Genomic DNA, 508,833 nt, shown 5'->3' with positions numbered 1-508,833 from the left:
TCTTCAAGATACTTGAGCGTGCAACAGATTCTGCCTTCCATTAATGATTAATGCCCCCCACCTGTAAAAAGTAAGAAAATAGGAGGGTGGTGGGTCTGAATCAATGGGGGGGGGGAGTCCAAATAGCAATTTTTGACAACAACTGTAAACACAAATCCATAAATGCTGGTGGTGTCTGGACCAGGTGGGGCCATAGGTGGTTCAATGTACAATCATATCTCGGGTTATAGACGCTTTAGGTTGTGTTTTTTCATGTTACGGACCTGCCAAAACCTGGAAGTACCAGAACGGGTTACCTCCGGGTTTCAGTAGTCGCACATGCACAGAAGCGCTAAATCACACTTCACACATGCACAGAAGCGCCAAATCACCACCCACGCATGCGCAAACGTGCTGCTGCGGGTTGCGAATGCTGCGGGTTGCGAACGTGCATCCCGCATGGATCATGTTCGCAACCCAAGCATCCACTATACCTAAACCCAGCCTGAGGGAATGTGTATTCTCCAGATTTGGACCCTGAGATCAGTTGACAGAGTGTGAATTTAAGAAGTGTAGCAGATTGGATTGAAAGGTCTACTCTGCTGATTAGACAAGGGCAGACAGCCACTTATGCTAGGCCTAGCCAATCCAAAGCTTCCTTCGGTCTTCCAGTGGTGGCAGCGAATGTTGTTATTCTAACTTATTACCCACCCTTCATCCTAAGGTCTCAGGGCAGGTTACAATTTTAAATACAGGTTCAAAAAGTTCTGAAACTTGCAATTAAAAAAACACAGTCACAAATAAAACAGGGTGGGCCCAGAAAATATGCATCTCAGGTGTCAAAAGCCAGGGTTAAAAGGTGCATCTTCGGCAATTCCCCAAAAACTGTATAATAAAGGTGCCAGACACACCTCTCTCCCAGATCCATGAAAGATGGAGCAAACTTGTTTTCTCCTGCTCCAGAGGGCAGGACTTGAACCAACAGACTCAAGAAAGGAGGTACCGCCTAAACAACCAGTGTGGTGTAGTGGTTAAGAGCGGTGGACTCGTAATCTGGTGAACCGGGTTCGCGTCCCTGCTCCTCCACATGCAGCTGCTGGGTGACCTTGGGCCAGTCACACTTCTCTGAAGTCTCTCAGCCCCACTCACCTCACAGAGTGTTTGTTGTGGGGGAGGAAGGGAAAGGAGAATGTTAGTCGCTTTGAGACTCCTTAGGGTAGTGATAAAGCGGGATATCAGATCCAAACTCCTCCTCCTCCTCCTCCTCCTCCTCCTCCTCCTCCTCTTCTTTCTGACAGTAAGAGCTGTTCAACAGTGGGAGGTTGTGCACTCTCCTTCACTGGAAGTTTTAAAGCAGAGGTTGGATGGCTTCCACCCAGGAGGACTCTCCTGCTGAGCTCCTGAGGGCCCCGGTCCTGCCACTCACCACCTGGCCTAGGGTGGGGCCTGACAGGCCCCATAAAGGACTGCCACCATCGCTGCTGCTGGGCAGGGAGGGCTCCATTTTGTTTGTTTGGGGTTTGGGGTTTTTTTTAAAAAAAATGCTGTTATTTTTTACCTATGTCATTTTAAATTGTGTTATTAAGGCACAAGGAGAAGGGGACAACAGAGGACAAGATGGTTGGACAGTGTTCTCGAAGCTACTAACATGAGTTTGACCAAACTGCGGGAGGCAGTGGAAGACAGGAGTGCCTGGCGTGCTCTGGTCCATGGGGTCACAAAGAGTCAGACATAACTAAACGACTAAACAACAACAATTAATGCTGTATTCTTAGTTTTAGATTTTGATTTATGTGGAAATTGTTTTCCATTTTGTTGTGTATTTTTTGATGTGATTTATTTATTGTTTATGACTTTTGTAATTATGTAAATCTTATCATGTTTTAAGCTGCCTTGAGCATTGTTTTTAACTGTGGAAAGGCGGCATACAAATAATAATAATAATAATAATAATAATAATAATAATAATAATAATAATAATAACAACAACAACAACATGATGATGATCTGCCATAGATTATTTAGTTGAGATTCCTGCACTGCAGGCGGTTGGACTAGATGACGCTTGGGTCCTTTCCAACTCTGCAATTCTATGATTCTAGGTCCTAGTCCAGCACCCTAGCCAGCACACCACACTAAGGTCCCACCTGAAGCCTCTAACTAGCTTTTAATTTGACCTACATGGCAGTAACCCCTCAAGACGCCTGCTAGATTCTGGCTTGGCAGAAGAAAATTTATGACAGCCATCAGCTGATGCTTCTCTTGAGTGGAGCGTGTGTAGGGAAGTGGGGGTCTTCTCTGGCAGCATCACAGTGACATTGAGAAGGACGAGGCTTTTCTGCCATTAGTAACAGATCGATTGTATTTCCCCACATGGCTTCGTCTCCACTTGCTGCAGCGATCCATTTAAAGAGCATGTAGGTTCGACAAGACCTATTAGCTGGAGAGCTCTCCACACTTCCCATCGGGATTCAGACTTGGATTTCAGCACATGTGTGAGACGGATATATATTTGCCAACAAGAACAAAATGCCGAGGAACAACACACATCAAATCTTCCTTTTTATTTGACATTATCTGCAGGTGGAGACAAAACAGCTGGCATATCTCTCCCAGTAAGAATACTGCACAACACCAGTGCATTTCTCGTGTTTCATTATGGTGGGCATTTACTGATCAGTAGTGGTAAGAACCACAGGGACGCGGGTGGCGCTGTGGGTTAAAACACAGAGCCTAGGACTTTCCAATCAGAAGGTCGGTGGTTTGAATCCCCGCAATGGGGTGAGCTCCCGTTGCTTGGTCCCAGCTCCTGCCCACCTAGCAGTTTCAAAGCGCAAGTAGATAAATAGGTACTGCTCCAGCGGGAAGGTAAACGGCGTTTCTGTTCACTGCTCTGGTTTGCCAGAAGCGACTTAGTCATGCTGGCCACATGACCTGGAAGCTGTACGCCGGCTCCCTCGGCCAATAAAGCAAGATGAGCGCCGCAACCCCAGAGTCGTCCACGACTGGACCTAATGGTTAGGGGTCCCTTTACCCTAGTGGTAAGAACATAAAAAGAAATGGCAGGATCAGGCCAATGGACTCATCTAGTCCACCATCCTGTTCTCACAGTGACCAACCAGATCCCCATGGGAAACCCACCCCCATGGGAAACCCACCACCAGAAGAGCACTCTCCCCTCCTGTGTTTTGTCCAGCAACTGGCTTCCAGAAGTATTGCTTCCTTCAACTGTGGAGACAGAGCACAGCCATCATGGCTAGTCACCTTCAATAGCCCCCTCTGCCATGAATTTGTCTAATCCTCTTTCAAAGCCATCTAAGCTGAAGGAGCATCTTCACCCCCATCGTTCTGCCCGGACACTGAGGTCCAGCGCCGAGGGCCTTTTGGCGGTTCCCTCGCTGCAAGAAGCCAAGTTACAGGGAACCAGGCAGAGGGCCTTCTTGGTAGTGGCACCTGCCCTGTGGAACGTCCTCCCACCAGATGTCAAAGAGAACAACAACTACCAGACATCTGAAGGCAGCCCTGTTTAGATAAGCTTTTAATGTTTGATGTATTGCAGTATTTTAATATTTTGTTGGAAGCTGCCCAGAGTGGCTGGGGAAACCCAGCCAGATGGGCGGGGTATAAATATTTATGATGATGATGATGATGTTGGTGGCCATCATTGCCTCCTGTGAAAGTGAATTCCATAATTTAACTCTGCACTGCATCCAGACGGACACCCTTTTTTCTGTCCTGAATGTGCCATTGGATGTCCACAAAGTTGAGTGTTATGGGAGAAGGAGAAAGACTATTCTCTTTCCCCTTTCTCCACGTAGTTTATATCCTACGCCTCCTCCCTGCCCTAAGGTGTATCCAAGCCAGATATGCCTCCTTAAGAGTCTGCAGTTGTTCTAGGTCAAAGCCTAGAAATGGTGGACTGGAGGCAGAGGCTCAGAAGGTTTCAATTCATTTCCAACTCTTGTTGCTACACATTGCTCACTAGGAACTCTCCATTGTGCTGAAATAACAACCCCACCTTTTCCTTTTGTCCAGTGTGTTCCAGACCAGGAAAGAACCAAAATTCTGTGGAGGCCCTACATTACTGGTAAAACAATAAAGCAACGGGATAAGGGTAACTCTTTCATCTCTGACCATATGGTCCATCCAGCCGTTTCATCCCTTACCCTTCCTTTCCATATCATGTCATCAAACATCAACTCAGTGGTGCACCAAGTCAAATAAGTTCAGTTTCAACTCCAAGGAAGTTCTATACCCAGTTCAACAGCACAGAAAAGCCCCCTAATCGGATTAACATACAGCACTTGATACTCTCATGATAATTTCCAATTAAGCACCGTCAGGCAGAGATATTGCCTGCTACCGAAAGGACGTTAATTAGCTAAGACCTGTCAGGGAATGATTCATGAGTCTCTCATTCCTTTCTGCTCATATTCTAAATTTACATACCCTCCAACTTTTCACAAATGAAAATAGGGACACGCGATTCTCATGCCAAGGATTGCTCTCCTCTGATCATACTGCTGCTGTGCTGAAACCTGTCCCTCAATTTCCAAGGTGTTATTACCTGTTTCCATCCTTCTGCCTCGTTAACACAGTGCTTCCTTCAGAATTTCAGTGGGTGTGGAGTTGAGCTTTCCTTGTTGTTCTGTGCATGTCTTTCTTTCCACTAAATTTTTTTCCCAGTGCTTTGCAGCCTACCCAGCTGCCCATTGTTTCCTGATTTAAAAAAAAGAAAGAAAGAAGGCCTTCAGGAGTAATTGCTTCATTATGTCTTCCCCTGAGCTTTAATTGAAACGCAGAAAGTTGGGGATACTATCTACTTAGGAACGTACAAGCAATCCAACCAAATCCCAAAAGGAACCAACCCAATTTTGGCCAAATCAGCACCCCTCCTGATTGGGTTGAGCCGGGTCCACACAAAGTGATCCACAACAGAAAACTCTTTCAGAGCTAGACATAAGGGACACAGGTGGCGCTGTGGGTTAAACCACAGAGCCTAGGACTTGCCGATCAGAAGGTTGGCAGTTCGAATCCCCGTGACGGGGTGAGCTCCCGTTGCTCGGTCCCAGCTCCTGCCAACCTAGCAGTTCGAAAGCATGTCAAAGTGCAAGTGGATAAATAGTTACCGCTCCAGCGGAAAGTTAAAAGGCATTTCCATGCACTGCTCTGATTCGCCAGAAGTGGCTTAGTCATGCTGGCCACATGACCCAGAAGCTCTACGCCAGCTCCCTCGGCCAATAAAGCGAGATGAGCGCCGCAACCCCAGAGTCGGCCACGACTGGACCTAATGGTCAGGGGTTGACATAAAACAACTGAACATAAAACAACAACACCATCACCATCATTTATTATTTATACCCCGCCCATCTGGCTGGGTTTCCCTAGCCATTCTGGGCAGCTTCCAACAAAATATTAAAAATACAATAAAACATCAGACATTAAAAACTTCCCTAAATGGGGCTGCCTTCAGATGTCTTCTACAAGTTGTTTATTTCCTTGACATCTGATGGGAGGGCATTCCACAGAGTGGGAATGAATGGCTCTCAAGTACACAGGAGGCAGTTTCCAGGAAGCATGGGCATGTGGGAAGAATGTAGAATGGAGCACGTTGGTGGGATGATTTGCAGAATGAGAGGACCCCCACCAAACCCCTCAGCCAATCCCTGCACCTCCCCCCAGGATAATTTCACTATTCACTGGTCTCTTGTCTGATAAGGTCAAATCTGTGTCCAGGTCAAATCTGTGTCCAGGGCAGCTGTTTACCAGCTCCATCTGGTACGTAGGCTGAGACCCTATCTGCCTGCAGACTGTCTCACCAGAGTGGTACATGCTCTGGTTATCTCCCACTTGGACTACTGCAATGCACTCTACGTGGGGCTACCTTTGAAGGTGACTCGGAAACTACAACTAATCCCGAATGCGGCAGCTAGACTGGTGACTGGGGGCGGCCGTCGAGACCATATAACACCGGTCTTGAAGGACCTACATTGGCTCCCAGTACATTTCCGAGCACAATTCAAAGTGTTGGTGCTGACCTTTAAAGCCCTAAACGGCCTCGGTCCAGTATACCTGAAGGAGCGTCTCCACCCCCATCATTCTGCCCGAATGCTGAGGTCCAGCGCCGAGGGCCTTCTGGCGGTTCCCTCATTGCGAGAAGCAAAGCTACAGGGAACCAGGCAGAGGGCCTTCTCGGTAGTGGCGCCCGCCCTGTGGAACGCCCTTCCAGCAGATGTCAAAGCGATAAACAACTGCCTGACATTCAGAAGACATCTGAAGGCAGCCCTGTTCAGGGAAGTTTTTAATATGTGACATTTTAGTGTATCTTTCATCTTTGTTGGAAGCCGCCCAGAGTGGCTGGGGAAACCCAGCCAGATGGGCGGGGTATAAATAATAAATTATTATTATTATTATTATTATTATTATTATTATTATTATTATTATTATTATTATTATTATTTTCAAACCAATTTTCTCATTAGTTGAGCAGGGAATGGTTAGAAAGTTGATAAGGGCGTAAGATGAGCCCTGCTGGATCCAACCAAAGGACCATCTAGTTCAGCATTCCATTCATACAGTGGTTAACCAGATGTTTCCAGAAAGTCCATACGCAGCAGGATATGAGCACAATAGCCCTGTCTGCACATGACCCACAGCAATCAGGATTCAGGATCAAAGGCAGGAAACCTCTGGAGGTAGTATATAGCCACCATGATAGAAGAAGAGAAGAAGATTTGATATCCCGCTTTATCACTACCCTAAGGAGTCTCAAAGCGGCTAACAATCCACTTTCCCTCCCTCCCCTACAACAAACACTCTGTGAGGTGAGTGGGGCTGAGAGACTTCAGAGAAGTGTGACTGGCCCAAGGTCACCCAGCAGCTGCATGTGGAGGAGCGGGGAAGCGAACCCGGTTCACCAGATTACGAGTCCACCGCTCTTAACCACTATACCACGCTGGCTCTGATAGGCTTATCCTCCATGATTTTGCCGAATGCCCTCTTGAATGAAGTTGGTGGCCATCATTGCACCTTCACTACTACGTTCAACTTCACTGATGACTCCAGGTTCTAATATTATGAGGAACATGGGAAGCTGCCTTATACTGAGACAGACCTCAGGTCATTCTAGCTGAATATTGTCTACACTGACTGGCAGCAGCTATACAGTGTTCCAAGCAGCGGACATTCCCATTTCTATCTGGTGATGCCATGGATTAAACCTGAGATTTCTGCAGGCAAAACAACCGCTTTGAGTCGTCCCCCCCCCCCCCCTTAAAATATAAAGCAGTATAGAATGAAATGAATAATAATAATAATAATAATAATAATAATAATAATAACCGCAGAGCTACAGGCGAAAACATCTCCTTATATGTTTTTTTAGTTCGTGAGCTTGGCATATTAAAAGGAATATTAAATCAGTGATGGACTGTAGAATGTTACAGGGGTGGGGGAGAAAATTGATATAAATTAGTTCCATAGGTGCCAGCAGCATTAAATTTGAGGAGTAATCTTCAGTTGTACATTCCACTAATTAGGAAATGCACACAATATTAAATTGACTATAGAACCCATTAAAACTTTATGAATAGAGGCTAACCATATCAGGACAGAGGTATGTGGGAAGCAATCGCAGATTAATGAGTTAGGGGGCTTGGGGAAGGGGTTTATTGAGGTTATTATTAGGAGGGGGAATACAAAAATTCAATTTCAATCATATAAGAGCAAATATCACTAACTTGCAAATCAGTATTGTATCTTTCTTTGAATGCATTATTTGGAGTACAGAATTTTGCATCGCAATTTTGCTTTGTCCTTAGGTATGGGAGAGGGAACAGCTTGATGGCATCACTCCCTGTAGGGTTGGGGGAGATGTACTGGGGGGGGGGAGAGAGATGTCCTGCTTCCAGAAGATATCTCTAGCCATTTCTTTAGCTCCTCAAAGGACAGCCATTCAAACCCGTCAATGACAATCCACACAGCAAAATGCAATTTGCCAGACTAGGCTTGTCCAAAAGGATTGATCCTCTTAGCAGTCTCTTTTTCACTCAGCACCTGGGTTCCCATTTGTGGGCATGTTACTCAGAACCCCAGCGCAATCATTTCCAAAAACTTCCTCCTGGGATTCCCTACAATGCCCAGACACATTTCAGCCTCCCAGGCATGCAGATCGGTGGTTAAACAGAACATTCATGGCTAGGCATAAGACTTTTTCAGCAGGGGGCTGGTCCACTGTCCCTCAGACCTTGTGGGGGCCCACACTATATTTTTTTGGGGGGGATTAACAAATTCCTATGCCCCACAAGTAGATAAATAGGTACCGTTCCAGCGGGAAGGTAAACGGCATTTCCGTGCGCTGCTCTGGTTCGCCAGAAGCGGCATAGTCATGCTGACCACATGACCTGGAAGCTGTACGCCGGCTCCCTCGGCCAGTAAAGCGAGATGAGTGCCACAACCCCAGAGTCGTCCGCGACTGGACCTAATGGTCGGGGTCCCTTTACCTTTACCTTTTTAAGTTCTAACCATTTTTTAAAAGAAAAAAATCACTTAAAATTAAAAAAACTAATACAGCATAACTTAATCTTAATTATAATGACTCCAAACTACTATGACCAAGATTTTTCGAAAAAGATTCTATGACCCATATTCCCAATAACCTATAAAGCTTTTACAGCCAGCAATGAAGATATTATATATTCATTACCACTGTTGGCCATCTGCAATCTCTGGGGCGAAACGAAATAAATTACCTGTAAAGTACATTAACATTATTCAAATTCACTTCTCCCCTTTCCACCCCCTTCCAACAATTGATCACAACAACGGCGGTTTTGTTCTAGACAAGTAAGCTTGGGCACCCACCTCACGAGATCAGCACACTTTTGCAGCGCAAGATGTGATGATTAAGGAATCGCAGAGTTCTGGGAAACTTGCCTGCGGTTGGAAACCTTTTATTCTGTGGAAAGCCACCTTCCATTGAGGGGAACTTTCCAGGGGCTGCATGCTTCTGGCAGGCAGGGCCAAAGACACAAATGGGTGGAGCCATGTTGGCATTCCATGTTTTAGCCAAGCAAAAGCAACCAAGGAAGGCAACATCATTGGAGGCACAGCAAAGCCATTGTGGGTAGCCTAGCAAAACAGGAATGTGCCACCCTCTGCACCCCACTTCTGCTTCCATAAGAATGCCCCCCCAAACTCAGTGATAGCCATGGCATTCTGCATGGCGTTGGTGCTCATCTTTTTCTACCCCAGAGCTGGGGAGGGCAAGGGGTAATGCTGCATGCAGGAACACCCAAGCTTTTGCTGAACTCGGCAGGAACTGGGGCATTCTGCAAGGCATCCAAAATCATCTCTGTCAATGAAATAAATAAATGTTTGTGTGTTGTTTTCACTAGGTGTGCATTTTGACCCACATGATCCTCTAATCCTTTTCTTTCTTTCTTTCTTTCTTTCTTTCTTTCTTTCTTTCTTTCTTTCTTTCTTTCTTTCTTTCTTTCTTGTCTGCTTTCCTCTCCAAATTGCATTTTTTTGGCCAGTGTTCCTCCGCCTGTCGAAGAGCTGCATTGCGAAATTGGGAGCGCTGCAGATTTCGAAGGGCGGCTCCCAAAATTTGGTTTGCAAATTTGGCAGGTTTGCCTTAAATGCAAACCGAACCAAATTTCTCTGTCCGTATCCCTAGCTGCTTCTGATTGCCTTCTGGCCGGATGCTAAGTTACATGAGCCAGTGGCATCATCCAGCAGGGCTTTACTCATGTTCAAAAGCCTTTCCTTCAGATCCTGCCCTGCTTCCTCTGTGGCCTTAGCTTTCTACCCCGCTGCCACTGCTGTCGGCAAGGTGGTACTGGCATCACTGCCAGTTTCCAGTACAATGTCATCAAGATCTCGTGAGATCTCATTCCCACCCTCAGTATTTGAGTCTCACTGGACTACTTGGTCCCCGGTTGAGAGGGCTGGAAAGGAATTTCTCCCCCACTCCCAACACCAGTTGACCCTTGGCTGGGTTTTTTCCTGCCTTGCTTCATTATGTTTTGGTTTTTTTTTTTTTTTTTTGTTTCCCCAGCCACTCTGGGCAGCTTCCAACAAAGATAAAAAATACATTAAAATGTCACACATTAAAAACTTCCCTGAACAGGGCTGCCTTCTGATGTCTTCTAAATGTCAGGTAGTTGTTTATCTCTTTGACATCTGGTGGGAGGGCGTTCCACAGGGCGGGCGCCACCACCGAGAAGGCCCTCTGCCTGGTTCCCTGTAGCTTTGCTTCTCGCAGGGAGGGAACCACCAGAAGGCCCTCGGTGCTGGACCTCAGCGTCCAGGAAGAACGATGGGGGTGGAGATGCTCCTTCAGGTATACTATAGGTGGCCTTGAGAGAGTTTTGACTCAAGGCATGCCCTGAGCTCAGGTAAGACCTCTTCCTGGCTGGAATCTCTTCCCCCAGTTGCCCAGTGGAAACTTGTTTTGCACCATGCTGAGGCTCCAAGCTGGTTGACTCCCATGGTGGGGTTTTGGACGCACCCCAGCCCTGAACAGAATGCTATTAAGGAATTGTTCCTTGCCCTGGTGCCATGCCAAACTCCCTCTTACCTGCTGTTTAGTCAACAGAGTTGTGGCCTGATTTCACCCAAGACTGGTGCCCAGATTGATTTATTTCTACCACACTCATGAGCCACAGGGAGGCACCCTGCCTTGCCAATGATTTGATGTGTGTCTAGCAAATGACAACGAATCTGGTGTACATAAAACCCTACTAATGAAAACATGGGCCCATTTTCTCCTGACCTTAAGTCTGACCAGTAGACTTGATTAAAATCTGCACATTAAAAGGAAGAGAAGAAGAAGAAGCCTACATTCAGGACAATTGAGTCACAATGGGGAGAATTATACAGCAACTCTGTTTTATCATGCTCCCATATGGCAAGAAACAGCTTTTCTCCACTATTAGTTATCTGCTATTTAGAGCATCAAGAAGACTTAGTTGAATCTCTGTCCAGATTAAGGGGGATTTGAGTTGTGGTGATAGCCTTTAAAGAGAAACAGCTGGCTGGCACAAGACTTTAGCACTAATAGAATTTGGCCAACAAGGAAGAATCTGGGTTTCCTCGCTTCCAGTATGCTCCTGCCTCAAGGAAAAAATTATGATTTTCTTTCTGTCTCCGTGCTGTAAATTCTTGGGTTATTCTGCAAGAGACTGACACAGCTGTCCTTTGGGAAATTCCACTCAAAATGTATCCTATTCTTTGAGCTTCACCGAAGATGGAAACATTTGCATTTTCCAATTAAAACATCTAGCACCTGAAACTATTGACTCTGTGTTGCCATGAACTTGGCCATCTGGAGTGCCCTGAATGAGCGGCTGAAGATTTTAGCGATTGAGGCATAATGGTCCTTAAAGACCTGGAGTTTTATCCTTTGATAGCTGGAGATCTCTTCCCAGCTTTTGAAATGCAGTGTACATCAATGTTTGGGAAGGTGGCACTGCTGAGAGCTAGCTGGAGTAGCACACACAGATAGAAACAGAGAGAGAAGTTTGCTCTCAGAGTTGTAAGGAAAGAAAAGAGAGCAGAAGATTTAGGAACATGGGAAGCTGCCTTATACTGAGGACGCAGCTACATTAGTCAAAAAACAGTAATTTGAATTTATTATAAGCAAGCACTACCAGATGGCACCAGAGAGCAGAAAATTTTTATACGCGATATTCCACAGGGGTTTTTTCTTTTGTTATAACGCTCTAACTTCTGAGTTATTTGTAGCAATTTTTCCTGTGTGTAGATCCACCCTGAGTCAGAGCATTGGTCTATGTAGTTCAGTATTGTCTACACTGACTGGCAGTAGCTCTCCAATGTATCAGATGTGCCAGGGATTGAACCTGAGGCCTTCTGAAGAAAGCCCATGAGCCACGGCGTTTAGCTAATCTGAGTTGCAGGCTTGCAGGGTCTGCAACAACTACTGAGAGAGTAGTTGATGCAGGACAGGGTGGTTTTGCTGCCTGCTGTAGGGGCCACTTGCTTCCACCAGCCTCTGCTTGTATATTCGTAAATAGAACAGAAGAGTCAAAACAGCATTAGAGGCTGAGCTACATGGGATCTCCTTCAAAGACAAAGGATAGCTTCCCCCTAGTTCTTAGTGCATGCTAGGGGCAGGAGATGTTGTCTTCCCCCTACTGGGAACTTAGAAGCAACCACTGTAAAGGAACGTGTAGAAACAGGAGCAATTTTTATTTCCTTCTGGAAGGAGAAATTAAGCTGAGATGTTAGACCATATTCATTACTTCTTTTCATTTAAGGTTGGGAGTTAGGCTTTCCTCCTCATGATATAGGATCAATAATTTTGCATTATTCTTTCTCTGCTCGCAACTCACTATTTCTTTGTTATATAAAAGAGAAAACACAGACGTACACACTTTAGACAGCTTGTTCCCTTCTTCGACAAGGCTTAAAATGCTGGATAAATTCACCCTCAACAAACAAATACCAAGTTGTGAGCTCAGCATTTTGTTCCCATTACAGGAAGAATTGCCATCTGCCAATGCTGTGATTTGCAAAAGATTTCATTTGTGGGGGGAGAGACCCACAGTGCCAACCTCTGTCACTCACCCCCTGCCCCCAGAAACTGTGACTTTCAGTGAGCGTATTACAGTAATCCTGTCTGTTTCTGATGAGAAGTTTGATAAGAGGATATGAGCCTGCGTGTCTGAGTCAGAGGATTTTTTAAAAAAACAGGGAACATAATGCTTGGTACTCATTACTATCCTTAGATGCTTAATAGAATCAAAAGACCAAAAGACCTAAGCCAGCCTTCCCCAAACTGGTGCTCTCCAGATGTTCTGGACAGCAGCTTCCACCATCCACAGTTAGAACATCCAAGCTGGTGGGGCTGATAGGAGTTGCAGCTCCAAGAATCTTGGGGAAGGACGCAAGTTGGAGAAGGCTAGTGGAAGGCATGAAAGGAGATTGATCCATATTTTAGATTTAGGGGAGCTAGTCTCAAACATTTGTTGGGGGAGACCTAGGTTTTTTGGGGGGGATTTATTTGTCCTGTCTCCACACTTTTAATGATAGAGGACCACTGTAGTCACCCCCAACGACACGTTCTCAAGATGGAGGGTGAGGGAACAGCTGCAGTCGCCTGTGGTTCCTGCGCAATGTTTGCCATCTTGCCAAAGGTTGCAGGCAGCTTTACCTGCAGCAATTGCATGTTGATTGCCCTCTTAAAAGACAAAGTCCAGCAACTGGAGGAACGTGTAGCTACGCTCCAAAGAATTAGAGACCTGGAACTCTTCTTGGAAGCAACAGAGCACACCGTCTCCACCAAGGAAGAGACAGGGGACTCCCCTGAGAAGGTGGCTAGTTCACCAACACAGGAGCCAGATATATGGAGAAACGTGACTCAAAGAAGTAGGAGGCCCAGGGTTCGCTCTGATTGTTTAGAAATACGCAATCGCTTTGAGGTCCTTTCCCCTACCATGGAAGACGAAGAGCAGACTCCATTTGAGGATCTCTCCCTCATTACAGTCGATCAGGTATATGAAGACGAGCAGCAAAGGCAGTCCTCAGGGAATGTCCAGGCGACCTTGGAACGGACAGCTCACAGAAGAACCCCGACCAGACCTAATAGGAGGCGTGTGGTGGTGATAGGGGATTCCCTACTGAGGGGAACAGAAGCAGTGATCTGTGGGCCTGACAAGATGTCTCGGGAAGTGTGCTGTCTCCCCGGGGCTAAGATCCAAGATGTAACTGAACGACTGCAAGGAATCATAAAACCCACTGACAAATACCCCTTCCTCTTGGTTCATGTGGGAACCAATGACACTGCAAGCAATAGCCTCCAGAAGATCAAAAGAGATTACGAGGCTCTGGGCAGGAAATTGAAGCAATTAAATGCACAAATTGTCATCTCATCTGTCCTCCCAGTTGAACGACGTGGCCCAGGGAGAGAGGGAAAAATAGTGGAAGTGAACAACTGGCTTCGCAAATGGTGTAAACAGGAACGGTTTGGATTCTTAGATCACGGACTGCAGTTTCTTGAAGATGGACTTCTGGCAAGCGATGGGCTGCACCTCACAACGGTTGGGAGGAATGTTTTTGCAAAAAATCTCAGAAACCTCATCAGGAGGGCTTTAAACTGACTAATGTGGGGGAGGGAGACAGTGCTCCTGAAGGTAGGAGTCTATCAATTGATGAAGATGATCATCCAAATGTCATAGACCGAATGGAGCAAAGAGCATGCAGACCTAGTGGTGGGAGGAAAAAATCCTTAAATAAGAGACACGGGGGAATGATTAATGGACTTCAATGTCTGTACACTAATGCGCAAAGCATGGGAAATAAACAAGATGAGCTTGAGCTCCTGGTACAGCAAACTAAATATGACATAATAGGAATCACTGAAACCTGGTGGGATAAATCCCACGATTGGAATGTAATAATGGAGGGATACAATCTATTTCAAAGAAACAGACCAGACAAGAAAGGAGGAGGAGTGGCGTTATATGTCAGGGATGTGTATACCTGTGAAGAGATCCAAGATTTAGAACCTCAAAGCCAAAGTGAGAGCATTTGGGTGAAAATTAAGGGAGAGAAGAATAACAGTGACCTCATTGTGGGAGTTTACTATAGATCCCCAAGCCAAACGGAGGACATAGATGATGCCTTCCTGGAACAGATGGCCAAGCATGCAAAAGGAAGGGAGGTAGTAGTAATGGGGGACTTCAATTACCCTGATATTTGTTGGATGTCAAACTCAGCCAAGAGCATAAGGTCAAACAGATTCCTCACTGCCCTTGCAGACAACTTCATTGTCCAGAAAGTGGGAGAAGCAACAAGAGGAACAGCCATTTTAGATCTGGTCCTAACCAATGTTGATGACCTGGTTAGTGGGGTAGAAGTGGAAGGATCATTAGGTGCGAGTGATCATGCTCTTCTGAAGTTTACTATACAGCGGAAAGGAGCAGCCAAGCATACTAGGACTCAATTTCTCGACTTTAAGAAAGCCGACTTCATAAAGCTTAGGGAAGTGCTGGGTGAGATCCCATGGACAGTAATACTAAAAGGAAAGGGAGTTCAAGATGGCTGGGAGTTTGTTAAGAGGGAGATAGTAAAAGCACAACTTCAGGCAATACCAATGAGACGGAAACATGGAAGGTGCCTAAAGAAGCCAGGGTGGCTATCTAAAGAACTTTTAACTGAGTTAAGATTAAAAAAGGATGTGTACAAAAAATGGAAAAGGGGGGAAACCACCAAAGAGCAATTCAAACAAATAGCCAGCACGTGTAGACACAAAGTCAGAAAAGCTAAAGCACAAAATGAACTCAGGCTTGCTAGAGAGGTTAAAAGCAACAAAAAAGGCTTTTATGGGTATGTTCGTAGCAAAAGGAAGAACAAAGAAACCGTGGGGTCACTCAGAGGAGAAGATGGTGAAATGCAAACAGGGGACACAGAAAGGGCTGAACTCCTCAATGCTTTCTTTGCCTCAGTCTTCTCCGATAAAGAAAACAATGCCCGACCTGAAGAATTTGGAGCAAATGATTCAGCAGAGGAAACACAACCCAGAATAACTAAGGAGATAGTACAAGAATACTTGGCTAGTCTAGATGTATTCAAGTCTCCAGGGCCAGATGAACTGCATCCAAGAGTATTAAAAGAGCTGGCAGATGTGATTTCAGAACCACTGGCAGTCATCTTTGAGAATTCCTGGAGAACAGGCGAAGTCCCGGCAGACTGGAGGAGGGCAAATGTTGTCCCTATTTTCAAAAAGGGGAAAAGAGAGGACCCAAATAATTACCGCCCAGTCAGTCTGACATCAATACCAGGGAAGATTCTGGAGCAGATCATTAAGCAAACAGTCTGTGAGCACCTAGAAAGGAATGCTGTGATCACCAATAGTCAGCATGGATTTCTGAAAAATAAGTCATGTCAGACTAACCTGATCTCGTTTTTTGACAGAATTACAAGCCTGGTAGATGAAGGGAACGCAGTGGATGTAGTCTACCTTGATTTCAGCAAGGCATTTGACAAGGTGCCCCATGATATTCTTGTAAAGAAGCTGGTAAAATGCGGTCTTGACTATGCTACCACTCAGTGGATTTGTAACTGGCTGACTGACCGAACCCAAAGGGTGCTCATCAATGGTTCCTCTTCATCCTGGAGAAGAGTGACTAGTGGGGTGCCACAGGGTTCTGTCTTGGGCCCGGTCTTATTCAACATCTTTATCAATGACTTGGATGATGGACTCAAGGGCATCCTGATCAAATTTGCAGATGACACCAAACTGGGAGGGGTGGCTAACACCCCAGAGGACAGGATCACACTTCAAAACGACCTTGACAGATTAGAGAACTGGGCCAAAACAAACAAGATGAATTTTAACAGGGAGAAATGTAAAGTATTGCACTTGGGCAAAAAAAATGAGAGGCACAAATACAAGATGGGGGACACCTGGCTTGAGAGCAGTACATGTGAAAAGGATCTAGGAGTCTTGGTTGACCACAAACTTGACATGAGCCAACAATGTGACGCGGCAGCTAAAAAAGCCAATGCAATTCTGGGCCTCATCAATAGGAGTATAGCATCTAGATCAAGGGAAGTAATAGTGCCACTGTATTCTGCTCTGGTCAGACCTCACCTGGAGTACTGTGTCCAGTTCTGGGCACCACAGTTCAAGAAGGACACTGACAAACTCGAACGTGTCCAGAGGAGGGCAACCAAAATGGTCAAAGGCCTGGAAACGATGCCTTATGAGGAACGGCTAAGGGAGCTGGGCATGTTTAGCCTGGAGAAGAGGAGGTTACGGGGTGATATGATAGCCATGTACAAATATATAAAAGGATGTCACATAGAGGAGGGAGAAAGGCTGTTTTCTGCTGCTCCAGAGAAGCGGACACGGAGCAATGGATCCAAACTACAAGAAAGAAGATTCCACCTAAACATTAGGAAGAACTTCCTGACAGTAAGAGCTGTTCGACAGTGGAATTTGCTGCCAAGGAGTGTGGTGGAGTCTCCTTCTTTGGAGGTCTTTAAGCAGAGGCTTGACAACCATATGTCAGGAGTGCTCTGATGGTGTTTCCTGCTTGGCAGGGGGTTGGACTCGATGGCCCTTGTGGTCTCTTCCAACTCTATGATTCTATGATTCTATGAGATTGACAGTAAACACAGCAAGCCTTCTGTTTCCTCTGAACTGTAGCAAAGTCCAGAGAGGCTCTTCCAAACTCAATGGAGGATCAGGGCATCAATGGCAACTAAACTAGATGAGCCATTGGCTTGATCCAGCAGGCTCTTTGTTAGTTTCTGTTTGTGCAGTTCTTTGGAGTCACAAGACTCTGTTTACATTCCAGAGATTCCAGGCTGTTGGAAGTCTCACGGAAGACAGGAGATGGATTAGTGGTTTTCTGTTCCTTTGTTTTTCAGTTGCTCTCTGCTTTCACAGAGAGAGGATGTTTCTTTTCTGTCTGCATAGTTAGGAATAAAACTCTTTAGCAATAGAGCTCATAAACTTCTCGTCCTTCCCTGTGCTGGATACGCTGCGTAATGGGGAAACGTGCTTGGAGCCTCATCAAAGGCTCAGGACGTTAATCACGTCGGAGGACTCGACTGGAAGAGTCGCTTGGTTGAAAGCAAGTCCAACATTTTTTGTTATCGGGCCCAGAAGACAGAGCAATATTTCATTTAGTGTTTTCTTCCTCTTCTTTGGCGATCACTCATAGCTGAGTACGATTGTCTTCCCTAAACACGGTTTTAACAGTGAGTCTGTAAGTGACTATGGAGGCCAATTCTGGATCCACACGTCCTTCCACAGTGGGGACATAGGTTTCCGGGCGGGAGTTGATCACAGTGTGGATTTGCCAAGCGTGCCTTCCTCTTAGCACATTTCTCCCTTGCGTCCTGATTTTGAGCATCTTCAAAGCCCATGACACCTTTGGTAAAGGCTGTTCTCCAACTCAAGTGCTCGCAGGCCAGTGTTTCCCAGTTGTCGGTGTTTATACTACATTTTTTTAGATTTGCCTTGAGAGAGTCTTTAAACCTCTTTTGTTGGCCAGCTTTCCATTTTAAAGTTCGGAATAGTTGCTTTGGAAGATGACAATCAGGCATCGCATAACATGACCAGTCCAACGAAGTTGATGTTGAAGAATCATTGCTTTGACACTGGCGATCTTTGCTTCTTCCAGTACACTGGCATTAGTTCTCCTGTCTTCCCAAGTGATGTGTAAACATTTTCCAAGACACCGCTGATGGAATCTTTCAAGGAGTTGGAGATGGCGTTTATAAGTGGTCCATGTTTCACAAGCATAAAGTAAGGTAAAGTAAGATACATTTAGTGTATCTTTTTAGAAGTGCCATTTGGGGTTCAGCAAGTTATCATTTGCCCAATATATGAGACAATGGTATCCCAGAAGCGTGTGTATTGTATTTTAATTATCATTATATTTGTATTGTATTATATTTGTATTGCATTATATTTGTATTGTATTTTAATTATCATTATGTTTGTTAAACTTGTGTACCGCCTTTCATCTGTAGATCTCAGGGTGATTCACACATAAAAATACATGCTCAAAAATTGTGGTTCCATGATGTTGAAATTAGGAAGTAAATAAATAAATGTAAAAATAACATTTGCCTTATATAATTCCCCCACCAGCCCACCATGTAAACCCTACAAATCAGGGGTGAGGGACATGTGGTCCTCCAAATTGGGGTGGGCTCCATCCTCCATCAGCCATTGCCAGCTGGCCAAAGGTCAGGGATGAAGGGAATTGTGGCACCACAGAATTTGGACCATCCCAGCTCCCTATCCCTGCTTTAAAGGAAAATAGCCTGCTAGCTGTTTCCCAAAGCTTCCAGAGCCTACTGTATATTGAAACTGCTCCCATCTCTCCTCTGCTCCTCTTGCTTTTCAATATGCACCCGTTCTGGCTTTCTTTCGCTGATTTGTTATCTTAATTAATGGCAGTTTTGCAGAGGGCCAAGACTGGGATTGCAGTGATTAATTACACGCTCTTACTTAACGCTCTAGTTGAACTGGCTAAGTAAAAATAGACAACAATGTGGAAAGGCAGGCAACTCCTTTTTAAAAAACCAAGGTAAAGAAAGGTTAGAATTAAATAGCTATAGCTTTCCTTTCCTTTCCTTCTTTTTTGTTTGCTGAGTAGCAATATATGGAAGATTTGAGGTCGTTTGTCTGCGGTTTTCAAACAGTTAATGCATGGGAGATATTCTAATGAGTTATGCTGTAGGACAAATTCCCCCACCCCCACAGCAATGTCAGTAAGATGGAAATGCACTTCTGACCTCTCCCTCAACCCTGAATTTATGTTCTCCAGACTTCCCATATGCCTTTTCGCTTTTTTAAAAATATTTTTTATTAAATTTTCTGTTTTACAATTTCAAACACACATTTTAACATCCTTCAGATATCAAGGACTTCCCTTCTTCTCTTTCCATGGTTCATTTTACATATCTTAAATCCCTGCATATTTTACAAAAACTATACCCATCGGTTTTCCATTATTGCATCCATCCAAACTTATTTACAAGTGGTGCCTCGCAAGACGAAATTAATTCGTTCCGCGAGTTTTTTCGTCTAGCGAATTTTTCGTCTTGCGAATCACAAATTCCCATAGGAATGCATTGAAAATCAATTAATGTGTTCCTATGGTCAAAAAAAGTCCAAACAAAGCCAAATTTGGTACAAGAAGAGTTTATTAAGTGCTCTTTAAAGTCACACATACTGTAAAGAGCATTTCAAAATTCAAACCCAGAATTGTTTTTAAAAAACAGCAGAGTGGCCCAATGGTCACAGAAAATCATAAAAATTCAGAAAAAAAAACACAAGCTTCCAGATTCTTGCAAACCCCTCCCCAACTGTTCCCCCAGCCACCCACCACACAGAAATTCAAACCCAGAATTTTTTTTTCAAAAAAACAGCAGAGTGCCCCAATGGTCACAGAAAATCATAAAAATGCAGAAAAAACCACACAACCTTCCAGATTCTTGCAAACCCCTCCCCAACACCAAGTCCTTGAATTCCAAACACCCCAACCCAAAATCCAAAACCCCCCAAAAAAGTTTTAAAAGCTTAACTTACCAAATGGCTGCAAAAGAAGTTTTGGAAAAGCTTCAAAAATCACCAAAGTCTTTAAAAACCTCAAAAAAGGCTACTATGTACACTGTGTTCTATGAGTTGCTCCTCGAAGTCAAGTCGCAACTGTATTAACGGTGTTAAGAAAAAGGAAACAAACTTGCAAGACGTTTTCGTCTTGCGAAGCAAGCCCATAGGGAAATTCGTCTTGCGAAGCAACTCAAAAATACGGAAAACCCTTTCGTCTAGCGAGTTTTTCGTCTTGCTTGGCATTCGTCTTGCGGGGCACCACTGTACACTGTTGAATTTATCTTAATGCTTTCTCACTTTCCATCTGACCATAGATACAGCCTTGATTCCCCTCCCCCCCCTTACAACAGCCCTGAAGAATAGGGCACTGTCATCATCCCAGTGTTGCAGAACTGGCAGAGAGAGAGAGAGAGAGAGAGAGAGAGAGAGAGAGAGAGAGAGAGAGAGAGAGAGACTTGCCAAGGCCACATGGTAGACTCATTCATGGCAAGACCTTAACTGGACTTTTGCTGGTTCCCTGCTCAGTCTCTGTTAGGAGCTGCTGAAATCTGTGCATGGCTGCCCCATGTGGTGAATCACTGAAACACAGCTGACAGCCTGACTCCAGTCAGATTCCACCCACCAAGGCTGACTGCAGTGTCCTCCTTGGTAGCAAGGAATATAGAAAGTCTCCCTGTTGCAGTTGAGCCTTTGTCAAGCCTGAAGTTCTGGGGTGTTTCTGAACCCCATAGCCATCTGACCAAAGCTCAGGGGCTTGCCTTTTTCTTGCCTCTCAACCACGCCTCCTGGTTTTCTCTGGGGTCCTAACTACTGGCTGGTCTCATGGCTTCTAGTTCCTGACATCCCCCAGACTACCACCAATGATCCAGCCCTGACAGCCTATTTGCCTCTCTGCCAGTATCTCCATTGAGTTTGTCACCAAACTCCTTTCCCAACCACATGTTGGCTTTATAGCGCTTCCTTGTTGTCTGTGTGGGCATAGGAAGCTGCCTCATACTGTGCCAGACTACTGGTTCATCTAGCCTAGTGGTATCAATTCTGACTGGCAGCAGCTCTCTGGGGCTCAGAGAGACAGGACTTTCTGCTCACCAGCTACCTAGGGAAGTGATAGAGTATCTGCTTTACATGCAGGAGGTCCCAGGTTCAGTTTCTGGAATCATAAAGCTGGACTGGGAGAGACCAAGCCACTCTCTGAAGAGCCCGCCCCCCTCTCCTTGAAACACCACTCTAAAAGGTAAAGGGACCCCTGACCAACCTAGACAGCATCTTAAAAAGCAGGAGACGTCACCTTGCCAACAAAGGTCCGTATAGTTAAAGCCATGGTTTTCCCAGTAGTGATGTATGGAAGTGAGAGCTGGACCATAAAGAAGGCTGATCGCCAAAGAATTGATGCTTTTGAATTATGGTGCTGGAGGAGACTCTTGAGAGTCCCATGGACTGCAAAAAGATCAAAACCTCTCCATTCTGAAGGAAATCAGCCCTGAGTGCTCACTGGAAGGATAGATCCCAAAGCTGAGGCTCCAATACTTTGGCCACCTCATGAGAAGAGAAGACTTCCTGGAAAAGACCCTGATGCTGGGAAAGATGGAGGGCACAAGGAGAAGGGGACGACAGAGGACAAGATGGTTGAACAGTGTTCTCGAAGTGTTCTCGAAGCTACCAGCATGAGTTTGACCAAACTGCGGGAGGCAGTGGAAGACAGGAGTGCCTGGTGTGCTCTGGACAATGGGGCCACGAAGAGTCGGACACGACTAAACGACTAAACAACAACAACAAAATATTTTCTGACATCCTTCCATCGCAATTGATCCTAATTTTATCTGGCTCCATCTTCCCAAATGAACCCATAAATCTGGGATGGGGAACAGCTATGATCCTCCAGGTGACATTGGACTCTATCTCCCACCACCCCTGCTCATTTACTATGCTAGCTGGAGCTGATGGGAGCTGAGAGTCCAATGGCCGGGCCAGAGGTTCTCCACCCCTGCTCTGTGCAGAGGGAAAGAGAAAGTGCTTGCCTCCCCAACCAGGTGATTTTGTTGGACATTTTGCCGGACTGTTAATATAAGACCATAGAAACTGACAACGTAGGAGGATGTCTCCCTCATGCACTACTTCCACAAAATGAACGTTGCACCAAAGGTAGAAAATTAGACATGCTTCACCTGTCTTTCTCCTTTGTTTGCTCTGTTGCAATAACAAAGACCAGATGTCATTGCTCCCTCCGGACAAAACCGTTGTGTTAGTCTTTGTTAACAGCCTTGGAAATTGCAAAGCTATGGATGAAACAAAATGTTGCTCCTAGCATTCTCCTTTCTTGATTACTTTCCTGGGAAAGAGTTGGTAGAAGGAAAATAAAGACAAATGATTATCACCAAAGCAGCAGGGAAGGTGAAAAATATGAACCAGTGGCCATAAGACCCACACCCCTTGTTATCAACTGTGAAACAAGTTCTTCGTGTATCTAGTCTTTATCTGCCTTTCCATTGTGTTTTCCTAAATTGGCAAGTGGGAATTAGCTCTTCGGTAGACTTCCTGTAGGACCATTCTCCTATAGTCCTTGTTTAGGGATGTGGGTGGCGCTGTGGTCTAAACCACTGAGCCTCTTGGGCTTGCCAACTGGAAGGTCAGCGGTTCGAATCCACACAATGGGGTGGGCTCCCGTTGCTCTATCCCAGCTCCTGCCAACCTAGCAGTTCCAAAGCACACCAGTGCAAGTAAATAAATAGGTACCACTGTGGCAGGAAGGTAATTGGCATTTCCGTGCACTCTGGTTTCCATCACGGTGTTGCATTGTGCCAGAAATGGTTTAGTCTTGCTGGCCACGTGACCCAGAAAACTGGTGCAAACGTTTGTCTGTGGACAAGCGCCGGCTCCCTCAGCCTGAAAGCGAGATGAGCACTGCAACCCCAGAGTTGCCTTTGACTGGACTTAACCGTCCAGGGGTCCTTTACCTTTTTACCTTACCTAGTCCTTGTTTCCTGGTCCTTCTAACTGGAGGTGATGCGGATGGAGCCTGGGACATTCCGCATGCAAGGCAAGCCCTCTGCCATCAGCTACCAGGTCCACAGTTTCTTAGTTGTGAAGGTGAACCTTAAAAGAGTCGCAAAACCTTTCCGGAAACCGGGACAATTATATGAAGGTTAATACAGTTCAAGCTTGAGTCAAAGTTGCTGAATTGGCAGAAAAGCCCTGGCAGTGTTTTCCTAGCTTACTTTTTACATATATAAGCTGAACTCGACCAAAACCACAGAGTCCCTAGTGGTGATTCCCCCCGCCTCTGCAAACGAAGGATCTGTCCGATTTGATCAAGGGGTTGCTATCTTGTATGAGTTTCCTAATGAGGAAGCGCAGCGGATATATGGACTTGCCTGAAGATTTTTATTTTTATTTAATTACAGTAGACAGAAGACAATTGCATAATGCAGCCAGCCAAGACGAGAGGTTTGGAGTGTAACATATTCCAAAGGTAAAATATTTATCCAAGATTAAATAAGAACAGGGTGCATCTTTTGACAGCTCTTGTTAAGATGCACAGTGACACAACAGAAGGAAGCAAGAAGGAAGCTGCAGGAATCCTAGCATGTGTTAGGGAACTTTCACCCTTTCAACAGCATTGTCAATTGTAACTTAACTGCCCTGCAGGAAAGAAGAGAGTTTAGACTCAGATCTGGCTACAGTTTAACGTGTAAAAATTTCCAGAAGCTGGCAATGGCAATGAGACATTCTTGCTGCTGCAGGTAGCGTCCTTTCAAGAACTTGTCCCTTTGGCTATATAGTCCAGGAGGACAAGCACATGATGCAGGCATAACTGGACTGCACCAATTCATACTGCAGGTGAGGGGGGAGAAGGGGAGAGAGTGGATTTTTCTCTGCTGTTCTCCCCCAGACCAAAAATCTCTCCCTTTGTGTAGGAAAGGAAGGCTGAAATCCTTCTCTATGGCATGTTCATTTCCTATGGGTGTAACATCCTTTATATAGGAAGCACAAGAGCATTCCATCCCCACAATCTGTTCCAGAGTGGTGAAATCCAGCTCCATCGCATGGTTCTGATATTTGTGTAGCTTGGCTTGCAGAACTGCAGGGCCAGAAGGCATATAAGACATCTCAGGATACACATTTGCAGCCAGATAGCACTAAGGAGTAGGCTGGCAATACCGACAAGGGATTTGTGAAGCTTCCAAGAGGCACTGTATAGACTGGATTCCATTCTTCCTAGCCCAACAAAATGAATCTCCGTGCAAAATCAGTCTGCGTTTTGAAGTTCAGCCAGCTGCAGTTGTGCCATCATACTTATAAATTAGCAATTTCTTTCTTCAGTTACAGACTTTGGTTTCTTCACATCGACGTTTTGCTTTGCAGCTGCATTGCATCATTTTAAGGGCTGAATACCAGTCACTGAAGAACAACAGCGGCAAAAGTCTGTTTCTTCTTTTCCCAACATGTGGACTTCCTGGAGGCAAGTGATTGGTCACTGTGAGGAATAGGATGCTGGACTGATGGACTTTTGGTCTGAACCAGCAGGGCTCTGTTGATGTCCGATTAAGTAGTACGCTTATGCATGCATATTTCACTTAACGGTCAGCATGCAAAATGGGCTTTGTAATATTAAGGCTGTACCAAAAGCTATGGTAGCCTTGATAGTTGGATGACTCCAGGGCTTGAACCAGAAATCTCATGGCCTTCAGACTGAAGCCTCTTGGTGCAAGAAAAGGAATAGGTATAGAAAGGGAAATTCCTGGATGCCAAGATCAAAGTTTGGGGGAAATACTCTTGGATGAGAGAATCTCAGCAGAGATTTAAAGCCACAAAATATGCAGCAAAGTAGCGCATGGAAACATAGGCTGTTAGATCTATAAAATAAACCCTTGTGAGTTCAAAAACTTCTCTCTTCGCCCAGCACAGGAAAAGACCAGGTGTTTGGTAAGTTAAAAATTGGCTGACTTACAAACCCTGCAAATGTCTGATTCATGTGCTTTTCCATACAACATTCAGAAAAAGTTGTCCAGGCAGTAAAATTTGGCATAGTTGCAGTGGAGGAAGTTCCTAAATTATTGGTATAAGAACACAAGAATGGCTTGTGAGAGCCATTCAGTCTGAACTTGGAGCAACACCTCAGACCTCCTCACATGTTGAGATAGTAAGGTAGATTGAGGAGGAACAAAGGCTTGATTACCCACTCCCTCGCAAGGTGAGCTAAGCCTGGCAGGACAGCTTACTCTATGGTCTTAACCCCTTCACACATTAATTAGACTTAAGCTTGTTGGTAATGTGAGGCTGGTTATCCCACAAAGCCTAGCCAAGTGAGCCACTTGGAGGGGTCTATGCTGAGACCTTAGACCCCTCTTACATTTCCATTCCAAATCAGAATGGGGTCATGCAAAATAACCAGGGACGCGGGTGGCGCTATGGTCTAAACCACTGAGCCTCTTGGCCTTGCTGATCAGAAGCTCGGCGGTTTGAATCCCCACGACAGGGTGAACTCCTGTTACTGTGCCCCAGCTCTTGCCAACCTAGCAGTTCAAAAGCATGCCAGTGTGCAAATATGTACCGCTGCGGTGGGAAGGTAAATGGCGTTTCCATGTGCTCTGGTTTCCATCATGGTGTTCCGTTGCACCAGAAGCGGTTTAGTCATCCTGGCCATGTGACCTGGAAAGCTGTCTGCGGACAAACGCCGGCTCCCTCGGCCTGAAAGCGCCGCAACCCTATAGTTGCCTTTGACTAGACTTAACGATCCGGGGGTCCTTTACCTCTACCATGCAAAATAGGTCCTTTATTTCATAAGCAGTATGAAGTCTTTGGACTTGGCCAAGCCTGGTTGTAAACGCCAGGTCTTCTGCTCTTGTTGGGTCAACCTTGGGCATCCAAGAAAATGCTGTTAGACTACAACTCCCATTATCATTTATTGTTGGTCCCAAAGCTGAGGGAATGCTATCCTGCAAGCTACAGGCCATGCCTTGGCAACCCCACCAGCTCCTGAGGCAGACATGCAGATGAGCCTCAATTAGAGAATACCCTCAAGGTCTAGACTGAAGGTACATATGACTGCCCACAGGATGGATCCATCTTTAGGTTGCAATTGGATTTATGTTCAAGCAGAGACGCAGCCAGCAAGCCAGCGAGTCATGGGAGCAGGCATGTCTGTTAGCCAGGTTTGTGTTAAATGGATTTATGCCCATCCGAAATAATCGAGCAGCTGACTCCCTTTTTGCTAATGTATGAAAGAAATCTGTCAAAAGCCTATTGTGGAGTTCTCCAGAGGAAACAGATGAATAAGAGAAAACATGTATTTGAAAGCACGACAATTACCCAACCACAAAGAACAATGGCGGATTTTTGGGGGGAGGAGGGAGGAGGGGACGGAGGTAGAATGTGAGACATACAGAACTGTAATGGGAAATTGCTCTGGAACTGATTAAATGCCAGCTGAAAACTGTACTGACTGATCTTATCAGGTCCAATTGAGTTCCAGACATTCAAAGAGAAAGTGGGTTCGGGGAAGACTTTCAATCATTCCTAAGTGTTTGGCTGCGCCTCGGAGTTTATGATCAAGTTTTTCAAAGGCACATGTGCAAAAATATAATGTCCCGGCGCTTCTTTCTTCCTTTCTTTCACCGGGTTGTTAAATCCGAGGTTACAAAAGGGAAAGGGCTGTTTTGCAAAGACTGTCGCAGCTGTGCGCGTTTCTTTGCATACGGAGAAAAATACGAACGGTGCCTGGAGTCTGTAGATGCTTGACAGCTGAGACAATCAGCGCGAGAAGATTGCTTCGGCACTGTCAAATGCAGCAAGAGGCAACAACTTCGACAAATATTGTGCCTTCTGATGTTCTTGTACCTTATTCATCAGGAGGGTGCGGGTGAATCCTCTCGTTGCTGCCGGCCCAATGAAAAGAGGATCTCACGGAGGGTTTCACACCTGCAAGCTGATCTACTGGCAAATATCCATTGACAACTCTGTCAAATACAGGATAAGGAAACTTCTTTGGATTTGATATCCCGCTTTATCACTACCCGAATGAGTCTCAAAGCGGCTAACATTCTCCTTTCCCTTCCTCCCCCACAACAAACACTCTGTGAGGTGAGTGGGGCTGAGAGACTTCAGAGAAGTGTGAGTAGCCCAAGGTCACCCAGCAGCTGCATGTGGAGGAGCAGGGAAGCGAACCCGGTTCACCAGATTACGAGTCTACTGCTCTTAACCACTAAACGTGGTCTGAGGGCCATACTCCCTTCCTTGCAACATGCCAATGGTGAGTAAGGCCACAGGCAGGGGTGCCATCCAGGAGCAGGTGGGGGACCAAGCCCCCACAAAAAATTAAAGGGGGGCTCAAGCCCCCTCAATATTCCGCAGCCAGGTGAGCCCTGTCGGGCCTTCCTGAGGCAGCGACGGGCCCCATTGGGCCCTCCTGCAGCTGCAATGGGCCCTGTCAGGCTTATCTGTAGCTGCGGCAGATGCTGTAGGTGTTCCCGAAGCTGCAATGGGCCCATTGGTGCCCTCTCAGGCCCTGTTGGGCCCCTTCCCATCATCTCATAGTTCTCCCTTCATAGAAGCAGGATCACAAGAACTGGAATTGACTCAGGGCTTCAAGCAGACATCCCTCCCCAAAATACTCATAACACTATTATTTTCTGATTGACAGATTGCTTTCTTGATCGGTGCGTAAACTGCTTTGTGATCATATATGGTGAAAAGCAGTTTATAAACATTAGATATTTTAAGAAAATGCACAGGCCCCTGCCCCAAGGACATTGCAATATAGAAAGCAAAGCAACCTAAGGGAAATAACAGGAAGTCCAGCAGGAGGAGGCCTTTATGGCTTTACGTCCCAGGTGTAGGATAACGGTGTGTGTCTGATGCTAGCAGGACATACTGCCAGTGGCTCAATGAGGCAATCATCCCATTCGGGGATTTTGACTTGCTTCCATGGCACGCACAAACACACACATACACATTAATTGCTAAAAGGCAGCCTTGCTTTTCCACAGCCCAAGCTGCATTATGGGGGAAAGGGGCTATAAAGCACACTTCCCTTGCATCCAGCAGGCTGGCTTTTGCTGTTGCATCGTGGCTTATGTGTGTGTGTTGTTCTGCATTTGGATCAAAACTGCAAAAGCATGAAAAACCGGCAGCTCTTGAAAATTACGTCTGCACCAAGTAGTTTCTGATTATACCGCATTTCCTTATGGCAAGTTGCACAGGGTTCCGAAGCAGTGCATGGCGCAGCCCTCCCAACACGCCCCCCCCCCCCGTCTTTGTTTTGTCTTTCTTTGTTTTTATGTAACATGCTCTAAATAAAATGTGCTCTGCAGCAGCAGCTTGTATTGCCGGGAGCTGAGAGCAAATGACAGGGGACGTCGGCCTCCAGAATTCACGCTGCACTTGTTCCTTTCCCCCATTGGAAGCATCTGCTCTGAGCCACTGAGCAAAGAGAGACAGGAGATCTCATCGAGACTCATGCCCAAGGGGGCAGTCTCAAGATAGGAGCTTGGGGGTGAGTGGGTGGGAGTGGACTCTCCCCTCACAACCCACAACACAGAATGTTGCTGAATAAAAATGGATCTTTGTACTTCTACTTGTGTATCTGTAGCCACTAGCCTTTGCTTCTCTGCATCCAACGTTGTTTGCTTAGCTGAAGTAAAGGTAAAAGGTAAAGGACCCCTGGACGGTTAAGTCAAGTAAAAGGCGACTATGGGGTTGCAGCGCTCATCTCGCTTTCAGGTCGAGGGAGCCGGCGTTTGTCCGCAGACAGCTTTCTGGGTCATGTGGCCAGCACGACTAAACCGCTTCTGGCGCAACCGAACACCATGACAGAAACCAGAGCACACGGAAATGCCGCAGTGGTACCTATTTATCTACTTGCACTGGCATGCTTTCGAACTGCTAGGTTGGCAGAAGCTGGGACAGAGCAACTGGAGCTCACTCCATTGCGGGGATTCAAACCGCAGACCTTCCGATCAGCAAGCCCAAGAGGCTCAGTGGTTTAGACCACAGCGCCACCCACGTCCCTACTTAGCTGAAGCATGACATCAGACCCTCCAAGTGTCCCTATTTTCCAGGGACATCCCTGATTCAGAGAAGCCATCCCAGTTTTTTATTTGATCCTGGAATGTCCCACTTTTCCTTAGGCTGTCCCTATTCAAGAAACATTGAAGAAGGCAATCCTGTATAGGGAAGGTTTTTTTTTTTTAATGTTTAATGTTTTATTCCCCTTCATGGATCACTGCCTTGCCGTGGCGAAGGGGCTTGAAGAACTCAGAGAAGCTATGAACTACGCCGAGCAGGGCACACAAGATGAACAGGTCATAGTGGAGAGTTTCGACCAAACGTGATCCACCTGGAGGAGGAACCGGCAAGCCACTCCAGTAACCTTGCCAAGAAAACTCCATGGACAAAGACAACAGGTATATAAAAGTTATGACGCTGGAAGATGAGCCCCTCAGGTCGGAAGGCGTCCAACATGCTACTGGGGAAGAGCGGAGGGCAAGTACAAGTAGATCCAGAGCTGATGAAGCGGCTGGGCCAAAGCCGAAAGGACGCTCAGTTGCGGATATGCCTGGAAGCGAAAGGAAAGTCCAATGCTGTAAAGAAAAATATTGCATAGGAACCTGGAATGTAAGAACCATGAACCTGGGTAAGTTGGAGGTGGTCAAAAATGAGATGGCAAGAATAAATATTGACATCCTGGGCATCAGTGAACTAAAATGGACGGGAATGGGCGAATTCAGTTCGGATGACCACCACATCTACTACTGTGGGCAAGAAACCCGTAAAAGAAATGGAGTGGCCCTCATACTCAACAAAAGAGTGGCGAAAGCTGTAATGGGATGCAATCTCAAAAAATGATAGAATGATCTCGATACGAATCCAAGGCAGACCTTTTAACATCACAGTAATCCAAGTTTATGCACCAACTACTGGTGCTGAAGAAACTGAAATTGACCAATTCTATGAAGACTTACAACACCTTATAGAAGTGACACCAAAGAAGGATGTTCTTCTCATTATAGGGGATTGGAATGCTAAAGTAGGGAGGCAAGAGATAAAAGGAACAACTGGCAAGTTTGGCCTTGGAGATCAAAACGAAGCAGGGCAAAGGCTAATAGAGTTCTGTCAAGAGAACAAGCTGGTCATCACAAACACGCTTTTCCAACAACACAAGAGACGACTCTACACATGGACATCACCAGATGGGCAGCATCGAAATCAGATTGATTATATTCTCTGCAGCCAAAGATGGAGAAGCTCTATACAGTCAGCAAAAACAAGACCTGGAGCTGACTGTGGCTCAGATCATCAGCTTCTTATAGCAAAATTCAAGCTTAAACTGAAGAAAGTAGGAAAAACCACTGGGCTGGTAAGATACAATCTAAGTCAAATCCCTTATGAATACACAGTGGAAGTGAGGAACAGGTTTAAGGATTTAGATTTGGTGGACAGAGTGCCTGAAGAACTATGGATGGAGGCTCGTAACATTGTACAGGAGGCAGCAACGAAAACCATCCCAATGAAAAGGAAATGCAAGAAAGCAAAGTGGCTGTCCAACGAGGCCTTACAAATAGCGGAGGAGAGAAGGCAAGCAAAATGTGAGGGAGATAGTGAAAGATACAGGAAATTGAATGCAGATTTCCAAAGAATAGCAAGGAGAGACAAGAAGGCCTTCTTAAACGAGCAATGCAAACAAATAGAGGAAAACAACAGAATGGGAAGAACCAGAGATCTGTTCAAGAAAATTGGAGATATGAAAGGAACATTTCGTACAAAGATTACCATAATAAAGGACAAAAGTGGTAAGGACCTAACAGAAGCAGAAGACATCAAGAAGAGGTGGCAAGAATACACAGAGGAATTATACCAGAAAGATATGGATGTCTCGTACACCCCAGGTAGTGTGGTTGCTGACCTTGAGCCAGACATCCTGGAGAGTGAAGTCAAATGGGCCTTAGAAAGCACTGCAAATAACAAGGCCAGTGGAAGTGATGGTATTCCAGCTGAACTATTTAAAATTTTAAAAGATGATGCTGTTAAGGTGCTACACTCAATATGCCAGCAAATTTGGAAAACTCAGCAGTGGCCAGAAGATTGGAGAAGATCAGTCTACATCCCAATCCCAAAGAAGGGCAGTGCCAAAGAATGCTCCAACTACTGCACAATTGCACTCATTTCACACGCTAGCAAGGTTATGCTTAAAATTCTACAAGGAAGGCTTAAGCAGTATGTGGATCGAGAACTCCCAGAATTGCAAGCTGGATTTAGAAGAGGCAGAGGAACCAGAGACCAAATTGCAAACATGCGCTGGATTATGGAGAAAGCTAGAGAGTTCCAGAAAGACATCTACTTCTGCTTCATTGACTATGCAAAAGCCTTTGACTGTGTCGACCACAGCAAACTATGGCAAGTTCTTAAAGAAATGGGAGTGCCTGATCACCTCATCTGTCTCCTGAGAAATCTCTATGTGGGACAAGAAGCTACAGTTAGAACTGGATATGGAACAACTGATTGGTTCAAAATTGGGAAAGGAGTACGACAAGGCTGTATTTTGTCTCCCTGCTTATTTAATTTATATGCAGAATACATCATGCGAAAGGCTGGGCTGGATGAATCCCAAGCTGGAATTAAGATTGCCGGAAGAAATATCAACAACCTCAGATATGCAGATGACACAACCTTGATGGCAGAAAGTGAGGAGGAATTAAAGAACCTTTTAATGAGGGTGAAAGAGGAGAGCGCAAAATATGGTCTGAAGCTCAACATCAAAAAAACGAAGATCATGGCCACTGGTCCCATCACCTCCTGGCAAATAGAAGGGGAAGAAATGGAGGCAGTGAGAGATTTTACTTTCTTGGGCTCCATGATCACTGCAGATGGTGACAGCAGCCACGAAATTAAAAGACGCCTACTTCTTGGGAGAAGGGCAATGACAGGCCTAGACAGCATCTTGAGAAGTAGAGACGTCACCTTGCCAACAAAGGTCCGTATAGTTAAAGCCATGGTTTTCCCAGTAGTGATGTATGGAAGTGAGAGCTGGACCATAAAGAAGGCTGATCGCCGAAGAATTGATGCTTTTGAATTATGGTGCTGGAGAAGACTCTTGAGAGTCCCATGGACTGCAAGAAGATCAAACGCATCCATTCTTAAGGAAATCAGTCCTGAGTGCTCACTGGAAGGACAGATTGTGAAGCTGAGGCTCCAGTACTTTGGCCACCTCATGAGAAGAGAAGACTCCCTGGAGAAGACACTGATGCTGGGAAAGATGGAGGGCACAAGGAGAAGGGGGCGACAGAGGACGAGATGGTTGGATAGTGTTTTCAAGGTTACCAGCATGAGTTTGACCAAACTGCGGGAAGTAGTGGAGGACAGAGGTGCCTGGCGTGCTCTGGTCCATGGGGTCACGAAGAGTCGGACACGACTAAACGACTAAACAACAACAACAACAATGTTTTATTCTGTTTTTACATATGTTAGAAGCTGCCCAGAGTGGCTGGGGCAACCCAGTAAGATATGTGGGATATAAATAGTAAAATTATCATTATGGAATGGAACATCCCTATTTTCATTGGAGAAGTGTTGGAGGGTATGTGATAAACTGTGCTTGAACCCTTAAGGAATGTTTTAGACAGAAATGCCTATATATGGTATTGTAATGCAATCTTTCTTACCTTGACCATCATACAACTGGCCAAAACCTGTTTGAACTGCTTTATACCTGCCTAGTGTGCTCAGACTGCTTCTAACTGCTTTTTTGCCAATACAGTATGTAGTATTCTGGACCTGTGCCAGGTATTTGTGTAGCTTTGTGTATAAGAGATGAGCATCGCCCAAAGCTCTTGGTCAGTCCTCTTGGAGCGATAGCCCGGGGAATTGACCACTCAGCGCTGTTTTAGAAATAAAGTCTGGCTGTGCCTGCTCTCGTTGTTCCTGACTCCCCATCTCCTGGTGGGTAATTGGGTTCTGCCTATCCAGGGAACAAACAAAGGTCATATTTTTGCAACAATGTGCAGCTGCTGGCAACAGACTGATCCTGTCTTCAGAATCATTTAGGAAGATGAGCAGAAGAAGAGACCCTTTGCTGAAGTAACCCATTGGGTCTATCCACTGAATATGGTCTACACTGACTGGCAGTGGTTCTCCTAGATTTCAGACCAGGGTCTCTCCAAGCCATACCTGGAGGCAGAAGGGATCAAGCTTAGGACTTTCTACATGCACAGCAGATGTTCTAGCACCAAGCTATGGTCTTTCCCCATGCATCTTTTGGGTTTGCAAGGGGCATGGATCTCCTAAACTCCCTGGGGGCCAGTTTCTCCCCATAATTTCTAAAATTAGCAAATGTGGGGTTTGACGTCAAGCCAGCTTGGGAGCTGGGCTTGGAGAGATGCCATGCAAGAACAAAGGCAAGTGATAGCAGAGTCATTACCCTGGCAAATGGTGAGACATTCGGCATTGGACAAGAAAGGAGGAGCTGCCAGGATCATATTACATGTGGTGTCACCCCAGGAAAAGGTGCCTTTGGGCAGGAGGCTTGTGAAACAGTTTGCCAGGGTGGCAAGAGGATGCTAGAAGTGGAAGGGGAGGACGTTTTCTGCAAAGGCTGCTGGGAAGTGAAAAAAGGAGGTAGGGAGAATGTGCAACACTGGCTGGAAGAGGTTCCACCGAGAGACTGGCTGATGCTTTGGTGCAAGCTTGCTGAAGCTATGAGATGGTCAACGAGAGACACTGAGCAAATAAACCATACTTCCAGGACACTGCAGAGCCACTGTGCCTTGACTTTCCAACAGAAACACAACCTTTGGTGAGCACCAAGACCCCTGGAATTTCTTGCTACCTCTCAGCAGAGACTGGGGTGTCGTGTGACACCAGAATCATAGGAAGCAATCTTATACAGAGTTAAAGGTAAAGGTAAAGGTCCAGTCGTGGCCAACTCTGGGGTTGCGGTGCTCATCTCGCTTTATTGGCCGAGGGAGCCAGCATACAGCTATGTGGCCAGCATGACTAAGCCGCTTCTGGCGAACCAGAGCAGCTCACGGAAACGCCATTTACCTTCCCGCTGGAGCAGTACCTATTTATCTACTTGCACTTTGACGTGCTTTTGAACTGCTAGGTTGGCAGCAGCAGAGACCGAGCAACGGGAGCTCACCCCGTTGTGGGGATTCGAACCGCCGACCTTCTGATCAGCAAGTCCTAGGCTCTGTGGTTTAACCCACAGCACCACCCACGTCCCTTTCTATATAGTTAGTCAATCCCAAATTGGCCAGGCTTGGCTTAGGATCTGGGATTGGGCTGGAGTCGGTACGCAGCCCAAATTGATCCAGATTTGCCTGTCTTTGGGATGGAGAAAGAGATGTGTGTAGGGTTGGAGAAAGGTGTATGTTTGACATCTGGAAGCCCTGAGGCTTAGCTACAAAGCGAGACAGCAAGAGTACATGTTTACATGCTTAATGTGCTCTGCTGGGATCTCAAACTAGGGACTTTGGCTGTAGTACCTAGCATGTCTGTCCTTGGATAACTATAGAGAACTGAAGGCAGATGGAACTGCTGGCTTGCTGCTCCACCACCACAGATGGTCAGAAGGTGGCACGACGCTTCAAACACAGCAGGGACACAAAGAGTAAACGGCGCCCTATCAGACTTTATAAAGCTTTGCTGATTAGCCTGGCTTCTGGGCAGGAACTATTGTGACTGCCTGCTTGGACCAGCCATCTCCACGCCACTCCCCACTCCATGCTCTAACAGATGGGAACTTAGAGCAGGTGTAGTCAATGTGTGTCTCTCATATGTTTTCGTATTCCCAACTCTTACAGCCCCAATCCTCAGGGATCATGGGAGTTGGTGTCCAGCAATATCTGGAAGACCACAGGTTCCACAGTCCCAGAACAGGGGATCAAGAATTAAAAGGACAGAAGAGCATCTCTTTTGTGTCAGGCCAATGGTCCATCTAGTCCAATGCCCTGTTTTCCACTGTGACCAACCAGATGCCCAAATGGGAAGTTCACAACCAGGAGATGAAGGCAAGTCCTTTCTTTGAAGCATCCCTGCATTTGCCATTTTTTTAATTCTTTTCATTTATTCAATTTATATCCTGCTCTTGTTCCCAAAGGAGCCCAGGGCAGAAACTGCACAATGATCTAACATGTTAAGACATCTTTTTTGTATATAAAAAAACTATTCCAATACAAATAATTCTAGGTGAAACGTGGCAAATTCCGTGAACAATATTGGACTCAGTTATGTTTCTGTAGAGGAGGGTTAACGTAAGTACGGTAGCTAAGAAGAGCCCAGCTACTGTTCAGGCCAATGACTCATCTATTCCAGCATCTTGTTCTCACTGTGGCCAAACTGATGCCTATGAGAAGTTTGCAAGAAGGAGCTGAACAGAACAGTGTTCTCCCCACCTGTGAGTCTTAACAAGCAATGGTTGCTGGTCCATTTTGGTGAGTGGGGCACTGCCCCACAAGTGTCAGTCTGCCCTCAGCCTGCCCTCACCTACCTGTCTTCTTATTTACCACCACCCCAGGGGGAGGTTGCCCCTTGTAGAACTTAGCAGGGAGGAGGATGGAGGCAAAGCTCTGCCTGTCGTTGGTTTTAGTGCCATCTACAATTGGTCCCTCTGCCTTTTACACCACTCTTCCATGTTCCCATCTACCTCTTGTTTTATTTTCTTTACATTTGCCCTCCATAACAAAGGACTGGAGTAGTTTATTCTCCAGTTTGAGGTTGTGTCAGGGCAAAAGGCTCTTCCCATGGTACTGCCACAGTCCACTCCAGAATTTCCTCTTCCCCACCTGCCACACTACCAACATTAGCGCTCTGATGTCAGTTGTCAAGAATTGTGGAAAATGCCACCTTGAAGTGGGTGAGGAATCAAGCACCAGATCTCCCTCTCTCCAGGAGTGGAGATCACTCACCCATTGCCTTTGCAGAGGGAAACCCAATGTTTCCCAGGGCAACCGAATAGAATTCCCTCCCAGGGGCCAGAGGATTACAGGATATAACACTTGTTTGGATGGAGAACTAATGAAACCCATTGTGTTTTTCTTTATTCTTCCTTTTTACAGCATGACTCCAAGCCGTTTTTTATATACATCCTCCGACTTTTGTATACTTTTTGCATCAGTATTATTTATTTGGTAACAAATGTTTAAGAGCTTGCAATGTCTAAAACAATTCTTCCGGAGAGGGGGCAGAATATGGTGATAGTTTACGTATCTCTGCTAATTTTCTTTCTTTCTCATCTATTCTACCCTCCTGAATTAGTAGTTTACAGGGGAGACTTTTGCATTCTCTTAACACTGACAATGATTTAGAAATCTTGGGAGTGAGTTCCATTGCTCATGATGGGACTTCTCTTCCGAGCAAACATTTGATTGATGTTTTTTCTTGTTTATGACATTTATCAAGCCAGCCAGAGAACATCAAGTTATCTGGGTAGCTTACAATGAATAAGGATAAAGTCAATTTAAGTACAAAATGGGACATGAAACCATAAAATCAAAAGCAGCATGAATGTGTAGAAGATTGCATGGCAAGTAACTTTAAAACAACAACACATTTCCCTTACAAAGACCTCAGATTTTAAAATTTGAGTTTTATTAGGTTTGCCAGATGAGGAGCATACTGGACCCTGAGATTTCAGGGGCCAAACCTGAAACCCAGGAGCAGGCCCTGGTGATGTCATCAGATGGGCCCTGGAGATGGAGGTTAATTGGGAAAGGGGAGCTGAAGAAAGCAGATGCCCCCAGAGTGTCTGTCAGGCTGAAGTTTGCAAGCTGCATGCTCAATCTTCTTAATTCTTTTTCATTAAAAAAATTAATTCAATCGCCTGGCAATTCAAGCCCTCCACCGGCCACCTGGAGGGGGCCAAGCAGACCTGGAGACTTCAAGTCAGACTTGGAGGTCTGGCAATCTAAACTTCAACTATCAAAACTATTCAGTGGCTGGATGGATATGCTGCCAGTTCCTGATCAAGTAACCATTCATTTTATCGTTTCATCCTCCAAATTATAACTATTACATTTTTTACAAGCCACCTTGAGATTTAGATATTTCTTCCCTCTTCCAATACACTTGGCAGAGAACCTTTCATTAAGGATTCGTGGAGAATATCCGGAGGAGGAAGGAAAGGAAGGCCTCAGAAAAATGAAAGTTCTCTCTCTCCACAGATCATTCCCTCTTATGTCTGCTACAATGAGGGCCGCACAAAAAGGATTCTGGAGATTTGGTGTCTTGTATCCACAGTTAGGGTTTTACATCTTTCAAAATGCCTGGCCAAGATTGCACAATGCTTCTCTCTAGTCTGGGCATAGCATGAAAGGAAGTGAGTGCACATAGCTTTCCCTAGCCCACCCAGTACCCCACCCCTGGGAGTACAGAAAGAACAGGCTATATCCCAGTGGGAGAACATCTGCTTTGCATGCAGAAGGTCTCCGGTTCAGTTCTCCCCAAGGAACTGCCTCACCCCATATATTGCTGCTCAGAAATGGTACTCCTCGGATGAGGAACTCCTGAGAGTACTACGTGCCATAGTGGGTGTTCTGAGCTCTCCACAAAATGCCTGAGACAAGGCAACACAGAATGGTCAATTCCCCATTTCTGATCTAACGAAGGCTGCACTCATGTGGCAGTTAATTCCCTTTTCCTGATGTTTCCCTAACTTCTAATTTCCACATTATATTTGAGCTTTCACACAACGTAAAAGCCGCTTCCAGAAAATGAATGGAATATAGTGCATGTTTAGCTCTGGTTTCTGTGTTATTTGATTTTTGGGGAGGGTGTGTGGAATTGCAGCCCCCTTAACCCAGAAAATTGTGGGAGCAAAGTGATGAAATTTGGGGCATGGCAAGTAATAAACCAGAATGATGTGTAGACAGTCCAGCACAAATCCGCCACTAATGCACCATGATTGTGTCAATGTCTGCATTCACACAACAGTTTGTTCCAGTGGTTCCCAATTAGCAAATTACAGAGGACCCCCCTGTTTTTCAAAATCCAAGCTGCGGACCCCCTACTATTATAACTCTGTGGTAGCTACCTCTGCAAAGCATTTTTTGGAACAAAACGTAGCGCAACCCTGAATAAGCAAAGGGTTTTAGGTATACTAAAAAACAGACTAGGGCTGAGCGATATCTGGCTTTCAACATTATGATATATCAGCAGCTAAACACTGTGATATTCCGATATATCCCAATGTCTGAAATTAGAGATCAGGCGTGGGGGTGAGGGAAGGAGAAGCCATGGAGATCGGGGGGGTGGGGAGGAGAGGAAACAGAGTCATCTCCATCACATGGTTTGAGTGCGAGGGGATGTGCCTCAAGGCATCATCAGTGGTGGCAGCAAGCAAAGATGCAGTCCACCATGACTGCTGCTGCTTTCCTGCTGGCTGAGAAAAGCTGCTCTGCCTCAGTGCCAGGGGTAGGTAGGGGAAGGGACGCAGGTGGCGCTGTGGTCTAAACCAGTGTTTCCCAACTGGTGTTCCGCGGCACACTAGTGTGCCGCGAGACGTTGCCTGGTGTGCCGTGGGAGGGAGGCGGGCGAGTCGGGTGGCGAGAGGCGGGGCAGCGGCGGCGAGGATCCGCGTCGAGCTGGGGGCGGCTCCGCGGTGGTGGTGCTGAGGTTTCTCTCTCCATTCTCCCCTCACACACACACACACAGGAAATAACACAGGATCAGCTGACAGGACCCGGCCAATGGGGCGGCGGCGGGGCAGCGCGCGCAAAAGGGAGGAGCGCGAGACAGCGGACGAGGAGGAGGCCGGCATGTCTGGGCAGCAGCAGCAACAACAGCAGCACCAACTCCCGGCGACGGCTCCTCAAGCCCCGGGCAACCCTACTCCCTCACCGGCCTCGGCCGCCCTCCTGCTCCACCCGCCGCCGCCTCCCCCGCCGCCGCCGGCCACCTCGGCCCCGCCGCCGCCCCCTCCTCTGCCCGCTATCGCCGCCACCACCACAACAGCCGCCGCCACCTCAGCTGGGCCCATGCCTGCCGGGAGCGGCGGCGGCAGCAGCAGCAGCAGCGCCCCGGCGCCCTTCCCTCCCGGCGTGACGCTGCGCGCTGACGTCACGGGGCTGTAATGGTGGTGTGCCTCAAGATTTTTTTCATCAAACAAGTGTGCCTTTGCCCAAAAAAGGTTGGGAAACACTGGTCTAAACCACTGAGCCTCTTGGGCTTGCCAATCGGAACATCGGCGGTTTGAATCCCTGCAACAGAGTGAGCTCCTGTTGCTCTGTCCCAGCTCCTGCCAACCTAGCAGTTCGAAAGCATGCCGATGCAAGTAGATAAATAGGTACTGCTGTGGCAGGAAGATAAACGGCATTTCCATGCACTCTGGTTTCCATCATGGTGTGCTTTTGCACCAGAAGCGGTTTAGTCATGCTGGCCACATGACCCAGAAAGCTGTCTGTAGACAAACACCGGCTCCCTTGGTCTGAAAGCAAGATGAGCACAGCAACCCCACAGTCGCCTTTGACTGGACTTAACCATCCGGGGGTGCCTTCCCTTTTACCTTAGTGCCATAGTGCCTTGAAGTGAGGGTGATCAGTTGCCTTGTTCTCTGTCACCGTGAGGGGAAGGAAGCGCCTCACTAACGGCTGCCCTGTTTTCCCTCAGCATGAGAAAAGGCAATGCAGACCAACGGTGTTGTCGGCCAAGATCATCATACAATTTCGGTGGTCCCTTGAAATTGGCTGCCCTGCTCTCTCTCTCATGCGAGAAGCAATATATTGCTGCATATTGCCGGGTCAAAATTGTTATTGTGGTGTGATTTCAAAACCGATTTTGGCCAATACCTTGAAAAATCACAGAGCTAAAACAGACCATAAAATTCATGGTACAGTTGTACCTTGGTTCTCGAATGGAATCTGTTCTGGAAGTCCGTTCGACTTCCAAAATCCAAGGCACAGCTTCTAATTGACTGCAGGAGCTTCCTGCACTCAATTGGAAGCCACGGAAACCATGTTGGATGGTCGGCTTCCCCAAAACATTTGCAAACCAGAACACTCACTTCCAGGTTTGCGGCGTTCGGTAGCCAAAATGTTGGAGTCACAAGGCATTCAAGAACCAAGGTATGACTGTATTACCATGCAAAAATGACCAAAATAAAAAAAGAGTTGGGGGGGAGGCAAGGCATGGGGCCGCAGACCCCCTGGGTGCATTCTGCGGACCCCTAACTGGGAACCACTGGTTTATTCTGCTTCCTGACATTTTCTGTTATTTTCTGTGTTATATTTGAGCTTTCACACAATCTAAAAGCCACTTCTTGGGAGTCTAGTGGAATCTAGTGGAAATTCAGCACTAGAAATGCTAATTGCTTAATAAAAAAACAACAACCCCACTTTGCAATCTCATTAGCCCAGAAAATGTGGGAGCAAAGTGACAAAATCTGGGGGTCTGTACTGGTTCTTTAATTGCTGTTTTCATGGGTGTGGGGAGACAGAAGCACACACGTGCGGAAATGTTGAGGGCATAGCGATGTTGTCCATTGACACTGGTTGTTGTGTCACATCACACCCACCAGTACGAATGAAATTTAGCACAATATGGTGGCATATCAGTCAAAAAGCCACAGTTCCATGATACAAGCTACTGCGGCGTGAAAGGAACATTAGGATATGAGGCAGAGGCACCAGCATTATAATAGAAAAAATTAAGGCAATATTCCCCACATCTGGTTGCACCCAAAGAACACATTTTGAAAATCACTATACTAATGAACAGAGGGAAGCAAAATGACGGAGGTTTTCTTTTTTCCCATTTTCATATCAATTGGCAGAAATTATCTTTATTAGAAAAATGAAATTTTCATTTATTTACATTTTGTACATCTTGTTATACTTGGCACATGTGTTTTCTCTCACAGGTATATACATTTCAATATACGCAAACATTCACGTCTTCCCCGCTCTCTTCCTATCTTCCATCTCTCTCTCTCTCTTTCTCTCTCTCTCTTTCTTTCTTTTCCCCCTCCTACATATTTAACAAAAATGAAAAATACAATACACCTTGAAGACAACCATGTTCATTATATACTCTCCCCACCCCCCTTTTCTATCATCAAAAGTTTGAAGCAAACATTTGTGGGTTTTTGTTTTGTTTTTTTGTAGATATGTCTGAAAAATATTATTTATACAGTATTAGCACTTAAGTCATGCATTTGGATTTAAATATGCTGGAGGGGTAAACGACTGTTTAGACAGAACAGGTCAACAGAGAAACAAACAAACAAATGGGGAAAAAAGATTCCTGGATCACAAATTACTTGCATCCCACTGTGTTATCAGGACATCATATCCAACTACCAGTTTTAAAGAAGTCTCTAAGAGTGTGTACGGACGTAACTTGTGTATTTGGTGACTCTTGAGTGTGTATGTGCATGTCTTAAAATTGTTGAGCTTGGTTTTTCAATGATTCAAAACCTCGAGTGTTCTCGATGAACATCCCAGTGCTCCATTTCTGATGGTGCGTTCACACAATACAGGTTCAGTTACTTGACAAAGTCAGTGCTAGGTTTTGACTTCCATTGGTGAACCCCCATCACAAATGGACAGCTGCGTTCAGAACCTCCATATCAACTTGCTCTGCTCAACAGAGATCCATTAAGGGCCTCTTCATACATTAAGATTTTTAATATATATATGGGGGGGGGGAGTTGACACCCATGGCTGCAATCCTATCACCACAGGGAGGGAATCTAAAGGGGCATAGGATAAACCATGTCAGAGCCCTTCTCCTTGCTACTGTGGCCATAAGATGTTGGGGCCAAGGAGACCAAATCTGAGGTGATTTGATGTTCAGGGGAGATGTTCAGGATGTTCAGGGGAGAATCAGGAAAAAGCACAGATCTGAGAGATCCACAACCTTCTCAACACCCCGGGGTATAGGGCAGCCGAGGAGTTGGCCTAAATCTTTCCCACAGGAGGAAAAATGAGGGGTGCAGAGAAAAACCACAGGAGCACAAAAGCACTTCTCTGACCTCACTTCTGCCCTGCCAATGAAAGTCTGGAAAAGCTTTGGGTATGGTGATTAATCCACCTTCAGATCTGCACCATGAAAGAAGGACAGTGAAGGCTAAGCTCTATTTTAAAAGTTACAGCTCCATGGGGTGGGAGGAATTGTGATGTGAATGAGGCAAACAGGTGCTTGAAAAGTTGGATCTCATGCAGGAACGCTCATGGGGAGAAAAAGATTTACAGAAGCTGCCGCTGTATAACCTCCCCCCACAAAAGCCCCATATCCATACACAAAGCTGACAGCTATTAATGTCCTGTTGTCTTATCTCCAAAACAAAACAAAAATGCAATCACTCTTGAAAATACAATGCATCCAACACTGTATGTATACATCACAGTTGGGACATAGCCACACTTAATTCTCATCTGCACTTTCCAGGCATGGTCCATGCTTTCAAGCTCCATGAGTGAGCACCCTTTATTTGCTCTGGAGTTTTCCCCACGAAAACCTGCTCTTTAAAGTTCAATCGGAGCAAACAGCACTGGGTGGGAAACCCAAATTGCTGTTTGCTCCAATTGAGCGCTAAAGAGCATGTCTTCATAGGGAAAGCGCACTTGGATAAGTCTTTGCAGGGAAAGAGTGTTTGGGCATGGAGCTTTAAAATGGAAAGAGTGGGGGGAAGCTAACTGAGATAAGCCCTCAGTTTAGTAGGTATTGTAAGAAAGCTTAAACCACGGCAACCCCAGTGGGTCCTATTATGCATGTTGAAGGAAGCCATCATATTAATAAATGTGTAAATTCAGCAGAACACATCCTGGAAGACCCGTTTAGAGCCACAAGGAGATGACCTGATGTCAATGCTCTGTGCATTAAGAGTATAAATTGTAATCACGTATGGTATGATACGTTGGCGTCTGAATGTATAACTCGCAAGAAAGTACAAAATGGGGGAGCTGAGTGGCAGCTCTTTGTGTTTAATTTCCTCATTGCACTGTGCAACTTGCACTTGCAATTTGGCAAGCACCAGCTTCTGTGTACAGTCATGATGACTTGTATTTTGATCTTTTTTTTATTGAAATAAAATCAAGCTTTTAACGCATTTGCGCATGTCTGAGAAGCAATGCATTTATATTGGAAGACCTTGTATGCAAATGGATTTGTGTTAATCTTATCTGGGGAGGGGCCCTCCCCTTTTTCCATTTTTTGTGTCCATATTTACAGTGCAATCTACAGGTGTCTGCACTAGATCTGGACAAAACAGTCAACTTCAGTTTCTCTTTCTTTCCTATCTTAAATTCAGTTCACCCCATTTTAAAATAACTCATCTGCATTTTTAGTGCACAGCTCTCCTCCTGTGTGTGATTTGGCATGCATTTTTGCCTAAAAGGTTCCTGCCTACCCCAGTAATCTTTAGGGGGATCCTGATTCTCTGGGAGAAATCCACCCGTAAATGCTGCTCACTTCAGTGGCGTTAATGCCAAAGAAACCCATGGTAGATTGTGTCCAAAGAAATATTGGCAGCAATGTCATTGCAGAGCGTCCTGAAGGTTCTAGAGACTTGATCTAGGCATACTTGCATGCTTTCAGCTCTATGCCCTGCCCTGATCTCCCTCCTTTCCTCTTTCGGATGAAATTACAGTCAAATCTCTCGCATCCCAACTATCATCAAGCTATAGCCAATGCTTATACTGGCCACAACCACATTAGCTGAGCTGGAGGTGCAATTCTGCCTCCCATTTTTGTTGGGGTTTCTGCAGGAGATCAAATTAGTGGGCTTTGTGCCCGTTGGATAGTATAAAAGGTGGGCACTATTAGCAATTTTGCTTTGCCCATGGAACAGTCAAGAGTAAAGCATGGTTGATTTATCTGGATCTAACTACTGAATGAATTCTTTGGCTTACAGGCATATAAGTTCTGCATCGAATTGCTAGAGCATGTGAGCTTCTGGGATCAAAACAGGCACAAACTGGTACAACAACCTGACAAAACATGACACCCAACATCATCATTGGTTTGGGAATCGTCTCTTGACTGGTCACCATCCGAGGGGGTGAAAAACCACATTAGGGGTGTTCACACATTACATTGGAACCTTGTACCTTTGTATTCAAAGAATGCAGCTATACACTCAGGCCATTATTCACATGTAATGTTCAGCAAGCATACACAACAGTTGTGCATCCCAAATCCACAAGTGAGCACTTTTTCATGCAAACACCTGTGTATGGTGTAATGTGTGAACACACCTATTCAGGTTTTGTACATTAGAGAAGAACTGGTTTCTGGGATGTGCATGTTCTTTTCAAGACAATGGCATCTCACCAACAAGAAGCACTGGGAAGAGTAGGAAAGTAACTTGTGAAGCTAGACTTCCAGTTTGAGGTGATCCACTCACCTCCACCAGATCCTCACCACCCACAGCATCTAAGCACAACCCTTATGGAAGGACTACCTGTTCATCCATATGGGAGATTTTAGGAATCGCGGCCAACAGTCATAAGCACAACCCAAAACTCCTGCACCATATTTGATATCTCCCCCATCCCCACATTAGGTTTGGCTGTCCACATTGAATGGTTTTTGTTCTAGAGCACCAAACATCCACATGGGCCAGACTGCTATTTAAAAATCAGGCTGGCATTTCCAGTGCAAAATGCAGACTAAGAATCACACTTTTAAAAGCTCATCTGGATACCCATTTTTCTATGTATATATATATTTTAAAAAAGCTGTAAACACTCGTATTTAAAACTGCAGTAAGGTTCCATATCAAAATCTACAGTTTCGCATAGTGCAATTTCCTTATATCAGCCGCATATATATATATATAATAAATGTTAAATAAATAGCAGCACAGAGTTGCCTTCTGGAGGCCTGGTTTTCTTATGAAGCCATGGGTGTAGTTTGCTACAACCTACAGAAGGCCAAGTTTCCATTAGAGTTGGTCAACTCTAGTTGGCCAACCCACTTTGGAGAAGACGCCTGCATGTCTATTACCTGCTGCTTTTGCCTAGGCAAGCAAGACCAGCCAATGGTGGAAACAAATGAGAAACGGCTTATTTCAAGAGGGAAACCTCAACAGTTGAGGGCGGTGGGTAGATGTGGGGCAGTGACCAGCAATGGTTGGTCCACTTTTCTCTCCTCCCAAAGAAGAGACCATTCTGAACAGTGATGGATGCAACTCTGACTACCAGCACCTGAGGGTTCCAACCCATGTTTCAGAAAGAGCAAATGAACCACCACCTCCTATGCTTTTGGCCGAAACCGACTCCTATTTAAAATGTGAAATCAGCTTCAGTACAAGAAGCAAGGATCTCAATGGAGGGGTGATGTTTTCAAGCAACAGGTCTCCTCTGCTCTCAAGAGACATCATAACCTGCGTTTGAAATGCTTCCAGTGTTCAAATGTGCTTTGACTTGCAGTGCCCCACCTGCTTACCCCTAAGCACACGGCCAGGTATCACAGTTTAATTGAATTGCAGACCAGCTTTCCCAGATGCTACTCAATTGCATCGTCACTGACCATCAGCCATGCTGGCTGGGGCTGATGGGAATTGTAGTCTCAAGTATCTGGAGAGCATCAGGTGGAGAAAGCAATTGTAGGTGGCATGTGCATATTGTGGGGTTGGGGTGATTTCAGAATAAATGCCTTGACAGTCGCTGCCTTGGAAATATGGGAATTGCCAGGTGGCATTCGGAGTGGGAGAAAAGTGTCCAATTTTCTCCTTGATAAGCAGGTTTCCTGAGGAAAGAAGTTCTCAAACTAAGGTCCATAGACCACCAGTGGTCCATGGCATGCCTCCATTAAATATTCCTGTTGCTGTTTTATTGCTTCTTTTATTTCATATTTTAATTGCATTGCAAGCTGCCGTCTGTGGAATGCAGACTGCAACACAATCCAACACCATGAGAAATAAAAGGAATAAAAATATATATAGTTAACAATCACGCAGCGCTGAGCACAGCCCACTGCAATTGCTACAACAAGCAGAAAAATCATTGCAACCCTCTGCAATTTCCAAGTGGTCCGTGGTGGGGAGGATTTGAGAACCCCACTGCCCTAGAATAATAGGTATTCTTCTGAAGCAACATTTTATACATGCTTACTTGGGAAGAAACCTACAGAACCAAGTCATGCTTACGTCCCAGTAAGCATAGATGGGACTGGGCCATACTTGTCCTCATTTTCTACACTTTTAAACTGAAACATTTTAAAGCAGCAATGGGGAAGCCGAGGCTCTCCAGCACTTGCTAGGCTACAACTTCCTTCATCCTTGACAGCTGGCTATGGCTGATGGGAGCTTTAGTCCAGGAACACAGGTATCTCAGCCCTGTTCTAATGAAAGAACTTACAAAGTGCTTCCCAGCACATTCCATAATCAAGAGAGTCCAACCTTCTTTTCTTCCCAGGTTGGAGAGCAGCATTGCCTACATCAAGCTTTCTCCACCTGGTGCCCCCTAGATGGTTTGGACCAACTCCCATCAGTTGATGGGACTCGTGATCGCAAACAAGTGGAGGTTGCCACATTGGGCAAAGCTGGTCTAAGTATTACATTTGACACTCAGCAGGGCCATTTAATTTTAACCACCATCCGTCTCCACCCCATGTTGCGGCAGGACCGTTAAACAGATGCTAAAGCATATTAATTCAGGTCTGTGTTTCCCTTCTCTCCTTGGTTTGTTTTTTTCCCCTTAAAGTGACATGTATCCACATAGTGCACATTTTTTCATCATGGCATTGTGTGTGTATATATATCTATATATATGTTTGTGTGTGTGTGTGTGTGTGTGTGTGTGTGTGTGTGTGTGTGTGTGAAGTAACTCAGAAACCAAACCTGGAGTGTGTCCCTATTTCAGGAAAATGTTTTCATCCTCCCTACTCCAGTCTTATTTGACATGAGCACTGGGAGGTCGTTATCTCCCTAGCGTGTTCTGTAGCTACCTAATTTACACATGTCATGTGCATATATTGAGTATTTAAGATGGATCGGATTAAAGAAGTAAAAAAATAACAATGTTCCAACATACATACAAACATACATACACGGGAGTTCTAGAAGGAAAGCAAGTCACTACTGAGAAATGCTACACTTCCAGACTACAGTCAGACAATTTGGTACTGCATTCCAGGTTGAGTCCATTCGACATATATGGCTGTTGGTGTCGTACATTAACAACTGCAGTTAACATTAACATACGGTTAATCAGAATGGGACAACTACTGGGTTGTAAACAAATGAGCAACGGTTATATTGGTGCCAGTGTTGTTGGGTTCTCTTTTTTTTCTTTTTCTTTTTTCTTTTTGAACAATGTGAAGGAACAAGGCGAAGAGAGATACTATACAGCCCTGAGTTATCATCACCAACAAGGAAGAGACACATACTTGTGTACACATTTAGGTTTCAAGTTAGATTATGAGGTCTACAGCTTTACAGATGTAAGCTCCATACACCAAGACTTAGAAATATCTATGTTTCCAGCTGCGGAGATCTTCCAGCTGAGAAGTTGGACTGTGGAGTTTTCTACAAACTAATTTCATTACAAAACGAGTGTCTATGAAAGAGAATGAAAGCATTTGGACACCAACAGAAACCATCGTCTTACAAGTGCAATGAGTTGGGCCTATGTTTTTTCTTCCTTCCCCTTCCCCGCATTATTATATATATATATATTTGGCTTCACTCCCCAAATTGGTCTCTCCAGAATCTCCTCCCTGGACCTTACGGTGGATTTAGACAATGCAAGGCTGTTCTTGGAAAACACACAGATCCAGATGCAGCCTTGTGGTGACTGAGGGCCCCAAGCTCCAGCTGAAACTTCAACACACAACTTGATGCCTATGTAGCATGTTCCCAAGATAGGAAGAGCACCCCTAATTTTTCATCTGATCTTCATGGTTGTTTCTTACAAACATGATGGGTGATATTCATTAGTCATACTTAAGAACAGACCTATTTAAATCAATGGATTCAAGTAGCTCTACTTCAAGTATGACTTAGCTGGATACCCCCCAATGGATATAAAATAATACCCAACTCAGATTTCAATAGGTCAACTTTGAGCATGGCAGTTGGATATCATCTGATGGATATAAGATGGTGCCCAACTCAAGAATATGATTGTGTGTATGTTTCCCACAAACTGCCTGCACTGCATTCATAATGTCTGAATCCACCCTAAGCTGTCCCATAAGCAACGAGATGCCTTCAAGACTAAAGTGTTTGTTTGTTTTACAAATGTCAACAGTAAAGTGCTATCCTTTGAGGTCTGCTTTCCTTATGCAGCAATATCAATATTTTCATGGAATTTACGCTGGAGCAGAATTGTGTGGGTTGTTAACTAGATGGGCACAATCTCCCAGGAACTTCTCCTCCTGTGTCTGGGGCCACCAGGCACATTACTGTGACCAGAAAGAGGCCATTTAAAGTCTCTCCATGTGGTGGTTGTCTCCTGGTAGCAAGTTAATTGTGTGCTGAGGCTCACCAACCTCAGGTGGGGACACCTTTTGCCCATATCTCCACGTGTTGCCATGGAACAGTTTTGAAACATCCTCAAAACAGGCTTACCAGCCCTACTGTCTAGGCCAGGGTTTCCCCACTCGGGTCTCCAGCTGTTTTTGGACTACAACTCCCATCATCCCTAGCTAGAAGGACCGGTGGTCTGGAATTATGGGAACTGTAGTCCAAAAAAACAGCTAAAGACCCAAGTTTGGGGAAACCCTGCTCTAGGCTCAGCCCTGGCACAGAGAAATGTCACAGTTGAACCTTTCCCTAGCACACATCTCCACACCAGGAAAAGCATGGAGCACCTGCTAAACGCCTGGGTGCAGGGCCTGTAAGAGAAGGAGGCAACCCTGTGTTGAGAATGGGGGCCATAACATCCTAGGCTCCCTTTGAACTCAGCAGTTCTAAGATTCTATGTGAAACTGACCCCCAAGGACCATTAAAAAGAATGGGAGTTGTCCAAGGACATTGGACTTGGACTTTTGTGCTTGTTCAGTGTAGGGAGCAGCCAAGCGACTCTACCTTGGGAAAGATCAGGAGACAAGACAGCTCAGCATGTGAGGCTGCTTGGTTCCCCAGGCAGGTGGAGTAGCTGGAACTCTTGCGAGCATAGACCTCAGTGCCCCTCTTCGGACTGGCAGAGAATCAGAGTCACCCTAAGGTCAACCCCTTGGATAGCTCGGAGGTTGGAAGTTAAGAAGTCTCCAGGTTTGGTTAAGCCATAGAAATGCCAGGAGACTGTGCGGTCTTGTCTTTCTGTTCCTCGCCCAGCCTCCCAGCTCTCCCCAGACTTCGTCCCGGGTAAGGTCACGCCCACCACAGCCCAGCCTGGCCTCGGCAGGGACTAGCGTGGTCTGTCTGTTCAGTCTTAGATGGGGAGACGGGGAAAGAAGCTCCCTGCCTTTCCTGGGAGAGGTTCCCACCCCTTCCTGGTTGCACCACATCGCCCAGCTTGGAGCTGCTATCTGAACGTGTGGGACCTCTATTAGCAATTATGAAACTTCCATTCCTTTCAATGGGGCTTGGCGGAGGAGAAGTCCTCTGTGGATTGCAGCCTTGGTCTCTGTAAGACAGACAAAGATGAACACAATATTGTTTCCATTCATGGGCCCTGAGGATGTATATATATATATTTATATATATGTATATATAGATAGATATATAGATATATATAGATATATAGATATAGATAGATATATAATTATTTTTTGCTTTTGTTTGACTGTGTTTAAAAACAAAGATGAAACTAAATCGTATAGATATAGCTATATATATATATAGTTTTTCATTTTGTCTGTTTCTTTAAAAAAAAAGACTAACTCTAATCTCTTTGACAAGTCTTACCTTTGTCAGTGTACAAATGCATTCTTAACAATTTTTTGTTCTTTGTTCTGTGTCAAAGTACATGCATACCATATTGCTTATTCTCTACTAAAAAATAAACGTCTGGGAGGACATAAATACGCCAGGTGGAAAGTGCGAGAAGGACTCAAGTCTGATGGACAAGGGGAAAAAGAACCATCCTAATATAAAAAAATAACATAGTTGCCAACATATCCCAGCAGGATTCCAAAATGGACAGACCAGAAATGGTGCCCGTTTCTGCCCGGGCTTGAACTGATCCCTAAGGGTGTATTTACACTGCAAGGCAGAAAGTGGGTTGATGGTTTCTCCCTCTTCCTAGGGGATGGCAGCCTTCCAAACAGAGCTGTGGGTTGCTAATATGGGCCACATGCCCACTATGTAGGTACAATACCATTTGAACAGTCACAGTGTCACCCCTTAAGGATTCTGGGAACTGTAGTTTGTTATTGGCGCCGTGAGTTGCTTGGAGGCCCCTCGTCCCTTCAGAGCGCTACAATCGCCAGAGTGGTTTAACAGTCGATCTCTCTTCCCAGGGAACAATCGTAGCTCTGCCAGGGGGGTAGAGGGGGTTTTGTAACAACTCCCAGCACCCTTAACAGACTACAGTTCCCAGGATTCTTTTGGGGGAGCCATGGCTGTTCAAAGTGGTAAAATAGTGCTTTAAATGTCTGGTGTGGGTGTAACCATGGGATCTGAGGCACTATCACCAAACTGCGTTTTCCCAGGATGCTCTGGGGAAAGACACTGCAGTCAAATAAAACAATATATGTTTGTAGTATAGATATGCCCTTGGAGGGATGGGGTTTTTTTTCTATCGTTCTTCCTACTCCCTCTTCCCTTTCCTTTTTTCTTTTTGGTTCAACAGGCGAGATCAATCAATGGAAGGCATTGCAGACCCTCAGTTCCCGGAGGACTGCTAAGGAGACCCCGTTTGGCTCTCGGATGCTGGCAACTATGTTTTTCCCGCTAGATAAAAATGTGAATGGAAAAAAAGCTAAACATCTGATTCAATGCTAGGCATCTTCTTATACACGCGTCTATTGCTGCAGGAATTTAAAACTCTTGGAGCTGAGTACACGCTATTCTTATTTGCAACATAAGGCATCCCATGCTCCGAAATGTACATGTCGTTGTGGACCCGGCCGTCTCTGGAACAGTACGAGGCGGTCGATTTTATCGACGACCTTGAGTAACTATCATTTCTCGCTTTTGTGGGCAAGGAGTGTTTATAAAGGCCCGCGGGGCTCCGCCCCAGAACCAAGTGCTGGTCGTCGTAATAAGAGTGCAGAAAAGGGTTCTCCGCGGAACGGTCGGAATACAGGGACTTGATCCTCTTACCGTCGTCCAAGGTGCGTGTGAAAAGCGGAGCCTTGCTGCTCAAGAGTTTGCTTTGGGGGGCGTTAAACAGGTTTGCATAAGGGCTGCCTTCCAGAAACTTCTCTTTGTCTTTCAGGCTGATGCTCCGGGCCGGCCTCCCGACGTCCACTTCCCTGGGCTTGTTGTCCAGGAGGTTGTCGAAAGAGTGTTGCCGGCTGATCCTCAGCCTGCTTTTCTTGGGGGGCTGGGTTTTGTTGTTCTGGACCCAGTCGTGCCGGTACACCTCTTCCTCCCGCTGGGCCGAGTTGCCAGTGTCCTGCAACATCTGGTCTTCGTCGATGTCGTACAGGTTCCCCATCCGCACGCAGGCATCGCACTTGTAGGGCGAGCGGCTCAAATGGTGTCCAGCGTAGCTGGGCAGGCTGGAAAGGCAGCTCCTGCAGTGGGTAGCGTTCTGCCTGTAGCGGTCGTTGGCTTCGCCGAAGGTGGCATTCTTATCTTTCGTGCTGTAGTGCTTCGGGTACAGCTTGTACTGGTCGTTGCTTGGAAGACTTTCCTCGTTCGGCAAAGGAGTCCTGTTACTCTGCTCCGAATTCCGGTAGTTGTCGTTGTGGTCCTGATAAACGTCGGAGAACTCCATTGTCTCCGGAAGGATAATGTTCTCGATATACTGGGGTGTGTCCAAGTGAAAGCCGCGCTCTTTATCTGCATCTATAATGTAAATTTTATCCCGAGGCAGAGACTTGTTTTTCAGATATGTCAGCTCGACTTCGCTACAGTCCTTCGGGTGTTTCGCCACAGGCCGTTTTTTAACATTGTCCTTTGACTTGTGGTGCTTGTTGTTGTTTTCAGACTCCACGTGGCAGGTGGCCCGGCTCGAGGTATCTGAAACGTCTGAGCGGATGATCTCTTCGGGGAGGTACCTTGGGCCTTTCAACGAATGCTGATGGTTCTCGTCAGAATCGTTTTCTCGCTGGAGAGAGCCCTGCCGCAGAGATTCTTGGCGCAACGATTCGACCGATTTCCTCCACAGCTGTCTCGGGCGCGAGGTCCCTTTGGCTTCTGCCGCAACGGCGACTTCCACCGTGTTGGGATTGGATTCGTTCAGCGTGAGCGGGTGCTGCCCTTGGAAAACGTAGTTGTTGAGGCTGTCCTTGTGGCGGTTGCCCATGAATGTCTGTAGGTCGCCTATGTTGTCGCTGAAAATGTTCTCCTTCGGGGGAAAGGGCCTGTTGTTGTCGGAGAAGATCAAATTCCCCTTGTCCATCATCATGTCCATTATCAAGGACCCCCTGTGGATAAAATCGGCTGTTCTTTTGGGGGAGTTCATCCGGGAGGGGTTGATGTTGGTCATGTTCTTCGCCGACCGCAGGAGTTTCAACATATTCGTTTGAGAACTTGTCAGGGTGAAGTCGGGAGACTTCTTCTTTTCTTCTATGTGGACCCCATGGATGCAGCTGTAAATACCCTAAATGAGAAGCAACACAAAATGGATAAAGTTTCAAATCGTCAACCCTTCAAATCAGGGGGTAGGGAGCCTCCAGCCTGTAGGTCAAATATCCCCCCCCCCCGGGCTCTATGTCCCTCCCTCAGAACTATCCTCATGCAAAGTCCTCCTTGAGTATTTTTTACTGGCTAGAACGTGTCCTAGCTTGCCTGGATAGATGACTGAGATGGGGATATGTGCAAGTGTATTCTCCTTCTCCATGCATAGAGACACCACTGGTTTTTGTGTGGCTGGAATGTAGCCTGCTACGCAAAAATCCAGAATCAAACCTGTTATTCTGACCACTTTTGCTTCTAACCCCACGATGAATCCCCTGGAAGGCTGCCCCACCCACTGAGACCCTTGGGCTTGAAAAGGTTCCCCACCCTTTCTTTGAGGGGAAGGGCCATAGCTTAATAACAGAGCATCTGCTTTACATGCAAAAGGTTCCCAGTTCAAATCCTGGTGTTTCCTGCTAGGGCTGGGAGAGACTCCCTACCTGAAACACTGGAGGGAGCTATTGCCAGTCAATATAAACAATAGTGAGCTAGGTGAACCACTGGCTTGGCTCAGTCTAAGACAGGATCCTGTGTTCCTTGATGCGTAGGTACAGACATTCTACACAGGTAAGTATTGATACCCTTAGCATTTCAGTTGCATAGCCTGGACAGCCTGCACCTTCATGAAAAACAGCAGCAAACTGTTGGATACCACGGGGATTGAAGCAACAGCCCTGTGGGATTCAGTAGCAGTTCTCCTGCATCAGCAAAGATGCTGTTTGCATCACAAACCATGGTTTGGAGACCTCAGAGAGCAATCGCGTGCCCCATCCTGCTCTGTGGGTGCAACTTGGCACACTCTCACACACTCTCTCGCTCCCGGTCTCTCTCTTCTTCCAAAATGGATTAGAAGAGGAGCTTTGCTGGATCAGAACCAATGACCTACCTAGTCCAGCATCCTGTTCCCCACAGAGGCCAACCAGGTAACTGCAGGAAGCCCTCTGCTTGGCCTGCACTCAACCTCCTGAAACCTGCTGCAATGGCAACAATGATCTGCCCCCAGTATTTCAACCTTAGTAAAGGTAAAGAGACCTCTGACCATTAGGTCCAGTCGTGACCAACTCTGGGGTTGTGGCGCTCATCTCGCTTTATTGGCCAAGGGAGCCGGCGTAGAGCTTCCAGGTCATGTGGCCAACATGACTAAACCGCTTCTGGCGAACCAGAGCAATGCACGGAAACGCCGTTTACCTTCCCGCCAGAGTGGTACCTATTTACCTATCTACTTGCATTTGATGTGCTTTTGAACTGCTAGGTTGGCAGGAGCAGGCACCGGGCAACGGGAGCTCACCCCGTCACGGGGATTCGAACCGCCAACCTTCTGATCGGCAAGCCCTAGGCTCCGTGGTTTAACCCACAGCGCCACCCGAGTCCCCTTCAACCTTAGTACCTAGCTGGAAACCAAAGGAGAAGATTGTTCTTACAGCTGGCAATAATTATAATACCATATCCGGAACAGGTTAGTGCAAGAATCCCATCCACCTGGGCCTTTTAAACAGGCATCAGCTAAGGGACTGAGATTCAATTCAGACCACATTTCCATGCGAGCTTGCCTATTTTCACTTCCTGAAACAATAAGCCAGAGGTAGGGAACCTCAGACCTGAGGGGTGGATGTGGCTCTGCAAACCTCTCTATGTAGCCCTCAGGACTCTACCCAAACCACACACCCCACTGTTCCTGTTCTAATCCCCCTTGAGTATTTTTGCCTGGATGGCCTGTGTCCTTGAACTCTGATATCATTATCCTCTCTTGCATGTCTGGATGGGTGGGAGAGTCAATGTGCAGAAACCAGGCAACTGTCTGAAAAAAATGTGCCCATTCACTGCTTGGCCCACTTTTGCCTCTGGCCCTGCCAGCATTGGCATGTAGTACCTTGTCCAGAAAAGGAATTTGGACCAGGGGGATGAAAAGGGTTTCCCCACATCTGCACTACACAAACCTGAAGTAATGGGAGACGGAGCGCGGCAAGAGCTGGATGGCAGCCATGTTGGCTATCTCTGACACATTGGGAACTAGACTCCAATGATATCTGAAGGCCAGCCACGTTGGCTACCTCTGATCTAATGGGAAATGGAATCCAACAACATCTGGAGGGCAACCACCTCGGCTGCTTCCTTGCCCCAAACTGGGGGGAATTAATGGAAGATGGACATGTCAGCAGCTGTTAGCCAGAACAGCCAAATGGAGTGTTCATGTTCCAAAGGATTCTGAGCAGAGGAGATGCAGAGGAGAAGCCAATCAACCTTCCTGTCCACCAGCTTGTGAACATCTGGCTGAAGCTATAAACAGATTGCTGGACTGGATGGATCCAGCAAACCATTTTTATGGACAGCAAAGCAATTTAGGTATGCCAGTGTAGGCTGCATACTAACAGGTCCTGCAAGCCAGAAAGTGTGCGGGGAGATTTGTGCGTTTGAGCCAGGATACAATCTTTTCGAGAAAACCCTAGTGCAGTTCCATCCTCCCTCGCTCTCAATTGCTCTCTCTCTCTCTCTCTCACGCACAGAATTAGATATGAGCTCAGTGGTTCCATCCAACTATTTTCTGAACATTTTTGGCAAACACAGAATCAGAGTCAATTAACTAATTAAAACACACACACACACAACTGTAAGTTGCCAGAGATTAAGGCTAAGCATGTTTACAGCTGTTTGTTTAAACAAACAACTTATTTGGTAATTAAAATTTCACTTTTGCTACTAGTTGCATTATTATTACTATTACTATTTTTTTTTTAAAGGCTTCATCTCTTGTAGACAAATTACTTCATGCAGAAGGCTAATTGCACTTATTCAAGGAGAGCAATTCATGGGGGACATTGTGCCTGAGATGTTGTCCTTTGCCATTTAATGCTGCAAAATATAAGCTTGGGCAGATTTAATGTTTTGAGTTATGAAAGTAAAGGGGGCGGGAGACACGTCACACAACCCTGCGTGATTTATGTGCGAAACTTTTGCATTACGTCTTCTGTATGCTGATGTATCTTTTCCCCCGAATGTGTTTTTAGTTCCCTTTCCATCCTGAAATTGTTCAGGCTTTGCTCCTTCCCAGAGGCATAGGAAGGTCAGGTGGTACCCAGTGTGGAAAATTTCTTGTCACCCCCCCCCCCAAAAACATTGATTGATTTTTTTATTTTTTTATTTTTTGCCTGCAACAGGTGAAGGCAAGGTAAGGCCTAATCTACTCAGCCTAGTCTCATTTTATTCACATAGACCGACTTTCCAGGACCCGGGAAGCCCAGCGGAGGGTCAGGCAGTAGGGCGGTTCATTTAAAAAACCTTTTTAAAAAATGCCTGCCCCAAAGGTCTTCTTTTACTAAACTAGGGATTATATAGCTATATCTGAAATTTCATGCATATCTTGACCCTGCTCCACTGAATTGAAATTTCAGCCTTCACGACATAGGGAAACGGCCAAGTAACAGCTATTTTCGTGGAGGAGGGTCAAGATATTAACTGATATGCATGACATTTCATATATAGCTATATAACCCCTATACAGTGGTACCCCGCAAGACGAATGCCTCGCAAGACGGAAAACCCGCAAGACGAAAGGGTTTTCTGTTTTGGAGGCTCTTCGCAAGACGAATTTCCCTATGGGCTTGCATCGCAAGACGAAAGCCCATAGGGAAATGCTGGCGGTCGGGAGCAAAGACTTTCGCCCACAGCCGGCCTTCAGAAGAGGACCTCTTCTGAAGGCCGGCGGGGGGCAAAAGTCTTTGCTCCCCCCCGCCTGCCTTCCCCCCGCCTGCCCCGGGCGATCTTAAAATGCTGGCGGGCGGGAGCGAAGCGTTCGCTGCCGACCCCCAGCATTTTAAAATCTCCAAGGGACAGCAGAGAAGTCTCTGTCCCGAGGAGATTTTAATATGCTGGGGGTCGGGAGGGAAGCGCTGCCGACCCCCAGCATTTTAAAATCTCCCCGTGTCCAGGGGAGGTTTTAAAATGCTGGGGGTCGGGAGCGAAGCGTTCGCTGCCGACCCCAGCATTTTAAAATCTCCAAAGGACAGCAGAGAAGTCTCTGTCCCGAGGAGATTTTAAAATGCTGGGGGTCGGGAGGGAAGCGCTGCCGACCCCCAGCATTTTAAAATCTCCCCGTGTCCCGGGAAGGTTTTAAAATGCTGGGGGTCAGGAGCGAAGCGCTGTCCCTTGGAGATTTTAAAATGCTGGGGTCGGCAGCGAACGCTTCGCTCCCGACCCCCAGCATTTTAAAACCTTCCCGGGACACGGGGAGATTTTAAAATGCTGGGGTCGGCAGCGCTTCGCTCCCGACCCCCAGCATTTTAAAACGCTGTTCCGAAGGGGGGGGCGGGATCACCTGCCCCAGCCGCCCCACTTCGGAACGCTGTTCCGAAGCGGGGAGGGGGGGCGGGAAGACCTGCCCCAGCCACCCCACTTCGGAACGCTGTTCCGAAGCGGGGAGGGGGGGCGGGATCACCTGCCCCAGCCGCCCCACTTCGGAACGCTGTTCCGAAGCGGGGAGGGGGGGCGGGAAGACCTGCCCCAGCCACCCCACTTCGGAACGCTGTTCCGAAGCGGGGAGGGGGGGCGGGATCACCTGCCCCAGCCGCCCCACTTCGGAACGCTGTTCCGAAGCGGGGAGGGGGGGCGGGGACACCTGCCCCAGCCGCCCCACTTCGGAACGCTGTTCCGAAGCGGGGAGGGGGGGCGGGAAGACCTGCCCCAGCCGCCCCACTTCGGAACACTGTTCCGAAGCGGGGAGGGGGGGGCGGGATCACCTGCCCCAGCCGCCCCACTTCGGAACGCTGTTCCGAAGCGGGGAGGGGGGGGCGGGATCACCTGCCCCAGCCGCCCCACTTCGGAACGCTCTTCCGAAGCGGGGAGGGGGGGCGGGAAGACCTGCCCCAGCCGCCCCACTTCGGAACGCTGTTCCGAAGCGGGGAGGGGGGGCGGGATCACCTGCCCCAGCCGCCCCACTTCGGAACGCTGTTCCGAAGCGGGGAGGGGGGGCGGGGACACCTGCCCCAGCCGCCCCACTTCGGAACGCTCTTCCGAAGCGGGGAGGGGGGGCGGGAAGACCTGCCCCAGCCGCCCCACTTCGGAACGCTGTTCCGAAGCGGGGAGGGGGGGCGGGATCACCTGCCCCAGCCGCCCCACTTCGGAACGCTGTTCCGAAGCGGGGAGGGGGGGCGGGATCACCTGCCCCAGCCGCCCCACTTCGGAACGCTGTTCCGAAGCGGGGAGGGGGGGCGGGGACACCTGCCCCAGCCGCCCCACTTCGGAACGCTGTTCCGAAGCGGGGAGGGGGGGGCGGGAAGACCTGCCCCAGCCGCCCCACTTCGGAACGCTGTTCCGAAGCGGGGAGGGGGGGCGGGAAGACCTGCCCCAGCCGCCCCGCTTCGGAACGCTGTTCCAAAGCGGGGCGGGGGGCGGGAACACCTTCTGAAGGCGGGCAGGGGGCGAAAGTCTTTGTCCCCCCTGCCTGCCTTCCCAGGGGCTTTTAAATCGCCCCGGACAGCGGAGAAGTCCTCCGCTGTCGGGGCGATTTTAAAATGCCGCCCGCCAGCATTTTAAGATTGCCGCGGACAGCGGAGAAGTCCTCCGCTGTCCCAGGGTTTTTTAAAATGCTGGGGGTGGGAAGAAAAGCCCTTGTCCCCCCCCCAGCCTTCAGAAGAGGTCCGGGGACAGACTGTCCCCGGACCTGGTCTGAAGGCGGTTTCCCTAGGAACGCATTAATTGATTTTCAATGCATTCCTATGGGAAACCGTGCATCGCAAGACGAAAAAACCGCAAGACGAAGAGACTTGCGGAACGAATTAATTTCGTCTTGCGAGGCACCACTGTAGTAGTAAGATAAGACCTTTGGAGCAGGCATTTTTTAAAAATGTTTTTTATGAACTGCCCTAGTAGGGCAGTAATTGTTCCTTGATCATTTGTCACCCCCCTCCATGGTGGCACCCGGGGCAACCACCCCCCTTCCAACACCCCTGCTCCTTCCACAAAAACAGGAAGTTGCCTTATACGAAGTCTGATTGTTGGTCCATGTACGTCAGTATTGCCTACACTGGCTGTCAGAGTAGGGTTTCAGACAAGAGCCTCTCCCAGTCCTGCCTGAAGATGCTGAGGATGGAACGTGGGATCTTCTGCAAGCCAGGGAGAAGTTCTACCACTGAGTTTCAGCTCCGTCCCTTGGAAAGCGGAACAATCTCTTCTCATGTACACTTCCACATCGGCTGAATACCTGAGAGCTCTAGCTCCATTGCCCTTCTTTCACTGGACATAAGAAACAGAGAAGAGCTTGCTGGATCGGACCAGTGGCTCATCTAGACCTGGACTGTGTTCTCACAGGTGCTTATGGGGAGCATTGCACAGCAACCTTCTCCCCATCTGTGATTCCTAGCAGCTACCATTCCAAAGCACACTGTCACTGATGGTTGCGATAGAACACAGCCATCAAGGGTATGCTGAGAATAATTCAGACGACACCTTCTTGATGGCTCAGTTGGTAGGGCATGATACTCTTAACCCCAGGGTTGTGGGTTTGAGCCCCAAACTGGGCAAAAAGAGTCCTGCATGGCGGGAAGTTGTATTAGATGACCCTCATGTCCCTTCCAACTCTACAATTCTATGAACTATGACAGAGGAAGGATTCCTTCTTTGACAACACCAACTCTTTGGAACACCTTTGCCAGAAAGACCCACTAGATCACCTCCCTGTTCTCCTTCCATGAGCCATGGAAGACATTCCTCCCTTTCTAATGCTCTTCCTGGTCTCTGATGTGGAGGCCTTACGGGTGAGCATAATACTAATTGAAACACACAGAGAAGCTTACCCTGCTGATGGAATAAAGCAGTCCTGGCCTGTCAGAGCAAACTCCAGTGAAGCAGAACCTCAGCTTCCAATAAAACAGGTGCTCCCAGATGAACGTGATGAGGCTGAGGGCCATGGCAGCAGCAAGCATGTAGAAGACACCTGCCATGTTGTCAATGTCCAGCTGGCTGCTCATGACCTCGTTCTTCTCGTTGTGGCAAATGCCTGTCAGCCACAGAGTTTCCAGTTCCTCCATTTCACCTGGAAAACAGGAGAACAAAATAATAAGGAGGTCCTAACGGTTAGGGTATGGAAATCCAAGAAGATCTCAGGGGTGAAAACCAGTGAGATGTTTCTATGCTGCATGGGCGTCAGGGCTCAGCCCTGCCCAGACCTGGAATCAGAGGTCTCAGAGAAGGAGCAAGGTCACCACTGGCAGTTCTCCACAATGCCAGTGCCTCTGAAGAGGCGTTGGAGATGGATATCCCCGTCCCAGGAATTGAGGTTCTCATGCCAACTGCCTGGGTTCCTGGCTGGTTCTCAGTTTCCCTCCCCACAATCTCCATCAAGGCCACAGGGGCAGAGTAGACAACAAGACACACAGGAGTGTCAGGGCCGCCTCAAGGACTGCCTCACCATGTACAGACTAGCCTGTGACTTCCATCAGAGACCTTTCTCCTTGTGCCCCATCTGAGGGAGATGTGGAGGATGGCTACATAAGAACAGGTCTTATCAGTGGTGGCCCCCGATCCGTGGAATGTTCTCCCCACAGAGATGTGCCTGTCACCATCATCGACAGTCTGTAGGCACCAGACTAAGATCTTTTCATTGTCAGGCATTGACTAATTAAGTTACTTCTCTTTTTTAATTTTTTTTTATTTAAAATTTAAAATTTTCAGTTACGCATTTTCCACATTTATACATTCCCCAGAATAAATCAATTGTCAACTTCCCTTCCTCCCTTTCCATTGTTCTTTTCAGTTTTCCATTATTGCTGCATATTCTCTTCAAACATTCTCCTTCCCCCCCATTTGCATATTACCACAACATAAAATTATATTGTTGAATTTACACTAATCCTGCTATCGTTTTCACTTGTTCACAATTATTTTTCCAGATATGCTGCAAACATTGTCCATTCCTCTTAAGTTATTTCTAGCGGCGTTGAGAAGGACTCGTTTTTGATATATTATTGGGTGAGCATTTCAGTCTTCATCGTTTCATATGTTTTATTCTGTTTTTAAACCACTTCTATTGATTGTGTTTTATCTTGCTAAGTCTCTTTGAGGTGCCTCTTTTTTTTGTAAATAAATAATATTAAACATGCCCATAAACTGCACATGAGGCTACTCAGGAGAATGGGGAAGCCTTGGAAGCATCTCGCCAGAGTTTCAGGGATCCAGGAAAAGATGGAGCTTCCAGCTAGTATCTTCTTTTTCTTTGGCGATCACTCGTAGCCGAGTAAGATTGTCTTCCATAAACACGGTTTTAAAAGTAAGTCCGTAAGTGACTATGGAAGCCGATTCTGGATCCACACATCCTTCTACAGTGGGGACATAGGTTTCCGGGCAGGAGTTGATCATGGTGAGGGTTTGCCAAGTGTGCCTTCCTCTTAGTGCATTTCTCCCTTGCGTCCTGAGTTTGAGCATCTTCAAAGCCCATGACACCTTTGGTAAAAGCTCTTCTCCAACTGGAGCGCTCGCAAGCCAGTGTTTTCCAGTTGTTTGTGTTTATACTACAAGCTCCCAGTCTGAGCTGCTGAAGCCACAGCTGCCTAATACAGTGGAACCTCGGGTTATGAACGTGCTCCATGCGGGAGGCAAATTCGCAACCTACAGCGTTTGCAACCTGCAGTGCCGCATCTGTGCACACGCATGATGCAATTTGGCTCTTCTGCGCATGTGCACAGCGTAATTTAGTGCTTCTGCACATGTGCAAGTGCCGAAACCCGGAGTAACCCATTCTGGTACTTCCGGGTTCGGCATGTCCATAACCTGAAAATATGCAACCCACAGCATTCTCAACCTGAGTTATGACTGTAGCTCCAAACTCCTGCCTTCTTGGACTTGGGAAAGGGACAGTGTAACATGTTATGTCCTGTTCCTAAAAGCAATATGATGCTAGAAGGGGAATGTCCATGAGAAATAAAATAAAATAAACCCACCAAGAACTTACTTCGGACATTCTGTAACTTCCTTCTTTGACGTTTGCGCTATGACTCTAGTTTTCATAAATGTTGGTGCCCATTCTACTTATTTTATGCTACTTTTATTTACTTTATTCCTTTCAAAATTATTATCTTTATTCTTATTCTTCTTCACATCTGTAAATGTATCCTATGTGCTTCTAATCGCAGTTTCCGAATGATGGTCTTTGATCATTAATAATAAAGATCTGATTTGATTTGATTAAAAAAAACCCCACCAAATCACACACTTCAGATTGGGGAAAATGAGAAACTGGAACAGAAATATCTGTAGTATTTCTGCACAATATTGGTGATTCCTGCCCAGCACTTCTGAGAGACAACTGTGAACATAACTCCCTTCACTGGTATCTGCCTGTCCCTATTGATTTGTAGTGGTGTGGAGCGGGGCAGAATGGAACTTCTTTCAGCCAGTTTGCAATGCTAATAAGAGCGAGGAATAATTATGCAATAAAGCAACATTGTGCATATACCGAAGCCAGTACAGTATTCTCGGTTCCCCCCATCTCCCCCCACCCACCCCCAAAAAAACCCTGATGGCTTTTTGTTGCTGTTTCTGTATAGCTGTTAAGAACTGCTGAGATAAGAAGACGTCTCCTTTTGTTACAAAGCTGATGTAATTAGAGAAGGGAAAGTGGCTATTCAAGGCAGGACAAAGAGTAAATCTCTCATGGCTTGTGGGGTTGTTGGGGGGAGGCTTGTGGAGAGAGAAAATCACGATCCAGGAGAACTTGAAAAGAAATTGTTGAATAAGTCACTGCAAATCGCACCAGACTGATGCATTGCACATCACTCCCACCTAAATGCTTTCAGCTTCTGTGAATGCCGGAGGGCTTCCCATCTAAGGCGGTGAGGACTAAAGTTAAGAAGAGGAGACATCCTGAATGAAAGCAAAGTGGGGGTGGAGGGAGAGAGAAATGTCTTGCAGCTTTCTTAAAAAGAAATTAGCAAAATCATTAAGGATTCTCCCACCACCCACCTACCCACTTTCAAGGTGCCTTCTGGCCTTTGCGACTTTAAAAAAATGTTTATTTTGTGCTTCAAATTTTTTCCTCTGCCACCATAATATTTAAAAAATTCTGGAAAGATGGCCGAGTCAATCATGGGTCAATCGTAGCCGGTCAAGGGGTCCAACTTGGCCCACTAAGCCATTTCCCCCAAATCATGCCCACCCACCATTTAACTGGTGTCACTGGTGATGGCAGCTGATGGGCTGGAGGACAGGGTTTAATCCTGCATCCGCTGTGCAGCCCTGTTTCCAGTAAAGGGACAGGATCACACAGCCTTGTTGTTGTTTACTCGTTAAGTCGTGTCCGACTCTTCGTGATCCCATGGACCAGAGCATGCCAGGCACTCCTGTCTTCCACTGCCTCCCGCAGTTTGGTCAAACTCATGCTGGTAGCTTCAAGAACACTATCCAACCATCTCATCCTCTGTCGTCCCCTTCTCCTTCTGCCCTCCATCTTTCCCAACATCAGGGTGGGTCTTTTCCAGGGAGTCTTCTCTTCTCATGAGATGGCCAAATTATTGGAGCCTCAGCTTCAGGATTTGTCCTTCCAGTGAGCACTGAGGGCTGATTTCCTTCAGAATGGATAGGTTTTATCTTCTTGCAGTCCATGGGTCTCCTCCAGCACCATAATTCAAAAGCATAAATTCTTCGGGGATCAGCCTTCTTTATGGTCCAGCTCTCACTTCCATACATCAGTACTGGGAAAACCATAGCTTTTACTATACGGACCTTTGTTGGCAAGGTGACGTCTCTGCTTTTTAAGATGCTGTCTAGGTTTGTCATTGCTTTTCTCCCAGCCTAGGCAGCAGTATTTCATCTGCAAAGCTCACCAGTGAACAGACGTCAGCAAGTTAGTCCACTGTGGGATGTAATGTGAGGATACCCAGAGCATACGGGGTTAACAGCTCAAGGGAAATGATGTCCTGTCACTGGAGGGGGTGTTCGCACCTTTGTTATGTGAACGTTTTTTACTTTCTGTTTTGGCTGTGACAGGAGAAGCATCATGCCTTCGCTATCTCCTGGTTGTTGTTGTTTTGCTGCAGTACAATAAAGCTTTGTAGAATAGAAGCAGCTGTTGTGCGAGAGTTTTACTGCATGGCTAAGATTCCTTCCACACGGGCACCGCTGCACAAGATACTCTCCTGTAGCCGGGAGAAGCAGGTTGGCACAATGGAAGCAGACTAGACGCCACAACAGTCCCGCTGTTCGCAGCCTTGACGGACTCTCAACGGAACATGTAATCCACTGGGAGCAGTCAAGTTCAACATTCCTTGTTTTGCTAGAGTGGTCATGCAGGGCATGTTGGTTCAGTCAGCTGAACTTCCTGTTCCTCCTGGCCTGGAGCATCCTTTCTTGCATGTGACTGGTATGTGGGCGTGACCTTTCCAGACCTGGTAAAAGGCCAAGTCAAGCAGCCACTTCTTCCCTCTCTTCGATCTTCTTTTTCGAACTTCCTGATTCACCTGGACTGGACTGCTGGCTGCCAGCCAAGCAGTCCCCCAGGTTATCTCCCATATGGGGTAAACCTGTTTGTTCATGTTTGTAACTTTAAGCCCAAAAGCCTGCCTTCAGGGATCACACTGTGCTCTGCCTGATCGTGAGGAAAAACTACTTTTTGTCACTTATGAATAAGACTGTTGTGTCTTCATTCTTTTAGGAGGGCTCAAAGGAGTCTTGCCAGGAATAATAGGACATATCTCAATCTGGGCAAGCCAGATTGAATTGTTTGTTGTCTCACGCGAGTTTGCAGCCAGCTTTGTGCTGCATAAAAGGGGGAATGCACTCTGCTATATAAAGAAACTTGCTAGCGTGAGTTAGGAAGGGTATTAAGAATCAATATAGCCTCTCCTGCCCCCCTCAACATTCCCACATCCACACAGTCACCCTAGAGTCAAATGAAGCACAGGATGACACACACAAGAGCTTTCCAAGTAATGCAATCACCCCGCGCTGAGAGGCCATTTGAGGATGAAGAAGTTAACCGGCTTCAAAACAACAAGCAACCTCTCCTTGGAACAGAGATGACTGAGTAATAGCTATCAAGGCTATTTGCAGGCTAATAGCTGTCTATAGTCTGCCATGACCCTGTTCTTCAAAGCTCAGTAGGCTTTGGATTGTTAAGCAGAGCGTCTGATATTTCTCTCTCTCTCTCTCTCTCTCTCTCTCTCTCTCTCTCTCTCTCTCTCTCTCTCATATCATGCCAGGCAAAGCATAATTTCCCCCATATTCCCACCATTTCCCATTCCCCCGGCTACATCCCCTCTCTACTCCAAAGGAAACAGTGGGAACACTGCACTGGGAATGCTTTGCAGAAAAAGTTCAGACTGGTTGGGGGGGGGGGAGGAAAGAAAGGATGATTTACGATGCCGATGGCTGCAATCCTCAGCACCACAGTTCACCCTCCAGGTAGGAAGAAGGCTCAGCCTTCAACATTATCATAAATGGCACTTCTCCCATAGGAATGAATGGGCAGTTGGATGGGGCACTTGTGACAAAGAGGGCAGAATCGGAATCTCCCATCTGATGCCCGGTGGCCCGGCTTTTGTTGACAGGACAGTATCTCGACAGACTTGGTAGATGTGCTGTGCTCCTCAGGGTTCCATGATGCAATATATAAGCCTTTTGTCAATCTCTCCAGTTTAGGAAGACTGGAGCTTTGTGCTCAGAAGGTGCTGTTGCCCATAGGAGCTGAGGCCCATTGGGTAGAAGGCAGGGAGGTCAACAGCAGGTGGTGCCAGAGCCAATGAAAGGCACTGCCAACTCCTCCTAGTTTTCTCCTTCTTCTGAATAATACAAGGGCAACATTGTTTTGACAAGCTTTTCCACCTGGATGAAAAGATCTCTGTCTTAGCTGTTCATTTTGTGTTGTTCTTCAATCTACCGTCCTTCCTCATTTATTTTGGACTGTTTTTAAAGATATTTTAAGGTGCTTTTATGGTGTTTAGAAATCACCCTGACATACATGCAAAAGGTGATACATAAATACATGAAGAATAAACTTATGAAAATAGGAAGCTGAACTATGCTCATCATCCTGAAATGAAAAGCAGAACTTTACCAATGAATTATATTTTAGGTGGCTCAGGGAACTTTGTTATGGGGTGGCCTAATAATTTGGTAAATTATTATTATTATTATTAATCATCATCATCATCATAATTGATAGATAATGGTTATAATCAACTAATAGCAATTAATGTTAATAATTTAATAGCATAAATTCTTAATTCTTAATACTTTAGTAGTGGTGGTATCCTTTGGAACTCCCTGCTGGTTTTTTCAGCACCTACTGAGGACGTTCCTTTTTCAAGGATCCTCTTGCGTGGAGATTTCTTATCCTAGTCTCTTTCTGTATCAGATCTGAAATGGTTTCCTTAATTGTTTTTATTGCGAATATTTGTACTGATCCTTTAATTGCTGATCGCTCTGGGTTGTTTGATGGGAGGCAATGCATAAATGAAATGAAAAGAACGAATAATAATAAGAAGAAGAGTTTGGATTTGATATCCCGCTTTATCACTACTCGAAGGAGTCTCAAAGCGGCTCACAATCTCCTTTCCCTTCCTCCCCCACAACAAACACTCTGTGAGGTGAGTGAGGCTGGGAGACTTCAGAGAAGTGAGACTAGCCCAAGGTCACCCAGCAGCTGCATGTGGAGGAGCGGGGATGCGAACCAGGTTCCCCAGATTACAAGTCCACCGCTCTTAACCACTACACCACACTGGCTCCTCTTGCCCCTCTTGCAAGAACACCTCAAGCAGGGAGAAAAAGTCCTTCTGACTTACCATCACCGACAAATTGCAGCAATGCAAGATCAATGGCCCTTTTCCACGGCGACCCCTTCTGGAGAGCGATCCCATAGCCCGTCGTGGCAAAGATGTACCCACTGCCGATGGTCACCAGCTTGCACCCCTCATCCCGCCCGGCCTTGTAGTTCAGCACCGCTGCATCGTAGATGAAAGCATCCAACTTCCTGAAATAAAAAGTGGTGTTTTACAAGACACAGTCAAGACAGCAGGCAAGTGAGCTCACGATTGTCCCCCTTGGCGTTGGTGACCTAGCAGCACTCAGAAGGATTCTCCAGCAAGGTTAAGAGGCTTCTGCACTTTCAAACAATGACCAGGAGAGAAAAGAATAATCTTACAAATTTAAGGAGTTAACTGCCATGGGTTGCAGTAGGACTGCCTCCTTTGTTCTGGCAAAATACAAAATACAGGACAGGGAAGGGGCTGAAGAGACTTCAAAGCAATCCACCACAATCTATTGCTGTCTAACAGGATGGCCCCTCTGGAATTTGTCACACACACACAAACACACACACACACACACACACACAAACAAACAAACACACACATTTATAAATCTCCCTCTGCCTGTCTACCCAAAGCTTAAATACACATCATTTCACACTTTCTTTTATATATATATATCAATTTTTCTGTTTTACGATTTAAAGTACTCATTTATACATCCTTAAGATATCAATGACTTCTCTTCTTCTCTTTCCATGGTTCATTTTACATATCATAAATCCCTGCATATTTTACAGAAACTATACCATTCAGTCTCCCATTATTACAACCATCATAACTTATTTACACTGTTGAATTTATCTTAATGCTGCCAGCGTTTTCAACTGTACACAGTTATTTTCCATATACTCAATAAACGTTTTCCAATCTTCTCTAAATGTACGTCCTTCTTGTTCTCTTATTCTAGATATTAAGTCTTCAAGCTGAGCATATTCCATCAGTTTAAGTTGCCATTCTTCTTTAGTTGGAACCTCGCTCATTTTCTATTTGGGGGCTAACAAAACATGGGCCGCAGTAGTGGCATACATAAATAACCTTTTTTGACAACTGGGAATTTCAGTCTTAAAGGGGAGGGAGGGAGGGAGGGAGGGAGGGAAGGAGGAAGGAAGGAAGGAAGGAAGGAAGGAAGGAAGGAAGGAAGGAAGGAATATTGTACCCAATATACTGTAGTCAATCAGAAATTATTTCAAGTATGCCATTCTTTGATTAAATCCATCTTTCTGACACAAGCTTATCGTCTAATGGTCATCATAATAATATTATCAGCCCCAAATAATAAAATGAAATAAAGCGCCAGGTGGATTATAGAAAAAGAAGATAGAGATTCAATCCTCTTTGAGACAGTGGAAGGCCTTTCCGAGGCTATCAGGTGTAACCGTGTAAAGGATCTGTTTTTAAAATAGACACGGAAATCTTCTTTCAAGGTTCACAGTCCCTGCCCTCATTATTTCTACTTTTCAAGAGAAGCAAGGGGGGGCGGGGAGTGAACATGCTGTGGAACATTTAAAATAAAAAATTAGTCAGGGCAGTTCCACTGTACAAAAAGAAGGTGGCGAAAAGACAATCACTACATAGGTCAGTGCCTTATACAGAGTCAGAAACGTGGTCCATACAGTTCATAATAATTTATTATTATTAATAATAATAATTTATTATTTGTACCCCGCCCATCTGGCTGGGTTTCCCCAGCCACTCTGGGCAGCTTCCACAGAGATAATAATAATAATAATAATTTATTATTTATACCCCGCCCATCTGGCTGGGTTTCCCCAGCCACTCTGGGCGGCTTCCAAAAGAATATTAAAATACTGTGATACATCAAACATTAAAAGCTTCCCTAAACAGGGCTGCCTTCAGATGTCTTCTAAAAGTCTGGTAGTTGTTGTTCTCTTTGACATCTGGTGGGAGGGCGTTCCACAGGGAGGGCGCCACTACCGAGAAGGCCCTCTGCCTGGTTCCCTGTAACTTGGCTTCTCGCAGTGAGGGAACCGCCAGAAGGCCCTCGGTGCTGGACCTCAGTGTCCGGGTAGAACGATGGGGGTGGAGACGCTCCTTCAGGTATACTGGACCGAGGCCGTTTAGGGCTTTAAAGGTCAGCACCAACACTTTGAATTGTGCTCGGAAACGTACTGGGAGCCAATGTAGGTCTTTCAAGACCGGTGTTATATGGTCTCGGCGGCCGTTCCCAGTCACCAGTCTGGCTGCTGCATTCTGGATTAGTTGTAGTTTCCGGGTCACCTTCAAAGGTAGCCCCACGTAGAGCGCATTGCAGTAGTCCAAGCGGGAGATAACCAGAGCATGCACCACTCTGGCGAGGCAGTCCGCGGGCAGATAGGGTCTCAGCCTACGTACCAGATGGAGCTGGTACACAGCTGCCCTGGACACGGATTTAACCTGTGCCTCCATGGACAGCTGTGAGTCCAAAATGACTCCCAGGCTGCGCACCTGGTCCTTCAGGGGCACGGTTACCCCATTCAGGACCAGGGAATCCTCCACACCTGCCCGCCTCCTGTCCCCCAGAAACAGTACTTCTGTCTTGTCAGGATTCAATCTCAATCTGTTTGCCGCCATCCATCCTCCAACCGCCTCCAGACACTCACACAGGACCGTCACCGCCTTCACTGGTTCTGATTTGAAAGAAAGGTAGAGCTGGGTATCATCTGCATACTGATGAACACCCAGCCCAAACCCCCTGATGATCTCTCCCAGCGGCTGCATGTAGATGTTGAAAAGCATAGGGGAGAGGACAGAACCCTGAGGCACCCCACAAGTGAGAGCCCAGGGGTCTGAACACTCATCCCCCACCACCACTTTCTGAACACGGCCCAGGAGGAAGGAGCGGAACCACTGTATGACAGTACCCCCAGCTCCCAGCCCCTCAAGACGGTCCAGAAGGATGTTATGGTCGATGGTATCAAATGCCGCTGAGAGATCCAGCAGAACTAGGAAACAGCTCTCACCTTTGTCCCTAGCCCGCCGGAGATCATCAACCAGTGCGACCAAGGCAGTTTCAGTCCCGTGATGAGGCCTGAATCCCGAGACCAAAAATACACTAAAATGTCACACATTAAAAACTTCCCTGAACAGGGCTGCCTTCAGATGTCTTCTGAATGTCAGGTAGATGTTTATCGCTTTGACATCTGCTGGGAGGGCGTTCCACAGGGCGGGCGCCACTACTGAGAAGGCCCTCTGCCTGGTTCCCTGTAGCTTTGCTTCTCGCAGTGAGGGAACCGCCAGAAGGCCCTCGGAGCTGGACCTCAGTGTCTGGGCAGAACAATGGGGGTGGAGACGCTTCTTCAGGTATACTGGGCCGAGGCCATTTAGGGCTTTCAAGGTCAGCACCAACACTTTGAATTGTGCTCGGAAACGTACTGGGAGCCAATGTAGGTCTTTCAAGACTGGTGTTATGTGGTCTCGGTGGCCACTCCCAGTCACCAGTCTAGCTGCCGCATTCTGGATTAGTTGTAGTTTCCGGGTCACCTACAAAGGTAGCCCCACGTAGAGCGCATTGCAGTAGTCCAAGCGGGAGATAACCAGAGCATGCACCACTCTGGCGAGACAGTCTGTGGACAGGTAGGGTCTCAGCCTGAGTACCAGGTGGAATTGGTAGTTCAGTAATGTCTTCACTGACTGGCAGGGGCTCACCAGGCTTTCAGGAGAGGGTCTATCTCAGCCCTACTTGGAGATGTCAGGTATTGAACCTGGCATCTTTTGCATGCAAAGCAGGTGCTGTCCCACTCAGCTACCCCAAATACATAGGTGGTGGCTCATAGCTGTGGACAACACATAGGCAACTGCACTATAGAGAGTCAGATCGCTGGCACATCTAGCTCAGTATTGGACCTTCAGACTGCAAGATAGATGCTCTACCATTGATCTACAGCCCCTTTCCCATTTACAGTGGTACCTCAGGTTAAGTAATTAATTCGTTCCGGAGGTCCGTACTTAACCTGAAACTGTTCTTAACCTGAAGCACCACTTTAGCTAATGGGGCCTCCCGCTGCTGCCGCTCCGCCGGAGCCCGATTTCTGTTCTCATCCTGAAGCAAAGTTCTTAACCTGAAGCACTGTTTCTGGGTTAGCGGAGTCTGTAACCTGAAGTGTATGTAACCTGAAGCGTATGTAACCTGAGGTACCACTGTATTCCAAATAAAGCACCTGCTTCTGAGTGAACACACACACACTATGGGAATAGCCTTGCTTGATAAAATCAGCAGGGACAACAACAGCTGGCATGTGTTGCTGCTACTTTTGCTGTAAGAGTAATCCAAAGTTCTGCACCAAGAATTCTGAAACATGCAGGAAGAACTGCAGCACAGTAGGAGGGGGTCACACTTTCAATCTCTGGCACGGATAGCTGGAGGCAGGGAAGGAGCCCAGTTAAAAATCCTGGGCTGTTGTCCGTCATTGTAGACCATGGGTAGGCAAATGAAGGTCTGGGGGCCGGATCAGGCCCAATCGCCTTCTAAATCCAGCCCACAGACGGTCCGGGAATCTGTGTGTTTTTAGATGAGTAGAATGTGTGCTTTTATTTAAGATGCATCTCTGGGTTATTTAATAAAATAATAGTAATAATAATAATAATATTTTTTTATTTATACCCCACCCTTCCCAGTTCAAAAAACTGGGCTCAGGGCAGCTAACAACAAATTTGAAAACACTTAATTGATGCAACAACAAAAGACAGCATAAAATACAGTATAAAACATGAATAACAATAAATTTAGAATTCAAAAATCAATTTAGGGGGGAAATCCATCCAATAAGCATTAGATGATCACCAGGGCTAGCTGGCTAAATTAGTCTTATTTGGGCCAGCGAGGAGACCAGGGGAGAATTAGCTGTGGGATCCCAGAGTAGGTAACCTTCATAAAAAGGGGAAGGCGAGGGAAGGAAGAGGAATAAAAGATCAGGCTAAATTCAAATTGAAAGCCAGGTGGAATAGATCTGTCTTACAGGTCCTGCGGAAGGAAGTTAAATTATTTGTGGGGCATAGGAATTTGTTCATTCCCCCCCCCCCTGCAAAATGTAGTCCGGCCCCCCACAAGGTCTGAGGGGCAGTGGACTGGATCCCTGCTGAAAAAGTTTGCTGATCCCTGTTAGACAATACTGAACTGCATGGATCGTTGGTCTGATTCATCAGAAAGCAGCTTCCCATGTTACTATGTAAATGAAGCAGGCACGATGGCACACCTATGCTTAGTTCGCATAACGAACGCAAGTGAGAAGCTAGAACAATTCCTCCCAGTGCATTAGAAGCACATAGGCAGGAGAAAGAGTTGCTTTCAGGATTTGTCATGAATGATGTGCCCTGGTTTTTCTTCAGATGGAGAGCATAGCATGAGTGACCAGGCCAGCAGAGAGAGGGAGAGAGATCTTAATTTTACTGCATGCAGTGCGCTTAAAGAAAATGTTGTGAAAATGATGTATAGGTGGTATTTAACACCAGTTAAATTGGCTAAAATGTACAGAACAAAAAAATGAATGTTGGAAATGTAAGGAAAAGGAGAACTTTCTTTATGTACGCTACAACAGCAGCAAGAATACTTATTGCAAAATATTGGAAGACACAAGATTTACCCACTCTGGAAGAGTGGCAGATGAAGGTGATGGATTACATGGAATTGGCGGAAATGACTGGCAGGATCCGAGATCAGGGAGAAGAGTCAGTGGAAGAAGACTGGAAGAAATTTAAAGACTATCTACAAAGATATTGTAAAATTAATGAATGTTAGAATGATGTTGGATTGAAATTAAGTGGTTTCTAGCTGTAATGGTATAAAAGAATATGAAAAAATGGTTTTTTTTATAAGTAAAAATTCAAGGTTATTATAATTTAAGATTAAAGATCAGGGTAAAATAAAGAGGGAAGGAAACTGCTGAACTAATAAATAGAACTGGAATACAAAAAAGGGAGGTATGAGGAGGTCCAAGAAACAAGTAAATGAAAAATAAGTGATGAAAGGATTGACTGTTTTTAACTGTTTTTATTTGTATTTTTTATTTTTTATTTTTCTATTTTGTAATATTGGAAAAACCCTAATAAAAAATTTATTAAAAAAAAGGAAATGTAAGGAAAAGGAAGGTACTTTTTATCATACATGGAGGACATGTAATGACACAAAAGCTTTCTGGGAAATGATATATAATGAGTTAAAGAAGATGTTTGAAAACACCTTTGTTATAAAAAACAACCAGAAGCTTTCTTACTGGGTATAGTGGGTAAAGAGATACCGAGACAAGATAAAAAATTGTTCTTATATGCAACAACTGCGGCAAGAACTTTGTTAGCCCCAAAATGGAAGCAGCATGAAGTACCAACAAAAGAAGAGAGGCAGATGAAACTGATGGACTTTGCAAAACTGGCGAAACAGATGGGAAGAATCTGGAACCAGCAAGATCAGGAATTCCAAAAAGACCAGAATAAATTTATATTATATTTGAAAGACAACTGTGAGCAGTTAACATCACTAGCGGGGTTAATTGAAGAGATGTAAGATGAAGTTATTACTTATTCGGGTTGAATAACTTAACACCTTAGGTAATGATATAACAAGAATAGTATGATAGTACAATAATCTTTATTGTCATTGTCCCATACAGAACAACAAAATTGGGAAGAAAAATCTACATAAGACATTGAAAACCAACCAGCCTCCTATCCCAGCTATCCCAACCTGGTTAGCCCCCTAAAAACTCTGATACCCCATTTTTAAAATACAATATACAGTGCTACCTCGGGTTAAGAACTTAATTCGTTCCGGAGGTCCGTACTTAACCTGAAACTGTTCTTAACCTGAAGCACCACTTTAGCTAATAGGGCCTCCTGCTGCCGTTGTGCTGCTGCTGCACGATTTCTGTTCTCATCCTGAAGCAAGGTTCTTAACCGGAGGTAATATTTCTGGGTTAGCGGAGTCTGTAACCTGAAGCGTCTGTAACCCGAGGTACCACTGTACTCACATAGAGACTCCTTACACTGCGTTTAAAACCAAAATCGCATTTGGATAGAAACTGTTTCTCAGGTGGCTAGTCCTAGTCTTTATAACCCTGTACCTTCTTCCAGAAGGCAGAAGCTGAAAGAGATAATTTCCAGGGTGTGCACTATCCTGCACTATCTCTGCAGCTTTCTTATGACACCTGGAAGCATAGATTTGAATAGGAGAGGAAGTGAAATGCAAGAATGCAAAATTTAATTTTGTAAACCATTAGGCAGGAGGGAGGGAAGTCGATAGGCTCAGTTAGCCAAAGAGATATAATAAAGTGATATGATGCTATGTAATGTGATTATATGTAAAACTAATAAAAATTATCAGAGAGAGAGAGAGAGAGAGAGAGAGAGAGAGAGAGAGAGAGAGTGCTAACAAGCAGGTGGGTGAGTGGCCTAGGCTGGTCTTCCCATGTTCCCCGTGTCATAATTGCCACCGCCACCACCCTCCACCGACCCATTTATTCACTTGCATAGGCACACAACAGGGTGCTAGAAGCTCGTGGTCTGAGTGGGCGGGTGGGGGATAGGGATTGGCAATGGGGTGTCAGGGAGGTGGACAAAAGGAGCTTAGAAAGGATGTGGGGGGTTGAAGGAGATGGGGGGTTGGAAAGGATGGAGATGCGAGGGGGTGAAAGGTTAGCAAGGGACTGGAACATTGGCAGTGTTGGTGTCCGGCTTCAGGAAATCAGATCCCTCCCACGGTGGCAGCCAAGAATCAGAGAAACGATAAAAGTTCTTACCAAGCAATTTATTCAATTATACACAGAGAGCAACGAAGGAATGCAGCCTTCCATAATAATGGTGTTGCTCCAAGTCCCACCCTAACCCCCCTCCATCTTCCCTATTCTACTGCATCGGCTAATCTGAGCTTCCTGCCGCTGATCTCTCTGTTCTACTACCCTCAATGCCCGCCTAGTCCTGGGAGAGGGGGTGGGTCAGGAATGCTCTCCAAGGACACTGAGTCTTTCCGCTGTCACTCCCCTGGTGGGGCTTCTTCTTCTTCCTGCTGTTCCTCCTCCAATATTTCCCAGCTTCTGCCCTCTGCAGCCTCCGAACTATGCCCTTCTGCAAACCACTGTTCTAAATCTATACTGTCCTCCTGTTCTCCAGAAGGTTCAGGGGAAAAGGGGGGCCAGTTCCCACCATTCCTCCTCAGTCCAACCCCTGACAGTTGGTGAGCAACACGAGCAGGAGCAGAGGCCCCTAGTTAAACAGTCAAACCATTGGTCCACCCAGCTAAATACTTCCAGCACTGACTGGCAGCAGCTCTCTGGTGTGTCAGAAAGGGAGTTTCTTCTGGCTCTACCTGGAGATGCCAGATGTTGGTAATAATAATAATAATAATAATAATAATAATAATAATAATAATAATAATTTATTTATACCCCGCCCATCTGGCTGGGTTTCCCCAGCCACTCTGAGCAGCTTCCAACAAAGTATTAAAATACAGTAGTCTGTTAAACATTAAAAGCTTCCTTAAAGAGGGCTGCCTTCAGATGTCTTCTAAAAGTCTAGTAGTTGTTCTTCTTTTTGATATCTGGTGGGAGGGTGTTCCACAGGGCGGGTGCCACTACCGAGAAGGCCCTCTGCCTGGTTCCCTGTAACTTGGCTTCTCGCAGTGAGGGAACCACCAGAAGGCCCTCAGAGCTGGACCTCAGTGTCCGGGCAGAACGTTGAACCTGGGCCTTTCATCGTGCAAAGCAAACATTATCTTCCTGAGCTGCAGAGTCCACTGGCGCCACCTGGAGCCTCTCCATGACCCCTCACCAAAATCCTCTGAGCGTACACAGCACTGCATCACGGACAGCATCTCCCCGAGAGCAACATTGTCCCCTGAAGATTGCATCCCGTTATTGCCACTGTTACATAACTCTGTGTTATCGCCCCTGTTGCCTGAGTAGTGCACAGCCATCCATCACCGTGCTAGGAAATAAGATTTCGCTGACAGGGCCGCGCTGCTTAACTCTCTTTATAAAAAGACTCGTTGAGAGAGAAAGTAGAAACAAATGGCTTCGGCGCTTGATACAATCCCGGTGTTCATTACATGTCTTTCAGGGCAAAAGTCTCTCTTGTGAAGATGGAGAGCGGCTGCGGGAGGTGAGGCTGTGGCAGAACACCTGGTTCCAATGCAAATGGTCCCAGGAGAGAAAAGGGCATTGTCTCAATGCAAGTAGACACACATTCCAGATGTCAGGCACTGAGCGGATGAGGAGGAGTGGTGGAGACCTTCTGTGCTGGGCCTGGGGGTAACCCAAGCAACGCGGTCCAGGTCCAGTCCCGAATCCAAGGATTCCACGAGGAGGCAGTCCAATGGGGCCAAGGCAGGAAACCAGGCTAAGTCAGGCACAAGGTCTCAGGCAGGATCTAGCACACAGCAATGTTGCTCCCGCAATCTGGGGCATGGTCCGACATCCTTTTATCTTTGTCAGGGTAACAGCTGGTCCTGATCCCCCCACTGACTCACCTCCCTGTCTCGCCCAAAGGCAAGCACTCCTCCTGTGAGTACTCAGGTCTCTCCTTCTCTCAGACCTTAGTCTCTGCAGCTCGGGAGACGTCAGTGGGTTACTAGACCCAGGGGCCACCTCAGCCTCCCCTGACCCAACTGGTAGTGGAGCAGCTGTAAGTGATGGCCCAGCTGAAGGCAATGATGCAATCCCCACATCTGGAGCCAGGGCAGGCTCAGGCCCCTGACTCGGCCCAGCTGGTGCTTGTTGCAGGGGAACCTGTGCAGACTGGGGCTCTTCAGAATCAGGCTCCAGACTTGGTTCAGATGCTGCCTGAGGCAAAGGATCCAGTGCGGACTGAGACTCCTCTAGCTCCAAGTCTGAGCCTGAGTCCCAGGCTATCACAAGTTCAGGTCCTCCTCTCTGGAGCAGGAGAAAACAAGCTTACTCCATCTTCCATGTGACAGCCATTCAGATGTTTGAAAGATATCACCTCTCAGTTTCCTCTTCTCCAGGATAAACATACCCAGCTCCTTCAACCATTCCTCATACGGCTTGGTTTCCTGACCTAGGATGGGTGTTCCTCACCCCTTCACCTGGCTTATAGGACAACAATAGTTTGTCGTGTGAGCTGAGCTGGATGCAGGTTGGAAAAGCTAGAGACACAGACACATGCTGGATCTGTGCTGGACTAAGGGAGAAGCAAGCTGTGTTGGTGTGTTGATGCCGTGAGCCCTCCCATCAGGTTGCAAATATGTGCAAATAAAGCCATATATCCTAAGGATCTTTCTCCCTTCCACCTCACCTGGCTGGTAGATAGAAGAACAATAGCCAGAGTTGTGTGGGTGAGTTTGGCTGATGCTGGAAGCTGGAGACAGAGACATGTCTTGCTCTGTGCTCAACCCAAGCTGGACTTTGGAGCTTCCTTGGAAACCGAATGGGGAAGCAAGATCTGTTGAGGTGCTCATGCCATGAGCCCCTCCATCCTATGCTCAGGTTGAATAGATATGTAAATAAAACCATATATCCTAAAGACACTACAGTCTCCGCTGACCTTCGTTCCAGGGAGACTGAGCCCCAGGTGAGCACCTGGAACCCCAGGAGTCTCTCGCCACTCAGAAATTGGGGTGGCATGCAGCCATACATTTGCTAAGAGCTGATGTCAACCCTGCGCTGCATAGAAACCTGGTGTTTGTGCTGGGCGGCTGAAGGAAGAGATGAGCTTTTGCGGTGCCCTTAATGCAGTTTGACAAATGGAGCTTCATGGCACCTTTCAGGCAGGCTAAAAAATAAAAATAAACCTACCAAGTGCTCTGCATTGCTTGTCCATAGTAAGTCAAAGTGACACACTCACATCTGTCAGGCTCCCTCTGATGTCACCCTCACTCCTCTCTGTGCCAGCTTAGAAGATTGTCTTTTCTCTGTCAGAGGGGCACACGGTGACAGAAAGAGGAGGGAAAGTTGCGTGCAAAGCTATTTAGCTTTGCTACACGGGGAGTCTGTTATGATGTGGTTACAAAAGTGCAATTATTGTTATTGTTGTTCCATTAATGTACACAGGGCTTTACATTCGGGGTGCAAGAGTCGTAGCTTAGAAGTAGAGCATCTGCTTTGCATGCAGAGGGTCCCAATTTCTATCCCCCGCCGTCTCCAGGAAGGACCGGGTAAATTAGAAAAATCACCTTGGCATTATGTTATTCCACCCCATTCATTCCACCACAAGGGAAACACCATGCAAATGGGGATGGCGAAGGGGGAACCCATGAGGCAATGTCCGAGGAGCGAAACAGCAGTAGCAGCAGATACTGATCACGGTCTCTGGGCTGACTTCTGTTCCAGATGTGGGGCAAATCGGTAGACAATGGCAGCTTCTGTTCATGATTCCATTTTCATCAGGATTCTCCAACATTCCTAATTAAGAAGGGCCTTTGAGGAGGGATTGCTGCTCCGTGGAATAGAGTTTCTTTTGCATCAAGAGGGTCCCTGTTTGCAAAGTGGAAGGTGTTTGTATGTATTTTTATGGGTTCAGTCTAGATCAGGCATGTCCAACTCCCTAGAGACTGTGATCTACTTCCAGTATAAAAAAATTTGAAGTGATCTACCCATTGACATTGGGTTGCCCAGAGTTGTTGAGCTTTTGGGGGGTGGATCAGAGTTCTTAAGCTACTTTTGGGGGGGGGGGATCAGTCAACTGACTGAACAGCACTGCCACTCACAAGAAGAAGAAGAAGAAGAAGAAGAGTTTGGATTTGATATCCTGCTTTATCACTACCTGAAGGAGTCTCAAAGCAGCTAACAATCTCATTTCCCTTCCTCCCCCACAACAAACACTCTGTGAGGCGAGTGGGGCTGAGAGACTTCAGAGAAGTGTGACTGGCCCAAGGTCACCCAGCAGCTGCATGTGGAGGAGCGGGGAAGCGAACCCGGTTCCCCAGATTACGAATCTACCACTCCTAACCACTACACCACACTGACTCTTACGCTTACCGGTAATTACTTGCGCTTGCTGCCAAGCACAGCTTCCGTTGCGCTGCGGCAGCAGAGGAACCTATCGCCAGGGGAGGGGGCAATGAGATTCCTTGCCCGCGATTGCCCATGATCAGCCGCGATCGACCACAAACACACCTGGGATCTACCCGTCGATTGCAGTCGACCGGTTGAACATGTCTAGTTTTGATGCCCTGGGTCCATTCCAAATCTGTGATACTGTAGCTTTGAAGCTAGGATGTATCAGAAGCAACTAGGTGAACTGGTCAAACTAGTCTTTTAACCTTAGCCACCCAGTTAAGTACCCTGCATCTTAAAAGACTGAGCTCTGTTTCCATAGAAACAAATGGATGGGTCTTTCTCCCTTCCACCTCACCTGGCTGGTAGATAGAAGAACAATAGCCAGAGTTGTGTGGGGGTGTTTGGCTGATGCTGGAAGCTGGAGACAGAGACATGTCTTGCTCTGTGCTGAAGCCAAGCTGGACTTTGGAGCTTCTCTGGAAACCAAATGGGGCAGCAAGATCTGCTGAGGTGCTCCTACCACGAGCCCCTCCATCCTATGCTCAGGTTGAATAGATATGTAAATAAAACCATATATCCTAAAGGCACCACAGTCTCTGCTGAACTTCATTCCAAGAAAACGGAACCCAGCATAAAGAGGTTGGAACTCCTCGAAGCCTCTTGCTGCTCTAACGCTATACTTCAGGTTGTGAATCTATTCCTAATGGCTTACACTGGCTTATGTAGGCTGATTAGGAAGTAAATGTTTGGACAGGTTAGTAGTTTTCGTATGCCAATTTGCAAGGCTGCTTTCTTACGTACACATATACAAATCACAGGAAATGGATTCGTTCAGCTCCCGGTCCTGCAACATAAATCAAGAACCGCTACCCTAGAATATGGTTTACCGAGAGCACTCTGCCAGTCTCAGATTTAGAAATACTGTCCCCAGAGAAATCTTTTTTTGCAATATATCTTTCTGCACCATGTGGTTTTTTTATGCCTGATCTATTGATCTGAACTCATTCTGTCTGATATAACTAAGTAGATGGTATAGAAATAACTTTCGTAGTTACTCTATGTGACAAATGGTTGCCAAATTTTGCTCTTCCCACCAGTCCTAATCTAAATAGCAGCTGTTGGCACTTTTATGTTGGTGCAGTAAAAAATGGAGCAACCAGTACCTCTTCTCCATAAGGACCACCCATCTAGATCACTCTGGCAATGGAGAAGTCAGGCAACTTCCTTTTCACATCAGTTCTGCACAGACTCAATCATACATCCATTCCATAATCTTTTTTTGTGGATTATTTTTTTTTTTAAAAAGAAAATTTTGCATTTAAACTGTGCATACTTTATAAGCATATTATATGTATTCTCCCCCAAAATATGTAATATTTTTTATACTTTCCACTACATTTTCTCCAAAAATATCTCTCTCTCTCTCTCTCTCTCTCTCTCTCTCTCTCTCTCTCTTTCTTTCTTTCTTGTGCCTTCTTAAACCAAAACTGCATTGCAAAATTCAGGCATGTGTGCAATCCTAGAAAAAGCTGGATTCTGACCCAGTATACACATCTGGGATGTGTCCTGTGAACTTTACAATGTAGACCTAACACATTTCTCCTCCAGAACCTGGTTCACAACAGGAAGCCAGTCAGATGCTTCCGGGAAGCCCAAAGGTGGAGCAATGTCTATATCCTGTTCTTGCTCCCCATCAACTGATATTCAGAGCAACTGATATATTGCTCCTGAACATAGATGCACTATTTAGCCATGGACCTATCCAATGAATCTGTCCTCCCCTTTTGTAAGGTCACCCAAACAGGCAGCATCTCAAGATAGCAAATTCCATTAAGTATCTCTGTGTGTGAAGTCTTTCTTTCTGTGGCTGACCTGAACATCCCACAAATCAGTTTCTTTGGATGTCAAATTCTAAAATTATGGAAGGGAGGGGGGAAAAACTCATTTCCTTCCACACCACCAGTATTTTTTTTACAAGGTGTGACCAGAAGGCTCGGTGAATGATCACAGAAATCGGACAGCAAGAAATATTTGAACATACAACCTTAAAGGTAAAGGTAAAGGTACCCCTGCCCGTACGGGCCAGTCTTGCCAGACTCTAGGGTTGTGCGCTCATCTCACTCTATAGGCCGGGAGCCAGCGCTGTCCGAAGACACTTCCGGGTCACGTGGCCAGCGTGACAAGCTGCATCTGGCGAGCCAGCGCAGCACACGGAAATGCCGTTTACCTTCCCGCTGGTAAGCGGTCCCTATTTATCTACTTGCACCCGGGGGTGCTTTCGAACTGCTAGGTTGGCAGGCGCTGGGACCGAGCAGCGGGAGCGCACCCCGCCGCAGGGATTCGAACCGCCGACCTTTCGATCAGCAAGTCCTAGGCACTGAGGCTTTAACCCACAGCGCCACCTGCGTCCCTTACAGGCCTTCAAAGTAGGCCCCATCTGATATAATGCACCATTGACAACATTTGTAGAACTGTTGGAAACATCTGGAGAAGTCCTCTTTTCATACTGCTTTCAGTTCCCTTGTCACAGCGGCTTGGAAGTGTGAAATGTTGGAAAATCTGTGCCCTTTCAGTCCAGATGTTTTGGGAATCCGGTGGGGCCAGATCAGGAGAATATGGAGGGTGGGACCAACTCAGTAACCTCAGTAACAATTTCACGCGGAATATGCAATTCTTCCACCATCATTCGGATGGACAGACACCAATCCCACATCAATAACTCATGAACTCTCTCGACATTTGCCGACATTCTGTTCACCGCCAGATTGAGGGTCATCTTTGATGGTTTGCCGCCCTTCACAGAAATTCTTAAACCACTCACACACTGTCGTTCGAGTTGCAGCTTCATCTCTGTACCCAATGGTGAGCATTTCGTGGGTTTCCGATGCTGGCTGTATGTTCGAATATTTCTCGCTGTGCGATTTCTGTGACCATTCACTAAACTTTCCGGTCAAACCTTGTATAAACTTCCCATCATGCCCTGCTGCCCACAGAGTAAACCCAAGGTCTCAACTGGCATAGGCATGGAGCTCAAGGTGACTTACATGGTTTCTGTCCTTCTCAATTAAAACCCACAACAAGCCTTTGAGGTAGGTTAGGCCAAGAGGCAGTGACTGGCTCCCCCAGGTCACCTAGTGAGTTTCTTCGTTGGTGATTTGAACCCTGGTCTCTTCCAGATCCTAGTCTGACACCCCTCATAGTTCACCATTCTTTCTTCCTCCTCCTCCTCAAATTAACAGCTTCTGACCGAAATCATCATCAGTACGAGAGCACCTTCTCCTCACATGCTTAAGAAGGAGGGAACAGTGCAGGAGGGGGAATCCAAACTTCAGGGAAGACAAAGCGTCCCCACACTAGAAACAGTCTCCCCTTACCAGCCTCATCTGTCAAAACTTCACATTCTCGCACAGCGACATGCGAGGCAACAACAGAGCATGGGGAGAGATGAGAGAGAGAGAGAGAGAGAGAGAGAGAGAGAGAGAGAGAGAGAGAGAGAGAGAGAAGGCTACAAGAACCATCAAAAGCTCCCCACTGCAATTGCCAGATCCCACAGACACTGCAAAGGCTTTCAGCCGCTTCCTCATGCCTTCTTTCTGCCTGGTGAAGACGGTTTCCTTTCTCATTTGCCAGAAAAGGAAGCAGTTGAGAGCTGAACTGACATAGCAGGAGCCTGAACCGCGGATGTTTGGAAGAGCGATTTGTTATCTCTTAGTTGGATTCGCCTTCCTCCCCCTTCCTTTTCATCAAGAAGCCAAGAAAAGGGATGCTTTTCCATTGCAATTCATTTGACAAAACACATCCCCTCATTTGTCTATGCATAGCTCCCTATTCTATGTCTCGCTGTGCCAGGAGAAGCTGTCTTCAGGTTAAATGGCACCTTTGCCGAATTAAAAAGTGGCCAGCAAAGAACCAGGTATGTGTCCTGGGCTGCTTGGATGCAGAGGAATGGCGGAAGGAACCAGCTGGGGAACCACCATGGAAAGAAAGATCAGAGCCCAGGGAGTGGTGGTGGGTCAAAGGGAGTGGTCAGAGGGAGACGAAGAAGATGAAGGGGAGAAAGAGGTGTCAGAAGCTGAAGAGGTAACCGGGCTTAGTGAGCAGGGAGAGTCTGTGGCAGAGAGAAGCCCAGAATCAGAGGCAGAAGCTTAAGCAGGAAAGGAGGGAGGTCAAGAGGCAGAGATGTGTCTAGCTGGTGAAGAGTCTTCTAGAACCAGGAGAGGTATGAAGAGGGTGGAGGAGAGATTGGCTTCATGCATACCCAGTCTCCAAGTGCTGGGAAAAGCCCTGGAGAGGAGGACTGGCTGTGGGGAGGCAGGGACTTCCAGTCTCGGCAAGTGATCCATGGGACAAGATCTACTGTGGTCATTAGGCCTGACACTCCACTAAGTCTGTGCAGATCATGTTCTTACTGATAAAGAGTTAACTGCAACTTACACAATGTGATTTACTGGTGGCTTGATCTGACAGTATGTGTTGAAGCAGCAGCAAAAATAAATAAAAGAAAATGCTATTCTAGGCTTCATCAACAGAAGTATGATGTCTAGATTAAGGGAAGTAAGAGGAGCACTCTGTTCTGCCTTGCTCAGACCCCACCTGGAGTCCTGTGTCCAGTTCTGGGCACCACAGTTTAAGAAAGAAATTGACAAGCTGAAACATCTGCAGAGGAGGGCAACCAAAATGATAAAGGGCCTGGAAACCAAGCTTTAGGAGGAATGGCTGAGGGAGTTGGATATACCGTATTTTTTGCTCTATAAGACTCACTCTTTCCCTCCTAAAAAGTAAGGGGAAATGTGTGTGCGTCTTATGGAGTGAATGCAGGCTGCGCAGCTATCACAGAAGCCAGAAGAGCGATTGCTGCTTTCACTGTGCAGCGATCCCTCTTGCTGTTCTGGCTTCTGAGATTCAGAATATTTTTTTCCTTGTTTTCCTCCTCCAAAAACTAGGTGCGTCTTGTGGTCTGGTGCATCTTACAGAGCGAAAAATACAGTATTTAGCCTGGAGAAGAGGAGACTAAGAGGAGATTTAATAGCAATCTTCAAATATTATTATTATTATTTATTTATTGAATTTATGTAATGCCCCATGCCTGGAGGTCTCAGGGCGGTTCACAGAACAAAATCAAAATATAAAACCACAAAATATATAATCAAAATAGAACAACTCAACAACACCCCCCCCAAAAAAAAAACCTCACACATTTTAAAAGGGCATAGGATGTCAATCAAATCAACCAAAGGTCTGGTTAAAAAGGAAGGTTTTTGCCTGGCGCCAGGCGAACTTCCCTGGGGAGAGAATTCCACAGATGGGGAGCCCCTGCAGAGAAGACCCATTCTCATGTTGCCACCCTTCGGACCTCTCATTTAAGGTTTTAAAGGTCAAAACCAGCACTTTGAATTGGGCCCAGAAACTAACTGGTAGCCAACCTGGCTGCTGAATTCTGCACTAGTTGAAGTTTCCAAACCGTCTTCAGAGGTAGAACGCATTGTAGTAATCTAACCTTGAGGTTACCAGAGCATAAAAGGTAAAGGGACCCCTGACCATTAGGTCCAGTCACAGACGACTCTGAGGTTGCGGCGCTCATCTCACTTTATTGGCCAAGGGAGCTGGCATACAGCTTCCGGGTCATGTGGCCAGCATGTGGCGAACCAGAGCAGCGCATGGAAACGCCGTTTACCTTCCCACCGAAGCGGTACCTATTTATCTACTTGCACTTCATGCTTTTGAACTGCTAGGCTGGCAGGAGCAGGGACCGAGCAACGGGAGCTCACCCCATTGCGGGGATTCGAACCGCCTTCTGATCGGCAAGCCCTAGGCTCTGTGGTTTAACCCACAGTGCCACCCGCATTGTGACAACAGTAATTACGCTATCCCTGTCCAGATAGAAGTGTAGCTGGGCCACCAGCCAAAGCTGATGGAAGGAACTCCAGGCCACTGAGGCCACCTGATCCTCTGTATCCTAAGGGCTGTCACATGGAAGATGGAGCAAGCTTGTTTTCTCCTTCTCCAGAGGTTGGACCTGAAGCAATGGATGCAAATTACAAGAAAGGAGATTCCACTTAAACATTAGGAACGATAAGAGCTGTTTGACAGTGGGACGGACTACCTTGGAAGGTTCAAAAATAGAGATTGGATGGCCACCTGTCAGGATACTTTAGTTGTGAAGGCTGCATTGCAAGGGGTTGGGCTTCCTTGAGGTCACTTCCAACTCTACAATTCTTTGATTTAAGGAAGAGAGGATTCCTTCCAGCCCCTATTCCATTCCTTTATCACAGGGGTGAGGAACCTCAGAAACAGGAACCAAATGTGACCTTCTGGCACTCCCTCATTGGTACCCGGTACTCTCTCCATATCAGAGGTTACTGGGGATGAAGGAGAAATTGGTTCAGTCTTCAGGGAGTGGAGGCATCTTCCTCCCTCCCTCCCTTCCTTTCCGGGGTCTCATTATGTCATTGATAAGAAACATCAGTCAGGGCGAAGTTCAAAGTGACACCTTGCAATAGCCTTCATTGCATTATTCTTTCCACAGGCAGCAAATCTGATTGAGTATAGATTGGATCTGTGTCCGCAGGCTCTGAGATGCCTGCTCCCTGCAACCCCTGAAGAAATTTGCTATAATAATCTAATCTATTAAACACTGTGTCCATATTTAACTCGTCTTGCAGGGCATCTGGGAGCATCAGCTGAAACACATACGCTTTTTCTTCTTCTTCAGGGAATGTGGCCATTTTGGAAGGGCAACACCCAGGACCACCTGACGGTGCTGAATATTGAAAGATTGGGACAAAGGAAGCATTTTTTTTGCAGAGCTCGTAGGTGAACTATGGAATTTGCTGCTGGAGATGTAGTGATGGCCACCAACTTGGATGGCTTTCAATATTTGATATAATATTCCGTTAGAATCCTGGGAAAGGTTGTGGAAGGAAGGTATTGATTTTACTGCATGCTGTGCACTTAAAGAAAATGTTATGAAAATGATGTATAGATGATATTTAACACCAGCTAAACTGGCTAAAATGTGGAAGACAAGAACCAATGAGTGTTGGAAATGTAAAGAAAGGGAAGGTATCTTCTACCACATGTGGTGGACTTGCAAAGAGGTAAAGGCTTTCTGGGAAATGATATATAATGAGTTAAAGAAAATGTTTAAAAATACAGAAGCCTTTTTATTGGGGATAGTGAGTACAGTGGAACCTCAGGGTGCAAATGGGATCCATGCAGGAGGCACATTGGCAACCTGCAGCGCCGCTTCTGCGCACACATGGATCACAATTTGGTGCTTCTGTGCATGCGCAAAGTGCTATTTAGTGGTTCTGTGCATGCGCAAGTGCCGAAACCTGGAAGTAACCCGTTCTGGTATGTCCGAGTTTGGCGCGGTGTGCAACCCGAAATCGCATAACCGAAATCGCATAAGTGTCTGTAACCCGATGTACCACTGTAAAAGAGATAGCAAGGGAAGGTAAAAGACTGTTTATGTATGCAACAACTGTGGTAAGGATTCTATTAGCCCCCAAATGGAAACAACAAGAAGTACCAAAGAAAGAAGGGTGGCAGATGAAGATGATGGACTTTGCAGAACTGGCGAAGCTGACAGGAAAAATCCGAAACCAGCAAGATCAAGTATTCCAAAAAGACTGGAGTAAATTTATACGATATCTGAAAGATCATTGTAAGCAATTAACACCACCAGCAGGGTTGTCTGAAGACTTGTAATGAGAAATTTTCTACCTTTCTACCTTTGTTTAAATTTTGAGTCATTTTATAATTAGTGCAATTAGAATTGGAAAATGTACATAATGCAATGATATAAAGGTTCATTTTGAAAGCCAAGAGGCGGGAGGGAAGGAAGTTGATAGGCTCTAAAGAGCCAGGGCATAAAGTAAACAATGATGATGTGAATGTATATAATTAAATGGAAAATAAATAAAAATCATATATATAAAAACAAAGTGGATTAGACAACTTGATGGAGGATTGGGCTATCAATGGCTACTAGCCAGGATTGCTACGTCCTAGTACCTGATCACCTCATCTGTATCCTGAGAAATCTCTATGTGGGACAAGAAGCTACAGTTAGAACTGGATATGGAACAACTGATTGGTTCAAAATTGGGAAAGGAGTACGACAAGGCTGTATATTGTCTCCCTGCTTATTTAACTTATATGCAGAATTCATCATGCGAAAGGCTGGACTGGATGAATCCCAAGATGGAACTGAGATTGGCGGAAGAAATATCAACAACCTCAGATATGCCGATGACACAACCTTGATGGCAGAAAGTGAGGAGGAATAAAAGAATCTTTTAATGAGGGTGAAAGAGGAGAGTGCAAAATATGGTCTGAAGCTCAACATCAAAAAAACGAAGATCATGGCCACTGGGCCCATCACCTCCTGGCAAATAGAAGGGGAAGAAATGGAGGCAGTGAGAGATTTTACTTTCTTGGGCTCCATGATCACTGCAGATGGTGACAGCAGTCATGAAATTAAAATATGCCTGCTTCTCGGGAGAAAAGCAATGACAAACCTAGACAGCATCTTAAAAAGCAGAGACATCACCTTGCCGACAAAGGTCTGTATAGTTAAAGCTATGGTTTTTCCAGTAGTGATGTATGGAAGTGAGAGCTGAACTATACAGAAGGCTGATCGCCAAAGAATTGATGCTTTTGAATTATGGTGCTGGAGGAGACTCTTGAGAGTCCCATGGACTACAAGAAGATCAAACCTATCCATTCTGAAGGAAATCAGCCCTGAGTGCTCACTGGAAGGACAGATCTTGAAGCTGAGGCTCCAATACTTTGGCCGCCTCATGAGAAGAGAAGGCTCCTTGGAAAAGACCCTGATGCTGGGAAAGATGGAGGGCACAAGGAGAAGGGGACAACAGAGGACAAGATGGCTGGACAGTGTTCTCAGAGCTACCAGCATGAGTTTGACCAAACTGCGGGAGGCAGTGGAAGACAGGAGTGCCTGGTGTGCTCTGGTCCACGGGGTCATGAAGAGTCGGACATGACTAAACGACTAAACAACAACACCAACCTGCATTGCGGGAAGCAGTATGGCTTTTATATACTGGTAGCTGGGAATCACAGGTGGAAAGTGTGCTGTGGTTCTCAGATTCTGCTTGTGGCCTTCTCATGGGCATCTTGATAGCCACTATGAGAACATTCTGCAGGATCAGGTGGGCCTAAACCTGCAGGGCTCTTCTTAGTATTGGGGTGTTTTGTCACCCTCAAGCGTAGCCTAGTAATTCAAAATGCCGGGACGAAAACTGGCATTGACCCACGGAAGCCCACAACATTGATGGTTCATGGATCATCTTGCCAAACTCCTAATATTTCTTCCTGCTCATTCCTGACTCAATGCCCCGATACGTTATTCAGCACCAGGGATTAGGCTGAATCCCAAACTATTGTGAGCAATGAATAGAAAGTCGACAAAGACCACATACGCCTTCTGAAGGTCTGGCATTGTTTTTATCGAGGACCAGTCGTCGTGAGGCAATTCTTTGATATGGTAATAGTCGACGCAAGAAAAGAAGAAACGTCAACATTAATCTCCTTTAAGGAATAATTTAAAAAAGTGAACTGTGAAAAAGATGATTTCTGTTGGCATCTGGCTGGCTGACTAGATGGGCCTTTGGTTTGATCCAGGAGCCAGGCTCGTTTGTCTTATTGTGTTCCTCCCTATTAGCTATAGTATTGCACATTTTGTCTCTATCGTTCCTGAAGGCAGAGAGCAGAAGAGTGGATTCCAAAATGGACCAGCATCAGATCTGTGCAATGGTCTGCAATGGTGCAGATCAGGTGAATCTCCCAGCCTTTCCTGGTAGGACTCTAATTATGCTCCCATGTTTGTTTGTTTGTTTGTTTGTTTGTTTGTTTGTTTGTTTGTTATAATGCTGTGGTATTTACAAATTCTAGGGATGCGGGTGGCGCTGTGGGTTAAACCACAGAGCCTAGGAGTTGCCGATCAGAAGGTCGGCAGTTCGAATCCCCGCGACGGGGTGAGCTCCCGTTGCTCGGACCCTGCTCCTGCCAACCTAGCAGTTTGAAAGCACGTCAAAGTGCAAGTAGATAAATAGGTACCTCCAGCAGGAAGGTAAACAGTGTTTCCGTGCGCTGCTCTGGTTTGCCAGAAGCGGCTTAGTCATGCTGGCTACATGACCTGGAAGCTGTACGCTGGCTCCCTTGGCCAATAAAGCAAGATGAGCGCCGCAACCCCAGAGTCGGCCACGACTGGACCTAATGGTCAAGGGTCCCTTTACCTTTAACTTTACTTACAAATTCTATTTCTATTTATTTAGCAAGTTCTAGACATGCCATTTTAAAAAAAAAATCTGAGCGTTTTACATAAAAAAGTACAAAAAAATGAACAGACTTAAAAGCAAATAAGCAGACATACTGAAATTATCAAAATATAGATTAAAAACCACCCATTTTAAAAACGAATCCTGCATTGTGGGGGCTCGGACCCTCGGATTCCCTTCCAACTCTACCATTCTATGATTCTTTGAATACACATAGTGGGTGAGATCCAATGTCATTCCTACTCTAAGTAGACCCAACAAAAATTAAGAGACCTGACTAACTTGGCTCCATTAACTGTAATGGATCTACTCTACATAGGACTTAGTTGGGGTCAACCCAATAAAGTTATATGTCTGAACAGGCTTGCCTAAAAAAATAAGCATGCAGCAAGAGTTGAAAGCTCTACAATGAAGGCATTTGTCCAATATTAAGAACTGTAGAACTGGCTTTTAGAAAACAAAACTAAAAACAGCAGAAGTTCTGATAAATGCCAGGCAGCTGTGCCCGAACGCTGAAGCCCCTGATGGAGAGCTTTTCTCTCACCTCACAATCCTTCCTTAAGTTCCCTGAGACCAAAGCTCATCCCCTTAGGAGTATGTAGCAGTTGTTGTGTATTGATCATGAAAAGACGGTACATGACAGGTGATTTGCACCATCTGCTGCAGAAGGTGTCTGTCAAGCAAACCGGCACAGACACCTTGGGATGCCCATGTTGAGAAATCACTTAAGAAAAGGAAGTCACAGCCGAGGAGATCCGTCAACGGCAATGAATGGCTCGCGCTGTCAAGAGGACGGGAGGTAAAAGCAGCTGCCACATCTGGAACCAAGTGGATTTTCCAAAAAGTGGTCCTGGTTGCCCTGGAACGTCACACTGAAGGTTCACAAGAACCTCTTTCTAGCCTGATCCTCAGTATCACATACCCTCCATCATTCCTCAGACGAAATTGGGACATCTTCTACATCTGTGTTGTGTCCACCACTACTACCCCACCCCCCATGTCCCTCCTCCTCAGAGGTTAGGGCAGCAACACAGACTCAGCAGCCAAACAAAGCAAACCAGAGCCAAGCGAGTGTAATGGCTGCTCTTTAGCACCCATGACCCCTCGCAGCCATGGCCATGGTTTTGTGGACAGGCCCTGTCCCCTTTCACTCCCCCACTCCCTGCTTTCTTTATGGGAGACCAACCGACCGAGAAGCGGGGAAACAGTGAAAAACCATTTTAGGGGCATTCAAGCCACCCAGACCTTGTTTTCGTCAAAACAGGAAGTGGCGCCATATTGAGTGGAGCGAAGAAAGGGAGCGGGAGGCATAGATCTGAGAAATGTGTTAGAGGGATGCACGGGTCTGAACTTCCAGTAACACGTTGAAACACTGAACGGAAGGGAAGGCCCCTGTAGGAATTCGGGACTCTGTGTGGGAAAGGGAGAAGCCGTGATGGCTTAAGAATTTCCATGATGATCCTGGGGCTTTCAGGGCCATTGGAGGGTATAGTGATGCTGTTCTACTGTTAGATTTCACCTGCAACAGAGGGGGAGGTGAGAGAGCGAGGCCCCTTCTGTCAGCCTTGCTGAGACCACTGGGCTCCTCCTCTCCCAGAACTGACTCCATCCACAGCCTTTACTGGCTGCATCAGAGGAAGACGCGAGACCACAAGGCCCCTTCCGTCAACCTGGCTGGGACTGAATTTCTGCCCACTCTGCTGCCAGGTCTATCTCTTACACTAGCCACAGTCCTTGTGAACCTCCTCGATATCAGAAAAGTGGCCTAGACATATAAGAATTAAATCAATTATGTCAGAATGCTAAGCACTGGACAGAAAGGCCAAATGCCAGTGTGTAGTCAAAAGCCGCAGCAATAGATATTTTATTGTATTTCCATATGCTCATTCCATATGTATCTCCGTCAAAGCAGAGCTAAGAAAGGAAGCGCAGCATTTGCTGAGGAGAATCATCAGAATGGCTTAACTCGTTCAAAAATATAGTAAAGGTTCGCTATCTATGCTAGCATTCGATTGACGTTGGAGAGAAATTGAGTTGAGAACCAAGATTAAGGGTACATATTGATATAGGAATGTATTAGATAAAATGTAAAGAAATATACAATAATAAGAGTACATTCATTTGTAAAAAAAAAAAGAATATACAACGAGATTGACAGGAAGTCCGTAGTGTTGGTACAAATATTATTTTGAGATGGCTTTATGTCTTTGTTTTTTGTTTTTTCTTTCTTTAGGTACATAAATTTGGTATATAAACTTTGTATACATGTTGGAAATTATATTATAATATGCCCTGTAATGTAATATGATAATGTATACATATGTGACATAAGAACGTTAATAATAATAATAAAAAGAATGGCTTAACTCGGAGATAAGGACCCACTGTCAACCTTGAGGGCCAAATTCCCTTCTGGGCAACCCTCTAAGGGCCATGCCAGTGGTGGGCGTGGCCAGAGGGTAAAGTGGGAGGAGTCATGAACGTAAATCTTCTGTGAAATCTTGCCTTTGTGTAGTAGGCTAGTCTCTACTCCGTCAAACACAACCTTCCCTATTCTCCAACCAGGAAAACAAGAGGCACGATCAGATTTCAAGGACACATTTCCAGGCAGGCAGAAACATTCAAGGAGGGAGACAAGCAGGCCCAGTAGGGGCATAATGTGAGGAAGGGCTGTGGTATGGGGAGAAGCGTGTGGGCCAGATACAGAGCAAATACCTGGGGTCTGAACATCAAGCTACTCTCCCATCATGCATTTCCCAATCCTGCTACCCCATATCCTGAATCTGGGAATGTTTGAAGCAGATCCGGGACATTCAGTAAAACAAATACCTGTCCATTTTTCACTCTTTTGGGCTGACCACTTTGGACATCAGAGAAGTGGAGCACCCATGGTGCAAAATAAAAATAAAACCCCACTTACCCAGTTTTCAAACTGACCAAGGCGTCCTCCACTCCTTTCTGGTTGTATTTCACCATGTAGGCATGCATCTCCTTATAGTTGTTCCTGATATTTCTCTCCGTGCTCCCATTTGGGACAGTCCCGAACCGAAAAGGAGGTGAATAGGCGTATGGTTGTTGAAACTGGAAAGGAGGAGGAAGGAGAAAGACAAACTAAGAAAGCTATCTTTGAACACATGGAAGAATGGGTTTTTTTCTCACCATGGACTTGGTGAATTAATGAAGTTAACAAAGGCCATTGGTCCATTTAGCCCACATATGAGCCACTCCCATAGGTGCACAGTAAGTTTGCCTTAGGTCAAGTGAGGTCATTGGTCCATTTAGCTCAGTATTGTCTACACCAGTGTTATTGAGTCCCAAGATGTGGACGGACTCCAATTCCCATCATCCACAACCAGCTTAGCCGAAAGGTCTAAGGATTATAGGAGTTGGAGTCCATCCACATCTGGGAACCCTACTTGGAAAAACATTGGTCTACACTGAATGGCAACAGCTCTCCAGAGTCTCAGAAGCAGGGGTCTTTCCCAGTCCTGTCTGGAGATGCCATTGGTTACTGAAGCTGGGACATGGTGCGCTCCGTACGTTGCTGGACTGTGAGTCCCACTTTCCCTGAACATGGCCACACCAGCTGGGGATAATGGGAGTTCGAGTTCAACAACATCTGAAAGGCACCACATTGACTACTCTTGATCTGTACTGATTCGCAGCGCACGGAAATGCTGTTTACCTTCCCGCCACAGCAGTACCTATTTATCTACTTGCACTGGTGTGCTTTCGAACTGCTAGGTTGGCAGGAGCTGGGACAGAGCAATGGGAGCTCACCCCGTCATGGGGATTCAAACCACCGATCTTCTGATCGGCAAGCCAAAGAGGCTGAGTGGTTGAACCTGGTGCCTTTTGCATGAATGTTCTACCACTGAGCAGCAGCTCTCTAGGACAGACATAGGCAAACTCAGCCCTCCAGATGTTTTAGGACTACAACCCCCATGATCCCTAGCTAACAGGGCCAGTGGTCAGGGATGATGGGAATTGTAGTCCCAAAACATCTGGAGGGCTGAGTTTGCCTATGCCTGTTCTAGGATCTCTGGTGAAGAATGCCATTTCCCAACCCAACTAGAGATGCCAAGGAATTGACTTGCAACCTTCTATGTCTAAAGAATATGTTATCTCACTGAGCTGTGGCCTCATCAGTGGAAGCTGCCTTCTACAGAATCAGTCCATTGGTCCACCTAATGCTTTTGGGATTGTTTGTGCTCAGAAACTTATTTGCAGAAGGAAATGGGAAAATGCATCCCACCAAGTCAAAGCACTGCTCCATCTAGCTTGGCATGTTGACAACTTTTGACTGGGAACAACTTTCCCTCAGGCAGAGGGGGGGGGGCTCAATACTTGTTCCCAGACAGTGTATTGACTAAAATTCTGGAGAGGAGGAGGATTTTAATACATGCGTCAATCACTTTCATACAAAGTCTCAAAGCAACTTAAGCAGAAAAATGCAAAGGGATAGAATCAATTGAAAGACAAAATACAAAGAGCAATGCACAAGATCCCTAAAACGTTTCTCTAACCACACAGTCCTATCCTACCCCACTAAAAGTGATGTGTCACATTAGAGATAGACTTAGCTACCACAGGTCTAGAACACCCAAAAACTGACAGTGTTGGTGTTGGGAAGAGCTTTCCACAAACAGTGGGCCACCCCTGAAAAGGTGTGTTCTTGAGTCTCCATCCTTCACACCTTCCATGGAGAGAGCCTCTAACGAAGATAGCAGAGTCTGGATTGGCTCGTGTCAGGAGAGGCAGTCTCTGAGGTCCTGAGCCAAGTAAGGCTTTATAGGACAAAACCAGTACATTGGTACCTCAGGTTACAGACACTTCAGGTTACAGACTCCGCTAACCCAGAAATAGTACCTAAGGTTAAGAACTTTGCTTCAGGATGAGAACAGAAATCGTGCAGTGGCGGTGACTCCAGAAAATAAATTGGGAGCCAGTGTGGTTGGGGCAGATTCAGTGTAAGAATCAGATCTCAAATCATGTACTTCATGTTGAATCTGTCAGATTAGTTTCTCAGTTTCCCAATCCTAAATTCAGTTCTCCACATTCATAGCCTGCATCTTCCGCAGACTGGGACTCAAGGTGTCTTACACAAATTAAAACCAACACAGATAAAATATAGAAGGCTAAAAACTTGTAAAAGATAATCATTAAAAAGTAATTATAGTATAAAAGAATTAAAACATATGTATTAAAATTCAGATTGCAAAAGAGCAAAGAACTATTTCCACACCAATGTGCATTTAAAGAAAAAAAATGTTTAATGAAAATTCACCAGCATTTTAGGGCGGTTTTCTCCTAATTCATACATTTTTGCCTGAAATTTTGCTGACCATAGACATTTTTGCAAAGCAATTCCCCTAATATAATGCATTTTTTGTATCCTGTTTTCACTAATATATGCATTTTTACACACACTTTACTTGGCTGCAGAATAGCTTTGCAAAATCCAGGGAAATGCAGATTTCAAAGGATGGCTGCAATTCGGTTTGCATCTTGTTTCATAACACGCGGGTTAGGTGGATATGCCTTTAAATGAGAACTGAACCAAATTTCTTCCCTCTCCTATCCACCCCATCTCTCACCGCTAATGCAACAAGCCTGAGCAATGGGGAGAGAAACAAGAGATGAAACTCACCTTCTTATCGCTGAGGCCGGTCACCTGGTCAACAAATTCCTCCTGGATCATGAATGCAGCCAAGTTGGCTGTGTAGCTTGCCAGGAAAATGACAGCAAAGAAAGCCCAGACAGACACCATGATCTTGCTGGTTGTCCCTTTTGGATTCTGAACCGGCACAGAGTTGTTAAACACCAGGCCCCACAACAGCCACACGGCTTTCCCGATTGTGAAAGATGGTCCGTGCGGATCTGCAAGTCACAAATATCCGACGTTAGGATAAGGCATCCATTGCAAGGAAAGGGCTACTGAGGTCTTCACTGTAATGCTGCTGCTGTTGTAGCAAGTTGCAGCTGACCAAGTCCTACTCAGAGTCAAAAAAATTGAAGGGATTCAGTTAAACTATTTTTAGTCAACTGGTTTCACTGGGTCTGTTCTAAGTATGACTTAGGCCACATTCTCACCAAACTAGACCCCCCAAGTCTCCCTATTTTCCAGGGACATCCCTGATTTAGATAAGTCATCCCAGTTTCTGATTTGATCCCAGAATGTCCCACTTTTCCTTAAAAAGGGTAAAGGGACCCCTTACCATTAGGTCCTGTCGTGGCCGACTCTGGGGTTGTGGCACTCATCTCACTTTATTGGCTGAGGGAGCTGGTCAGCATGACTAAGCCGCTTCTGGCAAACCAGAGCAGCTCACGGTAACGCCATCTACCTTCCCGCCAGAGCAGTACCTATTTATCTACTTGCACTTGGACGTGATTTCGAACTGCTAGGTTGGCAGGAGCAGGGACCGAGCAATGGGAGCTCACCCCGTTGTGGGGATTAAAACTGCCGACCTTCTGATTGGCAAGTCCTGGGCTCTGTGGTTTAACCCACAGCACCACCCTATTTTCATCAGAGAAATGTTGGAGGGTATCTGACCTCCGAGCCACCAGAAGGCAATCCTGTATAGGGAAATTGTTTTAATGTTCAATGTTTTCCTATGTTTTTATATATGTTGGGAGCTGCTCAGAGTGGCTAGGGCAAACCCAGTAAGATGTGTGGGATGCAAATAATAAAATTATCATTATGGAATGGGATGTTCCTATTTTCATCAGAGAAATGTTGGAGGGCATAGCATACATTTGCAGCTCTATGGTGTCATTGTAAACAACAATGGCTTCCCCCAAAGAAGTCTTGGTGCTGTAGCTTTTTTAAGGGTGCTGAGAGTTGTTGCAAGACTTCTACATTCACCTCCCAGAGCCACAGTTCCCAGAGTGGACCTCTTTCATCCCAGGGAACTATGGAATATAACAACCACAAACTGGTCTGGAAATGCAGAGAACTGGGCTTCAGGTTGGAAAAACGAAGAATGCAGAGAAACTCATACATCTGCCCATCCCTAGTGCCAACAAATTTGGAACACACACCCCCCAAGGTTTTGTGGGGGCAGCGGGCTAAGAATACAATAACAGGCTGCTGGATCAGGCCAATGGCCCATCTTACTCCATCTCGTATACAGTGAGATTACACGAGCACCGCCCACTCAGCTCTCTTAGTCTTAATTCCCCTCGTTTACTGACGCACACCCACCAAACCCACAAGTCAGTTGCCCTGTTGTTATCATTTCATTCATCAGCCTAACAGCCCACGGATAGAAGCTGTTCTTTATCCTGTTGATGCGACTAATCATGCTTCTATATCTTCTGACCGAGGGCAGGAGATCCAGAAAGTGCCGGCCAGGGTGTGAATCATCCCTGAGAATTTTCCTCACGCTCCTGAGGCAACGTTCTTCCGCTATTTCATCCAGCGGATTCACGGGACAGCCCATAATATCTTGTGCTGTATTCACCACCCTCTGTAGGCACTTCCTATCAGTTGATGTCAAACCAGCGTACCACACCGTGATGCAGTATGAAAGGACACTTTCTATTGTGGACCGGTAGAAGGAGATCATCAGATGTTGATTGACATCATTCTTCTGCAATACTCTGAGGAGATGGAGTCTCTGTTGGGCTTTCTTAACCACCTGGGTTGTATTTATTTTCCAAGTAAGGTTTTCACTGAGATAAACTCCTAGGAATTTAAAGGAAGAGACTCTCTCCACACAGCCCTCCCTGATGTACAGTGGGGCTAGTTCTCCTCCCTTCCTCTGAAAGTCCAACACTCTCAACAGCCCTCTCCTCTGCGATTTTGTCCAGTTCTCTTTGAAAGCCATCTAGGTTGGCAGTCATGGCTGCCTCCTGCAGGAAGGAGTTCCATAGTTTAACTGTGCCCTGTCTGAAGAAGTCCTTTCTTTGAGACGGACTTTCAGGGGCTGATCTCAGGGCCCCCTATGTGTGCAAAAGAATGTGCCCATCTCAGCCAAGGACTGTGAGAGCCACCCAAAAATAACTAGTCCATTGTAGACCACATATTAAATGAGACTCTCCAACCACTTCCATTGTGTGCTGTCTAATTGATTCCCGGGAAGCCAAAACTGGGTTAAGGAGGTGCAAAGCGGGGGGGGGGGGGGAGGCAAAAGAGGAGACAGAAGGAAACTTCTGGCAAGTCATTCCCTGAACACGGAGTCGTACCTTTCCCTTGTGCCAGGTTCCGGTTGTAGCCCACGGGGCTGAAGTACTCAAACACAAAGACGGCGATGGCCGACACAATCAGCAACATCACAAACATCATCACCCAGACGGAAGCGCTGAAGGGCTCTGCGGAAAGAGGAGAGGGTGAGTTGCAACAAACAGCCTTCTGCAGGGAGAGGGGAAGGAAGCGTTGACGCGGTTGCTCGCTCGCCGGAGATTTTGTGTGTGTTTTAAGAACCAAAATAGCAGCAGGTAATCTGACAAGGCGGCTACGTCTCCCCGGAGTCGCAATGCAGGCTGAAGAGAGAGACCCCCCCCCCTCAGCAATGCATCTCAAGCTGCGAGTGTCAGGAGGAGAGTCCCATGCAGGGATCTGGCCTGGGAAGAAAGCCCGAGGGGGCGGAGAAGAGGTATAATAGAAACAAAGCCCCCCCCCCCCACCTTGCAACTTTGCTCAGGGTCACCAAGATCTGTGCTGCAGTTGGATGCATAGCTAGCACATGGAAAGATGTCGGGTTAGGTTAAATTGATTTTCATTTTCTCCTGGGATTTTGCCTCCGTAATTAAGACACGTCCAGATCAAGGTTCTATTTTGGTTGGGGGTGGGAGGCAAAGGTTTAGCAACTCTTGGGAGGAGAGCACAGTTTGCAAGCACCCAATGCCATCAGAAGACTTGGAGGGCAAGCACAAATTTGCAGAAAACTGTCTGAGCTAATGCAGATCCCAAACTTCTGGGGGGCCCCTTAGTTCCATAAATTCACCCCCCCCGCGCGCGCGCACATCCCCTACTCTAAAAAAAAAAATATTAATCAGAATAGTGGTTTGCACAAGCCACTAAGGAAGATAATAACACAATAAAATAGCAATCAATTGCACATTTATTCAAAAGCCATTTAAAACTATTTAGTTTAATTGATTCAACAGAACTGATTAACTTGATCCAGGGATATCAGCTTTTCAAAGGCTAATAGTCAATTTACGTTTCCAACATCCCCTTGCCACTTGGCACCCTGCCAGCTAATCCCACCTCCTCTTGTGGGTGGTACCACCCACTTTGTGGACCACTGAGCTAATGTATATCTGTAGGTGCTAATGCATGCCAGTTTTCAGAAGGAGAGCTAGCCTGAAAGCAAAGTTGGTTTTTTAAAAAAAAAAAAAATTAATTTTAATTTTTAAAAAAAAAATTAAAAAGTTTTCAAAGTTAAAACAACAGAAGGGGAGGGACAGGAGATCTGGGCTCCATCTTCCATATGGCATCCCTTCAGATATTTGAAGATGGCTATCATATCCCCTTTTAGTCTCCTCTTTTCCAGGCTAAACATACCCAGCTCCTTCAACTGTTCCTCATAGGGCTTTGTTTCCAAGATGTGTTGTGATGGCCTGGGATTCCGAGTCTGATAGCGATCCGGAGGAATCCCAGCCGGCACAGGAGTCCCCGCCTCCAGGGCCGGCTGAACTGGGGCAAGGCCTAGATGCTGAGGAAACTCAAGAGCAGGCACCAGGTGAAATCATTCAGGCCCCAGAGGTGCTGGAAGACTCAGTGGCTACAGGTGAGCCTCCCCCGGGGCCCAGTAACCCTTCGGCCTCTCCTGATCTGCAGAGGCTTAGGGCAGAGAGGCGAAGGGAACTGGTGTCTCCCAGGAGGAGTGCTCGCCTTAAGGCCAAGAGAGGAGGGGCTTCTGGGGGCCGGGACCGCCCCCGGCCTTAGAAGAAGATAAAGGTCAGGCAGCCCGGTCCCAGGTTGCGGGAGCAACGTCGTTGTGAAGTATCTGCTTTACCCAGTCCTTGTTCGGCACTCCCAGTGTGCCTGTTCCTCGCCCGGCTTCCTGTTTCTGACTCTCCGGTGTTCCTGTTCCTCGCCTGGATTCCTGCTTCTGCCTTACCAGTGTTCCTGTTCCTTGCCTGGACTCCTGCTTCTGCCCTACCAGTGTTCCTGTTCCTCGCCTGGCTTCCTGCTTCTGCCCTACCATCGTTCCTGCTACCCCGCCCGGCTCCCTGTTGATCTTGGCCTACGGTAATAGTACCTTATCCCCCCTGGGACCAGCACAGTTTGCTCCCGCCACACCCGCACTCCCTCTTTGTTGGGGTGCGTTCGGGAAGAGTCAGAGGCCATGGCTGACCAAGCGGCTACATTGTTGGCAATAGCCCAGGAGAACCAGGCCTTGAGGCACACCGTGCAGCAGCTCAGTAACGTGGTTACGGCACTACAGCAGCGTTTGGACGCCCTACCGGCTCCTGGGGCCGACGCCCCGGCTTCTGGCAAGTACCCAGTGGCCTTGCCTGAGAAATTTGATGGGGCTCCGGCCAGCTTTCCCATGTTCCTTGCCCAGGCCAAGCTGTATATTCAGGGGCGCGCCCGGAACTTCCCTGACGACCGCACCAAGGTGCATTTTTTGATTAGTTTGTTAAAGGACCAGGCGGCCAAGTGGGCGTTGCCGCTGCTCAGGCAAGACTCCCCCTTGCTGGCAGACTACGGGGGGTTTTGCAATCTGTTGGAGGCCGCGTTCGGCAACCCTCAGAAGGGGAGTCAAGCCAACCGGGCGATTCGGCGGTTGAGACAGGGCAAGTCCAAGGTGGCCGCATACACCACAGAATTCCGGCTGCTGGCACAGGACTTGACCTGGAACGACTCTGCTCTTCGGGACCAGTATCTCGAGGGGCTTTCAGATGAGATACTGGACCAGCTGGCCACAATGGAACGCCCCACCACGCTAGACGCCCTTATTCAGCGGAGTCTACAGATAGACGATCGGCTAGAGGACCGGCGTCAGGCTCGGGGCCGCCGGCACCTCCAGTTCTCGGCCCCAGTGTCTACCAGCAGCCCCACAGGCCCAGCTGAGTCATTGGAGGAACCCATGCAGCTTGGGGCAGTGCGGCCACGCCTCTCCCCCGCAGAGAAGTCGCGGCGTCGGGAGGGGAATCTATGTCTCTATTGTGGCGGAAGCGGACACTATGCACGGTCCTGTCCTGAGAAACCGCCAACCCCAGTAGCTGATGGCCCTGGCTACCTGGGGTCCCAAACAGCACAGAATGGGGCCGCACCAATTGAATTACAACACCTTATGGTTCCGGTACATCTATACCCTCCAGGAGGGCCATGGATTCTTACCCATGCTCTGGTGGATTCAGGGGCAACCCGCTCTTATATGGACGCTGCTTTTGCTGCCCAGCATCGGGTGCCACTTCGGAACAAGCCAGAACCGGTACAGGTGGAGGCAATCGACGGACGGCCACTGCGTTCGGGCGCCGTCACTCAAGAGACCCAGCCCCTGGTCCTGTGCCTCCAGCAGCACCGTGAGATGCGAACTCTGGATATTGCCTCCATGCCCCGGTTCCCCCTGGTGCTTGGGATGGACTGGCTAGAGGCTCACAATGTGCAGATTGACTGGGTCAAACGGACTGTACACTTCCCAGACCCCAGTTCTCCTGCTGAGACTGAGATGCTAGCAGCTGCGCCCACTGAGGAGGCTGCTGCAACGCTCCCCGCTGAGTACCGGGACTATCACGACGTGTTCGAGGAACGGGGGGCAGACCAGCTGCCGCCGCATCGGTCCTTTGACTGCGGCATAGACCTCCAGCCCGGAGCGCCTCTACCGGTGAGTCGCTTATACTCGTTAACAGAGCCAGAGCGCGAGGCTTTGCAGGACTTCTTGCGCAAGAACCTGGAGCGTGGGTTCATTAGACCTTCTACCTCGCCCACTGCTGCGCCAGTGCTCTTTGTTAAAAAGAAATGTGGGGAGCTCCGCCTTTGCCATGATTACCGGGCCCTGAACAAAATTACCATCCCGGACCGGTACCCCTTGCCCCTTATTTCGGAGTTACTGGAGCGGGTGCAAGGGGCGCAGGTGTTCACCAAACTAGACCTCCGGGGAGCCTACAATTTGATTCGGATCCGCGCCGGGGATGAGTGGAAGACAGCATTCGGGACCCGGTACGGACAGTTCGAATACCTGGTTATGCCCTTTGGTTTGTGTAACGCACCTGCTGTGTTCCAACGGTACATCAACCACGTGTTCCAGGACTTGCTAGACAAGTACGTGGTGGTGTACTTGGATGACATTCTGGTTTACTCCCGTGACCCGGCGTGCCACGAGGGCCATGTCCGGACCGTGCTGCAGCGCTTGCGCGAGCATCGTCTGTATGCAAAGCTCAGCAAGTGCGAGTTCCATCAGCAGTCAGTGGACTTCCTGGGTCATCGACTCTCACCAGGTGGGGTGCAGATGGATCCTGGGAAGGTGGCAGCGGTTCGAGAATGGGCGGCACCTCGGAACCGCAAGGACCTACAGCGTTTCCTGGGGTTCGCCAACTATTACCGGACCTTCATTGCGGATTATGCTCACCGCACCACCCCGTTGACCCGGCTTCTGCGCCCCAAGACGCCGTTTTCCTGGGACAAGGAGGCGGAGGAGGCATTTCAAGGGTTGAAGGCCTGTTTCCAGAGAGCGCCAATCTTGCAACATCCGGATCCTTCTCGACCCTTTGTGGTAGAGACTGACGCCTCCAGTACGGCTCTCGGTGCCGTCTTGTCTCAGCAGCACGAACCGGAAGCGCCACTCTTACCCTGCGCCTTCTATTCCCGCCAGCTCCTTCCAGCGGAGCGTAACTATACCGTGTGGGAGCGGGAACTACTGGCCATCAAGGTGGCCTTTGAGGTTTGGCGCCACCATCTTGAAGGAGCAAGACACCCGGTGGAGGTGAGAACCGACCACCGGAACCTGGAATACCTCCAGACCACCCGCAAGCTGAACCAAAGGCAGATCCGGTGGGCGTTGTTCTTTTCCCGGTTCCAGTTCCGGATCCGCTACATCCCTAGCTCCCAAAACCAGAAGGCGGATGCCCTGTCCCGGAAACCTGAAGACAACGCAGACACGGTTCAGCAAGCAGCACCCACCACGATCCTACCACCAGCTGCATTCCTGGCCACCCAGGAGGTTGAGCCACTGCAGGCTCGGGTGCGGGAACAGCAGCGGGTCGACGCTTGGGCCCAGGAACGACTCCGGGAACTGGCCGAAGGATCATGCCCTCAGTATCCAGGGCTGGTCTCGCATCAGGGTCTTCTGCTGCACCACGGGCGCCTGTACATCCCACCAGGGCCGCTGCGGGCTGAGGTTCTCCGGATGACCCATGACGCTCCAGCGGCGGGGCACTTTGGGCAGTATCGGACCACCCATCTGGTAAGCCGTGAGTTTTGGTGGCCCCGTTTGAAGGCTGACGTGGCTCGCTACGTCGCTGGTTGTGACGTCTGCAGGCGGGCCAAGGGGCCTACCGGGCGACCCCCCGGCCTCCTTCAGCCGTTGCCGGTTCCACCACGTCCTTGGCACACAGTTTCTCTAGACTTTGTAGTGGAGTTACCCCCGTCTCGTGGCTGCACCTGCCTTCTAGTTTTCTCCGACCACTTCACGAAGATGGTGCACTGTGCCCCCTGCCCATCCATACCCTCAGCTAAGGAAACCGCGCAGCTGTACCTTCAGCATGTCTTCCGCCTGCATGGCCTACCTGAGCGTGTAGTGTCCGACCGCGGCGTTCAGTTCACGTCCCGGTTTTGGCGTGCTTTGCACCAGGCCCTCGGAACAGAGGTCTGTCTCTCATCTGCTTACCACCCACAGACTGATGGCCAGACGGAACGGGCGAACGCGGTGCTGGAACAGTACCTCCGGTGTTACTGCAGCTACCAGCAGGACGACTGGGTCGACCACCTAGCATTGGCGGAGTTCGCTTATAACAACGCGGTGAATGCGTCCACCCAGCAGACCCCGTTCCAAGCCAGTTATGGCCTTCATCCACGGTTGTTTCCGGATGTGCTGCCGGCATCTGCGGTCCCTGCGGTGACAGAGTGGCTTCAGGAGCTCCAGTCCCAGCAACAGCTGTTGATGGAGCAGCTGCGCCAGGCCAAGGAGGCGTACAAGGTCCAGGCCGACCGCCACCGCCAGGTGGGGCCGGAACTTCACGTCGGTGACTTGGTATGGCTTTCCACTCGCCACCTCCACCCTTCTCGACCTTCGCGGAAGCTGGACGCCCGGTTCACCGGCCCGTTCCCTATCGTGGACCAGGTCTCGCCTGTGGCATTCCGTCTCCGGTTGCCAGCAAACCTGAAGGTTCACCCGGTATTCCACAGGTCCCTTCTGAGTCCGGTGGCCCCACCCGACGAGTTCCACCCGGACCGTCCCCGACCGCAGCCAGTTTTGGTGCAGGGAGAGCCTGAGTACGAGGTGGAACGCATTCTGGACTCCCGATACCGCAGGGGAAGGCTGCAGTATCTCATTGACTGGAAGGGGTATGGGCCAGAGGACCGTTCCTGGGAACCAGCGGTCAACGTCCACGCACCTGCCTGCATCCGGGAGTTTCATGCAGCGTACCCCAGCAAGCCGGGTCCGGACCCTCAAGTGAGGGGGGGGCCTGGGAGGGGGGATGGTGTGATGGCCTGGGATTCCGAGTCTGATAGCGATCCGGAGGAATCCCAGCCGGCACAGGAGTCCCCGCCTCCAGGGCCGGCTGAACTGGGGCAAGGCCTAGATGCTGAGGAAACTCAAGAGCAGGCACCAGGTGAAATCATTCAGGCCCCAGAGGTGCTGGAAGACTCAGTGGCTACAGGTGAGCCTCCCCCGGGGCCCAGTAACCCTTCGGCCTCTCCTGATCTGCAGAGGCTTAGGGCAGAGAGGCGAAGGGAACTGGTGTCTCCCAGGAGGAGTGCTCGCCTTAAGGCCAAGAGAGGAGGGGCTTCTGGGGGCCGGGACCGCCCCCGGCCTTAGAAGAAGATAAAGGTCAGGCAGCCCGGTCCCAGGTTGCGGGAGCAACGTCGTTGTGAAGTATCTGCTTTACCCAGTCCTTGTTCGGCACTCCCAGTGTGCCTGTTCCTCGCCCGGCTTCCTGTTTCTGACTCTCCGGTGTTCCTGTTCCTCGCCTGGATTCCTGCTTCTGCCTTACCAGTGTTCCTGTTCCTTGCCTGGACTCCTGCTTCTGCCCTACCAGTGTTCCTGTTCCTCGCCTGGCTTCCTGCTTCTGCCCTACCATCGTTCCTGCTACCCCGCCCGGCTCCCTGTTGATCTTGGCCTACGGTAATAGTACCTTATCCCCCCTGGGACCAGCACATGTGTGTACCTCTGGCTTTTATGATTTTATTTTAATGCTTCGTATTACTGAAACTTAAAAGGGGCAACAGCCCTAGCAAACCATAATGCAATAACACCAAATAGGCTAAAGTAAAAGCAAACAAAAATCCGGCTTCATGGAAACCAAGGCAAGTACAAAACAGAGAGGGAGGTGTAAGGCAATAAAGTAAGAAGAACCTGCAGCGAAAGGGGGAGAATGGCTTGCACCGCCTTGAGCTCCTTGGAGGAAAGAAGGTGGAATGCAAACATGATAAATAATAAAGAAACGAACAAAAGAAATAAATATGCTCTAATAGCAAGGCAAGTCCAGTGCTTCTGCTGCAGCGTCTGAAGACACATCCGTATTCCATTCAGGACTGCAGATCTGCCGGCCTCACCATTTAATCTCTCAGTCCTCACCCTGCCCCTGGGGGATTTCACAGAGCAGGCTGGCTGTTATGTACTGAGTTGAATAGGATCCAAAAGGCAGCAGTCTGATTGGTCCTAGAACAATAGGATTCAGAAAGCAGCAGTCTGATTGGTCCTAGAACAATAGGATTCAGAATGCAGCAGTCTGATTGGTCCTAGAACAATAGGATTCAGAATGCAGCAGTCTGATTGGTCCTAGAACAATAGAGTCCAGAATGCAGCAGTCTGATTGGTCCTAGAACTATAGGGTCCAGAATGCAGCAGTCTGATTGGTCCACAGGAGCCACCCAATCCAGCTCCAGGTGGAAGTGAATCCGCGACCAGATTGGCTTACAGGTGAATTCCGGAATCAGCCAATCACGTGGGGCCCATTGTATAAACAATGTATATAAAACAGACATTCTGGGGGAACTTCCATTCCTCCTCACCACTATGAGCTGAATAAAGAGCATGAAATCCACTCTCGACTCCGAGTATATTTCACTGGCGCTGGCGCTTGTGACCACCTAGCATCCAAAGAACTGCACCGAGAGCATGTCAAACGTGGCAGAAGAAGTTTCTAGCTCCCTGGCTGAAAGTAGCCCCCCGTCTTCATCACTATATTAAGCAGACCAGTCTGCTCTCCAAACTTTTAAATGTGCAATTTTTAAAAGAGTGACAGAAATGTGTCATGGAACTGCTAGGCGTACTGTGCAGGTTTTGGGGGTGGGGGGAGAATGAAAGCTGTCTAAGTATATGGGAAGGGGGGAGATAAAGCTGAATCAGTCTGTAGAAACAGGAGAACGGGGGGGGGGGGGGGCTTACCTAAAAAAGCAGATGGAGACACTGTGCCGTTACTCCGTGACACCATGACGCTGATTCCCGTTTCTACAAAGGGCACCGAAAAATCAACCACCTCCGAACGCTCGCCGTTGATGGTGAGGGATCCCACGGCCATCACGGCTTGCTTTTTGACCACCTGATGCCCAAAGAGAAGAAAGAGAGAAAGAGAAAAGACAGGCAAGGTCAGTCCACCAAGGGAGGTGCGTCCCGTCTCAGGCGAAATCAGAACGTTTGTGTGTGGCCAACTTTCGACTTAAGAGCTCTTTTACCTAACATAACTTACTTCCCCAATCATTCCGTTCCACTCGTTGTTGATCTTCTTCCCGTGCTTGCCATTGGTCACCAGGTAGAGGTCGTAGGTGAACTTGATGGCTTTGGAGAGCTTCTTCAGGATGTCGATGCAGAAGCCCTTGCAACATTTCTTCACGTTCTTTCCTTCCTTGGTGATGTTGCTGATGAGGCAAGCAAACAAAAGCTAACAAACTAAGAAACCCAAAGAGACCTCTTGGCTTTTAAAGGGAGTAGGCAAACACTTGGGTTAGGAGGGCAGGTCTGTGCATGAGTATTGCTAGTCAGGATGTCTGTGCAAAACCTTCATGTTCAGGGGCAGTGTATCTCAATATCAATTGCACAGGGAAATAACAGGGAATGCCCGCTGGCTGCATGTGCTGCTTTGGGTGTTCAGGAAGTCATCACCTGGGTGTGGAAGAGGATGTTGAGCTAGAAACACCTGCAATTTGATCCAGCACAGCTCTTCTTACATTTTCCGTCATGATCATCAAATGACCTAATAACTAGTCATGCCCGTTAATTATTCTGAGCAAAACCTAACTGAACACTACCCTATATGTATCAATATATGATATTATTATATGGGTATTATAGAATCATAGAATCATAGAGTTGGAATAGACCACAAGGGCCATCGAGTCCAACCCCCTGCCAAGCAGGAAACACCATCAGAGCACTCCTGACATATGGTTGTCAAGCCTCTGCTTAAAGACCTCCAAAGAAGGAGACTCCACCACACTCCTTGGCAGCAAATTCCACTGTCGAACAGCTCTTACTCTCAGGAAGTTCTTCCTAATGTTTAGGTGGATAAACAGATACCTTCCCGAGTTTCCTAAAACAGTGGCCCAGATCCAAGACCTACCTCTGACTCACAACTCACCACGTGGAACCCATTTGATTTAAACTTAATAATGTACATTATCAATCCCAAAATGACGCTATTAAAAAATGGGAACAAGATCTAGGCCACTCAGTTGAATATAATGAATGGGAAAGACTATGCACAAAAAATATAAATTTCACAGCATGTTACCTAATAAGAGAGAACTATATGAAAATGCATCATAGGTGGTACCTGGCACCAGAAAGGCTGGCAAAAATGAATAAAACATAATAATAAGTGCTGGAGATGTAAGAAACAAAAAGGAACCTTCTACCATATGTGGTGGACATGCCCTTAATTTGGGAAATTTTGGACCATGATCCACGAGGAAATAAAGAAAATACTAAGAATATCATATAGTAAGAGGCCAGAGGCATTCCTTTTAGGAATTTTAAATGACGATATTCCAAAAGACAAAACTGATTTTTTCTTATACGCAACGTCTGCAGCAAGAATCCTGGTGGCTAAGTACTGGAAAGGGAATCAGTTACTCACTAGGGGAGAGTGGCTACGTAAGCTCTCATAATACTTAGAATTAGCCAAATTGACAGATATAATAAGACAAAAATCAAAAAGTGAAGTGAAAAAGGAATGGGAGTGCCTAAACGAATACCTTAAAAGCCAAGGTTCGAGGACAGAAATCTGGCTGAGTCTGGAATAACCTTGTAAAGTGAAAGGATAAGAAAGAGGGATTTATATCTAGGTGCTAGGATAGAGATGATATGGAAAACAGGAAAATAGGAAGACACAGTGAGAGGTAAAGTGAGGCTGTGGGATTGGTGGAAGTCAATGTTTGTTTTCCTTTTTAGTGTTTATATTATTAATTTGTAAGATTTGGATTTGGTTTTTTTATATGACTGCTTTTGTGTTTTGTGGATTGTTATTTTTCATTGTTTGTTATTGTTGTGTGAAAAATACTAATAAAATTTACTATTTACAGAAAATAATAATAATAATAATGAATCCCAAAATGACAATTCACAGAGTAGTATGCCTTAGCGTTACTACGAAATGAAAAGCAGTGGCTATTACACTGAAAGGCTGAGAAAAACAGCTCTTTTTGCAATATGGGAGAAATCTAGAAAGCCCTCGGAATAAACTAGGAAGTGAACAAAGTGCCCTTGCTCCATACAGAGCTCTCTCAACAAAGGCACAGATATAGGAAGGTGGGGTATGTGGTTGGCCAGAAACACGCACCTTGTTCTAAACTGTCTCATGGCTTTTTCCAGCCACGTTGCAACACTCATGGAAATGGATGGCAAGCACCTCCATCAAAAGAACGCATCTTAGTCCAGACACACGTGGAATGTTCCTTTCGTCTGGTCAGCCTAAGCCAGAATCCAACATGGCAACAACAGCATTGCTGCAACCCATCTGTTGTGGCCTCTCCTAAAATGCTCAGTGTTCAGTGTCTTTCTGGGAAGGATATCGCACATACGTGGTGCCACCTCTGAAAACAGGTGGATTTTGAGGGGGCTTGGGGCTTGGATTCAGTGCCACTGGAGGCCAGATACAGCTTGGCTGTGGAATTGGAGAGCAGAAAGCTAAGATCCAACCCACTGGCCTTCACACTTAAAGCCTTCACCCTTTGGCTTTTTCAACACCTGTCCGGGGGCGGGGACACTTCTCTGCGGAAAGCCCTTTGATGATTGGGGTGGGGAAATCACGGACTTACTTAATGATGACAAACTTCCGGCAGGGCACCGTGTTCTTCACGCAGGTCTCCGTCAAAGGGTCCATGTCCTCCACGATGACAAAAGGGGCTTCTTCCAACGTGACGATGCTCAGGTGGTTGTTGTCCGGCTCACTGTCGTTGAAGGAATTGAACCTGGGCCACACCGAATGCTTATGCAGAAGCGTTTTGTTCTCCCATTTCCCCACCTGCAATGGGGAGATGTGAACACGGCTCAGAGGCGGTTGATCTCAGCATGAGCAAAGCTGCCCATTTCAGCTTATATCTTTTTTCCCCATTCTTGAGGGCAGCTTGCCCTGTTTCCTCAACGGTCTGCAGATTTATTTTTTATAAGCAGCTTTCATTGAAGTTCAATGCATACCCACTGTTACTTTCGGTTTGCAAACAACACGTAATCAATTACCTCTCGCTGCCCAGATTTTCATTGTGTTTCCCTTGCAATGGAATAAATGGGGTAAAATAACATATAATGGCAATGTGATTCTTGAAATTTAGCCAGCGTTACCTGGAGATGCTGGGGATCAAACCTAGGACCTTCTGCATGCAAAACAGATGTTCTACCCCTGAGCTGGGACACGGGTGGCGCTGTGGTCTAAAGCACAGAGCCTAGGACTTGCTGATCAGAAGGTTGGTGGTTCGAATCCCCACGACCGGGTGAGCTCCCATTGCTCAGTCCCTGCTCTGCCAACCTAGCAGTTTGAAAGCACGTCAAAGTGCAAGTAGATAAATAGGTACCGCTCCGGCGGGAAGGTAAACGGCATTTCCATGAGCTGTTCTGGTTTGCCAGAAGCAGCTTAGTCATGCTGGCCACATGACCCAGAAGCTGTATGCCGGCTCCCTTGGCCAATAAAGTGAGATGAGCACCGCAACCCCAGAGTTGGCCACGACTGGACCTTTACCTTTACCCCTGAGCTACGGCCCTTGTCCCTACTGTGCAGCTGCCTCCTATCTTCTTCAGGAGCACCTGAAGCTGGGTGGTAGGTCAGCTGCTTTGAATGCAGAAGGCCAAAGATTCTATTCCCAGAATCCCAGTTTTAAAAGAATTTGGTAGCAGGGGGATGAGAAATATTCTGAGACCCTGGAGAATTTCCAGCGGTCAAAGTAGACAATACTGGGCTAAATACTCCTGATGAGATACAGAGGACTGTCAAAGGCTCCCTGTCCCCTCTTTGCCCAGGCTGCCCCACTAAATCCCCACTGAACCACCAGAATTAATTGCAGAAAAGAGAGAAAAGGCAACCTCTTAAAGCAGGTTTTTGCTGGCTGGTCATCTGAAGGAACAGAGAGAGGCTGAATATAAAACTAAAAAGGAATGAGACTCCTCAAGGATGCCACACAATGCAAAGCTGCTAATCAGTCCTTGGGAATGAATATTGTCCTTTATTGCACAATAAAAGATATTCATAGATCCTTCCACTCTGGGAGCGTGGGCGCTAATTCTCAAAAGAGCATTTAAAGTCTTGGCTGAGAAAGATGATGGATGCTTTGGCGAGGGGGTGTCCATTTTCCCTGCTATTTTGAATGGAAGGAACAATTACCAGAAGCAGAACAGTTTTGAGGAAGACAACAGTATATTGTTAATCAGGTTAACACAATGGGCTGGGGATGAGGCAGGCCAGTGGCGGTGTACGAGGGAAAACCTGATCAGACAGTTGGCTTCAGGGACCCAAATGAGTGAACTTAAAGGAGGAACTCTGCTATATTGGGGGTGGGAAGGGAGCCAGAGGTAGTGTAGTGGTTAGAGTGTTGGACTAGGACCTGGGAGACAAGGGTTCAAATCCCTTACTTAACCACAAAGCTCACTGGGTGACCCTGGGCTAGCTGCTGATTCTCTCAATTAGTGCAAACACAGTTCATGGAAGACTATCCAAGGGCAATAGCCAATGCAGGTAACCAGTTCTACACTGCCATAGATGGTAGCGATTCACACAATACACTTAAAGCACAATGATACCACTTTAAACAAGTCATGGCTTCCCCCAAAGAATTCTGGGAGCTGAGGTTTGTTAGGGGTGCTGAGCTTTGGTAGGAGACCCCCTATTCAAGGAGCTTTAATTCCCAGAACAGTTTAACAATCAATCCCTTTCCCCAGGGAACTCTGGGAACTGTAGTGCCTTGAGGGGAAGATGTTATTTTGCCCATTCTCTTATGCATTCTCACTGGAGATCTAACCTAACAAAGAAATGGTCTCAGACCAATTCTCCACCATATAAACCCCTATCTTGTGTCTACCACCACCCCATGCCCAAACTAAGACATACCCAAATGTTTAGCCCCAGGGTAGACAACACAGTGCTCTCTAGATGTTATTAAACTCCAGCTCCCATCAGCCTCTGTCAGTATGGCTAGTGATCAGGAGATGATGGGATATGTATTCCAACAACATCTGAAAGCTACTCCCAATTTCGGCTTGCCTTTCAAGGAAGTTGCTTCTTCGAGCTCTCAATCCATTTGCCATTTTCTTCACCTTTTCCAGCTGCTGAGCTGACTGGAGGGGATATCGGCCACAGGCTATTGTCAGGGCCGGCCCAACAAATCAGTCCAGGTCCTTTGCTCCCCCTTGTTATTTTGGCTCAGTCTTTGTTCAACTCGCTGCACATTTCCCCGCGCTCGTCTAATGGGCACCGTAAGCAACCGTGTACCCTTGACGGTCATCCGTTTCTTTCCTTTCTCTCTCTCCAGCATTCTTAAACATAACTGCTATTATGCACCAAGAATCATGATTACCATGAATTAATGCACGCCGGCTTTAATTGCTGCCCATATGGAGAATCGAGCCATTCTCTCAAAGTTAAAATGGCCCTTGAGCAGCACGGTAAAAGGTTTTTGGGAGCATGTGACTCGGGCAAAGAATTATACAGTAAATTGTATATAGAAATGATTGAATGTGACCAGCAACACTCTGCTTCATCTCTCTCTCTCTCTCTCTCTCTCTCTCTCCACGTTTAGTTACAGATGAGATTAATAAGGACGCCAGCTTTTTACAGATGGGACTGCCGCGCTGCAACAGTGAATTAATTGAGAGCTAAATTGAGTTAAAATCCAAGCCTTTCCGTGTCATTTGGAACCATCCTCAAATCAAATCCCAGGGCTACCTTTCTTCTCTTTTTTGGAGAGAGAGGAAGACGAAGGGACCAGCTACATGTTACACGTCTTCCTATATGCATAGAAATGTAGTGTGTCGTCACATTCTGCAGTTTGCATGGACTGTATGTTGTGACTCCAAGAATGCCTCTTGCTTGTCTGGATGGCATGCGAATGTGTGCAGAAACACAGCTGACATTACAAAGGTAACATTTGCAATTGTTCTTCTGCTGTCTCCAGCCCTATCTGCCAGACAGTGCCACTCATTGAACTGGTTGTAAATAAGAAGGCAATGAGGTGAGTGCTGGCTGATCACTGTGGTGCTCCATTGACCCAAAAGGACAATTCTCTACTGCAAACCCAATAGTAATAATAATAATAATAATAATAATAATAATAATAATAATAATACCCCACCCATCTGGCTGGGTTTCCCTAGCCACTCTGGGCAGCTTACAGCATATATCGAAACACAATAAAACATCAAACATTAAAAACTTCCTGACAGAGGACTGCCTTCGGATGTCTTCTGTCTCCTCTGTATCTCCCTCTAAAAGGTAAAGGGACCCCTGACCATTAGGTCCAGTCGTGGAAAACTCTGGGGTTGTGGCGCTCATCTCGCTTTATTGGCCAAGGGAGCTGGCATACAGCTTCCGGGTCATGTGGCCAGCATGACTAAGCCACTTCTGGCAAACCAGAGCAGTGCACAGAAATGCCGTTTACCTTCCCACCGGAGTGGTACCTGTTTATCTACTTGCACTTCATGCTTTCGAACTGCTAGGTTGACAGGAGCAGGGACCGAGCAACGGGAGCTCACCCCGTCATGGATATTCGAACCGCCGACCTTCTGATCAGCAAGTCCTAGGCTCTGTGGTTTAACCCACAGCGCCACCCACGTCCCGTGCCTCCCTCTTAGCATCTGCCTAATGGTAGGCTCAGCTTTGTACCTCCAGGGTGTCAGTCAGGGGTCTTTTCCTGCTACCTGGTCCATTTAACTGGAGGTGGGGGGTTTCTGCTCCACCACTGAGCTAGGGTTCCCTCCCTAGCCACGTAGCAGCTTGCACCAAGAAATACCTTCTTTCTCTAGTTTTATGAATATGCAAGCCATGAAGGCTATGTTCTACCTCCACTGTCAGGTGGGCCATTGCCCGATCCATCAGGGCTTGTCTTACATTCCTATGCATTGGATAATACCAAGGGCAGAGAAAGACGTCAATATGCAGAAGGCAACGGCAAGGCACAAAGCAAATAGTGCATGCTCTGTGCTCCGTGCATGAAATTCAAAAGCTATTTTAAGAAATGGAACCGTGGAATTGTCTCTCCTTCTCTTTCGTGAGCCCCAAGGCAGCCCTGCCTTACCTTCTCCCACGACCGGGTTTGATTTAGCACAATGACCACCAGTCTGGGGTGCGCCTGGTAGCCATCTTCGGTGAAGGATAAATCCCTGCCTTCCCAGGTCACATTCATCATAAACCTAGAGAGAAAGGAAACGTTCAAAGGGAAATTAATGAGCTGTCCAACGGTTAATGAGCAAGCTAATTCAGTCATTGGATTAGCTCCGACGAAACATGCACCATAAATCCTCTCTTTGCTCTAAAACCCCTCTTTTTGGGGGGCTGAAACCAAATCCGCCATGTACGCGCTGGGGAATTAGTCCCATTAAGATCGGCGGCGCTTAATTCCTCTGTAAGTGTGGTTTTGCAGCCAAAGCCTGCAGGGCTAAAGGCACCAAGAGGCTGTTCCTTTGAAGTGGCAGCCAAGCCATTATGCAGATGTGCCCAATTCTGCAAAACACAGGCCATTTCTTATCCCTCCACATAATAAGTTAGACTATGAGAGATGAGCCAGTATGAATGGTCTGGAGAGCATCCACTGCTTCTGCTGGGCTGCTGCAAAGTCCCTGCATTGGCCAGGGCAGGGGAGTGTCTCAGACAGAGAGCACATTTAAGAAGATCATCCCCCCAAGCCCCTTCACAATATCTGTGGGACCTTCAGAAAAGGAGTGCCCAAATTGTGGCCAGATTGAAAATATCATTTATCGCTGGACCTGCAAGGAAAAGTACAGCAGTGAGCAGATGTGCAAGACGATGCGCGATTAATTTAACAGTCCATGCGGCGCACATCCAGGATTTCAATCTGCGTTCTGCCCCAAAGAGAGAGATGCCTGTGCTTTCGAAAAGGGGTCGTGATAGGAAACGAAGCCTGTTGCAGATAATAACACACCTAAAGCACACAATAATGATTCTGATAAAAACCTGCATCTGTGATTTTGCAGCTAAGTGCCACCGGGAGTGTGATACCGCGATACAGAAAGGAAGAAATGGTTGTGACAGTAAAAAGACGGGCTTTATTCATTTGAGCCAAGCATCCGTTAGCTTATGCTGCAGTTGCGCTTGTTTACCCAGTGGGATCTGATGAGAATTTATTACCTGTTTAGATCTTGAGCTGGCTTTTCCATAAACCTCAGCACAGCTTACAAATGTCAAAGGCATCGCTCATTCAAAGATTTTGAAGCAAAATGAGAAAGAACACAATTCAACACCTATAACTGTAACAACAGCAGAGTAGAGGCAATTTCAGAAGGCTCTGGGCCACTAAACATTGAACAAGGAAGTTTCAAATGCCAAGCAGAGACAGAAAAAGAGAAAGAGAGAGGGCACACTAGGTGGATTCTTCCACAATTTTGTCCCACCATCAAAAAGTCTCTGCCTCTGGTACCCAAACAATATATCTCTACTGGTGATGGGATGCAGAGACAGGCAGAGACGTGACTGTGGAGCCCAGGCTGGTTCATAGGGGAGGTGGTGATTCATAATACATCCTCATCCTTGATTGTTCAGGCCAATGGCACTGGGACTTGCATCACACTTGCAAACATACACGCAATGAATGAAGATGCCTAAAGCTCCACATGGCTCGATCCAGTTGTGTGGCTCCACTCAACGCTCCAGTGTGTGCATTTTGGACCAGTTGCTGTTTCCAAACTGCCTTTAACTACAGCTCCACATAGGTCTCCTGACAACAAGACTGGGAAACCTTTTTGCTGCTCCAGGAGGTCTTTGCATGTGATGTTCAAATGTCAGTGGTGGGAACAGACAGAGGCAAAAGCGGGTGGAGGAGCAATTATGAAAGTTGTACAGGTGGCTAATGCATACCCTCCAACATTTCTCTGATAATACGGAAACAGTGAGAGGCTGGCCCATTAGCCAATGAGGCACTGCCCCACCAACTTCACTCAGCCAGACCCCACCTGCTTGCCTTCTTCCTTACAGCCTCCAGGAGGCAGCACTGCCTAACAGCTTCCTCCTCCGGGGTCTCAGTGTTGCCCTTGCGGAACTCAAGAAGGCAGGAAGATGGCGCCAAACCTAGAACTAAGTTAGCTCTGCCTGCGATCAGCTCTGCTGCCACCTACTGTTGGCCTCCCAGCCTTCCACACAAGTCCAGTTGCAATGAACACCAGCCATCCTTGCAATTCTTCCCAGTCCCCTTCTAGGGCTCATGGAATTAGTTTCATGGATCACAGATCTGAACCAGCAAGAAAAAGGGGCTGTTAAATTTTAGTTTATTCTAATATCTTTTTAGGCAATCTTTCATTTCATTATTTCTTGAAATCTCATTCATAACACTTTCCAGAGCCTTTCTTGAAATATGCTGCAAGGTATATGATACAGGAAAGCTGCTTCTTTGTTGATTCCAGAGATTCAGCCGTTCCTCCTGCGAACAAAGCTTTGGTTCAACTACGCAGCAAATCGGAAATGTGTTCAAGCACAAGCTGAGCTGAAATATCAACCAAATCCCCCATCGGACAGCCTCCTTGCAGGGCTAGCTTGGAAGAAAGCAAGTCCCCATCTGCATTATACATTTGAAGCAGTATCACGCCACTTTAAATGATCGTGGCTCCCCCCCCCCCAAAAAAAATGGAATCCTGGGAAGTGTCATTTGTTAATGGTGCTGGGAGTTGTTAACAGGCAAAAAGCAGCAACATTAAAATAATGCGCATCCCTATGTCATTATGGGCTGGCTCAGGCATATGCATAAGTCATTGGTTCTCGGGAGCATCAACTTGCATGTATGAATGAAGCCAGCAAAAACAAAAGGACCTGGCCCATTACCAAAGAGCAGGAGAGCAATTTCTCAAGCCTGGAAAGCTATTAAGTCCATGCTCGGTTTTATGCTAGTAATAGATTGTTCCAATCATGTTTTGCCTAGCTCTGTAGCAACTGGGAAAATGGATTTGCTGGGTTTTGATCGGCAGAAACAGCACACTGTACCCAGGATAAATCTTTACAGATGTTATCAAATAATGTAGTGTTGGTTCTAAGTCTTCGACACTGGTGGGAGATTTCTAGAATGCTGTTTCTGAACATTTAAACCAAACAGCTTTTTGCCCCCTCAGCCACCAGGCCTTCTTGATTATGGTTATGAGAAGAAGAGAAGATCCCATCTAGTCCAGCATCCTGTTCTCACAGTGGTCCACCAGATTCCTCTATGGGAAGTCTGCAAGCAGGCGCACATCCCCTCTCGGCCTCTTGGCTCTTCATCTCAGCTCTCACCCAGGTGCCCAACAAAACTCACATATCACCCCACGAAATCCGACAATGAAGAGGGTTCCTGGAACCTGCTGACATCGTCCTAGTCTCTCACTGCTTTTATGTGTAGGCACCCAGCTGGATGGAGCTTCCTCAACCTTCTCATTCAGCACTACCCATCATAAGAAGAGCTCTGCTGGATCAGACCACTAGCCCATCTAGTCTAGCATCCTGTTCTCACAGCAGCAGGGGAGCAGGTGGCGCTGTGGTCTAAACCACTGAGCCTCTTGGGCTTGACGATCAGAAGGTCGGCGGTTTGAATCCTCATGACAGGGTGAGCTCCTGTTGCTCTGTCCCAGCTCCTGCCAACCTAGCAGTTAGAAAGCACACCAGTGCAAGTAGATAAATAGGTACCGCTGCATCAGGAAGGTAAATGGCGTTTCCGTGCACTCTGGTTTCTGTCATGGTGTCCCGTTGCTCCAGAAGCGGTTTAGTCATGCTGGCCACATGACCTGGAAAGCTGTCTGTGGACAAACGCCGGCTCCCTTGGCCTGAAAGCGAGATGAGCGCCGCAACCCCATAGCAGCCTTTGGCTGGACTTAACCGTCCAGGGATCCTTTACCTTTTACCATTACATCTCACAGAAGCCAACCCCCCAGGGTCCCTTCCAACTCTACAATTCTATGATCCTATGAATCTGTTGGAAACCCACAAACAGGACACAAGCACAAGAGCAGTCTCCCACACCTTCCAACATTTATCTGATGAAAATAGGGGTGTCCTATTCCATCATAAGAATTCTATTATTTATACTCCAGCCACCTGACTGGATTGTCCCAGTCACTCTGGGAGGCTTCCAACATATATAAAACATAGTAAAACATTAAACATTTAAGAATTCCCTATACAAGGCTGCCTTCGGATGCCTTTTAAAGGTTGTATAGTTGAGTATAGTCCTTGGCTCAGGAGTCACATAACTCTATATCCTTCCACATTTCTCTGATGAAAATCAGGATGTCCTAAGGAAAAGTGGGATATTCTGGGATCAAATCAGAAACTGGGACTGCTTCTGTAAATCCAAGGCTGTCCCTGGAAAATAGGGACACTTGGAGGGTCTGCTATCCCGTCCTACAGCCTCCAACATCCTGCATTCAGCTATACTCAACACACACTGTTCCTCGCTTAACCAGGTTCAGTTTGGTGGGTTTTCTGGCCGATCAAAAAAATGGAAAATAGCACATCCTTCCATCTTTCCCTGGCCTCCACACACCTCTCCCGTTCCAGCTGCTTTCTCAGCACACCTCAGAAACGCATATTGTTTCTCTCTTCCCAGAGAGCTTCAACCAGCCCACGAGAGATCACAATATATATTTTTTAAATTAGTCATTGGCAGAAGAGCTTCAGAACAAAACTTCTGAACCACAATGCCATCAGTCAGTCGGTGAAAGAGCTATTAGTTATCACAAAAAATGCAGACTTTTAGGAGCAATCCTATGCATGAGAAGCTGACATAAACCAAGCTGGTGTAAAGTTAAAATGGATCTAGACCTCGTTCTGCTATTTCCACTCTGCCCAAGCCTGGCAGGAGAGGGAAACAAGCCTTTAAAATAGTAGTCTGTGCCAGGTTTCCAAATCACATGGCTGAGATGAATGGTTTGGGATTTAGCACAGGCACACATCTTCAGCATCTTCAGCAGTGTTATAAAAATTCAAAGGTCTCAAATATAGAATAGATATTTAGAAAGGCACACATATCTAAATATATGAACCATGTGTCAGAAATAGTATGGGAGAGCAATCCTGAAGCCATTTTGACTCTCCCAATGACCTCAAATATTCCTCTGCAGTAAGGGAGGCAAATGGGGAAAGCCTTCCCATTGTCTTTTAGCTTGCAAATCCTGTCTTAAAGCTGCATTTGTGCATGAATAGAGTGAGCCTGTGACCTGGATTCAGGAACTAAAGCAGGCATAGGCAAACTCGGCCCTCCAGATGTTTTGGGACTACAACTTCCATAATCCCTAGCTAACAGGACCAGTGGTTAGGGATGATGGGAATTGTAGTCTCAAATCATCTGGAGGGCTGAGTTTACCTATGCCTGAACTAAAGTATTAACCATCACAAAAGAATGGCCAGGTTGCCCAGGTAATGAAATCAGTGACCATTATCAGGTATCCTGGCAGGCAGGATTTCTGCTGTAGACTGCCTCCTCTGCTGTAGACCACCTCCTTCTGTGATGTATGTATGATGTTTGAGGCTGGTGGTCTTGGGCTACATGGTGGGCAATTTCAAAAGTCTATACTTTGAGAAAGAAAGAAAGAAAGAAAGAAAGAAAGAAAGAAAGAAAGAAAGAAAGAAAGAAAGAAAGAAAGAGCATTGGGGGCCCCAAACTGCCTCAGCCCCTAGGAGTTGGTGCCTATGGCTCAGCCATAGATCTGTTCCAGCTGGATTTCACCCTAGGGTTTTCCCCATAGTCAAGCAGAAAGATACATTTTAGCACAGAGGATTTCCAGAGTGTTGCACCCCGTTCTGTGTGAAACGGTTTTGCTTGATCTGTGTGCTGCTAAGGCAAGCACAGAAAGCATACCTGGGATATATTTATCTCTATCAACCAAGAAGTAACAGATTCCCTCCCTACTGTGAAAAGAAAGAAAGAAACTGTCTCATGAACCTCTTAAAGGCGGAGGGAAAAAATCCCTACCCCTGGAGGAATGATACAGGCAACACTACAATACACAGGGAACAATATATTCCAACCCCTCTCTGCCCACAAATGCATCAATGACAATTTGCAGGCATTCTAGCAAATCTCACCTCTAAATATGCTATGGGCATGGGCTGAAATCTCAAAGCAGTCAGTGTGTTCCTCTTTCTGTCAATAGATTTAAAGATAAAATGGACTGGAATACCATAATCAGATGTAACAGGACAATAAAACGGCAAGAACTGCAAAAAGTTTGAATATAACATCTAGTTAACCAAAGGTCTATATCCCCGTAACTTTATTTCGCAGCTGTATGAGTAGCAGCCTCAGTGGCACCAGGAAGAAGTCTGTAATTGATTATGCATTTATTTAATTTAATGAAAGAATTGCTTTCCCAGATCAAATCAAAACCAAAGGAACATAGAAAGACGCTTTAGTGGGTCAGACTATTGGGTCATCTGGCTCAATATTGCCTGCACAGGATTTCAGTTAAATGTCTCTCCCAGTACTACCTGGAGATGCTCGGAATTGAAACTGGGACCTTGCAAAGCAGATGCTCTACAGGTGAGCCTTGGTCCTTCTCTTAATCCACCAACCATTCCATCTTCCCATCTAATCCAGAATCCTGTTCTCACAATTGCCAGCTGGATGTTTCCAAGAAACCAGCAGGGAGGATGTAAGCACAATAGCACGCTTTCGCTCATGATCTCAGCAACTAGGACCCTCGTACCTACGGGACTGCCTCTCCTGGTATGCCCCGTGGAGGACCTTAAGGTCCACAAATAACAACACTTTGGAGGTCCCAAGCAGCAAGGTGATTAGATTGGTCTCAACTAGGGCCAGGGCCTTTTCAGTACTTTTCAGTACTTCAGATGTCTTCTAAAGGTTGTGCAGTTACTTATCTCCTTAGCTCAGGGGTCGCATAACTCCATAGCCTGCAACATTTCTCCAAAGAAAACAGGGACATCCTACCATACCCTCCAACATTTATCCGATGGAAACAGAGCGATTCTGGAATCAGATCAGAAACTGGGACAGCTTCTGTAAATCCGGGACTGTCCTTGGAAATTAGGGACGCTAGGAGGGTCTAAGACTGACCAAGCTAAATGCTGTCCAATCACTAAAATAATAGCAGATTTGAATTCCACACACCCCAAAATAAGACCCCTCAATGAATAAATTTGCAAAAATTAAGTTTCACATCCTAAAATGGCCTGCCCTGATTGCAGCAGATACCAGCTGCAACCTCTGCAATTAGGGGGTTAGCTCAGTGGCAGAGCATTTCCTGTTACAGAGAAAGCCTCAGACACAATTCTTGGCATCTCCAGTTAAATTTTGGCTTGTCTGCCATCAGCTACCAGGAATTCCCACTGTGTAGGCCAGGGACAGGGACACGGGTGGCGCTGTGGGTTAAACCACAGAGCCTCTTGGGCTTGCCGATCAGAAGGTCAGCGGTTCGAATCCCCGTGACAGGGTGAGCTCCCGTTGCTCAGTCCCTGCTCCTGCCAACCTAGCAGTTCGAAAGCACAAAGTGCAAGCAGATAAATAGGTACCGCTCCGGTGGGAAGGTAAATGGTGTTTCCGTGCGCTGCTCTGGTTCGCCAGAAGCGGCTTAGTCATGCTGGCCACATGACCCGGAAGCTGTATGCCGGCTCCCTTGGCCAATAAAGCGAGATGAGCGCCGCAACCCCAGAGCCAGCCACGACTGGTCCTAATGGTCAGGGGTCTCTTTACCTTTCTTTACCTTTCTTTACCTAGGCCAGGGACATAGAATCTGCGGCCCTCCAGATGTTGTTGGAGTCCAGCTCCCATCAGCCCCAGCCAGAATGGCCCAACAGTCAGGGATTATGGGAGTTGTAATGTAGCAGCGCCTGGTGTTTCCGCCCTGCTTAGCGTTGACAATACTGATCTAGCTGAACGGACTCGATAAAAGGTTGCTTCCTACAACCCTCTGAACTTCCTATTGCTTTGTTCCCCCGTGTTAACATTTGGATTTGACACCAAACGAACCAGAGCCTGCCCTGGAGAGTGATGTCAGAGAACCAGGTCCAATCGTTGAAAAGAAACTTTTCCATATAAACTCTTAATGGGATTATTGAAAACGTGCGCGATTTCAACGGCGATTCAGAAAAGCAACGGAGACACCTTGTGGCCAGTTACGGTAATACAATAAAAATGATTAGCAGGAACGCTGCATCGAAAGCAAAGGAGAAACAAGTGACTGTTTGCAGACCATCAAGAGCCTATGTTGAAAGCAAACAGAACAACCCACTCTGTGCACGTCAGCGTGGAAATGTGGAAACTTTCCTCCGAAGCAGGGAGACCAGAAATGGTCTGAGACTTTTGACCCAATTTGCAAACATAAGACTCAAACAGATGCAGGAATTGCCGTTACATCTTCTGATGAGCTAAAACAAGGGTGGGAGATTTTTCGGGTCCTGGTTCAGGGAGAACCTTCTAGGGTTTGGTGGGACCAGAGGCAAAAGTGGAAGGACCCAGTGATGGGACTTTTAACTTCCTACATTCCAGTGTGTTTTCTACACACATAATAATAATAATAATAATAATAATATACTCGGCCCACCTGGCTGGGTTTCCCCAGCTACTCTGGGCAGCTCCCAACAAAATATTAAAAGCACAACAAAACATCTAACATTAGAAACTTCCCATAACAGGGCTGCCTTTGGATGTCTTCCAAAAGTCAGATAGTTGTTTATTTCCTTGACATCTGGTAGGAGGGTATTCCACAGGGCGGGGGCCATCACTGAGAAGGCCCTCTGGCTGGTTCCCTGTAACTTCGCTTCTCACAGTGAGGGAACCACCAGAAGGCCTTCAGAGCTGGACCTCAGTGTCCAGGCTGAACAATGGGAGTGAGGATGCTCCTTCAGGTATACTGGGCTTTAAAGGTCAGCACCAGCACTTTGAATTTTGCTCAGAAACATACTGGGAGCCAATGTAGGTCTTTCAGGACTGGTGTTATATGGTCTCAGCAGACGCTCCCAGGCACCAGTCTAGCTGCCACATTCTGGATTAGTAGTAGTTTCCGAGTCACCTTCAAAGGTAGCCCCACGTAGAGCGCATTGCAGTAGTCCAAGTGGGAGATAACCAGAGCATGCACGGCTCTGGTGAGACAGTTTGCGGGCAGGTAGGGTCTCATCCTGTGTACCAGATGGAGCTGGTAGACAACTGGTCTGGACACAGAATTGACCTGTGCCTCCATGGACAGCTGTGAATCCAAAATGACTCCCAGGCAATCAAGAGGCAAGAAACATGCAAGCCTAGTAAAAGCAGTCAAGAAGGGAGTGGTGCAGGGCTGGAGAGGAACAGTGGAGTCTTCTCTATTTGGGCAAATGGGGCACTGCTTCACCAACCACAGTCTGCCCTCAGTCATTCCCCGCTTGTATGCCATCTTACTTACACCCAGTCCAAGCCTCGGTGTCGGCTTCCTCCTCCACTTCCTTAGCCTCAGTGTTGCCCTTGTAAAACTCAGCAGGGAGGATGGTGGAGACAGAACTAGAATGAGTTGGCTCTGCCTGCTGTTGGCTCTCTGGCGCCACCTACTGTGGGGCTCCCTGCCTTCCGCCCTACCAGTCCCCAGGGGCACTGGTCATGACTGGGCAGTGGTGATTAAATGAGAGCTGAATAGGGAGACCAGAGTAATTTCACAGCCAATCTCTCTTTGCAATCTCTTTCTTGGAACTGTAGCTCTGTGAGAGGAATAGAGGGGTTGCTAACATCTCTCAGTACCCTTAACATCTCCCAGAGTTCTTTAAGGGAAGCTGTGGCTGTTTAATGTAGCACCATAGCACTTTAAATATATGGTGTGAACATGGCCTAAGATAGCTCCGACTGTCCGCGGTTTTTACATGAGCTGTCTGCTAAATCACATAGAAGAATGATGCCCTTTTTGGATGAACTGAATCATGCAAAATTCAGCTTCACTGAACGACTCTGGGCCTTAGTATTATATTAGAGAAAAACTGTCTGCTTTCTCTACACCATGTTACTATGGTATGCATTTTTGTGTTTTTATGTTGCAAACCACGCTGTGATCCTCAGACGAAGGGCAACCTAGAAATTAAATAAATGTACAAAAAAACCACGCATCATTTTATGCTCCATTTAGTTCTGCTCCATATTGTCTACTCAGAGTGGCCACAAAACCAGCAACTCTGGAGAAGCCAAGGACTGAACTGCAGACCTTCTGAAGATGCTCCACTGCAGAGCTATGACCTTCCTATCATGCACATAGGCCTGTGCATTTTGGGGGAGGGGGACTTAAGAACATAGGTAAAAGGTAAAGGGACCCCTGACCATTAGGTCCATTCGTGGCTGACTCTGGGGTTGTGGTGCTCATCTTGCTTTACTGGCCAAGGGAGCTTCTGGATTATGTGGCCAGCATGACTAAGCCGCTTCTGGTGAACCAGAGCAGTGCATGGGAACGCCGTTTACCTTCCCGCCAGAGCGGTACCTATTTATCTACTTGCACTTTGACGTGATTTCGAACTGCTAGGTTGACAGGAGCAGGGACCAAACAATGGGAGCTCACCCTGTCGCAGGGATTCGAACCACCAACCTTTTGATTGGCAAGTCCTAGGCTGTGTGGCATAACCCACAGCACCACCCACATCCCTATACTGCACAAATATGTGCTTCCTTTTATCTCTCCAAAGTTCAGCTCCGTTGGATGTCCCCAAATTCTTGTGTTATGAGAGAAGGGGAGGCAAACATTCCTCTATCCGTTCCCTCCATGCCACGTATACTTTTGTAAACTCCGATCGCGCTCCCTCTTACTCACCCTTTCTTTCTAAAATAAGAAACCTCAGAGCCGCAGCCTTCCTCCCTAGAGGGGGGTGCTCATGGCTGCTCTCCCCTCTCAAGGTTTTCTGCAAGCAGTATTCACAAGTGCACTGCCTCCGACAGTGGAGGTAGAACACAGCGATTGGGGTTAGTAGCCACTGTGTGCCCCTTATCAAACCTCTCCATTCTGAAGGAAATCAGCCCTGAGTGCTCACTGGAAGGACAGATCCTGAAGCTGAGGCTCCAATACTTTGGCCACCTCATGAGAAGAGAAGACTCCCTGGAAAAGACCCTGATGTTGGGAAAGATGGAGGGCACAAGGAGAAGGGGACTACAGAGGACGAGATGGTTGGACAGTGTTCTCGAAGCTACCAACATGAGTTTGACCAAACTGCGGGAGGCAGTGGAAGACAGGAGTGCCTGGCATGCTCTGGTCCATGGGGTCACGAAGAGTCGGAAATGACTAAACGACTAAACAACAACAACAACAAGCCACTGAGTGAACAAATCTGTAACACAAACTGCTCCTTTAACTCACTCGTATCCAGATTAAAAAAAGCCACAAGTGGAGCCTTTGAAATGCCTTCTCTCATTATGCCATTTCCCCCATCCCTGACATATGTATTGACTTCTGCAGTGCAAAATAACAACAGACAACAAAAACAACAACTTGTAAGGCAGCCTTGAAAACACAATGCTGGGGAATGAAGCCACACGCAATTAAGTCTGCTTCCTGCGATGGCAGAGCATGCAAGCATTTTGATGGATGAACTGTTGTTGCTGCTGTTGCTGCTGCTGTTGTTTTAAGTGTAATCGGAGATCTCCATTAAGGGATAATCATCAACAGCCACCTTGTAATAGCCGTCACCTCTAGTAACTGTAAACTCTGCATGCAGCCCCAGATGACAGCCAAGCGCAGAAGATTTGGGGCTCAGCTCTGGATGTGTTCAAAACTCGGCCTGCACATCCTGGTCTGCTCCTGCTGTCTGGCTAATGATTGGTCTCTCCATGGGATTGTTTAGACCTGGTGGAAGCCAACATCATAGACTGGTTGGACACAGAAGAATGGTGGAAGGAACCAGCTGGGGAACTACCAAGGGAAGAAGGCTCAGAGCCCAGGGAGTGGTGGTAAGACGACGATGAGTGGTCAGAGGGAAAAGAGAGGAAATCGTGTCCTCCCTAAAAGAGGGCACGTGTTGGGGTGAGACCTGGAGACTGACCTCCTGTGTTGTGGGTGGGTAAGATTGGCTAGCCACAACACCCGATTGGTAGGTCCCTTGATGTTGAGTTTAATCTGGTCAATGGGGAGCAGTCCAAATGGATCGAGGGACCTATATATACCCATGCATATGACCCAGAGCTTCCTCTTTTGGCTCGTGCATTCGGAACAACCGGCCACCTACTTTTAGGGCATTTTTTGAGATTGACCTTGCTATGCCGTCGTGTGTCATCTGTCGTTGGGACAGGGGCACGGCAGGAATTTTCCCCACTTGGCTGATTGGCTGGTGCCATTTGGGTTTCGCCTGCCGCATAGCAAATTGTCATAACTTGTAAGGTTGCGGATAGGCTCTGGTTCAGGTGATAGGGATGGGAGAATGCTCTCACCATCCCTATGTGAAGGGTATTCTGCTGAAGGAATCCAGGGACTCAATGGTTTGGTCAACCCCCAAGAGGGGGCTGTGCCCGTGCCTGAGTCCAGGGGAGCATCTGGAGGGTGAACGTAGTCTGTTCCTGGCTTTTTGCTTACCCAGGTGTTCACCCTTGGCTGACCTATGCTGGAACCCTGGGTCAGCGCTGCCTGCAAGGGTGCAGGGAGCTAGTCGAACCAGAGCCTATGCAACCACTCACTTTCTGTAATCAATAAAGTTGCGGCCTAAATTCTGCCAAAAACCAAAACTAAAATTTGAGTCAAATGTGTCTTTATTTAGGGGGGAGGTATCTGAGTCTGAATACGCAAAGACTAGGAAGAGGAGGTGTCAGAAGCTGGAGAGGTGACAGGGCTTAGTGAGCGCAGAGAGTCTATGGCAGAGAGAAGTTCAGAATCAGAGGCAGAAACTGGACTTGTAAAAGGGTATTGGGAAATGATCCATTTTTTTCAAAATGAATTAAAAAAATGTTTAAAAGTACTCCCCCCCCCAAAAAAAAACAGAGTTCTTTCTTTTGGGGATGATTCAGACTGAAATTTCCAGTGTCGAAAAGAGTTATTTATGTATGCCACTACTGTGGCCCGTGTTTTGCTAGCCCAAAAAATGGAAAACGAGCGAGATCCCAGTCAAAGTATGGCAACTTAAGTTGACAGAATATGCACAGCTTGCAGACTTAACATATAGAATAAAAGAACAAGAAGAACATACATTTAGAGAAGATTGGAAAACATTTCTTGAATATATGGGAAATAACTGTGTACAGCTGAAAAGGCTGGCAGCATTAAAATAAATCCAACAGTGTAAATAAGTTTTGATGGGTGGAATAATGGAATGAGGAATAGTATAGTTTTTGTAAAATATGCAGGGATATAAGATATGCAAAATGAACCACAGAAAGAGAAGAAGGGAAGTCGCTGATATTTTAAGGATGTTAAAAGGAGCACTTTAACTGGGATGTGGGATTGGACTCACAAAGCAGCGGGAGGCTGGCAGGGGCCGCGCGAGGAGCAAAATGCGCCCTGGGGGGAAATGCACCCAGGGAAATTGCCCTCCCTCACCCCACCAATGCTATACCTCTGACCCAGAGGCAGAGATGGATCAGGCTGGGGAAGAGTCATGGGTGTTTTCTGCTGTGATAAGCTCCCCTCTGCCTTGTCTGAGAGCTGATTTTCATGGAAGAAGATTACCGGGAATGAGGTGCTCTGCTCATTACGCCTGACACTCAACCAAGTCTATGGAGATTGTGTTTTTGCTAATAAAGACTCAACTCCATCTTTGAACTGCCTTCACCCTTAGGGACTGCCAGCTCAGAAGAACGGTAGCAGCCAGGGAGACTGCTCCCATCCTCCAGTATCCACTGCCTGCAGCAGATGCCTCACTCTGGATCGTGGTGGGGCTGGCCCTGTGAACGTGGTATGGAGAGTACAGTGGACGCCCAGGTTGTGAACGTGATCTGTGCGGGATGCACGTTTGCAACCCGCAGTGTTTGCAATCCGCAGTGGTGCGTCTGCGCACACGTGGGTTGCGATTCAGCGCTTCTGCGCATGCGCAACCCCCGAAACCCAGAAGTAACCCGTTCTGGTACTTCCAGGTTTCGGCGGGTCTGTATCCCGAGGTATGACTATAGTGTTATTAGTTTGGGGAAATCAGTCTGGGTCCTTTCCAAGTTTGCTTAGAATGTAGTTGAAGAGGTTGCTAAGCCAGCCCAACCGGTTCCTTTGTTAAGGTAATGGTTTTGGCCAGACAGCTAAGTGTTGTGATTTATCATCTCCAAAAAGGTTGCCATAGAGACAAATGAGTGGACCTTTCCCCAGCTAACTTGGTTGGGTGCCACATTATTCTAGGGTGTAGAACAATAAGCTAAGGGGACCTTTTGTATAGGAGAAGCTGTGAGAAAGAGATGGACTGGTGCTTAAGTTGGGGACACAGCGCCATGCCATGCCCTGGGCTGGGCTCAAGCCTTCCTGGGAGACCTAATGGGGAAGCAAGATCTGTTCAGGTGATGATGCTGTGAGCCTCTGTACCCTATGCTCATGATGTAGACATGTGTGTAAATAAAACCATACATCCTAAAGACATCTCCACTGACCTTCATTCCAAGGAACCAGACCCTTGGTAGATCCCCCGAGTCTCTCGCCTCTTGGGGATTGGGTTGTGTTGTGTGTAACACCAGTATTGAAATACTTTATTGTCACTTGTACAACTTGTATACAGTGAGATTACACGAACACCCCCCACTCAGCTGTCTTAGTCTTAATTCCCCTCATTTACTGACGCACACCCACCAAACTCAAAAGTCAGTTGCCCTGTTGTTATCTTTTCATTCATCAGCCTAACAGCCCACGGATAGAAGCTGTTCTTTACCCTGTTGATGTGACTAATCATGCTTCTATATCTTCTGCCTGAGGGCAGGAGATCAAGAAAGTGCCGGTCAGGGTGTGAATCATCCCTGAGAATTTTCCTCACTCTCCTGAGGCAACGTTCTTCCGCTATTTCATCCAGCGGATTCACGGGACAGCCCATAATATCTTGTGCTGTATTCACCACCCTCTGTAGGCACTTCCTATCAGTTGATGTCAAACCAGAATACCACACCATGATGCAGTATGAAAGGACACTTTCTATTGTTGACCGGTAGGAGGTCATCAAATGTTGATTGACATCGTTCTTTCGCAATACTCTGAGGAGATGGAGTCTCTGTTGGGCTTTCTTAACCACCTGGGTTGTATTTATTTTCCAAGTAAGGTCTTCACGGAGATAAACTCCTAGGAATTTAAATGAAGAGACTCTCTCCACACAGCCCTCCCCGATGTACAGTGGGGCTAGTTCTCCTCTCTTCCTCCAAAAGCCCAACACCATCTCCTTTGTCTTGCTGATATTGAGGTGCATGTTGTTCCCTAGGCACCATGTAGATATTTTTTGGACCTCCCCTCTATACGCTGATTCGTCTCCACCTGTTATTAAACCCATTAAGGTGGTGTCATCTGCAAACTTAATAACTGCAGTAGACGGGTCAGATGATACACAATCGTATGTATACAATGACTACAGGTAGGGACTTAGCACACATCCCTGTGGTGTGCCAGTGCTGATTTTTAAGGAATTAGATGTTATCTGTCCAATCCTCACTGTTTGTGTCCGATCTATCAGAAAGTCTTTAATCCAGTCACAGATGGTAGAAGAAAGGTTCGTGTCAGTCAGCTTTTTAATGAGGAGGTCCGGAAGGATGGTATGTAGGCAAACAGGGTGTCATAATGTCACTGTTGGTTTACTCCTTGTGGCATTGCCTTGAAAACAGAGGCTGGGTATATGTGGCCCTCTAGGCCTCTCAAAATGGCCCTCAGAGGTCTCCTCATCATCAGCACTCCTCCACACCTTTCCTGAGTGCTCTTGCTTGTCTGGAGCATGTCCCTGCTCTGTAATGCTTCTTGCTTGCCTGGATGAAGAAATGTATGTGCACGCATATATATACCGTATTTTCCGCTCCATAAGACACATTTTTTTCTTCCTAAAAAGTAAGGGGAAATGTCTGTGCGTCTTATGGAGCGAATGCATGGTCCCTGAAGCCAAATTGCCCAGGCGCAAAAAGCAGATCATGCTTTCCCCCCCCCTTTTTTTTTTTGAAAGAGGGAAGTGGGTGTTGAAACAAAGCCGCTGATCAGCAAGCGTTCGGGAGGGAGGTAAGGGATGCTAGCAATAAAGGAGGCTGCCTGGGAGGGGGGAGGTAAAGACAGCAAACTTGCAAAGGGGGGAAACAGAAAGACTAAAGCAACAAGGAGAGAAATTAGAAGAAAAAGAGGAGCAAAAAACTGTTCCAGCTAAGGAAAAGACACTAAGGCAAACAAGAGGGAAGGGAGTGTTAAAAGGAAACAGCTGATCGGTGGGATCGGAAGAGAGATAATGGCTGCTAGGAGGCTGCCTGGGAGGGGGGAGGTAAAAGCCCATGGATTCTCAGGATTTTTGCATTGGGTCACCCCAAATTCACCATCAGATCACATGACTGTGGCCACAGCATGAACCACAAAAATCATACATCCACTGTTTCGTTCAGAATAATTTTTTTCTTGTTTTCCTCCTCTAAAAACTAGGTGCGTCTTATGGGGTGAAAAATACGTTATATAGAACTCTCTGGCTTTTACTGTGTGAAATGGCCACACCTACTTTTCCCTCTGGCTCTGCCAGCTACTAGCAAGGGGGCAGGGGACAGACAAGAGGGTTCCACATGTGCCCATCTCAGACCCCCTGATCTGTCCCAGTGCTTCCGGAATATGCAACACCAACCTTTTTAAGCATTATAGTTTGGTTGGTGTGGGTTTTTTTTTTTTTAAAAAAAGCAAAGCAAAAAGGAAGCAAAATATTTGCAAGTGGCGTTGCGAGCCGACTCCGGCAGGTAAGCCCATCGAAAGGCAGCCATGCGTGAAATGAGAGTTGCTCTAATTAAGATCTCGGTCCCAGCTCAACCAAATTATTTAAGGTGCAAGGGATTAAAGTCATTAATGAAATGTGGTCCGTATCAAAGCTATCTTGGGTGCGAGCAGTAATGCAAGGACTGTGGAAACAGAGGCATACTCAGATGGCTTTAGCAAAGGGTGAGAGTTTCTCCACAGAGTCCATTTCCTAGCTTCATCCTGTGAAACCACTGGTTGTGTCTGAATGAGTGCCATTAAGAAGGATGATGAGAGTTATTCATTTTTCTTCCAAACTGGCACTGCCTTATTCCAACTTTATCCAAAAGGAGAAGGTGATGGTGGAATCTTAAGGTGCAATATTTTATTTCTCAAAGGAAAATAAAAATTTTACAAGCCAGCTCCTCTGGCTTCATCTAGCAGGGCAGGCAATGAGAAAACGAGTGCATTGAGCAATTAAGTTTGCTCTTCTCCTGTTGGAACAGCAAAGTACAGGATTCAGCAAACCGATATTCATAGTTTGGGGGAAGCCAAACATCTTAAAATAAGTTATGATCCAGGAGCATAGATTAAGGTGTTTAATAATAGGAAGAACAAAAAGTATTGTAGCGATACGATGATCTATGTTATACTGGGGAGCAGTAGGATATTGCGGTTTTTTGATTAGGTGAATATTTATGGATATGTTTCTACAGGAGCTGAAAGTCTCTGTAAATGTAACTTATTTGTGGTTATATAGTGCATTTATCATTATTATATAAATAGGGAAAGAAATCGAGTATAACATTTTACAGCATTTATATAATAATAAATAATTTTTGAACCCGGACCGGTAACAAATTGGAAGCTCTCTGAGCAAAAAAGCAACATGTTGCCACCTTAGCTGCTTCCTTCTACACTCACTGCATAGCTGTCAACTTACAGATTTGAAAATAAGGGACCAGCAGCCTCGAAAATAAGGGATCAGCAGCCAAAATAAGGGATTTTCCAAGCACAGGTATGTTCAGCTTCTGAGCCCCTCCCAGCCAAAGGCAGAAAGCCCAGCTAGCAGGCAAATGAAGCCTCAAGCAGTGGTTCCCACAGCGCAGCAACCCGGCAAAGGGGATGCAGCAAGGAAAACCACCATTTCCTCTCCGCTGGGAAGCGCTGAGCAAAGGCAAGTCCCCAGGCAACGTGGCTGATTTGATTGGCACAAGGCATGCAAGCTCCACCCCCCAGTCGTTCTTAGACTCCTTATTGGGTGAGTAACACAGCCAAGCAACACAGTTGGAGCCTCCCTCCTCCCTGGCCGGCAGGGAGGGAGGGAGAGGAGCTGCTTCCTTTGAAACCCGGGAAATTTAAGGGACATCATCAATAAGGGACAGCAGTGGGACACGGTGCTGGGATAAGGGACTTTCCCACCAAATAAGGGATGGTTGATAGCTATGACTCACTGCAGCTTCTGGAATAGGCAGCTTTCATATATGCATAAACATAATGTCATCTATGTGCTGGCGAGGGTGTGGGCACAGAGGCAGCTATAGGCACTTGTGGTGGACCTGCCCCCAGGTGGTAAATTTTGGGGAACAAGCGTTTAATGAGATGAGTAAAATCACACACCATCATGTCACAAAGTCTCCAGAGCTTGTGTAACTGCATCTGTATTTAAATGAGAAATCAGGACTTGGTGGATAAACTACTAATTGGATTTCTCTTAATAGCTGCATGTATGGCGATAGCCACATTCTAGAAGGACTTAAAAGTTGCGAACTCGAATGCTTGGTACAAGAGAGTATGATGTATTGCCCTTGCGGGGGAGAAATTGACTCACAAATCAAGACTGGCTAGAGGAACAAAGCATCTTTGCGGGAGAATGTTGCAGCTTCATTTCATTTGCAAATTCTCCAGAATATCAAAGACCAGTTCCAAAGGTTTATAATTAACTTGTGGGTCACATAAAAAGAATGTGTTCTACAGATGTGCACTGCTATAAGTTGTGGTGTATGTATGAGAATACAGGTTTTCATAATTTGTTTCTCTGGGGTCTCAGGAGAAATTTTGTTGTTGTTGGCCTCTGTCTCTCTTGAGACTACCAAGAAGGCCCTCTGCCTGGTTCCCTGTAACTTCGCTTCTCACAGTGAGGGAACTGCCAGAAGGTCCTCGGCGCTGGACCTCATTGTGGAGGCACTCCTTCAGGTATACTGGGCCGAGGCCATTTAGGGCTTTCAAAGTCAGCACCATCACTTTGAATTGTGCTCGGAAATGTACTGGGAGCCAATGTAGGTCTTTCAGGACCAGTGTTATGTGGTCTCGGCGGACGCTCCCAGTCATGAGTCTATCCCATGTTTCCCTCTCTGCTGTATTTAATTTTTCCTTGAGTGATTCCAACCATTCAGGAATCACATACCAGACAGATTGCCCAGTAATCAGGTAGGAGGGGCTGCAGGTAAATAAGGATGCAGCTGATGAGGGGAGGTTACCAGATTTTTTTCAATGAATCTGGGGACACATTTCAATTTCCTACTAAATAGATGGATTTTGTCATCTGATTTGTAAATCCGGGGACTGTCCCTGGGAAACAGGGATGTCTGGTAACCTTATGATAAGGGGATGCAATCATCCAGGCTCCTCCTGATATTTTATAAGCCTCAGACAGAGTCATGGAATCCAGGGGAGGAAAGGAGGAAGAGGAGACAAAGCCTGATGTGGCTTCTTGAGAAAGGAGAAGGGAACTGATGGGAAAGTGTTCTTACAGGTAGATGCAGTCTTTGGACTACCAACACAGTCCCCCCCCCCTCAAGGCTTTAATGTGTAGGTCACTATGATGCATAAGTTCAGTTATATGGCATTCAGGTGTAGCCGTGGTCTCAGTGAGTGGCTAGGCAAAGAGTAAGACTTTGCCCTAACACTGGATATGTCCCAAATCTCTGCTTTTGAAGAGTAATTTGTGTGAAGGAGCGTCTCCACCCCAGTCGTTCAGCCCGGACACTGAGGTCCAGCGCCAAGGCCCTTCTGGCGGTTCCCTCACTGTGAGAAGTGAAGTTACAGGGAACCAGGCAGAGAGCCTTCTCAGTGGCGGCGCCCGCCTTGTGGAATGTCCTCCCATCAGATGTTAAGGAAATAAACAACTACCTGGTGTTTAGAAGACATCTAAAGGCAGCCCTGTTTAGGGAAGTTTTGAATGACTGGTGTTTTAATGTATTTTTAATAATTTGTTGGAAGCCGCCCAGAGTGGTTTGGGAAACCCAGCCAGATGGGTGTGTATAAATAAATTTATTATTATTATTATTATTATTATTATTATTATTATTATTATTATTATTATTATTATCATGCCTTACAGTCACGAGAAGAGGTAGGGTCAATTGTGTGTTTAATGTATTTTTAATAATTTGTTGGAAGCCTCCCAGAGTGGCTTGGGAAACCCAGCCAGATGGGTGTGTATAAATAAATTATTACTATTATTATTATTATTATTATTAGCATGTCTTACAGTCACGAGAAGAGGTAGGGTCAATTGTGTGTTTTTTCAGAGGTGCCCCTGCAATAACGTCGCCAAACAATCAACCCAACAACTGTGTGAACCTGCCTTACACTGTCACAACTTATGTGAAGAATCATTTTCAAGGTCTCATTCCCTTTCAGCAACGCAAATAATAACAGAGTCTGAAAAAGGGCACGATCGATATCTGACTCTCTGTAGGAGCAGGAAAGCAAGGCTCCTTGTTTGAAAAGAAATGAAACTTTATGAAAAATATGTGCCGTTCAGGGAAAGTGAGGGGGAAGAAGGATCTAAGTGGTTAGATACCCACATCATATATTTAAAGTGCATGATTTCCTGGTGAAATGTAGTTTATTAAGGGTGCTGAGAATTATAGCTTTTTGGAGAATGAACTACAGTTCCCATGATTCGAGTAGGGTGTCATGACTGTTAAAGTGGTATCAATGTGCTTTAAATATGTGGTGTGGTGTGACCTGAGACTAAGGGCATTTCTAGGCAATTGTTGTTTGGGGGTCAGATTCAATCACACCCCAGTCAACGTTGCACAATTAGAGCCTTGCACAACAAATCTACTTCCCAAAAGACTGGACTTTTTGCTGTAAGGAAAGTGAAGGGGAAATGAACTGGAAAGCATGGGATATCACTTGCTTGGACACGTCATCTAACCTCTCTCCAAACACATCACAATGAATGCTCAGTAAATAGCCAACATCCTCTAATCTCCCCGCAAACAAATCACGATGAATGCTCAATAAACAGGTCACTTGGAACAGCCCTAAATTAGCAGTTTTGCGATGTTCTGAATGCAACTTTGACTCATCGAGCAGCTACTCATTTCATGAATACACTGTTTCCCTTTCTCAATGTGCTCATTATGTGCTTCATCTGCAGCGACAGATCCTTGACTATCAGAGCAGTTGGCCATTAAAAATAATTGTACACAAAAACTCTAAATTCCCCTAACAACATTTCATAAAGTGAGAGACTTATTTCAATTACAGTGGTGCCTCGGGTTATAGATGCTTCAGGTTACAGACGCTTCAGGTTACAGACACTTCAGGTTACAGACTCTGCTAACCCAAAAATAGTACCTCGGGTTAAGAACTTTGCTTCAGGATGAGAACAGAAATCGCACAGCGGCAGCAGGAGGCCTCATTAAATAAAGTGGTGCTTCAGCTTAGGAACAGTTTCAGGTTAAGAACGGACCTCTGGAACGAATTAAGTACTTAACCCGAGGTACCACTGTATGTCTCCTATGATGCAAAGAGAAGGACAGACCAAGTTGGAGTCTGCATTCCCACAATTCCCCAAGAGAAAGGTTTGCAAGCATTCCAAACAAGGGCTTGCAATATCACCCTTTGGCCACCTCCACTTGTGGCGCTATACAAACAGTGGGTTGGTAACTCGTTCCTCAAGCTGCCTCGTTGGTATAAAGGGTAGCAGAACTTGAGTTCCACTGCTCAGGTATCTGATCTGAGCTCCGGCCTCCTTGCAGACTGCGAAATGCTGCCTGCAGAGCTTCCTGCCACATCAGGAAGTAAGGTGCATGAAACATCACCATCAACATCTGCACTAGGAGTAGGGAATCTGCAGCTCTCCAGATGTTGCTGGACTCCAACTCCCATCAGCCCCAGCCTCCACTGCCCAATGGTCAAGGATTATTATTATTATTATACAATTTATTACTCGTCCTTCACCCTAAGGTTCCAAGCTAGGCTACAGCAATTAAAACACAATATCAAAAACAGTTCAAAGCAACAAACAATTATAAAAATAAAGTGGATCCTTAAAATATGCACCTTGAGTGTCACAAGCCAAGGTAAAGAGGGGTGTCTTTAGCATTCCCTGGAAGCTGTCTAATGTGGGGAGGGAGTTCTGCAAATGAGGGGCCACCACAGAGAAGACCCTCTCCCAGGCTGCCACCCCCAAAGGTTCTGAGGGCAGAGGAACTACCAAGAGATCCCTTTCCTCTTTGCCAGTCTTAACACCCAAGAAGATCTGTATGGAAGGAGGTGGTCTTTTGGGTATTTGGGGCCTGAGTCCTTTAGGCCTGTAAAGACTGATATGAGCACCTTGAATTGAGGTGACATGGCAACTAGTGCAGGTGTTTCCAAGCACAATTCAAAGTGTTGGTGCTGACCTCTAAAGCCCTAAACGGCCTCAGACCAGTATACCTGAAGGAGCGTCTCCACCCCCATCATTGAGCCCGGACACTGAGGTCCAACGCCGAGGGCCTTCTGCCAGTTCCCTCACTGCGAGATGTGAGGTTACAGGGAACCAGGCAGAGGGCCTTCTCGGCAGCCCCACGTAACAATCCAATGGTGGCAGCTGCAGTCCAGCAACTTCTGAAGGGCCACCAATTCCTCACCCTTGATCTACACAGATCAGATAATTTCCCCTCAGATCTCAAAAGCTGCAGATATCACAATTTTTTAAAGAACAATTGAGCAGAGGAAGCCTTACTTGTGCAGCCTGTGAGATGGCCGTTCGCCGTTCTCCTGCTGTCCGTAGCAACTCGTCTTTGTCTCTGGGATGAACGAATACTTTTCCAACATGGCTGATGCAGCCGTAGCAATAACCCCAAGGCCATCGCGTACCCTGGCATCCAACCGGTAGTCCCACTCGTCATAGGACACCGAAATCAGCCCTGCAGGGAACTCTTTGGGAGTAATTTCCATGTTCCCGCTAACCAAGCTGGGAACGATCCAGAAGAAGTCGTAACCAGTCAGGCCTAAGGAACGGGCCTCCTCCAGGATGTAAACAGCTTCGTCCTTCGAGCAGTAAAGCAAGATGACAGAGGAGTGGATCTTCTTCAGCTGAATCGTCGTCTTGGCGTCACCGATGGGCGTGTCGAGGGTGATGATGTTTTGCATGTCCCAGCCCACAAAACTGTTCTCCACAGTGTACTTGATAAAGCTGATGAAGTCTCGGTAGCCGGGGAAAGTGCTGGTGACCAAGGAGAAGACGTGCCAGTCGTAGTATTGCATGAATTTTAGCATGATGATGGCTTCCTGTTGAATGGAAGCCCCAAACTGGAAAAATGTGGACATCACATCCTACAAAGGAGGGAAGGAAGGGAGAAGTTTATTAATATTAGACTGATCTGTAGGTAAGGTTTAGAAGCAGAGAACTGTAGAGTTGAAGGGACCCCAAAGATTCATCTAGTCCAGCTGTTCTCAACCTGTGGGTCCCCAGATGTTGTTGGACTACAACTCCCATCATCCCTGAGCTCTGGCCTTGCTAGCTAGGGATAATGGGAGTTGTAGTTCAACAACATCTGGGGACCCACAGGTTGAGAAAGGCTGATCTAGTCCAAAGCCTTGCAATAAAGGGATCATAACTAAAGAACCCCAAAAAGGTGTTTGAATGCCTCCATTGAAAGAGTCCACCACCTTCTGAGGGAGTCCATTCAACTGCCAAATGGTTCTTACCATCAGAAAGTTCTTCTAAATGTTTAGCTGGAATATCATGTACAGTGGAACCTAGGTTTTCAAACGTAATCCATTCTGGAAGACTGTTCGACTTCCAAAACATTTGGAAACCAAAAACTGAAACCGGAAGCCTCAATTCAATAGGGGAACTCAAAATGGAAGCCGCGTCGGACATTCGGGTTCCGAAAAGCGTTCAAAAACCGGAGCATTTACTTGCGGGTTTTTGGCATTCAGGAGCCGAAACATTCAAAATCGGAGCTGTTCAAGAACGGAAGTTTGACTGCACCCCCTTTTAATCTTGTTCCCCTGCACTAAAAAGGCCCCAGACATATTCCTTGCATGGGTGGTTTCTCTGTGCTTTTATCACTTTAGTTGTTGATTTTCTTTTCTTTTCCAAGTTCTGTGACATCCTAGCATTAGCTGTTATACCTGCATTTCAGGGGCTTGGACTAGATAACTCTGGAGATGTCTTCAACTCTACAATTCTGTGATTCTATGAAGATGCAGACATTTGGGAGTGTAACTCTCACATACACACAAAGACACACAACAATAGAAGTTTATATTAGCAGCTCTCCAAACGCAGACTGCGTCCCTCCCAATATTCACCATAAAATGAACACTGCATCGTTTATCGGACGCCAGGTACCAATTTAGTCTTGAGTGCAATTAACTTCCTTGGAACAACACAGTCCCTCTGTTTAGCCCTGTGTGTTCGCTCTCAAATTGAAATCTGACTACTCAAAGGGAGAAAAAGGATATTGCATGGTGTAAAGGTTTCCTTCAGTGTACACTGCGGATCCTTGTTCTAAAGCAGGCATAGGCAAACTCGGCCCTCCAGATGTTTTGGGACTACAACTCCCATCACCCCTAGCTAACAGGACCAGTGGTCAGGGATGTTCTATAGCCTCATTACGTGCTCTCACTCTTACTTTCTTGGAAGCAAGATGACTTGAGAGATTTGGAACCTTCTGTAGAAACCAGCCATTACCCTTAAGTGGCTTCCCTGTCATAATCACAGAATTACAGAGCTACAAGGGAACCCAAAGGGTCATCTAGGCCCACCACCTGCAATGCAGGAATCACAACTAATGATGTCATTGAGCGGATGGTGGGTGGAGGCCTTTCACTGATGACACACACATCAATCAGAGTCAAACTACACTACGATTGAGCCGTTTTGCTCCTTTACGAATCTCTGTTCATGAGCATGGCTCTCACTATTAAAATGATACAGGATGTGACAGAAGCGAGCCAGCAGTAAATTGCATGGAGCAAGTTGGAATTAACCCTTTATCAGCAAAAACAGGATCTGTATAGGAGTGTTTGGCACAGGTGCCAACTCCTAGGGGCTGAGGCAGTTTCTGCCTTTCTTGTAACTTGAAGCCATTGGTTCAGGCCCTCCCCTCTGAAGCAGGAGAAAACAGGTTTGCTCCATCTTCCATTTGACAGTCCTTAAGATATCTGAAGTTGGCTATCATATCTCCTCTTAGTCTCCTCTTATACCTGAAGGAGCGTCTCCACCCCCACCGTTCTGCCCAGACACTGAGGTCTAGCGCTGAGGGCCTTCTGGTGGTTCCCTCACTGCGAGAAGCAAAGCTACAGGGAACCAGGCAGAGGGCCTTCTCTGTAGTGGCACCTGCCCTGTGGAACGCCCTCCCACCAGATGTCAAAGAGAACAACAACTACCAGACTTTTAGAAGACATCTGAAGGCAGCCCTGTTTAGGGAAGCTTTTAATGTGTGACATTTTAATACAAAAAAAATTCCTTCCAGTAGCACCTTAAAGACCAACTAAGTTACCGGTAGTTCTTGGTATGAGCTTTCGTGTGCATGCACACTTCTTCAGATACACATCTGTAACTGACATTTTTATGTATTTTTAATCTGTAACTGACATTTTAATGTATTTTTAATCTTTGTTGGAAGCCGCCCAGAGAGGCCGGGGAAGCCCAGCCAGATGGGCAGGGTATAAATAAAAAATTATTATTATTATTATTATTATTATTATTATTATTATTATTATCCATGCTAAACATACCCAAATCTCTCATTCTTTATTTGAGTCAAAACTAGTTCTCATCCCCCCTGGCCCCTGCATAAAATATCCAGCAGAGATGCAAAACAACATTCCCTTTGAGAATTTCCCAGGCTTGCACTCAGCAATGATATCAGGCAGCCCAGTCCGATTGGCCGTGTGACATCATGGCATCTTCCCACATATGTGAGATCTCTGATTGGGTGGGCTCCCCTATGTGACTCATCCAAGATCGTGAAAGGCTTGGCAGCTGGGAAAAGAGCAATGTTTGACAGGATGATTCACATAAACCGGTGAGGGGATGTTGGGTCCTTTTTTGTGGGGAAGCAGGTGTCACAACCCATTTATCTGGACACTGAATCAGGGGCTGCAGGGGCTCCAGATAAGGAGCTGGGTGTGGGGCTCAGAGGTGACTGTGGAAGACAGGGAGACCAGTGGGCCTGAGGTGGTTGGACAAGAAGCTCCAGAGGAAGCTATAGGGTCTACCAGGCCACCAAGGTCTGTAGGGCCAGAACCAAGACCTAAATGAAACCCCCTTCCCCTGAATAAGGAGATGCCTCATCCTGCACATCACCAGTTCAAGAGTGCACCAGGAGGGAGGCTGTGGTACATGTGAGGAACATATGAGGAACATATGAGGGATGTTCCTCTTCAGGACAGAGGGTTGACTTAGGCTCTCAAGGGGTGGAGCCTAGAGACAGAGGCACAGAAGGCCTACTCCCAACCTTTTTTGGGATCATGTAGCCTCCTCGGAGCTTTTTGTGGTCTTCCAGCTTTGCATCTTTCCACATGGCTCCAACATCAAACCAGAACACTACCAAGCAGGTAGCAGTTCTCCCTACTGAAATTCTTGCCACCTCATTGCCGGAAAGCTAAAGTCAACCATATTCTGGACATTCAGCCCAAAGCCCAGCTGTTTGAGCCTCATTCTGCAAAAGGGAGAGGAAGGAAGGAATCCATCGGTACCATCTTCTCTGCTGCATTCCCATTCATGGCTTCACCCCCTTCTACAAATCGAGAAGATAGGATATCTATTTCAGGAAGCCTTATCTCCTTGTGGAAGACAAAGGTTGTGCAGGGAGCTCACTCCAGTAGAGAAAGTTCCACACTGCATACATCCAGCCCTCCAACTAGTGGTGGGGGGACAAAACAGTTGGGCAGAGCTAGTGTGGTCCTCCTCATGCTGTTTTAACCACATGTGGGTTCTGATTGCCCAACTATGGCTAGAGCATGGGTAGGCAAACTAAGGCCCTGGGGCTGGATCCTGCTCAATCGCCTTCTAAATCTGGCCCCTGGATGGTCCGGGAATCAGCGTGTTTTTACATGAGTAGAATATGTCCTTTTATTTAAAATGCATCTCTGGGTTATTTGTGGGGTACAGGAATTAGTTCATTTTCCCCCCCCAAAATATAGTCTGCTCCCCACAAGGTCTGAGGGACAGTGGGCCGGCCCCCTGCTGAAAAAGTTTGCTGACCCCTGGTCTAGAGCCTCACAAATTTTCATTTCCATTATCTGCATTCTGTACGAGTCTTTCATCGTAACAGAGCTTACTACTTTTTGTCATTACTTTGCTGGTAGAAAGGTCAGCTCAGGCAAATACTTTTTCTGGCTCCTTCTCACCCCCAAAATTGTTGGTTCATTACATTTGCTCTCCTGCTTAAGAACTACAACAGTTGGTCTTTCTCAATCATGAAGAATTCTGGGAAGACCAGCACTTTGGGGGCCTAAATGGGCAGCTTCCCTTTGCAAGCATTAAGGCCAGCATTCTAGGGGCAGAACTCTAGCGGCACCTAGTGACAAAAGACAAGCATTACAAGATGCAGAACATCAACCAAAGGGGAGGAAAGAAGCAGGAAGCCTGGTGGAGATGATGCATGTTTTTAAGCAGAAGCCATGGATAGCTGCTCACCAACCACAGATATATATTAGCCCAAGTACTGGGTGTGTAAATGCATTCTCTACTGCCATCATTTGCATTAACTACAAGGCTTACAACAGCACAGGCGCTGTGCAGTTCTTTGGGACTTGTTCCCGCAAGGCCTCAAATCGTTCTGGCTTTAGCGTATGAAGTTCATGAAAGCAGACATCTCAAAGGAACATAATGTAAGAGCAGCTCACCCAAAAATAAATTAGGTTTTTTCTCCTCTCGTTGAGCAGGTGTGCATTAGCTTTAATTGGCACACACCTTCGGGGTTTTCTGCTCTGAAAATGTTCTGATTGTTCACAGGACGGAAACTGCAAAATCCCAAATTTCATGCTCGACAACAAAGTAGAAGAGAAAGAATGGGCCACCCCCAGCCCAACACAAGGACCAGAATCTCTCACAGCAAAAAGCAAAAAGGAGTCTGAAGGAGGAACAGATTTATTGTGGTAGGAAAATTAATAGCCCAGCACCTAAGGCAGATACACACAGGAGAATGGTATAGAAAAAAAGGAGGCAGACAATGGGGCCATGAAGCACAAGTTTGTAAAGTTTATGACATTTGTAGGCTGACCTGAAATATCTGCAAGACAAACACAGTGACGGTTCACAACATCAGCTATTGGAAATAAAATAATTCTGTCCCTAATTTCGCTGTCCTAACCCTCCACCCATCTGAGAACTTTACCAGGTGATCTTAGGCCAGTCAGGCTGTGCACCCGGTCTGGGCAAATCCCAGATCATCAATCAATTCAAGCTGATTCAGGATTTGTCAAAGGTGAGTCAAGGCAGCCCCAGATCTCCCCTGGAGCAATCTGGGGCTGTCAAAAGGTGGGGGCAGTTGGAAGGATCAAGAGCCATCCAGTTCACCCCCTGCAATTATCCAAGCAGAGACTCCCACCCTGATTAAACATGTGGTTTTAACCATCAGCATCTAACTTAAATACCTCTCTCCCTCCCTCCCTCCCTCCCTCCTGATTGGCTGGTAGAAACACCAGCTCCCACTCATCAGGAGCCAGACCCAGGACCTGACCATCACACATCAGAAGTCCCATCTAGATTAGCGGCTAGCTAGCTCGCCCCATCAGACTCAACATCCTTGGGCAACATTTATTACATTCTTTCTTCTAATTCCTTGTGGCAATAGCACAATGGGACCAAATCACTTCTCATGTCCTTAAGCTTGCAGCCCAACTGGTTCAAATTTGCTCTTATTAGCCTCCAACAATTAATCAACCAGAGCTGCTTAATCAATTGATTAAAGGTTGCTGCCCTGGTGATAATCGGATGAAAAATGGTGCTTGTTGTGGGGAAAAGGAATCTTAAGTCTTGACAGGCTGGAGGGAGTCAACCTGAGGCATTCTCTTTGCTAAAACATGGCCCCAATATGCAATATTCCTTCACTCAACAAGCTATTTCTAGGTGGCTCCAATCTCTGCCTTTCCCTTCTTCGCAGTGGCCAGCTAACATCTGCCAGGGGGTCCAACTTTACCATGAAATTTATCTGTTTATCAGATTTCTCCACCACGGGGAGATAGCGTGTAATTCCCTCTGACTGCTCATAATGAAGGCAGATGGCATTGCACTTCGAATTCCCATCGGAGGTTTGTTTTTATTATTATTTCACTGCCTTCTGCATCATTTCCCCCAAACAACAAATCAGCGCTTGTCTCTTTTTTTAGGGAGAAGAAAAAGGCTAGGCAGACTAATTGGAGAGAGAGCCGAGAAAATTAACCAATCCCAAGAGGGACGAGATGCTTAGGACGTTTCCCAAAAGTTTTCTTTCCTTCTCTCTCATCAGCCAGTTCTTCAATACGCTAAGCCTGAAACCAGCTGGGCCCAACATACCAGGGAGATAGCTTTCATCCTTACAGAATCTCAGAGTTGGAAAATCATCTAGTCCAGGGATGGGGGAGCTCTAAGATGGAGTTTCCCAAACTTGGGTCTCCAGCTGTTTGGGACTACAATTCCCACTATCCCTGATCACAGGTCCTGCTGGCTAGGCATGACAGGAGTTGCAGTCCGGCGACAGCTGGAGACCCAAGTTTGAGAAACCCTGCTCTAAGGAATGGTTGTGGCCCTCCAGGCTTCTTCACCTGGCCCTTGGCACCCTCCACAGGCCACATTCCTTACTAGTCTTCCTCCACACCCTTGTTAAGTGTTTGCGCCTAACTGGAATGTGTCCTCAACCTCAAATGATGCTTCCTTAGATGGAAGTGTGCATGTAGAAGCCTTGTGACTTCTGCATGGCTGGAATGTCACCTCCTAGAGGTAAATGCTGTGGGAATGTTCAGGGTGGAAGGAGGGGATATATTGTTTATTAATATCCTTCCTAACTTGCACTAGCAAGTTTCTTTACTTAGCAGAGTGCATTCCCCTTTACACAGCAGAAAACTAGTTGCAAACTCGTGTGAGTTTCTTAAGACAACACAATTCAATCTGGCTTGTCCAGATTGAAATGTGTTCTAATGTTTTCCTGGTAAGACCCCTTGAATCCCTCCTAAAAGATTAAAGACACCACAGTCCTATTCATGATCCCTGAAGGCAGGCTTAAGGCTTAAAGTTACAAGCATATACAAACAGGTTTACCCCATATGTGGGTTGACCTAATGACTGCAGTTAGCAGTCCGGGAAGTTTGCAGGATGAAAGGAAGATGGAAAAGAGAGAGAGAGGGAGCATGCCTTGGCCTTTTACCAGGTCTGGAAAGGTCATGCCCACCCACTAGTCACATGCAAGGAAGGATGCTCCAACCCAGGAGGAACAGGAAGTTTCAACTGGGTGGACCAAACATCCCCTGCATGACCACTCTAGGAAACCAAGGAATGTTGTATTTGACTGCTCCCACCCACTTTTACCTCTGGCTCCACCCACCGCTGCCCTGTTGCCTCCAGAAGTGATCCTCAGCCAGGAAAAGGTTCCCACCGCTGATCTAGTCCAATCTACTGGTGATGCGAGAAATCAGGTGCTACCAGGGTCCCTTCCAACTCTACGGATTCTATCATTCATTCATTTATCATGCAATTTGATGCACAATTTACACCAATTATATGTATTTTCATATACATTACTTGGCTGGAGCACTGCATTGCAAAACTAAAAAATGAGTGCATTTTGGCGATGCTTCTGTTCTTGTATTGTTTCAGAAAGTGTGAACGAGGTAGCTTTGCCTTTAAATGCAAACAGCATCGAATTTCTTCCCCATTCCTAGGTCTATGGAGCCCAGTATCATGCTCCTTGCCTCCAAGCAGCTCTCCAAGATACAAAGGCCTTTCCTAATACTGCCACCTGAGATGCTTTAGCTGAGTCTTCTCCTGGAGACTCACGGCAGCCTGAAGGAGCTTTCTCAACAAGCAGAGGAAGAGAATTGGGCTCCAGCTGGTGCAAAATACTGCAGCTGCACTGTTGAAGGGAACACACTCTTGCCAGCATGTAACTCTGGAGCTCAAAAGCTTTCATTGGCTGTTCATACGGCACCAGCCAGGTTTGAGGTTCTTGTATTAATTAACAAGGTCCTTAACAACTTCGGTCCAGTGACTGCCAGATCCCAGATTCCTGCCCAATCATTGAGATCTTAGAGGAAGTCACTGTCAGTGGTCTCCCACGTCTCAGATGCACAGCTTGGATCCACCAGGAGCTATGCATTGAATAACGTGGGGCAAATTACATGTGCTCCCCTTCCACTTGAGATGAGAGAGACTCCCTGGAGTATGTGGAACTGGCCAAAATGATGGGAAGAATCTGAGAACAGCAGGACCAGAAGTTCATCAAGGACTGGACTAAATGTGTAAATTATTTGAATGACAATTGTAGTCAATCAAACACGTTGGCAGGATTGCAAGAAGCTTTGTAAGCAAAGGTATAAAAATCACTGCAGAGAAGAATAAGAAAATATGATGCTTTGATTTTTTTTTATTTGAAAGCAATAGTTAAGTAGTGAAAATGCAGAAATTTGAAATGAAAGATAGAAAATCATAAGGAAGATTTGAAGGAAGCCATGGCCCTAAAAAGTCAAATTGTATAATATAAGAGGAGAGATTGTAATGGAAAGCATTATTGTAAAATTAATAAAAATGATATGGCAAGAGAGAGAGAGAGAGAGAGAGAGAGAGAGAGAGAGAGAGAGAGATGGGATGAGCACCGGTTCCTCTGTCCCTGCTCCTGCCAACCTAGCAGTTCAAAAGCACGAAGTGCAAGTAGATAAATAGGTACCGCTCTGGTGGGAAGGTAAACAATGTTTCCATGCGCTGCTCTGGTTTGCCAGAAGCGGCTTAGTCATGCTGGCCACATGACTGTACACCGGCTCCCTCGGCAGTAAAGCGAGATGAGCACCGCAACCCCAGAGTCGTCAGCGACTGGACCTAATAGTCAGGGGTCCCTTTACCTTTACCTAGGTTCTACCTTCTCTAACAGACCTTTCAGATTCCCACATTCAGAAAAGCAAAAGGCCTTATCAGAATCCAGAGAGATATTCTAAGCAGGCAAAAACCACCAAGGAGGATGTTCAGTGAGGGGTGCAGTTGAGGAGAGTCTAGAAGGCAAGAACAAAAGGCCAGAATTCCCCATCCTTGAATTAATATGGTGTACATAATTACTGAATAGGCAAGAAACGGGCTGGGATTAAGTAAGTGCACTAGGACTTTTCAGCCTCTGGGGGTCATTGCCAAATTGGGAAGGGTGTTTGCAAAGGGACTCTCTGCAATATTTCTCATTCAATGGGGGATTTGATGCAAAGGCAAGAAGGCACAATTAGCCGGGACCATTTCACTCGCTGTGTGTGTGTGTGTGTGTGTGTGTGTGTGTGTGTGTGTGTGTTTACGTCCTTTGTGCCAGTGGTGAAGTCGGCCGCTCTTCACTCCCACTAAATAGCAAATCAGTGTGCAACTTGGGCGATAATTATTCCCTGATAGGTTTAAATAGCAGAGAGCTTCCTCATTCTCCGGCAAACCGGCTCTTTCCAAATTAAACTGATCAAGCTGTGAATGAATAAGGAGAGGCTTAACTTGAACCGCTTTTAAAAGCAAATGAAAGAAAGCACTTCCCATTGGAAAATATGTTTCGTTTTTGTTTTGTAGATTCACCCAAAGCAAAACCACATTTTACATCAGGGCACCATAGACTTGAGATCTTGAGATTTTGGAAATTTAATCGAACACTAAGATCTGCCTACTGAAGGCAGCTACATAAGACATGCATGCTTAGAATTATAGAACAGCAGTTAAGGGGTAAATGGATTTTGAATTCCATAAAGGAGCTGAGCTCCCAGTCAATGCAACAGGAAGGTCACAGAAGTCTAGTCTGTGGCTCCAACTGCTTCAGAGAGCATGGACCTGGAAATAGCTGCCTAGATGCTAAATGGTGTGCGTAGGTATGCATTGCTGTAGAAGTGACTGTGTTATCTTTGACCAAAAAGAGTTGCATCTGCCGCATGCAATCCTTTGGCTAGGAAGCACTCTTGACACCTGATATGTCAGTGTGCACATACAATCTGAAACTACAACTAATCCAGAATGCAGCAGCTAGACTGGTGACAGGGAGCGGCCGCTAAGACCACATAACACCAATCCTGAAAGACCTTCATTGGCTCCCAGTATGTTTCGGAGCACAATTCAAAGTGTTGGTGCTGACCTATAAAGCCCTAAACGGCCTCAGCCGGGTGGACCTGAAGGAGCGTCTCTACTCCCATCATTCAGCCTGGACACTGAGGTCCAGCTCCAAGGGTCTTCTGGCGGTTCCCTCCCTGCAAGAAGTGAGGTTTCAGGGAACTAGGCAGAGGGCCTTCTTGGTAGTGGCGCCCAGCCTGTGGAATGCCCTCCCATCAGATGTCAAAGAAATAAATAACTCTCTTACTTTTGGAAGGCATCTGAAGGCAGCCCTGTTTAGAGAAGATTTTAATGTTTGGTGTTTTTAATATTCTGTTTGGAGCCGCCCAGAGTGGCTGGGGAAACCCAGCCAGATGGGCAGGAAATACATACATACATACATACATACATACATACATACCAATGGCATTTGCAACATTTGCTACTGGGTCCTCAGAAGCACAGGAAAGCATGTCAGAAATTGCACAAGTAGGCTCCACCAACCCCAAGCCACTGATTTCCCCAAGCTAAGGACAAATGCATTTTGAGGTTACAGAAAGAGAATATGCAGATGGCCAGATAATTAAAACCTGGAGAGACATGGAGAAAGAAAGAGGCAGAACAAAGATGAGCTCCCATCATCTATTTGACTCACTCATGTGTCCCTGTACCTTTTTATTTAACAAATGAGCATTTTCTGCCTTGGCTCCCCCCCCCCCCCCCACGATTGCCTCCCTTCCGCTCCAATTTCATTCCCTTCCGCGCGAAATCCCGTTGAGAATAGCATCGCACTACAAAAGAAGAAAAGCCGCTTTCGCCCTCATCCTTTCCGACAAGCAGCACTGGAGGCAAGGTGAGAAAGAGAGAGATTTCCTCTCTGTAAATCTGACAGTGGCGGGTTAATGTTTTAAAAGAGAAAAAAGATGGGCAGCAAAGGGACTCCTAAAGTAAAATCAGATCCATCGAAGGTGCAATCCTGTACACTGGGGTTAAGCCCAGTTGCACTCCATATAGAGTGGTAAAAAGGTAAAGGTAAAGGTACCCCTGCCCATACGGGCCAGTCTTGACAGACTCTGGGGTTGTGCGCCCATCTCACTCAAGAGGCCGGGGGCCAGCGCTGTCCGGAGACACTTCCGGGTCACGTGGCCAGCGTGACATCGTTGCTCTGGCGAGCCAGAGCCACACACGGAAACGCCGTTTACCTTCCCGCCAGTAAGCGGTCCCTATTTATCTACTTGCACCCGGGGTTGCTTTCGAACTGCTAGGTTGGCAGGCGCTGGGACCGAGCAGCGGGAGCGCACCCCGCCGCGGGGATTCGAACCGCCGATCTTTCGATCGGCAAGCCCTAGGCGCTGAGGCTTTTACCCACAGCGCCACCCGCGTCCCTATATAGAGTGGTACCTCGGGTTAAGTACTTAATTCGTTCCGCAGGTCTGTACTTAACCTGAAACTGTTCTTAACCTGAAGCACCACTTTAGCTAATGGGGCCTCCTGCTGCCGCCACGCCGCCGGAGCAAGATTTCTGTTCTCATCCTGAAGCAAAGTTCTTAACCTGAAGCACTATTTCTGGGTTAGCAGAGTCTGTAACCTGAAGCGTATGTAACCTGAAGCATATATAATCCGCGGTACCACTGTAATGTGCTTCTGAAGAGACATGCATAGGATTGCCTCACAGTCCTGTCCCACTGTAACCTGAGACAGTTCAATAAAGAGAAATAACAGATGATAGCTTTGCAAATCATGGAATTGTAGAATTGTAGAGCTGGAAGGTACCCCAAGGGTCAAGTTCAACCCCCTGCAATGCAGGAATCTCAGCCAAAGCATCCATGACAGATGGCCATCCAACCTCTGCTTAAAAACCTCCAAGGAAGGAGAGTCAAGACCCTCCAAATGGAGACCGTTCCACTGTCAGACAGCTCTTACTGTCAGAATGTTCCTCCTGATGTTTAGTCAGAATCTCCTTTCTTGTAACTTAAAGCCATTGGTTTGAATCCTATTCTCCTGAGCAGGAGAAAACAATCTTGCTCCATTTTCCTTATGACAGCCCTTCAGACATGTGAAGATGGCTCTCATATCTCCTCTCAGTCTCCTCTTCTCCAGGCTAAACAGACCCAACTCCCTCAATCATTCCTCATCAGTCTTGGTTTCCAGACCCTTGGTCATCTCGGTTGCCCTCCTCTGCACACATTCCAGCTTGCCAATATCTTAAATTGTGGCACCCAGAACTGGACAAGATAGTCCAGGTTTGGTCTGACTAAGGCAGAAAGAGTGGTACTATTACTTCCTTTGATCTGGACACTATACAGTGGTACCTCAGGTTACGTACGCTTCAGGTTACAGACTCCGCTAACCCAGAAATAGTACCTCGGGTTAAGAACTTTGCTTCAGGATGAGAACAGAAATCGCGCACCAGCGGCGCAGCGGCAGTGGGAGGCCCCATTAGTTAAAGTGGTGCTTCCGGTTAAGAACAGTTTCAGGTTAAGAATGGACCTCCGGAACGAATTAAGTTCTTAACCCAAGGTACCACTGTACTTCTGTTGATGCAGCCTAGAATAGTATTAACTTTTCTTTCCTTTTCCTTTTTTTGCTCTTGCATCGCACTGTTGACTCATGCCAAACTTGGGGTCTACTAAGATCCCTAGATCCTTTTCACACATACAGGCAAGCCAGGTGCCCCCCATCTTATATCTGTGCAGCTGGTTCTTCTTGCCTAAGTGCAGAACCTTACACTTACACTTAGAATACACAGAATGGATTGGCCCCCATTTTTTAATAAAAAAAATTTTAAACCAGCTTGCGTGCTTTGGGACCACAAATGTTGTGTTCTTCTAGGCAAATGTACGAGATGTCTTTAAGCACATGCCTAAAACTCTAATGAAATTGACATGGAAGTTTGGGGAAAGGAAGGAAGAATATCAGCAGATATCCTTCACCACCCCTGCCTTGTGTGTTCCTTGGGTACAGTGGTACCTCTAGATGCGAACGGGATCCGTTCCGGAGCCCCGTTCACATCTAGAAGCAAACGTAACCAGCGACGGCACATCTGCGCACGCGTGCAACGCTTTTCGGCACTTCTGCGCATGCGCGTGATGTCATTTTGAGCGTCTGCGCATGCGCAAGCGGCGAAACCCGGAAGTAACGTGCTCTGTTACTTCCGGGTTCCCACGGAGCGCAACTCGAACGCACTCATCCCAAAGCACATTCCGCCCGAGGTATGACTGTACTTGCTTGCTTGGTTGAAATGTGCCTTTCAACTCTCGCTAGCCTGGATCAAGGACAGAGTTGGGTTTGCGAGAGGGAAGAAGCCAGACAAAAATTTGAAATTGACATTTGCTGCTCTGCCCATTTTTGCTTCACTACAACGGGCACCAGACGAGGCCCTTGGTTTGGGGGGGGAAATGCCCCCCACCTCTTGACAACGAACAAACGTCTGTTCTTGCAGGTGCAGCCAGTGCTGGATTTACATATACAGTGGTACCTCGGGTTAAGAACTTAATTCGTTCCAGAGGTCTGTTCTTAACCTGAAACTGTTCTTAACCTGAAGCCCCACTTTAGCTAATGGGGCCTCCCGCTGCTGCCGTGCCGCCGGAGCACGATTTCTGTTCTCATCCTGAAGCAAAGTTCTTAACCTGAAGCACTATTTCTGGGTTAGCGGAGTCTATAACCTGAAGCGCCTGTAACCTGAAGCGTATGTAACACGAGGTACCACTGTAAGCTGAACAAGCTATAGCTTAGGGCCCCACTCTCTTGGCCCCCCCCCCCAAAAAAATAATGAGTCTTTGTAAATTGTGTTTCTAAAGGAACTCATTATTGCCAAATGCCAATGTGTTTGCATTATTAAATTTGTTATGAATTTTAAAAAATCATTTTAAGTTAGAGCTTAATAATTATTTCACTATTAATATACTTCTTCTTAATTGTATTTCACTATTTAATATACTTCTTCTTAATTGTATTTCAGTTCAACAATTACTTTGATAAAACACACATTTTGTTACGTGCAAATGGCTTGAGATACCTATTAGGTCTGTAATTTACCATATAGCATATATTCAACACACAAAAACAGCAGCAATTTGTTGTTGGCAAAGGACAGCTGGACATGTAAAGGGCCCCATTACCTTCCGTAGCTTAGGGCCTCATCAAAACTAAATCCGGCCCTGGGTGCAGTTTAGGATAAGTGGGGGGCTGGGGGGGGAGTCCAACCCTTCCACTCTTGAATGGAAACCATGGTTATTTTATAAACCCAGAAGCATTAAAGGATTCCTTCTGCACTGCTAACTCGCTCATTGTGAGCGAGGGCTTGCGACGGCAGCTGATGCCTGAGGGACATCGATGGAAGGCACCCTGTGGCAAGGCTAAGGGTGATTACCTCTCTAAGACGTTTTGAAAGCGTCTTGGTGCTGAAATCCTCGCTATTAATTCCACACACCCCCAACTGCATCCGGACCCTCTTTCAATTACCCGCCGCATTGGAGAGAAGTCTTGTCTTCCTTTCGCGCTCACGTGGCACATTAAATCCCCCCGGCTCTTTGTTCCCGAAAGGTTATCATTAAACCCAATAAATTTAGAAGAAGAAGAAGAAAATAACAGTGTTGCGAGATGGAATTTGGGTTGAAATCGGAAGGCTTTTAACGAAGCTAACAATTAAGGATAAAACTTCTTCTTTCCTAACTCTCCTCGCTCCCCCACTTTCAGTTTACCTAATTTGCAGAATATGTTTGGGTTTTGGGGGGGGGGGGTTATGGAGTAAGCACCTCCTTTAAAAGGTGCTAGAAACATGCAAAACCATCACACATCCTCGCAGATGATAAGAATGTGAGAAACAAAATTAGAGTTAGAGCCCTGCTCAGAGTAAACCCACTGCCAAGAATGGGCATGACTAACTTGAGTTACTTAATTGCAATAGGTCTCCTCTGAGTTTAACAGAGTTTACCCAGATTTTTAGAATGCTATGGGGGGGGCGTTATTGCTGATTTTTTTTTTAGCATTTTAATTGTCTTTTACTGGTTTATTCTTTTCTTAAACCACATGAGGGTTTTTTTTTGGGGGGGGGGTTACAATCAAGCAGTATGAAATGAAGAAATAACTTTATAAAAGCCACAGGATTCAATACAACCCCATAAGGTTTTATTGAGCTAAATTTGACTCAAGAGTAAAATTAGCTTTTACTCAGGAGGCCAAGGTGGCTCTCTCCTGGAGCACTTCTCATGTGCCCTGACTAGGGCCAGGGAAGGAATTTTATTCAATTCACATCTGAAAGCAAAACTGCCTCATTCTCTTTTGCAGCATACGATGAAGACTGAATCACAGCCATTCTTCAGAATCCATTCTTCCTTAAATGTTGCAGTGCAGTTCCCAAGCCAAGTTGCATGTACACAAGTGTGTATACTAGGGTCGAGAGTGCATACAAATGTTTGTGGCAGTGAAAACAACATGCAAGAATGCATTATATTAAGGGAAATTGCTTTGGAAACATCTCTGTGTTAGCAAAAGTGCATACAGATGTCAAAGCAATAAACAACTATTTTACTTTTAAAAGTCATCTGAAGGCAGCCCTCTTTAGGGAAGTTTTTAATGTTTGATGCTGTACTGTTTTTAATATTCAGTTGGAAGCCACCCAGAGTGGCTGGGGAAACCCAGCCAGATGGGCGGGGTATAAATAATATATTATTATTATTATTATTATTATTATTATTATTATTATTATTATTATTATTATTATACAAATTTGGGCATATGAGGAGAAATTCAACTAGAATCCTGTTGAATTATCACAAGAGCTGACCTTAAGATTGGAAAAAACGAGAAACCAAAATGGACAGAGTCACACATCCCTAAACCTGACTCTTTTAAATCTGGAATGAAAGCTCCATGTTTTTGCTCCTCTGCAATTGCAAGCCGTGGAGTTTGGTCCATATGGGCAAATGGGGCACTGCCCCACTGACCTCAGTCTGCAATCAGACATCGCCCCCCACTGGCTATCCTTCACTCTGCTGCCACCTACTGTTGGCCTCCCTGCCTTTCACCCTACCAGCAAATACTGGCTGTGATTCAGAGGCTGACAATCTTCTTTCCTGCCAACTGAGCTCCACTCACCGCCACCATGGTGGTTAAGCAACTTGCCTCTCTCAAAAAGGAAGATCCAGGTTCCAGTTCTGCCCTCTTCCCCTCCCGTTTGGATTAGGTTGAATCCAACCTGTTGCTCGCCGGGTGAAGACAGAAAGAGATAGTGTTTAATTAAGGAACCGTGGGGAGACGAAAGGGCATCCATTTTGTCACAAAGATCAATTGCCAGGCGAATCAAATTGCCAAATCGAATCAAATTGCTTAGCAGACAAGAGCCCTCGGGCTCCCTATTCTTCACAACTAAGGAGAAAACGACACTGATTAGATGATATTGATCACGGAAATGGCTCATGCCCAAGATGTATTATTTGTTGCTATTACACTATTACTCTGTCACTGGAATCCTCCTGTTTGGAACGACTGTCTAGACTACCAGCCGACTCCAGCCCTAACTCTTCATAAGATGTACCACACACCACGGTAAAGGGGTGGGTTTTTGTCAGGGAGAGCAAAGACTACGTTTGCCATCATAGGTGCCAACTCCCTGGAGCCCTGGATGCCCGAGCACCCACAAAACTCCCCATGAAGGAGCAGGGCACCCACAAATTTCGGTGCCAGGACCTTTCTTCTTCTTTGGCTATCACTCGTAGCCCAGTAAGATTGTCTTCCATAAACACGGCTTTAACAATGAGTCCGTAAGTGATTGTGGAGGCCAATTCTGGACCCACAAGTCCTTCCAGAGTGGGGACATTGGTTTCCAGGCGGGAGTTGATCACGGTGTGGATTTGCCAAGCATGCCTTCCTCTCGGCACGTTTCTCCATTGCGTCCTGAGTTTGAGTGTCTTAAAAGCCCATGACACCTTTGGTAAAGGCTGTTCTCCAACTGGAGCACTCACATGCCAGTGTTTCCCAATTGTTGGTGCTTCTACTACATTTTTTTGGAATTTGCCTTGAGAGAGTCTTTGAACCTCTTTTGTTGACCACCAGCATTACGCTTTCCATTTTTAAGTTGGGAATAGAGTAGTTGCTTTGGAAGACGATGATCAGGCAACTGAACAACATGACCAGGCCAACGAAGTTGATGTTGAAGAATCATTGCTTCAACAAGGGCCATACACGCTGTATGGCACCCATGGTCGCGGGGCCAAGTTGGCACTCCTGTTTGCAATTCAAGGGATGGCTTGGAATCAGGTACAATTCAGTGACAGTATGCATTCTGGGAAAAGGCACAGTGCACCTGCTTTGCAGAGCATCTCATTGGCATGCAGAACCTAGCAGTTTCAATCTTGGCATCTTCAAGTATGACTGGGAACAGGGGTGCCTGTTGAATAAAATAGTGGGGGGGGGGAATCCACATAGAATCATAAAACTGTAGAGTTGGAAGGGACCCTGAGGATCATCTAGTCCAACCCCCTGCAATGCAGGAAAAGGCATCTGTCCCAGGCAGGGATCGAACCTGCAACCTTGTCTCTAACCAACTGAGCTATCCAGGCTGATACATAATTGATCACAAGACACGGCAAACACACACCACTTGAATAGCAATGCCCAGGGCCGGATTTAGGTTTGATGCGGCCCTAAGCTACTGAAGGTAATGGGGCCCTTTCTATGCCCAGCTGTCCTTTGTCAACAACAAGTTGTCATCGTTTTTTGTGTTGAATATATGCTATGTGGTAATTTATGAACCTACTAGGTATCTAAAGCCATTTGCCACTGTTACTGTATGTCGGTTTTATTTTATTTGTTTTTTATCTTATATTTTGGAAATATACATCCTTTGAATTTTTTGGGGGGCGGCAAGAGAGTGGGGCCCTAAGCTATAGCTTGTTTAGCTTATACATAAATCTGTTGCCAATGCCCATTAACTTTGGAAATTGGCCCCCTCAAATATTGGGGGGGGGGGCCTGAAGCGACCTTGGCCCCTAACAGTTGACTCCTATGTCTAGGACTGACTACCATCTGAGACCTAGAGAACCTCTGTCAGTCAGTATAGATCAGTGGTTCCCAAAGTTGTTTCTTCCCCCATTGGATCAATCAAAAATTGCTGAGGTTCTTGGTGGACCACTTAAATGGTTTCTGTCAATGCCCTAGAAATCATTGTGCTTGATGCAATCTATGGATTTTAATTATATTTTTGGATTTAAATTATATTTATGGATTTTAATTACCGTATTTTTCGCTCTATAACACACACCAGACCATAACACGCACGTAGTTTTTAGAGGAGGAAAACAAGTAAAAAAAAATTCTAAACGAAATAGTGGATATATTATTTTTGTGGTTCATGCTGTGGCCACAGACGTGATCTGACAGTGAGTTTGGAGTAGCCCAATGCAAAAATCCTGAGGATCCATGTGGATCCATGCTTTGTAACCACGGAGGAGGGAAGGAAGGGGAACCATGGATCCTCTGCTCACAACTGCAGCAGATCCCCCCCCCCCGCCACCCGCAGCCATTCGCTCCATAACACGCACAGACATTTCCCCTTACTTTCTAGGAGGGAAAAAAGTGAGTGTTATGGTGCAAAAAATACGGTATATTATATTTTTGCAGACACACTATTGGTCACATGAATGAAGATCACGGACGTGGTCAGCAGCTTGGGAACCTTTGGCATAGGCAACACTGGACTAGATATAATGAATGCTTATGTTGTTTTCACCAACATAAAAAATATACAAGAGCCCCCAGCTCTGCTCTAACCAGTGTGCTGCACTGCCCCTTCTCCTTCTCCTATTGTTGCTGCTGCTGCTGCTGCCGCTGTTACCACCATGTGAAAAATGCATGTCCTGCCCCACATTATTCCCAAGTCCCTCGCACCCAACACAGAAACAGCTGTGGGCAGAGCATTATTCCTCAGAGACAGATGCTACGAAGAGCAATGGCAATATGTACATTCATTATCTCAATAGCCCCAACGGAATTATGCTAAACGAATGGCTGATCCGCATTCCACGGAGTATCCCAACGGCACTGGGGGAATAGGGAATGTAAATGCTGGGGATTTAGATTACTTCCCACAGCATTCCCCCCCACACCCACCCCACTCCCTGCCCAGATGCCTGCATTTTGTTCAAAAGTTGATTTAGTGCTCGCAGAAGCAGCCAGATGGCAGCCCCCAAGTTTTACTCATAAATACAGCAAAGAGAGGCAAAAAGCAATCCCCCTGGATCTTGCCAAGAGAAAGGAAAGAGGCCAATGGAACTCTTCAGGAGATGAATCGCTCCTCTGCTGTCAACCTGAATATCTACAGCAACCAATGGAAGAAGAAAGCTGGAGTCGGTCATGGTGAGGCCATCTTCCAAGGGTGTGGAACCTCATGTCTACAGACCGAAAGCAACCCTCCAGCCCCCTCAATTTGGCCCTTGGGACTCTCAAAACAATATAGAGGGGCCTGCTCTATATTAGCAGACCCAAAAGCCCAACCAGTCCAACATAATAATAATACAGTCATACCTCAGGTTGAAGTTGCTTCAGGTTGAGCGCTTTCGGGTTGCGCTCTGAGGCAACCCGGAAGTAACGGAACGCGTTACTTCTGGGTTTCACCGCTCGCGCATGTGCAGGCGGTCAAAATGACGTCACACACATGCGCAGAAGCAGCGAATCGCGGGACACACAGACGCGGGTTGTGTTTACTTCAGGATGAGAACGGGGCTCCGGAATGGATCCCGTTTGTATCCAGAGGTACCACTATAATAATAAATAACAACAACAATTTATTATTTATACCCTGCCCATCCGGCTGGGTTTCCTCAGCCACTCTGAGCGGCTCCCAACAGAATATTAAATATTAAAAACACGATATAACATCAAACATTAAAAACTTCCATAAACAGGGCCTTCTCAGTATGGCACCAAATCAAAATTGTAAGTAGGTATAGGACTGCAGCCTCACTGTCCAAAATAAAACCAGCAAGTGTTAGAAATGGAGAAACGCTTCTTTTGGCATACAGAGAGTCCCGTGCTCCTCTCCAACCGCTGCCTTTGTCCCCCCCCCCCCTTCTTTGTATTGTCTTCTGGGACAATTTTCTGTTGCATCTTTGAGAGAGTCACACTTCATAAGACGAAGGAGCACAGGCATGCATTTCAAACAGCCAGCAAAAGCTCAAAACAGGAACGAAAGGGTGAAGAAAATAGACTGGTTTGGATTCCAGGCACTCTATTGCGTGCCTGCGCAACCTTCCCCCCAGTTTCCCATCCTCCCCAGCCAACAGGCAGCATTATAGCTGCACTATACATTAAAAGCACATGCCAACTTTGGAGCCTTTGGCCAGCATCAACGCTCCCATCCTCCAGCATTAGCCAAGCTATAGAAGGGTTATTTGATGTACCTCCACCTTTAGAGACAATAAAAGTACCATTTTGTATGATGTATACTTTGGTGATGGGATTTGCTGTGTGATGAAGGCTGCTGAGTTAGATGACAATATAAAGGGGGGGGGTAGTCTTTCCTCCAAGGAACCCAAGGTGGAATTTGTGATTCTTGTTCCTACCCCTGAGACCACCTTATGAGGAAGGTCAGGATGAGAGGCAGTGATTAGCCCATGTGAATTTCATGGCCAGGGAGTGATTTGAACTTGGGCCATTGCAGTCTAAGAGTGGAATTTGATACTTCCTACTCAGAACAGAGTGGGACATGGGTGGCGCTGTGGGTAAAAGCCTCAGCGCCTAGGGCTTGCCGATCGAAAGGTCGGCGGTTCGAATCCCCGCGGCGGGGTGCGCTCCTGCTGCTCGGTCCCAGCGCCTGCCAACCTAGCAGTTCGAAAGCACACCCGGGTGCAAGTAGATAAATAGGGACCGCTTACCAGCGGGAAGGTAAACGGCGTTCCGTGTGCTGCGCTGGCTCGCCAGATGCAGCTTGTCACGCTGGCCACGTGACCCGGAAGTGTCTCCGGACAGTGCTGGCCCCTGGCCTCTTGAGTGAGATGGGCGCACAACCCTAGAGTCTGTCAAGACTGGCCCGTACAGGCAGGGGTACCTTTACCTTTTTACTCAGAACAGACCAGCTGAAGTTAATAAACACAGCTAGCTTGGGTCCAATAATGTGGTCTAAACTGAGGCTCTTGGGCTTGCTGATCAGAAGGTTGGTGGTTCAAATCCCTGTGACGGGGTGAGCTCCCGTTGCTCTATCCCAGCTCGTGCCAACCTAGCAGCTCTAAAGCACGCCAGTGAAAGTAGATAAATAGGTACCGCTGTGGCGGGAAGGTAAACAGCATTACTGTGCGCTCTGGCATTCGTCATGGTCCTCCGTGCACCAGTAGCAGTTTAGTCCTGCTGGCCACATGACCCGGAAAGCTGTCTGTGGACAAACGCTGGCTCCCTCAGCTTGAAAGCGAGATGAGCGCCACAACCCCAGAGCCGCCTTTGACTGGACTTAACTGCCCAGGGCTTCTTTACCTTTACCTTACTAATTTCAGTAGCTCTATTCTGTGTAGGACTTTGGGCCCCGTCTGCACTACGCCTTTAAAGTATCACCATACCACTTTACAGAGTCTTGAGAAAGCCCTTACAAGCAGTGAGATGTCTCTATCTCTTTCCTCCCTCCTCAACTTCTCTCAAACCTCTGCCTCTCTACCCCTCCCTTCCCTTGGCCTCTTGCTCCCTTATTCCTATTTTCACTGGCCTCCAGTTCCCCACCTTTTCTACCGTCTCCCCATCAGAGATGGTGCAACGGGTCAATGAATCTAGCTGTTAACGAGAAGGTTGGTGGTTTGAGCTCACCCAGACATGGCTGTGGGCATGATTCCCACTAGGTGGCCCTTTGGGTCTCTTGCAGCTCTACAATTCTATCATTCTATTTTTCCTCAGCAGTCACGAAATTGGGAGAAAAGCAATGACAAACCTAGACAGCATCTTAAAAAGCAGAGACATCACCTTGCTAACAAAGGTCTGTATAGTTAAAGCTATGATTTCCCCAGTAGTGATGTATGGAAGTGAGAGCTGGACCATAAAGAAGGCTGATCGCCAAGGAATTGATGGCGCTGGAGGAGACTCTTGAGAGTCCCATGGACTGCAAGAAGATCAAAGCTATCCATTCTGAAGGAAATCAGCCCTGAGTGCTCACTGGAAGGACAGATCCTGAAGTTGAGGCTACAATACTTTGGCCACCTCATGAGAAGAGAAGACTCCCTGGAAAAGACCCTGATGTTGGGAAAGATGGAGGGCACAAGGAGAAGGGGACAACAGAGGACGAGATGGTTGGACAGTGTTCTCGAAGCTACCAGCATGAGTTTGACCAAACTGCGGGAAGCAGTGGAAGACAGGAGTGCCTGGCGTGCTCTGGTCCATGGGGTCACGAAGAGTAGGACACGACTAAATGACTAAACAACAACAAATGATTCCTCAGGTGCCTTCCCCCACAATAGTCCTTCACTCACAATATTCCAAAAAAACCACAAACTTCTTCAAAAAGTGGAGAAAGTCGGACAAAGGCGGGGTGGTGATTTGTCTGGGGGATTCAGGACAGACAAAGGAAAGTACGTCTTCATTCCCACCAAAGAAGAATGGATAAGACTATGCAGAATTTTGCTGCAAAATTAAGAGACTCTAATGATGAGTGTTTTGTGGAAGAATGGGTGCCTTTTTTCGGATTATTTAAAGGAACATTATAGTATGATGAACTCGCAGGCAGGGTTTGACCTATGAGCAACAGAAGTAATTAGATTATAATATCATGGTTATGATCTAATGGATAGCAGATAGGGTGCAGCAGAAAGGGAAAAATAACAACTCCGTGGAAAACAGGGTGGGAAGATGAATTAAAAAAAAGATGAAATTGTGCTTTGATTGTATATGTTAAAAATGTTGACATTTAATAAAACATAATTGGAAAAAAGAAGAGAAATTATATCTTTGCACAGTGCGTAGTTAAATGGTGGGATTCACTCCTACAAGAGTCAGCGATGACCACCAACTCCGATGACTTTGAAAGGGGGCTGGGCAAATTCATGGCCGATAAGACTATCCGTGGCTACTAGCAAGGCTGTTCTTGCAGAGACAGTCTGGGAAACAGGGATGATCCTGCAAACAGGGATGCTCGAAAGCAGGCTGCTGGTGGTAGCACTGCAAGAGGCGCTGGCACTTCACGACTGCAAAACGTCAGGGGCTGCAGTCGCTTTGAGGCTGCAGCAGAAAATAGCAGAGGAGAGAATGTGCCCACTCAGCAAGTCCGGGGGAAAGCTTAGCTCTCAGCAAGCAATGCCGTGGGACCGCATCCCATTCCTTTATTGCTGTCAGGAAATAAGCAGGCGAGGCAACCGGCTTCCAGCTCCCGGCCTCCAAAAAGACCGTTTGCTGCCAAAAATCTTCTGACCCGCTTCTCTGCCACCCAGCAGCGAGGAGGGATGGCTATATGATTAGGAAGAATCTTGGCGTTTTGCTACCTATGCAAGAAATGAATTCCCCTACTCTCCCGCAGTGCTGCTCCTCTTCCCATTCCATGTTGTTAACTGGCATTAACCTCAGCATAATATACTGAACAAAAATATTAAAATGCAGGGGTCTCGGGAGGATTTGTTTAGAGGAGGCCCTTGACTGGCAGGCAATTAACAAGAACCTGATGCTCTTCAGTGCTAATTAAGATCACTTTGCCAGATCAGGCCATCCTGACAGATCAGGCATCAGCAGATGCCTCTGGGAAGCCCATGAGGACACGGAGGGCAAAGTGACAGCCCCTTTCCCCTATTGACTAGCAGGGAGACAGGGGTAGACTATGCCTAAAGCTGGAGGCTCCAGTCAAGTTCCAAAATCAGTCGACAAGTCTTGTCTCACTCAGTGGTTAGAGCAGGGGTTGGGAACCACAGACCCAGAGGCCAAAGGTGGCCTCCCACATTTCTAGCCAGTCCCTGGGTATCTCCCCAGGATAAGACCACCACCAGGGCATTGGCATGGCTGGGATGTGTCCTTGAACAGTGAACCATAGAAACGCATCATTGTAGAGTTGGAAAGCACCACGAGGGTCATGTGGCCCAACCCCCATCAATGCAGGAATCTTCTGCCCAACATGGGGCTCCCCTGAGCAGGAGCAGTGAGCAACGTTGATGATTGTCACTTGCCTTCACTTCCCCCACCCCACTGTCCTGCTCATAGTTGTGAAGAATATTCCAATGTTATGAATGGTCTCTGTCACCATTAAGAAAAAGAGGTCTCAATAGGCCAATATATACCGTATTTTTCGCTCCATAAGACACACTTTTTTCCTCCTAAAAAGTAAGGGGAAATGTCTGTGCGTCTTATGGAGCGAATGTGTGGTTGATTGCTGGCTCCCTTTTTGGCCCCGGCTCCTTGCCCAGGCCTCCATTGTTAAATGTTCTGCAGACGGAGGCTGTTTGTTTCCCCAGCGACATGTGACTGGCTGATTAGATTATCTGTCTGGAAACTGTAGAAACGGTTCCCTTTCCTTTCCTAAAGAAGCTGCAGCACTGTGAGTTGAACCCCATAAAAACAGGATTTTTTTCCCTTTGCAAAGTAAGCTCAACAACTTTGAGCTGATCCTCAAAAAACGGGGTTTTCCCCCTTTGCAAAAGAAGCTGCACAACTGTGAGCTGATCCCCCCCAAAACGGGGCTTTCCCCCTTTCCTCCTCTAAAAACTAGGTGCGTCTTATGGTCATGTGCGTCTTATGGAGCGAAAAATACGGTAGGTGGGCTGTCCCTGGATCAAGTGACTTTTCTTCTTTAAGTTCTCAGAGTTCTTAACCAAGCTCGAGGTTGTCACCTGAACTAGCCAGATGTTTAACTGATCATCCATCACAGTCAGACTGAACAATAAGACTTGAGAGCCATCTTGCCCAAACACGGCAACTAGACAGTCCATTATGGAGACTGCAACCCTGGTTGAAGAAGGCATTTGGCACCTAGCTTATATATCTGAGTTTCTAACACCGGTAACCCACTTAGTGTGGACACAGAAGGTTGCCGCAAACTGAGCCAGACCTCAGTCCACCTTGCGCAGCATTGTCCATGCTCAATAGCAGCAGATGGAGATGTTTGGGATTGCACCAGGGACCTTCTGCATGCGAAGCAGATGTCCTGCCACTGAACCATGAGCCTTCAGCACTCATCTAGGTGGCCTTGTCTCTTTTTTGGGAAGACGCCTGTGTTTGAATTTGTTTTATGTGTGTAGATCAGTGCATGCTGACCAACACACAGTCTTTGCAGTAGGGCTCTGTTCCGATGGCTTGAAGTAGTCATGACAAGCCAGTAGATTCGTATCTGCTGCAGCCTTCATCCGCCTTCACACCCATTGTAACATACCGCTTGTTATCATCCACCTGTTCTGCCGCTGAGGACATCTTGGATCATTCTTTGTCATCAGGGGTCAGCAGACTTTTTCAGTAAGGGGCCGGTCCACTGTCCCTGAGATCTTGTGGGGGGCCGGACTATATTTTGAAGAAAAAATAATGAACGAATTCCTGTGCCCCACAAATAACCCAGAGATGCATTTTAAATAAAAGGACACATTCCACTCATGTAAAAACATGCTGATTCCTAGACTGTCTGCGGGCCGGATTTAGAAGGCGATTGGGCCGCATCCGGCCCCCGAGCCTTAGTTTGCCTACCCATGGTCTAGCTCCTTCCCTTTGACGTTACCGCCTTGGGTGATCCTGCTGGGAGTACGTGATTCCCGACAGCCTCGCTCACAAAGCTCATAGGAACATGCAAGCCCACTCACCACGACAAGGTGATGATCCAGCGAGTGGGTCAGCTAGGTGGACCAATGGTCTGACTCTGTATAAAGAGGCTTCCTATGTCCCGAGGATGCCACAGGTGATGCTCAGCACCTGTTTCAGGACCAATAGTGAGAAAATGATCCCTCTTCCCCACGCGTCCAGTGGCAAGCCAGCGTTGAGAAGGGGGGACTGCATTATCATATGCACTGCTGCGGCTCAGCTTAAGGCAGCATCAGATATAACTTAAGCCCCCAATCAATCCAAGGGAGCCACTGTCAGAGGCTCAAAGCAAGTGGATGCCCTTTGCTCAGATTACGTTTAAGGCTTCTTTCAATCTCTTCAGAGCTACAAATCCAGTGCAGGTGTTTTTTCCTCCCTTCTGAAGCTTCCCTAAAATGACATCCTACTTAAGGCAATCTGAATGGGCCATGGAAAGAATACATCAAAGTAGCACAGATTTGGCTTTCTGGGTGTGTGTGTGTGTGTGTGTGTGTGTGTGTGTGTGTTGATTTTTCCACAAAGGTAGTTGGCTTAAGCAAGGGAGAGGTGTAATACAGTGTGGGAAATGGAAGGGAGAAAGGAGGAAATAGGTTTTTTTTAAAAAAAAATCAAGATTCAAAAGTTTGCAAAACAGTAACGATTATTTGTACAACGTCATTGGAAGGTGAAACCTCCCTCTCCAAGAGCAGTATACCACAGAGTGGTGATACTGTGGACAAAAAAGGAGGGCAGACAGCTCCTTCACGCTCTATTTGTGAGAGGAAGAACTGGTTCCAAAATAGGTTTTGATACTTAAAGAAATAATAATGTAAGAGTATTGAGTGGTATCTTTACTGAGAGTAGGCTTGCATTCAGACATGGGGGAAGTTGTGTTAGTTTTCCTGGCCACACAATGCTAAGCATGTCTATTTTCTATTTTCTAACATTCCTTTCACATTGCAGTACCTGTTGTGTTACAGAACTGTGGCTGTTTGACTGATATGTTCCATGCTTTTCTTCTGGGGGGGGGACGTAGGGGTACGCAGACCCCTAAACATTTTGTGAATCTTTGTACTTTTGTCCATTTACTGCATTTATTTCCCCCAATTTGAACTATAAAATGGTGGTTTTCTTGAGTCGAAATGAGAGTACCCCTAAACATTTTTATTTTATTTTTTTTAGAAAAATGGGTATGTCGGCAAGTCACACTAAATTCCATCTACTCCAGTGGGCGCAGAATGACACAACCACCAATGCCATTGGAGAATGTAGCTCCATTCCCACAGGTTTTCCTTACATGCCTGCTTCTGTTTCCCCAGGACTCTGGAAGAAGAGAAATGTCTGTTGTTGTATCCTCCCAAATCTCATCAATTTACTCCCATGATTCTCCGGGTTAATGGAGCTGCAAACAGATTTTTGCTGGGGAGAACCAACATGGGAATGATCGCTAAGCTTCTGTAAGATTTCGCTAGATTTCCAGAAGTGGTTTTTACATCATGTGGAAGCTCAAACATAATGTGGAAGTTAGCAGGTAGGGAAATATCGGCGGGGTGGGGGGAGGAATAAAACTGCAAGGTGAACGCAGCCTAGTTCCACTGAAATTAATAGAGCCAAATTAGTCATGTCCATCAGTGTCAATGGTTCTTCTCTAAGGAAGACGAACGTCGGAGAAAGGCACAGATTTTTACAGGCCTTCCTTGACACTCCCCTCCTCACCTCCATCACCCCAACAAAAAAGGCAGGGTTGTGAATATTCAAATGTTGTTAGGAAAGCTCCAAAGGTATCTGTGAAAGTGGTCTACTCTGCTGTGATTCGGGGGGGGGGGGAGGAAGGGGATTGTGAAAGGCGAACAATTTAGTGCAGTTACATAACTACTTTCGTCTGGGGATCTGAATGTGCACAGCAAACATGACTTAATTAATTATGCCTTATCAGGCCCCTGGAGAGAAGCAGTCATAATATTTTATGGCCCAGGAAGGTGAAGGTTAATGATTCGTCCCTTGCCCATCCTCCCCCCCCCCCCCATAAGTGTACATTAGTGGCAAAAATTGTGGAAACCTTTTGGGGAAAGTGTATTTCCAAGGTTTGATTGTTCATAACACCCGTGTGTGTTTTTTTAGTAATAGCACAATCAGTGCTTTTTTGTGGGGGTACGCAGGGGTACACATACCCCTAAACATTTTGTGAATCCTTGTGCTTTTGTCCATTTGCTGTATTTATTTTTCCAGATTTGAACTATAAAATGGTGGTTTTCTCGAGTCAAAATGAGAGTACATTTTTTTAAAGAAAAAAAGCACTGCATAAAATTATATATCAATGGAAAGATAATTTAATGAAGAACATAATGCAACAAAGTTTATCTGTATGCTATCAAAAGTTATGGCCCAATAACCAGAAAAAGGAAGCACAACTTGCTTAGGTTGATATGTAGTAGCTTTTCTTCATTTGAATGTAGCCAATGAGAGTAAGAGCTGCTGAAAGCAATAAAACTTCTGAGCAGACCCACATAGGATTGTCCTGTTTTGTTGAACCATTTGGTCTTGTGAGTAGGTTCCACTGAAACAAATGGAACCAGTTTGCCGTAACTCAGTTGGCTCCCATTGTCTTATCCTGCAGACAAAAACTGTGGTGATAAAATGTAAATGCAACTTAAAGTACCTCATCATGACAGAACAGTATATTATAATGGCACATTTGAAAGATCAAGGTGATAAAAGGCTCTAATAAAAATACCAGAAATAAGAAGTCGGGGATGGGGAGGGAATAAGAAGACTACAAATGGAAAACCAGTTGATAATACCAGAGCTCAGCTTCCAAATTTTCACTGATCACAACTAAAGGCTGAGCAGGGACTTGCTAGAACATCTCTTTGCAAAGTTACAGAATGCAGAGTGGCAACTTTTCCTTAAGGCACGATCAGACTTATTGATCGAGCCATGTCTCAAATCAGTCAGTCGGTCAGACTTTTATTATTGTCCATAGCTGACAGCCATCACAATTGACCCGAGAGAGAGCCAAACACAGGCATTTCCAGGAAAAAAACAAGTTCTCAGACCATAAGATTGGAAAGTTTTCCCCAAATCAACTTTGCCATCAACATCGTTTTTGAGTCAGCTTTCCCTGCTTGCTAACGCCAGTGGGGCAGAACCAATGGGGCACTGCCCCACCAATCTCACTCTGCCCTCAGCCAGCCCCCTTCCCCTTCCTATCTTCTTACTTTCAACCTGCTCAGAGGGTGGGGGCCTGGCTGTCATCTTCCTCCTCCCCCAGGGGCGCCAACTTTAATAAAATATTGGGGGTGCCCTGGTAAGCCCCGCCCTGCATAATCAATCACAAGACATGGCGCACGCAACCATCTGGAAGGCAATGGTCTCAACTATTTAATTGGGGAGGGGGCTAAGGGACCTCAGCCTCTAGGAGTTGGCTCCTATGTCCTCCTCAGTCTCAGGATGCCCCTTTCAGAACTCAACAGGAGAATGAGGAAAATCTGAAGGGCAGAGCTTGAATGGCAGTTTTTATATAGAGAATGATTTCCTATCTCATACAAATATTGAGGCATACAGGCACTCAGATCGTGTCAGTATATGCCCATGTCTGGCTTATTTAAGGCTATATAGAACCTTTATTCTCAATCATGTTGGTGCTCACAGGTGGAGAACTCTTTGATTTTTTCATAAATCTTTATTATTTGTCAAGGGAATCTTTGTTTGAGTTATTACTTCCGTAAAGGGTAAAGAAAAAAGGTGAAGGACTCCTGGACGGTTAAGTCCAGTCAAAGGCGGCTATAAGGCTGCAGAGCTCATCTTGCTTTCAGGCCAAGGGAGCCAGCGTTTGTCCACAGACAGCTTTCCAGGTCATGTGGCCAGCAGGACTAAACTGCTTCTGGTGCAATGGAACACCGTGACGGAAACCAGAGAGCACGGAAACGCCATTTACCTTCCCGCCACAGTGGTACCTATTTATCTACTTGCACTTTGACGTGCTTTCGAACTGCTAGGTTGGCAGGAGCTGGGACAGAGCAACGGGAGCTCACCCCGTCACAAGGATTCGAACCGCCGACCTTCCAATCGGCAAGCCCAAGAGGCTCAGTGGTTTAGACTTCAGCGCCACCCGCGTCCCATTACTTCAGTACCCCTTTGGAGCTGGAGTTGCATCTTTGTATTTTTGTCCTTCCAGGCTGTGACGCTTTATAGTTTTAAATGTTTGGATCTTTGTTTTCTTTGTCTCATTTTGGTGCCTCAGTTGAAGCTTTTTTGAAAGAGTGACAGCGGTGGAATACCGCTTTAAATGCAAAGTGTAGGTACGGCCTAAGTAACAGGCCCTAAGACTGGTTTGGTGGTCAGCCTGAAGATCGGTCTCACTTTCCGGAATTACACAGAGCTGGTGGCTCACCATGCAAAGGGGCAGCTGCCTGGATCTCTCTTTAGAAGCAACAATGGCTGGTCCTTGCCTTCCTGGCTCACCTTCCTTTCCTTCCCAAAAGTCACTTGCTTCAAAAGCAGGGCTCGTAATTCCCTGGCACTTTCATCTCTCGCCTATAATAAGTGCTAAAGAGCTTACCAAGCAGCACCGTGCTAATTAACATCAAATCAGCTCTAATTGGAAGCGATTCAGCGGCCTGAGCTTGTAGTAAAAAGTCTCTCCAGGTTTCGCTCGCAAGGAAGGTTAATGCTGCCATAGCGGGAAGAAAGAGGATGCTCTCAGACAGGCATAGGCAAAGTCGGCCCTCCAGATGTTTTGGGACTACAACTCCCACCATCCCTAGCTAACAGGACCAGTGGTCAGGGATGATGGGAGTTGTAGTCCCAAAACATCTGGAGGGCCGACTGTGCCTATGCCTGCTCTCAGAGATATGTGAAAGGCACACTCGGAAGCCACAGGCTGCTGCAAAGTGGTCCCAAATAACTGGCGGGCCCTGCATGCTGCAAATATAGTCAGGCCACTCTGTCAATTTTCAGCAGAGCTGTTGATTTAAGGTTCTCTCTGTCTCCCATTGTTCCCCTTCGGATCACCACATTTCCACATCATTTCCACTTGTCTGTGTGTGTTTAGATATATATGCATAGTCCTCATGATAATGTGCCCACCTTTTTAGTGCATATTACCAAAAAACGTGCAATATAATATAAATGTGCAATATACACATCTTTGGGTGCAATTTTGCCTTCCATGCCCACTTTCACAAAGCAACGTTCACTAATCACAATGCATTTTTGTATAAATAGTCATCTATACATGTCTACATCACTTAAGAGCCGCGAGGGCCTTCTCGGTAGTGGCGCCTGCCCTGTGGAACGCCCTCCCATCAGATGTCAAGGAAATAAACAACTATCTGACTTTTAGAAGACATCTGAAGGCAGCCCTGTTTAGGAAAGTTTTTAATGTATGATGTTTAATCACTTTATTAATAATAATAATAATATTCTGCCCAGAGCCGCCCAGAGTGGCTGGGGAAACCAGCCAGATGGGCAGGGTATAAATTATTATTATTATTATTATTATTATTATTATTATTATTATTATTATTTAGTTAGAAAGTCAGATTAAGACCTAGGAGACCTAGCTTTTTATGGCTGTAAGTTGTTTTAAATAGTTTTTAATCTCGTGCTTTTTTTGGGGGGGGAGAGACCTTACGATGAAGGGCAGGTAATAAATTAAGAGGAAGAGGGAGAACAACAGCAGCAGCAGCAGCAACAACAACAACTCCTATGAAGTCCTCCCATTCTTCTCCAGGACCAGCCTGTTCCCCTCCTTGACGTCTCCATAAGACCCATTACAGAGGCCTGGCAAGCCTAATGCACATTTTAGCTCATGGTGCAAAAGAGCATCTGCCTGGATTCCTCCTCAGAAGCACAATGGTCAACACTGGTCCTTACCTTCCTGGCTCACTTCCCTTCCCTTCCCAATAGTCACTTGCTTCAAAAGCAGGTTTAGAAATGCATACAAAAGGCAGCAAATCCCACCGGGGCAGACCCACTAAAATAAATGGATGGTTGTTAGTCACGACAATTCATTTTAATGGGCCGACATGAAGTAGGAGTAACCAGCTGGGGGTGGGGGAATTAAATTCCCTGCCATGCATTGGGCTCCGGCCCTGGCCCCTTCCTCAATCCAGCGCCAGCTCCCTTTCTGAATGAATTATAAAAAAACAAAAGCCTGGCTTAGCACTTAGCTGTGCGAACATGGAATGAGGTCAGCGCCAAACCTGCCACCCAGTGGTACCTCACTTGCTTGCAGTCATAGTGAATCTTCTTCTCCGGAGACGCTTTTGGCATCTTCTCCTGTGTGTGCGTGCGTGTGTTTAACAGAATGAATGCAGGCAGGCAGAGCCACTGTTTCCGCACAGGTGTTTACCTGCAGAATGTCCGATCGCATTTCCTTTCAAACTCCATCCTTCCCCCCCCCCCCCCGCCTCAACAGCATTTCCTCAATGGGAAAGGAAGAAGATGTCACACTGAGTGGCGGCAAACATGGAGGAATGGGAGGGAGGGAGGGAGGGAGGGAGGGAGAGAGAAACCAGAGGGGATGTATTGCATTGTGCAGAGAGGGGGAAGGCAGCGTAACACCTGTTCATGAACCAGACACTTGCGGCCACCTTAAGTGTGTGGACACTTGCCCTTTTTCAAGGCAAAATCAGATAGAGCGGCTGTTCCAAAAAGGAAGCCAAACCAGGTCAGATCATATCCTGGACTCTGCTGTTTGATTTCTAAATCAGCTGGAGCTCCCGGATTCCAGATCTGGGGCATTTTGATAGGGAATGTTCTCATTGTTTTCCAGGCCGAATTCAAGGTGTTTACTTGGACACTGAAAGCCCTGAATGGCTTTGGACCCAGATATCTGCAAGAACACCTTCTTCTACATTGGCCTGCAATTACTATGTGATCAGCTAGCATTGCTGATCAGAAGTCTCCAGGCTTGCTTAGTCCAAGTGGCAGGGAGAGGACCTGAATCTCCAGCAGTGCAGGAGTGCCTCTGATAGTAATATGACATTATTAAGAAAACTGCACATGCAGCTTGCAAGCTTCCTAGCAGAAGGAGCTGGCAGCAAATCATAGCATAGACTAGGGTTTCCCAAACTTGGGTCTCTAGCTGTTTTTGGACTACAGTTCCCATCATCCCAGACCACTGGGTCCTGCTAGCTAAGGTTGATGGGAGTTGTAGTCCAAAAACAGATGGAGGCCCAAGTTTGGGAAACCCCGGCATAAACACTTGGGCAGGGGTCTGAGTGCCTCCATTCCCCTCTCCCAATTAACCACCATCTCCAGGGGTGCCCCTAGGACTCAGGTTTGGGCCCTGATATCTTAAAGTCAGAGATGCTCTTGACCTGGCAACCCTATGATCAACAGGTGAGGCCCTCCTGTTGGTCCCTACATGGGATGATGTATGTGGTGCAAGGGCCTCAAGAAAGGGCCTTTTCAGCGGTGGCTCATTACCTGCTGAACTTTTCCCTTCCTTCAAATTTTAGTTGGGCCTCATCTCTTCTAACTGGTCATCTTTTCTGACAAGTGTTTGGATGAAGAGATCTGATTGCTGCTGCTGCTGTTCGTTGTGGTGTTTTGTGTGTATGTTTCTGAATTTAAAGGATTGTCTTGCTTTTTAATGGCTTTAACCCATTTCTAGCAATTTGCTTTTCCTCCAGACCACCCTGTGGCCTGTGGAAAGGGTGATATTAAAAAATCATCTAAATAGCTTTTGCGACTGAATGGATTCGAATGCAAGTGGCAGAGCTCGGCAGCTGGCAGAAGGTGAGAAAGTATGGAAGGAAGGAGCTGTTTGCCACCACGCAACAAACAGGCTGGACTGCAAATCAGGGAGTGCCCAATTTGAATCCCTGCATTGTCATTAACGTCATAGGTTGCCCTTTCCTCTCAGCCTTCCCAGCTGTAATACAAGGAGAGTACAGCAAGCCTACCTTATAAGGCTGCTGTAAGGATTACCTGCTCAAGGGTTTCCGACTGGGGCATCTGTTGGCCACTGTGAGAACAGAATTCTGAACTAGATGGGTCACTGGCCTGAACCAGCAGGACTATTCTGATGTTCTTGTGTTCTTAGTGGCTTGTATCTCTCCATTAAATGCTTCTTGGAAGACAAGGGGAATATCAAAGCCCCGAGAGGTGTTGTAAGCTCTCCATATGTCCCTCCCTCCAACCCGAGTCTTTGCAAACCTAGATGGCTTCCAAGTTTGCAAAACCAATCAAATAAAAGTGGCATGTCCACCACCAGACTTTTGTAAGTAAGGCCCAGTTTGGATAGCCATTCAGATCTCCCTCATCCTTCCCCCTTTATCAGTCTGCCAATACCGTAACCAAGGCTCTAATCCGTTTCTTTTCTCTGTAGCGATCTGATACATTTGCTTGGTTTTAAACGGTTGCCTGCCTGCAGCTCACAGGAGGGGCAGACCAGGAATGAAAATGAAATGGAAATTTCTGGCAGGCCAGGAATGAAAATTCTTTAAGATAATCCCTGAAAAGGTTAATTTGGGCTGTTGGAGCAATGCAATCTCTTCTAGTGCATACGCAGTAGTCTTCGCTGTTCCATTTCTATCAGGTGCAATAATGTCACTTTGCAAAACTCTCGTACGTTTTGGCTTTCAGTGTCTGCATTATGCCAGCAATGTTTTTAAAGCCTTATTTAAAAAACAAATTGGGAGGGGGGAGATAAAGCTGATTTTCAGCATAGGTGGAGGGATGGTAAACTCAGACTTCCTAACAAAAACTAGTTTAGCTTACCATATTTTCCCCTCCTTTGAGATTGAAGTGGCTGCAAAGCCTGTTTTGATTCCTCTGGCCTTCTTGCCTGAGTTTTTGAAAAGCATTGGCCCATTCAAGCCAGGCAAGGGAGCTGTCCATCACCTAGTGCTGAACAGGAGAGTAGATGAGCAGAAGGCACCTAGTCTAGCAGCTGGTCCAATGAGACTGTTGCCTCAGCAGTTTCCAGCGAGCAAAGGGGAGTGGGATTGTTGAGTTACCTAGGCTGGCTGCTCCGTTCAAGTTGGGGCCCTGAATCTGAATATTGTTCTGGCCTTGTTTCCTCCGCTCAAGTAGGACTTTGACATGAGGTGTGTTGTGCTGCACCAAGAGGATACACTCACTGTTGAGCTCATGGCTCCTGCTGTTCTCCATGGGGATCTGCTGCTGACTGAGAGAGTCCAGAATATGGGGGGATAAGTCCAGCTGTGCCTGCCCCCCATTCTGCAAGTTCCTTTGAGTATCATGACCTCCACAGGCCCTGATTCATTGTGCCCCCATGGCAAGGTCTTCTTCTCCTCCAATTTCAGCTCCAAGAGCAAGCTTTAGTCTGTAACCTTACTTAGAGACAGAGTACTGGGTGGGCTTGGTCTACACATGATCCAAAAACTGTCAAGGTCAGGTTCTTTCCAAGGTGGAAGCCCCTCCTCTGGGAATAGGTGAAGAGGGTTTCCCCAGCTAGTGCTTTAATCATGGAAGCCAGTGACAACAGTCTCCATGGCTCTCCACCCCACCCCCAAAATGGAAATTTGACCAGGGGTGGCATGCAAAATGGAATGGGTATGTAGTGAAGAGACTTTGTATAGCCTCCATCAGGAATGTGGAATCTTTGGCCATCTGTATGTTACTGGAGTCCAGCTCCCATCATCTTTGACCATTCGCCATGCTGCCTGGGACTGATGAGAGCCGAAACCCAAAAACATCTGGGTGACACCACATTGGCTATCCTCCCTCTATTATCACTCGGTTTCACAGCCCTCTTTTCTCACTGCCTTCCTTAATCAATCCACTCCAGCCCCTTCTGCTATGAAAGCCTGTCCTGAAAATCCTCATGAAATAAACAGCAGCATTCTGAAACATCTAAACCCAACACGGCAGACATTTGTATTCATGAAATGTGACTCTGTGTGTGTGCATTTTGTTTCAAGTAATCTTGTTGGGTGGGGGGGGGAGTATGTGAAGGGGAATGACGCCTCCTTTCCAGGGATACACTTAGCACTCTGTTTACTGTTGTTTATAAAGCTCATTGCTGAAAATGGCATCATCTCTATCCACACAATGCTTCCTTGAGATAAAGCAAACACTGAACCCCAGAGTTTGGCTTGGCATCATTTGTAATATCCCTTCTGCTCACATCAATTACCCAGTTTGACAAGCACCCCAATTCCAAAATGTAGGACTTAATTCCGAAAAGATCTCCTCTCTCTCTCTCTCTCTCTCTCTCTCTCCACACACACACACACACGCACACACGCACACACACACCACATTGGCTACATAAGAGCAGCCTGTTGGATCAGGTTAGTGGTCCATCTAGTCCATCATCCTCTTCTCACAGTGGCCAACCAGATGCCCCTGGGAAACCCACAACTGGTATTGAGAGCCATTACTAACTCTGACTATGGAGACAGGGCAAAGCCACTGTTGTGAGCAGCCATTGACAGCCTCATCCTCCATGAGCTAAAGCAACAACGCCCTTTGATTCACACCACCAGAAGCATAGGAAACTGCCTTACACAGACTCAGACCATCGGTTCCTCTAGCTCAGTGTCTTCAACACTGATGGACAGTGGTTCTCTGGAGTTTCAGGCAAAGAATATTTTCCAGCGCTGCCTGGAAGTGCTCAGGGATTGAACCTCCAGACACTCTGCCACTATGGACTTTCTGTATCAAAGCATCTGGAGAAGGCCAAAGCCAAAATGTTGTGTCTTAAAACCAATGGTAGCTGGATACCTGGAGAGTTTGGGTTATGCGCTGCTTCCAGCAATAACCACATGCCCTCCAGTCCACTTAACTCCACCCTTGAGACTCTCCCCAGCCATAACCTCTGCTGAATGGCTTTGCCTGGCTGGGAAGTACCCATGAACTCTAATGATGCCTGGGTGGAAGATAAGAGTGTGGTGTGTGCCAAAAACAGCCTACTATTCAAAGGGAACATCTATATTCATTGCTCCACCCACTTTGTCTCTGGTCCCACCCATTACTGGATCCTGGATGTTTGCTCAGGAAGGAATGTGACTGGCTGAAAAACAATGTTCCCCACCCCTGCCTTTGAGGGACTGGTGCTGCATTAAAACTATTGAGACGTTGCCATCTGCTCCCCCCTCTTCTATTGGCACTGGTCAATAAAGAGCTTATTGCAGAAGGTAGCATAAGATTCCAGAACATGCTCTCTCTACACAACAAAAACTGATACCCTAAATTTCCCTACTGCTCTGGGGAAAGAGAGGTAGAAAGCATGTTATCGCCTCTGAAAACCTGGAAATAGAGTGGGCTACACACCTTTTAATAGTGGTGAGGAGGGGAGAAACCCTAGCAAGCCGCCTCCCCCTTTTTATCTCTCAATTCTTCAGGACATTTCGCCAAGAAAAGAGCCCTCAGCCACGATGGGTTAAAGCAATACTCAAAGTCATTTCAAAGTAATAAAGTAGGAGACTGACAGAATCACTCCGCAAGGATGTCACAGCTGCACAGACACAGATGGATGTCTTAATAGAAATGTGGAGCCTTCAAAGGAGGAAGGGGGGGAGAGAGAGAAATCATTCAAACTTGCAGGCCCAAATCAAAACGCTCTTAAAAATGTTGCTCTGAGACAAGGCAGAGTCCACCCTGCATTATGAGATCATGGTTTCTTTTGTGTCAAATATGAGCAGAAGAAAAACACCAGGCGAAGCACAGTTTGATTGGGAATTTGGCTCAGCAAAGTATTGTATTGAGCTTGCAGGGGTTGTATCCATCTGCATGATGCCCCAAGTCCCTTCCAGTTACTGGGTTCCTGCATCTGTCAGGGTAAAAGGTATGAGACTAAGCTTGTCAAACCATTCCCTTTGTCTAGGCAAGAGGGTTTCAGCTTTTGAGGGTCCACAGCTCCACAGCTCCCTTGACCAATGATATTCTTTCTGCAGCATCCCTGTGGGGCTCAGGCACCCAGTAATGTCACTCCTTGCCTGCACAGCTGGCAGCCTCTCACCTTTTTTCAAACACCCTCCCTTGTGGAGTTTTCCCTCTTCTCCCCTCTCCTTGGGAGTCCTCTGGGCAACCACAGCTGCCACCCCTGGTCTCTGAGCTGCCCTCCCCAAAGACAGGTGCCTCTTCAAACTGCCTCACAGGGGCCTAGGAACACCCCCTGACCAGCTCCAGAGGCACCATTTGCCTAGGGAGTTTGTAGCAAAGGCTGCAGCAACAAACAGCTGTGCAAGACATTGGGAGGCAGAGATGTGAGAGGACATCAGAGGAAGGGAGAGAAGGAAAGAGGGACAGAGGCCAGCATTGCCTGCAGCACCCCGACCATCCTTCAACGCACCCCAGGGTGCCATGGCACATTGGTTGAAAACCAGTGGTCTAGGTAATGGCTTGGGCTGGCTAGTTAAGCACCATGTTTAGCATAACCAAAGAAGCTGCTCTGTGCCATAAAATGAATGGGTGGTCCTCCCACCCCTAGCTGGTAGGTAGAAGAACAATAACCTGTGCATTGCATGTGAGTCACGCAAAAGGCACAGAGACATGCTTGACTTGTGCTGGATCCAGAGCTGTGACTATTGGAGAAGAAGAAGAAGAGTTTAGATTTGATATCCCGCTTTATCACTACCCTAAGGAGTCTCGAAGCAGCTAACATTCTCCTTTCCCTTCCTTCCCCACAACAAACACTCTGTGAGGTGAGTGAGGCTGAGAGACTTCAGAGAAGTGTGACTGGCCCAAGGTCACCCAGAAACTGCATGTGGAGGAGTGGGGAATCGAACCCGGTTCACCAGATTACAAGACTACCACTCTTAACCACTACACTGGCTCTCTTATTGTAGAAGCATCTTATGCTCAGGTTGTATGTATGTGTGTAAATTGAATCATATATCCCAGGGGTCAGCAAACTTTCTCAGCAGGGGGCTGGTCCACTGTCCCTCAGACCTTGTGGGGGGCCGGACTATATTTTGGAGGGGGGGGATGAACAAATTCCTGTGCCCCACAAATAACCCAGAGATGCATTTTAAATAAAAGCACACATTCTACTCATGTAAAAACATGCTGATTCCTGAACTGTCCAAGGGCCGGATTTAGAAGGCTATTGGGCCGAATCTGGCCCCCTGGCCTTAGTTTGCCTACTCATGATATATCCTAAAGGCACCACAGTCTCTGCTGATCTTCAGTCCAAGGAAAAGGAACCCTAGGTAGTCAGCTGGAACCAATGCAGTTTCTCACCACTCAGAGAATGGGGTGATGTGTAACAGTGTATTTATAAAGTTAGAAAATAGCTTGGTTCCCCCACCCCACCTCACCCCACCCTCCATGTCCAGTTCCTAAGCTGGAAGAAAAAAACAACCCTCCATGTTTCTGATGGTATCAATGAGAGTGTGACACCACCTCAATACCCAAACACGATGCCTCCAGCTCCCTTTGAACTCAGTAGGGCCATTTCCAGCACTAACTGGAGATGCCAGGGATCAAACCGGACATATTCTGCACCCAGGAAGGGCTGTATCTCAGCAGTAGAATACCTGATTTGTACGCAGAAGGCAGGGCTGGCCTAAGACATTTGGCAGCTGAGGCAAGACACAAAATGGCCCTACTCTACCATCACCAGGGAAGAAGAGGTGAGTGAAGGTCTACACCAGGAACAAGAGTGGAAGAGAGATCTACATCAGGAACAAGGTTGGGAGGAGACCAGCAGTGCCTCCTCTCTACCAAGAAGCCACTGTAGACGCAGCATTGGGAAGAGGGGCTGCTGAGGAGGCGGCAAATCCAGCCTCCAAGGAGGGTGCCAAAGCTGTTGCCGCCACTGAGCAGTGAGTGATGCATTCCTTAGAGGCGGATCTGCTGCTCCTGTGGATTCTGCCACCTGAGGTGCTCACTTCAACCTTGCCTAACAGGTGGGCCGGCCCTGGCAGAAGGTCCCTGGTCCAATCTCAAGCACCTCCAGATAGAAGTGGAGGCTGGTCCATTCGGGCAAGTGGGGCACTGCCCCACCAAGATCACTCTGCCCTCAGCCAGCCCACACCTGCCCACCTCCTTGCTTGCAATCAGTCTTGGGGATGGCACTGGCTATCAGATTCATCCTCAGTCTCAGTGTTGTCACTGTAGAACATGGAATGAAGGTGGGGGTGAAACTAGCATGGGTTGGCTCTGCCTATTGTAGGCTGTAGCGCCACCTGCTGTTGGCCTCCCTAATTTCTGCCCAGTGGACACCAGCTTTCCCTACCAAGTGGAACTTGGAATGTCCTCCTGGAGCATTTAGCTGGATCAATTACTGTCCCTTGAGTTAGATGGACCAATGGCCCATCTCAGAGCAAGACCAGCTCCCTGTGCATGAGAAACCCCTCAGCTGCAGCCCTGCGACTCATTAGGCCTTTTCAGATAGCAATAAAACGGAACAGAGAAAAACTTATCTAGCCCAAAGAGGTGGTGCGTTCAAAAGACACGGCGCCTGCATTTCTGGTGGTCCGGGGGAAATGCACGCAGGCAAGCATGAGGCATTGCACCCCCATCTCTCTGCCTTGCCTTGATTCAATTTTAATAATATAAAAAGCTCTTCTGATGGAAAATTTTGTCTGAGAGAACGGCTCCTTTCATATTCCATTACATCAAAAAAGGGGGGGAGGGAGAGAGAAGGCCGGTTTTAAAGAGCTGAGTTAATCCCGAGGCAAAGTTCCCTAACACCTGACTGAAGCCTGGCTCATACTCTTGGCAGCTCAAGGGACAGCCTCCTCTACAACTCTCTGGCCTCATGCATGGGTCTCGCCCCTCAAGCTCTGTGTTGAAGCCTTTCCCAGCCTCAAAACTGAAGTCAGGACTTTCTGCATCCAGTGCAGATGCTCTGCTATTGAGCCACAATTCCTTAAGGCATAGGAAATTGAGTGACACTGAGTCAGGCCAATGGCCCAACTGACCAGCAGCAGTTATCTGAGGTTTTAAGAAGAGAGTTTTTCCCCAGCCCTGCCTGGAGATGCCAGGGATTGAAGCTGGACCCCTGGACGCTCTACCCACTGAGCTATGGTCTTTCCCCAAAAAATGAAACACAGGAAGCTGCCTTATACTGAAGCAGACTAGTGGTCCAACTAGTAGCCAAACAAACCCATGCGTTGCAAAGAGAATGTCAGCAGTGTCTCTAGGCAACACAATGACGATGTACATACGTAATAGACAATCTTTATAGAATTCCTTCAAACCATAAAAAGTTCAAAACGAAATCTTTAGTCTCCAAGTCTCTGAAACTCTTTAAATGAAAGGTACCAGACTTTGTACAATGAAAGACAAGCTGCGAAGCTTTGTGTATTCAACAAATATGATGTCCAACACTGAACAGTGATTCCGGATATTGACTACTGTTTCGTAGAATTCTTTGTCAGCGTGTTGGGTGGATATAGAATGCTTCATAAACTGAAAATACAATTTAATAGACGATGACCTGCATGACATATCACTTTACAAAAATTATAAATTATTATACAAATATAAAGATTGTCTATTATGTATGTATATGGTCATCGTGTTGCCTAGATACTGGTCCAACTAGGCTGAGTACTGTCTACACTGAACAGCAGCAGTTCTCCAGGAGTGTTTCCCAGTTCTCTGGAGTTCCACAGATTGAACCTGAGACCTTCTGCTTACTAGGAAGATGCCCCACCACAGAATTAGGGCCATTCCCTCAAGATTTAGGAAGCTAAGAATCACAGAATTGTAGAGTTGGAAGGTACCACAAGGGTCATCTAGTCCAACCCCCTGCAAAGCAGGAATCTCAGCTAAAGCATCCATGAAAGATGGCCATCCAACCTCTGCCTAAAAATCTCCAAGGAAGGAGATTCCACCACATCCTGAAGGAGACCATTCCACTGTGAACAGGTCTTACTGTCAGAAAGTTCTTCCTGGTGTTTAGTCAGAATCTCCTTTGTTGTAACATTTTTTCCTTTTTTTTCTTTCATGGTTGTTGTTAATTTATTTATTTTCCCACTCTTTAGGATCACACTTTCATCCAGGTATGTCAAATAACTTACAAAAAAAAAATATCATTCAGTCAAAAATCTAACAATAACATGCATCAAAATCATCCTCCTATTAGTTATACATAACAGTATATATTTTTGTCCCTACTCATTTATCCTAATTTTTTTTCCTTCCACCCTCCCCTTTAACCCCTCCCCCAAAAACTTGTTCTCTCTTCAGATCTTTAACCATGTGCACAGATTATTCATTCTAATTTGGATGCTTGGGTTGGCTTCCCCCCGTGCTAACCAATTCCTATAACTTGTCCATTTATTCAAAGTCTTTTGACATTTGTTTTCCCATGTATCTTCCGTCATTACCTGTTCAAACATATAAGACTGTATATATTCAAAAACATAGTCATTCCATTTTTCCATTGTCCATTTATCCTTTTCTTTCCATCCTAATGCAGTAACAAGCATACCAGCTAAGATCATAATTTTATACCAATCTTGCTCTTTTCTTTCTATTTTACTATTCCCCAGTATTCCTGAGAAAAGCATTTCTCTATTGACTTCTATCTTAACCTGAAATACATCAGAAATATACTTTATAATCTTTTGCCTATATTCCTTTACACAAACGCATCCTTTCTTGTAACATGAAGCCATTGGTTCGAGGGACTATCCTCAAATCAATGACTGAGCTTCCCAGCTGAGCAGTGATTTGAACCCAGGTCTCCCTTGGGTCCTAGACTGACACTCGGACCACTGCACCACCCTGGCTCCCTAAAGACACCCCCAGTGAATGGATCAACCCAGCAAAACCCACATGATGAATCAACAAAGATTCATTTGATGGGCAGTGCTCTGGCTTGTTTCCTGAAGACGCCCCCTCCAGCCCCAGGTTTGGGAGGCCCTGTCCACCCCAATATACTTCACACTTCCCATAAGGCACCCAGAACTCTCCTTCATTGCCAGGCTCTCAACCTGCCAAGAGGGCAAAGATCCAGCATCTTATCTGCCTGCCCGAAATCACTCCAACTGAATCACAGGCGACCCAACCTCTCCAGGCTCCAGCTGAAAATTAAACCATTCATTATTGCCTCCTACATCTCAGGACCCTTTGCCAGTAGCTGATCTCATCCTCTAGGAAATAAACCGAGTCGTGTGTGTGTGTGTGTGTGTGTGTGTGTGTGTGTGTGTGTGTGTGTTTTAATAGAAGACTGAGCATCAGCAGTAAATAACTTGCCGTTCCCACTGAACTACTGGCTCCCCATCTGCCTGGGGAGATAAAGATTGCACACCAATGGCCAAAAGCGCATCGGGGCATAATGAGGAGGACATCAGGCCCTGCGCCATTCCTCCATATGCATGTTGTGCCAGGTGAAAGGAAGCATTTTCATGACTCTCCGGACAACGGCCGGCCGGCTGCATTTAGGAAACGATTTGCTGCTAGTTCTGCAATGCTACGAATCAGAGGGTGCAGCACCCCATATAAAAACAAGTTTTCTACGAACGCTCAGCCACAGGCAAAATCTGAAGCTCTCGGTTTGTTGTGCTTTTATTTACGGGGTGAAGGGGGATTTTTTGCCTGGCCGAACCCTCCTTGACATGCACAAACACAGAGAATCATACACCTAGAGAGAAGGGAGAAGGGAGAGATGGAGGAGAAGGCAGCAGCTTGTGATCGCTTCAGCGAGAACGGAAGGTGGTGGGGAGGGAACAGAGAGATGCAGCAAAGCCGAACAGCTCACAAGGCAACGCCAGTATTTCCAGGGCAGCTAAAATGAGAGGTGTTGGGTTTTTCAGGCTTCTTCGAGAAGGAAGGCAGCTCCCAGAATTTGCAAGCCACATTTTAAGTGTACAAAGAGATTCACAAGCCTAACCACGTCTGTTCAAAAGTAAGTCCTGCTGCATTTATTGCCAATAAATTCAGTAGGACTTACTTTTGAACAGATGTGGTTAGGCTTCTGCTGCAACTAGGGATGGGTAAATCGGACAATTTCAGCCCTTTCAGTTTCTCATTTTCCCATCTTAAATTCATTTTTCCACATTCCCATATCCGTATGCAGAATTATTAATTTTTAGAGTGCTGGTGAAAATCCACCAGCATTTTAGTGCTCATTTTTTCCCATCCATGCACATTTTTGTATGCATTCCTCCCTAACATTCTCATTTCTCCAAAACAATTTCGCCTAACGTACAGTGGTACCTCAGGTTAAGTACTCAATTCTTTCCGGAGGGCCGTACTTAACCTGAAACTGTTCTTAACCTGAAGCACCACTTTAGCTAATGGGGCCTCCTGCTGCTGCTGCACCGCCGGAGCACGATTTCTCTTCTCATCCTGAAGCAAAGTTCTTAACCTGAAGCACTATTTCTGGGTTAGCGGAGTCTGTAACCTGAAGCGTATGTAACCTGAAGTGTATGTAACCTGAAGCGTATGTAACCCAAGGTACCACTGTATTGCATTTTTGTTTTCCGTTGTCACTTGCACATGTGTTTCTGTACACATTTGACCTTTGTATATGCATTTCTGTGCACACTGCTTGGCTGGAGAACTGTTTTGCAAAATTCAGAGGGGTGTAGATTTCTAAGGATGGCTGTGTTTCAAGTAGATTAAGTACGTTTGCTTTTAAATGCAAATGGAAATGAATTTCTCCCCATCTCTAGCTGTTAGCAGGGAAACTGGAATTGTAAATCACAGATTTCACACACATTCCCATATCCCACAAAAGTCTTTAAGGATGCCTCTCCAAATATGAACCTACCCAGACCATTGGATCTTCCTCTCCGTCTGAATGTTGTCACCAGCTTGGCTCTTGGATCTGATCTGACAGGAAGCATGATTCAGGAAAGGTAAAGGTAAAGGGACCCCTGACCGTTAGGTCCAGTCGTAGCCGACTCTGCGGTTGCGGCGCTCATCTCGCTTTATTGGCCGAGGGAGCCAGCGTACAGCTTCTGGGTCATGTGGCCAGCATGACTAAGCCGCTTCTGACAAACCAGAGCAGTGCATGGAAATGCTGTTTAGCTTCCCGCTGGAGCAGTACCTATTTGTCTACTTGCACTTTGACGTGCTTTCAAACTGCTAGGTTGGCAGGAGCAGGGACCAAGCAACAGGAGCTCACCCCATTGCGGGGATTCGAACCACCGACCTTCTGATCGGCAAGTCCTAGGCTCTGTGGTTTAACCCACAGCGCCACCCACGTACAGAGCCCTATAAGGTCAAAGCAGTGTTAATTGCCCTGACACCATCAGCTGTAACTTTAAGAACAGATCATCTCAGCTGTGACTCCTGAAAGACCTGCTCCCTGCCTTGCAGGCCTTTTCTCACCTAGCCTGGGAGGGAAGGGCCTTGACTGACTCCAGCTACAAAAGTTGAGGCTGCTGAACAGACTCTTGTGCTGAGGTGTTGTTCCTATTATTTGTGGGTTTTTTAGATGTCATTATGATAGACCCTCCAAGTTTCCCTATTTTCCAGGGACAGTCCCAGATTTACAGAACCCTCCCAGATTCTTATTTGATCTTGGAATGTCCCGCTTTTCCTTAGGACATCCCTATTTTCATCGGAGAAATGTTGAAGGGTATGGAGATAAGTAGCTGCACAACCTTTAGAAGGTATCTGAAGGCAGCCTTGTATAGGGAAGTTTTTTAATGTTTGGTTACGTTTTTTATAGATGTTGGAAGCCAACCAGAGTGGCTGGGGCAACCCAGTAAGATGTGTGGGGTATCAATAGTAAAATTATCTTTATGGAATGGGATGTCCCTATTTTCATAAGAGAAATGTTGGAGGGTATGTTGTGATTTTTGTGGAAATTGTCAAAATTTGTTTGTGTCCTTTCTGATGTTTCATTTACTGTTTATGACTACTTTTGTTATGTTTATAATTATGTGTTTTTTCATGTTGTAAGCCACCTTGAGCACGGTTTCAACTATGGGAAGGCGGCATACAAATAAAATTACGTGTGTATATAATATGTAAGAACAGTGCTTTTTTTCTGAGGGGACGCATGGGTACGCAAACCCCTAAACATTTTGTGAATCTTTGTACTTTTGTCCATTTACTCTATTTATATTTCCCGATTTGAACTATAAAATGGTGGTGTTCTTGAGTCAAAATGAGAGAACCCCTAAACATTTTTTGGGGGGGGAGCACTGTGTAAGAAGGTGTAACTTCAAGGTCTCGTGCTTTTTACTCCTCCCTCCCCTTCCTTTTTTCCTCGCGTGCCGTGCCCTTTTGGATTGTAAGCCTGAGGCCGGTGACCGCCTTAGAAGCAACATTCGTAGGCCGTTCCGAGATCGCTTTAGGCGGAAAGGCCAGGTATAACTGCGGTAAAGAAGAAAAACTTAGCAGCCATTTCCTTTTCTCACATCCAGGCTTGAGGTGCACACCTCTCAATCTCAATGTGTCAAAATCCATCACAAGCGAACGAAAGCATCCCACACCTGCCAGCCCTCCTTTAAAACACAGCTCACACCTGCCACAACACTTAGAGGGTGCAGAGAAGTGAATCCGCCGCAAAACTTTGCGGAGAGCTTCTGAAATCCGGGAGGCGTCTTTCGCTTGCCTCTCGGGCCACTTTCCTTCCGCAAGGCTGCCCTTCGTCACAGGCTTGACTGAGCAAAACCTTGCAAAGTTGTCCCCTGGTTGCTACTTCCGCTCTTATCATGCCTGCCTAATTAATTTTGGGTGCCCGGCTTGCTGCCTTTGCTCTCAGAGCTCCGGCAGTGGCTTCTCCCGCTTTCCGTCACCAAAAGGGAGGGAAATACTGTGAAGGTTATTGGCACTGCTCAATCATATACAGTGGTACCTCGGGTTAAGAACTTAATTCGTTCTGGAGGTCCGTTCTTAACCTGAAACTGTTCTTAACCTGAAGCACCACTTTAGCTAATGGGGCCTCCTGCTGCCGCCGCACCGCAATTTCTGTTCTCATCCTGAAGCGAAGTTCTTAACCCAAGGTACTATTTCTGGGTTAGTGGAGTCTGCAACCTGAAGCATCTGTAACCTGAAGCGTCTGTAACCTGAGGTACCACTGTACTAGGATTTTCCATTCCTTCTTTTCCAAACCCACCTTCCCTCATAGCTCCAGTCCTGTACACATGAAGGAGCGTCTCCACCCCATCGTTCAGCCCAGACACTGAGGTCCAGCTCTGAGGGCCTTCTGGCAGTTCCCTCCCCTGCGAGAAGTGAGGCTACAGGTAACGAGGGAGAGGGCCTTCTCAGTAGTGGTGCCCGCCCTGTGGAACGCCCTCCGATCAGATGTCGAGGAAACAAACAGCTACAGTGGTACCTCAGGTACAGTGGTGCTTCAGGTTAAGAACAGTTTCAGGTTAAGAACAGACCTCCAGAACAAATTAAGTTCTTAACCTGAATCTGTTCTTAACCTGAAGCACCACTTTAGCTAATGGGGCCTCCTGCTGGCACCGCGCCGCCAGAGCACAATTTCTGTTCTCATCCTGAAGCAAAGTTCTTAACCTGAGGTAATATTTCTGGGTTAGCAGAGTCTGTAACCTGAAGCATATGTTACCTGAAGCATATGTAACCTGAGGTACCACTGTATATGACTTTTAGAAGACATCTGAAGGCAGCCCTGTATTGGGAAGCTTTTAATGTTTGAAGTTTTACTGCCATTTTCTAATTTGTTGGGAGCCACCCAGAGTGGCTGGAGCCACTCAGTCAGATGAGTGGGGTATAAATAATGTATTATTATTATTATTATTATTATTATTATTATTATTATTATTATTTTCATCCACCAGCCCTGATTGTGCAAATAGACCTGATAGAGGTTGTTGGCCTGGTCTCAAAACTGGGCACATTGCTGGCAGGGCTCTGGTGTCCTACTTGAGTGCATTTTTAAAAAAAATAGTATTTTTATTGATACTTGTCCAAATATATACAAAAATTCATACCAATCACAAAGCATCATTTTATAATGCACTGAAATACTTAAACTCCCCCCCCCCAAAAAAAGAACAGAGGCAGAAAAAGATGCTTTTAAAAAAGAAAAAAGGAAGAAAGGAAAAGAGAGGAAAGAAAGAGAGAAGAGAATAAAGAAAGATAAAAAGATTTCTGGTTCTCTGTGCTGCAGCTAAACATAGTATTCACTCATTCACACCCAACCATTCTAACTTTTCTAAACCAGTATATTTTTCAGTCTTCGAATCCAGGTATTACAAGTTTCATTTTCTCCTTAAAGCAGAAAGTCTGTAAGATGTTTCCAGTCTTAAATAAATGTCAATAATGATTTTTCCCTTTGGGTGAATTCACACATGGGGAACATTTTGTTGGTTTCCTGGACTGTAACACTAGCACTTCTTTTCCTAACATTCCTTTCACCCTGAAGTTCCTGTTGCATTGCGGAACTGTGGCTAATAATTTGCTCTAAATGTCATTCACACCGCTGGTGTGTCACAACAACAAACGCCATTGGACAACGTCGCTTCTCCCTCAGGCATTCTGCACATGCATGCTCCAGTTCCCCTATGAAAATCTCTGGAATGAAATGTTATGCCAGCATCTGCCCCCAAATTTCATCTCTTTACTCGGGTGCAATTTTCTGGATTGAGGGGGCTGCAATTGGATTGAGGGGGTTTTTTGTGTGTGCGTGGGAACAGCTGACATGGAAATGGGCACAAAAACTTCCACTTGGTATCTAGTAGTGCCGATGCCGATGTTTTGCAACACTAGGGGCAAGAAGGTTGAGATTGGTGGGACAGCGCCCTCTTCTACCAAAAGTACTAGCCTCCACTTGTTCATTCAACACAGACAGGTAATCAAGGCACAATGCATTCGTAATTTCCTTGACTTTTATCGTTTCCTGCAACATTCTTCATGGCCGTTTCTCCCAAATTAAGACAGAGAGGGGTGTGGGAAATATGAAGAACGATAGAAGCAACAAAGGGGCGAGGGGGGGGAGAGTAATTTTAGTTCCACCAACTGCTCTCTGCTCAGCTATTGTAGCAAAAATGTCCAAAGAATTTATTCCAAACCTGGTTGCAAGCAATATAGATTGCTCAGCAAGCAACTACCAGTTACGAATCAAGTTTTAATTAAAAGAAGAGTCATCTTACATAAAATACAATCCCAGTGTCCTCCATGTTCTCATTCAGACTTTTTTTTTAATCACTTCATTCATATTCTTTTATTTAAAACAGGTTACTGCGTTGCACAATGGAACTGAAACCTTAATCTAGTGAGGACAGCCCACCTGAAAACAGATTTTGCACAAAAACCAGAGGAAGGGAGTCTCCATATAACACCCTCAGGCACCTTTCATCAATTATGGTTACATATTCCTGTTTCAATGATGTTGTCGTTCGAGAGCACACTTATGAAATTTTGCGAGGTTTTGAGAAAAGTGGGGTTTCCCTTTCCTGCACCCCAGTGGGAATGGGGGAGAAATTTTGATTCAGCTCACATTTAAAACTGAACTTACCTAGTTCATATTTTCTAACCAAACCAGGACTTCTGGGGAGAAAATGGCAGGCAAATCTTCCCCTGCTGACACTTCCGTCAACAGAGATAATTATGCGGAGATTAAGATAACCAAGGTATAAATCTTGACTACAAAAACTCACTTTTGAGGTAAGGGAGTTCAAGGATAATCCTCACATGCTCTGAAGAAAGCATTCATCATGCTGGAGACAGAAGTTTTGGGAATGGAGGAATGTCTCGAGAGAGGAACATTCACTGAGCCCATACACCACATAATAGCCCTTGATTCAGCCATCAGGTCAGCAGACCTCCTTCTTTCAACTATTGCTAAGACTGGAAATAAATACAAATTGGATTTTCTATCTGCCAGTTAATTAGCATCCAGGAAGCAGCGGGACCAAGGACATGATTGACAAGCATGATAGAAAGCATTCTTTTCAAACAGACTGGGAGTTTGGTGGCTCCGCAGAGCTTCCCAGCTGCCGTTGGCTATCCTGCATAATGCTGAACTCACAATGTTTCTCAGTGGAACTGTGAACTCCGTCAACCAAAGATAATCAGCTTGCTCCTATTTATTTGTGTGTTTCTTCCATTTTTATCCCTCTTTCTGGTAGACTTCCCATAGTGACTTACATAAATAATCCAGTTGAAATACAATGGGAAGGGGAACCCAAATTTAAATGAAATGAAAGACAACACTCAAGTGATTGAATGGCAGGTGAAACTGCGGGGGGTGGACTTGCAGCTAATTGACAGCCAGTGTGGTGTACAGTGGTACCTCAGTTTAAGTACTTAATTCGTTCCAGAGGTCCGTAGTTAACCTGAAACTGTTCTTAACCTGAAGCACCACTTTAGCTAATGAGGCCTCCTGCTGCCGCCGTGCCGCCAAAGCCCGATTTCTGTTCTCATCCTGAAGCAAATTTCTTAACCTGAAGCACTATTTCTGGGTTAGCGGAGTCTGTAACCTGAAGCGTATGTAACCTGAGGTACCACTGTAGTGGTTAAGAACGGTAGACTCGTAACCTGGTGAACCGGATTCGCTTCCCCGCTCCTCCACATGCAGCTGCTGGGTGACCTTGGGCCAGTCACACTTCTTTGAAGTCTCTCAGCCTCACTCACCTCACAGAGAAGAAGAAGAGACGAAGAGTTTGGATTTGATATCCCGCTTTATCACTACCCAGAGGAGTCTCAAATTGGCTAACATTCTCCTTTCCCTTCCTCCCCCACAACAAACACTCTGTGAGGTGAGTGGGGCTGAGAGACTTCAGAGAAGTGTGTCACCCAGCAGCTGCATGTGGAGGAGCGGGGAAGCGAACCCGGTTCACCAGCTTACGAGTCTACCACTCTTAACCACTACACCACACTGCTCCAAACTATTCCTCCTCCTCCTCCTCCTCCACTACTTCTTCTTCTTCTAACTCTCCCAACCTCACACATAGTGATGGAACGATCTGCCACTCTGGTTTCCCCAGTTTCCCCCTCCAATCTTAAATTCAGTTTTCTTCATGAATATTAATTCAGTATGAATTTCTTCTAATAAGCATATAGGAATGCCTCTCCCCATATGAGCCAACCTAGATTCAGAGATCATCACTTGAGGCCCTTCTTTGTGTGCTCCCTAAATGGGAGGTCCAGAGAATGGAAAAGCAAGAATGGGCCTCTTTGGTGGTAGCCCCCTGCTTGTGGAATGATCACCCCGGGGAGGCTCACTTGGTGCCATCACTACATAGCTTTAGGCACCAGGAAAATACATTTATTTTTTTTCACCAGGCTTTTGGTTCTTAATTCTCTGTTGCCTCCTTGAATGGGTAGCGTGTTTTAATTCTGCCTTTAAAAAATAGGATAGTCTTTTAGCTCAGTTGGTTGGGGCATAGTGCTGATAACTCCAAGGTCACAGGTTCAATCTCCCTATGGGTCAACATTCTATTCCTGCATTGTCAGCGGTTGAACTGATCCTCACGGTCCCTTCCAGCTCTACAGATCTATGATAACATATGTGTTTGCTTATTTACGTATTGCAAATCACTTTGAGTTACCTTGTTTTAAAGAACTGCCCAAAAGATTCAAACAAAGAACATTAATACATTTATATGCAGCTTTGACTAATGAACAAATTAGTGGATCCGTTTGTGAATCGAAAGCATCAGCAACAGTGGATATTGATTGTACTTGCCGGACTGATTTCTCAACAACTCCTCCTCTCATGTCCATTTTCGTCAGAATTATTTGATACCCTTCCCTTAACTTTGACTGAGGCTCTCCCAAAAGCCATTTCCTTGTGCCCCTGATGGAAAAGTCAGCCGGCGCTCCCTCCCCTTTGAAAGAGCCTCTCCAAGCCTCACCCCAACGCAAGAGTTTATCTGTGGGCACCAGACAGGGCCAGATTTAGGTTTGATGAGGCCCTAGGCGACTGAAGGCAATGGGGCCCTTTATATGTCCAGCTGTCCTTTTTCAACAACAAATTGTCCCTGTTTTTTGTGTTGAATATTATGCTATATGGTAATTTATGGACCTAATAAGTATGTATGGACCTAATATGTATTTTATCAAAGTAGGACACGGGTGGCGCTGTGAGTTAAACCACTGAGCCTAGGGCTTGCCGATCGAAAGGTCAGCGGTTCGAATCCCCACAACGGGGTGAGCTCCCGTTGCTCAGTCCCTGCTCCTGCCAACCTAGCAGTTCGAAAGCCCGTCAAAGTGCAAGTAGATAAATAGGTACCACTCCGGCGGGAAGGTAAACAGTGCTTCCGTGCCCTGCTCTGGTTTTGCGTGTTGAGTCCCACAAAGCCACCCCCATCAAAAAATTCACACTTCACGCTTATTTTTTGTTTAAGGTTTTTGGCATAATTTTGGCCACAACTTTATTCAATACAAAATATGTGAGTGGTTGCTTAGGCATTGGTTATGACTATCTGTCCATGCCCAGGGACAGAGCTGGACTTCCGGATTCCAGCGGAAGCCAGCGTGGGAAACAAGTATTGGGTGAGAAAAATATGAAGCTGGGTAACAGTCCCTCACTTCTCACCCTCATGTTCCTGTGGGGCTTACCCGGCCCAAGTCCGACTCCGGGGACAAGGACGAAAGGATGGTAAGCCCCTGGATTCCTTTAACGGAATTCCCTTTCCGCACAACCATTGGAGGGGTAGGCACTTACCCCTCCTTCCACCAATTTTAACCAATGCCTAACCGCCAACCTTACAAGTTGTGACTATTTGCTACGCAGTAGGCAAAACCCAAATGGCACCAGCCAATCCGCCATATGGTAAATTCCTACCAGGCCCCCGCACCAAGGCGGACGACCCCTAGACAGGCATAGCAAGGTCAAGCGTACCATCAGAAACCCCCCCTTCATTAAAGGGAGGGTGGGCGGGTGATCCGTTGCAGAAGCCGAGAGGACGCTCTAGCGTTAGGCGTCCTATATTTATAACCTCAACCCCCTCCTCCTAAGTTTGCAACATCCAAAATTCCCCAGCAACTCAGTTTTAACCCCTTACTGGCTAGTTGCCCAATCTGCCCGGCAACGACAGGGTAGCTTTATTTTCCCAACCGCAACACGTGCTCTCATTTTTAAAGGAGAACACGATTTGCCAGAAGCAGCTTAGTCATGCTGGCCACATGTCCCGGAAACTGTACGCCGGCTCTCTCAGCCATTAAAGTGAGATGAGCGCCACAACCCCAGAGTCATCAGCGACTGGACCTAACGGTCAGGGATCCCTTTACCTTTACCCTTTATTTTATCAAAGTAATTGTTGAACTGAAATGCAATTAAGAAGAAGGTCTTTCCTTTACATTTTTTTGGGGCCCCCAAGAGTGTGGGGCCCTAAGCTATAGCTTGTTTAGCTTATACGTAAATCTGACACTGGAACCAGACATGAACCAGGACAGCTCTCGCTTCTCCTCATGGCTGGACTGCCTCAGAGTCTGCCTGTTAAGAGGCTCTTAACTGGTTATTGGGTTTAACTAGCTTGAGCAGGGCCTACCTGCAGCTTAAAATGTTCCCCTCCACTTCATTAGAGATGCCTCTAACCTTCTTTGGCCTCCATCCTCATGGTCTTTTTTCCTCTCCCTCTGCCTCTAAATTCAAGCTAAGATTGGGAGAGTTCCTTTTGCCAAAGTAGAGGCAGCCCAGAAGCATTCCTTCAGGAGGTTCCCTTACCTGGCAGGCATTCCACACCAAATCCCTTGATGGATCTGACGTCAGGAAACTCTCGGCCAATGCCCTGTTTGGGAGACCCTGGGTGCTCCTCGGATGGGGGAATTATTTTTAACACAGCCCCATCCCAAAGGAAGAGGGACGCAGGTGGCGCTGTGGGTTAAATCACAGAGCCTGGGGCTTGCCAATCAGAAGGTCAGCGGTTCGAATCCCCACAACGGGGTGAGCTCCCGTTGCTCAGTCCCTGCTCCTGCCAACCTAGCAGTTCGAAAGCCCGTCAAAGGGCAAGTAGATAAATAGGTACCGCTCCGGCGGGAAGGTAAATGGTGTTTCCATGCGCTGCTCTGGTTCGCCAGAAGCGGCTTAGTCATGGTGGCCACATGACCCAGAAGCTGTACGCCAGCTCCCTCGGCCAATAAAGCGAGATGAGCGCTGCAACCTGAGTCGGCCATGACTGGACCTAATGTCAGGGGTCCCTTTACCTTTACATCCCAAAGGAAGGAAATACCTCCTCTATTGCCCCATTTACTCGGGATTTAGAGACGCACTGCTGCAAATTATACCCAACTCTATAACCAGTCCTGAAAATTTTTGTTAGTTGATGCAAACCCACGCATTACCCATGTGGTAGCGGTTTTTGTGATGAAGGCCATGAAAGCCAGGGAAAGATTTATGGATGACAATGTAAAGACCCCTTTATCGTCTGTTTAACTCGTTGCTCGTTTTTCCTCCTTTTCTATTTTGTGGGAAGAAGGTTTTGTTGGCATAGTATGTAATGAATTTTAATATTTTTAAGTATTGTAGTGTTGATGTTTGTGCACAGGCATGGTCCTCACAATAAACGGATTTGATTTGATTTGATTTGAGGAAATGGAACAGCTGTTTGGGTTGCCAGCACCCCTGGATTTCATGCCTTTAAAAGAATCATTTTGGGGATAGGGAGCAGTAAATACTATGACGCCCTCTGCTCATTTTCAGAAGCATCTTCGCAGCAGCTGCCAATACGCAGATGGTACCAAATCAAGGAACTGAATTGAAAGCAGCTGGAGGAGGACAGGTCAGAGGCTGGAGAAGGAATTGTGAGTGGAAGGATGGGCTTTTTTTCCATCTTTGGGACCCCCCAGGGAAACTCATCAAACCTGCTATACATGGAACTGAGTGAGGAGAGTGCTTAAAAAAGCCAATATTTTTTAAAAAGGGAAAGTCCAGTTTTAAAGGACGCTAGACTTTGAAAAAATAAAAAGTACAAGGAGTTTAAACGTTGCCTTAACCTATTAGCAAAGCTATCAAGTTGTTTTATAACACTTCAACCCTGACAGATTTCGCCTGATTTATCTGCGCACAAAAGCACTGTTTTGTCCCAAGTATCTCCGCAAGATCTTCTTCAAGGGAGGACAAAGCCAAGAACACATTTAGCTTTGCTGCAAGGCAATCCTGTCAATCAGGAAACAGTTTCCACCGGGGTGTTCCAAAACACTTGGTGCTAAATCCCTGGCAAGCTTCCAGGGTCTGGCATATTTATTAAATTGTTTGTTTGCTTGATATCATTAGCTCCTTTGCAAATTTCTCCTGGCTGGGGCTTGCATTCTCTCGCTGGCTTCCCTCGTTTCCACCTCATTTATACATTTAAAAGGGTTTTTATTCCTGCTATTAACTGCTGCGATGGGACTTCCTCCCAGCCTACCCTCACATCCCTCCCCCACCCCTTTCCTGCTAGTATATGTGTGTGCGTGCTAATAGCTGCATTTTGGCAAAGTTGGCAATGCCAGCAATAAGCATTTGTGGTACATCCGCAACACAAGAATATCTCTGCTGGATCAGGCCAATGACCCATTCAATCCAGCAACCTATTCTCACAGCAGCTAACCAGAGACTTTTAGGAAGCCCAGAAAACAGTGTCTCCGAAAAATTTTACCCATCACTTGGGAAGACAGGAGAACTAATGCCAGTGTACTGGAAGAAGCAAAGATCACCAGTGTTGAAGCAATGATTATTCAACATCAACTTTGTTGGACTGGTCATGTTGTGCGGATGCCTGATGATCATATTCCAAAGCAACTACTCTATTCCGAACTTAAAAATGGAAAGCGTAATGCTGGTGGTCAACAAAAGAGGTTCAAAGACTCTCTCAAGGCAAATCTTAAAAAATGTAGTATAAACACTGACAAATGGGAAACACTGACCTGCGAGCGCTCCAGTTGGAGAACAGCCTTGACCAAAGGTGTCATGGGCTTTGAAGGCACTCGAACTCAGGACACAAGGGAGAAACGTGCTAAGAGGAAGGCACGCTTGGCAAACCCTCACCATGATCAACTCCTGCCCGGAAACCAATGTCCCCACTGTGGAAGGATGTGTGGATCCAGAATTGGCCTCCACAGTCACTTACAGACTCACTGTTAAAACCGTGTTTATGGAAGACAATCTTACTCGGCTATGAGGGGTTGCCAAAGAAGAAGAAGGAAGCCCAAAAGCAGGATTCAAGCACAACAGCCCTCTCCCCTCCTTTGGCTTCCAGCAACATTCAGAAGCGTTACTTCCTCTGACCATGGAGGCAAAGCAGACCCATCGTGGGCAGAAGCCCTTGATAGCCCTCTCCTCCATGAATTTCTCTAATCTTCTTTTAAAGCCATCCAAGATGGTGGTCATCACCTCCTCCTGTGGGAAGGAGTTCCAAAGTTTAACTATATGGCATGTGAAGAAGGACTTTCTGACAGTAAGAGTTGTTCAAGAGTGGAACGGACTCCCCCGGGAGGTTGTGGACAATCCTTCGTTGGTGGTTTTTAAGTAGAGGTTGGGCATCCATCTGTCATGGATGCTTTAGCTGAGATCCCTGTATTGAGGGTTGGACTAGATGACCATCGTGGTCCCTTCCAACTCTACAATTCATCAATCATTCACTGGATGTTCATGAGCTCCAGCATTAGAAGGAGAGGGAGAAAAACTTATCTCTGTTCTCATCCTCTTTATATATATATATCATTTTTATTAGATTTTCTGTTTTACAATTTAAGATACTCATTTAAACATCCTTATATCAGTGACTTCCCTTCTTCTCCTTCCATGGTTCATTTTGCATATCATAAATCCCCTCATATTTTACACAAACTAAAACATTCAGTATCCCATTATTACATCCATCAAAACTTATTTACACTGTTGAATTTATCTTAATGCTGCCAGCGTTTTCAAGTGCACACAGTTTCTCCCCATATATTCAATAAACGTTTTCCTGTCTTCTCTAAACGTGTGTTCTTCTTGTTCTCTTATTCTATATGCTAAATCTGCAAGCTGTGCATATTCTGTCAACTTTAGTTGCCATTCTTCTTTAGCTGGGACCTCGCTCGTTTTCCATTTTGGGGCTAACGAAACACTGGCGGCAGTAGTAGCATACATAAACAACCTTTTTTGATACCTGGGAATTTCCAGGTGCCCAATGGCATTTCCAGGCAGGGCCAGAATTTACCTGTCTTTAGAGAGTGAGGTGGAAGGCAGAGTGAAAAGCAGTTTGCTACTAGACTAGAGTACTTTTTGTTGGGGATAATTCTGGGGGGAAAGTACTTTTAAACATCTTTTTTCAATTCATTATGGATTATTTCCCAATACTCTTTTACCATTTTATGACTCTGTTCTCATTCTCCATGTCCTGTATAATTTTTTAAATATCCACCATGTCTTCTCTTACCCGCCATTTCTCTAAATGGAAAAGTCTTAAGAGTTGCATCCTTCCCTCTTGGCCAACAACGCCCTAGAGAGGCTGGTTGCTTGAGGACACTGGTGTCTCCCTGAAGGCTCATCATCAGCTACCAAAGGAGACAATGCCTGGTGCTACTAGCTTAGATGTGGGACGTGAGGAGCTGATTTGCCTCCTTGAGTCCTGACAGTGAAAAAGGCAGGGTTATCCTTTGTCATCACCTTGCTGACAAAGGTCCATATAGTTAAAGCTATGGTTTTCCCAGTAGTGATGTATGGAAGTGAGAGCTGGACCATAAAGAAGGCTGATCGCCGAAGAATTGATACTTTTGAATTATGGTGCTGGAGGAGACTCTTGAGAGTCCCATGGACTGCAAGAAGATCAAACCTCTCCATTCTGAAGGAAATCAGCCCTGAGTGCTCACTGGAAGGACAGATCCTGAAGCTGAGGCTCCAATACTTTGGCCACCTCGTGAGAAGAGAAGACTCCCTGGAAAAGACCCTGATGTTGGGAAAGATGGAGGGCACAAGGAGAAGGGGACAACAGAGGACGAGATGGTTGGACAGTGTTCTCGAAGCTACCAGCATGAGTTTGACCAAACTGCGGGAGGCAGTGGAAGACAGGAGTGCCTGGCATGCTCTGGTCCATGGGGTCACGAAGAGTAGGACACGACTAAATGACTAAACAACATCATCCTGATCTGTAAACCCAAAGAAAGATCCCTTGGGAGTGGATTGGAAAGAGGATACAGGATATCCAAAATACCAGAATGGCCAGTTCCTGTACTTTGTTAAAGAAAGGTGTAAACTTAAAATGCTGCCCACAGAGCTGGACAGGTCCTGAAACAGCAGGAGAAGGTCACAGCTTGCCCACAAAGTGCTATTAGGTTAAGCTTTGCGTATACACAAAATGAGCAGAGTAAGCTGGCATCAATGGCCCAGTTAACTCACCCTTAAGTTGGCTTAAAGGTCCCAACTTTCACCCGTCTCCCAAAAAGGGAGTAGTTGTCACAGTGCCAGATTTATGTATAGGCTAAGTAGTCTGAAGCCTAGGGCCTTAGGTGCACTTTCTTCAAGAGATAAGTTTAGGATAATATTCTTTATTCCTATATTAGATGCACTTGAAGACAATTTAAAAAGAAGCACTGTGTACAGTGATGTTGTACAATTGTTTCCCATTCTTGCTATTCTGATAGCATCTAAGCAAGGAATTCAGCAAGATGTTGAACTGTCAATGGAAGCACACCCAGAAGATGTTGACCTGAAACTTACTGAACTTTGCACTTTCACCTGTACATGAGACAAAGCCACAGGCTTCCAGCAGAGCACTCTCTGTCTCATACAGACCTTTATCAAATTACAGTGGTACCTCGGGTTAAGTACTTAATTCATTCCGGAGGTCCGTTTTTAACCTGAAACTGTTCTTAACCTGAAGCACCACTTTAGCTAATGGGGCCTCCCGCTGCCACCACACCGCTGGAGCCCGATTTATGTTCTTATCCTGAAGCAAAGTTCTTAACCTGAAGCACTATTTCTGGGTTAGCGGAGTGTGTAACCTGAAGCGTATGTAACCCAAGGTACCAATGTATATACAAGAAAAAAATTCATATGGCCTTTCCTAATGTGAAAGCAATCTTGCAGCTATTTCTTAGCTTTATGGTCACTAACTGCTTGGGAGAGAGGAGTTTTTCAAGACTCAAAAGAATTAAAAACGAATTAAGGGCCACAATATCTCTAGAGAGGTTGTCCGCACTGAGCATTCTGTACATTGAAAGTGACAAACTGAGACAAACAAATTTTGATGAAGTTTTCTGGTGTCCTTTAGAGGAGGAATTGTGAATTGCAGAATTTTTAATACCCGTCATCATCCTTGGCTTCACTCAATTTTGTTTATAACACTCTCTTCCATTTTCTTCCAGGCGTGAGGGTGGGGGGTTGGGAGAGGCCTCACAAATGGAATAGCCTACGGCTTCTCTTCATCTAAATCCAGCCCTGCAGACAGCATGAGACACCAAAACTAAGGCTTCAAAGCAGATAAACATATGAGCTCATTCTTGCAAAGTCCTGGGGTTATCTCGCCTACCAAGATGGCCTTTACAAGACATCCAGAACATTTTCACCATTTGGTTCTGCAGCAATTTGGTTCTATAGAAATGAACGGGCATGGAAAGCATCAGCTGTCAACTTTTCCCTTTTCTTGTGAGGAATCCCATTCGGAATAAGGGAGGTAAAGGTAAAGGTACCCCTGCCCGTTCGGGCCAGTCTTGCCAGACTCTAGGGTTGTGCGCTCATCTCACTCTATAGGCTGGGAGCCAGCGCTGTCCGCAGACACTTCCGGGTCACGTGGCCAGCGTGACATGCTGCATCTGGCGAGCCAGCGCAGCACACGGAACGCCGTTTACCTTCCCGCTGGTAAGCGGTCCCTATTTATCTACTTGCACCCGGAGGTGCTTTCGAACTGCTAGGTTGGCAGGCGCTGGGACCGAACGACGGGAGCGCACCCCACCACAGGGATTCGAACCGCCGACCATGCGATCGGCAAGTCCTAGGCGCTGAGGTTTTACCCACAGTGCCACCCGCGTCCCTTCGGAATAAGGGAAGTTCCCTTTAAAAAAGGGAAACATCGACAGCTATGATGGAAAGGCAACGGAGGAAGCCAGCCCAGGCAGACTAGTAGGCAGATCACTGCGGAATCTCTAATCTTGAAGGCAAGGCAATCGCCCTTTCATCTCCCCAGTTCCACTCTTGGCAAAAGAAAAACAAACCCAAACACCATACTCACTGAGCAATGAACATTTGATACATCGCCTAGACAAATAATGAACAGATCTGACGTTAAGGTTCGGGGGCTGGGGGGATAGTGCAGTCTATTGTGCTTGCTACCCTGAAGTACAGATTAGGCCCTCTGTGCGATCAAGATAAGGCATTCCAGTTTTCGCAAAAGCAAGCTTATCAGATCCTTTTCTAAATCCCTTTAAGTTTCAAAATACCCAGTTTAATACCACTCAGTCGTAATAAGTTAAAAGCCTCTGGAAAATTGTCAAGGGTGGGTTGGAGGGAGGGGGGAGGGAGGGAGGGAGAGGGAGGGAGGGAGAGAATAGGGAGAAGGAATCTCATATATATATATATATATATATATATATATATATATATATATATATATATATTTGCTTTCGTAGATTTTCACGGGTATAGGTATGCAGGTTTTGGTGTCCTCGGGTGTCTTCCCGTGTAAAAGTTGGGGTGTCTAGGCGACGTTTCGACGAGGTCTCACTCGTCATCTTCAGGCTGGTGCTTTCGGCTTCTTGTTACTGGAACAGAGCAGGATCTCAGTGTTTGAGTTCCTATAAATACTGTTGAGGGGTGTGGAGTATAGCCTCCAATGTTCTGGGCCGAGAGGAAGTTCCCAGGCTAGTGTGCCTTTTCTTCTTTTGTTCCTTAGTTGCTTGAGGGATATCTTGAGTGATTTCTTCCTTGACGTCCTAATCTACAAAAAACCTGATGGCTCCCTAGGACACACTATCTACCGGAAAAAAACACACACCAACCGCTACTTACATGCACAATCACACCACCACCCTGCACAAATAAACTCCGTAGCCAAGACTCTCATCTCCAGAACCAAACGCCTGGCTGACAAAGACCACTTGACAACTGAGTTACAGAATCTCTCAAATGTGTTAATTGCCAATGGATACCAGCAAAACAGGGTTACGAAGCTAATCCAAAAAGAAACACCCCCCAAAAACCAAGACACAAAAGAAAACAATGGCATGGCCCTCCTTCCTTATATCAAGGGCACTACAGATAAAATTAGCAAAATCCTCCATAAACACAATATCAAAACAGCCTTTTGCGCCAACCAAAAGATAGCCAATATCCTCAGAAACCCCAAGGATAAAATCCAGTTGGAAAACCAAGGGGTCTATGAAATACCCTGCAAAGTCTGCCCAGCCACGTACATTGGACAAACAAACAGACGAATAAATGCACGTATCGCAGAACACAAGAATGCCGTCAAAAAAGAAGAAAAAACTTCCTCTCTTTTCCAACACATGAAAGAAACAGGACACGAAATTAATTTTGCAGATTCCAAATTGCTCTCTAACATGGAACATCACCACAAGAGAATAATCATGGAAGCCATCGAGATAGAGAAACACCCTCACAACATGAACAAGCGTGACGACACATCCCGCTTGCCAGACATCTGGAAATTAGCCCTCCCCACAAAAACTGACACCAGATCCAGAGGCACACAGAACGCCATCACCAATCAACCACACCAGACCCAAACCCAGACCCTCTCCACAGATAAATTACAGACACCATCCAGTAGCCAAACCATGATGGCACCTCCGGATGCTGCACCCCCCTGCAATCCCTACACAGATCTGGCTGGCACAGGCCACAAAACCACAGCTCGCCCCTATACACGAAGCCAAGCCAGAGCACAACTACAGCCATCTTCTCAGAAAAACTCTTCACAAAGTTCAAGAGGTCAAGACACAAAGGCTTTAGCAACTAATCCACACCTAATGACCCACCTAAGTGGTACTCAGGATATCACTCAAGAAATCACTCAAGATATCCCTCAAGCAACTAAGGAACAAAAGAAGAAAAGGCACACTAGCCTGGGAACTTCCTCTCGGCCCAGAACATTGGAGGCTATACTCCACACCCCTCAACAGTATTTATAGGAACTCAAACACTGAGATCCTGCTCTGTTCCAGTAACAAGAAGCCGAAAGCACCAGCCTGAAGATGACGAGTGAGACCTCGTCGAAACGTCGCCTAGACACCCCAACTTTTACACGGGAAGACACCCGAGGACACCAAAACCTGCATATATATATATATATATATATATATATATATATATATATATATTTGCATACACAAATATGTATCCACACACATACACCTAGGGAAATTAATGGTAAATTATAGGCCTTTATCTGCAGTCTGGAGGCTTCAATTCATTAGCAGTGCATAAACTCGTATTATCTAATATTGTGTCCTTTTTTATCCTGAAACACAAGCCTACCAAATAATTAATGCAGAGAAAGAAAGAAAGAAAGAAAGAAAGAAAGAAAGAAAGAAAGAAAGAAAGAAAGACTCCTTAGCAGGGTTAAGCAACAGCTTTGCTTCCAAACAGGATTTGGGAATCGGCTGCTTCAATTTTGGCCACTTAGGGAGTAGCAGGGTAACAGAGGCAGGAGTCAGTGAGTTCTGCCATTGGGATCGTGGGTGGCTCTGTCTATGATATTTCCCCTCTCTGAGAGGGCACAGAAGATCATAAGAAGAGCCTTCTGGATGAGACCATTGGCCCACCTGGCATTCAGAAGCATTGCTGCATCCAGCTGTGGCAGCAGTCACAGCAATTTTGACTATTGTTTTTAATTAGTTTGTTTTCATTGCTCTATATTTTATAATTGATGTTTTTTAGATGCTGGGAGCTGCCTTAAATCTCAACTTGGAGGAAAGGCAGGGTATGAAAAAACATTAGATAATTAAATACCGAAATGGCACCACGTTAGGAGAAATTGCTTTGCTGAAATTTGTACATTGGGCAAAATTGCATACAGCAAAAGTCTGTACTGCATTATAATAAATGTGCACTAAAATGCCAATGAATTGCCATGAGGATTTAAAAAGAAGTAGCAGCAATTTGATGTGGAAAGTGTGGAGAACTGAATTTAAGATGGGGGGAGGAGATGGGGAATGAGAAACTGAAATTGCCACCCGCTGGAGAAAGAGTTGAGACAAATAACTTTGGCAACCAGGGGATATTTATTAAATATAATGTCTTGGAGGATCTACAGCAATCCAAATAAACCAAATTGCAACAAATTAAATTTGTCCAAGCAATAAATAGAGGGGATGCACCTCTCCAGAGTCGTATTACAGCTGCATGCCATAGTCACGCCATGAAGTTTGGGGGTACTCCTCCACAGAGGGCGCCTTGATTTTGAACCTGATGGGCACACCCTGGTGCCATTGCTCACACTGGCATGCCCACCAGGCCCAAAGGCCAACCCCCAGGACCCCAAAGTGTAGCCCATTGTAGGTGACTACAGAGTGCCCTCAATGCAAAAAAATGTCTCAGGTAATCAACCAATAGCTCAGCCGGTAAGAGTGTGGTGTTTATAACGCCGAGGCTGCAGGTTCAATCTCCATGTAGGACAACTGCTGACAGGCTTTGGGGGATCGGATTCCTCCCCCGTGGCAGTAAATAAGCAGATCAAAGAAAAGGAAATCCTTACCAGTTAGTTTCTTTAATAAACACAGTGAAGAAGAAAGTGTCTAACCAGAATGGCGGTGCTCCCAATTAAGGGATACTCCCCCTTCCGTCCCTATTAATCTACGTCACTCCTATATCTTGTAGTCTGAGCTTCTTCCCTCTGTGATTTCTGTTCTGATACTTTCTGAGCTCTTCTCAACCTTGCGGAGGGCGGTGGAGGAATGCTGTCCAACAACTGTGAATCTGTGAACCCTCTCCCTCCCAGTGTTTCTCCTTCTTCTAGCTCAGGCATGTCCAACTCCCAAGAGACTGCGATCTACTCCCAGTGTAAAAAAACTGGCAGTGATTGACCCATTGTCATTGGAGGGAGGAGGAGCGTTGGGTTGCCCAGAGTTCTTGAGCTTTTTGGGGGAGGATTGCACAGAGTTTTTAAGCTTTTTCCCCCCATAACTTTTTGTACACGATAAGGATCCAGCAATCTACCAGGATCAGCTGGGGATCTACAGGTAGATCGCGATCTACTAGGTGCACATCCCTGTATATTCCCCATCCAGTATTTCCCAGCTTCTGCCTTCTGAACTATGCCCCTCTGCAAACCACTGTTCCAAATCTATGCTGTCCTCCTGCTCCTGGGAAGATTCAGGAGCAGGGGGAGGGGATGGCTCCCACCATTCCTCCTCAGTGCAGCCCTCCTCAGCACGGTCCCTGACAACTGCATATTCCTGCATGGAGTTGAACTAGATGATCTTCAGGGTCCTTTTCAACTCTACAATCTTCCTCCCCCCTTGCAAAGACCAAGCCATTCTGTATGTCATTGGAACTGATCTCCCAAATCCCTGACTATTCATAAAATCAAGAAACAAATGCCACAAATACACACACACACACACATATACACACACACACACACACACACACACACACACATATATATATATATATATATATATATATATATATATATATATTTGCTTTCGTAGATTTTCACGGGTATAGGTATGCAGGTTTTGGTGTCCTCGGGTGTCTTCCCGTGTAAAAGTTGGGGTGTCTAGGCGACGTTTCGACGAGGTCTCACTCGTCATCTTCAGGCTGGTGCTTTCGGCTTCTTGTTACTGGAACAGAGCAGGATCTCAGTGTTTGAGTTCCTATAAATACTGTTGAGGGGTGTGGTGTATAGCCTCCAATGTTCTGGGCCGAGAGGAAGTTCCCAGGCTAGTGTGCCTTTTCTTCTTTTGTTCCTTAGTTGCTTGAGGGATATCTTGAGTGATTTCTTGAGTGATATCCTGAGTACCACTTAGGTGGGTCATTAGGTGTGGATTAGTTGCTAAAGCCTTTGTGTCTTGACCTCTTGAACTTTGTGAAGAGTTTTTCTGAGAAGATGGCTGTAGTTGTGCTCTGGCTTGGCTTCGTGTATAGGGGCGAGCTGTGGTTTTGTGGCCTGTGCCAGCCAGATCTGTGTAGGGATTGCAGGGGGGTGCAGCATCCGGAGGTGCCACCATGGTTTGGCTACTGGATGGTGTCTGTAATTTATCTGTGGAGAGGGTCTGGGTTTGGGTCTGGTGTGGTTGATTGGTGATGGCGTTCTGTGTGCCTCTGGATCTGGTGTCAGTTTTTGTGGGGAGGGCTAATTTCCAGATGTCTGGCAAGCGGGATGTGTCGTCACGCTTGTTCATGTTGTGAGGGTGTTTCTCTATCTCGATGGCTTCCATGATTATTCTCTTGTGGTGATGTTCCATGTTAGAGAGCAATTTGGAATCTGCAAAATTAATTTCGTGTCCTGTTTCTTTCATGTGTTGGAAAAGAGAGGAAGTTTTTTCTTCTTTTTTGACGGCATTCTTGTGTTCTGCGATACGTGCATTTATTCGTCTGTTTGTTTGTCCAATGTACGTGGCTGGGCAGACTTTGCAGGGTATTTCATAGACCCCTTGGTTTTCCAACTGGATTTTATCCTTGGGGTTTCTGAGGATATTGGCTATCTTTTGGTTGGCGCAAAAGGCTGTTTTGATATTGTGTTTATGGAGGATTTTGCTAATTTTATCTGTAGTGCCCTTGATATAAGGAAGGAGGGCCATGCCATTGTTTTCTTTTGTGTCTTGGTTTTTGGGGGGTGTTTCTTTTTGGATTAGCTTCGTAACCCTGTTTTGCTGGTATCCATTGGCAATTAACACATTTGAGAGATTCTGTAACTCAGTTGTCAAGTGGTCTTTGTCAGCCAGGCGTTTGGTTCTGGAGATGAGAGTCTTGGCTACGGAGTTTATTTGTGCAGGGTGGTGGTGTGATTGTGCATGTAAGTAGCGGTTGGTGTGTGTTTTTTTCCGGTAGATAGTATGTCCTAGGGAGCCATCAGGTTTTTTGTAGATTAGGACGTCAAGGAAGGGAAGTTGGTTGTTGGCTTCTATTTCCATAGTGAATTGTATTTTGGGGTGTAGGCTGTTGAGATGTGTGAGGAAGCTGTCCAGTTTTTCCTTCCCGTGTGGCCAAATTACAAAGGTGTCGTCAACATATCTGAGCCAAAGTTTGGGTTTGTGTTCTGACTTGTCTAAAGCATTGGTTTCAAAGTGTTCCATGTACAGGTTTGCGATGACCGGTGAGAGGGGTGATCCCATAGGTGCTCTTTCTATCTGTTTGTATCTTTGTCCATTGTGGATGAAGTATGTGTTGGTTAGGCAGTGGTTGGTCAGGTCCAAGATGTATTCGGGGGGATTGTATTTGTTTTGAATGGCTGTCAAGGCTTCATTAATGGGCACTTGTGTGAAGAGAGATACAACATCGAAGCTCACAAGTAGGTCATTGGGATGTAGGTTTTGCTTCTTTATTGTTTCTATGAACTGGAAGGAGTTTGGAACGTGTGAAGAGATGGATTCTGCATAGGGCTGAAGTTGCTTGGCGAGAAATTTAGCGAGATTTTGTAGAGGTGAGCCTATGGAGCTGACTATTGGTCTGAGTGGTGTTCCCTCTTTGTGTATTTTGGGGAGGCCGTAGAGTTTGGTGTCTGTAGAAACCCCAAGGATAAAATCCAGTTGGAAAACCAAGGGGTCTATGAAATACCCTGCAAAGTCTGCCCAGCCACGTACATTGGACAAACAAACAGACGAATAAATGCACGTATCGCAGAACACAAGAATGCCGTCAAAAAAGAAGAAAAAACTTCCTCTCTTTTCCAACACATGAAAGAAACAGGACACGAAATTAATTTTGCAGATTCCAAATTGCTCTCTAACATGGAACATCACCACAAGAGAATAATCATGGAAGCCATCGAGATAGAGAAACACCCTCACAACATGAACAAGCGTGACGACACATCCCGCTTGCCAGACATCTGGAAATTAGCCCTCCCCACAAAAACTGATACCAGATCCAGAGGCACACAGAACGCCATCACCAATCAACCACACCAGACCCAAACCCAGACCCTCTCCACAGATAAATTACAGACACCATCCAGTAGCCAAACCATGGTGGCACCTCCGGATGCTGCACCCCCCTACAATCCCTACACAGATCTGGCTGGCACAGGCCACAAAACCACAGCTCGCCCCTATACACGAAGCCAAGCCAGAGCACAACTAAGTGCAGTACAGCCATCTTCTCAGAAAAACTCTTCACAAAGTTCAAGAGGTCAAGACACAAAGGCTTTAGCAACTAATCCACACCTAATGACCCACCTAAGTGGTACTCAGGATATCACTCAAGAAATCACTCAAGATATCCCTCAAGCAATTAAGGAACAAAAGAAGAAAAGGCACACTAGCCTGGGAACTTCCTCTCGGCCCAGAACATTGGAGGCTATACACCACACCTCCTCAACAGTATTTATAGGAACTCAAACACTGAGATCCTGCTCTGTTCCAGTAACAAGAAGCCGAAAGCACCAGCCTGAAGATGACGAGTGAGACCTCGTCGAAACGTCGCCTAGACACCCCAACTTTTACACGGGAAGACACCCGAGGACACCAAAACCTGCATATATATATATATATATATATATATATATTTGCGGGACGCGGGTGGCTCTGTGGGTTAAACCACTGAGCCTAGGGCTTGCCAATCAGAAGGTCGGCAGTTCGAATCCCCGCAACGGGGTGAGCTCCCATTGCTTAGTCCCTGCTCCTGCCAACCTGGCAGTTCAAAAGCATGTTGAAGTGCAAGTACATAAATAGGTAGCTCTCCGGTGGGAAGATAAACGGCGTTTCCGTGCCACATGGCCCGGAAGCTTTATGCTGGCTCCCTCAGCCAATAAAGCGAGATGAGCACCACAACCCCAAAGTCAGCCACAACTGGACCTAATGGTCAGGGGTCCCATTACCTTTACCTATATATTTGCACCCTAGTTTAATATTACATTTGTAATACAGTGTGACATGGGAAATAAAATTTGAAATGAAAAGAGGTGGTGGCCTTTGATGAAGATGGGGATGGGGTAAAAGCAATGGTTGAGCAGTGTACTCAAAAACGTAATATTGACAATAAATATAGTAGCGATAGCAGATGACTCAAAACCAAGGATGTCTCCTTATCCTCAGGGACACAGTCTGCTGGAAGATTTCCATTGGCACGCAACCAGGGGGATCATACTCGAAGCTGGAGCAGAGCTGCCAAGCATCACACCGGCAAAGGCCTTTCCGATGACCTGTGCTGATGAAGGGACATCTCGTTTTGCAATTGACTCAAACTCCTGCACAGATCAATGGGCTAGATTTGCTTATTGCCGTGAGCTGGCTGGCCCTCGAGCCGCAAAGGGAATGCAGACAAGCAGAACACCTACATCTGCTGCTCTAGAGGCTGCAATGAATCACACCGGAGAGCGGGGCAAGGTGGGGAGGGAGAGGATGAGAGATGGCTTCAACCCTGAGCTTTGTTACACGACAAGTATCGTAGAATGTAGAGTTGGAGGAGACCTCAATGGTCATCTAGTCCAGGCTTCCTCAAACTCGGCCCTCCAGATGTTTTTGGCCTACAACTCCAATGATCCCTAGCTAGCAGGACCAGTGGTCAGGGATGATGGGAATTGTAGTCTCAAAACAGCTGGAGGGCCGAGGTTGAGGGAGCCTGATCTAGTCCAGCCCCCTGCAATGCAGGAATCTCAGGTAAAGCACCCATGACAGATGGGCATCCAATCTCTGCTTCGAAACCTCCAAGGAAGGAGAGCCCACCGCCTCCCGAGGGAAAACCATTCCACTGTCAAACAGCTCTTACTGTCAGAAAGCTCTTCCTGATGGTTAGTAGGAATCTCCTTTCTTGGAACTTGAATCTATTGTTTTGGGTCCAGAACAGGAGAAAAACCAGCTTCTTCCATCTTCCGTGTGACAAACTTTAAGATATTTGAAGATGGCTTTCATATCTCCTCTTAATCTCCTTTTATCCAGGCTAAACATACCCAGCTCCTTCAACTGTTCCTCATATGACTTGGTTTCCAGAAACTGAATCATCTTGGTCACCCTCCTCTATACACGTTCCAGCTTGTCAATATCCTTTCTAAATTGTGGCACCCAGAAATGGACACAGGACTTCAGGTATGGTCTGACCAAGGCACAAGAGAGCAATACCAATACTTCCCTTGACCTGGACACTACATCTCTGTTGATGCAGCCTAGAAGAGCAGCAGCAGCTGCTGCTGCTGCTGCTGCTGCTGCTTCTTTGCTGCTCTACCAATTGAACTACAACCTTTTCCAGAGCTGTCGACATGCAGAGGGCCATAAGGCCAGCTGGCTAGCCCCAGCTGGGCCGTCTCCTTCCAGCCGTCCCACTGCGTAGACCCATCGGCCTCTGCTCCTACGTAAATCAGCGACCCAGGCTTCAAAGCCAGGGCACATGATCAGCAGATCGAACTGCGCACACAGAACAGGAGTGAGGCTTGTGGAAGCATACTACAACTACAGATACATTTATTTATCTATCTATCTATCATCTATCTATCTATCTATCTATCTATCTATCTATCTATCTATCATCATCATAAATCAGGACAAAGAAACATGTTGTCTCTCTCTTCGTCTTCTCAGAGAGACAGGGAAAAGCAAAAGCAATACACACAACGGAATTTCCCAGCAAGCTGTGCTGGAATGTAAACAGACATGTGACATGCAACAGTTCCACACGTCTGCTCCTTAAGGTGGAATGGGAATTCTCAACAAGAGCATGGTGGGGATAACAGAAAGGGCACAGGTTCACTCCCCATTTGAGACAGCTGCATATTCCTGCATTACAGTAGACTGGACCAGATGATCCTTGCGGTCCCTTCCAATTCTACAATTCTATGATTCTACAACCAGGGAGTTGGCAGTCTCAGAGGCAGCAGGTAATGAAAGCAACAGGGGTGACAAAGTGCCTGCATTTTCTGAAGTGCGGTGCTGAGCAAGGGGCCAATGCCAGGATATTGAACAAAATCAAGATTAATTGTTGGACGGTATCCTGAGAGGCCATTTAGAGCTCTAGGTGTTGCCAACTTTTATCTCACACTGCACAAATTTTCCTCCCTCCCTCCCTCCTCTCCCCCATATTTTTTTGGAGGAAAGCAGATTCTGCATTTTTTGATCCAGAATAAACCATGACTGATCCCCGCACTTCTCTTTGGGATCTTTCCTGAAAATTCATTAGTCATCTTCCAAGGTTTTGGTCCAGAGCAGGAATGGCCAGCTTGCAAACTATAACCAGCACCCTTAACATGGTATTTTTTTTTCTCTCCCCTCTCTGCCCCAGTTGCAAAGGTGAGGCTCTTTAAAGTAAACAGTAATGGTAAAGGACCCCTGTACAGTTAAGTCCAGTCAAAGGCGACTATGGGGTTGTGGCACTCATCTCGCTTTCAGGCCAAGGGAGCCGGCGTTTGTCCACAGTTTTCTGGGTCATGTGGCCAGCATGTCTAAACCACTTCTGGAACACAGAGGACCATGACAAGTGCCAGAGCGCACGGAAACGCCGTTTACCTTCCCAGCACAGCGGTACCTATTTATCTACTTGCACTGGTGTGCTTTCGAACTGCTAGGTTGGCAGGAGCAGGGACAGAGCAACAGTAGCTCACCCCGTTGCAGGGATTCGAACCACCGACCTTCCAATCACCAAGCCCAAGAGGCTCAGTAGTTTAGACCACAGCACCAACTGCGTCTTTAGCTGGTGCCCACCCCTCTCATTTCCAGGCTCATCACAACCTGCATATTGTTTTGTGATGAGGAAGTGGAAGGTTGTTGCAAGACAGTGTTGCTGTGGTTAGAGGCTCAGACCAGGACCTGGGAGAGACCAAGGTTCAAGTCCCCCACTCAGGCACAAAGCTCACTGGGTGCAACTTTGGGTGCCAGCCACTGCCTCTCAGCTGAACCTAATCAGTGCGTCACAATCGAAAGTTGTACCAGCAACATTCTTCTGGGTGTGATATAAATGGAGGAAGAGTCTGCCTGTTACAGAGATAATTCACTTTTAAAATATGAAGAAGAGTCCAAGTGGGCATCAGAAGAGTCGGGGCTCTGTGGAGGAGCCTCTGCTCTTGTCTGAAATCCCAGAGAGTGGCTGCCGGTCAGTGCCAACAATGCTGAGCTAGATGGAGGAATGGTTTCACTAGGAACAACACAGCTTTGTCTGTCTTGTATGGAAAGAACCCATTTTGTTGTTGTTTAGTCGTTTAGTCGTGTCCGACTCTTCGTGACCCCATGGACCAGAGCACGCCAGGCACTCCTGTCTTCCACTGCCTCCCGCAGTTTGGTCAAACTCATGCTGGTAGCTTCGAGAACACTGTCCAACCATCTCGTCCTCTGTCGTCCCCTTCTCCTTGTGCCCTCCATCTTTCCCAACATCAGGGTCTTTTCCAGGGAGTCTTCTCTTCTCATGAGGTGGCCAAAGTATTGGAGCCTCAGCTTCACGATCTGTCCTTCCAGTCAGCACTCAGGGCTGATTTCCTTCAGAATGGATAGGTTTGATCTTCTTGCAGTCCATGGGACTCTCAAGAGTCTCCTCCAGCACCATAATTCAAAAGCATAAATTCTTCGGCAATCAGCCTTCTTGATGGTCCAGCTCTCACTTCCATACATTACTACTGGGGAAACCATAGCTTTAACTATATGGACCTTTGTCGGCAAGGTGATGTCTCTGCTTTTTAAGATGCTGTCTAGGTTTGTCATCACTTTTCTCCCAAGAAGCAGGCGTCTTTTAATTTTGTGACAGCTGTCACCATCTGCAGTGATCATGGAGCCCAAGAAAATAAAATCTCTCACTTCCTCCATTGCTTCCCCTTCTATTTGCCAGGAGGTGATGGGACCAGTGACCACAATCTCAGTTTTTTTAATGTTGAGCTTCAGACCATATTTTGCTCTCTCCTCTTTCACCCTCATTAAGAGCCCATTTTAGCCCTACATTATGTTAGTCCCAAAGTATGGTCTCAGGGCCTGAGATCTTGCAGGTAAACTGGTCCCAAGTTTTAGAAAGCATTGAAAAATAAGGAAAAGGGGGGAATAATAATAAGGCATGAAAAGGATAAGAATTGGTAAGATACACCCATTTAAAAATACATAAATACAGTGCTTTTTTCCGGAAAAAAATGTTTAGGGTACTCTCATTTTCCTGCCCATATTGAAATACTGCCCCTCAATGAGGCCAAACTTAGATTTACAAAATGTTTATGGGCAGTGCTTTTTATATATAAAAAAATATTTAGAGGTACTCTCATTTTGACTCAAGAAAATCACCATTTTATAGTTCAAATCGGGGAAAATAAATACAGTAAAAGGACAAAAGGACAAAAATTCACAAAACGTTTAGGGGTATGCATACCCCTGCATCCCTCCAGAAAAAAAGCACTGAATAAATAAAGCAAAGGGTGGAGGACTTATAAAGTGGCAAGGTTATTATGGTACTCATCCTAAATTTAACCTAATACAGTGTTTATTAAAAATGATTTCCAAATATAATTAAATTTGTCCCTGTCAATTCTATGTTTGTACACAATTTATTCATGTATTGCAAGATTATACAGAGCTTCTATCTGAAGGGAGACACATTTTTGTTTTTCCAGTTCATCAATACCAGTCTTTCTTTGCCGTGGTAAGGCTGAAGTGAGTCCATTTGTATTGTCCCTTTGTTAGGTTCTGTGTACTGGGTGTATACAGTCCTACCTTGAAAGCTCCTGCAGCCAATCAGAAGCCGCAGAAGCCCCGTCAGACGTTTGGCTTCGAAAAATGGTTCGCAACCCGGAACAGTCACTTCTGGGTTTGTGGCGTTTGGGATGCAAGCTGTTTGAAAACCAAGGTGTGACTGTAATTGCGAAGGATTTCAATAAAGAAAACGTGTGTGTTTTAGAAACCATGCGTGCACTTTTAAATGCAAACTGAACTGAATTTATCTCCCAGTCCTAAATGGGGAGTTCTAGCAATGGACCAGAGTGGAAACCTCCCAACCTCTGGGTTTTTCTCCCCCCCTGCATAGCCCTATCAGTGCACCAGTAAACATCTCTTGACTAAACGGTCCCGTCTCGATGAACGGCCTGTGCTTAATGGGGCGGCAGCAGCAAAATAATGAAACAAAGACTGGTGAAAAGAGGAAGGCTCTTGGCGGCTTTGGAATCCCAGCCTCTGGGCTACGAGGCATTAGTGAGAACTGAGCCAGGAGCCGGGTTTGCAGCAGGTAGCTTTCCTACAGAGCTGCAGTCCGGTCGATAAGGCGAGGTCCGCTGCGCCGAAGCTGTTGCCTGAAATTGGCGCCTGATGCAGATGACAGGGTTTCGTGAGGCGAGGGATTGTGGCTGAGTGCAGCTGTGGGATGGGGTGGGAACACCAGGCAGGCCTGCGGGCACCTGGGGATAGAGCTAAAGGATGGAGAAGAGGCAGGAACCACTGCTGATGGCTGGAGCAGGAGGCAAAGCAGGATCAAAATTGGGACAGGTAATGGCTGAGCAGCAAGCAGAAGAGTCGGGAGTGAGCTGAGCAACCAGATTCATTGTGTTGAGGATGGGGGATTTGCCATCCTCCAGATGTTGATGTACTCCAACCCCCATCAGACCTAGTCAACGTGGCCGATGGTGAGAGATGATGGGCATTCTAGTCCAGCCACATCTGGAGGGCCACAGGTCCATCACCCCGGCTTTAAGTCACATGACAGTGGCTGTCACATAATGGTGTGGTATCCCCCAACTTCCAGCAGCGGGCTGCTGAGTACAGTGGCATAGCATGGGTTGCTGGAGCCCGTGGCAGGGCAAGTATTGCTACCCACCCTGGTGGACTGGGTAGCTGGGCTGGAGGTGTGTGCTGGGGGGGCACAGAGCCTGAATAGAGGGTGAACAGAGCCTGGGAGGCACAAGGCAACCAACCATACCCCTTTGAACTGAATGGAGAAACCCAGAACTAGAGTGCACCCATCAGAATTTGGGAGTCCCCCGCAATCCCAACAGTAGTTCAATAGATGGTGTCAGGGGACTGCCATTGGAACAGGGGAGGCAGGCAGGAGGGCCGTTGGGATACAGAGAGCCTCCGAAACTCCTAAGGAGCCGTTCCACTTCCAGTTGTGGGAAAAGCCACACCTCCAGTGGAGAAGAGAGGGAAGGGGCCAGCCAAGCGAGGAAAGGGCTCGAGGATGCTGCTGAGAACCCCAGCGCCTCACCTCGCCAGGCTGGCCAGGAGGGACGCATGCCACTTCCATCGCCCAGCTTGCGCAGAGGGGTGAAACGCAAGGAGGGGAGGAGGAGGAGGCTTGGGGTGCCAAAGTTCTTATGTTGGGGGAGAAGCCGGAAGGGGCCACCCTCTGATTCTGCAAGTGACTAAGACGGACATGAACTTTGTAGCTCTGCACTGTAAATAGTTTGCACAATAAAACCTGTAAAAGACAGGTTGGAGTCCTGCCTGGTTACTCACAAGCAACCACCATCAGCATCTGACAGTTGGACAATAGTTCAACAACACCTGTAGGACCACAGACTCCCCATCTATAATATAGTTTAAAGGGGAATTGGACCGATATAAGGAAAAGAGGTCTCTCTATAGTTCTTAGTCATGATGGCTTATGGGAACGCCATATTCAAAGGGTAGTCTACCTCCAGATGCTAACTGAAATATACTCAGAGTCGAGAGTGGATTTCATGCTCTTTATTCAGCTCATAGTGGTGAGGAGGGAATGGAAGTCCCCTCAAAGTATGTGGTTGTGGATTCACTTCTATCTGGAGCTGGATTGGGTGGCTCCTGCCGACCAATCATACTGCTGCATTGTTCTAGGACCAATCAGACTGCTGCATTTTGGATTCTATTGTTCTAGGACCAATCAGACTGCTGCAGTTTGGATCCTATTCAACTCAGTACATAACACTAACTGACGGGGAAGGGGATATTGCCCTCATGCCTTGCTTGTGGGCTTACCACAGGCACCTAGTTGGCCACAATGCCAAACAAGATGATGGAGTGGCGCTGGTCTGATCCAGCAGCCCTCTTCAGATGCTCTTATGATTCAAGGCTTGTGTTTGGCTAAGGGACGGCCAGCTGCTCTCTCCTCTTCTGCCGATCCAGTTCCAGAATCCACGAGTCATGTTGCCCCCATTCTGAATATGAGCAAATGTTTATTTCCGTGCTTACGGAGAAGAGGGCAGGAGGGAGGCGGGAATCAAGCTGCCTCCTTGCAAGAAGCTGCTTTTTTGAAAACGAAACAAAGGCCGCCCGCCTTGCGTGGTGTACATTTCCAGCTTGATGCCTGTGTCATATTCAGATGACTCAGAGAGTAAGCAAACAGGGCTTGCAAACACACTCCGAGCCGACCGCAAAATCAGTGTCACCTTTAAGGAGCCAGCTCAAGCGAGGAGCCCAAGGAAAAAGGAGGTGGCGGGCTGCCTCTGGCATTCTTCGTTCACACACCTGAATTGCACTTGACACTTCCCCCTGGAAGAAGGAGAAAGAACTTGCTCGGTTGAGCAGGAAAACTCACAATTCTGCCCCAGGTACACCTGCGCTGCACAACTCCCCAAGAGACGACGGCTGGGTACAAACTATGCATCTGAAGCACATTTTTCCTCCATCCTGCAAAGAATCCTGGGAACTGCAGTTTGTTAAGGGTGCTGAGGATTTTAGTTCAGTGGGGGCAAACTACAGCTCCCAGGATTCTTCAAGGAGCTTCTTTCAAATTATTATTACAGTCGTACCTTGGAAGTCGAAGGGAATCTGTTCCGGAAGTCCATTTGACTTCCGAAATGTTCGGAAACCAAACTGTGGCTTCAGATTGGCTGAAGGAAGCTCCTGCAGCCAATCAGAAGCCGTGGATGCCCCGTTGGACTTTCGGGTTCCAAAAGAACGATCACAAACTGGAACAATCACTTCCGGGTTTGTGACGTTCGGGAGCCAAAAGTTCAAGTTCCAGGGCGTTCAGGATCCAAAGACCCCACCATAATGTCCTAAGAACTTAAGAGGAGCCTACTGGATCAGCCCATCCAGACCAACGTCCTGTTCTCACAGTGGCCAACCAGGTGCTCATTATGGGAAATCCTCCAGCAGCACCTGACCACAAGAGCAACTCTCCCCTCCTGTAGTGTCCAACAACTGATATTAAGAAGCATCACTGCCCCCAACTGTGGAGGCAGCCATTGTGGATAGCGACCATCAACAGACTTCTCCTTCGTGAATTTCCCTAGCCCAAGTGGATGGCCTTGTGGGAACCAGTTCTGCAGTTTAAAACAAAACAAAACCCAGTGCATTTTCAAAAAATTGGGTTTGCACATTCAGCTGGGAGTCTGCAAGCGATGTATGCGCATGCGTAAAAGTTTCTTGGGGAGGTGTGCCCTCCCCACACATAAACAGACTTTAAAATGCAGCCATAACAACCTACATTGTGTAGAACATGGGTCAGCAAACTAAGGCCCAGGAGCCGGATCCAGCCTGATTGCCTTCTGGTTCCGGCCCGCAGTCGGTCCAGGAATCGCCACGAGAATCGGCATGGGGATTCTGATCGTTTGGGCTGTGCCATTTCCCCACAAACACACACACACACAAACCACAGCGACGCCTCCTCCCTCCCTCCTCCTGGTTTCTCCCCGCCCTGCCTAGAGGAGGAAGGGTAAACAACACAGAGAACGTGACAGGCTGTATGTAACTATTTGAATTCTTTTACAGAATTCTTTTTTATTCTTTTTAAAATACGATTCAACATATATCAAAATATGTGGTTCTGTAGACCGACTTATCATATAAACAAAGCATATTACAGTGGTACCTCGGGTTAAGTACTTAATTCATTCCAGAGGTCCATTCATAACCTGAAACTGTTCTTAACCTGAAGCACCACTTTAGCTAATGGGGCCTCCCGCTGCCGCCGCATGATTTCTGTTCTCATCCTGAAGCAAAGTTCTTAACCCTTCTGCGTTAGCAGAGTCTGTAACCTGAAGCGTCTGTAACCTGAAGCGTATGTAACCCTAGGTACCACTGCATAAGAAATTAGAGTCCAGCAGATCGACCAGGATATACAATCTATTTAGTTCTTATGTTAGTGCCATTTTAAACAGCCCCTCTCCGGAGCCAGCTCTTTCGCGACGCTCATCGTCCCTCCACCACCGCCGCCAGCCCCTGCCACTCGCAAGGCACAGGTAAGCAGCCACTGGGGCTTGTCCAGTGCTGTGGAGAAGAGAGAGGAGAGTTGTGGGGGGGGGGGTTCCCCCCTCATAGTCCAGCCCCCCCTCCAAGGTTTGAGGGACAGTGGACGGTCCCCCTGCAGAAAAAGTTTGCTGGCTCCTGGTGTAGAAGGAGATGCAAGGAGCTGTAACATGGACTCAGATGCATACTGAGTGCAGAAGCAGAGCTCCAGAAGCGGCCTGCTTGGAGGCAAAGCTTTTTGCATGCAAAAATAATTTGGTGTTAACTATCATTTAACTCCTCAGTTCATTCTTCAGCAGGAGATTGGGGAGGAGAGGTCAGCAGGACAACTAATTCAGCTCTTCTTGACATCCTCCTCATTGCTGGGTCACACCTGGGCCAGACGGTGCCCTTATCCAGTGCCCCGGGGGATATTTTTAGCATGCAGAAAGACTTGAATAGGAGGAGGAGAAGCTGAAATTAAAAAAGAAAAAAACCCGGGGTGGGGAAATCTTCAAGCTCAGCTTCTGAAAAGAGATAAGGAAGAAAAGGGCGAAGAGATGTTCCCGATATCCAGGAAGCATTACAACAGCCCCGTGCTGAATTACATCCTCAGAAATGAGAGAGAGGCCCCTCTCTGTTCTTCTCCAGATTAATTCATTGTTCTCATGTCATTCCTAAAAAGACTCAGATCTCTCCGCTGTCGCCTTTGCTTGGTCGGCTCGATTGAACTGGAATCCAATTAGCAACATCTTGCTGAGTGATTTCCTTTCAGCGTCAAACCTTGGCTCTTGGATTCGACAGAGACGGCCCTCCCAGACGTTCTGGGGAAAGGAGGAGGAAAGGGGTTGCAAGATGGGTGCAGGCCACTGTTGCACAGAAGTTGAACCAAGGTGTTGGGGCAGCAGAGCAAATGGCTTCTTTGGCGATCCCTCGTAGCTGAGTAAGATTGCCTTCCATAAACACAGTTTTAACAATGACCGTGGAGGCCAGTTCTGGATCCATACGTCCTTCCGCAGTGGGGACATTGGTTTCCGGGTGGGAGTTGATCACGGTGTGGATTTGCCAAGTGTGCCTTCCTCTCAGCACGTTTCTCCCTTGCGTCCTGAGTTTGAGTGTCTTCAAAGCCCATGACACCTTTGGTAAAGGCTGTTCTCCAACTGGAGCGCTCGCAGGCATTCAGTGGTACCTTGGGTTAAGAACTTAATTGGCTCTGGAGGTTCGTTCTTAACCTGAAACTGTTCTTAAACTGAGATACCACTTTAGCTAATGGGGCCTTCCATTGCCACTGCACGGTTTCTGTTCTCATCTTGAAGCAAAGTTCTTAACCCGAGGTACTATTTCTGGGTTAGCGGAGTCTGTAACCTGAAGCGTCTGTAACCTGAAGCATCTGTAACCCAAGGTACCACTGTACTCTCCAAGAGTCCTGATTTTCCAGAGACAGTCCCAGAATTATGAATGCCATCGGGGCTTCTGATTTGATCTGAGAATGTTCCTGTTTCCTCCACCAGTGCCCCGCTGCTGAGCTTGAGGAGAAGGAGGAGCCAGGATTTGTCCCGAGTGATGGAGGCAGTGGCTGCTAGCTTCCTCTCTTGGGCAGCTTGTAGTGGCTCCTGGAGAGTGGAGGAGGAGGAGGAGGAAAAACTACCATCCCCTGAGGCCCAGCCCTGCTTGACATGCTGGCTCTGAGGGGCAGGCAGAAGGTAGGACTCCCCTGGGCAGGAAGAAAGGGGGAGCCGAGTGCAAGGAGCATTGGTTTTTGAAGAAAAAACAGCTGGAGGAGGAGTAAACAGCTGGAGGAGGATAGGACAAGGTGAAGAAAGAGCTGTGAGTGGGGGAGGCCCTCTGGAACCCCCAGGAAACTCAACCAACTTGCTGTACCTGGAGCTGAGAGAGTGCAGTTGGATGGGACAGAGCTGTGAGCAGCCTAAGGAAGTAACATCCAGCTTGAAGTGAGAGGCCAGGCTGGTGCCCACTGTTTCCAGAACCTCTTCTTAATGGGGAACCTTTGTGGGTGAGCTGAAAGTTTGTCTGAAGCCTGGGTGAAAACCCAGAGGCTGAGAGCAAGGGTGTGTCAGAACAAAAAGGAATTGTGATATGTATTAATGTAACATTTTTATGCGTAACTGTGTTTCCGTGATATTTTGTTTACGTGATCTGGTGTTGCTTCAGTTTTTTTGTACGTCGCTTGGATATATTTTTAATATATGAAGAGGTAGAGGAATTAAATGATGAAATAATGAATTTTTAAAAAATGCTTTGTGCATCCATGTCTAATCTTGCCCCTTTTCTAAAGTCAATTTATCGGTGTGTGTTTTTCTTTTCTTTTCTGCCAAAGAATCAAATCAAATCAAGGGATTTGCTCAGGACGGTGGAGGGCGGGTTTGCTGTGTCCTGTTGGTGTTCTGATGGTGGCACTTGCCCTTCTGATAGAAAATGCTCTGCGGGAGGGATGGACAAAAAATGGGGGGGTCAAGGAGGGTCGGGGGGAATGAGAAACGCCCTTCTATTCATCTGAGGAATGGAGGAATGAAACGGGGCATTGCCCTGCCAACCTTGGTCTTGATCCCTCCAGGCTTACATACCTTTTGAAAGGAACATGCTTCGGCTTCCTGATGGAAGTTTCTGTTGGGCAACATCTGGAAGACCAGGGGTTCCCCTTCCCTGACGCAGAAGGATTTCAGGCCACATGGGGTTGGCTGGATGCCGTAAGATACACAAGAAGAGCCTGCTGGATCAGGCTTCCTCAAACGCGGCCCTCCAGATGTTTTGAGACTACAATACCCATCATCTCTGACCACTGGTCCTGCTAGCTAGGGATCATGGGAGTTGTAGGCCAAAAACATCTGGCGCAGGGGTCAGCAAACTTTTTCAGCAGGGGGCCGGTCCACTGTCCCTCAAACCTTGTGGGGGGCTGGACTATATTTTTTGGGGGGGGATGAACAAATTCCTATGCCCCACAAATAACCCAGAGATGCATTTTAAATAAAAGGATGCATTCTACTCATGTAAAAACACACTGATTCCCGGTCAGATTTAGAAGGCGATTGGGCCTGATCCGGCCCCCGGGCCTTAGCTTGCCTACCCATGATCTGGAGGGCCGAGGTTGAGGAAGCCTGTGCTAGATCATGTCATTTGGCCCATCGAGTCCAGCATCCAGTTAAGGGAAAACTGTAGAAAGGTTTGATTTATAGCATTCGGGTTCAGTGGCTAATGTCGATTAATGAACATTTTATTAGCTGCCATTTAAAAACCATGACTCATCTCTTTCTTTCTCTCTCCACCTTCCTCCCTGCTCTTTCTATCTCTCCTTTTTCTTTCTCACTTCATAATATTCGAATTGCAGGAAGGGAAGCTGGGTATTCAGGAAACACAGACTCACTGGTGGAGTGGGGGGGGAGCGCACTGTCCCCGGCAGCGTGATCCCAGTGGGGTGCCATCACGCCAGCCCCGCCTCCGCCTGCTCTCCCCCCCCCCCCCGGTGCAGCTCCGCCACTACACAGACTGTGTGTAATAGGCCAGAGTATTTTATAGATATATTTAAAACATAAGAAGGGGAGGGTGCCTTGACAATAAGTTTATTAGAGTACATTTCACTATATAGTTCTCCGTTTCCCAGAGGTAAATCGCAAGAGCAGATTTGTCATCAAAACATCAGACGAGCTCTGCTAGAGCAGACCAAAGGGCTATTATCTAGGTAAAGGTAAAGGGACCCCTGACCATTAGGTCCAGTTGTGGATGACTCTGGGGTTGCGGTGCTCATCTCGCTTTACTGGCCGAGGGAGCCGGCGTACAGCTTCCAGGTCATGTGGCCAGCATGACTAAGCCGCTTCTGGCGAACCAGAGCAGCGCACGGAAACGCCGTTTACCTTCCTGCTGGAGTGGTACCTATTTATCTACTTGCACTTTGACGTGCTTTCGAACTGCTAGGTGGGCAGGAGCAGGGACCGAGCAACGGGAGCTCACCCCGTCGCAGGGATTTGAACTGCCGACCTTCCGATTGGCAAGCCCAAGAGGCTCTGTGGTTTAACCCACAGCACCACCCATCATAGTGGCCAACCAAAGACCCACAGAAAGTCCACAAGCAGGACAGCCTTGTCCCATGGTCATCCCCCAGTGACTGGTTTTCAGATGCATGCTGCCTCCTGGTGTTGGCGCACAGACATTGCAGCCAGCTACCAAAGTCTAAGTTCAAACTCACAGTGAGTATCAGACCAATGACCCTTGGGCGCCACCATGCAGCACAGGCCAAAAGAAGGAACTGCAGGGAGTCCACAGACAAAAGGCTGTGGTTCCTGCAGTGCCAGGGATTGGACTAGATGAGCCTGGGGAGTCCCTTCCAACTCTACAATTCTGTGATTCTATGATAGGCCAGAGCAGGTCAAGTGGCGTTCCTGACATCTACGGTTTCTTGGTGTTTGCATGTGGGAAAGTGGCATATAATGAATGAAAACTCGGTTTGCAAGTCAAGCCAGGCTGAGTGATGAGAAGACCAGCCTGCCATGGTTTGTTGCAAAGTGCCTTTGCCTCATCTTCTCCACCCCAACAAGCGCTCAGGCTATGGATCTCTGTAGGAATGATCGCTGGGTGCAGAGCACACTCCCCCTCACAGATAAGGCCTCAGCTGTCTGAACATCTTGCCCTCTGTCTAACCTTTTGCGGTCTCAGTAGTCTGCGGTGTCCTGTCTGTAACCTTTGTCTCTGAGACCTTTGTCTCCTTAGTCATACACTGTGCAAGGGGGAAATGATGCATTGGAAACAGGTGCCAAAATAATTTTGTACCACCCCACGATCTCGGGACTGGAAGATGTCTAAAGGTCACAGCCCAAAATGTATCTGCCTGGGTTTGCATATTGTGTCAATAAAAGGAGCCTCCACAAAGCTGGCCGGCAGCTTGCTTGCAGCTCACCTGCATTATTAACTCCTGCCTCATGTCCTTCACTTCAATCTAGGACTGGTTCCACTTCGGAACAAGCTTTATTTCAGTCGCTCAGATTTCGTTTGCAGGCTTCTTCCGAAGGATGGCTTTAGGCCCCAAAATTCAGCTGCCTGTTAATCTTCCATTGCTCACTTCCTCCTGCACAAACACCAACTCTCCTTTCTTCTCTGGGATACTCTGAATTTGTGGCTATCCACCTCCAGCAAAGCAATATTCTCTTTGGGTCTCTAATTTTTGCTTTGTGGGGAGGATGATTTCGGTTCAGTGTTTATTTTGCATCCAGATCCTAAACATCTTTGTTCTGGTGGCTCCCTCTTCAATGCTTCGATAACGCTGATCTTTTTGGCTGCCCTGTTCAATACTAATCACAATACTAATACTAATGTCAATAGCATCAATACTATTATTAGAACTTGCTGGTCGCTTGTCACACAAACGAGATCTCCAAGCAGCTTGCAACCTTTCAAAACGTTTTTTACACTTTTAATTTCTTCTTACAAACAAAATGGTTTTTAACTGTTTTTCGCTGTTGAGGTTTTCACTGCGAAATCGCTTTGGGATACTTTATTGCAAAGTGATTCATGAGCAGGATCCAATGAGCAAATATTGTGTGTGTACACATACACACACACACAGAGAGAGAGAGAGAGAGAGAGAGAGAGAGAGAGAGAGAGAGAATAAAGCATGATAATCGAAAAACACATGTGGTTCATTTTTAAAAAAATCCACAAACCAACTCTGCCAATCGCAGCAGAATGATGCTTTGGCACAAGCAACTAGCAACCACATCAATAGACACTCAGTTTTCCTGGTGTTGCCAGCTTCGGGGCCCTTGCCTCGCTTATTTATTTATTTTGATTGCAAACAACAGAAAGAGCACGTCGATCATGGTTTGAATGCCATTTTAGACAGGGGGCAAATTGACCTTATTTTGAAATGGACCCATGACCCAAACTGGCAGCTGTCCCAGCCGGTAAAGAAGTGCTGCAGTGCAGCACAACCCGTTAATTAGTGTCCCTCGAGGTGATGACCCCAGCTTGCTGTGCCTTGGGGCAGCATTCATTAACATCGTTCCACTAAGGCGTGTGTCCTACAAACAGGAAAAGCAGGCATGCATGGGCAACCCATAATTCCAGAGCGTGCGGAAGGCTGCCGCAGGGTTTTTCCTGGCAATCCTGATCAGAGAGAAAGAGAGAGATGGACTCTTGTTGGTTGAGCAAGGATCCCAGAAGCAAGCAAACATCTGGGGCAGCCGGTGCTGTCCATAAAGAACAGGATTAAAGGGGATGATTCAGGGGCACAGCATGAGAGTCAGAGCAGCCTCGGGCATTTTGCATGAACACCAGAACATCAAAGCCCTTCTGGATCAGGCCACCAGCCTCTCTAGTTCAGCATCCGACTCCCACAGTGGCCAAGTGGGAAGCATAGAACAGGGGTAGGCAACCTAAGACCCGGGGGCCGCATGCGACCCATTCGCCTTCTCAATCCAGCCTGCGGACAGTCTGGGAATCAGCGTGTTTTTACAGGAGTAGAAGGTGTCCTTTTATTTAAAATGCATCTCTGGGTTATTTGTGGGGAATAGGAATTCATTCATTATTTTTTTTCAAAATGTAGTCTGGCCCCCCACAAGGTCTGAGGGACAGTGGACCGGCCCCCTGCTGAAAAAGGTTGCTGACCCCTAACATAGAAGAAGGAACCACACACAAGAACAACTCTCTCCTCCAGAGGTTTTCAGCAACTGGTCTTCAGAAGCATTGCTGCCACCAGCTGTGCAGGCAGAGCACAGACATTGTGGCTACTAGCCATTGATCACCCTCTTTCTATGAATTTGTCCAATCCTCTTTAAAAAAAAAAAAGCAAGATTTTTCTTGTTGCAAAACAGATAAACAGGGAAAGGCACCTCTATCATCTCCACATTCCAATTCATAGAGTCTTTTTCACAGTTCGTTTACACTCAGCAGGAGACAATCAAAGCCATCCCAAGTTGCTAGAGCAGTTTAACCAGCCACCCCTCTTCCCAGGGAACTCTGGAATTGTAGCTCTGTGAAGGACAATTCTCAGCAGCTTAAAAAAAAAACCTGCAACTCCCATAATTCTTTGGGGGAAGCCATAGCTTCCTAGTACTTCCAATAGATGGTGTGAACATGGATCTTTCTGACATTTCCCCCCAGGGCCGGATTTAGGTTTGATGAGGCCCTAAGCTACTGAAGTTAAAAGGTAAAGGGACCCCTGACCATTAGGTCCAGTCATGAACTGAAGGTAATGGGGCCCCTTATATGTCCAGCTGTCCTTTGTCAACAGTGAATTGTTGCTGTTTTTTGTGTTGAATAAATGCTATGTGGTAATTTATGGACCTAACAGGTATCTAAAAATATCTATTTTATCAAAGTAATTGTTGAACTGAAATACAATTAATAAGAAGTATATTAACAGTGGAATACAATTAAGAAGAAGTATACTGGGGGCGGCAAGAGAGTGGGGCCCTAAGATATAGCTTGCTATAGCTTGCTTAGCTTATACATAAATCCGACACTGTTCTCCCCACATGCTGAGAATAAACTGCAGGGCCATAGCTCATTGATAAAGCAGGTCACAAGTTCGATTCCCGGTGTCTCCAGATCGGGTTTGGAGAAACCCCTTCCTGAAACCTTGAAGAGCTGCTGCCAGCTAGTGCAGGCAGCACTATGCTGCATGGATCAATGGGCTGACTCATTGTAAGGCATCTTCCTGTACCTTATGTTGAACCCCTGCCCAATCCTTAGCCTTCAAGCCCCCCGCCTGCCAACGCTTTCCTTCTGAACCACCGAGTCTCTCTGCTGTCAAGATGGGATCCCGTTTCAAGCGCTTGCCTGAATGACGCACCTCCGTCCTTACTGAAACTTTCCCTCCTACTGAAGTTCCCAGAGCTAACAAAAGTGGCAGCGAGAACGAACTGTTCCTATTAATGCTTTCTCTTGCTAGTCCTTTTAGGGAGCTGGGGGCGGCGGGGGTGGAAGGAGAGAAGGCTCCAACACCCAAGCTCCCTTTTCTTCCCGTATACGAATGCGGGTTTTAAGAGAGATGCATCAGGAGGAGAGGAATTGTACCCAAATCTGAGCGTGCAAAGCCGGAGATCCTCTTCAGCTCTTGGGTACCAAAGGTGAAAAAGCCATCAGGTGGTTGGCATAGGAACCTAGCAAGCTGTCATTCACTGAGTCTGAGCGCTATCATAAGAACATAAGGAGAGACTGCTGGATCAAGCTGGTGGCCCAACTTGTCCATCATTCTGCTCTCGTTGTGGCCAGACAGATGCCTGTAAGAAATCCATGAGCAGGACTGAAACACAAGAACACTCCCTCCACACACACACACACACACTTCCAGCAAAACTGGCATTCAGAACCATTATTGTCTCCAACCAGTGGTGGACCTACATCTTTGGGTTCCTGAAGCTTGAACTGTTATGGGGGCCCCTTCACAACCAGCAATGAGGTCTGGGTAGTCACTGTTCTCTTCTCCAATGTGGTTGTTTGCAACAACCTTTACAACACCTACAACTAATCCAGAATGCGGCAGCTAGACTGGTGACTGGGAGTGGACACCAAGACCACATAACACCGGTCCTGAAAGACCTACATTGGCTCCCAGTACGTTTCCGAGCACAATTCAAAGTGTTGGTGCTGACCTTGAAAGCCCTAAACGGCCTCAGTCCAGTATATCTGAAGGAGCATCTCCACCCCCATCATTCTGCCCGGACACTGAGGTCCAGCTCCGAGGGCCTTCTGGCGGTTCCCTCACTAAGAGAAGCGAAGTTACAGGGAACCAGCCAGAGGGCCTTCTCGGTGGTGGTGCCCTCCCATCAGATGTCAAGGAAATAAACAACTATCTAACTTTTAGAAGACATCTGAAGGCAGCTCTGTTTAGGGAAGTTTTTAATGTTTGCTGTTTTATTGTGTTTTTAATATTCTGTTGGGAGCTGCCAGAGTGGCTGGGGAAACCCTGCCAAATGGGCAGGGTGTAAATATATTACTATGATTGTTATTATGATTATTATGATTATTGGGGGCCCTTCACAACCAGCAAAGGGGTCTGGGTAGTCAATGTTCTCTTCTCCAATGGAGCTGTTTGTAACCACCTTTACAACACCTGTGCTACTGACTCTCAAACTTTGGGATTGTTGAAATATATACAACAACAAAAATAATCCATTTGAGGCACTTGACTCAAAATGGGTCTACTAGACCCATTAAAAAAAAAAAAAAGCAAGGTGGACCAAAGTTGCTTCTGGAGGCATCATCACCATCATTCCCACCCACCCCACCCCCCTTTTGTAGGTGAGCTGACTACAGCTGCTTCTTCAATGCCCACCTGGGCTACATTCACACCCTACATTCAAAGTGCTATGATACCACTTTCAACAGTCATGGCTTCCCCAAAAGAATTCTAGGAGCTGTCGTTTGTTAAGGATGCTGAGAGTTGGTATCTTGCTGAGACAAAATCCATTGACTGCACTATGGCAGAGAGCTACAGCCAGCAAAGTTCATTGGGAGCTATCCAGGGTCCTGAACAAGCCTGCTTGAATGGCCATGCAGGTAGTACTACAGTGGTACCTTGTTTTAAGAACTGCTTAGTTTATGAATATCTTTGAATTAAGAATGCTGCAAACCCCAGAAGTAGGTGTCTTGGTTTGTGAACTTTGCCTTGGAAGCAGAACATGTTCCGCTTCCTGTTGAGTGTGTTCCATTTGTAAATTGAGTCCTCCGCTGCTATGGGAAAGCACGCCTTGGTTTAAGAATGCTTTGGTTTAAGAATGGACTTCTGGAACAGATTAAGTTCGTAAACCAAGGTACCACTGCATCTCCAAAACCAAACTTTTCCTGATGTGACCTTGCTGGGAAAATGTCTATTAGATATGGACCCACTTAAATATGTCTGCTACCCTCCTAGTTCCCTCCCAGACCTACAATTCTCAGAATAACAACAACAATTGTTTTTGTTGTTGTTGTTGTTTATCACTTATACCACGCCCATCTGGCTGGGCCTCCCCAGCTACTCTGGGCAGCTCCTAACAAATATTAAAAACACGATAAAACATAGAGAGCCAGTGTGGTGTAGTGGTTAAGAGCAATAGACTCATAATCTGGGGAACCAGGTTTGCGTCTCCGCTCCTCCACATGCAGCTACTGGGTGACCTTGGGCCATTCACACTTCTTTGAAGTCTCTCAGCCCCACTCACCTCACAGAGTGTTTGTTGTGGGGGAGGAAGGGAAAGGAGAATGTTAGCCGCTTTGAGACTCCTTAGGGTAGTGATAAAGCAGAATATCAAATCCAAACTCTTCTTCTTCTTCAAACAATGAAAACTTCCCTAAACAGGGTTGCCTTCAGATGTCTTCTAAAAGTCAGATAGTCATTTATTTCCTTGACATCTGATGGGAGGGCGTTCCACAGGGTGGGCGCCACTACCGAGAAGGCCCTCTGCCTGGTTTCCTGTAACCTCACAGTGAGGGAACCACCAGAAGGCCCTCAGTGCTGGACCTCAGTGTCCAGGCTGAATGATGGGGGTAGAGATGCTCTTTCAGGTATACAATCCATTCCCCTTTGCAAGGAATCCAAGGAATTGTAGCTCTGCAAGAGGAACAAGGGGTTTCCTAATGACTCCCAGGCCCCTCCACAAACTACAGCTCCCAGAATTCTTTGGAGGAAACCATGGTTGTTTAAAAGTTTGGACTCTGTGCTTTAAATGGCTGGTAGGAAGGTGCCCTAGTGAGTTCATGGTAGATGTAAAACTCAAAACAGGAATATCCTGATGCACATCTCATTCACTCAGCTGCTGTGGCATATCAGTTTTCATGTGGGGTTCAGGAGCAAACTCTGACAGCTGCCTAATAAGATTGGCAGGAAAAGGCAGAGAAGTTGAAGAATTTTGTGGTGGGGAGGAGTAGAAAAAAACAAAGAAGCATAGATGACGTGGCTAGGAGAGGAGCAAAATGTTCAGTTCTTAGGGAAGAGTTTTCGCCTTTGTCTGTCTATTCCGAGCCCATTACACTCCTACACAAGAACAGTGGGCGGGCGTGTGACAGAGACATGTGCATTTGCCAGTGAGCGTTGCAATGTAATCTGGTGTGTGTGTTGTACTTAAATAAGATAATAGAAAAACTGACCTGATCCCAAGCTGAAATTGCCCAGCTGAATTATTTCCTGTTCCATTTTGACTTTTAGCTGGTTTTAACCCAAGTGGAGTGAAGCTGTGTGTGAGACCTTGAAGGGGCACTGTTAGTAAGAACTAGGGATGGGGAGAGAAGTTCGATCTAGTTCATATTTACAGGCGAGCTCACCTGACTCACATTTCGCAAAATGAGATGCGAACTGAAATGCAGCTATTCTTTGAAATTCGCATTTCTCCAAATCTTGCAATAAGGTTCTCAGGCCAAGTCGTGTGTAGAAAAATATAGGTCCTAATGTAAAGTCTAGCTATAAATGCATATATTCAATAATCATAATCATATGCATTATAATAGGGGGAGGTTGCATTGCAAAACATGTGTTTATTAGGCAGCATTCCATGCAAAAGTGTGTCTGCTGGGAGAAATTCACACTAAAATTCTGATGGATTTTATGAGGACTTCTTAAAAAATTCTAAAGTGATGTAGAGAACTGAATTTCAGATTGGAAAAATGAGAAATGGGTCCTCCCTAGTTAATAATAAAGGCAGAATGGAATGAGATATCTCAATATTCTGAACAAACTCTAAGGTGCAGGATTTAGACTGTCCTGGTGTGAATACACAACCAGGTTCTATGCATTTACTCACGACAGCTTGAACCTCCTCCCATACATGCCTCTGCAAGCACTACATTCCACATTAGAGGCCCTGATCCTTGCCTCTCCTTTCACCACGCAGATCGGTACATGAAACAGGACATTTTCAGACACTCTACTTGAACAAGGGGCATGGTTAAGGGGAATCCTGGGGCACGAGGGACACAATCCCTGGGTCTTTTGCACAAGGCCCAACTGCAAATTGGGTTTGAGATGTTATGCTGATAATACGGGGGGGGGGGGCATAATATGTAAATCTGTTCTGTGGTGTCTTCTTTCTGGTCAGAAATTGTTGCTCATGTTAACGTTCTTTGGGGGGGAAACATTGTTCCTTTGCAGGTGTTCCTGCACTTTTAAGTTATATTCCAGTTCTCTGCCTGAATAGGTATTTGAGCTAGATGGTTCTGACAGCTGCTGCCACTCAGTGTAAGCAGTACTGGGTCAGATGGACCATTGCATGGCAATCCAAGGCAGTTCTCTATGCTCCTACCAACCCTTTATGAGCCCTAAAACCAGGGGCAGACCTTGGTAATACATTCCCACCAGCCCTCACTGTGCCAGCTTAAACTGAGCTTTGGGAAGGAGGCATGAGGCTCTGGGAGGGTCCTAGAGCCTTCCTACCTCCTTCCCAAAGCCCAGTAAGTGCTTGCCCAGTTTTGAGAAGGAGGAAGAAGGAAGGAGGACTCTAGGACACAGTCAAAGCCCTAATGCCTCCTTCCTGAAGCTGGGCAAGAACTATACTGGGCTTTGAGAAGGCGCCCAGTGCAACCGCAATGGCAGCTTGCCCTGCCCCAAATCTGTCCCTGGTAGAACCTTACTTTGCTTTTCACAGGGACGGCCATAAGTGAGTGGCTGAGCCCCTGTTTTGCATGGGGAGGTCCTAGGTTCAGTTCCAAGCATCTGGGAAAAGACTCCTTCCTGAAATCCTGGGGGAATCACTGCTAGTAAATGATAGTAAGTTCGATGGACTAGGTGTTTTGACTTCGTATAAGCAGCTTCCTGTGTTCTGGATAGCTCAGTTGGTTTGAGTGTGGTGCTGATAACACGGAGGTTGCAGGATTGATTCCTATATGGGATGGCTGCATATTCCCGCATTGCAGGGATTTGGACTAGACTAGGATCCCCAAGGTCCCTTCCAACTCTACAATTCTATGTTTCTTTGATTATATGTCAACTAGGGGGAGGCATAGCACCTGGTGGAAAATGCTTTAGTCTGGTGGAAAGCAGCAAATGCTCTGTCTCGGAAGAGCAAAGATGGGGTGGAGTCGTGGGTGGAATGAGGAGGGCACAGCTGAGAACCGATGGCCCTTCAGCCTGCGACCAGGACCCTCTTAGCAGAACAGCTTGACACAAGCTCTAGACCTGATGCAAGAAATTGCCCTCCCTCTGATTTCGCTGGGAGAAGAGGGAATTTAAAAATAGCTGTGTGTCCACGTCACCACACCCAAGCAGATGCTGGTCAATAAAAGCTCTGCTGACTACGCTGCAAGTGTTTATTTGTTGCTAGGGAGTAGTAAAGAAGGACCATTTCGATCAATCCACCCAACCAGCCAACAGGCCTCACAGGAGAGACTTCTGCACCCATTTACAGGCAAAAACAAGATACAGGATCACATAACTCTATGGGCAGATAGGGAAATGTGGTTACATTTATTTGGAAGGCATCTTAGCTTATGTCATTGGTGGTCTCAGCAGAAATTTAGCTCCAGTTTCTGCAATTATCTTCTCTGTACCAGAGAGAATGAGAAAGGTGCAATATGCAGATGATCTTCTGCGTTGCCGAATGGCAACTTGATCAGTCAACGCTTTCCAGAGATCCCTTACGAAACAAAAAGGTATGGCTTGCTAATTATATTTCTTCAGAGCCACAGGGACAAAACTACTCAAGCAACAGCAATGGGTCCAGAAGGACCCTCAAGTTGTGTAGCTGCTCTTTCAGAGGGAGTGTAACCCCATCAGGAGCAGGCAACCTTTAACCCATCCTCTTGATGAGGTTACGCTCCCTCTGAAGGAGCAGCTACACAACTTGGGGGCACCTCTAGCCCCATTGCTGTTGCTTGAGGTTCAGGTGGCCTCGGTGGTGTGGAGTTCCTTCCATCAGCTTTGGCTGGTGGCCCAGCTGTGACCCTATCTGGTCACCTATGGTCTGGTAACCTCTAGGATGTTGTTGTTGTTTAGTCGTTTAGTCGTGTCCGACTCCTCGTGACCCCATGGACCAGAGCAGGCCAGGCACCTCTGTCCTCCACTACCTCCCGCACTTTGGTCAAACTCATGCTGGTAACCTCGAAAACACTATCCAACCAACCTCTAGGATAGATTACTGCAAAGCTTTATACATGGGGCTGCCCCTGAAGACAATTTGGAAGCTTCAGCTGGTGCAGAATTCAGGGACCAGGTTGCTCACCAGGACAAGCCGGTTTAAGTATATTATTCTGACTGCACTGGTTGCCAGTTTCTGGGCCCAATTCAAAGTGCTGGTTTTGACCTATAAAGCCTTAAATGGCTCAGGATTGCAATATCTCAAGGACCGCATCTCCCCATATGAACCTTCCCAGACTAGCGATCATCATCTGAGGCTCTTCTTCATGTGCCTCTTCCACGTGAGGTCCAGAGGGCGGCAACATGAGAAAGGGCCTTTTCTGTGGTGGCTCCCCACTTTTGGAATGCTCCTTCCAGGAATGCTCACCTGGCACTTTCATTACATATCTTTGGTGCCAGGCAAAAACATTCCTCTTCTCCCAGGCCTATGGCAACAATCTATGGCCTTTTAAACTGTGGGATTTTTCTTCTTGTTGTTGTTTGCTAGAATGCTATATATCTTTGTATTTTTATATCGTAAACCACCCTGTGATCTTCGGATGAAGGGCAGTGCGTAAATTAAACAAATAAACAAATGAATGAATAAATTTATTTCAGAGTGGAGCAGGGGTAATCAACCAGGTGCCCTCAGACTGCAGTTCCCATCAGTCCTGACCATTGGGCCATGCTGGCAGAGGCTGGTGGGAGTTGTAGTCCACAACATCTGGAGGGCATCTCAATGTTGGGATATTCCGTTCCACCTTAAGGAACAGGCCTGATTGTTGTGTGTCACATGTATGTTTACACTCCAGCACAGCTTGCTGGGAACTTCCGTTTGTGTATAGCTTTTGCTTTAGCTGTCTTTCTTTGGACACGAAGGAGATCAGACATGTTTCCTTTTGTCTTGATGTACGCTGAATAAACTGCTTGTAAATATGCTCACACAGCCTCCTCTCCTGCCACTTCTGTTTGCGCAGCGTTTACTCTGCTGAGTAGCGTGCCCTCACTTCTGAAGCTCGAGTCGCAGATTCATGCTGCACCAAGGACTGGAGTTCGTCCGGCACACTGGACGGTGGGCTGGAGCCAGTTGGGGGCCTGCCAATTGCCCCCCGTTTCCTTGGTTGCATGCCAACACTCATGTGCTACTCTTGGAGCAGAGCACCTCACTGAATCTCACATCCAAAGAAGCTGAAGGTGTCACAATGAAATGTGCAGGAGAGCATGTTCTCATCCATGGATGAAACAAATTCTCTACAATGAAATGCTAGTCCACTGGGGGAAATGGGGCACTGCCCCACCAACCCCAGACCACCTTCAGCCATACCCATTCATGCCCGCCTTATTCCTAGCAGCCATCCCAGGGGGTACCACTGGCTGTCATCTTCCACCTCCTAAGTCCCTGCAGAACTCAGCATGGAGGAGAATGGTGCAGAACCCAGAATTATTTGGCTCTGGGGCCCTCCTGCCTCCCTCCCTAGCAGTTCCAAAAGGCACCTGCCATTACAGAGAGAGAGAGCAATGAAGCACCACCATTCAGAAACACCACTTGTATACAAGCCTGGAACATGATAGCTGAAGCTCAAGGTCTGCCTGCCAGACCTGATCTCGCCAGAAGCTCCCAAGTCACTCCACCGGCACCGATCTTGTCTTCTTGCCTGCAATCGAACAATGGAAGCTGTAGGCCCTCAATATAGCTTGGATGCAAATGCACTAGATTTCCCCACTGGCAAACCTCGACCTGCCAAAGGCACCTCTTTCCATTCTGGCTCCATTTAATCACATCACCGATGCCACTTCCAACTCCCCCTTCCCCAAGTGTCGAACGTTCCCCGCTTCTTATCTCGTTAGAACATTTGTTCCCTCCTGGGATTCTCTGCTTCCCTTGACCTGCTTGCCATTGCAGCTGCATCCGTCAACAACGTCCATGGCAGCAAAGCAAGTCAGAATGGAGCAACTTGCTTAGATCTTAAAGAACCACAACAGCTGTATGCAACAGAAACAGATCGGGCTTCTGAGAAAATTTCTTTCTTTCTTTCTTTCTTTCTTTCTTTCTTTCTTTCTTTCTCTCTCTCTCTCTCTCTCTCTTTCTCTTTTTCTCTCTTTCTCTCTTTCTCTCTTGGATTCAAAAAACCTGTGACTTACCATTTGAGACCCCTCTGAATCAGCTACACACAGTGTTCTTCAAGGATGTAAACCTGCATAAGCTGTTGGACTACAACTCCCATAATCACTGATGATTTAACAAAGGTGGCAGGGCATGATGGGACGTGCAGTCTAATAGCAAGTGAGGAACCAAGGTTGAAGAACACAGAGCTGTGGGGGGCTTCTCATGCAGCAAGGGATGTTGGGACACCTTTCAAGGCACACCAGCTGAGTTTGCAGGGAACCCACTGTTTTTAAGGGCTTGGACCAGGGAACTCCTAGCAGGGCCCATAGATCATAGGGTTCTCCCAGCCACCCTGTTTTTCAGCATTTGTCCTGATTTGATTCCACAATGCTCATGCTGTGGTTAGACCAGGGAACTCCTAGCAGGGCCCATAGATCATAGGGTTCTCCCAGCCACCCTGTTTCTTCAGCATTTGTCCTGATTTGATTCCACAATGCTCATGCTGTGGTTAGACTGTGCCCTGTCTTTACTGAGCTATTTTTGCTCCATAAGATGCACCTAGTTTTTAGAGGTGGAAAACAAGAAAAAAAATATTCTGAACGAAACAGTGGATGTATGATTTTTGTGGTTCCTGCTGTGGCCACAGACAAGATATGTGATTTGACAGTGAGTTTGGGGTAGCCCAATGCAAAAATCCCAAGAATCCATGTGGATCCGTGCTTTGTAACCACATTTTTGCGCCATTGTGGCCCCACAAAACAGTGGATAAGTGATTTTTTTGGTGCAGGCTATAGCCATGGACATACTATGTGATCTGATGGTGAATTGGGTTGACCCAATGCAAAAATCCTGAGGATCCATGTGCTTTTACCTCCCCCCTCCCAGGCAGCCTCCTTTATCTCTAGCTTCCCTTATCTCTCCCCGATCGGCAAGCGATCAGCTGCTTTGTTTCAACACCCCCTTCCCTCTTTCAAAAAAAAAAAAAAAGCATGATCTGCTTTTTGTCCCTGGGCAATTCGACTCCAGGGACCACACATTCACTCCATAAGACGCACAGACATTTCCCCTTATTTTTTAGGAGGAAAAAAGTGCGTCTTATGGAGCAAAAAATACGGTATTCTGATTTGCTCCTGGGATGGTCATACAACCACAGATATTCATCCTGATTGGCTTGTGGGGTGCTTGCACATCTTCCTGTTAATCTTGTGCTTGCCCCACACTTTTCAGTGCATTACCCTGTCTCTTTCCTAAATGCAAAAGGTCATTCTTTCAAAAAAGAAGAGGACTTTAATCCACTTCAGCTGCATGAACCTGTATTTCGAAAAATGTCCTTGAATCCCTCTCGCAAGATAGCAAGAGTCTGAAGGCACCTTTACTCTCTGTGCTGTCAGGGAAACACTGACATGCTCCTTGCAACTCCACAACGCTGCCCTAATGATGGCCAGAAAGTATATTGCAGTGATCTGGGGAGCCAATAAAGGTACGACTGGCTTGATGGAACGGTGGCCTCAGGCTTCACAGGAAGTGTAGCTTCTCAACTCATTGTTTCCTTTCAAAAACTGCTTGTCTGTTTTGAACTACAGTGGTACCTCGGGTTAAGTACTTAATTCGTTCCGGAGGTCCGTACTTAACCTGAAATTGTTCTTAACCTGAAGCACCACTTTAGCTAATGGGTCCTCCTGCTGCTGCCGCCGCGCCGCCACTGCACGATTTCTGTTCTCATCCTGAAGCAAAGTTCTTAACCCAAGGTACTATTTCTGGGTTAGCGGAGTCTGTAACCTGAAGCATCTGTAACCTGAAGCGTATGTAACCCGAGGTACCACTGTATACACCTCCTGCCCGGTGTTAGAAACTCAGGTATATAAGCTAGGCACCAAATGGCTCTTTAAACCAAGGCTGCGGTCACCAAAATGGAATGTCTAGCTGCCATTTGGGGACAAGTCTTTATTCTTCATGGACTGACTGTGATTGGCTAGTTCAGATGACAACCTTGAGCTGGGTTAAGAACTTCCAGGGTTCTATTGGCTCAAAGATGGAAAGACGATAAGATACCAACGAAAGAAGACTGGCAACTTAAAATGATGGACTACGCAGAAATGGCAAAACTTACAGCAAGATTAAGAGATAAAGACAACAAAGACTTTAAAAAAGACTGGGACTTATTTATATTATATCTGCAGAAGTACTGTAAAGAACTAGTCTCATTAGCAGGGTTTGAGAAAACACATACAAAAATGAATGTTAAAGATATAGAAGGATGATATGAAAACAAATAAGTACAATATGTGGATTTCAATGGTTTGATATAAAATTTAGAAGAAAACAGTGCATTTAGGTAAAAGAGTATGAAGTCAAGATATACTAAAATATGCAGAATGACAAAATAGTAAAAGTACCAGAAGGGGAGATTGAGAGAAGTCGTGGGGTGGGGAGAGGGGGGAAAGGGAATTTATGCTTATCTTTTCTTTGTGATTTATGTTGATGGACTATGTTGTTTATAAAACTGTAAAATTCAATAAAATTGTTTATATAAAAAAAAGAACTCTGAGAACTTAAAGAAGAAAAGTCACTTGATCCATATATATTGGCCTGTTCTGACCTCTTTTTCTTAATGATGACAGGGACCATTCATAATGTCAGAATATTCTTCAGAACTGTGAGCAGGGCAGTGGTGTGACAGATAAGACAAGTGACAACCATTAACTACAACATTTTCCACTCCTCCTGCCCAGGCTGCACAGAAAAGGCATTTTGGTTCCTGAAATTCATCCCGATTGTGCAGATAAAATATATTTGATAGACTTCTACAGGATGTAGAAACCTGAGTGCGCAACTTCACATCACAAACGATGAAAACAAAACTGCCGGCATGGTAAGAACTTCATACAAATCTATGGTGCGGCCACATTTGGAATACGACAAGCAATTCTAGCTGCCACAGAAGCCAGGATAGGGCTATCAAAATGACTGGCAGGCTAGAACATTTCCTTTACCTGGAAAAGCAATTGGCTTATTGGATTCTGTTACTTTATTTTAAGAATATGTGTACCATGCCTCTATTTAAAAATAAAATAAGAAAGATCCGGGAGGGTGGAGAACACGAACATTTTAAATCCGTCATTCAGTATTAGAAACATCATAAAATACAATAGAACCGAGAGGAATAAAAACTGACTCAGCCATCTATAAAATGCCTGCATTAATAAAAAGGTTTTAATGTGGCGCCAGAAAAAGAGTTCAGGATTGGGGCCAGGCTTATCTCCTTTGGCTAAAGCACTTGGTTCCCAGGGGGTGGGGGCAGCTGGGGCTCCAACTCCCTGGCCAGCATGGCCAATGGTCAGGGCTGATGGGAGTTGTAGTCCAGCAATAACTGGAGGGCTACAGGTTCCCCCCAGCCCTGGTCTAGAACCCAGGATCATCTAAAGAAGCTGGACAGTAGGCAAATCAGGACAGACAAAAGGACTTCTTCACAAATCACATCATTAACTTAGGGAATTCACTGTCACCACCAGAGGTGTAGGGTGGTCTAGGGGGATCTGGGAGGCAGTCAAAGACTATTACTATTACTATTACTATTACTATTGCTATTTCTGCAGCAGGGTCTCCAGGGTTCTAGAGCCTCCAACCAGCATGAAAAGGGAGCTTCTCAGATGCTGAGGAGAAAACATCTCAACCATTGTTGAGCAAAGCAGTGGGAAAGGAGGTGAGTCAGCCACTGAGGATCAGCTCCTAGGGTCACTCTGGAGAAGGGTGTGGGAAGAGTTGTTCTGTATGCTTCGAAACGGAGCATTTAGGTAAAGGTAAAGGTACCCCTGCCCATACGGGCCAGTCGTGTCCCACTCTAGGGTTGTGCGCCCATCTCACTTAAGAGGCCGGGGGCCAGCGCTGTCCAGAGACACTTCCGGGTCACGTGGCCAGCGTGACAAAGCTGCATCTGGCGAGCCAGCGCAGCACACGGAAACGCCGTTTACCTTCCCGCCAGTAAGCGGTCCCTATTTATCTACTTGCACCCGAGGGTGCTTTCGAACTGCTAGGTTGGCAGGCGCTGGGGCCGAGCAATGGGAGCGCACCCCGCCGTGGGGATTCGAACCGCCGACCTTTCGATCGGCAAGTCCTAGGCACTGAGGCTTTAACTCACAGCGCCACCCGCGTCCCCAATCCACCCGCGTCCCCATTTAAGAAAATGGAAAACCAAGGTGCTTCGGTTTCAAGAGAATGCCATGCAAGTTCTGTTCCTTACAACGGAACATAGACCCTCCAACTGTGCCTGTCTTCCAGGGACAGTCCTGGATTTACAGAAGATACTCTGGTTTCTGATTTGATCCTAGAACACTCTGCTTTTCCTTAGGACAGGCATGGCCAAACTTGGCCTCCAGATGTTTCGGGACTACAGTCCCCATCATCCCTGGCCACTGGTCCTGATAGCTAGGAATGATGGGAGTTGTAGTCCCAAAACATCTGGAGGGCCAAGTCTGGCCACGCCTGCCTTGGGATGTCCCTATTTTCATCAGAGAAATATTGGAGGGTATGGCAGGACATACCTATTGGGAAATCAGAGAAATGTTGGTGGGTATGGAATAGGATGTCCCCATTTTCATTGGAGAAATGTTGGAGGGTATGGGAACGCCAAGGGAAACATAGCTTAAGAAGATTTTTGAGCACTCCAAATCACTTGCACAGAAAATGGTGGATCTCGCTGAAAGGGAACGCCTAGCGACCTGCACTGATCCTTGCAACAAATCCTGATTATTATTAAGGCAAGCTTATTGTTAATTGTAAGATTATTGTATAATCTTAGATGGTTGCAAAACCTTAGTGGCTGTGTCTGCTTCTATGACCCTGCACTTCTGAATTTGCCATGACACTACTGGTCCTGACATGTGGCAAGAGCCACTAACTTACAGAGCAGTCTTAGCCATGCCAATTCAGAAGTCAGTCCTACGGAATTCAATGGGGCTTCCTCCCAGGGGCTAGAGATACAGCCTTAGATGACTTTAAATGGGAATTAGACAGACAAATGAAGGATGAGACTATCAATGGCCACAAAGGGGGGGGGGGGGATTTCTAGGCAAGCACACTTAATTTGCTCTTTTTTCAATAACAAGCAAAGCAAAACCTAGCTATCCTCTGACATTCACCCATCTCTGAATTTTTCAATGCAGTTCTCCAGCCAAGTAATGTGTACCAAAGTGCAAATGCACTGATAAAGTATGCATAGATTAGGGGAAACAGAACCTGCAAAATGCATTATATTAGAGAAAATTGTTTTGCAGGCATTTGTAGATGCAGCAAAATTACACACAAATTGGATGGTGATTTTTCATTGATACTTTTTAAAATGTAAGCTGATGCAGAAATGTAGAGAGCTGCTTGGGAAAATAAAAAACGAAGAGGAAATGAAATTGACAGATTTCCCCATCCCTAATAGCTGTTAGTCATGATGGCAATAGACTGCCTCCGGGATCAGAAGGAAAATGAGTCTCTGAATACCAGTTTCTGAGGATAAAGGGTTGTTGTTGTTTAGTCGTTTAGTTGTGTCTGACTCTTTGTGACCCCATGGACCAGAGCACGCCAGGCATTCCTGTCTTCCACTGCCTCCCACAGCTTGGTCAAACTTATGCTGGTAGCTTCGAGAACACTGTCCAACCATCTCATCCTCTGTGGTCCCCTTCTCCTTGTGCCCTCCATCTTTCCCAACATCAGGGTCTTTTCCAGGGAGTCCTCTCTTCTCATGAGGTAGCCAAAGTCTTAGAGCCTCAGCTTCAGGATCTGTCCTTCCAGTGAGTGCTCAGGGCTGATTTCCTTCAGAATGGATAGGTTTGATCTTCTTGCAGTCCATGGGACTCTCAAGAGTCTCCTCCAGCACCATAATTCAAGAGCTGTTGTGTTCAGGACCTGTTGTAGTTGTTGTTGTTGTTAAATTGTCTATACTACCCTTCACCCGAGGATCATAGGGCAGTTTGCAATTTGAAAAGCACAAAAATGTGTACAGTGGTACCTCGGGTTACATACGCTTCAGGTTACATACGCTTCAGGTTACAGACTCCGCTAACCCAGAAATAGTACCTCGGGTTAAGAACTTTGCTTCAGGATGAGAACAGAAATTGTGCTCTGGCGGTGCGGCAGCAGCAGGAGGCCCCATTAGCTAAAGTGGTACCTCAGGTTAAGAGCAGTTTCAGGTTAAGAACACACCTCCGGAACGAATTAAGTACTTAACCCGAGGTACCACTGTACATAGTTAACAGACAAAAACAATGACCCCACAGAGAGAGTTTGAAAGACCATAGGTTGTTTCATTAGCCCAAGGCCTGGGAGAAGAGGAATGTTTTGGATTGTGGGTTTCTGGTTGGAAGAGAGGAGGCTAGGCCGGATGGTCCTTTGGGCTAATCCAGCAGGACTCTTCTCCAGGGTAAACAAGGACAGAATAGCAGACTGAGAGGCAAGTCGGAGACTGTGTGTGTGTCTTCAAAAACCTATTTGGGTTCATCCTAATGATCTGGAGCTCCACGCAGCCATGTAGGATATTTACTCTCTTCCAGGAAGGCTCCGTCCCAGCCATCCATAACCCTCAGTGTCTTCTTAATTAAGAAAAGATGACCCAAAATATACTTCTGCGGGAACTCCGATTGCGAGCTCTCGACCTCACGCCATGTTACATAAGCATCTCATTACCAACCCTCTCTACCCCTGGGCGCATTTACCTTTAATCAAAACTAACTAATTGCATCTCGGAATACTTCTCTGCAGCTAAATTGGGGCGGAGGGGGGGAGGAATCGTTTTAATTAAGAGATGAGGGCAGAATTAGAAACCTCCGTTGGTCGGTTCGGGGCAGTTTGAGGTAACTTATCTGACTTTCTCAGCAAGTTTTCACAATGTGCGTTCAGGACTATCGGGAGTTCCTGCTGAGTTCTTACCTACAATGGGATTCCAGGAAGAATTTGAGCAGAACAACACTCTGAATTTGAGAGTGGAGGGGCAGACCAGGAATTTGCATGTCTTCCTTTAGATCCACTCTGTTCTTGACAGGCAAGTCCTCCATCTTGTAGCCATCAAAACCACAAACCCCATGCTGCAGTGTAACTGTGAGGAAAATATGCATAAGCTGTTGCTTCGGCCTCAATGACTAAAATAGCCACAATGCAGCACAAACTGTGCTATGTAACCCCTTATGATAGTTTATGTACGCAGCTGTTAACATCAGTGCTAGGAAAAAGCCAGGTTTGTTACTCATTTGCTTTTTTGAATTGAAACATTTCTATGCCAAATTTAGAAGAGTTTGGATTTGATATCCCACTTTATCACTACCCGAAGGAGTCTCAAAGTAGCTAACATTCTCCTTTCCCTTCCTCCCCCACAACAAACACTCTGTGAGGTGAGTGGGGCTGAGAGACTTCAGAGAAGTGTGACTAGCCCAAGGTCACCAGCAGCTGCATGTGGAATCAAACCCGGTTCACCAGATTACGAGTCCATCACTCTTAACCACTACACCACACTGGCTCTCAGGGCTGCCAGACCCTCCAGGGCAGACCTGAAGTCTCCAGGTTTGCCTGGCCCCCACCAGGTGGCAGGTAGAGGGCTTGAATTTCCAGGTGAGCGAGAGAGCCCATATATATATATATATATATATATATATATATATATATATATATATACACACACACACACACACACACACACACACACACACTATACATATGAATCACTGTGAATGCAGCTTGGAAGCTGCAGCGCAGGAGGAGCTGCCTGCAAATGATAGCAGAGACACTCGGGGAGGGGGGGTCTGCCCTCTTCCACTCTCCTCTCCCAATTAACCTCCATCTCCTTTGTCTGCCCTCTTCCAGTCTCCTCTCCCAATTAACCTCCATCTCCAGGGCCTTCCTCTGTGACATCTCAGGTTCGGGGTCTGAAATCTCAGGGTCCAGGCTGTTCTTGACCTGGCAACCCTAGCCACATAAGGTGGCGGATTTTGGGCTCTCAAATTTCAGCGGCACACTGTGCGACACTAAAATTCGGTGCCGAAGGAGAGGTTCCAAGAAAGGAAGATTGGCTTTTGAAAATGATGGAGTACAGGGAAGATTAACAGCAAAGGTTAGAGACCAAAATGATGAAAAATTCCTTGAGGACTGGAGACATTTTATTGAGTGGTTTTAAAAAAAACTATTATATCGAGACGAAAACAAAGGACTTGAAATATGAGCAACAGCGTGACTTATTAAGACAAATAGGTTGAAATAGATGTATTGAATAGTGTAGACGAAATACGCAGCATTCAAGGGCAAATATGGAAACTATGGAAGGGAATGAGAGGAAGTCAACAAATAAAGCAACTTACAGTCTATGTTAAAATTTGTGAAGGGTTTTTTGTGAAAAATCAATAAATAAGATTTTTTAAAATCGGGTCCCACACACACACACCTCTCATGCTCTGTTCTACGGCGTTGTTGTGGCGCCCCCTGCAGAACGGCACCCAGTGCAGCTGAACTGGTCATTCTATGCTAACACCGCCTCTGCCTGGTTGCTACATTTTAAGAAAGAAATCTCTCTCTCCAGAGTGGCTTCTGATCATACAAGCAGCAGAAAGGTGGCAGTAAGAACAGTAAGTAAAATAAGACGTTAAAAATGGAGGAGAACAAATAAAACAAGTGTAAGAAGCTATCAAAATGGAGCCTTGGAAATCTGCAAAAAAGAAATGAACTGAACTTATTGTTTGGGGGCTGGCGTTCCTTATCAGCATGGTCCTTATCCTGAAAAGAGCCTTTGTCCCAACATTGGAAGAATGGCGGAGTAAGATGGTGGAACATGTAGAGTTAGCAAAGCTGAGGGGGAAGATCCGGAATCAGCGTGACGAACTGTTTCAAAAGGACTGGAGCAAATTCATATTATATATGAAAGAACATTGTAAACATCTGAAAACGTTTGTAGCTTTGAGTTGAAATGTTTTGTAATGAGAATATAAGGAGCTGATTTACATTTAATAAGGGGAAACATAAAAATAAGAGAGAAGGTAAAAAAAGTGGTTATAGAAATGCTAAGAATAAAGCAAATATGTAGGGGAGTCGTTGCTCGGATAGAACGATGTTTGAGTTTATTGATTTATGTATGGAAATTGTGATTATGACAAAACTGAAAATGTAATAAAACTTATTATTAAGAAAAGAAAAGAAAAGAAAAGAAAAGAAAAGAGCCCTTGTCCCAGTAAAGGGCCCCACTGACAAGATCCTGCTGGACCTGCTGCAGGGAGGAGGTAGAATTACAGAGGAAGGCAGGCCCACAAAGGGTGCCTTGCCCAAGGTAGGAACAGAAGAAGAGGCTGCAGGATCAGGCCAGTGGCCTCTCTAGTCCAGCATCCTGCATCCCCAATGGGAAACCTCCAATAAAGGCACAAGCACAACAGTAACTCTCCTCTCCTGAGGCTTCCAGCAACTGGTTTTCAGAATAATAATAATAATAATAATAATAATAATAATAATAATAATAATAATTTTTCATTTCTAACCCGCCCCTCAGGAAACCGGGCTCAGGGAGGCTAACAACAAATTTAAAACATTTAATTGTGATACGACAAAAAAGCATAAAATACAGTATAAAAGTGTGAATAACAATAAATTCAAAGTTCTAAAATCAATTTAGGGGGAAATCCATCCAATAAACATTAGATGATCGCCAAGGCTAGCTGGCTAAATTAGTCCTATGTGGACCAGCGAGGAGACCAGAGGAGAATTAGCTGTGGGATCCCAGAGGAGGTAATCTTTATAAAAAGGGGAGGGGGAGGGAAGGAAGGGAAATAAAAGATCAGGCTAAATTCAAATTGAAAGTGTTATGTACTGAAGTTCTCACCCTGGGCCAGCAGGGGGATACTGTAGATAGTTATGCAAATAAGGGATCGAAAGTGATGTTCAGTGATTGGATAGTTTTAGAAAATTGCTACAGTTGCGTTGTAGTGGAGCTCTATATAAGCAGGCTGACTGAACCCTTCAATTCAGTTCTGTCCTGGCCTGTGAATAAACAAGTGCTGTTTGAAGAATCGCTGTGTCGTCTGATATGTTCACCCACAACTTAACAGAAAGCCAGGCAGAATAGCTCTGTCTTACAGGCCCTGATTTTAATATTCTGTTGGGAGCCACTCAGAGTGTCTGGGGAATATATATAATAAAAGGACAGTTGACGCTCAGGTTGCGAACGTGATCCATGTGGGAGGCACGTTCGCAACCCACAGCGCCCCGTCTGCGCATGCGCGGGTTACAATTAGTGCTTCTGCGCATGCGCAAAGCATGATTTAGCGCTACTGCACATGCATGACTGCCAAAACCCGGAAGTAACCCGTTCTGGTACTTCCAGGTTTTGACGGGTCTATAACCCAAAAAAACGCAAACTGAAGCCTCTGTAACCCGAGGTATGACTGTATGATGATGATGATGATGATGATGGTGATGATTACTACTATATCATCATTTCAAGTCGCCCAGGTCGCTCGTCATCCACCCCCACCCCCCGGGGAAGCAAGTTCCACAGTTTAATTAGGTGCTGCATAAAGAAGGACTTTTATATATATGTCCTGGATCCTGCAAGGTTCACTGGAGGTCTCTGAGTTCTAGTTTATGAGAGAGTAAGAGCTCTCAATCAAATCAATGGGCTTCTTGGGACTCCCCATCTTGGATCTCCCTGGGCTCTAGTTGTGCATTATTTTAAGTGCACCTACCTACAAGCGAAAACACCTCCCACAAGTTCCCCCCCCAAAGTTACTGGCTGTACACGGAGGCAGTTTGGAAAGGCCCGCCCCCCAGGGGAGTCTGAAAAACAATGTCCCTTCCCATGTAAAGCGAGGCACTTGGGCTTTTAGGTGCAGCAGAAGCCGAGTCAGGAAATCCACTCCCTTTTCCGCCCCGAGGAAAGACAAGACAAATCCATTCCTGTACCCCCGTTTTCTACACGCTCGTCAGAGCACATCAGCATCTTCTCCTGCAAGCCCGAGATGTAAATAGGCAGCTTAATTTGAAGGCATGACTTTCCTGGCTGTGTCAAGAGTGCGGTTCGGAGTCCATTATGCGGAGAAAGAAAACTGGCAGGGGCGGGGGCCACTTTTTCCAGCATTCGCTTTGGGTTGCTTCCCAGAGCAAGGATAGCCAGCCAGATATTCGCCACATTCACACTGTCCCTTTAAAGAACTAGGGCATTGTACCGATGGTATTTAACGCCTACAAGACTTGCAAAAATGTATTTTAAAAATGTCTAATGTATGTTGGAAGTGCAAAGAGAATGAGGGTACATTTTATCACATGTGGTGGACCTGTAAATCAGCAAAAGCCTTTTGGGAAATGATTTATAATGAGATAAAAAAAAACTTTTGTTAAAAAAAAACCAGAGGCTTTTTTTATTAGGCATAATTGGAAAAGAGATTTTATTGTGTATCTGTGTGTTCTCTCTGTGTTTCTGATATTCTGCAACCCTGGCTGGCCTACCCAACTTGCAAAAAACAAGAGAGAGAGACAGAGAGAGAGAGAGAGAGAGAGAGAGAGAGAGAGAGAGAGAGAGAGAGGGAGGGAGGGAGGGAGGGATGATAGATAGAAAGAGTGATTTTTTTCTTTAAAAAAATGTTTAGGGTATATTCCTTTTCCTACTCATATCATCATCAATCTTTATTACGGTCCAGAGACCCAACAAAACATTACAAAGCAATACACAATTCATACAGCCTACCTCCAGGTTAAACAAGCATATTGTTCAGAGTATAGGGATCATTTGTTCTTGCAACCACCAAAAGAAACTTTGTCACTGCTAATGTTCTAACATTTGTCTGGTCTTCCAATAGGAACCTGATTTAGTGAGCATCTGATTTTCCTGGGAAAGGTACCAGCAAGGGTAGTATCAGTTCAGCCCTGGCTTGCTCGTATTTTGCACAATGCAACAAAATATGTTTTATGGAACTGATGTCTTGAGCACATGAGCAAAGTCTGTCCTGGTAGGGAACTCCTCTCAACCTGCCATCCAACACTGCAGAAGGAAAGACATTTAGTCTGGCTTTGGTGAAAAGCCTTCGATAGTTTGGTACTGTCAGGTTTTTAATGTAAGATGTTAACTTAAAGACGTACCCATATTGAACTCCTACTGCCAGCGGACTACAGACTGCGTGTGATCGAGATCGCAAGTCACTGTGTGCATTATCCCATAATCTTTGCTTTAACATCTTTTGGGCGCCTTCATAACCCAGGTAATACAGTGGGGGGGGGGGGCAGACCAATAGAGGTGGCTTTTTTAGCCATGGTTTTCTGCCATTTACTGACAAATTCCTCATTGGTCAGGTGTTGGTACAAACCCTTCCCTAGATCAAACACTGAAATCCTGAGCCAATGTTTTAGGGCAGCCCACCACGCTTTAGTTGACATTGGGCATTCACCAGCTTCCAGCAGAAGTACGGAATTGGGGATGCAGTTGGGTACCTGCAGCAGAGATCGTAGAAATTTTGCCTGAAAGCCATCTAGCTTTGGCAGGTCCCCATTATGCCAGACATTTGCTGCATACAGGAGTTGGGAAACGGGCTTTGCGTTGAAAACCCTTAAGGCTGCTGGAACATATTTGCTGCCCTTTGTGAAAAAGAATCTAAGTATGGCTAGCTTTGTAATCTCCGCCTTTTGAAGGGAGGTTTGCCCAGGTTGGCCCCAGGGAAACCTCCCACCTCTGTCGCCTGGGAGTGCTTCCAAGATCCTGTATGATGGAATGTGAGCCCTAGATAATATTGAAATACTGCCCCTCAATGAGATCAAAATTAGATTCACAAAATGTTTAGGGGTATGCATACCCCCAGAAAAAGCACTAGATAGGTAGGCAGGTAGGTAGTTAGGTAGATAGATAGATATAGATAGATAGATAGATAGATAGATAGATAGATGATAGATAGATGATAGATAGATAGATGATAGATAGATAGATAGATAGATAGATAGATAGATAGATAGATGATAGATAGATAGATAGATAGATAGATAGATAGATAGATAGATAGATGATAGATAGATAGATGATAGATAGATAGATAGATAGATGATAGATGATAGATAGATAGATAGATAGATAGATAGATAGATAGATAGATAGATAGATAGATAGATAGATGATGATAGATAGATGATAGATAGATGATAGATAGATAGATAGATAGATAGATGATAGATAGATAGATAATGATGATGATGATGATAGATAGATATAGATGATAGATAGATGATAGATAGATAGATAGATAGATGATAGATAGATAGATAGATAGATAGATGATAGATGATAGATAGATAGATAGATGATAGATAGATAGATAGATAGATAGATGATAGATAGATAGATAGATAGATAGATAGATAGATAGATGATAGATAGATAGATAGATAGATAGATGATAGATGATAGATAGATGATAGATAGATATAGATAGATAGATAGATAGATAGATAGATAGATATAGATAGATGATAGATGATAGATAGATAGATAGATAGATAGATAGATATAGACAGACAGATCTCAATATTTTAAGAATGCTCTCTCCCTTCTAAATACCCCAAGATGCTTAGTAGATTTCTACCCTCCTTCATAAGACATACACACAAAAAGAGTTATAACTTATATTTTATTTAGAATGACATATGGCATATAATGAGATTGCAAACTCACTCGGATTTGATGGCTGCTAGGCTTTGTTTTTATAGGCTACAGTTTGATTTCGGTTGCTCTGAGTTATTAGAGCGGCTCTTTTGCCATCATTTTGCAGCATGCGCATTTGACTCTTATTTTCTAATTGTAAACTGCTTTGGGCAGGCCTTGGCCCAAGGAAAGCAGTTGTTAAAGCTCCAGAGCATTTCCCTAGTGAGGCATTGCAGACCCAAGCTTCCCCGTTTGCAAATGTATCGGTAAGGAGAACTTCTGAGCTGCTTTTCCGGAGAGAATATTTGTGCATGTGTGCAGGGTTGAGAGCCACACTCGCAACAGAGGGAGGCTGGCGCTAGCACCCAACAACTTGGAACAGCTGCCATCAGGGCCCTGGACCCCGTTATATATAAATAAAAAACTCTGCCAGGCTTCACCATCTAGCTGGCATATTTATTTCCCACAGGGTGTCTGACGTAGCATCACTCTGGGGCACTGTGGGTAATATAAATAGCTACTCGACTCAGTCACCTGGTTCTGATTATTATAGCATTGCTGTGAGCACAGTTGCCAGGTAAACGGACCCAACAACAGAGGAGGAGGCCTATCGGAGGTTACTTTGCCCAAGCGCCACCTCAGATCTTCTGGGATCCACAGGGCCAGAGGCAAAAGTAGTGAGAGCAAGGTATGTGACTATTACCTGGATAGTAGACTGCTTTTTGCACACACACCTCTCCTCTGCCCTCCATGCAGGTAAGCAAGTGGCGTGGTCAGAGTGGAATGATCCAATTCTAGCCAGCCATTTCAGGGGATGGCAGCAGGGCCAGTAAGAAGGGTACCCTGATTGGGGCAACTGTGCCCCTGAAGGACCAGGTGCGCAGCCTGGGAGTTATTTTGGACTCACAGCTGTCCATGGAGGTGCAGGTCAATTCTGTGTCCAGGGCAGCTGTCTACCAGCTCCATCTGGTACGCAGGCTGAGACCCTACCTGCCCACAGACTGTCTCGCCAGAGTGGTGCATGCTCTGGTTATCCCCTGCTTGAACTACTGCAATGTGCTCTACGTGGGGCTCTGCGACATCACCAAGGGATGCCCCCAGGTCTCGTTTGGGCCCTGAAGTCTCAGAGTCTGGGGTGCTCCTGACCTGGCGACCCTACCCCTAAATGGAACTTCCAGGCTAAAAGACTTCACACATCTAATAAAAGAAGCGAGCAGCAAAATAATAATTGGCTTGTCTGGATGCCCCCCGAGAAAATGAAGTAACCAAACAGCTGGAGAAGCCTGATGCATGATGCAAATGTTAATATTACTGGCGTTCATCATTTCAGCCTCTGCCCCACTGGTGGCATGAATGACGTTTCGGTTGCCCACCCCAAAAGGCTCCCATCAACGTGTCGCCCTCAAAGGTAGCCTCCTTCCCCAGCCCCGGAACGTTGCATCTCTGCTCTCAAAGCATCATCCGACGAGTGCCAAAGATTTAGGTCATGTTTTCAAAGTCTATTTTGGGTAAACACATCCCCCTTTCCCCCAAAGAGCGGCACTATATAGACTCCTTTTATCACCGCCAAGCAGCGCCGAAAACAAATAGGACGCGTTCGTTAATTTTGCATTCCCGCTGCCCGGTTATCCTCACGCTCGCAAGCACTGCGACGTTGCTCTGCTTCCAAGTCGGAGGCAGATCGTGAGCCATTGTGAGTCTGGGTTGGTAGAACTGACGGGGAGGGGAGGGGGGTGGAAGCGCATATCAAGGGAGAGAAAAGCGCTGGGGGGGTTAGGGGATTTTTGTTTACATGTAAGCAAACCCAGCAGGCAGGCAGATACGACTAGAGGTGAGAAACCCCTTTTCAGCCAGAGGAGAGAACATTCCCTTCTTGATGAGCTTTGGGGGGGGGGGGGACATGCCAGTGGTGGGTGGGGCAATGGGTGTAAATCTATCTTTCTAAAGCAGCCTGGTTTCTACACACGCTCACACATCCCTCTCTTTCAGGGCCTCGCAGAGCCAGGCAGAGGCCAGGGCCAGGTAGATAATGTGCCCCCCAATTATTATTTTTTACCGTGGGGATAACTGAAGTCTTATAAATAAGTAAGTATATAAATAATTTTCACAAAAGTTATGCTGACAAATCATTTTATTTCAAGGCTTGAACCATATCTGCATATAAAGACAAAATGGAAAGTATAGATATACAATAGTGCTTTTTAAAACTACATAGGGGAAAGGATTATTTTAGGGGAAAGGACGCCGGGGAAGCTTTTCTCTCGCACTGCCAGCCATGGCCCCACAGAATCCTCCCGCCGCCGCCGCCTTTGCATCTCCACCTTTGCCCCAGTGCATTCCCTGTGATTGTGAATATGCGGACCGAGGCGCCCTTTGGAATCGGGGGCCCGGGCCAAGTGGCCCATATGCCCCCCCCCCCGTCTGGGCCTGCTCTCTTTATCCAGAGAAGCAAGAGGCATTGTTGGCGTGGAAAGGGCACATCCCAGCCAGACAAAAGCATCTGTGCTGCAAAGGAGGGCCAGTAGGGGGCGTGGCTGAGTATCAGGGTGGCATCAGCCCCCACCCAACACCAAAGCAAATCGCATGCCCCCATTGTTCCATACCAGGGGTCAGCAAACTTTTTCAGCGGGGGGCCGGTCCACTGTCCCTCAGACCTTGTGGGGGGCTGGACTATATTTTGGAAAGAAAGAAAGAAAATGAATGAATTCCTATGCCCCACAAATAACCCAGAGATGCATTTTAAATAAAAGGACACATTCTACTCATGTAAAAACACGCTGATTCACAGACTGTCCGCGAGCCGGATTTAGAAGGTGAATGGGCCGGATCCAGCCCCCGGGCCTCAGGTTGCCTTCCCACTTGGCCACTGTGGGAGCAGGATGCTGAACTAGAGAGCTCTTGGCCTGATCCAGAAGGGCTTTGATGTTCTGACGTTCATGCAAAATACCCGAGGCTGCTCTGACTCTCACGCTGTGCCCCTGAATCATCCCCTTTAATCCTTTCCTTTATGGACAGCACCGGCTGCCCCAGATGTTTGCTTGCTTCTGGGGTCCTTGCTCAACCAACAAGAGTCCATCTCTCTCTCTCTGATCAGGATTGCCAGGAAAAACCCCACCGGATTTAGAAGGCGATTGGGCCACATCCGGCCCCCAGGCCTTAGTTTGCCTACCCATGCTCCATACCAAAGTTCCTAGACTTTTATCTCCCTTGTTGGCCACCTTCCAGTTGACAAAGCCAAAGTGTTTCTCTCTAGATACACACACAAGTAGAACATTTAACATAGTCCCTGCCCTGGCTGGTAGCTATCAGCCACTAGCCTCCACTGGCCTCTGTCCGCACCACACAGACAGAGCCTCTTACTTGAAAGTAAGAAATCATATTTATTCAGACCAGGAACAGTACAAACTAGGCAGAAAACACAGTGATAATGTGCTATTCTTAATGAGTAGCCTGGTACCACGGCCTCTCAAGGATGGGGACCAGCGAGACAGTGGGAGAGTTTCGACCAGTGAATGGGGCAGTAGCTTATGTTCATTCATGAAACTTGTTGGGTGGTTTTGAGCCAGGCCACCATCTTCTTAGCCCAGTGTTTCTCAAACCCAGGGCTTCAGCTGTTGTTGGATTACAACTCCCATCATCCCTAGCAAGAAGGACCAGTGGCCAGGGATGATGGGAGTTGTAGTCACCTGGAGACCCAAGTTTGAGAAGCACTGTCTTAGCCTAACCTACTTCACAGGCAAATGCAATTCGAATCGCAATCTTATGATAGAATACCTGCAGCTAGCAAAATTGACTGGAAAACGTAGAGGAATGTCAAACCAAAAGGTATTTAGGGAATGGAAAATATATAAAGAATGCTTGAAAATGTACTGTACGAACAATAAGATACTTGCAGAAATAGAGTGAGACTGATAACCAAGAATAATTCAAAAAGTAATAGTGGATTATATATCTATATACACAATAAAATAATATGAATCTGTGCAAGGAATACAGATAACATAAGTAGTATAATGAGAATTATTGGAAGTTACATATTTTAATTTATGTAAGTGTAATATATTGTCTGGGACGCGGGTGGCGCTGTGGGTTAAAGCCTCAGCACCTAGGACTTGCCGATCAAAAGGTCGGCAGTTCGAATCCCCGCGGCGGGGTGCGCTCCTGTCGTTCGGTCCCAGCGCCTGCCAACCTAGCAGTTCGAAAGCACCTTCGGGTGCAAGTAGATAAATAGGGACCGCTTACTAGCGGGAAGGTAAACGGTGTTCCGTGTGCTGCGCTGGCTTGCCAGAGCAGCGATGTCACGCTGGCCACGTGACCCGGAAGTGTCTGCGGACAGCACTGGCTCCCGGCCTATAGAGTGAGATGAGCGCACAACCCTAGAGTCTGGCAAGACTGGCCCGTACGGGCAGGGGTACCTTTACCTTTACCTTAATATATTGTATTTGTTTATGTTTGTTTCTCTCTCTTTTCTTACTTTATTGTTTTTATTCATTTGTATCATCTTTTGTATTATATGTTATGTATATTTGTCTATGTGAAAATTAATAAAGATTTTCTTTAAAAAAATAGAATCATAAAGAACTGTCTACGTGGAAAAATTCAACAGTGGAGGAAACAATAGTTTCTTGCTATGTATTCTGCACTGTTGACACCATACAAGAACCAGAAGAATACACCTTGATGTTCCCATTAACTCAAGAACCTCAGAATTGGACAGAAGTGATGAAGGAAGAGGGAGGGAGCAGAGGGAGCAGACGGGGAGGAGGAGGTGTTTGAGGAGGTAACAGGGCTTAAGGAGCAGGGAGAGGCTGTGGCAGAAAGAAGTCCAGAAGCAGAGGCAGAAGCAGAGGCTAGAGAGGAGCTGGTCACAGCAGGAAGGAGAGACCCCCTGGCTTCTTCAGCAGAGAGGCAGAGATCAGGTAGGCTGCTGAAGAAGCCAGGGGGTCTCTCCTTCCTGCTGTGATGTCAAGGACTGGACTGAAGGGGACAAGCTGGAGGAGGAATGGTGGAGATCGCGCACCTCACCCCCTTCTCCTGAAGCTCCCAGAGAAGCAGAAGGCAGTATTGATTTACAGCAGGGGTTTGAGGAAGGTCACAGCTCAGAGACAGGTGAACAGAAGAGTTGGGATGTGTTAGGAGAAGTGGGAGAGGAGGCGGAGCCAGAGCAGCCCGCTGACACGTTGTCACTGGAGAGTATTTCTGACCCCACTCCTTCTCCCAGAACTCAGTGTTTGTTAAGAGTCCAAGAGCAAAGGACTCAGAGAGAGTTGGTTCCTGATGGACACCATAAGGGAAAGTACTGTTGGTAGGAAGGGAAGGGAGAAGAGCTCAGTTGGAGCAACGTCATTAATGGGAGGCTGATGGCATTCCTTTGTCTCTCGCCTAGATGGTTGAATAAACTCATTAGTGAGACTCTTCTATGGTTTTCCCTGTTTCCCCAAGCTTGACATGTGGCCAGCTCTCTTCTCCCCTGGTCTCCCAGGACCAGAAGAAGAAGAAGAGGAGGAGGAGTTTGGATTTGATATCCCGCTTTGTCACTACCCGAAGGAGTCTCAAAGCAGCTAACATTCTCCTTTCCCTTCCTCCCCCACAACAAACACTCTGTGAGGCGAGTGGGGCTGAGAGACGTCAGAGAAGTGTGACTAGCCCAAGGTCACCCAGCAGCTGCATGTGGAGGAGCGGAGACGCGAACCCGGTTCACCAGATTACGAGTCCACCGCTCTTAACCACTACACCACACTGGTGTATGAAAAGGGTACAGCAGAGACAGACAGATTGATGGAGTCTCAGGTTGCTTGTGAAGGGCCCAGGAGAAGAGGGTGCCTAGACAACTGTCAGAAGGCGGGGACCTTCAGTACCCCAAAACTGCCTCATTGGCGCAAGATCTGCCAGGTGGAGTTGCAATGCTCACTAAGCCTGGCCTCCTGGGCTGTTCGTTTCTTTGAATAAAGAGTTAATTTCACTGACACCATGACCTGCTCCTAACACCCAGCCTGGACACCCAGGCTCGAGTGCCCCCACTCCTGCCACAAAGCCTTATTAACGGATCAGAGGTGTGGAAATGGACGTGTTGCCATCGCCTTTCCAACACCGATGGAAATCCATCTCCAGAACTCATTCCATTTTGCCCACCAGCAAGACGCCTGGGGACCTGGTTAGCTTCTTATTCCTCTCACTCACTGCTTGGCAATTAGTGATCTGTTATGTGCGTGCTTTTGAGAGGTTCGCGGACGGAGGGTTCAGTTGGGGGGAGCTGCCAGAGCAGCAGAATAATTACACTTCCCTGCCTTTCATGGGAAACTCTTAAAAAATGCAAACACCGCCTCACAGCATCTGCGAGGGAGACAGCACGGCTCGGACGCATTTGCTCCAAGTCCACACAGACATGTCAGGAGGACCCAGAAACCATGTTGAGTCAGAGGGAGAGCGAGAGGGACAGAGAGAGAGAGAGAGATGGTTCCCTCCCTTTCCATGAGAAAATGCTCTCAAAATCCAAAGAAGGGAAGGCCATCTGATTTTACTGGCGGCAGATGAAATCATTTGGCCTCTTTTCACAGTAGGCTGGCTGCTTGCAGAACAGAACCTGCTTCTCAGGTGCATTGTGCAGTTCTCTGAATTTGGCGGTGCTGTTTCAGAGTGTGCACAAAAATACTATTTTTTGCAAGAAAAGTACGCAGCATGTGCATTTTACGGAGAAATGCATGGGAAAGCGTTGAGGGAAATGTGTACTTTGCAATAAAGGCACATAGAAAATGCGTGCAAGAAGTGCGTATATTAAAGAGAAAATGGCCCGCAAATGCTGCTTTTTAAAAATACATATTTTCACGAGGAACTCTTAAAGGAAAATTCACAGTGCGGTGTGGAAATGTGGAGAAACTGCACTGAATGTGGAAGAACTGAGCGTTGAAGACTACAAACATGAGGAACTGAAGCAGATGGATTTGCCCAGTGCTGGTCCCTGTGGAAGAACATGGATCTTAAGAATGATGGGATTTGCCATCCAAAATATCTGGAGTAGACCTAGCTGGTGAAGGCTGAATCAACCTAATCCATTTCTCACTATTGGGCAGCATGAAACTTAGTAATACACCTGCTTTCAATGTTCCTGGTTTATTCACTGTTTATGCATTCCAGATCCTGATGGATTTTACAAGGTACCCCTTCGAAACCACCATCAAATCTTAGTTCACCCTCTGTTGGCAGTTGTGTTGTCATCCTGTGTAAAAGGATCAGTGTGTCATGAACCAGTGCTTCTGACACCCATAATGTCTTGCTGTGCAGTCTATCGCTGTAAGCTTTAATAGGATGAGTTCTCTATGTTAAAGCAATGCAAACTCAAGAAGATTCACGTTATTTCTCCTGGGTCGAGCTTCTCTCTAGGCCCCTTAGAAAAGCACAGGGGCTCACACATACCCTCCTGTCTGTTGTGGGTGCGAGAGAGAGAAGCAGCCTAAAGGGGTGGTATCCATAGCACACTCTCAAATTCCCATTGGGCCCAAGAGCCCAAAACAAATGGCCAACCCTGTTTTAAGTCCAGGGACTCATTAGCCAAAATGCAGTGATTCAAATGCTTTGTAAACATGCAACACCAGATGGTGCCAGAGAGCACAAAAACAATTCTATAGCATTTTTACATAGGTTTTTTTCTTTTCTTATAATGATTTTAATTTCTGACTTATTTATGGTGGGGGGTTTTCTCCACCCCAGGTCTTCCAAGCATTCTCTCTCTCTTTGCAAGTGCTCTGCTCTGATTTTTATACCACTAATTTTTTATGACGGCTGTGTTCTGCCTCCGCCATCAGAGGAATCATGCCTCTGAATGGCCATCTGTCATGGATGCTTCAGCTGAGATTCCTGCATTGCAGGGGGTTGGACTAGATGGCATTTGAGGGTCCCTTCCAACTCTACAGTTCTATGATTTGCGGAGAGTTACTGGCGTGGAGAATGCTGTTGGTGGACTTTGGGCTCTCAAATTTCAGCAGCACCTTCTGATGTGCTAAAATTCGGTTCCCCCTTCCCCTTGTGTTCCATTCCACAGCACTGTCATGGCGCCCCCTGCAGGGCGGCACCCGGTACAGCCACACCAGTCACGCTACCCTAAAACCACCTCTGTTGCAGGCTTCCCCATGGGGTATCCAGTTAACCACGACGAGAACAGGATGCTGGCCTCCATAGACTTTAGGGTTGCCACATCTCAAGATCAAAAGAGAGGGCTGCCCGAGCCGCTGCCAGCCTGAGCCGGGGCCTCCACTCCTGGGCACCTTTTTCCCCAGCTCAGGCTGGCAGCAGCTGCAGCATGCAGACCAGCTCACAACTGTGCCTGAGCCTGAGTCAAATAAATAAATAAATAACATACACACAAACCCAAAAAAAACCAGACATTTCCTTTAAAATGTAAAAATCCCTCCAGGTGGGCATGTTGACCCCCCTCCCTCCAAAGGGAACATGTCCAGGATTTCTTGGATACGAGGCAATACTACTTTGGACCTGATCCAGAGGCAAACTTTTTCTGAAGTTTTTATTCCTTGCTTTGTGTGGCTATGAACACACAAACAACAATTAGAGTTGCTGGCGAACTGACAGCGAGAACAAAAATGGTTCAGATGGGCTTTTTGTGTGTGTGTAAAGGCCCAAGATTGGAGCTGGTTGCCAACATTCTTTTTGTGCACGTTATAAAATGAAATAAAAGTCAGCGCTGTCCGTTTTGCTTAGGGCACATGTCTGAGCTCCGCGACCGAGGGATGCGCAGTTGCCATGCTCCCTCGTGCAGCATCCCACACAGAGAGATTGCAGGATCTGTGCTTGCCTGCAGCACATGCGTCTCCTAAGAACCTTTGCTTCAGCCAAAAGAGGTGGGTGAGTTCGGCTGGCAGGCCGTGGGGGGAGAACAAGATGGGGACTCGGCTGCGACAGCTGTGGGCTCCACACTCCTGCCCACCGCTCTGTGCAGTTACTTCACCCACTCACTGGAACACAAGAGGTGGCCCAATCTGTCAGCAACAGCCACAAAAGAAAAAATAAACCGGGGGAGCTTTTCTTACCAGCTCTGCTCCTGGCACAGCCTGCCAGGCCACACCACGCCCCCTGACCCGCAGTGGTGTGGCAAAATTCAGAAGTGCAGGGTCCCTACATGACAAGTCGCAGCCCCAAAGTCCCATCTAGGATCACACCATAATCTTAGAATTATACAACAGTAATTAAAAGATGCCTGCTTCTTGGGAGAAAAGCAATAACAAACCCAGACAGCATCTTAAAAATCAGAGACATCACCTTGCCAACAAAGGTCTGTATAGTTAAAGCCATGGTTTTCCCAGTAGTGATGTATGGAAGTGAGAACTGGACCATAAAGAAGGCTGATCGCCAAAGAATTGATGCTTTTGAATTATGGTGCTGGAGGAGACTCTTGAGAGTCCCATGGACGGCAAGAAGATCAAACCTATCCATTCTGAAGGAAATCAGCCCTGAGTGCTCACTGGAAGGACAGATCCTGAAGCTGAGGCTCCAATACTTTGGCCACCTCATGAGAAGAGAAGACTCCCTGGAAAAGACCCTGATGTTGGGAAAGATTGAGGGCACAAGGAGAAGGGGATGACAGAGGACAAGATGGTTGGACAGTGTTCTCGAAGCTACTAACATGAGTTTGACTAAGATGTGGGAGGCAGTGGAAGACAGGAGTGCCTGGCGTGCTCTGGTCCAGGGGGTCACGAAGAGTCAGACATGACTAAACAACTCAACAACAACAACAATAATTAGGAATGCAGCAATCGACGAAGATTTCTGTTGTGTTGCCTTTCAGCTAAGTGGAGTATCATCTGAGGTGCTTCGATATATTATTTCAGAGAGATTTAGGTTGTGTTTTCCCCCCGTGAAGATCCGTTCTGCTTAAGAGAACTTGCTCGCCGCTCTCTTGAAACTGAAGCGCCTTGGGTTCTCAGCGTTCCTAAACGCTTAGCTCTGGAGTGTGCAGAAAATCTCCTCCGCGTTCTTCCCACACAGCTACTCCACAGTGACCCTGGGAGCCTGTCCTCAATGGCTGACTCACCTCCTTTCACTTTGATTGTCTCGGATCAGTAAAATGAGTGAGAAGATGATTCAGGGACGATAAGCTCCCTTCCTATGCTGGTTGGGCAGGGGAGATGCGGACCCTGCTTCAGAAATAGCCATGGGTCTTTGACTCCTCAGAACCCCAGGCCACTACACCATGGCTGACTGGCCTCATTCCAAAGTTGGCGGTTCGATACACCGTATGGCACAGCTTTTTATAGAATCCCAGAATTGGAAAAAGGGAGAGAAATGAATCTCGAGAGTCATCTCGTCCAACCCACTGAAATGCAGAAATCTCATCACGGAGTCTCCCATCCGGTTTGAAACCAGACCAGACCCTGCTTAGCTTTGCAAGTGTGCTAGCAACATATTTTTTGCTGCACATCCTCCTCCTCCTTCACCCCAGAGCTAAACCTTTGCCTCTTGGATTCAGGCCTCTATTCCACCCATCATGATAAGCAAACAAACAAACAAAGAAAGAAAACAAATAAATAATAATAATAAATTGTATTTATACCCCGCAGTCCCCGGCCAGAGCCGGGCTCAGGGCAGCTAACACCAGTAAAATTACAATAAAAATATAATAGGGGGGGGGAATAATTTAAAATACATGTTAAAATGTAATTTAAAATGCAGCCTCATTTTAAAAGAAGCCCATGGATCAAAACCTTAAGGAGAGGGAAAACATAAGGGTCAGACTGAGTCCAAACCAAAGTCCAGGTGGAACAGCTCTGTCTTGCAGGCCCTGCGGAAAGATGTCAAGTCCCGCCGGGCCCTGGTCTCTTGTGACAGAGCGTTCCACCAAGTCAGGGCCAGTACTGAAAAGGTCCTGGCCCTAGTTGAGACCAATTTAACCACCTTGCAATGTGGGACCTCCAAAGTGTTGTCATTTGTGGACCTTAAGGTCCTCCGTGGGGCATATAATAATAATAATATATTATACCCTGCCCATCTGGCCGGGCCTCCCCAGCCACTCTGGAAGGCTTCCAACAGAATATTAAAAACACAATAAAACATTAACATTAAAAACTTCCCCTAAACAGGGCTGCCTTCAGATGTCTGCCTCACCAAGGAATGTCACCAGGCCTGTTCCCCTCCCTGGAAGACCAAGGAGTGAGGGGGGGCCACTATAGTCTTTCCCCTCACTTTCAAAACTTCTTGTCTCTCTAGGAACAAGAGGGCAGTCCATTTGACCATTGGAAGGCTCAGCTGCAGGAGCGCTCTGTCTCCCACTCTCATTTTATCTGTGTGGTATTGAAAGCTTGTTTGTTTAAGGGACAAAGGGACCCAGGTGGCGTTGTGGGTTAAACCACAGAGCCTAGGACTTGCCGATCAGAAGGTCAGTGGTTCGAATCCCCATGATGGGGTGAGCTCCCATTGCTCGGTCCCTGCTCCTGCCAACCTAGCAGTTTGAAAGCATGTCAAAAGTGCAAGTAGATAAATAGGTACTGCTCTGGCGGGAAGGTAAACGGTGTTTCCATGTGCTGCTCTGGTTCACCAGAAAGCGGCTTAGTCATGCTGACCACATGACCTGGAAGCTGTACGCCGGCTCCCTCAGCCAATAAAGCGAGATGAGCACCGCAACCCCAGAGTCAGTCACAACTGGACCTAATGGTCAGGGGTCCCTTTACCTTTACCTTTTGTTTAAGGACATGAGGAGAGCGTTGCCAGATCAGGCCAGTGGTCCATCTAGGTCCAACATCCAGGTCTCATGGTGGCAAGCCTGAGTGGGAACGTGGCCAGCCTGCCAGGGATGGGTGAACAGCGATGGCACCTGCCCAATGTCAATAGGCAGGGAATTCCAAAGGGCAGGGCACTAAAAGATTGATTTCTTACCAATGCAGACAGAGTGTTATGCGGCACCTGTGACAGTTCTGCAGATGGGAGTGGACAAGGGCACATATCTGGGGTAAGGTGTGGTCTGTACATCGACTGTGTAAATAGAAGTGACATTAAATTAAGACCTCCAGCCACTCGTGCTTACTTATGGAGAGGCTATGTCACAGATAATTGAAGCCTCAGTGATGCGCCCAATGATTCTGTCATTTGACAGTGTCCCTGTTCAACTTTTACTTTTCTGCACAATTGATAGAAGCACATAACACTCCACAAGTTTTGTCTGAACTGATCAGCCTTAATTTACTACAATTCACACAAAAAAAAAAATCAACGACGTGGGGTAAGGCAGATTCACAAACAAACCAGGAAAGCTCAGTTGGAGATGGAAAGAAGACAAAAGTCCCTACCAGATAAAAATGATGAATGAAGTGGTTGGGCTATGCCAAAATGGCAAAACTAACCAGAAAGCTCAGGAACCAGGAAGACCAAAGCTGGCATAAGGAATGGGGGAAATTTACAATTTACCTTAAAGATCACTGTAAGCAGTTGAAAATATTAGCAGGACTGCAATAACACTTGCAATGTAATGAGAACTATGGATATAATTGAGTTATATAAAAAAACTTGAATTATTGAAAAAAAGATGCAATAGAAAAGGTTTAATAACAAAACTCATGGGAAGTCCAGAGATTCAAGAGAATCTTGTAACTTTGGGTGTGTTGTGGTATGATTGTAAACTTAAATATGTAAAACCAAATAAAAAAATATTTTAAAAATAAAAGCTTGGTTGGTGAGAGTGTGTTGCTAATAATGCAGAGGTTGCAGCTTTGATCCCTTTATGGGACAGATGAATATTCCTGCATTGCAGGAATTTGGACTAGATGAGCCTCAGGATCACCTTCCAACTCTACAATTCTACGAAACTAGCCCCAAGCTGATCAGGGCTTTATGTGCCAATTGTAACAGCTTGAACTTGGCCCAGTAGCAAAACAGCAACGAGTGCAAGTTTCCGAGCTGTGGTATTACATGCTGTCGGAGTCTCGGTCCTGCCAGCCTTTGTTCCGCCTTATTCTGCAACAGCTGCAGCTTCTGGATCAAGTCAAGGGAAGTACCACAGACAGCGCACTGCAGTAAGCCAATTTCAGTTAAGGCTGCAGCCTAAGCCATGGGTAGGCAAACTAAGGCCCAGGGGCCGGATTTGGCCCAATCGCCTTCTAAATCCGGCCCGTGGACCGTCCGGGAATCAGCATGTTTTGACATGAGTAGAATGTGTCTTTTTATTTAAAATGCATCTCTGGGTTATTTGTGGGGCATAGGAATTCGTTCATTTTTTTCTTCAAAATATAGTCCAGCCCCCTACAAGGTCTGAGGGACAGTGGTCCGGCCCCTTGCTGAAAAAGTTTGCTGACCCCTGGCCTAAGCTGTCAAAGCCAGTGGTCTGAATCAGTTCATACGTGATCGCCTGAAGTGGTACAGCCCAGCCCTGAATGGTACAGCGCAGTAGGGATAAGCCCCCAAAACTTCATGAGCTTTTCTGTGTGTTTCTTCTGAGCACTTCAGAGGAGCCGAGCATTCGGACTGTGTGGTTCAGAAGCATCCCTTGGTAGCATCGTGCATAAGCAGTAAGGCAAGGTGTTTGAGAACAGGCCTCCTGTGGTTTGTCCACATCACAGCTCAAGCTTGCTCACTATTAACTCTCAACGCTGGCAGTGAATTACGAGCAGCTCTTGAACCAAAAATGAAAGGAAGAGGGGAAAGTCTGGGCCTATAAAAAGGTCTTCCTGGCACCTTCCTTTGCCTCGGGCTCTTGGCAGAAGTTTGGCTTCCCTGTCATCTTATTTAGATCATGCCTGTTTTGTCGCTTGTGGCTTTTCAAAGATGACTGCTCCTTTAGATCTCACAAACAATTGGACAATCGGGCAAAGCTGGAGGAGAAATTTTGGGGCAAGATGTGCAGCCGGGGAGAAGAAAGGTTGCAGCGTTTGGGACTTTTGGTTTAGAGGAAAGGTTTATTAGAGGCGACATCACAGGAACTTATAAATTTAGGCATGGCAAGGAGAAAATGGGTGGAGGGAACTTTCTCTCTCCCTCTCCCCTATTGCTAGAACTCATGGACAGCCAATGAAGCTGAAGGTTGGGGGATTTGGGATAGATTTTAAAAGGGACTTTTTCACGCAGTGCAAAGTTCAGCTATGGGACTCATTCCCAGAGGAGGCAGAAATGGCCACCAACCTGGGTGTCTTTAAAAGAGGATTGTTTTTATACACAACAGCAGCAGCAAGAATATTGTTGGACCAGAAATGGAAACAAGAAGAAATATCGACGAAAGAAGAGTGGCAGGCAAAATTAATGGACTACGCAGAATTGGATAAAATGACAGGAAGGATTTGAAACCTACGGGACCAGAGATTCGCAGAAGATTGGAAGAACTATACGAACTATTTGGAGAGCAACTGTAATCAACAAATTACGCTAGTAGGACTACAAGAAGTTTTGTAAGGAGGAATATATGAAATATTGCAAAGAAGAGAAAGAAGAGAGGCACTAGTTATGATACTTAAATGTAATAGTGAAAGTAAGAAATGTAAATTAAGTGGGAAAGATTGGAAAATTTTCAGATATGATTGATGGAAGCCAAAAAAATTGTATAAGATATAAAAGTATGTTTAATAATTGTTGGAAATGATATGCTAAAATACATACACACACATACATACACACACACACACACACACACACACACACACACATATGAGGACTGGACAAATTCACGAGGCCTTTCTTTGTCCGGAGGGTGGCAGTGGCTCCCCATTTGTGGAACGCTCTCCCCAGGGAGGTTCGGCGGGTGCCTTCTTTTAGGCGCCAGGCAAAAACGTTTCTCTTTAACCAGGCCTTTGGTTGATTGACATTTAATGCCCTTTTAAAATGTGTTGGGGATGGGGGACATTATTGGGTTGTTCTTCTTTTTATTTCGATTATGAATTTTGTGTTTTTATATTATGATTTTATCTGAGACCTGCAGGTACACAGATATGGGTGGCACTGTGGTCTAAACCATGGAGCCTCTTGGCCTTGCAGATCAGAAGGTCAGTGGTTCAAAACCCCATAACAGAGTGAGCTCCTGTTGCTCTGTCCCAGCTTCTGCCAACCTAACAGTTTGAAAGCACACCAGTGCAAGTAGATAAGCAGATGTTGCTGCGGCGGGAAAGTAAACGGTGTTTCCATGCACTCTGGTGTACGTCACAGTGTTCTGTTGCATCAAAAGCAATCTAGTTCTGCTGGTCATGTGACCCAGAAAGCTGTCTGTGGACAAACGCCAGCTCCCTCGGCCTGAAAGCGAGATGAGCACTGCAACCCTATAGTTGACTTTGACTGGGTCCTTTACCTTTACCTTTTACAGGGCAGTATACTAACTATCTAACTAAAAGGTTACTGGTGACTACTTCTGCGGGGCTGATGAACCTGTGGTCCTCCAGATGTTGAGCTCCAGCTCCCATCATTCCTGGCTGCTGGTTTGGACCAATGGGAGTCCAACATCATCTCAAGGGTCACGGGTTCCCCATTCTGATATATATAGATATAGATCTATAGATCTATAGATCTATAGATCTATAGATCTATAGATCTATAGATCTATAGATAGATAGATAGATAGATAGATAGACAGATATATATATATATATATATATATATATATATATATATATATGGCATTATCCAGTATCAGATGCTCAGAGAAGACCCACTGAAATGATGGACTCAAGTTGGCTGGTTTCAATGGGTCTACTGTGAGTAGGGCATAATGGGATACATGTCACCCATCGCATTTTTCTTCAGAGCTGAAGCAGGCTTTGGGTAGTATTTAGGGCACTTGCCAGGGCCAGGGGAAGATGAACGACACATGACATTAAAGCAGAGAACATGAAGATTTACAACATAAAACTGGTGGTCCTGCCAAGTTCTGCTCCTCCCTCCACCTACCCAGGAAATTAAACAGATTATTGTAATTTACAAAGGAAGTAGATACTGGAGGTATGGAAGGGATGCAGTCTTTGGAACCCCCACAGCTATTGACTCCAGCTATTGACTCTCAGTCCTCCACATTTTGGCACCATTTTGTTATTCCCCCCCCCCCTAAAGTCCAAATGAAAATTCATCAGCATCTTAGTGTGCGTTTCTCCTAACAGACATGTCTGTGTGCAATTCCGCTTAATACACACATTTTTTGCAGAGTGGTTTCCCCTAATTTCCTGTCATTTGCACTAATATCTTTATGCACAGTTTATGCCAGTGCATACATTTCTGTGCACGTGACTTGGCTGCAGAGAACATGCAGATTTACTCTCTGCAAATTGCAAAATTTGAAAAGGTGGGAAATCTGTGTTTCGGTTCTCGTACCATTTCTGAAAATGTAAACTAGGCAAGTTGCCTTCTAAATGGAACGGAATCTCATTTATTTCCCCTTCTCCCATTCCTAATTGACTGTCAAAGCTCCAGCATCAGTTGACTAAGGTGAAACTTCTCGAGACATTGTCTCAGATGCTGGGCTGTCAAGAAAGCCAATGCATTTGGAGTATTGTTTTGCCTTTGCCTAGATGACAGCCAACAAACTGAAGCTCAGTCCAGACAGAACTGTTAGTAGGTGGTTCCCTAGACAAGAAGGATGGGAGACTGCCTGCTCTTGGTGGGCTTACACTCCCTATAAAGGAGCAGGTGGGACGCGGGTGGCGCTGTGGGTTAAACCACAGAGCCTAGGACTTGCTGATCAGAAGGTCGGCGGTTCGAATCCCTGCGACGGGGTGAGCTCCCGTTGCTCGGTCCCTGCTCCTGCCAACCTAGCAGTTCGAAAGCACGTCAAAGTGCAAGTAGATAAATACTTCCAGCAGGAAGTTAAACGGTGTGTCCGTGTGCTGCTCTAGTTCGCCATAAGCGGCTTAGTCATGCTGGTCACATGACCCGGAAGTTGTACGCTGGCTCCCTTGGCCAATAAAGCAAGATGAGCACCGCAACCCCAGAGTCATCCACGACTGGACCTAATGGTCAGGGATCCCTTTACCTTTTTATAAAGGAGCAGGTACACAGCTTGGGGGTTCTTCTGCAATTATCTGTCCCAACAAGAGAGTCCAGCTTGTGTCCAGAACTACGCTACAGATTTGAGAAGGTATATCTTTAAAAAAAAAACCAACAACACAAGAACCACATGCTTGTTCATTAGACTGGGCAAAGCACATTACCAGCAAAACAAAAAAGGTGAGAGAAAGAGAAAGAAGCTATTAAACTGTCAGTTCCAATTAAAACCAGCATATTCTCCAGCACTGTTAATGGATGACGAAGTGGAGAATTAAAATGCATTTGACAGGGACAATATGCATCCCTCTTCTGCCTGGTCCAGACAACCAAGTCAGGTACAAGCAGGTAAGGTGACCCAGAAGCTCCCACAATCCATACCACCTCCTTGACTGTTTCATTGAGCTTTAGAAATATCTCAAAATCATGGAGACGGGGGGCGGGATTAAAGAAGGAGAAAGGAGAACCAGGGAGCTGCTAAGATGCCTCCTCCATTCACATCTACAGACAGCCTACTTAGGTATGAATTTGTGATCCTCACTTCCCCGTTGATCAAGTCAATTTAGATGATTTTGATAGCTTCACCCTTTTCTCTATCACTCTGACCCATACTCCTGCAACAAAAGAGACCACGGCAGCAAGCAAGGCCTGCAAAACCCAGTTATTTATAGCATTCAACATGCTATTCCCAAATTGACTACAACAAGCATGACAATGACCTTCCAGTAAATTCAAATCACAGGTCCCCTGTCAAAAAGTAGCACATTATTTATTTTGGTGCTGGTGTGTGCATGTGTGAGAGAGTTAAGCTCAGGTTCAGCAACTGGTACCCTCTTGCACCAAAGATGACCTGTAGAATGTCACCTGGCCCTTTGATTATCAGCCAAACAACAAAAAGGGGTATGTTGGAGAGCCAGTGTGGTGTAGTGGTTAAGAGTGGTAGTCACGTAATCTGGGTAACCGGGTTCGCGTCTCCGCTCCTCCACATGCAGCTGCTGGGTGACCTTGGGCCAGTCACACTTCTGTGAAGTCTCTCAGCCCCACTCACCTCACAGAGTGTTTGTTGTGGGGGAGGAAGGGAAAGGAGAATGTTAGCCGCTTTGAGACTCCTGAAGGGGAGTGAAAGGCGGGATATCAAATCCAAACTCTTCTTCTTCTTCTTCTACCTAAATATGCAGACCTGTTCCCAGGCATCAATATCTGTTGCCTCCTCTTTAATTCCTGTAGGTAAGAGCAGAAGAAGAGCCTGCTGGATCAGGTCAGTGGCCCATCTAGTCCAACCTGAGCACAAGAGCAGTTTCCAACAATCAGTATTCAGGGGCATGCAGCCTCCGACAGAGCCTAGCCGTAAGAATTAGCAACCATTGGTAGCCTTATATGCCAGGAAACTGCCTAATCCTCTTCAAAAGCCATCCAAGTTACTAGGGCTGCTGCTAGGACTCTCATCTGAGGAGGACGTATTGGTCCTGTTCTGCACTGGGCCTGGTAGAGAGGCAGTGAGGCATTACCCTGGGCTGTATTGGAGCAACTCCTCCTACCCTTTAGAGCTCCTGAAATGGCCATTTGAAGTAAGAACCATTGTTCTGTTGCCAGGACACTACACCCTATCTCCTCTCACTTGCTTCCTCTTATGCTGGTGGCATTTTTCTGCTATGAAGTTGTAAACTGCAAAGGCAGTTGGCACATCGGCAGCAATTCTGTGGTGGAAGTGCCTCTAAGGGGTGGTTGGGATCACCAAAGAACAGCCAGAACATGAATACAGGTAACCTAATACGTTCCAACCTGCTCAGCTCTATTAAATATTAACACAATGACATTTAATATGATAAAATATTTAAATAAGCCTAATGTTCATCAAGTTAATCCAGTGTCGTCGCACTGAGTGACCCAGAAGCTGGACGGTAAGAGGAAACTACCTTCGAATCACAGAAATATAGAGTTGGCAGGCACCCCAATGGTCATCTAGTCCAACCCCCTGCAATGCAGGAATCACAGTTAAAGAAGACCTGACAGATGGCTGGCCAAGCTCTGCTGGAAAACCTCCAAGGAAGGAGAGTCCACCAACCTCCACTGTCGAACAGCTCTAACCAGCAGGAAGTTCTTCCTAATGAGTCAGAATCTTCTTTGTTGTCATTTGAATCCATTGGTTTGAGTCCTACCCACAAGACTACTCCATGTTCTATCTCACAGCCCTTCAGATATTTGAAGGTGGCTATGATAATTAAAGCTATGGTTTTCCCAGTAGTAATGTATGGAAGTGAGAGCTGGACCATAAAGAAGGCTGATCGCCAAAGAATTGATGCTTTTGAATTATGGTGCTGGAGGAGACTCTTGAGAGTCCCATGGAGTGTTCTCAAAGCTACTAACATGAGTCTGACCAAACTGCGGGAGGCAGTGGAAGACAGGAGTGCCTGGCGTGCTCTGGTCCATGGGGTCACGAAGAGTCGGACACGACTGAATGACTAAACAACAACAGCCTCTCAGTTTTAACTTCTCCAGGCTAAACCTGCCCAACTCCCTCAACCATTCCTCATATAGCTTGGTTTCCAGACCCTTGATCATCTTGGTCACCATCCTCTGCACACCTTCCAGCTAGTCAATATCCTTTTTAGTGAGCAACTGAGAAGTATGCTGTCTGCATCTCCATCTCCCTTTCTCTCTCCCCAAGTAACAGGGCTATAGAGACATGCTCTCCTTGAAAGTATTTTTGCTTCTGAAGAGGGCCCATTGTTCTAAGAGCTTATTCTCTTGTTGGATTCCGACTTCCCTTGTCAAAGAGAGGTCAAATACATTTTCATACATGTAAACACTGGCCTTGTTTTCTCTAGACAATCTTTCAGTTAGAGTGGTTTGTGTTATTGGAAGGACAGAGTTGAAGACAACATATTCCCTAACATTGTGATGTATGCAATCACCTCTAATGCACCATCCTTCTCTCCATTTATTTTCATGAGAACATCAAGCCACTTTAAATGGCCATGTCTTCCCTCAAAGTATTGTGGGAAGTGTAGTTTGTTGAGGGTGCTGAGAGTTGTTAAGAGACCATTGGTCCCCTCTGAGAGCTATGATTCCCAGAGTTCCCTGGGAAGAGGGATTGGTAATTAAAATACATGGGGAAATGTAGCTCTGCAAGGGGACCAAGGTCTCCTATCGGCTCTCGGCACCCTTAACAAACTACACTTCCCAGGATACTTTGGAGGAAACTATGAGTATCTTAAAAATCAGAGACATCACCTTGCTAACAAAGGTCTGTATAGTTAAAACCATGGTTTTCCCAGTAGTGATGTATGGAAGTGAGAGCTGGACCATAAAGAAGGCTGATCGCCAAAGAATGGATGCTTTTGAATTATGGTGCTAGAAGAGACTCTTGAGAGTCCCATGGACTGCAAGAAGATCAAACCTATCCATTCTGAAGGAAATCAGCCCTAAGTGCTCACTGGAAGGACAGATCCTGAAGCTGAGGCTCCAATACTTTAGCCACCTCATGAGAAGAGAAGACTCCCTGGAAAAGACCCTGATGTTGGGAAAGATGGAGGGCACAAGAATAAGGGGACGACAGAGGACGAGATGGTTGGACAGTGTTATCGAAGCTACGAACATGAGTTTGACCAAACTGCGGGAAGCAATGGAAGACAGGAGTGCCTGGCGTGCTCTGGTCCATGGGGTCACAAAGAGTCCAACACAACTAAACAACAACATGAGTATTTAAAGTGGTATGATACTGCTTTAAAAACATGGTGCAGATGGAGTCTTAGTTTCAGTGGCTATAAGAAGAGAAAAAGAGATTATCAAGCACCCCGCAGGTGTTACAGGAGTTAGTCTGCCTCCAGGAACATCAGAGAAGGGAGAGTTAAATGCCCTGTCAATCTTCAGGTTTTATTGATCTCTATCTATTCTTGAGTTGGAAAATCTACTTGATGAAAGCTTACCGCATCATTCCCCATATTTTCAAGCCTTTGGGAACTTAGGGTGGGGGGCATTCAGATAGCACACATCCCCAATGATGGCTGGTGACTATTCAGACTGGTAGGTGGCAGCCAAGGCGCCAATGGCAGGCAGATCCAACTATTTCTAGTTTTGTCCCTGGCCTCCACCTCCAACCTGCTGAATTCTACAGGGGTAACACTGGCAGCCAGAGCCACCCCCCACCCCCCACCCCATGCAGATGGAACCTGTCTGAAGGCAAATTAAGATTGGTGGGCCTGTGTCCCATTGGTCCTAACAGATCAGCCTTCTCCGCTGCACATCCCACTTCTGACACCAGAGGAGGGCACGAGAATTATTATTGAAACAAGGAATGAGCCAGTCCTTTCCCACCATCACCTGTGTGGTTGGGGGAGGCAATAGGCTAACTCCATGGGAAACCTCTCCCTTCCCACCCTCCATCCTTCTCTGTGGAAGAGGCAGGTAAAACTGACAGGGCCTTATCGGTGGTGACACCATCCTTGGAACTCCCTCCTCCAAGAGATATAATGGGCTCCCTCCTCCTTTTTCTTTTGGTTGGTCCCTGAAGAGCCTTTTGCTTCAGTCTGCTTTCACTTGGTTCCTCTACTGTACCTTGTTTCTGAATGTCTGTGAGGTGGGATTTGGTTTTTCACATAACTAGATTGCAGATTTGAAATCAAAATAGCTTTATTGCCTCTTCTGCTTCAGCATTTAAGATGAGAATTCTGACTTTGATTAAACTTCATCCGCATACACCATGGGAAAATATCTGTATTTGGAAAGCATTGAAAGAAGCATCTTACATTAAATGTACTATTATCAATTTAAGAACAAGGGTGGTGACAATAACTGGCTGTAGATTGAGGTTTAGTCATAACTTCTTCCTCTGGGCTACTTGAACGGGTGCTAATGTATGAGTCTTGTGGGATTCACAGCCGCAAAGTGGCAATGATAACTACCAAGACTCCTAGATGGAAACTCCAGAATGGAGCAGCCATGCCCAGAGGCAGCATATCTCTCAGTAGCTGCTGGGACAAGCACCAGGGGAAAGGCTTCCCTTTTGCATCTTGCACGTGGGTGCCCAGCAGCTGACCACTGTCGGAAACAGTATACTGGGGCTTGATCGGTTTTGTTCTAATTCAGCATTGCAGTACAGTGGTATCTTGGGTTAAGAACTTAATTTGTTCTGGAGGTCCGTTCTTAACCTGAAACTGTTCTTAACCCGAGGTACCACTTTAGCTAATGGGGCTTTCCGCTGCTGCCGCGCCACCGCCACACGATTTCTGTCCTCATCCTGAAGCAAAGTTCTTTACCCGAGGTACTATTTCTGGGTTAGCAGAGTCTATAATGTGAAGCATCTGTAACCTGAAGCATCTGTAACCCGAGGTACCACTGTACTTATGCTGCCCCCAAGCACTCGACTGGACTGCGGCTGTGCCATCCTTGTTGCCGAATCCCTGTGGCAGGCAGGAGAGGTGCAGGTGAGGCAGAGACAAGCTAAGACTATTGGGACATGCTTCAGACAGACACAAACACACAGCACTCCCATCGTTCAGTTAGTCTTTACATGCAGCATCCTAGTCCAGCCCGTTCTCCACTCTGTCCTGCAACCCCAACTCCTGAATCTGCATGGATCGCTGACCCGAAACGGTGCAAATCTCTTAATTCCACCTCGCCATCTCCCGACCGCAATGCCGAAAAGACGTCTACAGAAGAGGCAAGCTATAGGGAGCGAGGAGGGGAGGCGAGGGGATTGAGAGGAGAACCCAAGCTATTTTTATTTTCTAATATCTGGTTTGCCTTCAGTCGGCTCCGCTACTGTTGTGAAACAGTCTCGGGGTTTGATGTGCTGAGAAATTATTTGCTGAAAAGCTAATAAGTGGCTCTCCAGTCAGCAAACGCCTCGCTGAATTATCATCAACTCTTTACATAAGTGACAAACAAGATTGGCTCAAAGGCTCCTCAGCAGCAGCTAGCATCACCCAGGCAAAACACGAGGCAATCTCAGGAGCAGGGATTGTGACGGTGGGCCATTCAGCCTTGCGAAAGAAGCTTTCACATCTTCAGCTACGTTTTATGTCGCCTGGAGTTGAAGAAACGCAGGAGGCTGCCTCACACCGAGCCAGACCACCAGTCTGCCTAGATCAGTGTTGTCGGCACTGGCTGGCAACAGCTCTCTGAGATTTTGGACAGGGAGCCTTTTCCCCAGGAAAAGCCATTGCGCATCGAACCAGCGACCTTCCGCACGCAGAGCAGATGCTCAACCACTCAGCTAACAGCCTTTCTCCATATGCAAGAACATCAGAAACTGCCTTGTACCAGGCCAGGCTGTTGGTCAATCTTGGTTAGTGCCGTCGATAAGGGAGGAGGGAGAATTCATGTTCAGTTTGCATTTGAAGGCAAACTTGCCCAATTCTCAGTTACTGGAACAAGACGCAGTCACTGTTCACAATTTGCACTTCTATGAATTTTGCAATGCTGTTCTTCAGCCCGGAAATGTGTACCAAAAAGATATCAGGTCTATTCTGAGTAAACGTTAGTCGCACACCATCCAGTACACGAAGATTTTGTTAGTTTTAAAATTCAAAAGCGGCATGGAAATGTGGAGAACCGAACCAGAAAAACAAGGAAAGGAGGGAAACTGAAATTACCAGATTCACCCTTCTGGATCTGCAGCTGAGATGGCCAATCAGTGGCTCTAGGCCAGACCCAGCCCTCCTCATCCCGGTGCAAATTTATCTGGCCTCTCATTCCTCCACCCCACATCTTTTGGACGCAACATGACCCAAAAAATCGCCTGCCAGAAAGGAACAGAAACAAGATATTCAGTTGCAAAACACACACACACATTATATTCCTTTCTGCTGTGCAACATTAACATCCCTCTACAGTGGACGCTCGGGTTGTGAACATGATCCGTGCGGGAAGCACGTTCACAACTCACAGCATCCGCAACCTGCAGTGCCATGTCTGCGCACATGTGGGTTGCGATTTGGCGCGTCTGCACATGCGCAAAGTGCGATTTGGCGCGTCTGCGCATGCGCAAAGTGCGATTTAGCGCTTCTGCACATGTGCAAGCGCTGAAACCCAGAAATAACCCGTTCTGGTACTTCCAGGTTTGGCACAGTGCGCAACCCAAAATCGCGCAACCCGAATCTGTAACCCGAGGTATGACTGTATTGAATTTTGATGGCAGTGGACAGATTTGGTTTTTTAAACTTATTTTTCAGTTTTCTGGAAATACAACAAAGAACCCCCATGTGCCCCAAGCCCAAGAAACGTCCCACGCATATGCAATGTAAATAGCTGTCAAATATTAAGCAGGGTTGTATAATATTTTATATAAGCCCACCCAGGAATGGCTGTGGGCAGAATTCCTGCATTGTAGGGGATTGGACTAGATGGCATTTGGGGGTCCCTTGCAACTCAACAATTCTATAATCCTATGCTTACACGCTTGTAAAGCCCTCCATCAGTGATGGGGGAGATCTGTGGCTCTCTGACTGCTGTTGGACTCCAAATCCCATCAGCCCCAGCCAGCATGGCCAATGGCAAGGAATTATGGGAGCTGGAGTCCAGCCACACCTGGAAGGCACCAGCTTCCCCACCCCTGTCCTAGACACATGTCCCAACCTTTGAGGCATCACATATTCAATGCACTCCAGCCACATCTAGAGGACAGCAGGTTCTGCAACCCAGCCTTAAATGCTAAATGGCATTTGGCTTTCCAGTTTCTGCAGCAGATTTTATTGCTGGGCCCCAGTCTGTTCACTGGAAGACACAGAACACACACCCCAAGAATGCAGAAGTTGGCTGTCCCTGCTCTGCAAAGCCACGTGACAACTGCAACAACAGCAGCTGCCCAACCCCAGCTGCTTACATCCAATGTTCGGAGACGGAAGCAGGCAAGACCAGGGAGGGGCCAAAAACAATGCTGGGGAAGGCAAGAGAGGGATGAGTTCTGCAGCTCTACAAAAAGAACCACTCCGATTCATAGATTCGGCAATGTTCTGTGCAGGGGGGACAGGGCCAGTTTCACCTCTTCACTGCAATTCCCGGTTCACAACAATAAAACGAATAATAAACGCAGCAAGTAGTATTAGGCACCATGCAATAAAAGCCGGCGGGTGGGAGATTTTGCAGTCTTGGGGCCACATGGCCTGGTGGGCAGCCTTCTGAGGGCCACATGGCAGTGGTGACCAGGTACAGAGGCAAAAGGAGACAGAACGATGGCTATTGCCTCTTGCAGTAGACTGGTTTCTGCACAAACACACTCCTCTCTATCGTCCATGCAGGCAAAGAAGGGGCATTATCAGAACCCAAGGGACCATCCCAGCTGGACGAAAGTGCATGGGGTGTGGGCTTGGGGAGCATTCTGAGGTCCACACAGAGAAGGCTGGAGGGCCACATTCCACCCCTGGCATAAGCAGAAACAGAAAAAAGCAGGGAAGCAGAACTAAGGCTAGCAAGCAAAGGCGAGAACCAGGGAGAGCAGAAGAGGCAAGGCTAGGAAGGTAACAATTAACTTTAATGCTGCTATGAGGTCTTCATTGTGCATCATATCTGTGTGGACCAAAACAGCCTCTTTCTATACAAGAGGCTTCCGTTTCCACTTCGGTATAAACTTCTTTGCAGATCAGAGCTTCCAAGCTCCAGCTGCCAGCAGAAGCATTTTCTTGAAATCTGGAAGCCCTGATCCAGCTTGGTGACCTGGGGCGCAACACCCCTGGGTTGAGCTCCCAGCTCACCTTTCACATCCTAGAAGTGGCCCTGCACTGTCACAAGAAAGGTTGTGCCCCATCCTTAGCACCCAGAAGCCACCGTCCCAGAGAAGAGGCTTGCAATAACGGCCTGTAAACCTGTATGCCCCATGGAATTTGGGTTCACTGTTTGACTTCTGGACAAGCAAAGGCCGGACTGCTTCGCAAAACATGCTTTTAACCTCTGAAATTTGCTGTCGGCGAGATGTTCCTCCGCCACAAGCTTTTGAAAAGGGTTTGGCCAATTCGTGTAAGAAGATTTAAGAGAACCACCAATGGCTAATCATGATATCGAATTGCAAAGCGGAGAGCCTTCGTAGACAAAGGCAGTCTACCTCTGAGCAGCAAATGCTGGGGACCAAGAATAAAGTGGCCATTGCCATCACTGGCTGCTATTCAAGACGTACCCAGAGTCCTGCTAGAGCCAACCAATGATCCATTTCTTTCATCATTCCACTTCCAAGCAATGTTAGAAACTCAGGTATATAAGCTAGGCGCCAAATGACACGTTAAACCTGGGTTACGGTCGCCACAATGGAACGTCTATTCACCAGGGGCTTGGAACAGATGATCCCTTCCAATTTTACAATTCTAGGATCTCAGCCACATTGCTCAACTGTAGCTTGCTCTTACAACAGCTCATTTGTCCCAGTGTGCAAGAAGGAGAAACACACACCATAGAAATGGAAAGGGTCTTAACTACGGACTAAGGCAGAGGTTTGCAAACTGTGATCTGTGAGATCCATCTGGGTGGCTTGTGGGAAGGCTATAGCACAGCCAGCCGAGAAGCAGAAGACATGCATCTTTTGCTACAGATGAGTCAGCTGGCTCGATGGAGATGTCAGTTGTCAACTGGGTGCCCAGAAATCTTCATGTAGTCACAATGGAACCCACCCCAATAGCAGAACGCACCTAGCGCGTTTTGAACACTGCTTCCAAGAGCAGTCAGACAGGTCTTTCTTTCCCAAGTCGGCATCTGTTTGCTCGCAGTGCCTGGTACTCAAAGGTAAACTGCCTCTTGCCATGGAGGTTCCATTTCGCTGCCATATTGAAGAACAGCTAAGGGACATCTTCTCCTCTGTCTGCAATGAATTTGTCAAATGGAGGGACACATTTCCCTACCTCCACCCACAGGAAACCTATGACACATTCCAATAGTGCATGGACCCAGAGACAAAAATAAGTGGAGCAATAGATGCAACTCTGACCTTTGCCCTGTAAGCTACCTTCCAGCCAAGAGGAAGTCAAAGGTTTCTGCACACACCTCTCCATCCAGGCTAGCGAGAAGGGAAGGGCTGCAGGAGGTCCCAGGTTCAATCCCCTGACGGCATCTCCAGCAGTGTTAGAAATTAGCCAGGCACATTTTGCACCTATTGGCCACTTGCGACCAAGTGAAGATGTCCAGGTGCCAGGATGCTGCCTGACATCTCCACCATCTGGAGGTACATGCCTGGGGATCCTTGGATCTGAACTGTTTCAACACACAAATACCACATCTTATAGAAGAGAAGACTCCCTGGAAAAGACCCTGATGTTGGGAAAGATGGAGGGCACAAGGAGAAGGGGATGACGGAGGACGAGATGGTTGGACAGTGTTGTTGAAGCTACCAGCACGAGGTTGACCAAATTGCAGGAGGCAGTGGAAGACAGGAGTGTCTGGCGTGCTCTGGTCCATGGGGTCACGAAGAGTTGGACACGACTAAACAACAACAACAAATAGAATCTGCACAATCAGAATGAATTTCAGGAACCCAAAAGTTTGTATTGAGATATATGACTTTAGAGCCATCTTGCCCCCAACTCTAACCCTGGTTTAAGGAGCCATTTGGCGCCTAGCTGATATATCTCAGCTTCTAACACTGGGTTTCTCCAGGTAGAACCGGGGGACAGAGCTTGCTCTGAAGTCCTGGGAAGCTGCTACCAGTCAGTGTAGACAATACCAAACTGGATGGGCCAATGGCATGATTGCAGTTCAAGAACACAGTGCAAAAGCACTTGACGGGGGTGTAAAACAGAGCCTGGGGAGAGGGGGGCGTGGCCTGTGGAAATCCCAGGGGCCAGATAGAAAGCTTTGGAGGGCCACATTCACCCCAGGCATGACGTTCCCAAACCAAAGAGAATCCCTTACTTTAAGAAGTCAACAAATGCGGTGCCCATCACCCTTGTGACAAATACTCTTGTACGTTTGTTAACCATTGCATGGAAGAGGTACTTCATTTGGCATCGTGCTGAGGTTACGTGGACCTTCTGTCAGAGCCAAAACAAAGAGAGACCATTTTCCACGCAGGCTTTGAGAACTATCGAGGGTTTGCTATGCACGCTGACAGATGTAGGCCTCAGGCCCCATTTACACCAGACAGATAATGCGCTAAGATACCACTTTCAACAGCCATGGCTCCCCCCCCCCCAAAGGAATCCTGGGAACTGTAGTTCATTAAGGGTCCTGGGAGTTGCTAGAGACACCATTGCCCGTTCCCACAGTGGTTTAAACAAACGGTCCTTCTTCCTCATGGGGAACTCTGAGAATTGTAGCTTGGGAAGGAAACTAGTAAGAACCTACAGCTGCCAGAATTAGTAAGAGGAAGCCAAGGATGTTTGAAACGGTATCACAGCACTTTAAATGTATCGTGCGAATGTACCATGTGCAGAGTTGCCATCGCACCCTGGAGATTCATTCAGTCTCACTGCACCACTGCTCAGTTGCCTAATCCCTGGTGATTATTATCTCTCTCGCACACATTTTTGCTAAGTTTTTGTTTGCTTGCGCACCAAGGCACCCTATCCTATCCCGAGCCCCAAGTCTTTGAACTCACAGCTCGTCACACAACCCTGACACAGTTCCCGTCCACAATTGGTTCGACTTTCCTGAAATCAGGGCCGGCCCACACATGAGGCAAGGTGAGGAGGCTGCCTCAAGAAGCAGGAACCACAGGCACAGCAGATCCCAATGTAGATCTTTATCCCCCACCCCCCTTGTTCCTGATGTAGACCTTCGTTTAATTCTTCTTCCCTGACAGGGAAGGAGCGCCATTTTGTGGTTTGCCCCAGGTGGCAAAATGTCTAGGGTCGGCCCTGGCCAACATCCCAACGGCTCTTCATAACACCAGCTAGGTAAGCCAGCATTCACCTAGCCTGTAGTTAAAGTCTCCCCATCGCTTCCTTTTGACATGCTTGCTGGATTAATAACTTCCAGGATCTACACTACACATGCATTGCAATCTTTGTTACCCCTTAAGGATCACAAGAGCTGCGGCTGTGCATGAGTTGCAAAAATATATGCTTAGCCCCCATCCCCAAGAGAGCTGTGTCCCCCCCCCCAAATTCCCTAAGAAAATGACAGTTCAGCTGGCTTGAGTCTGCAGTGCAGATCAGACCTTTGAAACCAGCGGACAGTGACAGGAAGAGATCCTTTCGGCACAGAGTTGGGTGGCTGGAGAAGACTTTTATCCAACAACTCAAAGGAAACATGCAGTTCTGAGTGAAACCCTCGGCTTTGCGACATCCAAGCAGTTTTGGTGCAGAAGCTGCTGAAGATCTAAACATCCTTTGTGAACCGAAGACACACAAAAAAACAGATTTTGCTAATCTTTCACACCCCACAGCCCAATGTTGATAGGGAAAGTCATGGAATAGCCACAAACTGCTCCTGAACCAGCAGGTCTTGGTACTGAGGAAGAATCCGCTCCAAGCTAAACCACAAGTCTAATTCAGAAATAAATATCTTCCCTCCCCAAAGAAACTGAAGTTGCAGACAGCTTAAGGAAGCCAAGACCAACCCATTAAGGCAGGACTACTCAACTCAGTGACCTCCAGATGTTGTTGGGTGGGAACTCCCACTTTCCCTAACCATTGGTCATGCTGGCTGGATAGCAGGAGCTGCAGTCCAACAGCATCTGGAGGGCACATGTTAGCTACCCCTGCATGAAAGGATGGCTCCATTTCTGTTTCTGCCCAAACAGGGAGGCGACAGCATACATTGCCCCACAGGGCACCAACTTCACGCAACAATGTGCTCTCCGCCTACCTTGTCCGCCATGATCATTGACGAGCCGCCATGAATCCCCAAGATCGGAATAAAGGTCTGTGACGAAATAAAATCCAAAATCTGGGCAACCGCCTCCTGGTCGGTGTCGTCCCCGAAAACCACGCCATGGATCTTGGTGCCTGACATCAAGTCACAGACATTGGTGATGATGCTTTTTGGGTCTGTCTGGTTGACCAGAAGGGGCACCACATTGACGTCGACGGTGAGGTCGCCGGACATATCCCTGGTCCAAAGCGCTCGGACCTCTCTTTCCGTGACGTACTGCGTCCTTCCCAGGATGACGGCGATGTTCAGGATGGGGTAGCTTTTCTCTGCCCCCCAGACGAGGGCCAACTCTGCCAGGAGAGCCTGAAGCACCAGGAGATTCCAGCAAACTCGCGCCATCTTCACCAACTCCATGCTCTGCGGAGAACAAGGAGCCCAGGACGGGCGTCACATCACGCGGAAGATGAGGATGAACTGCCACAGCCTCCTGCCTCCCACAGGGACCCGGTCCTTAACCTTGCAAACAGGCATCCTTGAACTGAGTCCTCTTGCAGGGTCAAGGTGGCCCTCAAAGTTCAACCTCAGCTAAGCGCCCAGGCTCAGTGCAACACTTAACTCCCACCAGAGCAAAACTGACATCGCCTTCGAGGTCTCGGAAGGGCCGCTGGCCAGCTCTGCTCATATCCTTCCCTTACGGGGGGGGGGGGGGGGGATAAAACCAGCTCAATCTCTGCTGAGGACACAGCGCAGATGAGATATCTGAAGCTTCTCAGAATGCCTTTTTGGAAAGCCTGGCTTTCCGAAGCATCTTTGAAGGCTTTGAAGGCATCCAGTGACCCAGGCCCTGTCTGCTTCCTGCCCTCCTTTCCTCTTCCCTCCTGCTGTGGCTGAAGCAGCAATGATTGGTGTGCGCCCCCCCCCCCTCCCTCCCCTCGCCTCTGTCCAGAAATTGTATTTTATTCCAAGACTCATTTCAAGCTGGCTGGCTGGCTGCTCACGCAGAACTGGCTGAATTTCTGGAACAGATTCAGACATGCATTATTCTAACCCTTTTTTTCCCCTCTTCTCCCCCCCCCCCAACCCTCACCCGCCCTCACTCCCCTCTCTCCTTGGCAATGTACCCACTTTGGCTGGGCATCGGGGATGTCGGCCAGTTGCTGGCATGCATACTGCCCCCTTCGCTTCGGGTCAAGACCCTGGATACTGCTTTATTTTCGTGGATTTCGTTGGGCAGGGGGTGAAAAGGGGGGGGCTGTTGTTCCCTTCTCACAGAGGCCAGTGGCAAAGCCTCTTGTGGAGGGAGGGGGCTACGTTCTGCTGACTTGCATCAAACCCCCCCACCGCCGCCCTGGGGGAAAATGCATCTCTGATCCTATGGCTCCCATCATCCTGACATCTACACTCATCAATCATGTTCCATCAGCAGCAGGGGGATATATGGGACTCAGAGTAAGCCTCTTCCCTCCCTAGGCTTCAGGTGGGCACGAGCGAGGGGTCTCTAGAGCTGCGTGTCTCTTTCCCCAGACCTCATTTGGATTCAAACTCAGCCCTTGTCTGTTGCAGGGCAGATTTTTTTTTCCCTGCTTCCCCGACTGCAGTCAGATCACACGAGAGGCAAAAAGACAGAAAGAGGGTGGGTGGGTTTTTATAGTAAAGCCATAACCCACTCGCCCGTGCTTTTAAACCTCCTTCATTGGGAAGTATTAATTATTTGAAATATCCCCCCCCCCCCCCAAAAAAAAAAAATAAACCAGTGGGTTAAAAAAAAATGCACCACGCTGGCAGAAGGGGGGGGGGGTTGTTTGCACCAATTAGAAAGACGTGCACAACACACACACACACACACAAGCTGCGAAATCCTGCACCGTTAGCCTTTACTACGTAGGAGAGGGAATTCTTAGCTTCTTCGCTCCATTCATGGGGGCGAAAGGGAAACCAAGAGCAACAGCGCCTCCTGGCGCTCCGCCGCGTTCCTAACATCCCCATGGCGCTTCTCTCCACTTTCTCCCCCCCCCCCAAAAAAATTATTTATTTATTTATCCTCATTCCCATCCACCCCCCCCCCCTCCAGCCACCTTCCACCAGCATCAGAATCAGCATTACCAGGAATGTGAGAAATCGTAGCCGCTGCCGCAAAGTTTGGCATTTCGCAAGACTCCTCAGCGCCGCGCGTCAGGGGAGGTTGCCATCCTGCTTTCCAGAGATGCGATCGCCAGTGTTGGTGCTGAGATCGGGGCGCCACATCCTCGCCTCCCCGCGAGGCAGGGTTGCTTATCGGTGCAAAGGGGGTCTAAAAGGGAGGGTTTTTTGGGGAGAGCGGGGAGGAGGGGGAGGGAAGGGAGGGGCGAGAGAAAGACCACCACGTTAGCGCAGGCGGAACAGCGCAAAATAACACAGCGGCAACTTCGCGGCGCAGCGAATTAATAAATCCTGGCCGGGCAACCGATCGTCTGTAGGGGGGAAAGTTGATTTGCTTCCATGTAATTTGTCGGAGAGCGCGTTTCGCCCGCGATCTTGCTTGGAAATCCGTTCCCCGTCCTTCCTTCCATCTCCCGCCTCCTGCCGCAATTTCTCTCCACTAGGACGTGCACGCGATCCTATGCGTCCTTACTCCCGAGGAAGCCCTCGCGGAGTTCAACGGAATTTCCTCCCCGGGTCAGGATGCGTAGGATTGCGGTGTGTTTGGGGCGAGCGGAGAGAGACAGATGAAGCGACCTCGCCCCCCCCTCCACCTCCCCCAACACCACCCCTTGGAGGTTGGGATCCTAGGCAGACTCCCTTACCTGGGAGTAAAAAAACCCACTGAACATAGGCGGGCCTTGCTTCCGAGTAAACACCCCCAAAACTTGCGTTCCCATAACCACCGCTGCGATCGGTCTACTCGGAAAGTAAGGACAGACCCCCCCCCAATCCCTTTGCAATTTAATGGAGGGTCCTTCTTTTACCCAAGTTAAAGGTGCATTCTGGCAGCTTGAAGTTCCCAACTGGAGGGATCCATCGCAAGGAGTTTCTAGCCCCCATCATTTCCTGGGAAGTAAGTCCCATTGAAGTCAAGAGGACTTGTTTCTGAGTAAACACGCACAGGCTGGCGATGGGGGGGGGTGTTTAAAAGAGGACCAGCCGCCTCATTTTGGAATGGAGGCAAGAAGCGACCCTCCGCACACTTCCTCGAGAGTAAACTCAGCTAAGCACCAAAGAGCTTACTCCCGAGTAAAGGTGCATGGGATGGCGCGGCGAGAGAGGAAAGAAACATTTTCCACCTGCTCAGTAAACCTCTCCAGTAATACTAATAGCACTAATTTCCATGCTAAAAAAATAATGGGGAAACGCACCGGGGTAAGACGTTTGTTTTAATTTTTTTTTACTCTCTCGCTCTTTTTTGGCAGGCGAAATTGACATGCAAAACGGCAGCAAGGCCGGGACCCTAATCTGTCCATCTCACTCACGGGTGGCCGGGGGTTGGCGCGGGGTGGGGTGGGGTAGATAGACGCTACTGTCGAGGCAACCCAACTCCACCCCCCTTTGCAACAGTGCCAGGCAAAAAGATCGCCACCGACCATCCATCCATAGCCCCCACCTCCCACCCCTCTCTCTCTCCCCCTCCCCATTCCGCATTTTTTAAAAATTCTTATTTATCATAATTGCTATTATTTAATCGCCTTCGCCGCCGCTTGTTACTCACTGCATTCGCCCTCCACATAATTCCAAGCTGAAAATCCTCCAAGTCATTTCAAAAGGATTCCTTTGGCACCCGTCAGAAACGCGTCTCCGTGTGTGTGTGTGTGTGTGTGTGTGTGTGTAGGTGGTGAGTGTGGTGGTGGGGGGGTGCTTGTGTTTTGTGTGCGTGTGCGTCTGCTTAATCCCCAGATTTCAGCTCAGGTGCCCTTCCGCAAGAGGGGGTGGGGGGGAAACCACGCCAGGCAGCATCTTCGGGCTCCCAAAACCATCCAACACACACACACTCACACACAGGCGCGCGCGCGCACACAGCCGCGCACAAGCACACATACACCGCCTCCCTGTTCCAAGTTTGCCAACCCAGCCGAGGGAGGGAGAGCGCGCAGAGTCCAACAAGCTCAACTGCTTGCCCTGCTTTGCAAACGAGAGAGATGCCAATCTCTCCCCCCAAAAAACCCCGAGGCGCTTTAATTGCGCGCGACGCTTGCCCAAACTGGAGACTTGTTACTCGTCCCCATCGACGTTTGGAGTGCGCTTTTCTGCTGCAGTGGAAGCAAACAGGGCAAGAATTGGGAGGGTGTCACCAAAAAAAGACCAGCAGCCCCCTTCCCTCTCTCTCTCTCTCTCTCCATCACTGGAAAGGGATTGTGGAGCCAACTCGCCAGCAGGCGGCTGCCGGCTGGAGGGATTGAAGAGCGCAGGAGGAGGAGGAGGCCCCAGCTGAGCGGAGCTGGCTGGGCTGCTGCTAGGGGCTTGGCTCGGCTGGTGCACTGCCCCGGGGCGGCGGAGGAGGAGCGGGCGGCGGCGGCGGGGCCGCAGTCTGGAGCAGAGCGCGGTTCGCACGCAGCGCCTGAGCGCCAGCCCAAGCGGGGAGGAGGGAGAAAAGTCTTCCTCGCTCCTTCTCTGCAGCACCCCCTCCCCAAAACCGAGGGGAGGGAGGGAGGCGGAGCCGCTGCGAAGGAGAGAGACGCGCCGTGTGGCCGCCCTGCGACCCGGCAGCAGCGCGCGTACACACGCATCCACACGCCGGGTGTGGAGCGGCCGGGAGGCTGAGCGGACCCGGTCGCGCCGCCACCGTTGCAAATAATAATAATAATAATAATAATAAATGGGGGGGAGCAGGGGAGGGGAGGGGGCTCGGGCAAGATAATGTTCAATTTATAGATTAATATTATTAATAATAATAATTATATCCTCTTCCTTGTAAAGCTGCTGATTGATTGTTTAAGTTGCAGGCTGTCTCCCTTGCTGCAAGACGGAGGGGGCTGTTGCAAGGGCTCTGGAGAGTGAGAGATAGATACATATGTTTTTTTAGCAACAAAATTTGGGATGCTGCCAACTCATATTAACTAGCAAGGCAGTGTATCTATTGTACAGATGTGCATTTTAAAAAATATTCTAAAGTAAGGGAGGGCCCTCGATTTTGCCAGTGCATAAATGGTTATTTATCCTTTCAGATTCATGGGGTTTGGATTGCTCTGTGCCATAGTTTTCTTTCCTTGATATCCTGCTCTCCCCCACAGGCTCAAAGTGGTTTATGGGCAGGTGTGCTTTTAGTCCCGCCCCGCCCCGCCCCCTAAGCATGAGCAATTCTGCCCTTGTGGAGCTCCCAGTCTTAATTATTTAGTTTTTTAATCAGAAATATTAATAGGATATGTTAGGCAGCAAAACCGCAATCAGTATTTAAAAAAAAAAAAAAATGCACATGAATGATTTCAATTCCAAGCCAAGCCAATAATTTAGGGCCTGATCCAACATAAATCACTTTGGAATGCCACACATGGGAAGCAATTCTTAAATGAAATAAAAATGATAATGATAATAACTAATAAATACTTGAATGGAAGCAAGTGCCACTGGACTGAGCAGAACTTCTTCCAGTGTAAACATTCTATAGAGCATTCTGTTTATCAAGTGTAGGTGTTTGTTTGTTTTTAAGGGGCTAATAGAGGTAAGAAGGCTTTGTTGTTTAGTCGTGTCCGACTCTTCGTGACCCCCTGGACCAGAGCACGCCAGGGACTCCTGTCTTCCACTGCCTCCTGCAGTTTGATCAAACTCATGTTAGTAGCTTCGAGAACACTGTCCAACCATCTTATGCTTTCATAAACTAGGAGCGTGAAACCTCAAGCCTCCATCAGGCTACACCCCACTCTCCCTAGGCCTTGCACCCTCCTCCGTGTTTTTGCCTGACTGGAATGTGTCCTAGAACACCGATCCTGCTTCTTACCTGCCTGTAAGGAGAATCGAGGAGGATGCCCAGGTGTGAATCATAACTAGAGCACACAGGTAAAATGTGACCTTTCTTTTACCTCTGGCCCTGTGCACCTCTGGCACGTGGCCCCTGGAAGGTGGCCCGATAGGTGGCTGTGGCCCTGAGGCTGAGAACTACCCACTGCCCTTGTAATAACCAAGCTATCCTTCAGCGCTGGGAGGAAAAACTCTCGCATTTCCATACCCTGTTTCGGTAACATGCCAGAACCAAAGCAGCTTAAGAATTAAACAGATGTGCCCTTAACTCAGAGCACCATTGATTCAAATGCCCGCCATTGAATTCTGCTTGACCCCTACAAATAAAATCAGATCAACTAAAGCTTTTTGGGTTGAATCTACCGATTAAACAGACGGAAGCTGCTATCCTGTGCACACTTGCTTGAGTGAAGGCCCAATTAAATAAAATGAGACTCACTAACTTTATGCAGAATCGAACCATGGGTCCGTGTATTTTAGGATATGCTGCACCTGCTGCATTGCAGAGGGTTGGGCTAGATAACCGTTTAGGTCCCTTCCAACTATCTATGATTCAATAGTTCTTAACCTTTTTATGGGGGGGTCACAGGCCCCTTTGAGAATCTGGTGGAAGTTACGGAGCAACTCTGCAGAAAAATGCACATCGACACAAAATATTGCCCACAATTTATTTTATTGTGTTGGAAATATCTTTTTTTTTTTTTATCTCCAGTTCACAGAAGCCCTGAAGCCTGTCCCTGGACCACAACCCCTAGTCTACACCAACTGACAGCAGCTCTCCAGGGTTCCAGGCAATGGACATTCCGAGCCCTAATGGAGGATGTCAGGATTTGAACCTGGGAACTTCTGGATTCAAAGCAGATACTCTACCCACTGAGCTATGGCATTTCGGTGGGGTCACCGTGTGACTCTTGCAAGCATAAGCAGCAAGAAGACCCTTCATCAGTCCAGAAGGACCAGGTGCAGAGGAGACCAACAGGGCTGGCACTCAGCGATGATAAAGAGGGAAGTCTAGGAAGTGCAGCTTCCATGGACAGGGGCAGTGTACCTCCAAATTACCAGAAAAGCAATGCTGGGAATGGAACGTTGCCTTCATGCCCCTTCAGATGTCTCCAGATACCTGGGATGAAGCTGTGAGGGACCCATACTGTCATCCAACTTGACTCATGCATTGCTATTCTAGTATTTCCTATCCTTTAGGACAGGAGAGGGGGAACTCAGGCCCGGTGGCCCCCAGCCTCTCTATCTGGCCTGTAGGAGTCTCCCCAAACTAACCTCCTCAGCCACAGACCCTCTCCACAGGCCACATCTCTTACCAGCCCTGCTTCGCACTCTCCCTGACGGTTTTTGCCTGGCTGGAATATGCCTTTGAATCCTGATATTTCCTCTTTCTTGTCTGGATGGAAGACAGAGAGGGGGTGTGTGTGTGTGGGTGTGGGTGTGGGTGTGGGTGTGGGTGTGTAGAAACCAGCCTATCGTGCAAAGGAAAAATCATTCCTCCACCAATTTTTGTCCCTGGCTCCACCCACCGATGGCTTGTGGCCCACCAAGACTTGCCCAGAAGGGAATGTTGCCCTCGGTCTGAAAAGGGTTCCCCAGCTCTGCTTTGCGGGATGAACCATTCTACTGCACGGAGGTACCATTGACACCCGTTGCTCCGCCCCTTTTGCCTCTGGCTCCACCCACCACACAGCCCTCGGGGGGCGTGTCTCGCATAAGGGGATACAGCCCTGGGGGCCAATAAGAGGTTCAGTACCTCTTGGCAGGTAGGATTGCAGCCTTGGCAGTTACTGCCATCCAGCAGTATGCCACCCTCATCTTCCTAAAGGTAAAGGTAAAGGGACCCCTGACCATTAGGTCCAGTCGTGACCGACTCTGGGGTTGCGGCGCTCATCTCGCTTTATTGGCCGAGGGAGCCGGCGTACAGCTTCTGGGTCATGTGGCCAGCATGACTAAGCCGCTTCTGGCGAACCAGAGCAGTGCACGGAAACGCCATTTACCTTCCTGCTGGAGCGGTACCTATTTATCTACTTGCACTTTGACATGCTTTCGAACTGCTAGGTTGGCAGGAGCAGGGACCGAGCAAAGGGATCTCACCGCATTGCGCGGATTCAAACTGCCGATCTTCTGATCGGCAAGTCCTAGGCTCTGTGGTTTAACCCACAGCGCCACCCGCTTAGTAAATGAATAAATGCTTAAATCAAGAAAGAACTTAGCATATGAAGTGGAATGTTTATAAATATATCAAAACCGTGAGAGAGAATTTACTGAAGAAGCCCAAGACTCTTCATGGGCGAAACAGGTGACAAATGCCGGCACCCTGTCTAATTCTTGTGCGTAACATCGCCGACACTTCGTTTGATCAAACTTATCCTCGTTGATATCTAACCCTTGAGCGCAACATCGCCGACACTTCGTTTGATCAGGCTTACCTTTGTTGATGTCTACAGGAGCCTGGCTAAAGGAACTTTTAAGACTGACTGAATCTTCCTTTTGGACACAATTTGAATGAGTTTTCTGTTTGTGGCTTCTGTACTGGCTCTTGTACCTAGCTCTCTCAATTTTCGGATTATTAATATAAGATTTAGAATGTAGAATGGTGTTTTTTTTAATAAGATATTTATTGAAGTTTTCCATTTTATACAAACAAAAAGAAAAGCATAAAAAGAAAAAATATTAAAAACACATACATTTCACAACTTATTTTCAATAACGTATTTCCCTGACTTCCTCATACCTCCCCTTCTTGTTTTCTAGTTCAAATTATTTGTCCAGCAAATCCTTATCTCCTAGCATTACAGCTAACTAACACCTTATTTTCTATTCAACATATTAAATTACTATAGCTTAAACTTTACTTATAAAAAACCATTTTTTCCCATATTCTTTTACCATTACAGCTAGAAACCACTTAATTTCAATCCCACATCATTCAAGATTCATTAATATTGCAATATTTCTGTAAATAGTCCTTAAATTTCTTCCAATCTTCTTCTGCCGACTCTTCTCCCTGGTCGCGGATTCTGCCAGTCATTTCTGCCAATCCCATACAGTCAATCAACTTCATCTGCCATTCTTCCAGAGTGGGTAGATCTTGCATCTTCCAACACTTTGCGATGAGTATTCTTGCTGCTGTTGTAGCGTACATAGAACGTAGAATGGTTTGGTAACGTTTTGTGTGCTGCTTTTGTGCTGCTTACTTATGTTCCATGAGAATTGGCAGCATAGGTTCATTTCTTCCACCCTGGTCTTCCTGGCTTATTTTCATTTTAATATTGCATAATTGTTTAATTGCCCTTCTGTGTTTAATATCGCTCAGAGCCATCAGGAGACCAGTCGCTGCTGGAAGGTGGGAAGGCCCAGCTGGTCAACAAATTAAATAAATAAATCTTGGAACGTTGCACCCAATAGACCGAGTTTTATTTTCATTTTTCCCTGGGCAATTCCGACCTGGTGGAAGCACCATTTGTGATGCGGGTGACTCCCCCCTCCTCTGCTCCTCTCTCTTTGCCAATCCAGGAATGAGAGAGATGTTCTTCTTGAATGAGCCAGAGGATGCTTATTTGTTGGGGAAATGTGGGAGAGGAGACTTTATTTTAAGCACATTAGCCTGACAGGAGGAAAGGTATGTGGATTATTTATGACTATTCTATCAGCCCGAACGCCCTTTCCGCAGGGGACGGCACTCATTTAAAAAATGATTGAAGAGGACCTTTTTTTTTTTTTTAACACCAAAAAATAAATAAATAAAGCTGTGACTTATTCATGAATCTGCTCTTCGGTGGCAATGTGCTGATGGGTGCATTTTGCCTGCTGATGTTATTTGTCCCAAGAATGAGGGGTCTTGTTTATTTGACATTTTGGGGTAATATTAGAAGTGCTGTTTTGGGGGGACAGGGGGCGGGCTGGTGTGGAGGACTCCCTGGTCCTGAATGGGGTAACTGTGCCCCTGAAGGACCAGGTGCGCAGCCTGGGAGTCATTTTGGACTCACAGCTGTCCATGGAGGCGCAGGTCAATTCTGTGTCCAGGGCAGCTGTCTTCCAGCTCCATCTGGTACGCAGGCTGAGACCCTACCTGCCTGTGGACTGTCTCGCCAGAGTGGTGCATGCTCTAGTTATCTCCCGCTTGAACTACTGCAATGCGCTCTACGTGGGGCTACCTTTGAAGGTGACTCGGAAACTACAACTAATCCAGAATGCGGCAGCTAGACTGGTGACTGGGGGCAGCCACCGAGACCACATAACACCAATCTTGAAAGACCTACTTTGGCTCCCAGTACGTCTCCCATCATTCCTGACCCTTGGCATTACTGGTAGGGGTTGATGGGAGTTGGTGCCCAACAGAATATGGAAGGCCACAGGTTTCCCAACCCAGGACTGGGCTTTGAACAACAAAGCCCATTCAAAGGGTGTTGGAACAAGCATGCCAACCGATAGGAAATCTGGCAAGCAGAGGTGTTTGGAAGGAGACCACGGAACCAAGGCCAGCATCTGTCTGGTGCCCAGGGCCAGCCCAGGATATCTGTATCTGGGCCAGGAGCAAGCAACGGGCTGCCGGAACATTGGTGAGGCTGGTGGGACATTTGCAGAGATGTGTTTGGATCTGGAAGGACAATCTCCCTTGCCCAGTCTGTAGCCTCAAATGGCTTAATGCCAGAGGCGGAGGTGCATAGCCACGTCAAGGCTCTAGGTTCAAGTTCAAGCAGATCCTGAAAAGAAGTCAGAAGGCTTCTCTTCCAACCCTCTCTGGCTGCTGCTGCATCCAGAAAAGAGAGGTATTTCACCTCTTCATAAGAGCCTTTCCTCATCTTGGTTCCCTCCAGATGTTGCTGGACCACAGCTCCAATCATCCTTGGTCATGAGCAGGTGTGGAGAACCTTGGACCTTCCAGATGTTGCTGAACCATAACTCCAATTAATCCCAGCAGGCTTCCCCGGAAGGGAATGTTGCCCTCAGTCTGAAAAGGGTTCCCCAGCTCTACTTTGTGGGGTGAACTATTCTACTGCACAGAGGTAGCATTGACACCCGTTGCTCCGCCCCTTTATACCTCTGGCTCCACCCACCACACAGCCCTCGGGGGCATATCTCACATAAGGGGATACGGCCCTGGGGGCCAATAAGAGGTTCAATACCCCTTGGCAGGTAGGATTGCAGCCTTAGCAGTTATTGCCATCCGGCAGCATGCTACCCTCATCTTCCTGGCTTATTTTCATTTTAATATTGCATAATTGTTTAATTGCCCTTCTGTGTTTAATATCACTCAGAGCCATCAGGAGACCGGTTGTTGCTGGAAGGTGGGAAGGCCCAGCTGCCCAACAAATTAAATAAATAAATCTTGGAACGTTGCACCCAATAGACGGAGTTTTATTTTCATTTTTCCCTAGGCAATTCCGACCTGGTGGAAGCACCATTTTTGCTGCCATTTTAATGCACCATTACCAATGGCCAAGGATGATGGGCATTGTAGTTCAGCATGATCTGCAGGGCCAAAGGCTCCCCGCACCTGCAAGGGCCGCCAATGTGGTGCATTCCAGATGTTGTGGACTACTACTCCCACCGTTCTTGGCTGTTTGTGGCCAAGAGGGCTGGGGCTGATGGGAGCGGTAGGCTGCATCAACTAGAGGACATCATGTTGGGGAACGGGGACCAAGGCAAGACATTCTGCAGCCTAAGGCAAAGGAAACACCCCTACCAGTCCACATACAGAAGCCAACAGACAGTTGAACTGGCCTGACCTCTGAATCCAGCAGCAATCCAGGCACAGAGTTGGAGGCTAGAGTGGCACCAGCTATGAAATCAGATCAAGTACAGGGCCTTGAGCTGTCTCCTGGAGATCAGGAAACCACTGAGCTGGAGACTATATAGGACAAGAACCCTCGGAAGTACCTCCCAGACCAACAGGCCCTGTAAATTCAGAGCCTGGACCCTGAGCAGTGCCTTTCCCCAGGAACCAGATGTTTTCCACAACACTTCACTTCACCAGTGGAACAGGAAACAGGAGGTTAGGTTAGGGTTAACAGATGTCCCCCGTTTCCCAGGGACAGCCCCCAGATTTGTGAATAAGTCCCCAGACAAATTCCATCCTCAGAATGCCCCTGGGTTTCATCTAATGTCCCCGGGAAATGCAGCAGCAGCAGTCTCAGCAGCCCAGAGCATTTGGCTCTGGCTGGCTTCAGGAGCTGCTCAGAAGTCCCCATATGATGATGGTGCAGGGGCTCTAAGATGCAGCTTCCGGGCTGCCTCCACCTTCCCTGAGCCCAGCAACTAAGCTGTGAAGGGAGGCTTCGTGCTGCCTATCGGAGCAGCCTCCCAACTCCTACTTGTGTGCAAGCAGGAGGGAGCAGGGATCTCTCAGTTAGGCAACAGGAAGCCTCCCTTCCCAGCTGAGGGATCCCTGCCCCCTCCTGCTTGCACTCAAGTAGGAATGGGATTGGGGCTGCTCCGATGGGAAGGGAGGCATCGTGCTGCCCAAGCCTTGCCACTGGCACTGCTCTCAGCTCTCCTTCTCTGCCTTCCACGCCTGACCCACCACGCACTGCTTCCACCACCACCAACAACTCAGGGGCTGCCCAGGCTCACGGAGAAAGGAGATAGAAGCCTCAGAGGAAGGGGAAATGTGGCAGTTGAGGTCAAGGCGGTGGCCACCCCTCTACCACCGCCATCACTGCAGCATCAACATCCCGAACGTGTAGTATGTATGTATGTATGTATGTATGTATGTATGTATGTATGTATTTAGTCCCTGGATTCATTGGAAAAATCTGGTAACCTTAGGTTAGGTGATGGAGGAGAAGTGCCCCTCTTTAGACTACTTTGAGGTTCTGAAATTCTCCACCAGAGGGTGAATAATGGCAGAGGTAATCTGGAGACAGAGGCTTAAAAAGCCTCCAGCTGTGTACACATTACCGTTTACTCTGGTTCCAGCTTGCTCCTGTTGCTGGTGTCTCGAGCCAAGCACACAGGACATTAGTCACAGATCTGTACTTATCAGGTTTCTTGAGAAATGCTGCTGGCTGATGTGTCTCCCCCTTGGATCCGGACGGAAACCGCAAGCCAAACTCACTTTGCAGTTAAGCTGAGGCATGTCCATTTGAGGCAGCCATTGCACATGTGTGCAGATGACGGTTTCGTGAATCGGAGGTGTGAAGGTTGGTTTCAGGAATGGCGAAAACAGCCAGGTAATATGTGTCAGGTGAAGACATCACCAGCCCCTCAGTTGCTTCCAAATGCAGTAGGTAAGTTGTAAGCAACCTCATCCACACTAACCTTTTGCCCCATGCTTTCCACGCACATGTCTGAGCACTTTAAAAAAAATGCCCCACCAGTTTCCCCAAGAAAACCTGCTCTTTAACACTGAAGTGAAGCAAACAACAATTCATGTTTTCTGTGGAATTGTTTTCAGCAATAAATAGGTTTTTGTGGGGCAGGGGAACAAAAGAAGCAGCTTGAACATGGAGCTTTAAAGTTCAGACTGTGGCATGCAAGGAAGTCTGGATGAACCCTGTACAGTGGTACCTCTGGTTACAGATGCTTCAGGTTACAGATGCTTCAGGTTACAGACTCCGCTAACCCAGAAATTGTGCCTCGGGTTAAGAACTTTGCTTCAGGGTGAGAACAGAAATTGTGCTCCGGTGGCAGTGGGAGGCCCCATTAGCTAAAGCGGTGCTTCAGGTTAAGAACAGTTTCAGGTTAAGAACGGACCTCCGGAACAAATTACCGTATTTTTCGCTCTATAGGACGCACTTTTCCCCCTCCAAAAATGAATGGGAAATGTGTGTGTGTCCTATGGAGTGAATGCAGGCTCCTTGGCTTCAGCAATAGCAACGTGAAGCCTCCGAAGTGCAGTGGGAGAGCTCCCCCCACGCTCCAGAGGCTTCGTGTTGCTTTCGCTGAAGCCGCCTGAAGCCCCCGGAGTGCAGGGAACTCCCGCTGTGCTCCGAAGGCTTGCGGATAGGTGCCTGAAGCTTTGCTGGAGAGGCGCTGCACAGTTTCCCCTCTCTGCGCAGTGCCCCTTCAGTGAAGCGGGAGGAGAAATTGAAGGGGCTCTGTTTCTCCTGCAGCTTCGCTGAAAGGGTGCTGAGCAGAGAGGGGGAGATTTTTTTTTTCCTGTTCTCCCCCTCCTATGGTCCGGTGCATCTTATAGAGCGAAAAATACGTCAAGTACTTAACCCGAGGTACCACTGTATTTTTTAAGCCACAAATGTGTTTATAGCCCCAAGGCTGCTCACACCCTTTGTCTAAGTGAGGTGCTAGCTTGGAGCTATCCATGGTCCTGAAACTTATGACCATTAAGAACTGCTCTGCAGCACCCGGCCAATGGCACCTTTTGGTTCAGCAGCCTGTTCTCGCAGCAGCCCACATCCATGCAATACGGTTCCATTTCATCCAAGAAAGCTGTTGACTATGGCGCAGCTCCTCTGTCTCATTGGCCATTTACCTTTAAATCCCATCTTTTCTCCAAGGGGCTCATGGAGTTCTCCCCCCCCCTCCTTTCCTCCTCACAACAACCCTGTGAGGTAGGTTATTATTATTTTATTTCATAAAATACATACCCTGCTTGATTCTGAAAAAGAAAAAGGAACCTCAAACATGCTTACAAAAAGATAAAACAAAGAAATCAATAAAACCTTATAACCGTGCTATAAAACATTCAAAAGTAAAAATACTAAAGCAGATTAAAATTTGCATCAACTTTCTGAGCATCCGGCTAGGCCTGTCTAAACAAGAAAGTTCTTAGCAGGCACTGAAAAGAGTAGTGAGGGCACCTGCTTGATCTCAATAGGCAGTGAGTTCCAAAGTGCTGCACTAAATGTTATTACAAATGCAGAATGGGTATTATGTGACTCGTGTAGTAGGGCCAATTTTGCAGATCAAAACAGTTGAGCAGGCACAGGCAGGATAAGGGGATCTTGCGGGTAAACTGGTCCCAAGTTGTTAAGAGCTTTATATACTAACAGCAACACTCTGAATTTGGCCTGGTAACAAATCAGCAACCAGTGCAGATCTCTGAGCACAGTTGTTATACGCAGGTGGTGCTGTGGTCTAAACCACTGAGCCTCTTGGGCTTGACGATCGGAAGATCGGAGGTTTGAATCCCCATGATGGAGTGAGCTCCCGTTGCTCTGTCCCAGCTCCTGCCAACCTAGCAGTTCAAAAGCACGCCAGTGCAAGTAGATAAATAGGTACTGCTGTGGCAGGAAGGTAATCGGTGTTTCCGTGCGCTCTGGTTTCTGTCATGGTGTTCGGTTGTGCAAGAAACTGTTTAGTTCTGCTGGTCACATGACCCAGAAAGCTGTCTGTGGACAAACACTGGCTCCCTTGGCCTGAAAAAGAGAGAGAGAGAGTGAGAGTGAGAGAGAGAGAGAGAGAGAGAGAGAGAGAGAGAGAGAGAGAGATTGGATTTGATATCCCGCTTTATCACTACCTGAAGGAGTCTCAAAGCGGCTCACAATCTCCTTTCCCTTCCTCCCCTACAACAAACACTCTGTGAGGTGAGTAGGGCTGAGAGACTTCAGAGAAGTGTGACTGGCCCAAGGTCACCCAGCAGCTGCATGTGGAGGAGCGGGGAAGCGAACCTGATTTACCAGATTACGAGTCTACTGCTCTTAACCACTACATCAACGCTGGCTCTACAAGACAAGCGCCGCAACCCCATAGTCACCTTTGACTGGACTTAACTGTCCAGGGTTCCTTTACCTTTTACCTAGTGCTGTCAGCTGTCGTGCTGCAGCATTCTTCACTAACTGCAGCTTCCGGATCAAGCGGGAGGGAAGCCCCACAGAGAGTGCATTGCAGTAATCCATCGCAGCAGGTTAGGGTGGACAAAATCAGCATTCATTGCTCCACCCACTTGAGCCTCTGGCCCCGCCCACCACTGCCATGCAGAAGGGAACATGGGACCTCAGGCTGAAAAACGGATCTCTATCTAATAAAATGGCAAGCAATTGAACCCGCTGTCAAATTAACAGTGCTTTCACTGCTGCCTGGATTAGATGTCTACCATCATAACCTTCCTCAGCCTCTGCGTTTTCTGTTTCTGCTGGCAATTCTAAACAAGCAGTCAATCAATCCATTAATCAATCCTGCAGTTCTCTTTCTATGTACGCTGTAAGAAATTCTGATGCATGCTGCAAAAGTTGGCTCTGTTTCCTGATTTTTTTTTCCGAAGGGGGAGAGGGATAAGAAAGCCTGCAACAACAACAGCAACAAAAGCTATTGCGTCACCCTGTCTGGAGAGTGCCATTAAATCAAACCCTTCTGTCATTTATTAAGAATTGCTGCTGGTTTGGAAAACGGGTATATATTTCACCTTTGACACACTTCTTGCAAGGAAGACTCTGGCCCTGCCAGGCTTGCTATTGTGCTGCTGTCACTGATTCGATCGTAAAGTACTTCCCCAAAAGCCACTGCCCGGCCAAGTGACTCCCCCGTGGGTGCTGGCAGGAGCGCTCCCAGTCGTAACCTGCGAGAGAAATTACGGTCCTAGTACAATACGCTATCTCCACCACCAAATCTCTCTCTCTCTTCCTGGCATAATAATAATAATAATAATAATAATTATTATTATTATTATTATTATTATTATTATTATTATTATTATTATTTATACCCCACCCTCCCCAGCCAGAGCCGGGCTCAGGGTGGCTAACAACAGTAAAATTACAGTAAAAAACATGAGGGGGGGAACCAATTTAAAATACAGGTTAAAATGCAAATTAAAATGCAGCCTCATCAAAACCATAAGGGGAGGGAAACATAAGGGTCAGACTGAGTCCAAACCAAAGGCCAGGCGGAACAGCTCTGTCTTGCAGGCCCTGCGGAAAGATGTCAAGTCCTGCAGGGCCCTAGTCTCTTGTGACAGAGCGTTCCACCAAGTCAGGGCCAGTACTGAAAAGGCCCTGGCCCTAGTTGAGACCAATCTAACCACCTTTTGACCTGGGCAAGGCTTCAGGATCAGACCAACAGCCTGCCTAGTCCAGCATCCCTGTTCTCAAGGTGGCTGACAGTCGTGGTGAACCAAGCAAGCAGGTCCTGAGCACAGGAGCAACACTCTGTCCTCCTGTGGTCTCCGGCAAGGCATTCATTCAGAAGGATCACTGCCTCCAAATGCGCAGGCAGAGTATAGTCATCCTGACTAGTAGCCCTCTAATATCTGTCTCCTCCATGAATTTGTCTACGCCTCTTTTTAAGCCATCCATGTTGGTGGCCCTCATTGCCTCCTGCGGGAGCAAGTTCCAGTTTAACTGAGGTGCTGGTCACTGGGCTGCTGTCAGGGCAAACTGGATTTTAATTGCTGGATCTAAATGTGTGTGTCTTCCTCCCCCTTCCCCCTCCCCCAGAAATGGAGTTCCTTTTTTCTTTTTGTATTTGTATTATTCTTATTCTTATTCTTATTTGTCAGGGGTGATGGTGGTTGCTCACGAGTAGACAGGCAGGACTCCGACCTGCTTTTTACAGGTTTTATTTAGTGCAAACTATGTACAGGCAAGAAATCGAAAGTTCATGTCTGTCTCAGTCACTTGCAGATTCTGGGAGTGGCTTCTTCCTGTCCCCCCCCCCCCAGCATAAGAACTTTGTTGTCGTTTAGTCGTGTCCGACTCTTCGTGACCCCATGGACCAGAGCACGCCAGGCACCTCTGTCCTCCACTACCTCCCGCAGTTTGGTCAAACTCATGCTGGTAACCTCAAAAACACTATCCAACCATCTCGTCCTCTGTCGCCCCCTTCTCCTTGTGCCCTCCATCTTTCCCAGCATCAGTGTCTTCTCCAGGGAGTCTTCTCTTCTCATGAGGTGGCCAAAGTACTGGAGCCTCAGCTTCATGATCTGTCCTTCCAGTGAGCACTCAGGGCTGATTTCCTAAAGAATGGATAGGTTTGATCTTCTTGCAGTCCATGGGACTCTCAAGAGTCTCCTCCAGCACCAGAATTCAAAAGCATCAATTCTTCGGCGATCAGCCTTCTTTATGGTCCAGCTCTCACTTCCATACATCACTACTGGGAAACATAAGAACTTAGACACCCCAAATCTCCGCCTCCTTTCTTTACATTTGACCCCCCCCCTTGTGAAAACTAGGCGACGGAAGCGGCATGTCTATTTCCCGACCAGTCTGGCTGGGCGAGGTGCCAGGGCTCACAGTAACCTCTGTGAGCCTTTGCCTCACTTCGCCTCTCCTTCCTCCCTCCGCTTCCCCGGAGGTGTCACACTCTCCACTCCCTGACAAAGTGTTACTGCTCAGCAACATTGGAGGCTCCCTGTACGCTTCTGCCCCCTCCCCCCTTTCGATGGCAGTACCCTGGCATTATTTTATGTTGACAAACTAATAATCATAAATAAATAAGAACAAAAATGTGCACCCCACCACCGAGACCATTCCATTGTAACTACCCAACCTCCCAAAATTTCAACACCTCTTGCGATGGTTTGACCCCTTTCCGTTTTAACACTACAAATTCTACAAACGCCCTCCATATCTCCTCAAAATCATTTCTCCTGCGTATTCCTGCGTATTCTCCCGCGTATTCCCCTCTTACCTTAATGGCACATGTTCATTTATCATTAATAGCTATATCCCCCACCTCTTTATACCATTCTTTCATTTTACATTCTGCTTGCCACTTCCACTAAATGTGTTCTGATGCACTTTAACCATTCTTTTTAACTGGCTTGTTTTTATGACTTTGTATTTTGTTATGGTGCTTTTAAAAGCTGGAACCCACCTTGGGGTAAAAGGTAAAGGTAAAGGACCCCTGGACTGTTACGTCCAGTCAAAGGCGGCCATGGGGTGAGGCACTCATCTCGCTTTTCAGGCCGAGGGAGCCGACATTTGTCCACAGACAGCTTTCTGAGTCATGTGACCAGCATGACTAAACCGCTTCTCATGCAACAGGACACTGTGATGAGTGCCAGAGCACATGGAAATGCTGTTTACCTTCCTGCCACAGTGGTACTTATTTATCTACTTGCACTGGTGTGCTTTCGAACTGCTAGATTGGCAGGAACTGGGACAGAGCAACGGGAGCTCACCATTGTCATGCAGATTCGAACTGCCAACCTTCAGATCAACAAGCCCAAGAGGCTCAGTGCCACCCACATCCAAGCCACCTTGAATCCTAGCTTGGGAGGAAGGCAGTATATAAATATGTCAAATAAATAAAGCTGTGTCGTGGTTTGCACCTGGTCCACAAATCCTTTGAGGCTGCCGCAACGTCCCTGCCCAACAGAAAGCCTGCAAGTATAGTTTAAAGTCTTCCCCAGGTGTTGCTCCCTATCGTCTGGCACTATGAGGTAGACTGCCTCTGCATACGGAGACTCCATTTAGCTGTCCTGGCCAGATGGTGTCATTGCCATCAATCTCCCTTTCCCTCTTTATGGGTTTGTTTGGTCTTGTGTAAGCCGGTGTCGGATCCCACAAGCTGAAGGTGTTTCCTGTGCGAAGGAGGGGGGGGTTACCTTTTCTCCAAAGAGCAAGACGTGGGAAGATCAAGAGAGACCTCCCCGTCCATTCTTGGCACTGCAGGAAAACATTCGGTCGCAGATGGCCTCCCCGCTCCTAGCAAACCTGGCTCAAGCTTTGCACTTGGCATCCCAGTCATTCCCGTGCAATTTACCAAGCCATGCATGAAACGGTGGCCTTGAACAGTCCCCATCCCTATCCCTCTCTCTCCCCCCTGCACCACCCCACAGTCCCCTGGGCTAGCAGAAGACATGAGCTGGCTGCTTCCTGACAGCAAAAGCGCCACCCCCTCTCCCACCCTTCTGCGTCTCGGGGGCTTTTTAACTCAGCCAGACAATCCCCTGGAGAGATTTCCTGACTTTCTCCCTCTCTCTCCCGCAGCTGGGGAGCAGGAGGTTATCTGAGGTTCACAGGAAACAGCCCCCCATGTGCTCCCCCCTCCCTCATTCATTCACAAACACAAAAATCATTTCATCTCCAAACAAATCCCTTCGGTGGGGGTGGGGGCGGGGGGGGAGGAGGCTGGTAGCATGAAGGGCATCTGAATTACTCATCTCTGACTGGGTAGGTCAAGTCAGAAACTTGTATCTGCAGACTTTCTGGCTTTTCAGAACACAAACACGGACCCTGAGCATTTTGGACGAAAGGTGCTGTTTTCCACTAAACGTATGTCCATTCTGAAGAAAACCGTACCTCAGAGCTTTCCCAGACCCTTTCACTCATGACTGAAGTCTCTCATGATGTTTTTGCTGGATGTGCAGCACCGAAGTGACCTCCCTGGGGTGCAAGCCTAGGCAGTGTGTATGGAGGTCCTGGGCTGCCCAGACGAAAACACCACCACCCCTCTCTCAGCCTCGCTGGTGTGGTCCAGACAAAAGCAGAGCAAGACATTTGGCGGCAGCTTGGCTGCAGGAGTTGCCAGAAGGAGGTGTACAAGGCACCATCCAACTGTCTTAGGGACTCCGCTCTGGATTTGTGTGGGGCTCAGCTTTCCAAACTGTGTGAAATGACACATTAGTGCAGCGGTAGGCAACCTAAGACCCAGGGGCCAGATGCAGCCCATTCGCCTTCTCAATCCGGCCTGCGGACGGTCCAGGAATCAGCATGTTTTTACACAAGTAGAATGTGTCCTTTTATTTAAAATGCATCTCGGGGTTATTTGTGGGGCATAGGAATTTGTTCATTATTTTTTTTCAAAATATGGTCCAGCCCCCCACATGGTCTGGGAGACGGTGGACCGGCCCACAGCTAAAAAAGGTTGCTGACCCCTACATTAGTGTGTTGGCTGCAGTGTGTGGGTGTGTCACGCAAACACTTCCCCCGGGGCTGGAAAGGGAATAGTTTAACCAGCGGCGAATGAAGCACCTGGGGCAGAGTGTCCGGAGTGGGGCAAACTGCCCATAGGGGCGGGGCACATGGTGCCCATAGGGATGGAACAGAGTGCTCAGCATCCCATGCCATCCCTATAGGCGCTGCACACACACCCGTGCCATGCTGTGCCATTCCATCCTTATGGGTGCTGCAGCATGCCTCTTCCCTATGGGCTCCACATGCTCCATGCCATGATGTCCCATGCCATCCCTATGGGCACCATGGCGGCGCAGCCCATCCCTATGGGCACCGTGTGCCACAGGGCACACGGTGCCCATAGGGATGAGGCGTGGCGCCCATAGGGACAGGGAGTGCAGCGCCCATACAGGATGGGGCGTGACGCCCATAGGGACGAGATGTGGTACACAGCACTCATAGGGATGGGGTGTGCGGTGCCCATACAGGAAGGGGCACTGTGGCTATATAGGGATGGGGCCACAGCGGGGCCTCAGCTGCCCTATAACTGGTGGGGAGGCAGAGGGCGAACGGTGTGGAACCTGCGGGCACCGAGACGCGTGGCTCGTGAACACTGCAGGCCCCGCCGTAACGAGTGGCGCCCGCCATTTTGTCACCCCCCCCATCAGGGTGGCACCTGGGGCGGACTGCACCCCCCCTTTCTATGCCCCTGACTTTAACCTGTGATTTGCTAGTAAAACTGATTGACTGTCACAAAACAACGCATGTCTAAAAAGTGTGTCACCAACGTGAAAGGTCTGGAAAGCTCTGGTGTAGCATTTACTCCGTAGCTTTTTCTTCTCCCAAAGATGTCCCGTGAGACAGCGGGCATGCGTTGTTCCTCAAGGTTTATTCCCAAAGCCTTTCTCACAACTCCCACCTTCTACCCGTGCCAGGATTGCCTGGTAACTGACACACCTCACACAACCCCCATCTCACGGTTGCCACCAGGCTCCCCTAGCAAAGGAGTTGGGGGAACCTCAAACTTGGGCTGGTGGCCCTTGCTGGTTTCCTGTGGGAGGGAGTTCCATAGTTTAACTACGGTACGTCCTGCATGAAGTACTTTCTTTTGTCAATGCCAAATCTTCAAATATTCCCCTTCATTGAATGCCCCACATTCTAAGAATATGAGAGAGGGAGGGGGGAAATTCCCTCTGCTTTCCCCCCACCATTCATGACTTTTACTCTCTGTTTCCCTAAACTAAAAAACCTCCAAACCTTGCAACCTTTCTTTGTCGGTGAGTCACTCTGATCCCTTGATCAGTTTGGTTGTCCTTTCCTGAACCTACTTCAGCTCTGCGGTACATACAATATCCAGTGGTACCTCAGGTTACATTCACTTCAGGTTACAGACTCTGCTAACCCAGAAATAGTACCTCGGGTTAAGAACTTTGCTTCAGGATGAGAACAGAAATCGTGCTCCGCTGGCGCAGCAGCAGCAGGAGGCCCCATTAGCTAAAGTGGTGCTTCAGGTTAAGAACAGTTTCAGGTTAAGAACGGACCTCCGGAACAAATTAAGTACTTAACCTGAGGTACCACTGTATATATTTTGAGGTGAAGCAGTCAGAACTCAGCCTCATTGATTAGAAGCAAAAGTGTGCAATGTAGGTTTCAGGCTACATTGGAAAAAAAGAACCCTGCAAAAACTGTTTCAGTAAAGAAATACCCCCGTGGGACTTGCATAAGCGTACAGCCTGTTCCTCAAGCACCCTTCAGTTCCCAGAAAGAATACCGGCCCCCCTTAACTTTGTGTCGTCTTCCCTTTGAGCATTTCTCTTTAATTGGCTGGGATTAGCTACTACAAAATTAAGACAGAAAACCGGGGCTTAGCGTTTGTCATGGTGGATTGCAGATCCTCAGTTCCGGCATTTCCCTAGACATCCGCTTCTCGCCTTAAAAGATGGGCGCTTAGCACAACTTGCGCTGCCACTCATTCCTAAGGCACGTTGACTCAAGGGAGGAGAAGAGACAGCCGATTGCTATGCCTGCTCCCTGCCTATTATTAAATCCCTTCTTAACAAGAGGGTGTGAAGAATTAGTCAGGAATAACGGAGGGAAGGGGGGGGAGAGATTTCAATCCAAAGCTATTAGAATCTTGTCAGACGCACCACTATAGCAGTTATCATGACTCATGGGCTCTGTTCTTTATAAAAATATTCCTAAGTCTTCGGGATATATATTTGAATTTCTATGCGAACGCCTTCTCACTTAACAAGCAGCCTGCGCCTCGAGGCTGCTGGATGAGGCCACTCTCATAAGCAGGACGAACTACCTAGCCCCGTAGCCCATTGGGGGGCCTTTTCAGCGGTGGCCCCCACAGCTCCAGAATCCTTTTGCCCACAAAAGCACCACTGTTTTCTTTTAGCAAACAGGCAGGGATTGCCCCACTTCCAACAGGCTACCAGAGACTGATGTCATTTGTGAATAATTTTGACACCGCTGTGTATTATGACTTACTCATTGTGAATTGCATTTGTTTGTTTCTTGGATCAAGACACCAACGTCCCGCCAATTAAAAGAGGGGTGCGTGTTTTTCAGTGCCACGCTCCCGTGCGAGCCAGATGGAGCTTCCCTGTCTAAGTTCCCTGTCCCCGTTACCGACAGCAGCTCCCACAGCAAGTGCCGGACTGGAACCTCCAGTTTCCCCTCTTCCCCGCCGTCAACCTCATTTTCATCGACTGCTTCTCTTCCTCAGGCAGAGGAGGAGCCTCTGGACCTAGCGGGGGCGGCCTGGCTTGCATGACCAGCATCTTCCCTTCCTCCACCTCCATAGGTTCTGACTCGGCCACCTTCTTTTGCATGAAAGGTCACATCTTTCTGTGCTGAGCTCTCGCGGAGCCAGCTGACTTACATGACAGCACCAAAAACGTGGCAATCCGAAGCCAGAATGGCTTCCGTAATTCCAGGATGTCCCAATCGCATCGGGACAGTTGATGGCTATGCTCTCTGCAGCTCCGTTCCTGCATCACCTGAAACCAGGCAGGTGAAGAATCAAGTCTCCTTCCTGTCACCTGAGTCCATCATTCCAATGCCCGCATGCCCCCTTTTTATTGAAGGGAAAAGAGTGTTGGCACTCACCATGTAGTTGTTAGAGTAAGTCAGGCAGCAGTGGATCCAGCCCCCGTGGCAGGAATGGATAAGACAAGGGAAATGGATAAGACAAGGAAAATGGATAAGACAAGGAAAAGTTCTTACCAACTGCTTTTTATTCAATATTCACAGAGAGAGCCTTGGTGTTATGGTCCGGTTCACAGGCGATCAAAGTCCTGGCGGGGAACATCAGGACCGGGGGCAAGATGGTGGGGTGGGAGCAGGAACGGGGGTCCAGAAGCCAGGAGTCAAGAAGCCAAGGGTCCAAGGGTCAGGAAGTAAGGAGTCACGAAGTCAGGGGTCCGAGGATCAAGAAGCAAGGAGTCAAGAAGCTGAGGTTCAAGGATCAGGAAACAAGAAGCCAAACGCAGCAAGGCAGGAAGTGTATTGCTGTGGCAAAGAGCCGAAGGGAAATGCTGACCTTATATCCTTTCCCAGCTCTTGCCACCAGGTGCTGTGAGTTACCAATCAGCCTCACCTGTGCAGCCGCACCTTGCCTCTTCAGAACAAACTTAGGAAGGCCCCAGTCCTGCAAAGTCCTATTGGTCACAGGGCCTGGCTCCCACATGCACTCCTGACACTTGGGAATGTGGGCTCTCGGAATAATGACGTTGCCCCGAGTGAGTCTCCACCCCCTCCCTCTCTCCTCTTCATGTGTCGTCACTACAGATGCTGAGAAGTGCCCTTTGCCTCTGAGCTCTTTGCTGTCAGGTTTAGCACTCCTCTCACACAAGACACGGCACACTGGCAGTTAGACTAGTTGAGGTTTATTTATCAACAACAGGCATACAGCAACCCAAGCTTCCCACCACTCATTCCTCACCGTCGGAGTCAGTTGACTCAACTGGCTTCTGACCCCTCCCAAGGCCAGATATAGGCCACGCCCTCCCACTTCTTCCTTTGTTCTAATCACTTGCTCCGCCTCCTACTTCTTGGAGACTCAGGTGCAGCCAATTCCTCCTCCTCTGCCGAGACCAGGGAGAAGAGTTGGTGGAAGAAGATTGGAAGAAATTAAAAGACTATCTGCAGAAATACTGTAAAATTAATGAATGTTAAAATGATGTTGGATTGAAAATAAGTGGTATTGGTAATAAGATTAACAAGAATATGCAAATACGGATTGATAATGGATGAAAATACATAGTTATAATAGGCTAAGATATAGAGTAAAGATAAATGAAAGAGGGTAAGGATTTGCTGAAATGATTTTCCAAACGGGAATACAAAAAGGGGAGGTGTGAGGTGGTTAAGGAAATAAGGAAATGAGCCTAAAGATATTGAAAAATGGATTTATTTTTAATTTTTTTCTTTTTAGCTATTAGGTTTTTTTTCCTTTGTATTTTGTATTTTTTTTCTTTCTTTTTCCTATGTGTGTTTTTTAGTTTGCTAATTTTTCTTTAATTTTCTCTATTTTGTAAACCTATGTTTTTTGTAAAACCTTAATAAATATTTCATTAAAAAAAAAAAACCAATTCCTCCTCCTCTGGAGCTGAAGCCAACCCCCTACTACCACCTGCCTCCTGCTCCTTCATCTCTGTGCTGCTGCGAAAACTTACAGGAAGAGCAAGAAGGCCTTATCTCACTTTTGCTGCGTGAACGAATCAAGTTCCCGTTTTCCTCTGCCTCTTCCTCCCCCTCTGCAGATTCCTCCCTGCCGGCCATGTCTCTGGCATTTGCTCTCCTGCTTTCTTTCTTTTTTTGTTAAATCGTTTTTATTAATTTTCCAGTAAGAAACATCCAATTAACATATCAAATCATAATCCAATAAAAATAAAAAACTAAAATAAAAAAGATCAAATTATCTTCCAAATTGTAGTTATTAATTTTTGGGTTCCTGGGCCCCATGGGAATTTGAGGGTGTACTATGGACACTCAAAAAATTTGCTCTCCTACTTTCATTGCCAGCTGGGTTCTGGGAGGGGGGTCTGGAATGCTTTCTAAAGACGCTGTGTCCGTCAGCTGTCCCCCCTCTGGTTTCTTCTTCCTCGTCTCCCATTATTTCCCAGCTTTCCTCCTCATTGGCCTCTGAGCTGTGACCTTTCTCAAGCCCCTGTTGTAATTCTGAACTGTCTTCTTCTTCTCTGGAAAGGTCAGGCTGGGGAGGTGGTCTCCAGCATTCCTCCTCTGCCCGGTCCCTAACATCACCACACTTTTAACATTTGGGAAAAGGTTACTGGTACTGCATACTCTTGAGTACCCCAGGAAAAAAACACTGCCACGTCTGGCTGATTGGGACCTTTCCTCCGATCCAACAAAACAACTCTATTGGCGCCGTCCCAAAACCACGGAAATGCCACGCAGGCCAAGAACAGCCAGCTAGATCCTCAAGTTCTTTATTTCCACCCCTTCCTGGATCTCTCTGGCTGCGTCCCCAGCATTGGCTCCAGATAGCCTGGTAGGAACAAACATCCTGCCGATTTGCTTCCTCCTGCAAGAGAAGGAGCAAAGCCAGCAGGAAGTCCTGTATCCCCCACCAATGGGCAGAACATTGCAATCGGAAAATGTCATGGAACATATGAGGTCCAAGGGGGGGGGAGGCCGCATTTGAGGATGGGCGGGGGGTGAGAGCCAAACAGACCCATCGTTTCTGTTATATAGCCATCCTCAATTAATGTCATTGCTATTTAAAAACAGTGGCGTAAAGCAGAAAACACCACCCCATATCCCATAAATTATAGAATCGCAGAGTTGTAGGAGACGCCAAGGGTCCTCTAGTCCAAACTCCCTGAAATGCAGAAATCTCAGCTCAAGCATCCCTGACAGATGGCCACCCAACCACTGCTTGAAAACCTCCAAGGAAGGAGAGCCCACTGCCTCCCAAGGGAGACCGTTCCGCTGTTGAACAGCTCTTACTGTCAGAAAGTTTTCCCATATGTTTGGTCGTACAAAGCCTCTTTAGTTTTGAAGTGCGGTCGGGGACCGCAATGAATGAGAATGACTTTATTCTCGGTTTGGGCTCCTCGTCTTTGATAGCTGTGAGCCCTGAATTGCAGGGGGATGAGCCTTGGGGTCCCTTCCAACTCTGCAGTTTGGCAATTGATGTCGGGCAGGGCTTAAAGCTGGCATATATCGCTTGCGTGCTAAACCCCGGAGAGCCGACGGATGGAACTGGCTCCACCGGAAAGCATATTGCTGGCGTTGGGGGTATTGCAATCTGCAGAGTGAGACCCAGCAGAGGCTTAGGGCAAACTGAGTGCTTTCTCATGAGTCCAGTGTGGTGTAGTGAGTGAGGCTGAGAGACTTCAAAGAAGTGTGACTGGCCCAAGGTCACCCAGCAGCTGCATGTGGAGGAGCGGAGACGCGAACCTGGTCCCCCAGATTATGAGACTACCGCTCTTAACCACTACACCACACTGGCTCTCCCAGTTGGTGTGAGTCTGCTGTGAGCAATTTATTTAAAAACCGGGGCTATTGGGTGGGGTAAGAATACAGGCTTCTTGATATGAGGCCAGAACTTAGGGGTGAACCACATGTACCGTGGGTCCAGTTTCAACCCCACACATCTGAGGTAGCTCAGTTGGGTACTGAGAATGACAAGGTTGCAAGTTTGATCCCCGTATGGGGCAGCTGCATGTTCCTGCATTGCTGGGGGTTGAGCTAGATAGCCCTCAGGGTCGCTTCCAACTCTGCTATTCTGTGCTTCCATCTCCAGGTATGTCTGATCCTTGTACAGTGGTACCTCGGGTTAAGTACTTAATTCGTTCCGGAGGTCCGTACTTAACCTGAAACTGTTCTTAACCTGAAGCATCACTTTAGCTAATGGGGCCTCCTGCTGCTGCCGCGCCGCCGGAGCACAATTTCTGTTCTCATCCTGAAGCAAAGTTCTTAACCTGAAGCACTATTTCTGGGTTAGTGGAGTCTGTAGCCTGAAGTGTATGTAACCTGAAGCATATGTAACCTGAGGTACCACTGTAACTGGAGTGGGAACGGCCATACATAGCTCAGTGAACAGAGCACAGATGGGCCGGGGCTCTGACTCAGTATCATAAGTCAGTTTCTACGTTTCCGTAGCTAGTAAGGAAACTTGTCATGTGGCAGTGATAATCCATGTCTTAGCCCATAATTTGGGACTTTACTGAGACTTCTTGTTTATGACGTATTGCGTTTCGTGTCATCTATATTTAGAGGGCTGCATAGCAGAATGATTTTTTTTTTCCCTGCCCTAGTTTTAATATAAATTATTACACTTGAATCAGCTTCTGACCTAGATCTTGAGGAACAGGAGATTTCGTAGCTGGGATCCAGAGAGGTTCCCCCTGCATAGTGACAGCATCCATTCTCCTAGGGGGCCCTGGCACACAGCTAATGAAGAAAGGGAAAGACTGTGCCTGGGAAGAGGGCTGCAGCTCAGGGCCAGAGCATTTTCCTTGCATGCAAACAATTCATTCCTGGGAATCTCCAGGTTTGGGCTGGCAATGTCCTCTGCCTGAAACCCTGGAGAGAGCTGCTGCCAGGCAATACTGAACCAGGTGGCCTGATACTGCCTCATTTGCGGGACACTTTAGAACAGGCATAGGCAAACTCGGCCCTCCAGATGTTTTGGGACTACAACTCCCATCATCCCTAGCTAACAGGTCCAGTGGTCAGGGATGATGGGAATTGCAGTCCCAAAACATCTGGAGGGCCCAGGTTTGCAAATTGTCCAAAGGGAGAGGAAAAGCTGGTGACATTCTAATGGGTGGGGAGTCTATTTTTGTGATGATGCTCCCCTTAATTTCCCAGTGGTCAAGGCGGTTCGTGAGCACCTTTCTAGATGTCAACTTTTATCTTTTAAAGGGGGAAAGGGAGAACTTCCTTTTAAAAAAAGTCAGATTCAGTGAGTGCTGAGATTGCGAGGTCAGGAGTATCCCAGATTCTGAGAATTTCAGGCCCTTTAATTTAAGACATAGGGGAATTTCAGGCCCCTAGTGATGTCATGGGGGAGGGCCCTGGTGATTCTTATTTATTTATTACAATTTTAAGCCACCCTTCATCTGTAGATATCAGGGCAGTCACAGTCTTCCTCGTGCTCCCTCCCATCACTCAGCCCTGGAGATGGAGGTTAATTGGGAGAGGGGAGGAGGGAGCAGAGATGGACAGACTTCCTTCCCCTGGAGGTCTATGCAATAATTTGCAGCCAGCTCCTGCCAGGCTGAAGCTTGCAAGCTGCATGTATAGTCTCTTTAACATATACAAAATATTGAAGGCACTCTCTCCCTCCTGGAGATTCAACACACACACACACTGCCCTGGCTGCCACTGGGAGGTTACCAGGTAACTTGCAGACTTCAGGTAAGCCCCAGAGGTCTGGCAACCCTACCAAGCGCACTGATCTTGAGTTCTTGATAGTTGGCATCCCCGGGTCCCTGCACTTCTGTTAAACAGCAAAGGAAGACGCCACTAGGTCATTCCTTCCATGGGGCTTTTTCAGATGAAGGCAGATGCGCAGCCAGGGACGCTGCACAGCAATGGGGAAATGCTAAATGAGAAGAAAAACATACACAACACTCTTAGCCACGCCATCATGATAAGGTATATTGAGGAGGGACCATAGTAGGAGATCCAGACATTTGCAAGTACAGAAAATTCTGTGTTTGAGTGATGGAAGAAAGAAAGAAAGAAAGAAAGAAAGAAAGAAAGAAAGAAAGAAAGAAAGATGATAGATAGATATAGATATAGATGATAGATGATAGATGATAGATAGAGATAGATAGAGAGATAGATGATAGATAGATAGATGATAGATAGATAGATAGATAGATGATAGATAGATAGATAGATAGATAGATAATGATAGATAAATAATGATAGATAGATGATAGATAGATAGATGATAGATAGATGATAGATAGATAGATGATAGATATAGATGATAGATATAGATGATAGATAGATAGATAGATAGATGATAGATAGATAGATAGATAGATAGATGATAGATAGATGATAGATAGATAGATAGAGATAGATAGATGATAGATGATAGATAGATAGGTAGATAGATAGATGATAGATAGATGATAGATAGATATAGACAGGCAGACAGATAGATAGCTATAGATAGATAGACAGATAGATATTTAAATGTATATTCTGAAGGAGCCCAGAGCATCAAACAAACAAGTGATAAAACCAGTGTTTTTTTCTGGGGGGGGGGGTGCAGGGGTATGCATACACCTAAACATTTTGTGAATCTTTGTACTTTTCCTGATTTGAACTATGAAATGGTTATTTTCTTGAGTCAAAATGAGAGTACCCCTTAATTTTTTTAAGAAAAAAAGCACTGGATAAAGCAACCAAAATGTCTAAAAACAAATCCATCACAGATGCAGATGGGGAAAGATCTCTACAGTCGTACCTTAGAAGTAGAACAGAATCTGTTCCGGAAGTCTGTTCAAGTTCCAAAACATTTGGAAACCAAGGCGCAGCTTCTGATTGGCTGCAGGAAGTTCCTGCAGCCAATCGGAAGTTGCGGAAGCCCCATCGGATGCTCAGGTTTCAAAGAACATTTGCAAACCAGAACACTCACTTCCAGGTTTGTGGCATTTGGGAGCCAAAAGGTTCAACTTGCAGGGCGTTTAGGATCCAAGGTACGACTGTAGTTTAAAAGCCTTGTTGGAAGAGGAAGGTCTTCAGGAGGCACCCAAAAACAAAACAATGATAGAGATGAAACCTGTGTAATATGCCATGGGAGGGAATTTGAAAAGCCCAATTCCTATATTGTGCAGAACGAACCTCCTGATAAGATGGGTATCTTGCAAGAAGCCTTCACCTGCAGAGTGAAGTGATTGAATGGGCACATAATGAGTGAAGTGTACGTTTTTAGGGGGGGCGGTTGTTAGTATCTTTATGCCAAGTTATGACTCCATAATTCAGTTGCATCCGTTCAGGCAGGCTCTTTCAGACAAAAGCTGGTGCCGCAATAAATCCATTCTTTCTTTTAATTAAAACTTGCAAACTATGACAAAAGAGGGATTTTTTTCTTTACAAAGGCAATAAAACAACCCCACCACCAAAAACACTAAAAACATACGTAACATAATATCCAGAAGACAATTACCCTATTTTCCATGCAAGTAGACATACAGACTTTCCCAAAAAATGAAAGAATTTAGAGTTAGCATCCTTGTTTCCTTTGCTTTTCAGTTACAGTCAAACCTCGGTTGTCAAACGTAATCCTGTTCGGCTTCCAAAATATTTGACAGGCTTCTGATTGGTTGCAAGAGCTTCCTGCACTCAAGCACAAGCCGTGCCTGACATTCAGCTTCCAGAAAACATTCGAAAACCGGAGCATTTACTTCCAGGTTTTCTGCATTCTGGAGTCTAAACGTTCGAAAACAGAGCCATTCGGGAACTGAGGTTTGACTGTACTAATAGTCCAACCGAAATATAAAGAGTACAGTGGTACCTCGGGTTACATACGCTTCAGGTTACAGACCCCACTAACCCAGAAATAGTACCTCGGGTTAAGAACGTTACCTCAGGATGAGAACAGAAATTGTGCTCCGGCGGCGTGGCGGCAGCAGGAGGCCCCATTAGCTAAAGTGGTGCTTCAAGTTAAGAACAGTTTCAGGTTAAGAACAGACCTCCGGAACGAATTAAGTACTTAACCTGAGGTACCACTGTATACGCCTACCTAAATGTACTTTTGTTTACCTTGGAGTAAACAAGAAGGACCATACACCCACTGGCTTCTTCATTTGCCCATAAAATCAAGTCGTGGCACAAAAAGAAATAATCATCAGTCTCTGGAGGCAGGTCCTCTAGCCGCTCTCAGCTTGTGGGAAATCTTTTTCTAGAAGAGCAATTTGCCAGACTTTTGAATGCCAGAAACCTGATTTAAATGCCTTCGAGAAGTTGGCCACTGTTGCTGTGGCCGATAAATCTATTAGACCTCGAGATGCCACAGCAGGGGCTCTTTCAGTTTGCGTTAGATTCAACCGCGAAAACACAGCGGGCCGGACAGATGGGTAACTGTTCACTTTGCGACCTCCTTCTAGAACCCAAGTTCCCCTGTTCTATAAATATTCCACTGCCGGCACCTGTTCCCTGGGCAGGCGTGCGGCAGAAAGCATGTCTCCTCTCCTCTCCCCCTTTCCTCACATTCATTATGGATGAGGATGGAACGGATTAAACAGCCAAGTCCCGCTTACGAAAGGATCTCTGTTTCTGCCCTTGCTGGGCAAGTGCAATGAGCTTCACAGCAGGGCCCCAGCCACACAGATGTGAACGAGGACCACTCACACTTCCCAAAATACATGACCTTCAGGGAGGAGGGGAAATAATTAAATCCAGGCCCATCAACCAAATTCCTCTTCTGGATGTAAAGGGGAAAGGAGGCCAGCGGGGAGAATTCACAGCTTCTTTGGATTGCAAGCTGTGGTGGGCAGAGAGCTGTGTTTCAGAGATGTGCCTTGTGGTTTGTTAAAGGTAAAAGGACCCCTGACCGTTAGGTCCAGTCGTGGCCGACTCTGGGGTTGCGGCGCTCATCTCGCTTTATTGGCCGAGGGAGCCGGTGTACAGCTTCCGGGTCACGTGGCCAGCATGACTAAGCCGCTTCTGGTGAACCAGAGCAGTGCACGGAAACACCGTTTACCTTCCCGCCGGAGCGGTAACCATTTATCTACTTGCGCTGGTGTGCTTTCGAACTGCTAGGTTGGCAGGAGCAGGGACCGAGCAATGGGAGCTCACCCCGTCGTGGGGATTCGAACCACCGACCTTCTGATTGGCAAGTCCTAGGCTCTGTGGTTTAACCCACAGCGCCACCTGCATCCCGCTTGTGGTTTGTTAGGAAACCCCTATTGCAGACCCTTCGAGTTTTCCTATATCCCAGGGACAGTCCCGGAATGACAGAAGCCATCCCGGTTCTTGATTTGATCCAAGAATGTCCCAGTTTCCCTTTTTCCTCCCATCCACGTCTTGGAGAACAATTAAAAGTGGTGGGTGGGTGGGTGGGTGGGTGTGGGTGTGTGTAGGTGAAAAATGGAGTCCTGTTTATACTGAAAATAAAATCCCTGCACCAAATGAAGGAAATGGTGAAGCTGGCATACGAAGGCCTTCCTATGCTTTTGAAGGGAAATGTCACCAATCCATTGTGAATCCTTTAACCGCAATGTTTCAGCAGCCAGCCATTTTTAAGGAAATGCTTGGAGTGACTATTCCTTTATCCTAAATGGCACCACACGGTGTCTACCGAGAAGTAAGTCCCGCAGTGGAACTTACTCCCATGTAAAGACTGGGCAGCCTTACATTGCAATCCTAAGTGTTTTTACTCAGAAATAAGTCCCACTGAGTTCAACAGGATTTAATCTCTGGTATATTCCTGATCATTCTCACAGCTTCCATTATTAATATCCGAGTTGAAGGCGTTGCACACAATCCCTTCCCTCACACCGTTTTTTTCTTTACAACAGTCCTGTGAGGTAGGTTAGGCTGAGAGGTTGCAATTGGCTGAAGGTGACAGGTGTACGTATCTGTGTATAGACACCTATGAGTTTGGAGAAATCAAACACGGGAGAAGCTTCCTGGTGTACAATAGAATGTCCCAATTTTCATCGGAGAAATGTTGGAGGGCATGCTTTTGCCTCTGCACAGCTACAATCCTCAGAGTTCCCTGGAAAGAAGGATTGAGGGGGGATGAGGGTCTCCTCGCCGCTTTCAGCACCCATAACAAACTACAGTTCCCAGGATTCTTGGGGGGTGGGGCTAGGACTAAAGTGGCAACCCCTACTGAATTCAGTGGGGCTTACTCCTAGGTACGTGTGGTTAGGATTGCAGCCTTCTTTCCTAGCAGAGCAGAGATGGGGAACCTCAGGCCTGGACCCCTTATGCGGCCCTCTGGGTCTCTCTATATGGCCCTCAGTACCCTCCCCAGGCCGCACACTCTCTCTCCTGACCACACTCTACTTTGGATTTGCGCCTCAACTCTGAGAATAGATGGAGGCTAGGGAAGGACATGTGAGTGCTTGCCGTACAGAGGTAAGATTTGCATTCGTTGCCTTGCCTGCTTGTGGCTCTGGCCCCTCTCACCACTAGCAAGTGGCCCTTGGAAGGTTCATTGGAAGAGAATGTGGCACTCTAGGCTGAAAAACGTCCGTCCCTCCCCCGTCTCGGGGAATAGTCTCTTCCGAAATACCTTCCGTGCCAAGGTTACTGTGTCTGTCACTTGTTCCATGAGATCAGCTTCAAACGGTGCCCTATCAGTGTTGTCATCCCCATCTCCATCGTCCAAGCCGCAAATTAAAGAATATCTGCAAAAAGGAACTGATTCATGTTCATTTTCCGAAGCGCGGAGACGTGCCAAAGAGGCTCTGGCAGGCGTTCAGACTCTTCCTGGCTGATTATAATCACGGGAATATATTAATACCCGTTCTGCTAATTTGGCCCAGGCAAGCTTCTAAATGGCTAGCCTTCTCTCGGAGAGCAACTCGGATTAATTTTGTCTTTTATTAAGGCAATCGATCACCCTCTCCCGGGGAGCAGGAATGCAGGCACTGTAGGGAAACAAATTGCTTCTGACCTTCTGGGTGGCATCTCCCGGTTCTCAAACGAAGCGCAGAGAGGCCAGTGGTTTGAGCAAGATAAGAGCCACAGCTCGCTGGAAGAGCATCTGCCGTGGGTGCAGAAGGTCTCGGGTTTGACCCACAGCATCTCAAGGTAGGACCGAGAGAGAGAAAGAGACAGACTCATGTCCAAAATATTGACGAGCCACAGCCAATCAGGGCAGAGAATACCAAGCAAGATGGACCAATGGCTTGGTTCAGTATAAAAATCCAAGGTGGCCTAATGGGTCAGTGCACCTGGCTGGTAACCAGAAGGTTGGTGGTTCGAGCCCAGCCAGGGACAACTGCGGGGAGAATTCCTGCATTACAGGACTAAATAACCCTTGGGTTCCCTTCCAACTCTACAGTTCTATGATTCTATGATTCCACCATCAATTATCTGTTCTGGGCCATATGCAGTCATAGGGAAGATCATCTGCAGATCATTTGGGGGTGAGGATGAGACCAGGGCTCTCCTGGGGGGATTTTATCTACAAGGGAACCTCCCAAACCATGATCTAGCATAAGACATTTCATTGGCCAAAAAAGTAGCAGGAATTGTGTTTTGTTGCTTCAACCCAATTGGGTGACGATAGCCTTATAATGTACGTATATAGGAAGATAAACGATTTGTTTATGAATTTCCTTATATACAATGTTTATGACAGTTACGCATGTCATGGAGAAGGTGGATATAGAAAAGTTTTTCTCCCTCTCTCATAACACTAGAACTTGTGGATATCCAATGAAGGTGAATGTTGCAAGATTCAGGGCAGGTAACAGAAAGTACTTCTTCGTGTAGTGCATGGTTAAAAGTATGGAACTCCCTCCAACTGGAGGCAGTGATGGCCAGCAAACTAGATGACTGAACAAATTCATGGAGGATAAGGCAATTGATGACTACTAGCTGTGAAAGCTGTGTTCTGCCTCTGTGGCCAGAGGCAGTAGTGCTGCTGAACACCAGTTGCTGGAAACCACAGGAGGATAGACTGCTCTTGTGCTCGAATCCCACTTGTGGGTTTCCATAGGCATCTAACTGGCGACTGTGAGATTTAGGTTTGATGAGGCCCTAAGCTACTGAAGGTAATGGGGCCCTTTATATCTCCAGCTGTCCTTTGTCAACAACAAATTGTCACTGTTTCTTGTGTTGAATATATGCTATGTGGTAATTTGCACATAACAAAATATGTATTTTTTCAAAGTAATTGTTGAACTGACCAGCAACCAGTCCATGCAGAATGTAGGCATCCTATACAGTGGTACCTTGGGTTACATACACTTCAGGTTACATATGCTTCAGGTTACAGACACCACTAACCCAGAAATAGTACCTCGGGTTAAGAACTTTGCTTCAGGATGAGAACAGAAATTGTGCTCCGGCGGCGTGGTGGCAGCAGGAGGCCCCATTAGCTAAAGTGGTGCTTCAGGTTAAGAACAGTTTCAGGTTAAGAACGGACCTCCAGAACGAACTAAGTACTTAACCCGAGGTACCACTGTACATAGAAATGAGCAAACCAATGATATTTTAGGGAGCAGGCTAACAGGCGGGGCCCATGACTTACCTCATAGGAGCCTACACAACACAAAACACTGTTGCTGTGTGTAGATTTATTTTATTTGTTTTTTATCTTATATTTTGGAAATGTACATCCAGTGGGTTTTTTTCCTTTAATTTTTTGGGGGGGCCCTCAAGAAAGTGGGGCACTAAGCTATAGCTTGTTTAGCTAATACATAAATCCGGCACTGAGTTCACCATCCCTCATGCTGATGGGTGAGTTCATGAATGTGCTCCATCCATAGCAAGTCAGTGCAGACACACACACATAGGGGCTCTTCTTCGGCAGAAGTAGATGCGAGTGGATGTGCAGGTTGCGGAGCAATCTTGTAACTTGGCAGCACATCTGTTGATTTTGCCAATTCCTCATTTCCCCACCCCCCTAATCTTCAGCTGTCTTTCCCACATTTCTGCATCAGAATGCGCTTTTGTTGTTTTTAAAAGAGCTCTCTCAAAAACGCTTCGGCATCTTAGCTTGCATGATAAGAGGGTCTGGAAACCAAGCCTTACAAGGCATGGTTGAGGGCAGCGGAGGAGGAAGCCGCTTGGGCACCTGGGGTGGCACGCCCAGGAACAGGGCAAGCCACCCATAGGGGCGGGGAGCACCGTGGGGCTTCCAGAGTCTGCCTGCCTCCTCCCACTCGGCCACCCTACAGCTGGGGGGGCAGCGGGCAGACCGTTTGGGCAGAGCAGAGCCTGCGCTCGCCCAAGCCACCGCATCTCTCCCAGGGGAACATTTTGTCATGTTCCTCAGTGGTGACACCCGGGGCAGCCCATCCCCACCACGCCCCCTTCCTCCACCCCTGGTTCCCTGGTTGAGGGAGCTTGGTGTGTTTGTTTAGCGTATGTGCTGGGCCCAGGGGTAACCCGAGTAACATGGTCCAGGTCCGGTCCTGAATCTAAGAGTTCCACGAGGAGCCAGTCCAACAGGACCAAGGCAGGACACAGGCAGGAAACCAGGCAAGGTCAGGCACAGTGTCTCAGGTAGGTTCTAGCAAACAGCAATGTCGCTCCTGCAAGCTGGGGCGGGGTCTGACAGTGTTTATCTCTGTCGGGGTAACGGTCAGTCCTGATCCCCCGGTGACTCACCTCCCTGTCTCGCCCAAAGGCAAGCACTCCTCCTGCAAGTACTCAGGTCTCTCCTTCTCTCAGACCTCAGTCTCTGCAGCTCAGGAGATGTCGATGGGTTACTAGACCCAGAGGCCGCCTCGGCCTCCCCTGACCCAACTGGTAGTGGAGCAGCTGTAAGTGATGGCCCAGCTGAAGGCAACGAGGTAATCCCCGCATCTGGAGCCAGGGCAGGCTCAGGCCCCTGACTTGGCCCAGCTGGTGCTTGTTGCAGGGGAACCTGTGCAGCCTGGGGTTCTTCAGAATCAGGCCCCAGACTAGGTGCAGATGCCACCTGAGGCAAAGATCCGGTGCAGACTGAGACTCCTCTGGTTCCGAGTCTGAGCCCAAGTCCCAGGCCATCACAGCCTGGAGAAGAGGGGTCTGAGAGCCATCTTCAGATATCTGAAGCTAGGCTATCATATGGAAGATGAAGTAAACTTGCTTTCTGCTATTCCATACAATAGGAACATTGGGGTAATAAATCTTATGAATGAATGAATGATGGATCAAGGAGCACCCCAAGCCACAAACCTGCTCCTGCAGTGTAACATCATCCAGAACAGTTTTTCTACCCAATTCTGGGACCCAGGAGCTACCCACCCATGGAGCCTCTTCCTTGCTGGGATTCAGCTTCAGCTTATTGGCCTCCATCCATCCCATCACTGCATTCAGGCACCGGTCCAAGTCCTGCACAGCCACACCTCATTCAGATCTCAAGGAGAAGGAAACCTACCTCAGCAGCTGCACAGTATGTGTGATATAAGACACTGTGTTGCATGACACCCCAGTGTTTAGGAATGTGCATTTACACACTTGAGAGCTAGAGACAAGGGGGGGGGGGACACACAAGACCCTAAGAAAAGACCTGTTGGATCAGGCCAATGGCCCTTCTAATCCTGTTCTCACGGTGGTCAACCAGACGCCGGCGGGAAGCTTGCAAGCAGGATCTGAGTACAAAGGATCTGTGGTTTTCTGCAACTGGTACTCAGGACCATTATTGCCTCCGAGTGTGGCTAGCAACCTGTCCCGTCAGGCTTCGGGAAATCGGCTTCCTCCCCCGTGGCCATAAATGAACAGATCAAACGAAAGGGAATTCTTACCAGTTAAGTTTCTTGAATAAACACAGCGAAGGACGAAAGAAAGCTTCTAACCGGAATGGTGGTGCTCCCAATTAAGGTCATCTCCCTTCCATCCCGGTGATGGCCTGGGATTCAGGCTTGGAGGCTGAACCTGAGGAATCCCAGCCTGCACAGGACCCCCCGCCTCCAGAACCAACTGAGCCGGGGCTGGGGCATGAGCCTGAAAGGTCCTCACCTGAAAGGATCCTCAGGTGCAGGCACCAGCTGACTCTGCTCTGGCTCCTGAGGTGATGGAGGACCCATTGCCTGCAGGTACTCCACCCTCAGCCTCGTCAGAGGAAGCTGAGGTTGCCTCTGGGTCCAGTAACCCTCCAGCCTCTCCTGAGCTGCAGAGGCACAGGGCAGAGAGGCAGAGGGAACTAAGTTCCCGCAGGAGGAGTGCTCGCCTCCAGGCCAGGAGAGGCGAGTCATCTGAGGATCGGGGCCACCCTATGCCTTGGGGCAGATAAAAGCCAGCCAGCCCCAGTCCCAAGTTGTGGGAGCAACAGTGTTGGTAGCCAGTTCCTGCCTGAACCCTGTCCTGCTTTCCTGCTGGAGCTCTTGACCTCACCCGGCTCCCTGCCCTGCACCCAGCTTCAGCTTTGACGGACTGCCTCCATATTGAACCTTTGACCTCGGACTGGACTTGGACCTCGCCTCTCGGTTAACCCACGGGACCAGCACAGTCCCTATTAATCTATGTCACTCCTACATTTTGTAATCTGAACTTGTAGCCTCTGAGCTTTCTGTTCTGCCGCTTTCCGAGCTCTCCATGACTTTGGAGAAGGAGGGGTGGATGCTATCCAGAGACTGTGAATCTGTTAACTCTCTCTCTCTTCTAGTGTTTCTTCTGCTAGCTGTTCCCCATCCAGTATTTCCCAGCTTCTGCCTTCTGAACTGTGCCCCTCTGCAAACCACAGTTCCAAATCTATACTGTCCTCCTGCTCCTGGGAAGTAGTTTAACTATGCACTATATACAGAAACGCTTTCTTTTATCTGTGCTGTCTTCGAACGTTCAGCTTCCTTGGAGGTCCAGGCCTTCTCGCGTAATATGAGTGGGAGGAAAAAACTTCTCTGTCCACTTTTTCTACCCCATGCAGAATTTTATAGTTTTATGCCTGATTTCCTCAAACCAAGAGTCCTGTATCCAAGTGTGGGATCTACAACATCAAGACGTTGAGAGGAAGCTGAATTGTGAAGGCCGGACCTGCTTAGCCCAATCCTTGCATGAACAATTTCACCAGGAATGCCTTCCTGCTACGTGTCAACATATCGGGTAGAGTAGGGTCTCCCAAACTTGGGTCCCAAGCTGTCTTTGGACTACAGTCCCCATCATCCCTGACCACTGGTTCTTAGGGATGATGGGAGTTGTAGTCCGACAACAACTGGAGACCCATTTTTGGGAAACCCTGGTCTACAGCAGCCTTCTCCAACCTCCTCCCCTCCAGATGTTTTGGGCTCTTAGGGGTCATCCACTTGTTCTATGCCTAGAAAACATGGGTCCAAGAGATTTCCTGCTTGTCGCATGCTTCTAGACATGGATCTGAGAAGTTTCCCCTGCAGCTTTCCCTGTGAAAACCAGTTTTTTATGACTGAATGGGAGCAAACGTCATAATACCATTTCAATATCCATGAATTTTATCCAAACAGAGAAGTGTGTGTGTGTGTGTGTGTGTGTGTGTGTGTGTGTGGTGTGTAGAGCATGAGACTGTTAATCTCAGGGTTGTGGGTTCGAGCCCCACATTGAGCAAAGGATTCCTGTATTGCAGGAGGTTGGACCAGATGACCTTCATATTGTTGTTGTTTAGTCGTTTAGTCGTGTCCGACTCTTTGTGACCCCCTGGACCAGAGCACGCCAGGCACTCCTGTCTTCCACTGCCTCCCGCAGTCTGGTCAGACTCATGTTTGTAGCTTCGAGAACACTGTCCAACCATCTCGTCCTCTGTCGTCCCCTTCTCCTTGTGCCCTCCATCTTTCCCAACATCAGGGTCTTTTCCAGGGAGTCTTCTCTTCTCATGAGGTGGCCAAAGTACTGGAGCCTCAGCTTCAGGATCTGTCCTTCCAGTGAGCACTCAGGGCTGATTTCCTTCAGAATGGATAGGTTTGATCTTCTTGCAGTCCATGGGACTCTCAAGAGTCTCCTCCAGCACCAGAATTCAAAAGCATCAATTCTTCAGTGATCAGCCTTCTTTATGGTCCAGCTCTCACTTTCATACATCACTACTGGGAAAACCATGGCTTTCTCCTTCATGGATCACTGCCTTGCTGTGGCAAAGGGGCTTGAATTACTCAGAGAAGCTATGAGCTATGCCATGCAGGGCCACCCAAGATGGACAGGTCATAGTGGAGAGTTTTGACCAAACGTGATCCACCTGGTGCAGGAACCGGCAAGCCACTCCAGTATCCCTGCCAAGAAAACTCCATGGACAAAGATGACCTTCATAGTCCCTTCCAACTCTACAATTCTACTGTGCAAAGCGGGCCCTGGAAGGTTCCCCAGAACGAAATGTGGCCCTTGGGCTGAGAAAGGAGAAGGCTTCAGAGCTGGTCCTTTGCATCTGGGCAGAGTTCAGACAGGAGAAATCCATTATTGAGACACTCGTCCTTCTGTGTTAGATGCATTCCAAATTCACTTTTCTTCCTTGGAGAGCCTTTATCTTTATTTCTCACTCACAGCCGTTAAATCTGTTTACATGCCTTGCTTTGCCTTGAGAGCGGCGGACAATTCATCGGGGTTCGAGGAATGTTTAGTTCCAGCCTGTTAGTTAAAAACCGGGAGAAGTGCTCTCTGCAGAGGAAAATAACATCTCAGCTCTCCACCAGATACATCAATAACGTTTTAACCCCCTGCAGTAGCCAACAGCTCCTCAACAGGGATCCTTTGCACATTTTCGGAGATGGACAAGAGATCCCATATCCAGCAATGCAAGTTTAATGCGCCCTTTTGAAATGGCACAGTGGGAACTGTGTTTGACAATCTCACCCGATGGGAAGTGTTGAAAAATACTGGGGGGAAAGGGAAGGGGAAATCACAGCAGAGCAACAACAACAACAACAAAAACCACACACCAATCCCTCAGGACCAAAACAGTTGCTTGTAATGAAGATTTGGGGTGTGTGAGGTGTTAGGGTGGGGTGTTTACCTCTGGTGGGGGACACATTATACTCCTTCTGGGGTAGTTTGTCCACCTTTGGCTCCCAACCTGCACTCAGCTCCCCCTGAGGCTCCTAGAAGCTGTCAGCATGAGACAGCGGCCACAATCCCAGGAATAATAATAATAATAATAATAATAATAATAATAATAATAATTTATTATTTATACCCCGCCCATCTGGTTGAGTTTCCCCAGCCACTCTGGGCAGCTTCCAATCAAGTATTAAAAACAATACAGCATTAAATATTAAAAACTTCTCTGAGCAGGACTGCCTTCAGATGTCTTTTAAAGATAGGATAGCCACTTATTTCCTTCACATCTGAAGGGAGGGTGTTCCACAGGGTGGGCGCCACTACTGAGAAGGCCCTCTGTCTGGTTCCCTGTAACCTTACTTCTCGCAATGAGGGAACCGCCAGAAGGCCCTCGGTGCTGGATCTCAGTGTCCAGGCTGAACAATGGGGGTGGAGACGCTCCTTCAGGTATACAGGACCGAGGCCGTTTAGGGCTTTAAAGGTCAGCACCAACACTTTGAATTGTGCTCAGAAACGTACTGGAAGCCAATGCAGATCTCTCAGAACCGGTGTTATGTGGTCCCGGCGGCCACTCCCAGTCACCAGTCTAGCTGCCGCATTCTGGATTAATTGCAGTTTCTGGGTCACCTTCAAAGGTAGCCCCACGTAGAGCGCTTAGAATGGCTTAGTTTAAGGTTACCAGGCATCCCCGTTTTCCGGGGACAGTCCCTGGATTTACAGATCAGTCCCCATGCAAAATCTATTGAAATTGAAAAGTGTCCCCGGATTCATTGGGGGGGGGGGGGAATCTGGTAACTGTAGTTTAGTTTCTGCTTTTAAATGCCTGTTGAAAACTTTACTATTCCATCCAGTTTATGCGGGTCCTGAAGAGTGCAATTGTCAGGATGCTGTAAGCAGCATCCGGCTCGTTGTCCAGGAAAGTATAAAGACAAGGACAAGTTTCTTACTATCCTTTTTTATTTCAAACTTTACAGAGAGAGGCTATAGAACCCAGCCTCTTGGATAACTGGTCCCGAGTGAATCTCCATCCCTGTCTCTCCCACTTCCTCATTCATCATCATCTCTGCGTGCCCTCTGTCTCTGAGCTCTTTGCTCTCCTACTTTTAAGGCCCGCCGGGTTCTGGGAGATGGAGGGTCTGGAATGCTTTCTAGTGATGATGTGTCAGCCAGATGTTGCTTCGGTTCTGCCTGCTCCTCCTCTCCCATTATTTCTGATTTTATCTTTCTTCGTGCATATGCTTTTCATCGTATGGCTTTGTGGACAATTTTCATAAACTGCTGTATGTGGGGTTTTTTTTTTAAAAAATGATTAGCGGTATATAAATATTTTCATAACGAAATACATAATACTTGCACAATATTTTGGATAATATTCCATATACAGAATCGACAGACAGAGAATTGGAAGTCCTTCTTCGTTTATTTCTCTCGTCTCTCTTTTCTTTTCCGTATTTTTTAAAATTATCCTTATTTCCTGTCTTCTTGCGTCTTCTATCCACTCTGCTCTTGTTTTAAATTCTATTTTTTTTAGACTGTTTTATTTAGACTGATTTTTATTGTACTGTATGCTGAAGAGCTTCAGTAAATAATAATAACACTTGCACAGCCAATGTTCACTTGCAGAGACCACATTCACTTCGGAAAATGTGTTATTACAGCAGCGAGACTTTTATATGAGCAGAGATGGAAGGACTTGTCACTACCAACAGCAGAAGAAAGGCTGTTAAAATTAACGGACTTAGCTGAGATGGCAAAACTGTTTAATCAGAGAAAAGTCGTAGTTAACATTTATTGAAGACTGGAAACTTCTCATAGACTTTTTGCGTGAGAAAGAAAATGAAATAATGACATTTGAATATGAGGATGGAAGATAATGTTTCTTTACAGAACGTGGCTTTATACCGGCATGGCAGAAGCAAATATTGCTTATATACTCAGACGAAGAATTGGAAGTTCTTTAATTTCTGAACTTTATTTTCTTCTCTCTTGTCTATTTCTTCTTTATTTCTCTCTCTCTCTTTTTCTATTTTCCCTGCTTTGCTTTTCTCTCTCTTCTTTTCTATGTTCTTTTTAGATCAATGTTTTAGTTTGGGGCAAAAAAAAAAAGAAGATATTTGATATTATTTCTCTTGATAAATCGTAATAACATTTATTCCAAAAAAGAAAGAAAAGAAAAGTGAAGGTTGTGTTTGATAGCTATTAGCCACCAGCCAGCAAAAGCCATTGAGCTGGTGCACTGCACTTCTTGACTGTTTCCTTGTTTGTGTCAACCTCTGAGAGTTTTTCAGGGGCTCTCGCACCTGAGCCCGAAGCAAAAACAACCCAGGTAGAAGCAATTTGATATCTGTGATATATGGGGGGGGGGAATTCGTCCGCACGCTGCTCTCATGCTCCTTCCTTACTTCCCAGGGATCCATTTGGAATTTTATTAAGTGCTCATTGGACATGTTGGCACTCAGTTGCACAAATTATTCAAGAGCTTTTTGTGGTGCATGGTCTCAAGGCGATTCAGCCCCCCTGGCTGAGCAAACTATAGACCCAAAAAAACGAGGGCATAAGTGGAGAGGCAAACAGAGCGGAATTGGGATGGAGCTAATGGTGTTCCTTAAAACAAAAAGGAAAAAAAGGAACATTCAGGAAACATGCAATTTTTCTCTTTTTTTGTAAAAGGAGGTGCAATCCCAGGGGTTTGCTAACAGCAGATGAATATACTCATCTATTCAGACAAAAATATATTTTAAAGCATTGCAGTTAAGGTAGGTTTCTTCTATCTAGAAGTGCTACAGACCGCTTTTTTCGGGATGGGGGGGTACGCAGAGGTACGCACACCCCTAAACATATTGTGAATCTAAGTTTGGCCTCATTGAGGGGCAGGATTTCAATATGAGTAGGAAAATGAGAGTACCCCTAAATGTCTTTTGGGGGGGAGCACTGCATACATTAAGAATTGGTTCAGCCTTTTCCTGCTTCCCTTAATCGTCGCCATCATCATCATCATCAAACCTTTATTGGCATAACATACAAACATTCAGAAAAAATAGGCCAGTGCGATCCTGTCGCCATTTCAACTGTAAAGTCATTTGCCAAAGGGAAGAAGAGGCGAGAAATCTATTTCATCTTTGTGGGTCTCCAGCAAGGGCCGGATCCTGTAGCGTACTTCAGCGACAAAAAATCAAATAGAGGAACTTAGCTACTGTCTTGGTAAGCTCCTGGTCTCTTCCCTGTAATAAGAAGTATATAACCTCTGTCTCTGGTTTCCATGTTGGAACACATAGATGGTCTAAAAATTGTTGGTGGAGATCATCATACATTTTACATTTAAGGGCCATGTGAGCTAGAGTTTCTACCAGGTGGGCATCGCATGGGCAGATCCTATCTCCTTCTGCCATACCTGCGAACCTACCCCAAAGAAGGTTAGAAGGATTAGAATTGAACCTAGCCAGCGAAAGAGCCCTTCTTTCTTGTAGGTTAAACAAAAATTGTAAATAATTAAGGTTAAATTCCTGCGCCCAAGAGAGTCGCAAATAAAGAGGGGAACGTGTTTTTCCCGCAGCTGAGATTAGTTCCTGGAGACTTCCCTTAGTCACAGTGGTGTAATGGAAAGGTAGCACAGGGAGCTCCATGACTTACCCCCCCCCAAAAAAAAAACCCAAAGGAGTGATGATGTCATGTGCCAGAATGCTAAGGAAATTAATAGCAGATCTTCTTTCCCTTGGCAAGCAAATGAGGTGATGAGGCATTCGAGTTTGTGATAAGTTACATAGAGGAAGTCAGAGAAGGAGGAAAAATAGTTGAGCAGAGGCCAACAACATCTTCCCTTTTTTTGATGGTGTTCCTACTTCGCACCACTAGTTTTTTTAAAAAATATATATATTTTATTAAGGATTTTCTTGTTTTACAGAAGTTAAGTGTAGTGCCTCGTATTTTTTTTTTCCCATGTAACATTTTTACAAATCCGTTTCATTTGTTGAGGCATTAAGGGGAGAAGAAAAAAAGAAAGAAAGAAAGAAAAAAGAAAGGGGGGGTGGAGAGAGGGAAGATGGATGGGGGTGGCGATGTTTCTATTATGCTTAATGTATGTAGAATTTGGTGTCAGCGTTGCTTGTGTTGTTCACTTGTGTTTTGTGTTCCTTTGGTGGTGAGAGAGGTTGGGGTTGGCCTAGGGTGTGGTTATTCATTTGTGGTTGACTGTGGTGGTCATTTGTGAGTGTGGTGGGTGGGTGTTTTGGGTCAGGTTAGCCATATTGATTTGTATGCTGTTGGTGGATTACTGTCATTGTCTTGTTGGGCTGTGTGTGTGATAAAGGGGAGCCATACCGGGGTGAAGGTGTCTTCTTCTATTTGTCCACGTGTCAGTTTCAGTTTATTAGTTAATTTTTCTAGTAGGGCTGTTTCCCATACTATTTGGTACCATTGGTCCATGCTTACTCCTGACAGGTCTCTCCAGTGTCTGGTTATGGTGTTTCTGGCTGCTGAAAGTAGGTGGGTTATGAGTTCTTTGTGGTGTAAATGGGCATTGTTGTCTTGGAAGACTTCGCACCACTAGTTTAACAGAACACTGCTTTGCTGCGCAGTTTGCTTTCTAATTTCTAAGCTCTCCTGGTGGTTTTAGCACCCAGGAAGGTAAGTGGTTAAGCAAAACAGGTTCTGGAAAACAATATTACGAGGAGGAGGAGGAGGAGGAGGAGAAGAAGAAGAAGAAGAAGAAGAAGAAGAAGAAGAAGAAGAAGAAGAAGAAGAAGAAGAAGAAGTAGTTGTTGTGATTTACTTTCTGCAGCCTCTCAAGCTAGCGTGCTGCTTGTTGCTGAAAGTCACTTTGATCTCCTCAAGTAATTCAGACTGTGTTTTTCTCTGAATGACACCTAATCCCTTATTAGCTCATCCAATGATACAAGTGTCTGTTCTGATTCCATGAAACTATCCAATCCTTCCCATGGGATGCAAGTTTTTGTTTTGTTTTTTAAGCACTAATGCAATATGATTTTCTCCCCTTGGCTTTTCCTTTTCCCTTCCTCTTCCTCTAAACCTGTGGATAAAAAAGAAACTGGGCAGGATATAAATATATTAATGATAATAATAATGATAATAATGATAATAATGATGATAATAATAATAATAAAATAATAATAATAATAATAATAATAATAATAATAATAATAATAATTTTGTTTCTCTTAAGCCCTTATCTGTGCTATACATTCAAAGCTGTCTCATGCCCCTTTAAATAGCCATGGCTTCCCCCAAAGTATCCTGGGAAGTGTAGTTCATTAAGGATGCCGAGAATTGCTAGGAGACCCCTGTTCCCCTCACAGAGCTGCAATAGCCAGCGTTCCCTGGGAAGAGGGATTGTGAAACCACTCTGAAAATTGTAGCTCTGTGGAGGAAACAGGGGTCTCATAAGAACTCGCAGCACCCTTAATGAACTACAGTTCCCAGAATTCTTTAGTGGGGGACCACAAAAGTGGTATGATAGTACTTTAGCTGTACAGGGCAATTGAATGCCCTTCAACTTTTCTCCGATGAAAATAGGGATGTCCTATTCCATTATTATTATTATTATTATTATTATTATTATTATTATTATTATACACCACCCATCTGACTGAGTTGCTCCAGCCACTCTAGGTGGCTTCCAACATATATAAAACATAATAAAATATTAAACATTGAAAAACTTCCCTATACAGGGCTGCTTCCAGATGTCTTCTAAAGGTTGTACAGTGGTACCTCGAGTTACATACACTTCAGGTTACATACGCTTCACGTTACAGACTCCGCTAATGCAGAAATAGTGCTTCAGGTTAAGAATTTTGCTTCAGGATAAGAACAGAAATCGTGCTCCGGCGGCGCGGCGGCAGCAGGAGGCCCCATTCGCTAAAGTGGTGCTTCAAGTTAAGAACAGTTTCAGGTTAAGAACGGACCTCCGGAACAAATTAAGTACTTAACCTGAGGTACCACTGTATAGTTACTTATCTCCTTGATTGAAGGGGTGACAGAACTCAATGACCTCCAACATTTCTCCGATGAAAATAGGGACGTCTTAAGGAAAAGCAGGACATTATGGGATCAAATCAGGATGGCTTCTATAAATCTGAGACTGTTCTTGGAAAACAGGGACACCTGGAGGGCTTGCAACTAAGGCCTTATACTCAGCTCTCCTCCAGAAGAGGTTTGGCTCCGAAACTTGGAATGTGAAATTCTTTTTTCCCTTTGCTGCACATTTAGGAAGAAATCAAGTGAGGTTCAATAATAAAACTGAACACCTGCAAGCTTCTAGTGGCCAGAATAACTCAAACCGTGAATTAGCATGATCACGACACCAGTTGTTCCAGAAGCTGTCGATAAGGAGCATATTTCAATGAATTGATCGTCCTGAAACATTCCAGATGCTCAAATTCTCTTCACATCCTTCAGATTTGGCAGACCACACCTGGAGTCCTGTGTCCGGTTCTGGGTACCACGTTTTAAGAAGGGTATTGACAAGCTGGGGCAAGCTTGTTTCAGAGGATAGAATCCAAACCCATGGGTTCAAATTACAAGAAGGAAGATTCCAGCTAAACATTAAGAAGAATGTTCTGACGGCAAGATCTGATTCAACAATGGAAGCTGATGGACTCGCCTTCAGTTTTGACAGAGGTTGGATGCCCATATTTCAGGGGATTTTGAGCTATGATTTTCTGCATTGCAGGGGCTGGACTAGATGGCTCTATGGGTCTCTTCCAGCTCTACAAGTCTATGGTTCCAGTCTTCATTTTAAGCAAATCAGGGTGAATGACCAATACATAAGTTGCCCAGAGGACCTCAAAGATGGGGGAAGAATTGGGGCAATGATTTCGAGGGATGGGGACCTGAACAGAACTGCCTCATGCCAACTGCAACATATACAGCTGCAATGTATGGTTTTTTTCTCTCCAAATACTCTGCAGTATCGGAGACTCTGAATTCTGAACTGATCTGAGTGCACAGAACATCCTTAAAGTTGAATATTTGTTATAGAGCTCCACCTATTGTCAACATGAATTAAGAGAGGTCCTGCATCTCATTTCTCCATTGTGGAATTTATGGCGGATCTTGAAAAGTCTTTTTCTGGAAAACCAAATGCTGTTTTCACCACAATGCCCGCTACCCACCACTGATCAAAGCTGCCAACCTTTCAGCTGTTCTCTGCCGTAAGGTGAGTGTGAGTTATTAACACTGTTACACTGTGAAAAGCGTCGCTCTGGAATTGATTTTTGTGTGTCAAACTGCTGGTAAAATTGCAAAAGCTGTCCAGCGTGAGCTTTTCCCCCCTGATGAACTGTCAACCCTGATACTGACACAAATCCTGATAAGGGGGCTGCTTTCGACAAAAACGCAACACACAACAATTTCTTTTATACCTAGGGTTTTTTAAAAAAATGTACACCCAGCCCAACATTTCTCAAAGGAAATTGTCTAGAGCACCTAAACTTTGGAACCCCTGGCCTCTTGACATCAGGCAAGCTCCTTCACTGTCCAGTTTTCAGTACCTGCTAAAAATATTTCTGTTTAGGCAAGCCTCTCTGAACATGTAGAAAGTTGGTATGTGTTTTAATCTAGTTTTTAGCATGTTGCTGATTTTAATTATTTTGTGAATGTTTTAAATGGGTTTTTTATAATTGATCATTTTACCTTGCTTTATTCTTTTGGAAAATCCTTTTATTGCTACCAAGTGGTATATGTATCTTGAGAAAGAAATATTTTGTAAAAAAAAATAAAGCAGAGAAATTTTCGGCCTGTGGTCGTGATTTGGCCTTTGACATCTGAGATATTTGTTTTCAGGACCCATTCAATTCCTGTGACTCTAACGTGTTCTAAACTGTTTTAATATTGTTTTTAATATTAATACTGTTTTTAATTTTGCTGCCTTCAGACGGCTCAGGGGTTGGATAACCCCATACCCTCCAAAATTTCTCCAGTGAAAATAGGGCTGTCCTAAGGAAAAGCAGGGACGCGGGTGGCGCTGTGGGTTAAACCACAGAGCCGAGGACTTGCTGATCAGAAGGTCGGAGGTTCAAATCCCCGCGACGGGGTGAGCTCCCGTTGCTCTGTCCCTGCTCCTGCCAACCTAGCAGTTCGAAAGCGTGTCAGAGTGCAAGTAGATAAATAGGTACCCCTGTGGTGGGAAGGTAAACGGCATTTCCGTGCGCTGCTCTGGTTCGCCAAAAGCGGCTTAGTCATGCTGGCCACATGACCAGGAAGCTGTACACCGGCTCCCTCGGCCAATAAAGCGAGATGAGTGCGGCAACCCCAGAGTCGGTCACGACTGGACCTAATGGTCAGGGGTCCCTTTACTTTTACCTTTAAGGGAAAGCAGGATATTCTGGGATCAAATCAGAAACTGGGATGGCTTCTGTAAATCCGGGACTGTCCCTGGAAAATAGGGACACTGGGGTGATCTGTAGTGATAGGATGTTAGTAGCTTGCTGACTATTGCAAAGTAGTGTTATTGTGAGGTTAGGCGGGGAATGTGTGAGAAAGCTCAAAACACTGCAGAGGAAGCCAGAGTCATACCTGTCTTGATTCGAGCTGCTGCCTAGCATTTGAGGCAAAATTGAGTCTTTTTGTTTCCCTCTTCTCATATATCCCATCACAGTGGGACAAAGTAAGATGCAACAGAGAATACTTTTGTCTTTGTTCAGCACCATCAGTGGATTATGCCCCCCTAGAAAGTTGGCCGTGGAGGGGCTGTCAGTAAGAAATCTCAATGTATTCGAAAATAATTATATTAAATTGTGGAAAGAGGTTAAGAAAGAATTGGAAAGATGGGAGAGAATGAAGCTCTCCCTGCTAGGCAGAATTTCAGCCATTAAAATGAATTTATTGCCCAGGATGCTGTTTTTATTCCAATCAATCCCAATTGTAAACAATTCAGGCTGCTTCAAAGAATGGAAAAAAGATATTTCTAAATTTATTTGGCGGGGGGGGGGGAGCCAAGTATTAAACATAAAATAGTGATAGATATAAAAGAAAGAGGAGGTTTTGCTCTGCTAGACCTGCAAATGTATTATGAGGCAGCCTGTTTGTGTTGGTTAAAAGAATGGATTACATTGGATAATGCAGATATGATTTAAAATTTGGCTGGCATGCATGTCTTTGGCATGGGAAGGTGAAATTTTATAAAAGTTTTATGAAACCTATTCTTAGGTGGAATCTGTATAGAGTTTGGGAGAAATATAAAAATCTGCTAGAAAGAAAAGCACGTTTATGACTACAGTGGTGCCTCGCAAGACGAAATTAATTCGTTCCGCAAGTTTATTCTTCTTGCGAGTTTTTCGTCTTGTGAAGCACGGTTTCCCATAGGAATGCATTGAAAATCAATTAATGCGTTCCTAGGGAAACCGCTTGCCAGGCTGGCGGTGCGGAGAAGGGCTTTTCTCCCCACCGCAAGCCTTCAGGACAGGTACGGGAACAGAGGGGAAGGGGCGCAGCGCTTTCCCTCTGTTCCCGGGGCTTGCGTGGGAGGAGGGTTTTTCCTCCCCACCGCCAACATTCAGAACAGCATTCTGAATGTTGGCGGTGGGAAGGAAAACCCTCCTCCCACCCCAAGTCTTCAGGAAAGCCATCCGAAGCCGGGCGGCGGGAGAAGGTGTCCCCGCCCCCCCGCCCGGCATCAGAGCTTCGTTCCGATGGCGGGCGGCGGGAGGAGGTGTCCCCGCCCCCCCCCGCCCGGCATCGGAGCTTCGTTCCGATGGCGGGCGGCGGGAGAACGCGTTCCCGCCCCCCCGCCCGGCATCGGAGCTTCGTTCCGATGGCGGGCAGCGGGAGAACGCGTTCCCGCCCCCCCGCCCAGCATCGGAGCTTCGTTCTGATGGCGGGCGGCGGGAGAACGCGTTCCCGCCCCCCCGCCCGGCATCGGAGCTTCGTTCTGATGGCGGGCGGCGGGAGAACGCGTTCCCGCCCCCCCCGCCCAGCATCGGAGCTTCGTTCCAATGGCGGGCGGCGGGAGGAGGTCCGAGGACAGTGGGGAAGACACGCTGCGCTTCCCCGCTGTCCCAGAGATTTCCCTATGGGCTTTCGTCTTGCGAAGCAAGCCCATAGGGAAAATCGTCTTGCGAAGCAGCTCGCAAACGGAAAACCCTTTCGTCTAGCGGGTTTTCCGTCTTGCGAGGCGTTCGTCTTGCGGGGTACCACTGTATCTCCTAACAAGACAATTACAATTAAGAGAGTTAATATGCATAGACAATGGGCAACCCACAGGGAATTGCTGCATTTCACAGGGTGGGGGGTGGACCCAAACTGAAATCAATGGAAAACTTAAGGAGTCATGTTATGAACTGGTTGCAAGACCATCAGTTACATTATATGTTTAAATTAGATAGAAAGAATGTTTTTTTCAGACCTAAGCTCACAATTCAAAAAAGAACTCCTACAAAACAAAGATAAACTTTTGTCTAAAATGTATAACCTGTTATTAGAATGAGAAGCAAAAGATGAGCTAGTCAAAGCCTCAATGATGCACTGGGCAATAGATATACTGTAGGTTTTTACCTCTGGGAGAAACTTTGGAAGAGCGACTTGAAATTTATAGCATGTTATTCTTTGAAAAGGAACTATTTGAAAATGATTCATAGATGGTAACTAACTCTGAGTAGGCTTGCTAAGTTTTACAAGACAGAATCAGATAAGTGCTGGAAGTGTAAAGAGGGAGCGCTCTTTCACATGTGGTGGACATGCAAAAAGGTAAAAGAGTTTTGGGAAATGATTTATAATGAATTGGGGGGGAAATTGTTTAAAATTACTTTCCCAAGAAAACCAGAGTCCTTTCTGTTGAGGATAACCCAGACTCAAATCCCCAGGGGTCAGAAAAGGTTATTTATGTTTGCAACAACTGCGGCCCATGTTTTGTTAGCCCCAAAATGGAAAGTGAGCGAGGTCCCAGCTAAAGAAGATTGGCAACTTAATTTGACAGAATACGCACAACTTGCAGATTTAACATATAGAATAAAAGAGCAAGAATAACATATGCTTAAAGATGATTGGGAAACGTTTATTGCGTATATGGAAAATAACTGCACAGCTGAAAACGCTGGCAGCATTAAGATAAATTCAACAGAGTAAATAATCTTTGACGGGTGTAATAGTGGAAAACCGATTGGAATAGTTTTGTAAAATATGCAGGGATGTAAGATATGCAAAACGAAGCATGGAAAGAGAAGAAGGGAAGTCATTGATGTTTTAAAGTGTGTAAAATAATTGTAAAACAGAAAATTATATATAAATATAGTTTGCCATGAAGGAGTGTGGTCCTCAGGCAGCAAAGTTTTCCTAGAACCAAATTAAATGATGTGCTCCTGTTTGCAAGTACAAATTCCAGGTGCTTATAACTAAAATCTACAGTTCAGAGACTTTAAAAATGACACACACACCCCGCCCCCACTTGCCACTCCTAGTTAAAAAGGGAGCTGGCCACAAGCCCTGAGCTCTGCCGTGAGTTAAAAGGGCTGTCAGATACGCTTGCTGGAGGAAGTGAGTTAATAACAAAGGTTTGGTGTCCTAGAAACAGTCATTGTGATGAATCAAAAAGACGGAGAGAACTGTTGGGACTACTCGAAAGTTGTGTGTGAAAAGGACTACTGCTGTCAGACAGAGACGTGAGTGGCAAGATCTGGCTCGAGAAGTCATTATTTTGTTGAAATAAAGTCCCAAGATTGGCAGAAAGATGAAGGCTGCAATCTGTGGCAAGTTCTCAACAGTGCCTTGACTCTTTCGACAGGAACTGATGCAGGTATTTCTGTGTGGGTTACCCCTCGAGGCCATTTCTATTCAGCTATAACAATAATACGTAAAAGGAAAATCCTTAATTATTTGATTTTAGAGGGGAAAACCTTGGGGGTGGGAGAGGCTGTCTCCTGGTGCCAAAATGACAACTGGGCGACGTGTTGCCATTTTCGTCAGCGGATTTCTAAAAATGTATTTTATTTTTATTTGGGTAATGTGGCATTTTTATCTGTGAGTCCCCTTTGTCGGTTGAAAAGTGGCTCATCCCAAAATTTGCATAGAAATCATTTTCGTCTTTCCCCCCCACACCCAACCCATGCCACGTAATTCTATTTTGCAAACTGCACGATAACAAAGCAATCAGCTCCAGATCTCTCATGTGTCATTTATTACGGTATATGATTTGGGGAGGAGGGTTGGAGTGAGATAAGCAGTAAACTCAAATAAACATTAAGTAAAGCAAACATCTGACATGGCCCCTCCAAAGCAGCTGTAGGTTGTGAACCTTTCATCCTTCCCCTTCAAAAGCTTGCAAATTCCTATAGCTGCTCAGCTCAGGTCAGTTCAGCTAGGCTCCCTAAGAATGGTTCACTCACAGTTTTACATGTTTCCAGCCTGGGTCAGCTTTACCTCTTGGCAAACTGCAAATTACTGAAAAGAGAATATATGCATGGACAGGTGGGGTCCCCCAAACCCTGGGCGTGTGGAATAACGACTCAAGACAACATGCTATGGGATTGAAATTGGCCACAACCTTATTATGTTTCAGATGTGGGTAGACCTTGGCTCAGGCATTGGGCGTTTATCCCTCCCAGTCCCCCACCGGGGATCTGGGGAACATCAGGGTTATCCAGTGCGGGGTGGAATGGGCTGGCTCTGGAGAACATATGTTCAAGCAGAGAAAGCCTGCCCCTGTTACACCGCCGTTGCAGGAGAGAGCAATGACAACCTCTAGGTGTACAGTGGACGCTTGGGTTGTGAACGTGATCTGTGCGGGATGCATGTTCGCAACCCGCAGCGTTCGCAACCCGCGTCTGCGCACATGCAGGTTGTGATTTGGCGCTTCTGCACATGCACAAAACACAATTTAGCGCTTCTGTGCATGTGCAACCGCCGAAACCCGGAAGTAACCCGTTCTGATGGTTCCGGGTTTTGGCAGTCCGTAACCCAAAAAAACCGCAACCTGAAGCGGCTGTAACCCGAGGTATGACTATACTACCAAAGCCTCCCCTCTAACAACCCCTTTAATGGGGGGGAAGAAGAAGAAGAAGAGTTTGGATTGGATATCCCGTTTTATCACTACCCAAAGGAGTCTCAAAGCGGCTCACAATCTCCTTTTCCCTTCCTCCCCCACAACAAACACTCTGTGAGGTGAGTGGGGCTGAGAGACTTCAGAGAAGTGTGACTGGCCCCAGGTCACCCAGCAGCTGCATGTGGAGGAGTGGAGTCGCGAACCCGGTTCCCCAGATTATGAGTCTACTGCTCTTAACCACTACACCACACTGGTTCTGATATCGAATCCTGGTATCACCACTGCAAAGAGGAGTGGGGTGTGGGTCACTGCTACACGCCCTCCCACATTTAGGGAAGATAGACTAAGGCCTGATACCACCAAAGTTGTGACATTTTGCTACGGGAAAGGCAAACCTGCTAATGCAGGAGAATTCCTTTCCAGCCCTTCGACAGCGACCTTGACGTAGCAGCGCCCGCGTACCTGTGGAGAAAAGGTTAACCTGCAAAAGAAGTCTTAACTGAGGGTGGGTAGGGTGGGAGAAGCTCTGGAGCCAACCAATGATTCCCAGGTAAGATCCTCCCCCTACTGTGTGGGCAGATGGTCCCTCCCCCTACCTGGCCTGATCACCTTGGCAATGCCTCCCCAGGCGGGATTGGGCAATTGGCTGAGGTAGGCGGAGACCTCCAGGTATCCCACCTGGGGAAGGCGAAGCCAAGCCTGTGCTAATAGTGCTGCATAGGGTCCAGGGGGCTGTGTGCGACCACGCAAAGGGCGCCCCCCATTTAATTCCCTTTGTTTTCAAGCTCTGGTACATTTGTAAACATGGTTATTTTCTACTCAGTTTGGTGGTTCAGAATAAATTCTATTCGGCTCTTCCTTGAGCGCTACTCTATTCAATGGAGTTTGTTCTGTTACGGAAAAATCTAGGTGCTGAAGGGAGAGGGAAGGGTTAATCGCAATAATATCTGGACCCAAGCTAACTTCTGCAGTTGTGGTTAAGCAGCTAGCAGCGCTGTGGTTAACACCGCAATTGCTTTTAGCTCTGTAGGCCAGAAGCTGCTTCCTGTTTCATGCTTCCTGCTTCAGAAATGCAAGAGGAGAAGAACACACACATATAGAAGGGAGGGAGGGGGGCTTAGCTAGTCATATAGCCATATGCCATATAAGGTAATAAGTTGTAACCCTGCCGGCTGATCGGGGAGGCTTGGGGGAACAAATGTGTGCTTTCAGGTATAAGAATGCTTGCTTACGTGTACTTAGCTGCTGCCAGTTTTTTCGGAAGATATTCCACTGGTTGCCTCTGCGCAGATCTCAATAAAACTCTTTTCTCCGAAGAAGAAGTTGCTTCCCTGGTGCTTTTGTGCTCTCCTCGGTCCTGGGCAAGCGGGCAAATGAATCCCCTGTAAACTAAGGCTTCATTGCGAGGCTGCTCAGTCACCCAGCTCATCGGGCAGAGCCTGCGGGTCCCTGCGGAATAAAGGAAGGAGTCCAGCCACCAACCGGAGCAAATAGCTGTAGACCAAAGTTTATTGCGCAACAGGTTCAAAGAGGAATTTTGAACCCCGAGGATGGGGTGACAAGGACTTTTAAAGCTTTCCCACCATATCCCAGAAGACAGTTCGTACCGCATCATTGCTACATCATTGCTACATCATTGACATGTCACAAAAGGGGAGGGGTAGACAGGAGTTACACTAGTTTAACCTTGCCAAACATGTCCAGACAAGTCCTTGGTACAAGATTAGCATAAGCAGACATGTCAGGGCAAGATTCAGGTAGAAGATTAGCATAGGCAAACACCTGTGAAGTCCCCCCACCCAAAGTACAATAGAACTTCGTTTGCATGTCTGGCCCCTTGGCAACTTTGGTGATGGGATTAGGCTTTCCTTGGCTAACAATCAGCTCAGCAATTGTCACCTCAGGGCACTTCCTGGAGTCCTTTTTCAAGGGGAAAATAGCTTTGGAATGGAGGAAACCTGGCAAAGGAGTTGATTTTATGTTATTTTTAAAGCTAGGTATCTTCCCTGAGCTGTCAAGTTGAAAGGATACATTCAGGCATAATATTTGTAACACTTAACAACTTTAAAGATCTGCTCCCCCCCCCCGTAATTTCCGTAACAGTCCCCTTCGCAAGTATGCGTCCAATTGCAGCCTAATTTCTTTTCTTTATAGACAGAGGTAGATCGATAGATTCGTGATCCCACTGGCTTTTTTTAATCATCACTCGTAAGACGGATCCTGAGTTGACAGTAGTCGTATTTAATCCTGAGACAGTTGTCCAAAAATAAATAAATAAAAGGAGACAAGGAAAGAAAGGGTTCGATGTGTTTGCGCCCTTTTAAGAACCAGTGAGCTGGAGGAGGGAGTGATTTAATGTTGCCCCAGCAGCCTTCACATTTTTCGTGAGTGCAGCCTCAAAACCTCCTGCCTGCTGACATTGCCTATGCCTCTAGGCAATGTCAGCTTACCAGGCTGGGTCAAAGAGAGGCCGCTTTTTCCTGCTTTTTAATTAGACAGAAATGAGCTCAAATAGGTTGGTTGACTTACGACAAAGCACACACCAACCCTAACCAGTCTTTGCCCCGGGGAAATGGTGGCCAATTAAGTCGATTGTGGCTGCCATGTAGATGGGTTCAGAATTTGCAGGAATCTAAGAACAAGGACACGGGTGGCGCTGTGGTCTAAACCACAGAGCCTAGGGCTTGCTGATCAGAAGGTCTGCGGTTCGAATCCCCGCGACGGGGTGAGCTCCCATTGCTCGGTCCCTGCTCCTGCCAACCTAGCAGTTTGAAAGCATGTCAAGTGCAAGTAGATAAATAGGTACTGCTCTGAGAGGAAGATAAACAGTGTTTCCGTGCGCTGCTCTGGTTCGCCAGAAGTGGCTTAGTCATGCCGACCACATGACCCGGAAGCTGTACGCCGGCTCCCTCGGCCAGTAAAGCGAGATGAGCACCGCAACCCCAGAGTTGGTCACAACTGGCCCTAATGGTCAGGGGTCCCTTTACCTTTAAGAACAAGGAGAACAGTGGCATTGCCCCCCTGTGCAGCTTACATTATATCCCTGGGTTTTTATTTATTTTATTTTATTTTAAAATATTCTGTCACACACACACAGCATTACTAGACTTGCTCTTCACAAAACATGATCGATCCCGGGGTCAGGAGCAAAGGCATAAAGTAAATAAATAAACAGAAAAATCATATGCCAAAATCATATAAGCAGGTCCAGTCAACACCAGCAATTCTGTCCTAGGTTAAACCAGCAAACAAAAAACAAAAAACAAACCCACAACAACAACCCTACAAGATCCAAAATTCATATTTCCTGGTTGTGAATTCATGGAACTGAATTTGAGGCAACTTCAATTTTAATATAATTTCAACAGGAGAACTATTTTAAAACCCTCCGTCAATGGTATTTAATGCCCTATAAACTGAATTCAATACAGTGGTACCTTGGGTTAAGAACTTAATTTGTTCTGGAGGTTGGTTCTTAACCTGAAACTGTTCTTAACCTGAGGTACCACTTTAGCTAATGGGGCATCCTGCTGCCGCTGTGCGATTTCTGTTCTCATCCTGAGGTATAGTTCTTAACCTGAGGTACTATTTCTGGGTTAGCAGAGTCTGTAACCTGAAGTGTCTGTAACCTGAAGTGTCTGTAACCTGAGTGTCAGGGAACTGCCATCGGAAGGACAGGAGGTGCAAAGGCTCACTGAGGTTGAGAGAGACGTAGCAGCTGAAGAGGGAACCAGCAGGGGGAGAGGAGGAACTCCAAGGGAAAGTGAGTCGGAGGGATGGCTCAGAGGCGCTTCCAGCGAAAACAGTGGGGAGGTCTCAGGACCTCCTATAGGGACACCCACTCCTCGCCGGAAACTGTCACGCCGAGAGTCCAGAAGACGTGTTTCCGTTAAGGAGCTTTTATGTTGGAAACGATTCCGAAAGCAACCACTTTCGGATTCTGCTAGCGACTGACGCAGCCATGCCGGAGGGGCTCCGTCACAGGCAGAGGTTTGAAAACCTGATCAAACTCTGAGGGACTTGCATTTTACGCACAAGCAGCTCATCATCCCATCACAGCAATCCGAAAGTCCTCGAAAGCCAGCTTGTGCAGGGAGAGGCATCATGAGCGACCCAGCCGGAACCGGAGGAGCAGGAGCAGCTGGAGGGGGTCCAAGCCTGGAAGAAAGGTACAGGGCGTTGGAGATCCAGCTTGCGCTGCAAACGGCGAGGCTCGAGGAGAGGAGGGCTCAGGATGCAGAAAAGGGAAAGGAGAAAACCACCCCGCTCGCCAGAAAGGTGCCAGGATTGGTGCAGAAGTTTGGGGGGGATCCCAGGAACTACCATGCCTTTAGAACAGAGATGCAATATGCTCTCAACCTGCAGTTTGATGACTTCCCCGACGAGGAATCGCGAGTGGCTTTTGTGATTGGCCATCTCGAATCGGGAGCGAAGGACTGGGTTAGACCCCTGATGGCAGTGAATAATGAGATCCTAAAGGACACGAGGAAGTTTTTTCGTGCCATGGACCTGATGTTTTCCAGCGACATTGAGCAGGGAGTGGTGCGAAGGCAGTTAATGGCTTGCAAACAGGGGAGCCGATCTGTCCGTGAGTACTGGACTGAGTTTACCATGCTGATCCATAAGTTGGGGTGGGATCTATCGGCGGAACCCATCCAGATGCTTTTCGAAGAGGGGCTTTCTTCGGCCGTGAAAGATGAACTTTCCCGGGCGCCCAGGGCGGAGTCTATGGACCAGCTGACCAAATCCGCGCTGGCCATAGGAGCACGCCAGGAGGCGAGGGCTTTGGAAAAGCGGGAAGGGAAAGGGGAACGTTGGAGGGATTTCCGCATTCCAGACATTCCAGAGCCACCTTTCCCACCGGCAGAGCCGATGGAAATTGGAACAGCGCGGGCGCGCACAGTTTCAAATCCCAGTGAAGGGCGGAAGAAGGAGGGGAAGAGCGCCAAGAAATGTTATCTCTGCCAACAGCCAGGTCACTTTGCCAGAGTCTGCCCACAAAGAAAGGAATGGCAAGGGATGGCAGGAGCTGTTGGGGAAAAAGAGGAGGAAGGCAAGGAGCAAGTAAAAGCCAACGCCTGGCTGCCACCGTCGGGGCACAGCAGCCAGGCCAAAGAGCAGTGAAAGTGCCCACGCCGGAACCTCCAAGACCTGCTTTAGTGATAGAGGTGTTACTAGAGCTGCCAAACGGACACCCACTAAAGATCAAGGCGCTTTTGGATTCAGGCAGCTCCTGTAATTTCATGAGTAAGGAGTTTGCAGCTGAGCACCAGATACAGACCATCCCTTTAAGTAACCCCTTGCAGGTGACCACGATTGACGGCAGAGAGCTGTTGGGAGGAGAAGTTAGCCAACAGACTGTCCCGATGATAATGAGGGTGGCAAGGCACACCGAACGGATAGCGTTTAACGTGGCCACCTTGGGAGGAGCTCCCATCATTTTGGGGATGAGTTGGCTGGCGCTACACGATCCGCTAGTGGGCTGGCATCAGAGGGTGGTCTCCTTTGGGTCAGCGCATTGCCTAGAACACTGCAAAGAGGGGAAGGTTCCGGGAGGAGCCAGAGTCACCCTAGCTGGGATGGAAGTAACGGATAAAGGGAAGGTGCCCCCGCAATACGCAGATCTGAGCAACGTATTCAGCGAAAGGGAAGCAGACAAACTGCCGCCGCATAGACCCTTTGACTGTCAAATCAATCTACTCCCTGGTGCCCAACTCCCAGTGGGCAAGCTGTACGCCATGTCAGACAGGGAGATGCAGGAGTTGAGGGAGTTCATTGACAAAAACCTGAAACGAGGTTTCATCAGAGAGTCCCGAGCGGTGGGGGGCAGCCCAGTGTTTTTTGTGGACAAAAAAAACACAGATAAGCCGAGGCTTGTAGTGGACTTTAGGGCCCTGAATGCAGTGTCGGAACCCCTGGCTTTCCCTATGCCCCGAATTGATGACATTTTGACCAGGGTGAGGAAGGGAAAGATTTTTACAAAACTGGACCTGCGGGGGGCGTACAACCTGATACGCATAAGGAAGGGGGATGAATGGAAGACCACCATGTTCACCCCTTTGGGAGCCTTTGAATACCTCGTGATGCCCTTCGGTCTACAAGCAGGCTCGGCGTGCTTTCAAGCCTTTATGAACCACATCCTGGGACCTTTGCTCTACAAGAATTGTGTGGCCTTTTTAGACGACGTGCTGGTATATTCGGAGGATGAGGAGCAGCATGTGAGGGACGTTCGAGAAGTGTTGGGCAGGCTGCAAGCCAACCAGCTGTGGGTGAAACTGGAGAAGTGTCAGTTTCATACCAAGGAGGTGGAATTCCTGGGGTACCGCTTGTCAGACAAGGGATTGGCAATGGATCCAGGCAAGGTCCAAGCGGTACTGGAATGGAAGACACCGAAGACCAAGAAGGATGTGCAAAGATTCCTGGGGTTTGGGAACTTCTATCGGAAGTTCATCAAGAACTTTGCCCACTTGACGGCGCCCATCACCGACTGCCTCAGCAGCAAGAAGAAATTTGTTTGGACGGCGGAGGCGGAGCGAGCATTTGAAGAACTGAAAAGGGCTTTCGCCTCGGAAGAACAACTTCTGCATGTGGATTTACGAAAACCAATGAGAGTGGAAACCGATGTGTCCGACCGGGCGGTAGGGGCGGTGCTTCTTCAACCGGGGAGGAGTACGTCGGAGTGGAGACCGTGTGCCTTCTTCTCGCGGAAGCTGAATAAATCTGAGAGGAACTACACGGTGTATGACAGGGAACTACTCGCCATTCACGAAGCGTTCCGGAGGTGGAGACATTTATTAATTGGGGCACAACACAAGGTGCAAGTGTGCACCGACCACAAGAATTTAGAGTATTGGAGAACGGCTCGAGTGCTCAACCAACGACAAGTGAGATGGGCACAGGAATTCTCCAAATTCCACTTTGAAATTTGTTATGTGCCAGGCCCAGAAAACGTCAGGGCGGACGCTCTCTCACGCAAACCAGAGTATTTGGAGGGGGAGGGGGCAATCGAAGAGAGACATGTCATCCCTGAGGACCGCTGGGTGTGTGGGGCGGCGCTGGTGGGGCAACGAGAACTGGTAGAGGAAACGGAAAATGATGAATATGCCCAGGATAAGCTCAGAGGTCTCAGGGGGGAGGGCGAGAGCCCCGGAGGTTTTGAGGAAAGAAATGGGGCATTGTATTACAAAGGGGCACTGTATATACCCGAGGGTGATTTGAGGGGGAGAGTACTCAAGCAGTTGCACGATAGCCCCACGGCGGGACATTTTGGGGAACACAAGACCATGTGGTTGGTTACCAGGGAATTTTGGTGGCCCAAGGTGAGGGAAGATGTAAGGGAGTATGTAAGAGGGTGTGACCAATGTCAGCGAGCCAAAGGGGAAAGAAGGGCGCCGGCAGGGTTATTAGAACCATTACCCACGCCAGAACGGCCTTGGGAAGCGGTATCGATAGATTTTATGACAGATCTGCCGAAGTCCAAGGGGAAAACAGCCATCATGGTAGTAGTGGACCTGTTAACTAAGATGTGCCACTTTGTAGCATGCTCACATGCAGTCACAGCGGAAGAAACCGCGAAGTTGTTTGTAGAACACATCTTTAGGTTGCACGGCGCCCCCTTGAGGGTGATCTCAGACCGAGGCAAACAATTTACTTCCAGGTTCTGGAGGAAGCTCATGAGCTTGCTGCACGTGGAAGTCAATTTTTCGACTGCCCGGCACCCTGAAACCAACGGGCAGGCGGAAAGAGCAAATGGCATCCTCCAACAATATCTGAGGTGTTATGTCAATGACAGAGAGAACGACTGGGTCGAAAAGTTGGCGCTGGCAGAATTTGCCTACAATAATGCGGAGAATGTGTCCACAGGGATGAGCCCCTTTTTGGCTAATTACGGGTGTCACCCCAGGGCATTTCCAGGGGATGGAGGGGAGAGATGGAGCGTCCCAGCGGCCGAACATTTTGTAGAAGAGATGGAAGCGATCCATCATCAGCTCCAGCTCAACTTAGAAAGGGCCAAGGCACAATATAAGAAGCAGGCAGACAAGAACAGAAGGGAAGGTGAAACCATAAGGGTGGGGGATCAGGTGTGGCTGTCTACCCAAGGATTGCCGTTCAAAGGGGGTTGTAAGAAATTGAGACCCAAAAGATTGGGACCCTTTGAGGTCATTCAGCAGGTCAACCCAGTGGCTTTCAAACTCCGGTTGCCCAACCACATGAAATTGCACCCAGTGTTCCACAGGTCGTTACTGTCACCGTACAGGGGGGGACGTGAAGGGGAGCACGCCAGGGAACCCGCCTTGGAAGAAAGGGAAAGCAGCAACCATGTAGCGGAAATCCTCGATTCCAGGTGGAAGGGAAATCAGGTGGAGTATTTGGTGGCGTGGGAAGGGGAACCGGAGTCAGAAAACACCTGGGTGACTGCAGGGGAGGTCAATGACGAGGTTTTAATAGAAACGTTCCACCAAAGATTCCCGAGGAAACCTCAGCCTGTAGCAAGGTTTAGGAGGGAGTATTTCGGCACCACCGACGAGGAAGAGGAACTGGAAGGATTCGCGGACTCGGAGTTGGAAGAGGAAATGGACTCCGATGACGAGGAGTACCGAGAGACCAGGGACAGCAACAAGTGGAGGGAAGTGTTCGAGACTTCGGAAGATGAGGGAGGTTCTTTCAGGGGTTTTACCTCCTCACCGCCCGTAGGGGAGGAGACGGGAGGGGGTGAAGGGGGCCCTGGAGGGGAGGTGGATGTCAGGGAACTGCCATCGGAAGGACAGGAGGTGCAAAGGCTCACTGAGGTTGAGAGAGACGTAGCAGCTGAAGAGGGAACCAGTAGGGGGAGAGGAGGAACTCCAAGGGAAAGTGAGTCGGAGGGATGGCTCAGAGACGCTTCCAGCGAAAACAGTGGGGAGGTCTCAGGACCTCCTATAGGGACACCCACTCCTCGCCGGAAACTGTCACGCCGAGAGTCCAGAAGACGTGTTTCCGTTAAGGAGCTTTTATGTTGGAAACGATTCCGAAAGCAACCACTTTCGGATTCTGCTAGCGACTGACGCAGCCATGCCGGAGGGGCTCCGTCACAGGCAGAGGTTTGAAAACCTGATCAAACTCTGAGGGACTTGCATTTTACGCACAAGCAGCTCATCATCCCATCACACTGAGGTACCATTGTAATGTCCAACTTTATGCTGCTTTCAATGTGCTGTAACAGCAATTCTTTATGCTCTTTATCATAGGTTTATTTTGTTTATTAATAAAATATTTTATATAAAAACATTAATATTTCCAATTTAACAAAATACCTAGCTGAAAACATACACAAGACCATTCCAACAGCCCCCTTCAACACAACGCAATACATTTGTAATGTCATGGAAGCATAAATGTATTAACATGTCCGCTTAGGACTATTCGGTATCAACTGGCAATTTATAAAGTATCCTAAGTATTATTCTTAGGCTTATAAATAAACATTTTGCAAAAGAAAGAAAGCTCTTCCCTGCAGGTGAGTCTGTGAAGAAAGACCTTTGTTGAGCCCGGCTGAATTGCCAAGATCATGGCATCACTTTGATAAAACAAAAAAATTTAGTTAGCAGAACTCCCGGAAACATCTACATTGTCTCTTTCTGTTAGAAGTAGTAATTTGGTATTTATCATAACAAAGCCCAAGGACATCTGGGTGTGAATGGATTGGTATTACAGGAGGCCAAAGCAGAATAAGGCTGTGTTTCCCAAGGACAAAGAAAACCAGAGGAGGTTCAAAAGAACTGCAAGTAAACTGAGACTTTGCAGCTTAGTGGCCTCCAATATCCTGTGGGGTACAGTAGGTAAAGGTAAAGGACCCCTGACAGTTAAGTCCAGTCGCGAATGACTCTGGGGTTGCGGCACTCATCTCACTTTACGGGCTGAGGGAGCCAAAGTTTGTCCACAGACAGTTTTTCCGGGTCATGTGGCCAGCATGACTAAGCCGCTTCTGGCGAAACCAGAGCAGCGCACGGAAACACCGTTTACCTTCCCGCCAGAGCGGTACCTATTTATCTACTTGCACTTTGACGTGCTTTCGAACTGCTAGGTTGGCAGGAGCTGGGACCGAGCAATGGGAGCTCACCCTGTTGAGGGGATTTGAACCGCTGACCTTCCAATCAGCAAGCCCTAGGCTCAGTGGTTTAGACCACAGTGCTGTCAGGAGCTCAGCCTACACTCGAGTAGGACCCTGGCAGAGACACATGCCCGACTGGCAGGTTCCCTCCCTCCTGGTTGATCGTCTGGGAGCTTCAAAAGCTATCTTCAGCTCGAACATCACCCCCTCCACCCCCATTAATCTACATCACTCCTACGTCGGGTAATCTGAGCTTGTTGCCGCTGTGCTCTCTGTTCTATCACTCTTAAAGTCCATCTAGTCTTAGGAGAAGGGGGGGTAAGGAATGCTTTCCAAGGACACTGAATCTGCCAGCTATCTCTCTCCTGGTGTTTCCTCTTCTAGCTGTTCCTCACCTAGTATCTCCCAGCTTTTCCCTTCTGGACTATGCCCTTCTGCAAACCACTGTTCTAAATCAATACTGTCCTTCTGCCCCTGGGAAAGTTCAGGAAAGGGGGGGGACGGCTCCCACCATTCCTCCTCAGTCCAGCCCCCGACAATAATTGGATAAAGCGGAGGGGGGTGTTTCTCTCAGGTGGGCACCATTGTGATTATAAGAGAACAATGGAGGCATTCGTGATGCGTTCCAGCACCTCTTTTTCTAGAAAAACAGCAGAGGGGTAAAGCATTCATAAATACGAGTGTGTGTGTGTGTGTGTGTATGTATATGTGTATGTGTGTGTGTGTGTGTGTGTGTGTGTGTGTGTGTGTATGAGAAAAACGCATTGTATAAGGGGGAATTGCTTTGCAAAACCTGTACATCACGAGAAACTTGCACTAAACTGTTGTTGAGTATGTTAGGGTTGCCATATTTCAAGAAGTAAAAATCCAGACACAAAAAGTTTTAGGAAAGTTGTTTAGTTTTTGGGGGGAAGGTTTCAAAAACCCATGCATTTTCACGATTTCCAAAAATTTTCCCCGGACGCTACTTCTGGCGTAGGAAAATCCAGACATATGACAACCCTAGAGATAATTGCAGGCTACTGTGCAGAGCTGAACTTAAGATTGGGAAAATGAGAAGAAACAGAAATGGAGGGATTCACTCATCCCGAATCTTATAATTGATTTCTCTAATGGAATTGTTTAGTCATTCAGGACAGGCAAAAAGGAAGACTTCTTCTCACAGCGCTAAACAACTGTATGGATTTTGCTGCCAGAAGATGTGATGATAGAAGAATATTTACATGAAGATATACAAATTTTTGACATAAGCAGGAGAAACGCAGAGCAGGAAATCCAGAGAGAACAGCTGATTAGCAAGCAGACTTGCCAACAGCCCACAAGAAGATTAGGGTGAATGCGGACAAATGCCTGTTGTCATACAACAAATCAGAATAAATGCTCAATGAAGACATCATATAACCGCTGAATAAGCTTTGCACAAGCAAATGAGGAAGAATGCTGAATAAGCGGGCAGTCTGGAGGAGTCTTCAGTAACTGCTCTGCAGGAAAAAACCCCACAACCAACTGATACACATAATAGATTGTGCAAGTGCTAATTAGTTCCCAGAACCTCTAACCAAGGAGACAACTTTGTTTAGCGTTAATTAGCTCTGAACAGTAACAATAAGGCATCTTTCCACAAGTACCCCTGTTAAGTTGTGGGTGAACATATCAGACGACACAGCAATTCTTCAGATAAAAAGGTAAAGGTACCCCTGCCCATACGGGCCAGTCTTGCCAGACTCTAGGGTTGTGCGCTCATCTCACTCTATAGGCCGGGAGCCAGCGCTGTCCGTAGACACTTCCGGGTCACGTGGCCAGCGTGACAAGCTGCATCTGGCAAGCCACCGCAGCACACGTAAACGCCGTTTACCTTCCCGCTGGTAAGCGGTCCCTATTTATCTACTTGCACTTAAGGGTGCTTTCGAACTGCTAGGTTGGCAGGCGCTGGGACCGAATGACGGGAGTGCGCCCCGCCGCGGGGATTCGAACCGCCGACCATGCGATGGGCAAGTCTTAGGCGCTGAGGTTTTACCCACAGTGCCACCCGCGTCCCGAGCGCCACCCGCGTCCCGCGTTCTTCAGATAGCTCTTGTTTATTCACAGAACAGAACAGAACTGGGCTGAAGGGTGCAGCCAACCTCCTTATACAGAGCTCCACTACAACACAAGAGTAACAACTTTCTGTAACTATCCAGTCACTGAATGTCACTTTCAATTCCTTATTTGCATACATGGACCTGAGTGAAAACTATCTACAGTATCCTCCTGCTGGCCCAGGGTGAGAATTTCAGTACATAACAACCCCCACCCCTTGTCATTGGATTAAGTCTAAATTGACATTTTGCAGGAAATCTATTTCCTTACTCCCTGCCAGGAGGGCACCATCATCTCCTGCTTGTGAGTCCCGATTGGCCAGAGACCCCTCGTGACCTACTGGCCCCTGTGCAGCAGGAAACTTGCGCCAATGTGCCTCGCAATGACTCGGCTAGCTTCCAAGGTCCTCTTCTTTGATGCAATCATTTCTCTGTTGCGAGTACGCGTGAGAGCTCGGCACCCAAAATGGCTGCCAAGGTCTTGCGTGAAAAACAGGATGTGATTCGAGAAATCCAGGGAGTAGAAGGCTACTGATAGCTACTAGCCACGATGGCCATGCTCTGATTCCATGGGAGGGGAGAGTCCTGCTTGTGAGTTTCCCTCACCAGTGTGGTGTAGTGGTTAAGAGCGGTGGACTTGTAATCTGGTGAACCGGGTTCGTGCCTCCGCTCCTCCACATGCAGCTGCTGGGTGACCACTTCTCTGAAGTCTCTCAGCCCCACTCACCTCACAGAGTGTTGGTTGTGGGGGAGGAAGGGAAAGGAGAATGTTAGCCGCTTTGAGACTCCTTAAAGGGAGTGAAAGGCGGGATATCAAATCCAAACTCCTCCTCCTCCTCTTCTTCTTCTTCTTCTTCTTCCAGGCAACCTGCTCACTGAGCATTCATCCTGAGGTGCCCTCCACACACATTTCTCAGTTGTCAGGGACCGCGCTGAAGAGGGCTGCACTGAGGAAGAATAGTGGGAGTCATTGACCGTACACCCATATACAGCCCACGTCTTCAGTGCCTGCATGGACTGGGTGTTGGGAGCACCTTCTTTGACCTTCCGATCACAGGAACACAGGAACAACAGCGCAGCATTCCCCTGGAACAGGTCCTTGGTGCAGTGGACTCACACTTGCTATTGTGAGCACCTCAAAAGCAGCAGAGAAACGGAAACAAAACTGTGGAGGTTTCGTTGCATACCTAATTTTATTTCTACTGATTAAACGAATAAAAGAACATAACAAACATGTACGAGAGATTCAGCTCTCTCATACTGCCATCTAGTCTCTAGACAGATCAAAGAAAACAGGGTACAATGCTAGGGACGGAAGTCTAGAAGAGTGGTTTCCACCCCCTCCTTTCTCTGAGACAGAAAGTAAAACAAACATGATCTGGTGATCTTTGCAATGGGAGGGATGAAAATACTGACAGTCATCCCCTTCCCCTGATCCTGAATCTTCCCAGGAGCAGGAGGACAGCACAAATTTGGAACAGTGGTTTGCAGAGGGGCACAGCTCAGAAGGCAGAAGCTGGGAAATACTGGATGGGGAACAGCTAGCAAAAGAAACACTAGAAGAGATAGAGAGTTAATAGATTCTTCACAGTCTCTGGATAGCATCCACCCCTCCTTCTCCAAAGTCACGGAGAGCTCAGAAAGTGTCAGAACAGAAAGCACAGAGGGTACAAGATCAGATTACAAGAGGTAGAAGTGACGTAGATTAATAGGGATGGTGGGGAGAGTATCCCTTAATTGGGAGCACCGCCATTTCTAGGAGATGTGTTCTTTCTTCTCTCGCTGTGATTATTAAAGATTCTAACTGGTAAGCCGTTCCTTTCATTTGATCTTCCTATCTACTGCCACGGAGGGGTGGAGGCTGATTCTCCAAAGCCTGACACCAGTAAAGGTAAAAGGTAAAGGTAAAGGAACCCTGGACGGTTAAGTCCAGTCAAAGGCAACTATGGGGTTGCGGCGCTCATCTCGCTTTCAGGCTGAGGGAGCTGGCATTTGTCCACAGACAGCTTTCTGGGTCATGTGGCCAGCATGACTAAGCCGCTTCTGGTGCAACGGAACACCATGATGGAAACCAGAGCACACAGAAAAGCCGTTTACCTTCCCGCCACAGCGGTGCCTATTTATCTACTTGCACTGGTGTGCTTTCAAACTGCTAGTGTAGCACGTGAAAGTAAAGTAGATACCCACTTAGAGTGAACAAGGATCAGGCAGACACAGCTTTTTGGAGAAAGAGAAGGTGAGGTTTTATTGCTGAACAATAAGGACCCAGTTGGAATCTTTTCCAAAAGGACTGGGACCCCGAGAAACACAAATCCTGAGGTCTTTATACCTGAGCAAATCACAGATCATGAGACAGTCACGAACGCCAGCGAAAATTAGCCAATTAGCGTGCTTCTTGCCATGCTCCCAGCTCCTGGTCAAGCGCAGAGTTCTACTCCCAACTTCTGCTTTCCGTTGTCTGCACAAATGATGCACAATGATGCACAATCTGACCTTTTCCCTAGTTCTGAAAGAACAGGGAGTTTTGGAGTTTTTGTGGTTTGGCCCTTCCTGTTCTGTGGACTATTTTAGCCTGCATTTGAGGGGGATTTTGTACCAGTGTCTCTGATTCATGTCTTCCCCTTTGCTCAGGGTACAAGGATGTTTCTAGGGGAAAAGTCGGTTCTAAAGTTGCTGTTCCAAGCAGTTTGCAGTTAGCCAAGGCAAAAGCTTTCCTTTGATTCAAAATGGACTATAAAAATACTGTAAGCCCTGATTATGTGTGAGCATATATGAATATATTGATTACTGATAACTGATTATATGAATAGCATAAGGGTAGCCCTTCTTTCCTTGCCTCACTAGGTTGGCAGGAGCTGGGACAGAGCAACGGGAGTTCACTCCATTGCAGGGATTCGAACCGCCAACCTTCTGATTAGACCACAGCACCACCCGCTTCCCCATTTCCCAGTAACCTCACAGGAGTCCCTGCGATTGCCACACCACTCATTCGCCTCATTTTCCTTCTTTTATTCCAAGTTCCTCTTTTGTAAATTTTCAGCCACTGTACCTACATGAAAGGGTCATGTCTCCGCTGGAGAAGCGCTGCGGCTCACTGGTAGACCATCTGCTTTGCATTCAGAAGGTCCAATATTCAATACCTGGCATCTCCAGGTAGGGCTGGGAGGGACTCTGATCCAAAAACCCCTGGAGATCCCCTGCAGGTCATTGTAATTGACGTGGGCAAAAGCCCACCCGAGGTTCGGGCATGGCCAAGTCCCTTCGTGCCAGCAATGGCAAGACACAGCCAGGAAGCACTTCAAACAGACCAATTCAGATTTTGTTTCTACAGCAGCAGAATGGTAACAGCTTGTCAGGCAAAACAGGAAAGCTTGTTCAGAGCTGCACCCCAAATTGGATTGTTGCAGACCCTTTTATACATGCAAGTAAACAAGAAAATTTTTCCTATAGTCTATCTGTTAACACGCCGCCGCCTTAGCTAACCACTAAGAACATCCCCCCACTAACCACATCCTATAGAAATCTTTTGCAGCAACAATAAATGCACAACAAGCAAGTTCTTGTTTTCAGCACATGACTTTAAGCTGTGTCACTGGAGTCAGATGCTGGAGTTTTTATTTAAGGCAACGAACATACACTTAGCAACAGTGTCACATAAAGAGTCACTTCTCTTTTTTGGTCATTGTCTGCAATGACTTAGTTGGATCGGAGACGAGTGGATAAAAACCCAGCCCTCCGCACACTGCAAAAGCAGTGCTACTTTGCTAAACAACCTCTCCTATTGTGCCTACTAGCTATTTTCCTCCTGTTTATAAAGACAAGTTGGATCCTTGTTCGTTTAAGCTTAAGCAGAGAAAAGTAGTTATGGATGCACCACGGAACATTAAGCAGTAATTTGGAGGGCAGGGGGACAAGAGACAAAATTAGCTCGTGCGACGGCATCCTTTAAGAGAGGTTAAGCTGGCTGACTTCACCGAGACTGCTGGTGCATAGCGACGGAGCGCTTTCTCTTCTGCATAAAAAGATCATCACCATCATTGCCGTAAGCATTTAAACTGTCCTTTCTCAGTGCAGAACACTTTGCATGCACAGTTAAAGTAATAAGAAAAGAAGAACCCTGCTGGATCAGACCAAAGACCCCATCGAGTCCAGAATCCTGTTCTCAGCTTGGACCACCAGAGTGCCATATGAAGCCCACAAGAGGACCTCAGTACAGCAGAAAAAGGTAAAGGTAAAGCAGAACCCTCCCCACTTGTGAACCCTAGCAACCTCCAGATTGGTGATTTTCTGCAAGTTTGTTCTGCAGTATATATATAGTACACAAAGGGATGTGAGTGGCACTGTGGTCTAAACCACTGAGCCTCTTGGACTTGTTGATCGGAAGGACAGCCGTTCAAATCTGCGCGATGGGGTGAGCTCCCGTTGCTCTGTCCCAGCTCCTACCAATCTAGCAGTTTGAAAGCATGCCAGTGCAAGTAGATAAATAGGTACCACTGCAGCTGGAAGGTAAACGGTGTTTCCGTGCGGTTTGGTCATGCTGAGCATATGACCCAGAAAGCTTTCTGTGGACAAACGTCGGCTCCCTTGGCCTGAAAGCGAGATGAGCGCCGCAACACCATAGTCGCCTTTGCCTGGACTTAACCGTCCAGGGGGTCCTTTACCTTTTTTTATATTTATAGTACATTAGTGGTAGATTTTACTGGATTGTCCACACATCATTCTGCTTTATTTCTGTAACTATCCAATCACTGAACGCCACTTTCAATTCCTTATTTGCATATGCGGACCTGAGTGAAAACTATCTACACCCTGCTGGCCCAGGGTGAGAACTTCAGTACATAACAAAAACCTTTTGAGATTTTGCAAAGCTCAACAATTTCTGTGTCCGGATTTTCACTTTTTGAAATATGGCAACCCGAGTAACGAAATTGTTTCATTTTTCTTGTAGTCAGCAGTAACACAAGCTTAAGAGAAAAACAAAGAAGAAAAAGCGCCCCAGATAGAAAACTCTTTCGCAGGAATGCCAGTGGATGGAATAGTGTCAATAGTACATTGTACTCAGTAGGGCTGACTTCTGAGTAGATACACATCAGATTTCCGGGTCAGGCTGTGCTTTAAAAATTCACTGTAACATTGTAGCCTGCTGTGGTTTGTACAAGCTAGAATCCAAGGTCAGCTTCTTATATTTACACAACAGAGAAAGGCAGCAGTAAAACCTGGAGAGGGATATTAATGGCAAAATCATAAGTCATAGATCATAAATTGTGGTTCCTTTCAGGAATTCTGATTTAGTCTGAAATTGCTTCTTCAAGGACCTATACCTTTGCTTGGACACAGGTAAAAGCGTTTTAATAAATTTTTAAAAATCAGCAAGCATTTGCCACTCGTTTAGGAGATGAAGCTCTGTTTCTATGCCCCTGCTGTGATAAGTTCTTAAAAAGCAAAAGTTAACAAATCTCTGAACTTGTTTACTATCCTCTGTGAACCAAGTAGATAAACTGCTTGCTTTTATTAGAGTGGCAGGTTATAAACTTGAGGACAAGGCTGAAAGTTTCAGGTCAAAATCCTGTGTACACTTATCTAAGAGTTAGCAGGAAGTGGGACTCACTTCTGAGTAAAACGCACATACGGTAGGATTGGTGCCGTAGATTTCAACTCCTACTTATTTACTTGATTACTTCTTTTTAGAGACAGTAAATTGGAATGATCAGGTAACAGAAAAGCAGAAAACAGAACATATATAGTGAATTGTTGCGATGGCTGCGAAGTTAATTTAGAACCCGAGGGTTGCAAAAAAAAGGGGGCAGAAGGTTGCAACAGATTATTATGCTAAATGGGATGTGTTTAATCTGTGTATGAGAGAGCAGGTCGCTTTGTTGGAAATGTCAAGAGGCGTAATTAAGATGTCAGGACAAGGTCTAAAACGGGCATGGAAATGTGCAGCTCCATTTTAAAAGTTTTGTTTTCATGAAAGAGAGCCGGCGGTGGTGGAGTGCTTAAAGAGTGTCAGACTAAGACCTGGGAGGGACCAGGGTTTGAATCCCCCACTTAGCTATGATGCTCACTGCATACCCTACAGCATTTCTCCAATTAAAATAGGGACGTCCTAAGGGAAAGTGGGACATTCTAGGATCAAATAAGAAACCTGGAAAGCTTCTGTAAATCCAGGGCTCTCCCCAGAAAATAGGGATACTTGGGAGGATATTATTGTTATTTATTCTGACTACCTCACAGGGTTGTCATGGGAATGAAATGAGGAGGGCGAAAACCACATAAGCCACTTTGAGCTCCTTAGTGGAACAGGTGAGATACAAATGCAAGAAATAAATAGAAGCTCTTTCACTTTTACCTTGAGAAAGATTTGTGGTGAACTTAAGCTTGTGCATACACACATACTTATTCCGGCTTTTGTTGTTGTTGTTTAGTCGTTTAGTCGTGTCCTCTGTCCTCCACTACTTCCCGCAGTTTGGTCAAACTCATGCTGGTAACCTCGAAAACACTATCCAACCATCTCGTCCTCTGTCGCCCCCTTCTCCTTGTGCCCTCCATCTTTCCCAGCATCAGTGTCTTCTCCAGGGAGTCTTCTCTTCTCATGAGGTGGCCAAAGTACTGGAGCCTCAGCTTCACGATCTGTCCTTCCAGTGAGCACTCAGGGCTGATTTCCTTAAGAATGGATGTGTTTGATCTTCTTGCAGTCCATGGGACTCTTTCCGGCTTGGCATTTTTCAAAGGGTTAGATTAGAATCAACCTCCTGCAATGCAGGAATCAATAGGTCCTATGTGTTCAGTTGGACTTACAGCTGTGTAAGTTTGCAAAGGACTACAGCCTTGTTGTTTAAAAAGAAACGACTTAACTTGTTGCCATGCTTTTTTAAAAAAAATAAATGTATCATAAAATCAAGTAAGGAATGCAGAGAAGCCAGTGTGTTTATCAGCAAAACAAGAGTGCTCTTTATCTGCCAAATTGTGTCCCATTAATCTCCAGGCCCATTTCACACGTTCCAGGTCAGGAAATTAAATTGGCCCCAAAGGATTGACGTGACTTTAAGTCGGTTCGCTTGAATAAATCTTTGCTCCTCTCTACCCCCTGGGCAACTGTAGCCACTGCCGGCCCTCTACTGTGGGCTTCTGCAATGCATACGTGTTCCCCACGTTCACACGTTACACGCGTATGAACAAGCCGAGGAAACCACGCGTCTCAGTCCCGCCCACCCCCGCTCCGAAGTAGATGCTGCTCTTTCGGGGCTGTCTCCCGCTCCAGATAAATTATAGCCTGCGCTCGCCGCTGATTGGCTAAGGCGCTTGAGCGAGGAGGAGGAGAAGGGCGTGGCAAGGCAGGATACGACCGCTCCTGATTGGCCGAGCGGACGTTCTCCCCAGGCAAGACGAGGCTCAGCAAATAGCCAACGCTTTTAGCGAGGCGAGGATAGGAGAAGGATTCCTCGGCTTCTGATTGGGCAGAGAGAATAATTGCTTGATGGTCTCCTTGCTTTAAGCGCCTGCGCGGTTTATTCCTCCGGTTGCTGCCGTTACCCCTCTTTTAGCGTCACACGTGCCTTAGAACGATGGCGCCGTGAGCGTTCCAACGACCTCCAACGGCAGACGCGGCGCGAGGCGAGAGAGAAAGAGAGCGCGGAGCCTCCGTTGAGCGCCTGCCGCGCCTGCGCAGACTGGTGAGTAAGTGGGGGAGGGGCGGTTTCTGTAGTTCTTTTGTTTATATCCCAACTTCTTTCGTCCAAGGAGCCCAAGGTGGCGTGCGTGGTTTCTTCTCCCTTATTCCCCGTGTTATAAACACTACAACCCTGTGAGGTAGGCTAGCCTGAGAGGGAGCGTCACACCCAGGGAGCTTGGTCGATAAATGAAATAATATGTAAGTTTGTTCTGGGTATAAGCTTTGTATAAGAACAAACTTAGTTGGTCTCCAAGGTGCTACTGGACAGTTTTTTAATTTTTTTCGACTGTGTCAGACCAACACAGCTACCTAACTGAATCTGAAATAATGTGTGTGTGTATATACATAAATATACATAATATACATATATACATAAACATATGCAAATATATTTCTAGGGAGGGAAAATACGCTTCAGGTGGTAATGGAAATAATTATCATTATTTATTACCCAACCCTTTACCATAAGATCCTGGTTACGTGTCTTAAGTATGCAATGTACTCAGGTTTTTTTAGTATTTGCTGCTAATTATTGTCATTCACAATAATTGGCATAAGACTCTTAAATGTGTAATATGTAGATTGGGGCCAGGTGGGAAATGGTTGCTCCAGGAAGACGGGAATAACCCCCCCCCCCCCCCGAAATTGAAATAGACAATATTTTATATTTTTATTAATTGAATTTATTTAACACCCTATACCCTGAGGCCTCAGGGCAGTTCACAGAACAAAATCAAAACATAAAACCACAGAATCTATAATCGAAATAAAAGCAACAACCCAGTGCCACCCCCCGTATTTAAGACCTTCATTTAGCTTCCGTGAATATACAGTTAGATATAAAAGGTTTAAAACTCGACAGATTGTGGATCCGTTCAGATAATGCGTAGGTAAATAGGTGGCGATGTTCCTGTGTCTACTGCATGCATTACGTTTAATGTTTGTTTATTGCAGGGGACTCTGCAATAAAACTGGCAGTGATCTGGGGGGTTCAGATCAAAGTCGTTGAGCTTTTTTTAGGAAGGAAAGCCCCGTTTTTATGGGGCCCAGGACAGAGCTTCTTTGGTGGGAGCCAGGAATCTATTACAGGCATCCAGTGATCTACCTGTTGGACGTGCCTGGTTTATTCCATTTATATCCTACCTTTCCCCCCTCAAGGTGGCATGCGCAGAGTTATGGGTGATCATATCACAACACTCATTGTTTGTAAATAGTGTGGTATAGCCAGTCTATGCTTCCTTGCATGTACCGTTCACTTGGCCAGAACATGCACATTCCATTCCATTAGCTCTTTGATCAACACAGCTCGTTATTAGTTCATCACAGTGGCGTAGCGTGGGTTGTCAGCACCCGGGGCAAGGCAAGTAATTTGCGCCCCCTAACCCATGGATTTGCGCCCCCTAATCCGTGGATTTTCCCTAACCCCAGATGTTGCGCCCGGTGCGGCCGGCCCCCCCTGCACCCCCCACGCTACGCCACTGGTTCATCAACAGCATCCATTTTGTGGTGGCGGTCTTCAGCCATTTTAGGTCCATTCAAATAATACCATTCATTACAAAAGTAAGGCCTGGCAGCTTCTGGATAGACCACATCAGTTTATTTACAGGAGGTGATAATGAAATGCCTGTGTTTGATAGATAAGAATGATATTATTCTTAGGATATTTTGCTTGAGCAAAAAGGCAAAAATTCAGATTATTTCTTAATGGCCAAGATGTTATTTGAGAGAATTCACATTGACATTTTTAAAAACACACACACGTAATATCATTTATTTTTAGCACTATAGAGACCAAGTTGGAATTGAATGAGATTGACGTAGCTCGCAGAACCTGGAGACAGCTATTAAAGGATGTGTATTGCAGGTGGGAGAGATCTGGAGCAGGTATTGGGAATATGAATACCAGATGACCTGTGGGGGTCAGGTTACCCCAGTTTCAAGTACCATTTAACAACCTGGCCTTTGCTTTGGTTTTATAGGGAGATCCTCACTTTATTTATTCAGACATTTGCAACACACACAGGTGCCTGTATTGTTTTATCACATTCCTCAAATATATTGTATAAACTACAGATGCTAGGATAGTGAACTGGTGTCGTTAATTTACTAATATGTATGCTCCCAAAGAGGGACGCGGGTGGAGCTGTGGGTAAAAGCCTCAGCGCCTAGGGCTTGCTGATCGAAAGGTCGGCGGTTCGAATCCCCGCAGCAGGGTGCGCTCCCGTTGCGCGGTCCCAGCGCCTGCCAACCTAGCAGTTCGAAAGCACCCCCGGGTGCAAGTAGATAAATAGGGACCGCTTACTGGCGGGAAGGTAAACGGCGTTTCCGTGTGCGGCTCTGGCTCGCCAGATGCAGCGATGTCACGCTGGCCACGTGACCCGGAAGTGTCTCCGGACAGCGCTGGCCCCCGGCCTCTTGAGTGAGATGGGCGTACAACCCTAGAGTCTGTCAAGACTGGCCCGTACGGGCAGGGGTACCTTTACCTTTTATCCTCCCAAAGGAGCCTGGAGTGGCAAGCAACAAGTGATAAAACAATACAAATGCCTTTAAAATAATTGCAGCACAGGTGCAGACTGTCAGGATTTAGTCAAGTAAGTCCTGTACAGTGGTACCTAAGGTTACATACGCTTCAGGTTACATACGCTTCAGGTTACATACTCTTCAGGTTACAGAATCCGCTAACCAGAAATACTGCTTCAGGTTAAGAACTTTGCTTCAGGATAAGAACAGAAATCGTGCTCCGGCAACGCGGCAGCAGCAGGAGGCCCCATTAGCTAAAGTGGTGCTTCAGGTTAAGTACGGACCTCCGGAACGAATTAAGTCCTTAACCTGAGGTACCACTGTAATTGAAATTGGTAGGGCTATGTTTCTAATTCGGCCTTTTCTTCTTGGGAGTAGTTTGGGGGAGCATGAGGAAGCAAGTACTGGTTTTGGGAAAATCTAGGGCCCAAAGGAATTTAATAATAATTATTATTTTTATTTTTACCCCGCCCTCCCCAGCCAAGGCCGGACTCAGGGCGGCTAACAAGCAATAATAAAAACAAGTTGAATGAATACAACTTAAAAACAAGATTAAAATACAACAATTAAAATATTGAAACATTAAAATGCAGCCTCATCAAAATTATTCTCAGCTGCTTGGGTTTTAATAGCCCTATGAAGTTCTCAAGGTCACACCCATTCTTAATTGGTGATAACTTGCAGCTGGGCTTGTTTCCAGCTATCATCTCCTGAGTAGTTCTGGAAGAGTCATAAGTCCCGCCCCCCACTTTTGGATTGGTGGGGGAATAAAGATGGGCTGTCCCCTTTTCAACATGATATAGAACATATTTCGCCTTGCAATTTGTTGGCCTGTTGCCTGGTCACTAAATTGGGACGTGCCAAGCCCGTCTCTCGGGGAGCAGGCACTGCCAGCATTGTTAAAAGAAGTGCATGGTAAGTTTAACTAGTGAAGTCTTGATTATTATTATTTTATTGTGTGGTGGTTCTGTAATTCCAATGTTTAAAACTTCTAATTTGTCTTATTTTGTGGAAATTCTACCTGTGCATTGGAGTAGAGCAGTGGTTCACAAAGTAGGTGATGCGCCGCGCCCCGCGGTATGACCTAGGTAGGTGTAAATGACACTGAAAAGCTGAAAAAATTGTCCAGTACCACCTTAGAGACCAACTAAGTATGTTCTGGGTATAAGCTTTCATGTGCACTCACGCTTCTTCAGACAGGTAAAATGGATTAATCCGTTCCAGACTTTTAAAAACAACCCCTAAAACAACAATTTAACATGAATTTTACTATCTAATGAGACCACTGATCCATAAAATGAAAGCAATAATTGATGTACTGTACTATAAAATAAGTAAGACAGTATTGTAGATGATAAAAAATATATATCTTACTTGCACTGGTGATAGTCATTGTTTGGATGGGGGGCTTTTATCCATTTCCACAGTCACAATCAGTCAGTAGCTGAACTGGCTTCCACACAGTTACAAAAACAAATTGACCAAAAAAGCCTCAAAAACAAAAACGCAAAATAAATAGCAAAAACAAAAGCGCCAAACTTAATCCGTTCCGGAAGTCCGTTTGACTTCCGAAATGTTCAAAAACCAAGGCGCAGCTTCTGATTGGTGCAGGCGCCCCAGAAACAATAACCAACGACCACATCAGATGTTCGGCTTCCGAAAAATGTTCAAAAGCCGGGACACTTATGTCCGGGTTTTCGGCATTTGGGAACTAAGGCGTTTGAGAACCAAGGTGCCACTGTAATCCTTTTTATAGGGTAGGGTAGGTTAAGGGGCACTGGGGGTGAGTTTATAAACCAAGGAGTCAGAGGCCTCTAGGAGTTTGGGAGCCACTGGATTACAGGATCTGTGTGGCTGTTCCCCGATAGTTTTCTCTTGCTGTAAAAATCTGTGAATTCATGGAAAAAGACTGTGGTCCTAAATTCAGTGTTCTAGATTGCTGAGGCTTCTGGTATAGAGACTTCTTTTTATTTCTTTTATTAGGGATGTGCAAGCAGGATAAGTACTAAGGCACATTCCAGTTCCTGAGAAGCCCTGGTTGCTAAAGTTTTGAAATTGTACCCCTACTGGTCTATAAGTCTGGGTGGTGGCAGTATTTATCTATTGACTAAGTGGGCATTGGGACCCATATCTTTATATCTCACAAGTGGGGATTTGAACCCTCATCTCCCAGTTCCTAGTTCCACACTCGAATCACTGCACCACACTGGCTTCCTAGAGGAGTACTGCTATGGGGTTACACTTATCAATTAAGCAGGTAAATAAATAAATTTACTTTTGCTGGTTCTGTGCTGTGGAACGCTGTTCCACCAGAGACTTAGTAAGCATCCTAGCTGTTGACTTTCAGGCATCTCTTAAAGTCCTTTTGATGTCAACAGGCCCTTGCTGCTGCTTTGATTTTTGATTAGCCAGTCACCTTAATGGTTATCTGTAGTTTTATTTTTTAACATGGGGTAGTATGTTTTTACATTGTGCACCACCTTTATATTTTATGATATAGCAGTGTGGAGAAATAAAGATTTGAATGGCAGCCACCACCAGAGAGCCAGAATTGTTTGAGAATTATCCTGGTTGTGGTGAACATTTATACTTTTTTTGTTTGTTTGTTTGTTTGTTTGTTTGTTTACTTAATGGTAAAGGCCTCTAGGAGAGTGTACAGGAGGGGTTGGGCAGCCTAGTTAGTCTCCTACATGTTTTGGGACTTCCATAAGCATACCGGAAAATGGATTGTACAGTGGTACCTCGCGAGACAGAAAACCTGCAAGACGAAAGGGTTTTCCGTTTTTGAGTTGCTTCGCAAGACAATTTTCCCTATGGGCTTGCTTCACATGACGGAAACGTCTTGCAAGTTTGTTTCCTTTTTCTTAAAACCGTTAATACAGTTGCGACTTGACTTCGAGGAGCAACTCATAGCACGCGGTGTGCGTCTCCGTAGGAGCAAGAACGCGTGAAGGCGGGTTCTGAGGAAGAGGGAGCTTTGTTTCGGCGAAAAATAGCAAGGCGCGCACACTTCCCTCCCCACAACTCCCAGTTAGGGAGGCCAGGCTCCAGGGCTCTTCGGACGGGGCTCCTTCCTTCTCCCCCCCCCCCCAGCGCCCCGGCGGTGACAAGAGCGCCTGCCCGGGCCCTCCGGTGCTTGCCCTGCGAGGGGCGCCCCCTACCTGCATCTCCGCGCTTTCCAACCCCGCGACGTCGACGGCTGCGGCAAGTTTGCCTCTCGGTGTGTGTGTGTGCGCGAGTGTGTGTTCTCCTCGCCCCGCTCGAGTTAGTCCTGGCGCAGCGCAGGCCGCAGGTGAGTCGCCCTTTGGCAGCGCGGAAGGCGCCGGGCGAGGCAAGGTCAGCTTGGGAGCCACCGGGGACGCGCCCCCGCGCTCCTCTCCAACGGGCTGGATGCGCCCCTCTCCGCTCGCGCACTTTTGGCTGGCTGGCCGCAGGAACAGGGGCAATAGGCATTCACCGTCGCTGACGCTCCCTCCCTCCTGCCCGCGGCGGGCGGCTGGCTGGCTGGGGCTGGATGCGCCGCTCGCGCGCTTCTGGCTGGCTGGCCGGCTGCAGCAGCAACAGGGGCAATAGGCATCCACCATCGCTGACCCTCCCTCCCTCCCTCCTGCCCGCAGCCGGCGGGGCTGGCTGGCTGGGGCTGGATGCGCCCCTCTCCGCTCGCGCTCTCTCGCTTTCTTTCGGGCTGCTGCTGCAGAAGGGATTTTGCACCAGACAACTTTTAGGCCGGTAGGAGTTTTGACTACCGCGGCGACAGCAGCAGCAAGACGGCGCCGACTGTAGTGCAAAGGGTCGGAGCAAGGTGAGCCGAACCGATCCCAGGCGCTCAGGTAGCAACCTCCGCCCCGCCTCCCCCCACGCCCCGTGCCCGCCTCTCCCTCCCTCCCAAGCACCCCCCTTTTTTGAGGTTTTTGAAGACTTTGGTGATTTTTGAAGCTTTTCCAAAACTTTCCTGACACCGTGCTTCGCAAGACAAAAAAAATTGCAAGACGAAAAAACTCGCGGAACGAATTAATTTCGTCTTGCGAGGCACCACTGTAACTCGAAGTGTAGTTGGCCTGGCGCTATTAATCCTTCATATCACTGTTAAATGAAGGCTGTTAGAAAAACAGACAACCCCTCTTTCTGCCTCAGGCCTGACAGTTGCTTATATTTGCCCGACCTGAATTCCTAACGGAAGCCTCTCCTAGCTGCCGAGCTTGCATGGCAGAGGCATGGGCCTCCCTTGTTTAGAGATAACGCGGCTGTAATATATTGGGAGGACTCCAGGATTAAATGCATTTTAGGCATGCAGCCCAAACCGTGGGATCTTAATGTCTGGTGTGATTAATTTGGCAATTGGATTTTGCAATTGCGCCTAATGCATATAAACCTCTAGAATTTGACCCAGAATTTGAGCCTCAACACAAACCAGGAACAGCAATGCTGTTGGATTGGCTAGACTGGGGTCTTTCTCTTGGCTTTTGTCTCTGGAGCTCCTGGAAGCTGAATCGAAGCGGGTGCCATCTGTTCTCTGGGTATGATGTTGTACTTCTGCATAGGTTGCCTGCTGTTTAATAAACCTTAGACTTTCTCACCACTTGTGTGTCTTGCGTTTGCTTTTGAACCCCTGAAGAAAAAGAACCCCCTTGCCTTTGACAAGACATTAGGCCAAGTATTGGCTAAGAGCATGGTGGGAATTGTAATTCAACAACATCCGACAGGCACTCAGTTGGGGAATTGTTGGCAAAGTGGATTTATGGGCAGAGAGGGATATGTGCCCTCTCCAGATGCCTTCTTGTAGAGTTGTATCAGTTCTCTTTCGTGTGGCCTGAATTCCCATTCCCAATTACTTGGTCTGTTCAACCCACAAGCTGAAGTCAATATTAACATACGAAACACAGAAGCCACCAAATGAATTGCCAAATAAGGGAGTCCACTTCTCAAGATGCTGGTAACTTAATGGTGACTTAGTTTTTCTTAGCGTACCAATGTGTTACCTTCAGGGTACCTTCAGGGGATTTCTATAAAAGAGACGTAATAGGAATGTTGGTATAATGCAAACAGTGGGTTAAATTACACAGTTCTTGGGCTCATGTCTTGAGGAGCACCCACCCCCCCAAAAGTCTGGATGTTCAGAGATAAGGTGCCAGGTGCACTGAGTTACCATAGCAACACCATCAGGGTTGAGTGTATGACTTGCTGAGTCATTCATCCTCCCATTGTTTCAGGAAAAATAGAGACAGATCTAATAATTTCAAGAGCACTGCTTTCATGATGTCCTGTTTGCATGTCGGGATTTTGCATAGCAGCATTAGCTAGCATGGTGACGATGTATCTCTGTGTATATATATGTATCTTCAGAGACCAGAAGAACTGTTTATAGTAGGCAGTAGTGTTTAGATTTGTCTTGTGTCGGAGACAAGAAACATTTTGTTACTTTGAACTGCCTTGGAGAGGAGCTTTCCCCTTAACTGGGGACTCTGGAAGAAGCTGTTTTGCAGGAGAAGGATATCTCTGAAGACTCTGCTGCGGCTCTGCATGCTCTGAGGTGTGGTGAACTACCAAGTGACTCCCACAAGTAACCAACAAGGAACACCTGCAAAACATAGTATTAATTCCGTATATACAGTGGTACCTCGGTCTAAAAACAGTCCTGTTAACGAACAATTCAGGCAACGCACTCCACAAGACCGGAAGTAGGTGTTCTGGCTAGCGAACTTTGCCCCGGAAGACAGAAGCCGACCGGTGGTGGGAGGCCTCACTGGGGTAAGCACACCTCAGTTTAAGAACACTTTCGGTGTAAGAATGGACTTCTGGAACGAATTAAGTTCGGAAACGGAGGTACCACTGTATAAACATCCATCAAATAGCTCCAAACTTTAAAAAAACCCAACCAAGATAAATGTCCAAAGAGGCAAGTTAAAGCATAAGTGGTAACCATGATTTGTTCTTGGCATACTGCTCATGGTTTGAGGAAACTAGCATGAGCCTGGGTTCAGATGTAATGGCAAGTTTCCAGTTATGGGCACCTTGGTTTTAAGAAGCATATTGATGAGCTGAAACGCTTGTGGAGGATGGTGTGAGAAATGAGGATGTTTCTTTTTCACATAAGCCACAAAGTGCCCAATTCTTACAAGGGCAACCAAGATGATCAAGGGTCTGGATAGCAAGCCTTACAAGGAACGGTTGAGGGAATTTGGGTATGTCTAGCCTGGGAAAAGGAGACTGAGAAGGAGATATGATAGCCCTCTTCAAATACCGAAAAGGCTGTTGAATGAAACATTGGAGCAAGCTTGTTTTCTCCTGCTTCAGAGAGTAGGACCCGTAATAATGGCTTCAAGTTACAAGAAAGGAGATTCCGACTAAACATCAGGAAGAACTTTTTGACAGTAAGACTTTTTCAACAGTGGAACGGACTTGGGAAGTTGCAGACTCTGCTTCCTTGGAGGTTTTTAAGCAGAGGTTGGATGGCCATTTGTCATGAATGCTTTAGCCGAGATTCCTGCATTCCAAGGGGTTGTGTATTAGATGACCCTTGGAGTCGCTTGCAACTCTACAGTTCTGTGATTAATAATAGTGTGTGGTGTGCACACAGGCCTCTGATATATTGAACTGACTGCATTTAAATCTGGTGTAGGTTTAAATTAAATGTAGGTTAACTGATTCAAACTTTAATTAGCATCTTAAGGAAAATAATGTTTGATCTCGACTCATAAGATGTAATTATTGTGTTTTAGGGTGCAAGAAATTAATCCAAACATGGATGTCAAAAAGCCCTGGCGTGCCAAAAAGACGATGACTCCAAGCGCCCGAAAGCAAGTGAAGATGCTGCGTGAAATGAAGGCTGTCCAAGCAGCAGAAAAAATGGCAAATAGTACCTCCGTTGTGTATAATCATGTTCATTTAAAAAGGGCTGAAACAAGTGGCTTAAGTCAGAACTCTCTGAAAGAACCTAACCTTCAACCGAAATCAAAGGAAACTCTGTTGCACCCTCCAACATTAAGGGAGCCCGTAACCAATTTAGTTGTTAATTCTGAAATGAAGGCTGTCCAAGCAGCAGAAAAATTGGCAAATAGTACCTCCGTTGTGGATAATCATGTCCACTTAAAAAGGGCTGAAACAAGTGGCTTAAGTCAGAACTCTCTGAAAGAACCTAACCTTCAACCGAAATCAAAGGAAACTCTGTTGCACCCTCCAACATTAAGGGAGCCCGTAACCAATTTAGTTGTTAATTCTGAAATCAGTATTTATAACAGTAGTCGTGAAGGATCCCAAGATCTTCCCTACAAGGTTTGCACTGAAGACTCTGATTTGGAGCAATTTCTGAATGCTGGAGCCTTACAGGATCTACTGTATTATTACCTTCAAAAAGAACCCAGTTCCTCATCACATAAGCCGGTGGAAGTACACTTGAACTCTGAGCCGCTTGCCCAGCTTTCTGGCCAATCGGAACATGAGCTTTCAGTGACTTCTCCTATGCGCAAGATCCCTGCCTTAGAAAAGGTAACCGAAATAAAAGATGAACCACTTGTTAAGCAAACCATGCCAGTATTGGAACAGGAAGGCGACAGATTCCAGTTGCTTGAGAAAAATACTAATTCTTCAGTACGGCCAGGTAATCATTTTTTTAAGTTATTGTTTTTACAATCATTAAGATAGTGTATCCTCTCAGGGCAATGTAGAGTAAATGTAACCAAAAGAGCTAAACACAAAGAACGGTAGATAAATTTGAAATTTGGGGGGGGGGGGTGGAATACAAAATACTCATAACAGAGACTCATTCATCCAGCTGGGAGAATCATTAGAACAAAAATGTCTTTGGTTGTTCCAGAAGGTGCAGATAATGGACGCCTGTCTTATCTCATTACGGATATAGGGCTAGGTGATATATCATCCAAAACCGGCTTGAAGTCCATATTGTGATACTGGCTTCATAGTTTTTGACCTGACAATACATTATGCATCACGGTGTGTGCGCTATGGAAAAATCAGTGTGGGGAAAACCACGAAGGCTGCCTTGTGTCACCATAACCACTTCCTGTCCACAATGCTCACTATTCACATGGAATACAGCTCAAGAAATCGTTGCTTAAGCTTTAGAAGACCAGATTTTGTTGCTAAATGGTGGCCACTTGCGAAATTTCCCTCCTGTTGCCTCTTTCCAAGAGTGAGTGTGATGCTAGTTTGAGGCGGTTGCAGAAGACACTGTGCAGTTCATTTTAATCAAGTGAAATGACACAGTTGCTTAACTTCAGAGTGTTGGCGTGACTGAGATCACAGTACCATTTCAGGCCCCGTTCATTTCTGCAGAAACTAGAAAACTGCAGCCTTCTTTAAAGTTTGAACCCTTCTTACATAACTCTGCTCCAAAGCTTTCACGGGGGTGGGTAGGTGTATAACTTACTGCAAAAGTTGCCTACTTCTTCAAAAACTAGAGCGAAAAACTTATTGCAGTACTGATTCGGCTTCACAAAAATCTGTTGCAGTGCATTGCTGATGTGATAATAGTGGTTAGATTGTCCGATTAGGACCTGTGAGACCAGACTTTAAAGCTCACTGGGTCACTTGGGTCAGTTGCTGTCCCTCGGCTTAACCTACATAGTGTTGTTATGAGGATAAAATGGGGAGGGGGAGAACCATGTACTCCTTGGACAGAAAAAGTGGTATATAAATGTTGTATTGGTAGTAGCAATGTTTTCCGGATTTCTTAGGGAATCCCTTCTGTCTCCTCAAAGATGGGGCTCCGAGGAAAAGGAGAATTTCAGAAACTAATGAAGGCATCTTTTCCAAATGCATCAAGAAATCCGATGAAGCCAGAAAGGTTGGCGACAAAAGCTCCGAGAAAAGACATATTGCATTGGAACAGGTGAGTTGCCTTGTATGAGAAGTCACTGCAGTTGTGCTGAAATAATGAAATTAAAGCAGGGTTGAGAATGGAAAACTGTTTTGGGTGTGTGGCTTGTGCTGTTCTGGTCATCCTAAGTGTGCTCTTGGGCTGATTTTTTTTAAAAAAATGGCGGGACTGAAATGTCTTGATAGTTTTGAGTTGTTCATTTCAGCCTTACGTAACTGCTGCTATTTTTGTTTCGATAGCTCACTTCAAGCCCTCCTGGGGCTGGACAAGTCCAAAGGTGGCAGTGATGTTGCTGTGTAAATTGGGGTTGGGACTCTCCCACCAAACGTAAGCTTTGCATCAGGGCTGCCTTCCCAGTTCTAGTCCTGGATGCAGCCACTTCCCTCCGTTTCTAGCTTGTTCCGTTCTGAAGGCTCATAATGAGTAACAAATGATTTTTATTTATTAACTAAAACTCTTTAATCAAAGCTTTATTTTGCTGTCTGATCCAGGGGCTACCAAGTATTTCTAGTAGGCATTACTATTATTACTATTAATTGAATTTATTCCCTGCCCTTCACCATCAGGTCCCACACAATTAAGAATAGTTAAAGCACATTACAGTCACAAGAATGTGGTGGGTTCTGAAAACGCACATCTCCAGTAAAGAGGTGTGTTTTCATTTGCCCAAAGCAAAGTTGTTATCACTGAACTATGGCCCTTTCCCACTGAAATGCACAGGGAAATGCTGTAGTCCAGTTCAGAATGTGCCTTTCTGCATTGTATGCTTTTCTCTGTATTTCTGTTCCTCTTATTCTTTTGCTTTTCAGTTAACCAAAGCAGCACCATCAGTAATAAGCAAAGAGGGCACATAGCTCTCCTAGACCCCAGTAACAGAGCTTATAGGCTGATACCATGTCAATTAGAGCCTGACCAAAGCCAGTGGAAGATGATTCACAACTTGATAAGATAAAGGGAGTTTTAGGTAAACAACTCCAAATATGGGATGTCCAGTTGGAAGGCCAGGTAAAGAGTCCATGAATATTGCAGAGATAAGGGCACGAGAGCATGTATTCTGAATGCTATATAGATGCCTTGAATTATGTACAGTGGTACCTTAGTTCTTAATCCATTCCAAAACCAAAGCATTCCAAAGCCAAGGCGTGCTTTCCCATAGAAAGTAATATAAAACAGATAGATCCATAAAATGAAAACAATAATCGATGTACTGTACCATAAAATAAGAAAGTATTATAGATAAAAATACTGTAAACTTAAAAAAAATCTTACTTGCACTGATGATAGTCATTGTCTGGAGGGCCTACAAGATAGAGCTGTTCCGCCTGGCCTTTGGTTTGGACTCAGTCTGACCCTTATGTTTTCCCTCCCCTTACGGTTTTGATCTATGGTCTACTTTTAAAACGAGGCTGCATTTTAAATTGCATTTTAACCTGTATTTTAAATTGGTCCCCCCCCCCATTATGTTTTTATTGTAATTTTACTAGTGTTAGCCGCCCTGAGCCCAGCTCTGGCCGGGGAGGGCGGGGTATAAATAAAATTAATTTATTATTATCCATTTCTGCAGTCACACAATCAATCAATCAGCTGAACTGGGTTCCACACAGTCACAAAAGCAAATGAACCGAAAAAGCCTCAAAAACGCAAAATAAATAGCAAAACCAGAACTGCCAAATACAATGGTACCTTGGTTCTTTAACTTAATCCATTCTGGAAGTCCATTTGACTTCCGAAATGTTCAAAAACCAAGGCTCAGCTTCTGATTGGTGCAGGCACCCCGGAAACAATAGCTGACAGCCGCACCGGACGTTCGGCTTCCAAAAAACATTTGAAAACTGGGACTTCCAACACGCCTTTCCCTTGACTGGGAAAGGACCAGGCGTAATTTTCAGTGCTTCTTTTTAAAGGGTAACAGTGCTTGGGTATACGCTGTTGTTGACATTGGACTGTACATTAAGAACTCTGCCTCTACCTGATCCTGGACAAGAATTTCTCCAGTTATTTGGGGGGGACGGGGACAGCTGCATCTACACCCTCCTGTGTGGCAGAGGAGGGTGTCTATTCATACAGAAGTCCTTAGCCCAAATCCAAATAGCTGCTTGAGGCATCTGCGTTTTAGCCTCTTCAATTACATGGTGTGGAACACGCTTTCAGCAGAGATTTTGCAGGTACCCTTGCTTTTGACTTTCAGACATATTTAAGCTGGCAGGCCTTTATCACAGTTTTAAGTTTGTTTGTTTGTTTGTTTGTTTGATCAGCCAGTCTCACCTTAATGATTATCTGCAGCTTTATTTTTAATTTTTTTTTAATTGTGTTTGTTTTATGCTAAGGATGATGTGATGCTAATGAACCGCTTCAGTTAATCAAAATCCACAAGGACTTTTGCACATGACTTTGGGCAGGCAGCTTGACCTGGATTTACGTACGCATCATTTTTTAAAAAAAGTATTCCATGTATTCAAGCAACCCGGGTGCATGGAGTTTGTTGCATGGCTCTTTGGATCCCGGCCTGGGTGCATGTTGGATGCCCGTGAAGCTGTGGTTCGGGGTGAGCAATGGAAGGTGTTGCAGGAAAAAGTTTTATTTGTGTTGGCCTTGTTGCTTACTGCCATGCAAAAGGTGCTGTGCGTTGAGTCAGAGCTTTTAAAACTTCCCACTTTCTAAGAATTTCTTGATTTAAAGGGTGCATGCTTATATGTGTTGTCCCCCACCCCCCACCCCAATTGTAGGTCAAATGCTTCATTCAAAGTCAGCTGGACAAGACAGTGAAAACCTTGGATCACAGACTCGAACTTCTAAAGCAAAGAATCGACCACACGCAGTGCCTCCGGAAGCATGAAGCGATAGCTATTAAAATTGTAGTAAGGCAATGTTCCATTTTAAAAGCCTTGTCTGTCAGTCATGGTTTAATACATTAAAATTATAGGACACAAACTTGTACATATGCACAAGCAGGTTTTTAATTTTACTTTACTGGAGCCTGTCGTGTCTCTAAGAGGCTGGCATCAGAAGCTGGTGTTATCAGGCATTTGCCAAGGCCCATATCCCGACGAGAGGTTCTTCGATAACCTCTGGCTCTGCTTTTCCTCCCTGCTGTCACTGCCTGTCCCTCTGCCTTCTCTGACCATTCAGTGGCAGGAGCAAGGCAGAAGAGGAGGGAACATCTTGCCAAGGGCCCCTGCAAAACCTGGAGCCAGCACGTTATATATCTGTATATAGAAATATGGCCCATAAGTCACGTGTTGTAGAGATCCCACTGCTGGCTGCTGCTAGACTTGTCAGTTTAACCCATGGTGTACAAATGTCTGACACCTTGCATGCAGCTGACACCCTCTACTTGGCATGTTAAAGTGGCACAGGAAAGGGTGCTGGCCTGGCAGGGTGGCTGAGGGATGGAAAGAGGACTTAAGGGGGAGGGAGTTTTAGGAGTGGGCAGTTCAGGAGCAGAGGGTTAAAGAAGTAAGGCAGAGAAGGGAGCAGTAAGTCAGGGAAGCAACACTAAGGAGGAATGGAGAGCAAGGTGTGCAAATAAAGCTTTTTGTATGGCAAAGAGGGTAGCAGAGTCTCTTTGTGGTTGCCAGAAAAGGGGTGAGAGGAAGGGATGATAGACTTGCAGTTGGCGCAAGCAGTTTGGTGGTGGGATTCCTTTTCAGACACTAGGAAAAGGGGAAGTAGCAACTCGGACATTCCGTCAGATTTGTTAGAAGCCATTGGTCATTGCAAAAACACAAAAGGTGTTAGAAGTACATCCTTGAGCCTACTAGCCAAACCCTTAGCTCCAGATATTTAGAGTTGCTTCAGTGCAACTGTGAATGTTGCTCCCCTTGTTCTAAAGTTTTTCTGCAGGCCAATGCAAGCTCTTCTCTCTCTTTCTCTTTCTCTTGCAGAAGAAAATCTCTAGGCTTGACAGACGCATTGATGCTGTAATAACAAGCCAGAAGAGAGAATCATCTAGAAAAGTAAGGCCCTGCATGCTACAGCACTATATTATACTACAACACTCCGTCATTGACAGAAACAACTATTACTAAGCCATTTGCCCAGTGTCTTAATTCCCTTGATCTCAGAAACTGCTGCAGTGCTTCAAGGTGGCCAGTGCAACACAGTCATATGCACGCACTGTAATACCACATGTGTTTGAGTATGACTGGTTAGGTGTGCAGAAGGGAATCTCATGTGGCCCCTTCTGCCTACCTCCAAAATCGGCGAGAGGAGAAGATTTTGTGGCTCGTGCATATTGTGCAATGGATTCTGCGCCTTTAAAAAGTAGTTCTGGCTTCACTTCCTAACAGAGTGCCTGACAGGCCACTGCAGAGAGGTTGGAATTTTAAAATGTGAAGGGGTTGAGTTGCCTTCTAGGGAAACTAGCAGTGCAGTAGATGACAACAACAAAGCCTTTATTTATTTTTTGTGGTGGGGTAAGGCTTTATCTTTCCATCTTTAGACACCAGGTTTTAAGAACAGTGGAGAGCAGCTCCTGTGTCTGCTTTCACAGCCGCAGTTCCCAATGTTCTTCACAGACAAACTGAATGAAGCAGTGGTCTGTGGGGACCCATGATCTGATGGGTTTAAGTCAAAAGTTTCAGGTGAGCATCAGGAAAAACTTCTTGACAGTGGGACCCAGATGTTTACTGATGGGGAACAGAAATAAACTTTAGTCAGCATGTGAGAGAACACAACAGTTACACCGGCTTTAATATTAGCAAGAAGGAGATGCTTCCTTTATGAAGGAGCCTGATTATTCATACTGGAATATGTGGAATAGCACAGTGTACAAGTTATTTTTTTCCTCTTTCCTTCCCAGGCCCTCCCTACAAGACCACCTTTGCAAATTGAAATAATAAATTGCCCCAGCCCTCAGCATGGCAATGCAAACAGCATGCCAGCACCGTCAAAAGAGAAGCCATCCAATCTTAACAAAGCTATCCCTAAAAACACAGAAAGGTAAGTCCCCCCACCAGCATGGCAGCTGGCCTTGTTCATTTGCTGCATGCTTGGGAAGTGCAAGTATTGGTCCATGAAAAGCAGGCTTACATTGCTGCTCTCTGCATTTAGCAACACACGTGCTATAACGCCTACTTCCCCCATTATTCATTTCACAAGTAAGACTTTGTTGCCTTAAGTGGAGGGGCTGGGTTCTTTTACATTTCTGCACAATCTATTTTGCATTCTTTTTTTAATCAGCTCCGAAGACATTATATGCCTTTCTGGGGGGAAAGAAAGCTCAGACGTGGGAACAGTGAATCCTACAGGTACATGAAACTAAATTCTCCTTTCCCCTATTTTAAAAAACTTTTCAACAGTATGAGTCTTGTTTCACAGCTGATTATTAGGTTATGTGTTATACATGCACACCACCGGCAAAGGACAATTAGCATGGTTCGAGAGGCAGAATAATACTCTTTCATAGAATTGTAGAGTTACATGGTACTTGTAAGAGTGTTAAGTCCCATTGATTGCCTCGCCAACTGCATTAATCCTTTGACTCAGCTTGGCTGTCAAACTTGGCGGGCAGCTCCTGAGCAAAATTGCAGATTCATTTGGACATAATTTGATGCCAGAGTTTGGCAATACGTGATTGAGGTCAGAAAGAAGACACGTCATGGTACATCTGCAAAACCAGATGCCTTCATCTGCCCCACCTGCAGTAAAGCTCGTTTCTCCTATATTGGTCTCTACAGACAAAGCAGGCACTGTAGCTCTCCAACGGTTTGACTTTATCCCGGATGGTGCACTCTTCCATTGTTGCAAATCTGATTTCCCATTCCACATCCAGTTTAGCAGATTGGTGAAGGCTCTGTGGCAAGGCCGCCTGGAAGAATTCTATCTTTATGATTTCTATATAACCATATATCGAAATGATGATTTTTATATATCCATGTATCCTAATGATGCTTAAATCACTAAGGCTTCAGTAGGGCTAGAAGTGCCTAAATCTCAGGAATCCAAAGTTTCCCTTTGGCCTACTTCTCTCTGCCCTGCTATTGTGCTTGAAGGAAACAATAAATCTGATGTGTTGGCATTTCCGATAGGGAACCTTCCCCAGATTGTTTCTCATGCTCATGAGATGGAGGGTGAGATGGAGGAAACGGGAAAGAGAAGTCGGCCACAGAATGCAATGTTCTAGCCAATAAAAGATGGCAGGGTTACTCAAGCTTCAACGGTCAAATATGTTTCTTTTTCTCTTTATAGCTGAAAATTAGGGTAAAGGGCATCATGATGCACAATATTGGAAAAGCAGAACTATTTTCTACATGGGCATAGGAAGGGCTTTGCCCCGCTCATTGGCTTGATTTTGCTGCAATATGTAATGCCTAACGCTGTTTGTAATCAGGTATATAAGCCCAAGGCTCTCGGGTACCGAGGCTCTGGAAAGTATTCCACTGGGTCTTTATTGCTCAGCAATAAACTTTGCCTTCTTTTTCTCCACTGCTGTGTCTGTCGATTCTTGGACACATTTGAGTGGCCAACAGGTATTCCTTTATATGCTTGCAACAGCTCCTGCAGAGGGAAGCCATGATCTTTTGTCAGACGAGTTCAAGCGTTTTAAAATTTTCACTTCTTTCAAATTCCCTTAGGTGTTCAGCAGAAAGAAACTTCTGTAAATGCCTCTACTTCAGCTGAAACTCCATGCAGCTCTAAGGTCAGCTTTAACATCTCTTCCCCCACCCCACCCCGTCCATAGAATTGTAGAGTGGGAAGAGACCCCAAGGGTCATCTAGTCCCCCCAAAGGTCCACCCCCTTCCAAGGTAGTCCATTCCACGTTCAAACAGCTCTTGCCATCAGAAATGACTTCCTAGTCAGAATCTCTGTTCTTGTAATTCAAAACCATTGGTTTGGCACCTGCCCTCGGAGAAGCAGAAAATAAGTTTGCTCCATATACCAAGTATTCTTTAAGATTCTCTTCTCTGGTGCAACTAGGATTTTATTCCTTTCCCCCATCCTATAATGAACGGATTTGAATGATGAATGACTTTAAAGTGTGTTTCGGGGGGGGTTAAGCGCATTAAATAAATGTGTCATCCACATCATCTGTGGCTGTGACATTTTGGGCCTTGCCACATGATCAAAGTGTGCCCAGTTATACTGAATTTGGGGACCCCCTTAAGAGATGGAACCCTCCAAATCTTGCTCTGCAAGGTAAATTGGCCTGGCCTCATTTGAAACACTTGCCTGCCCATCTGCGCCAGCTTCAGTCCCAAAGGAATTTACAGTAGGCGAACGTTACCATGGGAATCTTGATCAGTGGCAATGTACTACCTTAAATCTAGAATATGAACAGCTTGTTTTATCATAGAATCATACAGTTTGGTTTGCTTTAGGAACATATAGTAGGAAGTATGCTGGAACGGTTCGGCAAGTTGCTTTCCAACGGCTTACAGAAGTACAGTGGTGCCCCGCAAGACAAATGCCTCGCAAGATGAAAAACCCGCTAGACGAAAGGGTTTTCCGTTTTTGAGTTGCTTCGCAAGACTATTTTCCCTATGGGCTTGCTTCGCAAGACGAAAACGTCTTGCGAGTCTTGCAATTTTTTTCCGCTTTCCCCCCCTTTTTTCTAAGCCGCTAAGCCGCTAATAGCCTTTTAGCCGTTAATAGCGCTAATCCGCTAAGCCGCTAATAGGGTTGCTTCGCAAGGCGAAAAAACCGCTAGACGAAGAGACTCGCGGAACAGATTATTTTCGTCTTGCGAGGCACCACTGTAAGCTGTTCCTATGCCCTCACCCCAGTCTCCATTCATCCTCCATCCAAGCAAGCGGGAGCCATGATCAGAGTTCAAGGACCTACACCAGCCAGGCGAAAACATTTGAGCGGGAGCACAGAGGGAGAGGCCTGGGGAAAATGTCTGAGAGCCAAACAACACTGGAGGGAAGCATTCAGCCATCAGGCTCCCCAGTCCTATTAAAGACCAGGACCAATCCTGAGAAACTTCTAACTAGTTTTCGGCAGGGACGAGCCCCTTGTCCCAATTTTTGGCGGCACATTTTTAAAATTAGTTGTAGTACAGTGGTACCTTGGTTCTCAAACGCCTTGGTACCCAAGCAACTTGGAACCCAAACACTGCAAACCCGGAAGTAAGTCTTCCAGTTCATAAACTTTCTTCAGAAGCCAAACATGCTCCGTTTTAAGTGTTACGCTTCCGTTTGGAGTGTTACGCTGCGGTCTGTCTGTTTTTGCTATTTATTTTGCATTTTTGTGGTGTGTGTGTGGGGGGGGGGGGAACCCTGTTCAGCTACTGATGGATTGTGTGACTGCAGTACATTGTTTATTGCTTTCGTTTTATGGATCCATGGTCTCGTTAGACAGTAAAATTCGTGTTAAATTGCTGTTTTAGGAGTTGTTTTTAAAAGTCCGGAACAGATTAATCTGTTCTGCATTACTTTCTATGGGAAAGTGTGCCTTGGTTTTGGAACACTTTGGTTTTGGAACAGACTTCTGGAACAGATTAAGTTTGAGAATCAAGGTACCACTGTACTTTATTAGCCACCATGGCTAGTAGCCATTGGTGCAACGTTCCAGTGTCAGAATACCAACTGCTGGGAATTGCAGGTGGGCAGCTGGAGGCAGCAATGTTCTGAATGTTCTGTGGTTTGCTAGAAACCACAGGGGGGGGTGCATTTGTGCTCAGGCCCTGCTTGAGAATTTTCTACATGTGTTTGGTTGGTCGCTGTGTGAGAACAGGATGCTGGACTAGGTGAGCCTTTGGCTTGATCCAGCAGTCTCTGCTGAGGTTCTTATGCTTAAATGATTTGAATTCTCTTAATTGCAGGACCCATTATTTATTGATTTGACTGATGAAGGAGATGACAGCAACAAAGGTGAGGAAAGTGCATGCTTTCATATCCATGTTAATGTATTGGCGATGTTTGAAATGTATAAATGACTTTTCCACACGCAGTGCCCAGAACTAAATGGGAAATGTAAAACTACATAAGCAATATCTTGTGGAGCAGCAGTATAGCCCTGCATTTAATTGATACATACATACTTTAGTTTTCTGGTGAGTTGAAGCTGTTGCTGTGGTGGAATGTGACTGGCACTATTGGTTTCCTGCCTTTGTTGTTGTTGCTGCAATGGTGGACTTGAACATACAGCTGATTCTGCTAAGGAGTAAAAATTTATTATTTGTACTGCACCCTTCTGACGCGGGTGGCGCTGTGGTCTAAACCACTGAGCCTCTTGGGCTTGCCGATCAGAAGGTTGGCGGTTTGAATCCCTGCGACAGGGTGAGCTCCCGCAGTTCAAAAGCACGTCAAAGTGCAAGTAGATAAATAGGTACCGCTCCGGCGGGAAGGTAAAACAGTGTTTCCGTGCGCTGCTCTGGTTCACCAGAAGCGGCTTAGTCATGCTGGCCACATGACCCGGAAGATGTTCACCGGCTCCCTTGGCCAGTAAAGTGAGATCAACGCCGCAACCTCAGAGTCGTTTGCTACTGGACCTAGCGATCAAGGGTCCCTTTACCTTTACTTTATCTGACTGGGTTGCCCCAGCCACTCTGGGCAGCTTCCAATATAAATAAAAACACAGTGAAACATCAAACATTAAAAAGTTTCCCAGTACAGGGCTGCCTTCAGACATCTAAGATTGTATAGTTATTTATCTCCCTGACATCTGACGGGAGGGCATCCTACAGACTGGGTGCCACTACTGAGAAGGCCCTCTTGTCTGGTTCCCTGTAAGCTGTCAGTGAGGGAACTGCCAGAAGACCCTCGGAGCTGGACCTCAGGGTCCGAGCTGAACAATGCGGGTGGAGACACTCCTTCAGGTACACAGGGCTGAGGCCCATGTATGTTATACAGCTGGCTGGGGGCTGATGGGAGTTGTAGTCAGACAACACCTGGAGGGCAGCAAGTTGAGGACAGCTGCTGTATATGCTTGGTGCCAGCAATATTTAAAATGCTTCATTTTGTAGGAGTTGGCAAAGAAAAAGAGAAAAGTATTGCAAAGAAAACCAATTTTTTTATATATAACATTTTATTGATTTTCCAAAAATAACAAAAATAAAAAACAATGCCAAAACAAAACAAATTTACTTCCCTCTAATCCCTTCCTTGGTTCTCTTAAGATACTGCATGTCCATTGTTAAATTTGTAACATATTTAAATCACCTATTATCCATTCATCATAAATTACAAGTAATCTTAAAACCCTGCTAATGTATTAACCTGTGTACTAACCTGTGTACATCACAACTGTATACAGTGGTACCTCTGGTTACGTACGTAATTCATTCCGGAGGTCTGTTCTTAACATGAAGCACCACCTTAGCTAATGGGGCCTCCTGCTGCTGCCGCGCCGCCGCTGCGCGATTTCTGTTCTCATCCTGAAGCAAAGTTCTTAACCCGAGGTACTATTTCTGGGTTAGCGGAGTCTGTAACCTGAAGCATCTGTAACCTGAGCTACCACTGTATATGCAATAAACATCTTCCATTCTTCCTTAAATTCATTATTATCTCTTCCTCTTAATTTCATTGTCAATTTTGCCATTTCAGCGTATTCCATTAGTTTAATTTGCCAGTCTTCTTTAGATGGGACACCTTCTTCTTCCCAAGATTGTGCTACTAAGAAAACCGATTCACCCGTAGAAAGCCTGGTCCTAAATCATCCTCAGCCTGTGCTGCAAACATCAAATGAGGTAGCTAAGTGATTTATTTATTCATTCATTCATTCTTAAGGGTATTTGGGGTGTAAAGGGAGGAGTAGTACCTCCAGTGGGGGGCATGTTGTACTCCTTCTGGTTTGTTCAGGGTCGTTTGTGCTGTAGATGGAAGTGAGGGGCAGATGGGGTTTGTCAGCCTGCGAAGGAAAACTCTGATCCTAAACCTCCGCTGCCTTGTGGGGTATCTTCGGGGGAAGAAAAGGCTAAGGAGTAAACCCTTCATAAATCTGGAGTGGAGTCCCTAAGACAGTTGGATGGTGCTTTGTATGCCTCCTTCCAGCAACTCCTGCAGCCAACGTTTTGCTCTGTTGTCCTGGACAACATCAGTGAGGCTAAGAGGGGGGATCTTGTCGTCTGAGCAGCCCAGGACCTCCATGCACACTGCTCAGGCTTGTGCACTGTGCAGGGTCACTTTGATGCTGTTAACGCAGCATTAACAAAATGGGAGGCAGTGGTTGTGTTTGAATGGTCTCTGCAGCCACAGCAGGCGCTGTGATTCTCCAGCAGTTTGACTTCACCCCTGAAGATGCACTCCATTGTCTCTCGAGATAGACTGGTGCCAGCGATATTAATTCTGAATGGCACTAATGCCTTTTCCCCAGCCCTGGTGGTGCCCATGAGTCTCAGAGGATAGCCTGAAGGCATCTGAAGCAGTCCCACTTTACTCCCAGGTAGGTGTGCATAGAATGGGGAAGGATGAGAGCTCCGTGGGAGAGCATCTCCTTTGCATGTACAGTGGTACCTCAGGTTACAGACGCTTCAGGTTACAGACTCCGCTAACCCAGAAATAGTACCTTGGGTTAAGAACTTTGCTTCAGGATGAGAACAGAAATTGTGTGGCGGCAGCAACAGGAGGCCCCATTAGCTAAAGTGGTAGCTCAGGTTAAGAACAGTTTCAGGTTATGAACGGACCTCCAGAACGAATTAAGTTCTTAACCCGAGGTACCACTGTAGATGGATTGGTCCCAGTCTCTGGAAGTGCGATTCAGGCGGCAGCAGCATCCCTGTGGCAGAGCATCCACTTCACATGCAAAAGTTTCCAAGTTCAGTCGCTGGCATCTCCAGTTAAGAGTTGGGTAGCGAGTGATGGGAAAGATCATGCACTGATTGTTTCCTATTTAATAAAATATATGGACCTCTTCTCAGTTTGTAAAATCTCAAAGGGTTCACAGTATATACAACATTTGCTAAAATTACTTCAAAACTTAAGGACCCTGCTGAATTAGGCCAATGACCCATCTAGTACAGTGGCCAGCCAGGCGCTTGTGCAAAACCCACATGCAGATGGGATCACAAAAGCACACGGCCCACCTGCGATCCAGTGGCACTTCTTTCTTCCTCCGGGCTACACTTTCAGAAATAAAAATTTGCTCGCACGACACCAAAATTTTAATTGAAAAGAAATGCATTGGAAAGAACAACTAGGATTGTCTTCAGTATATCACTTGATGCTCTTGGTTCTCATTTTGAAAAGATACCTTTCCACGTTCTGTTAAAAAAAAACCCCACTATAGTATGCTAAACTATACGGAAATGATTATTTTTTTCTTGGATCATACTTGAATCTTCCTGCCACACTTGCCATCCTCTCCTGCCACATGCAGCATAATAATTGTAATAGGAATTAATAAAAATAAACTGCAGCAGACAGAACTAAACCATCTTCAGTATTGACAGGTGAAAAACACCAAGGTAAACTGGGAGCTGTTGGTAGAAGCAGTCCCCCCTTGGTGTGTGCCTAGTCTCCACGGGGGTCTCATTCTGCAAAGCAGGAAACAGCCCTGCTCCTCATCCCAACCAGCCGTATTTCTGTACAGCCAGGAGAGACCCACCTGCAAACCACAGGAACCTCCTCTGCCCAAGACCCTGCAGAGCCGCTGCCAGTCAGAGTAGGTGTTGCTGAGCTTAGATGGACAAGTAAGCTGGCACAGAATTAGACAGTTTCCAATCGGGTGGGTAGGTACGCCACTTTGCTGGCAATAAACTCTGCTGTTAAGGAGCCGCCCCACCCCCCTTGTCCCCATAGGTGAGTCCCAACACCGTATCTGATTTCAGCACACAGTCAGATCTGAAATATCAACAAGAATTTGTCAGCCACTGATGGCAGAGAAGCATTCCACCCAAGCCATACCGAAGGGTGAGCTTCATCCTCTTAGCCACTAGAGGGCCATCTTGTAATATAAGCTGCACATCTCTTAGCCCCAGCAACAGGAATGCTACAGCACTTTCTTCAGTTCAGGGTTTCCCAAACTTGGGTCTCCAGCTGTTTTCGGACTACACTCCATCTTCCCTGACCACTGGTCCTGCTAGCTGGGATTTGTAGTCCAAAAAACAGCTGGAGACCCAAGTTTGGGAAACTGCTTTTAGTTCAAGGCTGGGAAACCACATGTAATTGGACTCCAGATCCCATCAGCACAGCCAGTGGTCAAGGATAGTGGGAGCAGTAGTTTGAGAACAGCTGAACGGACACAGGTTTCGCACACCTGATGTAATTGGGGTTCCCAGATCAGAATAACGCCAGTTTGGCAACACAGGGAGCACGAATCAAACATGCTCTGTGGAGAGAGGGGTTTCGCTTTGAACGTTGTCTCTTAATAGTTTTGCGTTATTGAGAAGTTTAGGTGTGGGGAGACAGGAGCATCAAGCTAGTTGTGTCTTTTCCTGCTATGCCAGAGTCAGGGGCTTTTTAGAAAATTTTGAACTAGGGGAAAATTGCGGTGATTTGCCTTTACCAAGCTTGTGAAATGGCAAAGCTTGCCTGATGTTTATCTGCAACCCGCATCCATTCATTGTTTACTAATGGACCTTGGTGGCGGCGGAGAATAATGCGTATAAGATTATGATACTGCAAAGTAAGAGCAGTGACATAGCAACAAGAATCCGCTTATTTTTAACCTCTCTTGCAAGCCTGAACTCAATTCTGAGTTTTAGCCAGCCTGACGTTCACCACGCAACTTTCGGCCACTCATGTTTACTCCTTTGTGATTTCCCCTTTCCTCCATTTCGTATGCATCCCCTTCTTAAATCTCGGCTCATCTGTAAGTTCCTTATGCAGCCCCACTGGTTTCTGTAGATGCCCACTTTCCTTTCCTGTTGGAATTGTCTGCATTTGTGCCTTCAGTATTTCACCGTTAAGAATTCTAGGAAGGAAAACAGCATGTGTTTCATAATGCAACATTCCCTGTGGGATTCTTGTTGCTGTAGCCACTTAACAAATAATGATTTTTCTCATGGAGGCATGCGGATCTGCTAAGTGTCCGGCAGCTTGCGGGGGGGGGGGTGTTGGACATACTCCTTGCCTAAGCTGGTGATTTAGCTTTGCATGTGGTCTTGATTATTCGTCTTATTTCATAAAATTTCTGTACTGCTTGATTGTAGAAAAAAAACCTCAAAGTGGTGGCAGGTGGGTGAGCAATTGGAAATGTAAATTTACATTGTTGTGATTTTGCTTGTTTTCTGTATGACAGATTTGCTTAATTGTTTGCTGGTTCTATTTATATGTTTTTGTAATTTTTGTATATTTTCCTCCATTTATTTCTGTTACTTTGTTTCCTGCTCTGGGGTTGAAAGCATCCGATGAAGAGCTTGCTGTTAATACTTTAAATGAGTAATATATAAGCAATGCAAGCAAGGAGAGTAGCCTCGTTTTTTGTGCGTGAGACATACACAGGGTTGTCGCCAGTTCCAGTCCTACACAGAGTAGAACCATTGAAATTAATGGAACCACTTTAGTCATGACCATTCATTTCAGTGGGTCTGCTCTTAAGTGGGAAAGCCCGTACTTCCTTTCTCTGAGAGCCAGTGTGGTGTAGTGGTTAAGAGTAGTAGTCTCGTAATCTGGGGAACCGGGTTCGCTTCCCCGCTCCTCCACATGCAGCTGCTGGGTGACCTTGGGCCAGTCACACTTCTCTGAAGTCTCTCAGCCCCACTCACCTCACAGAGTGTTTGTTGTGGGGGAGGAAGGGAAAGGAGAATGTTAGCCGCTTTGAGACTCCTGAAAGGGGAGTGAAAGGCGGGATATCAAATCCAAACTCTTCTTCCTTCTTCTTCTTCTTCTGCACGGAAGTCCCTTTAGTCAGACATGTAAATGGTTGAGCTGAAATGGATTGTTCCGGCCCTTTTTAGCCGCCCTGTTAACCGAAGCTCCTGCTTTCTCCACAGGTCCCTGAAGCATTTCGGCACCTCCCTCCGTTACCGCAGGTTGAGCAGCAGCTGGAGAGCCTGTCCAGATTCAGATATACCCGTCCACCTCAAAAGCTGCACCTCACTGTGGTTCAGGTGGAGAAGCCCAAAGGCTTTGGCCTGCGGTGGGAGGTCAGAAAGGTGGAACCCTGGTGTGCTCCTCTAGACAGCTTCCACTTGTTCGTTTGCCTGGAGCTCGTCGGTAAAGGTGCGCCGACCAGCTGGCTTAGGGTGCGGGAAATTAAGGCCATGCCTCTCCCCATGGGTTGCTCGTTAGCCCAGATTGCTGATTGCTCCAAGTGTTACTTTACCATCCAGTCAAAGGACATTTATGGACGTTATGGACCATTTAGTGACATTCATGCTATTTCGATGACGTAGCTCCTGTGAGGGGGGATCTAGGCTCCTACAGGACGTCTACTTTATGTGTCCCTCTTCTCTCTATGCTGCTATGGCTGGCGCCAGTTTCAGGATTACAGTTACCGTAAGGTTTGACACCTCACTTCTGAGACTTCCCGTTGACCTCTTGCCTTTCTGCGAGGGGCGCCCTTAACATTTTAGATTTTGGAGGGGAGAGAGAAAGGGACCTTTGGCTTTGCTGCCGCTGTTACACTACAACTCCCATCATCCTGGCCTGTTCACCATACTGGCTGGGGCTGATAGGACTTGTAGTTCAACAGCATCTGGACTGCTTCGGCCCCTTTCCCCTGTTAGTTACAGTTCCTATAAGCTCAGACCACCAAAACGGTCTCCCTTGCAGGCGTGCCGGGTAGTGGGGGCTGAGGAGTCTTCAGCTCCCCCCCCAAAAAAAAAAAATTCAAGGAGTCTTCAGCCCCCCAAAACCCTGTGGTCCGCTCCCCCTCCTCGCCCGATATTGCGTGGATAGGAGGCGGAGCGTGGATCCTGGGGGCTGCGCTCTGCCTCTTCCTGCCCAATGCTGTGTAGGGAGAAGGCAGCCATTTGAGCGCTGGCATCACAGCAGCGGGGGTGGGACACCAGTGTGTCCCGGCCCGGCACGCTATTTGGGAGTGGACGCGTCATGTTGTGTGCCCCCCCCCAATGTGGGGGGCAAGTTGACGCCCCTGCTCCCTTCAATGTATTTTCACATATCTTGGCAGAAAGAGATTCATAATTGCACCCATAATGTCCTCATCTATGGCCTCTTCCAGGTCTCTCTCCCACGTCACCTTTAGTGTGCCTTTAGCAGACGTGGAAGTTGGTTCCTTTTGCTTTATAAATTAGAAACTTGGCCTTGCCTGAAGGGCAGGTTTCAAAAGCCATTTGTGATGCTCCAAAGCCACATGCACTACAAAGAAGGCAAAAATACCCCCCCCTCCCAATTTTGCAGCTCGCAGACCTACTACAGCTTAGTTAGGGTCACCAGTTCCTCCTCTGAACTTCTAGATGTGGAAAACTCTCCAGCCATACCTGATCTGCATTCCTGGTGGCTTTTTAAAAAAATTAAATTACACCTGTAGTGTATAAGCCCTGCTGGTCGTCAGAGCTAAAATTCATGGTCACCGGTGGCAACTTTACTCGTGGGACCCTGTCACAAAGAAAGCCGGTGTCTTTGTCACCTGTACTGATTCATCCAGTTAAACCTCTAGCTGCTTAGTGCACATATTATTATTTTTTGCTTTTGTTAGTCATGGGGAAAGAAGGCAAAGCAATTAAAGCCTTTGAACACTTGAAATTCTGAAGACTCACAGAGCGGCATGCCTTCTACCTCTGAGTATCCAGTCAGGCGCTGCTTTCAAGCCTGTCTTCCCAGTCCTTCGGGCTAGAAGGCTGCTTGAGAACGAAATGAAAGTTGCTAGTCTCAGAACGCTTGGTTGAACTCAGCAGGCGTTTGTGTGCCTTAGTGGTCCAATCCCGCCCACTCCTACCTCTTCTTCATCTTAATGTCTAGCATCTCTTTTAAAAAGCTGGGCTTCCCTTCAGCGTTTAGGCAGATGCTGTCAAGAAACCAAACTGCAACACGGTATCGGCACAATACTGGTTGTAACTTTTATTTCCGTGTACACAGATGGTATATAAAATACAAAACAGAGGCACAGTCGGTAGAGCTAAGCTAGCAGTCTTGACGATCACTGTCCTCCGCCAAGCATTTTTGGATTTCTCAATTTCTCCCCCAACCCCAGAACTTGAAAAATGGTAGTACTAACGTACAAGGAGTGCCTATTATTCCCAGGCGAGTTGCAAAGGCAATAATAGCATTGTCAGAATTGGGGTTTTTTGTATTCTCTGGTTATATATTGATTTGCAATTCAAATTTCTATTAAAGTGGTCAGAAAATATAATTGGCATAATGTTATCTATGTATGTACAGGTACATATTTTTTTGTTTTGTTTTTTTACATAAATACAAATTCTATCTATATAAAAATCACACCTGGTCAGACTAGTTCATTCTTTAGAACAGAGAATAAATGGTGGCGCAGATTCTTGTATACAATGTATGTGTGGCTGCATGCGGAATGTCTGGGGATTTGGGAGGATGGTGCAGGAATAGGGTGCAATAAATCTAGGATCTCGCAGAGGGGGAAGAAACGGCAACAGAGTGTGGGCAACCTTTCAGTGGCTTTATGCCAATGGTGGGTGGAGCAACAGATCTGGTTCTCTTTGCACAGTAGGGTCTATCCCAACCATGCAAAAGTCACGAGGTTTCTCTCTATACACCATCACTTCAAAGATGTCACTACAGGCACACAAAAAGCATGGTTCTATGTTCCATACAGGAGCATAAAAGTGATTCCTGGAGGAGCTGGGATCATCAGCTTGGCCTTTTCACTTGGCCTGATTTCCTTAAAATGAGTTGTCACCAGTTCATCAATTTGGCCAAATGTTTTTGTTTGCAGGATCTAAAACACTCCCACCCCCACCCCCTCAAAGTTTATGCTAACATTTCAAGTTGGGCATACCTTTTAAAAAATGCCAAGTTTTCTGGAGCACCATTTTGAGAGATGGACAGGTTTTCTGGAGCACCATTTTGAGAGATGAAAGGGGGATTAGAGAGGGGAAGTGGCCATACAAAGATGCAAAAGAAAACATATTTAACACACACAAAAAGCGCTCCCACTAAAAAATGCCCTTCCACACTGCTCACAATGGCTGTCTGTTAAATAGCTGCATTCTTGCACATTCTCCGAAATCTCAAAAAGGTCCCTCGTATTGAGAGATCAAATGAGCTACATGCACATTTAATTTAAACTGGATGGCAGCATGATTCCAAAGGCAGCTGGTGTTCAAGTAAGAGGATGCAGATCAGCTGACAGCCCTGCAGACAGAGAAATCCTAAGCATGCTTACTCAAAAGAAAGTCCCTGTTGAGTTTAACAGGACTGATACCCAAGGAACAGAGAGAAGGATTTTGCAGCCTTAGTGATCGATGGGTCGTCCTTTTCCATTAATATCTTCTAATGCCCTATAAAGCCATCTTTGTTGTTGTTAAGGTGGTCAGACATTTGTAGCTATACGAACAAGGCTCCTGGGTGAAATATGGAATCCTTAAGAGCAGCCTGAGGTTATTATAGGTTTCTGCACCTGCTAATAATAAGAGCCTCTGGGGTTTTGAAAACCAGGTGACTTGTTAGTGGGTAAATTTGTCAGACAGATTGGAAAGACCTGATATATTTGCCAACAAATATGCCAGATAGTTAGCCAAATACTGGCTCGTTGGTTGGTTGAAGCCGTGATCTGGGGCAATCAGGAACCCCAAACTCTTCTGGAATAATACATTAGTGTTGGGTGGCTCTTTCCTGGTTGTAAAAATAAAAATTGAGTCTTCCTGCCTGCTGTATTTACCTCAAAGTAGGGAAGCTGTGCTTTAGCACTGACATTTTCCTGCTAAAATGCCGTCAAGCTGGGTGCCCAGTGCTTTCTTCTGAATCATGAATTTTGGTTTGCCTAAGCCTAATATTGCCTACAGCAGGGATGGCAATCCTAAGGGCCATATCTGGTCCCCCAAATGATTTTTGCCAGCCCCCAACAACTTGGCGATGTTATTTGTTTTCTGACGGCCACTATGCTGACAGCTCGCCATGATCCACGCAAGGAAAAGGCCCTTCCACAGCCCTGCTACCTAGGATCCCTTTTGAGTGGAGGGATTGAGTGCCTTCTCAAAGACAAGACCGCCTTTCCATTTAAATTCTTCCAAAACGCAGAGAAATAGTAAAGATGAAGGCACGGTTGGACTGTTGCCGCAGAAACAAGCTGAGAGGTGGTGGGCTTGGGAAAGTGCCTCTCTGGGTGTCGATCAAGGCAGTGACCATCTTTGCGGCGGCTTGAGGTAGCTCTGGATACATGGTTCAGCAGGAAGAGGATCGGTCCCAAAGCAATTGTTTCAGCCTTAGGCAAGTAATGGTCTCTGAACCTTTCAGGGCTCTTCACTACACACCTATCGCAGCAGAACACTACCTTCCGTAGCGATAACTTAAGACACTCCCAGCTGGAATTATTTTGAAGCATGGCATGGGCAGATGTATCCAAGCTGGATTTAGAGCAGGCTGTACCCCTGTTCTGCCGCCCCCTGCCATGACCATTAACCACACGGGCACTGCGCCAAACCAAATGGACCCTTGAAATCAGCCCAGAAACATAGCGTTGAGCTTGCCAGCGTCACACCAAACCATTGCTTTTTAGAAAGAACCTCCTAGGCTGGCATTCAATCACTGGAGGAACTACCGGCTGCAGGATTATCTCCCAGATCCACAGAATTATTCTGTGGCCAAGGGCAGTCTACAACCCCCATCCCCAATTCCTATTTCTCAAAAGAAACCCAGACGTCCAGTTGAGCACATGTTGCTAGCGACAGAATAATGTTTGCTGTGCTCTGCCAGCTGTTCACATCTGTCCTACAGAGCCATAACCAGCTGGGGGGAAGGGATGCTCTTTTTATTAATGCCTAGTAACATTACCTGTTTTGAAAGCTGTATAAGAAAAGGAAACAAGAATAGGTACAATCAATGACTTTTGGGAGACTACCACAGACATGGGTTGCCTTTAAGGTACCCCACCCACGCCAGGGGGGGTTAGCTGTTCCAGTTCACCTGCATTTTCCCCCTCCCATAGTCCTTGTTTCAACACCAAGCAGGGAGGAGGAGGAGGAAGGGGGCCGTGGCAGGACAAAAAATACAGACAATAACTTTTCCTTACTACAAAACCGCTCTTCTGCTATATACAAAATAGTTACTGGACTCCCAGTACTGCGAAACGGACAGACCGTTTCCTTTTCTCTCTCTTCCTCCTTCAACTAGCCGCTGCAGTTTTATTTACGCTTCCTTAGTATTAGGTACATGATTCCACTGAGCAACGTGAAAGAGAAGGCGACCCACGCCAGGACATAGGAGTAGCCGTACTGCCCACTGGACACCTGGAAAAAGTCGTACTGCGGACCCACGTGAAACTCCTCGTGGCGGTCCGTGTAAATGGACGCGGCAATCATCACGCACAGACCTGGGAAGGGAGAGAAAGGGGAAAGGCTGTGAATGGGCTGAGGATAGACCTGCCCGGAACCAGCCTCCTGGTGTTCTCGGCAAGTTAAGACAGAAAAGATCTCTAAGAAATCAGAAAGAAGCACTAAGCATCCACGAAACCAGCTTGCTGTCAAGGTGGTCTGGGTCTAATCAGTGCCTGGATAAGGGAGAGTTACCGTATTTTTCGCTCTATAGGACGCACCGTCCCATAAGGCGCACCTAGTTTTTTGGGGGGGAAATAAAGGGGGGGAAATTATTTTTTCCCCAGGTGTGGGGCTGGGGTGGGGGAAGCCTGAGCTTCCCTCGACCCCAGCCCCCAGAACAGGCAACTTTCTGCAAGCCGTGGGAGCCCGGCGCTGGGCTCCCGCACCTTGCAGAGAGCTGCGCGCTGAGCTCAGCGCGCCCAGCCTTCAGCATGCAGGCAACTCTCTGCAAGCCGCGGGAGCCCGGCGCGGGCTCCCACAGCTTGCGGAGGTCTGCGTAAAGCCTGGAGAGCGAGAAGGATTGGTGCGCACCGACCCCTCTCGCTCTCCAGGCTTCAGCGAAAGCCTGCATTCGCCCCATAGGACGCATACACATTTCCCCTTCATTTTTGGAGGGGGGAAAGTGCGTCCTATGGGGCGAAAAATACGGTAGGTCTCAGGTCTGGCCCCCAAAATCTCAGGGTCTGGGATGCAACCCAAGGGCAGCCCCTGGTGATGCCACGGGGATGGCGCCAGTGGTGTCATGGGGTGGGCCCTGGAGACGGAGGTTAATTGGGAGAAGAGATGGGGAGCACCCTCCCCAGACACTTTGTGCTGTCTTGTGGCGCAATGGCTCAGTGTGACAGCTCCTTGTCACGACTCCATGCTCTTTTGTGAGAGGGGCCGCTGCACATCCTTTAACCGGGAGGAGGTACTCACAGGATAGCAGCTGGATGATAGATGTTAAGACGAATCTCTCGCCTTGCTTTAGGCGGAACAGCTGGAGGATGAAAACAAAAAAGGCCACACAGCAGAGGATGGTGGAGAGGATCATCGTCGCCTGAATTGCCTGGATAGACTGGTAGTCTGTAAAACACACATGGGAAGTAGCAGTTACAGTGAATTTAGGAAGATTCCTGCATTGCAGCGGGTTGGACTTAGATGACCCTTGTGGTCCCTTCCAGCTCTTAGGATTCTACGAGTTCTACAAGGACAACCCTAGGACTTAAGGGGGAGACAGCCAGTGTCAATCCCTCATCTGAATATAAGCAGGTAGGAGAGGATTGGGATTGCTTCTCACTGCGAGAAGCAAAGCTACAGGGAACCAGGCAGAGGGTCTTCTCAGTAGTGGCACCCGCCCTGTGGAACACCCTCCCATCAGATGTCAAAGAGATAAACAATCACCTGACATTCAGAAGACATCTGAATGCAGCCCTGTTCAGGGAAGTTTTTAATGTGTGACATTTTAATGTATTTTTAATCTTTGTTGGAAGACGCCCAGAGTGGCTGGGGAGACCCAGCCAGATGGGCGGGGTACAAATAATAAATTATTATTATTAAGAGCAATTTATTATTTATATGCCACCCATCTGACTAGGTTTCCCCAGCCACTGGGCAGCTTCCAACAAAATATTAAAAATACAATAAAACATCAAACATTAAAAACTTCCCTAAACAGGGCTGCCATCAGCTGTCTTCTAAAAGTCAGATAGTTGTTTCTTTCCTTGACATCTGACGGGAGGGTGTTCCACAGGGTGGGTGCCACCACCGAGAAGGCCCCGTGCCTGGTTCCCTGTAACCTCACTTCTCTCAACGAAGGAACAGCCAGAAGGTCTCTATGGATTTTTATATGCTGCCACACCCCTCCCAAACCAATGTTGCTGGGTCAGATCTTCGATAGTCATCCTTGGACGCTGTAGTCAGTGGTTCAAAATACATCTGCAAAGCACCTCTTGACGCTTGCCTTCCCACGCTAGCAGTCTAGTCCCTGCACCGTCTCAGTGCTTCCCAAAGGGAAGTTTGTTTTCTGAGGTTTTGACAGTCACATTTAATTTCTGGGCTGGTTGTTTTTTTAAAAAATAAAAATTATATTATATAAAAAAAAATCATCCCATTAATTTTTCCTTCTTGGAACCCACCTGCATCCTGCCAGCGACTTCCTCCCGCCACTGCTTGCGCAGAGTGACAATAAGAAAAGGTGTCAGCCTCTTGCCAACTCTCCTGAATCCATTTCCTCCCGCCCTCCTGCTCCCCAAATAAATGCAGCTTCCACAAAGAGGAACTTTTCAGAGTCAGGCTGCGCCAGCCAGCCCTGCCCTTTCTTCTGTTGTTCTTCAGACATCAGCAAAATCAGGGGATTAACTACGAGATGCAACCAGGGCAGGTAGAGGCATTAGAATCAGAGAATTGTAGAGTTGAAGGGGACCCCCGAGGGTCATTCAGTCCAACCCCCTTCAATTGCAGGAATCTCAACTAGAGCATACATGATAGGTGGCCATCTAACCTCTGCTTCAAAACCTCCAAGGAAGGAGAGTCTACCACCTCTCATGGGAGTCTGTCTCTGTCTTCCACTGTCAAACAGCTCTTAACTTCCCAACCACCACCTCCTGCCTTGCACACCTACCGTATTTTTCGTCCCATAGGACGCTCCGTCCCATAGGACGCACCTAGATTTTTGGGGGGGAAATAAAGGAAATTCCCCCCCTTTATTTCCCCCCCCAAAAGCAGGTTGGGGAAACCGAACCAGGTCGAGGAACAGCGGGATGGTGGCGCTGCGCCTCCCTGCTGTCCCCCCAGCTTGTGGGGCTGGCCGATGTCTGCCCGGCGGGCGGGGCGCTCTGCTTGAGGGCGCCCCACTCGCCGGGCGGCAGGCTGCTATCCGCAGCGTGGGGAGCCCTGCGGGGAACTCCTGCAGGGCTCCCCACGCTGCGGAAGTATGCCCGGCGCGAGGGGCACTCTGCTTCAGGGCGTTCTGCCCGCCGGGCGGCAGGCTGCTATCCGCAGCCTAGACAGCCTTGCAGGACCTCCCGCAGGGCTGCCTAGGCTGCGGATGTCTTCCTAAAGCCTGGAGAGCGAGAGGGGTGGGTGCGCACCGACCCCTCTCGCTCTCCAAGCTTCAGCGAAAGCCTGCATTCGCCCCATAGGACGCACCCAGATTTCCCCTTCATTTTTTGAGGGGGGAAAGTGCGTCCTATAGGGCGAAAAATACAGTATATTTCACTGTTTAAACTAGTTGCCAATTAATATAAAAATTGCTGAGCATAATCTTTTTTTAAAAAAAGTCATATGACTATATCATTCTTGTTTTGAAAAGCAAGCTTTGAGATGGATGCTTGCGTCGTATTTTATTCTTAGCATAATGGTTCTACCAGCTAGCCATGTATAATCTGGTTCACCTGTATCTACAAAATGAGCTACTACTCTGTGCTTAAGCAACCTAGAAAGAACTGGTGTATTATCTACTACAGGGGTCAGCAAACTTTTTCAGCAGGGGCTGGTCCACTGTCCCCAAGACCTTGTGGGGGGCCAGACTATATTTTTTTGGGGGGGGGATGAACGAATTCCTATGCCCCACAAATAACTCAGAGATGCATTTTTAATAAAAGAACACATTCTACTCATGTAAAAACACACTAGTTCCCGGACCACCTGCGGGCCGGATTTAGAAGGCGATTGGGCCTGATCCGGCCCCAGGCCTTCGTTTGCCTACCCATGATCTACTAGTTTCTTGATCAGAAGGAGAAAGTTTTACTGTAAGATTTATTGACAGGAGAGCATTTCTTAGGCAAGGTCTCCAGCGCTGCTGCTAATTGCTACTGTGGTACATGGCCGGCAGCCGTGGCAAGGGCACAGCACAAAAGGGGGCCCACGTGGCTGGCACCCAACTATACCCATCACCCCATAAGTAGGTTCCCCGCCAATGCACAGCGAGCCTCTTCCACAGTGCCCAGCTCCTGCATAACGCCAACACCCAACGGCTCCTGAATTGCAGCCGCTGTGCAACAGCTGAAGCAAGCTTCTCCCAGCCACAACCCAGATTAGGACACTGCACACTATGGCCCGGCCTCTCAACCTCCATCCTCATCTGCATGCCCTCCCCACTCTCCGTCTCGGCTACCATCGTCGCTTTCTACCTCCTCCCTCTTCTGGCATCGGACGCGGCATCCGGGACAGCCAATGGGCAGTGAGATTGGAACTGCCTGCATCCAATCACAGGGCCGGCTTCACCACAGAGGCCCCATGGGAAATGTAGTTCTTTTTAGGAGCCAAGCAAAAAAAAACCAGGAACCAAATTTTTACCCCCCAAAACGAGGACATGTCCAGGAAAATCCGGGCATATGGCAACCCTACTCAGGAACATCCTTAAAAGAGATTCGCCAACACCCATTCTGCATGCCATGATGTCATCACATTTCCCAGCCAATGAAGAAGAGAAGTGCATGGGGAAATATTATTGTGATGATGTCACATTTTTTATATAAAAAAAAAATACACTCTCCTGGGAAGACATTGATGGGGGGAGGGGGACAAAGTAATCCCACCCTGAGATGCACGAAGAGCCATCTGATACGATATGATACGATAATCTTTATTGTCATTGTCCCATACAGAACAACGAAATTGAAAAAATCTACATCAGACATTCAAAAACCAACAAGCCTGCTATCCCAGCTATCCCAGCCTGGTTAGCCCCCTAAAAACTCTGATACCCCATAATTAAATACAATATACTCCCATAGAGACTCCTTACACTGCGTTTAAAACCAAAATCGCATTTGGATAGAAACTGTTTCTCAGGTGGCTAGTCCTAGTCTTTATAACCCTGTACCTTCTTCCAGAAGGCAGAAGCTGAAAGAGATCAGGTGCGTACTATCCTGCTCTATCTCTACAGCTTTCTTATGACACCTGGAAGCATAGATTTGAAGCATAGATGACTCACCTGGGAAGGTCTCGTCCAGGGCTGTACAGTTAGTGCCATTGAGGCAGCGATGCCAGACGTCTGTGGAGAAGTCCTCCCCAACCCACCAGGCCTGGAGAAGGATGATTTTAAAAAGCACATGAAAGTATAGATCTTGGAGGACTGATCGGTCGATTTCACTTTGATGTCAGTTTTCCACAATCAGCTGTGCCCAAAGTGGCTTCCAGCAGACATTTCAAAACATCAAAATACAAACAGAGCATGTTGCTAAATTGAAAAATGACAAAAATCTGACAAACACAGAAAAAAAATCAATATTACTCCCCCCCCCAAAAAAAAAAAGTCTAGGTTTAAGTAAAACCAGAGTTAACTGACAATAAAGTTTCTGGTGCTGGTCTTCCCAATTTCATTTGATTTAACATTTGTATTCCGCTTTTCCAATGGCAAATGCTGAGCTCAGGGCAGCCGGCTCACAAGAATCACAATAGCATTTAAGAAGCAGTCACTATACCACCAAGTACCATGGTGCATAAATAAAGCAAATAACAAATTCATTGAAATGATTATTACAGTTCAGTTAAGCCAGGCATGGCCAAACGTGGCCCTCCAGATGTTTTTGGAACTACAATTCCCATCGCCCCTGACCACTGGTCCTGTTAGCTAGGGATGATGGGAGTTGTAGTCCCAAAACATCTGGAGTGCCAAGTTCTAAATATCAGAAACCATCCATCAAAACGATCAATACACTTCCTGCACTCCAAGGAGCCTGGCTTATATGCAGCTCAGAGGGGAACAGTCCTCTTACCAGGCTAGATGGCTGGCTCCCATATCCTTACTCCAGAGGAGGCTGAAAGCAGCCAAAGGCCAACGTCAGGGAGGGCAATGGTGGCAACAGGTTCAAAACATCCAGCCCCTCAAGTAAAATACATAGAGTGTCTCCACTTTCAATTTGTAGAGTCTTTTTTCACTTCCATTTCGAAGACTTTCTTTTAATCTTTGAACACCAGGCACACAAACACACACACCCTGAATAAAATAAAATAAATGCTGTTGGCGGGCAACTTACGCTGTCAATCGTGGCGATGAACAGAAGGGCAGCCGAGCTGATGTGGAAGACGATGATGAAGGCGAGGAGAATCAGCATCTTTGCGAGGGGAGGGTTGCTCTAGACTAGAGGAAGAGAATGCTGTACCAAAAGACAAAGAGGGAAAGTGGTTCAGAGCTTTGGAAAGGTTGTGCTTACTGTGAAATGATGGTGATTTTTTAATTAAATTTATATACCACCTTTTTTTCAAAAGACCACCGGGTGGCTTAAAACACAGAACATGAACAATACAATTCCGTACGTATCATGGTATCTATACAACACACAAGGTTTTATAGGTACCATTGTACTAACGCGTACATACCTAATGCAGACTCTCACAAGAAAAACACTCCTATAGAATAACTTTTTTGCTTCCACCTTCATCCATTGCTCAGATAGACAGACAGACAAATCAAAATTGCCTTCACACGACACACACACACAAGCTTTCATTCTTCTTTATATTATATTATTTTTATATCCCCCACTGCACAAGGATATAATTATTTCCTTCAATGAGTTTGAAGTGGTCACCTGGTTCTCCCCCTTCCCACTCCTCCCCCCCCCCCAACAACCCTGGGAGGTAGATTTGGCTGAGAGGAAATGTTTGGCTCAAAGTCACTTGCTGAACTTCATAGAGGCTGAGTATGGGGACCTGAACCCAGATCTCCCAGCTCCTAGTCCAGGGGTGGGGAATCTGAGGCCTTGGGGGAAGATGTGGCCCTCCAGGCCTTGTTATGTGACCCTCAAAACCCTCCCCAGGCCACACCCTGTAAAGGTAAAGGGACCCCTAACCATTAGGTCCAGTCGTGGCTGACTCTGGGGTTGCGGCGCTCATCTCGCTTTATTGGCCGAGGGAGCCGGCGTACAGCTTCCCGGTCATGTGGCCAGCATGACTAAGCCGCTTCTGGTGAACCAGAGCAGCGCACGGAAACGTCGTTTACCTTCCCGCTGGAGCGGTACCTATTTATCTATTTTCACTCTGACATGCTTTCGAGCTGCTAGGTTGGCAGGAGCAGGGACCGAGGAACGGGAGCTCACCTCGTTGCGGGAATTCAAACTGCCGACCTTCTGATCAGCAAGTCCTAGGCTCTGTGGTTTAACCCACAGCGCCACCCGCGTCCCTGTACCTCCCTCAAATGTGCATTTATACAGTGAAAATTCCACTTGCTTGCTTGGAACAGAGTGGGGTGTGTGGGAAGACCCTGTACTTTTGCACCACTTCAATGTAGCCTATTTATTTATTTCACTAAATTTATATAAAACATAGCCGCGTAAGCCTTTGGCAATTGCACAGACTAGCTGAGCGAATCCGACAAAGGACGGGGCCCACTGCAGCAGCAAGCTTGGAAGAAAAATGAGCTGCGCTTATTTCTTACTGAAAAAGGTTCTCTCTACTTTGACTCCAGTCTGGCAGTGTGTACTTTGAGAAGGCTGGAAAGAAATAGATTTCTGTAACATCTGTGATTTAGAAGGAGATTTTTTCTAAAGGTTGCAGTCATAAGGCCTAGAAACCTGAAAATAAATTCATGCAGGAGACACACTGCAATTTTCACATGCTCCTGCACAATGGAAGCAAGCGAGGGATTTCTTGGAAGAAACGAAGGCAGACGTATCACTGGGAATTCGTGAACCACTGAGAATCTCGAAAGTTCTCACGCACAGGTCTTTGTCATCCACTCCGCTATAGGGCTTTCATATACTTTTATTTATTGCTTCAACAATCCCCTTTAGAACCAACGTTCCATATCTTTTGGCGAGGCAAAGGAACATCTGTTGCAGCTTGCTAAGCTAACACTGTGGCATTCGGGCATGCAAACTAACCCAGCCTATGTACCTTGATTCTTTTTTTTCTTTTTTTGGAAATGAAAATACAAAACGAAGCTGGCAGCCCCAGACAAGCTGTCGTCTTTCATTTTGAGCAGACTAAGGGTTGTTGCTTTGTGGCTTAAAAAAACAAAGGTTTTCAAAACAGTTAAAAAGAGCGAAGTCTTGTTTTAGCATCTGGTTTCGATCAACTCAGATTGCTGAATGCAAATCCAAAGGAGGCCAGGTCCATCTTCTGGGGGATGGGGTGAATAAATTAACAACAACAACAACAACAACAACAACAACAACAACAACAATAATTAATCTATACCCCACCCTACTGGATGGGTTTCCCCAGCCACTCTGGGCGGCTTCCAACAAAAGATGAAAAGTACATTAAAACATCAGTCATTAAAAACTAAACAGGGCTGCCTTCAGATGTCTTCTAAACCTCCGATGGGAGGGCGTTCCACAGGGCGAGCGACACTACCCAGCTGCCAATGGGAAGAGGACAAATACACCCCACCTCTCCCAAAGCTGCACCTCTCGCCACTCCTACTTTTCAAGTGTTTTTACCTGGTGGGAATCTGCCTTTGAGCTGTGATAATGCCTCTTGCCTGCCTGGATGCAGGATGGAGAGACCAGTGTGTGCATGTAGAAACCCGTGGCTTTGGGATGGCTGGAATGTAGGCTAATGTAGAGTCACACCTGTCTCTCCACCCACCTTTGCCTCTGGACCAATGCACCGCTGGCATGCGGCCCACAAAGGAGCACAGCCAGATGCCCCTGGGAATCCCAGAAGCAGGGCATCAAGGCAGCCGCCCTTCCCCATGCTTTGCCCCTGGAATTTGGTACTGCCAGATAGATTGCCTTGGTGCATGGAAGCTCTCTCTCTCTCTCTAGCTAGCTCGGCTAATTGAGGTCCAGCTCTGAGGGCCTTCTGGTGGTTCCCTCACTGCAAGAAGCGAAGTTGCAGGAAACCAGGCAGAGGGCCTTCTTGGTGGTGGCGCCCGCCCTGTGGAATGCCCTCCCATCAGATGTCAAAGAAATAAACAACTACCTGACGTTTAGAAGATATCTGAAGGCAGCCCTGTTTAGGGAAGTTTTTAATGACTGATGTTTTAATGTATTTTTAATCAGTGTGGTGTAGTGGTTAAGAGCAGTAGACTCGTAATCTGGGGAACCGGGTTCACTTCCCCGCTCCTCCACATGCAGCTGCTGGGTGACCTTGGGCCAGTCACACTTCTCTGAAGTCTCTCAGCCCCACTCACCTCACAGAGTGTTTGTTGTGGGGGAGGAAGGGAAAGGAGAATGTTAGCCACTTTGAGACGCCTTTGGGTAGTGATAAAGCGGGATATCAAATCCAAACTCCTCCTCCTCTTTTGTTGGAAGCCGCCCAGAGTGGCTGGGGAAACCCAGCCAGATGGGCAGGGTAGAAATATTATTATTATTATTATTACTACTACTACTACTGCACTGAATGACAGTGGCTTTCTGGGATTCCAGACAGCGAGCTTTCCAATCCTACCCAGGGATGCCGGGCAGTGGCGTAGCGTGGGGGGTGCAGGGGGGGGCCGGCCGAACCGGGCGCAACATCTGGGGGTTAGAGTTAGGGGGCGCAAATCCACGGGTTAGGGGGCGCAAATCCATGGGTTAGGGGACGCAAATTACTTGCCTTGCCCCGGGTGCTGACAACCCACGCTACGCCACTGATGCCGGGAACCGAACCTGTGACTCACTGCATGCAAGGCAGTTGCTCTACCACTGAACCATGGCCTGTCCGTAAATGTCACCCTACATTTGTCACTTTGGTGGTTATGGGTTTTGAGGGGGAGTTTTCCCAAGGCTCTAGGGAGGCTTGACACCATCCTCTTGCTATAAGAAAAAACTGCCCCCCTTTCCCTTATGGGGTATTCCAGAGCTCGTACAGAGTCCTTAAGTGGGTTCTCTATTGTGTATTTCAGACACATGGTTCATATAGTTAGATGTGTGCACATTTATGAATATTTATTCTATATTTGAGACCTTGAAATTCTTATAACACTCTTTTGCAAACTCCCCTTAACAGGGATTTTTTTTCACTTTCTGCAAGGCCAGGATATTTCTCCCCCATTTCGTCGGTCCCTCCACAGCACGGCGTGGAAAGGGAAAGTTGGAGTTTGGTTTGGAACAAAGCACTTGGGTTTTCCTTTCGGCAGGCCAAGGCAGGAAGCTGAATTGCCGTTGAACAAACAGCTGGCTGTTCAGGTACACAATAGGCGGGGGTCAAAAAGTTTGCCCTGAACGGAGAAGACCACTCAAGGGTGGGCTGGGGTGCAGTTTGAGAGAGAAACAGAAGGCATGTGCAGCCCTGACTGTCCAAGGTGGGAGACGCTGTATCATCTCATCCATTTGCCAATCCCAAAATAAGACACAGGCCTTGTTCCTCCTGCTCAAATGTCCCCCTTAGAAAAAGGGAATAGGTGCCCTCAGCTGGGTGCTTAGGATTAGGTCAAGGTTTACTGCATTTACAAAGCCTTTCCCACAACAGAAAAAATCCTGAAGCAACAGGAATGAAACCCAGGAATAAAAAAAGAGACAAAGATATATAGACCTCAAAAAACCAGCCATGGATGCTGGCCAAATTCCAGGGAAAATAGAAATGGTGAAAAGTTGGTACTGTAGAACCATAGAATTGTAGGGTTGAAAGGGTCAAAAGACCATCTAGTCCAAACCCCTTCAATGCAGGAATCTCAACTAGATCATACATGATAGCCAACCTTTGCTTAAAAACTTCCAACAACAGAGAAACCATCACTTCCCCATGGAGTCTATTTCCATTGTCCAATAGCTCTCATTGTCAGAAAGATCTTCCCAATGTTTGGTCAGAGTCATTTTTTCCTTGTCATTTGAATCCATTGCTTTGGTTTCTACCCTCTGGAGTAAGCACAGAATCACAGAGTTTGAAGTGACCCAGCGGTTCTCAACCTGTGGGTCCCCAGATGTTGTTGGACTACAACTCCCATCACCCCTGAGCTCTGGCCTTGCTAGCTAGGGGTGATGGGAGTTGTAGTTCAACAACATCTGGGGACACACAGGTTGAGAAAGGCTGATTCTAGTCCATGGGTCAGCAAACTAAGGTCCGCGGGCCAAATCAGGCCCAATTGCCTTCCAGATCCGGCCTGCGGACAGTCCAGGAATCCAGGCAATGGTTTTTGCGACTCAGCCAGGCTTGGGAGTCAGAAGTGAGGCAAGCGGCTGCTCGAGAAAAGCCCCTTCTCCTTTCGTTGCACGCAGCAATCTTTTCTTCCGGGGTGGGGAAGAGGGAAAAGGAGCCACAGATTTCCACCATGGACCTGCCAGCGACTGACCTCAGGAAGGGCAGTTGCGGTGGCAAGGGCTCAAAGGCGTCTCGGGAGTAACGCCCGCCGGGGTCTGTGGCAACGGTGCTCCCTGCCAAAGGAAGCAGGGAGCGCCTGGGCGGCTGGACTCCAAAACAGTTCTGCGCTTTGCTGGGGAGGCCACTTGTTAGCTACATGGTGTGAGCCATGGAAAGGTAAACAGCCACCACCTCATCTTCCCTCACCCGGGGAAAAGAACATTTTTGCTTGAGCGTCGCCGGCCTTAGTGTGGCCAATGGCTTCTCCCGTCACCCACGCATGCGCACACGCTCTCCAGGGCTGACAGGAATGGCGCACTTACCTCAGCCCCCACCCCCCGGCTTACGAGAGAAATAACTGTCAATGCGTAAAGCGCAAAGGAAGCAGAGTGGGTGTATGAGGGAACACTCCCCCCCAAAAAAAATCACATTTGGGCAATGTTGGGGTTGGTCCCAATAAGGGTTTTTGCCAAAAATGCGGGTCATAATCATAGTAACATATAGTCCGGCCCCCCACAAGATCTGAGGGACAGTGGACTGGCCCCCTGCTGGAAAAGTTTGCTTATCCCCGATTCTAGTCCGGCCCTCTGCGATGCAGGAATTTGCAGCTGTCCCTTACGGGGATCGAACCTGCAGCCTTGGCATTACCAGCACCTCACTCTTACCAAATTAGCAATTCAGGTTCACAGAACCCATTTTGGGTACCGCAATATTGTGCACTCTTGAACCCCCCTCTTGCCCCCCAAAAGCACTTTTGGGGGAGCCTCAGAAGTTCGTGCCCCCCAAATAGCGCTTTTTTTGCCGACTGAGCTTGTGGCGCATGATGCGCGTCCCGTTTTTTTTGTCCTGAAAAAATGGGACGGTATGGCACCTGTCTCAACATGACTGCTTCCCTGTGAGCTGGTGATGTGCATTTTGTCGGAGGAAAAACCCAGAAGCTGAAACAGCTTTGCCTATTCGTTGTACCACTGAAGTATCCCAGATACTGAAATTTGTACTGCACATCACTGACTGAATATTGATTTTCCCCCAAGCTTGCATCGGGGCCCGAGTGGCATCTACTCCCCTATAAATCCTGATCCTATACAATCTTCTTTAGCAGATCCAGGTTTCTCTGGCCACAGCTGAGATTACTATTTGGAATAAGACCTATTTGAATAGTTTCAAACGAGGCCTGTCAAAGCTATTTTGACATATTTTCACATATCCTTCCAGTTTGCATTCCTTATCTCATTCCTTCTCTGGGTTGTTTTGACAGATTGTGTGCTGCAATTTCCCAGGGGGAGAAGGGCATCTGGCTGGACTTTTCTCGGAAACAGGATGCTTTGGTTTGGACCAAGAAGGCAGTTCTTAGGTTAAGACTCTTGTCTTCCTCAGATTGGCGGAACTTGAGGGCTCAGGCCAAGGCAGGGACTTGATTTTTACACCGTTATACCGGCTAAAGGGATTACCGTATTTTTCACTCTATAGGACGCAGTTTCCCCCCTCCAAAAATGAAAGGGAAATGTGTGTGCGTCCTATGGAGCGAATGCAGGCTTTCGCTGAAGCCTGGAGAGCGAGAGGGGTCGGTGCACACCGACCCCTCTCGTTCTCCAGGCTTCAGGAAGCTATTTGCAAGCCTGCAGAGCCCGGCTGGAACTCTCGCCGGGCTCCAAAGGCTTGCGGATAGCTGCCTGCAGCCCGAAGCCCGGGGAGCGCGGCACTGTGCACCCCGGGCTTAGGGCAGCTATCTGCAAGCCTTCGGAGCCCGGCAGGAGCTCCCGCCGGGCTCAGAAGGCTTGTGGATAGCAGCAAGCTCCGGGAGCGATGGTGAGGTTGAGCGCAACCGCACCTTCGCTCCCGGACCCCCAGCCCCGAGGCTAAAAACGAAGCCAAGACAGCTAGCGGGATCCATCCTGCTCACTGTCATGACTTCTTTGCTCTTTGGGGCTCAGGGGGGAAATAATTTTTTTTTTCTTTATTTCCCCCCCCCCCCCAAAAAAAAAAACTAGGTGCGCCCTATGGTCCAGTGCGCCCTATAGAGCGAAAAATACGGTACAACATGCTCTTGCAGAATTTCCATTGAGAGAGACCCAGGATGCCTCCAGACCGTTGCTATTTTCTGGGATTCCAGCGGATACCAGGAAATTAGTTTTGTGCAGTTGAAGCAGATCAGAGCGCTCTGTTGCACTAGTGGAACGAATCCACTTCCAAAAATAAACTGATTTTTGCTGTTAGGAAAGTGACAGGGAAATTGCATTGAAAAGCGGAGAGTGAATGAAGGACCAATGGGAAGACGTTAAAGGAAAAACCCAGGATGGACTGTCCCAGAAGCAAATCAGAACAGATGCATAATAAAGGCAGGTTATAATCTAACTCCTTCATAAACCAGGTGCAAGAAAATCAGGATGAATGTTCAACAGATAAGTCATCTGGGAGAGCCCCTTGTACTACGGTACTCTGCACCAGGTGTCTCTAAGTGCAGAGTAAGAGAAAGAACGCTCATTCACACTTTTGCTTACGCTGTTATATATACTGATTAATGCAAAATGCAATCTTGCCTGCAGAACTGAAACTCGCGTTAGCAAAATATTTCTCTGGGTTTTCCACTGATAAGATCCTATTCAGCGGGTAAGATCGGGTTTTTGCAGCATAGCGTACATAGCTTTATTTATTTATCAAATTTAAATTTTGCCATCCCCCCCCCCCGAAGGAGCCCAGGTCAGCAAGCCATCCTATGTTTTAGGGGTTGTTGGTTTTTTAAAAAAAGTTAAAACTATGAACATCTTATAATTGATCAGGATGCCCGTGAGCCAGGGGCGGAAGAAGGGGGGTGCGGACCGTCCCAGGTATCATCAGTTGGGGTGGGGGAGACAAAAAAACAAAAATATGAGTTGGCTTTTTTTTTTAATGGGCTCACGAAACGTTTTAGTTCAGTCCAGAAACGTAATGTAAAGCGGCTGGCGCTAGGCGCCTGCCCACCACCTCTCCCTCAGCCGTCCCACAGTGGAGGGGGAGGCCGAGGAGGGGCTCTACACAGCGCCCCTGCCTTGGCTTGCCCCACCCCCACGGGCGGCTCTTCTTTCTCTGGTTTCATCCCCCTTCATCCCTCTCTCTCGCCCGCCTTCGCGTTGCTTCCATTTCCCCCTAGTCGTCTTCCTTCCTTCGCTCTTGGATTTCTCCCCACTTCCTTCGCCGCTCCCCACCCCACGTGTCTCTTTGATCTTCTCTCCCCTCGCCCATCCCACCCTCTTTTCTCTGCGGCGCCCCCCGTCTGGTTTGCTGGAGGAGAGAAGTTGGAGGGTACCCGCCCCGTCCAGTCAACTGCAGCAAGGGCTCCATGCGAATCTCCACCTCCTGCTCCCTCCTCCTCCTCCTGGGCTCCTTGCAACCTCAGCAGCAACAAGAGCAGCTGCCATGGGGGGGGCGTGGCCAGGCAGGAGGGGCTGCGAAGGGGCGGAGCTCCTGGCAGGGTCCCAGAATGAAGTGGAGCCCCGGCCGACGCATGTGCCATACCAGGCGCCGGAGCGGCTAGCAACACCGTTGCCGGGAGCCTAGGAAAAAAGATCTCCCTTGAACAATCCAAATGGAATTGGCTTGTCAACAGGCTGAAGACCAAATTGTCCACCACCAGCCTTTGTTTCCTTGAAAGAGAAAGCCTCTCCTTCTTACAGAGGGGAGGAGTTGTGAGCAGGAGCCGTTTCCCGCGTCGGCCGGGGGGGGGGACTTTCTGGCCCCTTCCCAGCTGGCCTGGCTGCCACGCCACGCCCCCAGGTAGCCAACCAATCAGGTGGAGGCTTGGGGGCGGGGTTTAGCAAGTTTTGTAAGGAGGAATATATGAAATATTGCAAAGAAGATAAAGAAGAGAGACACTAGTTATGAGTAATAGCGAAAGTAAGAAATGTAAATTAAGTGGAAAAGATTGGAAAATTTTCAGATGTGATTGGCGGAAGTCAAAAAAAATTGTATAAGATATAAAAGTATGTTTTGTAATTGTTGAAAATGATATGCGTGTGTGTGTGTGTGTGTATACACACATACACCGTATTTTTCGCTCTATAAGACGTACCAGACCACAAGACGCACCTAGTTTTTGGAGGAGGAAAACAAGAAAAAAACATATTCTGAATCTCAGAAGGCAGAACAGCAAGAGGGATCGCTGCACAGTGAAAGCAGCAATCCCTTTTGCTGTTCTGGCTTCTGGGATAGCTGCGCAGCCTGCATTCGCTCCATAATACACACACACATTTCCCCTTACTTTTTAGGAGGGAAAAAGTGAGTCTTAGAGAGCAAAAAATACGGTATATAAAAGAGAGAGATTTAAAGCTGCGAAACTGTAAATCGAGAGACTGTGCATCTCAGCTCCTTTACTGGCTTGTAAGGATTCCTGGGATAACCTGCGTGACACATTTAGGAAACACTGTGTTTTTGTGTGTTTTTAGAAAACAAAGTGCAGCTCCAGGCGTGGCGATCAAGCCACTGTCTGTGCCCAAGGGTGACCTTTTGGCTGGCGTTTCCTTCCATTCTCCCTGGCAACTTTTTGCCCAAGTAGGGGAAAGAAGTCATTGCGATGAGTCCGGTGCCGCCATCTTAATTGTCCTAATAACATCCTTGTGAGAGTCTTGAGGCTTATCATCCTGCAGCACGAGGAAACTATCCTTCATGGAATAGGGTTGCTTCTGTCCTTCGGCTGATAGCGTTGATCCTATCACATGCCATTTCTCAAATGGGCGTGGGGATGTTAGAATCTTCGACTACAGTGATACCTCAGGTTACATATGCTTCAGGTTATGTACACTTCAGGTTACAGACTCTGCTAACCCAGAAATATTACCTCGGGTTAAGAACTTTGCTTCAGGATGAGAACAGAAATCATGCAGCGGCAGCGGGAGGCCCCATTAGTTAAAGTGGTGCTTCAGGTTAAGAACAGTTTCAGGTTAAGAACAGAGCTCCAGAACGAATTAAGTTCTTAGCCTGACATACCACTGTACAGTGGTGCCCCACAAGAAGAACACCTCGCAAGACGGAAAACCCGCTAAACGAAAGGGTTTTCCGTTTTGGAGGCGCTTCGCAAAACGAATTTCCCTATGGGCTTTCTTCGCAAGACGAAAGCCCATAGGGAAATCTCCGGGACAGCGGTGAAGTGCAGCTCGTCTTCCCCACTGTCCTCGGACCTCCTCTGAAGGCTGGTGGTGGGGCGGAGAGACCTCCTCCCGCCGCCAGCCTTCGGAAGGCTCCTCCAAAGGCTGGCGGTGGGGCGGAGAGACCTCCTCCCGCCGCCAGCCTTCGGAAGGCTGCTCCGAAGGCTGGCGGCGGGAGGAGGTCTCTCCGCCCCACTGGCAGCCTTTGGAAGGCTGCTCCAAAGGCTGGCGGTGGGAGGAGGTCTCTCCGCCCCACCACCAGCCTTCGGAAGGCTGCTCCGAAGGCTGGCGGTGGGAGGAGGTCTCTCTGCCCCACCGGCAGCCTTCGGAAGGCTGCTCCAAAGGCTGGCGGCGGGAGGAGGTCTCTCTGCCCCACCGGCAGCCTTCGGAAGGCTCCTCTGAAGGCTGGCGGTGGGGCGGAGAGACCTTCTCCCCGCGCCAGCCTTCGGATGGCTGTCCTGAAGACTTGGGGTGGGAGAAGGGTTTTCCTTCCCACCGCCAACATTCAGAATGCTGTTCTGAATGTTGGCGGTGGGGAGGAAAAACCCTCCTCCCACGCAAGCCCCGGGAACAGAGGAAAAGCGCTGCGCGCCTTCCCCTCTGTTCCCGTACCTGTGCTGAAGGCTTGCGGTGGGGAGAAAAGCCCTTCTCCGCACCGCCAGCCTGGCAAGCGGTCTCCATAGGAACGCATTAATTGATTTTCAATGCATTCCTATGGGAAACCGTGCTTCGCAAGACGAAAAACTCGCAAGAAGGAAAAACTTGCGGAACGAATTAATTTCGTCTTGCGAGGCACCACTGTAGTTGGAAGGAGACCTCCCAGTGGTAGACCAGTCCATTCCCTGTAATGCAGGAATCTCAGCTCAAGCATCCATGGCAGATGGCCACCCAACCTCTGCTTTAAAACCTACAAGGAAGGAGAGTCCACAACCTCCCAAGGGAAACCTTGTTCCACTGTTGAAGAGCTCTTACGATCAGAACGTTCCTCCTGATGTTGAGTCAGAATCTCCTTTCTTGCAGCTTGAATCTATTTGTTTGGGAGCAGGAGGTCAGCACCAACACTTTGAATTGTGCTCAGAAACGTACTGGGAGCCAATGTAGGCCTTTCAAGACCGGTGTTATGTGGTCTCATGTAGACAATTCTGAGCAACATGGAGCAAAGGTCTCAGTGCATGCCGATTCCCTATGCTCTTGTTTAGTTTAACCCTTCAGTGAGAACCATGAGGACTAGAATCCTCCTTTAATTTTAAGGAAAGGGCTGGAGCTCAGTGGAAGAACATGTGCTTTGGAATGCAGGAAGTCCCAAGTCTCCAGGTGCATCTGGTGGAGACCCCTGTTTGAAATCCCAGAAAGTCACTGCCAGTCATTGAACTGTAGAGTTGGAAGGGATCCCAAGATTCATTTAGTCCAATGCAGGAATCTCAATTGAAGCCTCCATGACAGATGGCCATCCAAACTCTGCTTTAAAATTTGCAAAGAAGGAGAGTCCACAATCTCCCCCAAGGGAAACGGTTCCACCATCCAACAGCCCTTTGAATGAATATTGGAAGTTAGAAATTCAGGAGCAGATTTTATATGAAGATTGGGAAAGAATCTTTCGGCAACCACCCTTTGTTGCGACCTCTCGGATAATCCAGGAACAGGGGTTGAAGTTGGTACAAAAATGATATTATACACCTGTAAGGTTATATCATATTACAAAATCTGGAAGTAAGAATTGTTGGAGGAAATGTGGAGTGGTGGGAATGTACAGTCATATGTGGTGGGATTGTCCGTTAGTTAATGAATTTTGGAAACAGATTGGTATAGAAATATCGGGAATTGTGGGAAGGAAGGTGGAAATAACTAAATTAGTGGTTCTTATTAGTCTGAGTAGCACCGAGTTAAAAACCAAAGAGGAATGTAAATGGGTAAAATTGATGGTAACTGCAGCCAGACAGGTTATAGTGAGTAATTGGGAAAATGCAGAAGAGCTAGGGGTGAACCAATGGAGGAAAAAACTGAATAATATTATAATTTTAAAATATCTAACTGTGAAGATACACAGAATGAAAGGGTTTAAGATCAGTGAGAAAGAGGAGGATTGGTTTGAGAAGATTATTGAATTATTTGGGCAGGTTTGAACAATTTGGGGCAATTAAAATGTTAAAAGTTAAATAAACTTTGTGGATGGAGGAGTGTTAAGTTATACAGAAGTCTACATATGGTTGATTTGAATATGTTATTATTGATTATGTATACCCAATGTATCAGCCGCCTGGGGGGTTTCACTGTTTGTGTTTGGTTGTTGGTAAAAAATAAAAAATTAAATACAGTGGTACCTCGGGTTAAGTACTTAATTCGTTCTGGAGGTCCATACTTAACCTGAAACTGTTCTTAACCTGAAGCACCACTTTAGCTAATGGGGCCTCTTGCCGCCGCCGTGCCGCCAGAGCATGATTTCTGTTCTTATCCTGAAGCAAAGTTCTTAACCTGAAGCACTATTTCTGGGTTAGCGGAGTCTGTAACCTGAAGCGTATGTAACCTGAAGAGTATGTAACCCGAGGTACCGAGGTATCTTCCATGTGACTGCCCTTAAGATATTTGAAGATGGCTATCATATCTCCTCTCAGTCTCCTCTTTTCCAGGCTAAACGTACCCAGCTCCCTCAACTGTTCTTCACAAGGCTTGGTTTCCAGACCCTTGATCATCTTGGTTGCCCTCCTCTGCACATGTTCCAGCTTGTCGACATCCTTCTTAAATTGTGGTGCCCAGAACAGGACACAGTGTGTAAACAATACTGAGCTAGATGGATCAATGATCTGACTCACTATAAGACAACTTCCTCTGCTGCCACTTTTCCATCAGAGGCCTGTGGCACTCTCCTTTTCTTCCAGCTTTAAACGTCCATCATCCACAGCTCCATCACTCTGCAGTCTTCTGTCCTGCATATTGAACTAGGGGCTGATGGGAATTGTAGTCCAAAATCTCTGGTGGGCACCAGTTTCTGCAAAATTCCGTTCCACCACAAAAGAGCTGCAGATGTTGCCAAGGCCCCCTATATTGAGCTAATGCCGATGGGATTTTTAAGATAACTAAAAATGGGTGTGAGAGGGAGAGAGGTTCCAGAACCAGCAGCTAACACAATATTATCTTCCCCCAAAACATTCTAATTTCTATTGATACTGATCAAAAGATATACAAAAGTTTATACCCAACACCAAGTATCTTTTTATAACACCACCAGAATAAAAGAAATGCTTCTAAAACCTAATCTAAAAGAAACAGAAGCAAAGAGATGGAAAAAGAAATCAAAAGAAAAGAGAGTGAGGAGAACAAGAAAAGAAAAATATGGAAAGGCTTCCAGTTCTCTGCCTGTCAGCTAAATATAGTAACTTATTCAAAGTATCCACTCAGATTGGACATCCTACTATTCTATTTTCTACAAGCCAATATTTTTCCATCTTCAAACCCAGATATTATGAGCTCATTTTTCTTCTTCCATGCAACAAGCCCAGAAGAAGGTTCCCAGTCCTTAATAAATGTCAGCAATGGTTTTTCCTCTGATTAAACACATTAAATCAGCCACCACAATATTATGAGGACACAACCACGTCATTGTCTGACCCGTTTCTGCCACTAATTCCCAAAGCGTAGCTCTTTCCTTGCTTGTTGGCCCTGAGACTCTCATCCCATTTTGAAGGTTGACTCATGAGCTTGACGGGGCCAGAGGAGCAGTTCATCCGCAGGATAACCGGGCGGGGAAGCGACTGTCTGTCAAAATCCTGAGTGGCATTCTCTGTCTCGCCACTATATTCCGTTCAACTTTGGGGTGTGCCCGACTTCCACCCCTCAGCCAGCCAGGGCAAAGTCATGGCCAATGACAGCCGTGCGATTCTTAGCAAAACTTTCCCATGCCTTGCAAGCCCTTAGACCCTTCGCTCACCCAAGATGACACTTTCAGAAAACAGGATCCCTCTTGCTGTTCTGGCTTCTGAGATTCAGAATATGTTTTTTCTTGTTTTCCTCCACCCGAAACTAGGTGCGTCTTGTGGTCTGGTGCGTCTTATAGAGTGAAAAATACGGTAATTCGTACTTTCCAAAAAAACTCACGAATCGAAATTCAGGCTGCTTTTGACATTCACGCTTCTGCAAAAGTCGTGGCGCAGTTCTGCAGCCAAGTGATGTGTATAAGAAGGCATATACTAACGTACAGGGGTATATGTTGCTGAAAACAATATTCAGTACTACCTTGGTTCTCAAACTTAATCCATTCCGGAAGTCTGTTCCAAAACCAAAGCGTTCCAAAACCAAGGCACGCTTTCCCACAGAAAGTAATGCAAAATGGATTGATCTGTTCCAGACTTTTAAAAACAACCCCTAAAACAGCAATTTAACATGAAATTTACTATCTAACGAGACCACTGATCCATAAAATGAAAGCAATAAACAATATACTGCAGTCACATTGATCAATCAGTAGCTAAACTGGGTTCCACACAGTCACAAAAACAAAACAAAAAAACCAAATTTTCAAAATAAATAGCAAAGACAGACAGACCTCAGCATAACACTCAAATCAGAAGCATAGCACTCAAAATGGAGCACGTTCGGCTTCCGAAAAAAGTTCACAAACCAGGACACTTACATCGGTGTTTGCAGTGTTTGGGTTCCAAGTTGCTTGAGTACCAAAGCGTTTGAGAACCAAGTACCACTACACACAAATGCATTACAGAAGGGCTATTTCCAAAGATTTGCAAAAGGTGCATCTATTAGGCAAGACCGGATACAAAAATGTGTATGTTGTGGGAAATTAGCAGTGAAAATGCTGGTTAATTTTCCGGCTGGCGTTAAAAGAAGAACCCATTTGGAAATGTGGAGGACTGGATTTAAGATTGGAAAAATGAGGAACTGAGAGGACAAACATTGATCAATTCGCTCATCACTATGCTGAGTCCCAGCAAATGTGGTGTTTGGGGGGGGGGTGCATTTCCTTCCCTGCTCACTAATGCCAAGGAAACCCTATGGGAACAAAACCTAAGATGATCAGTGCTGGATCAAACCAAAGGTCCATCTAGCCGAGCATCAGTCAACCACTCCCTCAGTGTTGGGGCACTTGGCCAGTGGTGAGACCAGCAATTGGAGCGGGTTGGTCTAGATGAGCCCTGGGATTCCTTCCAGATCTACAATTCCATGTTTCTGTAACTTTTGGCTCCTCCTCTCCTTGAACTCTTTCCATCCCAGCTGGTCAAGAGAACAGCTGCTCTAGCTTTAAAGACTTGCACCCAGGTTTGCCGATTTCCTCCTCCCTCCCAATCTATTTTCCTTTTGTGCCATGTCTTTTGAGATAATCCCCATTTAAAGCCACCTATCATCGCAAGCAGGGGCAGTGAGTTCTGCGGCTTAATGCTGAGCTGTGGAAAGAAGGGTTTCCCTTTGTCCTGATCTTTTCTTGTCAATCAAGTTTCCCAGGGATACTCTGCACTCTAGTTTTACGAGGGAGAGGGCAAAAGCATTCTCCATCTTTTACAAACCTCTGTCCCATCCCTCTACCACCACCCCTCTTATTTGCTTTTGGGGTGGGTCAGAATTAAAGGGCCCCCAAACCTTGTAGCTTTCCTTTGTAGAGGGTATATTACTCTAGGAACTAAAAGATCAATGCAGAACAGGTTGGGCCGACATAAAGATGTCTGTACTTTTGTAACCAGGAAAAATCTTTAATGAGAACAATTTTTTTTAAAAAAAAAAAATCAGAACAGGTATTTTGTGGCACCTCTACCCGTGCCAGTTCTATGAAGCAGACCAGTGAGGTAAAGCAATTGTGCAGGTAAAAAGGGTCCTAAATTATGGGATTTACATACTAAGAGTAATACCTTGAACTCAGCCTGGCAGCAATTTGGCAGCCAGTGCAGAGCTCTGAGGGCAGGTGTTCCGTGCTGACAAGGCCTCACTCCTGTCAGCAATCGTGCTGCAGCATTCAGCACTAACTGCAACTTCTGGGTCAAGCACAAAGGAAGGAAGCCCCACATAGAATGCATTGCAGTAATCTGAACATGAAGTAATTAATGCATGCGGTCTAAACCACAGAACCTAGGGCTTGCCGATCAGAAGGTCGGCGGTTCGAATCCCCACGATGGGGTGAGCTCCCGTTGCTCGGTCCCTGCTCCTGCCAACCTAGCAGTTCGAAAGCACGTCAAAAGTGCAAGTAGATAAATAGGGAAGGTATTCCAGTGGGAAGGTAAACGGCGTTTCCATTCGCTGCTCTGGTTCGCCAGAAGCGGCTTAGTCATGCTGGCCACATGACCCGGAAGCTGTATGCTGGCTCCCTCGGCCAGAAAAGCAAGATGAGCGCCGCACCCCAGAGTCATCCGCAACTGAACCTAACGGTCAGGGGTCCCTTTACTATAGCCAGACCTTCACAAATATAATGTTTTAACTGCATTATACAAATGTGACACTAGATGGCGATGGTGAGCTTAGAGCAAATCAATATATTTTTTTAAATGTTTCTTTAAAAAAACATTTTCACAGTGGGTTTTTTTATATGTGAATAGAGTACACACACACACCCCCGCCTGCCCCAGAATGGCCATAGCTGTCGAAACAATTGAAAGTTCCTCAGGGCAGAGACCTGTCCAATAGGATACTGCCTTCCGCTAGGTCAAACCCTTCATCCATCTAGCTCCTATTGTCTACATGGACTGGCAGAGGCTCTCCAGATTTCAGGCTTGGAATTGGCCTGCGAGCGCTCCAATTGGAGAACAGCCTTTACCAAAGGTGTCATGGTCTTTGAAGATGCTCAAACTCAGGACGAAAGGGAGAAACGTGCTAAGAGGAAGGCACATTTAGCAAACTCTGAACGTGATCAACTCCTGCCCGGAAACCAATGTCCCCACTGTGGAAGGACGTGTGGATCCAGAATTGGCCTCCACAGAAGACAATCTTACTCGGCTACGAGGGATCGCCAAAGAAGATGATTCCTAGTCCTCAGGACTGAACCCAGAGGCTTCTGCATTCGAAGCAGCCGCTCTGCCTCTGAGCGACAGCCCTTCCCCTGACCCCAGCCTCGCCAACAGGTGCTGTACCTTCTTCCCCTTGGAGCTGAACCACCAGAGACAGCGCATAGCAAATATTTGTGTGGCTGCCACCCTCGAATGCACACTCTGTGGTTCCGCCAGAAGAGATTTCTGCTTGAATGGCATTCCCTCCCTGGATAAATTCTCTCCTGTGAGAGAGCTGGATGCTGGGAGCTCAGTGCTACAGCTTCTGTTTTTCACGCAGAAGGCCTCAGGTTCAACCACAGACTTCTCCAGGGAGGGCTGAGATAGACTTCCTCTCTAAAAGCCTGGAGAGCTGTTGCCAGTCAGTGTAAACAGCCCTGAGTTAGATGGACCAGTGGCTGACTCAGCATATATCGCAGGAAACTGCCGTATACAGAGCGTTCTCCAATTCACATGTCTCCATCTCCACTGCCAGGCGTAGTACTATCATACAAGGTGTTTTGTTCTCGGTCTTATAGTCCCGCCCCGACTCTCCTCCCCCCTTTAGCCACACCCATTAAGCACAGCCACCTCCCCTCCTTGGCCACACCCCCTTTCCTTAAAGAAGCAGGTGGAGTTGGCTATAATAAATAAGAGTGCCTCTGAGCGTGTGCAGAGAGAAACACGCTGCAGGTTTTCCACTTGGAATTAAGGAGCAGGGATTCCTACGCAGTCCCAAAGCCTCACGTTTTATCCCTTGACAAAAGTCCAACAACTTGAGATTGTAAAGTCTCAAGTGTGGCCCAGCTGTTATCCCTGATAAATTGTATGCCTTTGGGACAATACTTGCTCAGCATAACCACTGAACCTGTTCATTTCCATTCCAAAACACTGTGTTATTTTAAAAGCGCAGCAGCAGCAGCACCATAAAGCATATGTAGCATTTTGGAACAATGTTTCTATTAAAATCAGACAAGTACCTGCAGTGTTGATATTCTGCCCCCCATGGAAAGCCTTTTTGTTTTGCCAAGTTTTTTAGGTTTTTTTGAGAATCTGATTCCGTGATCTGCTCAGTATTTTATCATCCAACGGTGTATTCATGATTGCAGTCTACACCACCATGATTCTCCACCCCTTATGAGTTGGCAGCTTATAGATATTCTTATTGTAAATAAATAAATGCCTCTCCCCGTTGATTTATGCAGAAATATAATGCACTTCATCACATCCCCTCTAATTGGCTGTTTGGCATTCCAGATTCATTCTGATTGGTAGTTCAGCATTCCAGATTCTGGCCCCATTCACATATTTAAAGCACGACGACTCCACTTTAAATAGTCACAGCTTTCTCCAAAGAATCCTGGGAGCTGTAGTATGTTAAGGGCGCTTAAACTTGTTAGGAGATTCCCTATTCCCCTCCCAGTGCTACAATTCCCAGAGTGGTTTAACAGCCAATCCCTCTTCCCAGGGAATCGTAGCTCTATGAGGGGACTAGGCAGTCTCCTAAGAACTCGCAGCACCCTTAAACTACATCTCCCAGAATTCTTTGGGGGAAGCCATGACTCTTTGATTTCGTATGATACTACTTTTAATGCTCCTTATTCAACATGCTCCAAATGCTAAGCGAGTTGTGAAATGAGCTAAGTGCTCTTGAAAACAAGCTCCTCTAAAATTCCTCTTCGAGCCGCAGGTACAACAACCAAAACTTCTAAATATGCACCAGCGCCCGTTTGTGGCCTGATTCATGCCAACCATTTTGACATGGATAGTCTCTTGAGTTTCGTTTGCTCGGTCTTGCAGGATTTGCATCCGCAGAACCAGTCACAGGGATGGTTCAGCAAGCATCTCGAGGGCACCACAAAAGCTTCTTTTCAAAGAGATCTGTGCCAACAAGGATTTCTTATTGATTCAGTCTCCAGCCCACTCCATCCCCTTTGGGTGGGTGGGCAGACAGCATGTCTAATCCACACACTTGGAAATACAGTTTTTTAAATGAATGGTGTCAGTGGTAAAATGTATTTGTGAGTAGGCTTCAAAATTGTTTGTAAGTCACTTGGAGACCTTTAGATGTCTAGTAAATAAAAAGGATTGCATTTTAAGCTGTCCTTAAGACCAGTTCCAAGCAGATGGGGAACATGAAATTCTTGTTAACGTTAGCATACAAAATACGGTTCTATGAGGCTAGCCAAAATGTTACATTGGTTTCATATCTTCATAAGGGGGTTCTTTTTTCTTTTAAGTGCATTCACAAATTTCCAGATATGAAGCAACTGAGCAGATCCACACAAAAAACTCAATGCACATTTAAAGCACTTGACTTCCTCCAAGGAATCATGAGAACCGCCGTTACCAAGGGTGCTGGGAACTGTAGCTCATTGAGGGGGCAACCTAAAGTTCCCAGGATTCTTCAGTGTGGGGGGGAGGGAAATCATGTGCTTTGAATGCGTGCTGGGTGTGCATGGGAACTGGGGTCGGTTTGTTTTTTAACCTGAATGTGGATAGATCTATGCTTTACATTTTGCACCCTCCTGAAACCGATCCCCATTAGCGATGGAATTGGTGGACTCAATACGCAAATGATTTCTCTTTTGGGAGGGGCGAATCCAGCCCACCCTTCCGCTTTGCCACAGACTTTTGCACCCATATATTCCAGCCACTTGGGGTGTCAATCCTGGGAGACTCACAGCAGCTGGGATGATCACAAATCTATTCCTTTGTTCAGCTACTGCTTTGCATAGAGGAGATTCGATTCCGGGGGAAAGTAGTACAGCATCTGCTTTGCATGCAAATAAGTCCAAGGATCGACACCTGGCGCTGCCAGGTGGAGCTGGGAAAATACTCCTTTGCCCTAAACCCTGCAGAGCTGCTGCCGGTCCGTGCAGGGGATAATGGGAAAGGCGCACCGATGCCCCGACTCTAAGGCCGCTCCCTCTTGTCCCTTGATCCTTTCTTAACTGGAGAGGTCAGGAACTGAACCTGGGACTTTTTGCAAGCCATCCACGAGCTGCCTCTCGCTCAGCTATGACGACCCTCGTGTGGGTAAATAATAAAGCCACGAAACAGAATTTACACTTAGCCGGCCACGATGGGTGCTGCGCGCGTGCAGGTTGAAGCTGCAAAGCGAGCCAAGACGCAACCGCAAAGCGCAAACCGACATGTGGTGAAAAAGCTTGGCTGAATCCAAGAGTAATCCCCTTTCGCCCCACTAGAGGGGGGACAGTCGTCAGCCCACAAGAAATGCCGGCCACCCGTGTGTGGGGCTCAATCCCAGGAAAACATGCCAGGAAACAACTTTTAAAACACACACACACGCACACACACACACACACACACACACACACGAGAAAGATCTACTTGCATGCAACCTGGAGCAGCCCGACGGTGCTAACTTTGTGGTTGTTTTTTTAAAGACAAGAAACGGATTTAACCCCCCCCCCCCGCTCTGTAAAATCCAAGCTTGCTGCTTCTTTCTCAGATGGGGGGGAAATATATATACTTTGCATTTTAGACTGATCCACACAAACACTCCTGCCTGCCCTTGCATCTGAAATAAGCGCAGTGCAAACAAAATTGCAAGGGGAAACGCAGGGTTTTAAGACCCCCCCCCCCAAAAAAAAGCTGCAGAAAGAAAGCACTTAAGAGGGCGGCGCGGAAGAGGGAGAATTGCTCTGAAGTTGTTTAAAATCGCTCTCCGCGCTTTCCTTTCCCTCCTCCTTTGTTAGCAAAGTTCCTCTCTAATTCGCACCGAGATCCTATTTCGCTTTTCTGCATCCCTTCCCTTCCTTCTCACATCCGGCTCCCAACCTTTTTCTTTTTGCATTTAAAGAAGGATCCATAACTTCCCTAAAAATCTCTTCCTCCCCCCTCTCCCCAGTCCCACCATCCCACTCCCTCCAAGTTTGTTTTTGGGCTACTCACCGGCTGGGGTTGTTAGCCACGGAGGGCTGGCTAGGTTCTTGTTCACAGGGCTGGCCGAGGCGGCGGAAAGCGCAGCTTGTTTTGAAGGGCTGCCCTTGGCCGCCGCCTCCTTCTGGAGCAATTGGTGATGTCAGAATCCGAGCTGGGTGTGGAAAAGGGGGAGAGGGGAAGAAAAGGATTTTATTTTTTTTCAAATGTGCCAATCAATCTCTCTCTTCACTCTCTGCAGAGCGGCGGGAGAAAGAGATTTAAACAGGAAAGCCCCAGATCTGCAAATTTCACCCAACACCGACCACCACTCCCAAATGTTTAGGGTACGTTCCCATAACTGGGGAAACTGGGAGAGGGGCATTTGTTTGTTTCCTGCCCCATCACTGTAATAAACTGTCTTCCAGATGTTCTCCCTTGCCTTGTGAATTTATGGCTGCAAATATGGTGTTCCTTCCAAGAACTGTGCTGCTTTGCCCCGTCTCTGAAGTTTTAGACTTTTCATTCTCCGTAAGGTTTTTCTAAGCTGCAACTTGGCTGAGCTTTTTCTTAAAAAGTGGGGGACATTCTGCGTTTTGCTGAGCTGAATTAAAAGTGTCTTCTCTCCCGTCCTCCTTTAAATTGTACTTAATCACATTTTTTAAAAAAATATATATATTTTAAAGGTGTTGGCTTCAAACTACATTTTTAAAATACAACTAAATACAGCAAAAAAAAAAAAAAACCCACCCCACCCTAAATTACTTTAATTTTTGAATTTCACACACGCAACAAACCTGTTCCACCTCCCAAGCTACTGAGATCACTTCAAATTGGATGTCATTCAGTGAAATCTTTCTTTAAAAAAAAAAACACCTAAAGCCAAGAATCTCTTGCATGCAAGTTGGAAACATGTGTGGTGTCTGTTGAAAAGGCTGGTGGATAATTAACAGTTATTTTTTTAATGGGCACTGATGACTAAAGCTTTTTCCTCAATGGTTTTTGATGGCTGCTGGCAACTGGTAGTACTATTTTATACTTATTTATTGCATTTGTACCCCCAACCTTTTCCTCCAAGAAGTTCAAGGTGCGGTTCTCCCCCTCCTCATTTAATCCCCACAAAACCAACCCTCTGAGGTAGGCTCAGCTGAGAGACAGTGACTGGTCCAAAGCAACCCAGAGTTTCACTTTTTAACCCATTCTTTTTGACAGTACGAAAAGAATAATTCTGATGTCCTCCTTGTATATTAATTTTTAAAACACATACTTTGTTTCGTTTATATTGATAAGGCTTTGGGGTCGACAATGACTTTATTTGTTCATCAAGGGGTCCGTGAAGTCAAGGTGTTTGAGAAACTGTGCCCTGTGCCTTTATTATCCTATCTTTGGTCTCCTGCTTAACCTGCACCTATCATAGATTCATGGAAGTGTAGAGTTGGAAGGGACCCCAATGGTCATCTAGACCAACCCCTTGAAATGCAGGAATCTCTCTACTCTAGCATCCAAACCTCTTTTTCTAGACTGTAATGTGCTCAGGGCAGGGACTTGTACCTCACAATGCACGTGCTGCATTGACAGTCTATTTTGTTTCTCTTTATTTCCTTTCATAAAATTTATATATCGCTCGATTATTCAAGGAAAAACCCTCAAGGTGATTTGCAAAGGGAATAAAGCAATAACATTACAGGTATTATCTCGGAACTTGAATGTAATCTGTTCCAGAAGACTGCTCGACTTCCGAAACGTTCGAGTTCCGAGGAGCGGCTTCTGATTGGCCGACAGCTAGGTTTCTGCACAGCGGAAGCCCGTGTGGGACGTTTGTTTTCCAAGGAATGTTCAAAAACCGGAGCACTTACTTCCAGGTTTTTGGCATTTGGGAGCCGAAATGTTTGAGAATGGAGCCGTTTGAGTTCCGAGGTACCACTGTGCAGTGGTTAAGAAGTTAATTTGTTCCAGAGGTCCGTTCTTAACCTGAAGCACCACTTTAGCTCATGGGGCCTCCCGCTGCCGCTGCGCCACTGGTGCGCGATTTCCATTCTCATCCTGAAGCAAAGATCTTAACCCGAGGTACTATTTCTGGGTTAGCGGAGTCTGTAACCTGAAGCGTCTGTAACCTGAAGCGTCTGTAACCCGAGGTACCACTGTATCAGTAGAAACAGCCAAAAGCAACTACAGTGGTACCTCGGGTTACATTTATCTTAATAAATGTCATCACACAGGCAATAGGAAGTAGCAGCTTCTCTTCAGAACAAACTGCCGATTTTGCCAACTTAACAAGTCAGCTTAGCTGCAAACAGCTGACTTGCTGGATGGAAGGAGCTCAAAGTAAGTGAATTATAGTTCAGGGACATCCATGCTCTGTCTAAGGCGTCTTTGCCTGAGAACAGTGAGAGGTTTGTGCTTCGAGAGGGACATGTTCTCTGGCTCCCAACCAGGCGCTATAGCTGAAGGGGAGACATAAAATCAATGAGCCAACCAGCTCCAAAGCCAGCTGCTACTGAAATGTAAAAGCATTTAAGGCCAGGGTCAGCAACCTTTTTTAGCCGTGGGCCGGTCCACCATCCTTCAGACCATGTGGCGGGCCGGACTATATTTTGAAAAGAATGAATGAATTCCTATGCCCCACAAATAACCCAGAGATGCATTTTAAATAAAAGTACACATTCTACTCATGTAAAAATACCAGGCAGGCCCCACAAATAACCCAGAGATGCATTTTAAATACAGTGGTACCTCGGGTTAAGCACTTGATTCGTTCCAGAGGTCCGTTCTTAATCTGAAACTGTTCTTAACCTGAGGAACCACTTTAGCTAATGGGGCCTCCTGCTGCCGCCGTGCCGCCGGAGCATGATTTCTGTTCTCATCCTGAAGCAAAGTTCTTAACCCGAGGTACTATTTCTGGGTTAGCGGAGTCTGAAGCGTATGTAACCTAAAGCGTATGTAACCTGAGGTACCACTGTAAAAGGACACATTCTACTCATGTAAAAACACACTGATTCCTGGACTGTCCATGGGCCAGATTTAGAAGGCGATTGGGCCGCATCCAGCCCACGGGCCTTAGGTTGCCTACCCCTGATTTAAGGAGAAGAGGCTGATATCAACCGGAAAAACCCAGCACATCCCCATCATTCATAAGTCTTCATAGGTTGACTGCATTTTTATCCCATTCTCACTCCAAGGAAACTAGGTGGCATTTATAAGAATCCTCCACCTTTTCTCATTTACTCTCATGACAAAACTGTGAGGTAGGCTATGCTAGCCCAAAGCCCCTTAATTCCAGATTGGCTTGCCAAGCCAGGAGCACCCCATACCTTGAGGTTTTCAGCGCCCACACCTGAGACCTAGGAGCAAGACATCTGGTGATGTCATGGAGGGGAGGCCCTTGGTGATGTCGCGGGGACAGCCCCTGGAGACGGAGGTTAATTGGGAGAGGGAAGTGGAGGAAGGCAGATCTTCCCAGAGTGTCTCTGCTAGAATTTGCAGCCGGCTTCTGCCAGGCTGAAGCATGTGGACTTCTTAATCTCTTTACGAAAGGCACTCTTGCCCACCTGAAGAGGCAAGCCCTGTGCCTGCCACCTGGAGAAGGCCAGGTAAACCTGGAGACTTCAGGTCAGGTGTGGCAGTCTGTCAAGGAGACTAAAAGGTCCAGGCCCAAAAGTAGCCTGTGTCTAAGGACCCAAAATCCTCAAACACCTCGTCAGGAGGATTCCTCGTGAGCAAGTAACCTTTGCAACTTCCTTGACCTGTGGTTCAGGTGTGGTCTAGGAGGCCTGAATATAGAAGGTCTCCCTCCAGAGTCTTCTCTTTCCTGAAAGCAATACAGGCTTCTGGCTTGTCGTTTCCAAACTTGGTCTTGTTCACTTGCTACCTGGGCTGCCTGTGGGATTGAACTTGCCTCTGAAGGCTGGTTTTGGCGCCTCAGCCGATTCCCTGGGCTTGAACCTGGCTTGCTTGCACTGCCCTCCACCTTGAACTCTGCTCTCCTCAATGTGTGTTTTGGTAAGAGGCTGAGGCTTCCAGCGATTGGCTCCCTCTATCCCCTGAGGGCACCCAGTTGGAACATGACACCCAAGTCAGTTCTACCAAGGGTGGCCAGGCTTGTGCATTGCCTACACAAAGGGAAAGCATTGCCAAAACAAGAGGACGAGTTTGCTTAACATTTGCACATGCTAATTTAAGTGCATAGGCACACATTTCAGAATAATGGCAGTAGGTTGGAGATTCAGGCTATGAGGACCCATTTACACTTTTGAAATGTTGCTGAACTCAGTGGATGGCATATCTAAGGGGCTGGTAGCCAGGATGTATAGCTTCCATGTCACAGCCAGTGTCAGATTTATGTATAAGCTAAACAAGCTATAGCTTAGGGCTGCAGTCTCTTGGGGGGCCCAAAAATTTTTTAAAGGGGGAAAGAAACTGGATACTTCTTCTTAATTGTCCATAAATTACAACATAGCATATATTCAACACAAAAAACAGAGACCATTTGTTGTTGACAAAGGACAGCTGGACATATAAAGGGCCCCATTACCTTCAGGAGCTTAGGGCCTCATCAAACCTAAATCCAGCCCTGGCCACAGCTGATATAGAGACGGCAGAAAAATAGGTGGCCATTTGGGAATAAATTATTGGAATTGTGATCATCGTCATCTAACATAAGTTTTGTGGAAGCAAATTGGGATGAATGCTCAACAAATGTGTCAAACAGAAGAGTGCAATCTGTCTAACTGAGTGCTAACTGTCACTGTCATGGGACGCTGGTGGTGCTGTGGTCTAAACCACAGAGCCTAGGACTTGCCGATCAGAAGGTCGGCGGTTTGAATCCCCGCGACGGGGTGAGCTCCCGTTGCTCGGTCCCTGCTCCTACCCACCTAGCAATTCGAAAGCACGTCAAAGTGCAAGTAGATAAATAGGTACCACTCCGGCGGGAAGGTAAACAGCGTTTCCGTGCGCTGCTCTGGTTCGCCAGAAGCGGCTTAGTCATGCTGGCCACATGACCCGGAAGCTGTACGCCGGCTCCCTCGGCCAGTAAAGCGAGATGAGTGCCGCAACCCCAGAGTCGGTCATGACTGGACCTAATGGTCAGGGGTCCCTTTACCTTTACCTTTACCTTTACCTTTACCTTTAGAAGGAGATTTGCTGCCTAGGCTTTCAAATCTCCTTTCCTCTCCATCTCATAAGGAGATTCCAGCTAAACATTAGGAAAACCTTTCTGATGGTAAGAGGCGCTTGGCAGTGGAACAATCTCCGTCGGAAGCCGGTGGACTCTCCTTTCCTGGAGGTTTTTGAGCAGCGTTTGGATCGCCATCTTCCAGGGATCCCTTAGCCATGATTCCTGCATTGCAGGGGCTTGGACTAGATGACCTTTGGGGGTCCCTTCCAACTCTACATTTCTACGATCCGATGAAACTGGGGAGACAATCGTAAAGATAAACGAATGCAAGCTATGGCTATCAAACCCAAAGCCTTTGGTGATGCGTAATAACAGTGGAGAGTGCAGGCTTTGGTATGAGAACAGGGGCGTTCACAGGGCGTCCCTCGCAGAAGCCACAGGAGAGGCTGCGCAGTCAGGGCCGCAGAATGTGGAAGCCGGAAATCATCCTTGACATGTCGAGAGCGCATGGCAGCTTGGAGAGCCCCCACCCTGTTCCCTGACTGATGCCACTCGCAAGGCATGGGGAAGTGCCAAACGGGGTGATATCATACTACAAGGCTGTCCTGTTTTTGTTGTTTTACTAGATGGTTGCATGGGAGACGTGAGTTGGGAGCACCACAGGGGTGCAACCCCCTCCATCCTGTCCTTTAAGCCCCTGGGTCGCAGCTTCAGTGTTAGCTCTTGTTCTTTTCTCCAGAAGTGGTCCAGCACCATGGTCAAGCATGAGCTTTGCAAGCAAAATGTCCTTGGTTCATTCCTGTGTGGCATCTCTAAGCTAGACACACACACAGAGAGAGAGAGAGAGAGAGAGAGAGAGAGAGAGAGAGAGAGAGGCTCCCAGCCTCTGCCAATTAGTGTAGACCAGGGGGTCACCAACCCTAGGCCCATGGGCTGGAAGCAGCCCACAGAGGTCGTTTGACTGGCCCACAAACCACCCCCGAACTGAGCCGCCCACTCACCTGCTGCGCTAAACCGGCACAGTGCGGGGACTCGCTTCTGCAGCACCAGAAATCACATCTGCGCAAGTGCCGAAAATTACGGGCAGGCACGCGATCCGGCCCACGGAGGGTTCTCCGCGGGACCGATCTGGCCCAGGCAAGATAAACCTTGCCGCCCCCTGGTATAGGCGATACTAAGCTCAACAGACCCCCCACGGTCTGACTAGCTGTAAAGCAACTCTCTCTGTTCCTCAAATGCTCTTTCAGTGCTAACATTGCAAGCGACTTGTAAGCCCCAGCGAAGACTCCCGCCGGGAACTGCCAAGATAAGCTGGAGAGTTACCTCTGGAAATGTTATTAGCGGACCAGACGCAGCTGAGTTGCCAGAACCATGACCTCATTCCTGAGGCATGCATCTCTGATTTTGGAGGTCCCTACAAGTCACTGAGCTGGATCATAAGCCATTTGCTAGATGTTTGCGGTGAGTGGGCGGCTCAGTTCGGGGGTGGCTTGTGGGCCAGTCAAATGACCTCTGTGGGCTGCTTCCAGCCCATGGGCCTAGGGTTGGTGACCCCCTGGTCTGCACCTTTCCTGGTGAAACCCACCCACCTGACTGCACCTAGATGTGGGTCTCTCTGCCTCCAGCTTCCTGTGTGCCTTTATCCCAGGAATGGCGAGCTTGTGGCCCTTGAGCTGTTGGTTTTGAACCGTACCTCCCATTAGCCCTGATCATTGGCCAGCCTGGCTGTGACTGATGGGAGTTGTAGTGCGGGTGTCATCGACTGGTTGGACACAGAGGAATAGTGGGAGGAACCAGCTTGGGAACCATCAAGGGAAGAAAGCTCAGAGTCTGGGGAGTGGTGGTGGGATCAGAGGGAGAAGACTGGGATGAGGGGGTGTCGGAAGCTAGAGGGCTTAATGAGTGGGGGGAGTCTGTGGTACAGAGAAGTCCAGAATCAGAGGCAGACGTAGAAGCAGGAGAGCAGATTCAAGAAGGCCAAGAGGCAGAAATGAATCAGGCTGGTGAAGAGGCACAAATGTCTTCCTTTTTTTCTGCAACAAGCTCCCCTCCTGCCTTAACTCCCTGGACCAAGAGAGGCATGAAACGGGAGGAGCAAAGGCAGGCATGCAGGCACAGTCTCAGATTGCTTGGGGGGGGGAACCCTGGAAAGGAAGGGACTTAGGCAGCTATGGGGAGGTGGGGACCTTCAGACTCAGCAACTGTTTCATGGGGGCAAGACCTGAGTTGTTGTGCTCATTAGGCCTGATGCTCCCATGCCAATCCTGTTTTGCTAATGAAGAGTTAACCACAACACACTCGGTGCAATTTACTGCTTGCTCCTGTCGGCAGGGGACAGTGGGAAGGCACACGAAGGTGCCGCTATGCTGAAGCCAAGCAGGTCTTAGAGACCATCAAGACCACGCTTCCTCAACCTCGGCCCTCCAGATGTTTTGAGACTATAATTCCCATCATCCCTGACCACTGGTCCTGTTAGCTAGGGATCGTGGGAGTTGTAGGCCAAAAACATCTGGAGGGCCGAGGTTGAGGAAGCCTCATCAAGACTGTTGCTGCTTTGCTGGTAAGATCCAGTCTCAAGCTAGCAAATCCAGGTCCAGCAATTAATGCGGACCAGGAGGTTTTGCGCCACAAACCAGCCTCCTCCTAAAGACGGGGCTTTTTGCCAGAAGGAAAGTGATGCACTGGAAGGGCTTTGCTTGATGCAGCAGAATCAGACATCTCTGTGAGTTAGAATGGGTGCTCTATGCATAGCAGCAACAGGGGTTCTAATAGGGTGCCAACTGGGTACTGGGGTGCCCAGCTGGCAGAGAGGCTTCAGTTGCAAGCCTGGCCCTCCACTAATAATAATAATAATAATAATAATAATAATAATAATAAATTTTTATTTATACCCCACCCTGCTCGGTTCAGAAAACCAGGCTCAGGGCGGCTAACAACAAATTTAAAACACTTAATTGATGCAACAAAAAACAGCATAAAATACAGTATAAAACGTGAATAACAATAAATTCAGAATTCAAAATTTAATTTAGGGGAAAATCCATCCAATAAACATTAGATGATCACCAGGGCTCTCTGGCTAAGTTAGTCCTACTTGGGCCAGCGAAGAGACCAGGGGAGAATTAGCTGTGGGATCCCAGAGTGGGTAATCTTCATAAAAAGGGGAGTACAAGGGAAGGAAGGGGAATAAAAGATCAGGCTAAGTTCAAATTGAAAGCCAGGCGGAATAGCTCTGTCTTACAGGCCCTGAGGAAGGAAGTTAAATCCTGCAGGGCCCTGGTCTCATGGGACAGAGCATTCCACCAGGTCGGAGCCATCACCGACAAACCAGCAAGGCAGCTGCCCACAGGGTTCACAGAGGCAGCAGTGTGGAGCGGGTGGGGGAAGGAACCTCATTTGGCTGCACCTCCCAATCAGCTGCCTGAGTCAAGATGTTGAGCATGCCTCCCGGTAGGGCCGGCTCCGATCTCAAGTTAGCCAGTGAGGAGTGACTCGAGGGAGAAGGACATCGGGAGTGATGAAGGACTGGATTTGACCAAACACAGCTGGGCAGGCCTAGGCTTTGCTGTGGTTTGACAGCCCAGATGTGGTTAACGGCAGTAACAGGGCCATGTGTCGTTGGCTTCGCCAAGCCCTGCTGCAAAAATGCAACCCTGCAGCCCTGTCAAAACAGAAATAAACATTCTGGTGTTGCAGCTGTTGGCCTGGCATTCCTTTGAGGTCATCGCTATCATTGCTAGTTACTGGATCTCTTACCTGCCCTCCAGCATGAGCTCCCGGGATGATGACATCTACTTTGTATTGATAGGTGGTTTGCCGCTTCCTGCTCCAGCATGGCTGGCTAGTGGGTTCGCCAGTGAGAGCGCATGGTAGGCAATGGTGCCCTGATAGCTGGATGTCTCTCGGTGTGTGTTTTGAATGAGATACCCACCTGGACTTGAAGAAAGTGATATCCCACCAGGTGATGAAAAGAGGCAGAGAAGGAGTTTTGATGAACAGAGATACAGAAGCCTTTTCAGGTGTTATTCTAGGGTTTCCCAAAGGCTTAGGGAAAGAGGGTGCAATATGGTAGAAGTAAGCTTTCCCCACCCCCAAAAACCTATGGGCATTGGTAGTGTGTGTGTTGCTCCCCACCTCACCCCGAATAAATAATGTCAAAAAGATCTAGCAGGTTGTGGGGGAAGAGAGAAAATTGTGAATTTCTAGCTGGTGTTGACTGAAACTTGTTGAAGTCATTCTTTGAGCAACCTTCTGGCTGGTAGGAATGTCTGCTGTCTGTCTCTACTTAACACTCTGTTTATGTTTTTGTAAAAAAAAAAAAAAGCAAACAAGCAGGATTTTCAGCAGAAAATGTTGCAATGCTGAGTGCTCCTGTTTGCTATTCTAGTCATCTCAGCCAGCCAAGCCCTGCTTCAGGTTTCTCCATTCCGTCTCGCCTCCCACCTGGTTTTTCTGTTCCTTCCCCCAGCTGTCAGTCAGTGTTCCATGGACACCAAACATGCCCAGACCCCACTAGGCTGTTTTAGGGGTTTGCACACATGTGTGCGTACACACACACACAAACACACAAAAATGTGTTTTCCCCTAAAGATTTATTTTGTACTTCTGCTAATTTTGGGATTTCCGCAAAGCTGCTCACCTGCCTCTTTTGTCTCCCTAAGGAATGCGATGCACAGCTCAGACCCTGGAAACGGAAGGAGCAATATTCTGTCCCCCCCCCCCCATAATAAAATGAAATAAAAACAGAAAGAGAAGGAGAAAGAGAAAGAGAAAAGAAAACACAAGAGTCTTTGTCAGGTGCTGATGGTGGTTGCTCGTGAGTAACCAGGCAGGACTCTGACCTGTCCTTTACATGTTTTATTGGTGCAAACTACTTAAAGTGCAGAACCCCAAAGTTCATGTCTGTCTTGTCACTTGCAGATTCCGGGAGTGGACCCTTCCGGTTTCCCCCAACATAAGAACTTAGACACCCCAAATCTCTGCCTCCCCTCCTTATGTTTCACCCCTCTGCGCAAGCTGGGCGACGGAAATGGCATGTGTGCCTCCTGGCCAGCCTGGTGAGGTGAGGCGCTTGGGCTCTCAGTCGCATCTTTGAGCCCTTCCCTCGCTTGGCTGCCCCCTTCCCTCTCTGCTCACCTGGAGGTGTGGCTTTCCCCACCGCTAGACTAAGCATCGGAGGCTCTCTGTATCCCCCTGCCTCCCTCCCCTGTTCCAATGGCAGTCCCCTGACAGTCCTTTATCAAAGGTACCGTATTTTTCGCTCTATAAGATGCACCTTTCCCCTCCTAAAAAGTAAGGGGAAATGTGTGTGCGTCTTATGCAGCGAATACAGGTGGGAGGCTCTGTCAGCACTCCCTTTAAAGAGCCGCGGGGAGCGTGTGTGCAGCTGTTGGGGGAGCCTGAGCTGCGTGCAGCCTCCCCCGGGCAGGGGATGAAGGCTCTCCTTGCCTAGGAGAGGCTGCGCGTGGCTAAAGAAGAAGCCAGAAAAGCGAGTGGGATCCCGCTGGCTGTTCTAGCTTCTGGCTTAGCCACGGGATGAATTCTCCACAGGGGAGCGGGGAGCCTCCCCTAAAAACTAGGTGCGTCCAATCGTCCGGTGCATCTAATAGAGCGAAAAATACGGTAGCTCTTAGTCCTTGTCTCTCACCTGGCAGCTTCCCTTTCTTCTCCCAATCTCTCACCCTGCAAGATCCTTCACCAACCATCCAACACCTTCATATGGGAATCTTGTGGGTGCTCGGGCACCCAGAGCCCCAGGGAGTCGGCACCTATGAGAAGGAGAGAAGAAGGGGCATAGAAGAACGAAGGAGTCCTCGTGGAAGAAGTCCTTGTGGAAGTCCACCAGCACTTTAGGACAAAAGTCCCTTAACGTACGCAGGCTTTGTATGCAATTTCGCTTAACGTTTACGCAGTTCTGCAAAGCAATTTCCCCCGATAGAAGTGCATTGTTTTGTGTAGATTTCACTGATCTCTGCATTTCTGTGCACACTTTCCCGCATTTGTGCACACGTGACTTGGCTAGAGAATCACACTGCAGAATTCAGATAAGGGCAAAAGCCGCGTTTGGGTTTGTGTATTGTTTTGGGAAGGACAATTTAGTCAGGTTTGCCTTTCAATGCAAACTGGGTCGAATCACACACAACCCCGCCTCTCGTGCCTGCCTAGAGCATTTGAACATCTTGCTGAGTTCCGTTTGGTCCATAAAAAAGGAGAGGCCTTCAGCCCAATTCACCAAAAGGAAGGGGGAAGGTTGTGGGTACACAATGGGGTGGGTGTGCGTATCCCTTTTCCCCATAAAGCACACACATCACTGAAAAGGCAGTGCTCTCAAGAGCAGGAAATATGACGCGCAATCTTGATTTCTGTCTGCATTGAGCTTTGCCAAGTTTGCTCTGTTTCCATTTGGGCAGGAAAGCAGACAAATGAGAATAAGGAGGGAGAACGAAGTCCTTTCGTTCTGCTGCTCCCGACTTTCACAAAGCCAGGCCATCTGTTTTGCAAAAGACCTGGCTCTGAGGAGGGAGAGGGACGGCGAGGGTTTAAGTCTGATGTTTCTCAGAGAAGCTTGCCAGAACTGTAAACGGGTCCAAACGCCGGCAACTTCTTTGCTGGGTTTTCTCGAGTGACGTTTCGGATGTGCAAAACGGTGAGCCCCAGAAGTGGGTTAGTCCTCGAGAAACCTGAATTTGAGGGAGATTTGCATGCAGATGTTCCTTCCATTTGAGGACTTCCTGATTTCTGAGAGAGAGCCAGTGTGGTGTAGTGGTTAAGTGGTGTAGACTCGTAATCTGGTGAACCAGGTTTGCTTCCCAGCTCCTCCACATGCAGCTGCTGGGTGACCTTGGGCCAGTCACACTTCTTGGAAGTCTCTCAGCCCCACTCACCTCACAGAGTGTTTGTTGTGGGGGAGGAAGGGAAAGGAGATTGTGAGCCGCTTTGAGACTCCTTAGGGTAGTGATAAAGCGGGGATATCAAATCCAAACTCTTCTTCTTCTTCTTCCTGCTCGGATCAAGGTGAGGGTAGTCTGGATGGAAGTCTGCACCGCAAGGCAGGTTCTGGATGTGAATTCAACGGTGGCCCCCACTCTCACTTTACAGGGGTTGCCAATGCGGTGCCCATGGGCAGGCATGTGTTCACGGAGATCTTCATTGGTGCCCTCAGTATTCCACCGCCCTTCTGAAATAAGGCTTGGGAGAAGTATTCTGCTTCAGGAAAAGCTCAGGAAAGGGCAGCCAAAACGATCAAGATGGCGGAGCGGAACAAACTACAGTTCCCAAGATTCTTTGGGGGGAGCCAGGATGGTTATGAGTCGCATAAGAGTGCTTTACATGTATTTTTAAAATAATTTTTGATTCGTTGGTTTTTTCATATTTTAAGCATTTTAACATAACCATTTCAAACATTAAAGTACAAGGTTCTTTTGAACCATCGGACCTCCTCCCCTCCCTCCATGGGTTCCATGTTTAAAATTAGATTTGCTGCATCTTTTACCATTATCCATCTGTTAAATAACCATCATAATCGTAAATAATTCCACATTACAAGTGTCATTGCATCCCTGCCAAAGATTTTAACTGTTTGCAGTGATCTTTTAAATAAATTACAAATTTACTCCAGTCTTTAGAAAATATTTGATCTTCCTGGTTTTGGATCTTTCCCGTCAGTTTCGCCATCTCTGCATAGTCCATGAGTTTCATCTGCCATTCTTCTTTTGTTGGTACATCCTTCCATCTCTGGGCTAGTAGCATTCTCGCTGCCGTCGCTGCATACATAAAAAGTCTTTTATCTTCTCTTGGTAACTCTTCACCTATTATACCTAGCAAAAAGGCTTCTGGTTTTTTAACAAAAACATTTTCTATACAGTGGTACCTCGGGTTAAGTACTTAATTCGTTCTGGAGGTCCGTTCTTAACCTGAAACTGTTCTTAACCTGAAGTACCACTTTAGCTAATGGGGCCTCCCGCTGCTGCCGCGCTGCCAGAGCACGATTTCTGTTCTCACCCTGAAGCAAAGTTCTTAACCTGAAGCACTATTTCTGGGTTAGCGGATTCTGTAACCTGAAGCGTATGTAACCTGAAGTACCACTGTAGTTCATTATTTATCATTTCCGAGAAAGCCTTTACCAATGTACATGTCCACCACATATGGTAAAAAGTACCCTCCATCTCTTTACATTTCCAGCACAGTTTTGAACTTGTTTTGTACATTTTCACAATTTTACTCGGTGTTAGGTACCAACGGTACATCATTTTCATATAATTTTCTTTCAACGAACAGCATAAGAGTGCTTTATATGTATGATACGACCCACATTACCCACCCCAACCCCCCAAGAAAGACCCAAACAACCCAAATTGGACTGGTTTTTGTTTTAAAAGGGTTCGAAGCCAAGGCAGAACGGCTGCTGGAACATGATCTGCCTCTGTGGAAAAGCACTCAAATGTCTGTATGGCTAGAAATCAAAGGCCTAGGTCTGTTGGCTTTCCAGGTGTGTGTTCCGGAGGGGGGAAATCCTTTTGTTTCTACAGGGTGGGGTTGCTTTGTTATTCTCTTAGGTCCCTATTGATAGGGCACAATGAGAGCTTCCCTCCCTTCCCCAGGTTCTTTCAGTCATGCAGAGCCTTCCAACAGCATCCTTGCTTCACAAACCAGATTGGAACCTTCTCTGCAAACTTTCCATTCGTATATTTTTTTTGTTTAGAGTTCTAATGACTTATATTAAAAAGGTGAAGGACCCCTGGATGGTTAAGTCCAGTCAAAGGCGACTGTGGGGTTGCAGTGCTCATCTCACTTTCAGGCCAAGGGAGCCAGCATTTGTCCATAGACAGCTTTCCAGGTCATGTGGCCAGCAAGACTCAACCACTTCTGGCTCAACTGGACACTGTGATGGAAACCAGAGTGCACAGAAACACCGTTTGGCCTTCCAGATTTCGCTGGACTCCCATCTTCCCTGGCCATTGACCATGCTGGCTGGGACTGATGGAGCTTGTAGTCTGGTGACAACTTGAGGACCATAGGTTCCTTGCAGCAAGTGTCAGGAGTGCGTGCAGGAGCCAGGCCCTGTGACCAGTAGGGCTTCGCAGGACTGGGGCCTTCCTGAGTTTGTTCTGGAGAGGCAAGGCACGGCGGCCGCACAGGTGAGGGATATAAGGTCAGCATTTCCCTTCGGCTCTTCACCACAGCAACATGTTTCCTGCCTTGCTGTGTTTGGCTTCTTGCTTCCTGATCCTCGGACCTCGGCTTCTTGACTCAACCCTTGTCTTCATGACCCCTTGCTTCTTGACCCTCAGACCCTTGACTTCATGACTCCCTGCTTCCTGACCCTCGGACCCCTGGCTTCTGGACTCTCATTCCTGCTCCCACCCCGCCATCTTGCCCCCGGTCCCAACGTCCTCAGCCGGGACTTTGATCACCCGTAGACCAGACTGTGACAGCAAGACTATGTGAACAAGTCCTTCCTTTCCCCTGCCCTAGATCTTCCAACATTCATCTCCATGGGATGTATGTATGGGTTATCCTTGCTGCCTTCCGCTTCTCCCTGAGGGCTTCCTGGAGGCATCCACTGTGAGGAAAGAGATGCTGAACACCGTGGCCCACGGGCCTGATCCACCAGGATCTTCTTACACTATTATGTTTAATTGCACTTGAAATATACTCAGAGTCGCAAAGTGATTTCATGCTCTTTATTCAGCTCATAGTGGTGAGGAGGAATGAATGAAAGTCCCCTCAAAGTATCTGCTTTATATACATTATTTACACAATGGGCTGCACATGATTGGCTAATTCCGGAATTCTACTGTAAGCCAATCAGGTTGTGGATTCACTTCTATCTGGAGCATGATTGGGTAGTTCCTGCCAACCAATCATACTGCTGCATTGTTCTAGGACCAATCAGACTGCTGCATTCTGAATCCTATTGTTCTAGGACCAATCCGACTGCTGCCTTTTGGATCCTATTGTTCTAGGACCAATCAGACTGCTGCAGTTTGGATCCTATTCAACTCAGTACATAACAGCACTACAAACTACCCCATGGCAACAGGGTGCCCTATATGACAATCATAGGAAGCCAAGGTCCCTTTGCTCCCCCCGTAAAATATTTGAGGGGGTTCCCCCCCCCCAAGTCGATGGGCATTGCCATTCAAATGGTGTCCATGCACCGCGCTGTGTGATTGATTATGCAGGGTGGGGCTTACCTGCCATCAATATATTATTCAAGATGGCAATCATGTTTGGACATGGGCATAGCCAGGATTTTTGTTGGGGAGAGAAAGGCTTTTGTTAGGGAGGCAGAACCTCAGATTTGCATTGATTTGTGGGGGGCTGCTGTCCTCCCTGCCCCTCCTTGGCTACGCCCATGCCTTTGGGCCCCCCCAACTCAACTTCAGCAGGAAGGCCTTCTGTGGGACTCCGAAGCTTGCCGGCCTGCCGCACGCAGCTGACACAAAGCACAGCACTCCATTTGGCTGTTTTGGTCTGTTTTGGTCTGACCCAACAGGGGTCTCCATCTGCATGGGAGGCAATTGGTGATAGCGATGTTTGTCCAAACCGGCAAGCGGGAGCTCCTCATCTGCTCTGCCAGCTTCAGGGTGGGTGGGGAGAGAAAGAGAAAGCGCTGTTGGAACATGTCTAAGTGAAAGTTTGATAGTGCACAGCAAAGCCAGGTGGCTAGAACAAATACCAACGTTTCCTGGAGTTTGGCATGGAGCGCTCAGACCAGGTGGATGGTGGTTTTGTTTTCGGGGACGGGTGTCTCTCAAGGTGCTGAAAATATTTCTCAAAAGTCTGGAGGTCCAGAGGCCAAGTGTGGCCCTCCAAGCCATGCTATCAGGCCCTCAGGATCCCCCCAATATTCAGAGAATGGGTGGCTGTGTTATGGCTTGCATAATGTTTTCTAAACGGTGAATTAGAGAGGGTCGCCTTATATCTTCAGTTGAGATGCTTTCGTTGAGATTCCTGCATTGCTTAGACGAACCTTGGATTCCCTTCCAATTCCACGATTCTATGGAATCAAACTGAAACAGATTTCTCCCTCTACTTTCCTAACAGGCAAGCCTTCTCTGCTCGCACAGCAAAGCCAGTTTGGCAAACCGGCTTCCGCTGTGCTGGCACCCGTTCCATTTGCGTAGGGGAAGCACGTACAGAAGGAACGTGATCGATGGGCACTTAAGCCTGGAGATCATTTGAGGCGTGTTTGGACTGGGGCAGGAGGATTAGCCCGAGAAGAGAAGAAAAGAAGGGGAAGAGAAGGTTTTGGTGTGGCTGAAACAGGAGGGGTGGGAACGGAAAGCATGTGTGATGCGCCTATTGTCTACATGGCAGGAGGAAACGCATTTTGGGTGGTGCAGAAGGTGTAGGGACACTGTAGGAGTGGCAAGGCGTTCATTCATTCATGAGTGCAGGTTGCGTGCCCTCCATGTTTTGGTGAACTCCAGCTGCCATCAGCCCCAGCCAGCAAGGTTGATGGTCAGAGATGACGGGAGTTGGAGTTCAACAACAGTTCATGAGCCACAGCATTGGTCATGCCGTGAGTATTAACCTTAAAGGTAAAGGATCCCTGACAGTTAAGCCCAGTCGTGGACGACTCTGGGGTTGCGGCGCTCATCTCGCTTTACAGGCCGAGGGAGTTGCCGTTTGTCCGCAGACAGTTTTCCGGGTCATGGGGCCAGCATGACTAAGCCGTTTCTGGCAAAACCAGAGCAGTGCACGGAAACGCCATTTACCTTCCCGCTGGAGTGGTACCTATTTATCTACTTGCACTTTTTGACATGCTTTCGAACTGCTAGGTTGGCAGGAGCAGGGACCGAGCTTTTCCTTAGGGTGTCCCTATTTTCACCGGAGAAATGTTGAAGGGTGCAGAGTTATCCGACCTCTGAACCATCTGCAGGCAATCCTGTATAGCAGTGGTGTCCAAACTTTTTTCAAAGAGGGCCAGATTTGATGAAGTGAAGGGCCACGAGGGCCGACTGAAGTTGTTAACCTTTTTCATTCTTTTTTAAGAATGAAGCTTTTTTTAGGGTTGAAGTTGTTGAGGTTTTTTTAGGATTATAGCCCAGGATATAAACTGCTGCAGGGGTTGGATTAAACCGACCGGTGGGCCGGATTAGGTTCCCGAAACAGATTTTCGACATGCCTGCTGTATAGGGAAGGGTTGGGTTTTTTTAATGTTTAATGTTTTCTGATGTTTCTACATATGTTGGAAGCTGCCCTGAGTGACCTGGGGCAACCCAGTAAGATGTGTGGTGTATAAATACAGTGGTACCTTGGGTTAAGTACTTAATTAATTCTGGAGGTCTGTTCTTAACCTGAAACTGTTCTTAACCTGAAGCACCACTTTAGCTAATGCGGCCCCCCGCTGCCACCGCACCGCCACCACGTGATTTCTGTTCTCATCCTGAAGCAAAGTTCTTAACCCGAGGTACTATTTCTGGGTCAGCGGAGTCTGTAACCTGAAGCGTCTGTAACCTGAAGCATCTGTAACCTGAGGTACCACTGTAGTAAAATTATTGTTATGGAATGGGACGTCCCTATTTTCATTGGAGAAATGTATGCAGAGACAACTTTGAATTTTCACTTGGAAGACACTAAGCGCTTTGACCAACAGATGTTGTCACAGCTTGTTGGCTCTCGGATCATTACCAGCCTGTAAACCCAAGACACCTCCTCTGACCACACAGCCACAGGTCCACACCTTCCAGGATGCAGGCTGGTGTTAGTTTAAGCAAAGTTAATCCCCGGCAGCTCAGAGCAGAGCCTTCCCTGGCCCGCTTGCAAACAAGACACAGAACAGGTCGGTCTGACACTCTGCGAGTTACCTGGACTGACTCATCATCGCTTTGGGCAAGGGAGCCATAAAACCATCTCTCTTCTCTTTCTCCCCCCCCCCCCCCCACCTCACCTCAGCCAAGCTCTTCCCAATGCCCAAACCGGCTTGGCAAGTGCTGGAACAGGTTCTTTTGAGGGCGCCTCCAGCCCCTCCAGGTGCAAGGAAGGTGCGGCTGGCCAGGTAGGAGGGTGGCGACTCTGCAAATCCTCCCCCCCCTTGCTTCAAAGCTGGGCGTGGCAGGGATGAAGGAGAATTCCTCCCGAAAATATGCAAGCTCCAAGCCTAGAGGAGCCTCCTGCTGCACCCACAAACCTAGGCCTTGCTCAATAGCGATTTCTCTCTTGCCAGATCTGCTCCAGTCCTATTTTTCACACCGCCTTGCAAAAGACTAGGATCACCAAGCGGTTGCAGTCTTGAGAAGGAGGGCCTCCGCCCACCACATTTCTGGAACCGGAAAAGCCACAATTTTGCGACGGCAGCAAACGCCGGAGAATGCAAACTCTTGCATATCGCAAGCTTAGGATGGGCATCTCTGCCAATCTCGATTTCTTTCACATTATGCAGTCTCTGGCACTCTGCAGCTCTGCATGAATTTGCAATGGATTTTTAATTATTATTTTTTACGCCCTCGCGAAAATTCATCTGCAGCGGAGTGTGAATTTCTCGCAGCGTGCACAATTTTTTAATGCTCTCTTCCCAAGCAGGAAACACGTTTTCGCAAACGTCTCGTGCATTTTATCTCCTGTGTGGAGGCAGTGCGGTATAGTGGTTAGGGTGCTGGACTAGGACCTGGGAGACCAGGTTGATGTCTCTTTAAGAAGCCAAGGGGTGATGGGAATTGTAGTGCAACAGCATCTGAAGGGCATCAGGTTGGCTCCCTTGCCAGCTTCCTATGATGATAAATACAGCTCCATGTTCCCTCAACCTCATTGGGAACATTCTTTCACATGTGATGGACTTGTAAAAGGGTAAAAGAGTATTGGGAAATGATCCATAATGAATTGAAAAAAATGTTTTAAAGTACTTTTCCAAAAAAAGAGAGTCCTTTTTGTTGGGGATAATTCAGATGGAAATTCCCAGGTGTCAAAAAAGGTTATTTATGTATGCCACTACTGCAGCCCGTGTTTTGTTAGTCCCAAAATGGAAAATGAGCGAGGTCCCAATGAAAGAAAAATGGCAACTTAAGTTGACAGAATATGTGCAGCTTGCAGACTTAACAGATAGAATAAGATAACAGGAAGAACATACGTTTAGAGAAGATTGGAAAATGTTTATTGAATATATGGGGGGAAATTGTGTACACTTGAAAATGTTGGCAGCATTAAGATAAGTCCAACAGTGTAAATAAGTTTTGGTGGATGAAATAATGGAATACTAAATGGTTTACTTTATGTAAAATATGCAGGGATTTATGATATGCAAAATGAACCATGGAAAGAGAAGGAGGGAAGTCAGTGATACTTTAAGGATGTTTAAATGAGTATTCTAAATTGTAAAGCAGAAAATATATACAGTGGTATCTCAGGTTAAGTACTTAATTCGTTCCGGAGGTCCGTACTTAACCTGAAACTGTTCTTAACCTGAAGCACCACTTTAGCTAATGGGGCCTCCTGCTGCTGCCGCGTTGCCAGAGCACGATTTCTGTTCTCATCCTGAAGCAAAGTTCTTAACCTGAAGCACTATTTCTGGGTTAGCGGAGTCTGTAACCTGAAGTGTATGTAACCCGAGGTAGCACTGTACTGTATATACAGAGAGAGAGAGAGAGCACTTTTTTCTAAAAAAATGTTTAGGGGTACTCTCATTTTGACTCAAGAAAATCACCATTTTATAGTTCAAATCGGGAAAACTAAGTACAGTAAATGGACAAAAGTACAAAGATTCACAAAATGTTTAGGGCTATGTGTACTCCTCCCCCCCACCCAGAAAAAAAGCACTATCTATCTATCTATCTATCTATCTATCTATCTATCTATACACAGCTCCATGAAGGAGGGATGGAATTGATCCAGCAAATAATGCCCAGCGTAGAAGGCAAAGGGTGGAGCTTTTTCCACTTCAAACTTATTTAGCTTTAGAAAAAAAAAAAAAAATCCAGCTGAACCAGGTGAAGATGAAAGCAAATGTCAGCCTGTTCGCATTCCACTTAATTTGTTTGTTTTTAAATAGATCTGTTTAAAGAAGAAGAAGAAGCAAGTGAGGAGGATTTCTTTCGCTCTTCACATAACACCCTACCCATCCTTCAGGCCAAAACAGCAAGGAGCTTTTTTTAAAAAAATATACGGCTTCCTCTGGTAAAACCGGCATTTCCAAAGAAACACCTTGATGGTTCCTGCCTAACCCGCCATCCAATCTCACCGTGAGTGATGACTTTGGGTCACGGTTGTACATCATTGGACCTCCCCACAGACTACCTGTTTATTGAGCATACCTGTATATCCTGGTTTGCTTACACAAAGCTGTGTTTGTGCGACAAAATTTATATGTACCAGTTGGTTGGAGGAAAACCCCAAGCGGTTTACAAAGAATGTTACAATTATCAATTTTTTTAAAAAAAAAGCTTAAAACCATTTGAAACATGCAAAACATCATTAAAATTAACAGCAACAGAAGGAAAAAACACGTCAACAGCTACATGCCTGGCTAGGCTTGCCTAAACAAAAATATGTTCTTAGCAGGTGCTTAAAAGACACAGCGAAGACGCCTAGTGCTGCCACACTAAATGATCGATTGATTAGAAATGTGGAATGTGGCATCTAGGGCAATGCCCGTTCTGCAGATCGAAGGAATCAAATGGGCATATATGGGGCAAGACAATACGGTAAGTAAACTGGTCCGAAGCCATTCAGGGCTTTATATACCAATAAAGTAAAGGTAAAAGACCCCAGGATGGGGTCTCTGCAAACATTCCATTCGTATATTTTTGTTTACAGTTCTAATGACTTCTATTAAAAAGGTAAAGGACCCCTGGACGGTTAAGTCCCGTCAAAGGCGACTCTAGGGTTGCGGTGCTCATCTCGCTTTCAGGTTGAGGGAGCCGGCGTTTGTCCACAGACAGCTTTCTGGGTCATGTGGCCAGCAGGACTAAATCACGCACGGAGGACCATAACGAAAACCAGAGCACACGGAAACACCTTTTACCTTCCCACCACAGCGGTACCTATTTATCTATTTGCACTGGTGGGCTTTTGAACTGCTAGGTTGGCAGGAGCTGGGACAGAGCAACGGGAGCTCACTCTGTCGCAGGGATCTGAACCACCGACCTTCCGATCAGCAAGCCCAAGAGGCTCAGTGGTTTAGACCACAGCGCCACCTGCGTTTATATACCAATAGGAACTCTTTGGCCCAAGGTTAGCAGAGCTCATACTCTGCCTGTTCTTTTTTGGACATTTGTTCTGACTTGTTTGCATGGAGGTTCTACAATAAGGAGCATTCCTCCTGGTTTTCCTTGCACTGCGTTCATGCATCTGTGTCCATAATTTGCATATCACACATCTTCCCCCTCCCATGCATTTCTCTGTCACTTTCCTAACAGCAAAACGTCCATTGCTATGTCAAGAGGATTTGTTGCCCCGGAGTAACAGAGCACATTTTAATCCGCTGTAAATTTTGCAGACTTCTTTGCACTTCTTTGAAGCCCTCCTACAAAATGCTCACTTTCTGGAGGCAGCCTTTGACAACATCCTCTGTTTATTGAGCGTGCATTCTGATTTATTTACAGGGCTATGTCCTGCTTCTGCCGTCAGAGGCAACCTGCCTCTGAAAGCCAATTGCTGGAAACCGCAGAAGGCGAGAGTGCTGTTGTTCTCATGTGCTGCTACAGGGAATCTAGGCTGGCCACTTTGAGAACCGAATGATGGACTTGATGGGCCGCTGATCTGATCCAGCAGCAACGCCTTCTGTTCTTACGAGAGGCCATACGATGTTGTGTCAAGCAAACGTTATATCACACTTTCCTGTCACTTTCCTGGTTGAAAAACGTCCAGTTCTGGGAAGGAAGTGCGATCAGCTTTAATTGTGCTACCTGAATTTGCCGGCGAGCAACGAAATTCCGCCCCAAAACAGCGAAAGTCCGGCGATGACCTGAGCTAACACCGCCTCTACCCAAAATGCAGAGGGTTGCTAAATAAAAATAAATCAAGGTCATTCTCTTTTCCAAACTCTGCCCCCCTAGTTTGTGGTTGTTCATCTTTTCAAGGCAGCTGTCTCCTTTGTAATCACTGGCCAAGCTCAGTGGAATGTTTTGGAGTCTGCTTTTAGAAAGTTAACACAGCTTGCAGTATTTGGGGGTGTATATAATTAGTTTTCCATTTATTCTAAGCTTGTTCTTTAAGGCTGACACCTTTTTTAAAAAAAGTTGTCCTCACTCTATAGAGTTTTTCACGACGGCTCAACAGGCAAAAGCGATTCTACCTTCTTGGGTAAAATATTTCTGTCCCGCATTCTGTCCCTTGCAAAGTGGCTAAGATTGTTTGCTGTTGTGCTCAGGATCAGCTTTGGGGCTTTGTCCGGGCATCTGGCTGGCCACTGGGAAAACAGGAGGATGCATGAAATGGGCCACTGGTTTTTCTGATGTTCGTAAGTATGGCAAAGACCCAGAAGCAGCCATGAGAAGACCAAGCTGAAAGCCATTCAACAGCAGCCATTAAAAAGAAACCAGTACTGTGACAGAACTTAGGCGCCACACTGACTCTCTGCCAAGTAGTAGCAGAATTCCAGGAAGGCTCAGGATTTATGCTCCCTTGGAGAATTGAAGATGCGGCAGAGACTGTCATAGCTTTAAGAAATATAATCTATCCACATATTTACACCTTCAGACTGCATGGAGGAAGTCCTGGTCTTAAAGCTTGGTCCTCTTAGAAGGGGCTTTTCCCCCACAGCAGGACAGCCCTGGAGTCCAAGGCATCTCTCCCAGCCAGCCTTCAGCCAACCTGCCCAAGATGGACCCCAGTCTTTCTTCTTCCTTCTTCTTCTTCCCAGCACACCCTGCTAAAGACCCTCTTTTTCTGTCACTTTGCACCCAGTTACCCTGGCAACCTTCTGTCTTCCCAAGCCCCAAATTCCTCTCAGATGAGCCATTGACACCTTTTGTCCTGTTAACTCTATCCCAGGTGAAGCCCTGGCCAGGAAAGAAAGCTTTGCCTGTTATTTTCCCACTAGCCTGCAATCTTCCCTTCAATACTCAAAATAATCCAAATCCTACTCATTTCTTCCCTTCATTTCTAGGGTTTAGGGGGTTCCCCCACCATCACACCACAAAAGCAGCACAATGCTATTTGTGGAAAGCTCAGGAAAACGAAATTGTGTTCGCAACGGTCTGGAGCTGGAAAACGTTCATTCACAGACACGGTGTGAATGCGAATTGCCCCTGCAAACTGGCAGTGCCACATTGCCAATGGGTAGCTCCTTCATGCAGCCAATCCCAGTGTGGCTTGCTATTAGCCCTAGACAGCGAGTCCTGCTTGCCAAAGAACAACCCTTAGCTGTCCCAGGCAATGTAAGGAGGAGGGGATGGGAGAATGGAGGTGGAACAATGGTCTGACGTGGTGTAAGGCATGTTCTTAACTGCCTAATAATAGTCTTCCTCCATATATATTCCTGTTCTCCCCCATCCCACCCAGCCGCCCCTCTGCCTCCATTAATCCAAAGAGTCTCCCTTGCTTGTGTTCCCTCAGGGGATGAGTTATTTCTGCCGCATTATCCTTCAGCTGCTTTATGGTGACACCACACACAGGTCTCCACAGCAACTAATTTACGATGTTACGGGAGCAACTCCTTGACTCCTGGAGATAAGTCAAGGCGCCATTTGAGGGCACGATCCTGTCGCCAGGCCACCACGAGCTATAATTTTCCTCAGCCACAAATTGCACGAGGCCATTTACACGCAAGAAATCCTGTCAATTAATGGCTTGGCAGAAACGCACCAAGGCTGAATCAGTTTGCCTTCTGTAGCAGTCCATGGTTATTGTCAGCACGAGAGAATTCAGGGACGTCAAGCTGGGAGATGGATGGTACCTGTTACGATAAATAACTGCTCCTTTTCCCTTATGGGGTTGTTGCAGGATTTTATGTATAGTTTTTTGGGGGGTTGCCCCTCCAGCAGATATCATGCACATGCAGCCCACTACCAAAATCAGCACAATCACTTTTGTGACTTTTGTGATTTGTCCCCACAAAACACTTCATCACAGATTCTTCCTATCTATTCAAAGGGCCTTTGCTGCACGATACCAAATGTAAGAATTCACTGATAAATGTTATCTATGTACTGGCTCACTAGGAAAACGTCAGAAATTCATATAGACATGTGAGCTCAGCTACTCAGCAGCCCCTCTGCCTGAGTGATAATCCCTGGCATCCTGATACCTGAGTGCTAGATAGGTAGCCATTCCAGAAATAACAAACCCAGATGAAGACAAAAGGGTGTGATTAACTTGGCTGGGAAACAGGGAAATGTAAATATCTCTTTTGTTACATTTGATGGGTGGAGGGCAAGGGGAACCATGGGGCAGGGTCCAGGATGCTCAGATCAGTTTCCCTTTTTTTAAGGGAAATTCCCTTATTCCGAATAGGATTCCTCGCAAGAAAAGGAGAAAGTTGACAGCTATGGCTCAGATTACTGCCACCAGACCTCCCCTTTCATGATGTATCCATGATGTATTAGTGATGTAGTTTGGGGGGGGGTGTAACATGGGGATGAGCAGCTAATAAAAGTTTGGGTTCTCTTTTGTTCGGAGCTTCCATCTTGTTCCACCTTATGGCAGGTGGGAGTCCTGTCATGACAGTCTTCAATAAAGACCAAGCCTACTGGCTGCTGTTTTGCTCTGGTATTCCTGGCTGGTGTCCTTGTTTTTTTTCCAAGGGAGCCCTCAGAAACAGGGTACCCAAGAGCCCATATAGAGTCCTTTTGTAGGTTCTCTATCGGTAGGAGAAAATAACAGAGACCAACCAGAGAATATTGAGAAGTAAAGCAGCTAGTAAGCCTGATCTTTATTAAAGTTGTTGCAACAGGGTGCTCCCCCCCCCCCACAAAAACAGGAGGGGGGAGGGACCCAGAATAAAGGTGTGCCCGCCCTTAGTATATAGACTTTTTAAATTGCCCACCCTCAAACTCCAGACCACCCCCAGAAACATCATGCATACATCACAGAAGGTGTGTATCCCAGGACCACCTCCCCCAATGCATCATACATACATCACAGGAGGGGCGGGCTACAACAGAAATCTGAGTGCGTTGTTTTTTTATCTCTTGTCTGCTAGGTTACTTGATTGGATTACCTGGGCATCCTGGCCACTCTTTTGTTACTCAATTCCTGAATCCAAGTCACAGGCTCACACCCTATTCATATCTTAAATGTGCCCTTGAGACAGGATTTGTGAAAGAGACAATGGGGAGATTTCCCATGTCCTTCGACCTTGCAGAGAAATATTTGAGGTCATTTTGGGAGAGAGAAAATGGTTTCAGGACTTTTCTGTGGGTTTCAGACAGGTGGTTTACATATTTATATGTGTTTGCTTGGTACATTTATGAACATCTATTATATATATATAAGACCTTAAAATTCTTATACCGTAACAGTACCCAAGTTCACAGAGGAAATCCAGCTAAAACTGTGTAGGAATCAGTCCTTTGGGTGGGTTGTTGATCGGGATGCGGAAGGAATTTGCTTTGAGTTTTCATTTTCAGAGGAAATTCACACCAGCTGAAAGAATATGCAAGGTAGCATGCTTTCTCCACTTTTCCAAATTTTGCAAAGTAGCGATTCTCATCCAAACAATCAATGTGCCCCCAAAATTGTGTATATGTATAAGGGGGAAGTGTACATCAAGTGCATCTATTTTAATGAAAGCTGTGTCACATCTTGGAGATTTGCTTGCAAAAAGATGGGTCCGTGCAGATAAATCTGCACTAAAATGCTGGTGAAATTTCTTGGGAACTTAAAAAAGAAATTGCAATCTGATGCAGAGCTGTGGCAGACTGAAGATTAAGAAAAGGAGGGAAACCAGAATGGATACATTTGACCATTCCTGGTTGTCAGAGCCTTAGTCAAATCCATGGTGTAGACAGGAGATTAAATACTAGGCACGCTGACTCAAAAGAAATAAATCCCAATCTATTCAATGAGACTTATGCTCTTCTAAATGTGTCGAGGATTCCAGCCAAAAGGAAACTTTCTGTTTCTGCTGCTGCTTTTACTTAGATCTTCAACCTTAGATTCGCAAGGCCAGGGGACAGATTTTCAGCCAATGAAGACAACCAACCAATGCAGCCAACCCAATACAATTCTGGAAGACCTTGTAGGCATGTTCAGGTAGATGTTGACCTGCATCCACGGACCACGGATCAGGGTGAGGTGTGCAAATCTTGTCTCCCAACATCACTGTGCGCATCACCTCTTGCAATCAGTCCCCAAACCAAGTGGGGAAGACCCACAGGGGACTTCTACCTGGGTTTGCTTGAATGTGAGTAGAAATATCCATGCAACCAGGGTTCCTGATAAAACAGGTCCCCTGATTGTTTGAGATGAACATGAGTAGAAGAACCCTGGCAGGCCTTCCCAACTTTCTCGGGGACCAAGGAGGGAGAATGATGTGTACAGGGGAACGGGGCTTCCATGTCTGCCTTTGCCTCCTCCACATTGACTGGCAGAAGCTCTCCTGGGTTTCAAACTAAGAGTGTCTGCCAGGCCTACCTGCATTGAACCTGGGAGCTTCTGCATGTAAAGCAGATATGCTCTACCACAAAGCTATTGCCCTTCCTTTGTTCATGGGTGTTTTCAAGTCTTTCAACAAGGGATGATGCAACACCTCGCTCGGTGCATGCAGGGGCAGGAATCAACCCTCAAGCACCACAGAGCTGATTGAGAGCCTCTCTCCTTCTGTGAAGAACACATTTGTATTCTACTGCGCCACCTAGTGGAGATTCCACGACCAATCCTCCAACAAATAAAGGCTATACTACTACAGTGGCATATAATAATAATATAATAATTTATTATTTATACCCCACCCATCTGGCTTGGGTTCCGCAGCCACTCTGGGCGGCTTCCAACCGTATGTTAAAAACAATACAGCATCAGACATTAAAAACTTCCCTAAAAGGACCGCCTTCAGTTGTCTTTTAAAAGTAAAATACGGTAGTTGTTTATTGCCTTCACATCTGAAGGGAGGGTGTTCCACAGGGCAAGCGCCACTACCAAGAAGGCCCTCTGCCTGGTTCCCTGTAACCTCACTTCTTACAGGGAGGGAACCGTCAGAAGACCCTTGGCGCTGGACCTCAGTGTCCAGGCTGGATGATGGGGGTGGAGACGCTCCTTCAGGTATACTGGACCGAGGCCACTTAGGGCTTTAAAGGTCAGCACCAACACTTTGAATTGTGCTCGGAAACCATAATCTGTTCCAGAGGTCCATTTGTAAACCAAAACAGGTTGTAACCCAAGACGCATTTTCGCCAATGGGGCCTCCAAAAAAATTTTGTTCGTAATCCAAAAAAATGGGTTGTAATCGAAAAAAAGTTTGCAAACCGGGACACGCACTTCCGGGTTTGACGTGTTTGTAATCCAAAACGTATGCAAACCAGACTGCTTGCAAACCAAGGTACCACTGTATAAGGTTGTACTACCAACCTTACTGTATGCTTGTGAAACATGGATCACTTACAAACACCATCTCCAACTCTTTGAAAGATTCCATCAACGGTGTCTCTGAAAATTTTTACACATCACTTGGGAAGACATGAGAACTAATGCCAGTGTACTGGAAGAAGCAAAGATCACCAGTGTTGAAGCAATGATTCTTCAACATCAACTTCGTTGGACTGGTCATGTTGTGCGGATGCCTGATTGTCGTCTTCCAAAGCTATTACTCTATTGTGAACTGAAAAATGGAAAGCGTAATGCTGGTGGTCAATGAAAGAGGTTCAAAGACTCTTCCAAGGCAAATCTTTAAAAATGTAGTATAAACACTGACAACTGGGAAACACTGGCTTGCGAGCACTCCAATTGGAGTGTTGCCTTTACCAAAGGTGTCATGGGCTTTGAAGACAAATTCAGGACGAAAGGGAGAAATGTGCTAAGAAAAAGGCATGTTTGGCAAACCCTCACCATGATCAACTCCCGCCTGGAAACCTGTGTCCCCACTGTGGACAGACATGTGGATCCAGAATTGGCCTCCACAGTCACTTATGGACTCACTGTTAAAACTGTTTATGGAAGACAATCTTACTCAGCTATGAGGGATCGCCAAAGAAGAAGTCATCCGCCTCATTTAAATCATCTTTTATATATGCAAAAACGCCAATTTCCGATGAGAAAGAAAAATGACACATGACGTTTCGAGTACTACATGATGGGTCTTGTGGAAGTGAATCTCTTTTGACCCTTGTGGTGCAGGTTTTTAGAACCCACCTTCTTTTTCAGTAATTGCAAGCTGTTTAAAGCCGTTTTCAATATTGCCTGATATAGTATCTTACTCTCAGTGTTGCATTTTAATGGTTGTAACCTTCCTAGTGGGTCTTAGGGGGGAGGGCAGACAATAATAATTATTAATTCCGAAAAGGTTCTCTGAGGAGACTGGCAATTGCAAGCGATATGTGTGGGTTTTTTAACAGCTCTGTGACAAACAGAAATTCAACAGGAGAAGTCCCTCCTCCCCTTACTTGCTCAAGGAAAATATTTGCCTGCTGAATATATTACTTCCCACACAGCTGTTCGAGGCCTGGGAAACTAGCCAGGAAGCAGGAACTGGGCCGGGGGGGGGGGGGGGAGAAGGCTCATGCTGGCAACCCTTTTTATAAATACTGTATAAATGGTAAATATTAATGCTCTCAGATTAACAACTGCCAGAGCAATTTCAGACACTGGATTTGGTCTCTAGCTTCTGTTGTGAGTTAGCATAGGGATGTCAATGGTAATTTATTTTGTTTTTTTAAAAATAGCAATCCACAGTCCTCAGGGAGAAGCTTCAGTTACTATCATCACGGCCATCATCTCTTTATTTGCAGCCAACAGACCATTTAAGCAAATTTTATGACAATTGACAATTGGTAACATTAATAAAGATGTGCATTAGTGCAACTGGAAAACACACAATTATAATGCTAAACAGCATGCGTGTGTTCATGGATCAAGCAATCATAAATCACATTCAAAAACTTTGCCAATTGCTCTCTGACTGACGTATTCCCTTTGTCCTGACCAAACCTCAGCCTTACAGCCAAGAATCATGGGACTGTGAGGGACCCAGCAGATGACATCTCAATTAAGACTGTGTAAGCGTAACAGGAAGAATGCTGGGGGCATCTGGAGGAGCCCCTGAAGTAGATTTTGGCCTTTCGCTTGCTAAGCAATGACAAAAATATTTTTTTTTTAAATGCCCTTTGAATTACCACCATGTCCATGTTAGCAGACCTTGCAGCTTGGGTGAATGAGATTGGAACAATTACTTCCAGTTTCTGGGGTTCAAAGGCTTTATTCATGCAGGAACTATTTACATGAAAGGTAGAGATGTGTGTGAGAGAGAAACAACAACAACAATAGACATATTGTCTCAACAAGTTGGGAGAGAACAATAACCAAAATGGCTCAGCTTTTAAGGATGGAGTTAACTTAGAGAGCCACAAACAAATGCTAGATAGATTGCTGTACACACAGTGCACTCGTGATTTAAAGTAACACATGCATTAACTACAAACTCAATAGAAGGAAACGTTATTGCTTCGACAGTCCAATGGCCGTGAGTTAACTTTGCATTGCCTGGTGGGCTTTTCTTTTGTTCATTCTGAATCAACCAGGGTCAGTTTCATTGGGTCAACCCTAGTTTTGAGTATAATGAGAAATGGAGAAAAGCTCTTCTTTCTCCATACCGTGAATCATTTTATCATTCTATCATGCCCTGCCCCCGTGTCCTTTTCTTCTCAGAGTGCTTCATCAGGGGAGGGGGGAGAGAGAGGGATTGCTCCAAGACCCCTGATCCTTTTGGCTGCCCTTCTTTGCACCTGTTTCAGCTCCAGAATATCCTTTTTTGAGATAAAGCGATCAGGAATGCACACAGTATTCCAAGTGCGGTTGCAGATTTATTTTCAGTCTCTTTCCTAACTGATCTCCAACCTGGAATTTTCTCCCTCCCTGCCCTCCGAGGCTCGTAGCAGCCACTGAGTTGATATTAGTATCCTGCTCTTCAGCCAAAAAGGCTTGCATAGAATCCATTAATATAGTCCCTGTCTGCAGGCTTACAGTCGAAATAAACACAACACACCAGGGGAAAAGGTCAAGGAGGGAAGGCGAGGAAAGAAATCAAACTCAGTCACCAATTCTTTAAACAGTAGTTGTTATAATGAACAGCCGACACAGTTCAGAGGCAGGAGGGGCCAAATGGACCAGGGTTTTTTTTGGGAAAGTGATGGAGTGAACCTTTTGCTTCTGCTTCCCATCTCTCCCACCTAGACAGTCCAATGGAAAGAAGAGAGGTGAAAGAAGAGCGGGAAAGAGAGCTGATGGAGGTGTAAGATGGCTTTATCTGATGGCTTTATCGCTTGTGCGTTCTCCGCCCTGGGCTCCTCTGGGAGGAAGGGTCAAATATAAATTTAAATAAGTTTTGTTAGGTTGGGCTGCCTCTGAAGAGAGTTCAGAAACTTCAGCCAGTGCAGAATTCAGCAGCCAGGTTGCTCACCAGAGCAAGGCGGTTTGAGCATATTACACTGATCCTGGTCCGACTGCACTGGCTACCTATTATTATTATTATTATTATTATTATTTCCCCAGCCACTCTGGGCGGCTTCCAACAGAATATTAAAATACAATAAACTATTAAACATTAAAAGCTTCCCTAAACAGGGCTGCCTTCAGATGTCTTCTAAAAGTCTGGTAGTTGTTTCTTCTCTTTGACATCTGGTGGGAGGGCGTTCCACAGGGCGGGCGCCACCACCGAGAAGGCCCTCTGCCTGGTTCCCTGTAACATGGCTTCTCACAGTGAGGGAACTGCCAGAAGGCCCTCGGAGATGGACTAAGGCCCAGGGGCCAGATCCGGCCCAATCGCCTTCTAAATCCGGCCCACAGATGACCCAGGAATCAGCATGTTTTTACCTGAGTAGAATGTGTCCTTTTATTTAAAATGCATCTCTGGGTTATTTGTGGGGCATAGGAACTCGTTCATTATTTTTTTTCTAAATACAGTCCGGCCCCTCACAAGGTCTGAGGGACGGTAGACCGGCCCCCTGCTGAAAAGGTTTGCTGATCCCTGCAGTCTACGCCCTCCCTAAAGAAAACGAAACAACCGGCTGTGGTGGGTTTCGAATATTCCAAACGGCAGGGCACCGGAGGGGAAGCACGGCAGAGTGGTGGGTAGGAGGAATCTGGCCTCAGCTGTGTTTCCTGATTTCCCTCCTGCTTGCCTCAAGCCAGCCTTGCACTGGACCGGCTTTCCCTTGAGTGGGCAGAGTTTGTTTGCGATCAGAAAGATAAAACGAGGAGCCCGGAACAGGATGCATAATCGGCTACAGCTGTGAGTCAGCTTTGCTGTTCCGCTTAAGGATGCGAGGGGAGCCTCGCTGGAACGGCTGTCTCCTCCCGCTGTCCTGCTTCCAAGAGGAGCCAGCCAGGTGCCCACGAGGGCAGCAGCCCTCCTGCTTCTTGCCCCCTTGAATCCGGCACGCGTAAGGTAGACTGCCTCTGAACATGCAGGTTCCATTGCGGAGTGGAGGAAGGGCGCTCCCTCTGTTGACCGTCTCTCTGTCGTGATGTGCAGGTGTTTGGTGCAAAGTGTTACCGGAAAAATCCGAGGGCTCCCTTGGACAAAAAGTAAAGACACCAACCAGAGTAAATTGGAGCAAATCAGCAGCCTGTAGGCTTGGCCTTTATTGAACTGTTGCAACAGGATGTTCCCCTCACTTGCAAGAGAGAGGAAAGACCCAGAAAGTTGGTGTGCCAGACCTTATAAAAACTTTTGAAATTCCCCTCCTGTAGCTCAAGCCCACCCCCAGAAACATCATGCATACATTACAGAAAGGAGGGGTTGAGGGAGGAGTTGTGGTGGTAACCTGAGGGTCCTGTCACCTGGCTGGTTCCTCCTTTCCCCCTCCCCATGAGTCATTTTCTGATGACAAAAGGTAGTCGCAGTTTCCTGCCCCCTGAGGGAAGATCTGATCATTGTCCTTTGTTTCAGTCCATGCTGAATCCACTCCCATATGCAAGTTCTTTGTGATCTTGATAGTCTTCTGTCTAGGACCATCAGGGTTGGCATAGCAACTGGGCAGGGCTCCTGTGTATGTGCTGGCATGGTGAAGGGATTATGGCTGACCAGAACCAAGCCACCCCCCTTTGATAGTCCTTGTCATATGGAGTAAAATAAAAATGGAACAGTGCAAATCCGATGTATGGTTGATTTTTCTATGAATTTATAACAGAAGTGTGGCGTATGTAGTGTGTGAGTGTGTGTGTGTGTGAAGTTTGTACAAACTGAATGATGGGGGGGGGGGTTCCTGCTACAAAAGGAATCCAACCGGGCCTAGAGAGGAGGGAGCCACTACTGCTCCAAGCTGTAGTGGATCTCTGCTGACTATATAATGACAGGGAGGTGTACATTCAGGAGTATTCAGAGCCTGCTGAAACAGGCCAGTGGTTCATCTAGTCCAGGATCCTGTCCTCCCAGTGGACAACCAGAATCTCTATTTACTAATTTATATCTTGCCTCCTTTATATGTGCTCCTCCTTCCGGCGACTCCTACAGACAAGCTGGTGCCAAACGATTTGCTCTGCTTTCCTTTGGTCCGCCAGCAAGGCCGAGATGGGGGTCTTGTTGTCTGGGTGACTCAGGACCTCCGTACACCCAGTTTGACCTCAATCCCAGAGGTGCATTGTCTCTTGAGACAGATGGATGCCAACAATATCCCACCTTTCCCACTGGTGGGACTCAAGGTGGCTTACCAATAAAAACAAGAACTGCTAAAATTATAGGAAAAGCCAGAATTAAAAAAGAATAGACACTGATAGAATTAAACCAGATGCCCAATGGAATCCCATAAGCAGGACCTTTGTCCAGTAGCAGAGCTCTCCCCACCAGTGATTCATAGCAACCTACATTGGCTCCCAGTACGTTTCTGAGCACAACTGAAAGTGTTGGTGCTGACCTTTAAAGCCTTAAATGGCTTTGGCCCATTGTACCTGAAGGAGAGTCTCCACCCCCATCGTTCAGCCCGGACACAGAGGTCCAGCGCTGAGGGCCTTCTGGCGGTTCCCTCATTGCAAGAAGTGAGGTTACAGGGAACCAGGCAGAGGGCCTTCTTGGTAGTGGCACCCTCCCTATGGAACACCCTCCCATCAGATGTCAAGGAAATAAACAATTATCTGAAGGAAGCCCTCTTTAGGAAGTTTTAAATGTTTTATGTTTTATTGTATTTTTTATATTCTGTTGGAAGTTGCCCAGAGTGGCTGGGGAAAATCAGCCAGAGGGGCGGGGTATAATATATTATTATTATTATTATTATTATTATTATTATTATTATTATTATTATTGGTATTCAGAGGCACACTGACTCCGAGAGAGGAGGGTGAACATAGCCATCGTGGCGAGAAGCCACTGACAGTCCTCCTCTCCATGGATCTGCCTCATTCTCTTGCAAAGCCATCCAAGTTGGTGGCCGTCCCTGCTTCCTGTGGCAGTGAGTTCCACAGACTATTTGCACAAAGGAGCCCTTTTCTCCACCCTGGATCTTCCAACATTCAGCTTCCTTGTTTGCCCACGAGTCCTGGTGTTAGGAGGGAGGGAGAAAATGCGAATATAATCACTAGGATGCTATATACATGGCCCCATCTCCATTTGGAAAATGGGCGGTGTGGGAGGGGGCCTCTGAAAATGGGGACCACCCTTCCCTGCGCCTTCTGCAGCATCTCCACCCCCTTGCAGACAGGCAATAACTTCTCTCCCGGGTCCTGCTGCCTAGGGACTCTTCAGAAGCTGGAACGTGGCCTGGTTTTAGAGCCTGCTTGAAGGACCGGCCGTCCTCCTTCACTGCAAGCCTTTGTTATGCCCAGCACACCCACCAGAGCCAGTGCTCTGCATATTTGGTGGCGGCAAGACTGGGCGGCAAGAGGTCCGCTTTGTCCAAACGCCAAAGCCAATGACGCCAGATGACATTTTGCAGAAGGACAAACCTAGCAAAGTCCCTCCGCCCACCCTGGCCGTTCCTCCTTGCCTTCTTCTCCTGTCTCCAGCACCCACTATGGGTGGGAAACCTTTGCATGCACAGAGAGAGAGAGAGAGAGAGAGAGAGAGAGAGAGAGAGAGAGACTAGATCCACCACAAACAGCTGGATGGGGAGACTTTTCTGCATTTGCAGATGATCTGTTTTGCGTGCTGACATCCCCATTTTCAGCACCAGCATCTCCAGGTTAAAGGTAAAGGTAAAGGGGCCCCTGACCATTAGGTCCAGTCGTGGCCGACTCTGGGGTTGCGGCGCTCATCTCGCTTTACTGGCCGAGGGAGCCGGCCTACAGCTTCCGGGTCATGTGGCCAGCATGACTAAGCCGCGTCTGGCGAACCAGAGCAGCACACGGAAACGCCGTTTACCTTACCCACCAGAGCGATACCCGTTTATCTACTTGCACTTTGGTGTGCTTTCGAACTGCTAGGTTGGCAGGAGCAGGGACCGAGAAACGGGAGCTCACCCTGTCGCGGGGATTTGAACCGCCGACCTTCTGATTGGCAAGTCCTAGGCTCTGTGGTTTAACACACAGCGCCACCCGTGTCCCATCTCCAGGTTACGGCTGGGAAATTCCTGGGAACCTAGAGAGCCACTCCTGGTTCCTGTGTCAAGAATACTGAACTAGACAGAGCCTGACTCAACATAATGCGCGTTTCTGTTTTCCTGAAGGACAGGCAGTTTTGACCTGCAGCACCCAGTCCAGTCAGCCCATTGAAACCAAGGCAGGAACCTGGCAGTTATTGTTGCTGGTGTCTGTCTGTCTTGAGAGACAATGGAGTACACCTCCAGGGGTGAAGTCAAACCGCTGTGTTAGCAGCACCAGAGTGACCACCCTGGGGTGCAAGCCTGGGCAGTGTGACTAGAGGTACTGGGCTGCCCAGACAACAAGACCTCCCTCTCTGCCTGGCTGATGGGGTCCAAAGGAAAAGCAGAGCAAGACATTTGTCACCAGCTTGGCTGCAGGAGTTCCTGTACGGAGGCATACAAGGTACCATCCAACCATCTTAGGGACTCCATTCCGGATTTGTGAAGAATTTACTCCGGAGCCTTTTCTTCACTCAAGGATACCCTGCAAGGTAGAAGAAGTTTAGGGCCAGAGTTTTCCTTCTCCTAGATTAAGGTTACCAGATTTCCCCCCCCCCCCCAATAAAGCCAGGGACACTTAAATAAACAAACAAACAAACAAACAAATAATAGAATTTGGGGGGGGGTAAGAAAAAAATAACGAAAAAAGTCAACACCACAGATCAAAGTTTGCTTTAAAACTAGCTTTGGTTAATTAAAGCTAGCTTTGGTTAAAAGTAGCTTTTGTTAAAATTAGCTTTGGTTAATTTAAAAAAAAAACAACCCGTCATGCAATGTATTAAATCCAGCATTTCCTCACCTTACATGTATTGGGAGCTCAAAAAGACGTGCCGCATATATAAATACACATCAGTTTTAGTCCCGCGTGAGGCCTACCCAGCTTGGCCTGGTCTCCCTCCACCTTCACGAGCGAGCGCCGGATGAGGTGCCGAGGCAAAAAGCAAATGGGTGCCAGTTCACCTGGCAGCAGGCCAAGGCCACCAGGCCAACGGCTTTCCCGATCGCTGCCACTGTGACCACTCCTCGTGGGCCCACCTCGCCCGGCTCCTTCCGCCACCGGCCAGGCCACTCCACCCTTGCTTGCCTGCCCCCTCACCTGGCCACACTGCCCTCTTGGCCTTTCTCCGGCAAGCCCGCAGAGCGTTGGGTGGGAGGCTTTTCTCAATGAAGCCTGGCTCCAGGCTGCTGAGACTGCTGCCGCCACTGCCACATTTCCTGGGGACATTTAATGAAATCCGGGGACATTCCGGGGACGGAATTTGTCTGGGGACAAATTTACAAATCTGGGGGCTGTCCCCGGGAAACGGGGACGTCTGGTAACCCTATCCTAAATGAGCAACCTTCTGAGGTGGATGAGACCCATCTGCCCGTCACTTCCTTCTACAGCATGTGAAGAAACCGTCTTCATGACCTTTGAACCTCCTCTTGGTCTTGTTGGCCAGAGCCTGTCTTCACATGCAGGGGAAGTCCATAACTCATTGAAGGTTTGAGACCCATCAGCTACCTTCACCTGGTTTAGCTGCAGATGGGTAGCCGTGTTGGTCTGCCATAGTCAAAACAAAAAAAATTCCTTCCAGTAGCACCTTAAAGACCAACTAAGTTAGTTCTTGGTATGAGCTTTCGTGTGCATGCACACTTCTTCAGATACACTTCTTCTGTGTATCTGAAGAAGTGTGCATGCACACGAAAGCTCATACCAAGAACTAACTTAGTTGGTCTTTAAGGTGCTACTGGAAGGAATTTTTTTTGTTCTGGTTTAGCTGGCCAGTCAAAACCTTTCCTGGGTGTTATGTACTGAGTTGAATAGGATCCAAATGCAGCAGTCTGATTGGTCCTAGAACAATAGGGTCCAGAATACAGCAGTCTGATTGGTCCACAGGAGCCACCCAATCCAGCTCCAGGTGGAAGTGAATCCGCAACCTGATTGGCCTACAGGTGAATCCGGGAATTAGCCAATCACCTGGGGCCCATTGTGTAAATAATGTATTTAAAGCAGACACTCTGGGGGAACTTCCATTCCTCCTCACCACTATGAGCTGAATAAAGAGCATGAAATCCACTCTCGACTCCGAGTATATTTCACTGGCGACGAGGATGGGATCCCACTGAGCTGACCGCCACACACAGCACCGCAGCACCGCCACCTGCCACACCGCTGCCTCGCACCGTGTATCTAGGCTTCAGCTCCGGGACCCAAGGAACTCAGAAGGCAATCGACAGCAGCTTCATCCGAGTATATTTCACTGGGATTGTGGCTGCTGTCGCATGCTGACAGCTTCTAGGAGCCACAAGTGAGAGCTACGTGTAGGGTGAGGACTAAAGATGGACAACCTACCCCAGAAGGAACACAAAGTGTCGGTCACCAGAGGTACAACCCCATAGCACATAATGACACTATTAGTTTCAGTGCAGGAGAATTTCCCGGTGGACCTTGCTGCATGTTGAATGGCGGCACCTGTATTTTCCAACACAGTTACCGAAAGGTCTTTGGCCCATCCTTTCCAGCTGCATCACAACATCAAACAACAACTCCCGTCTTCTGGAGGGTGGGCAAAGAATCTACTGTCTGCCTCGCTCTTCTCTCCACAGATGATGAATCTTTCTATTCTGTCTCGGACCAAAGGGAAAAAGAAAGGGGGGGACTTCTCAAAAGAGGAGAAACAAGTTGCAATTCAGTCAATAAATTCTCCAGGTATTCCTGGCAGCAATGGTTCTTAGGACTAGAAACGGGTTAATGCTGCAAGCTGAAACTCCAAATGTGGTTTCCTTGCTTTCTCCATGGTCCCAGGTCCTTGCCATGTTAGGCTGATTCATTCCTTCTGTACGGAGCGTTCCGGGCCCTTCCCTCTGGCGTTTCGAACGCCAGTCCACCTTTTTTTCTGAGCACCAGCTAGAGATGAGCTCAAATATTTGGCTCCGCTTGAAGGCCTAAACAGCTCCGGGAGAGAGAGCTTTCTTCATCTGTGGCACAGAAACAATCCCCCCATCGTTAATTTATGGCCTGAACTGAGGAGGCTACCTTGAGCTCTGGCCCAGCTCTCTGTCTTCTGCGGACGCTGTGTTCTTTCTCGACCGCAACAGAGCTTTAACCTGTGCCTTGACATAAGGAGAGTTGGAGAAGAGACCCAGGAGAGCAGTTTTGCATCCACAGCAGTTGCTAAGGGTGGGCAAGAAACCAGATTTGGTTTGTTTTTCTGCATGAACCAACTCACTATTCCTGGAAGGAGAAGCAAACTGAATTTTGCCCTTCTCCGAACTTTGCAATGCTGCCTTTTGGTAAAAAAATAAAAATAAAATGGATACAAAGGTGCATACAGTGGTACCTCGGGTAAGTACTTAATTTGTTCCAGAGGTCCGTTCTTAACCTGAAACTGTTCTTAACCTGAAGCACCACTTTAGCTAATGGGGCCTCCTGCTGCCGCCACACCGCTGCTGTGCAATTTCTGTTCTCATCCTGAAGCAAAGTTCTTAACCTGAAGCACTATTTCTGGGTTAGCGGAGTCTGTAACCTGAAGCGTATGTAACCTGAGGTACCACTGCATATAAATAGTGAAATGTGCATAAATATGATTAAAGATAAAGGGACCCTTGACCATTAGGTCCAGTCACGGACAACTCTGGGGTTGCTGCGCTCATCTCGCTTTATTGGCCGAGGGAGCCGGCGTACAGCTTCCGGGTCATGTGGCCAGCATGACTAAGCTGCTTCTGGTGAACCAGAGCAGCACACAGAAACGCCGTTTACCTTCCCGCTGGAGCGGAACCTATTTATCTACTTGCACTTTGACGTGCTTTCGAACTGCTAGGTTGGCAGGAGCAGGGACCGAGCAATGGGAGCTCACCCCGTCGCAGGGATTCGAACTGCCGACCCTCTGATCGGCAAGTCCTAGGCTCTGTGGTTTAATCCACAGCGCCACCCGCGTCCATAAATATGATTAGAATAGTGTAAAAGGTGTATTATATTCAGAGAAGTTTCATCCAAGATGTGTGCATTAGGAGACATGCTTATGAATTTTGGTGAGGACTCTTAAAAACTATTTTAAAAAAGCAAACAGACAAAAATGTGGTGAACTGAGCTTAAGATGGCTGGAGAGGGAATGAGAAACTGAAACTGACAGATTTGCGTATTCCTAGCAGATTCGGGTTATTGTGAATGGTGGAAACAAGATCAGCAATTGAAAATGCCTACATGGGGGTGGAGAAGTTCAGGTCAGTTCGTATTTGTAGGCAACCCTGACTGATGTTCATTTCCTGAAACCATATGCAGACTGAATCACAGAACTGTAGAGTTGGAAGGGATCCTGGCAGTCATGTAGTCCAACCCCCTGCAGTGCATGAATCTCAACCCAAACATCCATATTTATTTATTTATTCATTCATTCATTCATTCATTCATTCATTCCCCGCCTATCTGTCTGGGCTTCCCCAGCCACTCTGGGCGGCTTCCAACAAAATATTAAAATACAGTAATGCATCAAACATTAAACGCTTCCCTAAACAGGGCTGCCTTCAGATGTTTTCTAAAAGTCTGGTAGTTGTTTATCTCCTTGACATCTGATGGGAGGGTGTTCCACAGGGTGGGTGCCACTACTGAGAAGGCCCTCTGCCTGGTTCCCTGTAACCTCACTTCTCGCAGTGAGGGAACTGTCAGAAGGCCCTCAGCGTTGGACCTCAAAGCCACCCAAACTCTGCTTAAAAACCTACACGGAAGAAGAGTCCACAACCTCCTGAGGGAGTCCATTCGACTGTCAAACAGCTCTTAGTGTCCAGAGTAGGAGAAAACAAGCTTGCTCCATCTTCCATGTGACAGCCCTTGAGGTATTTGAAGATGGCTAGAGTCCCATGGACTGCAAGAAGATCAAACCTATCCATTCTGAAGGAAATCAGCCCTGAGTGCTCACTGGAAGGACAGATCCTGAAGCTGAGGCTCCAATACTTTGGCCACCTCATGAGAAGAGAAGACTTCCTGGAAAAGACCCTGATGTTGGGAAAGATGGAGGGCACAAGGAGAAGGGGACGACAGAGGACGAGATGGTTGGACAGTGTTCTCGAAGCTACCAGCATGAGTTTGTCCAAACTGCGGGAGGCAGTGGAAGACAGGAGTGCCTGGCGTGCTCTGGTCCAGGGGGTCACGAAGAGTCGGACACGACTTAAACGACTAAACAACAAATCCTATCTCCTCTCAGTCTCTTCTTTCCCAGGCTAAACACACCAGCTTCTTCAACTGTTCCTCATGTGGCTTAGTTTCCAGACCCCTGATCATCTTAGCTGCCCTCCTCTGCACACATTCCAGCTTGTCAACATCCTTCTTAAACTGTGGTGCCCAGAACTGGACACAGGACTCCAGGAGGGTACTGAGCAAGGCAGAAAAGAGCAAGACTCTTACTTCCATCGAAACACAGCCATCGTTCAAAATGTGCACTTCTCCAAATTTTTCAGTCCACATCTCCAGTCAAGTAACGTGTAGAAACATTTATTTATTTGCTTGTTTCTTACATTTATAGATCACCTTTATCTTCCAAGCAGCTCGATGTTGTAGACATGGTTCTCCTTCCTGTTTCCAATCCTCACAACAACCCTGGGAGGTAGGTTAGGCTGAGTTAGTGAAAACAGCACACAAAAGGCACTTTAAGAACTTGCCCTTGAACTTGCTTTTTTCCTCCTCCCTCTCCTTCCATTTTCCTCGTGTGCCGTGACTTTTCCAATCCCAAGCCTAAGCAAAAGCCGCTCCACAAGTCTATTAGGATGAAAGGAGGGAAGCATAAGTACCATGGATAAATCTTAAAGATGGTGGACACCTTCCTGAGATCTTAGAAGAAAGCTGCTTCTAAAACTAGAATGCAGCAGCCAAATGCGGCTGTGAGGACCAATGGTCTGACTCCCCGTGAGCACGCCACAGATGGTAGGTTGAATTTATCTTTTTTTTTTGCACGGAGGTGTGAGATATTTGGCAAGCGACTGGAGGCGGGGGGAGCCCTGCTACCAGCTCTCCACGTTCCAGAACACTTCGCCTGCATCGAATGGGTGTTAGCTCTGCAAACCTTAGAAGAATGTTCTGTATGCAGGAAGTCTGACAACATTAAGAGGAATCTTAATTGCTTATTTTGTGCCTTTCCCTCCCTCCTTGCCCCACGTGGCCGCGAAGTGACTACTTGTTCCAGAAAGGGGAACAAAATGCCACTTTGTCCTCCGCTCAGACCCTGACATTGCTGAGGAAGGGAAAGAATGCAGCCAGATTATGGAAGAAACGGCAGTCTGCAAAGACTATCTGAAGGCCATCTCGCGATCGCACTGCTTGGCTAAACCTGGACGGGTCACTAGTTGCAAGAAGCACTGGGAGACTTTGCCTGCATGATCCAGACCTCACTCCAGTTGTAACCTGGGGACCGGGGGTGAAACTGGATTTAGTTCACACTTAAAAGCCAACCTATCTAACTCATGCTTTCTGAAACACCTCCATCCCTTTACCTAATTTTGCAACGCAGTTCTCCAGCCAAGCACTTTGTGCAAAAACAAATCTGTTATAGCGGAAGCAACATGCCAAAATGCAGTCGATTGGGCAGAATTCCTTTGCAAAAACGAGTAAATTCTAGGATAAATGTTCACCAGCATGCTGGTGAATTTTCACAAAGTCTTTTCTTCGGGGGGGGGGGAGGCAAACTGATTCAGGGATGTGGAGAACTGAACCTGAGACTGGGAAAACGGCAAATGGAGAAAAACTGAAATGGACACATTTGCCCATCCCCGGTTGTAACCTAATCAAACTCGAATGTATATGTGCGGATGCGCATGCACACACATCATTGTGCCATCTGTGCTGAATCAAAAATCAGAAGGATTAGAAGGAATCAGAGGCTATTTTGCTGGAGATGTAGATATGCAACTCCTCAGGAGATACTCTGGACATTATTTGTGTTCGTGTTGGTGGGGAACAAATTTGCATGTTGCCAAAGTGTTTATTTAAAAATGAAAACCCTGCAAAAGAAGTTTGTAGTCTTCATGGCTGTAAGGAGCAGTGGTGTGCTTTCCCACTCCTCTTCCCACACATTATAGCATGCTGCTTGGGAAAGCCTCCTGATACTCCAACATGAATAAGAGCTGACCTATACAGTTCAGTTCCTCAGCTTGAGCCTGAGGTCTTCACTGGAGAACCAGTGTGGTGTAGTTGGTTAAGAGCGGTAGTCTCGTAATCTGGTGAACCGGGTTCGCTTCCCCGCTCCTCCACATGCAGCTGCTGGGTGACCTTGGGCTAGTCACACTTCTCTGAAGTCTCTCAGCCCCACTCACCTCACAGAGTGTTTGTTGGGGAGGAAGGGAAAGGAGACTGTTAGCCGCTTTGAGACTCCTTAAAGGGAGTGAAAGGCGGGATATCAAATCCAAATCCACTGTGGGTCATAAACCCTCCCAGCCTATTATTCACCAGGCCTGGACACCATTTGCCTCACCTCTTGTCGGTCTGGTCCTCCCTTCTTCCTATTCCATCTACTCAAGCTCCCGTCTGCCCTGGACATTAAATGCAGTATTGAACCACTTGGCTTCCCTCAAAGAATTCTGAGAGCTGTAGTTTCCTAACGGTGCCGAGAGTTGTTCGGAGACCCCCTTTGCTTCTCACAGAGCTATGATACTCAGTGTGGTTTAGAAATCAAACCCTCTTTCCAGGGAACTCGGGGAATTGTAGCTCTGTGAAGGGAACTCCAGCAGGGTTTCTGAACAACTCTCAGTGCCAAACTACAGCTCCCAGGATCCTTTGAGGGAAGCCACAACTGTTTGAAGTGGCACCATAGTGCTTTAAATTAATGAAGAAAACCGAAGGGGCCTCACAGGGCTCGGCCTGAATATTTGCAAATAGATTAATGAGCAGGCGCCAGAAGAGTCTCCTGAAGGAGACTAATCCTGTAAAGATTGCCTTGTTTGTGGAAGGGGTGGAGGTGACGAAACAGCCCTTTGAATCCAGAAGGAGCTGGGGACACAGTAGTTCAGGACTGTGTGCTTAAAAACGCCATAGGATCATAGGGTACCCGAAGCTGAGATGGCAATTTCAGGTGCTCAGCTGGTCATGGGTCATGCAGATGTACCGTATTGGCCTGAATATAAGCCACACCTGAATATAAGCCACACCTTTAAATTTCAAAGGGGGGAAAGAAAGAAAAAAGACAATACCCGAATATTAGCCGCTCCCTTAAAATTCCGCAGAAACTCACACCCGTTCCGTTTTACTGTATGTCTCTTTCAGCAGCGATAGCGTAAAAGCCCATTTTCGTAAGGTCATGAATTTAAGACACACTTTTAACTTTTCACAGTCGGAATTTGGAAAAAGAGAGAGGCTTATATTCATGCCAATACGGTCAGTCGTAAAGAAGGAAGTGGGGATTTGATTCTGTTTGCATTTTGTGATGTATTTATCTGATTTGCCCTTCTTGAAACCAGATAAGAAGCGAAACACAGCCATCCTCCAAAACTTGCGCTTATCCAAACTTTGCAATGCCGTTCTCCACCCAAATCAAAGGCCTGCATTTGTGGGAAATTGTGTACAGAAACGAACACGTCAGAAATACATTACATTGGGAGAAATTTCTTGCAAAAAACCCCAACAAACCGTGCAGATGAGTCAAAACTGCATAGGAGAAACGCCGAATGATTTTCAGGAGGATTTTAAAGACAAACTGCTGCAGAAATGTGGGGAAATGAATTTTAGACTGGCAAAAGGAGAAACTGAGAGAGAGATCAGATCTTTCCATCCATACTCATCAGCAATTCTGGGTTGTTGGCACAACCTGCCTTAAGTTGTTCCTACAAATACAGTGGTACCTCAGGTTAAGTACTTAATTCGTTCCGGAGGTCTGTTCTTAACCTGAAACTGTTCTTAACCTAAAGCACCACTTTAGCTAATGGGGCCTCCCACTGCTGCCGCCGTGCAATTTCTGTTCTCATCCTGAAGCCAAGTTCTTAACCTGAGGTACTATTTCTGGGTTAGCCGAGTCTGTAACCTGAAGCGTCTGTAACCTGAAGTATCTGAAACCCGAGGTACCCCTGTACAGGGGTAGAGAGAGAGGCAGTTTGACTTTGCAGTGGTTCCAGCAAAATAAGTCATCGCTGCTCCCCAAGTGTATTGTTGTAGATTTGGGGTGAGGGTAGGACCCCCAAAACCCTAGAGATTAATAAATGGTACAATTTAGATTATTTGGGATGTGAAGGGAGAAATACAAGCTGCAGAGGAATTCCTGGGCTAGCCTATTCAAAATGACCTGACCAAGCTAGGGCCATCAAGAAACAATTGAGGGCCATTGGGAATGCAAGAGAGCTGTCCTCCCCCGCTTGCCTTGAAGTGTGAACAGAGACTGGGAGTTCGGACAGTTGCCAGGGTAACTGGGTGTGAGGTGACAGGAAAAGAGAGTTTCTGGAGCAAGGTGTTCTGGAAAGGAGGGAGAAAGACTGGGGACTCAACACATCAGTTAAAAAAAAACACAAGAGCTTTGAATGCGTTATAAACATGCAACACCAGAGGGCGCTGGAGAGCAAAGAAAATCTCTTGGTGATTTTACATAGCGTTTTTTCCTCTCTTTTGTTATAATGATTTCACTTCTGACTATTTTCCCCTGTGTGTAGATCCACCCTTATATCCACTCATAGCTGTCAACTTTTCCCTTTTCTTGTGAAGAATCCTATTCAGAATAAGGGAATTTCCCTTTAAAAAAGGGAAACGTTGACAGCTATGGATCCACTTTGGGCAGGCCGGCTGCAGAGCTGATTCGGAGAGAAGCCTTGGACTCCAGGGCTGCCCTGCTGTGGGGGACCAGCTCCTTTCAAAATGACCATGATGTAAGATCTAGACTCCCTCCATGCAGCCTGAAGGTGTAAACAGGCGAATAAACCATATTTCTTAAAACTACGACAGTCCCCCCCGTGTCTAAATTCTCCAAAGGAACCCAGACCCTGGTCGACCCCTTGGATTTTTGCTGCCACCCAGCAGGGAGTGTGGGTGGCACCCAACTTTTGTAACAGTATGGAATCCATTTGCACTGTAAGTTAGGAATGCGCAGTATCTGAACTTGGCGGAGGCCCAGCCCAAGATCTCTTTTCAGAAATTTAAAACAGACGGTTTTAGAAATGAAAGTAAGGCTATATATAGAGACTCGGAGGTGGAGACCCAGGGCAAGAGAGTCTCTTTGAACAGGGCACCGGATGAAACAATGATCTAATGACGGGTTCCCTGAGAATACGTTCCTGCGTGACATACAAGGATTTGACTTTTTGCTCCGCGCTGCCTTTAGATCAGAACGGGGGCGGGTAGAAGGGAGGGGAGGGCGGGAAGCGCTGAATTGCTCTGTGTTTTTGCATGAAAACAAGTCTTGGAAGACAACATTGCTTTCTGCACTTTGTCTGAGCAGACTCAAAGGGCGCCTCCTGATTCTTGCTATTTATGGGTGGGAATCAACCGCACATTGGCAGAACCAGAGGGTTTCAGTGCTTCTGTGCATCTAATATACTGCCCCACAAAACCGGTCTTTTGGCAGTAACTAAAGGGGTGGGGGATTGCCCCACACACAAATCAGAATCAAAGCTCAGCGGAAAGTCAGTGTTGTACAATCTCCCCGTAAACTTCATGCAAACAAATCCTGATGGCTGCTCAATAAACCATCCATCTTGGAAGATACCATAGGTGACTTTAATATTAATAAATGTCATCCATGGTTTTTTTCCTTTAATGTCAACTTTACCCCCAATAATTCCTGCCTCCATGCTGAGTAATAGTACTGTATTTTTCGCCCTATAGGACGCACTTTTTCCCCTCCAAAAATTAAGGGGAAATGTGTGTGCGTCCTATGGAGCGAATGCAGGCTCCTTGGCTTCAGCAATAGCAACGCGAAGCCTCCGAAGCGCAGAGGGAGCGCTCCCTCTGTGCTCTGGAGGCTTCGCGTCGCTTTCGCTGAAGCCTGGAGAGCTAGAGGCACCGACCTCTCGCACAGACCCCTCTCGCTCTCCAGTTCAGCAACATCTGGAGGGGCAAAGGAGGGGCACAGTCTCTGGACTGTGATCTGGAAGACCATTGTCCAAATCTCAACTTAGAGATGAAGCTCATTGGATAGCCTTAGGTGAATCGCTGCTCACAGCCAAACCATCCATTTAAAGCACATGGCGTACTCCCCAAAGAATGCTGGGAGCTGTAGTTTTGTCAAGGGTGATGGAATTCTAGCTCTGTGCGGGGCAAACTACAGCCCCCAGAACTCTTTGAGGGAAGCAATGCACTTTAAATGTATGTTGTGGATATAGCCACCGTCTCTCAACCTAACCTACCTTGCAGGATTGTTGTGAGGATGGAAATGGGAGCGGAAAAACCACAAACACTGCCTTGATCTCCTTGGAGGAAAGGAGGGGTAGAAATGGACTCAGCTGTAAAGCTGCAAATGTAACATTTTAGGTATGTTTTGAGTGTATTATACAAATGCCTTCTTCTTTCTTTCGCCAACTCTCATAGCCGAGTAAGATTGTCTTCCATGTAAATGGTCTTAACAGTGAGTCCGTAAGTGACTGTGGAGGCCAATTTTGGATCCACACGTCCTTCCACAGTGGGGACAGAGGTTTCCGGGTGGGAGTTGATCACGGTGAGGGTTTGCCAAACATTATACAATTGTGACACTAGATGGTGACGGTGAGTTAATGGCAAATTCAATATACAGTGGTACCTCGGTTTTTGAACGTAATCCATTCCGGAAGACCGTTCGAGTTCCGAAACGTTCAAAAACCGAGGCACAAAGGGCAGTCTGCAAATTTAATAGAGAAAATTGAGAAAAACTTAGCGGTACTTCAGCGGAAGCCGTTCAACTTCTGAGGTGCATTCGAAAATGGAAGAATTCACTTCTGGGTTTATGGCATTGACCTGAAATGTTCATCAATGGAGATGTTCAGAAACCAAGGTACCACTGTATATTTTTAAAACTCTGTTTAAAAAAGGATTTTTACAGCATTTTGAAATATGTGTCTAGATTCCGCCAAAATAACCAAATAAAAAAATGAAGCTGGGACTTCAAAAATTTGGACCACACAGGCGGCGTGTCCCAAATGAACTTTCCTTGAGCATGGAGCCCTGAAGTGAAGGCCGCAGGTGGGCTTGCCAGGACAGAAAGGTGAGCCCCAGTGCCCAATTCTTTCCCAGGATGCATTGCGTGGACTGTAGCTCCTCCCACAGCAAGAGACACACACCCCCACCTCGCGTTTTCCCCCCGAGCAAAAAAAACCTGCGACCCTTTTTCTCCGATTTGGTTTCTCTTATGCTTTATTGCCATCCAATTTCTTTCCTCTCTTTTTTTCCTTTGTCAAGTTGGCTAACTGAACAAACAAAGAAAAAAAATAGCAATGAAACGAGCAGAACGTTCTCCCATCATTTGCAAACCTTTTATGTCAGAGCAGAGGTCGCCGGGAAAGCTCAGGTGTAGCCGACCAGACGAGGGGTGCTGGGGAAGGTCTTCCTCATCCCCATGCACTTCTCCTTGTCGATGAAAAGGGAGTTGGCCTTCACCAGAAGGTCGTGCTCCAGCTTGGACTTGTTGAGGATGAGCAGCTGGAGGGTGTCGTGAGCCTCGCGCAGGCGCAGTTTCAGGGTCTGCAGCGTGTCGTCGATGGTGAAAACCTCGTTCACCAGCCTGAAATGGGAGTGGGGTTGGGGGACACACAGATACTCTGTTAACGGAGAAATCTGAGGGCTGCCTTGGACAAAAAACAAAGACATCAGCCAGGAATACCAGAGCAAAACAGCAGCCAGTAGGCTTGGTCGTCCTTGAGCTTCCTGCAGCCAATCAGAAGCCATGCTTTCATTTCCGCATGTTTTCGAAGTCAAATGGACTTCCGGAACGGATTCCGTTCGACTTCCGAGGTACCACTGTAATTATAATAAGCCACCCATCTGACTGGGTTGCCCCAGCCATGCTGGGCAGCTTCCAACAGATATAAAAGGACTGTAATATCTTTTTATATCTGTTGGAAGCCACAGGTGGGTGCCATACAATTATTATTATTATTATTATTATTATTATTATTATTATTATTATTATTATTTCTGAAACCCTGGAGAGTCAGTGTAGACAATAGTGAGCTAGCTGGACCAAAGCTCAATATAACAAGCCTGCTTGCTGTGTTCCTATTGTGTGCTGGTGTGACACTCCTTTTCTTCTCTCTTTTTTGTCCCTGCTCTTGCAGAGGACGGAGCAGATTCCGTGTTTGCAAGCTCTGCTATAAAACCCCTTTGATGCTTAGCCAGATCCTGTAAAACGCTTTGTGCTGCTGGAGATGTTATCACTCCCACCCACTGAGGCTCATACAGGTGCACTAGGAAAAGATGAGTCAACCCTTTTTTTCTTTTTGGAGGGGGAGGGTAGCTTCGAAAAAAACGATTTCGGCAAACAGCTTCTCCGACCCTTAACATGATAGCCGCCAGCGCCTGGTGTCAAAACATCCTCTGTCTCCCAACTTTATGAGAAGGGAAAACAGGGTGGGGAGGCACACTGGGCCCCTTTGTGGCTAGGAAAAAAGCAAAGAGCAATGGAACAGAAATGGAGCAGAAACATAGGGCATGGTTAGCCAACGTGGTGCCCTCCATCTGTCACTGGATTCCAACTCCCATCAGCCCCAACCAGTATGGCCAATGGTCAGGGATGATGGGAGATGCAGTCTACAACAGTCACATCCATGCCAAAGTGGAGGATTTCTCCCCAACAAAGAATCCTGGGAACTGTAGTTTGCTGAGGGCGCCCCTGGGAAGCGTAGTTCTGTGAGGAGCAAAGTATAGTCCACAACACTATTCTATGATGCTATGAAATGCAGAGAGAAACATTCATGGTGCTATCGGGGCAGTCGTACACGATCACCCCTTCAATACTATTTATTTATATTTATTGATAAAGATCTTTATATACCTCTATGTCATGAAAAATATATCAAGGCAGTTTACAGCAATCGTAAAATTGTACAATAAACATCATAAAGAAGGTTTAAAGCAGACATTAATTAGCCATTGTGAAAGGATGTATTCTTAATTGCCTGCACTGGCCTGGCAGATTATAAAAGCTCTCGGCAGGCGTTGAAAAGTTGGCAGAGAAGGCCGGCTTCTGCACCTGCAAAAGTTTTGGAGCAATCACACGACTTCATTTCAACTCCTGCTAAAGTCGCATAACTTTTAATTCCGCAAATGTTCTGGTTTATTCATGTTCCACTTTTGTTACGCTATAGCTCATCCAGACAGTAATAATGTACTTGCCTTGTGGAAGCGTCGCGTAACAAACATAAAGCAGAATAAATCCACCATTATTATTGGGCCCATCCACACTCCCGTTTATCCTATGATTTCTTAGCCAGGGGTCCAAGTTCTTCTTTCTTTTGGTCCTGCCACTTTCCCTGGGAAAACCCACGGCTTACTGATGAATTGGAACCAATTGGGTTTTCTGCATATTGGCATTTGTTTGAGTTCAGCCATAAACCATGGGAAAGCAGTGGGACAAAAATAGCTCCTCTCGGACAAGAAATCACAGGACAAACAGCAGTGTAGACGGGCCCATTGCGTGAAAGGCATCTTGCATAATACTCCTGCAATAAAGCAGTTGGGTGATGGTGTCCTTAAAGGTAAAGGTAAAGGGACCCCTGACCATTAGGTCCAGTCGTGACCGACTCTGGGGTTGCGCGCTCATCTCGCTCTATAGGCCGAGGGAGCCGGCGTTTGTCCGCAGACAGCTTTCGGGTCATGTGGCCAGCATGACTAAGCCGCTTCTGGCGAACCAGAGCAGCACACGGAAACGCCGTTTACCTTCCTGCCGGAGTGGTACCTATTTATCTACTTGCACTTTGACGTGCTTTCGAACTGCTAGGTTGGCAGGAGCAGGGACCGAGAAACGGGAGCTCACCCCGTTGTGGGGATTCAAACCACCGACCTTCTGATTGGCAAGTCCTAGGCTCTGTGGTTTAACCCACAGCGCCACCCGCGTCCCTTTAGTCATGTAAAAAGATGTCTAGGAGACTTGGCTAGGGACCACCAACTGGTTTGAACACTTCTGTGTTTCTCAAACATGGGTCCCTAGCTATTGTTGGACTACAGTTTCCCATCATCCCTGACCACAGCTCTTGCTAGCTAGGGATGATAGGAGTTGTAGTCCCACAAAAGGTGGATGGGACCCAAGTGTGAGAAACGCTGATTGCAGAATTCCATCTTGCAGAAATAGAAAGCGAAGGGAGCTCAAAGACGGCGTCCAAACCGACTCCCCGAATCCTGTAACACTAATAATCCTCAATGCATTTTGCAACAACAGCAAATAGATCTGGAATGTGATAGGCCCTCAGGCGGCAATATCTGGAGGGTGGGAGATGAGTGGGGGGGCTCACTCACTTGTACTGGGGTACGTCCCGGCACAACTCCATATTTGGCCGCCATGTTCGGGCTTCAAGGCGTGTCTGGGCTACCTTGAGTGGGCTCTCCTTAGCCATTATGGCTCTTTCCAGCAACATTATTGTATTTTCTGTCTGAAAGATTTCTTGCAGTGTCTGAAAGGAGAAGGAGGAGAAGAAAATGGTATGGTTGTTAAGTTGTGGGTGAACATATCAGATGACACAGCGATTCTTCAAACAGCTCTTGTTTATTCACAGGCCAGAACTGAACTGAACTGAAGGGTTCAGCCAGCCTGCTTATATAGAGCTCCACTACAACGCAACAGTAACAACTTTCTGTAACTATCCAATCACTGAACGTCACTTTCCTTGTTTGCATATGTGGACCTGAGTGAAAACTATCTACAGTATCCGCCTGCTGGCCCAGGGTGAGAACTTCAGTACATAACAGTTGTTGTTTTCCCCCTACAGTGCTTGCTGCCTCCTTGACTGATGCGACTTTCGCCACTGTCCTCTGGTGTTCAAGGAATCTGATCCCTCCCACGGTGGCAGCCAAGAAGCAGATAAAGGAGAAGAGCTCTTGCCAAGTGTTTTATTCAATATTCACACAGAGAGAGAGAGGTAGAAATGCCATCTCTCTTAGACAATGGTGTTGCTCCAGGTAAAGTCCCACCCCCTCAGTCTCTCCTATTCTACATCACCCTTGTGCCAGCAGAACTGTGCTTTCTGCCTTTGAGGTTTCTGTTCTCCTACTCTCAATGCCCGCCAGGTCCTAGGAGAGGGGGGGGGTCAGGAATGCTTTCTAAAGACACTGAATCTGTCAGCTGCCTCTCCCCGGTGATTCTTCTTCTTCCTGCCCCTCTCCCAATATTTCCCAGCTTCTCCCCTCTGCAGCCTCTGAGCTTTGACCTTCTGCAAACCACTGTTCTAAATCTATACTGTCCTCCTTTTCTTGGGAAGGTTCAGGAGGGCTGGGGCTGTCTCTACCAATCCTCCTCAGTCCAGTCCCTGACATCTGGGACCATTCAAATGGAAAGTATTTCCTTCTTAGGGCTTCTTTGGAAAGAAATGTGCCTGGAGGAATGGGAGCGGGAGAATACAGTGGTACCTTGGTTCTCGGATGGCTTAGTTGTCAAACAAATCGGCTCTCGAACACCACAAACCCGGAAGTAAGTGTTCCAGTCTGCGAGCGTTTTTTGGAAGCCGAACGTCCGACGTGGTTTCTGCTTGAGTGCAGGTAGCTCCTACAACCAATCAGAAGCTGCGCCTTGGTTTTTGAATGGTTTCGGGAGTCGAATAGACTCCTGGAAAGGATTAAGTTCGAGAACCAAGGTACAGTCATACCACATGTTGAATGTGCTTCAGGTTGAGCGTGCTCGAGAGCGCGTTACTTCCGGGTTTCGCCGCTCGCGCATGCGCAGACACTCAAAATGATGTCACGCGCATGCGCGAAAGCGGCGAAACACGACCCACGCACGAGCAGACGCGCCGTCGCATCTTGCGTTCCATTCAGGATGCGAATGGGGCTCTGGAACGGATCCCGTTCGCATCCTGAGGTACCACTGTACTACTGTACATCGGAATGGGAAATCTGCGTGGATCTTTTTAGGAAGGATCTGTCAATAAGATGGCAACAACCACGGTAGCATTAATCAAACCCTCCAGCTTTTAGTTAAGTTTTATGGTTTTAGCTCCACTGTTTAAGATGTTTTTAAACGTTCTACGGCTTAGACTTACTGCTGCACCACACTCCCCACCTTATTTTACTTAATGGTCAACGTCACTGCAAAATTCGGGGAAATACAAGTTTCAAAAGGCGGCTGTGTTTTGGTTCAAACTCAGGCGAGTTTGGCAGATTTGACATTCGATGTGAACCGCATCAAATCTCTCCCCCTTCCCTAATTCAGAATCGCATACATGTCTGCCCTTTGGGCCCTCTGGCAAAGGGCCGATTTGTTCCCCTGGGGCTTCTGCAGGAGACCTTCCTGCCAGATGTTGCCCCCAGAGGAAGAGGATAACTGATAACGCAGGCAGGAATCTCCTCCCTTGGCAGCCTCCGAAACAAAATATTGTTCGAACCTTTAAGTGAACTCCCAAACCAAACACTGCCTCGTCTTTTTAACCCACAACTAGGAGCTTAATAGTATGTTTGGTTTTAAGGTCATCCTGCCTTCCTGGCTGCTGTCTCCTGTCTTCTTCCTTTTTTCCGCTTTAAAAGTATAATTAAGAAGCTGGAAGAAGCTGGGAGAGGGACAGGGGCTTGTCTCTACAGAGCAACTACCTTTCACACCTGGCAGAAACTTGCTACAAGTGGCTTTGGATCGCACACTGCGATTTACACATTGGTCCAGATTAAACTCGCATCACTTGAAAGGACTTGAACGGATTGGTGGGGAAAGTCACCAGATTGTATTGCACCAAACTACATCATTTCGTGGCTATATTCCAAGAATTAGGAAGCAAATCTCTCCCTCTCTCTCTCTCTCTCTCTCTCACACACACACACACACACACACACAAGCACACACTCCAGAGGCTGGGTGGAGATCAGTTCATATATATAGCTGCCAAACCATACACCCATCTCTTGCAGAGAATAAAGTTCAAGTCTGCCCTCTGGCATCCTTCACCATTTGTGCAAATCTCCACCACCACACCTCCTTCGTAGGCAGGGACAAAGTGTGCCTTGCACTCAGTTTTTATGGTAATGCCCCTCGTTTTAAAATATTCTGCAATGGGTGAGTGCAGCACATTTCATTTAGGTGCGCACCCAGGATATTTTATTTATTTAGCTATTTTATTTCAATGAAGGAAGAAGGGAGGTCAAAAAACGACAAGACGAGCAAGAAAGAGGTGGGGGATGACAACAGACAAAGCAACCAGAATAAGAGGGGTCAAGAAGCCAAAACAGGAGATTTTAAACTTCAGAGAAAAAAAGCTGTGCCAAGATTTCCAGAGGCAGGGCAGATCTGGAGAGGGCTGAGGGTGCAATGACTCTTTCTCCTCCTCCTCCTCTTTGCTTGTGCATCTCAAAAGCAACTTCTTGCCCCCAAATATCTCTCTCCACAAACGGTGGCCAAGGGAGCTCAGATGCAGACAGAGCAATGAGACAGAGACAGGTGCAGGCAGAAGAAAAAGGCTGGAATGGATCTGTAGCTTCTGCCTGTGGAGAAGGCAGACACCTCCTTCCTTTCTGCCTGCCGCTGCTGGAGCCACTAATCATTCCACCCCACCACAGTTTCCAGAAGCTTTCTTCTCTCTCTCTCTCTCTCTCTCTCTCTCTCTCTCTCTCTCTCTCTCTCTCTTTTTCTCGTTCTGTTCCCCCCCCACCTCCTGTACACAAGTGTTCACCTTATACAAAATTCCACACGGAGCAAGAGCTGCGGCGTCATGCATACACAAAAGGGGTGCGTCTCAGTGTGAATAAGGAACCGCCTAGCAAATTTGGCATTCAAATTGGGTGGCTAAAATGTGTCAAGTGGTATTCAAGATGAGGGAGGTTAAAGAATGCTGCAGGCCTGGGCTCTCCCACTCCTGACAATCCTCGGCGTCGTTGTTTCAACTGTGCTATTTTTTGTTAATTGTTTTTAAGAGAACAATGACTCTAGCAACTGTAAAATTAAAAACAAAACGCATAAATACATCCGCCAGTGTTACAGAGTGCATGCATCTTGTTTGGTGACTCTATATATTGTCTCATTAAATGGGCTTGTTATGCATAAAAGATCATCTTCGTATTCGCAGCATACAGATTGCAGAGGCAATTTGGGCCAAAGAGTCTCTCCTCAATGGCACCTGTGGCGTTTTGACTCTGAATTCATGCTTTCTGACTTCCAGTTGATCTGGTTATCAATTTCATCGAGATGCATTTAATTTTTTGCACCACATTTGCAGGGAGGTTATACATCATCCACAGTTTCTGCAGCATTTGTCCTGATTTGTTTGAACCATCTCCCTCCTGCACACAAAAACATTCTTTGAAATGGAAAAGGTTGGGTTTTTTTAATGGAGAGAAATGCTCGTTAAATATAGGCATTAAGAGTCAATACTGGGTGAAACAAGATTATCAAAGATCTGGAAACCAAGCCTTATGACTTTATACTAGAGAGTGCTGGGTATGTTTAGCCTGGAAAAGAGAGGACTGAGAGGTGACATGATAGCTATCTTCAAATATATGAAGAGCTATCGCATGGAAGGTGGAGCAAGTCTATTTTCTGTTGGATGGCCATCTGTCAGGGATGCTTTAGCTGTGATTCCTGCATTGCAGAGGGTGGAAATAGATGACTGATGGGGTCTCTTCCAACTCCACAGACCTACAATTCTATAATGCTGTGTCTTTGCCTTGGAGCCAGTGTGGTGTAGTGGTTAAGAGCAGTGGACTCGTAATCTGGTGAAGCAGGTTCGCTTCCCTGCTCCTCCACATGCAGCTGCTGGGTGACCTTGGGCTAGTCACACTTCTCTGAAGTCTCTCAGCCTCACTCACCTCACAGAGTGTTTGTTGTGGGGGAGGAAGGGAAAGGAGATTGTTAGCCGCTTTGAGACTCCTTAAAGGTAAAGGGACCCCTGACCATTAGGTCCAGTCGCGGACGACTCTGGGGTTGTGGCACTCATCTCGCTTTACTGGCCATGGGAGCCGGTGTACAGCTTCCGGGTCATGTGGCCAGCATGACTAAGCCACTTCTGGTGAACCAGAGCAGCGCACGGAAACGCCATTTACCTTCCCGCCGGAGTGGTACCTATTTATCTACTTGCACTTTGATGTGCTTTCGAATTGCTAGGTTGGCAGGAGCAGGGACCGAGCAACGGGAGCTCACCCCGTCGTGGGGATTCGAACCGCCGACCTTCTGATCGGCAAGCCCTAGACTCTGTGGTTTAACCCACAGCGCCACCTGTGTCCCCTGAGACTCCTTAGGGTAGTGATAAAGTGGGATATCAAATCCAAATTCTTCTTCTTCTTCTCTTCTTGGAGCAACAGCACCAGAATCATGGCCAATATTGAACAAGTTTTACTTGAAAGCAGCAATTCACTGTCACACTGTCACAATTCACTGAGCCTGGGCAGCTCGGTTGGTTAGAAGCATGGTGCCCATAACGTCAGGGATGCAAGTTCGATCCCCATAAGGATCAACTGTGTTTTCCTGCATGGGGGGGGGGGTTGCACTAGATGAGCCCCAGGGTCCCTTCCAATTCTTTTTTTAAAAAATAAATTTATTTATTTGGTTTTTCAAATTAAAGTTTTTCAATCACATATCCAACATACAGTGGTGCCCCGCAAGACGAATGCCTCGCAAGACGGAAAACCCGCTAGACAAAAGGGTTTTCCGTTTTGGAGGTGCTTCGCAAAACGAATTTCCTATGGGCTTGCTTCGCAAGACGAAAATGTCTTGCGAGTTCCTGCAGGGGTTTTTTCCTGCCCCCCCCTTTTCCCAAGCCGCTAAGCTGCTTATCAGCTGATCCGCTAAGCCGCTTAACAGCTGATCTGCTAAGCTGCTAAGCCGCTTAACAGCTGATCGCTAAGCCGCTTATCAGCTGATCCGCTAAGCCGCTTAACAGCTGATCCGCTAAGCCGCTTATCAGCTGATCCGCTAAGCCCACTAAGCCGCTAATAGCGCTAATCCGCTAATGGGCTTGCTTCGCAAGACGAAAAAACCGCAAAACGAAGAGACTCGCGGAACGGATTCTTTTTGTCTTGTGAGGCACCACTGTACAACATAAAAACATGATTCCAAATAAATTGCTGGACTTCTCCCCTTTGTGGGTCCTATTGTTAGTCATTTCCTCCTGCATCTTTTATAATAATTTTTTACATCTCCATTATATCCAAAATTCACCATTAAACTACAAGTGTTATTCCAACCCTACTAACAATTTTAACTGTTTACAATGATTTTTAAGATAAATGATAAATCTCCCCCATTCCTTATTAAAATTTTGGTCTTCCTGATTTCTGATTCTTCCGGTCGTTTTGGCCATTTCGTAATAATCCGTCAACTTAATCTGCCATTCTTCTCTGGTAGGGACTTTATCTTCTTTCCATCTCTGGGCCAATAACATCCACAGAGCCATGGCCGCATACATAAATAATCTTTTCTGCTCCATTGAGATTTCGATACATTGGGATTTTTGGGTCCCTTCCAATTCTATGTGCCTCCTCTCCCATACTGAGAGCAAAGACGGAGAAAAGAAAATGATTGCCGGACCTCCTTTTCATGTCATGCCCAACCTTAGTGGGGCTTGCCACATTTCCCGTGCTCATGCCTTTTATGACCGCCCATTGTTGGGTCTTGTCCGGGTTCTGTGGCATGGTGACATCACAGCGCAGCTTGGCTGGTCTACACATCCCTGAGCTGAGGAATCCACAAGGCCAGCTCACTCGACTGAACGGATGGCACCCACCATGCCAAGCGTAGTAGCCTTCAAAAGTTATCATCTAGGACAGCTGCCCCCCACTGCAAGATGGTAGGAGAATCCTTGCTCATGGCCCTCAAGGGCTTTTTGGGCGGCCCTCCCCAGCCTTCGCACTGCCTACCCAAAGCCCGGTAAGTGAGTCCTAGAGTCTTCCCTCTTCCTTCTCAAAACCTAGTTAGAGTTTGCCCAGCTAGGGGAAAGAGGTGGGAGAGCTCTCCTCTTCTTCTTCTTCTTCTTCTTCTTCTTCTTCTTCTTCTTCTTCTTCTTCTTCTTCTTCTTCCTCCTCCTCCTCCTCCTCCTCCTCCTCCTCCTCCTCCTCCTCTTCTCCTATCACTCGTAGCCAAGTAAGATTGTCTTCCATGAACACAAACTTAACGGTGAGTCCGTAAGTGACTGTGGAGGCCAATTCTGGACCCACACGTCCTTCCACAGTGGGGGCATAGATTTCTGGGTAGGAATTGATCACGGTGAGGGTTTGCCAAGTGTGCTTTCCACTTAGCACGTTTCTCCCTTGTGTCCTGAGTTTGAGCGTCTTCAAAGCCCATGACACCATTGGTAAAGGGTGTTCTCCAACTGAAGCGCTCACAGGCCAGTTGTCAGCGTTTATACTACATTTTTACAGGAGGTGTGTTTATACAGCTAGGGGAAAGAGGTGGGAGAGCTCTAGGACCACCAAAACAAAGGATCTTAGCAGCTGGGCAGCTTTGTATTGGGAAATATTGGCGATATTCACTGGTTTGGTTTCCATTCTGGACCCAGGAGGAAGGAGGGAACATGGGCATTTTCCACTCCTGCCTCCATTTCCACCTGAAGTCTCTTCCATCCCCAGCTCTCAGCAGAGCAGTCTCTGCCTAACCCGCCCAGCCTCTTGAAGACCAGCGCCCTCCTACCTTGGCCAGCTGTGCCTGCAGCTGGTTCTTGGAGTCCGCTATTTCCGAAATGCGGGCGTCGAAGGCCAAATTCGTGTTTGTCCACTGCCTCCACATATCGTCGGAAGTGGTTTCCAGGGTGTGGTCCGCTTCGCTGCAGAGGGTGGCTGTGTTGGCCCGTGCATTCTGTGAATACCGGATGTTGTCATCACTAAACTTGGCCCACGTTTCGGGGACCGTCACTCTGCAAGGTATAAGAATCCGGGTTACTGCTAAAAACCAGCATGATGTCCTGTGTTCCAGGGTGCTGTGGGACAGTGTGCAAAATAAATTGCGTACTTTTTTCTTTTTTTAAAAAAAGAAATTTATATATCCACGACATCACGGCACCATACAATTTGTAATTATACAAAAGGATTTTGCATACAAATTTCTGCATGTTCAAAGGCCAAATTCACAAACATACCAAGTGGAAGCAAAATGTTGTGGCCTCCCCCCTCTGAAGCTTTGCTTTGTACAATAAGTACAATTGCTCATCTTTGGAAATCCAGGAAGTTTACTTTCTGTTTAGTAGGATTGCTTTCACACCTGGATTTTAAGAGGTGGGCTCAATAACCCAATCTAGCAATGGCTATTATAAGCAGAGTGCCCCAGACTTACGTTCCATCTATTTTTTCCACTCCGTGGTAGAAATTGATGCTGTCGGACGTGTTCCTCAGGTTATAGCACTTCTCATCGATGAAATGGGCCGAGTTCTTGTCTCCAAGGTCCCTCTCGAGAGCATGTTGGGCATCTCTGTTAACACTGTGTAGGAGGATGAGGATTTCTGTTATAGCAGCATATTTACAATTTTAAAGCCTTTTGCAGGTGACAATGGGCAAGAAAGAAGAAGTCTTGGAAATTCCATTTCCATATTCAAAAACCGTGAAAACAAGCTGTGGATTTCGGCCTAAAATATGGGCGGAATGACACCGGTGCCTTTTACCAGGCAGAAGCTGAACAGGTAAGGAAGACTCACCAATATTATTGCCAGTAAATGCCTTACCTGTTGGATTTCTGCCTGCTGTGAAGTTATAGAAACCCCATCGGGGGGTGGGGTTAAAGGAAAACCCAGTAGTACCAACAATTATGCTGCTTCTTTTTTTAGCAGCAGGGAAACTTTTGCCGTTCCTCCCTTTGAGGGCTGGGTGTGACTTCCTGGGTAGTGTTGTGAATTCTGGGTCCATTCCAGATGGCCGGGCAACCCAGGAAGGTTAAAGGGCTTTTGTTGTTGTTGAGAACTGCCAAGAGACCTGATGGCCATCCATTGGAGAACTACACATTAAAAGAGGATTTCTCGAGGCAAAGGCTGCTGAGTTCTAACGGGGGCTGAGACATCGCAAATGAACGGGGTGCCCAATTCACCAGCCGCCCTTAAAGGCCATGTATATTTTGTGCGCGCGTGTGTGTGTGTTTAAAAAACTTACTTAATTTGTTGTTCAATCCTTTCTGCAAGCTTCCTCATTCTTTCTTGGCATGCTCTGATCAGATCAACCTCCTGTAATGGAAAATAGACACCTGCTGAAAGAGCATCCTTTATCGGGCATTCTCAACATCCACCAAGCCTCCCTGCCCTTCCCATTGTTGCGGTTGTTTGGTTGGGATGTTGTTGCTTTCTTGGGGAGAGGGCTTGCCTGGTTTTTTAAGCCTGTGTTTTGTTTTCTTCCCAGGCTGATGATGTCTTGCCTGAGCTTTGAAGGGTGTGTGTTGAGCATCCGTGTTTTGTGGTACCCATGACAGTTTTGTACATTTCCAAATTTGTCCCCAGACCCCAGAAATCTGGGGACCAGTGAACAATGGGAACGTGCACAGATTTCTGGTTGCATTCTGCTTCTCATACTACAAAAGTTGCTTCCCACACATGTCTTCCTCAATAGGGATCTTAGCACGAACGAGTGATTTATGGAAAGCTGGTCACAAAATTCCTGAACCAGGCAGTTTGATTCTACGGCTTTAGGCTTGAATAGAGACAAAGGATTCCTCACCCACTACAGCTGTGCATCAAGGCAGCAAAAGAGGTTTAAAGACGTGTGCCACCTTGAACATCTTGGTAGGATAGAAATGCAATCATAATAAATGCCCATTGAGGGAGGATAGCACATCTCAAATGTGATAAAATGAGTCCTAGTTCTCCATCCATAAATCAATTTGTCCTTAAATTAAGGTGCTTTTTAAAATTTGTTTTGATTTTTGCTTTAATGCACTAACATAATTATAAATTTTGTGTCAGTTTGGGTTTGGGCCAGTTTTCCTAAACTTGTTTCTGGCGTGAAAATAGCATTATGCTGAAAGGAATCTAATGCAGCTAAACTTTAGACTTCCGAGTAACAATGCACAAAATCCCCCTACCCCCCTGCCCGAAAAAGGAATTTAAATGCACTTTGGGGATAGGGAAAAAGCTTTAAAACCTGGCCCTGGCCCTTCCCAATGTATACCTGTGATGTACATCTCTTGAGCTTTTTAAAAAGAAAAATAATTAAGGAGCACAACTATCTCCTTCTATGTACTATAATCTGGCTTTAGGTTCAAATTGTGCTTGGCTTATGCATATGATTTATTATCATGTGAATTTTGGACCTTAGGTCTTCTCTGCCACCAGATCGCGGTTCTCAGGTCTTAAGATGCAAGACTCTAGCATTTCTGGTGTTTGGTGACAAGTGTCAACACAGCATGACCATATGCCAATAAAACAAAAAGCCGTAGGTCACAAGCCATAATTGTTTTGGGCTTACTCCTAAAGCCCCTGATCCACTTGCACAGGATTCATGAATCCGCTTGCGGGTCATTGACCCAGAGGCTGGGAAATGCTGCTCTGAAATTTCAGGTCAAACTTGGACTTCTCTGAGCAAGATAGAGAGCCAAGGGAGAATCCATAAAATGGGTTTTATCAAGAAAACGGAACACCTGTCTCGAGTGCTCTTTCTGGCTACCTTCTGCAAACTCATTTCACAAAGCCGGCAAGGCTCGCTGTACCTGGATGAGATTCTTTTCCACGTCATCATGGACCAAGTCGATGCCCATCCGTTTCTCCCGATTGTATAAGCATTCCAAAGCCACCTGAAAGCAGACAAGAAAACCACGGGTTCAGATAACTCCTTCAGAGGGGTAAAGACTAATAGTGAGTCTTTGGGAAAACACTGCAAGGTGTTTTCCTTTTCCGCGTTCGATCTCCTAATAGAGGAAGAAAACTGTTCCAAATATATCTGCGAATGGTTAACCTGTAACTAAAACATGTGGATGAATGGATGTTTGTTTGTTGCTAGGACCCAAAGCGCTGGATGATCAAAATGGCAATTAGGAGACCCATTAGCGGCTAAATTACTGGACCCTTTTCCCCCCCAAGGGTCAGCCTAAGGACACACAAGGAATTCAATTTTTTGTGTGAATATTGACACAAAAACTATTCGATCCACACTTCCCCAAACTAAGGTGTAAACCCCATCAATGAGACTTATTACTCAGCAGATAGATATGGTTGGTATTGCACTTCTAGTTATCCACTGACTTTTACACTTCCTGGATGCCCAAAGCTGCTGTCATCTCAAAATAAAGAAAGAATCAAAATGTGTATTTTGCAGGGAGATACTTGTCTACATGCATTCCGCCCCGCCCCCGCCCCCCGAAAATTCACAGATTAATGTACGTTTTCCTCTTCCATATCTGGCCTTATTATTAAGTGCTGATGCTTAGGGAAGATTTGTACGTCTTCAAGTTTGTCCAACTGATGCCTAAGCTGCAGACATTATGGGCACTTCAGCCATCAGCCAGCAATCAGATCTCCACGTTTCCATATCAGTTTGCAATTCATTTGTTTTAAAAGGTCTTCATGAGAATTCGTCAGTGTTGTGGTATGAATTTCTCCTAATCGCCACTTTTTTTTGTATGCAATTTTGCCTAATGCACAGATTTTTGCGAACCCCCTAATACGAATTTTTGTATGCTGTTTTTGCCAAACAATACCCCAGCCCAAGTACTTCAGATACAGCAAGGCTTGAATGTCCTTGAAGAAGATGTATCAGATTCCCCTCCCAGAAGACAGCAGTATTGTTTCATCCAATCACAGCACATGGAACAAAGTTGTGGACGTAGAAGGAAAAGAACTAAAAGAAGATTTCAGTGGTGTAGCAACCCCCACTGGCGCCCGGGGCAGACCAAAGTTGTTCAGCTTTTGGGTGAAAATCAAAGTGGATCAGCTTTTTTTAGGACAGCCGCCGATTTCAGGGACGCACAACACACCCAACAACCACTGGGACACCCTCAAGCTCCCCTGCCCCCTAGAATCCCAACCCCCAACGCACAGTACAGACTTCTGTGCCTCCCTATGACCCCTCCCTTCCAGTCTGGACCACCACCCACACACCCTGGGCTCGCTACACTACTGGAAACTTTGCACTTCTGCCTCTAGACCCCTGTCAGGCTTGAAGGGGACATGCAACCCGTCTTGGCTGCTCTACCCAAAAGAAAACTGAGCCACATCTATTTGAAAAGCGAGACTAGTACACCACCTTGTGGCCAGTTTTAGACTCAAAAAGCAAGACCGGACTAGGAAGAGTCAGGGCAAGGGTGCTATCAGCCTTAACCGCTGCACGTCACTGTTCAACAAAGCCTGCCATTTACTCTCTGAATTTTGGGACCTGTGTGTTGTGTGCCCTTTTCTACAGCTTAAGGGAAGCTTGCATGCTTTTTTGTTCCGAAACCAAAGGTTCTCAACAGTCGGGTTAAAGAAGTGATCCCCGAGCATCTGGCAAGGCCCCATGGGGCTGTCTTTGAAGACAGTTCAGAACCCGCCCTTCAGTCGTCCTTGCTCAGGGCTTCTGGCGACAGGGCTGGTTAAGTGAATCTTGTCCATTTTCTTCTGTGTGCCCCCAATGTTATTTGTCGTTCTCACTGCTGCAACAACCTGAGGGTGCAATCCAAACCTACAGCCACCCACAGTGGTACTTTATGAAGCGGCAGAACAGAGAGGGGTCAGTAAGATTGCTTCGGAAGCTTGGAGCTGGCACAGCGAATGGGCCCAAATTGGTGGCTGACGCTGTCGCTCAGAGGCAGAGAGATTGGTCCAAAATCCCACAGATCTCAGGCTGGTCCAGCCCCACACCCACCTCTGGACTACACCCCATCTGGGGGCTATACTGGGCCCATCACCTCCTGGCAAATAGAAGGGGAAGAAATGGAGGCAGTGAGAGATTTTACTTTCTTGGGCTCCATGATCACTGCAGACAGTGACAGCAGTCACGAAATTAAAAGACGCCTGCTTCTTGGGGAAAAGCAATGACAAACCTAGACAGCATCTTAAAAAGCAGAGACATCACCTTGCCGACAAAGATCCGTATAGTTAAAGGTATGGTTTTCCCAGTAGTGATGTATGGAAGTGAGAGCTGGACCATAAAGAAGGCTGATCACCAAAGAATTGAGGCTTTTGAATTATGGTGCTGGAGAGTCCCATGGACTGCAAGAAGATCAAACGCAGCCATTCTGAAGGAAATCAGCCCTGAGTGCTCACTGGAAGGACAGATCCTGAAGCTGAGGCTCCAATACTTTGGCCATCTCATGAGAAGAGAAGACTCCCTGGAAAAGACCCTGATGCTGGGAAAAATTGAGGGCACAAGGAGAAGGGGATGACGGAGGACGAGATGGTTGGACAGTGTTCTCAAAGCTACTAACATGAGTTTGACTAAGCTGCGGGAGGCAGTGGAAGACAGGAGTGCCTGGCGTGCTCTCGTCCATGGGGTCACAAAGAGTCGGACACAACTAAACAACAACAACAACAACAACACACACACACACACACACACACACATATATATATATATAAAACATTTTCAACATAACAAATTATCTAAACAAATTCTCTTCCTTGTCCCCCCCCCCCCATTTTTTCCCCTGCCAAGGAGTCCAGTTCATTTTGTTGTCTTTTTAAGTAATCTGTAAAAAGTTCCCATTCTTCATTAAAGTCACAGATAGGTAGCCGTGTTGGTCTGCCATAGTCAAAACAAAAAAAATTCCTTCCAGTAGCACCTTAAAGACCAACTAAGTTAGTTCTTGGTATGAGCTTTCGTGTGCATGCACACTTCTTCAGATACACTGAAACAGAAGTTGCCAGATCCTTCTCTAGGATCTGTTTCAGTGTATCTGAAGAAGTGTGCATGCACACGAAAGCTCATACCAAGAACTAACTTAGTTGGTCTTTAAGGTGCTACTGAAAGGAATTTTTTTCTTTAAAGTCGCAGTTGTCCTTATCTCGCAATTTGTATGTCAGTTACGCCAGTTCTGCATAGTCCATCAATTTTTCTTGCCACTGTTCTTTCGTCGGGGTTTCTTCATTCTTCCATCCTTGTGCTATCAAGACTCTTGCCGCTGTTGTAGCACCATCTGGGGGCTTTCTGCCAGCTACCACTGGTGGGCTCCCCGTTCTCAGCATTCCTGCCCACCGGGACATTTTGCAGACGAAGGGGAAAGTGAGATCTCGCTCCGTGGGTGGCAGAAAGCCAGCTTAGTTGGAGGAACACTCAGTTCAAATCTCCCCCTTGCCCAGTGCAAAGTGGGTCTGGGGTGCTGTGTTAAAGGTAAAGGTAAAGGGATCCCTGACCATTAGGTCCAATCATGGTCGACTCTGGGGTTGCAGCGCTCATCTTGCTTTACTGGCCAAGGGAGCCGGCATACAGCTTCTAGGTCATGTGGCCAGCATGACTAAGCCGCTTCTGGCGAACCAGAGCAGCGCACGCAAACATCGTTTGCCTTCCTGCCGGAGCGGTACCTATTTATCTACTTGCACTTTGACGTGCTTTTGAACTGCTAGGTTGGCAGGAGCAGGGACTGAGCAACGGGAGCTCACCCCGTCGCGGGGATTTGAACCGCTGACCTTCTGATCGCCAAGTCCTAGGCCCTGTGGTTTAACCCACGTGACTACAAATGGCTTTTTCTCAGTGGACCTGTTCTGGATGGTGTTTTTAAATAAGATTTGACTGCAGTTGCTTGTGACCATCTAGATCAGGCATGACCAACTCTATAGAGACTGAGATCTACTCCAAGTATAATAAAACTGGCAATGATCTACCTATTATTGCCCATAGTTCTTGAGCTTTTTTTAGGGATAGACACCAGAGTTGTTGTTGAGCTTGGGGGGGGGGCACTCCCTCCTTTCACCACTTGCCGCCAGCGCAGCAAATACAACCTTTCTAAGCAGCGGCGGAGTGGTGTGCTGCAATCACTAAGGAGAAACCAGGTGATCACTTTTATTACTCCTGCAGTCCACCGGGAGCACCACAGCAATCTACAGGTTCAACATTGCTGATTTAGATCATTGCTTTTAGATTATTATTATTAGTGGTATGGTGGTTTCTTACTCATACTTGATTTGTTGGTTATCTCGTTTCTGCTGATTGCCTTGATTGCGGTTTTATGGAAAGGTATCAGAACATTGGAAACGAGCAGTGCTATTTTTCTAGAAAAAGAGGTGACAGAATTCACCATGCACAACCTCCCTTTTTCTCTTACAATGGCAATGGCACCCATCTGAGAGGTACCGGGACTGAGTTCCAGTGAGTTCTGGCTGAAATAAAGGCCTGGAAACAAGCAATAAATTACAGTACTCCCAAGGACTTGAAGCATGACTGTCGTTTGAAGATCTGGGAGTCGTGCTGTTTTGATATTAGAAACAAGGAATGGTTCTATTAAGGGAGGGAAGGCGGACCACCACTTTGGTCACAGAGGTTGCCCAAGAGAAAGCCAAATGGCTTCTCAGCACAGTTGCATACCAAACCAAGAGTGTTAAAGTTAAGAACACCCCTGTTGTTCAGCCCAGACCCTGAGATCCAGCTCCAAGGGCCTTCTGGAAGTTCCCTCACTGTGAGAAGTGAGGTTACAGGGAACCAGGCACAGGGCCTTCTCGATGGTGGCACCCGCCTTGTGGAATGCCTTCCCGTCAAAGAAAGAGCCAATGATACAACCTTCTGTAGACATCTGAAGGCAGCCCTGTATAGGGAAGATTTCAATGTTTCATGTTTTACTGTGTTTTCATATATGCTGGAAGCCTCCCAGAGTGACTGGGGCAATCCAGTCAGACAGGTAAAGGTAAAGGGACCCCTGACCATTAGGTCCAGTCGTGGCCGACTCTGGGGTTGCTGTGCTCATCTTGCTTTATTGGCCGAGGGAGCCGGCATACAGCTTCCGGGTCATGTGGCCAGCATGACTAAGCTGCTTCTGGCGAACCAGAGCAGCGCACGGAAACGCCGTTTACCTTTCCGCCGGAGTGGTACCTATTTATCTACTTGCACTTTGACGTGCTTTCGAACTGCTACGTTGGCAGGAGCAGGGACAGAGCAACAGGAGCTCACCCTGTTGCGGGGATTCGAACCGCCAACCTTCTGATCGGCAAGCCCAAGAGGCTCAGTGGTTTAGACCACAGCGCCACCCGCATCCCTTAAGGACACTTAAGCGGCTATCTAAGATAGCCACTCTTCCAGTCAGATAGGCAGGGTACAAATAATAAAATCATCATCATTATTATTATTATTCCTGGACCACCCTCAGCACCCACCTGCAGTGGTCCCTGGGCTTCATCCGCAGCACATTCTAGGCGCCTCTTGGCTGTGTCCAACATGCGGGTGTCGGACAGCAGCCGTTCGAGTTCATAGGTCAGCTCGGACCTCCAGAAATTGATGTCTGCTAGCCTCTGCCCGATATTCTTCCCGGAGTCTTCCTGCTGCTGCCGTGTCAGCTGTTCTTTGTCCTGTACCAGCCTCCCGGTGTCGGCGTTCAGCCTCCCGGCCCAGTGCCGGTAAGCCTCCGAGCCCTTGATCTGGAGCTGGTTGGCTTTGTACCAGTCGTTGGGGCTGTAGCGAGCGTACAAGGAGGACCGCACCGACGGCAGGATGGTGGGAGGCCGCAGTGGGGCACAGAGGCGCCCCGCTCCCTCATCGTTGGGCCTGAAGGCGGACACTTTGTAGAACAAGCTGGGGCGCCATGAGTTCAGGTAGCGGTAGCCTGGCAGGTAATAAGACTGGTAGCTGTCCTGGCTGATGGAGGTTGGGGCCACTTCTGGAAGCAAGCAACTCTTCCGAGGTCCGCAGTAGCTGGCAGTCTGGGTAGTGCCAAGGAATTCCATCTAACTCCCTGAACCAGCCACTCAACCTTGCTTGGAGGTCAGGGGCATGAGACAAGGCAGAGGCAGCTGCCCCGTGCACTGTGACTCAGTGACGGTGTCACAGAAGATTAGTGAGGGCATCGTGGCCCCAGCAAAGGGGTCTTTTGAGGCTCACTCAGCCTGCCTGTTTTGTTTCCTAAAAACATAGGTATCTTTAAAAAAGCAAACAAACCCAAACCAGAAATGGCAACTCTAAACATGGGGCGATAAGGTCTGGTGTGGCATAATCACTACAAGTGTGTCTAGTGTGGAAGAAAGCCACTCCTGGATCAAATATTGGGTTAAAATCAGTCAGGGACTGTGCTGAGGTGGGCTGCACAGATGAGGAATGGTGGGAGCCTCCGCCTGAATTCAGGATCCTGAATTTTCCCAGGAGCAATGGGAGAGTATAGATTTGGAACAGTGGCTCGCAGAGGGACATAGTTCAGAAGACAAATGTTGGGAATAACTGGCTGGTGAACAGCTAGGAGGAGAAGAACCGGGAGAGAGACTGTTAATGGACTCCTGTTCACTGGAAAGTATGCAGTCGATGGGTCCAAGGTCACGAGATTAGATAAAGTAGCTGCACAGAAGGCAAAGTGGTTGCGAGATCAGCTTGGAAGACGAGGAAGTGATGAGGGTGACTCGGGGGGGAAGAGGGTGTAAACCTTAACTGGGAGCACCTTTACTCCGAGAATGGACTCTTTGTTCTTTCACTGTGATAATTAAAATCTCTTTAAATGGTAAGAGACTATTTTTGCTTTGTTCTGCTTATCCACGGCCAACGGGAGGGAGGGAGCCACTTTCCCAAAACCTGACATTACCATAATCTAGCCGTATCTGGATCGGAACTGGGGGCAAAGCCGAGTTAGCAGTCATGGCTACAACGTTCCATTTTATCTTGGCTTGATATGGGCTGAAGGAGCCCACACTTGAGAGATCTAGCATTTTTACATATGTTTGCATATGCAACAGACCTGAAAAGCAGCACATGGGTTGAGATCGATGACACGGCGCCAGGCATGCGCACTGTGAGGAAATGCATTTGACCACTGACAAAAAAAAAAAGCTAGCCTTTATTTTAGGAAAAAGGAAGAGAAACCTAGCAGCCGACCCAAATCGCTGGCATTTGACACAAACATTATGGTAACACACTGAGTAAATGCCAGGAAATTGCATCTCTCCCCACCTCCTCTTCCAAATAAAAGCTAATTTTTCATCAGCAAAGTTAGATGCAACAGCAATATTTTCTCTGAGCATGCATGCGTGGCCATGTGTCACTGAGCTCAGCCCATGTGCTGTTTCACAGGTCTGCTGCATATGCAAACATATGTTTTTGAAAAAAACCTATGTTAAAAAGTATTGAGGCTTTTTACAATCAAGCGGGATATAAATCTTGTGAGATGAAATAAAATGCTATGTGTAGATTTGCACTGATTGTCACATATCTGCAACAACAGGGGGGAAACCGACCCAAGTTTAGCCCACACCAGCCAGGAGAAAATGGAAACCATGGACAGTGCTAGCTCTGCCCCCGATTTCCTTCCAAATACTATTATATTTAACATCTCAAAACCTACGCAAGCTCGAAAACATAAATGTCAACTCTAAACATAAGGCAATAAGGTCACATGATAGAGAGCTGGTGGTGTAACATGCTGATTAAATGTGCAAAAAAAGTCCTTCCTGGTTTAAATATTTCCAAGTCTCTGTGTTTAAACCTCTCGGTATGTTACCATAGCTTACGGCCTCATCAAACCTCAGTCCGGCCCTGGGTGTGCTGCATGTGTGAACACTGCCTGTGGATTTGCACCCATTGCCACAGACCTGCAAACAAACACTTCATGCTGGATTTCCCAAGGATCCTTCAGCCTGTATCAAGCCAAGATCAAATGGAAACTTATAGCCATGAATGCTAACTTCGCCTGCCCCAGTTCCTATCCAGACACCACCATATTTATTTAAAAAACAAACAAACCCTGAAACCCCACACTCGAAACAGAAACATCCACACCGTGTTTATTTGATTTGACCTTTTATCACAAAGCCACACAATAAAACACACCAAAAGAAACTGCTATGAATGTAAAGCAAAAAAAAAAAACAAAACAAAACAAAACACAAAAAACCAGGATGAAAGCGATGGAAAACAATTCCACATATAATGGCAGTTGAAAATATAGAAAATATAAAGGTATCCATTTGAGAGAGTTGTTGAAAGAGGAAGACCAGAGGACCCCAAGTGGTCATAGGCCAGCATCATTACTAAAAGCAGTGCTTTTTTTCTGGGGGGGGACGCCGGGGGATACATACCCCTAAACATTTTGTGAATCTCTATACTTTTGTCCATTTACTCTATTTATTTCCCCCGATGTGAACTATAAAGTGGTGGTTTTCTTGAGTCAAAATGAGAGTACCCCTAAACATTATTATTATTAAGAAAAAAAGCACTGACTAAAAGTGTGAATGAGAAAGTCCCTCCTGGTCCAAATTTCCCTCTTGTGTGTTAAATATTAAATAATACTTAAAATCAGAAGGTGGCTGCCCCATACCTCACCTGCAGATTTCTGGTAATAAGAGAAGAGGCTTTCCTCTCTCCTTGCCACCCCATAAGTTGTTGGCAAGCTTATCATAGTGACATTTGAATCTGGGGCTATGATGGAGAAATAGAGCGGTGTGTCATTGGCAAATTGGGGGCACCTTGCCCCCAATGGCTGCTTCCAATGGCTTTGTGCAGAAGATATTAGACGGCACTGGGGATAAGCGGGTTTTTGGATTGTTTCGTTGGGTTTTTAATATTGCTTTTTAACATTAACAATACTTTCAGTCATTGCAACCTAGGGGACCTCAGGGGTACAAGGCAGGCAATACATTCCAATCATTATTTTAATTGTACTAGGGGAGAAATGGGTAGATTTTTTTGTTTTGCAGAAATATTCACGGAATTTTTAAAAAAAGTTTCAGTAAATTTTATTTCATTGCCTTTGGTTATTTTCACGTATGTGTATGTGTGTGTGTGCTTTTAATGCTAGCATGGCCCGCTGTTTTCAGCTAGAGGGAGCACTTTTTTAGGAATAACGTGTGAACGAACGCCCACGTGTCACGGGAAACACGCGGTTTTCGCCGCCCGCCCCGGACTGAAGGAGCCGTTCGAGTTCCCTCAGCGAACTCGCACAAACTCGGGGCCATCCAATCGCAAACGTCGAATCAGGCCACGTGACACTGAAACTCTTTTCGCCCAGCTCGCCTTCTTTCAATGCTATCCCTTCGCCCGACCCGCCTTCAAACATACATACGCATGCGCACCTTTGCGTCGGGCAATCGGGCGGGGCTCCGGGATGCTCCTCCTTCCTGCTTGCTCGGGCCGTAATCGGAACGAACGTCACCGGCTTAAGCTCGGGGAGGACCCATTTTCGAGCGCGCAACCGGAAGTGGGGAAAGGGGGACTCATTTGAAGGTGGCGCCCCTCGCCGGAAGTGCCTGTATTTGTGTTTTCGCCGCGTTTCTCCCCAGCTGGTTCCGCCATGGCTGCGGCGGCAGGGCCGGCCTTGCTGGACGTGCCGCCTCAGGGTGAGGGGAAAGGCAGGGGTAGGCGGTGTGTGTGGTGGTGGTGGGGTTGCTCTTCGCCGGCTTCCACTAACGCGGGGCCTTCTCTTCCCTTTCGCCTCTCCCAGAATGCCCCGGCACCGGCAGCGACCAGGCAGGCAAGGCCGAGGCCTGCCAGGGGTGCCCCAACCAGGGCGTGTGCTCCTCCAGGGGGCCCGTGGGACCCGACCCAGGTAAGGATCGCATGGAACCGTAGAATTGGGAGGGGTCCCGGGGGGTCATCTAGTCCGACCCCCTTGCATCGAAGGAGCCTGGTATGTATAGCCTGGGAAGGAGTAGGCTGAGAGGAGATAGGAGAGCCCTCTTCCGATATCTCAAGGGCTGCCGCACGGAAGACGGGGCAGGCTAGTTTTCTCCCGCTCCGGAGGGTAGGACTCGAACCCATGGCGACAAGAAAGGAGGCTAAGGCTCAACATCTTGCTGGCAGTAAGAGCTGTTTTGGCAGGGGAACGGTCTCCCTCGGGAGGTGGTGGGCTCTCCTTCCTTGGAGGGTTTTTAAAGCAGAGTTTGGATGGCCGTCTGTCATAATAATAAAATTTCATTTATATCCCACCCTCCCCAGCCGAAGCCGGGCTCAGAGCGGCTAACAACAATAAAGTAACACAGCATTCTAAAATCAATTCATTCTAAAATCAATTCAAAATCAAATTAATAGCAACCCTTGGGCTATGAGGATTACCAAAGGAGGGGGTCAGACTGTGCTTTGGCCAAAGGCCTGGTGGAACAGCTCAGTCTTGCAGGCCCTGCGGAAAGATGTCAAGTCCCGCTTGAGGCTTTAGCTGAGATTCCTGCATTGCAGGGGGTGGGCTAGATGACCCTTGGGGGTACCTTCCGACTACGATTCTATGATTCTACATTGCAGGAATCTCAACTAAAGCATATAATCTTGGGGCAAGGAGGGGAGAGAGAGGCACTGCCAGGCTGCTTCAGGCACAGGTTTTATTCTAAATTCCTTTCCTAATAAACCTCTCTCCCACCCCTATTTACTAAAAAGCCCAAATGTTGTAACCTTTTCTCTCATAGGAGAGCCACACCATCCCACTTGAATCATGTGCTTCTTCACACAGCACTTAGTTAAGCTTGTGGAACTCCCTCCCACATGGGTGATGGCCACAAACTAGAGGATTAGACAGATTCATGGAGGAGGATAAGGCTATCAGTGGGTGCTAGCTACAATGGCTTGGCTATACTGTGCCTCAGGTGTTGGAAGCACAGGTGCTTCTGAACACCACTTGCTGAAGTCCACAGGAGGGCAGGGGAGAGTGCTGTTGTGCCTGAATCCTGCTTGCTAGCTTCCCATTCTGTGAGAACAGAATGCTGGACTAGATGGGCCATTGGCCTGATCCAGCAGGCTCTTAATGTTCTTATTTTGGTTTCCCTTTTCTGAACATTGTTTTCCCATTGTACAAATGTGGCAATGGGCAAAGCTTCACCAGCAGACTTTATTTGTATCCCATGACTTGCACAGGCAGCTATTAGAGCTGCAGCATTAGGAATATCTTTTAGCAGAAATTAATCTGCTTAATTTAGCAGAAATTAACCTGGTTATGTAGTTGATAGAGCTCCCTAGGAACTGGGCACCTTCATGCTGCATGAGGGAACAGATTCTGTTTAGAATGGCATCCTTCCCACACAAATTCTGTGCTTTGCCTTTTTTTCTGTCTAAGCTATTGAGGAAATCAAGGAGAAAATGAAAGCTGTGAAACACAAACTGCTGGTGTTGTCTGGGAAAGGAGGCGTAGGGAAGAGCACATTCAGTGCTCACTTGGCCCATGGCTTGGCTGAAGATGAAACCAAACAGGTGAGTGTGATCCTGTTTATACCTTTTGTTTGTTTTTGAAGCCCATATTATTCAATTGTAAATGGTGACAAAGGAGACAATTCATCTCTAAATATTGGCATGGTTGCAATAAGTGATTTAAATATAGTTACAGAAATAATTTAGCTTGGGTTTAAAATGGACAAATATTGTATTTTTCTAGGGTGAAACAATTTATTATGTTGTTTTAGAATATATTTGTTTTGTGTTGCACAGGGCATAGTATACAGTTCTCTCAACCCCTTTTTAAAATCCTTATAACAACCTTGTGAGAGGGGTTAAGCTGAGGGGGTATTACTAGCCCCTAGTGAGCCTCACAGTTGAGTGGTGATATGGTTTGAAATCTCCCCATTCCTAGTTAATGCTTCAACCACTACTCCACCCTGGCTCTTAAATAGTTCATTTTGCTAATAGCGATAATGGATGTACCTGTAGGAACTAATGGAAAATATTCCAGAAAGTAGATGAATAGTGAGCAGTTATTCATATGTTGTATTAAGAATATTGCACAAATTTTTCCTTGCACTATGTATGTGATATGACAGCCAAACATAACTTTGGAAAGTAGACACAGGTGTTAGGAACTTTTGGCCCTCCAGATGTTCCTGAACTACAGGATGTTCCTGAACTACAGTTCCTATCATCCCTAATCATTGGCCGTGATTGTTGGGGCTGCTGGGAGTTGTAGTTCTGCGACATCTGGAGGGCAAGAGCTTTTCACATCTAGTCTACATTTTAGAATAAAGTTTACAGCCTTTGAATAACTACATGCATGTGTGTTTGTGCAATTTTACCCTGATGAAGAGCATATCTCTGTCTACTCGCATATACTACACTAAAATAAATAGATCAAATAAACATACTTGGGACTGGACTTCACATCTCTTCGCTGTAATTCACTTTGCTATTCCTTGCTTATTCCTAATTTTTCTGTGTGTAGTGTTCCAACATGTATACCAGGGATGGGTAACCTTTAGTCCTCCAGATATTGGGCCCCCAACTCCCCATCAGCCACAGCCAGCATGACCAGTGGGGCAGGAATGATGGGAGGTGACTGAATAGCGTCTGGAGAGCCACAGGTTCTCTATTCCTGATACATAATCATGGCAAGGTCATGCCTCATGTGCCAAGCCTTATGTAGCCAGAAATGGCACCATTCATCACAAGAGGGAAATGCCAGCAGGCTTGGAGGAATCCCTAGGTTTGCAGTACAAAAAATATTTTGGGGGGGAAAGCCTTAAAGGGGGGGTTACCTCAAAACAGCCCAATGAGCATACTTAGTGATCACAGTGTGCTGACTTACTGCTAGGGAGAAGGGGACAAAAAATGTCAGGTGTCTAGTAACTTGTAACAGGGCATAACTGTCCACAGCTCTGAAAAACCCTGGACAGACATGCAACATTTTGTTGCAAGTCCTGCTTGCTCACTTCTAACTTCCCCTTCCTCAACTTACTTCCAACTCCCTCCAGGTTGCCGTGCTGGACATTGACATCTGTGGTCCATCCATCCCTAAAATCATGGGCCTGGAAGGGGAACAGGTATGATATGACTTCATAAATGGAAGAAAACACTGTGGGACCACTGCCATGTCTGATCTGCCTGGTCAGATGTTTCTTTAGGGTTTGTTAGACTTGAAGCGCCTCTGCCCTGTAGCTGTCTTTTGGAATAGATACCACTGTGGCAGGAAGGTAACCAGTGTTTTCATGCACTGGCACTCACCACATTCTGTTGCACCAAAAGCAGTTTAGTCCTGCTGACCACATGACACAGAAAGCTGTCTTTGGACAGACCCCAGGTTCCTCAGCCTGAAACAAGATGAGTGCCACACTCCATAGTTGCCTTTGACTGGACTTAACCATCCAGAGGTCATTTACCTTACTTTTATACAAATTTATAAGCCAAGATTTTGGCTGAATGAGCATAGGGCTCCCTTTCAGCTTTGCTTCAATGGTTCTTTCAGCAGGGAACAGCTGCTTAGACTGCACAAAATTGGTGATAAACCGCTACCATTTAGGTTCTGTTAAAAAGCTCGAAAATGAAAAATGACTTGGGAGGAGTCTTGATGAGTCTCTGTGCAGGGTTTGGCTCACCAGGAGCCTTTGTTAGAATGAAAAAAATGTGGTTTATGTGGGGGAGCGTATGTGTTTCTGTTGCTAGGGTTGTCTACACATAGTGTCTACCCTGCTTATGATCAGGTCTGCAGGTCTCTGGCTCTCTTTCTTTGTCAGGTATATTGTGTTGCAAATATCCAGGCCTGGAGTGAGCCTCAGGGAGTTTACATGTTAAGTTCTGTATTACCACCTACCTCCCCCCACCCCCAGTAATGTTTTAAAAACTCCCTGTCACAAATTGTGAGCAGCAGCAGAGTATTGAGGTTCTTATTAGATATCTGGTGTGCTTGTTCTATGTATACTAGCTGTTCGTGCTGGTGGGGTGAGGCCAGAGGTATTGGAGGAGGAGGAGGAGGAGGACAATTGGGGATGGAAGCCAAAAGGGATTTATTTTTATAAAAGTATTTCCAACTGGCTGAATAGTTTTTTTAAAAACAACAACTCTGAGCTGTATGAACAATATGGAAACAATATCGATTAAAATAAAAATACAGCCTAAAACTAATAAAGCAATTTAAAAGCAAGTAAAACAGATTCAAGTGGGCTTACGCACATAAGAAAGGGTCCAGTCTTATAGTCAGGGGTAGCCTGGTCAAAAAGAGAAGTATTTAAAGACATCTCAAGCAACTGCTTCAGGTATGGCAGAGGGAAGGGCATTCCGTGGAACGGGGCAATAGCAGAGAATGCCACTAGGGGATTCACCACCCTGTGATATTCTGTAGGATATGGTGCCGCAAACAGAATTTGCCCAGCTGATCTTACAGGTCTATACAGCAGCAGGCAATCTTTCATGTAACCTGCTAAAAGTGGTTAAGGGGTTTATATTTTAACAACATGGCCTTGAGTGTAGCCCAGGAGCTGATGGGCAACCATAGCCGTGGAATATGTGTGTGTGTCCACATGCTCCGTTCAGAAAAACTGATTGCAGCATTCTGGACCAGTCCCAAGGGAAGCCCCACGTAGAGCGCTTTAGAGTACAGTCACGAGGTTCCCAATCCAGGTGGAGCTGTGGTAAAGTTCTCTGCAAGCAGTCTGTCCAGACCCCTGGCAAAAGCAATGTGCCCCACTCTTGGCAGTGCACTACGTCGGGAGAGGGAGGGAGTAAAAAGGGGTGGCCCCACCCATTGGAGCTATTATTTGTTTATTTGATTTCTCTACCGCCCTTCGTCTGAGAATCACAGGGCAGTTTTACAGTATAAAAACAGGAAAAAGAAACGCATACAAAAATAACAAAAACAAAATAATCCCCGCACACCCTCAGTTGTTGTTTTGCTAGTTCTGCCTCCACCCAACACTGTCATGCAGCCTCTAAAAGGAGATCCCTGATGGAATGCAGCCCTCGACAGAAACCTGTTCCCCGGACATACACTAACATAAAATGTGTACTTTTTCAGGTTCACCAAAGTGGTTCTGGATGGTCTCCAGTGGTGAGTATTTTTTAAAAAATCATGTGAATACTCTTCCTGGTTCATGGAGGCAATGATAACAGCAGCTTTCAAAAAAAATAAAAAAAAGAGTGTTGGGGATAGGCAGGGGAAATATTATTGTTATATGCGGTGCCTCACCTGTGTTGGAAAGTATTTTGATGCTGAACTTCCTGAAGCTGCCTACTGGCTGGTTGTATGTCAAGTGATTTGCATCAGGCAAACTGGGCTGGGTACCAGAAAGTTCCAAGTTTTCACTTTGTTTATACACACACACACACACACACACACACACATCTATGCTAAAAGTGGTAAGACAACCACAGCTGCTTGTTCAGAAGCAGAAATAATTTATTTAATCTACATTGTCCGTTTTGCCAAACACGTATGTGCTTTTGTTTGTAGTACGTTGAAGAAAACTTAGGAGTCATGTCGGTGGGATTCTTACTCGGCAGCCCTGATGATGCCGTTATTTGGAGAGGACCCAAAAAAAATGGTGTGTATCTCAGCTACATTTTAATATTTTAATGTTCCATTATTTTAATGTTGTATTTTATTTTTGTTTTTAAGTTGTAATCATTCATCTTGTTTTTATTATTGCTTGTAAGCTGCTCTGAGCCCGGCCTTGGCTGGGGAGGGTGGGGTATAAATAAAAAATTATTATTATTATTACCAACAAAGACTTGCCTCGTAGAATGCAAGGGGTTGAAATTCAGTTAGCTCTGTGGTTATTTTTTAAAGCCTTTGTTCATAACATTTTAAGTTACTTTCACTGTTTGATAGGAACTCTGGTTCTTTGCTTGCGGGATGGTCACACAGAAAAGAAGGGAAGAGGGATTGTGAAGCTGCAATGTAAAGTCACACTTGATAAAATCTGACTTCTGTCAGCTCGTGGTAGGAATAAGTTGAGGCTAATAGCATTGTGGCTTTAAGGGTATTTTTTTATTTCTTTTAATTTATGAATAGCATATCTTGAGACAGGCTTTCAACATAGTTTGCAAGGTAGCTGACACACACAAAAAGTTTTAAAACCAACCAAAGCATCTTCAAACTAGAAATCAAAGTAGCTTAAGCAACTGTTGCTTTATCTGTTCTAGGAAGTAAAAAAAACGTGTTTCAAAATCCAGCATTTTCTATGCATTGGATCTCAGCTCCACCGATTACTAGCTGATAGCCTGCATCATCTGCCTTCGTCTGTTTGCTTATGCACACTGCTCCAGTGCTTCTTAAATCACTCCAGAAACCGGAGAGGGGAGGAAATCAGATGTTGTTTCCAGACTACCTCAAGCATGCTTGTCAGAATTGAACTGTGTAGTTCTGAGTTCAGATCCCTCCCCCACGTATATTTTTTTGCTAGTGCATGTTACACATGCTCTTAGACCTCTAATGGAGACAGCAAACACTGCTGAGACACAATTCTCATTTGAGCCATAGAAATGGTGGCAGCTGGATACAGTTTCAGGGAGCGAAATATAAACACCCAACTTTAATCATGTGTGTTATGTTTCCAGGAATGATTAAGCAGTTTCTCCGTGATGTGGACTGGGGCGAAGTCGACTACCTTATTGTAGATACACCTCCAGGAACATCGGATGAGCACTTATCTATAGTGCAGTACCTCAGTGCCGCCAACATAGACGGGGCAGTGGTAATCACCACCCCTCAGGTAAGGTACACAACTCTAGGAGTTAAAACTCAGAGATTTAGCTGAGTAGGAGACTCACAGTGCGTCCAAACTTCCACTTGTCCTGTGCCCAGCAAGTGTGGGTCTGAGTGGTTTTCCACTTGTCCCAGGCATGGATATAAGTGGTTTTGCCTTTGCCCCAATGCTTTCCCCTGGAAAACACACTCTTTAGCGCTAAATCGGAACCAGCAGCAATCTGCAGGAAACCCAGTTGCTGTTTGTTCCAATTTAGCGATAAAGATTGGGCTTCCCCAGGGGGAAAGCAGTGGGGCAAATAGAGGTGGGGCTAAGCCCTAACTAATTGACTTTTGCTCAGCTTCGCCCGTCTCATTTTCTTTTCTTTTTTGGAAGCTTCAATAGGAGGGAATACTTTGATTTCACTGTATAAAAACTGTTTTCCTCGCCTTATGGTTCTGATTTATGGGCTACTACAGTGGTACCTCGCAAGACGAATGCCTCGCAAGACGGAAAACTCGCAAGACGAAAGGGTTTTTGGTTTTTTGAGCTGCTTCGCAAGACGATTTTCCCTATGGGTTTGCTTCACAAGACGGAAACGTCTTGCAAGTTTGTTTCCTTTTTCTTAAAACCGTTAATACAGTTGCGACTTGACTTCGAGGAGCAACTCATAGCACGCAGTGTGGTAGCCTTTTTTGAGGTTTTTGAAGACTTTGGTGATTTTTGAAGCTTTTCCAAAACTTTTCCGACACCGTGCTTCACAAGACGAAAAAAATCACAAGACGACAAAACTCGCGGAACGAATTAATTTCGTCTTGCGAGGCACCACTGTACTAAAATGAGGCTGCATTTTCAATTGTATTTTAACCCATGTTTTAACCCGTATTTTAATTAACTGTTGTTTCCCCCCCCCCCTTCCTATTACTTTTTATTGTAATTTTATTGGTGTTAGCCGCCCTCAGCCCAGTTCTGATCGGGGAGGACGGGCTGCAAATAAATTATTATTATTATTATTATTATTATTATTATTATTATTATTACTACTAGTAGGCCCCTAATTGGCATGTTCTAATTGAAGGATTTGGGCAGGCAACCCTGCCCTGCCCTGCAGCCAGCCGGATTCTAAGTGGCTGGGCTGGAGGTGGTGGCTATTTTGGCTGCTGGGGATGGCGGCTGACCGGCTAGAGGCCACAAGCACCACCCACCCAGAAAGAGAGTAATCGACCATTCTCTGTAATCTCAAATATCACTTTAAACCAAGAATGGGAGGAGTTGTGCCCCACCCCTGGTGCTGTTTGGGCTCCAACTCCCATCAGCCACAGCTGATATGGCCAGAGGTCAGGGGTGGTGGGATTTGTAGCCCAGCAATATCTGGAGATGATCCTGTGGATAGCTCAGTCGGTAGAGCATGAGACTCTTAATCCCAGGGCCATGGATTTGAGCCCCATGTTGGGCAAAAAAATAATCCTGCATTACAGGGGTTAGATTAGATGACTCTTGTGGTCCCTTTCAACTCTACAACGCTATGATTCTTTAAGGGACGCGGGTGGCGCTGTGGGTAAAAGCCTCAGCGCCTAGGACTTGCCGATCGAAAGGTCGGCGGTTCGAATCCCCGCGGCGGGGTGCGCTCCCGTTGCTCGGTCCCAGCGCCTGCCAACCTAGCATTCCGAAATCACCCCCGGGTGCAAGTAGATAAATAGGGACCGCTTACTGGCGGGAAGGTAAATGGCGTTTCCGTGTGCTGCGCTGGCTCGCCAGATGCAGCTTTGTCACGCTGGCCACGTGACCCGGAAGTGTCTCTGGACAGCGCCGGCCCCCAGCCTCTTAAGTGAGATGGGCGCACAACCCTAGAGTCGGACACGACTGGCCCGTACGGGCAGGGGTACCTTCACCTTTACTTTAATATCTGGAGAATATTGGAGATGACCAATATGCTCTGTTAAATGCATCGGGGCTTGTGGGCAAACAGATTGCAGCCTGAGTTTATCCAAGGGGAGGCTGTAGGGCAATTGCCCTCTGGGAAAACCTCTCAACGGAGGGGAGGTGTTGTGAGCAGGGTATAACCAAGCCCCATGTCATTGAATCCTGTACCTGCGTCACGCCCCCCGGCTGGCCAATCTGGTTGGGGGGGGGCTTGGTTTCTGCCATTCAAAATGGCCGCTGGCTCATGGGCTCCTCCTCCTTGTTCCTGGCTTTGTCATTTGGCTCCCCTTTAATTGCGCAAAAAGGGCCTTTCAATGAACTGTACAGCATCCCTGTGAAGAAATAGGCTCTGCTGTCTCATTATAATAAAGGGGGGGGGAGTATCAAACAGATCTGGGGAACCTGAATTAACATGCTGTTGGGTTACTGTTCTGTTTTTAAATAGGAAGTCGCTCTTCAGGACGTTCGGAAAGAGATAAACTTCTGCCGTAAGGTGAAGCTGCCAATCATAGGAGTAGTTGAAAATATGAGTGGTTTCATTTGCCCGAAATGTAAGGTAATATTTCTTGCATACATTTAAGCACGAGAATTATTCTTGCTCTACCGGGTCATTAAGCACCAGAAGAATGTCCCCCTTAAGCTGTTTTGATGAGATGCTACCCTGCATTTTCCCCAGCTTTATCATGACTGTCACACAAATTATTGGTGTATTAATTCACAGTCCCTTCCACATTCTGTCAGGGTTTGGATCCGTATTTCCCAGGAGTTTTGCGGCCCCTGCTTGAGGCTCATTGAGACAAACTTGAGTTGGCCCCTAATACCAAGGATGTTTCAAGATATGCCCCAGTTTCTGTCTGGCTGAGCACTTTGAGTGGCAGGACTACAGCCCTATCGATATAGGATTGGGAAGTGTTAGGAAGACAGGAAGCTGCCTTACACAGAGTCAGATCATTGGCCTGTCTAACTCAGTTCCAAGGATTGTAACCCAGATGGAGTTCTGGACTTGAAGTGTACTAGGCATTATAAGACTCACGTCTGCTGACCGAAAGCTTACAACCAGTATCTCTCTTTTTCTTTTTGTATCTGCTGGGTTCATGTTCAATGGCATCTTCATTTCACAGAACGAGTCGCAGATATTCCCCCCGACAACTGGTGGCGCAGAGGCCATGTGCCACAGTTTGAATGTGCCTCTCCTGGGCAAGGTGCCTCTGGACCCACAAATAGGTAATGCCGCACATTGAAGCACCTTCCGAGCTTGCTCACGGTCTCATTACACTGTTTATATTCAGTGGGATTTAAGTTGCACGCAAACAAACAGTGCAAATCTCTTTAATGCAGGGATAATGAACCTGTGGCCCTCCAGAAGTTATCAGGGTCCAGTTCCCATCAGGACAAGCCAACATGGCCAGGGGTCTCAGGGAATTGTAGTTTAATGGGTCTGGCGGTAGCAGCCGGCATAGTGTCAGCGGCTGTAAATGGGGCAAGAGGCTGATTTATGCCACTTACTATCATTCAGTGGGAAGAGATCTTCCAGCTACATCTGGTGGTCTTTCAGATTTCCCATCCCTCTTGCACTGGGTTCTTTGGAACATAAATGCAAGTATGGGGTGTGAGAAAGACTATTGAGCTAAACACTGGCATCCGTCTTTGTGTCCTTTGACTGCGGTTTGCTTGTTTCTTCCGCCGGGCTAGGAAAAAGCTGTGACGCGGGACACTCGTTCTTGTCCGAGGTACCGAATTCTCCAGCTACGTTATCCTACAGGAGTATCATCCAGAGTAAGTACAGTATCCTGGAAAGAGTCTGCAACCGACAAACTTTTGCACTCCTCCATATTTTTAAAGTGCACCCACAAGCTACTCTTGGTAGCTCCAAATGGATGCTTTCCACGTTTACCATGTTGGCCTAGCCAGCCAAGTCCGCTTCTGAAGGCAACTTGTGGCTTGTAGATGCATATGAGTGGCTGGGAGCTCTAGTTCTTTTCTAACGGCATGTCTAGGATTCTGAGCACATTGAACTAGAAGTGACTCATACCTAGCCTGAAAGTTGTTAAACACCTAACCGAGTAAGTCACAGGTTACTAGGTGTTCAGTTCTAGATCTGATTCCTCCCCCGCTGCCAGTTCCTAATTAAAATGTCCCCACTTTGAGAACTAAAGAGTCATACTTGACCTTGTGCAAAGTCATACTTCTGTTTCAAAATGAGCTAACATCAGTGGAGGCAGCTCTCCCATGATGGCAGGTGACTGCTGCAGTGAACTCTGCAGCTAAGGATGGGCAGAGTGAAGGGGTACCATATTTTTCTGTGTATTAGACAAGGTGGTTTTTTTTACTAAAAAATCATGTCAAAAAACTAGGGTCGTCTTAATCACGGATAGTGGGGTGGGGTGGGGGAGCTGTGCACCGTCAGCCAGCTGGTTGGCAGACACGCAATTCCCCCCCATGCTGCTGCGGGATGCGCATACTCTAGGGAGCGTTTCCCGCAACAGCGTGGAGGGGAAGCCGCCAGCCAGCTGGTTGGCAGCCCGTGCTCTAGGGAGCTTCCCGCCCGCATTAGTGGTGGTGGGAGCGGCTGCCCACTTTGCCAACCCCCAGCAACGGCCCTGCTGGGGTGATAGCTCTCGTGCAATTCCCCATTTAAAAAGCTCAACAACTTTGGGCCGCCACCCCCTCATTTTCTTTAAATTTAGTCCCCCCAAATAGGGCTTGTCTTATACATGGAGGGCGACTTATATATGGAAAAATACGGTACATTAATGCTGGGGCCTAGGAAATTCTCCAGGGCAAATTCTCCACTGACCAGAGCTCCTCTTCTGGTCAAACATGGCTTGCGGTGGAGAATGCCAGTGAATTGTGCTGCATGCACAGAGAGGTGTGTGCTTGCATTTCCAGCCTCCAGTGCAAAAACCTGAGGCAGCATTTTGATTCACCTTGCATTGTGTTTTTCTGCAGGAATCCAAGACTTCTGTAGCCACAACCACCCGCAGGAAGAAAACAGTACTTGAACAGCAAACTATGGAAGGGTCCTTAGGAAAGCGTTGATCGCCTTAAGCCTCTCTGTATAGGAATATATAAAGCCTTTGTTTTGCAAACAAATAAATTTTTTGAATAATGTCCCGGCTTTAGTCGTCTTTTCTTGCCTGTCTCTCCTCCCTTTTGGACAGCGGCACGGTATGCCTGTTTCAGAATGTATACACTGAGCACTTGTTGCAAGTCTGCTTCTGATTGCTAGATTACCCTTAAGGGCTGTTACTTTCATCGGCAAAAGTCCTTGAACATTTATTTATTTATTTAATAAAACCCTATACACCACTTGGCTGTTGTTGTTTTTTTAAAAAAGCCCTCTAAAGCCATTTACAAAGAACATAAAACAATTAAGTTATTGGTAAAAACCAGTTTTAAAACTACTATTTAAAATAAGCTAAACTAAAATTAAAACACACATATCTCAGTAGAAAGTTCTTTTATTTAGAAACGTACATCTCTCTCTTTAAAGAGTTTCTCACAATCATTTCTGCATTCTGCTTCTGCCTCCTTAGTTTCGTTTTCAGTAATTGCCGATGAATAAAGTTGTTGGGGATGATCCATATTTAGACCGCAGGTTCTCTTGACTGCCAGTCTTTCTCTGTGAAGGATCTGGAAGATCAGAATACATTTAAGAGTTATAATTTAAATAGCAAATGTGTTAGTGTTTGTTTAGGGGGGTTCTGTGCTGTGGACTAGCTGCATTGTTTCTTAGTCTGACTGTGAACTGGAACACTGACACATTAAAGAGTAGGGAACCCCAGGCCCATGAGCGAAGTCTGCACACTCCATGTCTACTGCTAGTTCCCAGGAACACAGGGTACAGAGTCAGACCAACAGTCCATCAAACTTGGTTTAGTCTGCGTGAACCAGAAGCAGCTCTTCAGGATGGAAGATACATCTCTCCTAGCCTCGAAATGCCAGGGATTTATGCAGCGTATACTCTTATCACTGACATCTGCCTCTAGAATTAAATATTCTAGTCCTCATGGATTCTGAAGAAAGGGCTCAAGGAAAGAGGAAAGTTGCCTCTCACAGATTGATGCCATTGGGCCACTTTGTTTGGTACTGTCTACTCTTGACTGTCAGGGGCTCTCCAGGGTTCCAGGCAGGAAACCTTGCCGATTATATAACTAATTAGTGCTCCCAACTACCTCCCTAAGCGCAAGAAAAAGGTGGTGCCAAAGTGCATACACTTGTTTGTGGACCAATGCCCCTTCAAGAAACAGCAGTGGGGTCCCACACTCCCAGTTCTTTGAAGAAATAAAATGGCCAGCAGGAACATGACTGACTAGGAAATGAAATCTGAATATCTATACCACGGGTAGGCAAACTTAAGGCCCGGGGGCCAGATCTGGCCCTATTGCCTTCTAAATCCGGCCTGCAGACGGTCCGGGAACCAGCGTGTTTTTACATGAGTAGAATGTGTCCTTTTATTTAAAACGCATCTCTGGGTTATTTGTGGGGCATAGGAATTTCCCCCCTCCAAAATATAGTCTGTCTATCCACCCCCTTGCCAAGGTCTGAGGGACAGTGGACCGGCCCGCTGCTGAAAAAGTTTGCTGACCCCTGCCCTGTATGATGCTCCGACTCTGCTTAGGAGGTCTGCTGACAGTGTGGGTCAACAACGCCCTTTGGAATTGGCAGAGCCCATGGGGCAGATGAGCCTTGACTGATGGCTCCCGAGGCTGGTTGTGCGGACGGGTGGAAGGGGTTTGTTTCAGTTCCTCCTCCGCGACCAAAGTTGCCAACTTTTGTGCTAGGGATGAGTTGGACAGAGGGGAATACCAGAATCTCTAATAGAGGAAGAGACGAGAATAGCTTGCAAAAGAGGGGAGGCGACAGGGACTCGGTGGGTGGCTGGTGCCACTGAGTGCAACAGATAGGAGGTGGGAGATTGTGTTGCATCTGGGCTTTTCAAACAAAAAGTTGATGGTCTTTCTTTAGCACCAGAACAGTGGAATCAAATTGTTCCTACCGGTAATCAGTTTTGCTCACTTCTTTCTGCTCTAATGGTTTCGTGTCCCCATGCCCTTCAGGACGGTCTTCTGAAAATCCTCTGGCATATCCTGCAACATACATAAAATGTCTTGCGTCTTTGTCACGGCAGCCCAAGCCCCCTTTCAGAAGTCTGTTAGATTGCATCAACTAGCCGTGCTCAATCCCCCGAAAACTGAAGAACGCAGCAGCTACTGCTTTTCCTCTCCTATCCAGCCTTGCTTGTTAGTCTTGACTATTCAGTCGTACCTTGGAAGTTGAACAGAATCCATTCTGGAAGTCCGTCCGACTTCCGAAACGTTCGGAAACCAAAGCACTGCTTCTGATTGGCTGCAAGAAAGTCCTGCAGCCAATCGGAAGCCGTAGAAGCCCCGTCGGACGTTCTGGTTCGAAAGAACGTTCGCAAACAGGAACACTCACTTCTGGGTTTCTGGTGTTGGAGCCAAAACGTTCGACTGGCAAGGCGTTCGGGATCCAAATTATGATAGTATATCGCTTTGTGTTCAGGCTGTATTGATTGAGAAAAGGAGAGAGAGAGACTGCCCTCTTCTGCCCTGGGCCTTTTTAGAAGGAATGCTACACATTCTATTCTATTCTATTCTATTCTATTCTATTCTATTCTATTCTATTCTATTCTATTCTATTCTATTCTATTCTATTCTATTCATATCTTGTGTGCCAGTGTGGTGTAGTGGTTAAGAGCGATAGACACGTAATCTGGGGAACCGGGTTCGCATCTCCACTCCTCCACATGCAGCTGCTGGGTGACCTTGGACCAGTCACACTTCTTTGAAGTCTCTCAGGCCCACTCACCTCGCAGAGTGTTTGTTGTGGGGGAGGAAGGGAAAGGAGAATGTTAGCCACTTTGAGACTCCTTCGGGTAGTGATAAAGCGGGGATATCAAATCCAAACTCTTCTTCTTCTTCCTTTGGGATGCTGGTTACGACACTTAAAGGTAAAGGACCCCTGACAGTTAAGTCCAGTCGCAGACGACTCTGGGGTTGCGGCGCTCATCTCGCTTTATAGGCCGAGGGAACTGGCATTTGACTAAGCCGCTTCTGGCAAAACCAGGGCAGCGCATGGAAACGCCGTTTACCTTCCCGCCAGAGCAGTACCTATTTACTTGCATTTTTGGTGTGCTTTTGAACTGCTAGGTTGGCAGGAGCTGGGACCGAGCAACAGGAGCTGACCCCTTTGCAGGGATTCGAACCACCGACCTTCTGATCTGCAAGCCCAAGAGGCTCAGTGGTTTAGACCACAGCGCCACCCGCGTCCCTTAAGGACACTTAAGTGGCTATCTAAGATCATTGACTTGCAAAGAAACTTGTCTGACCAAATCGGCAACCTCCTCTCTTAGATGCTAACCCTCACTGGGTACAGGAGCCCAAGAATTAGAAGGGACTCGAGGCATCATGCAAACTCGACCCCACCAACCCACAGCAATGTTGTCCGTCTATTTACCCTTGACATATCAAAATTTCAATCTGCATTTCCATTCCTTTGTGGTGTTGGACGTGGACCAGCCGTCCCTCACCTTGACTCAAGGCTGGCTAAACAGCCGGCGCTAACTCACCCTCTGGAACATCTGTTGCGCCGGGAATCTCGAGGTGGCTTTGTGGATGGTTTGCGAGCCTCCTAATTTGCAGTGGACGTAGCCGTAGAGGTTGGCAGCTTGGAGGCAGATGCCAGCTATCACGAGAGCCTGCAACAAAAAGCAAACAGAAGCAGGTTGGGACGTTTACCAGCAAGTGTGTTGGCAGTGCACAGAATGCACCACTGAGTGTGCACATAATAATGATAATAATAATAATAATAATAATAATAATAATAATAATAATAGAGACAGAGAAGTAGGTACACCACTTTGAGCTCCTTGGAGGAAAAGGTGGGATAGAAATGCAAAAAAACCCCACACAAATTATCTTCTCGGATATTCTGTTGGGAGTTACTTATCTATCTTGACTAGAGATGGATAGATCAGTCAATTTCGGCTCTCTCAGTTTTCCCGTTTTCCAATATGAAATTCAGTTCTCCACATTTTGCAGAAATTTGCAAAAGCATATGAAACCCTTGTGAAAATTCCAGCAGCATTTTGTCGTGAATTTCTCCTAACAAACACAAATGCAGTTTTGACGAATGCACCCATTTTTGCAAGCAATTTCCCCTAACGTAAAGCATTTTTCTCTGTGTTATTATTATTATTATTATTAATTAGATTTATATACTGCCCTTCGTCATTAGATCTCAGGGCCGTTCACAGAATCATATATATAATATTCATGAATATCTTCCTCTTCATGTATGCTTTCCCCTAATATCAATGCCTTCTTGTAAATGTTAGTTGGACAACTGCATTGCAAAATTCAGACAGGCGCAAATTTCAAAGGGCAGCTGTGTTCTAGGTCAGTGCGAATTTGATAAATTGTCTTTAATTGTGTACTGAGTCAGTTTTTTTCTCCACCCCTAACCTTGGCTACCTTCCTAGATTGAAGAGACTTCTGTGACTCTATTGCTTTCCCCCCTTAATGTAGATCCCCAAGTTTTTTCATCAGAAGCTGGGGGGTGAGTTATGACTGTTCTTCCACGTGCCGTGACATGGGTAGGCAAACTAAGGCCCGGGGGCCGGATGCGGCCCAATCGCCTTCTCAATCTGGCCCACGGGAGGTCTGGGAATCAGCGTGTTTTTACATGAGTAGAATGTGTCCTTTTATTTAAAATGCATCTCTGGGTTGTTTGTGGGGCCTGCCTGGTGTTTTTACATGAGTAGAATGTGTGCTTTTATTTAAAATGCATCTCTGGGTTATTTGTGGGGCATAGGAATTTGTTCATTCCCCCCCCCCAAAAAATATATAGTTTGGGCCCCCCCCCACTAGGTCTGAGGGACAGTGGACCGGCCCCCTGATGAAGAAGTTTGCTGACCCCTGGGCTATGATGTGGGTGTGAAAAGCTATTGTTGTTGTTTAGTCGTTTAGTCGTGTCCGACTCTTCGTGACCCCATGGACCAGAGCACGCCAGGCACTCCTGTCTTCCACTGCCTCCTGCAGTTTGGTCAAACTCATGCTGGTAGCCTTGAGAACACTATCCAACCATCTCGTCCTCTGTCATCCCCTTCTCCTTGTGCCCTCCATCTTTCCCAACATCAGGGTCTTCTATTCTCATGAGGTGGCCAAAGTATTGGAGCCTCAGCTTCAGGATCTGTCCTTCCAGTGAGCACTCAGGGCTGATTTCCTTCAGAATGGATAGGTTTGATCTTCTTGCAGTCCATGGGACTCTCAAGTGTCTCCTCCAACACCATAATTCAAAAGCATCAATTTTTCGGCGATCAGCCTTCTTTATGGTCCAGCTCTCACTTCCATACATCACTACTGGGAAAACCATAGATTTTACTATATGGACCTTTGTTGGCAAGGTGATGTCTCTGCTTTTTAAGATGCTGCGAAGAGCTATAGCCAATATTATTTATCGCATCCGTATAGGCTTGTAGCCAACAAAGATGTCCCATTGGTGCAAGGACTTCAAGCCTGTGCAACAGGCCTTCCTCTCCCTCCATGCCCCACCTCTGCCCCCTGGGCTCTTGCAAACCTTTGTCCAACCCCTTACCAGCCATTTCAGCTTCAAGGAAAACAAGGTACTGAAGAAGAAAAGCGTCCAGATGACCGGGCAGATAATCAGGCCCAGCCAGAATATCCGGGCTTCGACTTCGGTGGGGGCAGCTACGGTTGACGGGACCTATGGTGGAGGAAAGTGGGGGGAAGAGAGGGGTGGGTTACCATCCGCTGAAATCTCTGCGAAAATGACGCAGAATTAAACAGAAATGGGAACTTCTGCCATATATAATCTGATTCTAGGAAAACAGATTCATTTCCTCATTATCGGCAATAAACTTCCTTAAAATTTGGTACCGTGTCGGTGGATATGTTGGTCCCATGCATTTTAAAAAAGGCCTTTCTTTTCATTTACTCAAGAAATACTGGCCACGTAAGGGAGAAGAGTCGGTGGAAGAAGATTGGAAGAAATTTAAAGACTATTTACAGAAATATTGCAAAATTAATGAATGTTAGAATGATGTTGGAATGAAGTTAAGTGGTTTTAGCAGTAATATTATTAAGGTTTATGTAAAAATGGATTGTTAATAGATGGGAATTTGAAGTAAAAATATACTAAGATAAAGGATTAGGATAAGAGCAAAGAGGGAAAGGATTTGCTGAATTAATTAATTGATTTGGGATGCAAAAAAGGGAGGTGTGAGGAGGTCCAGGAAACAAGTGAACGAAAGATAAGATATGGAAATACTGATTTGTTTTTAATTGTTATTCTATTTTTCCTGTTTTTTTGTATTTTATTTTTTATTTTTTATTTTTTGTCTTTTTTTGTATTATTGTAACTTTGATTGAAACTTTAATAAATATTATTTTTTTAAAAAAAGAAAGAAATACTGGCCACGTCAATGGTAATGGTCACTGCAGAATTGCATTTTATGCTCATTTTACAGTTTGATAAACATTTTGCCTTCATTTGCACATGGCTTTAGGGGTTTTTTAAAAACAAAACAACGAAACAACTAAGCAGTATTTTAAATGAAAAACTGCAATAGATTTCCAGAACCCCCACACCTGGAATCAGGTGTGGGACAGATGAGCGTGGTTTGGGGGAAATGGCGTCTGTCACCAAATGTGTAAGCAAGCGGAGGGTAGGGTTGCCATTTTTCAAAAAGCAAAAACCAGGACACCCCAAAAGTTGTTGAGCAGATTTGGCATTTAGAAAACATCTAATGGCAGCCCTGTTCAGGGAAGTTTTTAATGGTTGATGTTTTATTGTGTTTTTAATATTTTAATATTAAATGTTAATATTTTGTTGGGAGTGGCTGGGGCAACCCAGTCCAGTCAGATGAGTGGCATATAAATAATTAAATTAATATTATGTGGACCACCCTTGCTATACACATAAGCTGGCATAAAAATTGCAGGCCTAAATGAGGCAAGTGTTGCTTGGTTTCCCCCATTTCGGATGGCTTGTCTGCATCCAACAGTGGTGTAGTCAAAAACTTAATTGCATATTACCGTATTTTTCGCTCTATAAGACCACAAGACGCACCTGGTTTTTGGAGGAGGAAAACAAGAAAAAAAATATTCTGAATCTCAGAAGCCAGAACAGCAAGAGGGATCTCTGCGCGGCGAAAGCAGCAATCCCTCTTGCTGTTCTGGCTTCTGGGATAGCTGCGCAGCCTGCATTCGCTCCATAAGACGCACACACATTTCCTCTTACTTTTTAGGAGGGGAAAAGTGAGCCTTATAGAGCAAAAAATACGGTATTTGACGAAGTCCTTTCTTCTGTCTGCCATCTATGGGAGGACTCCGAGCAATAATACTGTGGGGGAGAAAAACTTATCTCCATCCCCCCAATTCTTGAAATTACATACCTCTTCCTGCGCTTTCCCTGTATGCTTTAGACCAGTGGTTCCCAAAGTGAGGAGTAACTTGCCCTGGGATGCTTGGGATTAGCTAGGATTACCTTGTGAAGAGGCAAGGGAGCAGCAGGGGGCTGCTGGAGATGTAAATGACCGTCAGATTTCGAAAGGCTGGCCTCACTGCATCATGTCCATCAATTTTGTCAAATTAACTAAACTAAATGGTCTCAATTGGACTTTGAATGAATGTGTACTTAATTGTTTCTGCTTTGAATTTTACCGTGTTATTATCTTCCTTGGGGGCTCGTGTGAGCCACTATTCTGAATTATGCTTTCTAATAGGGATGGGGAGCACTGCTGATGTGTTTATGGGACCGAGGCTGAGTCTGAAAAAGTTTGGGAACCACTTAAAATAATAGAATCATAGACTTGGAAAGGACCAGGAGGGTCATCTGGTCCAACCCTCTGCAAGGCAGGAATCTTTGGCCCAACCTGAGGCTCAAAGCCCCAACCCTGGGAGATTAAGAGTCTCAGAATCTACCAACTGAGCTATTGCCCGCTGCAACACATGGCCCACCAGCAAGGGCGCTTCTATGCTCTGAGAAAGACAATGTAAAGGAATACCTTTTTCGCTTCGTACACCCAGTGGCTCTTCCCGTCCTCATCAATCTGGTTCCACCATCGCAAACCGACCAGCAGCCTTCCAGTGACGTTCTAAATGAGAGGGTGAAAGCCAGCCAGCTAGAGAGGTCAGTATTTTTGGTTTTTTTATCATCATTTTTATCTGATTTCACAAATGTAAAGTTGCAACAATACCAAATACATATCCATATTTAGAGATTTCCCAGAATCTCCAGACAGCTCCCCATCCCCTCCATGGGTCCTATTGTCAATTTTTTCAACTGCATATTATTTCATAATCTGTATTTTGTATCTGTCCATATTGTCCGCAGTGTTTGTTTTCATCTGCTTATAGTGGTCTCCTAAATAAATGAAAAATGTTTCCCATTCTTTCCTGAAGGTTTTGTCTTCTAGGTTCCTGAGCTTCTGGGGTTTTTTTTAAAATAAAAGTTATTTTAAACATTTTTTCAGTTCATCATATATCATTTCCTAGAATGCTTTTATTACCTTACACAACCACCACATATGATAAAAGATACCTTCTTTTTCTTTACATTTCCAGCAGGTATTTTTTCTTGCATTTTTGTTAATTTACTAGGAGTTAAATACCACTGGTACACCATTTTCATAGAGAGATCTGTATTTTTGGATCAGGATGCCAGGCTAACTGGGCCACTGGCCTGATCCAGCTTCGGGGCTCTTCTTATGTATTTATGCGATGATGAAGGCAGTGTTGGATGGTGCCCATTGGGACTGGCAGGGCAGAAGGCAGGAGGACCAACAGTAGGGGGCGCCAGAGTAAATGCCTGACAGTGCCAACGGAGTCTGGTTTTGTCCCTATCCTCCTTCTCCCTGCAGAGCATTACAAGGGCAACACTGATATTAAGGGGAGGGGAGATGGCAGACTGTTTCACGCCATTGGACGAAAGACAAAATGGCGCAAGGTGGCATAATGTTAAAGTTGTGAGATGCCCAGAGCGCCCTTACCTTCACAGACCAGAAGTCGAAGGACAGGAGGAGGAGAATGAGGACGAAACAGGCAATGAAACTTTTGCTGAACCAGTCGCAGACTAGGTAGGTCACGATGGCACTCACTCGGAAAAAGAGGTGGAAGAAGGTGGCCAGAGGGTGCCTAGGAGAGAATGAACATATGCTAAGCTGTTTTGTGTTGCATCCCAGAAGTCAAGACCCACGTTTGGGGCAAGTACTCTCTGGTGAGAGAATCCCAGCAGACAGTTAAAATCACAAAATATGCAGCAAAGTAAAGCATGGAAGTATAGGCGTAAAACCTTTTAAATGCACCTTTCCAGTGAATTACCATATTTTTCACTCCATACGACAAACTTTTTTCCTCCTAAAAAGTAAGGGGAAATGTCTGTGTGTCTTATGAAGTGAATGCTGCGTGGAGGAGGGATGTGTAAGCGGCTCCTGTCCACTTTGCTGCTTCAAAGCGAGCCATAGAGGAGGGAAGGAAGGGGAACCATGGCTCCCGTCCATCCCTCCTCTGTGGTTCGCTTTAAAGCAGCAAAGCAGTCAGGAGTCGCCCACTTTGCTGCTTTAAATAGTTTAGTACAACATTTGATTCAGAATAGTTTTTTTCGTGTTTTCCTCCTCTAAAAACTAGGTGCGTCTTATGGTCAGGTGCATCTCATGGAGCGAAAAATACAGTATATATTGGTTCCATCTTAGTCATTTGAACCACTTCTATTGCATTTAATGGGCTCTTTGGGCAAGCTGGTCAAGTTTGTTCTTAAAATGGAATTGGAATGTAATTTCAAAAAATTAAAAATGATGATACATGGAAACATTTAAAAACTCTACTTGCAGACAACTTGCAGCAGCCACACTTGAGATCCCTTCGCTGTAAAGAGACAGAAGCGATGGGTCTCTCATTTCCTCATAGATCTGTATGTTCTGTCTGGTGTTGTTTTTAACAGAAGCCTGGGGTTCCCCTTTGTGGGGTATGGTAAAAAATGAAGTGGCACGTGGAGTCGTATTAGCAGTCATGGTTTAACAACAACAACAACAGAAAAGTCCCAAACTTCTCAGCTTTCTATATACATTGAAAGGTGCAGCCGAGGTTTCAGAAATGGAGCATCTTTTCTGAAGTTCTTATAGTTCATTTAGTGCAGAGTCTCCCCAGTTCCGCCGTTGTGTGACTCTTCGAGACTTGAGAAGTTGGCGTGTCCCTGGGGACAGAGCATCTTTTCCACAGCCTCCCATATCCAGATTCAGATTTCACTAACAAGGCAACCGAATGCTGGTTGTAGCCAAACAGAATAGTATGAGCAGAAAATATACATAATAATTGGACATGAAAATAAAAGCCTTGGCCTATGCAACAAATAAAGCATGCATTTAAAAAAAAAAAAAACATAGAATCTTAAATTTTGAGGGTGACCACTTAGCCTTGACTAGGTTGGGAAAGCTCCCTTGTGAATTTAGCTGTATTAAGCATTATGCACCTGTCCAAACCAGACATCAGATATCAAATCATATTGATGTCACTGAGGGTAGAAAATTTTCTCCAGATATTTTTGGTTAGGTGTTTCACACAATTTACAGAATAGCATATAATGCATAACATCCTCTGCCCAGGGTCAAGTGCATATGCAAAACCACTGATCCCTGCAGATTTTCTTAAATTGCCCTTCAAAAAAATGGACTTGATAGTGTGAAAACGCAGGGCTACAACATCTTTGAGGAGGAATGCCGGCTCCCTTGGCCTGAAAGTGAGATGAGTGCCGCAACCCCATAGTTGCCTTTGACTGGACTTACCGGTAACCGTGCAGGGGTCCTTTACCTTTACCTTTACCTATCATACAGGCTTCAGCGATGCTACTGCTTAGTAGGGGCATTGCTAGGGATTCGGCACAGCTCAGTCATGATTGAAATTGCAGTGATTAAGAGGTTTGCACTGAACACACTTCCTGGAAGTGATTTTTGGATAAGTTTGCAATGAAACGCTGGTGAGTTTTCAGGAGGACTCAAACGGAAATCCACAAAAGGATACGGAAACGTGAAATGAACTTGGAAAGCGAGAAACTGACCCACTGGCCCATCCCTACCTATCGCGAATAATTATGACCTATGAACACACATTTCTGCAATTGAATTTTGGAGGGGTGGTGTATTGGTTAGAGTGTCAGACTGGGGCCTGGAAGACCTGTGTTCAAATCCCCACTTGGTCATGAAGCTCACCTTGGAGTCAGTCTCTACATCTTAGCCTAACCTATCTCACAGAGTCGTTGTGGGGTTAAATGAGGAGTAGGAGAATGACTTACATCACCTTTGGGTGAGGGACGTTGGAATATAAATGCAACAGGTAAAATCAATAAATACAGACCCTCCAATTTCCCAGGGACATCCCTGATTTATAGAAGCAGTCCCGGTTTCTGATTTGATCCCGGAATGTCCTGCTTTTCCTTAGGATGTCCCTAATTCCACTGGAGAAATGTTGGAGGGTGTTGAGTTATCTGACCCCTGAGCCATCTGAAGGCAATCCTGTACAGTGGTACCTCAGGTTAAGTACTTAATTCGTTCCGGAGGTCCGTTCTTAACCTGAAACTGTTCTTAACCTGAGGTACCACTTTAGCTAATGGGGCCTCCTGCTGCCGCCGTGCCACTGGAACACAATTTCTGTTCTCATCCTGAAGCAAAGTTCTTAACCCGAGGTACTATTTCTGGGTTAGCAGAGTCCATAACCTGAAGCATCTGTAACCTGAAGCGTATGTAACCTGAGGTACCACTGTATAAGGAAGGGTTTTTTTTAATGTTTAATGTTTTATTATGTTTTTATATATGCTGGAAGCTGCCCAGAGTGGCTTGGCCAACCCAATAAGATTTGTGGGGTATAATTAGTAAAATTATCATTGTGGAATGGGACGTCCCTATTTTCATCGGAGAAATGTTGGAGGGTATGTAAATAATAAAATTAATTTACTTCATTTACCTGATTTTTGCTTTCCTTAAGGCCAACTCCTCTTCGTTTCCGAAGTCAAGAGACACGTCTTCAGTGTCGTCTGCTAAAGTCTGGAAAAGACACATGAGCACACATGCGCTTTTTAAACAAGTACTGATCAAAGGAAGGATGTAGTGGAAATTCCTTCCTTCCTTCGCTGTTGATGTCATTCATGAGCCTCTTTCCCCAAAGACCAGAAGTCCACCATACAGAATCAATCGAATCAGGAAGGGGGATGAGATTCATCCCCACAGAAGGCAGTGATAGCTGCCAATCTATATGGCTTCAAAAAGAATTAAATGACATAGAATGAATTGAAAAATATGTTTAAAATAATGACTGTAAAAGCAACCACCCAGAGGCTTTCCTTTAGGGAATTATAGGGACAGAACTACCCAAACTGTATTGAAATTTATTCATGTATGTGACTACAGCGGCAGGCAAGAATGTTACTTGCCCAAAAATGGAAAGAAGAGAAATCCCAGCGAAAAAAGAAAGGATGCAAAAAATTATGGCGAAACTTACCGGAAAAATACGAAAACAAATAAGTGGCGAAACTTACTGGAAAAATACGAAATAACAAACTTTATAAAAGAATGGAAATGGTTTATTGAATATTTACAAAACAAACTGTAAACGGATAAGAACATTGGCAGGATTATTGTAATAAGCTGCGGTTTTATAAGGGTGTATATTTAAAGCAGATGAATAAATGAGCAAATTAAGAGTTAATTTGGATTTGCAGAAAATATGAAAAATAAATTTAAGGAACCGCAGAAAGAGGGGGAAGGAAGTCAAGTTTTGAAATGTTAAAATGATTGTAAAATTATTGAAATGTATAAAACCGAAAATCTATCTATATCTATGAATTAAAGAAAGTAATGGAGGAAAGGGCGAGTGACGGCTACTATCCACATTGGCTTTGCCCTGTCTCTATAGTTGGTGGCTGCCATGCCTCTGAATACCAATTGCTGGAAACCACATGAAAGGAGGATGCTCTCATGCTCCTATTCTGCTTGCTAGTTTCCCACAAGCATCTGGTTGGCCACTGTGAAAATAGGATGCTGGACTCAGTGGGCCATTAGCCTGATCCAGCAGGCACTCCTATGAAATTGCCTGCAGGAAAGCATTTACTCAAGCAGGTTCAATGTGTGAAAAAGAAATACAGTGGTACCTCAGGTTAAGAACACACATACACAGTGGTACCTCAGGTTAAGAACTTAATTCATTCTGGAAGTCTGTTCTTAACCTGAAACTGTTCTTAACCTGAGGTACCACTTTAGCTAATGGGGCCTCCCGCTGCCGCCACGCGACTTCTGTTCTCATCCTGAGGTAAACTTCTTAACCCGAGGTACTCTTTCTGGGTTAGCGGAGTCTGTAACCTGAAGCGTCTGTAACCTGAAGAGTCTGTAACTCGAGGTACCACTGTACATCCAAGCGCCGTTCATGCACATCCAGTAATTCAGTAGCTGGGAATCCACAAGCAGAACCAGGAAGGCCAATTACTTCACACCCAAAAGAATTCATTTGGCCTCCAGCTGGAAATCTGAACCTCCGGGGGAATTAGGAAAGGCGTTTACTACATTGGGAGTGGCTGAAATGAATCTGAAAGTTGCATGGTCGCAGGAGGTCCAGTTCGGGGGGGAAGTCCAGCCAGGCATGGGATGTCATCTCTGAGGAATGTTTTTCCCAGCAAACGGGGGAATTATATTTCCAAATATGGGGAAGGGAGGGAGGTTAAAAGAAGGCAGCACACAGCCAGTGTGAACCCCCTGGAACATTCTCCCGTCGTGTTTTGGCACAAAGCAGATGGGAAGCTTAAAATGGTTGGGTGGTGGGCGACTTTAGGAGGAAATGGAAGCCAGTCAGTTGAAGGGGACCAAACAATGGTCCCGAACAATGATGCTCGGTTGCTCTAGTCTAGGGCATGCGGTAAGGAATCCTGGATCTGCCAGACATTGCTGAACCACAACTCCCATCATCCTTAGACATTGGTCACACTTGCTGGGGCTGATGGGAATTGTAGTTCAGCAGAAGCTCAACATCAAAAAACTAAGATCATGGCCACTGGGCCCATCACCTCCTGGCAAATAGAAGGGCAACAAATGGAGGCAGTGAGAGATTTTACTTTCTTGGGCTCCATGATCACTGCAGACAGTGACAGCAGTCACAAAATTAAAAGACACCTGCTTCTTGGGAGAAAAGCAATGACAAACCTAGACAGCATCTTAAAAAGCAGAGACATCACCTTGCCAACAAAGGTCCGTATAGTTAAAGCCATGGTTTTCCCAGTAGTGATGTATGGAAGTGAGAGCTGGACCATAAAGAAGGCTGATTGCTGGAGAATTTATGCTTTTGAATTATGGTGCTGGAGGAGACACTTGAGAGTCCCATGGACTGCAAGAAGATCAAACCCATCCATTCTGAAGCTGAGGTTCCAATACTTTGGCCACCTCATGAGAAGAGAAGACTCCCTGGAAAAGACCCTGATGTTGGGAAAGATGGATGGCACAAGGAGAAGGGGATGACAGAGGACAAGATGGTTGGACGGTGTTCTCAAAGCTACCAGCATGAGTTTGACCAAACTGCGGGAGGCAGTGGAAGACAGGAGTGCCTGGCGTGCTCTGGTCCATGGGGTCATGAAGAGTCGGACACGACTAAACGACTAAACAACAACAACAAGCACCCAGAGGGCCAAAGGTTAAGGCCATAAGAAGAGTCCGCTGCATCAGGCCAGTGGCCCGTCTGGTCCAGCATCCTGTGTTGGAACTCCTATTTGGGGACTTCCCTGGCTTTTTTCTGGCCCAGTCTGGATAGTTCTCCTTGGTGAAGACTTGACATTTTTATCCCCCCAAAAGTTTTTGATTGAGTTCCACTGAAATGAGGCTGCATTTTAATGTTTTAATGTTGTATTTTAATTTTGTTTTTTAAGCTGTATTCTAATCAATTGTTTTTATATTTGGTGTTAGCCGCCCTGAGCCCGGTCTTGGCTGGGGAGGGCGGGGTATAAATAAAATTTATTATTATTCTGTTCTCATAATGGCAGACCCCTCTCTTTTCCAGGGACAGTCCTGGATTTGCAGAAGCCATCCCAGGTTCTGATTTGACCCTGAAATGCCCCACTTTTCCTTAGGATGTTCCTATTTTCAGCTGATAAAATGTTGGAGGGTACGGAGCTATGCGACCCCTGAACCAAGGAGACAGGAAACTATACAGCCTTTAGAAGACATCTGAAGGCAGCCCTGTAGAGGGAAGTTTTTTTGAATGTTTGTTTTATTATGTTTTTATATACTTTGAAATCTGCCCAGAGTGGCTGGGGCAATCCGGTCAGATGGGTGGGGTATGAATAGTAAAATAACAGCAACCACCTGTGCTTTTCTTAAGGGGAAAAAAGTGCTAGTACTCACCATGCAATTGTTCTAGTAAGTGCCACACTTTTAACATTTGGGGATGAAAAAGGTGCTGGTACTGCATACCTTTGAGTGCCCCCAGGGGGGGGGGAAGCAATGATGGTGATGATGGAATAGGATGTCCCTATTTTCATCAGAGAAATCTGGGGCAACCCAGTCAGATGGGCAGTGTAAAAATAACTATTATTATTATTATTATTATTATTATTATTACAGTGGTACCTCGGGTTACAAACACTTCAGGTTACAGACGCTTCAGGTTACAGACTCCACTAACCCAGAAATAGTACCTCGGGTTAAGAAGTTTACCTCAGGATGAGAACAGAAATCGTGCCGCGGCAGTGGGAGGCCCCATTAGCTAAAGTGGTACCTCAGGTTAAGAACAATTTCACGTTAAGAACGGACCTCCAGAACGAATTAAGTTCTTAACCCGAGGTGGTTGTTGTTGAGTCATTTAGTCGTGTCCGACTCTTTGTGACCCCATGGACCAGAGCATGCCAGGCACTCCTGTCTTCCACTGCCTCCCGCAGTTTGGTTAAACTCATGCTGGTAGTTTTGAGAACACTGTCCAACCATCTCGTTCTCTGTCATTCCCTTCGCCTTGTGCCCTCCATCTTTCCCAACATCAGGGTCTTTTCCAGACAGTCTTCTCTTCTCATGAGGTGGCCAAAGTATTGCAGCCTCAGCTTCATGATCTGTCCTTCCAGTGAGCACTCAGGGCTGATTTCCTTCAGAATGGATAGGTTTGATCTTCCTGCAGTCCTTGGGACTCTCAAGAGTCTCCTCCAACACCATAATTCAAAAGCATCAATTTTTCGGCCATCAGCCTTCTTTATCGTCCAGCTCTCACTTCCATAAATCACTACTGGGAAAACCATAGCTTTAACTATATGGACCTTTGTTGGCAAGGTGATGTCTCTGCTGTATTATTATTATTACAGTATTATTATTGAATAGGATGTCCCTATTTTCATCAGAGAAATGTTGGGGGGCATGCAATGGCCAACAGTGGGAAGATCACAAGCAGGACTTGAGTTCAAAAAGTACACATTATGGGAAACGCGCAAGCGGGAACAGAACTCAAGAGCACTCTGTCCTCCTATGGTTTCCATGAGAATTTAAGAAAAGTCCTGCTGGGCCAAGCCAATGGCCTATCTAGTCCAGCATCCTGTTCTCACAGAGGCTGACCAGGTGTTCACAAGGGAAACCCGTGAGCAGGATCCGAGCACAAAAGCACTCCCCCCCCCCGACAACTGCAATTTCCAACAAACCGATATTCAGAAGCATGGCTGCCACTTTGTTTAGACACAGACTTCTTGCGGTTAGGAAAGTGACAGGAAATGGGTTGAGATGTGGTGTGGGATGAGCAAACAATTAACAGGAAGATTTATGAACTGAAAAAGTCTGAGGAGTTTTATGGGTTTTTTTAGCATGGGTTTGTCGTGCCAGCGAAACTGAGCTCTTCAAACCGTTTCAGTTGCGCAAAGCTAAATTTCCAGGAGGCCCTTGAGTTCCTTCTGCAAAGTGGAGGTGACCAAAGTTAAAATATTTAAAGCAGTGGCAAAGTTTTTATCAGTGGTTGCAAGAACAAATGAGCCCTATATTCCAAACAAAGTGCTTGATTAACCTGGAGGTAGGCTGTATGAACTCTGTATTGATTTGTAATGTTTTGTTGGGTCTCTGGACCGTAATAAAGATAGTTGTTGTTGTTGTTGTTGTTGTTGTTGTAATATTTAAAGAGGCAGCCCAACAGCTGTTTCACAATGTAAGTAATTTTGCAAAGAGACAACTAAGAAAGCTGTGCAGATGTTTTTTTAAAAAAATCATTGTCCTTCCACAGCAAAAGCGACACAAATTGGAATTTGGCTGGTCTTCCCGTCGGAAATTAGAGCTATTTAAAGGCAACTTAGGTTTCTTATAGCCGGTTCATTTAAAGCACACCCAGTCAAAAAATAAATAAATCATGGGAGTTGTGGTTTACCTCTAGCAGTTTTACGAATCCCAGCACCTGGAACAAACTACAGTTCCCAGGGTTCTTGGGGGGTGCTGCAAATGTATGTCGCGTACACTGCCTAATAATAATAATAATAGTAATTTATTACTTATACCCTGCCCATCTGGCTGGGTTTCCCCAGCCACTCTGGGCGGCTTCCAACAGAACACTAAAATACAATAACCTATTAAACATTAAAAGCTTCCCTAAACAGGGCTGCCTTCAGATGTCTTCTAAAAGTTTGGTAGTTGTTTTTCTTTTTGACATCTGGTTATTCCCAAATGAGGCTGCCCACCTTTTCACACCAAAAGCCTTGCCAGCTCACACCAACCATTTCCACACTGAGGCCCCACAGCTTCACTGTCACACCTATGCACCCTGCAGGCCCATTGATAACAACAACCCATAATACTCCCCTCCCCATTTGACACTCTCCTGCCCACGGCCCCCTGCAGCTTGTGGCATTTCTCCTTCCCCTCACCTGCTTCATCATCGCAGCCTGGGCTCCTTCCCTCCCTTCCTCTTCTCTGTGGCTCTGCGGATGTGATGTGGTGCTCAAGCCACCTTCTCCTTCCTGGCCGGTTGCTATGGAGACGGGAGAGCAATGATGCAGGGAGATGCAGGAGAAGGAGGCAGGTTGGGCAGGCTGATGGATGTAGCCAAGCTGGGTTGCAGGGAGGGGCACATGCCCTGCCTAAATCAATAAAAATAGCTAGCAAGCTGAGGTTCTGCCCCCCCAGGCCTCCCCCCCAAAAAAATCCTGGCTACGCCCATGAAGGCTGATGGGAGAAGAGGAGAGATGGAAGGAAGGTGGTGTGCTGGGAGGAAGGACAATTTGAGAGCAGAGTGGGAGGGTTTGCCGAGATTTGGGGGGGGGGTAAGGTAGAGGAGTTAACTGTCATCAGATTAAGAGCAGCTTTGCGAAAGGGCAGATTTGGGGACTGTATACTGCTGACAGGTGCCTCTAATTTTAAAGGGCTTTAAAAAAACACACCAGTCCATTAAGTTCTTATAAGTGTCTTTATTAAGTTGCAGCCAACAGCAGTCCTACTCAGAGTAGCCCCCTTGGAAATGATAAACATGGGTCCCACAGAGTCATTGATTTCTGATTACAGGTAGGTAGCCATGTTGGTCTGCCGTAGTCGAAACAAAATAAAAAAAATCCTTCCAGTAGCACCTTAGAGACCAACTAAGTTTGTTATTGGTATGAGCTTTCGTGTGCATGCACACTTCTTCAGATACCTTCTTATACTTCTAATCTGAAGAAATGCATAATAAGTGATAAGAACGAAAAACAATCAGAGGTGTTGACGGAAGTCCAAAAAATATTGTATAAGATGAGAAGTTCTGTTGTATGAATGTTAATTAATATGTTAAAAACTAATAAAGATGCTTTTTTAAAAAAGGATTTACTCCTGAGCCTTTTCTTCTTCCAAAGATATCTGACAAGGTAGCGGAGATTTAGGACCAGAGTTCTCCTTCTCCTACATGCATGGGCACGCTTCCCAGCTTGATGAGCCCCATCTGCCCATAAATCAGGATGAATGCTCAACAAATAAATAATCTGGGACAGCGGCAGAGGAAGCCACTCAGGCGCCTGGGGCGATGCGCTCAGGGGCAGGGCGATCTGCCCATAAGGGCAGGGTGAGGGTGGAGTCCCGGAACAGGTCTCTGTGTTTCGATTTCTGGGAATGGAGTTGAGAGGTGACCTAACCTGGGGAGAAAACAGTAAAGACCTGATGAAGAGAGCACAGCAGAGATTATATTTTCTGAGAATCCTCCGAAAAAATAATCTCTCAAAGTACCTGTTGATGGCATTTTACCACTGTACTGTTGAGAGTGTATTAACTTATGGTCTGTGTGTGTGGTTTGGGAGCTGCACGGTCAGGGAAAAAACAATGCTGTCCAGGGTTGTAAAGACTGCGGAGAGAATAATTGGGTGCACTCTTCCCACCTTGGATCAAATCTATGCTTCCAGGTGTCATAAGAAAGCTGCAGAGATAGCGCAGGATAGTGCGCACCCCGGAAATGATCTCTTTCAGCTTCTGCCTTCTGGAAGAAGGTACAGGGTTACGAAGACTAGGACTAGTCGCCTGAGAAACAATTTTTATCCAAATGTGATTATGGTTTTAAATTCAGTGTAAGGTAGTCTTTGTGGGAGTATATTGTATTTAATTATGGGGTATCAGAGTTTTTAGGGGGTTACCCAGGCTGGGATAGCAGGCTTGTTGGTTTCTGAATGTCTGATGTAGATTTTTCCAATGTCATTGTTCTGTATGGGACAATGACAATAAAGATGATCATACCGTATAGGGGTGGGACGCACTGCGGGGCCTCTGGAGTCTGCCTGCCTCCTCCACTCAGCTGCCCTACAGCTTGGGGGGGGCAGTGGGTGGACAGTTTGAGCAGCGCGGAGCCTGCATGCGCCCAAGCCACCATGTCTTTCCCAGGAGAGACGTGTGGCTCAGGTGCGCTGCAGGCCCCGCGGTGAGTGCTGCCCGCCATTTTGTCACACCCATCAGTGTTGACACCCGGGGTGGACCGCATTCACCGCACCCCCCTTCCTCCGCTCCTGACCTGGGAGAGTCTCTGGTAGTGTTGTGCACCAAAAGTCTCTTAAGTTCAAAGAGAGAGAGAAAAGGTGGGGGAGGGAGAGAGCTTAACATTTGCCAGAGCTTGAAATCAGATATTCTGCTCCTAAGGTTAGGGATGGGTGAATCTGCAGGGCATAGTCCAACCACCATATAAGGTAAAAAGGTAAAAGGTAAAGGACCCCTGGACAGTTAAGTCCAGTCAAAGGCGACTACGGGGCTGCGGCGCTCATCTCGCTTTCAGGCTGAGGGAGCCGGCGTTTGTCCACAGACAGCTTTCCGGGTCATGTGGCCAGCAGGACTAAACCGCTACTGGCACAACGGAACACCGTGATGTAAACCAGAGTGGATGGAAATGCCGTTTACCTTCCTGCCGCAGTCGTACCTATTTATTTACTTGCGCTGGTGTGCTTTCGAACTGCTAGGTTGGCAGGAGCTGGGACAGAGCAACAGGAGCTCACCCCTTGGCGGGGATTTGAACCGCCAACCTTCTGATCGTCAAGCCCTAGAGGCTCAGTGGTTTAGACCACAGCACTGCCTGCATCCATATAATAGGGTTCCCCAACATCCAGAATTTCCTGGACATAGCCGGGATCCGGCCGTCAGAAACAGTGTAACGTCCGGGAAAACCCCATGTCAGAAGTGTAGAATTTGGTGGATTTTCTTCAAAGATTTTGCAAAAAAAAAAAAAAGCTCAACCACCTTTGTGTCTGGATTTTCACTTTTTGAAATATGGCAACCCTACTATGTAAGCTTTCTGCTAGCAAATCAGGATGAATGCTAAATAAACAGGTCATCTGCGGGAGCCCCCATATTTTATATTGCATTACATTAAGGGGGAGGGTTGTGGCTCAGTGGTGGAGCGTCTGCCTTGCACACAGAAGGTTCCAGGTTCAATCCCTGGCGTCTCCAGGCACGGCTGGGAGAGACACGCTGCCTGAAACCCTGGAGAGATGCTGCCAGTCAGTGTAGACAATGCTGAGCTGGATGGACCAGTAGTCCAGCTCAGTCTGAGGCGGCTTCCTGTGTTGTTATGTTCATGCTGACATATTCATGCTGCTTGTTGAGACCAGGTCCCCAAAACAGCATACCAAGACTGAGACACAAATATTTATTCTCCAACATTTCTCCAATGAAGATAAGGACATATAATAATAATAATAATAATAATAATAATAATAATAATAATAATAATATATTATTTATTCCCCCCTCCAATTTGGCTGGGTTAACAAGCCACTCTGGGCAGCTCCCAACAGAATATTAAAAACAAAATAAAACAGCAAACATTAAAAACTTCCCTAAACAAGGTTGCCTTCAGATGTCTTCTAAAAGTCAGATAGTTTTTTATTTCCTTGACATCTGATGGGAGGGCACCACCACCGAGAAGGCCCTCTGCCTAGTTCCCTGTAGCTCCATTTCTCGCAGTGAGGGAACCACCAGAAGGCCCTCGGCGCTGGATCTCAGTGTCCGGGCTGAACGATGGGGGTGGAGACTTTCCTTCAGGTATACTGGAAAAAGCAGGATATTCTGGGATCAAATCAGAAACCAGGACAGTTTCTGTAAATCTGGGATTGTCCCGGGAAAATAGGGACACTTGGGAGGTCTGAACAAATAGGTAATAAAACACAGCAGAAGTCAAACCAGTCCAAAACTAGCCATTGCCCTTGATGATTTAATTTCAGAAAGACAGGCTTGCTCCTGAATCAGGCTCACTGGTATGCTGGACAGAGTGCAGCAATTTTCCAATGAGTCTCCCTGTTCAGAGAATCTGGTTGTTAGTTACTCAAGCGTAGGGTAAGGGCCACATGCATACAAACCCACATTTCACAAAAATAACTTTACTGTTCTTTAAGGCAGTGTTTCCCAACCGGTGTTCCGCGGCACACTACTGTGCCGCGAGACGTTGCCTGGTGTGCCGTGGGAGGGAGGCGGGCGAGTCGCACGGCGCCTCGGCGTCGGGCGGCAGCGAGCCCAGGAAGCGGCCCAGCCGGCCGGGGTCGCCCGCCTG

General features: G+C 46.8%; 6 protein-coding genes across 12 annotated transcripts; 2 read left to right on the top strand and 4 right to left on the bottom strand.

Moving 5' to 3' along the window:
• Positions 1-48,233: 48,233 nt before the first annotated feature.
• Positions 48,234-276,280, bottom strand: GRIN2A (glutamate ionotropic receptor NMDA type subunit 2A). Of its 2 annotated transcripts, XM_077918644.1 has the most exons (15): positions 275,575-276,279; positions 273,996-274,182; positions 271,887-272,309; positions 135,282-135,874; positions 112,615-112,729; positions 108,154-108,359; positions 105,588-105,756; positions 105,287-105,440; positions 96,966-97,091; positions 94,429-94,658; positions 91,699-91,859; positions 66,512-66,699; positions 59,534-59,772; positions 51,222-52,668; positions 48,234-49,581 (listed from the first exon to the last, which is right to left on the bottom strand). In XM_077918644.1, the coding sequence occupies exons 3-15, from the start codon at positions 272,304-272,306 to the stop codon at positions 49,511-49,513; spliced, it is 4,119 nt and encodes a 1,372-aa protein (XP_077774770.1). In that variant the 5' UTR covers positions 272,307-272,309; positions 273,996-274,182; positions 275,575-276,279; the 3' UTR covers positions 48,234-49,510. The 2 variants fall into 2 exon arrangements, with proteins under 2 accessions (XP_077774770.1, XP_028562185.2); XM_028706352.2 differs by lacking the exon at positions 48,234-49,581 and having other exon boundaries at positions 50,305-52,668; positions 275,575-276,280.
• A 65,728-nt stretch (positions 276,281-342,008) lies between these two features.
• ATF7IP2 (activating transcription factor 7 interacting protein 2) lies at positions 342,009-374,501 on the top strand. Of its 6 annotated transcripts, XR_013390602.1 has the most exons (12): positions 342,009-342,561; positions 355,248-356,125; positions 357,246-357,376; positions 360,091-360,222; positions 361,249-361,320; positions 362,166-362,305; positions 362,546-362,613; positions 363,940-364,004; positions 366,130-366,178; positions 367,853-367,995; positions 368,622-368,690; positions 372,181-372,310. XR_013390602.1 is itself a non-coding variant. In XM_028707170.2 (11 exons), the coding sequence occupies exons 1-11, from the start codon at positions 342,524-342,526 to the stop codon at positions 372,580-372,582; spliced, it is 2,082 nt and encodes a 693-aa protein (XP_028563003.2). In that variant the 5' UTR covers positions 342,021-342,523; the 3' UTR covers positions 372,583-374,501. The 6 variants fall into 6 exon arrangements, 5 of the variants coding, with proteins under 5 accessions (XP_028563005.2, XP_028563003.2, XP_028563001.2 ...); XM_028707170.2 differs by lacking the exon at positions 368,622-368,690 and having other exon boundaries at positions 342,021-342,561; positions 367,889-367,995; positions 372,181-374,501; XM_028707168.2 differs by lacking the exon at positions 368,622-368,690 and having other exon boundaries at positions 342,025-342,561; positions 372,181-374,501.
• Positions 374,184-404,965, bottom strand: EMP2 (epithelial membrane protein 2). Its single transcript, XM_028707173.2, has 5 exons — positions 404,807-404,965; positions 383,622-383,741; positions 382,577-382,667; positions 378,577-378,723; positions 374,184-377,654 (listed from the first exon to the last, which is right to left on the bottom strand). The coding sequence occupies exons 2-5, from the start codon at positions 383,697-383,699 to the stop codon at positions 377,467-377,469; spliced, it is 504 nt and encodes a 167-aa protein (XP_028563006.2). The 5' UTR covers positions 383,700-383,741; positions 404,807-404,965; the 3' UTR covers positions 374,184-377,466.
• Positions 404,966-451,588: 46,623 nt separating this feature from the next.
• On the bottom strand, positions 451,589-471,280 carry TEKT5 (tektin 5). The gene is made up of 7 exons (XM_028706585.2): positions 470,714-471,280; positions 465,148-465,231; positions 463,602-463,672; positions 462,796-462,939; positions 462,157-462,379; positions 454,860-455,014; positions 451,589-452,130 (listed from the first exon to the last, which is right to left on the bottom strand). Exons 1-7 carry the CDS (start codon positions 471,278-471,280, stop codon positions 451,914-451,916), a joined length of 1,461 nt encoding a protein of 486 aa, XP_028562418.2. The 3' UTR covers positions 451,589-451,913.
• Positions 471,281-474,740: 3,460 nt separating this feature from the next.
• On the top strand, positions 474,741-486,931 carry NUBP1 (NUBP iron-sulfur cluster assembly factor 1, cytosolic). Its single transcript, XM_028706406.2, has 11 exons — positions 474,741-474,868; positions 474,973-475,077; positions 476,572-476,705; positions 478,193-478,261; positions 480,229-480,261; positions 480,664-480,754; positions 481,770-481,924; positions 484,266-484,376; positions 484,942-485,044; positions 485,513-485,596; positions 486,770-486,931. The coding sequence occupies exons 1-11, from the start codon at positions 474,823-474,825 to the stop codon at positions 486,820-486,822; spliced, it is 984 nt and encodes a 327-aa protein (XP_028562239.2). The 5' UTR covers positions 474,741-474,822; the 3' UTR covers positions 486,823-486,931.
• A 334-nt stretch (positions 486,932-487,265) lies between these two features.
• On the bottom strand, positions 487,266-504,935 carry TVP23A (trans-golgi network vesicle protein 23 homolog A). The gene is made up of 8 exons (XM_028706407.2): positions 504,713-504,935; positions 498,820-498,899; positions 495,855-495,999; positions 494,871-494,960; positions 492,440-492,568; positions 490,413-490,541; positions 488,820-488,910; positions 487,266-487,453 (listed from the first exon to the last, which is right to left on the bottom strand). Exons 1-7 carry the CDS (start codon positions 504,722-504,724, stop codon positions 488,851-488,853), a joined length of 645 nt encoding a protein of 214 aa, XP_028562240.2. The 5' UTR covers positions 504,725-504,935; the 3' UTR covers positions 487,266-487,453; positions 488,820-488,850.
• Positions 504,936-508,833: the final 3,898 nt, after the last annotated feature.

Source organism: Podarcis muralis, chromosome 14 (genome assembly GCF_964188315.1).
Source record: "Podarcis muralis chromosome 14, rPodMur119.hap1.1, whole genome shotgun sequence".
NCBI lineage: Eukaryota > Metazoa > Chordata > Lepidosauria > Squamata > Lacertidae > Podarcis > Podarcis muralis.
Note: the sequence above shows the minus strand (reverse complement) of the source record. Positions and strands in the feature narration are given on the sequence as shown.

Excerpts from the sequence above, each read along its gene's own strand:
- TVP23A (XM_028706407.2), bottom strand. Across the intron at positions 496,000-498,819 it reads TTAAGGAAAGCAAAAATCAG|GCACCCTCTGGCCACCTTCT; the intron begins GTAAATGAAGTA and ends ATTCTCTCCTAG. Across the intron at positions 494,961-495,854 it reads TCGACTTCTGGTCTGTGAAG|AACGTCACTGGAAGGCTGCT; the intron begins GTAAGGGCGCTC and ends CCTCTCATTTAG.
- ATF7IP2 (XM_028707168.2), top strand. The coding sequence starts at position 342,524 with ATGAAGCCCACAAGAGGACCTCAGTACAGCAGAAAAAG. Across the intron at positions 342,562-355,247 it reads CCTCAGTACAGCAGAAAAAG|GGTGCAAGAAATTAATCCAA; the intron begins GTAAAGGTAAAG and ends ATTGTGTTTTAG. Across the intron at positions 367,996-372,180 it reads TGCTGCAAACATCAAATGAG|GTCCCTGAAGCATTTCGGCA; the intron begins GTAGCTAAGTGA and ends CTTTCTCCACAG.
- EMP2 (XM_028707173.2), bottom strand. The coding sequence starts at position 383,699 with ATGCTGATTCTCCTCGCCTTCATCATCGTCTTCCACATCAGCTCGGCT. Across the intron at positions 382,668-383,621 it reads TCATCGCCACGATTGACAGC|GCCTGGTGGGTTGGGGAGGA; the intron begins GTAAGTTGCCCG and ends ATCCTTCTCCAG. Across the intron at positions 378,724-382,576 it reads CCTGGACGAGACCTTCCCAG|ACTACCAGTCTATCCAGGCA; the intron begins GTGAGTCATCTA and ends TGTGTTTTACAG.
- TEKT5 (XM_028706585.2), bottom strand. The coding sequence starts at position 471,280 with ATGGAATTCCTTGGCACTACCCAGACTGCCAGCTACTGCGGACCTCGG. Across the intron at positions 465,232-470,713 it reads AAGCCCAGGGACCACTGCAG|GTGGCTTTGGAATGCTTATA; the intron begins GTGGGTGCTGAG and ends GTCTGCTTTCAG. Across the intron at positions 463,673-465,147 it reads TGGAAAAGAATCTCATCCAG|GAGGTTGATCTGATCAGAGC; the intron begins GTACAGCGAGCC and ends TTTCCATTACAG.
- NUBP1 (XM_028706406.2), top strand. The coding sequence starts at position 474,823 with ATGGCTGCGGCGGCAGGGCCGGCCTTGCTGGACGTGCCGCCTCAGG. Across the intron at positions 474,869-474,972 it reads GCTGGACGTGCCGCCTCAGG|AATGCCCCGGCACCGGCAGC; the intron begins GTGAGGGGAAAG and ends CGCCTCTCCCAG. Across the intron at positions 476,706-478,192 it reads CTGAAGATGAAACCAAACAG|GTTGCCGTGCTGGACATTGA; the intron begins GTGAGTGTGATC and ends AACTCCCTCCAG.
- GRIN2A (XM_028706352.2), bottom strand. The coding sequence starts at position 272,306 with ATGGAGTTGGTGAAGATGGCGCGAGTTTGCTGGAATCTCCTGGTGCTT. Across the intron at positions 105,441-105,587 it reads GGAACGGAATGATTGGGGAA|GTGGTCAAAAAGCAAGCCGT; the intron begins GTAAGTTATGTT and ends TTTGGGCATCAG. Across the intron at positions 59,773-66,511 it reads GCTGCAATTTGTCGGTGATG|GTGAAATGGAGGAACTGGAA; the intron begins GTAAGTCAGAAG and ends CCTGTTTTCCAG.